This window comes from Homo sapiens, chromosome 3 (genome assembly GCF_000001405.40).
Source record: "Homo sapiens chromosome 3, GRCh38.p14 Primary Assembly".
Classification (NCBI taxonomy): domain Eukaryota; kingdom Metazoa; phylum Chordata; class Mammalia; order Primates; family Hominidae; genus Homo; species Homo sapiens.
The window spans coordinates 156,103,391-156,666,957 of NC_000003.12; the positions used below are offsets into that span (position 1 = coordinate 156,103,391).

Genomic DNA, 563,567 nt, shown 5'->3' on the forward strand with positions numbered 1-563,567 from the left:
AACAAATGTGGGAGGGCATTGAAGCAGAGAGACCAAGGCATGCATTCCACCTTAGCCATTAAATTGTCCCTGGCAAGTTATTAAAAATCTGTGATCCTCGCCATCCCCATCTGGAAAATGGCAGTAGTAAGCCCAACTTTGCAGGGTGGTTTGGAGAATGAGGGGACATTTGTAAAGCTCACAATGTGGCACATGGTGATTGCTCAATACATTTAGATAAATATTAGGTCCCTTCCCCAGCCTCCTCCAGTGCTTTATAGTTGAGTGCCCATGGGCAAGTCTCTGAGACTTACTGGTCTCAGTTTACCCATCTGTAAAATTAAGGGGCTTAGCCAGCTCTTCACACACTGTAATTTGTATCAGGCCTGAAAAGTCTCTGAGTCTCTGATTCTTTATGTTGTCGTCATTCAATGACGCTGAATTGAATTAGCTCCAGGTGAAAGGTGGAATGACCACAGGTATCTGGGTGGCGTGGGCAGAGTGACTTTTGACTGGGCCTGAGGAACTTTCAAGTTAGAGGGACTCAGGGTAGGTAACATCCTGAGTCCTTCTGGCCAGGAGAACAGCCCAGGGAGATTCAGCCCAAGCCCTACATGGAGTTCCGAATAACCAACCAGTTCCAGGACCAAGCTAGGCACTGGTGACAGATCCAGACTATTGTATTACTCAGCTTCCTTTTGGTGAGAAGCAGCAGAAACCCTACAAAAACCAGTTGGAACCCTGTAAAAATCAGCATAAAAGGGACTTTATTGTCTCATTAATCTTGGCAATCAAAGGGCTAGATCCATACACTACTGGATTGAGGACCTCAAATGATGTTGTCAGGGCATTTTATCTCTACATCTTTTTGTTCTTCTTGTCTGTCTTTTTGAATGTTGGTCTTATATTTTTCCTCCTGTTTCTGATAGATTTTCTCCGCCTGAGAGCCAAGCTGGATCTTGGCAGACCTAGGCTTGCAGACTTTGGCTTACAGTGCCATAGGGATACAATACAGTGCAATACAGTAGAATACAATACAATACGATAAGACACAATACAACAGGAATAGAGGTCTTCTCTCTCCCCTTGTCCACATGTCAGTCCTGTGGAAGGGCTCTGATTGGATTTTGTTAGCTATGTGCTCATTCCTTGCATGAGCATATGGTAGCATGTAAATGGCATGCTACAGTGCTCAAAATCCAATGCTCCAGTGTGACCGGGAGCCAGGTGGGCATTGTGATTTATAGTCTGATGATATTTGATGATATCTTGGTGAAGCTGCCATTCACCAACACAAAAAGATGTGCCAGACAAAAACCAACACGACCTGAAGAGATGCTCATGACAGGAGGAGGCTCAGCAATAGAAATAAATCCCTGTTTTGGCCCAGTTTCCTGTCCACTCAGAGACGCTGTGACTCTCCAGAGACCGCTGAGAAGCACAGCAGTGTACCCCCGGGTCTCACTTCCAGGAATTTGACTTTTTTTTCTATTAGTAGCTTCCTCTTTTCAATATCTTATTCACAAACATTACATGTCATTGTCCATCACTGATGTTTATCCAGTGTCAAATTCCTCACCTCCACTGTGCTTTCATTTCTCCTGCCTGCAAAACTCCAAGTCAGCCAAACCGTCCCATTTCTCCAGGCTTACAATTGGACTTCTGGGCACTCCAGGAGGTAGTCACAGGTCTGCACTGGCAAGTGCCACTATAAATTCATGGCCTCCAACTTCAGGCAGGCTCCATTCCCAGGCAGCTCTTTCATCCACTGTGGAGACAGTGGCCATTTTAGAACATCCTCCACTTGCTGATTATTCTGTTTCTCCTGCAGATCCATTCTCTACCTATGTCTTTTCTGTGCCCTGATTGTCCAACCTCTACAGACTATCATCTGGCTCCCTTGGCCTCTGGCTTCCTGTTGGGCTTGGCCAAGGGAAGCACCAGCAGAAGAATGAGAGGGCAAGAGGAGAGGAAAGTTGAGCTGCTTATGTTCTGGCTTCCTCCCTGCCTCACCTCCTGTTTGCCAAGAATAAAACATGTTCTATCAAGCTCTGAATGGGTAGCATATCTGTTTAAAAGATCATATCAGCCGAGCGCAGTGGCTCACGCCTGTAATCCCAGCACTTTGGGAGGCCGAGGCAGGCGGATCATGAGGTCAGGAGATCGAGACCATCCTGGCTAACACGGTGAAACCCCGTCTCTACTAAAAATACAAAAAATTAGCTGGGCGTGGTGGTGGGCACCTGTAGTCCCAGCTACTTGGGAGGCTGAGGCGGGAGAATGGCGTGAATCTGGAAGGTGGAGCTTGCAGTGAGTTGAGATCACCCCACTGCACTCCAGCCTGGGGGACAAAGCGAGACTCCGTCTCAAAAAAACAAAAAAAACTTGAAAAGTTATATTTCAGGAAGAAAATGAATTAAGAAACTGATTAGTTTGTCAAACATTGTTAATGCCAACATTCCACAGTTACTTTTTAGTTATAACTCACAAAAGAAATCAATGGGAAAATTTAAATATGGTACGTCAGCACTTAATAGAGTATGCTGTGGTCAGAATGGCATCAAGACAAAGGAAGGCATGTTCCATGTACCATTGAGGCAGGAAGCAGTGTCTTAAGAAGCTCAAGGCTAGAAGCAGGTCTTAGGGTTTGAGACAAGGAGAATTCACATATAGTCTTATTCTATTAATAGAAGAGTCTGTGCTGCATTATGGGGAAATTACTTGCCCTGGTTTGAGTTTTATTTCCATCCCTACTCCCACTCTCCCTTCCCCCAACCCACCTGGGACGATCTGTACTAATCCTGCTAACCACTATTTGTCTGGAGGAAATTTTATATAGAAAACATATGCATTTGACAAAATCAGGCACGTTTAGGGTGGTATGGCCGTAGACAAAGACATATGTATTCTTTAACAGGCATGCAGCTCAAGTTTGAAGAGTTCCTATTTTTCAAGTAATGAAAATTGTGGAATAATAGTGAAAGAGCATGGATTTTGGAATCACTCAGGGATAGATGCACTTAGAAAAGTTACTAAAACTCTGTAGGTCTCAGTTTCTTCTGTACCACTCAAAAATTATGGCTTCTTCACCCTGTTCAGCCACTCCATACACACAATACCCCAATATGTGCAAACTAAAGCCTCAAACTTCGATGTGCATACGAATCAACTGAGACACCTTATTAAAATGCAGATCCTGAATCAGTAGGTCTGGGGTGATTCTGTGTTTTGTTTTTTTTGTTTTTTGTTTTTGGTGGAGTCTCACTCTGTTACCCAGGCTGGAGTGCAGTGGCACGATCTTGGCTCCTGGCAACCTCCACCTTCCAGGTTCAAGTGATTCTCCTGCCTCAGCTTCCCAAAGAGCTGGGATTACAGGCATGCACCACCATGCCTGCTGATTTTTGTATTTTTAGTAGAGACAGGGTTTCACCATGTTGTCCGGGCTGGTCTTGCACTCCTGACCTCAAGCAATCCGACCGCCTCGGCCTTCCAAAATGCTGGGATTACAGGTGTGAGCCACCACTCCCGGCCAATTCTGCATTTCTAATAAGCTCCCAGGTGCTGCCCAGGCAGCTGGTTCTTGGAGCACACTTTTGAGAAGCAAAAACTCCTTGTATGGATAATCTGAGTGTGAAAAGAAAATGAGCCAGTGTTTTTTTTATAGCAACTGAAAGTTCCACAATGTGCCCTAGCCTTTTCCAGGACTTGTTACAGGAATGGTGGAAGTGCTGTGAGCAGCTCTGAGGAGTCTGCAGCCCCGCAGATGCTTGGGTCCCTCTGGTTGCTTTATTCTTAGTGTGGTCAGGTCTGCTGCCCCTACTGGCCCTGTCTCATGCCTTCTCCTAATTTATGTTGTAACTAATCACAGCACCTTAGCCCTCTTATTGTGCCTTAAATAGTTATAGGGGAACCTCTATGCTTCCAGTCTCCTTACCGTTAACCAGCCTGTGCAAAGTGTATCCTAAATCAGGCCACTGACATTTTGGAATAAAGAGTTCCCTGGTGATATGGCCTAAACTTCACAGGTACTGGGTCATCACTGTACAAATCAGCTTTTAGAAGCTGGAAAAAAAATTGGGTCAAATGCTTCAATGTGCATTACATTTAAATAAAACGTGTGGATGCTTTGACACATTTTAAAAACACTCTAGGTGTTAAAATGGAAATAATATAACAATGAATGACAAGATGTTTCATTTATCGCTTACTATGACTAGATGCTTTATATTCAATATCTGTAATCCTCACAGAAACATTGAATCTGTACTTTTGTGCCAGTGGGGACACAGGAATGCGGAAAGGATCAATTACTTGCCTGGTTTACACAGCTCATATGCAGCATAGCCTGGGTCCACCCGCCTCTGTCTGATGCCTGTTAAACACCTTCTGCCTCTCCAGATTAACAGTTCTCTCAGGCACCCTTTTCATTAGACAACCGCTTCCCTGAACGCATGCATTGTTTTAGTTTTGCTGTTTACTTTCTCATTCCCAATATTTGTGGTTTTTATTAATAAGGTTCCCCTTAAGGCAATGTGATCATCATGTTGGAAAATATTAGTGGGAGGTTTCTTTGAAATATTTAGTCAAGTTTAAACCCTACACAAAATGATATTCTTCTATGTCAGGAATGGGTGACAAATGAAGTAATTTCTTTTTTCTACCAGGTAGCAAGGCAGTATCAGTGTATAAACGGTGGGAATAATGCATCCAAAATGTGGGTCGTTATTTGTTTTTTCACTGTAGGGCTGAAGAAATATTTAAGTTTGTACTGAGTCACACATAGCCTCAGTGTGTTATTTTTATTGGGAGTGATTGAATTTTTGAGACTGAATTTATTTGAGTGATTGAATTATGAATGATTGATCAGTCCCTAGGATTGAAACTAAGGCAACATTACATAAACAAGAAATGGACCAAAGTAATCACAGCATCAAAACTCTGACAAGGGAGAAACGGATTTAGATATTGGACCCCCATAATAGTTTTTGTGAATTAGAAATGCCCTTTGAGTCTATTAATAAAGAGCATTTCAAGTTTTGAAAAAAGAACTTTGAGAACATTATAGCAATAAAGGGCACTAGTTGGGCCAGGCTTACTGATAGTCTGACATCCCAAATGTTTCCTGTAAGATCACAAAATGTCATCGATTCTGGTTGCCTGATCATTATCACAACTTGTCTACCTTTAAAAACAAGAAAATAATTTCTTCCCATTTTACACACTCTCTACTTTTCCTTTTTGGGATCATGCTCAGTTCTTTTTCTCTTCCAAAGGAGAGGAGGTGGTGAAGAAGCAGATGATTTCTATAAGAGGCTGCTAAAGGCTCACAGAGAATATTATTTTTTTCTTGATGTTTCTTTAAAGCAGTGATAGCAAGGACAGCATAGCCTTTAGCACATATTTTGCTGATGGCTTCAGTGTGTTTTCTTTATTTGCCAAACACTTAAATATTTTTAGAGAGAGTTGCTCCATGCTTTATAAATAGCGATGTTCTAAAACTTACCAAGATGAACTGTGTTTTCTTTCAATGATGATGTTCTAAAAGAAATGTGTGGCATATTTATGCAGCAAAAATGCTGTAAAAATACAAAGCAACTCCTTACACAGCGATAGGTTTGTAAAAGGCGATAAAGATGACCAACAGTAATTCATGTTTAGCAAATTAACAGGAAAGAAGAAATCTTTTTTTCTTTGCCTGCACCAGACGGGTAAGGAAAAAATCCAAGGCATTAGCGGAGCAAATAGCCAGTGTGCTATCTACCAATACCATTAAGTGAGAGTGAAAGGAATTGATCTCTCGAAACATAGTTAATGCACAGAGTTCTTTCATGGCTGGAAGGATTCCATACTCTTCGTGTGGGAAAATACCCTTCTCTATGCTTTTGGGTGGTGGTCCTTGAGTCAGCAGCTGGGGGACCTGGAAGGAATATATGGACAGTGAAACACAGCATCAGGGTTTGAGTCCCTGAAAGCTGCTTAAAGTAGAGCAAGTCATACAACCTATTTGGGCTTCCATTTCCTCATCTAAAAATGGAGAACGAAATGAGAATACATGTAAAAATGGTTCAGATCCCAAACTAGATGGGTATTAGTTATTGTGATCATTATTGCTGTTATTCTGACTGTATGTAGCAGCCCTGGTTTGAACTTCTTTGTGCTGAGATTTGGAGGTCTGTATCCTCATGCTCCTCCCGCTAGGCTCTGCCCATTATGGTCTATATCTACAACCTGCTTGTCTGAAGATGTGTGTGTTTTACTTACTTGGGAATAGTCTGATGTTCTACTAAGTTCAGAGGATGCAGGGGACATTGGAAACAAATGTGGATCATCTTAGAACGAAAATTGAAATAATTTTACATTTTACACATCATAGTGGCCAGGAATACAAAAACATCACTCATTCCTCAGTGTCTAGCTCATGAAACCTTAATTCGCATTGATTACAGAATAAAAATTCTGGCAATTCAAGATAAACAGTCACCTTTGAAGGTAAACTCAGTCAGTTTTGGATTCTCTCCTCACCTCCCTTCTCCATAGGGGTGATCTGTGATCTAAGCCGGGGCAGAGCACCTGGTCTGTGTGCCATCCTCAGTCCTCAGGGGCCCACATGACAGGGCTGCTAATCCATGCCCCCGGGATGAAACTTTCTCCCCTCACATCTGTGGGCCTCCAGGGCCCCATTTGTGCACTTCGTATCCCCTTGATCTCGACCCCAGCTTTCGCAGCTGCTGGCTTCCTCAGGCATTCCTGCATGACTTTTGATGGCAGGGACCGCTGCTAGAGAAACGTTTGGATGCTGTCCCACATCATGCTGGGGGGATGCGTAGGATGATTATACCTCCTGGTTTGCAGAAGACTTTGCCAGTTTTTGCCTGTTGTCTCTATGTGACTATTAATAGCCCTCTTCCTGCTCAAAAGTGTCCCAGTTTCGCAGTACATTCTACAATTGCTCAGGGTACAAGACTCAGGGAGGCTGCCCTCAGGCCTACATTGCCATAATCTTCCACTTCCCTTTCACGTAGATGCTTCCTTGGACACAGGGTAGGTCAGGCCCAGTGGCAACTCAAACCTTATCCAGTCCACTCTGATCCTTTCATCCTGCCTCAAGTTTCTTTTTTGCCTAAGGGAAAGGAGAGAAGGAAAGTAATACTTACATAATCAAATATTATTCTCCACTCCATGCCTTTACGCTCTAAGCTTTCTCCTTACTATTTTTTTTGTGGTTATTCTACTGTTTTAATAGAAACATATCTGTTCAAACTATAAGTTACTTCTAATCATTCAGTCTTTCAGGGAGCATTAGAAAAAAACATACATAGTAACGAACACTGAGTTCAGGCCCAGGTTCACATAGTTTGTTTTACTTTCAGGAAATCCAGAACCTCTAGGAAATTATTATATTATGAAGAAGTTAAATTTTATAAGCTCTTTCCCTCAACTTTGGCTAAATGCAACCATTTATATAGCTACATTTAGAAAACTAAATGCAGAAAACTAAATGATCATGAAGCAGAAATGTAAAATGGTAGATTTATTTTAATCTTTACTCAAGAATGATGTTTAGGGGTGGGGTGGCTCACGCCTGTAATCCCAGCACTTTGGGAGGCCAAGGCAGGTGGATCACCTGAGGTCAAGAGTTCGAGACCAACCTGGCCAACATGGTGAAACCCCGTCGTCTCTAATAAAAATACAAAAAATTAGCTGGGCATGGTGGAGCACATGCCTGCAATCCCAGCTACTTGGGAGGCTGAGGCAGGAGAATTGCTTGAACCTGGGAGGCGGAGGTTGCACTGAGCCACGATGGCGCCATTGCACTCCAGCCTGGGCAACAAGAGCAAAACTCTGTCTCAAAACAAAACAAAACAAAAAGAATAATTATATTTAAACAAAGCTCTTAAAATAACAACGTGGTTAAAAAACAAGATGAATCAGTGCTGAGAAGTTTCTTACTTACGGAGTCATTCTCAGGAAGCAATACTTAAAATCTTAAACTGTAAACTTTTAGCTTGCAACGTTTTGATTTTTCCTGTATTTTGCAAATTTCTCAGTGCCACTAAATATATTATCTACTATTTCTTCTTAAAGAACTAATGTTCATAAAAAGGATCATCATCGTCATCCTCATCTGATTCAAAATCAACCCCTTTCAATACTTGGCTCTGGGACATGTTTTTGCTGGATGATGTGCTGGACCACTTTTGATGTGTCTGTGAAGTGGTAGGAAAAATGTCTTCTTCCATATCTGATTCATCTACCTCAATCACCTCTGAATAATTTTTAGTGACATTTTGGGAAGGCTGCTGTCTTGTAGATTTAAAGGCTTCTGTAATAGACATATTTCTAGATGCTGGCACCATGGTCTTTGAGTTCCTGCTATGAGTAGAAGTCTCCAGACCAGGGCCTGCTCTTCCTCTTTGAGACCCTCCTCTGATGCTGAATTCTGTCCTCTTCCTCCTCTTCCACCTCTTCCTCAGCCTCTTTGTTGGTTGCTGCTGAGATGTTAACATCAGAGTCATTAGCCATCTGTTCTGCTAAATCTATACTCATAAGGTCATCAGCACTAAAGGCAGAAGCAGGTTCCTCTGATTGAGATCTGAGACCTCTGGCCCTGTTAATAGCCTCATGGACGTCATCATCTTCACTAGTATTTTTTTGTCTGTTTTCTCTGAATCGACATACTTCCTCATTGATTTTATCTTCTAGGGCATCAATATGACGTTCTTAAAGAAAATGCTGTGTTTTTTTTTTTTGTTTTTTTGTTTTTTTTTGTGTTTTTTTGAGACAGAGTCTCTCTCTGTCACCCAGGCTGGAGTGCAGTGGTGCGATCTCGGCTCACTGCAAGCTCCGCCTCTCAGGTTCACGCCATTCTCCTGCCTCAGCCTCCCGTGTAGCTGGAAGTACAGGCGCCTGCCACCATGTCCAGCTAATTTTTTTTCTATTTTTTAGTAGAGATGGCGTTTCACTGTGTTAGCCAGGATGGTCTCGATCTCCTGACCTTGTGATCCACCCGCCTCGGCCTCCCAAAGTGCTGGGATTAGAGATGTGAGCCTCCGCGCCCAGACGAAATTGCTGTGTTTTTTACAACTGGCATTTCATTAATTCCTCAATGGCATCTTTCTCCTCCTTGTCCACAAATTCTTGTACTGCTTCACCCATCCCTCTTTCTGTTAGCAGTGAGAGTGGCACATTCTTCTCTTCAGTTTGAAAATACTGTTTTACAAGATCTTCTACCCTTAAAGTTGTTCCTTCTGAAGAAGGTTTTGCGGTAAGTTTCCCAAAGTTGATCTCTTCCCCTGTTTTTTCCTTTTGTTCTCTATGCCTGAAAAAATGGATAATGTCTTTTGGATTAGCTACCCGATGTACAAATTTCTGGCTAAAGCGAAGAACGTTGAAAGGTTCAAAACCTCCACTATAGTCCACTCGCAGTGGTATAAGAGACTTCTCTGGCTGGCAAGAATTACCTAGATGTTCCCATTTAGCATTTTCAAGCATTTCTTCAATCTTCGCCAAACAGAAGCTTTGTATGGCTTGGTTTACTTTAGGATTATCTGGGTTAAAAAATGGATGATTAGCCAGAACAACATCCTCTATGAAAAACTACCGCACTGTGTGAAGAGGAATTTTCTGCATATTCATTTTTCTTCCTTTAATACACAGGAAACCAACATGTTTCTTTACAGCTTCTCCTGGGGAAAGAGAAGTAACCACTGAGCTTCCAGGTTGTGAGGTATAAAATAGTTGTTGTTCATTTTTGTTTTTTGTTTTTTTTAGATGGAGTTTCACTCCTGTTGTCCAGGCTATAGCACAATGGTGCGATCTTGGCTCACTGCAACCTTCACCTCCCAGGTTCAAGTGATTCTCCTGCTTCAGCCTCCCACGTAGCTGGGATTACAGGCATGTGGCACCATGCCCAGCTAATTTTGTATTTTTAGTAGAGACGGGGTTTTACCATGTTGGTCAGGCTGGTCTCGAACTCCTGACCTCATGTGATCCACCCACCTTGGCCTCACAAAGTTCTGGGACTACAGGCATGAGCCATTGCGCCTGACCTGTTGTTCATTTTTGGTTGGAGCTATTTTACACTCATGTGCATGGCCCCAGATAACAAGATCAATGAAGTCATCCAAAAATTGTTCTGGACTGAAGTTAGTACTTAGCCATGTTTACTTCTGTAATCACAAATAATCACAAATAAGTTAAACCAAGAGTTCTCATCTTCTTTTGATCTCAACATTGTTATTTCTTATTGACAAACATTCGAGAGAGCCTTTCATCTGGAATGGATCCTAAATCATAGAGTGCAATGTTTGTGCTTCCTTTTTGAAGCAAAACCAGACTAATGTCTATCTTCTCCACGGACATTGAAAGTCCAAAGTGATTTACAAATCCAACACAACTTAAAATGTCCAGGGCACAGCGTGCATCTGCCCCCATGGGGTCGTCATGATTACCATGAATACTAAACACTGGAATTGAAATGTTGAGATTGCCATCTTGATAGTTCACCCATGGAAACTTACTAAAACCAAAGTTGACTGATTGATCACTGAGAATTTCAAACTGGACAGGCCTATCACCCATACAACATTTTCTTAATAACTTGAGGCAGGTATGTAATGTTTTCCTTGAGGGCTTTTTTCATGAAAAAGATCACCACCTAACAAAATAAAATCCACTTCATTTTCCTGGGCAAGTTTTAAAATTTCATCAAGCGTTACACATGTATCATTTCCTCTGACTACATCTTTCTCCATAAATCCAAGATCAATATCTGTTGCAACTAAGATTTTAAACAAGTTTTAATCATCAAGTGCTTCTGCAGGACTCATTTTTATGGTCAGTCAAGCTCCTCTGGGACCAAGTTCTTCTCCAAGAACCCCTGGGTCCTGTACTCAAATGTCAGAAAATTCACTCGATTCCAAATTCTAGAAATTCCCACTCCTGGCCTCTTCAAAGCCCCACCCATCAGGACCCAAGGCTGTCTTCTTTCCAGGAAGAAAGGGTGGGATCTGTGAGAAGAAAACAGCATGGTCGGAACTTGCCTCTGAGAACCCGCAGGGCCATAAACCTGAATTCTCTCCTTACTATCTTAACAGAAGTTTCTAGAAATCAAAACAAAACCTTTCTATTTCAGGTTTCTGGTTCCACCACCGGCCTTTAAGATATCTTGTTGATGTTAAGGGGAGAAATCCAACATCATGTCGAATGTTGCTTCAGGATGCTGAAGGTGTGTGTGAGAGGTGGACTAAGGGCAAGTGAAAGGGGGCAAGGCATACATTAAAGGAAGCAAAATAATCCAAGACAGCAGTAGATGACTTGTTACCAAGCCGTGTGACTGAGGTGACCACATTAGTTCAGACAGTAAAGGGATGAGAATAGCAGTGAAGGAAATTCTTCCTCCATACTGTGGTGGCAGAGGAGGCCTTATGATAGCCTGGAATTTCAATGAGAAAACTGTAAATTGGGTAGGTAGAGTTTTTCATAGGGGGAAAGGAAAAGAAATATAAAAACAAGGAGGCATAAAACAATAGGTACTTTAAACGAACAGGAAACAAAGCAGAAGTAAACCAAAATAGTTGAAACTCATTCTTTGTGCAGAAAAACAGTTGGATATGGCCGGGCATGGTGGCTCATGCTTGTAATCACAGCACTTTGGTAGGCTGAGGCAGGCAGATCACCTAAGGTCAAGAGTTCGAGACCAGCCTGGACAATATGGTGAAACCTCGTCTCTACTAAAAATACAAAAATTAGCTGGGCGTGGTGGCATGCTTCTGTAATTCCAGCTACTCAGGAGAGTGAGGCAGGAGAATCGCTTGAACCCAGGAGGCGGAGGTTGCAGTGAGCCAAGAGCCGAGATTGTGCCACTGCACTCCAGCCTGGACAACACAGTGAGACCCTGAAATAAAAAAAGAAATAAAGAAAAGAAGGAAGGGAGGGAGGAAGGAAGGAAGGGAAAGGAAAGGAAGGAAGGAAGGAAACCAGTTAGATATAAAGTTGACAAAGTAGGTTGGAGGCCTTCAAAATCAGTTTGGTGGATTTCAATATTATTCTTGGGTACAAGGGAGCCACTGAAGGACTTTGAGCAAGGGAAAGAGACATATTTAGATTTAGATTTCCCTCACCCCATTTTTTAAAGGGAAATATATGTGTCAGGTAGGTAGATTGAATACGATTTTGGTATAATTAGAAACGGAAAGAACAGATAAGGATTTTAAAGTGAGCTTTTATAACTATGCTCAATGAGGTAAAGAAAAATATACTTGCAGTGAATGAAAGATAAGCAATCCCATCGGAATAATGGAAACTGTAGAAAATAACCAGATGACAATTCTAGAACTGATTAATATATTATCTGAAAAATTTTTAAAAGTCACTGAATACACTTACCAGAATGGAGATGACAGAGTGAGCTCGAAGACAGATCAGGTATTATCTAATCTGAAGAATAAAGAAACAAGAATGAAAAAGATGAACAGAACTCCAGGTACAGAGTTGAAAAAAGATATTTTTAGATAAAGAAGAATTTGTTGCTCTTAGATATGTAATGCTAAGGGAAGTTCTTCAGATTGTGGAAAATGATAATAGATGGAAACTTGTATCCTCAGGAAGAAATAAAGAGCGTGAAAACATGGTGAATCCGTGAACAAATACGAAATAACCCTTTGATTACTCCACACCTACCCAGAAAAATTCATCCTCCTGCATCTTCCCAGTCCTGGCAAGTGGCTCAGGCCACGATCCTTTGGGTCATTCTCAACTCCCCTTATTCTTTTGTATTACTTTTCTTGTACCAATCAACCAGGAAGTCCTATCCTTTCTACTTGCAAACTATATATACACATTGAACTCCAGTGTTCACCAACCTGTTCTAAGCCACTCTCATCTCCACCAAGATCATCGCAGTAGCCTTCAAATCACCCTCCTTCTTCCCTTGACTCCCAATGGCCTGGTCTCAGCGCCGTAGCCAGAATGATTCTTTGAATACGTAACTCTGATCATTTCACTCCTCTGTCATAGCCTTCTAAGAAGCTCTCCATCTCATAGCTGGGGGTGGATACATCATCATTTTTATATTTATATTTAAAAATGTATCATTAACCTAGTATTAGATCAGTAGGGTTACTATAGTTTACAATAATGTATTGTGTATTTCAAAATAGCTGGAAGAGAAGAATTTCAATGGTTCTAGCATAAAGGAAAGACAAATATTTAAGGTGATGGATGTCCCACGTACACTGATTTGATCTTTACAAATTAAATGAATGTATTAAATTATCACATGTACCCTGAATTGATGTACATCTATTATGCATCAATAAAATATACATATATCATTTTAAAATGACACATCACTGTGATTTTTATATATATTTGAGAAGACATTAAAAGAACTGAATGATTTTACTATAATAAGAAAGTTCCATTTTTATTATTTATGTAAACAAGATTCTCACAACATGTACCTTTAAAAATGAAAAAATAAAGGGAATAGAATTAATGCTTAATCCTACCTGTCTCAGTCTCCCAACAAATAACATACCTCCATGAACACATGACCTAATTCAGAAAATATATCGCAGCCCTATACAAGCCATTAAAAGACAGATTTCCAAAAAAATTTTATTTTTTATGTTAAGCAAAGTTTATCAAAATTTATAAAATCTGCATTTGATCAATTATGTCTGATTATAGTTGTCAAGATAACACGATCCCTAAGATATCTGATAACAATCTTATGGTCATAAAAAATAATTTAAATTTTTATTTATATTACTTTCATTGCATCAAAATTATTTGACAGGGTCATCTGTGAGACATTTTCAAGTATACAAATATTATATATTAAAATTCTGGGTGAGAAATTGACTGGAAAAAAATAGTTCAGGGAGAAAAAGGAAGAATGTTAAATTTCCAGCTGCTAAAGAAGAGCTTGTTCATGAATTTTTAAAATGGATAATGATAGATATCAAATAGCTATGGGATTTAAATTTCATTGGATACATTTAAGATAGTGATGTAACCACTTTATTTAAAAATACTAGTATGTACAATATGCTAGACATTGCATCCTTTGCAACTACAGTGGTGCATTCCTTAACAACAGGGTTACTTTCTGAGAAATGCCTCCTTAGGCAATTTCATACTTGTGGGAATATCATAGAATGCACTTACACAAACCTAGATGGTATAGCCTATTCCATACCTAGGCTATATGGTAGAGCTTATTGCTACTAAGCTACAAACCTTTATAGCATATTGCTGTACTAAATATTGTAGGCAATTATAACACAATGGTAAGTATTTGTGTATCTAAATACAGAAAAGGTAATGGTTGTACTACAACATTATGATAACTATGATGTCACTAGTTTATAAAAATTTTTCAGCACCATTATAATCTTATGGGACCACCATGATGTATGCAGTATGTCATCGACTGAAATGTCATTATGTGGCTCATGACTACTTAATTTATGATGAAAAATGTTGTTTGTATACCTAAAAGTGTTGAAGTTAATACTTAGCTTTCCAAATTTTTAAAAGGGAAGCAGAAGCAGAAAGTTTGCATTCTACTGATGCAATGGTTTCTAACCTGGAGAATAAATATTAATACTTATTGAATGTTAATAATGCTAGACATTGTTCTAAGTCTCACACATATATTGTTAAATGTTTATAATAAAGATAAAAGTAATGTTCTTATTACTATTGTGCACTATAAAAAATTCCAAAACTTAATGGTGGTAATAAAGCAAACATTATATTTAGCTCACAATTTTGTGGGTTAGGAATTTGGGAAGGGTATGAGTTGGTCATTGTAATTTGGGATGTCTTTTACAGTTGCAGTCAGATGTTGGCTGGGACCACAGTCATCTAAGGATACTGCTCAAGCTGGCTGTTGTCTGGAAACTCAGCTGGGGCTACTGATCAGAGCACCTGCATGTGGCTGTCCAGCAAGGCAATGTTAAGGTAATCAGGTTCCTTACAGAATGAACATCTCAAGAGTGGTGGGTGAAAGCTGCATGGTCTTTCTGACTTAACTGTGAATGTTACATAGCACCACTTCCACCACGTTTTACATTGAAGTAGTGTGAAGCTCATCCAGATTCAAGGGGCTGAGAAACAGGCCCCACCTCTCAATGACAGGAGTGTCAAAGAATTAGTTTTAAAACTGGCACAAGTAGATAATTATCTCTATTTTTATAGATGAAGAAAATAAAGCATATGGGAGTTAAGAAATTTGTCTAGGATCACAGCACTGGTACGTGATGGAGTTAGGATTTGAACCCAAGCAGTCTGACTCCAGAGCAGAGCTCTTAAACACAACAGCACTGCAAGCCAAGGACATTGGGAAGCCCTCTGTCTCTTTGGCTGAATGAGCATAGTGCCCTTTCCACAGTTCCATTGCAGAGCCCCCCATTGAAACATCTCCAAGAATATTAAACTGGGGTGATTATCTCCAGTCTACACTTCGGGGAGTCTAGTTGCTATGCATATAATGTTGCCAGAACTCCTCAATGACTCAAGGGATGGGAGCAAAGAGAGTAGTTGAAGAGGCTGTCGCCTGCTGGTGCTAAAAGTTCCTAAGACCCCACAGCATCAGATGGGACTGACCCTGCTAGTTGGTATCAGTTGCCTCCTTTGATACATGCTTCAGGCTGCACATTACTTGGTGGTTACAGTTCTAACCCTAGACTATCCTGGACAGTAATATCAAACAGGTTTCACCCAAATGTGCAAGAGCCCACATGGCTGTTAATTGGTTAATATTGATATTGGTTAATTAACAGCCATAGGGATCCTCAAAGACCTTTGGCAGGTCTTTGAGAGTGACAGTGGACTAAGGGCAAGTGAAAGGGGGCAAGGCGTACATTAAAGGAAGCAAGATAATCCAAGACAGCAGTAGATGACTTGTTACCAAGCCATGTGACCGAGGTGACCACATTAGTTCAGATAGTAAAGGGATGAGAATAGCAGTGAAGGAAATTCTTCCTCCATACCGTGGTGGCAGAGGAGGCCTTATGACAGCCTATTGACAGACTTTCCAAAAGAGCTAACTGCACTTTCCTATCTCTTTAAGAAGGCATGCTTCTTTCCTCCTTCCTCTCCTGCTCTTCTCAGGGACTCTAAGGACTTGCTATAACTCTACAATTTTTAACTTACGGTTTTGTCATGGAAAGAAAAATACATGCACCTTCCCAAGTTCTTTACATGCAGCAGGCACTGAGATAGTTGATCCAGAAGAGACTTAAGTTGATTGAGGGGGAGGGTGCCTGGTGCTTAACGGGTCACTAAACAACTCTGTGATAGACCCCTAGGTGGACACTGACATCATTATCTCCTAAACTAAAACAGAGTGAGATCCATGGGTGTGTGTGGGTCAACCCCATGCATCTTAACCATAGGGCCATCAGCTTGGCTTTCTTTGTTTCTCCCAAACTAGTTTTCATGTACACTGGGCACACACATACACATCCATGCACATACAGGCTCCCACCATTCCCTCCCACTCTTCTGTTTTTTCACACCAGTTTTGGCCTTCACCTTCCCAATTATCAGATGATTCTCATGGCTTCTATTTGTCAGAAGTGCTGGGAGGGGCAGTTACTGAATCGGTTATGAGGGATTACCATTCTCACATTAGGAATGAAAGAGTGCCTGACATACGTTATGTGGTTCACTGACATTCAAAGAAATATAAAATAAATTTAAAATGTTCAGGTTTGCACAAGAGAAATAATCTTTCCCTTGCATTGATACTGTTGAACTTATTTGAGGAAATTCACATTAAAACTTTTAAAACTCCAAAGGGACTCTAATCAGGAATGGCTAATGAGCCTCCAGAAATCTTTTATAACTCTAACATGATTATCGAATGTAATTTACCAAACCTATATGACCAAAAGTTCAGAGTTGTCACTATTAAATAAAGCAAAAGTCCTAACTTTGCGGAAGAAACAGCCACTGCCAAACTTCAGTATTACAAAGTTGTTGGGAGTTGTTTTTAAAATTTCCGTGTTCGAAGATACCACAGGTATTGGCCAGCTTACCTCTTCACTAGGAAAGGTTAGAGATACATTTTCATCCCAAGCCACAGACTGGGCTCAATTACAGCTTTGTGGCAGGATAAGGTTAAGAGAGGTGGAGTGGGCAGGGACGAGGGAGGGAGGCAGAAGCAGAAAAATCAATTCAGATTACTTTGATGACAGTGACTTCCAGTCTTCTCTGAAAGATCTCCACGATGCTGGCAGCCCGGACAGGGGCAGCGGGGAGTCAGATCTCAGAGGAGAACACCAAGTTAAGGAGACAGTCTGGGTTTTCTGTAGCAGGGAAAGACAAATCTCCCAAGAAAGCCTCAGAAAACGCTAAAGACAGCAGCCTTAGTCCCTCAGGGGAAAGCCAGCTCAGGGCGCGTCAACTGGCTCTGCTGCGCGAAGTGGAGATGAACTGGTACCTAAAGCTCTGCGACCTGTCCAGCGAGCACACCACCGTCTGCACCACAGGCATGCCGCACAGGTAAGCTGCCCCTGCTCTGCGCGGGCTTTGGGAGACGCCGTTCGAAGGTGCTCTGGAGAATGCTTTGATTTCTTTTCCTCTGCAGCTGGAAGTCTTAACGGCTCTAATTGCCTTAGAGATGATTGGCACTTCAGAATGTGTAACCACAAAGAGCAGGATCTTGGTGCAAATGGCAAATAATGTTCCCTGCATTGTTATTCAGAAAAGACCTCTTACAAGGAGGCAGTAGATGCTTAGGAGCTGACAGGACAAAAGAGCATTATGATTTTTCTTAAGTAAAAATCAGAGGAGTTAAGAGATGGTAGGAAAGTGCTCCCTTCCAAAATAACTACAAAAAAGAGTTTGCAATCTTTCAGCATTTCCTTTGCTCTGAGAACTTGGGGATGAGGGAAGAACATTTGTTTTGCCTGGTTGAAAAGTGGAGTTGAGTAGTGTGAACTTGTTGAATGAGGGGTCAGGCTGGCCATAGGGATGCAGAATGGGACATATTGACCACCAATATAGGGATCTGAGCCCCGTGTCTAAGACAGATAACATCAGGAGAAAAAGGTAACTTTTAAAAAAGAGATAAATGTAAGGCAAATCTCTATGGGTTTTCTTTCTGTTCTTTACTCAGCCTCAGCTTCAAATAAAGCAGAGGAAGGATAATTTCACAAATCCCAGTGTTCCAAGGCAAAACGTACTGAGTAAAAAGTGTCTGGAGTCCTGAAATTTAAGGATGCTTATTTTCTATAATTTGTGCAAAAAATCTCTTAGGAATTAAAGATAATTTTGGAAGAAAAAATACTGTGAAAATAATACCTAGAATAGCTATGTTATTAAATGGTAATAAAAATTCCTTTGAGATGAAAAATGGTTCCAATTACGTAGTCAAAGTATGGAAAACTCCTTTTGTAGAGACTGTATGGTAGCACTGAAATTCTGCAATGCAGCCTGTATCAAAGCATCCAGTGCACTCTGAGCTGCCTTTCTGTCTATATTTCTATTTCCAAAAGACACTACAGAAAAACTTATTTAGTAATTGAATTAACTTGTGCATATAGACTAAAAACTTGTACCGTACACTTTAAAACTCCTCAACTAACTTTCATTTTCTCTTTTTCAAGGCAGCAATAAATAGATATTTTAAAACCTAAACTATTATTCAAAAATCAACATTTAAAAATTAGCACAAAATAAAGCTTCTGGAAATGTTCTATGAAATACATTTGGTATTCATGGCCAGAGTGGTTTGTCTGAAGCTCTTGTATATGCTGTTGGGCCCACATTTGGGGTACATGGGAGGAAGACCAAAGGAAAAGTAGTCTCGTTTAAAGAAAGTTTGAATGAGCTTGTTAGTGTTACATATCTCATATTTCAAACTATTACATATCTCACATCTACAAATCTTAAAGCTATTATTAAAGATCCTCTAGGAAAAAGAGTTAAGTGGCAAAGGAAAGCATTGAAAATGGTTTTCTTCCGTAACATTTTCCTTGACTTGCGATATACCAGAAATTTCCTTTAAAGAGTCTAATACAAGACCACAGAATTCTTCATTATCTGACATTGGAACAACATTGAACAAGTCAGAGTGGCATATTAGTTAAGGTAACCAGGTTTAGCAAGAAACTTTTGGGGAAAAGCAAATATCTGCTCTTTTCTGCTTCACTTAAACAATAATATTTTGTTCTGTAATCAGAAAAGACTAGATTAGACATGATCCAGAATTAATGTCTCCTGTGATAATCTGTGGGGTAGTGTTATTAATCACTGATTGACAATAGCATGGTGTTTCCCTTGTTTAGTAAAAGGGTTGAAAAAGAGTGAAGATATGTCCACCTTACATGATCAAAAATTAAAAATTTCCCATCCTCCTTTATTATTGCAGCATGATTATTTCCAGGAAGAAACGAGTATGTGTAGTTGGAACTAACTCTATTTATAAATTAAATACATTTATTACAGAGTTCAATGTTTGCAATAGCTCAGGAAACTAAGGCAGTTTTTCTCATCGCCAGCAACTTTTTTACCTCTCAAATGTTGGAACTACATTCCTCTGTCGAGTCCTTGAGATTCCTGGACAGTGACAATGTCTGATGGTGCAATCTCTTCCAAATTTAATGTTAGCGATAGAATGTACGATCCCCCAAGTCACCCAAATTTTTCTTTCATTTGTAAATGTCAGCCGTTGAGAAGTCCCAGAAAATTTTCTTGGACTTCCAATTGTTCTTTCTTCCAATAACATGGCCCATGAGTGATATCTCCATTAGAAACTTGTATGTAGAAGATAAATATGATTAACTTATAAAATATTAACAAATTTATCCACCTGTGAAGCATTACTTACAAGACAGAATATGAAATGTATTGAAGAGTCCTTGAAGACATTACACATTTGCTATTGGAAATAATTCTGTGGGTCTTTGGTTAATGTTCATCAGTAAGGAATTGCTAGCGAACTCAAACTTGTTTCCTTTCTTGGAAGATGGAATTAAAATATTTTACATCAGGTTAATTCTAGTTCCTGAGGAATTTGAGGATTGCTTTATGTCCATATTCTATGGTAATTTATATTTGAAACAAAGGGTATTATTAAATGATTGGAAGAAAGCATTAGAGTTGGGGGAGATTCAGCAGTCCTGGTATATTTAAGAAGTAAAATTGCAGGCAGCAGGATAGGGAATGCACATTAGGTTTGTGGTAAGTAGTTCTGACTCCTGCTGTATTTACATATGACTATATAATGAAACAATCTAATATACTTTGCTTAATACAGATTTATTGTTCATCTAGAGTTGACTGATAACTCTGTGATACTGATTTTTTTAGAATGACAGCTCAGGGCCCTGCACCTTGAGGGAGGATGGGGCAGGGGCCAGAGTTCTGGAGTTGAAGGCAAAAGATTGGCTTTTCTTCTTACTGCCTGTAACTGTGGGCATGTTTTTTAAAAAAAGTATTGTTTTTGAATAAAATTTTTTTTCTGTTTACAAAAGTAACATCTGAACTTTGTAGAAAAGTTTGAAAACAGGAAAATATAAAGCAGAAAAGGCTACTGTTGTTAATATTTTGACATGCTTTCCCCAGCATTTTGAATTTGGGTCATGGGTAAAAGTCAGAATATGATCATATCATTCCTTTTTTCACTTAATATTACACCAATCTATTTTATTATCTTAAAAACTATTTAAAATTTTGTAAGGACTATATCTTATGACCATAATATTGCTTAGCCATTCTTCTTTTATATACTATTTATCATTATTAGATATAATATTACAATAAACATCTTTGTATCAGATTTTAAAAAACCATATTTCTGCTTATTTTCTTAGGATCTATTTCTTTTCTTTTTTTTTTTTTCTTTTTGAGATGGAGTCTCACTCTGTTGCCTAGGCTGGAGTGCAGTGGCGCAAACTCAGCTCACTGCAACCTCCGCCTCCTGGGTTCGAGCGATTCGCCTGCCTCAGACTCCCAAGTAGCTAGGATTACAGGTGGGTGCCATTACGCCCAGCTAATTTTTGTATTTTTAGTAGAGTTGGGGTTTCACCATGTTGGCCAGGCTGGTCTTGAACTCCTGACCTCAAGTGATCCGCCCGCCTTAGCCTCCCAAAGAGCTGGAATTACAGGTGTGAGCCACCGTGCCTGGCCGAGGCTCTATTTCTAGAAGTGCAATTAATGGATGAATGTATTATATATGTGTATATTTACACATATACACATATACAGAGATATGCAAATATATATTTATTTATTCTTAATGAATATTATCCAGTTGCTTTCTGGAAACATTTTTCTCATTATACCTTCTCACTGGCAATATTCAAGAATGCCTATCTTATTGCTTTCTCTGTACTACACAATGTTTATATGGAATCTTTAACATTGAGTTTTATAGTTCAACAAAATGTTGGGTTATTTAATGAACTTTTCCGGGTCTCAATTTCTTTGACTGCAAAAGGGTGCTAACACCATTATAAAGAATGGTCGTAGGCCGGGCATGGTGGCTCATGCCTGTAATACCAGCACTTTGGGAGGCCGAGGCAGGTAGATCACAAGGTCAGGAGTTCAAGACCAGCCTGGCCAACATGGTGAAACCTTGTCTCTACTAAAAATACAAAAATTAGCTGGGTGTGGTGGTGCATGCCTGAGGTCCTAGCTACTCAGGAGGCTGAGGCAGAAGAATTGCTTGAACCGAGGAGGCAGAGGTTGCAGTGAGCCGAGATTACTCCACTGCACTCCAGCCTGGGTGACAGAGCAACACTCCACTCAAAAAAAAAAAAGAACCATTGCAAAACTTAAATGAGATAATGTGCAGTGATTTGAAAGAGGAACGTGCTTTGTTTTCACACTCTGTAAAATAGGGCTTGAGATATAACCCATACTGTACACGGTGTATTTAAGGCCTATGAAGAAAATTAAGGATGGATGACTCCAAAAATCCCCAACAAAAGTATATACTTCACCTAGCATCAAGAGCTGAGCATCCCGCTGTGCTCAATTAATATTTTATAAGAGACCTTTGTGTGTCCTCACCAAAAGCTTTTTAAGGATTTATAGGATACCACCCTCCTGAGGAAAAGTGACTTGGAGATAGAATACAATGAGCTTTTACATACTATCAGTATTCACATTTCAAACGATAGTTGACTGAACCTATTAAATTGAAGTTACTAGGAACATTTAGTAGGGCAAACTGAGATGTGAGTGAAAATTTAGCTATAGCATTTTGATACTGATTTTGACCACCTTAATGAATGTTTCTTATTATCTAGGACAGTAGTTATACTGAGACTCGCTCCTAATATTTTCTCTCTCTGCTCTCAAAACTGCTTGACTTCCAAGAAAGTGTTTACTCACACTTGCTTCTAGAAGGCTGAATGTGGTTCTATGTGAGAAAAGGCAGTTAGTTTTCCAGGTGAGTTTGGTAGACTTGATTCCTGCCAACAGGCAGCAGGAGATCCAAGAGCTTAGAAGCCTTTGGTTGAGCTTATGAAAGCATCTTAATTGATGCAAGAAGTTTATGCAAGAAGATATTCTTGTTAAGAATCAAGCTGGAGGTCAGTGAGTAAACATTCAACAGCCATTGATTGAGATTCTTGTTTGTACAAGGCCCTGTGACACAAAGATGAAACTAGAAAAGATTCTAGTTGCTTGCAGCCTAGGAGTAATTGGGTATGGACTTGGAAGATGTGCAGGATTTGAGCAGGAGGAGATGGGGAGGGGAAGGCAATCCATGTGTAGGGAAGAGTGAGCAGAGGTGCAGATGAAAGGGGCAGGAAATGAAGATGGAGAGCTGCTTCTGTTCATGAGGCTACTAACAGCATCCTTCAAAGTTTCTTGCAGGCTGGATCTGGGAGTGTGGCCAGGAGAACAAGAGGAGAGGAGGCCATTTGACTACTTTGGAGACTGGGGAGTTGGGCAGAGAGCAGGCGTGGAGGAGAGGCAGTGTGTGCAGGCCACTCTCAAGAAGAGGCAGTGCAGAGGAGAGAGTATGATAGTTGAAGTCTGTAGTAGAGTCTGGGGGGAAATTTGTAGGAGAAAGCTGATCTGTGGATGTTTTTAGGCAAAGGGGAGGAGTCCAGGGGAGAGAGAATGTGTGTAATACAAATAATAGAGCAAAATCGTCCCCATATCCCCAAGGAGGGGGAGCCTCTTGGGTATCAAATGCAGGTATTAGCTTTGGCAAAGTGAAGTGTAGCTGGGCCTGGTGATGAAAAAGCTCTGGAGTCTGGTGGCCTGCAGGCTGCATCTCAGCAGTACCACTTACTAGCCTGGAGGCTCTGGGTAAGCCCCTTGCCTGCGAGAAGCAGTTGGTTTTGGTTGAGGCCACAGATCCTGGAGCTAGGCTGCTGGGTTCAAGCCCTGGCTCTACCAATTATCAGCTATGTGATTTAGTCTTCTCAGCTATAAAAAGTGGGTAATGATGGCAGTAATACCTTAGGGTTGTTACGGGAGCTCAAGTGACTTAAGTAAGTATAGCTCACAGAACAGCAGTGGGCACATATAGTAGTAAATATGATATTATACAAAGGTCTTAGCATCATTCCTGACGCATGATCTATGCCCTTGCTATTATCATGAGATTGTTATTGGAGATGCCAAAAGTAGGGATGCCTCTCTTTTCTGGAGTGTACTCACACTGATACTGTAAATGGGCATAAAAATATCTAGCTCATAAGACTGCTATAAGGATTCCATGAAATGATGTAAATCATCTGGTGTAGATTAGACACTCAATCAATTTTGGTGCTCACCTCTGCCACTTTCCTCTTTTTCCACATTCCTGGAACATAGTGGACAGCATCAGTAAGATGGTATCAGGGATGGAGTATGGAATGGTGGAAGTGAGCTACAATGGAATAACTCTAAATTATTCAACCAATATTTTTTTTCCTAGAAAAAGCTATTAATTCATTTTTTGTTGTTGAAGAGAAAGCTCTTCCTTTTCTAAAATATGATATCTATTTCTTAGAGCAGGCACATTCTCCCTAAGGCTGTAATTCTTGTCATGTTTGCATGAGCAGTCACATAGAAGTATTATTTTCAGAGATATTGGAATATGAGGACATTTTTATGTAGTTTACTGTGATTTTAGTTATATGCTAGAAAGATTGCCTCCTAGCTCATTGTTCTGTTGTTTTGCATATTAGAGAAAATGTTGGACCACTGAATGATTGGGCTAGGAGTGGGAGAGTGAACCTCAACAGGACAGGATTTAGGTAGCCAGAGAAAGTTACAGCATTCTAGTAGCAGCCTCTGGGGAGGGTTAGGGTTGCCATGGCCACTAAAGATGGTGATGATGTCCTTTGACTTGGCCATGAAGCTGCCATTGTCCTGTGTAGCTGCACCACTGGGGTGGTGAGTTGGAAGTAGACATCCCTGGACGGGCACATCCACTCCATGGGAGTAGCCAAATGCACAGGGACTTGGTTCAGTCTGCACCCCTGTGACTGCTTTTTTGGTTATCTTGACAAAACTGAGCCAGTTTCTCAGTTTTAGATTCCTCTTCATTTGGGGTGTGTGTGTGTGTGTGTGTGTGTGTGTGTGTGTGCACGTGCGTGCGCACCTGGTTTCTTCTGAATAACTGTGGACACCTGGAAGGCAGTGCCTCTATCTCAGTCTTCTGACTTGCCCAGAGGGTTCTTTCCTAACTGGACGTTGGTAAATTAGATAGAGCATCAGCTCTGGCTCCTCTTTCTGAGATCTCTCTGCCGCTACAGGGAATGGGCTCATGTAACAGTAGGAAAATTGGTTGAGGGGCCAGGAGACATGATTCAAATCCCATTTTGCAGTATGGTCATAAGTAAGGTTTTTAAAGTTCTCCAGAAATCAGTGCTCCTCTGTAAAATAATGAGACTAGACGAGATGATCCCTTGAGCTTTGTCCAGCTTTGAGCCTGTGGAGTATAATGACATAAACCTGACCAAAGGGGCACACTGTGTTGTTTATAGAGACAGTGCAACTGAAGTATCTCTGAAAGAAAAAGGGGATGAGGTGATACTTTGTTTTGAAGTTGTAGGAGAAGGAGAAAAATTCTCTTTGATTTTCAAAGTGTGTTATTTTAGTGATTGGTTGATTACTGACAGATATGTTTAATTTTTTAAAAAGTGTTCTTTAGTAGAAGGAGACAGAGTAACACAAATACCTACAATTTGTAGTATCCTTGTTTATAAAATGTCTTGTCGTGCATTATCTCATTTGCCTTCACATGACATAGAGCAGGTGTTCTCCTACTTTCCTGTGAGGGAACGTGCCTCATAAAGGCGATGTGCCTGATCATCTAGGCCCAGATCCCAGGTCTCCTGGTTCCTTGTCCAGGCTTCTTTACATGCTTTCAATGTTTCCCAAACTATGGCACTCTAATTGTGCCAAAGATAATTTTGGGGGGCATGTGGAAATTAAATCTTTCAATGGGTTGATAATTTATTTTCATGAATATTAGGAAGAAATATATAACATACACCTAAAATCTATAAATTCATGGCTATGAGAGCAGGGCGCAAGGGTAAGTTTTAAAATAAATGAGTCAATTGAGAGGAAAACATTCACTAACTGTAAGTAGTGGTGGAATTGAGATCTGACAAAAATCCTCAAGGTGATACACAAAGGACTATTTCTTTCATCTCCTTCATAATTATCAAGCATTTATAAAGCATCATGCCTTCTTCCCGGGGCTTTTATAGTCGTTCTGTTTAATTCATACAACAACCTCATAGTCTTGTTACAACCCATATCCTTCAGTGAAGGAGAGTGTGGTTCTGCCTATTCATTTTTTGTCAGTCGTTGATTTTTTTTTTCTTCTTTTCCCATTAAGGGGATGAAATATTCCCTGAGCTACCTCCCTGCTGAATATGCTTAAGTATGTTCCAGGTTATCTTTTTGAGCCTTCGTTATTCTACTCCATATCGAAGGTCAACCTTTCTAGTTCTGTCTCTATGTACCGAATACTCTGCTTCTCTGGGGTGTGGTGATATCATACCATGAGTTTAAAATTTAGCCTTAGCTATACAGCTTAGCTTATTAAAGTTTCACGTTTACTTTTCAGGTTGTTGTGCAGTTGTGGTATTAGCCAGTTAGAGATGTTGTGCCTCTTGCCTCCTCTATAAGTCACCACAGATATATAAACTGGGGACACATTAATATAAGCTCTGATATCAGGCTGACTTAGGTCTAAATTCAACCCCTTACAATCTGTGTGACCTGGAACCTCAGTCTTCTCACCAGTAAAATCAGAATAACAGGGTTACATATTCATAGAGTTGAGAAAATTAAATGAGATAATATCCATAAAAGTTTTAGCACAATGCTGAGTGCATAGGAAGGGGCCTTCAGCAAAAGCCATAATTACTATTCCCCTTTGAAGTGCCATCAGGCCATCTGTTATTTTGCCTCCCTGATCTTCCTTTAGCTAGGAGTCTCTCTATGAGCCCCTCAAGCTTGGGAAAATTCTCCAAGCCTTAGCAAATGGTCTTGACATGCTGCTTCCCTCCTCGTTTAACTTAGAAACTTGTTCTAAGATTTTCATTCATACCCTGATTTAAAATCTTTTCTGATTAACATGGACCAAACGCCTTGTCTGTCTCACACTTCCTCTCTCCATGCACAGTGGATCCATCTCTTGACTCTGGAATAAAAAGGCCTAGGTTTAAATCCTAGCTCTGTTTCTGGCTGGTTGTGTGGATTTTAGCAAAACACCTCTCCTCTCCAAGCCTTGATTTTGTCATCTATATGGTGGAAATAAAAACATCTGTGTTATCCATCTTCTAGGATTTTAAAGATTAGATCCAAAGTATATGTGAAAATGCTCTGTATGTTATAAACCACTATCTATGTGTTCGCTATTATTTTTATTACCTTCTGCACTGGACATGGGCTCTACGTCAGCTTAGAACATGGCTTAAGAGCATGGTTACCCCAATCTGTTTTTCTAGTAAAAATAGGTGTAGATGTAGCCTTCATTCCTTCATTCCTTGACCTTGAACAAGCCTTCCTGGGTGAGCTGACCAAAGTCTATGACATCTGCCTTCTTTTCCTAATATCAACAACTGTTTATTGAATATTTATTATATAGCTAGCACATTCCTTAGATATTCCATTGATTCCTTCCCAATGATCCATGTGCATGTGATGCCTATTTTTATGATCTTCACTTTGTGGAAGGAAATTGAGCCTTAAAAATGATCCTGCCCAATGTTAGCCAGTTAAGCATGTGATAAAGCCAGTACTTGAATCTGGAGACTCAGGCTGCAGACTGCAGATGCACATCTCAACTCAACAGAATGGCTCCCTGCCCTAGTTTGGGTTGATTATTGATCACTACAAAGATGTCATTTTAGTAATTTCACTTTTCACCTTCACTTTCCACCACACTATAAGGTTCTGTAACTCGGGATGTGGCAGTCATGTCTTCCCCTCCCATTTGAAGTCTTTGCTTCTTGTCCTGCACCTGTCTATCAAAAGGCTGGGAGGCTGGAATGTTGGGAAGTCACTTAGGTGGATAGCAAAGGGTTGTGTCATAGGATGAACTATGGATTTTTATGTTTCCTCAGGCTTTTCTCCCACAGAAACTGTTTCCATCGAAAGAGCTGTGTAAGTGCAGAGGCCTGAGGAGGCACCCAAGTGACATCCCTTATTAGATAAATTTAATTCAATTTCAGAATTTGAGTTTAAGTCAGGCTTTGGCCATCTCCTTCTCATCCTAGCTCTGAGAGCTAGACAGCAATAGCTGCCCAGGTCTTTCAAATTGTAGACTGTGGTTGTCACTGAATGGCATGTGCTAATGTCCTGCCAGGGATTTTTACCATTGTATTGTGTGTTTTTGCTGCATGGGAGGAGGAAACAACACGGTTTTGAGGAGCACTTACTCATATTTCTTTGGAGATGGCAGTTGAAACAACAGCTTTCCCCAACAGCCTCCCCAGGTATGTGAAATGTCGTCAGATGTCAGTTTTAGAGAAAAATCTCCATTCCATGGCAAAATAAATTAGGAGCTTTTTGTGCATTTTTGGTACACACATTGTGACCTAATTTCAAAAAGAAACTTGCCAAATATTTTTTCAGTCTCCAAAAAATTAAACTAGGCTTCCCGCCAGATATCTGGCTCTGGTTCCCAATCCAGGAACGGCTCCCAAATGCTGATTGTGAATAGGCTGTAGGTGAATGCCTTTTACAAAATAAAGTGCATTGTTTTTATTAAAGGTAACCCTAGCTGCAAAATCCTGAAACCTTAATACCTTGAAATCAGAAAGTTTATTTCAAGCTGAGTACAGTGGTGGCTGACAATGGTAGTCCTAGCTACTCAGGAAGCAGATGTGGGAGGATTACTTGAGACCAGGAGTTTGAGACCAGCCTGGACAGCACAGTGAGACCTTGTTTCAAAAAAGAGAAAGTTTGTTTCTTACTTATGCAAGTCCGACCAGGGGTGGGAAGGGTCCAGTCAGGTGGGACTTGGGCTGATGAAAATTCTGTCATCTTCATCTTTTGTTTTCTAAGCTGGGCCATAGCTGAGCATTGACATGGATCAAGAGAGGAGTATGGGAGGAGCAGGTGGAGGCCCCATTTTGTGGGCCAGACCTGTAAGTGGTATCTGCAGGCAGAGGCAACATTGACTGGAATTCAGCCACATGACCACATTCAACTGCAAAGAAGGCTGGGAATTGTAGTTATAAATGTATGCCTTAGAAGGAAGAGAAGTGGGCATGGTGAATCCCAGGTCTGTTTCTGCCACAGAGCTGTGCTTGAAACAGGGTTAGGGAGCTTCTAAGGTAGAGTTTGGCTATTTTCCATAACATGGAGAGACCAAGGTATTCCTTTACTTTCAATGTTATTCCCCTTGTTCAAACTGGACCCCTTGACCTGACCTTTCCTGAGCCACATGGTGGGTCAATCTCTTCTGGCTTCTTTGTTTGGATCTCAACTTTCCTGTTTCACTGAGAAGGCTGAGGACACTTCAGAGACCTGTAGATGGTCATCTGATATCCACCTGGCAGTGGAACACTGATAAAGTAAGCAGCCTTCCTTATGTCAGTCTATGAGCATCAGCTCTCATTTTGAACCTGTCAGAGTGTTTCTCATTGCCTTGAGACTCACTTACGGCTGGATGAGGCTCTTGGCAGCTCATGTGTTATTCCTCCCCCATTCCATTGTGAGATGGAGTTGCTGCAAGGCCATCCCTTTCCATGGTAACAGCCACAGACTCTGGTGCCACAGACATGGGCTGATGTCTCAGGAGGCAGGATCAGGCACATGGAAACAAGGGTCAGGGAGCACTTGTGGAGAGCCAGGAGAGCTCACTAATTCAGTCTGTTATTTCAGAATAGATAAGGTGTGTGTTTTTAAGGGGAGCTTCTACAACATTGTGTTCATTTAAACAGTGTAATCATTACACATGTTTTTCTATAATGTACCTCCAGGATTCATAACAACAGACAAGATAATCACTTTGCTCCCAGAAGCAGGAGACAGTGTGGTTTTGAATGTAATGTTGTTAAATAAAATTGCATATCCTCAATGATATTCTGGCATTCTTCTCTGAGTCACTATCCTCAGTCAAGGTATATATACATTTTTGTGCAGAATTAATGAGGAATTTGGAGAATAATAGGTTAAGAAAATATGGTTTGTATACAAGAGACTTTTTATTACAAATATCTCCAATTTGAAATATTTCCTTAAAAAATCAAAGCCTAAGGTACATTTCGTAGCTTAGTCTTCATATTTAATTTGATTACAGCAATGGACATTAAGTATGAAACAAGCTGTCCAAAGGGCTGTTGAATTATTTAATTACCTCTGGGATTTAGGAGGTGAGAGTCAGCATAAACAATTCCACAAGTGGGATGTGTTAGAAAGATCAGCTCTTTCTGTCTCAAGCCTAGTAATTTGAACGATGTGACTATCCAAACACCAGTTGCTGTTGAACAAAATATTAAATGCTTAAATCTGTTTGCAATATTTTACTTTCCAGATGGTCATTTATCCAAAAGCAGTACTGAATGTGTTTTAAAAGTATTTTCAGTTAAATGAATTTTCAATGAGGTTAACATTCAGAATTAGTTTTTTAAAAAGGAAAAAATATACTTACATTTAAGGACATTCTTTTATTACCATATATGTAACATTGAAATAGTTTCTAACAATCAAACTAGAAAATTAAACAGAATTTATTAAGGAAGTTTGAGCATCTACCATGTTCCAGTTCTGAGGATACAGGGATGCAGAGTCAGGGCTTCTTGCCCTGAATGATCCTGGAGTCTGTTCAGGGAAGACAACACTACAGTCAAGTTTTTTTGGTGTGATATTAGAAGTGTGAAGGAAATGCTATAAAATTCAGGTAAAAGGGTGATTAGTTATGCCGGGAGGCAGGGAGACAGGGAAGAGAAGCATCAGGAAAAAATACACTTAAGATGCACCATTTCAACTAGACTTACACAAGAATGCATGGGGGTTTGTGGGAATGCGAACCAATGAGGAAGCAGGTAAGAAATGGCTGAGGGAAAGAAACATGTAATCGGCAGCTTCAGAACAAATTCGTTGACTTTTGTTTTTTTTTTTAGGCTAACCCACCAAATTGCTATTAACTGGAAAAAAGTTATGAGGATGGGACTGATAACATTTCTAAATGCAGGAAATATTCCCAATTAAGCCTCATTCATCTGACATTGTCAGAGAATGAAAATTTTCACCCAGGTGATTTTTCTAATACCTGAAACTTTCTAATTTAAGTGTCAAGGCTTTATTTTAACTTTCTAAACCTGAAGAAACAACTTGACAACTCTCATTTATCTTAATAAATGTCAGCTATTGTGCTATGTTAAAATATCCTCAGGGGCTATTAAAGCATATGGATCTATCTGCCTTGAAAATTGGAGGCCTCATTTTGCTATTTTATTTTTAAATTTTGGCTTCTGAAATTTTTCTTCCTCTATTATTTTTTCTGTATCCTCACCTTGCTGTAAGCTTTTCTTGCTGCTGTCAGGATGCCTGCCTCTGATAGTTCTTTTAATCTAATTTGCTATCTTTACTTTAGGGAGGGATGGGAAATAAGAAATCCAGTCGTGTTCAAATTATGACCAAGAAAGAATACATGGTTTATGAATTGAGGTACTCAACCAGGAGGTTTGAAATGTAGGCTTTGGGATATCTTATTTGTTCATTTGTTCATTCTTGGTTGTGTTTTATCTGGAAAGGTTTCTAAAAAAGGTGATCTCTACAAATTCAGTTGTTACTCTATTTGAACTAACATTTGAATCTGTTTGGGAAAATGTCAAATGCTGAAATTACTTCAAGTTTATGTTTATCTTGGAATAAACCATAGAGATTTTATAAAAGCAAACCATATAGAACACAATATTTCAAAATGTTGATGGGATGCTTGTAGTCTACATTTTATAAATTTCTCAGCCAAAGAAAACATTCTAGCACAAATAGAGTAAACAAAGTGAAACTATTCATTTGTCTTCTATAGCAGAGACACACTGAGGGCTTTTCAGTGGATTGTTTTTCAACAGTTTTGCCTTGGAACTTTGGTGATTAAACATTTACAATTATTGTACAGTGAAATGGCATTTCAAGAGGCAGGATGGTATATTTGGGAATTCAAAATATATAAACAGATTTAGTTTTCTTTTTTCTTTTTTTTTTCTTCACGGTGGAGTCTCACTCTGCTGCCCAGGCTGGAGTGCAGTGGCATAATCTCACCTGACTGCAACCTCCGCTTCCTGGGTTCAAGTGATTCTCATGCCTCAGCCTCCCGAGTAGCTGGAATTACAGGCTTCTGCCACCACACCCAGCCAATTTTTGTATTTTTAGTAGAGACAGGGTTTCATCATGTTGGCCAGGCTGATCTCAAACTCCTGACCTCAAGCGATCCTCCCAGCTCGGCCTCCCAAAGTGCTGGGTTTACAGGAATGCGCCACTGCACCCAGCCTGGTTTAGCTTTTTTTTCCCCCATTTTTTTTCCCCAGAGGAAAAGCTAATAACTCAGAGAGTATTCAAATCATGCAACTATTAGGCTGCCAGGCAAAGATTTAAGTCCTTGTCCACTAAGCCCATGCTCCTGGAAACTTGCACTTTATTCCAGTCCTTACAATAATGACTGCTTAATAGTGCCAATTTACCTGGATGTCTATTACCTTATTTGTAAAACAAGATAATTAAATCAGTTTATTTTTAAGAGTTCTTCTAGCTCTAGTTAGACTCCTAGATATTTTAGATTAATTGTAAGTGCCTAGAAGATGAAGAGAGAGATTGCTTGATTGGAATGATCCCAGTGAGACTTCTTAGTGCATGATATCACAAAACTGAAAATATAAAATTTTAGGCTTGCTTTTGTAGTTGAGATTTACTTTTCATGGTGCCATTCTGCACCCCAGCCTCCAAGGCCTTGTCATGGACAAGTTCCAGACCCCATAGAAATAACGTGTCAAAGAAGATAGATAAGCCCCATGGCAGAGCATGTGGCACCAGTGTCAAAATATGTGGAGTTCTTTGCAACTTTCAAAACTGCTTTCTGAGTAGGCACTTAAGGAGTGATGGAGGTATTTCTTGCTAGATGAAGAACAAATAAGCATCATTCAGATAATCTCTCATTTCTCTTTAGCAAGGGAGAAAGTCATATTTAAAGCCATCCCCATCCATTTTGTACTCATGCAGCCCATAACATTGAAGTCCCCTGAAAATTATTGCTTGTGAGAAGTCTAAGTCTCCCACGTATAACTGTGTGTTCTGTGCACTGCACAACACTAGGGGGCACAATCCACATGGGTTAAAATTTGGATGGCAGTCCTTGGAGTTGTGCAGTGTATGTGGTAACCCTTAGACACTGACAGCATTGCAGGTATTATAATAATAATCACCATTTATTGAGCCATTTATTCTGTACTAGTTACATCAAATACAATATTTCTTATAATTTTCACAACACCCTATTAGGTAATATGATGAGCTATAGTTTCCGGGGGAAGAAACTGTGACTCAGAAAGTGCCCACTGGTGGGTTGTAGTGGCAAGATTTGAACCCAAGCCTTCCTGACTTCATAGCCTGTGCTCTTTCTACTATACTGTACTCTCTGTGGAAATTCCCCTAAGCCAGGCCAGTGCAGACTGGGATAAAGAAGAAGGTGATCTCAGCACCCTGCAAGCATTACTTCAGTGTTGACTTAACAGCATGAGACCACAATACTATCATGATCTCAAACCTTCCATGGCTCAACATTACTTAAAAAGAGAGCCTAGAGCCTAAATAATGTGACTGAGACCTCATCTCCCATCCTTTCGACGCCGCTCACCTACCTCTCCTCCAAAGTAGTCATTGCTTCTAACTGCCACGTTTTGAGGTATTTCTGGCCACATTGTGCACTTTTGCACATCTGGGCCCCATGGACCATTTCCCTTCGTTTAGCTTTAGACTAAGGCCACATTTTGGCATCTTTTGGGAACTTTTGAATAAAGAGCAAGAGAGTCATGCCCAAAGTAGGTGAGGAGAGTTTTTGCTACAGATGCCAGAGCTCCACTCAAAGATGCTTTCTAGTTGAGGACTGTGGGACCAATGCAGAATAGCAGTTAAATCTCAAGGGCCAGTCTTGCCCACAAACCCTCTATGCCAAGGTAGAGATCTATAGATGTAGTCACCAATAAATACGCTCATTTTTTTCTTTTTTTTTTAAACTTTTATTTTTGGTTTGGGGGTACATGCAAAGATTTGTTACATGGGTAAACTTGTGTCACAGGGGTTTGTTGTACAGGTTATTTCATTATCTAGGTACTAAGTCTAGTACCAAATAGTTATTTTTTCTATCCTCTCCTACTCATTTTTTTCTAAAGCAAGGTTATAGTGCGTATGTATCATACATTGGTGGGGGGGGATTGTTTTTATGCTATAACGCAGGAGTATACAGTAGATAAGCAGTAGGGATAAGGAAAAGGAATCAGGTGAGACTGAAGATGCTACCTTTGGGTCTAGGGAGAAGGAGCTAAGGCTGGCTCAACAGGGGCTCTCCATTAGTCATGTGTTGTACTCCCATGCACTGTAACATGCACCCCCTCCCCTATCCTACCAGGACTGTTGTGTTGTATTCACTGAGAAAATCTCGACTAACAGGAGATGTGAGGGATTGCCTAGAAAAACACCAATGAATGACAGAGACATTTAACATTAGATTTCTTGATGGACTGCAAACTTCCTCTTTTTTTTTTTTTTGAGACAGAGTTTTGCTCTATCACCCAGGCTGGAGTGCACTTGCGCGATCTCACCACAACCCCCGCCCCCACCAGGTTCAAGCAATACTCCTGCCTCAGCCTTCCAAGTAGCTGGGATTACAGGCACCCGCTACCACGTCTGGCTAATTTTTTTTTTTTTTTGTATTTTTAGTAGAGACGAGGTTTCACCATGTTAGCCAGACTGGTCTCGAACTCCTGACCTCAGATGATCCACCTACCTCGGCCTCCCAAAGTGCTGGGATTACAGGCGTGAGCCACTGTGCCCGGCCTGGATTGCAAACTTGTGAAAGAACTCCCTCCACTCCTCCCACCCTTTACCTTTACTGCTGATGTTGTCTCAGGGTATCTTCTCTGATCCTCTGCTCTTTTCCCAGACTGGGTTTAGCCTCAGTGATTGCCTCTATCTTTGCTCATATCACATCACTTCGTAGTCTTTACTGGTTTCTCTCCTCTCCTCCACTGAGAGCTCCTTGATGACAAAGGCAATGTTTTATGCATTGTGTTTTGTTAACACAACACACACATACTATACTTAGCTGTGGTCTTGCCACATATAGCTAGACCCCAAGGTAGCTCTGGCAAGGGTGAAGAGAAGATGGCAGTGACAGGAGGAGCAATCCCTCTAGATGGTTCCCAGTGAGATGAAGGCAGATGTCTCACAGCATCACCTGCAGAGCACTAGTGAGCAAACACGTGAACAAGAGCAGAAAGATGAAGTTCCGGTAAATAATCAGAATAGAAAAATATGCGCTGGACTGTAGTGTGGTGTCCCTTGTCCAAATTGACTTGGTTGGTCCCAATACTTCCCCACCCCGGCAGTGACAGTGCATTCCCACTCCTCTAGCCCCACCAGCTCTGGCCTCAGTTTTTATTTTAGACCTGGATGTTCTTGGATGACTGCGACATGTCCAAGATATACAGTGTTCAACAAATCACCTCGTTAGCCAAGAAAAATTTAGAACTAGGCTATAAAGGTGTTTGCTATATTCCAAGAATAACATAAATCTCACGAGCCTGGTATCTTTTATAACTAGTGAATAATTCATGGACTCCAAGTCTCGCCAGTAACAAAGGAGGAAGGATCATCACCTCTATAGCATGATTAGAGCAATTACTTTTTAAGATACACAGAACATCAGATGTAGACTAGAAGAATCTTAGAGATTACCTAAGTCTGAGCCAGTAGAGAAACTAAGGGGTCAGAAAGGTCAAGACCTGTCCAAGGTCACACTATTGTTTATGAATCCTGAACAGGTGTAGATGAAGTCTGCCCACCACCCAGAGCTGCGTGAGCTTCTATATGTGGCTTCTGTGTCCCAGGCCTCCCGTGCTCCATCAGCAGGACGGGGCAGGCAGCACCTGTCTCATCACATGGCCTTGTTGCTTTTTCCTGCACTCTGCTGACCATGTGATTGCACAGTACTTAAATATCCTAAAAAGAATATGAAAATCATCGTTCCTGAGACACAGAAGGAAAGCAAGAAAGACATTAACTGTCCTTCTCAGCTGTTCAGAGGCATTTCTTACAGTCTTACCACATTGAGCTTAAAATTGATCTTAGTTTGTATTGACAACCAAAGGGATAAATAGTTCTCTTATTAAATATAGTTTCTATCCTCCACCTTTAAACTGGGATCTTTTATGACATTGACCTGCTTTTAGAACTTTATGAAAAGAAACTTCAGTTCCAGACAAATATTGGCTTTCTCATTTCTCTCTCCTTTCCTGGGCCCAGTTCCAAATTTGGAGGACAGAATGAGAGGGACACATGGGAGAGGGCTCATGCCCCATGTTTTAGAAACTGCTTTCCTGGTTCACCTGTGATTCTTCCTTGGCCCTCCGCTGGCACCACTGCCTGAACCTCCAGGTGTTCTCAGCCCTGGAGGAACCACTTTCATGGCTCACATACTCAGATTTAACTGGTGGCTACCATAAGTGATGTCACTGGTGCAACTTTACTTGGGAATGCTAATTTCTCCCTAACTCCATTGTACTGTGTTTTTTTTTTTTTTTTTTTTTTTTTTGTTCCCCCTAGCTTTTCTGGCCTTTTCTTTATAAGCTCTTATTTCTTCTTTCATGCTCAGGGCTTTTGCTGCTAGGGTGAAAATGGAAATAGGTTTATGAGAGAAAAGGTAGCTATTGGGAGTTTAAAATTAAAGCAAGGAAATTGTTAATCTCTATGCAATGTTGATTGTGCACAAAGCATCATTCTGATCATTATAACTGGAGTTTACAAGCTTGTGTCAGATACAGTCCCTTCCCTAAAAGAGCTTATAATCTGGATGGGGAGTTAAGAGGTACACTTGCAAGAGATGTATCTCATACTCTGGAACAGCATATTATGTCTTTGTTTCCCAAAGGAGGTACAAGTACCACTCATACGGCATTAAATAACTGATTCACTTTGTAAATGTAGTGTATTCCTGTTTCAATTTCCTTTCATTTTTTTCTCATTATCTAAAAAGAAGGGAAGAGAAAATCTCAGATTTGTGCTAAATTATCTTTAAAACCTTTCTAATACTTTTAAATCTTTGTCAATAAAAGATAAAAAGAGTTAAGACTCTGATCCCAAGCCTCTGGACACTAAGTATCCAGCTGCAATGTAATAACATTCTTCATTTTTATTGCATTTTTTACAGACTACATTCTATTTTATTACAAGTGATAAGGTTTTTCTGTTTATGGTGGTAGTAAGATAATGTTTTCTGACTAAATGTCTTAGTTCAGGCTGTTACCATAGACTTAATGGCTTAAACAATGCACATTAATTTCTCACAGTTCTGGAGGCTGAAGTCTGAGATCAGGGTGCCAGCAGGGTCAGGTTCTTGGTAAGGGCCCTCTTCCCGGTTGAAGGGCCGCTGCTCTCTCCTTCCAGTGTCCTTACATGGTGAAAAGACAGCAAGCTACCTTTGGCCTCTTCTTATAAGGGCATTAATCCTATTCTGAGGGCTCCAAGATCACAACTCGCTTACCTCCCAAAGGCCCTATATCCTAATATCATCACACTGGGGGTTAAGATTCCCACATATGAATTTTGGGAGGAATGCAAACATTCAGTACATAACACTAAAAAAATTCATTTAGGTAGAAAAAGCAACTTAATTCCAAATAGTAAATAAATAATGGTATAGGATATACAAAAATACGGCAGAAATCACAAGGGGTGTGCAAATGTTTGTGAAACGGTTTAGAAGTGTGAAGTGAGGGCTTTAGGTTTGAATTGCAAGTGGAATTTCAATGAATAATTGTGTACCGGGGCTGGGAAGAATTCCTAGAGGAGGTGAGCTTTAAGGGAGCATGTGCGCGTGTGTGAAGATTCATGTCAGCAGAGATGTAAGATGTGATGGCAGGTGGGAGGTGTGAGTGTGAAGCTGTTAGACCGAATGAACAGTTTATGTCCAGGAGTCACAGTTGGAGGAGAGTCACAGCTGGAATCATGTGGTGGAAAAACCCATATGTGAGGAGTTTCTTTGCTTTTTTTTTTTTAAACTTTCTATTTTGAGATAACTGTTTATTCATATGCAGGTATAAGCAGCAATAGAGAGATTCCATATATCCTTTGCCTAGTTTCCCCAAATGATGGTATCTTGCCTTGCCACAGTTCAATAGCACAATCAGGAAACTGATGATGACACAAGCCCCTGCCCTTATTCAGATTTTTCCAATATTATATGCACTCATTTTTGAGTAATTTATATTTAGTTCCATGCAGTTTGGTTACATGTATTGATTGATGTGACCACTACCATAATCAAGACACAACAGTTCCATTATAAGAATCCCACCTCTACACTTTTATAGCCATAGCCATCTTCTTCCCTTTTGTCTTTTCTAACCCATGACAATTATGAATTTGTTATTCCTCTCTAGCTACAATTTTGCCATTTTGAGAATGTTATATATATGGAATGATACAGATTCCAAAATGCAACCTTTTGGTATTAGCTTTTTTTTTTTCCCACACTCAGCGTAAGCCTCTCGAGATTTATTCAACTGGTTGTTTTGACCAATAGTTCATTCCTTTTACTTGCTGAGTGGTATTTCGTAGTATGAATATGCCACAGTTTAATCATTCACCCATTATGGAATATTTGGGTTGTTTCTAGATTTTGGCTATTATGAATAAAGATGTTATAAACATTTGTGTACAAGTTTTCATGTGAACATAAGTTTTCATTTCTCTGGGATAAATGCCCAACAGTGTGATTGCTGTGTCATATAGTAAGTTTGGAATGTTTAGTCTTATAAGAAACTTTTCTGGAGTGGCTGAACCATTTAACATTCCTACCAGCAATTTATGAGGGATCCAGTTTCTCTGAATCTTTGACAGCATTTAGTGTTATCACCATTTGTATTTTAGCTATTGTGATAGGTGTGTAGTGATCTCTCATTGTGGATTTCATTTGTATTTCCCTAATGGCTAATGATCTTTTGATGCTCTTATGTGCCATCTGTATATCTTCTTCAGTGAAATGTTTGTTCATATCTTTTGCCCGTTTACCAATTAGATTGTTTATGTTTTTATTGTTGAGTTTGGAGAGTTCTTTGTATGTTCTAGATATAAGTCTTTTGTCAGATATGTGGTTTGCAAATATTTTCTCCCAGTCTGTAATTTGCTTTTTAAAATCCCCTTCACGTGGTATTTCATAGAGCAGAAGTTGTTAATGTTGATGAAATCTAATTTATGAGCTTTTCCTTTTATGGATTGTGCTTTTGGTGTCAAGTCTAATAAGTCTTCACTTAACTCTAGGTTCTGAGGATTTTCTCCTGTTTTTACCTACAAGTTTATAGTTTTACATTTTACATTTAAATCCATGATCAATTTTGCGTTGATTTTTGTATAAAGATGAGGTTTAGGTCAATGGTTCATTTATTTTTGTTTGTTGCTGTTCTGCTTTGCCTCGCTTATGGATATCCAGTTGCTCCAGCACCATTTGATGGAAAAGCTATTCTTCCTCCACAGATTTGCTCTTCATATTTGTCAAAAATAATTAGCCATATTTGTGTGAACCCTTTGCCTTTTACAACCACTTGTTGATATTTGTCTATCATTTGACAGCAACATCTGAAAGAGGTTAATGGACCTTTCACCCAAATGAATCATGCCTCTAGTATAAAAAATTATTTGATTACAAAATATTTAATAATTTAGAGAAGTCTCATTACATACTCATGAATCATCCCTAAGGCTTTATGGTCCTTATAAAAACAGATTGGCCCAGATCCCACCAAAATATTTCCTTTTACCTAAATAGAAAGACATGGGAAAAAGTTCCCATATTTTTTTTCCCCAGGGCCAGTACATAGTTGCTTATGTTTGACTCTGAGTACTTTAAAGGGATGAGAAAAGTGATTGGCCACCAAAAGCCTCCTTTATGCACAGGCCTGGGCAGGGACACACAACCAACAGCTCTGTCGGGAACTTAGGAGCCTGCTCGCCTACAAAAATGATAAGAGAGATCTAAAGAAAACAAGCTAAACCTTTTGAGGGACATACTGAAGCCAGATAACCCAAGGTATTCACAGCAAGATACAGTGAGTCTTAAAGTTAAGCACCGTGCAATTAGCTTTGCTTCCTTGGGTTTTTGAAACATGCATCTGTATAAACCTGCCTGTGCAGACATCCCGAGCCCCAAGCTGGGTCTGCCAAAATCCAGTGAATCGGCTCTAAAATGTAGATGGCACCTAGCAGTGACCAAGACTCAGCCTCAGGCGGCCTGCAAACCTGTGAGGCCCAGTGGAGCAGCCGAACAGAAATATGTGGAAAAGTTTCTACGTGTTCATGGAATTTCGTTGCAGGAAACCACCAGAGCAGAGACGGGCATGGCATACAGGTACTGCTGATTGCAAAGTCATCCAACCAGGGCACTGCACTGATGTCAAAGGTTGTTATTAAAGAAATAAGGACTGAAATAGCAAGACAAAACCCTGTAAGAAAAAGAAGGAAAAATGCAGTGAGCCCTCTTCTTGGGTTGCATTCTTGTTTTTTTTTTTTTTTTTTTTTTTTTTTTAGCTTTAAGCGTTCTCTTTTCTCAGAGGGTTACAGAAAAGACAGTCAAGTTCATCTGTGGAAACTCCTAACCATGTGCTCCAGAAGAAGTATCTTTGGCTCTGAGTAGGGAGGTGATTTGGCAGGTCAAAATGAAGAGTGGGGACTCCATTCTTCTTAAGGGAAAGAGAATTTATAAGTTAAGAGTAGAATTTTTTTTTTTAATGCTGCCTGGGATTCAAGACTTATTTTCTTCTAAACTTGAATCATGTGGTCTGTACTAATAGCTAATAAAGTAGTTCAAGTTCTCCTTGAAATGACAGCACTTTATTTATTTATTTATTTATTTATTTATTTATTTATTTTTTAAATCAGTGTCACCCAAGATAAATTACTGGTTGTACACTAAACTTCCAATATCATTATTTATTTTATGAAAGATTAACAAAAAGGAGAAATGTTTTCTTGGTATAGGGTTGGATGTGTAATCTTTATAAGTTGCTCTGTGATGGGAAGAATCTTTCCTATTCAGAGCAATTATTGCTCCTGCACAAGTGCTTCCTTTACGTACGCCTGGAGTTTTAAACAGCCCAGAAGCTGAGTAAAAGCTATTCAGAAGGACAAGGTACTGAAAACTGAAAAAACAATTTAGCAATTGTAAGAACAGTTGTCCTAGCTCATATCAAAACTTCTGCACAGCATAAGATTGTTTTTCATGTACAAGATGTCCCCAGTGATTTCATTTTTCCAAAATCTGAAGGTCTATTTCAGTGTAGTAGCTGCTGCTCTAATTTATCAGCTAATTATATTCATAAAGCAATTTGCAATGATATGGCTCCTCTCTGGAGAGCAAAGTATTTTACACAGACTCTATGTAATAAAAGGGTTGTGCAGAAAAGAAATGAACTCTTCTCAATTTATAAGGAGGATAGGACAGCCTACCACATCCTGCTTTAGAAGGGGAGCTCACCTTTTCATGGTAGCTCATGGAATGAGGAGGGATGGATGAGGAGGAGATGCTGCTGTTTCTTTCTGAATCTGTCACCGGAAGGAGCCTGCTTCTCTGTCCCCCCACGTTTTCTCTCTTCTCCGTGTTTCCTCGACCCTCAGTGGTGGTAGTGATGGTGATGTGAACACAGATCGGGCGAAGGGGAAGATGGACCATTTCACTTTTAAAAAAGTCTGCCTCCATGTCTTTGTCATAGGATGGGTGGTATTACCATGAATTGTTACATAAACCTTTAGAGGGTATGCCTTTCTCTCTCAAAAGTCTAGTTTAAATATCAATTACAGATCTGTGCTGTGTGCCAATGTTCAGATGAAGGTATGTTCTAGGAAAGCATTTTTCAAAGGATTATGAAGTAGAGGAACACGTTCTTCAGACAGGTGAAAGCAAAGCTGCCTCAGCTAAAGGTGGGAGCTTGGAGCCCACCTGCTTGAGGGGAGCAGTCATCCCCCAGCCTCTTCTGAGACACCTATGTGGATTCCATACTCCCCATAGGTTTTGGGCGACTCTTCATGATGCCTTGGTGGGGAAGGCTCTGTTACCTTGGAGATGCCAGATACTGCCTTGGACAAGGGTGTATGCTACCATATCACACCCTAGTAAGAAATGGGACTTAGGAGAATGTTGCCCCTAAATCAGTTTGAGGGGAGAAAAGCACAGTTTAATTGATCATTAACCCTAAGAAATAGCCAAGGCTCTAAATTATGATGAGCTTGTGCTCTGACACATCTTCCTGACACATTTCTCCATTACCCACTCCCCAATGTCCTTAGTGCTCTGTTTATTCTCCCTTTAAGACACTCGCTTACTGCCCTTATTTAAGACATTCTCCTGCAACCATTTGGAAAGGATTTTTAGGAAAGAGAACCAGGGTTCTCTTGGCTCCTCCCCAACTTAGCTTTAGACCTTGATTTCTTATAAACATAGTTGGGGTTAAGAGAGAAGCTGACTTTCATATTCTTACTTCTTTATTATGATTTTTCCCCCTCAGGAAAAAGAGGGTGGGCAGGGGACCATGGCTATGTTAAAAAAACAACCTCTGTTAAGCCTTGTTTTTTCTATTTTCTTTTTTCTTGTAAAGTTGAAAGAAAATGGGCATTGAAGTTAAACAGACCAGAGTTCAAATTCAAGCTCTGCCTGTTTTAGAACTGTGTGACATTGGGCCAGTCATGACATAGAAATGTCTAATACAGTAGGTGCTCACTGGGAATGGAGGTTTTCTTCCCACTTACTCTGTAGTGTCTGTCCATCAGTCTAAGTGGGGGAGGGATTGAAACCCTTTAGGTGAAACATATAAATGGATAAGAGAATATTCTCAAAAGGAAAAAAAAAAGAATAAGACAACCCACAGTAGTTCACAATCTGTGTAGGTTTCCATGCTCAGCTTTAGAATTCTGAGAGGTCTGGAAGAGCCGGGTAAGCTGTTTTCCATTCTGAATTTGGTCAGACGCCATTGCAGACTTTAGCCCAATACCAGCTGCTTGGGTCCCTCGATCATCTGTGAGAGAGCATTATGTTGTGTTTCCATGGAGACTTCGTTTTATTTCTAACTAAGGTTGACCAGGAGGAGAAAAAAAATAAGTAAATATGCAAACACATGCATCAATTGAAAAGAAACTGGAGGACATTGAATGTGGTGTAAAAAGTGCCAAGTTGCTGTGTAGATCCTTCTGTTGGCTTAGAAATCTCAGCAAAAATAGAAGTTTTAAAATTCATTTTATCAGTGACTATAAAATGGTTACCTAAGAGGGTCTTCAGTTTACTACTAAGAGGCTGAAAATTAATTGTCTTTATTACATAGCACTGAACTCTAAGCCAGACAGTAAACACGAGCCTGAGTCAAGGTTAAAATACACTGAGGAGTAGTTTTATGAGAAAAACACCAAAAATATCTAGACTGAGTTAAGATGTAGCAAATACCTAGCTTTGAAGCAATCTTATAATACTAACATTGGCAGGAGAAACTTAAACAGATATAAAATGAAGCTCTAATCCAGGGACAACACTTTTCCTGTAAAAGGCTAGATAGCAAATATTTCATGCTCCAGGTTCGTATCTGCCTCTGTTACATCTACTGACCTCTGCTATGTAGGGTGAATGTGGCTATTGATGATATGCAAATGAGTGGGCACAGCCATGTTCCAATGAAACTTTATTTATGGACACGGAAATTTGAATTTTATAGTTTTTGCATATCACAAATCTTATTTTTTCCTCCAAACCACTAAAAATGTAAAAATCATTCTTAGCTTGTGGGCCATACAAAAACAGGTGGCAGGCTGGGTTTGTTCAGCAGGCCATAGTTTGCTGACCCCTGGTTTAGAAAGCAAGGCCTTCAGTTGCTCAGGTTATGTATTTACTTGTTTGTATTTATTTATTTTTAAACCTTTTTGTTTCCAGAGGTATTTAAGGAACTCAAATGCATATAATTGAGAAAGATAAAAATAAATTACAAAGAAGATAGAAAAAACAGTGCCAAGAAAGACCAAAAGAGCAGGAAGGGAACAGAGAGCCTGGGGTGAGGGACCATGCTGTGTATAAGCCAATGTGTTGCAAGAGTTAGACCTGGATTTGGCTCTGTGCTTTCCAGCAGCATTAAATTGTGAAGAGGGAAACTGAGCCCTTTACAAAGTTACAGGGTCCTTGAGTTAGAGACAAGCCAGTTGCTCCATAATGGCACACCTCTTCCTGATCTGTAAATCAGAGAGAAGTTCCTTTTGAGGTTCTTCTTTGTGTAAGGAATAATATCCTTGCAATATCCTTATAGCAAACACAGCAGCAAGGTTCCTAGAGGATCTTTCCTGTGGAGCCCCTAATATTACTATCATATCAAATAATAACTCAGTAAAGACAAATAGGTGCATAATGGAAAAAAGTGACATTGTTTAAATAGAAACCATATTGGCCACTTTGGGCTATGCTTTAAGAATTTTCCAATAACAAAAACACAGATTTCTTTTTTATTCTTTTTTTTAAGAATGACAGGGCTTCTCCAGGTTCATGGAATGAAGCAATTGTTTCTAGAAAAATAAGTGTTATTTGCCAATCAAGGATAAAATTTTCTAAAGCCTTGAGCTGACGGCAGGGAGAAGGCTATAAAAGAAGAAAGGGAAAAGTAGAGAAACTCTTGGAATTCTTAACTTGAGATGGGCCTTAAGGATAATCTGCTCCAATTTCTGGTCTTACAGCTGAAGAAAATTGAGGCTCAGAGATGTTGAGTGTCTAGCATGAGGTTGCACTTCTAGCTAGCAACAAAACTAGGACTAGAACCCCTGTCTCTTAGTTCTCATTCCAGTGCTTTCTTCAAGCTTTCCATATTTATTCCCAGCTCCCCAACCTCCATCCCACCACATGCCAAGACACACACACACACACACACGCACGCACACGCACACACAAACACACACCGCACCCTGGAGATACTGCAGATCCAGCCATATTCACCGTCCTGCTCTGTCTACTTTTCCAGGCTCCCCGTTATTGTGCTCTGTGACTTGCTTAGTCCTGCTGCTTTGCATGCTTACCCTCCACCTTCTGCCAGAATCATTGAGTCTCTACTCATCATTAGTTTTCCTACCTGGAATATTCTTACACATCCCACTTGCCTAGGTAACTCCAACCCACAGGGTCTCCTTTTGCCCCTACAGCATTGACCACCAGACTTTTCTCTATATAGGATATAGATTGTTAGTTATTTGTGTGTGTGTGTATCTTATTGTCAAAATTGTGCATCATGACCTTGAGGATGAGGACTAAAACTTATATTTTATACTTCTTCAATGCCTTTGCACTTAGAAAGTGCTGGTACATACTTGTTGCTTGATTGAGGTGCATCCATTCAGAAGTTGGGAAAGAGAGAAACCAAAGAGCAAGTAGGAACTTTCCTTTTCCCTGCTAATAGTGCTCTAGCCCCATCTTTTCTCCTGTATCTTAGATACAATATGCTACTTAATCTTGTTAAGCCTCAGCTTCCATATCTGTAAAATGGGCCTAATTTAACTTACTTCACAATGGCATTATAAGAAATCCATAAAGTCACATATGTGAAAGTGCTTGGCTCACTGCCTGCTAGCATGGGAACCTAAGTGCTCCCTTGCTTCAAGCTCCTTTTTAACCAATCCTAGTAATCTATCACTTAGGCATCTTTAGCATTTCCAAAAAGAAGTGTGTGTCTATTTATAAAGGATAGAGGGACAGAAAATAAACACCTAAAATAGAATATTGCACAATTCTGAACATATCACCCTCCTTTCATCACTTGCTTTTTCATTTTCTTTCTTTTTTTTTTTTGCTGTTGCTATTAGGATCTACTCAGAAAGTGTTTGTTTTTCTTTCTTTTTATCTCACACATGGGCTCCTAATCAGCTTGGCCTCAGGAAGTGTGGGAATAAATAACTCTTCAAACGATGTAATACGAAGGTATCTTTTATCAACTGCTGCATTTCCAGTGCCTGGCATTGTGCCTAGAACAAAAATATTTGAGCCAGAATGAAATGAAAAGGACTGAAACTTCCACCAGCTTGCAGTGTCTCTCCCATTAGCTTGCCCCAGTGTCCGAAGATCTCCCTAGACTGGAGACATCAGTTCTCAGAGACTTCTGTTAAAAGGGGAGTGTGCTTGCTGAGTGGTGGCCACGCTAATCTAAGCTACTAGATGGTAGACCAAGAAGGAAACCGGACATAGTCCAAGCCTGACCTAAAATAAGAGAAAACAGGAAGGAAGCTTCCAGGCTAGATCAACAGAAAAGCTCGAGTATCCGAGCATGGTACATTACTACGGACTATCATAGAAGCAGGAGGGATGGAATTGAAAAAAAGGGGAAGGAAAACTAGAGAGAAACCTCACTTAGCTACCAGCTTTTCTCAGAGATGTCAGGGCAGAGAATTTGAAGGCATAAATGAGAGTTTTCATTGATCATTAAACAAAGACTCCAGAGATAAGTAGGAACAATTTTTCACCTGAACCCCTCTCTGTGGGTTCTGTCACAGTGCAAACATGATGTTCTAGCAGAAGGATTTAAAGACAAGCTCTTCCCTCCCTCCTCTCATCCCCTGCTTCCTTATCTACAAAATGAAGCTGAAAAACCCTACTTCAAAGGGTAACGCCATCCTCTCAAAGAGGCATATAGTGGATACCCAGGAAAGACTATCCCTCTTGCCCTTTCTCCTTTTCATAGTATTACAGGGTTGACATATGTGGAAGTTGAAAATTACATTTGTTCCTAAATTGCACTTACTTTCATCCTCCCAGGACCCTCCAAACCCCACCAAAAACACCCTTTCATCATGTGTTCTTGTGACCTGCCCTTTTCATGAGACACTTGGCACACTCAGACCTGCTTGAAAAGTATTAATAGCTAGAGCTGTGACTGTGAAAATCAATAGCCTAGAAAAATGCTACTCATGCAGGGGGTTGTATTAAAAAATGTCCACATGATTTATTTTAGATGACCTAATTTGGTAAGTCTCTGGGCCTGTGCTTATTTGCTGTGAGCTCTCTAGCTGTTTTTCTCCTTGCATCAATATTTCTGGAGGAAAGTAGATGACACCAAGATGGCTCAGGCTCAGGACGTATGTGATTACTTGAAACCTGAATAGGCTGCTGGTGAAGGGCTGTGGAGGCGTAGTGAAAGGGGCTTATTCAAAACAAACAGAACGTGTTATTTCCTATTGAATGGAATAGAAATTCTAAAATAAGTATGTTTTCAAAGTGTCAGTTTAGATAGAAAATGCTTAGAATTTAAGCAAGAGTGAGAGACGAGTGCTGCTTGGGTTTGAAATATTGTTGAGAGGGGCAGATATTCAATCTGTTTTGAAATTTCCACTTGGGGTTTTCCAGGATAAAAGTTGCTTTGTTTATGCAGCATGACGAAAATACTGGAAATTCAGGGCTTGAGAACAATACTGGGTTACAGGGATCCGTGCTTTCTTATATACAAGTTGTTGACAGCGGTTTCGTCTGAAAAAAAGTGAGCATTTTGAAATCTGATTTTCATGACCGAGGAGTAACTGTAGGCCAAAGATGTTTTCACCCAAGAGAAAAACAATTCCTGAATTTCCCTGCAGTGCCTTTGAGTGCCACTGGGATGTGCTATTTCATAAAGAAAAGGAAGCTCTTCTGTTGCCTGAAACGCTGCTAGCAGAAAACTTTATTCAGACAGTCCTAGACTCGAACTTAAATTTGAATCTATGTATTTACCTTGATTATGACAATGGGAAATTTTATATAGTGAGAAAAAAATTAAAAAGGTAAGACCAGCATATTCCTAAGGTTCTGAGAAGCCTAGATTCCATGGCAAGCCTATGTTATTATAACCTAACCCAGTTAGATATTTTATAGAGCAAATTTTCTATGTCTGGGAGTTTTCTAGCGTAGGGGGTTCTGAGCTACACCACAGACCTCTGGGCATGGCTGGTGAAGAAAGGAAAAGTAGACATCTCATCCCCTACCATCTTTCAGAGAATATTCTGTTGGTGTCAGCCCCACCTCAGGTGCAGGCACCTTGTTACACAGTTAAGATGGAGCAGACTGGAACGTGTGTGCTATCTGGACTGCACGGGAGAAGGCCATATCAAAGCCTGTCAATGCTCTCAGAACCATGGTCTTGTGGGCCTGGCTCATCACCAAGTTAGGAGATGGCCCTCCTCTGTACCCACTGTTTGTTTTCACATATCACGTGTCACCTCTCCACACTTAGAGCGAGTGCCTCCCATCCAGTGATTCCTCTTCCTCTCCTTATCTAGTTACCAACTAATTCTCCCTAAGTTTTAAAATATAGATGCTTTTTAATAGAGTGTCTGCAAAATATATCATCCAAAGAAATGAATCCCTAATGATGGGAGTACAGGTTATTTTTAGACAAACTGTCTAGTACTTAAGGCCAGAACTATTTTAAAATTTTTATCTGAAAATAATTTCAAACATAAGGAAAAGTTGCTAAAATAATATAAAGAACACATCTGGGCTATTTATTCCTTAACATATTGTTAACATTTTGCCCCATTTGCTTTAACTTTTGTTCATGCTCTCACATGCTCACTCCTTACAACCCACCTCTCCATTTATTTTTCCAAGCTTTTTAAAACTAAGTTGCACACATCATGGCTTTTTAGTCCTCAGTATCTCTTAATAGTTATGATATTTTCTTATCCCCAATACAATTAACAACTTTGGTAAAATTTACATAAATATGATATTTTAATCTACCATTGTATTCTAATTTTGTCAGCTGACACAATAATGCTCTTTGTGGCATTTTTTTACTCCAGTTGTACAGGATCAGTATTGGATGGCAATATTTTGTTGTCATATCTTTTAGGTCTCCTTCAATCTGGAACAGTTCAGGAGAAATTAATTTTAGTATAGGAAGGAGGTCAAAGGAAAGACTATGACTAATTGCAAGTCCGCCTTGGGTTGGGAGGTGGCGCTGTGGTGCCACACAATTGTTATGCCTGCAGGAAGGTCTCCTGGATATTGTTACCGTGTCCCTGACAACGACTGTGTCTCCCACAGCTACCCAGCGAGGGTTACCACGTTTTCTTCTGGAACTTTAGGCCCAAAGCTGAGGGATCTCATAGGCCTGCTGACCTTATTAGCCTACATAAATCCGGTCCCCTGTGTCCCTGTGCTCAGCACATCCCCTGAGGGTGGGTGTTAGTGGTAGGTGTGTTAAAAGGGAGTCACCAGGCGTTAAGAGGGGTAAGGCCCTCTGAGCACTGATGGACCACAGACACGGTTACCTCAGGATTGTCTAGCCCCTAAGTCAGGTGCCCATAAATGAGCTGGGTTAGGAAACCATCCCAAGAGGCTGAAGTGGCAGCCGAAGGAGAGGCCTGATACCAGCTGGATTCAGAGTGACGGGAGTATGGATTCTGGCCTTAGCTTCTGGTGAACCCACTGTGGGAGGGGTGGGAGCTTTCAGAAAGATGCAGGTTCTCAATGGGCTAGATGGAACATTTTTAGACAATGGATTTTGACCCAATTGTCTTCTGTCATTTTCTCCTTCATGATATTCCTCTTAATTTGCTAAGGCAGATGAGATAGAAGCTCTGACAATTGTAGAGTGTGGGTGTAAAATGTGCAGCTCATTAAGTATCCAAGCTCTCCGTTTAGCATTTGAAGGGTTTGTAACAGGTCAGTGATTCACCCTGCTTTTGGAATTTTACGGCACTCTATAACTCAGTGCATAGTGACAATACATGCCTCTAGAAGCTAGTTACGGTTTCAAAACAGAGCTATGATTACTTCCAGAGATGACCATTGTATAAGATGGGCACCTTTATACGTAACTTCCCAAAAGGTTAACTCTCGTTGTAACTTCTTTGTAACATTCCATGCTAGCACTTTCTTCCTCTACCTCTATTTTTCCTTTTGGCGCACTTATTTGTTTATTTCTGTATTGTCTGTCTCTCTCACTGGAATGTGAATTCCAAAAGGGCAGGGATTTTATCTGTATAGTTAATTACTGCATTCCCAGAATCTGACATCTAGTGTAGAGCTCAATAAATATTTGCTGAATAAATAAATTATTAAGCAGGAGTCTAACAAATAAACCTTCAATGTTCACTGGAGGACAAGCCGCTGGATATCAGTCACAGGGCACCACTTCACCAGGATCCATAGTCTCCCCAGCGCTCACTTCCTAACTTTCTCTCTTTACCAAAAATCCAAGTATCCTTATTTGAGATAGTGATACTTGAGGATGACATTGTTCTCGTAGGAAATAGGTCCTTAAATCTTGGATTTTAAGATGCTTTGAGGTGACCATATCATGCTCATCATGGCATAGCCCACTGTATGTTTGTTTCTTCTGAGATATCCATTTTGTTTAACCTTAATTTGCTCATTTACTTCAATCATTCATTAAGTTTGTGATGATTAATTTTGTGTCAGTTTGACTGGGCCACAGGGTGCCCAGACATTTGGTCAAACACTATTCTGTGTGTGTCTGTGAAGGTGTTTTTGCATGAAATTAACATTGGAATTGGTGGACTGAGTAAAGCAGACTGCCCTCCCCACTGTGGTTGGGCGTCATCCAGTCATTTGAAGTTGAACAAAAACGCTGACCTCTCACAAGTAGGAGGGTATTCCTTCTGCCTGATTGTTGGATCTGAGACATCGGTCTATTTCTGCTTTCAGAGTTGAACTGAAACATCAGCTCTTCTTGAGTCAAGTCTTGAGCCTTCCGGCTTTTGGGTCCAAACTTACACCATTGACCCACCTGAATCTCAGGCCTTCAGATTTGGATCAGAATTACACTATTGGCTCTCTTGCATCTCCAACTTGCCAACTGCTATTCTTGGGAGTTCTCAGCCTCCACAGTTGCATGAGCTAGTTCCTTATAATCAATCAATTAATCAGTCAATCCCTATCTATCCATTTATCTATGAATTTATCCATCTCCTGTTAGTTGTGTTTATCTGGAAAACTCTAAGTAACATAGATTTCTCATTGTACTTTCCTCCAAAAAAGTTCTCCATGTGTTGCTGCCCAGGCCTATTCATAGTGGGGCCTTGAGTTACCTTGACCAGAATGAGACACTCGTTGCTTTCACTCAGTGTGAATTCCTGTTTCCACTTAGAGGTGGTGCTTTCTGAGGGAGGTTTAGCTGATTACAGTCTGACTAAGGTCACCAGAAGTAGTGCAGATAGTAGTGCAGATGTCTAACACACTCATATTACAGAGCCATGGGCCTCTCCTTCTCCACTCCTCTCACCACCAGCTAGCTCTTCTTTCCCTTTCTACCAGTTGTCCCTCAATCCCACTGGCAAGTCCTCTTTAAGTTTACTCTTTTCCTCATTTCGCCTTTCCATCTTATTACAGGAGGGGTCATCATCTCATTGTAGCAGCCAGTTGTCATCCTCCGAACTATGGGGGACAAGTGTGGAGAGCTAGCTTACCTGTTGGGATTCCTAGCTGACTCGTCCTCCTAGATAAATGCGCCAGAGGATTTTCTGTCTATTCAGTAATTGTGGATGAGTGTGGGTTCTGGTTAGACTTCTTGTTCTTGGTATAGATCAGACTTTCCCATCAACTATTTGACCTACAACTGAAACACTCTTTCACTGGTAATTAATAGTTGCAGGCTGGTCCTTGGTGGTATCATCAGATCCATGGGTTTTCTTACTTAAGTCTGCCCTACTCTACCACTTTGGCAAGACCCTGGCCCATTTGACTCAGCAAAGGTAGTCAGTGCTGCTGGGACTGGGCAATGGCAGTGGAGGGGTCATGCGTTTCTACTTCAGAGGGTTGGTTACCTGCAGGAGCCTGGGTGAGACTCATTACAGTGGACAGAATCCAGCTATCTTCTTTCTGCCCCTTCTTCACAGGTACCTCTCCAAGGGCCTTCCATTTCTGACCTAATGTTCACCACTTCTTGGGTTCTGGATCCTGTATGGGTTAAATATTTTCCCTAATATGTCTCATGACTGTCTCATTTAAATTGTTGGATAATCCAAAACATATTCTTATACAAGATGGAAAAACAGGTTCATGCAGCCAAATTTACTAATACAAATTATATGATACATTGGTGACACTCTTTACAAAGCTATTTTGTATGACCACTAGTCAAGCCTCGCTGTTTTTGGTACACTATCTATTTTTACTGAACCATCTACCTATCCCCCCTGCCCTGCCACCACCCCTCACACAGATTCATCCAACAGCTCTCCATTGAGTGCTCACCTTGAGTTATGCACAATTCCAGGCATTGGAGATACAGCAGTGAACACTTAGGCTAAGTTCTCTGCTTTTTAAAGGATTTAATTCTAGTGGGGACGTGCCAGTTAATGAACAAAAATAAATAAATAAAATTTATAATACTTTAGAAGCATAAATTCTCTGGAGAAACACAAAGCACAGAAGGAGGATGAGTATTTGTGACAGGGAGCAGTTGCCATTTTAAATAACATAGCCAAGGAAGGCCTCACTGAGAAGACAGCATTTGAATAAGTACCTGAAGGAGGTAGAAATGACAATCATTGAAGTTTCCGGGGTAAAGAGTATTATAGACAGAAGGAACAGTATATGCAAAAGCCCAGTGTGAAAGTCTGTAGAAAGAAACAAAAACAGCCAGTGTGTCAAGGGCAGAGTGAATGAATGGTAGAATAGTAAGAAATGATGTCAAGAAGGTAAAGGGGAGAATTGAAAGTTCAGGAGGTCCTCAAGAATGCTCTCAGGTTCAGTGATTCACTAGAAGGACTCACAGAACTCAGCAAAGTCATTATGCTCATGGTCGTGGTTTATTACAGCAAAAAGATACAGATTAAAATTAGCATCAGGAAGAGGTACCTAGGGTTGGGTCCAGGAGAACCAGGAATGGAGCTTCCAATTGTCCTTTCCCACTGGAGTTGTGTGGATAGTGCTTATTTCTCTCAGGAACTGGGAAGCTTACCTGAACCTTGGTGTCCAGAGTTTTTATTTGGGTTTGGCCATGTAGACACGGCTGACTACCTGTGTGTTTGACCTTAGTCTCTGGCCCCTCTGGAGTTCAGGCTGATACAATGTGGCCCAAGACTCCCACCATAAATTAAATACTTAGCCTAGACTATCTCGTAGGGCCTTAGGCCCCCAGATAAACAAAGACATTTTTATTGGGTAGGGCATTCCAAGGGCTTAGAGGTTAACTCCCAGGAGTTGGGGGCAAGGAGCTAGATTTTTCTTTGGGCAAGATTAATTCTTTACTGCACAATAGGCACATTGTACAAAAATGTGTAGGCCATTTTAAAGGTGGTGGCTTCTAGTCTGAGTGAGATGGAAGCTTTTGTGAATACTGATCAAGGGTGTGACATGATTTGAATTATTTTTTAAAAGGATTGTCTGAATGCTATGTTGGAAAATAGGCTGAAAAGTAGAAGTAGGGTTACTGGTTAAGAAGTTACCATAATTGCCCAGGAAGGAGGTAACAGCAGCTTAAACCAGAATGGAAATGGTGAGAAGTAGTTGGATTCTGGAACTGTTATAAAAGTAGCATCAGGAGGATTTGAAAAATAAATGGATATGATATGCAATAAAGGGAATACTTAAAGATGACTTTAAGCTTCTCAGCTCAGGCAATTGGGACCAACAAGTTGCCCTTAAATTAGATGAGAAAGATTTCAGGGGAGTGGATCTGGAGGGAAGAAGAGTAGGAACTTACTTTTTAGACAGGTTGGGTCTAAATGCCTATTAGAGAACAGTGTCAAGTTGATAAAAGTTTGAAGTTCATGGGAGTGGTATGGACTGGAGATTCATGCTCAAAATATAAATATAAATATATAAATCTTGGAGTCATCAGTATATTGCGAGAACATAAAGCCATGAGATAAGCAAGTAAGTGTAGAGAGAGATTATAACAAAAGCCCCAGGACTACAGCCTAGGCTCTCCAATGTGAGGAGGTAGGAGAGATGAAGAGGAACCAGCAATGGAAACTGAGAATGAGTGTGCAGAAAGGCAGGAGAGAGACAAGATAGTGGGGTGTCAGGATCAAACAAAAGAGAGAAAGATCAAGTATGTTCAATACTACTGCTAGGTCAAGTAAGGTGAGGACTGAGAGAGACCATTGGATGTAGGAACATGGAGGCCACTATTTATAAGAGCAGAGAGAAAAACGTATCTTACTTTCTACACAGCACTATGCTTGAAAGGAGAAAGCAAAGACCCATATATGCATGTAGGAACATTTTAAAATTTAATTCTGAACTCCTACTTAACAGAACTCTGACTACCATCCATTGAGCAGCATCTCTGAATTTCCTCCTACTTATGAACATATAGAAAAAAATCATAAGAAATTGGCCCTACCTATGAGCAGAATACAGAAAGGTTTTCCACAAATGATGATACTTATAAAGCTGGATTATTAAAAATAATACTCATAAGTTATCTGTCTCATGAAACAGCATCTCTGCCCCCTGATTGAGAGTAGAAAGACATTGTGCTCTTATTCTATGGTATATTTTATATTATAGTGCTCCCTTTGTTTTGACAACTGGAAATGTCCCTTTATAGGTTATAAAATTGCATTTAAATTAATTTTGTTATATTTTATTCAGAAATTCTATTTGCTTGAGGTGTGTATGCGTATGCATGTGTAGAATGTTCCACATCAATTAAATCTTTTATATTGACCCACAGCTCAATTTTTCAGTCAAAATAACATAGATATTATGCTTAACAACCAAAATGGATACCATTAAATTATAAAAGTCACAACAAAAAGAACAGGATGAAAAACACACAAATATTAGCCGTTGCTATTTTTAGGCATTAGAAAGGTGGATTATTTTTTTTCCTTTCCTCTATTCCAAATGCATGTGTATTACTATAATAAAAGGGCCGCCTGTAATCCCAGCACTTTGGGAGGCCGAGGCAGGGGGATCACGAGGTCAGGAGATTGAGACCATCTTGGCTAACACGGTGAAACCCCGTCTCTACTAAAAATACAAAAAAAATTAGCCGGGTGCGGTGGCTGGTGCCTGTAGTCCCAGCTACTGGGAAGGCTGAGGCAGGAGAATGGCGTGAACCCGGGAGGCGGAGCTTGCAGTGAGGAGAGATAGCGCCACTGCACTCCAGCCTGGGTGACAGAGCGAAACTCTGTCTCAAAAAAAAAAATAAAAAATAAATAAATAAATAAATAAATAAATAAATAAATAAATAAATGGGCCAAAAATGTAATTAAAATAAAATTTAACATTAATTCTATTAGATTTTAAGAATTTAAGATATATGGTTTTGAAATTCTTTTTGAGATAAGGTGAGATAGCTCAGATCTAAAACCAAAACAAGTGTTGGGATTCGTTAGTCATATCTCTACTGAGGTTTACAAATAAATACTCTTACACTGAAATTAACCAGGAGAAAAATTTGGGCTCTCATGTAAACAAGACACTGAAATGCATTCTATCAAAGTGCTTCTATTTTACAGTTAACCTTGGATCATATAGACTATTTTTTATCAGATATAACTTGTTTTTTTTGCAAGTAACAGAAAACCTAACACAAACTGGCTTATATAATAAAGGAAACTTACTGGCTCATCCAACTGAAAAGTCCAGAGGTAGGGAAAAATTTCAGATTTAAGATGCAAACAATGTGTACAGGACTCTGTTTCTTTCTCTCTGCATCTGTGGGCTTTCTTTCTTGATAATGGCTTCATTCTCAGCTCCACATGGTGGGTCTGTGGCAGCTTCAAGCCTTCCTCTCGTCTGCAATGTGGCATGTGACTGACAACTGTCAGGGTTACACCCTACCTCATTCACTCCCAGAAGGAAAAAGCAAAGGCACCTTTCATTTCCCAGAAGCTCTGGCTTATGATTCTTTAGTTTTGATTGGATTCATTGTTTGTCTCTGAACTACTGACCTTATCTGGGAGATGAGAGAAGCTGAATGACTTCTGTAGCTTCTGTGCTCAACCCCTCCTAAGCTGCCTGACTGAGAATGAAGACTCAGAATACTCTTGGTGGGAGAAGAGGGGAGTAGTTTATGGCGAGGCAACCTACATATGTCCGCCCCCCCCTGTAATAATTGAGTCTGGAGGGCACAGATGGAGATGAGCTCATGTGGTGGTAAATTCATGGTAGTGAAGATTCCAGGTGGCCAGTCATCTGGAAATTGGGAATGACACTACTCTATGCTACCTAGTTGTGTGTTGTTTCTATTTCTTGAGCTTTGGGTCTTATTCTTAGCTCTCTTCTTGCTCTAAAACTCTGACTTCTTAGGGGTAGGGGAATATTTTCCTCTATTAGTCTATGTCTCAAGTGGTTTGTGCTGCTTAGTCACATGACTAAAATGAGCAGAAATCTTATCTAACTAAAAGTAAGAAGAGAAACTGGCTTTAAATGATATTTAATTTAGCATGGAAAGTAATGCATTTTTAATAAGGAACACATTAAAAACTCATAAAGTATTTTATTTATAAGGCGGTTAGCCTCCCCTTGCCCATTGTTCCAATAAATACCATTAAGTTCCATCAACTCTTCAGTAAGTACAATTACACAAGTGCCACATTTCATTTTGCATTTGATTATGGCAGTGCCCCCTCCACATATATTCTTCATACGCGAAGACTAAGTGCACAGTATTTTAGAATCTGAGGAGATATTAGGAATAATTTTGCATACCCCATCCCACTAACTAATTTTACAAGTAAGTTTTCTGAGGCTTGAAGAAGTTAAGCAACCTGCTAACAGTCACATAGATGGTTTGCTACCCTAGTTAAGAGTTTAATCAAAGGCTTTTGATCCACCAGTTTTCTCTTTGCACAATAGAATTGTTCAAATCAACAAGATTCACTGAGCACCAGCTGTGCCCTGGGCAATATCACTGAGTTTACAACAGTAAAAGACATAGTTCCTTCTCTAAAGAAATTCTAAGAGCAGTCCAGTAGAAGAAAGAGCCATGACAACCAGGTAGTTAGAGTCTGGCATAATACATATAATACTGCTTTTAAAAACACAGTCATAACATAGTAGAGCAAGTGATGAATGCTCTCTTGATAGTCAGGGATGACTTCTTAGAGGCAGAAAATCATTCACAGGGTTGGATAAGAGTTCAACAAGTGGTCTAAGACTAGAAGAGAATTTGATGTAGAGGAAACAGCATGTTTGAAGGCCCAAGAGCTAGGGAACCAAGGCGATAGTAATAAGCACAAATTTTAGAGACAGGCAGATCTGCACTAAATGCTTGTTTTAAATCTTGCTAGGTGAGTGACTATACAATTTAAGTATCCTTTCTGAACATTGACTTGTTTGCATCAGAAGTAGAAATAACAATACCTATCCCATAGGGTTTGGAGAAGATTAAATAATAGAACAACTATAAAACATGTAATGTAGTAGGAGCTCAGGAGCAGGTAGCAACTCTTCTCCATCTCCTCCTCCTCCTTCTCCTCTTTCTCCTTGCTCTCACCCCACCCCTCAACCCTTTTGGCGAAGAGAGTGTTAGAAGATGAGGTTAAGAGGCAGGGAAGAAAGAGATCAGTGGAGGTCTTAGAAGCTGACCATGAAAAACTGTTGAAGGATTCTTAGGTAAGAAGTGACAAGATCAAACTGCCATCCAAAAAAGGTATTTCTGGAAGATCTGTGCATAGGAAACTGATAGGAAGTGATTTGAATAATATAGGTGAGAGAGCTTGAAGATGAGTAACAGCAGTAGAATGGAAAGGAGAGGAAAGCATGGATCAAGAGACATTGGGGAAGTTAAATTAGCAGGATGTGTTCTGCATAGCTTTGTTCGCTGCATTCTGGCTTTCATTTTCACACGTACATTAAGAGGTTGTCTAGAAGGGAAAATGCTCATTGATCTAATTAGGCCCGGAGGTAGTCATTGTGGCATGAAGGAAGGAGGCAGAAGGGCAGAACTCTGCAGCAGCTGTAGCTGCTTTTGGCTCTTGTGTCTTTAAAATGCTTCTACAGAATCACTTAAATCATCCTCTTATTCTCATTCACATGAAAGGAAATCTCAGAGAGAGCCCTTGAACTAGAAAATCTTTTCTTTCTTCTCTGACTTTAAAGCAACTCCTTAAACCACTCCATTTCTGAGGCAATTATCTCTTCACTACAATTTATTAACTGAGAGTAACCTCAAATCCTTTACTTTTAAGCAGCACAAAACTTTCCTCCAAGGCTGTCTGTGTCTGCCCTTTAAGAGGTATTAAAGGGCCCAGTGGGGGTAGGCCTGGCCCCTGGGGGTGCTCACCAAATCCTGTGGATCAACTGCATCACCTCACTGCCTCGTCATTCACCCATTCACCATGTACTTCCTTTAAAAAACCCTGTGATCTTTACCACATGTTTATTTTTCTTGTTTCACAATGGTTTTAATGACCCCTTTTATTGATGACCTAACTGAAAGATGGAATAATTTGTTGACACACACAAACCACTCCCATCCAGCCCCCAACCCTCCAGAGGACTGATGTCAAGAAGAAGAATGTAGTTACCTGACATTTGTGATAAGATCAGCTGACAGGGAGTTTCCCCTCACTCTTCCTCACTCCATTTCATGCTGATTTTGGATCTAACTAGTAATTCAGTTTCGTCCATATTTTCTTTTTGAATATAGGTAACTGTCTATATATTTTTAAAATATTTTAATTCTACCCACATATGGGTTTCTGCATAATCTGTGAAGGCTGGTCCACATAAGCAAAGTATTGTGACTTTACACTTTACATAAAATAACTGGTTGTTGACTTGTCTACAAAATACTTAAGTATGTGAGCTCAGATGAAAATGAATGAAGAATTATTGATAAGGGATTTTAATTTTTATCCATAATAGTATGTTTACATAATAGTATTATCTACAAAATACCTATGCATGTGAACTCAGATGAAAATGAATGAAGAATTATTGACAAGGCATCTTAATTTTTATCCATAATAGCATGTTTTGCTTATGTTAAAAACAAAACCAAAACCGAAAACTACTCACATAGCATTCTTAAATACGACAGGGTTTTGAATTTTTTGGTCTTGATATTGAAAGCATTCTAAGAATTCACAAGACTTTAGAATAAACATTTAGAACACTGTGCGTGGGATGCCTGATTTTTAGGATTGGGCACATAACAGCCTTTGAAGAACTCACATCTGAAGTGCTTTCATACTTGAAATCATAGAATGGCTTTCTAAACATTGCCTATGGCCAAATTGAATAGAAAGAGTATTTAGGACATATTTATACTGGATTTTTTTTTTTAATTTTTAGCAAGGAAGACAGAGAAAATGGTAGCAATATCACTATACCTGTTTATTTTTGTGCATTATGTGAATCTGATGTTTCTTCCCATTTTAGGTATTTGACCACCTGCTACGTGGAAGATATTATGCTAGACACAAGTTAGGACTAACTAGGTCTCAAAACAGAGCCTTCCATTAATTAGTTGCCACCAGTCTCCTTACTCCTGATGGTCTTGAGAGAACAGTTGTCTTATTTTCATTGTATGTTCAGCTGTATCTTGAGGTTGGAGAGAATCACGGATGTTACTAAGACCTGGAGTCTCTTGCTTAAAAAGGATAAGGTAGTTCCTAACATCTCTCATAGACCTGTGATGTCTGTGAAATTCCTTCAGATAATTTCTGCTGATGACTGAAAGTGAGGCGATTTGCCAGCCAGCATCATGACATCTTCAGTAACTCTTACCTTTGGTTTAAAAGAAAACAAAACACCAAAGAGCTTGACCCTGGGACAGCCTGGGGAGAAATCTGCCCACCCTGCTGGCTCCAAATGCATGAAAACCACTCTTTACCTCCTTCATTTGATTAGCTGCTTCAAATTTACACCAAAGGAAGCAAAAATCCTCATTGACTTGACACTTGTTTTGGACAAAAATAAGATCAGAAAAGCAAGGGAAACCATTTCACAAAGCCAATTATATAATTCACAAAACTTTGGTGCTCTGAAGTCCGTAACTAATTGCAGAGGAATTATAATTAGGTAGCTTAGAAAATTGCTTTTAAAATTCAAGTTTAGGTGTGGTTTACTGAACAGTATTTGAAAGTAAGATTCACACTATGCTATCCTATATGGTAGCCACTAGTCACATGTAGCTAATTTAAATTAACATAACAGTAAATTAAAAATTCAGTTTCGTCAGTGGCATTACCCATATCTCAAGTGCTGAATACCCATATGAGGCTAGTGGCTACTGTGCTGGGCAGTGCAGATATAAAACAGCCTCATCATCCAATAAAAGAGATGGGGATTATAAAATACAACTCAAGGCAAAAATCTCAGATTCAACATCCTTAAGGTTGTCTTTGTTTTATGGAATTTTTTTTAGGTTTTCCAGTGAGCTATGGCACTTAAAAAAATGCCACATAGTCCCCTTACCTTGAGTCATGCCAGATAGTGGGACCTCTGGTTGTTACCCAATGTCAACCTCATGGTGAATGTGTAGGAGTTATGATCAATAAGAATGAGATTACTATCTGGCAGTGCAGTTGAGTTAGTAACTTGTAAATAAAACTCAGTTATGGAAAAGATGTCAGGGCGTACCTCACCTAAAAACATTTTGATGTATGCTTTTCTGTATATTCAGCTATTATTCAAGTTACTGAGAAGCATCTTGGTCTTGGTGATTAAATTTCTGCAATGAGCACATTCCTGGCACCAGCTGAATCTTACGATAAGAGATATATGAATTTTGTCTTTATTCTTGTTGATTCATTTCCAGCCATAACCTTTTGCTGGGTGTAAACACAGATGAAGAAGCACTTTAAGTCAACTTTTATCTTGTTAATTCATTACCCTTTGTGGCAACGGCAAACTTTGTGCAGAATTATAAATCAAGTCCAAATGTTGCACGGATGCCATGGCATGAAGTTTCATTTAGTGTGGATACAACCTTGATGATCTACAAGGTGATTCATTGCTTTTTATCCTGTCTTCCAACTGAGGAGTTGGATGCTGGTGCATACTAATGTGCAAGAGTTAATGCTAGGCATCAAGACTGCAAAGTTTTGCATACTATCCTTCTCAGTTCTAACTGTTTCTTAACCCACTGGCGACAGGGAGTGGTGCCTTTCAGAATCAATTACATAAATACAGTGAATTAATCTGGGTAATATGAAGAATGACTTGGCCTCCCTCCTCCCCTCTGCCTGTTGATGGTTTGCCTAACTTTATGGTTTAGATGTGACTAAATAAGAGAGGCAGAAAATGTAAGGTGAATGCTTGAGAGAATAAGAGAGCATTATACCTTTCAAAGTGCTTTTGCAATATATTATACCCCATTTGATCCTCACATCATTCTGTATACAAGCAGAGAAGGTTTAGATGTTACCAATGAGGCCGCTCTCTTGAGAAGAATTGATCATTTTTCCATCAGTGTCCCATTGGCTTCATTCCTCCCTACATGCCCCTGTTTTTAATTATTTGTGTACATGACCATCTCTTTCACTAGACTTGAAGCTGCCTGCAGGGAGAGACCATGTTCTTACTCATTTTGTTTTCCTGGCAAATAGTGTGATGCCTGGTGCATCAGCTATTTATTTGCCCAGAAGAAAGGCAAATGTAACACAAAAGATCCGTGAAGGAATTATGATGTTTGTTCAGGGAGAAAAACATGCTAGATTTTGTCAGTTTGGGTGTTTTCCCTGTCCAAATTGAAAAAGATGTTGTTTAGCCTGGTCCGGGCCTCGGTACCAGTGATGGAGATCTAGGGCTCAGGACTCTTTTTACAATATGTTTCTCATTAAAACTTTCTCTTCTTTTTATACCACTCTGCTTTATTTTAAGACACTCCATCTCTTTTTGTAGTTAGCCCAGCAAAAGGGAAAATAAATTTTACTTGCATTCAGAATAGAAATGGATTGCAAGTGCTTAAATAGGAAGAATTGAAAAGCTGTACTGCTGTTTACATTTTTGTTACTGGGGATGATGTCTAAAATGCTTTTGATGTTGAAAGAAGATCCTAATGAAAGCAAATAGGCCGGGCGCGGTGGCTCAACGCCTGTAATCCCAGCACTTTGGGAGGCCGAGGCGGGCGGATCACGAGGTCAGGAGATCGAGACCATCCCGGCTAAAACGGTGAAACCCCGTCGCTACTAAAAATACAAAAAATTAGCCGGGCGTAGTGGCGGGCGCCTGTAGTCCCAGCTACTTGGGAGGCTGAGGCAGGAGAATGGCGTGAACCCGGGAGGCGGAGCTTGCAGTGAGCCGAGATCCCGCCACTGCACTCCAGCCTGGGCGACAGAGCGAGACTCCGTCTCAAAAAAAAAAAAAAAAAAAAAAAAAAAAGAAAGCAAATAAGTGAGCAGAGCATTATACTGTAAACTGGACTATAAACAGAAACGGAGTGGTGAGTTTGCTGCTAACTGACGGACCCAGGCCTGTGATATTGTGTGTGGTCAGTGGATGTGCAGTTTGCAGACCTGCACCAAAGGTCTTGCTCTGTGCTCAGTCTGGCAGTTTGAGAGAAGAGGGAGGCAGAGCTTAGGTGAACAAAGCAGAGGAGACTGAAGAAGGGAGCAGTCTCCACAATCAGCATTACTGTGTTTCATGTATTGAGTCAATACCCCTAACTAATAAAAGATAGCATGAAGTTTTACTCCATTGATCAACACCTTAATTTGCTTACAGATCTTTTATATTACATTTGCCTTTCTCTTCTAAGCAAATGATGTTTTGTTATAGTTAGTGTTTTTATATGTATTTATCTTTAACATTATATCTGTATTGCGGCTTTATTCCCTTTTGTTCTTCTGAGCTCTCCTGGTTTTTCTTTTCAATGTAAATAATTAGTTCTCACTTTTCAAATGTAAATTATTAATTCTCACCATTTTGAATCTCCTTGAATTGGGGACTTGTTTACTGTGTTCTCACAAGGGCATCTCTGCCTTCTTGTTGGATCACAGAGTAGTTCCTGGAAGGTGTGTAAGGGATTCTAAGGCTGTGCTCATGTGCAAAAGAAAGCCTTTTGCGATGTTGGGAACTGGGGTGTGTGAATCACCTGATTTCTGGCTGGAGCTTGGGCCCCTCATTTTTTCCATATTCAGATGTTCAGCGAACATTTGTATATTACAAGAGAAAGAGAGAAATGGCCTTACTTAAGGGAAAGTAATATGCCACGATACACAGCAGAAGTAAGGAGAAAGACTAATGTCTCAGATGATATGCTGTGCTTTACTGTTAAGTGTAGTGTTGAAAACAATTATCAGTGTCATGCCATGGGCATGAGGCAGAGATGAGGCAGCACATCTCTCTTTTCTGAAAGTTCCAAGGTCTGTGGAGGCACACACTCAGTTTTTAATACATAAAAAGGGTCTAGAAATCTTATCTTTGAAAAGGAACAGGGGAGCAGAGGATGCATTTGAAAACAAACAGTAATATAAGGAGCTATAAAGAAACTGTGTAGTAGCACTAGAGAGATACTAACAAATTAAGAATGAATGCGCAATCCCAAAACAAATGTAAACATGTTATTTTTATCATTGTGCTAGACAAATTTAAAAAATACATATATACACACACACACACACACACACACAGATAGGCAATATATGGTGTACTTTAAAACAGTCCTTATTCATGAATATCAGCAAGATCCCAGTGCTTCTTTTATGGGTTTACATCTTTTAAAGCATTTCCAGATTTCATTTGCTAGCTGTTTGCAAACATTCTCTTTGCTTTTGTGGTAATTGCACTATTGTACAGACTGTTTCAGCTAAATGTCTAATGGAATTGGTAGAATGTATGGAGTGAATAAATTGGTCAACAATTTTATGATAAGGGATTGTATTCCATTTAAGCATCTCCCCTTCTAATAAAATTCTCCTAGATGATTGAGCTTTTCATGTAACGTTCTGCGAAGGCTTTTTAGGATTTGTAGGAACCGGTTGATGTTTATGGCGGTTTAGTGTGGCAGGACATTGGAAGTCATCCTGGACATGGGCACCTCTTGGTTGTGCTAGACTGTCCCTGAAGGGCAACAAGTCTCCATTCCTGACCAGTGCTGCTCTAGAAGTCCAGCACCCTACTCTGGCTCCAACAAGACAGAGTCCATGGGACCCCAGGGATGTGCCCAGCTATCTGCATCCCCTTTCTGCACCACCATGTCCACATACCCAGAATCCTGGTATTCCCTCACTGAATGACTTACACAGCCTCTTTAGATCTCTTCCTCTAAGAGTGGACAATGCCCCAGACCACAGGTGGCCAAGCTTGAGGGTGTGGATGTGTGGGCTGGCATGTCTATCAGACGGTGGCGTGTGAGACTTTTTGCAAGGGCTGAAGGAGTAGGGAATGGAAAAGGAGGAGATTCCATCTACAGTTATGAGGCATGAGCTGGTCCCCAAGCCACACCCACTACATGACAGTGGCAATACAGTTATTGTTACGATCAAATCACTTCTGGAAATTTCTGAAATAACCTCTGGGAAGCAACAGTGCTACTGTTTTAAGCAAGAACATTGGGTTTCTTTTTTAACCAATAAGCTTTCTCTGAAGATGACCTAAAACAAACCCCAAGGGTGTTTTGTGCTATGACAACATCAATAGAATAAAAATATCATTTTTAAAGGTGCTTACTTTGAAGAAAAACTCATTGACATGTATAAAATATGATGTTTATTGAAAACAAAACAGCCAGTTTCAACAAACTTTTTAACAACAACAACAACAACAACAAAAATAAGTGGAGATTGAGATTGAATTATAAGATTTTTGTAGTATAAGGTGATATGGTGTGGGATATTCAGCCAAGAGTCAGAAAAACTGTGCTTTAGTTCTAGCATTTCCATGGAGCAGCTGAGTTATTTGGGGCACAGCCTCTTAGGATCTCATTTTTGATATCTATTAAATGAGAGGGGTTGGACAGAATGCTCTCTATACTTTCTTATATGTTTGGAAGTCCTGGCTGGGCATGGTGGCTCATGCCTATAATCCTAGCACCTTGGGAGGCTGAGGTGGATGGATTGCTTAAGCTCAGGAGTTAGAGACCAGCCTGGGCAACATGGTGGAACTCTGTCTCCTCAAAAAATACCAAAATTAGCCATCTATGGTGGTGCACACCTGTAGTCCCAGCTACTTAGGAGACTGAGGTGGGAGGATAGCATGGACCCGGGATGCAGAGGTTACAGTGAGCTGAGATCATGCCACTGCACTCCAGCCTGGGTAAGAGAGTGAGATTCTGTCCCACCCCCAACCGCCCCCCAAAAAAGTAAGTCCTGAATGTGTAAAAACCATGTTCTCTATTAGCTATACAGCATATAAGTATCTATCAAACCGAAGATACTATCAATTGTATGGTACACCAGTAATTTGTGTACTGTTAAGAAAGAAACACACTGCCTATTATCATTTAAAGAGACAACAATAAGAATACGGTTTTAAAATTTAAAAAATTTAAAAGGCTGTAGGAAGCATTCCAGTTTAGAAATGTGAAAATATAAAAAATATATCTTAGAGTCTCTAATACATGGTGATTATTATTTTATTCATCTAAATATTTTTCACAGAGTCTTGCACAGTACCTACCATATCTATTAAAAATCTGTGTATTCATTCAACAAGTGAATATAAATTTGATGCTTATTATATGTTAAGCAATACAACATGGATACATCAAAATGTACTGAATAATGGAATTTTTGAAGTATATTTGCTTTTTGTAACATCAACGTGCACATGAAGCTAGTGATGCTGTTGAGAAATCAGCTCAAGAAAACAGCGAGATGTTTTCTTTTTAGGACAGCAGAATTACCAAAAACTTGATCTCTAATGTAGACATTTGCTCCAAAGAAATTTGTACTGAAAAATGGAAGGCAGATAAACAAAAGTTCTTAGATCAGTTTCTTAGTCATCCAGGGACTTCTGTTACTTCTTTCACATTTCTGTAAAAATCTTGTTGAAAGAATCACTTCTTGCCTCCATGACTCTGATGAAGATGTTCTTTCAGCTGTAATTTCTTTTCCAGTAGAAATAAGGCGAGGGATGATTTTCTATGAACACTGATGCTATATCATATGAAATATTTTTATATGATTTATTATTGTAATTTACTGTTAAATTGATTTTTTTACACTTAAGAAATCTTCGTATTATCCACTTGTATCTAATAGTATCCTAAGACATAAATAAGTTCCCAAAAGCAACATTTTTAAAGGAATATTTCCCTGATAAGCTCTCCCTCACAGTTAGAATCTTGAGTGCAACAAATGACGAATAAAGCTCATTTAGTCTCAATATCTTTATCTACGGGGGTTATTATGCTGAAGACCTTAGGAAAATGGCAAAATAATGAGTTGAAATGCTTGAGCTCAATCTATATAATGGAAACCATATGCAATGTTATGTGGTGATTTTAAGCCTAATTATATTCAACAGTGATGTTTGGACCCTCCTCAGGAAGGAACGGGCAAGAAATTTAGTCAGGAATGACTGAGAGAACAGTTTTTGTTCTTGTTCTCTTTGGATTTCCCTTCTTGAGCCGTTCTTGCCTTATGGGCTCTCTGGGTATTTCTATTTGGTCTTCAACATGGTTTGGCTCTTTGTCCCCACCCATATCTCATGTGGAATTGTAGTCCCCACATGTTGAAGGTGGAGCGTGATGGGAGGTGATTGGATCATAGGAGTGGTTTCTAATGGTCAGCACCGTCCCTCTAGTGCTGTCTCGTGATAGAGTCCTCATGGGATCGGACAGTTTGAAAGTATGTGGTGCTTCCCCCACTTGCGCTCTTTCTCTCCTGCTCTGCCATGATAAGATGTGCTTGCTTTCCCTTCGCCTTCGGCCATGATTGTAGGTTTCCTGCAGCCTCCCCAGCCATGCAGAACTGTGAGTCAATTAAACCTCATTTTTAAATAAATTACCCAATTTCAGGTAGTTCTTCATAGCAGTGTGAAAATGGACTAATACAGTCTTCTTTCAGTTTCTGTTCAAAGTTCATTTTCAGTACAGTGCCCTGATCAATCATATTCCCAAAGAGGCCCTTTTTCCCTCTACTGCCCAAGGCTACTCATCTTGAGACTGGCTTTTCTCTGGGCTCAGAAGGCTTCCCAGCTTCCTGTTTCTCTTGGGGCCAAGCACATTGTGTTTTCTGACCAGCTGAATCTCTTCTCCAAATTGGGATGAAGAGAGGAATTAGGATCAATTGAACAATTGGTTCCTATGGGGCCTGTGGGGCCAATCGTCATGGGTTTCCCTTCCCAAGGAATCGTTTTTTTTTTTTTTTTCCTAAGTGCAACATTTCCCTGAAAATGTGGCTTTACCTATTCTTATGGTTTTATGAAGTCATAGAGAAAGCAGCAACTGCAGTTATTGGCATTCCGGCTACTACTGTGGTTGATACCTACAATTTCTGTTGCAAAGTATGCTTGTCCAAGAATACTTAGAACTACATCCAATACAGCTTGGAGGTACAGGTCATTACTTGCAAATTGCCAAGTCCTGTTTAAGCCACAAAATGAAGTGTCATCCTGGCCGTGCTCCAGAAAGGGCAAATATGGGTTTTGGTGTGATAGATACTACCCATCAATCAGCTATTTGTTGTTTGGAAATTGCTGGTGACAATTGGATCCAAACTTTGCCACCTGTTTTGCAGTGCATGGTTCAGCCTGGTTCTACCATTCCCTACAATTCATGGGTTACATATAATAATATTCAGCCTCTCCTTGGTTTCCAACATGCTCCAGTTAGCCATAATGCTCCCAACTTCTGTCTCATGTCATTACTTGGCATGCACACCCCAAACATTGAGTCCTATTGGAACAAATGTAAAGCAAAGTGCAAGACCACAAGAGGAGTTTGTCATGATATGTTGGACTCATATTTGGCCAAATTTATGTGGTGTGATTGATTTGGAAATGTTTTCAATTCCCTTTTGCTGCACATAGCAGAACAATTTCCTGTTAACTAATATGATGTTTTGACTCTTGGTTTTAGTATGTTTTGGTATAAATATCCAAAGACAAATTTTTCAGTTGAATACATCTGAGAAACAAATTGTTCAATTGACCCAGGAATTACGTACACTGCTTTTTGGCGGTGAGTGGGCTTTTACCCAATTATGTATGTCTACCTTTGTTTGAGCTACACAAGGATAAGAATTTATAGTTGATTAAATATGTTGCCTAAGACCATTTCTGTCAACTCTGAGCACCGGCTTATAGTTAGAAACTTCACGCACACATACACACACACACACACACACACACACACACACTGAAATCAGTTCCCATTTATATCATTTTAACCTGTGTCACCCCTTGCAGGAACATCCATTGTAAGAGTAAGAATAGTCTATATTGGTTTCTCTCTTCTATAAATGTCATTGAATAATTGCTTTCCTGAAGAATCCTAATCCATATGACTACATTTTAAACACAAATTTCTCCCCAGTGGTCCTTTGGCAATGGAGAAATTAGCATGAAATATAAAGCAGAGTGCTTGAAAGAATTTCCTTGAGGGAAATTGGGATAGCAGGAGGGAAAGAGATTTATACTTTTCATTTAGTGGCAATATGTACTTTATCCAATTTTATATCATTAGGACCATTAAAAGGCAGGAATGTGAAATATGTCTTCTCTGAAGACAGTTCTTCATATTTATATAACATTTTCTGCTTTAAGAAGCCAATTGCAAGAAAGAGTCCAATGCGAATGTACTGTGCTGTTCAAAGTGTTTATTTCAAGGGCTCTTCATTTCCCCTACGCCCTCCAGAGAGTTAAAACGCTACATGGCCTCTAATCTCTAAGTACATAACCAACTCTCTTCTCTGGACAGTCAGTTTCTGAAAATTTCTTTTGAAATCAGTGACAAAAATGCCTAGCCTATTGGTGGATTCCATTTTGTAAGCTTATTTTTACAAATCACAGACTTCTCTAGTATCTTTGTAATTATTTAATCTGACCAAGTGATTTCTGGGAGTAAAATATATTTGAGGCTGTGTATATCAGCCAAGGGTGTTCTTTAATGAGAAATCTTATCACACACACCTTCTAAATGCATTTCAACTGCACACAGGACTGGGTTTTATATTTCTTGGCATTATGCCAAGAAAAATCTCTAGGAACAAGGTGAGCGTTTGATGCCCAGTGGATTCACACATAAACTTGTCAATTTTCTTCGTATCTGTATTCATCAGAAGTTGTTATTAAACCACATACTATGAGCAAACACACTCTAAGTCCCTCTGGTGGGGGATGTGTGACAGACAGAGGGACAGCAGAGTTTCATAACAGAATTTTGAAGCCTTGCCTTTCTGCATAATTCAAATGGCTTTTTTTTTTTTTTGGAGACAGAGTCTTGCTTTGTTGCCCAGGCTGGAATGCCATGGTGCAATCTGAGCTCACTGCAACCTCTGCCTCTCAGGCTCAAGCAATTCTCGTGCCTCAGCCTCCTGAGTAGCGGGGACTACAGGCATTCACCACCACACCCAGCTAATTTTTGTACTTTTTTTGGAGACAGGGTTTCGCCATGTTGGCCAGGCTGGTCTCAAACTCCTGACCTTAAGCAATCCACCCTCCTCGGCCTTCCAAAATGCTGGGATTACAGGCGCGAGCCACCACATGCGGCTATCAAACGGCATTTTAAAAAAGGGAATGAGGATGGTGACATGATTGGTTACTTATTCCCAGGTCAGTGGTTAGTGGCAAGTGGCCACTGAGAGTAGATAGGGGCCTTTCTAGATAATTGGAGGTAGTCAGCATGAAGTCACAGAGTAGACAAGACAAGGGGATAAAACCGTAGGCTAAAGGACTGAGATAGGTCCTGGAAAGTCCCAGGGGAATATTGCAGGCAGAGAATACTCTCTGAGCTGGGTTTTGCTAGCCATGGAGAGAGCCCAGGGCATCTAATGCCTTTTAAGCTAGAGCAGTTCCAATCTACCCATGTGGCCCCACACAACTTTGCTAACACCTCTGGATGTAAAGGTCCTTCTGTCATCTGGCAGTTTCTTTCAGAAGCTAGTGTGGGTATTACATTCACTTGTGGACCTTAAACATTTTGCTTCTAGGGAAAGACATGTAAGGCTCATTGAAAGCATCTGGCAAGTGTTTAGAAAAGGCTTCTCCTCTGGAGAGAAAGAAAAGCCTGGAAGAAGATCTGAATGTCGGATGCCTCAAGTCACTGCGGTCAACAGGCAGTGTTGCTGTCTAAGAGGGGCAGGGACCCTGGTCACAAGGCCCTGACACAAAATTGGGTAGAAATTGACTCAGCACTTTTCTTCTTAAGAAGCTCAGCCCTGATTTCACTCTCAGGGCAACAGAACCATTATCAAGATGGCCAGTGAGTTAACCAGGGTGTTTCCGAGATGAGGGAGTGAGGGTGTAATAAGACAATGGGAAGAAGAGGGTCTAAAAAAACACACAAAAAATCACCATCTGTAAGTGAAACTCTTCCTAGTTTTAACTACTTAGTTATAAATGTTAAACACACTGGAAATGGGTTATGAATCATCCAGGTAATAAGAGCAATTACTGTCCAGTGGTCAGTAGGAAAGAAAATAGCATAGTTCATCTGGGTTTTACTTCCAGGTCTATCCAATTGTCAGTGGGAGTCTCAGTCAAGCCCCTTAACCTCTCTGGGGACCTCAGTTTCCCCATCTTTAAATGACAGCATTTATTCTAAGTTCTTATCCAGTATTATTAACACTCTATGTAACAAAAAAATGCAACAAATTGTATGCGATGGTTAATTTTATATGTCAACTTGACAGGGCCACAGGGTGCCCAGATGTTTGTTTCAATGTTATTTCTGGGTGTGTCTGTAAGGGTGTTTCCAATGAGATCAGCATTTGTACCAGAGGACTGTGTGAAGCAGATTGCCCTTCCTGATGTGAGTGGCCATCATCCAATCAGTTGAGGACCTGAATAGAACAAAAGATGGAGGAAGGCAGAATTCACTCTCTTTGCCCAATTGATTCAATTGATTGAGCTGGGACGTTGGCCTTCTGCCCTCAGACAGTGACATATACCATTGGCTCTCCTGGTCCTCAGGCCTTCAGACTCGTACTGGAACAACACCACCAACTTTCCTGAGTCTCCAGCTTGCAGACTACCGATTATGGGACTTTTAAGCCTCTATAATCATATGAACAAATTCCTTGTAATGATCTCTTTATGTTTACCTCCTATTAGTTCTGGTTCTCTAGAGAACTCTAATACATTCTACATTTGGGGACAAAGATATTGCTCAAGGCTAGCCTTCTTATCTCCAGTTTTACTCAAAATAATTTTAGGAATTAAATACTTGGTATTTTCTCTCTTTGTTCCCTTCAAGCAATAATTAATTTTTAGTGGTTTGTTCTTGGGTAGGAATTAGAAACATTATGTAGCTGACAGAGGGCTACATGCAGAGCTTATAAGGAGGAGCTGCTTTCTGCAGCCAGTTTCTTGATGAGAATTCAGCAGGAGGAGCTCTTTAGCTGTGTGAACATCCATCAGAAGGGTAGGTAGTTAGCAGGATCTACAGTATTCAGCAAAATAAAATTCTCCCAGCAGAGAATGCCATGCTTCTTTACTCATTAAGGAATGGGTGAGCCCTTCCCTGACACCCTGACTGTTCCAGCCTGTAGTCAAAGTATCAATGGGAAATCAGGGACCCACATACCTACCAAGTCCTTTTTTAGGTCTTTTCTTTAAAGCTGGTTAGTTATCCCATACATCAGTGTGCCCGAGGTCGAGAAGAGCTGGAGGGGCTGATATTTAGCCAATGTGGTCGCTTCCACAGGCCCTCTTATTCTCATAGCAGCTCAGCCTCCCATCAGGAGGCATGGAGCCACCAACGCAGGGGTCTAAAAAGGTACCAGGAAGACTGGGCTTGGGCTGCCAATGAGGGTGCATCTGCCAGTGAGCTTTCACTTTTAGAAGATATGGCAGCTTCTAGCTAACTTTACCAGATGCTAGTTGTTGAACTCTTCCTCAAGTCTACAAGTGGAATTCTTCAGGGAAACATGGTGTTTCTCTGGCTGCCACAATATTTATTTATTTACCTACTCAACTATTTGGTGGAGAACCTCACAGGGCTTAGAGTGGTCTCAGCCAAATTGTCAGCTCATGAGGCTTCTGATCTGTTGCAGTGAGTTTGGATTTTTACCCCTCTGGACTGTCATCAACAGAAAACAGAGGTGCTTTGGGTTTGTTTGCTTTTTATTTTTTAAGGCTTTTAATACAAATGTTTTTAATACAAAATCACTTAGAGAAATACAGAAAGAAAATATCCTACAAGCCAGTTACTAAATAAAAAAAAAATCCCAACCAGCAAATTTGTCACATTGGGCAGGCATTAGAAAACAGGAAAAAAGAAAAAGAAAAAATAAAATACAACGTCCCTGAAGGCCGGGCACGGTGGCTCATGCCTGTAATCCCAGCACTTTGGGAGGCCGAGGCGGGTGGATCACAAGGTCAGGAGATCGAGACCATCCTGGCTAACACAGTGAAACCCTGTCTCTACTGAAAATACAAAAAATTAGCCGAGTGTGCTGGCAGGTGCCTGTAGTCCCAGCTACTCGGAGGCTGAGGCAGGAGAATGGCGTGAACCCGGGAGGCGGAGCTTGCAGTGAGCCGAGATGCGCCACTGCACTCCAGCCTGGGTGATAGAGCGAGACTCTGTCTCAAAAAACAAAACAAAACAGTTCCTGAAATCAGGCAGGTGGATTTTAGAGGCCACGGGGAGCTTGCCTTAGTCATCCTGGTGAAATGGGATAGCAGTGGTTTTTGGAATATGGCCACCACCTCCTCTGTTTCTTGCCAGTAATCGTCATCTGAAGGGAGGGTGCTAGCCTGGGCAATAAATATTTGACGTCACTTATGCAGTCTGAGGTCTCAAAGACAAGTAGCCTTGGAGTCTTCCATTCCATATCCCAACAGTCTCTTGTCACTCGATGCTGAGATAATGAAGGGCTAGTCAGGGTGGAAAGCAACTTCATTGATGGAGCCAGCATGGCCGGGCAGCTCATACAGTATTCTCCTGCTTGTGGTATCCCACACATACACAAACCTGTCGGCTGTGCCAGGTGCTATTTTGCTTCCATCAGGTGACCAAGAACATCTTAGAAGGTTCTTTTCAAAGTTGTGCACATTTCCTTGAACTATGTTTACACACCTCTCTTTGGGGGCAAATGGCCAGACATCCCAGACACGAACTGTATTGTCCATTGCATTGGACAAGAGATAAGAACCTTCAGAACTTAAGGTCAGGCCAGTCACTGAATCTGCATGGCCTGTCATGGTGTAGGTTAGTTTGTTCTGGCACAGGTCCCAGACCTTGATATCATTGTCTATTCCACCAGAAATAATCTGATCACTTGTGTCATTGAAGGTCACAGCTAACACCTGGTACATGTTCTGAAATGTTTAGATGGCTGCTTTCTTCCAGAGTCCCAAAGCTTAACTGTGCCATCGTCACTGCTAGTGCAAACAAGGTGGCTAGATAACAGGAATTCACAAAGGAAGTATGTCCCTTTAGCGTTTTAACCCTCTTGCCCGTTTCACTATCCCACACAGCCACAGTTTTATCTGTGGATGCTGGGAAGAGCATACTGCCATCTGTGTTGTAATGCAGTTCCATCACTGCTCCACTGTGTTCCTTCAGTATGGCAGAATTATCACAGTCACCATAGACATTCCACAACAATATCAGTCGGTCAAATCCTGCAGATGCTAAGGTGGATCGGTTGGGGGTGGAACTTGCAGCAGTATACTTCCCCTTCATGTCCAGAGAGCAGCATGATTGGGGCTTGAAGGGAGGAACACCTCGGAGGTCCTGCTTGCAGCAAAGCTCCTGGCGTCGCCTGCTGCTGCCCGGCTCCAGGGCCCGATCCCGCCACTCCCAACAGCAACTCATGCCGCTGCCGCTTGACTGGGACCAGCGGTAACTCTGGGCCTGTACGCTTCTGCTGTTCTATCATGGCGGCAACCGGATGATGCTTTGGGTTTTTGAGGCCCACCTGCCTCCATTTTTGTGCCACTTCCTCCGTGGAGCTCTCCCATCCCTCAGTGCATAGGGTCCCTGTAGTGCCTCTGTCCCTTCCCCATCCTTCAAATCTGCTTGCAGCTACTCCACAGCTTTTTGAAGGCAATATGATGATGTCAACTTTATTGTATGTGATAATGACTTCTGTTGTTTCTCCAGGGACATCTGCATTTGAATAGTACGAAATCCGTTAACTCACAAAGCAATTTCAGGCAAAAGTTTGGGAGGAAACTGGGGAGTTCTTATAGAGTGGGGCTCATACCACATCTCCCCAATCACGTTATGTGGGGTTCTAACCCTCAGTCACACATGGCCAATCCTGCTCACTATACCCAGACACTTCTTATAATTGCCTGGGAAATAACTAATGCAAATTTGAATTTATGGTATTTTTATTTCTTTATTTCTTTATTTATTTGAGAGGGAGTCTCTCTCTGTCGCCGAGGCTGGAGTGCAGCGGCGCAATCTCGGCTCACAGCAAGCTCCGCCTTCCAGGTTCACACCATTCTCCTGCCTCATACTCCGGAGTAGCTGGGACTACAAGCGCCCGCCACCCCGCCTGGCTAATTTTTTTGTATTTTTAGTAGAGACGGGGTTTCACCGTGTTAGCCAGGATGGTCTCGATCTCCTGACCTCGTGATCCGCCCGCCTTGGCCTCCCAAAGTGCTGGGATTACATGCGTGAGCCACTGCGCCCGGCCGTTTTTAATTTTTTTGAGAATTTGTCAAAAGCCGTGGATCCTCATCTCATTTAAATGTACACAGGCATGCATATCTTCTTTTGCGACAGAGTCTCGCCCTGTCGCCCAGGCTGGAGTGCAATGGCATGATCTTGGCTCACTGCCACCTCCGCCTGCCGGGTTCAAACGATTCTCCTTCAGCCTCCCGAGTAGCTGGGATTATAGGCGCCCGCCATCATGCTCAGCTAATTTTTGTATTTTTAGTAGAGACGGGGTTTCACCATGTTGGTCAGGGTGGTCTCAAACTCCTGACTTCGTGATCCACCCGCCTTGGCCTCCCAAAGCGCTGGGATTACAGGTGTGAGCCACCGCACCCCGCCCATATCCAAATTTTACATACAATTTTAGGAAGGGTCACCAGACTTCCTAGAGCTCATCTTGGGATCCCAGGGTTAAAGAAAGTTTGGTATTTGAAGTAAGGAGACCTGGATTCGAGTTTCCACTGTGATTTTAGGCAAGCTTTCCGTGTTCCTGTGAACCTGCTTTCTTGCCTGTAAAAGGAAAACCATAGACTCTATCAGTGGGTTTCAACTAGATATAAAACTTTAGGAGAATATTGACCCTCACAGTCATTTAGAAACTGGGGTTGAGAACTATCAGGCAAGGAGACCTCTACAATGACCTCTGGCTCCAGCATTCTTTGATTCTGAGGTTTTACTCCAGAAATCTCCACAAAGTTGAGAAGACACTCCTTCTACCCCTAGTGGGGAAAAGAGAAGATGTAGCACGACAGAGATGCCCAGAAGCCTGACTTCACTTTTCTTTCCACTCTGCTCCATTGTTTCATGGAAGAAAATTGAAGAAAGGGAGCAGAGCCCTTCTAGAGTTAATTCTCTTTGCATTAAGAGTCTATTGGATTGGGGAAGGATTTATCTATTCAACCTTGAAAGGATAGAGAATCTAATTTATCTTTATTTTTTGAGAACCTACTTGGCATATGGTAGGTACAGAATGAATGCGTTTTTTTACTTAATAAAATTGTTTCTCAAGATTTATTATTTTTTGGCCGGGCGCGGTGGCTCACGCCTGTAATCCTAGCACTTTGGGAGGCCGAGACGGGCGGATCACGAGGTCAGGAGATCGAGACCATCTTGGCTAACACGGTGAAACCCCGTTTCTACTAAAAATACAAAAAATTAGCCGGGCGTGTTGGCGGGAGCCTGTAGTCCCAGCTACTTGGGAGGCTGAGGCAGGAGAATGGCATGAACCTGGGAGGCGGAGCTTGCAGTGAGCCGAGATCGCGCCACTGCACTCCAACCTGGGAGACACAGCGAGACTCCGTCTCAAAAAAAAAAAAAAAAAAAAAAAAAAATTGATTATTTTTTAACTAAGTAATTGTAATGAGCATGTGCTTCTCCACTCCAGTGATTCTTTGAGAATCACCAATATAATATTATATAAGGTTTATTTTTCCTGAAGTCATTGAAATAGATATGAATTTATTGATGAATTGAAATTCAAGGAATATTTACTAAGCTTTTATTATGTGCTTGACACAGTTGAATTTTCAAAATAGTAAAGATTTAAGAAAAGGGTTTATAGTTCCATGCTAATACTATATATATATGTAAGTACTACTTCTGAAAAATATTATAGTCCATTTATACCTTTCCTTTCCATTCCATTCCAGAAGGGGGGATATAAAATTTTATAAAATTAAAAACAATTTAAAAATATTCTTTATTATTCCCTGGTTTGGAACCCCCCCCCCCACCCCCTCACCCCCTGCGTTCTTCCCCCGCGTTCTTCTGGCTAATTGCTCGTTATTTCACGTGGAAGGACCCAGCCACATACATGTGTTTTGGGGTGGGGAAGCAGCCCATTTTGGACTCCCTCAGAAGGCACCTGTCATGGAGCTGAACTAGCTTCACTAACAGCTTTATCTTCCTGTCTACCTTTGCATGAAATGACTCTGTAAAAGTTCTGGCTGCATGCAATGAGGGGTAACCCCAGGCACCAAAGGCAGCAATAGAATGGACCGAAAGTGATGAGACTACATATTGCTCTGTCAATGCTGTTGCTCAAAACTGTTTTCACTCAGGAAAAGATTGAATTGCTTCAAATACTGAACTTCTCCCTTAGAAAATGTACAATTGACTGAGTATGAGGAAAAAACCACTTTTCTTTCTTGACCATAGTTATGTTTTTAACGTAAATCATCCTAGTGTAAGTAATAATATTAATAAATATGATTTATTGTATATTATCTATGTGGTAGGCTCTGTATTAGTCACTTTAATGCTGACATTGTATCGCTTAACATATATTGAACATTTACTGTTTCAGATACCCAAGTAATTCTCTCAGCAGGCTTATTAGCTTGGTACTATTATTGCCATCATCCTCCTTCTATAATTGAAGAAATGAAGGCTTAGAAGGATTAAATAAGTTGTCAGAGGTCACTCAGCCTATAAATGGTCAAAAGCTGGGATTCCAATCCAGCTTCTCTAATCTTATTTGTAATTCAATCCTCATGCCAATCCTATAAAGTAGTTATGGACATTTCCATTTTACAGATAAGGAAGCAGACTTGGAGAGGTGAAATAATCTGATAATGGTTACATAGGAAGTAAATGGTGGAGCCAAGCATGGAACCAGATTAGTCTGACTCATAAACCAATGTTTGTTTAATTGTGCCATACTGACTAGTTGTGGATTTAAAGAATGTTACCATGTAAAAAGGGAGTTACTTAGCTATTTAAACTTTTAAAAGACTAGACATTTATTTTGGTTTGCCTAACAACTTTCTTTTCTTGGATATTCAGTATCAGGAAAATGCCTGGTACCTGGAGAATACCAAAAACAAAAAAAATTATGACATGTTTATTACTGCTTACAATGATCCATTTTCTACTTTTTTTTTACAGTAATATTTAAGTGAATTATTCTGCAATAAATTTTTTTAATACAATCCAATAACTGCTTTTTGAATACCTACCACATGCAAGGCTCTGAGTTAGATGCAATGATGATGATAGAGATGAGTAAAACATCATCTGTCCTGAAGAACGAGGCGGGATTCATGCCTCACCCAGGAGAGTAGATAGGCAAATAAGCTAAGCAGAGTGTCATGCAGGTCTCAGGGAGGGAGAACAGAAATGTCACATGAAGAAGGTGGAAACAGAGATTGGCCTTGAAGATGTACATTAGTTTGTTTGGGTTGCCACAGCAAAGTACCACAGACTAGGTGACTGAGGAACAGAAATTTATTTTCTCATAGCCCTGGACAGTGGAAGTCTGAGATCAAGGTATGGGCAGGGTAGGGTTCTCCTGAGGCCTCTCTCCTTGGCTTACAGAGAGCTGCCTTCTGGTTGTGTCCTCATATGGCCATCCTTTACTCTGTGTCTGTATTGTAACCTCCTTTTCTTCAAAGGACACCAGCTATCTTAGATTAGAGCACACCCTAATGATCTCATTTTAATTTAATTACCTCTTTAAAGGTCCTATTTCCAAATACAAGCACATTCTGACATACTGAGGATTAGGCCTTCAACATATGGGTTTTGAGAGGAACAAAATCCAGCCCATGACAGATGGGTAAACTATCAAGAGAGGGGAAGTCTAGCAGACGAAACAACACGAGACAGAGGTTAGAAGGGAGCAGCGTGAAATGCATTTGGGGGAGAAATTAAGTAACCCAACATGATGGAAAAAATAATGGCATTTATGAGAGTCCCGAGTGCCAGGGTGAGGAGTTGATGCTTACACTGGTGGGCACTGGAGTGATTTGAAATTCTCTAGCAGTGGAGTAATTTGATAAAGCTCTCCTTGGGGACTGTCAATCAAACAATGATGTGTTGGATTGGCTGGAAAGAATACAGAGAGAAGGTAAGGATGCCCTCTAGGAGGCTTATCTGGGAGTCCAGTCACGAGGAGATGAGGATGTGAATGAGCAGGCCAGTAATGGTGGTAGGTACATGAACACAGTGAATCAGAGGGACTCCATCTTTGAATGACTCCATGGAGGCTTACCTCAATGAACCTGGTGACTAGTTGGCTGTGTGTGGGGAGAAATGGAAGGAGGAGTTAAAAAAGGCTCTAAGGCTTGATGAGTCAGTGGATGGTTTCATCATTATCTGAAAGAGGAAAGGCAGTGAGGTGGGGTAGGGGGAGTAAAGACGTTGAACTCAATTTAGGACATGTCAAGCTTGATGTTCAATAGACAGGAATTTGAAAAGGTGGGTCTAGAATATGGGAGTGACATTGGAGTATATAAAAGATTATTAAGTTATATGAAAAGTTTTACCAGGAAAGAAACTGGAGAGTTATTCATGAAAATGTTAAACTAATTGTATTTGGGAGGCAGACTGCAGTTTATTTGTATTCCTTCTTTTTAGTATTATTCAAAATGTTTATCATGAGCAACTTTAATAACTTTATAATTATATTAGTGTGAGGTATCCATGTTTCTTAAGTCCCTATATAAGATGGGTTTAAAATCCCTGTTCCCTCACTCATCATAAGTCTAATACCTTCTGCAAGATATCTGAGAATTTAGGAGCCTCTCACCCAATTAGTTTGTGGATTGTCTAAAACTCACAGGCCCTGCTCCTATTTTGTATCTCATTTATGCAGATATTGAATCAGAATTTTGCTTATTTTATGAAGAAGAGATCATAAAAAGGCTCATGAAAATCCTTGGCTAATACTAGAATTTATTAAAATTCAGGAGAGATTGTGGGGCTTTACATGCATATGTGCAAATAACCTAACATTGACCTAGGGACATCCTTCTTAAAGAGTCCCTCAGCCATTTCTACCAACTCAGCCTAAGTTTATGCCACTCATCTCTACTTTTCCTCAGGTGGACACTTCTTCTTCACCCTTATTTTCCAATTTCCTTCCATTTTCTTAAGAAAATCAATTTAGCCTTCTTTATATTCTACTCCTTCTTTCCAGGGTTGGTTTTTTTTTCCCCCCCCCGGGTCTTATCTTTTCTACCCAAATGTCCCAACAAGGTATCTTCCTAAAGTAAGACAATTTTTTTTTTTTTTTTTTATTTTGCGGAGTCTCTCTCTGTTGCCCGGGGTTGGAGTGCACTGGTGCCATCTCGGCTCAAGGCAACCTCTGCCTCCCAGGTTCAAGTGATTAGCTTGCCTCAGCCTCCCGAGTAGCTGGGATTACAGGCGCCCGCCACTATGCCCAGCTAATATTTTGTATTTTTATTAGAGACCGGGTTTCACCATGTTGGCCAGGCTGGTCTTGAACTCCTGACCTCATGATTCGCCTGCCTCAGCCTCCCAAAGTGCTGGGATTACAGGAGAGAGCCACTGCGCCCAGCCGACAGTTTCATTCTTAAGAAGAATTTTAGTTCTAGCCTTTAATATATTTTTTACCATACAATAATTGATTTAAAGAGTACTTCAAAAATAACTAAATGTTGGACGTCATGGAGAGAGATGAGACCATCTGGGAAGAGTATACAGAGTGGAAAGAAATGAGGCCTTGAGGAGCGCCCACGACAAGGGGTGGAGTTGGGGCATAGAGAACCCCGGGAGGGAGACAAGGAAACATGAGGTAGGAGGATCAGAAGGGTGCAGAGCCAAATTGAGGGAGGTGAGGGCTTTGAGAAGGGGTGGGAGATAAGTCTCAAGGAACAGGGTTCCGAAGAATAAAAATGGAAACAAAGTCATTGAGGCCACGGGATTCGGTACAGTGGTGCTATTAGGACCCAGACCCAGGATCCCTGTTGGGATTGTCACATTCACTGGAGGACTTGTGACTGCCTGAAAGAATGGGGACACTCCAGAAATCCTACACTAACTGTATAAAACTGGCAGTGCATGGTTTGTGTGCTGTTCAGAGAACCCCTGAACATTGAAGTTGACTTGGCTGAACGTGTGCTCAGCTGTCCCTAGCAGCTCACCTAGTAGCCAGCCTGGCTTTTTGCCCTGCTGTTTGCCCATAGCAGCCTCAGATGCCAGTTTCTCTCACTCATCTCTCCCCAGTTGCAGGGGTTTGTAGTACAGAACCTAGGTCCTTGACTCTGCAATTTCCTGACTCTGTGAACTCAGGCAATCACTGCATCTTCTGGACTCAGTTTCCTTATTTGTTAGTGGTAATAAGCATAATTATACATGCCATCTGGGCCTCCCAGGGTCATTATGAGAGTGGCATGAGAAAAAGTATAAGTATAAATGCTCTGTAAGTGCTATTGACTCAGGTTGCGTGGGCTTGGCCACCACTTACAGAATACGTGATCTTCAACAAGTTATTTAATTTTGGTGACCCTCAGTCCCCTTATTTGTAAAATGGGGATAATAATTATACCTACCTCCTAGGACTGTTGTGAGCTCTAAATAAGTTAGTATACATAACGACCATAGAGCAAATTGTGACGCTCAGTAAATGCTGTTAGCTATTATTATACTATTACTATTATTGTACAAGTGGTGATGTATTTATCTATATACATACAATTTTTTTGTCCCTCATAGGATCCAAGACAGTCCAAAGCTTATACAATGCAGAGAGATGACTTAAATTAGAATTGGGTGAAAGATGGTTATTCCTTCTGTGTTCATGCTCCTGCCTCTATTCCGTAACCACCTTCCATTCTGTTTTCTGCCAGTTTGATTCTGCCCCTGCCAGGCCTGGCTTGGATCCTTTTGTAGCATCTCCAGGCTCCCTGTTGTACCAAAAGGAATCTTATATTCTGTCCAGCTCTGTTTTGGGCCAGAGTGTGATTAGTAAGGAAGTGGAGAGAGACAAATAGAGCTCTCAGGGCTGGGAGGCAGGCTGGGGAGAATCTCTTAAAGAAGGAGACCCTGCAAGGTGTTTGGAGGCTAAAAAGAAGTTGCCAGTGGAGACAGAGGAATGCAATATGCTGGCTAGACAGATAATTGATGGAAAGAGTGCCTGGAACAGCCAAAATGGCATGAGTTCAAGGACACAGGTATCTAAGAACAAAGTTGGCTGGATTTTAAAAACAGTCTTCATAAATCAAGTGAAACAAAGCTGTCTATCTTTGCAACCTAGGACCATCAAAATATCTTTCAGGGTAACTCCTCTTTGCCTTCCTCCACCTGAAGGTAAGTAAGGTCAGTTCTAAGCAAAACTGGGAAGTCTGCCAAAGTGTATCCCCTCCTTCCCCATACCTGTTTCTCCTGTCTCTTGTCCCATACTGGTTGGGCCATTTTCCCTCCCATCCCTGGGCTCCTGTGCTCCACAGGCTCATGTCTAACATGCCAGGCTCCAGATCCAGTCAATACTGATGGAGACCAACTAAGTGGCAGGAATTCTCATGCATATTATTTAACATTACAGTACCTCCATATCTCTGTTCTCATAGAGGAAACAAAAACTCAGAGAGGGTAGGTGTAAAGCTCAAGGCCACACAGAAAGAAAGTGGTGGGATAAAATTAAAACCCAGGATTCCTGAAGACTGGTCTAGAGGCCTTTCCACTATTTCCCACTAAGTCCCTACCTGTTGTCTTCAGTGACCTTCATTGACACTCCACCCACTTTAGCAAAGCTCTTCCCCAGCTCATGTGACCTTCAGTCTTCAGGGCTGAGCATCTTCTATGGTTCCAGGCTCTGATATCCCTTCTTCCACTCACAGCCACCTTTTCTACTAGCAGGCCCAAGCCCATGTCCCTGTTACCTCCATAGCTACCTTCCAGCCTCACCATCTCCAAATTATCAACAATTTCCTGGGCTTCACTTTCTCCCCTAGCCAGCTGGGGAGGCACAACTTTACCTCTATTCTCTTAGAGTTTTTCTGATTAGCCTGAGAATTAAGTTGATGTCAGATAGGAGAAAAACATACAAATGTATTTAATGTCACTTTTATGTGGTATGGAAGATTTCATAAGGAAATGAAGGCCCAAAGACCCAGCCTGAGTTGAATGCTTATATAGTGAATTGGAGAAAGATTAGTAAATTGTGAAAATGTGACAAGGCTAAGGGGCTTGGGCTAGGGCAGTTAATTGGGTAGAGAAGTAACTAGGAAGATAAGGGTTAGTGTAACAAGGTTTGTACAGATTTCCCTCAGCCCCAACTTCCCATCCTCGATGATAGGAGTATTTTTTTTTTCTCGTATAGGGAGGACACCTTTCAGATGGGAATTTCATCTTCTATTTTTAAAAAGAGGAAGAGTGATCTTCTTGTACCTTCTGTTTTTCAAGTACCTCTAATTCAAGATTGTCAATATGCCAGTTGGTGCCTTTTGGGGGCAATGTGTTCTGAACTTCTCTATAACTAAACACATATAGGCCATCCCTGCAACTTCTGTACTGATATCTTCCCCACTTCCTTCCTTTCCTTCCTTTGGCCTTGCAAATCCCAAGTTTGGGAAATCTAAATATTCTCTTCTCTGCATCTACATAGGAGCAGCTACTGAGCATAGTGCAGAAAAATCTCACTTTGCCAATCAATTGGCCACAAGTCTCCAATGACCAGCCTTGCTGGGGGGCTCAATTCAAACGGATGGTCCTTTTCTTGAAGGCTTCAGTTCTGTTTTACTTGCTACTTTAGTGTTTCATCTCTCTTTTCAAGTTCCCTTCTTTTGCCCAACTCCATGACTCCAATCTGAAGAACCTGCCTATTTTTTTTCTGGGGAGAAATTAGAGCCCATCTTTAAAGGATTGCCTTTAAAATTTAGCTTTTTAATCCACAAAATTGTCCGTATTAGTTGTTTCTGTCCTATTCCTTTCCACCTCTGTAGCATCAGTGGTTCCCTTCCTGTTCAAAGCTGACATCTCCCTCCTAGGCTGTGCTGTGGACCACATCTCTCCAGACATGGCAGCCTCTGTTGTCTTCTTTATTCCTTGTTCCTGCCTTCTGTCACTGCCCTCTCAGAATACAAGCCTGTGCAAGTGTTTCCTTTTTACAGACAAAATGAAACTCCTTTCCTTTTGTACTCTCTCCCAGTAGCTGCTGCCTGTCTTTCCTTCCTAGACCTGTCCTACCTGCTTCTGCCTTCTCATTTCTGTTCAACCTCTTACCTCCTTGCACCCTAGCTTTCAGTCTCCATCCCTCTAGGAACACTGCCCTCTACAAGGTGATGTGTGCTTTTACTAATAGCTAAGGGAGAGGTTTCAGGCCTTGCTCTCCTTGTTCTTTGAGCCCTCCCTCCCTTTTATACTCCTCTCCTGACTTTTAGGGCATTGTTTTTCTGACCCTCCTTAGCATCTTTTTTTTTTTTTTCTTTCTGGAGATGGAGTCTCACTCTGTTGCCCAGGCTGGAGTGCAATGGTGTGATCAGAGCTCACTGTAGCCTCTACCTCCCGGGCTCAAGTGATCCTCCCACCTCAGCCTCCCAAGTAGCTGGGACCACAGGTGTGCACCACCACACCTGGCTAATTTCTTTTTATTTTTTGTAGAGACAGGTTCTCCCTATGTTGCCCAGGCTGGTCTAGAATTCCTGGGCTCAAGCCATCCTCCTGCCTTGGCTTCCCAAAGTGTTGGGATTACATGCATGAGCCACCGTGCTGGGACATCTCAGTGTCTTTGACTCTATCTTTGAATGAGTTCTCTTTCATCACTAACCCTCCACCTTGGTATTTCTCAGAGATTCATGCTTGGCTGGCTTTCTTTTCCCTTTATACACTCCCCATGAGTTGACTCACTCACATTCTTGGTAAATGAACTACTGCTTATAACTCTTAGCTCTGAAATCTTTGTCTTTTGTCCATTTGTCTTTTCTGACTGCCACATCCATATTATCATTTTTACATATCTGTGAACTGGATAATTCTGCCTGGATGATTCACAGTCACTTCTATTCAGCATGTCTAAAACATAATTAATATTTCTTTATCTCCCCATTCCATCCTGCTTCTTGAACTCTCCATCCCTATTTTCTGGAAAACAGTATGATGAAGTACACAACCACTCAGATCGGAAACTTGGGCATCCTGCTGGACTCATCCTCAGCCCTGAACTGTGCCCTCTGTGCATCTGGCAAGTCATCAAGTCCTATTGACTCCACTTCCTAATGATCTCTTGCATCCACATTCATCCTCATGACTTCTTACCTTAACAATCGCAAAGCCTGATCTCTCTTATTTCAGTTTTGCCTCATTTTACTCCATCACCCATGGTGAAGCCAGTGATTTCAAATGCCAATCAAATCAGGTCATTTCCCTACTTAAAATCCTCAGTGTCTTCCCTGGCTTACAGCTTCAAATCTGGGTTCGCTAGCACAGTATACATTCCCCTTCATTGGTTTCCCAATTTATAGCTTAATTTCTCATCAATTTCACTCCTTTGTACTTCACAAGCTTATCATGCTGAACTATGTGGCATTTTGGGGACAGAAACATTTGTCTCCAAAATGTACAGGCAATATGGGACCCTTGGTGGGCAGAGCAATACACCATTCATTCTCTTTATAGCTTCATGTCCTTTCACACATTGTTCCCTCAGAGAGCATTCTCACGTTCCCTTGGTGAATTTCTATTAATATTTTGGGCATCTCAAGATTACCTACTTGGATAAGTCTTTTCCCAGCTTCCCTTGGTAAGTTTATATTTTATGGCTTATCTCCCTGTGGGGTTTTTTTTTTTCTGATTATAAATGTCATCACTCTAGAAAATTTTGGAAAATATGGAAAAATAAAAAATAAAAATGGCCTACAATTCATTCCCCCAGAAATTAATTTCTCAGCATTTTAGTGGACCTCCTTTTGGTATATTTACCATAAATATTTACATATATTTAGAAACCAGTATTATACTATATATTGTTCTATAGCCTGCTTTGTTAAAAAAAGCCATGGTAAATATTCTTCAAAGGCTTGACATTTAATTTAAAAAATTGATTCTTCTGATTTCAAAAGAAATGCATGCTCATGTAAATAAAAATGCAAACAGTACAGAAATTTACAATTTAGAAAAGCAAAGTCCTTCATAATCCTGTCATAGGTTTTGAACAGTTTGTTAGCATACGCTTTCAGACTTTCCTATGCTTCTACTAATTTCAATATACATTAAAAATTTATATTGTGGGACAGTATGCTTCATCTATTCTGAAACTTTCTTTTAAAATATACTTAACAACGTATGTTTGAAAATGTAAAAACGAACTTTAATGGTGTCTCAGTTGTAATCATCATTTTGCATTTTTCTCTTCTACTATACCCTGAGGCCTTGGAAGAAAGCTGTTTTCCTGCAAGTGAACTTAATTTACTGTTTTCTGAGTAATTTGGGAGGATATTAGACAGATAGTTGTGATCACTTCTCAGAGAACTCCTTGCCCACTGGAGAAGGGTGAGTCGTGGTGGGCCCTGGGGACTGACCATGCTTTGCCGCTGCTGCTGGAGTTGGCTGACAAGGTCTCTTCTTGGATCTGGAGCCTACCTTGACTCAAGACAGGTTCCTCCAACCACAAGCCCGAGGATGCCCTTCTCCTGCTCTCTAAAAGTGCTGGTGACACTTTGTCCATGTTGAATGGTCTTCTTGTCCTATGACTCCCTTTATTTGACACATTCTCAGCTTCTGTTTCTGACTAGGAGCTGTAAACTTATAATCCCTCTTTTTGGTTAAGAGGAGAATCACTGGAACCCAGCTGATGGGATCACAGGGCTAAGGAGTCCAGAGTTATTTGAATCCCTGTGTAGTCCAGCTAACCTGTTCCATGATGAGAGCTGCCTGCCTAGTCCAGGGAGCCACCCCAAAGACAAAAGCCTTCCTTAATCCCAGAGAGGGTGTGTGAGTAAGCAGCCACCCACTGGCATTGCCAGAAGAAACGATGGATGGTGGGTGAGGAGCTCCGTGTTCCCACAATGGACAAAATGCTGTTATTATGGCCAGTGTGTGCTATATCACATTGCCAAACCCAGTGTTTCATTAAAGGGGTGTTGGGGGACAGGGTGCCAGGGATGGTGCTCATGTATTGATAAATCAAAGTGCTTCTTGCCTTTTCTAATCTTTTGCATCTCCTGTTCTGTTTTCCTACCATTTAAATCTCTAGTGTACCCTAATATGACAGTGTGGTTAAATAAATGTGGCCATGAAATTCAGAGAAAGAAAAGCTTATTCTTTTCAGTAATCGTCAGTTAAAATTTCACAATGATACATGCTTTATACTTTTCAGACACAGGTTAGGAAACATCTATCTCCAAAAGGTACAGGCAATATGGGAGCCTCAGTGGGCAGAGCAAACACATGCTAAGGTCATTTTGTTGGGTCAGGGGTTGAGGGGGGCATTGTCATGGGCTTTTTAACTAAACAAATCGCCAATCAAATATCTTCCAGATTCTGATACCCATGCTGAATTGAAGGGCCTTTTTGACAGGTGTAATGTTTGGCCAAATATTAAACCAAAAGCAATTATTAAAACAATACTTTAAAAATGTTTATTTTAAGAAAATTTGTACAAGTATACAAAAGAAGTTCAACTACAATTAGTTTCTGAGTTATGTTGAGTCATTAATCAAAAGCTTCAGTCCTGAGGAATTCTGCGAAGTTCACCACTGCACTTTGCCTGCATCGCTTTTGTGGTTTTCCCAGACATCTTCCTAAAGCATTTGAAAGTAACTTTCCTTCCGCCTGCTCCCCCAGTGCCCAGGCCTCTTACCTTTGTATAGCTGCAAACGATTTGCAATTGCCAACCTGTGTTTTCCTTACCGCTAGGACCAGTAGACTGTGATTTTTTTTTCTTATTCTGTATTAAACATAAAAAACTTAGCTCTAAATATAATTGCATCCTTCATTTGTAGAAGTTGATATGTTCCTCATGACAGCTCAGAGACATAAGAAGCATCAAAAGTAGAAAAAAAAAGAATCAGTGTAGACCATTTCTAAATATAGTCAGTCACTTATAAAGTACAAGCAAGAAATAAAGTAAATAGCTGGTACCTATTGAACAATTAGGTGTCTTGTAGCTTATTGTGAGATGGAGGACAAATCACTAAACTTCCTTGAGCCTGGTTCCTCATCTGCAAAATGAGAACAGTAATACCGGCCCTGCTGGCTTCATAAGACCCTTGGGAGGGCCAAATAAGGTGATGTCTAGAAAATAGGAAAGCACTTTTAAGATTTGTTTTTTTTTGGAAACAGAGTCTCGCTCTGTCACCCAGGCTGGAGAGTGCAGTGGTGTGATGTTGGCTCACTGCAAACTCCACCTCCTAGGTTTAAGAGATTCTCCTGCCTCAGTCTCCCAAGTAGCTGGGATTACAGGTGCTACCACCGCGCCTGGCTAATTTTTATATTTTTAGTAGAGACAGGGTTTAGCCACGTTGGCCAGGCTGGTCTCAAACTCCTGACCTCAGGTGATCCACCCACCTCAGCCTCCCAAAGTGCTGGGATTACAGGCGTGAACTACTGTGTGTTTTTAAATAATAAAAATACAAGACAGAGTGGTAATATAAAGGCATGCCTCCTCCAAAATGCAGGAGCAGAGGCTCATAATTTGAGGATGTTTGTCCTTGCTAGAGATTTGAAGAGATGGATTCACATGTAGAAATAAACAAATATCAACTGGTTAGATCACAGAGGAGAAGCCTCAGAACATCAGATCAAGAACATGTAGAACATGCAGAAAAGGCCTCAAGGCAACAGTTTGCTTTGCCTGTGCAGCAGCCTTACAAGAATTCATGGTTTTCCAGTGTCAGTATCTTAGATTCTGTGACCTGTCACTAGGGAACCTACTCTGCAAGGCTGGCAAGGAAACTAACCTCCCATCCCAGGGCCAATTTGCTTTACAGAACATTAGCACTGTTCTTGCCTTTGGGCTTGAGCATCACTGGAAAATGGCTTCACACACAGGAATGCTTCCTTGTATGGACTTTTAAAATGCTCTTTCATCTTTTGTTCTTCAAACTGGCTATTCCTATCAGTAAAGCCTATATGCAACCCCCATGTTTTTTATGAATCCAATTTAAAGACACACAATACAATTCTTGTAAGTGAGAAAATGTCACAGAGGGGCTCAGTCAGAAGTTGACAAAATGTGCCCGGGTTCTTACAGCTATTGTGGTTTAAGGGCAATACTTAAACCACATAGTATTTTTTTAAAAAATACTTTCAAAAAAATGTCTTCTTTTTCCCATTGATATAATGCTAAATGAAGAGCTGCCAGCTACTGATGACATTTGCTTTTGCCGCATTTTTACCCCTCAATTTGCTTGTTCATTCCCTGCCTCATTTAATGCTATCCCCATGAACAAAGATAGCCAAAGGCACAATCCCAGGTGATGCCCAAGGCAAGCCTCACAAACAAGACTGAATTTGATGTGAAGGAAAAGGACTCTGATTCTCCAAATGTTTTCCTTTACTGTTGGCTAATACCTAAAGTTTTACAGCTAGAACATCCTTTCTTTGGAATGTCCCTCTCTGTTCCTCTTCTCTATTTCCAGGCACCACTGATCTGCTTTTGGTCTCTATAGATTAGATAATTTGAATTTTATAAAACTGAGTTTGAATTTTATAAAACTTTATATAAATGAAATCATACATGTATACTCTTTTTTTGGTCTGGCTTCTTTGATTCAGCTTAATAATTTTGAGACTCATCCATGTTGTCGCCTGTAGCATGAGTTCATTCTTTTTATTGCAGAGTTGTGTCCCATTGTATGGATCTATTGCAATTTATTTATTTACCTTTTGATGATTTTGGGTAGTTTTAAATTGCCATTAACATTCTTGTCTCTTTGAGGATTTTTAAAGAGATCTTGTTACTAGTTTTTGATTTAATTCCAAGAGGATTAGATTTGAATTTTTAAAAGTTTATTGAGACTTTTAAAATATAGCTTAGAATATAATTTATTTTGGTAAATGTTCCTTAAACACTTGAAAATAATGTGTTTTGCTGTTGTTAGGGTTTTTTATAAAGGTCAAACGATAAACTGGTGGATAGTGCTGTTCAAGTCTTTGATATCACTGCTGATTTCTATCTCTTTGTTTAATTAAATATTAAAAGAGGGGTGTTGAGTTCTCCAAATGTGATGATAAATTTGCCTTTTTTTGGCAATTCTATCAGTTTTTGTTTCATGCATTTTTGACGTTCTGTTATTAAGTACATGAATATTTAGGTTCGTTATGTCTTATAAATAAATTGGCCCTTTTATCAATATGAAATGAGCTTCTATAACCCTAGTAATATTATTTGCTTTGAAGTAGGCTTTTTCTAATATTATTATAGCTAATCTGGCTTTCTTTAGATTAGTATTATGATAGTAAATATTTTTCAATCCTTTTAGTTTTGATCTATTTGTGTCTTTATAGCTAAAGTAGCTCTCTTGTAGGTGGGAGATTGAGTCTTGGTTTTTTATCCAATTTGACAATCTCCATACTTTCTAATTGGGTTTAATTAAATGTAAATTAATTACATTTCATTGTTTTTAATGTAATTATTGATATGGTTGGATTTAAATCTACCATTCTTGTATTTGTTTTCTACTTGTCTTATCTATTCTGTGTTCCCTTTTACCTCTTTTTCTGTCTTCTTTATGGATTAATTATATTTTAATGATTTTTTCCTTTTTTAGTTTATTAGTTATAACTCTATTTTGTTATTTTAGTCATTGCTTTAGGGTGTTTAATATATAGATGGTTCTTAACTTATGAAGATTTGACTTATGATTTTTTGATGACACAAAAACAATACAAATTCAGTAGAAACCATACTTTGAGTACCCACCATACAACCATTCTGTTTTTCACTTTCAGCATACAGTATTTAATAGATTATGAGATATTCAATGATTTAATAGATTACAAGATACTTATTATACAATAGGTCTTGTGTTAGATTATTTTGCCCAACTCTAGGCAAATGTAAGGGTTCTGAGCATGTTTAAAGTGGGTGTATTAGTCTGTTTTCACACTGCTATAAAGAACTGCCCGAGGCTGGGTAATTTATAAGGAAAGAGGTTTAATGAGCTCACAGTTCTACATGGTTGGGGAGGCCTCAGGAAGCTTACAATCATGGCAAAAGGGGAAGCAGGTGCATCTTACATGGTGGCAGATGAGAGAGAGTGAAGGGAGAAGAGCCCCTTATAAAACCATCAGATCTCATGAGAACTCAGTCGTCACTATCATGAGAAAACATGGGGGAAACTGCTCCCATGATCCAAACACCTCCTACCAGGTCCCTTCCTCGACATGTGGGGCTTATGGGGATTAAAATTCTAGATGAGATTTGGGTGGGGACACAGCCAAACCATATCAGTGGCTAGTATGATGTTTGCTAGGTTAGGTGTATTAAATGCATTTTCAACCTATGATATTTTTAACTTACAGTGGATTTATTGGGACGTAACTTCATCATAAGTTGAAAAGCATTCATATATCTTTAATTTATTATAGTTAACTTTCAAGTGATAATACACCACATAAAGCAAAAGAATCTTAAAAATATACTTGTATTTCTTACCTCCCATCCTTTTGTACAATTGTTGTCATACATTTTTCTTCTCTGTATATTATAGAACCCATAATATATTGCTATTAGTTTTATGTTAAATATTAAGAAAAAATTTAATATTTACCTATAACAACCCTTATAGTTATTACTTCTCATGCTTGTCATTCTTTTATATAGAACCAGGTTTCCATTTGTTGTTTTTTTTTTGTTACTGAAACGCTTTCTTTAGCATTCTAGTGTTGCAAGTCTGATGATGATGAATTATTTCAGCTCCTTTATAGCTGAAAACTTTTTGATACTCACTTTGTTTTAAAAATAGATTTTCACTTAATATAGAATTACAGATTGAAAAGTTTTTCCTTTTGGTACTTCCACTATTTTCTGGCTTACATTGTTTCCTGTAATAAATCTATTCTCATTCTTATGCTTCTTCCTTTGAATATAATGTGTTTGTTCCCTTTGGCTTCTTTTTAACATTTTCTTTTTGGCACTTATTTCAAGGAATTTGATTATGGTTTGACTTGGTATAGCTTTCTTTAAGTTTCTTACTTTTGGAGTTTATTTATCTTCTTGGATCCAAGGGTTTACAGTTTCCATCAAACTGAAAGTTTTCAGCCATTCCATTATTTTTTCAATTTTTAAAATTCCCACGTCCCCCAGTTTTCAGGGATTTTAATTATACATATATTAAGCTACTTGAATTATCCAACACCTCGCTTATGCTCTGTGCATTCATTTTTAAATCTTTTTAAAAGTTTATTATACTTTAAGTTCTGGGATACGTGTGAAGAATGTGCAGGTTTGTTACATAGGTATACCAGTGCCATGGTGGTTTGTTGCACCCATCAACCCATCATCTAGGTTTTAAGCCCTGGATGCATTACGTATTTGTCCTAATGCTCTCCCTCTCCTTTCCCCCCACCCCCAACAGGCCCGGGTATGTGATGTTCCCCTCCCTGTGTCCATGTGTTCTTATTGTTTAACTCCCACTTGTGAGCGAGAACATGCAATGTTTGGTTTTCTGTTCCTGTGTTAGTTTGCTGAGAATGATGGTTTCCAGCTTCATCCATGTCCCTGCAAAAGATATGACCTTATCCTTTTTTATGGCTGCATAGTATTCCATGGTGTATATGTGCCACATTTTCTTTATCCAGTTTATCATTGATGGACATTTGAGTAGGTTCCAAGTGTTTGCTGTTGTGAATAGTGCTGCAATAAACATATGTGTGCATGTGTCTTTATAGTAGAATGATTTATAATCCTTTGGGTATATACCCAGCAGTGGGAATGCTGGATCAAATGGTATTTCTGGTTCTAGATCCTTGAGGAATCGCCACACTGTCTTCCACAATGGTTGAACTAACTTACACTCCCACCAACAGTGTAAAAGCCTTCCTATTTCTCCACATCCTCTCCAGCATCTGTTGTTTCCTGACTTTTTAATGATTGCCATTCTAAGTGGTGTGAGATGGTATCTCATTGTGGTTTTGATTTGCATTTCTCTAATGACCAGTCATGATGAGCTTTTGTTTCATATGTTTGTTGGCTGCATAAATGTATTCTTTTGAGAAGTGTCTGTTCATATACTTTGCCCACTTTTGGATGGGGTTGTTTGATTTTTTCTTGTAAATTTGTTTAAGTTCTTTGTAGATTCTGGATATTAGCCTTTTGTCAGATGGATAGATTGCAAAATTTTTCTTCCATTCTGTAGATTGCCTGTTCACTCTGATGATAGTTTCTTTTGCTGTGCAGAAACTCTTTAGTTTAATTAGAGGCCATTTGTCAATTTTGGCTTCTGTGGTCACTGCTTTTGGTGTTTTAGTCATAAAGTCTTTGCCCATGGTTATGTTCTGAATGGTACTGCCTGGTTTTCTTCTAGGGTTTTTATGGTTTTAGGTTTTATGCTTAAGTCTTTAATCCATCTGAAGTTAATTTTTGTATAAAGTGTAAGAAAGGAGTCCAGTTTCAGTTTTCTGCATATGGCTAGCCAGTTTTCCGAACACCATTTATTAAATAGGGAATCCTTTCCCCATTTCTTGTTTTTGTCAGGTTTGTCAAAGGTCACATGATTGTAGATGTGTGGTGTAATTTCTGAGGACTTTGTTCTGTTCCACTGGTGTATATATCTGTTTTGGTACCATTACCATGCTGTTTTGGTACCATTACCATGCTGTTTTTGTTACGGTTGCCATGTAGTATAGTTTGAAGTTAGGTAGCATGATGCCTCCAGCTTTGTTCTTTTTGCTTAGGATTGTCTTGGCTATACAGGCTCTTTTTTGGTCTCCTGTGAAATTTAAAGTAGTTTTTTCAAGTTTTGTGAAGAAAGTCCATGGTAGCTTGCTGGAAATAGCATTAAATCTATAAATTACTTTGGGCAGTTTGGCCGTTTTCATGATATTGATTCTTCCTATCCATGAGCATGGAATGTTTTTCCATTTGTTTGTGTCCTCTCTTATTTCCTTGAGTAGTGGTTTATAGTTCTCCTTGAAGAGGCCCTTCATGTCTCTTGTAAGTTGTATTCTTAGGTATTTTATTTTCTTTGTAGCAACTGTGAATGGGAGTTTACTCATGATTTGGCTCTCTGCTTGTCTATCATTGGTGTATAGGAATGCTTGTGATTTTTGCACATTGATTTTGTATCCTGAGACTTTGCTGAAGTTGCTCATCAGCTTAAGGAGTTTTTTGGCTGAGATGATGGGGTTTTCTAAATATACAATCATGTCATCTGCAAACAGAGACTTCCTCTCTTTCTATTTGAATATGCTTTATTTCTTTCCCTTGCCTGATTGCCCTGGCCAGAACTTCCAACACTATGTTGAATAGGAGTGGTGAGAGAGGGCATCCCTGACTTGTGCCAATTTTCAAACGGAATGCTTCCAGTTTTTGCCCATTCAGTATGATACTGGCTGTGTGTTTGTCGTAAATAGCTCTTATTATTTTGAGATACATTCCATCAATACCTAGTTTATTGACAGTTTTTAGCATGAATTGCTGTTGAGTTTTGTTGAAGGCCTTTTCTGCATCTATTGAGATAATCATGTGGTTTTTGTCATTGGCTCTGTTTATGTGATGGATTAAGTTTATTGATTTGTGTATGTTGAACCAGCCTTGCATCCCAGGGATGAAGCTGACTTGATCGTGATGGATAAACTTTTTGATATGCTGCTGGATTCGGTGTGCTAGTATTTTATTGAGGATTTTTGCATTGATGTTCATCAGGGATATTGGCCTGAAATTTTCTTTTTTTGTGTGTGTGTGTCTCTGCCAGGTTTTGGTATCAGGATGATGCTGGCCTCATAAAATGAGTCAGAGAGGAGTTCCTCTTTTTCTGTTGTTTGGAATGGTTTCAGAACGAATGCTACCAGCTCCTCTTTGTACCTCTGGTATAATTTGGCTGTGAATCCATCTGGTCCTGGGCTTTTTTTGGTTGGTAGGCTGTTAATTACTGCCTCAATTTCAGAACTTGTTATTGGTCTATACAGAGATTTGACTTCTTCCTGGTTTAGTCTTGGGAGGGTGTATATATCCAAGAATTTATCAATTTCTTCTAGATTTTCTAGTTTATTTGTTTGTAGTATTCTCTGATGGTAGTTGGTATTTCTGTGGGACCAGTGGTGATATCCCCTTTATCATTTTTTATTGTGTTTATTTGATTCTTCTCTCTTTTCTTCTTTATTAGTCTGGCTAGTGGTCTATTTTGTTAATCTTTTCAAAAAACCAGCTCCTATATTCATTGATTTTTGAAGGGATTTTCATGTCTCTATCTCCTTTAGTTCTGCTCTGACCTTAGTTATTTCTTGTCTTCTGCTAGCTTTTGAATTCTCTCTTGCTTTTCTAGTTCTTTTAATTGCGATGTTAGGGTGTTGATTTTAGATCTTTCTCGCTTTCTGATCTGGGCATTTAGTGCTATATATTTCCGTCTTAACACTGCTTAACTGTGTCCCAGAGATTCTGGTACATTGTGTCTTTGTTCTCATTGGTTTCAAAGAACTTATTTATTTCTGCCTTGATTTTGTTATTTACCCAGTAGTCATTCAGGAGCAGGTTGTTCGGTTTCCATGTAGTTGCATGGTTTTGAGTGATTTTCTTAATCCTGGGCTCTAATTTGATTGCACTGTGGTCTGAGATACTGTTTGTTATGATTTTTATTCTTTTGCATTTGCTGAGGAATGTTTTACTTCCAATTATGTGGTCAATTTTAGAATAAGTGCTGTGTGGTGCTGAGAAGAATGTATATTCTGTTGCTTTGGGGTGGAGAGTTCTGTAGATGTCTATTAGGTCTGCTTGGTTCAGAGCTGAGTTCAAGTCCTGAATATCCTTGTTAATTTTCTGTCCCATTGATCTGTCCAATATTGACAGTGGGGTGTTAAAGTCTCCCACTATTATTGTGTGGGAGTCTAAGTCTCTTTGTAGCTCTCTAAGAACTTGTTTTATGAATCTGGGTGTTCCTGTATTGGGTGCATGTATATTTAGGGTAGTTAGCTCTTCTTGTTGAATTGATCCCTTTACCATTATGTAATGCCCTTCTTGGTCTTTTTGGATCTTTGCTGGTTCAAAATCTGTTTTATCAGAGACTACGATTGCAAACCCTGCTTTTTTTTTTTTTTTTTTTTGCTTTCCATTTGCTTGGTAAATATTCCTGCATCCCTTTATTTTGAGCCTATGTGTGTCTTTGCACATGAGATGGGTCTCCTGAATACGGCACACCAATGGGTCTTGACTCTATCCAATTTGCCAGTCTGTGTCTTTTAATTGGGGCCTTTAGCCTATTTACATTTAAGGTTAATATTGTTATGTGTGAATTTGATCCTGTCGTTATGATGCTAGCTGGTTATTTTGCATATTAATTGATGCAGTTTCTTCATATTGTCATTGGTCTTTATATTTTGATTTTTTTTTTTTTTTTTTTTTTTTTTTTTTAGTGGCTGCTACCAGTTTTTCCTTTTCATATTTAGTGCTTCCTTCAGGAGCTCTTGTAAGGCAGGCCTGGTGGTGGCAATATCCCTCAGCATTTGCTTGTCTGTAAAGGATTTTATTTCTCCTTCACTTATGAAGCTTAGTTTGGCTGGATATGAAATTCTGGGTTGAAAGTTCTTTTCTTTAAGAATGTTAAATATTGGACCCCACTCTCTTCTGAGTTGTAGAGCTTCTGCAGAGATATCTGCTATTCATCTGATGGGCTTCCCTTTGTAGGTAACCTGATCTTTCTGTCTGGCTGCTCTTAATGTTTTCTCTTCATTTCAACCTTGGAGAATCTGACAATTATGTGTCTTGGGGTTGCTTTTCTCGAGGAGTGTCTTAGTGGTGTTCTCTGTATTTCCTGAATTTGAATGTTGGTCACCTTGCTAGGCTGGAGAAGTTCTCCTGCATAATATCCTGAAGAGTGTTTTCCAACTTGGTTCCATTCTCCTTATCACTTTCAGGTACACCAGTCAATTGTAGCTTTGGTCTTTTCACATAGTCCTATATTTCTTGGAGGCTTTGTTCATTCCTTTTCATTCTTTTTTCTCTAATCTTGTATTCACATTTTATTTCATTAAGTTGATCTTCAGTCTCTGATATCCTTTCTTCCACTTAATCGATTTGGTTATTGATACTTGTGTATGCTTCACGAAGTTCTTGTGCTGTGTTTTTCAGCTCCATCAGGTCATTTATGTTCTTTTCTAAACCAGTTATTCTAGTTAGCAATTCTTGTAACCCTGTATCAAAGTTCTTAGCTTCCTTGTATTGGGTTAGAACATGCTCCTTTAGCTCAGAGGAGTTTGTTATTACCCACCTTCTGAAGCCTGCTTCTGTCAATTCATCAAACTCATTATCCATCCAGTTTTGTGCCCTTGCTGGAGAGAAGTTGTGATCCTTTGGAGGAGAAGAGGCATTGTGGTTTTTGAAATTTTCATCACTTTTGCACTGTTTTTTTCCTCAACTTCCTGGATTTATCTACCTTTGATCTTTGATGCTGATGGCCTTTGGATGGGGTTTTTGAGTGGGCATCATTTTTGTTGATGCTGATGTTATTGCTTTCTGTTTGTTAGTTTTCCTTCTAACAGTCAAGACCCTCTGCTGCAGGTCTGCTGGAATTTGCTGGAGTTCCACTCCAGACCCTGTTTGCCTGGGTATCACCAGTGGAGGCTGCAGAACACCAAAGATTGCTGCCTGTTCCTTCCTCTGGAAGCTTCATCCCAGAGGGGAGCCTGCCTGATGCCAGCCAGAGCTCTCCTGTATGAGGTGTCTGTTGACATCTGCTAGGAGGTGTCTCCCAGTTAGGAGGCATGGGTTTCATGGACCCATTTGATGAGGCAGTCTGTGCCTTAGCAGAGCTCGAGCGCTGTGCTGGGAGATCCACTGCTCTCTTCAGAACTGGCAGGCAAGAAGCTTTGTCTGCTGAAGCTGCGCCCATAGGCACCCCTTCCTTTAGGTGCTCTGTCCCAGGGAGATAAAGTTTTATCTCTAAGCCCCTGACTGGGGCTGGTGCCTTTCTTTCAGAGATGGCCTTCCCAGTGAGAAGGAATCTAGAGAGGCAGCCTGGCTACAGCCACTTTACTGCACTGTGGTGAATTCCGCAGAAATTCCCAAGGGCTTAACACTGTGAGGGGAAAACCGCCTACTGAAGCCTCAGTAATGGCAGATGCCCCTCCCCTCACCAAGCTCGATCATCCCAGGTCAACTTCAGACTGCTGTGCTGGCAGTGAGAATTTCAAGCCAGTTGTCCTTAGCTTGCTGCACGATGTGGGAATGGGACCCGCTGAATGAGACCACTTGGCTCCCTGGCTTCAGCCCCTTTTCCAGCGGAGTGAATGGTTCTGTTTTGCTATGGTTCCAGGTGCCACTGGGGAACCAACCAAACATACAAACAAACAAACTCCTGCAGCTTCCTCAGTGTCTGCCCAAACAGCCAACCAGTTTTGTGCTTGAAACCCAGGGCCCTGGTGTTAGGCACACGAGGGAATGTCCTTGGGTGGTCTGAGGCTTGCAAAAACCATGGGAGAAGCATAGTATCTGGGCCAGATAGCACAGTCTCTCACGGCATCCCTTGTCTGGGAGAGAGAGGCTTCCTAGCTCCTTGCACTTCCCAGGTGAGGCGATGCCCCACCCTGCTTCTGCTCACCCTCCATGGGCTGCACCCACTATCTAACCAGTCCCAATGAGATGAACCAAGTACCTTAGTTGGAAATGCAGAAATCACCCGCCTTCTGCATTGGTCTTGCTGGGAGCTGCAGACCTGGGCTGTTCCTATTCGGCCATCTTGCCAGATCCCCTGTGCATTAATTTTTTATTAATAAATATAATTTTAGAACAGCTTCAGATTAATAGCAAAATTCAGCAGAAACCACAGAAAGTTCCCATATACCCTATCCTCCCCACCCCAACAATCTCTTTCACTATCCACATCCCACACACAACAGTTAATTTGTTACAATCAGTGAATCCACACCAACACATCATTATCACTCAAAGTTCATAGTTTAGGGTGAGTGGGTCCACTGTAGCATAGTCAGGGTGAGTGGGTCTGCTGTTTTCCTTGCCTAGTTCTGCTCCAGCAGCAGTGTCAGCGCAGGGGCGGGGGACTAGCAGGGGCAGGGCTGGCAGGCTCCATGTCCACCAATGCTCTGATGACAATGACATTGCGGCAGGGGAGGGGAAGTGCAGTGCACTCATGCCGGCAGCAGTGGCATGGTAGGCTGCATGCATACACTCATGCTGGTGGAGAAGGGAAGGCAAGGATCCATACACACATGAGAGGTGGCCGTTGGTGAGTGCAGGTATGTAAAGTGGCATGTGGGAGGCTGCGGTGTGGGGAGGGCTCAGGCAGGCTAGTGCATGTCCATGAGGGCTGCTTTGCTGGAGCATTCTGCTGGTCAGGTGCATTTGCCAGCACAGGAGCTATGATCTAGGCCCCCAGGAGGTATCTGGGTGCTTTATTGTAAGCAGGCACAATTGGGCTGGGGCTCCCACAGAGGCGAGCAGACCAAGGGGTTCTCAGGTCAGACAGGGCTCATCTCATTGGCAAGACTGCCCTGCAGAGTTCAGGTACAATAGTTTCTCTGGGGCTAAAGTCTCCTGTGGGAGCAAGTTGAGCCTGTGGGGATGGCTGTCCCTGGCCATGCTCTGCTACAGATGCTTCCACACCAAACCCTCTAGGCTCAACACTGGCTGGAGTTCTGCTCCTACCACTTCTCTAAGCAGCTCTCCCTGCCAACTCAAGTGTCTGTCATGGTTGAGGAGTCTCCTCCTGCTGGGATTCCAGAGGCCTGTGGTGAGAGTGGGTTGCTTCTTGCCTCTTCAACTTACCCATTCACCCCTTCCACAGAAGTCACTGGGGGCCAGGAACAAGTCTTGGGTGTAGCCCTCTGCAGTGTTCTCGGCTTCCTCCTCCTTCAGCCCAGCAACTGTGTCTTCCCTCCATCCACTCTCAACGCCTTTTCTCTAACGATCTGCTAGGAGTGCACCAGTCTTCCTAATGTCCCTGTCCCTCAGTGGGAGATGTTCTTTCTGGCTGTGTCTAGTCAGCCATCTTGGAGCAGGAATCCCTGGCATTTCTTTTCAGTTCTTTCTTAGAATTTCCGTCTCTCTGCTTACCCTACCTATCTGTTCTTGCATGTTGTCTACTTTGTCCACTCAGTGCCCTTAGTATATTAATCATAGTTTTATTTATAATGTCAACAGTTTTTTGGTCATAGATATTGTCTGTCATGTTAAGGTAATATTGTTTATTCCTACTGTGCCAGTGGTATTATTTTTTAAATTGGAAATCAATGTTGAATTCTGAAAAAAAATTCTGAATAAATAATATCTCACTTATTTAGATTACTACTAATAACAGATTTTTTAAAGTTGGAGTAAAAACCTCCTTACATTACTGAAATAAACTCTACTTGGTCACTGTGTAGTAGTCTTTTACTTGCTATAAGTTTTAATTTGCAAAAATTGTATTTGTAGTTTTTACCGCTAGGGTTATAGTGAGATAATTTTTTAAAGTTTTTAGATTATCTTTGACAAGTTTTGGTATTAGTGGTGTGATATTTTAACATACACACAAAAGATGATCTTTTCATCTTTTGTATGCACAGTTGGTAAACTATGGTATGACCCACATGACAAATTATTCCCATCATTTGCTTTTACAAATAAAATTTCACTGGGAGATATTCATGACCATCCATTAATGTATTGCCTGTGGCTGCTTTCCCACTGCAGTGGCAGGGTTGAGTAGTTGCAATAGAGATTGTATGGTACACAAGGCTGAAAATATTTATTCTCTGGTCCTATAAAAGTTTGCTGATCTCTGATTTAGCATAATTTAGATAGCATAGAAATGCTTTCTGTCTCTTGATGATCTAGAGGAGCTCACTCCTGAAACAAAAGCATGGGCTCTAGAGTAAGATAGCATTGGGTTTAAAACTCAGCTCCAGCCCACATTATTAATGATGTGATGCTGGGCAACATACTTAACCTTCCTATGGACCGTTTTCCCCAACTATAAAATGTGAATAGTAATAAAAATAATAATACTTGCTTAAAATAATACTATAAAGAATGAAATACGTTAACACATGTTCAAAATACTTGTCAGAATGCTAGGAATGCATACATTCTTAAATACAAGTTATTGTTATGTTTCTCTTGGGAGAGTTTTTTGATACTGCCGTCAAATCATGTTTGTTTTCTGCAGTACCCAAAGGCTATTTGCTGCCAAAGATATATTCTTAAATTAAGTAAATTAGTTTTTTATCTGAAAGTATTTTTTCCAATCCAGATTCTTTCTATCAAATATATGTTTTTCAAATCTTACAGAAATAATATTTTCTAAAGTTTACTCTGTCTTTTCAGCAAGTCTCTTTTATAGTTTTGTATTCTTTCTTGCTTTGATTCTTCAGATCTTCTTCTAAACTTCTGTGATTACTCATATATTCAGTGATTGTTTTTCATTTGTGCATCAGGGGGAATCATCTTTTGCTCATTGCTGGGACTGCAGATAGGTCCAGATCATACTTATTTGGGTCTTTCTCCAATATTTCAGGTCTGGGCACAGGGTGAAAAGAAGAGCTTAGAGTAGAAACCAAGATGTCAGTGGGAGTAGGAAGACAGCTATTGTTTATTTAAGCTGTAAGGCTGAAAGCTTCACTTGTCCAAAAAAGTTTATTTTCTATGACGATTACATTCATAAGTTAGCTGAGCACTTTCCAACCACTATATTTACTGAATTATTAGGAGCCATGCACTCCCAGGTGGGGCGGGACTGAGATTTGCCCTCCTACTCATCGCTGCATGGCCTTCTCTTGTCTCCAGCTCCTGTCACTTGTAGAGGTTTGGCTCAGGGTCTCATTCACTAACTTCCCAGGTGGGAAATTACTTTTTAGGTTATGACTCAGGGTTTGGTAGGCTCCTTTTAAAATCTAGTCTTACATGTATTTTATCTTATAGGCATTTTCAAAGTTACCAGCATATAGAAGAGACACTTCCCTCTGTTTAGAACTGACATAAATTCTCTATCTCTATCCATTTGAATAGAAATAAGGGGCAAGCTGGCCGGCCATGGTGGCTCACACCTGTAATCTCAGCACTTTGGGAGGCCGAGGCGGGTGGATCACTTGAGGCCAGGAATTTGAGACCAGCCTGGCTAACATGGTGAATCCCCATCTCTACTAAAAATAACAAAACATTAACTGGATGTGGTGGCACATGCCTGTAGTCCCAGCTACTCAGGAGGCTGAGGCACGAGAATCGTTGGAACCCAGGAGCCGGAGGTTGCAATGAACCGGATTGTGCCACTGCACTCCAGTCTGGGCGACAGAGTGAGACTCTGTCTCAACAACAACAATAACAACAACAACAAAAATAAATAAATAAAAATAAGGGGCAAGCTAAGTTGGGCAGCTAGGATGATGGACTCGAATCAGATGTCAATTGATTTTCTTATTTTTTTAAAAATTGTGGTATTCAAACACAAGAGAAAACATTTCTATCAAATAGCCAACATGTACAACACAAAAATTATATATCTCTTAAATACCTTGGCAATTGATAATTATATTAAGTGAGTTTTGTAAATTACTTGAAAAGATAATTGTAAGAAGACTTCTTTTCTTTGCCAACTCTGGGGTAAAGAAGGGATTCTTAGAAAGAACATTTTCACGGAGAAGGCAAAATTCCAAGTTTCCTTTCTCAAGCTTAATTTTCATAGATTGAGCTATATTGGTTCTATATCTGTGTCCATAAGTCAGTTATTCAGATAATGAAAAAAACATTTAAACATCCACCTTGGTATGAATTTTTGGTTTCCGTGTTTTAATTTAAGCCAAAATATTTTTTGGTTTGAATTTATTATTTCAATAAATAATAGTGAAATTATTTCACTATTCCACTTTGCTTTGCATGTGTGAATTAAGCCAGTGGAAGCTTCAGGTGTAATAGAATTTGATGGCGTTAATAAATATAAAAGTGAATTTGCACAAAAAATATGAGATGAACAGTAGGAACACCTGGCATGGGACAGAACATCCTTGTTAGTATGCAGGTAAATTCAGTTACTTTCATTTTCTTTTCTCCCCTATACATTGGTTGTCAGGTCCGATCGATCATCAAGTCCAGTTGTTTCTAACACCTAGCTCTCTCCCTAAACTACCCGCTCCTTCCTCTGCACTGAGACATAATCTCTTGCCCCCAAATTCAGTGGCCTCTGAAGAGGTGCTTTTAGACTCTGCCCTCCTCTAATCCCCATTGTCTGTCCTACATTGACTTCTAAAATATGGATCTGGCCTTGTCAATACCCTGACTAGATGCTTTAATGCCTTTAAGGATAAGAACTGAAATCTTTACCATTGCAAAAAGTGGTCTCAATCATCTGTGCAATCTGAGACTTTCCCCAGGCCCTTCAGTCCAGGCACATGGATAGTCCTGTTGTTCCTAGAAGACGTCATGCTCTTTTATGCCTCTGTGCACTTGTACATGCTGTTTTGTTTGCCGGGATCACCTTTGCCCCTTTACTACATTACTGTGCACTGTCCTATCATATTCTACCTTCAAGAATCAGGTAAAACATCACCAAGCCCATTTGGGGAGTTTGCACTCCCCAGTTTTTGGCCTCTGGAGCATTTGCACGTATCTTTATTTGATGATGGTTCCCTAGCATTCATTCCCTCTTTCTTTGACCAGTGGTTCTCAGATCCCTGGGGATCTGTCTCTCCTCCATTGTCAGGTTATGGGGATTGGCTTGACCTCACACTCAACCCAAATGATGGCTCTCACTGACTTAAGAATATTTCACTTTCCTGGCTCCAGTGACTGGCTCAAGGGTGATCTGAGCCAGTCCAATTAGCATGAACCCAAAACCATACTGTGGTTGTGACACACAGACATCACTTCTCTTCTGGGTTTGGTGGTATGAGGCTTAGATTCCTATGACCATCCCCCTGCAACAAGGAGAACCTTCCTGAGGCTATAAACAAGCACTTTAAGGAGGAAGAGTTGAGAGAAGGAGCCTAGAAACATCAGTGAACCCCCAAATCAGGGCAAGGCTAAAGCTAGTTCTGCCTTCTAAACTACTCTTCATGAGCCAAAAACAAATAAAAGTTAACTAACTGAAACTGACTAACCACCATTTTTTGGATAACCCAGCATAGGTAAAGTTTGTTTATTTACATTTATCTTTGCATTTCAACATATAACAGCCACCTGGGGACATCATAGTTATTCAGTAAGCGTTTATGAAAAGATGGGAAGGAAGGAGACTTGTAGTTTTTCCTAAGTATTTTCTGCTTGGCTATGTAAGTAGCAAAACTTTGCTCTGATATTTTTAGATTTCAATCCTTTTGTATTTTATTTCTTGGAAAAAATATGGAAAAAATGTTTCAGTAAAAGCAAAGGACTTACACAAGAAAAAATCAGGAATTTCTGTTTCTCATTTATTTTTACCAAGGAGCCTATCAGAGAATTTGCAGGACGTGACATTGTCTGTCCCTGGAAGGCACTAGAAATTGAGGGACTGTAAATTTGCAGCTGTTGAAATAAAGTGTTAGATTTTGGTTTTTAAATAATACTCTATTTTGTGCCAATTATCTTCTTTCTCCAGATGCACTCTCTTTGCTTCTCTACCCTGCTCTGCAACCCAGAAGGCAGACCTGCATGGCCTACATCAATAAGAGGCCTTATCATTTGGTTTGGCCAATGGGAATCCCCAGCAGGTGGCAGGGTGGGAGTAGTGGGTAGGAGTAGTGGGTAGGAGAAGAAGAAAATGTGGTTGGGGTATTTATGTCCCCATTGGGTATTTATACTCTCCTTGCAGGGGATCATCTAAGGCTGACTCTGTCTCTTGACCAGAGGTAGTTTAGTCCTTGATAATGGGCTCTAGGCAGCCTACTCTTTATGACTCTGTCTACCTTGGTTCTAGCAAATATTCCCTCCTCTCTTTTGCAACTCACCCTAGGTTACTGCAGCAACCCTTACAATTCTTCTACACCTTTGCAAATAAACTCATTTGAACTGCCTAATTTGAGTGTGCCATCTGTTTTCTGGTGGGAACCCAAGTGATACATGTATATTTCAGAAATAAAAAAATTAAACAGGAACAATACAAATCTAATCCACTTTTATGCCGCTACATGAAATATTATCTTTTAAGATTGGTGGAAGAATAGAATCCATGTTAGCTGTGCCCATAGAAAAATGACTAAAAAGACAAATCAGAGAGGAGAAATGCTTAGAGGGCTTCCTTGGTTGTATTCAAGCAGGTCTTCCCGTTGCACAACCTCAGGGGTGTCATTCACAGGATAATTCAGGCTAACTTTAGGAAATTTTGACAACCAGAACTATTTCTGTTTAATATATAGAGAATGAGAGGAAATCAAGTACCTTTATTTGGGTGAAATGAGGTTAAAACTGGTACTAACAAGAGCCACAAAGAGAAAAAGAAATCTCCAAACAACTCAGCTTCTTTTGGCCTTGGGTTTTGCTCCTTTAGTGTAAAACTTCTGAAATAATACAGACCAAGAGTGGTGATTCAAAGTAAGAAACTTTGGTTTAGAGGTTTGTTCAGGTCAGAATACATGATATATTTTTTTTTCTAGCACCAATTGGCAGAACTACCAGATTCCTAAGGCTTGTGCTATATCCTTGTCTAATTCTTTAGTCATGACTGGGACCAAAGTTTGGGAACTTCCTGCATCCTAGTTTGGGAAAGGGTGGATCATCATGATTTCCCATTCCTGAAGGTTGCCGCTGCTCCTACTTGATCTTTGCAACAGTTGTGTTCTCTGAGAAGTGTTTCTAACTTCTCTCCCAATGTCTACCCTTCTTTTTGATGCTCCTCCTTTTTCACGGCCATGCTTCCCATCTTGCGAACAGGGCTGTGCCTCTATCTCAGCTTGGCTTTCTCTGAAGTGCAGCTGTAGCAGTGTGGAGTTAAAAATAACGACATCTTGTGAGACTAGGAAGGAGGATGAGAGTGGGGAGCAGGAAGCATGTTCATTAATGGCTTTTAAATTTCCAAATGACCCCTCTGAGTCACTAACAGACTTGGCTAAGAACATCTCTGACAACTTGGAGGGGGAAAGAGGTGTTTCTGTGTTGTACTCTGAGTGTGTTATGAGGGTTTATGTTAACAAGGAGGGAAAAAAATACTTGCCCATACTGACAATGAGCTGAATTTCATGCTGTGAGAAACCAGAACAAACTGTTAATTCTGGTGTAAGTCAGCTGTCCAAGAATCCTGCATCCTGACTGCTTGCCCTGGTATCACAATGTTCACTAATTAGCCAGCATTCTTACTATGTGGGCACATGTTCTATACACAGGGCAAGCCAAAGGTTCTATAGTGAAACCTCACTCATTCATACCTATTGGAAGTGGCCATCAGGCTTAATGAGAAATCTCAGTTATGGGATAGTTATTTCAGGTGTATAGTTCTCAAGAATACATAATAATATAAATGCATAACGTAAGAAATGCAAAGACAGGTATTTTTCCAGCCCCGCTTTAATGGATAAAAATCCAGGGTTATTCATGTATTTAGTGTTAAAAGAGGCGTAAGATACTATGTTTTTTAAACTTAATTTTTTAAAGACACAGTCAAGTGGAGAAGTAAATTTGTATACAATCACATTTAGAGATGATGAGTTCCATAATCAGAGTGTGTATGGTATTAATGGTGCAGAGAAGACACAGTTTGGCTTGGTGGAAAGAGGGGCAAGAGCCAGGGAATGCTTCTGGAAGGGACGTGGGAGTTGAGCTGGAGTTGGATTAGGGTGGGTACTCTAGGCAGAGCAAATAGCATGTGCAAAGGTACTATGGCAGGGAAACAGACTGTACTTATGTTAACTGGTATTTTGTTTGCAGTTTATTCAAAATAATGGAGAATGCTCTCCTTTAGGGGAAAAGGTCATGAAAGGGCTCCTGCCTATGTACAATGCTTACCTTAATTAATAAGCCAACACTCACGTCAATGAACTTTAGTCTAAAAGCATAATGCTTTGAAGAAAAGAAAATTTCCAAATATTTCCTGAACATTAAAGACAGGTGTTATGGCTTTGATAGTTTAGACAAAATATAGACTGCATGCATTTCAGTTCATGTTGATACAGATACTTTCAGGAATCTGAAAATATCTGTACTTTCAGGTCACAGATGTGAACAGAACACAAGATGTCTGGAAAATTCCACCATAGCACAGAGGCATAAGGAAGTATGTTGTGTGGGGGCTGACAAACATGCTCAATATTGGTGTGTCTGCAAGTCTACTAAATTTATTTCAAAGAGTTTATTCTCTTATCAAGGTTAAATGCCTTCAGCATCTTGTTCAAACTGTTTATTGCATAGCAAACATTTCTCCAGAATGGCAGAAAGATAAGGGCTTGGAGCAGTGACGGAAATCAAATGAGCTAATTTCAAACCAGTGCACTTGCATTCCGCATTAGACATTAGAGACAATTTCTTGAAAAAAAGATCTTTAAACTGTTAGCTTGATATTAATTTAAAACTACTAAATCATCAATACATTGTGCCAGTTTCCCTGCTTCCCTGCAGGACATCTACAATGATCTGCACTCCTCATGGCTGCTCACTAAGCAAACTGTCAGACTGCACTGGGTTATTGAATTGGAGTGGAAGAAGCACAGGCTGAGACTGTCGGTGAGCTGAGGGTTGCTGCTCAGGAAGGCATGGGCAGCTCGCTGACCAGGAATGCCTCTGCCTCCCCTTGCTTTGTTTGAGAACTTGGCCCTGCTCTATGGAGCAGGGCCTCCATTTTACTTGGGGTACATTTCACTTTTTCTGAAGTGTTGTGTAAAGAACAGAATTTAGGCTAGATATGAATGTATACAGATCTCATTCTTAGTTTTCACACTATCCTGGGTTATAATTCTGGATTGTATCTGTAGTACAGAAAATTTGGGTGATTTCCTATGCATTCTGTTTATGCTTTCTGGAGGTCAGAGGGCTCCAGCAGATAGAGGTTATTTCCTCAGCCTGTACTAGAGAGAGCCAGTCATCATGATATTTACAAAACACTCGCATCATCCATTCATCTCTGCATGCAAAAGATAATTATTGATCACCATGATGTGCCTGACACCATGCTGAGAGCAGCCATGCTAGCTAAAATGGCACCTCACCCATCACCAAACCGGGTCCAGAGATGGTCCTAAAATTCAGGAGCAAGTGGCAGCACTGACACTAGAAGCTGTGTCTTTTGATCCCAGACCCTGGGCTTTCTCTGCTCCCCACAGGGTTCCCTGGGAGTGGGCTGGGACTGTACCTGGCAGGCACCTGCATCTGGAAGCCATGCTTCAGTGTCTCTTGGCTGGGTATTGCCCTTCTGGAAAAATCCCTTCCACTTTCAAAGTTATTTTATTATTTACTTGCTCAAAGAGGACATGGGGTAAACAAATTCGTGGGTGGGTGCCTCATAGTATGATTTTCCACAGGGTTTGGTCCAGGAAGCAGAGTTGGCCAAATGCAATGTGGAGGTTTCAAAGATTTTTTAAAAGAGAGAAAAATTCCTTTGTGAATGATAATGAAATCCAAGCTGTCAGGCTGTGTTTGGTGTCAAACAGAGATTTGAGATGGTCCTCAGTATGAGTGTGGGCAGTGAAAAAAGGGGTGCAGTGGAGTGTCCTCTCATCCATGCTGAGAGAATATTGAAGAGGAGTCAGAAATGAGAATCAAATTATCATGACTGAAAATTTTCATACCTTATTCTGGGGAACTATATATCAAAGGGGGAGAACAAAAAAAGTCACAAAATGCATTACTAATTAGAAATTGTCTTCAAGGTTTGCTTACTGCCTGATGCATTCCAGCAAATTATTACTTTTGAACTTGTTAAATAATTATCTGCAATGGTTAATATTTGTAATATGCAAACATGCATTAGTTTTAGATATATGGCCAATGCAATGGGTTGGATTTCTGGGTAATCATCAGTTGCTTCGTCTGGATATTATCAAAACAGGTAGATGCCTTTCAGCCCTAATATAATTGACTAAATTCTAAAATCAATCTCTCAGCTTAATAACCCCAGGTCCTATGCCAATGCCCACACACAGGATGATCAATTAAGCACTATTGTGGAAAAGGCATTCAAAGGGCAGTTTGTTCCTTGCTATCATATTATGCCCCATGAAGATGGAAATAGATGATTCAGTAACGGAAAACTCAGCCAATTTACTTACCCATGGCCAAGAGACTGGCTTACTTTGACACTTCTCATAATTCTGTGGTGATTACTCAAAGGAAATGAATGACTCCAGGAAACTGAGGGATATGTCTATCTATGTGACAGTCCAGGTGGTGTCTGAACTTGTGGCAGGTTGCCCAACAGAATTTCTTATCTGAGATGTGGAAAGCCCAGCAAGAGCTGTTCACAGGAAGAGGCTCTGAGGAGGAGCTAGAATTGGAGGAAGAGTTTGGGCTCTCAAGTCAAAACCGGAAGGGAAACAGGGCCAGAAGGGGTGATGCTGGCTAATGTGGCTGCACAGAGAGTTTTGTCCTCCAGATTTCAGGTATCTGATGATACTGATGAGCTCTTTACTGGGGTGCAAGGAAGCCTTGTAAGGGAACTTCATGATCCCCCACCATGTTAGTTCAGTGAATCAAGCATCTTCCTGGTTCCCAGTTTTAGTGATAGTTCATCCTGTAGATGCAGCTATAGGAGGTGGAGTGATAGAAAGAACAGAGGCTGTGTGCAGACCAGGGAAGAGGCAGTACATTCTTCACCTGGAACACTCAAGTCCAAGCAGAGAAAAATTTTCTAACCTTTCCCAGGGGTATTTTCAGTTTATTGATCTCTCTAGAAAACTTGAAAATCCTCAAAGGAATAAAGTGTTAGTGATGGTTTCAGATACTATGAAAGATGATGGGGTAGATTTCTTTTATGAATAAAAAAATGCTGTTTTTCCTTCAGTCATTCCACAATCAAGAGCTAATTATGAAATCCCTACTATGTGCAGGCTGTGGGCCAGGCTTTAGAGATAGCTACAATGGAGCAGAAACAGATTGGTTGGAGGTGCTCCTGGATGTTACTGGCTATGTGGGGGATGCGAAGGGAGACAAGCAGACAAATGATTGTAAACTCACACCCACTACCAGGTGGCAAAGGATGACACTTCTGACTCCTAGAGTTTATTGCAGAGGTCTGACCTAAGCAGCTAAGACCTCCAGAAATTGATGATTGGGTTAAAATCAGAAGGGTAGGCACAGAGGGGAGGCGAGCACTTCAGGCAGAGGAACTGCAAGGAAGCACTTCTGGGATGGGAGGAGCTTGAGGAAGGCAAAGCTCTGAAAGTGTGTCACATGGAAAGGGCAAGAGGGAAGGTGGTGAGAAGTGCTGCTGGAGCATAAATCCTGGGACCTTGTAGATAGTGCAAAATTGTGACCGTGTCAGCTAGATAGTGCAAAATTGTGACTGTGTCAACAGAGTAAGTGGGGAAGCCGTGGAAGGCTTTTAAGGCAATGAGGAGTGATGTTTCAAAATAAAGACACTCTGACCACTATTTGGAGAATAGATTTGGTGGGACGAGTGGAAGCAGGGAGATCTGGGCCAGATGGAACAGCTCGCTTAGTAACTAACACCAGTAGGATCTGGTGATGGGCTGAGTATGGGGTAAGGAGGAAGGTGCTGTCCTCCTGTGTCTGTTAGAAGTGCCAGTATTCTCTTAGTTACCCAAATAAAACAATGTGGAGTCCTATCAGTCTCTTTCACTTTTTTTTTTTTTTGTCTTTTGAGACAGAGTCTCGTTCTGTTACCCAAGCTGAAATGCAGTGGTGGGGTCATGGCTCACTGCAGCCTCAAATTTTTGGGCTCAAGCAATTCTCTCCCTCAGCCTCTGGAGTAGCTGGAACTAAAGGCATGCATCACTATGCCTGGCTAATTTTTCTTTTGTAGAGACAGGGTCTCACTATGTTGACCAGGCTGGTCTTGAACTTCTGAGCTCAAGTGATCTTTCTGCCTTAGCCTGCCAAAGTGCTCAGATTACAGGAATGAGCCACCTTGCTCAGCCTTTTTCCCTTTCTTAAGCTCCATCTCTAATAAGTTGCAAGATTCTGCCAAGGCCACGACACACCCACATTGCTAAAGTAGCTTCTGGGGAAAATGAGTGATGCTCTGCTGTCCTCCATGCAGGGTGGGGATTGTTGGGGAAACTCTTGTCAGCCTTGTCATCTGCCTTTGTTTTGGAGACTCTGGTCATATGTAATAAGCAGTATCCCTTATCTGTTTCTACCTGTGACATAAGAAATTTGTATTTGGTCTTTGCCCCCAGTTCCTGACACAGAGGTCCTAAAACCCTTGGAATTTCTGGAGTGACAGGAGTGTCTTTTGCTCTAGTGAGGCAAGTCTTTAGAGTTCCTGAGTAGCTTCAGGATGGGAAGGCTAAGCCATGATTAGAAGCTTGGGACTTTCAGGCCCATCCACTGTCTACCAGGGAGGGGAGAGGGGCTGGAGATTGGATTGATAATCAATCTTGCCTACGTGATGAAGCCTCCTTAAAAATCCCTAAATGAAGTGGAGAGCTTCTGAGTTGGTAAACATATCCATGTGCCAGAAGGTAGTGTGCCCCAACTCCACGGGGACAGATACCCCTGTGCTTGGGACCCTTCTAGACCTTGCCCTATGTACCTCTTTCTCTGGCATTTTATTTGTATCCTTTAATAAACTGGTAAAGTAAGTAAATTTCTTTTTTAGTTTTATGAAATGTTACAGCGAATTATTGAATCTGAGGAGGGGGTTGTGGGAACCCCCAATTTGTACCCAACTTGGATGGAAGTGTGAGTAGTCTGGGGAACTGCTACTTATGATTGGCATCTGAAGTTGGGGGCAGTCTTGTGGGACTGAGCCCTTAATCTGGGGGTCTATGCTAATTGCAGGCACTTAGTATCATCTGGTTGGCATCCACAGAGAACTGGAGAACTGCCTGGTGTGGAAAACCCACACGTTCGGTATTAGAATTGTTGTGTGAGTAGAGAATACTGAGTGTTTTCTTTTGCCACCCAAGACAAAAATGGAAAGACTCATAAAAAATCAGTCCCCAAACTTCCTGTTATTGCTTTCCTTTTTGGAAGATGGAGAGATTTTGTCAGCTGAGAGCAGATAGTTACCTGACTGCAGTGATCTCAAGGTAGGGCATTCAGCTAAATGATTCCAAGGCCATCTACAGGCTGGAAAGGATCAGGAAACCACCCGACCGTATTCTTGAATGGTAACAGAATGAAATGATTTAACAAGTTTTCACAGCTCAATTGAAGCCAAAACTAATTTCTCAAAACTTCTGATCTAGTCATGTCTTCCCAGTGAGTGTAATAAAGGTTGAAACATTCATTCTTGTCACGAGGGGATAATGGGATTGATGTGTTTGCACGAAACACATCAGGCTGTCGCCCGCCACAAGCAGGATCTTCACACACTGGTCTTTCAGGGTGTACAGCCTTCCTTGGAAATGTCTATTCCTTATCCACCTCTAGTATTATTCTTTCTTTAAACCTATTACCTATGAGTTAATTGTTAAACAGATAATCATAATTATTATAAGAGTAACTAAATTGTAATTGTTCTCATTTCTGAGTGCCTACTTCATGACAGGCTAAGTAAGTTTTCTACATTATTTTATTTAATTTTTATAACAATTCTGAGAAGTAGGGACTATTAGCTCATTTGTTTGAGATGAGAAAAGAGAAGCTATGGAAGTTAGGTAACTTGCAGAATGTATTCAGATATTAATGGCAGAGGTGGGAGTCAAACAAAACCTACGCTCTTGAGCAAGGCATAAGTCATGGAGAGTTACCTGTGGCCCGCAAGCATCACTCAATTCAATTGACATGTAATGACCTCCTAGTATGTGTGCAGTATAAGAGACGTGAGATGGATAAATTTAGTTTCTTCTTGTAGGCCTTAAAATCTGTTGGGGAATTAAACCTATACATCCAGTTAATAGAACAAGATAAGTTTTATTTCGTCCTAAAGTAGAGGTCAGGCAGAGGTTATGAAAGTGCTGAGGTGGTGGAGGTAAATTTTGACTTGGGGGTTGGTGGTACATGAAGGCACTAGGGAAAGCTTAGGAGAGGTAGTGTCCTTTCACTTCCATCTTGAAAGATCAGCAAGCATTTGGCAGTTGGTGGAGACAGACAGGGAATTCCACATAGATGCAGCAGCTTGACTGAAGACCCTGAGGTGAGAAAATGCACAGCGTGTTCAGGGAACATCCACCACTGCAGTGGCATCACAGGCTACCTGGGGAGGAAGAAAGGGAAGGATCAGAGAGAGGCTGAACTGAGGTAAGAATGGCCTCCACTGCTGCCTACAGGATTCATATAGAATGGGTGGCCGTGGAAGATTTTTCGAGGAGAGAGATGACATAATTCCTTTCATTATGTGGGAGAGTAAAGCACTCAGGGTTTGTTAGCTGGTGCTCAGTGTGGTATTAGATTGATTTTTATGAAATTGCTGACATAGGACCATTTTCAAAATACAAAAATCACAATTTCATATGGTTCAACATAACACAGTTCAAGATTTTGCTTTGCTTCTGGAAAAGCCTTTGGATATAGTGGGTAGCTACAAATTTGGGGTCTCCTGGCCCTCGCAGATCCTCAGAAGCACTGTTGAGGTCTGCTGACTTTTATTATTTTAACTTAGGCAATACGTTAATGAAATAGAATCTTACTTATTTCAAGCTGGAATTTGATTAACTAAGGATGGTAACCTTAGCTACTTCATGCTGATCCAAGCCCTTGATTAGTTGTAGATGAAATCATTATTTCTAGTATTTATAGGGAGGAGGTAGATGGGAAATGAAGATTTAAAAGGTCTCTGATGGTAAGAACTACTGGCTGCTGCAGATTGCTGCTGAAAGCTGGCATGAACATAGGCATGCCATGTTTCCAGGCAACCTTGGGTGGTCCTGGGCTTGCAATTACATTCCGTCATTCTTCAAATGTTTTCTGAGTGCCTAAATGTTTTGTGAACAGTTCTAGGCACTGAAGAGATGGTTGGAAATAAGCTAGATAACTTGTTTATCTGGTCCTTAGGTTTTCCGCCCAAACTAGAATGAATAACATTTGACAAAACTGTTGTTAAGAAAGACTGTCTAGTACTAACCCTGTGCATGAATGAGGCAGAGTAGACTCTGGGGGAAGATAGGGTGGGATGGGGGCAAGAGGAACATTCAGTAGTCCCTACTTAGTGCCAGACACTGGGCTTTTAACTCATTTTCTCCTTTAAATTCCCCTACTTTTGGACAATTAGGTAGTTTTATCCCTGCTTGACAGATGAGGAAATTGACTCTCAAAGAAATTGAGAAAATTGCTGCCAGTTGCCCAGCATGAGGGTGGTGGAGCAGAGTTTAAGCCCACATCTGTTTGTCCAGCACCTGAGTTCTTTCCATCAGCATCCCCAGTATGAAGTGATTTTAGGTTTTACATGACTGACCTGGAGGAACAAATGCTTATTTGTTCAGAGGCTTATTTTCTTTTCAACTAGAGTTGAACCGTACAAGTGTAATCAGGTCCATTTGTTGACAATGGCAAGGCAGGCTGTAGAGATGAAATTAGAGTGTCAAGGCCAGGTGACTGATGTTTGCCAAAGGCATGAAAACAGCATTTTACACCCAAGGTAATGATGCCGCAGATTCCTACACGTCAAACAGACTCCACTGCTATGTTTAGAGAAAGTACAATAATATTGTTCAGAGTCAGCAAAGATAATGTGCATCTGGTTCCAGTTCTGATGAATCTGTAAAAATTGCAATCCAGATGTTGTGCTATTAATTTGGGTGACATGATTATTATTACTTTGGCCTCTCTTTTCCAAATATGTTAACAACAGCAACAACAACAAAAAAGTTAATATGATTTAAAGTTTCATGTCACATTATGTTTTGAGACATGCAATCAGGAAACTAGAGTGATATACGAAAAAAAATCATTTCCCTAGTTTTAAAAATGACTTTCTTAAGACCTGAGTAAAAAGAGGCTGTCCTGATGAGCTCATTCACTCTCAGAGATTTTTGTTCTTTTGAAGTCATTGCGTTTCCACTATGGTTTAGTATGAACAAAGAAAATCAGGAACTCTTTTCTTACTTGAGTTCCAGGGATGTAGAGACTATAGAGCTTATTTTCTTCTTGTCATTTTAAAAATGTAAAGTCTTGGAGCTGCTTTGGCATTTATTATTGATATAGAAAGAGTGCTCATTATTTAACATGCCTGTGCCTCCCTCCAGGGGATGGCAAATACCTGTTATGGTGTCTCTGGAAACAAGCTGGTCATAATGTCCCATTTACAACAGGGAGTTGTGTACCTCCAGTTACCTGGAACAGGTAACGCCAGTATCAGGAATTGAAAATCTCCAGTCTAGGGATTAAGATGGCAAATAGGAGGCAGGACTAGCTTGTAGCTCCCACTCTGATGGACTGAGTGATATGTGGAGACTCACATCATAAACTTGCTCCAAGAACTACCGCAGGAACATACCAGAAAAGCAGAGGGAATCCACAGACGCTCTGAAAGAACAGAATCACTGCTGCAGGCTCCCTGAAATGTGGAAAAACTGTGAGTCAGCTTGCTTTCTTCACAGGGAGGCTCGTGGTCTGGGGCAAGTTCTCAGCCCTGGTCACCAGCTGCCAGACTCGGTGCTGTTGTGGGGACATGGTGGGAATGAGACCGGCCTTTAGGACTGTGGGCTGTGTGAGAGCGGGGTGAGGCCAGTGACTGCTGGCTTTTCCCCACTTCCCTGGTGACCCGTATGACTCAGCAGAGGCAGCCATAATCCCCCTGCGAATATAACTCCACTGGACTGGGAACCACATTGCCATCCCCCACAGCAGCCACAGCAAGCCCTGCCAAAGGAGAGGCTGAGCCCAGACATGCCTATCCCAGCCCCTAACTGGTGGTCTTTCTCTACCTGCCCTGGCAGCTGAAGACAAAGGTTATAATCTCTTGGTAGCTCTATAGCCCTGCCCACTGCCTGAGAAACCTGAATACTTAACCAGTTGTCCCTAGGGCAAATTTGCATCATCCCTATAGGACTGCAGCTGATGTACTCTTAAAAGCGTCACCTCCTGTCTGGAGGCCAACGAAAACAAAACCAGCACACTAAACAAATACACAACCAAGGACCCTTACAGAGTCCACTTCACTTCCCTGCTACCTCCACTGAAGCAGGTGCTGGTATCCATGGCTGCAAGACCTGAAGACAGATCACATCACAGGACTCTTTGCAGACACTCCGCAGTACCAGCCTGGAGTCCCATAGCTCTGCAGGGTGGCTAGACCCAGAACAGCAAAAAAAAAAAAAAAAATAATAATAAAATAAAATAAAAATAAATAAATAAATAAATATAAAAAAAATAAAATAAAAATCACTGCAGTTTGGCTCTCAGGAAGCCTCATTCCTAGGGGAAGGGGGAGAACACCACATCAAGGGAGCACTCTGTGGGACAAAAGAACCTGAACAGCAGCCCTTGATCTCAGGTCTTCCCTCTTACAGTCTACCCAAATGAGAAGGAATCAGAAAAACAGTTCTGGTAATATGACAAAACAAGGATATTTACACCCTGAAGAGATCATACCAGCTCACCAGCAATGGATCCAAACCAAGAAAAAAATCTCTTAATTGCCAGAAAAAGGATTCAGAAGGTCAATTATTAGGCTAACCAAGGAGGCATCAGACAAAGGTGAAGTCCAACTTAAAAAAAATCAAAAACATGATACAGGGTATGAAATGAAACTTCTTCAGTGAAATAGAGAACATAAATAAAATAGAATCACAACTTCTGGAAATCAAGGACACATTCAGAGAAATGCAAAATGCCCTGGAAAGTCTCAGCAATAGAATCAAACAAGCAGAAGAAAGAACTTCAGAGCTTGAAGACTAGGTTTTTGAATTAACCTAATCCGTCAAAGACAAAGAAAAAAGAATTTAAAAAATGAACAAAACCTCCGAGAAATTTGGACTATGTTAAATGTCCAAACCTAAGAATAATTGGTGTTCCCGAGGAAGAAGAGGAATCTAAAAGTTTGGAAAACATATTTGAGGGAATAATTGAGGAAAACTTTCCAGCCTTGCTAGAGATCTAGACATGCAAATACAAGAAGCTCAAAGAACATGTGGGAAATTAATCACAAAAATGTCATCACCTGGGCACATAGTCCTCAGGTTATCTAAAGTCAAAAGCGAAGGAAGGAATCTTTTTATTATTATTATTATTATTATTATTATTATTATTATTATACTTTAAGTTCTAGGGTACATGTGAACAACGTGCAGGTTTGTTATATAGGTAAACCTGTGCCATGGTGGTTTGCTGTACCCATCAACTCGTCATTTACATTAGGTATTTCTCCTAATGCTATCCCTCCCCCAGCCCCTAACCCCCTGACAGGCCCCAGTGTGTGATGTTCCCAGCCCTGTGTCCATGTGTTCTCATTGTTTGACTCCCACCTGTGAGTGAGAACATGCGGTGTTTGCTTTTCTGTGCTTGTGATAGTTTGCTTGGAATGATGGTTTCCAGCTTCATCCATGTCCCTGCAAAGGACATGAACTCATCCTTTTTTATGGCTGCATAGTATTCTATGGTGTATATGTGCCACATTTTCTTTATCCAGTCTATAATTGTTGGACATTTGGGTTGGTTCCAAGTCTTTGCTATTGTGAATAGTGCCGTAATAAATATACGTGTGCATGTGTCCATATAGTAGCATGATTTATAATCATTTGGGTATATGCACAGTAATGGGATCACTGGGTCAAATGGTATTTCTAGTTCTAGATCCTTGAGGAATCGCCACACTGTCTTCCACAATGGTTGAACTAACTTACACTCCCACCAACAGTGTAAAAGCATTCCTATTTCTCCACATCCTCTCCAGCTTCTGTTGTTTCCTGACTTTTTAATGATTGCCATTCTAACTGGCATGAGATGGCATCTCATTGTGGTTTTGATTTGCATTTCTCTGATGACCAGTGATGATGAGCATTTTTTCGTGTGTCTGTTGGCTGCATAAATGTCTTCTTTTGAGAAGTGTCTGTTCATATCCTTTGCCCACTTTTTGATGGAGTTTTGATTTTTTCTTGTAAATTTGTTTAAGTTCTTTGTAGATTCTGGATATTAGCTCTTTGTCAGATGGGTATATTGCAAAGAGTTTCTCCCATTCTGTAGGTTGCGTGTTTACTCTGATGACAGTTTCTTTTGCTGTGCAGAAGCTCTTTAGTTTAATTAGATCCCATTTGTCTATTTTGGCTTTTATTGCCATTGCTTTTGATGTTTTAGTCATGAAGTCTTTGCCCATGCCTATGTCCTGAATGGTATTGCCTAGGTTTTCTTCTAGGGTTTTTATGGTGTGAGGTCTTACATTTAAGTCTTTAATCTGTCTTGACTTAATTTTTGTATAAGGTGTAAGGAAGGGATCCAGTTTCAGCTTTCTACATATGGATAGCCAGTTTCCCCAGCACCATTTATTAAATAGGGAATCCTTTCCCCATTGCTTGTTTTTGTCAGTTTTGTCAAAGATCAGATGGTTGTAGATGTGTGGTGTTATTTCTGTGGCCTCTGTTCTGTTCCATTGGTCTATATCTCTGTTTTGGTACCAGTACCATGCTGTTTTGGTTACTGTAGCCTTGTAGTATAGTTTGAAGTCAGGTAGCATGATACCTCCAGCTTTGTTCTTTTTGCTTAGGATTGTCTTGGCTATGTGGGCTCACTTTTGGTTCCATATGAACTTTAAAGTAGTTTTTTCCAATTTTGTGAAGAAAGTCAGTGGTAGCTTGATGGGGATAGCATTGAATCTAAATTAATAAATTACCTTAGGCAGTATGGCCATTTTCACGATATTGAAGGAAAGAATCTTAAGAGCTGTGAGGCAAAAGCATCAGGTAACCTATAAAGGAAAACCTATCAGATTAACAGATTTCTCAGCAGAAACCATAGAAGGGATTGGGGTCCTATCTTTAGCCCCCTTCATCAAAATAATTATCAGTCAAGAATTTTGTGGCCGGGCATGGTGGAGACTCACGCCTGTAATCCCAGCACTTTGAGGGCTGAGGCGGGTGGATCACCTGAGGTCAGGAGTTTGAGACCAGCCTGGTCAACATGGTGAAACCCTGTCTGTACTAAAAATACAAAAATTAGCCGGACATGGTGGTGGGCGCCTGTAATCACAGCTACTTGGGAGGCTGAGGTGGGAGAATTGCTTGAATCTGGGAGGCAGAGGTTGCAGTGAGCTGAGATCATGACATTACACTCCAGCCTGGGCGAAAAGAGCAAAACTCCATCCCCCCCCGCCAAAAAAAAAGTTTTGTGTCCAGCAAAACTACGCTTCATAAATGAAGGAAAGACACAATCTTTTCCAGACAAGCAAACACTGACAGAATTTTCCATTACCAAGCCAGCACTGTAAGAACTGCTAGACGGAGCACTAAATCTTGAGACAAATCCTCAAAATATACCAGAATAGCATCTCCTTAAAGCATAAATCTCACAGGACCTATATAACAATAACACAATTAAAAAACAAAACAAAACAAGGTATTCAGGCAACAAAAAGCATGATGAATAGAATAGTACCTCACATTTCAATATCAACATTGAATGTAAATGGCCTAAAATGCTCCGCTTAAAAGATACAGAATGGCAGAATGGATAAGAATTCACCAACCAATTCTGCTACCTTCAGTAGACTCACCTAACATATGAGGACTCACGTAAACTTAAGGTAAAGGGGGGCGGGAAGAAGATATTCCCTGCAAATGGACACTAAAAGTGAGCAGAAGTAGCTATTCTTCTACCAGACAAAACAAACTTTAAAGCAACATCAGTTAAAAAAGACAAAGAACACTATATAATGATAAAAGAACTAGTCCAACAAGAAAATATCACAATTCTAAATATACATGCATCTAACACTGGAGCTCCCAAATTTATAAAACAATTACTACTATACCTAAGAAATGAGCTAGACAGCAACACCATAATAGTGGGGGACTCTAACACTCCACTGACAGCACTAGACAGGTCATCAAGACAGAAAGTCAACAGAGAAACAATGGACTTAAACTATACCCTACAGCAAATTGACTCAACAGATATATTTATAGAACATTCTACCCAACAACTGTAGAATATACATTCTATTCATCAGCACATGGAACATTCTCCAAGATAGATAATATGATAGGCCACAAAACAAGTCTCAGCAAATTTAAGAAAATCTAAATTTCATCAAGTACTCTCTCAGACTACAGTGGAATAAAATTGGAAATCAACTCCAAAAGGAACCTTCAAAACCATGCAAATATATGGAAATTAAATAACCTGATCCTGAATGATTGTTGGGTCAACAATGAAATCAAGATGGGAATTAAAAAAGTCTTTGAACTGAATGATAATAGTGACAAAACCTATCAAAACCTCTGGGATATAGCAAAAGCAGTGCTAAGAGGAAAGTTCATAGCATTAAATGCCTACATCAACAAGTCTAAAAGAGCACAATTAGACAATCTGTGTCCGGAATTGGTGGGTTCTTGGTCTCACTGACTTCAAGAATGAAGCCACGGACCCTCACAGTGAGTGTTACAGTTCTTAAAGGCAGTGTGTCCGGAGTTTGTTCCTTCTGCTGTTCAGATGTGTTCAGAGTTTCTTCCTTCTGGTGGGTTTGTGGTCTCACTGGCTTCAGCAGTGAAGCTGCAGACCTTTGCGGTGAGTGTTACAGCTCATAAAGGCAGTGTGGACCCAAAGAGAGAGCAGCAGCAAGATTTATTGCAAAGAGTGAAAGAACAAAGCTTCCACAGTGTGGAAGGGGACCCAAGCAGGTTGCCATTGCTGGCTTGGGCAGCCTGGTTTTATTCTCTTATCTGGCCCTACCCACATCCTGCTGATTGGTCCATTTTACAGAGAGCCGATTAGTCTGTTTTACAGAGAGCTGATTGGTCCATTTTGACAGGGTGCTGATTGGTGCATTTACAATCCCTGAGCTAGACACAAAAGTGCTCCAAGTCCCCACTAGATTAGCTAGACACAGAGTACTCATTGGTGTATTTACAAACCTTGAGCTAGACACAGGGTGCTGATTGGTGCATTTACAAACCTTGAGCTAGATACAGAGTGCTGATTGGTGTATTTACAATCCCTTAGCTAGACATAAAGGTTCTCCAAGTTCCCACCAGATCAGCTAGACACAGAGCGCTGATTGGTGCATCCACAGACCCTGAGCTAGACACAGGGTGCTGATTGGTGTGTTTACAAACCTTGAGCTAGATACAGGGTGCTGATTGGTGTATTCACAATCCCCTAGCTAGACATAAAGGTTCTCCAAGTCCCCACCAGACTCAGGAGCCCAGCTGGCTTCACCCAGTGTATCCCGCACTGGGGCACAGGTGAAGCTGCCTGCCAGTCCTGCGCCATGTGCCCGCACTCCTCAGCCCTTGGGTGGTTGATGGGACCGGGCTCCGTGGAGCAGGGGGCAGCGCTCATCAGGGAGGCTCAGGCCGCGCAGGAGCCCACTGCAGTTGGTTGGGGGGGATGTGAGACTCAGGCATGGCGGGCTGCATGTCCTGAGCCCTGCCCCGTGGGGAGGCAGCTAAGGCCAGGTGAGAAATCAAGCTCAGTGCCGGTGGGCCAGCACTGCTGGGGGACCCGGCACACCCTCCACAGCTGCTGGCCTGGGTGCTAAGCCTCTCACTGCCTGGGGTCAGCGGGGCCAGCCAGCCGGCCGCTCTGAGTGCGGGCCCACTGAGCCCACGCCCACCCGGAACTCGTGCTGGCCCGCAAGCACCGCACGCAGCCCCGGTTTCCACCCGTGCCTCTCCCACCACACCTCCCTGCAAGCTGAGGGAGCCGGCTCCGGCCTTGGCCAGCCCAGAAAGAGGCTCCCACAGTGCAGCGGCGGGCTGAAGGGCTCTTCAAGCACGGCCAGAGTGGGCGCCAAGGCCGAGGAGGCGCCAAGAGCAAGCGAGGGCTGCGAGGGCTGCCAGCATGCTGTCACCTCTCAAATCTAAGTTCTTACCTCACAGAGCTGGAGAAACAAGGACAATTCAAACCCAAACCCAGCAGAAGAAAAGAAATAATGATAATCAGAGCAGAACTAAATGAAATTGAAACAAACAACAATGTAAATACAAAAGATAAATGAAACAGAAAGCTGATTCTTTGAAAAGATAAATAAAATTGATAGACCATTAGAGAGATTAACCGAGAAGAGAGAAGATCCAAATGAGCTCCATTAGAAATGAAATGGGGTATATTACAACTCATACCATATAAATACAAAACATTATTCAAGGCTGCTATGAACACCTTTACATGCATAAACTAGAAAACCTAGAGGAGATGGAGAAATTCCTGGAGAAATAACCTCCTGGATTAAATGAGGAAGATATAAAATCTCTGAACATAACAATAACACACAGTGAGATTGAAATGGTAATTTAACAATTGTCAACAAAAAAAAGTTCAGGACCAGACCGATTCACAGCTGAATTGTATCAGACATTCAAAGAAGAATTGGTACCAATCCTATTGACACTATTCCAAAAGATAGAGAAAGAGGAAATCCTCCCTAAATCATTCTAGGAAGCCAGAATCACCCTAATACCAAAACCAGGGAAAGACATAACAAAAAAAGAAAACTACAGACCAATATCCCTGATGAACACAGATGCAAAATCCTCAAAGAAAATGCTAGGGAACCAAGTCCAACAACATATCAAAAAGTTAATTTACCATGATCAAGTGGTTTCAAACCAGGGATGCAGGGATGGTTTAACATACACAAGTAAATAAATGTGAAACACCACACAAACAAAATTAAAAACAAAAATCACATGACCTTCTCAATAGATGCAGAAAAAGCATTTGACAAAAATCCAACATTGCTTTATGATTAAAATCCTCAGCAAAATCGGCATAGAAGGGACAAACGTTAAGGTAATAAAAGCCATCTATGACAAACCCACAGCCAATATTATACTGAACAGGGAAAATTTTAAAGCATTCCCCCTGAGAACTGGAACAAGACAAGGATGCCCACTTTCACCACTTCTACTCAACATAGTACTGGTAGTCCTAGCCAGAGCAATCAGACAAGAGAAAGAAATAAAGGGCATCCAAATTGGTAAAGAGGAGGTCAAACTGTCACTGTTTGCTGATGGTATGATTGTATACCTAGAAAAACCTAAAGACTCATCCAAAAAGCTCCTAGAACTGGTAAATGTATTCAGCAAAGTTTCAGAATACAAAATTAATGCACACAAATCAGTAGCTCTGCTGTATACCAACAGCGACCAAGCTGAGAATCAAATCAAGAACTCAACTCCTTTCACGATAGCTGCAAAAAATAATAATAATAAAATACATAGGAATATACCTAACCAAGGACTTGAAAGACGTCTACAAGGAAAATTACAAAACACTGCTGAAAGAAAACATAGATGACATACAAATGGAAACACATCCCATGCTCATGGATTCAATATTGTGAAAATGACCATACTGCCAAAAGCAATCTATAAATTCATTGCAATTCCCATCAAAACACCACCATCATTTCTCATAGAACTAGAAAAAAATCCTAAAATTCATATGGAACCAAAAAAGAGCCCACAGAGCCAAAGCAAGACTAAGCAAAAGGAACAAAACTAGAGGCATCACATTACCTGACTTCAAACTATACTGTAAGGCCACAGTCACCAAAACAGCATTATACTGGTATAAAAATTGGCACATAGACCAGTGGAACAGAATAGAGAACCCAGAAATTAAGCCAGATACAGTCAACTGATCTTGACAAAGCAAATAAAAACATAAAGTGGAGAAAGGATACCCTACTCAACAAACGGTGCTGGGATAATTGGCTAGCTACATGTAGAAGAATGAAACTAGATATCTATCTCTCACCTCATACAAAAATCAACTCAAGATGGATCAAAGACTTAAATTTAAGATCTGAAACCATAAAAATTCTAGAAGATAACATCAAAAAACCCTTCTAGACATTGGCTTAGACAAGACGTCATGACCAAGAACCCAAAAGCAAATGCACCAAAAACAAAGAGAAATAGATGGGACTTAATTAAACTAAAAAGCTCCTGCACAGCAAAAGAAATAATCAGCAGGGTTAACAGACAAAAATCTCAGAAATCACCGCTAAAGAACTTATTCATGTAACCAAGTACCACCTGTTCCCCAAAAACCTATTGAAATCAAGAAAAAGAAAAAAGAAAAGCTCATCTGCAAAGCTTGTGAACAACTTTCCATGTTTTGGCGGGGATCCTTTTATTCCAGTTTCAGGAAACACCCCACAGCCAAGCCCAGCACTCCTCCTCTCTCTTATGTAAGCGATAAGCACCATTAATAGTCCTGTCAGTCTTGATTAATTCTGTGTACAATGATCAAGAGAGTATTTTGACTTTGGGGCAAATCAAACCATGGTGGACTATGACACAGACATAAGGGATAAACATTTACTAAAAGTAAAAAACACACAGCCTGGAGCTTGTAAGGATTCCATAGAAATAAAAGCATATGAAGAATGAATTCCAACTATAGATTTTTTACAAAGCTACATGATGATTAAGTGCTTTTGGGTTATTCTATTCTATAATATTTAATGGTTTCTAAATCTAACTACTTCTTCGTCACAATGTTGTTTTTAAAAAGTTATCCATTAGGTCTTTGTGTGAACAAATGTAGGCCATTACTCCACTGATCAGTAACTAATGCAAGGAAAAAGTTCTTTTTTATACTTTTACAACGTGAACTCCTTTTGATAGTACTGAAACGACTGGCCATTTGCAAGAATGAAACTAATTTAAAAAGCAAAGACAAAGGACATTGTTCTCAAAGGTATTTAATAGGCCCTGAAAGTTTGACTTAGAAAAAAAAGTGTTTGAAATCACAATCAATGTTGCAATAAAGTGGGACGATTCCAAGCAGCTAAAAAAGACTTTCTCTCCGATTTCAGTGAGAATTGTCTTTTCTCATGATAGTCTGAATCTAGTGTGTGTGTACTATTTTTATATGCAAATTAGTATACGATTCTCTTGTTTGATTCAACAATAGGTGATGTAGGTAAGTCGACATTATTATATTTCAAGAAAGAAGGCAAATGAGACCCAGAGAAGTTAGGAAATTTGTTCCTGGTCATGCAGTTAGTAAACAGGGATGCTTAAACCTAAACCCCAGTCACTCACCAAATGATTCTCCTCTTCATGTAACAGGCTCAAGGCCCCCACTAGCAGGCACAGTGGTAAGTTCTCACCCTAAACTCCGGAAACGCCCTTTTAGGGCACCATCCCGGTTCAGAGCTGTTTAGGCAAACTGTGCTTAAGGAGGGACCTCCTCGTACACAGCTGTTCTGCTTAGACATGGATTTTCCTCCTCCAGCCCTTTCTGCCATGTCATCAATACAAGGTCAGAAAGAGACACTGAGTCAGCAATGAATATGGGAATTATCTGCACATTTAGCAGTGGAATCCTAGAGGCACGGGAAGAGAGAGCAGGTAAGTGGTAGGATCCAGTTTTAAACTTACCTTCTTGTTGCATACATTGAAAGTAAACATCAGAAACGTCTTCCACCTTAAAATTTTGCACAATAATTTATTGTACCAAATTGGTTCAATTCCATTCCTCTGTTCATTCATTCCATTCCACACATCTTTATTGAGCACCTCCCCTTGGCAGTAACTGTGTCGGTGGGAAGTCAGATGCTGTCCTTGCCCTCAGATAGTGCACAGTCTTCAGATGAAGGGGAGAGGAGAAAAGAAGCAAGTGCTGGTTAGGAGGTGGGATGAAAGCTTAGATTTTGTGATTCACAAAAAGCCATACACTTCTTGTCTGCAGCCCTACCGTGTGCTTTGAACATAGGAGCAGCAGTTGATGGTTTTGCCTCCATTTGACTGTTACAGATCCCAGCCCCTGTGTTGTTTCCTCAAGCATTTCTGGAAGTCCCTGAAATGCATCTCATGTGTGGTCGAAAGCAAGCCTGGTCAGCCTTCACACAGCGTCTGCTGTTTCTTCCTTCTCACTAGCCTGCCTCTTCGGGGTTCTATCATGTTCCACTAGAGACCGCTGCAGGTGTGCTAGAGCTTGGAGGTGGGAAGTGGGGAGGGCACCTCTCCTTCTCATGTTGCCTTCCACTGAAAGGCTCCAAAGGTTTACAGAGTCTTAAGTGAAATAGCTTGTTCAGGTTGAGTTCCAGGCTTTTCTTACCCTTGACCTAGGTTGGAGTCAATGGGGGATAGATCAGAGAAAAACCTCAGTGACAGCCACTATGTGATTCTCAGGATTGCTCTCCTCTTCTGACCACCCTATTTCTCCTTCCACAGACAGTTTTCTGTCTATGGCCACATGGCCCTTTGTAGGCTGGTTATTTCCCACTGTCAAGATTCTGGGCAAGCCCGCCTCTGAGTTCCATGGCATACCTGAACCCCAGCGGAGACTAGGGTTTACACAGAGAGAAGGTGTTGTTCTAGTGTGGAGTTTGGGGAGAGGGCACTAGACATACCCCAGAGGCATCATTCCCCTCTTCCTTGTGTGTAAAGGGGAGCCTCTGAGGGGTCTCAGCCCTGAACACAGTCTTTTTGAGGGAGAGGTTTGAAACTCTGTTTTAAAAAGAACAAGACTATTTTTCTTTCTATGGTGTATTAGTTCATTCTCACACTACTATAAAGAAATACCTGAGACTGAGTAATTTGTAAAGAAAAGAGGTTTAATTGGCTCGTGGTTCTGCAGGCTGTACAGGAAGCATGGCTGGGGAGGCCTTGGGAAACTTATAATTATGGTGGAAGGCACAGCTTACATGGCCAGAGCAGGAGGAAGAGAGTGGGGAGAGGTGCTACACACCTCACAGATCTGTGAGAATTCACTTATAGTCAAGAGACCAGCAAAGGAGAATCTGTCCCCTTGATCCAATATCCTCCCACCAGGCCCCTCCTCCAACCTTGGGGATTATTACAATTCGACATGAGATTTGGGCAGGGACACAAATTTAAACCATATTATGTGGTTACAGATAAAAGATGGAACACAATTATGTTGGATGCATTAGTGGAAAGGACAACACTTATTCATCCTGAAGTGTAATCAATGGAGGAGTAAGATGATATAGAGTCATTTCCTAAGCTGGTAAGAAGATGGGCTCAGAAAAGCAGGAGGGACTAGAGGTCTTAAATGAGGGGTATAGAGAGGGGTACAGAGAAGAGAGACAATGGATTAACACAGAAATGTATCGAAGACCTTCCAGTTTTGACTGTGCTAATTCCTTGCTTCCTCTCCAGTTGGGTGTTGGTAAATAGCAGCTGTGCCTAGAGGTACTTGTTTGGGTAGCAAGATATTGCCAACCCTGCAATTATAATTTAAAAAGTTTTTTTTTTTAAGAGAAGACCACATTCCTATGTAGGAAGAGCCTATGTCTCAAACTGTGATAGTTGGCATAGTATGGGAAAACATTTAGTTAGACATCTAACACATACTTATTGATTGTTTCATTATGTTTCAGGCCTGGTGCTGAATGTTCTACTTGTAAAGATAAGCTCACAGGCTTATTCTTTATTATATAAGCTTGACATCCAAAGAGCATGAGGCAAAACAATACTTAGAATTGTTATCATCCAGTTTTAAGTTTCTTAATGGCTGCACCATTTTATCATATTTGTGGCCTTGTGTTCATTTATCTATTCATTTAACAATACAGTCATGTACCACATAATGACATTTCAGGCAATGACAGACCACATATATGATCATGGTCTCATAAGACTATATTTGTGCTGTACCTTTTTATGTTTAGATACACAAATACTTACCATTGTGTTACAATTGCCTATGGTATTCAGTAGAGTAACATGCTGCACAGCTTTGTAGTCTAGGAGCCATGAGATGTACCATATAGCCTAGGTGTGTAGTGGGCTATGCCATTTAGGTCTGTGTAAGTGCAATCTATGATGTTTACACAATGACATGACAAATTGCCTAATGATACATTTCTCAGAATGTATCTCTGTTGCTAAGCAACATATGGCTGCATTTATTCAGAGATAGATTGTTGTGTGTAATATACAGTGACACTGGGTATAAAACAATTAATAAAGACAAGGAGCTTGACTTGTGGAATTTACATGAGAGAGAGAGAGAGAAAACAAAGATGTCAACATCCAAATAAATATACACACACAGCTTGTGCTATGAAGTAAACACGAGGGATGATGAGATAAAGAATAGGAATGCAGGGAGTGGTTTTTCTTAATAAGAAGTCAGAACCTCTCTGATCTAAGTAGTAGACACAGGATATGTTTATTTGTGAGAATTACATATGATTGTGTATCTTCTGTGTGTATATATCAGTAAAAAGGTTTATTTACTTTTACAAAAAGTTTGCATTACAATTGTATGCACACACTTTAGAGAGTCAACACATCCTGAGGATCTGTTGGGAGAAACAGCCTTCAGCCTCCCTCTTTTCCCTCTTCTGGAGAAAACTGCCTTTTACTCTTAGATGGATCTGTTTGTAACTTCTGTGTTGATGATTTGGGGTATGATAGCTTTCTCTCCTCCTCTTGCTCTGGTGCACAGGTGTACCCTTTCCATCCTCCTCTTACAGATTTATCTTCAGTTTGATTACAGCAATATTCAAGACTTGCATCATTTTGACCACAGTTGAGCTGGGATTATTTGTAATCACATATGATTACTTTTCTTTTCCTGTAACATTAATGAGGACTAAGCTCTGATTTTTTATTTTGCCCAAACTTCTATCTAAGGGGTCTGGGGAGTCATGTCCTACAAACCATAAATTCTCATCAGATGGGTTTTATTTGACTCTGTATATCATGACTTACTTTCCAATCTGACTCTGGCATAACAAGGAAGAAAATAAAAAATGTTTTACCCCAAAATATATTTCCTTGCCATGCCTTGAAATTGCCCTACAAAATCTCTTGTGGGAAAAATCCACATTCTATAGAGAATCCCCTTTCTTCCCTCCCCTCCCCTCCCCTCCCCTCCCTCCCTCCCTCCCTCCCTTCCTCCCTTTCTCCCTTCTTCCCTTCTTCCCTCCTTCCTTCCTTCCTTCCTAGCTCCAGGAGATAATCAACTAAGAGCTAGGCACCCTTTTAGGTCTTATAAGAAACATTTTACAACCCGCTCTCTCTCTGAAGTCCGCTACCTAAGCAATTCCTCTGCACAATAAAACTTGGTCTTCACAATCCTTTGCCTTAACCAGAACATTCCTTTCCATTAATCCCAGGTCTTCAGATAAACTCAACCAATTGCCAACCAGAAAATGTTTAAATTTACCTGTAGCCTGGAAGCCGCCACTTTGAGTTGTCCTGCCTTTCTGAAACAAATCAATGTATTTCTTAAATGTATTTGATTGATGTCTCATGCCTTCCTAAAATGTATAAAACCAAGCTGTACCCCAACAACCTTGGGCACATGTTCTCAGGCTGAGGGCTGTGTCATGGGCCATGGTCATTCATATTTGGCTCAGAATAAATCTCTTCTCATATTTTACAGAGTTTGACTCTTCGTCAACATTAATAATTATATTGTTTTTGAATCTAATGTTATTTTCCCATGTATGTATCCCTTATTCAACATCAAACACTTCTTCAGCTAAATATTTAAATAGCATCTAAATAATATTACTTAGAAAGTAATAGTAAGCATTAGCCACCTGAAAAAAGGAAGTTAGATTAATAATTTGCCTCCTAACCCCTCCCTTCATACAAACTCTCATCCCCATTGGTTAAGTAGAAATGTAGATTTGTTTTACATGGGTGGTGATCATATGAAAATAAAGTTAAAATGTAGATCAAACTATACTGAATTCTGATAAATATTAATTTGCCCTTCAACAAAGAAATACCAGATACTTACTTACACTTCTGTTTTGGATTTCAAAGTCCAGGGAGCTAGACCTTTAGACAGGCTCTTATTTGCTTCTGTCCTGATGCTTTCGCACAGGCAGGCCAATTAGTTTCTTGTTTCTTGATCTATAAGAATAAACACAATTTCCCAGCTAAACTACAGGCTTGGCCAAGAGGGCAAGGATATGGCCAGAACTTTTACTACTGATCAATGCACAGAAGCCCACGCCAGATGAAGGCATAGAATTACTCTTCCTATCTTTGTGGATGTCCACAAGGCAGAAATGCAAAGGTGGTTTTTCACTCCAAAGTGAGACAATAATATTTTCCCCAAGTGTATAGGAATTTTAATCTGGGACTATGATTTTTAAAATAAAATGTATTATTAAGGTTTTATAAACTATTTGGAAAGAATGAAGGGCTGGTAGTAATACAGAAATACTAAAATGCCTTAGTCACCATTCTAAAAATAAAATTGGAATATAAAAGTATTCAATTTTCAGAAAAACACAGAAATAGTAGAGAAAGTTTTCTTTCATTTTTTTTCGCTTCCTTTCTGAATTCCTTTCCTTGAGCTAAGAGGCCGTGTGGATTATGATACCTTGGATTATTATACCTGTGGATTATTATACCTCTTCTAGAGGATGGTCCATGCCTGGCAGAAGTATGAAATCTCAAGGTCCAACTCTTAGATTCTTTCAAAAAATAATAGTTCTGCACTGAAATCTGCCAGGTACTGTTTTAGACACTTTTGGGGCACAAAGGGGAATGAATAAAACAGATAAGTGTCTTTGCTCCTGTGGAGCTTATGTGAGTAGCCGAGAGTACAGAAAATAATAATCATTGTCATTATAACAATTTAAATATGTAACATATTAGATACTGGTAAGTGCCAAGAAGAAGAAAAATAAAACCAGAATGGAGGATATGGGAGAACAGGGGGCTGCAAGTGTAAATAGGGCTGTCAAGGAAGGTCTCGCTGAGAAGATGCTGTCTAAATAAAGACCCAAAGGAGATAGGAAACAAGCCACACAGAGGTCTTTGGAAACAGGAGTGTGTCCAATGAACTGAAGGACCAGCAATGAGGTGGGTGAGGCTGGAGGGAGAGGGCAGGAAGTAAGAAACAACACGAATGGAGTGATAGAGGCCAGGTTGAGTAGAGCCTTGGAGGCCATTCTAAGGCTTTTGCTTTCTTTCATAGTGAGATGAGAAGGCCTGAGTAGAGTGTTTTAGCATACAGGGCTAAGGTTTGGATGAGGACCAGCAAGGGCAAAAGCAGAAAGGCCTGTTAGAAAGCTCCTGCTGCCATTCAGATGGAGAATGAGGTGGCCCAGGCAGGGGAAGTATAGTGGAGACAGTGAGGAGTGGTCAGGCTCTGGATCTCTCTTCAGTAAAGAGCTGGGAAGACTTGCTAATAGATTGAATCTGAGGAATGAACAAAAAAGAGGTGTCAAGGATGGCTGCAGCGTTTGGAACCTAACATGCTGGAAGAGTGGCACTGCCTTTTCTTGAGGAAAGAAGACTGTGGGAAAAGAGTTAGAGTAGGAGCAGGAACTTAGTTTGGACTTGTAAAAGTGGAAATGACCATTATACACCCAAGCAGAGACATCACATAAGCTGTTGGGTATGTGATTCTAGAGTTTACGAGAGACACCTGGGCTAGAGATGGAAATGAGGGAGGCATCAGCTCATACATGATTCTGACAATCCTGAGGCTGGGTGGATCACTGAGAGTGAGCGTGGACACAGAAGAGAAGAATTCCAAGAATTCCCCAGGGGCTGGGGTTGGGGAGAGGAGGAGGCACCAGCATTGAACAGTGAGAGGAACAGACAGTGAGGAAGGAGGAAAACCAGGAGAGGGAGTGTCCTGGAAACCAGATGAGGACCATGCTTGAAGGAGGAGAGCATGATCAACTCTGGCAAATGTGTCTGTGTGCCTATGGGAAAGACCCTGTAGAGAAAGGAAACTTGATACTGTAAGAAGGAGAAGAGAGAACTGCTGCAGCAATTTCCACAAGTACCCCAGAGACTTTAGGAGCCAGAACATAAGCAGAAGGCTTAACCCTACCTAGATGCAGGACAGTTCATCCATAGGAATAGGTGAAAGGAAGAGGAAATGGGCACCCATTTCTACGTAGGATGAGAAGAAGCTTCCTATGCCTTCTATTTCTTAGCAAAATAGGAAGTGAGGTCAACGCTGGGAGTGGGGATGGGTTGGGGGGGTGTCCTGAGTGTTTGAAGATGGAAGACAAGGTGTGAAGAATGGGAAGATGAAAGGACTAGGGAAGCAGAGTATGATTTCTGGGTACCACTAAGGGCTCCTAAAGATTAATGTCATGAATTTAAAGTGAGGCTGATCAGTATGGCTGTGTGGTTTGCTCTAGTTGCATTTAGCTACACAGGTCCATGTACAGAGCAGGCTGAGTTAGATGTATACAGAGTTAATGTTTCTCCCTGAAAATAGACTCCTGATATCTTCACTCACATCAGAGGTCAACGTATACCAGAGTTTGCTATTATAAGAAATGTGACCATAACTATCTCTGATCTCTTTCTTTTCATGTATATTAGCACTGTTAAATGTGAATTTTCTAGTTTTAAATTTCTTCATGTGAATACTCACCACAAAAGCCATGAGTAAGAGCAGCATGCTTACATTCAGATATAGCTGTGGTGAGGGAACTGGGCTCCCTCGCTAGCTAAGTGTTTCACTCTGACCCACCAGCCTTGAGTGCAAGATTCAAAGTCATGTCTCAGAAAATTTTATTTGCTGGTAGAAAGGACAACTGCTGAATTCGTACACATCAGTCTCTCTACTCTCGTTCAAGCTTGCCATTTACCTTCTTTGATCAAGCTGATCCACTTGTGTGCCACTTGGCCTACACAACAAAAGACTGAGGACCCAGCAGCCTTGCTTCATTCATATCTGGCATCACAACCATGGTTCTTCCTTCATGTCACCTATTTTGTGTCCTACGTCTTTCATTCTCAAATCTTGCCCTTCATCTTTATCTCCTGGCTATAGTCTCATGTTGCTCGACTAAGCAGCACCTGACAAGGTGCCATAAACTTGACTTTCCTTTTCAGTAATGGATTACTCTTTCCCTCCCAACTCAGTCCACATTCAGCTTCCCTGGGTGACAGTGTTACCCAGTGCAGTTCAAGCCTTGAGGTTGGTGGCCCACGTGGCTGACCCAAATGTTTGGCCTTTTTGACAAGTCTTCCTGGAGCCTGTGAAAAGAAATCATCATGGTGGATACCTACCATGGCATACATTAAAGAAATATTAGCGTAAATTCTTTTACTTCTTACTTTTGAAAGAAAGGTTCCTGTGAGGTGCAGATTACCATTAGCTTGGTGGCATAAGGCAGAGGAGATGGGGTGGGTGGCTGTTCTGGATCAGTGTTTCTGGAGGGACAATCCTTGAATTCTCTGCAAGATAACTGCTTGGGTTGCTCATCAAAAATAGAAATTCCTGGGTCCTTCCCCAAACTACAGAATCAGAGTCTCTGAAGGTGGGGGCTATGATGTTGCTTATTTGATTAGTACCCAAAAGGTACATATAGTCTAAAGTTTTAGGGCTACCAGTATAGAGCAATTGCTCCCAAACCTGGTGGTTCCTAAACCACCTACTGGAGATGGTGAAAGTGCAGATTCAAAGACTTCATCCCAGATATATTAAATCAGACTCTGGTGTGGCCTGGGATTCTGAATTTAAAAAATATAATAACAATAACAATAATCACAATAATAATTATAACGATTCTGATGATCAGCCAGGTTGGAAATGTAAAGCATCCCTTATGCCAAACTCTTTTCAGCTCATTTGAAAAAGATTCTTTGTGCTGGAAAACTCTCTCACTTCATAAGAGAGCAGCAGCTCTGGATGCTGACTGCCGTTCAGCTCCTGCAAAGTTGCACCTCTGGGATACATGGCTAAACTGAGGGCTTGCCAGCTTTGCTCTTTTAAAGCTAGGTCTCCCAAACCTAGTCGCATCACCTGGGGGAGATTTGCAAGAACATGGATTCTGAAGCTCAACCCACACTTATTGAATCATGGTCTCTAGGAGTGGTGTCCAGAATCCCTATTTTGAGAAGCATTCAGATGATAATTAAGATGAGACAAATTTGGGAGCCATAAGTCTATGACCGTGGAGGGAACTGCCAACCTAACAGCCATTTGGGGGTGCTGCAGCAGCTGAACGGTTGATGAAAACATAAGCATGCTCTCAAACTACTGATTACATCAACTTGATACTTTGCACTGCCTCTTACCTAAAAACTCAGTGAACATATTCTGCAGACTTCTTCTTTTCTTGCCTTATCTCCTAGCCTCCTTCTGTTTGTCTACCAATGCTGCCACTGCCTGCCCTCTGGCATGGCTACTTCCAGTACTCTGTCACCATGGTGTCTGGTTGCTGGCAGAGACCTGCCTGAAACTAGAATTGTTTATTTGCCAGAATTATATACCCAGTCTAAGGCTGTAGGATTCTAGCTTTTATAGTTAGGCATGCATGACTTCTTAGTTGTTTTCAACACACTAAATTTAATAAATATAACAAAAGTCTTGCAAATAGGATCTAGTAAAAGGCTGAGTTAAAAGAATGTTTTTACAGAATTGCAGTGTTATTGCTCTTGAGTGTAGGCGATGAACTGGGGTTAGAGACTGGGGCTAGGCTCTTTGTAAGGACGGATGCATGTAGACAACTGTTTGTCCTCAGTACACACAATGTTTGAACAGGAAGGTTAGAAAAGAGTAGCTTGAAAGGAGTTTATTGGTTTTAGCCCCTCATATAAATCATTTTCTTTGAATTACTTCTAAATAATGTACTTTCATAGATGATAGCATGAAATTTTCAGTCCAGTGTGTCTAGAATTATCTCAGATTTTGAATTTTAAAAGTCTAAATGAAGTTTACTAAATGGATAAAATTGCCATTTTTTTCTTTGAATGTGTATTTTATTTTTCTTAAGAAAGTAAACAGGGTTTTTCAGAATAGTTGCGTTTTAATTACATCAGTAGCTTAATGTTAATTGAAGAAATATTAGAAATTACAAGAAATGGAAAAACGAGAATTAAAGTTGCCTTTTTTTTTTGTTTTGGGAAATGACTGTTGACATTTTGGGGAATAGCCCTCTTGCTTTTGAATTCAACACCCCCACCTCGCTCAACTATACGTATTGTTTTGTAACTTGTAAACACAATGATTTGGGGGATTGGAAGTTTTTTGCATCTAGCTCTACTGTGTCTATTTTCTCTTCCACCTCAGGGCCTTTGCACATGTGCTTTCCTTTGCCTGAAATGCTTTACCTACCTCCTCCAAGTGGCTGTTTTCTTAACATTTGTGCTTCAGGTTAGAGGTCACATCCTCAAGGAGGCCTTTCCTGACCCCTCAATCTAAAGCTTCACCCCATTTTCAAATCATTCCTGATCTTCTTTTTTACCTCCGATGTGACTTTCTTAATAGTTTGGTTTATTTGTTTCCTGTCTGTCTTCTCCACCACAGTGCAGGTGCCATCAGAACCAGGGCCGTTTCTGTCCTATTCTGCCCTATTCTGTCCTTTCTGTACACTCATTTCCTAGAACAGTGCTAGCCCAGAGTAGGGGTTGGATAGACATTTGTAGAATAGATAAGGAAATGACTGACAGACTGACTACTGAGAGGATGAATGAGACCGTTGGCCTGGGAGGGTGGAAGTCAGAGCCACAGCTGAGAAGGTGAGCTGAGAGTCCATGGCTGGCCAAACAGACAAAGCAGGATGTTTAAAAATGGGTTGCCGGCCGGGCGTGGTGGCTCACGCCTGTAATCCCAGCATTTTGGGAGGCCGAGGCGGCGGATCACGAGGTCAGGAGATCGAGAGCATCCTGGCAAACACGGTGAAACCCTGTCTCTACTAAAAATACAAAAAATTAGCTGGCCATGGTGGTGGGCGCCTGTAGTCCCAGCTCCTCGGGAGGCTGAGGCAGGAGAATGGCGTGAACCCGGGAGGCGGAACTTGCAGTGAGCCGAGATCACGCCACTGCACTCTGGCCTGGGTGAAAGAGCGAGACTTGGTCTCAAAAAAAAAAAAAAAAAAAAAGGGTTCCCTTTTAACAAGCCCAGAGAGATCTTAAAGGCACTGTTTGGACCCTAACAAATGGCAAATAGCAAAACCTGAAAAATGTTTCTTTAATCTCAGATCCAAAATGAGAGTTTGATAGAATTCAAATGATTCTACAATTAGCTCAGAGCTTTTAGATTCATAGCCTCTTTGTTTTTAGTTAGTTTGCCTTTTTCAGTTTAATTGTTTAGACTGAAAGTTTGTAATTTCTTACCAGTTTTGAGTAGTTGACTCTAGAATAACATGAGTAATTTTTCTAAATAGCATTGCTTGTTGTGTCATTGATTCACCTCACTGGCACATCCTTGTCTCTGATCTAAAATTGTGAAAAATGAACAATATGTTGAGATATGAAATTATGCATGAATCTTCAAGCTGTAAACCAGCTAGCTGACAGTGAGGTTATTACTGTGAGAAATGTCTACAACAATACTTCGCTTTCATGTCACATAAGTCCTTGACTTGAGGCTGCTAGGAAATTAATTAATTAAAGAAACTTAAGTTTCCTTAAGTTTCGACACCTTTGGGGAAAAAAGAGCAGATCGTTACCTTTACTCAGAGATAAGACAATTGAGAAACAAGTATTTTAATCAGAAGTGTTGGTGTGAAAAACCATAATAAATTTGAAGAATTTTATTTAATATTCAGATCTCTCTTGAAGGTACACACTATTTTACATGTGGAATACATAATAAATTTGTCATTCTGACAAACTTTTGATAGAATTCAAATATGGAATACATGATAAGTTTGTCATAATAAAATTTGTCTTTCTGCTTCTTTCTTGGGTATTTTGTGGTCATTGGGCAGCACACTGTTTCTTTTTATTGCCTTTCCTTTCATGTTAAATGTAAAGATAGAAAAATGAACTCAAAGGTAGTAGTTTGTATTTCTCTATGCTTGTTAAGGAAATCTATTAGTAGTTCACAGGAGCTTCTTAGCAGATAGGCAGTGAGTCAGTCCTTAGCAAATTGTAGAAGAGGTCAACCTTTCCCCATTCCTCTTCCCACTAAAGCTGCTTTTCTCTTCCCTTCACCTAGGTCTCCTTCTCCAGCCACTACTCTGTGGTGGTTGCAACCTCATCCATGTTGAAAAGCCCATTCTGACCTGTGGCTTTCAGCGCTGGGGCCTCTGGGAATGTCCAACCAGTAGCACCTGCAGTCCTTGGAGAGCCGACACTCACCACACTGTCTACAGCACCCTTTTGCACTTGCTCTTAATTATATCCTACCATTTATTCCATTCGACGTATTTATCATAATTTGTATCTTGATTTCTAAAATTTGTTCATGTAATATCAGTCCTTGGGAAAGGATGTAAGTTTCATAAAAGAAAACTCCATCTTCTTCATCTTTCATGTCTCCTGTACCCCAAATCCATGAAGACTTGAGTCTCTTCCCCTCACGGAGAGTATTTGCTTAGAAAAGGGATTAAAAACACCTGTGATGGGTTGAGGTGGAAAGAGCTTCACAAGCTAGAGATACTTTTAAACTTGAAAGCTACAGGAAATACATCATGTTAGGGAGATTAAAAAAAAGAAGAATGAGAAACACATACACACTAATGAGGTCATTTACAACTTAAGTGACTAATGGAAGACGTATTTCATTGTCCAAAAATATTTCCTACAATAGACACGTTTTATGACTTCATGGTTCTCGAAAATAAATTTTCCTAGCTTTGGATTTAACATAAGCCTTGGGGTTAAGGAGTTACAGTCCAGCTGAGGAAAGACAGCTTAAAACATAATAACACATTTTGACATTTCTAAGCGATATGGCCTCCTTTGTCTTTCTCCTTTTTAAATTTTCTTGCCCTCTTCCTCTCTGATTTTTCCTTCCTTCATTCCTTTCTTTCTATTTTTTCCTTCTTTTCTTCCCTCAATTAAATTAAATCAAAATAGTACATACTAGTAGTAATGCTATTAAAATAGTAATACTATTAAAATGACGTAAAGAGTTTATATATGAAAATACACAATTCCTGGTCCCAACATGTTCGTTCTCCTGACTCCCTCTCCACAGAGACAACCACTTTTGACGCTTTAACCTGTTCCTTCTAGCATTTTATGCTTTCAAATAATATGTGAATACTGCTCTCCTTTGATTCATCAATTTAGACATAATGTATTGAGTTTCTAATATAGCAGATGAGGATTTAACTCCCTTATATTACCATCCTATCCGCTTCTCCTCACTTATTCTCCTGGTTTAATTATGCTCCAAATTTTGGTTAAGTATATACTCAACGTTAACATTACTATGCCTATCCAAGTTTTATTCACAGCTGAAAACTGTAATATCTGGGTTTCCAAGGATCAGGCCCTGAGACAAGGATTCAAGCACAAGCAGTTCATTTGGGAGGCACAGGAAACACCAGTAGGGGAGGAAGGAAGTGATAAGCGGAAGAAAAGGCAGTAATCGAGGGTGCGTTATCAAGAAGTAACCACTATGGGTAATTGGAGCTTAATTCTGTGAGGGAAACTCTGGGAACTGGTGTAAAACTCATAATTCAGTGCCATCCCACCTGAAAGGTGAGGGAGCTGGGGTATTTGTATACCAGTTTCTATCAGCCACTTACTGAAGGCTGCTCCCAAGGGTTGTTAGTTCCCCAATACTTCCAGCCTGCCATGTGCAGGCAGCGTGGCCTTCTGAAGCTTTTGTGAAAGTCTTCTGCAAAGAGATGCCAATGCTGACAGTTGAAAGTTAGCCAAGAAGACAAACTTATAATGCATCATGATTATGTTTTCCTTCTTTTTGTTTCTTTCCTGAAATTAATAACTGCCTTTTAAACTTTCCTTAGTGTTCTTGATACTTATTGCAAATCTTCCCATACCTCCTAATAGTTTCTCAACACAATGTTTTATAAAGTTAATCATATCAGGTAATTTGCCAGCTCTAATTTCTTTTTCTTAGAGCCATCCTTGGAGGCCTCCATTATGCTCTATGGACTGTATGCACTCAAGGTCTTCTACACAGATGACACCCTAGGACAGCTGTGCTGTCATCTCAGGAATATTCTTTGCCTTCTGAGTTGGATTCCTTTGTTTCCTGGTCTGAGTGTTTCTCTTTCTTGGTTGACTTCTGGTTGGACCACATCATTCTGAGTATAATCAGACTCAGTTCAGTGGTAGAGGGTCTGTCTCTTGGGTAATGCTGCTCCCCCTGGGGCTGCGTGCTTCTGTGGTGCTGCTCTTCTAGCATTTCCCTTCCCTAGCACCTGGGAGAGTTCCTTCAGGACTCTATTGTTTTGAAGCTCCTCTGTTTTTTTAAATTTATTTTTTATTATTATTTTTATTCGTGTTTTCCTTTTTCTTGGTTTGTTTCTTCATTTTAATGGAATAAACTTTCCAGTGTCTAAGAAAAGGTGACTGGGAAATAAATTTTTAAAAACCTTGTGTGTCTGAAAATGTCTTTATTTTCCCCTTGAACTGATTGGCTGGATCAAGTTATATGTTGGAAATAATTTACCACTTCAGAATTTTGAAAATCTTTCTTTTCTATCTTCCAGTGTTGCCATTAAGAAATATGAAGCAATTCGGACATCAACACCCTCCTATTTGGCCTGTTGTTGTTGTTTTTAAATCTCTGGAAGCTTATCGAATCTCTTTTTGGCTCTACTATTCTGAAACGTTATCGTGAAATCACTTAGTGTGGGCTGATTTTTGTCCATTGTGCAGTGTGCTCTGTGGGGCAGGCCCTTTCAATCTGTAAACTCTCATGTCCTCATTCCTGGGAAATGTTCCTAAATTATTTTGTTTTATTATTATTATTTGCTACATTTTCTCCATTCTCTTGCTGGTGCTTCTGTTATTCTTTATTTTAATTTTTTAATTTTTTATTTCCCTAAGTTTTGGGGGAACAGGTGATATTTGGTTACATGAGTAAGTTCTTTAGTGGTGATTTGTGAGACTTTGGGGTACCTGTCTCTCCAGCAGTACACACTGAACCCAATTCGTAGTCTTTTATCCCCCACCCGCTTCCCACATGCTTCTGTTATTCTGATAATGAACTTTCTGCCCTGCTTCTCTAGTTGTCGTATATCCTCTCTCTTGCTTTGTATCTCTCTCTTTTATACACTTTTTTTTTCTGAAAAATTTCTTCCACTTTATTCTTTAATTCTTCTATTGAGCTTTTCATTTTGGATAGCATGCTTAAATTTCTAAAACCTTCTTTTGGTTTTCTGAATGTTTATTCTTCTAAAGCATCTTGTCAGTAATATTTCAAAGATGCAATATTTTTCTCTTAACTCTAAATAAACCAGTGATTCCAGTTGTTATCATTGTGTCATATTTTCTTCTCTGTGAACAGTCTCTATTTTTTCAAGTTTTTTTTTTTTTTCTGTTTTGATACTGGCTTTTGTGTTTTGACATTTTTCATGTTCAAGACTTTCCCCAGATGTCTGATCATCCTTGATGGTGTGCTTATTTATTATTTATTTTTTATTTTATTTTATTTTATTTTTGAGATGGAGTCTTGCTCTGTCACCCAAGCTGGAGTGCAATGGCACAATCTCAGCTCACTGCAACCTCTGCCTCCTGGGTTCAAGTGATTCTCCTCCCTCAGCCTCCTGAGTAGCTGAGATTACAGGCATGTGCCACCACACCTGGCCAATTTTTGTATTTTTAGGAGAGACAGGGTTTCACCATGTTGGTCAGGCTGGTCTTGAACTCCTGACATTGTGATCCACCCGCCTCGGCCTCCCAAAGTGCTGGGATTACAGGCGTGAGCCACCGCACCTGGCCGATGGTGTGCTTATTTTTTTAAATTTTTTATTTTTCAGACAAAATCTCCCTCTGTCGCCCAGGCTGGAGTGCAGTGGCACAATCTCGGCTCACTGCAACCCCCACCTCCTGGGTTCAAGCAATTCTCCTGCCTCAGCCTCCTGAATAGCTGGGATTACAGGCCTGCGCCACCATGCCCGGCTAATTTCTTTTTGTATTTTAGTAGAGACAGGGTTTCTCCATGTTGGTCAGGCTTATCTTGAACTCCTGACCTCAGGTGATCCGCTTGCCTTGGCCTCCCAAAGTGCTGGGATTATAGGCATGAGCCACCACGCCTGGCTGGTGTGCTTATTTTCAAGGGTGAGAAACTAAAACTTTGATGGAAGCCCTAAACATAGGAGTAGAGCTTGTTGACATTGAACTTTGTTGACAGGTGAGCTATCTGAGTCTTTTGTAGGGAAACTCCTAAAGCTGGGTTGTGTTTTATCACCTTAGCACTACTACTTCTATTTAAGATTAGGAATTGTCCTTTCCAGAACTCCATTTTCTCTGTGATTAGATTTGGCTAAGAGAAAAACTTGTACAGAATTTGGAAAGCAGAGGTAAAGCAGGAGCCATTACTTTCAGAAGGTCACAGTAATCAGGGAATGTGCCATCTAGATGCAGAGATGCCTAGTAGGCTGTAGCCTCCCCTCCCAACTACTGACCCCACAGGCCAAGAGTGACTCCAAGCCACCAAATGCTTGACTGCAATTTCTACAGAGGCTGTAGCTTCCATGGACCTGCCATAACCTCCTCACCCACTATTCCACTTGGGTGGCCAAACATCCAGTCTTTCTGAACATTTCCCACATACTCCATCCACACCCATGCTTTAAGTTGTTGTAGGTGTTTCCTAGAGCTGCTGTAACAAATGACAACAAATTTAGTGGCTTAAAACAACACAAATTTATTCTCTTACAGTTCTGGAGCTCAGTAGTCTAAAACCGAAGTGTCTCCTGGGAGCTTCAGGAGAGAAATCCACTTCCTTACTTTTTCCAGATTCTAAGGTCACGTCCATTTCTTTGGTCTGGCTCCTTCTTTTATCTTCAAAGTGCATCACTCCAACCTCCAGTTCTGTCTTCACCTCTCCTTTTCTCACTTTCTTCCTCTTGTCTCTGTTTTATAAAGGCTGTTGTGATAACATTGGGTCCACCTAGCTAATCTGGGATTATCTCCCCATCTCAAGATCCTTAACATAATTACACCACCAAAGTCCCTTTTTGCCATGTAAAGCAACATATTCATAAGTTCTGGGGAGCAGGATGTGGATTTCTTTGGGGGTCACTGTTCTGACTGCCACAGTAGGTAATGACTTCCTTGGATCCTCTGAGTCTTCTCTTCCAGATTCCTACTTCCTCAGCTCTTCCCACACTTGTGCAAGCTCTAATTCCTAGAGTAAGCCGCTTACTCCCCTAATACACTTTTAGTGGCTCTGATTTTCTGACTTAACCCTGATAGATACACCCCCAATGTCAATATCTCTATGTATTTCCTCTTTCAGATTTTACCAGAGTTATTCTAGTTTCCAGCCTAGAGGATAAAGACTTGGCTGCCAAGGGTCTGAGGGCCAAGATAATGAAAATAGTAGAGGGGTCTTTGTTGGTCATATCAATTCATTGACTTTATTTTGCTATTTTCAGTTTGGTTCTACCTCATTTGCCTGCTGTAGGAGTCCCCAGGACAGATATCCTTTGCATTATCGCCTCTAGAGAGCATCGCTCCAACCTCTGGCCACGTACAGAAGAAGGAGCAGAATCTCAAGGTCAGGCAAAGGGGAGAAGCTCTAGGGATTTCACTGTTTCTAAAAGGGTCATTATCAGATTCTGCTTTTATTTACCATCACCTCTTCTTCACTCCATTTCCAGAAGCCTGTTGCTATCAGTTTCCAATGTTTCAGAGATTCTATGGTTAAATAAGGTTGCTTCTCAACTGTCCTTCCTGCCATCTTAGAATTTACCTTCTAGAGTTAGCTAGGAGAGGTATCTCCTAGCGATCTGCTTGATTGCTTCTAAAATTTTTATCGACGTTATCCATTCTTTTTCTTCCTATTTTTACAGGTTTCTATTTTTAAATTAAACATATTATTTTGAGATAATTCTAGATTCACATGCAGTTAAAAGAACGATAATCATTCAGGGAAACCACATACCCTTCCCCTAATCATAACATCTTGCATAACATGGTACAACATTAGAACCAGGAAATTGACATTGATATAATCCACTGGTTTTATTCACATTTCACCAGTTTTACATGCACTCATTTGTGTGTGTGCACGCGTATGTGTATGTGTGCTCATGTGTGTATTTACTTCTATGCAATTTTGTAATGTGAATTATATATGTATATATTTAAGGAAAAATTCCCTTTACTATATAATATTTGAAACATGGAAAATTAGATGCTATATCCCATGTGCCATCTTCTTCTGAAAGCTGAATGACTGGAAACGTAACGAAAAGTATCTTGAACTTGCAAACAAGAGCAGAGCATGGGTAAATTTTATCTTCTTTACAACCTTGCCCATGGACTGTAGGGTCAGCTAACAAGGCTCTTTGTTTAGCTCACTGTGTTCTAAACATTCTGTATCCTTCCTCCCCTTTAAAAAATCAGCCCAGAGAAAGGCATTTAGCAACAGAAAAGAGAATAAACAGACTTTTTAGGATCATGGTGTTGAGTTGTTTCTGTGCCAAGCTTCTTATCCATACAGAATTATAACTGATAGGTTATTTTAATCAATATTGGTAAAAAAAAAAAGACTAACAGCATTTAAAAAGAATCACATTCTCTTCTTGGAGAGAAAAATTATATTTTCTGATTTCTGCAGAGATGAAGAATTAATGAATCAACAGCATGCGTAAATAGAGAGGCGATGGAGATCTGTTTTGTAATATGTAGCGTTCCTGAATCCCCTATAATCATAGCTGGTAGTTGGGCACTCAGATAATTAAATTGCCCCAATAGGTCATTTGCATCAAATTTAATGCAGTCATGGAAAATTCGCAATATATGTTTGTACTCAGAATCAGGTAGTAGGAGTGAGAGCTGTATGAGACTATCAAAACCAAGCAACATCTAGTCTAAAAGTTAACATAGGCCAGGCGCGGTGGCTCACGCCTGTAATCCCAGCACTTTGGGAGGCCGAGGAGGGCAGATCATGAGGTCAGGAGTTTGAGACCAGCCTGCCAACATGGTGAAACCTCGTGTCTACTAGAAATACAAAAATTAGCCGGGTGTGGTGGCGCATGCCTGTAATCCCAGCTACCTGGGAGGCTGAAGCAGGAAAATAGCTTGAACCCGAGAGGCAGAGGTTGCAGTGAGCCAAGATCATGCTACTGCACTCCAGCCTGGGCAACAGAGCAAGACTCTATCTCAAAAAAAAAAAAAGTTAATAAAAAAAAGCAGCAAAAAAAAAAAAAAAACCCAACATTTTATGTTAGTCATTTATATATATTGTGCCATATTACAAAATGTATTTAGGTGAGAGAAAGGGATACTATTTTTTCCTATTCTCTTTTTAGTGGGCTCTTCTGGGAGGTTGTGTTTGTGAGATAACTGTGGTTTCATCTGCTGTATTTGATCAGGAACAGGCAAGGTAGGTGACAAAGGTAGTGAGTGTTTATAAACAAGGGATAACAGGAACTTTTTTTGTGTAAGTGCTCTGTAACCTTTTGCTTCAGTCTATCTGTGGTGCTGATTTAGAGCATGAGAACTATATCATTATAAATTCAGATTGGAAGGAGCTCTTTCAGTTATCTATCAATGCATAAGAAACCATTCCAAAATATGTTGGCTTAAAACAACCATTTATTCTTGCTCATGAATGTATGATTGACTGGGAAAAAAAAACTAGTGATGTTGGCCAGGTCAGACTGATCTTGGCTGCACTCAGCCATGCATCTGCAGTCAGTTGGCAGACTGTCTGCCGACTGGCTGGTATAGAAAGGCTGTCTTCCTCGTGGTTGCTTAGTCTCCAGAAAGCTAGCCTGAGCTCATTCATATGGTGGTTGCAGGGGTCTGAGATAGCAATGGAACTATGCAAAGCCTTATGAAGACTAGGATAGCAATTGGTACACAGTCACTTCTGCAGCATTCTACTGGACAAAATAAATCACAATGCTAATTCGTGTTCAAAGCTGATCACAATGGCTAAAAGAAAAATGCTAACAAAATTACCCAACCAATATGTTCACTTGGTTTTTTTTTGTACCTGGTAAGAGATTTTTCTCTTATATTCTTGTGCAACTCTTACTCATCCTTCAAGTCTCAGTTCATGCACCGCCTCCTCTGGGAATCTGGCCTGTCCTTTCTTCCAGCAGACTGAACCACAGTATTTTTTTGCGGGGGAGAGGAAGATAGTGTCTTACTTTGTCTCCCAGGCTGGAGTGCAGTGGCATGATCATGGCTCATTGCAGCCTTGACCTCCTGGGTTCAGGTGATCCTCCCACCTCAGCCTCCCAGATAGCTAGGACTACAGGCATGAACCACCATGCCCCACTAATTTTTTGTATTTTTTTAGTAGAGACAGGGTTCGCCATGTTGCCCAGGCTGGCCTTGAACTCCTGGGATCAAGTGATCTGCCCACCTCCGCCTCCCAAAGTGCTGAGATTACAGGCAGGAGCCATGGTGTCCAGTCTAGGACAGTCTTTTTTTTTGTGTCACCAGCAACTGTGTTTCTATTGTCTGTTTACAGTTCTCAATTCCTTGAGGGCAGGAATCAACTCATATAACCGTTTCTATATCTCCAGTTCCTAGCACAGTGCTTGGCTCAACAAATATCTTCTGAATAAGTGAGATGATGGCCATTTCTCCAGTTCTTTTATCTCCCCAGTTCATATTCTCTTGATGCTGTCACCTTGAGAAGACTTTGTCCCTCCTGTTAATTTCTCTTCCTTAAAGCCTTAACAAATTGCACTATTTGTTAAGTTGTAATCAATGCACCAATGAAACTATATTCCATATTTTGCAGCTAGAGTTTTGAGCTTTTGTGATGTTTACTAATTGCAATGTAGCATTGTTGCTTTAACTGTTCTGTTTTGGGGTGGCTTCCTTTTATATCCTTTTTTTGGTACAGTTGCAAGTGCCTAGGTTCCTAGCATTTACAAACACAGAAATGTTTATGGTCAAATGTTCAAAACTCCCCGGTAGTTCTGTAAGACATAGCTCTTAAAGTGCTTTTCTTTAACTGGCAATTTGATGCCATGGGAAGTTGTTACATAGTTGTGGAGGCCTGTAATGAGATTTTTTTTTTTTTTTTTTTTTTTGGTAACAGACCCCTCTGTTTCTGAGCATTTACCTCTTATTTCATGTTATTGCTTACAGATGTAAGTACTATAGAATGAATGCCATTAGTTAAGACTCTCTGGGGTTGAGAAGAGAGATAATACCTAATTCAATATAATCTCATTGCATATAAATGACAATGGAGGCCCATGGAGGCAAAGTAACATATCCGAAGTCACATGTTGACTTTACGGTTTTAGAAACAGGATTTGTACAGTTAGAATAGTTCAGAAACATGGTAGACAAGCTTGCTGCCCAGCAAGATAGTATTTTCCCCCTGGTTAAGCCAGGTGAAGCTCCACGTGATATGAGCCCTTTCTTAACAGAGATTCCTCTTTGAAAATGCACCATTTACCTTCCAGGTGGCCGAGTGTAGAGGGCAGTACCTCTTTGGCTGGACTAGGAGTCCATGTGCCTATGTTTGGTCCACTTGGGTTAGAATTATCTGGCTAAATGCAGATTACTGGGCACTAAGACCTCTTGAAGTCTTGGAGATTTCGATAGAAATCTGGTTGTGTTTTTTTTTTTAATTTTTTAATTTTTTTATTTTTTAGCAAGTACTCAGTTGATTCTGATGCACCTGGAAGTCAGAATAAGAGAATATAATATAATGTTAGGCAATGAAAAGTGCTATGGAGAAAAATAAATTAATTTGAGGGATGATACTATTTGGATGGATTAGTTAGTGGGAATGACTTTGACCAGAGACCTGGAAAGAAGTAGCTGACCATGAAAATATCTATGGGAAGGGGGAACAAGAGTAAACACAGGCTGGGCGCAGTGGCTCATGCCTGTAATCCCAGCACTTTGGGAGGCCGAGGCAGATGGATCACCTGAGGTCAGGAGTTCGAGATCAGCCTGGCCAGCCTGGCCAACCTGGCGTAACCCTGTCTCTACTAAAAATACAAAAATTAGCCAGGCATGATGGTGCGTGCCTGTAACCCTAGATACTAGGGAGGCTGAGGTAGGAGAATCACTTGAACCCAGAAGGCAGAGGTTGCAGTTGTGCCACTGCATTTCAGCCTGGGTGACAGAGCAAGACTCTGTCTAAAAAAAAAAGAAAAAAAAGAAAAAAAAAGAAAAAAAAGTAAATGCAGAGGACCTGACCAGAAATGAGCTTTGCAGTTTCAAGGAGGAGAACGGCTTTACTATAAACCACCCAGTTGCCTATCAATCTTAGAATAAAATCCAGTCTCCTTTCCATGCTCTATAAGACCTTATACAATCTGATCATTGTCAAGGACTAGTCACATGGCCACATGTGCTAGTGGGGCCAGAAAGAGTTGTTGGAAAATGTAGTCTCTAGCTCAGCAGGCTTCTGTCAACACAGGCTCCACACTATGGAAAGGGGAGCACAAACCTTTGGGGATATCTTCTTCAGTAAGACCTTAGCAAGATGAGCCAAAAACTGACCACTGGATTTGGCAAAATGAAGATCATTAATGATTTGACAAAAGCTGTTTGAATGGAGTCAGGGGAAACTGATTGGAGTGATTGGTAACTTTTAGAGACTTCCTATTATATATGAGTGAATAGCATGTTGGCTAGAAGGATGCGGGCTCTGGGAGATCTTTTTCTAAATTGGAGGTTTTATAGCATCTTTGAAAGCTATTAGGATTGATCAAGCTTGGAGGGAGAAATTGACATTGTAGGAGACAGGAAAGAACAAACATTTTGAGAAGGGAAGAGCAGAAGGAATCCAATGCACCAAGGGAGTTGTTGGCCCTAGAAAGCATCAGGGACAGTCCATCCTTTCTAACAAGGGAGGGCAAGTCCAGAGGGCTTATAAGGGGAGGAGTCATGATCCTAGTCAATTCTTCTTCAAAGCCTGTTTTACAAATTTGCCCAAGGCCAGCTGTGTTCAGGAAAAAGGGATTTCATTATTTTTCTCCTCCTCCTCCTATCCCTTCTCTTCCCATTGTGTGCCATATGGTCCTTTGCTCTCAGAACCCGTAGTTCTAGCTAATACCATGTATTCATTCAGCAAGCTTTTTGTGCACCCACTCCAAAAAATGTGATGTCCCCAAATGTATGGTGTAGCATCTGGGTTACGGCTTCTTACCATCAGTGAGAAGACATTCTCTTTTTTTACCCTTGATAGAGTAGTTATCAGAGTTCCTGGGAGAGCTGATGATTTTGACTAGCTGGCTACATTCCTGGGTCTGAGCCTAGAAGGGGTGTCCTCTCTGATGATTGGGTGGCCTCAGGAGATGATGTGGAAAGGGGATTTGCCCTGTCAGCTAGATGAGCTAAAACACCCCAGAGATAAAAGAGTGACAAAGGTCATAGTCAGATCTCTCTCAATGCCCAGGCTATCATCAGGTTAATGCTTTTATGTCATTTAACCAGAATATTCCTTTAAAGACTGGTTATCTTGCTAGACATTGGCAATTGATTTTATGAATGTGGGAGGGAGCATTCTTTTTAATATTTTTTTCTTTTATCTGCCCAGGATTTTCTTAAGTCAACTTTATTTCGTACCATTCTTTGATGCATAACTAAGAAGCTGGAAGGTACCCAGAGGGGAATTTTTATGAAAAATAGAAACTCAAATAGGATACCCAGCTCATTGAAGAGTTTGAGTTACTGATGAATAACTTAGTATGTACCAAGTAAAAACCTGATGCTAGAAGACATGGCCAGCAAAGAGAATACTTGAGTATGCTTGCAAATATACAATTAAGTAGGCTTGTGTGAGATGGAGGCTTTAAGTAATTCCTGTGGTAAAATATGTTGTGAGTTTCACACAAGGGGCTTTAAACCAAAGTCCTGAAATACAAATCACTTGAGAGTAAGTATGCTTGATTGTCTAATTGTCCTTATTACCAATATGTAAGATTATTAACAGAAATATATGAAGGATTCAGGGTAGGGTGAAAGGATAATGAGGAAAGGACGACAACACCAGGGCTAAGGTTGGTACAGACAAATATATGACAAGTGCTGAGAGTACTGAAACTATATGGAATATCTGGGTATATATTATATGGCCAGCAGACACACGGAAACATATTTACCCCTGGAGAGAGTAACTGTCAGGGCTCCCAGGACAGCTGATGGCATTTGCTCATTTGGTCACATTCCTGGGTCTGGGCTTGGGAGGAGGGGTATCCTTTTTCTTGAATGGGCGGGCTCAAGGGATGATGTAGAAAGGAGATTCCCACTCATTCATTCGGTAGCTTTATACTGACTGAAAAATTTAATTGTGTGTTCTAAAATACAAAGGTACAGCCAAAGAACAAGAGGAATCCCAGAATTTTCATAGGTATGCTCCTCGAGATGTTCTGTGCAATTGAAATTTAGGCTGCTAACTATATTTTAAACCTGTCTATAAAGATTTATAGTTTTCCTGATCTAATTAGATTGTAGGTCAAATGCTGCTGAATATCTGTCAAAGCTATGTCAGAGATCAAGTGCCTATAATTTTCAAGAAGTGACTGAGAAAGAAACTGTTACTTCCAGTCATGACTGCTGCATGTTCCTCTGTTCTCGCCCAGTCTGGTGACAGTTCTAGTTTCCTCCTGCTGATGAGTTGGGCCTTTTTCCTGGACTGTGATGACCCCCAGGAAATGGAGAGGTGTCTTACATGATGGGCATGGCAAGTGAGAAGCACCTGGCTCCCCCTGACGGAGGGCATCACTGGGCCATACAGACATTGGGATATTGCCTTGGCATCTCTGATGCAGGAAACATGTGCTCAGGCACTAAACAGCACACATGTGAATCTGTTCCCTGGCACACGCTTAATGTCATTCGTAGTAGAACCAAATCACTCAGCTGAAAGTGGTGGCTTTTCTTTTATCTCTTATTGCTATTTTTCCCCCTGTTTGCTGGCTGAGAGGAAAGTAGAGCAATACTGTGTACATTTGATAAACCAACACTTTTATTCTTTTATTGTTTTTTCTTTTGGTGTTTCTAATTCTGCCTGAATCTACAGGAGAAAGGCACAGCTAATGGATTTGTTTTTGACAGCACTCTATTTCAAGAAGCTGATATCCTTTGGTTGAAATAAAGTATTAATATGGTATGCAATATATTTTATCTTCCTTCAATATATGAAGTTTCTGAGGCTGTCTTCAAAGTTGCAAGTTCCCTAGAATTGGCACATAGATTAGAAGTGACTGATGGCTCACTTTAAATATATAGGAAGAAATACCCACAGTGATAAGGTGACTGTGGGAAGCTGAGTGCCCAAGATGCATTACTTGTAACACTCCTCATCCTAATCCCCAAAGCACTCAGGACAGGCTTTCTTCTCAGTGCAGGAGCTTACACGGGGACTTATGGCAGAAGAGAGTCAGCAGCTTTCCAACGCGCATTGTCTTAAAAACTTTCATATCCAGCCTACTGGGCTGTGTGAACAAGAAAGCTCACTCATCAGCAATTTCACCTCTGAATTCTTTCAAATGACCTTAGGCATTCTTTCCTAACATAACCTGTAGTTAAACTCCAAAGTAATGAGATTTAAAATTAGGCTTAGAGAAAAGATTGTCTTGTGAGGAGCAGCAAAGAAAAGACCAAATTAACCTATTATTGAATGGTTGAGTATTCTCATGGAGCAGTAATATTTGGCCCAATTCATAGCATAATTTTAACTAAATCCGTGGGTGTCATGGCATATACATAGAAGATACATAAAAGGTAGGTTGCTGCACCAGGCCTGTGTTTAAGAAGACTGCCTTAATTCAATTTAAAGAAATAGTTTAAGAGTAGCAGTTGTTTTGTTTTCTTTGTTTTGTTTCACCATGTCATCTCAGAAAATGGAAGTACTTCCTCTCAAGACACTGAACAGGAGTGAGATACGTGGCTGAAACAAAGGCTTTCACATCCCCTCCCCACAAGGTCCTTTGGGCTCCAGGGCTGATGAGCCATTGGCCATTTCTAGTGTTAGCTCTGCCTCAGTTCTATTCCTGGGCCTGTTAGGAGCAGCAGGGCTGAGTGCTATTAATCAGGTAAGCAAGAAGCCAGAATCAACACAGACCACAAAAGATTACCATTTTGTGAAGACAAGATTCAGTGGATTCCAACCCAGAAGATTCTGATGGTTGCCATTCATCAGCCATACACCTACTCTTTTCCTTGCTAACAGAACACTGATTTTATTCCCTTTCTTCTAAGCAGCCATGTGTTTGAGGGGAGGCTCAGCTTCTTCCCTGAACCTAAGAGTGAAACTTGCTTTGTCTAAACCACATTGTTAATGTGTGGGCTGGCAGTGTCAACATCAACCTGGAAACCTGTTAAAAATGCAGATTCTTAGGTCCCATCCCAGACTGCTGAATCAGAAATTCCAGGGAAGAGGACCAGGCGTCTGTTTTAACAAGTCTTCTGTGTGATTCTGATGCCAGCTGAAGTTTGAGAACCATCGGTCTAAACCAAACATGGAGGCCATGCCCCCAGCGATGTGATGGCTTTAAGTGGGGGTATATGATGCATTTCTGGTTGATGAGATGTGAGGGGAAGCTGAGGCTTCTTAAAAGAGACAGAAGACAGGTATGTTCCTCTTTTCCCTTGCTTCTGGAGGTTGATGTGTAAGGACACAATGCCCTCTGCAACCAGAGAGCTTATGATTTTTACAACCAGAGAACTTACGATTTTTATGAACAAGAGGTATTAGTAAAGAGGTTTGACAAAGAGTTATGTCTTTGAAATGATAAAATGTTAAAAATAAAAAGAGAGCAGAGGTTAGATGTAGTTTATGTGAATAATTTATTTGGAATATTCTGGCTAAGTGAGATCTTGTTTAGCTACCTGCCCTCTGCAGGTATGCCTCAATTGGCCCAGAACCTCACTCATGGGATGTCACCTTGAGGTCAGGCACTGGCCACAGGAATGGGGCCATCCACTCTGTGCAGATCCCTTGCCAAACACTCTGTCTCTCACAGGAGCATTTTCCCAGGATGGTGAGGAATGGTTAGGCTTATATGTCACTCAGCTCACCCATGCTAAGACAAAGAGGGCCCCCAGAGTTGGGTTTGTAGCTGCCCAATGGCCACTGCTCAGACCAAGAGCAGTGTTTGCAGAGCTCAGCTATTTCTCATCAAGGATTATTTGCAGTTCTTTCCAGGCTTATGAGAAGTCTCATTGTGAACTCTGCAGAAGGGAGTCACAATATTTGATATTTAGTTACAAAGGCTCACAGTAGAAAATGTGACCTTTCGTTCTGTTTTATTTTCTTAACTGAGCCCTAAAGCACAAGAAGTGTTGGTTGCTGAGAGTTAGGCTAGGGACTTTGACTTCCTATCCATCTAAGTTAGAGTTAACTTTGTAATGGTTGGTCCGATTTCATACAACCTCCTTTCCATCCTCCAGTCTTCTGTAACATCAAAATCTCAAAGCATTTCCTGATTTGGCCTTTGGGCTTAGGTAATATACCGTATAAAGCAGGCAGACTGATTTTGTTTCTTTTCATTTTTAATACCAATTGCCCAGATAAAAAGGAAACTTCAGTGAATTTTATTGCAACAGCAGAATGTGGAGATTAATTAGCAGGCTCCCTCTCTTTTCCCTGCCGAGTTGACTATGTGGGTGACACGTGGGCTCCCTCTCTCCACTCTCACTGATTTAGGGAGCATTCAGCCCATTAGTTGGAGGGCCTTTCAGCAACACGGCCTATCTGTCCCAGTGTGACTATTTATAGGCTACTTTGTTCCAACAAACCGCTTTCATTCTAGCTCCTTCATCTGAAATTGTTGGTAGTGAACTATTTCCATTATCCAAGAGGGTGCTATGAGCCGGATCTTATTTTCAATTTGAGGTCATTAATATCATTAGGTTGAAGTGATTTAATGTGGCACAGTAGGGATGAATGCACTACAGATGTTACTGTCATGGAAGCAAATTGGGCACAGACTCAAGGCGTAAGATAGAACTGCTGTAGACTGTGGTGTTCAAAATAATGCATGTAACATTTATTCCAAACCAGATGTGGCCCCAGTCAGAGTCCCTGCTGTTTCCTGAATTGAGTTTAGTAAGCTGGCATTAAGGTTTTTCCTGCTTTGACCCGAGCCTCTCTCCTGCTCCATCTTCCTCTTACACTCTCTTTTACCACTCCCTCGGAATGCCCCACACTGCCTGCTGTGGTCTGCATTTGCCCAGTACTTCATGTATCCATGTCTCTGTTCATGCCCTACCCTGACTTGAAATGTCCTTGTTTTATCTGTCTAACAATGGGCTCATGTGTCCTCCGACAATATTCTACTCACTTTTCAAGGTCCAGAGTAAATATCACCTCCTCCATGCAGCCTTCTCTGGTTTCCTCTCACTCAGAATGAATCTCTCCTTGGCACCCACACAAACTCGCCAAGCAGATTACCTGCACTTCTTTTAGCATGTATGTCATTTTGCCCTATATTGTGGTTAGCTGTTTTTATGTCTGTCTTTCTCATGTGACTGTGTAAGCTGCTTAAGGGGAAAATGGGTCTTATTTATTTTGAAATGTTTCTTCTGTTCCTAGCACCTGGAGCAGCGCCCAGAGTGCGGTAGGTGTTCAGTAAATATATGCTTAATAAATGGAAGACTATTATGATTTTTCTTCCACATTAGATTCTCCCTAGAAAAAGGCAGAAAAAAAGCAGCCATAGTTTGACTGCAGAGTTTGAATAATTTCAGAGAAATTGTTTGTTTCTTTAGGTTTTTTGTGGATTAATTTTAAATTAACAAATGAAAAAGTGTTATGTTTTCAGCACCTAATTGTATTCCTGATTTAATCTTAAATATAAGACAATGCTCCCAGAAATCTGGCCTTTCTCTTCTATAATATTTTTTTCACTTCTTTTCAAACACAATGTTGTTCCACATTTTGATTAAAAAGAAATATATTTGACTGAAAGAATGGCACTATCCCGTTCAGCTATCTCTTAGGAAACGCCTGAAGGATGATGTGGCCCAGCATTTATGGCTGATGCCACTTTACACAGAACACTCAGGACTGCCCTCCCTCCCCAGGGTCACTGTGCAGTGCTTTTAATGGAGGAGGTGGTTTCCTATTTCATGATATCCTCAGGCAGGACAGCTTAGCCCCACCAATGTGAGTGGATGCTCACTGTCTCCTCAGGCATCGTCTTCTGTTTTATGCTAAAAGCAGCGTTGAATCAGCCCATTCCACTGAAGACTTACCAGTGGGCCACTAGATTTTGAGATATTTTTGCCCACTTGAGAGAAAATGTAGCTTAAGTATTTTTTTTACCCCATGTGTGCTGAATATTTTTAATTTACTCCTCCAGATATACTTCCTACCATTTTTCTACTCTGCTTTGTGCCCCAGGAGGCTGTCCTGTGCTTCTTTGGTCTCTGGCTTCTAGTTGGGTTCAGCCCATTGGCAGGAGATTGGAGGAAGGTAGGGAGGGAGTTGGGTATTTATTCTCTGAGCTTCTTCCTGTGGGCTGGCTATGTCCCTCCATTGAAGGTTACAGTTTCTGTGGTGGCCCCGGCCACAGAGCTCTCTATGTGTCTGGGTTCTGGTGACCACTCCTTCCAATTGCCCCTTTAGGCTGAGAGGTGGTAACAGACCCAGCCATTACTAGGCCTCAGCTATCTCATGTTTTAGGGATACTTTTACTTCCCTTCAGGGACATTCCCATTATACCTTGTCAATAGTCTTTGTGTTAAACTTTCCTCATGACCCATGAGTGTACCATCATTTTCCTGCCAGGACTTGATTGAATCACAGTGTCATATCAGACACACCTGGAGTGTCCTAGATTTGGTTTTGTTTTTAAATCTCCTTCTCCTTGTGAAAAACTTGTGCTCCAGACTTTAGTGAGACAAGAATTGGGTAGTAAGTGAGGAAAGGAACAAAATTCATGGGGCTTTCTGCTTAGCAACTTCCTTTATCAATTCTTCTGGGAAGCATCTCAATGTTAATAAAAACCCAAACAAAATTTCTCCTTTAAAAAGAGAATTTTATAATAAAAAGGAACTGGAGAACCTGAAAATGGGAAAGAACCTTGGAAATTGTCTGGGGAGGGATCCGGGGTGCTTTGCCTGTTCTATGTCCAGAGCCCTACTCTGAGGACAGCTTCTACCCTACAATATCTTTACACAATAAAGAAGTTTGAAGCAGGTTCCTTTTGATAGATCTAAAACTTTTACTAGTCATCATGGAGCACTTTCACTATAGGGAGCACACTTTTCTTTATAATGTATCCCCATGATCACAGGGAGTTGGATTCAGGATTGATGCCTTACACAAAGACTGCCTTCCATCCATGGTGGCTGCTTATGAGAGTCATAGTTTACTGGGGGATATCACATGGATGGTGACTGGCTGGTGCAGTCTCAGAAAGGACCTGTCAATCCTTTCTCTTGGGGAATTTGAATAGGAGTTGTACAGTTATTAAGCCTGTAGACCTGGGAGCAGCGGAAGAAGGGACCAAGTAGCTGAATCACTGTGACAGAATAACAACAGAATAGGAAAGAGAAGACATTATCTATGGAGGGAGACCACCAGAAGCAGTCTGCTACAGCATACATCCTTAATGACTTTCCAACTTATTCTCAAGCAGGTCCTTTCCTTGCAATAACCCTAGGCAGCATTAGGCTTAACTAACTTCAAGTACAGAAGAAAGAGAGTCTCTCTTTTCTAATAAAATTCCCAGGATTGAGTCTTTTTGGACTGGTTAGAGTCACATGACCAACCCTGAGCTAATCACTGTGACTTGGGAAATGGAACACTCTCATTGATGGAGCTGGGTCACATATACACACCCAGAGCCTGGGAGGAGCGTCTATCTTACCTGAACAATGGAATGCTATTTTCAGAAGAAAGGAGAAGCCTGGACAGGCCAAAAGAACAGACTGGGTCATTTTAGCACATTTCAGTTTCTTACTACCTGAAAGATCCTGCCTAACATAACTACCATTCAGAAAAGCAAATCCTCTTTTTTCTATCATGTACTGTCATCTAGTCCTATGGGCACAATTTGAATACTTTCAGGGACAGCTTACTAAACCTCCAGGTGGGCTGCCTGATATGCTGTTGAACAGCCCACACCGTAGCAAGTCCCTCATTCATATGCATCCACCTGCCTGCTGCCAATTCTCCTTGGTCCTGTTCTGTCCTATGCAACAACACTCCCAAATGTCCTCCCTCCTCCACATGACAGCCTTTTGAATTTTATGACAGTTAAGAATTAAGAATGATTACAGGGAAATTAAAATCGGGCAATCATTTGCTGGAAAGAACATATTTTTCTCATTTACCTACATGCAACGTTAAATAACTCACTCCTACTCAATTAAAAGCCCCAAGCCAAAAACATTAGGACTCCAAGTGCTCTCTCTCCCCTTCCCCCACATGGAAGATTTTATAACAGACAACTATATTGCTATAAATAATGTGCCTTGCTGTTGAGTGAGCCAGCACTGGGCCTAAATAATGACTTTAGCTGTAGAATGGCAAATCCCCCTCTGCATGCAGAACATAACAGACAATCCAGTCTGATGAGCAGGGAAATGGAACGATTCGGCTTCCAATTGGTCTTTGTTTAATGTTGTCTCTCTTTCAAATGTCACTTAAAGTGTCACAAATTGACTAATTGATCTGTAAATGAACCTAGCAACATTTAGAGTTTAAACCTTTGAACACCTTTGGGATCTAGTGACTCAATGCTGTAGAAGCAAACCATTTCAACACCCTGGCAGCTAGGAGTTTTGCCTGAGGTTAATGAGAAGATTCCAGTGGTAAGAAGACAGTGGCCCAGCCATTATCTCTGGGCACCTTGTTCTCTGCCCTGACCCCCTTAAGGGGTCCTGACTCTCAAGGAGACTTCCTAATCTGATAAAGTGAGATTCCTTTCAACTCAGAAGAGTTGACTATTAATTAGGGATATAAAATGTTCTTTCTATCAAGTCAACCTGGGAAGCCTGAGATCAAAAGTCACATCACTAACCCTCAGCTCACTGGGAGCTTTCCACACCCTGCAAATGTCTGCCAGCGGGCAGCAAAAGGAGATATTTCTTTTTGTTTTGGACTGTCCTCATGTTGTCTAAAGCTCTTAGTTCTGCTAAGGGCTGGGAGAAACAAACACTCCTGAACTTGCTGTTTCAAGGTAACCCATCCATTACCGAAACAGGAGCGTTGCTAGTTTAAAGTTCCAAGTCCCTAACATAGCTGACTTTTATGCCATTGCCTAGGTTTTGTTGCTTTCCTCTGAGTTGTTCCTTGCCCATCTGGACCTGTGTGTCCTAAAGCTGTCCTGCCTTGTCTTTGGGACACTCTGCTGTGCCCAGTATCTTTAACTAAAAACCTTGCACTGCTCAGTATCAGCTCTCGCTCTGTGACCTCCATGATGCTCTGGAGGTCCTGTTTATGCCTTGACTGCTTTGTCGCCCCATCCCACAATGTGGGCAACTCGGTGAGGCTGCCTCTGCAGCCATTCTCCACTATTGCTGCTCTGCCATCTCTGCGTGCCATCCAGACCCAGTGTTATGCCCAACGGGGAACGTTTCTGGATGCCCCTGGACTCTCCCTCACCCTTGTTAGGGATGTCTAGTATCTCAGCCTTGTAATGCAGGATACTCAGACTTTTCTCAAGAACCCCCCAGCAACTAAACGCATTGTTCTTTCTGATCCTGCCTTGAAACTTCTGTCTAGGACTTCCCAGACCTCTGACCTCTTTCTACAGCAGCTTGTAATGAAGTCTGCATTCAGACCTCCAACCTTTGCTTCTGACGTGTAAAGGAAATCTGGGGCCTTTAAAAAAATAAACCTTCTCTCTTAGCAAACCATGTTCTGTTGTGTTTTTTAAAAACAGTTTTATTAAGGTATAATTTATATACCATAAAATTCACTCAAAATAAATGTACAATTCAGTGATTTTAGTAAACTTATGGAATTGTGAAACAATAAACAAAATCAGTTTTATGATATTCTCCTATCCTCAAAAAGTTCGCTCATTCCTGTTTGCAGTTAATCCCTGTTCCCACTCCCAGCCCCAGCAACCACTAATCTGTTTTCTGTCTCTATAAATGTGCTATTTCTAGACATGTCATAAAAATAGAATTATAAAATATATAGTCTTTTTTTGTCTAGCTCCTTTCACTTAGCATAATGTTTCTGAGGATGATTCATGTAGTTGCATGTATCAGCAGTTCATTCCTTTTAATCCTGAATAGAGTTCCATAAATACAACACATTTTGCTTTTCCATTTGCCATTTGATGGACTTTGGATAATTTCCTGGTTTGGTTATTATAAATGTTGTTGTGACATTCATGTATATGTCTTTATGTGGACACACATTTTCATATCTAGAAGTGCAGTTACTTGGTTGAATGATATACTTGTATTTAAGTGTTTAAGGACTTGCCAAACTACTTTTCCTAGTGGCTGTACCACTTTACATTCTCACCAGGAAGCATGAAAGTTCCAGTTTCTCCACATTTTCACTAATTCCTCGTACTAAAAAAAAATTATTATAGCCATTCTAGTAAGTGTATAGAGGTGTCTCATTGTGGTTTTCATTTGCATTTCCTTAATGACTAATGAGGTTGAAAATCTTTTCATGTACTCATTGGCCATTCACTTATTCTCTTTGGTAAAATGTCTACTAAAATCTTTCATCCAGTTTTTTTAGTTGGGTTACATATCTTCTTTCTATTGAGTTATTAGTATTCTCCATGCATTCTGAATACAGGTCCTTTATCAAGCATAGGATTTGAAACTATGGCTTGTCTTTTCATTTACTTAATGATATCTTAAGTAATTGTTTTACTTAAAGTAAAATAATTTTTATTTTTAGGAAGTTCAATTAACCTTTTTTTCTTTTATATATTTTCTTTTATTGGTGTCATAGCTTTGCCAAAGCCAAGATCATAAAGAATTCTCCTGTGTTTCCTTCTAGATGATTTAGAGTTTTAACTCTTAACTTTAGGTCTGTGATCCATTTTGAGTTTATTTTTGTGTGCAGTTTGAGGGAAGGGCCTAAGTAATTTTTTTCTCACATATGGATATCCAATTGTCCTAGCACTATTTTTTGAAACGATTATGCTTTCTCAATTGAATTGTCTTGGCATCATTGTCAAAAGTTAAGGTTATAGTCCATAAATGTAAGAAATTATTACTAAGTCTCAGTTCTCTCCTATTAATCTATATACTTATCCTTTGCCAATACCACACTCTGTTGGTGACTATAGCTTTGGAGTAAGTTTTAAAATTAGATCATGTAAGTTCTCTTTGTTCTTCTTCAAATTGTTTTGGCTATTTAAGTTCCTTGCATTTCCATACACATTTTCAAATCAGCTTGTTAATTTTTACAAAAGCAGTTGCTGGGATTTTGATAGGGATTGTATTGAATTTCTAGATCAATTTGGGGAGAATTTGCCATCTTGACAATATTGACTATGCCAGTTCAGGAATATGAACATTATTTAGATCTTTAATTGCTCAGTAACGTTTTGTAGTAATCAGTATGCAAAATTTGTACTTCTTTTTAAAAATTTATTTCTTTGTATTTGATTCATTTTGATGTTTTTATGACAAAAATCTTTCTTAATTTTGTTTTTGGCTGTTCATTGCTAGTATATAGAAATATTGATCTTATATTCTGTGATCTTGTTAAATTCATTTATTCTAGTAGTTTTTTTGATGAATACCTTGAGACTTTCTACATAACAGATTATGTCATCTATGAATAAAAACAGTTTTACTTCTCCCTTTCAAGTCTGGGCATCTTTAATTTCCTTTTATTTATTTTTTATTGCATTAGCTAAAACATCCTTTACAGTGTTGAAAAGAAGTGGCAAAGTGGCATTGTTCCCTGTCTTAGGGGAAAAACATTTAGTCTTTTTTACCATTTAGTATGATGTGAGCTGTGGATTTTTCATGGAGACACTCTTTCAGGTTAAGGAAGTTCTCCTCTAGTTTTTGCTTGGGAAAGTTTTATCATGAATAGGTGTTAGATTTTGATAAGTGTTTTTTTCTTCATCTATTGAGCTGATTATGCATTCTTTTCCTCTTATTCTATTAATCTGGCACCTTACACTAACTGTATTTTGGGTGTAAAACCAAACTACAGACCACTTAGTTATGGCCTATAATCCTTTTACAAGTCGCTGGATTTGATTTGCTCATATTTTGTTAAGGATTTTTACATTTATGTTCATGAGTGATATCAATCTGTAGTTTCTTCTTTTTTGGTATCTTTGTGTTGTTTTGGTATCAAAATAATACCTTAAAGAAGAGGTGAGAATTGTTCCTTCTTCTGTTTTCCAAAAGAGTTTGTAAAGGATTGTTACTATATTGTCTTAAAATATTTAAGAAAACTCACTGGTGAATTCTGAGCCTGGGCTTTTCTTTGTGGAAATATTTAAAATTAAGACTCAATTTCTTCACTTGTTATAGATCTATTTAGATTTTCTCTTCTTGAGTCAGTTTTGGTAATTTGTGTTGTTTTAGGTATTCATTTCATCTAAGTTGTCTATTTTTTGTTGTGAAGTTGTTCATATTTTCTTATATATTTTTTAATTCTGTAGGGTCAGAAGTTATATCCCCCTTTTAATTTCTGATTTGGGTAATTTGTTTTCAGTCAGTCTAGCTAAGTTTTGTTAACTGTGTTGGTAATTCATAAAACCAACTTTTGATTTTATGGATTTTATCTTATTTTCCCATTTCATTGATTTCTACTCTAATCTTCATTAATTCTTTTCTTTTACTTGGATTTTGTTTACTTTTCACTTTCTTTTTTAGTTTCTTAAGGTGACAGCTTAAGGTGACAGCTTAGGTTATTGATTTGATACTTTCTGATATAGGTGTTTAAAGCTCTCAGTTTTCCTCAGAATGCTGCCTTAGCTGCTTCCCATAAATTATTAAAATTTTATTTTCATTCAGTTCAAAATATTTTTAAATTTCCTCTGTTATTTCTTTGTTGAACCAATGGTTTATTTAGAATAGTCCTATTTAATTTCCAAATGTTTGAAAATTTCCTAGTTTATTCTCTGGTTTAGATTTCTAACTTAATTTCATTGTGTTTGAAGAATATATTTTTATAGCATGAACCCTTTTAATATAGTAAGACTTGTTTTCTGGCCTAGCATATGGTCCATCTTGGAGAATATTTCATATATAATTGAAAAGAATGTGTGTTCTGCAGTCATTGGGTATGGAGCTCTATTAAGTTTTCCTTCAGAATCCACCAGGGATTGTTTTAGGATCTCCTGGTGCTCATATCACTTATATAAATTAGTGTAGTATTTGCATACATCTTATGCATGTCCTCCCATATACTTTAAATCATCTTTAGATTACTTATAATACCTAATACAATGTAAATGATATGTAAATAGTTGCATTGTATTTTTATTGTTGACTTGCTATTTTTAATTGTTGATTTTTTCAAATATTTTCAATCCACAGTTGGTTGAATCTGCAGATAGGGAGGGCCAATTGCATATTGCTACTCACATAGAGTTGATTGACAGTATTGCTCAAGTCTTCAATATTCTTGCAATTTTGCAGGGGAGGATCTGGTTGTTCTATCAGTTACTGAGAGTGAGGCATTAAAATCGCCAAGAAGAAGTGTTGAATTGTCTATTTTTCCTTTCAAGTCTATTGTTTTTGTGGTATTTTGGTGCTCTGTCTATAAGTCCATATATACATTTATAATTGTCATATTTTACTAATGTACTGGCAGTTCTATTTTTATAAAATGTCCTTATCTTTGATAACATTTTTTATCTTAAAATTTGTTTTGTTTGACAGTAATATAGTTATTGCAGCTCTCTTATGTTTGCATGGTCTATCTTTTTACAATATTTTTTTCAACTTATATTTTTCGTTGAATCTAAGGTGTGTCTCTTATACACAGCATATAGTTGGATCTTGATTTTTCATGACAATCTTTGTCTTTTCATTTAGACTATGAAGGTTTAATGCATTTATTGATATGATTTAATTTACGTTTACTGTGTTGCTATTTATTTTATAAATGTCTTCTTTCTTTTTTGTCACTCTGTTCCTCTTTGATTCTTTTGTGTTAAATACATATTTTAATTAGCTTGTTCATTTTTAAAAATATTTCTGTGAGTTATTTTCTTAGTGATATTGTTCTAGTGATTATGATATGCACTTTAACTTATCACAATATACTTCAGATTAACATAACTTGATTCTGATAAAATGTAGAAACTTCGCTCCAATATACTTCCATTCATTCCTTATCCTTTGTATTATATTTTGTAATATTATATATATACACACATACATACACATGTATATAATAATGATAACAACACAGTATTAAAATTATTTATTCATGCAATGGTATGTCTTTTAATAGTAAACTAAAGCACTTTACATTCCCTGCGAATCTTGTTTTATAGGGAATAAAAAGCTCTTTGGTTTAACATTTTCAGAGTTATCTTTCCATTTCAGTGTCTGATTCACTTTAACCTCAGTGACCACTTAGCTTATTTGGTTCCCCAACTACTATCTTGAGTTGTCCAGATTCCAGGCTTTCTTTTTAATGAGAAACACTCAATTCTTTTGAATTTTAGTGTCTTTCCCAGCTCCTTGACCTTACCATGAGTCACATGCCTGTAATCTTCTATATTCAGAATTGAATCTGAGATCTGAGTTCCAGTTGAATTTTGAGCCATTCTAGTCCTGGACCACCTAATACTATGACTTCCAGATTTTAATGTCTACATCTGGGGACATGATAGTTCAAGCTTTCACAAACAAGAAAGGTATTCATTTAAAAACTTGGGGTACTCTTGCTTAGGAAAATGGTGAAAATAATAACAAACCCATAATTTTTAGGGGTTTTATCATTGCTTGCTATTTTCTCCACAACTTGCATGTTTATAGTTTCCATCCTGCTTCCATCCAGCTACTTCTTCTCCCTAAGCTTCCATCTGGCTACTTCTACTTCCCAAGTAGGCCATGTGTCATTATCTCCCCATCCCTGGGTCAATGCTGCTCCCAAAGAGGCCCTGATTCAGTGGGCCATTCCATTTTCACCATGAGTGTGGTGACTGGTGATCCTTTCATGTGGATTCTTTCATGTGGACGTGATTCTCCATACCTGAGCCAACACTGCTGTCCCTGGGAAAAGGGCCTCTGTGTGGGGTATGGGCAGGCTCACCTGCCCTTATTTGATTTATGGGAATTCTTCTATTTACCCATGCTTTCCCCAAACTGACTATAGTTAATTGGATGGTAGATCCCAAAAGATATGCCTGTATCCTAATCTCTAAAACCTGTGAGGCCGGGTGCAGTGGCTCATGCCTGTAATCCCAGCACTTTGGGAGTCCGAGGTGGGCGGATCACGAGGTCAGGAGATTGAGACCATCCTGGCCAACATGGTGAAACCCCATCTCTACTAAAATACAAAAATTAGCTGGGTGTGGTAGCTCATGCCTGTAGTCCCAGCTACTTGGGAGGCTGAGGCAGGAGAATTGCTTGAACCCAGGAGGCGGAGGTTGCAGTGAGTCGAGATTGCACCACTGCACTCCAGCCTGGTGACACAGCGAGATTCTGTCTCAAAAGACAAAAACAAAAAACAAAAAAAACTGTGAATATAAATAATATCCTAAACTTTTCCCAAAACTGACCAACCACCTCCCCTTGGAATTTAGTGAGCAGATTAAGCTTAAGCTTTATGCCTCTCTTCAAATCTTCTCCTACATTTGATTTTAGCTCATTTTTTTCCCCATTGTTCCAGCCCCTTCCTCATTCCTACCCCTCTGCCAATATTCTGAACATCTACACAGAAATACCATACTGCATTACTCCCATTTTCTCTCCTTCATTACTATAGAACTATGTAAAATCAAGTAGAGGGAAGGGCAAAGAATAAAAGCAAAAAACTGGGGACACACTAATGTTATTAGAGATAACGTAGAAATCTTAACATAATGATTCAATTTCTACATAGACTATTCCCATCCAGTTATGTCACTATCCCAGAGGTTGGTTTAAATCCCTTTTTTCATTCAATAGGAATTCAAAAAGCACCTCTCTGCACAGCTGTGTGATAGATTGAGAAATGTCCTTTGCTCCCAAGGAGCTCAGTTCACATTACCTTGATTAACTATGGACTAAAGCTTCTCTTTTCTTTACTAGAGGCCAACTATAGAGAGGGTTAAAAAGCCTCAGTTATTAGAATTCACAAAGTCACTATTGCATAAAATTCCTTTAATATTCCATGCATAATTATTGCTGTCCTTAGTGGATCAGACCACTCCCTGCCTGACTTCTCAACAGTAATCCATATCAGATCTATAGAGAATCAGTTACACAGTGATGTGACTTGGTAAATTCTTCCACATCAGTCAGCAAAGCTCAGCGGTCATATTCTGGATAGTCTGTCCCCAGATGCTTGTTTATTATAAAGTAAACTGAGTCTGCCCAGTGAAATTTATCCCACATTACTAGATGTGGTGAAATAAACAGAAAAAAGTCATTGGTCTTCCCTTCAGAATATGTAGACCTACAGGCTCCCCATTACAGAAAGCATTATTTCTTTTTTCTAGGTATGACTTTCTTTGGTTCCAAATGCAAAAGTGATATGTACTCAAGCAGAAAAAAAAAATACAATACTAACAAAATAAAGGCACTAAAAATTGCCCCTAATCCCAGTATCCACACAGATAACTACTGATAATATTTCGGTATATAGTATATCTTTTTTTCTCTGCAGAGATACTTTTTGCCTATGTCAAAACAGTGTTACACTGTACATATTATTTTGCGGGCTGCTTTTTCAGCTCATAGTGCATAGTGAACATTTTCCCATTATATTCATGTTAGAACTGGCAGTAGAAGCATCGTTCTTCCTTTAACAGATTTTACCTTATGGCTGGCTGACTCTAGTTATCTCCTCCTGGTCTTCCTGCTTTGAGTCTTTTACACTCCCTGGCCACCCTATGCCTGTTTACAAGATTGATCTGCCTAAAATACTATTTGTACCCTTGACCCCCAACCAGAATCCTTGATACAACTTTTTCCTTCATTCTGCCCCAATTGCCTAGAGGGAGGAGTTCTCACCTAGCCCTTTATTCCAGGCTGTCCTCAACAAGTCCAAGATGATTTATGTACATTGTTTTGCATCACTTATTACATAAATCCTTTGTCTAAATGAGTTTCCATCCCACATGGTTTGCTCATTATTCCCTGATAGACAACTCAACCTCCCCATTGAAGCCGCTCTATCTGCTGGTAGAGTCTTCCTCTCCTATTCTCTATCTTTGCCCAGGTTCTTTTCTGCCCTTACTGCCCAGATGTTTTCTTTGCTTTTTAATTTTTTTAAAAAAATTTTATGGGTACATAGTAGGTGTATATATTTATGAGGTATATTGGATATTTTGATACAGGCATGCAATGTGTAATAATCACATCAAGGTAATCACCTTGAGCATTTATATTTTGTGTTACAAACAATCCAAGTATACTCTTAATTATTTTAGAATGTATAATTAAATCATTATTGACCATAGTCACCTGCTTTTGCTATAAAATACTAGATCTTCTTCATTCTTTCTATTTTTTTTAATCCATTAGCCACCCCCACTTCCTCCCCACCCCCCATTACACTTCCCAACCTCTGGTAACCATCATTCTATTCTCTATCTCCATGAGTTCAATTGTTTTAATTTTTTGATCCCACAAATAAATGAGAACATGCAAAGTTTTTCTTCCTGTGCCTGGTTTATTTCACTTAACATAATGACCTCCTTGTTGCAAATGATAGAATCTCTTTATTTTTTATGGCCGAATAAAATTCCATTGTGTATGCGTGCCACATTTTCTTTATCCATCTATCTCTTGATGGACATGTAGGTTGCTTCCAATCTTGACTATTGTGAATAGTGCTACAATAAACGTGAGAGTGCAGACATCTCTTAAATGTACTGATTTCCTTTCTTTTGTGTATATCCCTAGCAGTGGAATTGCTGGATCATATAGTAGCTCTATTTTTAGTTTTTTGAGAAACCTTCAAATTATTCTCCATGGTAGTTGTACTAATTTACATTCCCACCAACAGTTATAGGGGTTTCCTTTTCTCCACACCCTCTCCAGCATTTGTTATTGCCTATCTTTTGGATAAAAGCCATTTTAACTGGGGTGAGATGATATCTCGTTGTTGTTTTGATTTGCATTTCTCTGATGATCAATGATGTAGAGCACCTTTTCATATACCAGTTTGCCATTTATATGTCCTCTTTGGAGAATCAGATATTTTGTCCATTTTCAAAATCAGATTATTATAATTTTTCCTCTAAAGTTGGTTGAGCTTCTTATATATTCTGGTTATTAATCTGTTGTCAGATAGATAGTTTGCAAATATTTTCTCCCAGTATCTCTTCACTTTGTTGGCTGTTTACTCTGCTATGCAAAAAGCTTTTTAACTTGATGTTATCCCATTTGTCCATTTTTGCTTTGGTTGTCTGTGTTTGTTGGGGTATTACTCAGGAAATCTTTGCCCAGTCCAATGTTCTGGAGAGTTTCCTCAATGTTTTCTTGTAGTAGTTTAATAGTTTCAGGTCTTAGATTTAAGTCTTTAATCCATTTTGATTTGATTTTTGTACACAGAGAAAAATAACGGCCTAATTTTATTTTTCTGCATATGGATATCCAATTTTCCCAGCACTATCTATTGAAAAGACTGTCCTTTTCCCCAATGAATGTTACTGGTGCCTTTGTCAAAAATAACTTCACTGTAGATGTATGGATTTGTTTCTGGGTTCTACATTCAGTTCCATTGGTATATATGTCTGTTTTTGTGCCAGTACAATACTGTTTTTGTTTCAGGAGCATATTGTTTAATTTCCATGTGTTTGTATAGTTTCCAAAATTCCTCTTGTTGTTGACTTCTAGCCTTATTCAATTGTGGTCAGAAAAGATACTTGATATTATTTCAGTTTTTTGAATATTTTAAGACTTGTCTTGTGGCCTAACATATGCGTATTGTCTATCCTTGAGAATGATCCATGTACTGGCAAGAAGAATGTGCATTCTGTAGCCATTTGATGAAGTGCTCTGTAAATAACTATTAGGTACACTTGACCTATAGGGCAGATTAAATCTGTTTTTTCTTTGTTGATTTTTTTGTTCTAGATGATCTGTCCAATGCTGAAAGTGGGGTGGTGAAGTCTTCAGATATTATTTTAGTGCTAATAATGTTTATTTATATATCTGGGTGCTCCAGTGTTGGTTGCATGTATATTTACAATTATTGTATCTTTTTTCTGAATTGACTCCTTTATCATTATGTAATGACCTTTGTCTCTTTCTATAGTTTTTGTCTTGAAAAGTTATTTTGTCTGATACAGGTGTAGCTACTCTTGCTCTTTTTTGGTTTCCATTTGCATGGAGTATCTTTTTCCATCCTTTATTATTTTCAGTCTATGTATGTCTTTATATATGAAGTGCATTTCTTGCAGGCAACAGATGACCGGGGCTTGCTTTTTTTTTTTTTTTTTTTTGAGACAATGTCTCACTCTGTCACCCAGACTGGAGTGCAGTGGCACAATCTCGGCTCACTGCAAGCTCTGCCTCCTGGGTTCGCGCCATTCTCCTGCCTCAGCCTCCTGATTAGCTGGGACTACAGGTGCCTGCCACTACGCCCAGCTAATTTTTTGTATTTTTTAGTAGAGACGAGGTTTCACCGTGTTAGCCAGGATGGTCTCGATCTCCTGACCTCGTGATCTGTCCGCCTCGGCCTCCCAAAGTGCTGGGATTACAGGCGTGAGCCACTGCGCCCGGCCATATCTTTTTTAATCCATCGAGGCACTCTATGTATTTTGACTGGAGAGTTTAGTCCATTTACACTAAATGTTATTATTAATAAATAAGGGCTTACTCCTGCCATTTTGCTATTTTTTTTTCTAGTGGTTTTGTGGTCTTATCTTCCTTCTTTTCTTTTTTTCTGTGTTCCTTTTAGTGAAGGTGATTTTCTCTGGTGGTATGTTTTAATTTCTTGCTTTTTATTTTTTGTGTATCTGTTGTATGTTTTTAGATTTGAGGTTACCATAAGGCTTGCACTTAATATCTTATAACTCATTATTTTAAACTGATGACAATTTAACTTCGATTGTATAAACAAACTAAAAAACAAGCAAAAAGAAAACTAATAAAACTATAATTTTGTCTCTCTGCTTTGTAACTTTTTATTGTTTCTATTTATATGCCATTGCGCTGTCTTGAAAAGTTCTCGTAGTTATTATTTTTAACCATTTCATCTTTTCATCTTTCTACTTAAGATATGAGTAGTTTATATACCACAATTACAGAGTCATAATATTCTGTGTACTTACTATTACCAGTGAGCTTTGTATCTTCACATGGTTTCTTATTGCTCATTGATATCTTTTTCATTCAGACAAAAAAAAAATTCCTTTTAGCATTTCTCGTGGGACAGGACTGATGATGAAATCTCTCAGCTTTTATTTGTCTGGGGAAGTCTTTATTTCTTCTGCATGTGTGAAGGAAATTTTCATCAGGTATACTATTTTAGGATAAAAGTTTTCTTTCCATCAACACTTTAAATGTGTCATGCCACTCTCTCTGAGCCTGTAAGGCTTCTACTGAAAAGTGTGCTGCTAGACATATTGGAGCTCCATTATATGTTATTTGTTTCTTTTCTCTTGCTGCTTTTAGAATTCTTTCTTTATTTTTGACCTTTAGGAGTTTGATTATTGAAGGTTTTGAGGTAGCCTTCTTTGGGTTAAATCTGCCTGGTGTTCTATAGCCTTCTTGTACTTGAGTATTGATATCTCTCTCTAGGATTGGGAAGTTATTTGTTATTATCCCTTTAAATACACTTTCCACCCCTATCTCTCTATCTCCTTTTTAGGGCCTATAACTCTTAAATTTGCTCTTTTGAGGCTATCTTCTAGATATTGTTGGTGTGTTTTATTCTTTTTTATTCATTTTCTTTTGTCTCCTTTGACTGTGTATTTTTAAATAGCCTGTCTTCTAGCTTATTATTTCTTTTTTCTGCTTGATCAATTCTGCTGTTAAGAGACTCTAATGCATTCTTCAGTATGTTAACTGCATTTTTCAACTCTAGAATTTATACTTGAGTATTTTAAATTATTTCAATTTCTTTGTTAAACTCATCTGATAGGATTCTGAATTCCTTCTCTGTGTTAGCTTGAGTTTCGTTGAGTTTCCTCAAAACAGCTATTTCAAATGCTCTGTATGAAACGTCAAATATCTGTCTCTCTCCAGGATTGGTCCCTGGTGCCTTGTTTAGTTCATTTGGTGACGTCATGTTTTTCTAGATGGTCTTGATGCTTGTAAATGTTCACCAGTGTCTGGGCATTGAAAAGTTAGGTATTTATCATAGTCTTTGCAGCCTGGGCTTGTCTGTACCCATCCTTCTTGGGAAGGCTTTCCAGGTATTTAAAGAGTCTTAGGTGTTGTGATCTAAGTTTGTGGTCACTGCAGCCATATCTGCATTAAGGGACCTCTCAGGCCAAGTAACACTGTAGTTCTTATAGACTTGTAGAAGTACTGCCTTGATGGTCTTGTATAAGATCTAAAAGAATACTCTGAATTAGCAGGCAGATACTCTTGTTCTCTTTCCTTACTTTCTCCCATACAGAGTCTGTCTCTCTCTGTGTGAGCTGTGTGGAGCTGGGGGAGGAGTGACACCAGCACCCCCGTGGCTACCACCACTGGGATTGTACTCGGTCTGACTTGGAGCCAGCACAGCACTGGGCCTTGCCCAAGGCCTGCTGTAATCACTAACTGGCTATTGCCTATGTTTGGTCAAGGGCCTCAGGCTGTACAATCAATTGGTGGCAAAGCCAGGCAGTTTTTTGTCCTTCCTTTCAGGGTGGTGGCAAGTTCCCCTGGGCCCCAGGTGGGTCCAGAGATACTGTCTAGGAGTCAGGGCCTGGAGTCAGATACCTTAGAAATCTAGGTGGCACTCTATTCTACTGTGACTAAGCTAGCAACAAAAACACAAGACAAAGTTTTTCCAACTCTTCCCTCCCCTTTCCCCAGGCAGACGAGTCTCGCCATGTTCACCACTACCACGGCCCTGTGTGCAATACTCCCGGGCTACCACCAGTGTTCCCTTAAGACCCAGGGGCTTTTCAGTCTGCTTGTGGTGAATGCTGCCAGGCCTGGGACTCTACCTTCATAGCAATGAGTTCTCCTCTGGCTCAGGGTAGGTTCAGAAATGCTTTCCAGGAGCCAAGGCCTGGAATTAGGGATGCCAAGAGCCCTCTTGGTGCTCCTCCCCACTGTCGCCAAGCTGGTACCTAAGCTGCAAGACAAAACCCCTTTTATTCTTCCCTCTCCTTTTCTCAAGCAGAAGGAATCTCTTCTCATAGCTGCCACTTCTGTGAATATGCTGGGTCACACCTAAAGCCAGCATGTCTCAGAGTCTTAACCAAGCCCATGGTGTATACTACCTGGTTACTGCTGCTGATTATTCAGGGTTCAAGGACTCTAGTCAGCAGGTGGTGAATCCTGCCAGGAGCAGTTCCTTTTCTTAGAGGCAACAGGTTCCATCCTAGCCCAGGGTTTGTCTAGAAATGTCATCTGGAAGCTAGGTCCCGGAAAGGGGGCCTTGCACCTCTGCCTGCTGCCCTATCTACCATGGCCGAGCTGATACCCTAGTTTTAAAACAAAGTTCTCTTTACTCTTCCCTCTCCTCTCCTCAAGTGAAAAAAAAAAAAACGGGTCTCTTTTGGAACTATGAGCTATGCTGCTTGGGAGTGGGGAAGGGGTGGAACAAGTACTCCCTTAGCTGCTCTGGCAGATGTCTAATTAGGTTACACGCCCTCCAAATCCACTGGCTCTGAGCACAGCATAGCATTCAGACTTGCCTAGGAACTGCAGGCTTTATGGCCTAGACTGCCTTTCAAGTTTATTTAGATCCCATAGCACTTTACCCCCTGGCAGTGAGGCTTGCCAAAAAGCAAGTTCCAACTGCTGGGATGGGTAATTCCCCTCTGGCTAGGCCTGGTCTAAATGCTCCTTCTGTGGGCATTGGCTGAGTCTGCCCAATGTAGCTTTCCGCTGTGACAGCACAGCACTGGGTTCCAATACACAGTTTTACAATTGCTGCACTCTCCCTCCCCTAAGCACACAGATGCTCTTTCCATGCCATGCAGCTGCTGCTGTGGGGTGGGAGAAGGGTGGCATCGGCAATTCACCGCTGTCTTTCCTACTCTCTTCACTGCCTTTTTCAGCGATATGAAGTTAAAACCAGGTACTGTCATCTCTCAGCTGATGTTTGGTTCTTAGGAAGGTGCTTTTTTTGTGTAGATAGTTGTCAGATTTGGTGTTCCTGTGGGGAGGATGATCAATGGAGGCTTCTATTCAGCTATCTTGCTCCACCTCCTCCAGATCTTTTCTGACATCACTGTAGTTTCTCTAACTGCCCCAACCCACAGTTGTCTCTCCCTCTTCCTCTAAAGTGTGTATCAGCTATTGCACTTATTCTGACGTGTAGAATATACAGCTAGTCATCCATGAATATCTGTGTACTCCCCAGGTAAGAAGTGAGTCCCATGAAAAGGGCTGAATTTTCCACCTTTTTTCCCTTACCAAGGTATAGAATTTGTCACCCAAGCAACAAAAAATGCATATGGATGTTGGCGATGACAAATATTAATAGCTGATTTAAGGATAGATGATACACAAAGAGGAAAAAACAAATGGACAAATAGAAAACAAAAGCATGGGGTAACTGATACATACCTTGAAAAATCCTCAACTACACACATGAACAACAACAATATCAATTACAACAACCACAAAACTATGCATGGGAAATAAACACCAAAACCAAGAAGACATTGAAAATCTGGATTACTTAATGACATTTTCTCCTTCTCTCTTCCATGTATCCCTGTTCCTGCCCTGCTCTGTAACCAAGTTTCACACATGGTTAAGAGAAATTACCTATGCTTTCTCAATTTTTCCATTAGGAACTTGTGACACCCTTATAATAAAATACTTATTTCATTTGACTTACAAGAGTAATTACATGGACATTGTAAAAACCAGAAAATACAGTACTTGGAGCATAAGGTAAGAACTTTTTTTTTTCTTTTAACTAGGAAATTTATTTGACAAAATCTTAATGACAGATTTGAAGGTTTTAAATAAAAAAATAACTATCTCTGTGATGTAGTCAAAAGTGTCTTTGAATATCAGTCAGGATACCTGGATGATGGCTCAAACTCTACCATTAAGTAGTTTTGTGGAAAGTTATTTAACATTTCCTGGGTTTTTGTTTTACAGATTTATCGTGGTATAATTGACAAGTAAAATTACGTACATTTAAGGTGTATAACTTGATGATTTGACATATGCATACATTGTGAAATAATCACCACAACCAAGGTAATTAACATATTTGTCATCTCACATAGTTACCATTTTTCTTTTATTTTTTTCTGGTGAGAACACTTAAGATTTAATTTCTTAGCAAATTTCAAGTATACAATGCAGTATTGTTAATTTCAGTCACCATGCTGTCTGTGGATCTCCAGAACTTAGCGATCTTGCGTAACAGAACCTTTGTACCCTTTAACTAACATGTCAACATTTTCCTTGTCCCAGGCTCCTGGCAACCATCATTCTACTCTCTGCTTCTATGAGTTTTACTATTTCAGATTTCATGTATAAGTGAGATCAGACAGTACAGGTATACTTTGAAGATATTATGAATTCAGTTCACACCACTAGAATAAAGAAAATATTCCAATAAGTTTGTTTATTTCCCAGTGCATATAAAAGTTATGTTTACATTACACTGTGTTCATATTAAATGTACAATAGCATGTCTAAAAAGTAATGTACACACCTTAATTTAAAAATACTTTATTGCTAAAAAAGTGCTAATGAATATCTGAGCATTCAGTGAGTAATCTTTTTGTTAGTGGAGGGTCTTGCTTTGATGTTGATGGCTGCTGACTGACCAGAATGGTGGTTGCTGAAGGATGGGGTGGCTGTGGCAATTTCTTAAAATAAGATGACAATGAAATTTGTCATATCAGTTGACTGTTCCTTTCATGAAAGTGTTCTCTATAGCAAGCAATGCTATTTGATAGCATTTTACTCACAATAGAACTTCTTTGAAAATTGGAGTCAATCCTCTCAAACTCTGCCACTGCTTGATCAACCAAGCTTACGGAATATTCTGAATCATTTGTTGTCATTTCAAGAATATTCACAGCATCTTTACCAGGAGTAGATTCCATCTTAAGAAACTACTTTCTTTGCTCATTCATAAGAAACAACTCCTTATCTGTTCATGTCTGACCATGAGTTGCATCAATTCTGTTACATCTTCTGCCTCCACTATTAATTCCAGTTTTCTTTGCTATTTCTACTGTATCTGTAGTTACTTCCTCCACTAGAGTCTTGAACCCCTCAAAGTCATCCATGAGGGCTGGAATCAACTTCTTTCAAAATCCTGCTAATGTTGATATTTGACATCCTCCTATAAATCACAAATGTTCTTAATGGCATCTAGAATGGTGAGTTTTTTTTTTCAAGAAGGTTTTAAGTTTATTTTGCCCACATCCATCATAAAATCACTATGTATGGCAGCTGTAGCCTTATGAAATGTATTTCCTAAATAATAAGACTTGAAAGTGAAAATTACTCCTTAATCCATGGGTTGTGGAATGGATGTTGTATTAGCAGGCATGAAAACAACATTAATCCCCTTGTACATTTCTATCAGAGCTCTTGGGTGACCAGGTGCATTGTCAATGAGTGGTAATATTTTGAAATATGTCTTTTTTTCTAAGGAGTAAGTCTAAGAAGTTGGCTTGAAAACATTCAGCAAACCATGTTGTAAACAGATGTGCTGTCATCCAGGCTTTGTTGTTCCATTTAGAGCACAGGCAGAGTAGATTTAGCATAATTCTTAAGGACCCTAGGGTTTTGGGATAGTAAATGAGTATTGGCTTCAGCTTAAAAGTCACCAGCTGCATTAGCCCCTATTAAGAGAGTCAGCCTGTCCTTTGAAGCTTTGAAGACCAACATTTACTTCTCCTCTCTAGCTATGAAAGTCCTAGATGGCATCTTCTTACAAAAGAAGGCTATTTTGTCTACATTGAAAACATGTTGTTTAGTGTTGTTAATAATTATCTTAGCTAGATCTTTTGGATAAGTTGCTGTAGCTTCTATTTAGTACTTACTGCTTCACCTTGCACTTTTATGTTATGGAGATGGCTTCTTTCCTTAAAACTCATGCATCAACCTCTGCTAGCTTTAAACTTTTCATCTGTAGCTTTCCCACCTCTCTTAGCCTTTTGAATTGAAAAGAATTATGGCCTTGCTCTGGATTGTGCTTTTTATTAAGGGAATGTTGTGGCTGGTTTGATCTTCTATCCAAACCGCTAAAACTTTTTCGCTATCAGCAATAAGGCTCTTTTGCTTTCTTATCATTTATGTGTTCACTAGATAAGCACTTTTAATTTCCTTCAGGAATTTTTCCTTTGCATTCACAACTTGGCTGTTTGGCAAAAGTGGCCTAGCTTTTGGCCTGTCTAGGCTTTTGACATGCCTTCTTCACTAAGCTTAATAATTTCTAGCTTTTGATTTGAAGTGAGAGATGTGTGCCTCTTCCTTTCACTGAGAGGCCATTGTAGGGTAATTAATTGGGTTGATTTCAATATTGTTGTATCTCAGGGAATAGAAAGGCCCAAGGAAAAAGAGGGAGATGAGGGAATAGCTGGTTGGTAGAGCACTGAGAACACACACAACATTTAACAATTAAATTTGCCATCTTATATGGGTACAGATTGTGGCACCCAAAACAATGACAGTAGTAACATCAAAGATCACTGATGATAGATCACCATAACAGATGTAATAATAGTGAAAAGTTTAAAATGTTGTGAGAATTACCAAAATATGACACAGAGACATGAAGTGAGTGTATGCTATTGGAAAAATGGCACCAGTTGACTTGCTCCATGCAGGGTTGTTCACAACTTTTCAGTTTATAAAAAATGCAGTATGTGTGAAGTGCAATAAAGCAAAACACATTAAGATGAGGTATGCCTGTATTTGTTCTTCTGTTTCTAGCTTTTTTCACTTAGCATAGTGTCCTCCAGGTTCATCTGTGTTGTTGCAAATGGTGGAATTTTCTTCTGTTTAAGGGCTAAATAATATTCTATTGTATATATACCACATTTAAAAAAACCCATTCATCCATTGAGAGGCACTCAGATTGCTTCCACATCTTGGCTATTGTGAATAGTGCTGCAACAAACACAGGACTGCAGATATCTCTTCAAGATGCTGATTTCATCTCCTTTGGGTATATACCCAGTAGTGGGATTGCTGGGTTACTTAGCAGTTCTATTATTAGCTTGCTGAAGAACCTCCATATCATTTTTCCATAGTTGGGCGTACTAATTTACATTCCCACCAACAGTGTACAAGAGTTCCCACATCCTTGCCAATACTTGTTATCTCTTGTCCTTTTGATGGATAGCAACAGGTGTGAGGTGATAGAACATTTATGTTCCCAAAATGCATTTCATTTTACCTGTGATGAAAAGCTGAGGGCGTCTCCTACATTAACTTTCTGTGATCTGACAAATTTAAGAACTTAACTGTTACAGAATTTCATAGGATCTTGGATCTGCCCTTTTTACAACATTCTTCCTTCAAAAATGAATGGAATAAAAAAGAAGTGAGAAAATACGCCTATTTATAAAAATATATTAGATGTTATGAGATAAAGAGACATGTAATAATGGCTTTTCTCACCCGAAGAAGATGAACAAATTTGAACAGAAACAAATAGATTTTGGCTTATTAACTTATTTCTTGAAAGACCTTCAGGTTAGATATTTTTCTCCATCCCATCATGCGAGGTTAGCTTTATGTGGGAAGCTCCTCCAGAGTCTGGTTCACTGTAGTTTTCAAGGGTGAAGATAAATGTTTATGTAACTCCACCTATAGAATAGTTACTTTTGAGTCCAATTAGACTAGCTTCACGAAGTCTATTTTTTCCCCCTTTCCTTTGAAATGAGATAATGGATGTGGAAGTTTTTAACACAGTGCTTGCAACATAGCGGGTGCTCAAAAAACATTTTCTTTTTTCCTTCCCTCCTTCATTTAATTTGTAGTATTTTAGATTTAAATTGCCATAAAATGAGAGTTCGTAATGTACCATTTTAGAAATCATCATAGTTCATCAATTCTCTGAAGCATATTTTTAAAATTTTGCTGAAATTGTGAAATCATTTTTAACTGCTGCTGGCCAGGCAGCTGTCATGATCTGGTTGCTAATGCCTGTAAGTGAGCATCAAAACTCGCAGAGTCGGTGTCACCAGATTGGAAAAAAGTCTCAGAGACAAAAGTTCAGCATGCTTTCAAAAAAAAATGCTACATCATCAACACAAAGGATGGCTGGGTGGAAAGACATGGACATTAATAATGCTCAGTAAAACATTCATAATTTCAAATTCTGAATGTAAACAAATTTGGGAATACTTTATTTTATTTTTTTATTTATTTTTATTTATTTTTTATTTTTATTATACTTTTAAGTTTTAGGGTACATGTGCACATTGTGCAGGTTAGTTACATATGTATACATGTGCCATGCTGGTGCGCTTCACCCACTAACTCATCATCTAGCATTAGGTATATCTCCCGATGCTATCCCTCCCCCCTCCCACCACCCCACAACAGTCCCCAGAGTGTGATATTCCCCTTCCTGTGTCCATGTGATCTCATTGTTCAGTTCCCACCTATGAGTGAGAATATGCGGTGTTTGGTTTTTTGTTCTTGCGATAGTTTACTGAGAATGATGATTTCCAATTTCATCCATGTCCCTACAAAGGACATGAACTCATCATTTTTTATGGCTGCATAGTATTCCATGGTGTATATGTGCCACATTTTCTTAATCCCGTCTATCATTGTTGGACATTTGGGTTGGTTCCAAGTCTTTGCTATTGTGAATAATGCCGCAATAAACATACGGGTGCATGTGTCTTTATAGCAGCATGGTTTATAGTCCTTTGGGTATATACCCAGTAATGGGATGGCTGGGTCAAATGGTATTTCCAGTTCTAGATCCCTGAGGAGTCGCCACACTGACTTCCACAATGGTTGAACTAGTTTACAGTCCCACCAACAGTGTAAAAGTGTTCCTATTTCTCCACATCCTCTCCAGCACCTGTTGTTTCCTGACTTTCTAATGATTGCCATTCTAACTGGTGTGAGATGGTATCTCATTGTGGTTTTGATTTGCATTTCTCTGATGGCCAGTGATGATGAGCATTTTTTCATTTGTTTTTTGGCTGCATAAATGTCTTCTTTTGAGAAGTGTCTGTTCATATCCTTTGCCCACTTTCTGATGGGGTTGTTTGTTTTTTTCTTGTAAATTTGTTTGAGTTCATTGTAGATTCTGGATATTAGCCCTTTGTCAGATGAGTAGGTTGCGAAAATTTTCTCCCATTTTGTAGGTTGCCTGTTCACTCTGATGGTAGTTTCTTTTGCTGTGCAGAAGCTCTTTAGTTTAATTAGATCCCATTAGTCAATTTTGGCTTTTGTTGCCATTGCTTTTGGTGTTTTAGACATGAAGTCCTTGCCCATGCCTATGTCCTGAATGGTAATGCCTAGGTTTTCTTCTAGGGTTTTTATGGTTTTAGGTCTAACGTTTAAGTCTTTAATCCATCTTGAATTGATTTTTGTATAAGGTGTAAGGAAGGGATCCAGTTTCAGCTTTCTACGTATGGCTAGCCAGTTTTCCCAGCACCATTTATTAAATAGGGAATCCTTTCCCCATTGCTTGTTTTTGTCAGGTTTGTCAAAGATCAGATAGTTGTAGATATGCGGCGTTATTTCTGAGGGCTCTGTTCTGTTCCATTGATCTATATCTCTGTTTTGGTACCAGTACCATGCTGTTTTGGTTACTGTAGCGTTGTAGTATAGTTTGAAGTCAGGTAGTGTGATGCCTCCAGCTTTGTTCTTTTGGCTTAGGATTGCCTTGGCAATGCGGGCTCTTTTTTGGTTCCATATGAACTTTAAAGTAGTTTTTTCCAATTCTGTGAAGAAAGTCATTGGTAGCTTGATGGGGATGGCATTGAATCTGTAAATTACCTTGGGCAGTATGGCCATTTTCACGATATTGATTCTTCCTACCCATGAGCATGGAATGTTCTTCCATTTGTTTGTATCCTCTTTAATTTCCTTGAGCAGTGGTTTGTAGTTCTCCTTGAAGAGGTCCTTCACATCCCTTGTAAGTTGGATTCCTAGGTATTTTATTCTCTTTGAAGCAATTGTGAATGGGAGTTCACTCATGATTTGGCTCTCTGTCTGTTGTTGGTGTGTAAGAATGCTTGTGATTTTTGTACATTGATTTTGTATCCTGAGACTTTGCTGAAGTTGCTTATCAGCTTAAGGAGATTTTGGGCTGAGACGATGGGGTTTTCTAGATAAACAATCATGTCATCTGCAAACAGGGACAATTTGACTTCCTCTTTTCCTAATTGAATACCCTTTATTTCCTTCTCCTGCCTAATTGCCCTGGCCAGAACTTCCAACACTATGTTGAATAGGAGTGGTGAGAGAGGACATCCCTGTCTTGTGCCAGTTTTCAAAGGGAATGCCTCCAGTTTTTGCCCATTCAGTATGATATTGGCTGTGGGTTTGTCATAGATAGCTCTTATTATTTTGAAATATGTCCCATCAATACCTAATTTATTGAGAGTTTTTAGCATGAAGGGTTGTTGAATTTTGTCAAAGGCTTTTTCTGCATCTATTGAGATAATCATGTGGTTTTTGTCTTTGGCTCTGTTTATATGCTGGATTACATTTATTGATTTGCGTACATTGAACCAGCCTTGCATCCCAGGGATAAAGCCCACTTGATCATGGTGGATAAGCTTTTTGATGTGCTGCTGGATTCGGTTTGCCAGTATTTTATTGAGGATTTTTGCATCAATGTTCATCAAGGATATTGGTCTAAAATTCTCTTTTTTTGTTGTGTCTCTGCCTGGCTTTGGTATCAGAATGATGCTGGCCTCATAAAATGAGTTAGGGAGGATTCCCTCTTTTTCTATTGATTGGAATAGTTTCAGAAGGAATGGTACCAATTCCTCCTTGTATCTCTGGTAGAATTCGGCTGTGAGTCCATCTGGTCCTGGACTCTTTTTGATTGGTAAGCTATTGATTATTGCCACAATTTCAGCTCCTGTTATTGGGCTATTCAGAGATTCAACTTCTTCCTGGTTTAGTCTTGGGAGAGTGTATGTGTCCAGGAATTTATCCATTTCTTCTAGATTTTCTAGTTTATTTGCGTAGAGGTGTTTGTAGTATTCCCTGATGGTAGTTTGTATTTCTGTGGGATCGGTGGTGATATCCCCTTTATCATTTTTTATTGCGTCTATTTGATTCTTCTCTCTTTTTTTCTTTATTAGTCTTGCTAGCGGTCTATCAATTTTGTTGATCCTTTCAAAAAACCAGCTCCTGGATTCATTAATTTTTTGAAGGGTTTTTTGTGTCTCTATTTCCTTCAGTTCTGCTCTGATTTTAGTTATTTCTTGCTTTCTGCTAGCTTTTGAATGTGTTTGCTCTTGCTTTTCTAGTTCTTTCAATTGTGATGTTAGGGTATCAATTTTGGATCTTTCCTGCTTTCTCTTGTGGGCATTTAGTGCTATAAATTTCCCTCTACACACTGCTTTGAATGCGTCCCAGAGATTCTGGTATGTTGTGTCTTTGTTCTCGTTGGTTTCAAAGAACATCTTTATTTCTGCCTTCATTTCGTTATGTACCCAGTAGTCATTCAGGAGCAGGTTGTTCAGTTTCCATGCAGTTGAGCGGTTTTGAGTGAGATTCTTAATCCTGAGTTCTAGTTTGATTGCACTATGGTCTGAGAGATAGTTTGTTATAATTTCTGTTCTTTTACATTTGCTGAGGAGAGCTTTACTTCCAAGTATGTGGTCAATTTTGGAATAGGTGTGGTGTGGTGCTGAAAAAAATGTATATTCTGTTGATTTGGGGTGGAGAGTTCTGTAGATGTCTGTTAGGTCTGCTTGGTACAGAGCTGAGTTCAATTCCTGGGTATCCTTGTTGACTTTCTGTCTCGTTGATCTGTCTAATGTTGACAGTGGGGTGTTAAAGTCTCCCATTATTAATGTGTGGGAGTCTAAGTCTCTTTGTAGGTCACTCAGGACTTGCTTTATGAATCTTGGTGCTCCTGTATTGGGTGCATATATATTTAGGATAGTTAGCTCTTCTTGTTGAATTGATCCCTTTACCATTATGTAATGGCCTTCTTTGTCTCTTTTGATCTTTGTTGGTTTAAAGTCTGTTTTATCAGAGACTAGGATTGCAACCCCTGCCTTTTTTTGTTTTCCATTTGCTTGGTAGATCTTCCTCCATCCTTTTATTTTGAGCCTATGTGTGTCTCTGCACGTGAGATGGGTTTCCTGAATACAGCACACTGAGGGTCTTGACTCTTTATCCAATTTGCCAGTCTGTGTCTTTTAATTGGAGCATTTAGTCCATTTACATTTAAAGTTAATATTGTTATGTGTGAATTTGATCCTGTCATTATGATGTTAGCTGGTTATTTTGCTCGTTAGTTGATGCAGTTTCTTCCTAGTCTTGATGGTCTTTACATTTTGGCATGATTTTGCAGCGGCTGGTACTGGTTGTTCCTTTCCATGTTTAGTGCTTCCTTCAGGAGCTCTTGTAAGGCAGGCCTGGTGGTGACAAAATCTCTCAGCATTTGCTTGTCTGTAAAGTATTTTATTTCTCCTTCACTTATGAAGCTTAGTTTGGCTGGATATGAAATTCTGGGTTGAAAATTCTTTTCTTTAAGAGTGTTGAATATTGGCCCCCACTCTCTTCTGGCTTGTAGGGTTTCTGCTGAGAGATCTGCTGTTAGTCTGATGGGCTTCCCTTTGAGGGTAACCCGACCCTTCTCTCTGGCTGCCCTTAACATTTTTTCCTTCATTTCAACTTTGGTGAATCTGACAATTATGTGTCTTGGAGTTGCTCTTCTCGAGGAGTATCTTTGTGGCGTTCTCTGTATTTCCTGAATCTGAACGTTGGCCTGCCTTGCTAGATTGGGGAAGTTCTCCTGGATAATATCCTGCAGAGTGTTTTCCAAGTTGGTTCCATTCTCCCCATCACTTTCAGGTACACCAATCAGACGTAGATTTGGTCTTTTCACATAGTCCCATATTTCTTGGAGGCTTTGCTCATTTCTTTTTATTCTTTTTTCTCTAGACTTCCCCTCTCGCTTCATTTCATTCATTTCATCTTCTATCGCTGATACCCTTTCTTCCAGTTGATCGCATTGGCTCCTGAGGCTTCTGCATTCTTCACGTAGTTCTGGAGCCTTGGTTTTCAGCTCCATCAGCTCCTTTAAGCACTTCTCTGTATTGTTTATTCTAGTTATACATTCTTCTAAATTTTTTTCAAAGTTTTCAACTTCTTTGCCTTTGGTTTGAATGTCCTCCCGTAGCTCAGAGTAATTTGATCGTCTGAAGCCTTCTTCTCTCAGCTCGTCAAAGTCATTCTCCATCCAGCTTTGTTCCGTTGCTGGTGAGGAACTGCATTCCTTTGGAGGAGGAGAGGTGCTCTGCTTTTTAGAGTTTCCAGTTTTTCTGTTCTGTTTTTTCCCCATCTTTGTGGTTTTTATCTACTTTTGGTCTTTGATGATGGTGATGTACAGATGGGTTTTTGGTGTGGGTGTCCTTTCTGTTTGTTAGTTTTCCTTCTAACAGACAGGACCCTCAGCTGCAGGTCTGTTGGAGTACCCTGCCGTGTGAGGTGTCAGTGTGCCCCTGCTGGGGGGTGCCTTCCAGTTAGGCTGCTCAGGGGTCAGGGGTCAGGGACCCACTTGAGGAGGCAGTCTGCCCGTTCTCAGATCTCCAGCTGCGTGCTCGGAGAACCACTGCTCTCTTCAAAGCTGTCAGACAGGGACATGTAAGTCTGCAGAAGTTACTGCTGTCTTTTTGTTTGTCTGTGTCCTGCCCCCAGAGGTGGAGCCTACAGAGGCAGGCAGGCCTCCTTGAGCTGTGGTGGGCTCCACCCAGTTTGAGCTTCCAGGCTGCTTTGTTTACCTAATCAAGCCTGGGCAATGGCGGGCTCCCCTCCCCCAGCCTCGCTGCTGCCTTGCAGTTTGATCTCAGACTGCTGTGCTAGCAATCAGCGAGACTCCGTGGGCATAGGACCCTCGGAGCCAGGTGTGGGATATAGTCTCGTGATGCGCCGTTTTTTAAGCCCGTCGGAAAAGTGCAGTATTCGGGTGGGAGTGACCCGATTTTCCAGGTGCGTCCGTCACCCCTTTCTTTGACTCAGAAAGGGAACTCCCTGACCCCTTGTGCTTCCCAAGTGAGGCAATGCCTCACCCTGCTTCGGCTCGCGCACGATGCGCGCACCCACTGACCTGCGCCCACAGTCTGGCACTCCCTAGTGAGATGAACCCGGTACCTCAGATGGAAATGCAGAAATCACCCGTCTTCGTCGCTCTTGCTGGGAGCTGTAGACCAGAGCTGTTCCTATTCGGCCATCTTGGCTCCTCCCCCGGGGAATACTTTAACCAATTTTTTTCTGTCGTATTTTCTTTTTATATATGTACAAGAGTGAAACTGGAGGGAGGCAGCGTGAGTTTAAAAAGATTCTTTTGATTAATTGAAAATAAACAAGGGATAAGAAAGCATTATGTCATAAGTGACCACATTTTTAATATTAGTGATATATAAAATAAATGTGTACTCGGGTTGATATTATTTTACAGTAGTTGAAATATAATAATTCCACTTATCTTTGAAAACAAATTCTCTGTGAGTTAAGGTCTTTAGATAAATCTCTTATCCAAAGACATGGCCAATATTTATGCCATCTTGTTCTAACATAAGACAATGGCAAAAATTATACTAATGACTAATAATTTAGGAAAAACTAATGACAGTTGTAAAAAATAAACTGACCATGTGTCCCTGTCTCCTCTCAGTGCTATGTCCAGGTTCCAGACAAGCTTATGAGAAGTTAACTACCATGAAGAGGCCTGAACAAAATAATCTGAATTGTGAATTTCTTTTTTTGGTGGGGGGGATGGGGGGGTCTCACTTTGTCACTAGGTTGAGTGCAGTGGCGTGACTCTTGGCTCACTGCAACCTCTGCCTCACAGGCTCAAGTGATCCTCCCACCTCAGCCTCCTGGGTGCCTGGGACCACAAGTAGGGGCCATCATGCCCAGCTAATTTTTTGTATTTTTTGATAGAGACAGGGTTTCACCATGTTGCCCAGGCTGGTCTCCAACTCCTGAGCTCAGTCAATCCACCTAAGCCTTGGCCTCCCAAAGTGTTGTGATTATAGGTATGAGCCACCGCACCCGGTCTGAATTTCCTATTTTTCACACTTGCTTCCTGTAACACTATGGCACCTTGCCTTGAGCATATAAAGTGTTATGTAAATATCAGAGGTCTGCTATATCAGAGTGTTCAAATTCAGGAAATAATCATTAGTGGCTGTAGATATAGTTTAAATGTTAATTGGAAAGCACACCTATCCTTTGATTAATTATGCTATGGTCCTGGACATGTGGCTGGTAGTGTGAGAAAATCTGTATTAAGCCTGCCTTCAGAGTTTCTCAGTGGAGGTTCTCTGGTGAGCCTGTTTTTCCAGGGAAGTAGGAGGGTAGACATCTGGAAGTTTGTTCTATTCAGCAGAGCCTTGATATTTCCAATATGGCTTCTCCATTTTACTTTGCCTGTTATTCAAAATGCTGTGCTCATGCAAATGTGGGCCCATACTAATTTTTATAGCTGGTTCAATTTCTCAGAATATAATAAATTGCTCTTCAAACCCATGTTTTAAGAATTTCTGATGAATAGCAAACTTGCATCCTAGAAATTCTTTTAATCACAAATGATAGGCACAAAAAGTGGCTTGCCATCTGTATACTCACATGTTTAAAATTCTTCTAATATTAGCATTCTTTTCTGTTTTGGATAAACCCAATTTTGCCTGGCTGCATAATTGAGTGTTTTCTGTCCCCTGTTGGCTGTGGTTTCCAATGGAATATAAACCGTAAATTCTGAGTGGACCCAGCAAAAAATGTTTGGTTCTGACTTTACTGGCAACAAATTGAATCAATCAATAACTTGCCAGGTGATAGGAAAAAAATTTTTTTAAGCAACAGGAATAAATTATCGTGAAGTATTTGAAAATGTTGGTAAAAGACATACTCAAAAGCATAGGTGATTTAGTTGTTCTAAAATCTTTAGTCTTTTTAAATGGAAATTATTTCTATCACTTATAAAAATATCGGGGTTTCTTTTAAACTATATTCATAAAGTGACATGATTTAAAGCCCCTCTCATAAGGAAGTTCTTGCAGTGGGGATCACTATGCACAGTGGGTAAGAACCAAGTCTCTGGAGGTAGGCTGCCTCAAGTTAAATTGTAGTGTGCCTGTGTCACTTTAGGCAAGTTATTTAACTTCTCTGAGTCTCATGTTTCTTCATTTGTAGAATGGGGTTGATAATGATAACACCTTTCCCAGAGAACCACGTTCTTGCACCATTTTATCTCTCTGAGGATACTGAGGCTTAGGGAGGTTAAGCATCCTGCTAAATGGCACACGGGAAGGCGGGGCAGAGTAGAGCTGGGATTCACACCCAACTCCAACTGACTGCACACCCTAAAGTCCTTTGAGTTACCATGAAGACTCTAAGATGAGCATGAGGAGACAGGGCACTGGCATAGGAGTTATGTAGCCTGTGATCTGTTCCTAACCAGTTCTGTCACCATGACCCAATATGGGAGACATTAATGCCAAAGAATTCCACATGTTACATAACAAATAGGGACCAGCTGAGACTCAGGCAAAGTGTAGGAGTAAGTCATTATTTGGCCCCGTGCAATGTTGCAACCTCCGTATCAAAAAAAAAAAAAAAAAAACTACCCCAGGGCGTCCACAAAACAAGAGGAAATCAGTTTTACGAAGTAATAAATCCTCTATATGGTGACTCTTGATAAAAGAAGTGGTGATTTTCAAGAACTTTATTATTAAATAATGACAACTATCGTTATCATTCACGCTATACATCCTATATACAATGTGCTCCAAAAAAGAGCTCCAGGCTGGGCATAGTGACTCACACCTATAATCCCCGTACTGTGGGAGGCCGAGGTGGGCAGATCAGGTCAGGAGTTTGAGACCAGCCTGGCCAACATGGTGAAACCCTATCTCTACTAAAAATACAAGGCGTGATGGTATACACCTGTAATCCCAGCAACTCAGGAGGCTGAGGCAGGAGAATTGCCTGAACCCAGGAGGCAGAGGTTGCAGTGAGCCAACAGCCTGGGTGGCAGAGTGAGACTCCATCTTAAAAAAAAAAAAAAACTCGAAATACAACTTTGTATATAGGTTGCATAGGGTGGAATAATAATGATAGTTATCATGATCTAATAACTTTTAGAGGCACCTTCTTCAGTGAGCTCCAATAGTTTCTTGCAAGCAATGATATAAGAACTAAAGTAAAAACAAACTGTGTCTATATCTGTATTAATTTGTTATGGCTGCTATAACAAAGAACCACAGACTAGGTGGCTTAAACAACAGAAAATTATTTCCTCACAATTCTGGAGGCTAGAAGTCCAAGATCAAGGTACTTGCAGCATTGGTTTTCTCTGAGGCTTTTGTCCTTGGCTTATAGACAGTCGTCTTCTCCTGTGCCTTCCCATCGTCTTCACATATCTGTGTCCTAATCTCCTCCTTCTATATGGACACCAGTCACATTGGGTTAGGGCCCACCCATATGACCTCACTTTACCTCAGTTACCTCTTTAATGTCCTATCTTAAAATACAATCACATTCTGAGGTACTGGGGGTTAGGGCTTCAACACATGAATTTGGAGGGAGCACAAGCCAGTTGAAAACAATATCTATATCTATATTTACACCCACATCTATATCTATGTTTGTGGGTCTTACTGAAACCTGAAATGATAGCAGTGAAGACTCTTCCCAATCTTATGATGTGACAATGAAAAGATACATATTCCAAGTCTAATTGACATGTGGCCTCTTAGCACAAACTTATTAGGAATGAGCGTTTTCTCAGCCAAGTGTTATCTAATTTCTGGGCTCCTGAGACCGACTGCTCCATTAACACTGGGAAGGGGAGCACGGCTGGGGGAAGCCACCAATCTGCTGGCTGGCAGTCAGAATGCCCATGTGGTATCAGATCTGAAAAGGTGCACTGTGGGCAGCCAGAAAGAGACTAGCACTGTGAGCATCCTCTGGCCTCAGGTCTTTGATTTTCTTTGAGGCATGTCCTAAAGGCTGGGACACTCATCTACACACAAGAGGTGCAGACATGAATGTGGGGCAATTATCCACTCCTTTCAAGTGAGCTGGCTGTGCTTAAACTAGAACGTGCAGGATTTTCTTTCTTTCTTTTTTTAAGGAATCAAGTTTATCCAAGAATATGGCATCTTCCCATCCACCTACCTTCCTTCCTTTCTTCCTCCCTCTTCCTTTCTTTGTTTTCTTATCTCCTTCTCTCAATTATTTATAGAGTGAGGGCCTGCTATGCACAAGGCACTCTGTGTGGTCCTATGGGGGATAAAAAGGTGACTAAGAGGCACTCTGCCTTGCATGTTTCATTCTAATAACCTACTCCCTGTTCTGCTGTTGGTTGTGCTTTCAGAAATTGCTCTGCTAGTTCTTGGCAAGGCTGAAAGCCACTTCAGCTAACAGCATCCAGACCTTCCCTACCTTCAAGATCTTCTGTCCTCCCTGTGGAACTGACAGCACTCCACCTCATCTCTGAGCCCCCCACACATCTCCTCAAGCTCAGCCAGTGTCCAAACTGAAGTTCCTGGCTCCTGACCCCTCTAGACGGATGATTATCCATTCACTCTGTCTCGCCTCCCAGACTGCTTTATTTTTTTCCTTTTCTGAGCTGTTCCTTCTGATTCCTCCCACTTCTTCCTCTTCTCATTTTGACTCCTTTCCCAATTCACATTGATCATCTCTGATGAGCCGGCTGAGTGTGAAAAAATAAAGGTTCTAATGATCTGGCTTCCTCTCTGCCCACTGTTGTTTATCCAGGGAGTAAAGACATGCTTCAAGTACTCCTCCCTCAGAGCTGAGAGTACAAGAAGGGGTCCCAGACTTATTTGTTCCTTTCCCCAACCCTCACTGATTCTAAAATTACTTCTCAATCACTGAACATTAGTCAATATGTTTATTTTTTAAAGTAAAGTGTGGGAAGGTTGTGGAGAGTGAATGATGAGATTCTATAATCTGATTTAAATCTTATCTGCAGGTTATAAAATGTTAAAATTCATGTTTGGAATAGAATGCAACACAGGCACATATTCTCCTTGAAAATTTTATTCCTGCAGTTTAATTTAGTTGGGAAGAAATGGTCAGACCAGCTATTTTTTTAATCACGTAGATAGATTGTGTGTCCTGTCCAAACCTGGCAACCCCTGGGATCACTGCCTTCTTCCTCTCCTGCTAATCAAATTCAACCCATTTTTCATGTACCAGGCAAAGTCCCACTCTTCTAGGAGGGTCGCCTGGGCACCCATGAGCTTCTTGAGGGCCCAGCCTCTGTTTCAGCCATCTTTGTGGCCCAGCAACAAGCAAAGTCAGGGACTTGGTAGAAGTGTGGGGAATGAATCAAAATGAACAACTTTCTCCAGTGTACTTTCTCTAGTGTACTTAGTGTCTGTGCCATCCATTCAGATATGTCATAATATGCCTTCCAACATTGTTAGTCAGACCCTTTAAGGCTGAATATTTTGTCCTTCCCTCCCAGATGGCCTGCTCCTTGAGGAGGGGGACAGTGCTTCCTTTTTTCTCCATATTGATCTTCATTGACTAATACAGTGATGGTATTCAGAAATATTGTTGCGTTAAATACTGGTTCTTTTTGCTTGACAGCAGTATCTGTTGGGAACTACATTTAGAAAGCTGATTTTGCAGAAGCCATAATTTTATTGTAAGTAAATCTGTGAGAGGGGTTTGGTTTCCATACATTTCAAATGGAAAGTAAATTACCAGCCAACTGATGCTTAGTTTGGTTCAGTCACATTTATTGAGCAATTGCTTTGCACCTGACATCAAACCAGAAAATATTCCTGCCTCATGTGGGTTCAGAGTCCCCAGGGATGTCCTACTGCCCACCTGACCTGGAGACAGGATATAGTGCTTGTCCTCACAGGTGGCCACAGATGATCAGTGGGCAGTGTATGTGGTTTCAGCCACATGCCTGGACCTTACTGGGTGGTACTATGGACCTGCTGCACACCTAGTGCATCCCCCTCCTGAGTGGTGCTGGATTGCTGCCCCTCCCCCATCCCAGTCCCTCCTCTGGTAGCCAGAATAAATTTTGCAGTAAGTTAGCAGAGTTGATTCCAAAAAGTCTGCACTGTGGCATCTCAGGAAACCAAACTTATCTGCTTAAGAAATAACTTGCAGAGAGAAAAGGAACTCTGACAAGGCTAATAACAGGGATTTCAAGCTGTGTTTCAGCAAGCCAGTCACAGAGTATTCACGTGTTAATTCACTGGCGTGTTCCGCGGCATAAGCACCCCCTCTCTGCCTTCCCCCAGTTCCAACTGTTGTGCTGCAGCAGATTTGGTCTGAGTCTGGGCAGAGCCCCTTTTTATGGAGCAACCCTCCCGATTTGTTACAGCAAGAGCCTGGTGCAAGTGATCTTTGCCTTCCCATCGCACACAAAGGCAAAGAGCTCCTTAAAGGGACCTGCCTGCTCCTCCGTGCAGCTGCAAACCCGTGTCGGTGCAGGCTCAGCAACCCAGGCTTTCGCTCGAGAATGAGTGGGGAGGGGTCTTGAGGAGCCCCCACGTCCTCCCGGAGCGGAGGCGGGAGGGAGCTGACAGCCGGAGTGGATGGAGACCACCAGTCCGAGGGGACCCGCTTGCGATTAGCTGCTTCTTGGGATGCTCCGCGCGCCAGTTGAGCATCCTGCCTGTGGTCCAGGGGATGCTGGCGGCGCATCTTGCGGTAAGCCTGCGCTGATTTGAGCCATCGCCCAGAAGCGAGCCCGCATTCAGACACCGCGGACCGGCTCCGCGAAGGGCTGCGTGCAGTCACCATGAATGCTCAGCTCTAGGCTTCTGTAAAAACCTCCCCCACTGCATGGATTTGGCTGTTTAATCAGCCGAGATTACAGCCCGGGAAGATTTGCAAACCTGATTCTCCCTCCAGCTGCTGTGACAACTTCGGGGCCGTCTGTTTACTTCTCTGGGTCCCCGGGGACTCTTTCCTGCATCGCAGCCCCTTGTGCCACTTTGTGGGCTTGGCTCGAAAGTCAGCCGCCAGGACTCCTCTGACGGCATCCCCAGGAAGGGGGAGCAAGGAGGGCTTAAAAGAAAAGCAGAAATCCCCGCAACTGCTCAACCTCTCGTGACTGCCTGTGTTCTGGGGTTCTGAGAGGGACCGTGCGCTGCCTGGGGAAGCAATGCAAGTCTCCATAGCCTGCACAGAGCACAATTTGAAGAGTCGGAATGGTGAGGACCGACTTCTGAGCAAGCAGAGCTCCACCGCCCCCAATGTGGTGAACGCAGCCCGGGCCAAATTCCGCACGGTCGCTATCATCGCGCGCAGCCTGGGGACGTTCACGCCTCAGCATCACATTTCTCTCAAAGAGTCCACCGCAAAGCAGACTGGCATGAAATATAGGTATGCACGTAAGATTCCCTCTGTGCGGGGTATCCAGGTTCTATACAGGTGCAGTGGAGACAGTCCATCGGTTTTGAAAAGTGATTTACTCATCAGTGGGTTGCTCACTTTAGAATTCTCAGGTGGTTCTAAAATAGCTCTTTAGGGGGATGAATAAACCCAGGGTGGTTGTGTGTGTAAAGATTTTTAAAAATGTGGCCCATTTTGTATAATTCTAAAGTCCTATGAACATTTTAGAAACTATGTACATTCCAGTCCCCAGAAAAAAACACAACTGCTGGAACTGGTATTTAGATCAGGATAGTTTTTCAGTAGCAAATGTGTTTGTTCTATTTTATGATAAAGACAGTAGTTTCTGGGATTATACTATCAGAAATAGTTTCTCATCTAGTACTGCTCTCTTATTTATCTTTTGTTTGTTTTGTTTGAGACAGAGTCTCGCTCTGTTGCCCAGGCTGGAGTGCAGTGGTGCGATCTGGGCTCTGTCGCCTGGGAAATAGCCTCCTGGGTTCAAGCGATTCTCCTGCCTTAACCTCCTGAGTAGCTGGAATTACAGGCACCTGCCACCACACCCGGCTCATTTTTTATGTTTTTAATAGAAAAGAGCTTTCACCATGTTGGCCAGGCTGGTCTCGAACTCCTGACCTCAAGTGATCCGCCGGCCTTGGCCTCCCAAAGTGCTGGGATTACAGGAGTAAACCACCGCGCCTGGCCTTATTTATCTTTTGAAAGACCAAGTTAACAAATGCTATACAAAGCTTTTTAAAGAAGCTTTGTTGCAGGAAAAACCACCTATATTGGTAAATTAGATTGAATAGCCATATTTAAGCCTAAATTACTGCTTGAAATTAAATGTAGACCTTGTGAAATATGGAGAAAATGTAAATTGTTGCAATTCTACTGGTTTCCTCATAAATTTTAAAGCTTCCTCATCCCCTATGTTGTTTTCCATAGTTGGAATCATCCTGGTAATAGTGGCTGCTCTAATAGGGCATGACTTACATTTGACAAGTAGAAAATTTCATTATTCAATTATGTGACTCCTGCCTCCTCATTACATTTGCTTTGTACCAAGTCCCTCTGACTTTATTTCTTTAAAACTACTGTGCTTCTAGTTTCTAAAAGTGTTTGTGAATGTAGAGGAGAGAAGCTACCAACACATCTTCCAAAAAACTTTGGTTACTTCAGTTTGCAGATATGATTTTGTTAATTGTCCATATCTAACTATCTCTTGTCTTTGTTAGGAACCAGGTTTTAGTTTAGGATGAAGTTAATGAAAATAATGCATAGGCAACATGTGTTTCTCATGTGAGGTTGCTGAAATAAGCATTTAAACCTGTTTTTATAAAAGTTGCCCTTGAAAAAATTTCTTTGCAGAGTTACAGGAAAGTTTCTCATTGCACAAACATCAAGCACTGTTATTTTGATATATGTTTGAGCCATTAAGAAAAAAAGTCCTTGGGTGGGAAAAAGCAAAACAACCATAACTAAAGCTCTTTACCCCAGCTGCAGTACAAATGTAAGCAGCCTGACTTAGGTCAACTCATTGAAGCATCAGCTGTGTGAGTGCCTTTGCTTTTCCTGATATCCCTGTGATGGAGAGAGTGGGGCACCACAATGACAGTTCTCTAAATGAGACTGTAGTCTTGAGTCCACTGATGTTTTCTATGGCTGCTGCTGTGGCACACACGCAGCCCCTGCCTTGTGGACACAGTGCTGCTCTGCATGCACTTCAGCTACTGAGATGGAGATGAGCAGCTGCTTTCCTGGGCAAGGTCCCCAGGAACAGGACCCTCCAGGGTTAAGGCAGATCACAGAAGGTGGTTTAAATTGTGGCCTCTAGTACTTTCGCAGCACTATGAACTTTCTTTTTGTAAATCAGAAGAAATCAAAAGTAAGACCACTAATTTCTTGAGGCAGAGTTTCATAGTTGCTTGATGATTGTGTTGGAAGAGTTTGCTCTTATGAAGGCCTTTGGAAGTCAGGAGATTTCCATTAAGGTTTTTCTGGTGGCACAGCTCAACTCATGTTGAGTGATAACTCTGCTTCCCAAAAGCTCAGAGTGTGAGCAAGGTTCGCTTGGGCACCTTTCATTACTGACAACTAAAGATAGTTCTCTAACAAAAAGTTAGCCACTGGGATCTTCGGTATATGTTGTTTCTTAAGGTAACTAAACAAGATGCCTCTTTTTCACTTGTGCTCATGTTCCAAGCCACTCTATCTGTAACAGTCAGGAGATTTGCCTGTGTGTGTGTGAATGTGACTTACTCTTCTGTTTCAGATTCTACTCTGAGTGACCTTTATGAAGGAGATTATGAGATTATGCCAAATGTACACCAAGCTTTCTTAGGGTTAAAAGGGGGAGGGAGACTAATTATATACTTTATAAAAAATGATAGAAGTAACTTTTATTAGCTAAATTATCCTTTTTTACATTGTTTTAACTAAAGTATAATGTGTATATATGGACTATTTGTTAATGATAACAAATAGCAGAATATACAAAAATAATGCCATAGAATAGGGAAGATAATTGGCTTAGGTAAGCAATCTGGAGAATGCCTGAAATAACTAAAATCGAAAGTTAGTAGTAGCTAATTGTGGTCACAATTTCATCCTTGAAAATGGTTTTCATAGGCAGAGCTTTAAAGGGGATCCCTAAATCCAACAGAAGATTTTTTAAAAAGTCTTTTTGTTCATTTTTCTGAGGAAAGGGTTTATAGCTTTCACCAGAATTTGAAAATGGTCTACAACTCAAAAACTGTCAAACAGCAATGTTGCCTAGTGAAGAGGTACTCATTTAGTCAGCATAGTCAATAAATATTTGCTGAGCACCTATTCTATATCAGGAACCTCACTCAACTGGTACACAAAGGTGCAGAAGCCAGGTGAAGTCTGGGGCTAAAGTACAAGTTGAAGAAACAGACCATAAATAACAAAACAAACAAACAAGCAAACAAACAAATAACATAATTGTCTAATAGAAGATATTCCTATGAAGTTATTTTTTTTTGGAGGGGTGATAGTCATGCTTGGGCCAACTTAGTTGATCCATTTTGAAGTTACCAACTCTGCTTCAGTTCCAGAATTAATGATTGCATCTTGGGGCATGAGTAATTGTGCGTATGTCTGCCACCCATTTTGCTATCCAGAGACTTCTTTAAGGTATATGGTGCTACCTGGCAGCTGAGGACCTACTTGTAACCCTGATAAATAGGTATAATGCCTTCTACTTATATAATGCCTTATGATTTTTAAAGCCAACTAATATAACAGCCTATGTTTACCACCCATTAATCAATAACTCACAAAACTGAGATTTTAGAAAGAATTAATGTATACTTGTGCAAAACCTCTGAATTCTGCAAAATAAAATGCTTAAAGGCACTATTATATTCACACCATCATTGTATAAGAATATTGCATAAAACTGGTTATTGTTTGAAGGCAGAAGATAAAAAAAATCTACTAGAACATTCTGGCATTCCAAAGCTACTGTCAGCCCAAGAGAACAAGATTCCACCTAATGTTTATACTGAGGACTATCCTGTATGTAAATAACACAGGATTATTCCTTTCCTTAGAGGGCTTTTTTTTCCAATACAGATTATTTGTATATATTTATGGGGTACATGTGATATTATATATTACATGCATAGAATGTGTAATGATCAAGTCAGGGTATTTAGGGTACACATTACCATCAGTATTTATCATTTCTATGTATTGGGAATATTTCAAGTCCTCTCTTCTAGCTATTTTGAAATATACAATACGTTATTGTTAATTATAGTCAGTCTACTCTGCTATCAAACATTAGAACTTATTTCTTCTATATCACTATGTGTTTGTACCCATTAACCAAACTCTTCATCATTTCACTCTCAGAGTTTCATAGTTGTGCTTTGTTAGTGCATGAAAGTTCCTTTGTTCTATTTTTATGTCTATTTTTAATCTCAGATTTCATTACACTGTGTTAGTTTGGTGTACACTCTACAACCATACATGATAGATTTACACATGATAGATGTAGGTATATACATGAATCTTTCATCCTAAGAAGAGCAAATCATTCAGGACAGAAGTTAAGGCACATTGGGTTGTTTTTGTTTGGTTGGTTTGGGTTTTGTTTTTTTAAATAACTTTTTGGAATGATCCAGCTACCAGTGTTTGACATGGTCTCAGAGCTTCTGTCATTCAGAATTGAGCACGTTTGTACTGATAAACTCCCTCCTCCTCATTCTGAAATTGTTATTTTAGTTTTAGAACATTGGCATATGATGGGCCCCATTTCATTGAAAACAATCTTTAAATTCCACTAAAAACTTCAACTCCCCCCCCCCCCACCTTTTTTTTTTTTTTTGAGATGGAGTCTCGCTCTGTAGCGCAGGCTGGAGGGCAGTGGCGCCGTCTCAGCTCACTGCAAGGTCCGCCTCCTGGGTTCATGCCATTCTCCTGCCTCAGCCTCCCGAGTAGCTGGGACTACAGGTGCCCACCACCATGCCTGGCTAATGTTTTATATTTTTAGTAGAGATGGGGTTTCACCGTGTTAGCCAGGATGATCTCAATCTCCTGACCTCGTGATCCGCCCACCTCGGCCTCCCAAAGTGCTGGAATTACAGGCGTGAGCCACCGTGCCCGGCCAACTTTTTCCCCATTTTTAAAGTTAACTACCATTAAAATTGTTTTTGAAATAATTATAAATTTACAGAAGTTTGCAAAGAAAAGAAGTACAGGGAATTTCCATATGCCCTTAATTTCTCCAGTGGTTAAGCATGCCTGCTTAACTATATAGCATGATAGCAAAACCAGGAAATTGATGATCCATATGGTTTGGTACAATCCATAGGATTTATTCCGATTTTACCAGTTATACATGTATTCATTTTTGTCTGCATGTTGTATGCCTATGTATATTTATCACATGTATAGATTTGTGTAACCACCACCACAATGAAGAATCAAAATTGTTCCATCATCACAGGGCTCCCTCATGTTACCCATTTCTGTCCACATCCACTCCCCCTTCTCCAATTTCTAATCTTGGGTAACCATTAATCTTCAAGTCATCTCTGAAATTTTATTGTTTCAAGAATATAAATGGCATAACACAGTATGTATTGAGGTTGGCTTTTTTTTTTTTTTTTTTTTTTTTTTACTCAGAGGGTTTGTACAGGGAAGTGGTGAGAAAGAATCTTGTAGTGGTGAAAAGAGATTGGAATATGGCTCCATGGAGGGTAAGATATTTAGACACGAGGGAACATCAGCAATGGAGGGACCAGTAAGGATTTTTAAGCAAGATGTCTGCTTACAAAGTTCTGTTAAGAAAGGATTAATCTGGCAGTTGTTCCAGAAAAAAAAAAATTAAGAGTTGTAGCTATGGAATAAGAAAATTTATGTTAAATTCCATGGCACTCTCTACTTTCCTATAGAGAGTCAGGACTATATGCAAAAGACTCAGACCAGATACCAGATGCCTTTCCCATGCCATTCCTTTCAGAGCCTTTTTATTAAAGCACATGTCACAGTCACCATTCTTTACCTCCCACGAATGGTGGGTAGTTTTTGAATTAAAACAATTCAACTGAAAGATCAATCTTGTCAGCCAATTATGTAAAAGGCACTTAGCGCGTGTGTGTGTGTGTGCGCGTGTGCTCGTGTGCGTGTGTGTGTGCATGCAAGTCTCCGTATGGGGAAAAGTGGGAGGAAATAGGTGGGCTGAAGAGGAGGAAAAGGAGAGCTAGCTCTGTGGCTGTGTTTCAAACAGAAATATTTGATTTTAGTCCAGAAAAAAAGAGCAGTTTGGTTATTTGAAATGCCAAGTTTCTTGGTTTATTTTTGGGTTTTGTTATTGTTTTTTGGTAAAGAATACCGTTGTCATTTCCACTGACACCCATGGGTATGGGCTTTCCTCTCTGCCTTAAAGTAAAATGGTGAGAATGGGGAGGTGGAAGAGCCTTCCTAAAAATTAACTGCTGATTCAATCTCATAGAGTTTATTCCACCTCTGCAAGGCAGCAGTCAGAAGTCTGGCATCCATGGGATGGTGAGAAAATGGTAGGAGGGGAGGGAGCCTCCTGGAAGTTATTACGCAAACATTGTTCCAGTTCTATGGTTCTGGAAGTGTGTGTGGGGGCTGTGGGGCTGTGTATGTGTGTGTGTGCATGCATGCATGTGCGCACGTGGACGTGAAGGAGTCTGAAGAGTTTCCGGAAACGGCTAGTTTTCTAGCTGCAATCTTCAGTTTGGTTGTTACACATGGAGTCCTTAATCCCACATCCACTCAATGACCCTCTTTAGAAGTACACTCATTTTAAAGAAATTCTTTTTTAAAAATTCTGCAAACATTTCAATTTATGGTAATTTGAGAAATGTTCTGAAAGGAGAAAAAAATCCCATCACATTCAAAAGGAAAATCAGATTCCTAAATTTCACTTTGATTTTTAAAATTCCTTTCATCAAATTCATAGTCTATCTTTAGTATATCAATTTATGAACAGTATGAGATTTGGATTCAGTGAATTTGATCAAAATATAGGACTCTTAATTTATTTGAGTACCCTTTAAAAACTTTTTTAGGAGAGAAAAGTCTCTTATGAGAAGAATTCAGTAGCATCAATTCATACTTTTTCTTGAAGAATTTCAAAGCCATTCAGATAAATAGCTATTAGGCATCATAAGAAGATTCGATATTGCAAGTTAATCATATTGTATGCTTAAAGACATTTTTGTAACCAGTTTTTCACTTTTTTAAGAATTAGAAATAGAGTGATTGAGTCTGGAATTCAAGGCAAAAGTCCTTTAAATTTTCATTTCAATATTGAGAATTATTAATACTATGTGATCACCAGAAATAAGAGAGTTAGCAATGGTTGTTGGTGAGGGAACTCAAGACGCCATCTAGTACAGTTACTTTGTTTTATATAGATTGGCCAGTTAGTTCCTTGGTCAGAGTTACCCATGAAGTTGGGCAGAGGGCCAAGGCCAAAGTGAGGTCCTGACTCCAAGGGCAGAGTTCCTTATGCTCCTTTCGCTTCCACATTGCAGCTTCTTGGGTAGGCCCCATTTTTCAACACAGGAAAGAAGCACAGCACATGCAACACTTCTAGAAAGGACAATTCCCTTCTCTACATAGGCAGAATTTGCAGCCCAAGCTTTTATCTCTGGAAGTAGCAAAGCCATGCTGTGTGCTGAGAGAGCCAGACCAACTTTCTCCATCTCCTGTAGAGCCATGAGGACCCCACAGTGCTGCCACAGAGGCTCTTCACTGGTACATGTTCTGAAGTTGGACATAAATTAACTTCCAGATGATAGCATGCTTAGCATCACAGTGTCTAAAGCACAGGCTTCTCAGGAAGAGATCTACAAAACCATAGGCATATATGATTGAACATTGCCACATGTAACACTGGACAGGAAATGCTCATTTGGGCATTCTGTGCTGAACATACTTAACTCTCCTGTATGCATTTAGAGATTACTTTGAAAGCTTGCTCCTGAAAGTCGAAATCAAACACATTTAAAATTCCTTACTGCAGGTTGATTTTCATTTACCCAGATTGGAAACCAAAACAGAAGCCCAGCAGTGATTTTTTTTTTCTTGGAATCGACAGCTAGGGAGGACTCTGAGAGCATTCACACAGGCCATCTGGTCTAGCCCTCATGAGAAATCTGTCCTGTTTTTCCAATTTGCACTGTGCAGCAACTACTTGTAAAGGCCTCTAAAGAAATATTGTATAATCTTTCACAGCAGTCATGAAAAAATTTGGCTCTTCTTTTTGAGAATCAGAATCATTCATTCAGCTCTAAAGTCCTCAGAGGAAGTGATAAGGTGAGGGTTTTCAGAATTGTTGTCTATTGCCTGGACTCCAACAGTCAAGTCAGGGAGAAAAATGAATATAAAAGATTAAAAAACAAGAAACCAAGGGCACAGCAACAAGACAAAGGAGGCACGTGTGGCATACAGAGGACTCCCACTTCCTTCTGATACCTGGGGAGGGAGATTCTCTCCCATTCTCATCCCAGCACCTGTTCATCAGATCTGGCCTGACTGTTCTACTACGAAACCATCCAAGGTAAAAAAAAATACTTCCCAATCACAAAATTCCTCTTTGCAATTGACTCGGCTTCTTTAAAGCTGCATCGGAAACTTCTTGTCCTGTCCTCTGTTGACGTGAAAATGAGCTAACTATAATTTTCTGCCTCATAAGGTTGCTGGTACTTGAAAACCGTTACTACAACTCAGCTTCCTAATTTCCAGAACGATACCAGCAGTTTTCTCCTAGATTTCATTTTCTGACTCCCAACTGTAACTATAACTCTCATTCAAACCCTCTATACAATGTCTATCTCTTCTTTCAGTCACTCAGTGCTGGATACAATTCCAAGTCAAAGTCTAGACTTTTCAGTATAGAATAGCAAGATTGGCTAATAACAGAAACATGGTATGTCCTTTCGTCTGCATGCCCTGGTCATGCTTCCTGTTTTAGAAGGAAAAAAAATGTTTTTCATATTTTGAATTATTCTATGAAACAATTTCTGTAAAACATTAAAAAAAAATCCTAACCTATTTATTAGAGTAATGGGGGATGACTATGCTGACACATAGCAATTCTTATGAGATATCAACTCGAAAAATTATAATGGTGACAGTTGAAGTTTCTTGGGTTAAAGAAATATGAAAAGGCCAAATTTGATGTATAGGTTTCAATGATAGTTGAGTATCCAGGTAGAAAGCTAACAACTTGTACTGTGATTAATTTGCTTTTTGATATATTCTTATAGATAATTTATTTTTAACATAGGAGGTTTAAATATAAATGCAACTGTATATGACTGCTATGATTAACAAGAAAAATTTTCTGTATGGGTAATTAACATCTTATAGGAGAATGCCCATGGAGGGGCTCAACTCCAGAAATTACAAGCACCGAGCTCCTCATGATTAGTTCATATCTACTGGAAAGCCCATCTGGTTTAACAGAGCTCTTATGTAAGAAATGCAAGATTTTTCCTGAGGAGCACATGCTAATAAGCTTCCTCTTTTCCATTAGCTTCCTCTTTAAACTAGGTTTTTATGTTTTGTTTTTTTTTTAAAATGTCTTTGGCCTGAGACCACAACAACAACCTTGTTATAAAAATCAACTGCGTAAATAACATGGCTTTAATGAATGCTACTCTCTTTCAACTCAAGAATCAGCAAAGAATTCCTCTGAGGCATTTGAGGAAAATAAACCTTTTGACTCACTACTCAATTTCCTATCTGTATATGCACAAGCACGTCTGCATGATAGTGTCCGTGCATTTACTTTAAAAAACTGAAAATGTTCAGAAGAAATCTTAGCAGCCTGATTTCAGAAGGTTTTCATCTTGATGAAGAACATATTTGTTTCATTTTAATGAAGAGAAAATAAATGAACTGCTACTCTAAAGAGACCCAAATAGAAAGGAGTTGGGAAATCCATGGTCTAACATACAACGTCTCACTCAATAATGGCTTATATTTCATTTCCAAGGAAGGAGTTTAAGGTTTCACTTTCACTCAAATACAGTTTCTCCAGAAGTGATCTTTTGGAAATCAAGAGGCTTGGATCTTAGTTCATAAAAGTTTGGGATAATTCCTTAATGAGAAAAACAAGTGGACATTTGCCAGAGAACTCCAAATTTCACCAGATATTTTTTCCTGAGGGCTTCAGCAGGACCTTCCGTGGGTTCTGTTTCAAAACAAGAGGTAATTTTTTAAAAGGGGGTACAGCAAGTATCCTTAAGAAGCAAAGCTGTAAATTTCACACTGTATTGGTTTCCTCTTGCTGCTACAACAGATTTCCACAAAATTAGTGTCTTAAACTAACACAGATGTATTATTTCATAATTCTGGAGGTCCAAAGTCTAAATTTAAAGTGTCAGCAAAGCTCCTTTTCTCTGGAGGCTTCTGGTTGGAAATCCATTTCCTTGCCTTTTTCGGCTTCTAGAGGTTACCTGCATTCCTTGACTCTTTCCTCCATCTTCAAAGCACATCATTCTAATCTCCAGTTCTGTCTTCACGTCTCTTTTTTTCTCACTTCGATTCTCCTGCCTGCCTCTTAAAGGACTGCTGTGATAACATCGAGCCCACCTAGGTAATCCAGCAAATCTCCTCACCTCAGAATCCTTAATTAATTCCACCTACACTGTCCCTTTTACCATAGAAGGTAATATGTGCGCAGTTTCCAGGAATTAGGACATAGACGTCTTTCATGGGCCAGTATACAGCCTGCCACCCATATCATGCAAAAAATGTTATATGGGAGAGGGGAGAGTTAAAGGAACCCTAAAGTATCAAGCATCATATCCCCAACACTTTTTCTAGAATCCAAGACTTGTCCAGGTGAAGCAAGGCAGCAAAAAGAATAATGGGATCATTGAAAATGCTGAGTGCTGGGGATTTTCTCTGAGTAAGGCTACAGCTTGGGTTTTGAATCAGAAATAAAACTCTCATTTACATTGTGTGGCTACAGTGTGGTAAAGTTTAAAGTTTTATCTTGGCCTTTGCAATTATTATTACAGCAGCTACTATCTGAATCTGCTCTGCTTCCCTCAGCCCCTCACTAACACCTACGAGGAGTATCTCTTTTTTCTTTTTTTGCTACCAAGACCTAAGTACAAACTAAATTAAGGGGTCAACATTAATTGAAAATCAATGGACAGCCACAAAGACCAAGCTGTAATTAAAATGCTCATGACTTAAAAATATATCTACCTCCAAATTTCATGACTGTAATCAGTGAGATATGGGAATAGAACTTCTTTCTAGCACTTGGGATCATGGGAGATGAAGCAGCGCATTCCCAGTGCATCTGGGAGGCTCTGTTCACATCACAGAATAGACCTTAACCCTTCCATAAAACTCACGCTGTCCCTGCTTTGTTCACATTGTCATAGCAGTGTTGTGGAGGAGAAAAGAAGGAGTTTATTATGACACACATTTTCAAATGTTTTAAATCTGATGTAGTTTCCCCTCTGTGAAGTTCTGTCTCACATGCCAATAGAAAAGCCTGGGTGTTCCCCAGTTCTTTCCAAAGACCTACAGCTCTCTTATCACTGCCTAGAATACTGGGCTTTGAAGGTTATACTCTTGATTTCAAATCATTTAAGTCTATATACTCTCTCTTGGCATGCAAGCAAAAGTACCAGATTGCATTATATCTGGGGAGAAATATTAGTGGTTACAAATCAAAGTGAGTTAGGAAAAGAGTTTTCTGGAAATTCAGAAATCAGGAGACTCAAGAGTTAAAACTCAACCTTTGCCTATAATTTAGTCTCTTGTGGCCAGATATTGTTTCCTGGAGGCTGTAAGAGACACAATGCTTGAGTAAGATGGAAATGAGGAAATGGCTCCTGGGGGACCTTGCTGATTGTGAACTCTGCTACCACCCTGACCTATAGTCTGGGAAGCAAAGCATGGGTTAGAATGCAATAATGGAGGAAGTCATTCTAAAATAGGGATAGGAGGATATTGCTCTAGAACCCCTCACAGGGCTAGGTAACTCCCCATGCACTTTCAGCTAGGTGGCATCATCTTTATATAGATAGGGCAGTGTATTTAGAGTCAACAGTGCACATCAAGCCCCTCTAGTACTACACTGAGGATAGTAAGGGGAAGAGCCTGACCTACTTTGCTGTCTTCCAAATTACTATCACCAGGGTCTGTATTCTGACTTAGAAAAGACATTTTGCTTGGGCCTAATGCAAATACAACAATGAAAATGTTGGTTCATGTTGACAGTAGAAAAGAAAAATAAGCAAATCGAAGTCTGCATATTTATTCTGCAGATGGATTCTGCCTGATTACAAGTCATTGATGATCATTAATGAAGCAAATGTGATGAGGTTAGTGTTTTTCAATTTCATTTCTTAGCAGCAAGGCAGTACTATCACACGACAATATCACTGAGAAAGTATTTGGCCTTACTTTAATAATGATTAATTTTAGAAATAGAACATTCGTAAAATGTTAGTTTATCATTTTGCTTGTTAGTATTCATGTTAAGGATATTAGCACAGTCTCTACTTATTTTGAGATAGAAATACTTTGGGGACAGGGTTTGACAAAAGACAAATGCTAATTATCAGAATGTCTGAATAACATTCTTTGCCAGTAAAATCATTCTTTATGCTGATTACCTCATGTCAACATCCAAACTAAGGGAATGAATAGTTTAACTACTATTATTTTATCCTTGAGAAAAACTCTGAAGGGGGAAGCAAGCGATGTTATGCCCATTTTAAGTTACCGCAACTGAGGCACAACATAAACAGAACTTAATGGTATATTATGTAGTCTAAATTATTGGACTTTTGATATCAATTCTAAGTTCAGACAGCTTCTGGCCTACTTCCTGTTATACTGACCAGCGTATGTTTATACTAATAGTGACTCAGGATTAAAAGGAATGTAATATTGGCAAATGACATTTCTGAACAAGGTTTTAATTTCCCTTGTTGGCATGTGGCAGTGGAATGTCCCCCATAATTACTCTGCTGAGAAAACCAGGGCAGAGGCAGGACTGGAGCAGTGTGGTGGTACAAAGAACATGCACTAAAGAGTTCAGGACTGATGCCAGAATCCAGAGGCTAACGGAAGGTTCAGCAGCCATTGCGGTTTTTTGTTTTTGGCAGTTCAAGCTATTAGAAATCTGCCTCAAGGGAGGAATAAAAGCATCATCAGGTGTTAATAGGTAAATTAATATCAAGCTTAAAGAAGTAAGAGATACTTTGAAGATGATTTTTATGGCAAGTATTTATCCTACATGTTTAGTCCATAATTTATATCGAGTATGTGAATGTGTGTGTGATGTGCGCTAAGGTGCACACACATACATGAGGTCATAGGGGTGAATGGCTCGGTGGAAGCATGGCATACTAGCTAAAGGGACTCGAGTATCAGTTTACTTCACTTTGTCTTTACTACCAGTATCTGTAAGATGGACTTGGTAATCTTTTTCAAGAGTTTCAGGATTGTTTTCATAATTGCAAGCGACCATATACCTGAAGTACCAATTACTATCCATTAAAATTGTCATTAATATCAGTATTAGCATAGAATGGGACAAATAGACAAGAAAAAAATTAAGTTCTGTGAACATATGATATCTTTGCAATAGGTCTTGTTATTTAGCTTTGTATGTGCATGGCTTCAAAATATTCCTGTTTTAATCATCCCCAGTCCTAGCACGGTGGCTTGGTATGTTGTAGGTGATCAATAAAGGATTGCAGGATGGATGAATGGATGCATGAGTGATCCAGTTTTCATAAGCTTCAAAGTCTTCTGTGGGATTGCATTACAATACAACCCTTTTGCTTTCCAGTGCAGGCTTAATTCTCTATGAGACTTGTCCTCTTCACATTCACGATGGGCTTCTTTCCTTTGGAAATAGGAATCCTATCTGTTCTTGACCTTGGTTACTGAATAGCCTGACCTATCCTTGGTGTCCCCCAAATTATTCTGCCATAATGACTGGAAACTAATAGTTGTACACAGTTTCTGTTATATCTACTTACACCCAGCCTTGTTCCAGAAAAGAATTTAAGGTGGCTCTCAAATTTGCATAGGTTACAAAAGAAAAGAAACCTAAAAACAACAGAGACAGGAGTCAAGGATGCTTGTGACAATTCATCCTACTATTTAGACACTAAAGAGCACACATGTCCTCAAGAAACATTTCCTGGTCATTGTCTGGGTAGTTGCAAAAGAGAAAGTGGAGCTGTGTGTGGGGTCCTTGGGAGACAATTGTGCAGGGACTGCTTGAGTCTTTGTTTTTGTTGGTCTGCTAAGAATGTGGGTCAGCATAAGGTAGCGATTCCTGAACTTATCACTTGATCCTTTACAAAGAGGGGGCAATGGAAGCAACATGGCTTGTGAAACTGTATTCCTTAAAGTAGTGAACAGATCAAGTAACAAAAAGAGAATATCTGCGTGGAAGCTATACAGTGGGGGCAAGTTATTGATATTGATACTTACAGGTTAGTATTGATCAATTAAAAAAAGTGATGTAACTATTCCAAAACTCTTAGAAAAACATGGATTTTGAGTGTTGATCTGATGTGGTGCACAGAAGGAGCTGAGTTTTCCCTGTGTGGCATGTTCAGTGACTCTGGCCTTTTCTCAAGGGGTGCAGTAGCCAGGAGACTGAATAGTCCAGGACTAGGCAGCAGGGCCACTTGAAATCCCAACTCCAAGTCCATTCACCAGGACCTGCAAAGAGCTACAACCTTTTCTTCGAGGTTGCATGAAGAAAGATGGGATCCTCCAGTTTGGTTGTACTGGGGTAAGTTTGGTGAGACCATTTGAAGATATTAACATGTGGTGTTCCTCCCTGCATCTCTTCACTTTACTACATTCAAGCAAGTAGCTTATGTAGTATTCTGCAAATACGTCCTTATTTGCAGAAAGTGTGTTTTCGGTGTCCAGATGTCTAAGTCCATTACAGAGAGTCAGGTTTGAAAGAAAAGGCATTTCCCAGATTAAGCTGAGATTCTGCTGGTTTGGTGGGAAGTCTGTGGGTCCCATGAGCCTTGCTCCCTGCAGCGTCCAAGGCACGTGATGGCCCTGTGGACATGGCCCTGTGACAGTGGAGAGACTGGATCCCCAGCTAGGGGTTTCCAACCTCTCCCAAGTTCTGCGAAGCCCCTGGTGTGGCTTGAAAGCAGCAGAACTGAGGACCATGTGGTCTGGGACAGCCATAGACAGATGACCAATGATGGGCAGAATCATCTGTAATCACGTGGTAAACATGGACAGAATTCCCTGACGCTGAAGAGTCTAAGACCCTGGGACCTTGACCCAATCTCAGCAGCATCAGCATGGAGGGAGGCGGTGAGGGAGTTAATATTGTGTAAAAATTAAATTTCCTTTTGGCTCGGTAGGAGGGAGTTCCTGGGTTGAAATTAAGTTAATTCATAGAAAAATATTAACATGTCATATGTCTTGCTACCTAAGTTTGTGACCTAAGATTCTAACTTGCTTCGTGTACATTTTGGAAGATGGAAGAGGAGAGCAGGAAGGACAATTCAGGCATCATTTCAAGATAGAAACCAGCCAGCCAAAGCATGGAGACAAAGATGAGGACATATGCTTCATACTGCAAAGAGACATGAGTCTCCAGACTTAGCCATTCAGAGACTATACTGATTTGATTTTAGAACAGAAGAGATTATTTTTATGAAAACCAGGAACTTCTTAAGTTTGGATTCTTTTCATCTTTTTTTTTTTTTATTGTTGGTCTACCTCCACAAGAAAAGAAATTATTTATTATGTTAAAAAGTTCCTCTTGCCAGTACACTTATGTCTCAAAAGAATGGTTAAATTGCTTTTCCACTTAGAGTTGGAACATGAACAAATTTTATTAAAATTGAAGTTGAGTTTGGTAGTGCAGGGCCAACTGTAAAAAGAAAATCAAGGGCTGTGAAATCATTCTGGTGCTGTCATTTCCCCTCTGAGAGAGGAGAACCCAAGGTGGCTCCATTCATCTCTGGGCCAAGGAAGGGGCAGATGTGTAAATGGGAGGCTGTCAACTGAGCACATTATTACTGAAATGTCATTACTCCAACCACGATGGAGCAGGAGTTACAGGGCAGGTCTGTCTAATTACTAAACTATTGTTATTAAAACTTTTCTCATATTAATTTTGATTTTTCAGAATACAGTAAGGCTGTACAGAATATAGTCTCTGAGCATGATGCTCAGAGATATGAATTCTTAACCGTATGATTTGGAGTCAGTTGATTCATTCAATAAACATTCCCTAAGCAGGCACTGTGCCAGGCACTGTTCCGGGTGTTGAGGATAAGGGAGTGAACGAAATAGCCTTGGCCTTTGAAAAGCTTATATTGTAGAAGAGGAGAAAAAGAAACAAGTAAATGTTTAGCATGTCAGGAGGTGATACCTGCTATGAAGATAAGCTGAGCAAAAGGTGGAAAGTTGTGGAGGGTGCTATTGAAATAGGTTGGGCAGGGGACATTATTTGATAACTTTCAGTAATAGATTGGAAGAAAGTGAGCAAGTGAGCCTTTGAGTATCTGCGAGAAGATCAATCCAGGCAGAGAAAAAAGCAAGTGCAAAGGCCTGAGTGCACATCTGAGGAACAATCAGGAGAACATTAAGGTTAGAATGGGCCAGATATTGAGGGCCCTGTGGGCCATGGTGAGGACTTTTCATTTTATTCTGGGTGAGTGAGATGGAGCAGGATTTTGAGCTGAGGAGTGATATTATCCGACTTGGGCTTCCTAAGGATTGCTCGGGTTTCTTGGTGAGGAATAGACTGTAGGGGCATAAGTGTAAGCTGAGAAGTCAATAAAAAACAGTGTGTAGTCAGTTCATGAGGACGATGGTGGCTTGAATTGTGGAGGCAGGGATGGAAACAGTGAGAAGCTGTAGATAAGCCCATGATGATAATGATGCAGTTCTCTCACATATGGAGCTTCTCTTCTGGGGCTGCCCACTGTAGTGTTTAGCCTTGAGTTTGAATCCAGCACTGCCACTTATACGTTCTTGATGCTGGCCAAGCTTTTCATCAGTGAAATGAAGATCATGACAGTGTCTGTCTTACAAGTTGTTAAGAGGATTGAATGGAAGGCTTTGCACAGCACTGACTTTAGCATTCTGGCACTTTAGTTTTATCATGTTAATGTTAGAAAGCATCAGGAGTTTTGTCATCATGTTTCTTTGTTCTGAACAGCTATTTTTAAATGGATGGTGCATTTTTCAACTGATGGAACATTAGAATTTAGGAAATATATAATATAAAACTAAAAAAATTGGCACACACACTTGTACTGATAATTTATTAGCATTAGCTTTCAGATTTTCAATAAAAGTTATTTTTTCCCTTTTAATTGGGGGTCCATTACTTATTTTTCTGCTTTTTCTTCTTCTAAAAAGAAAAAATAATCTTCCCTCCAGTTTCAAAACTGGAAATCAAACATTTCATCTGGAAATGTATTAGAAATTTATTTTTTTCTTGTCTTACCTACTTCTCTCTGGCTCCATACTGAGTTGTAAATAATATATCAGTTTTTTAAAAATAAAAAGCAAATACCTAATCATATGGGTGTTTTGTGTCTCTGACACTGGAAATATAAATTTTAAATCTGACTTGTCTGAGTTTTTGATGAACAAAACTAATATTGTGTATCATGTAGATACAGCTTTATTAGCCTGAATGAAGCTGCAGTTGTCTTTACCACAGAGGCCTCAGCCCTCTCTAGCTTTTATGTGGCAGTGGGAAGCCAACACAGATGCCAGCACTGGCTCTCAGGGTCTATAAGCCCATGCTGTTCATGTTCCATTCAAGTCAACAAATCTAGTTTTTATCTGTTGTGTGCATAGCACCATGATAGGGTTTCTGCATAAAGCAAAAGAAATATTGAATGCTACTCCTTTCAGCTTTTACCTTTACTGGGGAGACAAAATTTACCTGCTTAATGAGTCGAGAACAATGTTAGATAATGTAAAGTAGATTGCCCATTAAAATTAAAATAATATATCAAACGGAATGTTACAAACCATGGATACCAGCTCACACAATCTTTGTGATCAGCATCAAAGAAAGAGCTGGCCTATGCTTACGAAAGGAGTGGTGTAAAGGCTGGCAGTCCTTGGTCCTGCTGCCCTGTTTGTGATCAACCACATTATCAAGTGTCACAAGCCAGAGATTGCAGGGGCAGAAGAATTCTAGGAACTAAAGAGAATTAGTTCTAGAATTCTAGAATTGTAGGCCTTCACAATTCTAGGAACTAAAGAGAAAGCCAAGTGCCTAGTGCAATGTTTTCTATTGTTCAGGGAGTGAGATTAGTCCTGTGCGTTCTGTTCACACAGCTGCCAAGTACCTCCAACAGGGCTTGTTGAGTGATGAGATTTCAGCAGAATCAATCTTGGCACCATCTCCATCTTCTACTCTGCCCTCAATTTAATATAAAGAAGCAAACTGGAGAAAGAGTGAACGAGAGGACTCTTTGTGCAGTAGTGCAGTGGTCTTTCTCCCCTCACTAATCCTCCTCAAAAAAATGGGGTATTTCTCTCCCTGCCCCCAAGCCAAGAGGGAGACTCCAAGAGAATCACTTATAAAACTTGCCATGACTGTACAACATCTTTAAAATCCAAGATGGTGATGGAATGCCATCTTGATAGTTTTCAAGCCACTGGCTGCTGTAGGGTGTGGAGGAAGGGTCAGGAGAGAGATGGGTGGTATGACATGGGGCAAAGGCATAAGTATGAAGAGTTGTGAAAACAGGATCCCAATTGGTCCTGCAGGCCCTGAACACTGAGCCCAAAGAGATGAGTTTGCAAGCTACAGACTTCTGGGTGGGACAGGGTAGGTATGCACCAGAGGAGTTGATAAGAAGCTATCAGCTTACCTGCTGGGCATGGTGGCTTACGCCTGTAATCCCAGCACTTTGGGAGGCCAAGGGGGGCAGATCACGAGGTCAGGAGTTCGAGACCATCCTGGCTAACACAGTGAAACCCCGTCTCTACTAAAAAGTACAAAAAATTAGCCGGGCGGGGTGGCGGGTGCCTGTATTCCCAGCTACTCGGGAGGCTGAGGCAGGAGAATGGCGTGAACTCAGGAGGCGGAGCTTGCAGTGAGCTGAGATTGCGCCACTGCACTCCAGCCTGGGTGACAGAGCGGGACTCCTCTGACTCAAAAACAACAACAACAAAAAAGAAGCTATCAGCTTATCTCATAAAGGGTCCCACCTCCTAAGAATTGTCCACCAGCATCCACTGTTGGGCTTCAAGAAAATGAGCTAGGGCAGCAATTAGGGCCCAGATGTGGGGAGGACTGGAACTCTCCATGGGCAGAGCAGAAAGGAGACTCCTCCATTTTCTTCATTTTCTTGGATCAACACTATAAGCAGGTGCAAGTGAAAGAGGAGATGGTGTTCGAGGAGCAGAAGACCCCCCACCCTTCTTCTCCTGCTCTTAATGTGCCAGTAGCACTGGATTAGGGTAGGATCAGGGATGGAAAGAGATGGAAATATGAATTAAATATGAGGTCAACATGTTAAAAGCAGCAGGGCTGAATCTTAGAACGTGGTTTAAGAAAAGTGATTTAAACGTCATGGAATTGAGCCAACAGAGGCTCAGTGGAAGCTATCACCCTGTGGAAAAGAGAGAGAGGGTTCCAAGAAGTTGAGTTGAAAGTTGTGAGCAGGAAAATAAAACCAATTGATGTTTATACCCTAACAAGTTAAGGCAAGAGTATGTGTTGTGAGAAAATAGGAAAGGCAAAGATGAATTTTGACCAGAGAGTTATCAAGAAGGCTTCAGGGAGAAGGTAGGGGTTGGGTCCTACCACTGAAGGATAGGTCGTGGGTGAATGAAGTGGGGAGAACAGGTGAGCTGTGTGAGGTGGAGGGAGGACTAGTCTGCCTGGAGCAGAGGCATGGGGAGTGTGACAAGTTGCACCCATGCGCAGACCTGGGCCAGCGGTGGCCAAGCTTCCACAGGAGGAATTTGGCCTCCATCAGAAAGACAATGGGAGTCATTGCATATTCTTTAGCACTGAGTGAGTGGTCCAATAGGAAGGGTGCCTTAGGAAGATGGCTGGTGTGTGAGAGAGAGAAGAAGCAAAGGTGCTCCTTAGGAAGTTATTCCAAACCTCTGGTGTGGGGCTAAGGGACACATCAATACGAGTGTGACTTGTTACTCCTGAATCTTTCCTCAGCCCCATTTATTGACTGCAAATAGTGCAGTGTGCACTTAAGGCCCTTCGTTTTAAGTATTTAAAGGGTTCACTGGGTAGGCAGGCTCTGCAGCCTGTTGACGGCTATCCATTCATAAGCTGCATGTCCCTACCTGGGCAGCAATCAGCTTTGGAGCACCCCACTCATCACACATTTTGTTTATGTTACTTTTCGTTCTCCTGTTATCTATAATTTTAAACTGCCGTGTGCTCCCCCAACCTTGCCTTGAAATGCATTAGTAACTATGGGAACATGATGCTATTAGAACGAGCAGAGCTTAGTGACATGCACAATTGCAGTGTTAAATTGGTTTTGAGATGACTGGCAGTGTGGATGCTATTGCTGAGTAAAATAGGCGACAGGTATTGTGACTATATTAACATAGACCATCACCTCTGGTGGAAGACATGGATATTAAACTTAAGACAGAAATCAGGGCTACATCCTTATCTTGAAGAAGACATGTTCCCAGAGGTTTTAAATAGCGTGAAAAGTGAACTATTGAGAGTTCCAGTAAGAAGGAGACTTTTCATGTGCTAAAACCAACAAAATTTCCCCAAAATATGTAAGTATGAATGCCCATTGTGGCTATGTCAAATATTTCATAATACCAGCACTTCGGGAGGCCGAGGCGGGTGGATCACTTGAGACCAGGAGTTTGAGACCAGCCTGGCTAATATGGTGAAACCCTGTCTCTACTGAAAATACAAAAATTAGCTGGGTGTGGTGGTGCTTGCCTGTAATCCCAGCTACTTGGGAGGCTGAGGCAGGAGAATCGCTTGAACCTGGGAGGTGGAGGTTGCCAAGATAGCATTACTGCACTCCAGCCTAGGTGACAGAGTGAGACTGTCTCCAAAAAAAAAAAAAAAAAAAAAAAAAAAACTCATAATAATGAAATTAGTTCTATGTGCATTCGAGTGGTCAAATTCTGCTATAAAGAAAAAGATTACTGCAGACTCAAAAGATGCAGGTTGACTGCTCATTTGGCCCTCTCCCCAAGGTTTGTGGAAATTTCTCTCAAGGCAGGGAAGGTGTTAACAACTGCCTCTTCTGACAGAAATGGCCACTAGCCTGGCTCCAGCTGGATCAACTAGCCCTGAGGAATTTGTCCACTTTGTGAGCACTTCTCTCCCTGTCTTGTGTCTCCTCAACCCTGCACCTCACCCAGTATTGCAGACTGGATCTTTTTGCTTCACATTTCTGTTTCTTAGGAGGTATCGATGGTCTTATACTTCCACAGCATTAGTAGCAAACAGCAATAGCTCAAATTTATACATTTAAATGAAATCCAATGAAAGAATTTAAGCAAATTCTGATTAACAGTAGACAGTGTAAAAAATAGTATATTATTATCAATTCACTGACATATTTGCTGGATTCAATATTAAAATGGACTAGAAAAAAAATCCAAGTGTTCTGAAAACATTTCCTCCCACCCCTATTTTTTGGCTACTGTGGTAGGTTGAATAATGATCTCCCAAAATCCCTGGACTCTGTGCATGTTCATGGCAAAAAGGACTTTGCAGATGGGATTAAATTTAGGATCTTGAGACGGGAGATTATCCTGGATTATCTGAGTGGTTCTTAAGTGTAATCACAGGTATCTTTACAAGAGTGAAGCAGAGGGATATTTGACTACCAAAGAGCCAGACAGAAGGCGATGTGATGATGGAGCAGTGAGAGATTGAGGATGTCATGCTGCTAGCTTTGAGATGGAAGAAGGGGCTGAGAGCCAAGGAGTGCAACTATGGAAGCTGGAGAAGGCAAGGGAAATGGATTCTTTCCTAAAACCTCCGGGAGGAATCAACCCCGTCTGCATCTTGACTTTAGCAAGTCAAGACTTGACTGAGTTAGGGATTCTGCTCTCCACAACTGGAAGAAAGTAAGTTGGTGTTGTTTTAAGCCACTGTTTTTGTGATAATTTGTGATAGCAGCAATAGGAAATTAATAGAGGTACCCGTCATCATGTTAAAGCATCAAGTTAAAGCACAGAAAATGGAGGGAAAAATATTGTCAGTGTTTGAGTGACCAGAGTGTGGCGTGAAATTCCTTTTTTGAGCACTAGCTCATTTTCACAGTATTGATTTAAGCTCAAAGCCCCCCTTTTCCATGTAGCCTTCTTTCCCCATCTGGTTAGAAGTATTCTCTGTCTCTCACCTCTGTGTGTAACACTCCCATTCCACCTATTTTCTGCTAGGCATAATTACTAGGTATCTGGCATATAAACCTCTTATCTGCCAATTCATTAGTAAACTCCTGCAGGGCAGGGATCCCAACTATACTTTCCTTTGATTCATTCAACCAGTATTTATTGAGCATATGCTATATACTGGGCACAGTTCAGAGCACTTGAGGGGCAGAGTTGGAGGTGAGAGTAAAAAGGCAAAAATGTAGTACATGTATTTGGTATGTTAGGTGCGGTGTCAAAAATGTACAGGGGTTGGGGTCCAGTGTTAACATGCATTGGGTTGTTACTATGTGTCATGCATGTTACCAAGTGCTGATGTTTATTCTAATATAACGCTCCCAACTTCCCTATAAGGTTAGTGCTATTATCTCCATTTTATAGATAAGTAAACAGAGGCTCAGAAAGGAATTCTATCAAAGGCCACCCAACCTGCCTGACTCCAGGGGCCAGCCTCCCCACCATTCTGCATTACTGCCTCCATAAGCCTACCCAGCTAGGAAGCAGTATGGGCAGGATTGCCGAGGATGAGGAAGCCCCATGGCCCTGAGCCAAGATCTTTTACGTCAGAAACACTAAATGCCAAATGCCTATTTTCTGATTAAAAGCTGGTCATAAGTTAAAGACATATGACAAGTGCATAGGTGACTTTAGCTCAAGATGCAAATAATTAATTGCCCTTCAATTTCTATTACAGGCTGAGTGCAGTGGCTCATGCCTGTAATCCCAGCACTTTGGGAGGCCAAGGTGGGTGGATCACTTGAGGCCAGGAGTTCAAAACCAGCCTGGCCAACATGGTGATATCCCCATCTCTACTGAAAATACAAAAATTAGCCAGACATGGTGGCACATGCCTGTAGTCCCAGCTACTTGGGAGGCTGAGGCAGAAGAATTGCTTGAACCGAGGAGATGGAGGTTGCAGTGAGCCGAGATTGCGCAACTGCACTCCAACCTGGGTGACAGAAGGAGACTCCATCTAAAAAAAAAATTATATTGCAACATTTTCTCGGGTCTCCAAAAAATCTGGCATCACGTAAGCAAGAGGCAGGAAACTGGTACATACTTTGTCAATAGGACAATTGCATTACCAAATAATTACATGATATTTCCAACATCAGAGAATGAGTCAGAACTATGGCCAAAGGAAGGTGAGGCTTGTCTCAATGGTGCTATGCGAGTGCCTGCTTTTTTCTCTTATGGTGGCCAGCCTGCCTTGCCAATGGAAAAGGAGGCCATCATCATCTATCTGTAAGCAGGGGTTGGGAGTACTGGGGTATAGGCTATAGTACACTCAGGCACTCAGGGGCTCTGGATTTGCCTCTGCTAGATGATGTGGCATTAGCCAAACCGCTGAGGTTCTTTGGGAGCCCATCTGTCCACCACTTCCACAACCAGGAGCACCTTGCTCACTGAGGTCCCTGGAATTCCTCATGACCTGAGGCTTTACAGATACAAGCACTGGTTCTCATTCCAAGGACCTGTGTCCTGGAATATTATCAAATATCTACTTACCTCCAAGCTGATGTAAAGGAGTGGAATCCATGTTTTTACTATCCCTTACAAAAGCTTTTTTTTTTAATTTCAATCATGACTACTATGTATTTGTATCTCAACTATAGCATAAATGAACCCATTTAAGAAAAACGTTTCTCATTATCTATTCATGTGGGATAAAACCACTTTATAAAAGTATATCTTCATATCTATATTATCATATTCTCTAAAGTTATAGATATGTCTTGTTACACAGAGAACTGATAATGGTGAATACAATTTTCTTACTTTCTAGAATGGTTGAATGTGAATGTGGGGTCCTAATGTTTAGAACATATAAAATTTGAACTGTACATTGAAATATGGGAAAATAATAGTAGATAACCTGACAACATGTTTGTATCATAGAAGAATAATGGTATTCTAATCTACAGAATAAATAAAAGAGAAATTCCGTGTGTTCACATGCACACACATATACATAAATATATACAGAGAGATCTATATCTTAATACAGTTACAAATGGTACAACTCAAAAAAACTAGTTTACATTTATGTAGCAGTCACATCCTTTTAAGGTTGTTTCACATCTCTTTTCTCATTTTTATTCTTACAAGAATCCTGAGGAGTTAAGTGGAACAAGTCTTATTTCCCGCATTTTATAGATGATGAAGCCAAGGCACAGAGAAGCCAGGTGGCTTAGAAAACCAACACCCACCCCCAGCCAAGCAGTGGTAAAGTCAAGTCAGCTCTTTACTGGGCTGGAAGCCTAGACTCTTTTCTTGACACCTCTGCAGAAAATCAACATAGTAGTGACTCTGTTCTAGAAAGTATACCATATTGGTTAAGAGCCTGGGCTGAGGGAAGATCTAAGATCAAATCTTGACTCTAGCATTTACCAGCTGTGCAATCTTGGATGTGTCCCATAACAGGTCAGTCTCAGTAGTTTTCAATCTATAAAATGGGAACTGATTGTACTGTACTTTTCAGGGTTCATAAAATAGATGACACATTCAAAGTAATTGAGAAAATTTAATAAGGGATAAAAGTGTAGGCAGAGTTAAGGGCAGTCAACAAAGGACAGTAAAGCATCCTGTGGATAGCAAAGCAGCTCCCAACCCTGAAGAGGGGAGCAGCTGCCAGCAGCTGAAGAGAGGGTGGTGCCTGTGGAAGAGGGCCCCTGCCAGGAGGCAGGTGACAAAGAGAGGTGCCAGTCCTCAGCCCAAAAGAGCTCAAGTTGGGAGAAGAAATACCAGACTTTACTCTCATCTTACTCTGGGAACCTGACAGAAGCCAGAAGACATGGGAACTCCAAAGATGAAATCCATGAAGGTCAGAGCCCAGGCCACAAAGCAGGGTAAAGAGAGATGGAGAGTGGATCTGCAGAAGCAAATGGAGAATAACCTGCACACAAACCCCGTCTCAGGGTGGAGGCTGGGACGATTATATGAGATAAGATGAGAGAAATGACTAGCACAGGGCCCAGAGCATAAGTTCTCAATAAATGTTAGTTGTTAGAATGATTCTTCTTATTATTATTCCCATTAATATTTGGTGGTGTTTTTCAGTTTCAGGGAGATATTTTTAGAATCTTGGCTGAAAAGAACCGACTTTGATCTGCAACCTAGAATAATTATTCTACTCAGAGGTGGGATAGGTTTGTCAGCAGTTAGAAATACGATTCTAGACATATCCACAGGACTAATTCATAGGCTTATAAAGGAACTTTTGCATGTACATTTTCACATTGCGTCTGGTGACAGTGTAATTAAGATTATGTCAGGGTTTCCATTGTGTCTTGCTATTTTCAAGCTTTTATAACTTGGTTATAAATTTTTGCCCTGGCAAAAACTTGGCTTACTATATCTCAGCCTTTAGATGAAATTTTTTACAGAGAAAAACAATCTGTTAATTGTCTTTCACTTGAGTAATGGAATATATGTGTGTTCATTGTGGGTGTAGATGTGTGTGTATATCCATCCATTAATACGTGTGGTAATAGCTTTGATGTTTTGTCTTCCTTCTTCCCTATCTCGATGCCATTAACCCTGCCACTTAATAAAGGAAATGACTCAAAAAGATGACTCATCCACAATTCCACCTAGCGGAAGAGAAGAAACAAAGAGCAAAAGAGCAGGAAAAGGCAGAAGGGAAAAGAATGGCTATATGACAGATGATTTACAATAGCCTTGCAAATAATTTTTTAATGTATCCCAGCCCTCACACTTTTCACAAAGTCAGTTCCCATTGGAGCTGAAACACGTAACCATTACTCTGCACCCACATGTCTTCTTGGATTTACTGGGAAGGAAAACAATGACTGAGTTAGCAAATAACATTGTAGAGCAAACAGGACCTTCCAGCAATATTAGCATATTGCTTCCATTAAAGCAATATGCTAATTCCCATTCAACTGCTCAACTGAAATTTTAGGCAGGTAGTTAGATATCTAAGATACCTAAGGTAGAGGTACTCCTGGTTATTTACAAAGCTAATCTGCATCTCCAGAATAAAAAGCCAAGCCTGCTTTAAAAGCAGTGACAGAGAGGTAAAAGGAACAGGAAGAAAGCCAAGGAGACCTCAAGTGTGCTGGGTGTCTTTCTTTCTTTCTTTCTGGAAGAGTTCAGTCAAGTGAGAGACAATAGGACTAAGCAGGATAGGGGGCAAAAGCCTTTGCTTTTTAATATACATCCATAGCTCATGATTTTCTATAACATACTTGAAAATACTCAGTTTTCATTTTGGGTTGGATATAAATTTAGAATCGTGGTTGTTAGAAATAAAGGTCTCTGAGGGGTCATCACAAACTCACAGGCCCACAGGGTCCAGGCAGGCAGAGTGAGTGCCCCCGTAGGCCTCTATGAACCTAAAGGAGCAGACCACATGCCCTATCCACAGGGAGTGGACCCCCAGCTTCCCAGCAACTGTTGCTTTGTTGGAATATGGACCCTATGCTGCCAGATCTTCCAAATATTCAAGAGAAGCTGGAAATCTTCTCAAATGTCAACTCCATGAGGGCATGGAGTGTTTTGTCTGTTTGTTTGTAAGTGTGACCCTGGTGCCTATAAGAGCGTATGGCACACAGTAAGCTCTCAAAAAGGTTTTGCTGAATAAATACATGTAGAAAAGAAAGTAGACAAGCAAGCAAGCTGGATTTTTATGTGAATGCTCTTAAATTTTAATGTTGACAAATAGATTTTTGTTTTGCATGGCTTAATTAAAAGTAGGAGCCCACTTCTGGGAGGACCAAACAAAACTAATCTCAGGGCTAGTTGCGATTTGTCACGAAATGCTACTTGGCCATCTCATGTCTAATTCAAGTTCTCTGTGCTGCAGACAAGAAAACCAAGGCCCCAAGACATTAAGGACTTGTTTAAGGGTCACACAGATGATTAGTGGCAGAGCCAGTAAACCAGTTAACTAACCTTCATCTTTAAATTTTCCATTTATAGCTTTTTCTTCCTTCATACCTTGCTGTTATTTCAAAAATAAATACAAAAACAAAAGCAAAAGATTAATAAATAAAGTTATATTCCTTTATAAGATTTCAAAGTATAGCCCAAAGCTTTACAATTAAAAGATAAGTTGCAAGGGAACATGGAACAACTTAGAAAGATACAGGAGGAACCATCCCTCCTGTGATTTTTCATACAGTCAGCCTGGCAGTGAAATAAGCTCTCCTTTCCAATATTTTGTCAGTTAGAGTAGTCCAGGTTATGCTGCAGGTGCAAATAGCCCCAAGATCTCAGCAGCTTTAAGCACAAGGTTTAGTTTTTGCTCACACTACATTTCCTTCATGGGTCCACTGGAAGTTCACTCTGCATTGTCCTTACCCTGGGACCCAAGGTGGCATTGTCCATTGCTGTGGCAGTCTAATTAAGTGAGCATGGCAAATGGTACACTGGCTGTTCAAGCTTCTCCCAGAAGTGATGTTATCACTTCTATTCATTTATTTTTGGGCCTTGTAAGTCACATGGCCATGCCAAACTTAAGAAGGGCAGGGAAGTACAATCCTACCATTTGCTGGGAATGCAGGGGGCCAGAAACACTGGTGAACAGTGCTGTTGATTACCACACACAACTTCACCTGCAGAGCTCAAGAGCCCTGTGAAAAGACACTATTTTCCCTCAATGCATTCTTAGTTTTAGATGATGTCATGAAATGCACTGACTATATCTACATTTTTTCCCTAAGACTAGTGAAAGGAAAACCAAATGTTCTGCTTATCCACATCTCCTATTGGATATTCTCCGTTTTGCCCTCTCTCCTTTAAAATTGTTCCAAATAACCTGGTAATCAAGTGCTTAACCAGATGGAAGGAAACAAAAACTTAGAAATATAGCTTAATTGTAAGTACCATGTTACTATTCTGGGTTTCCAAGTAAGTATACCATCTGCTTTGATGAAGTCCAGTTTTAATGTAGATCATACAGGCCCTCTCCAACTTCGTGAGCATCCTATCCACATAATCAGCCTGCACACTGTGGGCAGGAGCAGGGCTACATCCATCCTGGAAAATGAAGTGTTTTCAGGTACATTATATTTCCTTTCTACATTCTCTGAGGACTCCCCAGGCCATCAGACAGTGCTGTGCACAGGGTGTCAGGGAGCCATGCTTAGCTACTGTGTCCTAGCTGCACTGATAAGAAAAATTTTGATTTGTCAATAATTGAGTTACCCTCAGTTATGCTGCCCTGAATCAAAGCTATTTTCTCTCCTTAATCTAAACTGCGAGCTCCTCAAGGGAAGTACATTTTCCTTAAACAAAATAAACAAAGGCTTACTTGTTTCTGTACTCTTAGAATCTACATAATCCTACACAAAAGATTTATTAAATGAATGAATGAATGGTGCAAGCAATTGATATGAGCTTAAATGCACTGAAAGAAGTTCTTCGCCCAAATATGTTTTATTTGAGGACAGCTTCCTTGGAATTGAGAAAGTGGTGAGAGCCCATACAGAATTCTTGGTATTCTCACTGTGTACAATTCATTTTCTTTTGCCATTTTCCCACAGAGAACATTTGGGAGATCTCAGAGAAAATCTAGAAAGTGGGAGGCTACCGCAGCAGGACTGTGTCCAGTGAAAGACTGGCATGGTGGGAGGCAGAGGGGAGAGTACCAGGAATGTTGCTGAAATAGCTCTTGCTCGTCCCTCTGTCCTTATTGCTCTGGGCTGGCCTACAAAGACACCTCCACAAGGCCTGTCCAGTGGGCTTTGGGAAGCATGGGGAAGTTCTCCTCTCCTCACCATCACGTGTCCACATCTGCCTCCTGCTGCAGGCATCCCCAGATTAGAGGAGGGCATGCTATTTGCTAATAATAATGGCAGAATAAGTCAGCACAAGTGCCTGGCCCAGCACAAGTGCTTGCTTGTCTACTTTTTTTTTTTTTCTACATGTATTTATTCAACCAATAGTCTTTGAGAGCTTACTGTGTGTCATACACTCTTATAGGCACCAGGGTCACACTTACAAACAAACAGACAAAACTCCAATATTATTTGCTAATATTAATAGCAGAATAGGTCGGCACAAGTGCTTGGCCCAGGAAAGAGTGGATGCTGGAGCCCAGTAAGAGAAACTTTTCCCAGACCCCTGTCTGTAGTGCACACTTTTCCTTTCTTTTCTTTTCATTCACATTTAGATAAAATGTTCTTTAGAGCAAATGTTTCTGTGCTGGGCATGGTTTTTTGGTTAAGATTCCTGAATTCCCTGTCTCAAGAATGGCTGCTGTTTGGAGAAGTATAGGGAGTGAAAATGTGGCATGCAAGCCAATCACACCCAGAGGAACCAGTGCAAAAGCAAACACAGAGCCCTTTTTATGTGCAAGATGGGTAATATTGGCCCATTATATCCTCAAGCACATCTCTGAGGCAAATACTCTATTATCTCATTCTAAAGATGCACGAACTCAGAGTTCAACTTGTCAGGACCAAAAGCTACTGAGCGATGGTATTTGAACACAAACAGCACTGCTCTAGCATTCTCAGCTGCGATACTAGGCTTCCTGCTTTATATCCTTTTTCCCTTATGCTTCCAGTTTTTCTTTACAAGAATATACATTTCAGAACAAAGATTTATGTGGGTATTTTGGGAATGCATATACCTTTTATACAATTTATAACATTGTTTTAATATCAAAATGCATTCTGAGTTCTAAACTCTCAGCTTGCAAATAAACTTTTGGGTCTCACTCTATTTGTAAGCTGGATTTTGTTTTTGGTTTTTAATTTCATTTTAAATTTTAGGTAGTTAAAACTGTGTTTTAAAGAAACCAGGCAGTCTGGTTCCAGAAAGTCAAGATCCTTTAACATACCTTAGAATTTAAAAGATAGATCTTAAGAGATGCATCTTACTTGTTTGTTACGTTCCAAAATCATTGCATACAGAGAAAACCATGTGTCAAAACTACCCTTGAAAATAGGAAGGCTCCACACTAGAAGCCAACTTAACCACCTCCAATGTGGGAACAAACTATGGTTACTTCTGCTGAACACTAGGTGAAGTAGCCAGCATTTAGGGACACAAACAAGTGCATAACTTCAGGATCCCTTCAGCCTAGTGAGATGCTCACTCGCACAGCGACAGTCACAAAGGACTGGGTCCAGCTGAGCAAACACAAAGGGCAGATTCTCCCAGCTCATACTCGTCCCAGAACAGTTCTTAGATGAAGGAAACCACCAACAGAATGGTTTTGATTATTCTCCTGTCACTTTTCTGCCCCCAGTGTGTTTTATCAAATTTGAATATGTTAAATGAACGTTTGATGTGACTGAACTCAAAATATGTACAGTCAGCCCTTTGTAGTTATGGGTTCTGCATCCAGGGATTCAACAAACTGCAGTTTGAAAATATCTGGGAAAAATAAAAGAACAGTTGGATCTGTACCAAACAAGTACAGACATTTTTCTTGTCATTATTCCCTAAACAATACAGTGTAACAACTATTTACATAGCATTTACACTGTATTAGGTATTATAAGTAATCAGAGACTATTTAAAGTATACAGGAGGTTGTATGCAAATACTACACCATCTTAACTTGAGCTTCTTATATCCATTGTAGGTCCTGGAACCAGCCTTGCACAGAGACCGAGAGATGACTATATATAGTGATGCAGGTCAATAGGAAACTTAGGGTCTGAGAATGATTTTAAGATAATCACAAAAGCATTCTAATTCTTATTCCTTTACCTGCTTCTGTAGAACATTTTAATATTTAACAGAACCACTGGTTTCCAAGGGATTCCCTTTAGAAATGCAGTATTAAGAGACGGAGGCATTACTGACTGCTCCAAGTACTTCTGGGGTTCCGATACCTCTTGCCTAATGAGCCTCTTAGCCCATGTCAGTTTTTAAGTCCACATATCTGAGGAGACTACACTATAGGAGAAGCTGCTTGGATTTTGAGTGATCAGCTCTTCTTTTATTAGAAGATGATGCTACCGATGTGCCAAGAAGAAGCTCATATTTTAAATTATTTTTCCAAGAGTGTGAATCTGCACCAATCAGCAACACCTTTCTACTAGCATCCGCTTGGTGCACTGATCAGCAGGCCCTTTGCCTTAGTTGTGGATTTACCTTCTATTATTTGACTCCTAAATTCTTCTTAATTTTTTTAAGATTGGGGGCTCACCTATGTAAGAAATTAATTCTTTTGTTACTCATATTGGTGTATAAATATAAGTGGTTTTCAGGAAGATTCTTTAGGTAAAGTGGTAGATATGAAGGACCAATGACTGGAGTGGGTTTTCAAAGTGTCCTTTGAAAAAGCATAAAACTGAAATACTTGTACTGTTTCATTGGTGTTCGGGGAGAAATGACACTTGCATTTATTAGACTTCTCCTTTATCCAGTGTATACAGATTTGTGTTTATTTACATCATCCCAGTAGAACTCTATGTCATAAAACTGTAAAAATGCTTAACTCAATCATTCATGTACTTGGTTTTATCTTCATTCTGTCTGTACATTGACCCCCATGTCCTAAGTCTTTCAACCATTAAAAATAGTATTAGAGAAGTATTTTTTAAACAAATCCCTTGATCCTATGTGAGATCTGTGTCATTCTGAAGAGAGGATGTGAGGTGTTTCTTTTATGTTGGTAAAGGTTGAGTTGCCATGGTAATGACTTATTGTGCAATATTGGGAGACGTGCTTTAGGAACATGGCATGTGGCAACCCCATATTGGGTTCCTGTTATTATAGTCGTGTCATACCTTGACTTTTCTTGGTCCCAAACAATCTTTCCATCTTTTATACTATCCGGAATTTGCATTTCTAGTGTAAAGCTTCCTTTTTACTGCTTCCTGTTGCTTTTAGAACAACCAAAAAGAGAATTATTATGGAAATGGCTTTTATTAAGTATGATAGAGAAACAAAGTTCCCATGATTTTTACAGCATTTTCAAACATGTAGAGTGCTTTGCTTTTAATTTCTTCAGTTATGCATTGTTACTACTTTTTAAAACCAAGGAACATCACATAGAACAATTATCAAAAACCAGAATAATTTATTTTGCTTTTTTTTTTCTCTCACTTCCTCAGGACTGCACATATGTTTCATGAAAATACATGAAGAATTAGGTGTGCTTTTAGGGTATGATCAGAAATGTGAGTCTGAATTAATAGAAAAATTGAAACCATAATCTAAGCCCTGCTATATCAGCATCTTTTTTAGCTGAATGGATAGACATGTATTTTCACTTAAATAATTCAAGTTCATCCTGTCCTTGGCAACAGTTTGGTTCTCACAAGCCTTTAGAGTCCAAGCTATATTTTCTATATTAGTCTATATTACAATGCGCTTTAATTAGGAGGCATAATAGGTAAGTAGAAAGTGGTTTCATTAAGACCTTGCTCTATAATTTTCACTCATCTCCAGGGAAATGTTGCCCATGTATGTTTCCCATGAATCGGTGCCATTTTAGTGATTATGTTGAACAGGTTTTTCAGAGGACACCTCATTTATTCATGCATTTACTCATTCAATAGATACTATTGAGCACCTACTTTGTGCCAAGGATGCTAATTTGATGCCACACGCTCACTTGACTGATGGAGTTCTCAAGTTCGGAACTGATACCAAGTGGGAGCCAGCAGTCACAGGCCTCTCATGTTTCCCAGGCTTTGCTAGTTTGGGGACTTTTCCTCAGACCCTCACAGTCATATTCATTTTTCAATGGCTCTTTATCACAATATCACTCATTCACTCAACTGGCATTAGTTAGGCCAGGCTTTCTACCATGCTCAGGTAATAAAAAGACCAGGGTAGTCCCTGCCCTAAGAGGCTTAGTCCAGACCCTTTGGAATCCAGTTCTTGAGAGTGTGAGTACAGGGGAGCTCCTTTTCTTATTAACCCCACTAGAATCATAGGTTTTCTTCAAACTCTTTCATCTCTTCAATTCTCCCCTCCCTTTGCTCCTCCAAGCAAGGCCTTATGAGGGTACAATTCCTGAAAATCATGGCACTGAACTTCATTTGCCCAAGGGCACCCAATATAGTATATGGGATAACAACTTTCATTTATGGAGGGTTTGTTATATGCCAGATTTAGTGTGAAATACCTTACACCTACTGGCTCATTTAATCCTCACAAAACCATGTGAGGTGGATACTACTATCATTCCTGTCTTACATATGAGAAAATCAAGGTTCAGAGTAACTGTTCTGAGATCTCTTAGGTAGATAAGTGGAAAAGCTGAGATCTAAACGCAATTTTGTCTGACTCTGGGGCTCAAGCTCTTAAACTTTGCAGTACAGTCATAATTACTCCATGGCAAGTTATGGGTCCCACTGTAGTGTTCATTCTCTTTTATAAACTGATATCCATGACACTATTTTTGTTACACTTTATTGAGAAGCACGTCTCTTACTTTTAAATCTCTTCCAAAGTAAATGTGATTCGTAGACCTAGGAAGAGGAAGTGGATACTATTATTTGATGGATTTCAGAAAGATTTAAAAATTAAGTAAACAAAATAACTTATCTTTCCTTTGGATACTTGTTCCATGTTTTTAAAAAATATTTTATATATTAATAAATGTATATTAAATATAACATTTCTATATTAAAGAATGTAAGCGTTCAGCATAACATGAAAGTCTGAGATATGTATTGCCAAATTAAAATTATCATACTGGCCAGGTGTGGTGGCTCACACCTGTAATCCCATCTCTTAGGGAGGCAGAGATGAGAGGATAGCTTGAGCCCAGGAGTTCGAGACCTGCCTGGGCAATATAGCAAGACCTTGTTCTCCACAAAATGGAAAAAAATAAAATAAAATAAAATTGTCATACCAACTCAGGAATGCACATATATTTTATTTATTTAACCTAATTAGGTTTTATAATTGCACAAAACAAACTTCTCCTCATATTTCCTCAAGTAAGTTGGGGTTTACAAAAAGGATACCCATAAGATAATGAACCATGGATGACAGGAATCTTACAGGACTCCAAAGAAAATAATCATAGAATAGCCAGTTCTCCCCTAGAGTGGATACTAGGCAGCTCTAGAAACTTCAGAAGCAGGGGTTAGTTCATCATGCCTTGGGTGCTTCTCCACCAGTCATGCCCAGCTACTCTGGGGGTCTGCTCCCCTCTCCTGCATCTCTGACTTGCTTATTCATTTCTTCTTTCCCGTATTTTTGCCTTGTTGCATTGGATGTGCTTATTTATAACCCCTAACTGTCTTTGACATGGCATCTCTATACATCTCTTAAACTGCTGCCCTACCTCCTAACAACTTCATTTTCTCAGGATATTCTAGCTAAAATTTCTATGAGAGAGGATCAGATATGCCCAGCTTATAACCATTATCTCTGTCTAGGCAGAGTTCTGACCATATGTCATAGAATATTGGCAAATATATAGATGTCTCAGGCCTGTAGGGAGGTGCCCACTCTGATCCCAGATGCTTTCAGTGCACAAGAGTAGTAATGGCAAGGAATGGGATTCTCATGATGAAAAACATTACATTCTCAGTAATCCTTCAGCAATGTGGTCTACTCTGACTCTATGAGATCTGGCATCTAGCAACTTCTCCAACCTCAATTCTTATCACTACTCTCCCTATTCAGCATACTACAACTATGATACAGTCTCACCATTCCTCACTGCAGCATGCTCCTGCCTGAGGACCTTTGCACTTGCTGTTCTCTCTACCTGGAAAGCTCTTCTCACAGCATTTGGCATGGCTCCCTTCTGTACTTCATTCAGTTCTCTGCTCAGATATTTCCTCCTCCTTGAGATCTTGTCTGGAACCACTGTTTAAAGTGGTAATCACTGTCATTGTCTATCTCCTCACCCCATTTATTCTTCTTTATAGCGTTGACCACTACTTGGTATAACTTTAATTATTTGGGGTCTTTTTTGTCTTCTCCCATTAGAACATATAATTAAGAGTAGAAACAACATTTATCATGTTGTAGCTCAGACTCCATGCCCTGAAAAGCAGATAAGAAACAATTGACAGGAATACTGGCTCGCAAACCTCTCTGTGTCTAAGTAGGATTCTCTTTGCAAAGTTTACTACACCAAATTAAACATATTTTAAAAAATCTGGTTAAGGCAAACGTAAGAGCAATAATAAAATAGCATGTCTCTATGGTTGTGATTCAGCCCACTGACATATTCAATATTTGAAAGACAGCAGAAGAATTTTGTGTTAATATCAGTCACTTTATTTCCTTCTTGATCTGAGACTTAGAATTCACCTTAATCTGCCCGAAATAGACAGAAGTGCATGTGTTGAGGCCATACAATCCAAATGCCTTGTCTTTGAGTAGATATGACTACCTTGGAACATGGCTTGAAAGGCATTTTCTCAATAATGTATTTTTTTAAGGATGATCCATAATGAGATAGATCAGGATATATTAATTTCTATATGCTAATATTAGCATCATACTTTGAGAAATATGATTTCAAGCCATATTTAGCAAGTTAGATATACCATTAATTTATTAACCCATATATAATGTGTACTGTGTGTCACGTATTGTGTTACTGATGCAGATATAGTACTATGGGCTAGATCCGGGGCTTACATAAGTAAGTAACTCATGGCCCTATCATCAAGCAAGCATTCATTGTAGCATGGGAATTGGAAATATGAACAAATAACTGAATATCTAGGCTTATGGGATCTATTAGAGAAATATCCCAGGCACAGAGTTGGCACAGAGTAGAAAGTGGTCAGCTGTATCTTGGAGTCAGGGGAAATGGAGAAGACAAAGATTAAAAACATTTCAGGAGATGATTAAGACAACAGGAGGCAAGCATTCCAGATAGGTGGCTTTCTTCATTCCTGCTTATCTCCCTTGTTTCAAGTTCTTGACTCTCTACCATAGCTTTCGTGTCTCCCTCTGGTGCTCACCCAGCATTTGTTTCCCCAGTTCTGCATAGCTCTTAACTTTGCCTGTGACTTCCATCTGGGATCTCATGTTGTCTAACTCCTGACTCCATGGAATTATGCTCCCTACACCTGCCCACCACCCCAAAATTCTAGCCCAACAGCCAACATTCCTTCCCATCCACACTTCTCCATACCTCATAACATGAAAATTTAGGCAAGAACAACATGGACAAAGAAACAAAGACACAAAAATGCTTGGCCTATCAGGGAGCTGCATGTCGTTTGCAGTGGGATAGCAGATAGGAAACAAGGACGATGGTAAATGAGGCTGGATAGTGGAAGTAGATCATGAAGGGCTTGGTATACCACTTAAAAAGAGTTTGGGCTCTATTCTACAGGCCGTGATGAGCTGTGAAATGTTTTTGAGGAGGAGCTATAGCAGAAGCTTGGAGGTTGGATTGAAAGAACGTGTCGTTTCTGGGAAAACTACAATGAGATAAACACCTCTTACGGACACTGATCTTATATTAACACCTCCAAATCCACTAGATTTCCCAAAGTGTTGTCTCATCTTTTGCACGTGTTGCTATTGTGGTTAAGTCATCTGGATATGAATTTGGTGCTCCTTTATTATTTAGCTGGGTCACCCTATCCTGTAGTTATGTCGTTATTGTATTAAATACTACTAATTATAAGACATAACTGTTGTTGAGTTGAGTTTCATCAAGTTAGTTTCAGCTCATTGTTGCAGCTTGTCTGTCCTTTCTACTTGTAGGCCGGGTACAAATTCCATAGTTGCATCTTCTGATCTCTGTAGAATTGTTAATAGAGTTGTTGAACAGAGTGCAGTATAGCGTAGAAAAGCATTGCACAGAAGCATTAAGGATTTCCTTCCAGGGAGAAATTGATCTATAATTCAATAGGCTTTGAGTAAGTTCTTAAGTCAGCTACAAAGCCACTTGGCTCCACAGTCTACCTGGTGAGTCTTTGCCTTGTTGAAATGGAGTTGTTTGATATTTGTATTATTTCTATAGTCTATCAACTTATTATAGTATATCTAGACATTTGGTATCCAAATGGGAAAAGATTCTACCTTTTGATATTATCAAAATTTTCTATAGTGAGTTCTTTTCTAAGTGGGAAGTTACAGTGCGGTTTAAAAAAAACTTCCTTTTGCTGCACTTATCTTTTTGCTGGTGACAACCTTGTATTCAGCCAGTCAACTTGAGATCTCTAATATCTTCAGGGTGAGTGGAATTGAAGACCAAAAACATGAGATGCTTGACTTTAAAGGTCAAAATATCAAGAGGCAGGGCGAAAATTTGAAATGCCTTGAGATCAGACAGAATTTGTCCCCATCTTCCCCTTCCTTCCCCCACCACCTAATGTGGACATAAGATAAAGGCACTCTGAGCTGGAAATGGGATGGAGAAGTAGGAAACAAGAGATTGAGATGCTGGGGCAGGGGTGGGGGAGCAGGGGATGATTGCCTGCCTACAATTCTTCAAGTCCAAGAAAAGGATGGAAATCTACTGAACTCTTCTACATTTAGAGATCCAAGAGTAGAGGGATCCCCGGGAGAGAACCCCCCAACAGCTGGGCCTTATGCACCAGTGGCATGAGATGGGAATAGGTTGGATAGTAGATTAGGAATGACTACAAGGGGTCTCTTGGACAGAGCATCCTAAGGGGGACACATGGAGCCATCTGTGGCCTGAGAGGAGTGAGGGAGGACAGCTAAACTCTCTCAGTGTCCCAAGTAATGTGAGAATTTGGCTAAGGAAGAGAAAGAAGCTGAAAAAGGAAGCCATTTCACTCTTGCCAAGAGAAAACATCAGAGAAGAGAGCCACAGGGACCATCCAATAGAAGATGGTAGAAAGACCAGACTAGAGACTCTTAGCAAATGTGGGTGTAGACACAACTCTCCTTTGAATATCTTCCATTAATTCCACATTTCAAGGGAGTCCAGACCAGGCTGGGTTAAGATTTAGAAGTAAATGCTTTCCTTTTTCAACACTTGCATTTACATAAGCTCAGAGTTTATAATCAACCCCACGGAAAATGGGGTAAATAGAGAAAGGAATTCTGAATGAAACAGAGTTTTAATTCCAAAATAACTTTGAAATCATGAAATTTCATTAATTTCCCGAAATAGAATTAAATTTTCTGAAAATGAGGCCTTCAGAAAAAAATTTAAAACTTGTTTTTTCACAAACTTAAGTGTGTAAAATATATCCCATCCCCCCTTTTATAATAAAGTGGGGAGAAACAATGAAAAGTGAGGAAATTGGACTTTCTATGGCTTATGATCAAATCCATGTTGGTGGCTAATTATAAATTATAACCTTTTCCTCAGCTAAATGCATATCCTTAGCCTAGGAATCAGCATTCGCCTTATCAGTGTTGTTTCCAGGGCCCATTTCTTCCCATTAAAAAAGAAAAATCAGAGCAGCATCGGCCTGTTTCCTCCCTTTAGGCACTTCTCTTTACCATGATTGCTCTCAGAGCCCTGACAGTTTCCACAATCCAGGTATCTACACTGTTGGAAGATGACCAGGAAGGCTTCCAAAAAAAATTCTTTTACAGCCACAAGGGTATTTTACTCTGTTGCCCCCAGTGCTAGGTCTTAGTTCCACTTTGAATCATTTCTTCTGACGTTTTCACCTTGAGACTATTTTCACTTAATGGAGCAAGATGAGCTCAAAAGGACAGCTCAGCAATTCTGTTCTGGTTGTCACTAATCCCATTACATCACCTATCCCAAGCAGTGACCATTCTTTCATCATTTCCCTAAGGCAATGCCTGACCCAGGTAGATGCAAAGAAAATCTCTGTTGAGTGAACGGAGCTCCAAGCATGTTTTCTGTGGTCCCTGAGCCTTTTTCTTTTGTCTTTTAGTGCTTTTGGTAAGCCTCAGCTCACTTCTGTCCTCCCAGGGCACGCTGCATGGCTTCTCAAAGCTTCCAGGCCTTTCAAGCTTTATAGCAAAGCCCTTGGCATTCCTTTTCTAGGTTACTATTTTGGTGTTCCTCTTATGGAATGTTCCCCTTATATCTATTAAAACTACTTTCTAAAAACAAAAAACAGTTGTGTGCAGGGTAGGGAGACTGAACCTCCTTCTCATCCTGAGCGTAGCCATCACCTTAGCCCAGGAAGAGGTTCTTGTGGGCAGGGGATGTGGCTCTGCCCTCAGGCTGGAGAGGGGCTCCTTGTCCATCACTGATAATCAGTCACTGGAAACCTGCTCCTAGGACCCTTGAAGTGACTGACTGGCTTGCAAACAATATTTTCTAACCAGTTATTTAAAACTATACTAAGATCCTTTTCTGAACACTTAACAGCACCAGCGATCATGTAGATGTTCTAACAGTAGGAAACACATTCCCGTTTGGGTTGGTATTCAGACACAACTAATGAAGAGTGGAGCTGAAGAATGGAAAAAATCAGGGGTGGTGGGGGTGGTTATTGTGCAGATCAGTGGTACCGAATTGCTGGACAGAGGTCCAAGCTAGTTCAGACAGAAGATTCTAACAGTGCATGGCAAAATGAGTAAAATAAAAACAAAGGAGTCGTTTTTTAAAGCTAACGTTCAATGTAAAAGAATACCCTTTCATTTCTTCTTAAGAGAATTTAAAAAATATTTTGACATATAGACACATACATAATTTTACATAAATGAGGGCATATAAATGATTTTTAAAGTAAAATTTAGAGTATTTTCTTTCACTTTTTTATGGTATTACAATGGCTTTTTTTTTAAATTATGAAACCCTGATAATAGCAGATAGTGGTGGGCATTTTGCTGCATGTTAGCTATGTCCATGTTTGGCAGAATAAAAGTTAGCAGTCTTATGTCTATTTCCCAAATTCTTTTAGATTGCCTACTTGTCCTTGAAATCCAGACACCTGGAAGCCCCTGGTGTTGATGAATTCCCCATGAACCAAGTTTAGCGGCAGGGGGTCAAATTTTCCAAACAGTCTTGTGTTCTGAAACCTACCAGGATGAGCCAGACAAACATTAAGAAAGGGGTTGTATACCTACACACAAGTCAGCAGTGGCCTGGAAATTCTCCCTGCTCTTGTCAGAAGTACCTGAACTCAGGATATCTAAGGCTGGGATGCACAGGACTTCCCTGCAGCCTTCCTTCAGTTCATCACATGTGAATATCTGCTATAACTTGATGCAATACTCTTGATTGGAATGACTTGACACATTTTATACAAAAATAAACTATGAATAGTATGTGGGGTTTTTAATTAAAATGAGTTTGGTTACCAAAAAAATTATTCATTTCTGGGCTTTATGTGTTTGAATTCTTATTTGAATGGTATGTTTTATAATATAAAACATTAATGAAAGTTTACACATGAATTAAAAGGGGTCAGGCATAAATAGTTTGATGCCCAGATTTTCTTGCTTTCATACAAGGATCCCACCCCTTCACCAAATTGTTTTTATCAAGTTTAGTCATCCAATTTCTTTTCATGAAGTGAAATCCTTTATACTCTAGTCCTTTAACCCTCTCAATTGTACCGTATTTACCCATAAACTTGTGCATTACATTTACTTGGAACTGGTCTGTTGTAGAATAGTGCTCCCTGCCTAGTGTAGTGGGTTAGTTTCAACCAGTATTTGCCAATGTTCACTGTGGTACAAGCACAGTTTTTCAGAGTGTCGTGACATCTGCTATAAGGAATGTCTCCAACTGCCAAACGGGACCAAGGCTTCCATGCTCAATAAACTTCCACCTGCCCTAGAGATGCAGTAATTTCCCTCCAGCAATCAGAGCACAGTCAGACCCAGATGTCTGAGTTTTCTTTTCGAAAATATGACCATTGTGATACAAACCCATTGGGTAAAATTTTAAAATAATAATAAAATTGTGGTTGATTGTTGTGAAAACTTCCTTACCCTTAAGTACTTAGTGCTATGTATGATCTGAGATTTCCTCTGGGGAGATCAACTTTTTTCCCCTGGATTTTATGATTGTTTATTTCCTGGTTTCCACAACCAAGTTTATTCAGAAGCTTAAATGTGAAACTGTTCTCAAAATTATGTATCTTTTCCTTGATTTCTCTATTAACACTTTGTGGAGTTGGCCTTGCCAGGTAAAGCCTCAAGGAGCTTTGAAGCTGGCCTGAGATAAAATGGGAATGGAGTGAAAATGTGTCTGGGTAGTACTCCTGCAATCCAACCCCACTTAGGCATCATTTCTCACTCCTTCGTCCTGTCTTACCCTACTCTTTTTACTTTGGAAGATGGAGTAAATGCACACACAGTGGGACAAAACTTCAAACAGTAAAAAAGAATACATAGTCACAAGTAAGTTTCCCCCTTTTGGCTGTCCTGAGTTCCTCTACGCTGGACTGTAACCAGTTTTCTATGCATTCTAACAGTCCACGCACATACCAGTATACAAACGCACATAGAAACACACACACACACACACACACATACACACACACACACACACGTGTATAGCTTTTTCTTATAAAATGGTGACATACTATACACATTGACCTTCGTCTTGCTTTTTTATTTAATAATATATCTTAAAATCTAGTCATATCAGTATGTATTGCTTCATTTGTTTTAGAAGACTATTCTTTGTGTAGCTATATTATAATTGACGTAGAGACTTCATATCAATGAATATTTAAATAGTTCCTAGTTCTTTTCTGCACACACACACAATAGTTGTACTGAATAGCACAACACATGCATTTTTGTATACAGCTATGAGTATATTTATAAGAGATGTAAAATTGCAGGGTCAAAATGAATGTCCATTTTAAATTTTCATGCACATTGACAAATTATTCTTTAATAAGATAGCTTCCAAATACACTCCTAGTGATAATGTTTGAGAATGCCTATTTGCCACACTTTAGTAACTTTTTGATATTTGCTAACATGACAGGTAAAATGTGATATGTCAATGAAGTTTTAATTTGCATCTTTTCACATATTTAAAATTCACTTTTTTTCTCTCTTTCTGTGAATGTGTTCATTTTTCAATTAGTTGTTGGTCTTTTCATGTTGATGTGTTTGCGCTCTTTATAAAAAAATTATCTTTTTAGATATCAGGCAGAAAACAAATGATATTTTCCCAGAAAAATTTAATTTGTATGTATTCAAATGTATTCGGTTTTTGGGTTCGTGTCATGCTTTAAAAACCCTAAAAGCCCTTCTAGATTAATTTTTAAATACCAAATTTTCTTCTAAAACTTTTATGGTTTTATTTTTTGCATTTAAATTCCTGATCCGTTTTGGAATTTATTTTGGCATAATGAGTGTCTTTCTCCCTTTATTTTAAAGGAAAAAGAACATTCCCCATTGTGGCAGCACAGGGTCAGGGAAATAGAAATACAGAGTTAAGTGGACAGTTACACCATCAGTAGGTAACCTTCCCTGACCAGTGGATTTATCTCCCTGGCTCTAAGCTTTTTGACAAATGAATGTGTTGATAGAATGATGCTCCCCAACATCAAGGAGTTGGATGAAGGAACCACCTTGGAAGGGCCTTCTCTTTCCTATCGGATCTTACTTGCAGAATGCTCTTGAGTCATATGGACCTGGGGCAAAACCTGGCTTTACTCTTGTCAGATGTGATGAGTTGTTTTATCTCAGCCTCAGTTTCTGTATCTGTGAAAGTTAAGGACAACAGTTCCAACACATCGTGATTGTTATGAGTTAAATGAGAAAAAGTGTATGATATTTCCTGGCACAGTGCCCAGCATCTAAAAGCTGCCCAATAAATGTGCATTTAATCCTTAATTTTCCTTTTATTTTTTTCCACTTAAGTTTTTCTCATACCAATAGAAATCAACACCGGTTGGAAATCACAGCCCCAGCTTCCTGTTTTGGCCTTCTTCTCACAACTTAGTCCTTTCACCCACTCTTCTGGTATCTGGGACCCTGGCCTCTATACCCGTCAGAACTCACTGTGGAATCATGTGGACTTTAATGTGAACCACTAAGCTTGAACCTGAAATTACACCTGAATTTCCCCAACCTCAGGCTTTCTTGTATCAATACTGCCATCATTGCACTGGTTCCCTGATCATTTCCTTGACTCCAGCCTTGCCCTTCTTTCCCAAATGCATGCTAGAGCCTGCTGCTAAATTGGTCTTCCAGAAACAAATCGGATCACAATGCTTTCCTGCTTAAAGGCTAAAACCCCAGTGGCTTTGCATGACAGACAGTGCCCTCCATGATCTCCCTCCTGCTGGCATCTGGAGCCTTTGATTTCTTGTGGATTTCCTGAACACACTATTAATTTTCCTGTCTCAGTGACTTTATCCTTGGCATTCCTTCAATCCAGGATGCATTTTGCCTTATTTTTTAGTCTAGAAAATGCTTATTCCTCAAGAGCCTACTCCAGCTTCCTCCTCCTGTGTGTTTACACACCCTCCCCTTTGCCCTCTGTCATTACCTTGCTTTTTCTTCTGCCTCTAACCAAGGAAAGTGGCTACTCCCTCTTTGAGTCACCACTTTATACATACACCAATCACGACACCAGCTGACACCTCCATTACTCCTCACATACTATGAAATTATTTACACACGTGTCTGGTCTTCCCTTGACTGTGAGTTCCTTGCCATTGAGGACTATAGCTCTATTTACTCCTATTGCATGTCCTAGCACATATTAAACACTAAAATTATTTGTTAAACATATTAATCCATCAATATCCAGACATTATCTAGATTTCCAGGTAAGGAAGTAATTGTGTTAGGATTTCCAGACTCTGGAACATATCATTTTCAACTAACACTGAGATACCTCAAGAAAAAATCTTTCATTTTTCTTTTCCTTGTCAACATTTCACCTGTCGTTTGGTATTTGATGACATGAGCTTATAATAAAACAATAAATCAATATTGTGCTTAGATAGAAAGAACACAATGCCTTCAAAAAAACAGTGCTAACTGTCAAAGTGTGATTCTATAAAATTGTTTGGGTTTTTTTTTTTTTTTTGCATTACACAGATATGAAAATAATAGCTTGAGGTCCTTTTGGCTAACATTGTGCATTTTATATTTTACTGTGAGATGTCATTTTTGTGAAGTTGATTTGTGGTTATCTACTTGGGAGTAAAAAGTCAGAAACATTGGTTACAATTCTAGGAACTATAATTATTGGTTTAACTTAATTTTTGGAATCTAGAACATATTTAAAAGTAACAGGCCAGGCGTGATGGCTCACACCTGTAATCCTAGCTCTTTGGAGGGCTGAGGTGGGCGGATCACTTGAGGTCAGAAGTTCGAAACCAGCCTGGCCAACATGGCGAAACCCCGACTCTACTAAAAATACAACAAATTTAGCCAGATGTGGTGGCAGGTGGCTGTAATCCCAGCTACTTGGGAGGCTGAGGCAGGAAAATTGCTTGAACCTGGGAGGCGGAGGTTGCAGTGAGCTGAGATCGTACCACTGCACTCCAGCCTGGACAACAGAGTGAGACTCTGTAAAACAAACAAACAAACAAACAAAAAAAGAGTAACAATACTTTTAACCATATGGCTGTTACTGAATTAGTTTCATAATGTATGGAGAATAACAACAAATACTCTTTCAAGCTAATCTACGGCCATAACTCTAAACAGCACCCTGAAGAGAATCTGGAGTTTAATTTTGACCGTCCTTGAATTGTACATGTTCAGAATGGCATGGATTAAGGACATTTGGGTGCTGATTTTTATATTGATGAAAAATTAGACTGATGTATTTGTACATATGTGTTCATGGTAAATTTCCAGTGACAAACCTGGAGATGCCTTTTGCAGATTCTAAGGGAGTGTTCTTTCTTTTGAACAAGTGCTTTATCTTGAGAAAAAAATACAAGGAGCAGGAAGGAAGAATGGACACCCACTTGGGCAGCCCAGTTAGCTGAACCAGTTGTGGAGTTTGGTGAGTTGATACATCACAGTTCAATCATGCCCAGATTCATAAGCAACTTTCACACGAGAAATCCAAAGACTACAATCCCAAAACTAGATTTTTGTGATAAATGCAGATTAGATTAGCATTATATGTTCATAGCTACTTGAAGTGCAAGGACTAGACATAAGACCTACTGAAAATGCTATTGTAGTGTGAAGAATTGGTCGGCAAGTAAAAATCAGAGTTTTATAAGTGACTGCGATTATTGTTACCTTATTATCCCAACTTTTTGCCTTTGCTACCAATTGTACTAAGTTTACATAATTCACATGGCGTTTAGATGTACAGACATTCAAATCATCTATTTCTACCTGAAAGACCAATAACTCCTCCTCTAGAAATAAAATTGCATTATATGCAAGTGAGATAAGTTGGAAATAAATCATCACCTGAGAACACTGAAGTTGGGGCGGGTTGGAGTGAGGAAGTTGCTATTTTGAGGAGTACAGGGCTGATAGCTTTAGCACTATTTGCCAAGAGAGACTGGAGCATTTCTCATAGGAATCAGAGAGCTAAATAATAATGGTTTGACTTGTTTCATGTTCTTTTTTCCCCCCACTGTCTTCTTTTTTCCTTTCTGTATCTTCCTCCTCATTCCTTATTCTCTCATCCTTCCCTTTTCATTTTCCTTCTTCTTCTTCCTCCTCCTCCTGGAGCCAGAGTTCACTTTGCCTAGAGGCACCAAGTGGGCACTGCCTTCTCCACCGATGAGTCCCCTTTGTAGAGCCAGAGTACATCCATTCAGAGTGTGAAAGTACATTCACTGTGTGTGGTTGATAGTACATTTCACTCTATTCTGGAACCTTAAAGGAAATCACAGTGAATGTAAAGATCACAGTCTCAGAGTTAGACAAATCTGGGTTCACACCTCTCTCTCCACTTAGTATTTGCCACTAGTAACCTTAGGTAAGTTGTGACTCAGCCTCGTGTGAAAGAGAACAGTGATCCATCCCTACCTGAAAAAATGATTGTGACAATTAAATACAATGATAAATTTCAGTATGTAACATAGCAATAAAGCATGTTTGATTAATACTGTTTTCTTTCTTTATGCCGTGTCACATTCAAGTATTATCTATTTCTCTGTTCCAAACACTGCAGTATGAACTAATAGCAGATCCTATTGTTAAAGAGTTTATAGTCTGGTGGGGATGGCGATGTATATACAAGTAACAATTTTGCTGATGTATACACAAGTAACAATGTTGCAAGCCACTGGGTGATATATGCTGCTGGCCTCCAGAGATGAGGGGATGGTCCAACTCTCTGTGCCTCTCCAGGTACTGCCTGCTTCAAGGAAGGATTCACAAATCTGGTTGATCAAGTTCCAAGGTCACATCAGTCAGTTTGCTGTGTGTTCAAAGGTTTTGCATATGGAGACAGAACTCTCTTTTCTTCCTTTTAGGTTGAAAACAGTGGCCCACTTTCCCTTGGGGAGTCACTCATCTTATACTTTCTTTGGCATTTGCACTTTTTTTTTTTTTTTTTTTTTTTTTTTACAGAGTTTAACTCTTGTTGCCCAGGCTGGAGTGCAATGGCACAATCTCAGCTCACCGCAACCTCCGCCTCCCGGGTTCAAGCGATTCTCCTGCCTCAGCCTCCCTAGTAGCTGGGATTATAGGCATGTGCCAGCACACCCAGCAAATTTTTGTATTGTTTAGTAGAGATGGGGTTTCTCCATGTTGGTGAGGCTGGTCTTGAACTCCCGACCTCAGGTGATCCACCCACCTTGGCCTCCCAAAGTGCTAGGATTACAGGCGTGAGCCACTGCACCTGGCCTAGCATTTGCACTTTCTTTCATTTCACTAAGCATCCCAGAGTGTGGTAAATTTCAAGTGTAAGTTTAAGGGAGAGAAAACAGACCCATTGGGTCTCTATCCCTGACCATGTCCCAGGTTCCAGTTCCCATGATTCTGCTTTCGGGAGTGCCAGCAAACTCTGGCTAGCAGAGGAGAGAGCATTCTCCTCCTTGCTCATCTCAGTGAGTCATTGTCCTGTGCCTTTATCTCCCTTGGCACCTCATGGGGCTGTGGCCAGGTGGGCAGTGTCACAGGCAGGATTGGGGTGCTCCCAGTCACCTGACCACAATACGGCCTCAACACCACCAAAATTCCAACAACACTGCTAACACATATCTTTAGAAACATACAGTCAAAGTACAGAGATATTCCCAGGAAAGGCAAATTATATCCAGCAAGGGGCATGGCAAGGGTTGAGTAGGCAGCTCAGATTGACAGGGGAAGGCAGGAACTTGGCCTGCGCTCAGGGGTCGGGGTATGAATGATCCAGTGACTCTGGTCCACACTAAATGATTGTGAAGTTTCCCCCTAGAGGAGGAATGCATGTGTAGTCCAGGTGTAGGCATGGTATCTACATTTTAGCAATAGTTACTAATGTTTTGTTCCATAGCTACTCTTTTTTGACATCCTGGAACATAAGGACTATTTTATTTACCTCTCAGAATAAAGTTTGCAGCAGTAAGGTCTATTCTTAGTGCACCTAGTTGGGACCCAAGATAATAACACCCCCCGCCACACACACACACCCAAATTTAAGTGCCTACTCTGTGTTTATTTCTGATCTTTACAACAGCCCTGGATGGTGACTATTACCTCATTTTACAGAGGAGGAGTTGAGGTTCAGAGAAGTGAAGTGGTCTGTCCAAAGGTGACAAGTTGCAGAACCATGGTTCAAACTTCAGATCTGTGGCTCCAGTGCCTTTATTATTATGGCCTCTGCTCACAACTTTGCCTACTTCAATCCATGCAAAAGGCCAGCCTGTTTTGTGATAATAATACCTGTGTCCATTGTCTGTCAATTGTTTACTCAGGCAGGCAGCAGGGCACGTGCCATTGAGTTTCCCTGTAATAGTCATGGCTGGGCTGAATGGGTACATCCTCTGGCCATTGCACATCTGTGACCTGCATGACCCATTGGAGGGGGAGGGGGCTCCCACGTCTTCCAGGGATAATGACCCCACTCCTGGCTTCATGCGTGTTTTGTCCTCCCTCTGTATGAAGTCCCAGAAAGAGGTGGTACTGGAAGACAGGATGATCCAGTTCATTCCTTGTCTTTTCTGTCACATTTCCGTGTCTGTCCTCTTGCCCATGATGGTAGATCATAATATTTGTTCAACTTCTCTCTCAAGATGATCATAAAGATCAAATATGATTATGGATATAAAAACAACTTCTGAAGTTCAAATGCTAGTATTATGGTTTGTGTCAAAGAGAAACTGGAGGAGGCATTGTGTCTCAATATTAGTAGCAGAAGCATTTCTGAGGGATCCACAGAGAATCATACATAGCTTTTTGCCTGGATATCAGCCCTACCCCTCAGTATCCTTTCCTAGAGTGCAGTGGAAAAGCCCATCTTGACTAGAATTCAGCTCAAGTCAAAGGAAAAACCCAATGGAAAATGACTTCTAGATAAGCTGAAAAAATAAAATAAAACCCCCAAAGTCCTTAGCAGTGATTCAGTTTTCCTTCTGAAAGAGAGAAAAATTATTCTACTAAATGCCAAATTCCCACTACACCTCTCTTCGAGTGGGAGGGGCATTGAGACCATCACAGTGCACCATCCTCAGCCAGAAGCACCTTTCTTGAGCATGCCAGGTGCAAGGTCCTGGCAGATGTAGCTGAGGGGCACCATGGCAGATGGACCCCTGGTTCCATCTCACCCTACACTTCCCTTTGGACTACGTGACCAAGTTTGGGGACCATCACCCATCCTTCCTAACCCATCTTGGTTAGTGCTGCTGCTGCCTTCTGCTGACCATGTCCTTCCCTTTCCAGATGGTCTGTCTTTCCTGCTGCCTTGGACAAGCTGATCTGAAATAAACAGCCAATGTAGGGACTTTGCAGGCAGAATCACCACCTCCATCTTCAGTGGGCCTGTGATCATCTCAACAGATTGGTCAAGTCAGTGTGAGGAGAGGAAATGGGCTTTATAATTTGGGTGCCTGCGCAGACTTTTATTGCTATGTCTTTATTGGCTATCTTTGTTGCCAAGGTAGAGTTATATCCTCCCAAAATATAATGGCAGGCTATTCCACTTTGTTGTTGTTTCTTCCTCAAAGTATTAGACTCCCTCAAGACCTCCCACCTCTATCACTTCCAAAATTAAGGTGAGTAATTAGAGAAATATTGGTTTTATCGAATGACTATCAAAGAAAAGAGACACTCCTCCTGTTATGCAATACGTTGGTCTAGAAAATGGAGCATATTTTTACATTTAAGTATTTTTATGGCAAATTTAATTATTTGAAATACACTTTGAAATCTCAATGACAGCAAAAAATACAGAACTTCTTTTATGATGTAAAGTCACATTTATTGATATAGATGTATAGATATAGATATTAGATTCTCTTAGAGTACCATACCTACATTCATGGATAATTCGTAGCATCAAATGCTGGTAGTAAGTCATTGACCCTCAAATGAGAGCAACATACAAAATAAAACCCAAATCTAGACGACGAGTTAAGTTCTTCTGAGGCACATAAGCCCATCAGATTACCTTCTAAGTTTTCCAAGAAAAAGCGATACCAGTAAACTCAGTTCTTACCACCTTAACCACACTATCAATGCCCTAAATTCCCCTTAATTTGCACTGCCATTGAGGCCTGACACATGTCATTCAACACTTGCTCACATGCTGTCATTCCCCCCTCTTGCTACTGTTGTTCTCAGAGCCCAATTGGCCTCCGAGCTGTGTTAGGATGAGATCATGCCTTATTGTCCCTGTGGTCTGTGTCATGGTGCTACAGAGTGCTGCATCCAGGCATCTGGGCTGTGTCCATTAACATCAAATTTTTATTCTGCTACATAGAAATATAATCCAGTGGTTCTCAAATACTTTGCCCACAATCATAGAAAAAAAATATAGAAAGAAATATATTTTGTATGGTGACCTAGTGCATACATACATATACATATTATACCATAAACTAGTTTCACAAAATAATAATTATCTTTATATATGAGATGGACCTTGAGCTCTGATATTTTCTATTCTATTCCATTTCACCCTGTGACCTTTTATTCTATTTTAATATACTGGATGTGACATTTAAAATAGATTTCATGACAAACTAATGGGTTACAACTATCAATTTAAAAAACAGTACCAGGATATGTCTGGAAAGGTTTATCCCCTGCCCACACCAGAGCCACTCCCTGGCAGCTTCTCCTACCTCCTACACCACCTCTATGTTCCCAGGTGAGCTTGTGCTACCTTCGGCTTCATTGTGGATGCCACTTGGAATGCCTGATGCCTTCAATAATATTCTGTCCCCAGCAAACAGATGAATGGCAAAGAAAGCGTGAGTGTGGGGAAGCCACACTTCCTTTCACTTCTGCATTTCTTTTTTCCTCTACGCCACCTCAACCACAGGTGGTGCTAGAGGTAGACTACACTTCAGGGTTGGGGAGACCTGAAAGGAATTTAGACGTTCAGTTAGAAAAGTTTATCAATGCAAGCTTCACTGACTATCATCTTAATCCGAGGGAGTGCACCAAAGAAAGTGAATTTCTTCACGTGGGGTCTCCTTATGGACAAATCTCAATGCCTAGCCATGGCCTCCATGACACACCATATAGTTCCCAATACAAAGTTAGTCAGCCTGGCCAGCAGATGCTGAGAGCTTTTAAAAATACCCATGCACAGAGCTGCACACCCAGAGATTCACATTGAACTGGCTGGAAATGGGGCTTGGACATTGGAATTTTTGAAAGCTCCCTATGTGTTTCTTTTTTTTTTTTTTTTTTTTTTAATTTTTTTTTTTTTTATTATACTCTAAGTTTTAGGGTACATGTGCACATTGTGCAGGTTAGTTACATATGTATACATGTGCCATGCTGGTGCGCTGCGCCCACTAACGTGTCATCTAGCATTAGGTATATCTCCCAATGAAAGCTCCCTATGTGTTTCTAATGAATTACCAGGGCTGAGGAACATTGGGATTGATTGACCTGACTGGGGATCTTCAAGAGGGAAGTCCAATGGGGGGCTTTTCAAGATGTTCTCACCCCGCTGAGGTGCACAAGAATTCTTCCTGAGCACATAGATGTGAGCTATGGAATTAGACACACAGATAGTTCTCCCCAAAACAAATAATCATTAGAGTCAATGAAGTTTACATACATGTTAAGGAAGAAAACTGTCATAGGTAACATAATATGAACAGCCCCTTTTGTTATTATAAAAAATTGTATTAGCCTCCCTACCCTCACCTCCTTATTCAATCTCTACTTCCCAGGCTGGAAATTTAGACCTTCCTGCATAAAATGGATTTTAATCGTACAGCTACAGCTCTCTAGTTGCTTCAGCTTTGGAGTATTTTCTTCTCTGTATCTTAGGTTAGTGTTTCTCTAATTTTATTATGCACAGGAATCTCCTCAGTTCTTGCTGAAATACAGTTTCTGATTCAGTAGGTCTGAGAAGGGGCTCTGGATTCTGTATTCCTAATCAGCTCCCAGGTGATGCTGTTGCTGCTGGTCTACTCTTTGAGTTTAGGCCTTAAAACAGATTGGCTTCTGGCCACAGATCCCCTACCTGACTGCTATAAGCAGGTAAAAAGCTATGTGGGAGTTTGTGATGGTTCCATGAAGTATACTCAGAGACCTGAGGTCGAGGGAGAGGGAGGGATTGCTCCTCTGGCTATAGAGAAGCTTCTTTCAGCAAATTGGCCTTCCGAGTCAGGGCCTTTTCAGCCTCCGCAGCTTGTGGGAGGGTATGGGGCTTATTGGAAAGGCCCCAGTTCTCACTGTAGCTGAGACCTTCCCTCTTTGTCTCCCCTTGGCTGGTTGACTTTGATCTTGGATCTGATAACATCAAAAGCATCATGGTTTAGGCACCAGCATCTTTAGGATTGGAGAGTTTAATAAACCCAGGGAACAATCACCAGTGACTACATAAAGAGCCTACTTCTTTATAGTAGCAACCTAATGGCTAATTTACATAAATATATAAATGAAGAAATACCAAGAAGTTAAAGAAAGCAAAGAACTTCTAAGCAGAAAAATGTGTATTGCTGTTCCTTACTAGAATGTGAAGATCCAATTTGACACATTTGGCTCCCTCTGGATTTCCTTTAGCAGTTAAGATCCTGGCTAATTTATTATGTTGTTACTTTCCTATTCAGTAATTTGCTAAAACCACGTCTTGATTACATGTCTTCTTTTCTGATACCCAGTCAGCCTCCTATCTGATGAGGCTCTCTTAGCAAACCCCTCCACTCCTTTCAGCTCTTCAATGGAGCCTGCCTTGGCCACAGATACCCCACCCCCACAATGTCTTTTTATCAGGGAGCTCAATATCCTATCATTTGAGCTCAGCTCTTTCTGGCTAACTTCCTAAAGGATCTATTAGGATTATAAAGGACAGGATCATCTCCCTCAACAAAATCAAACATGGTCCTCTAAGGTCCTCTCTAAGGAAAAGGGGAGAAATTTGCCTTGCGACAAAGAACTGCTCAACTTCTCAGCGCTGATTTTTTTATGCTCTCTTCTCTCCTCGCCTGCCGAGAGCCATTTTCCTGTTCTGAAAGCTGCTGCTGCTGACTGCCTACCCCTCACCACAGGTCTTAGATGCTGCGTACCTCCCTCTTAACATTCTTGCCATGTGTGCAACCACAGGTGAATCTACAATCTGCTCAGCGCACAGCTGAGAGAGGGTGGGAATATTTAAACAAGCCTTTACTAAAAGCCAGAGCAGTGAATCTCAAACTCATATGTCTAAGAATCCATGGAAGGATATTAACCGCTTTAATATCAGATAATAAGTTCCTAAACCCAAAGATTCCGTTTCAGTGGGCCTGGGATGGTTTTGAGTGATTCTGAGCAACATGGTCCGAGAATTACATTTTGAGAAACACTAGCGAAGAGATTTTTTTAAATGAGGAAAAAAATAAAAAGAAATAAACTGAGAGAATAGCATACAACTAAATGGGATCAGTTTGTAAGTTTGTGTTCTGAAGCTCTAAGATCCCATTACGTCCTATCTCCAGGAAAATGGAACATCAACCTCTTGGGCATCCGTGACATATGCATCGTACCCCAGAAGGTATCGCCTCTTCCTCCCAGAGTTCACATTCTAAATAGGCAAAATAAAATCAAATGACCCTAAGCATTCTCCTCCCAAATAACAATGAGCTGCTTAAAATCTTTTCTGGAATGAGAACTACTCATATAAACAGATAAGTAGCATAATTTGTTTTATTTACTTGTACCTTAATTGCATGCTGTGTTCAGCAGGCAGTGGATCAGATTCAAGAGGCTTCGTAATTTCCCTTTTCCTAGTGACAAAGGTGAAAAACTGATCTCTACACTTAATAATGTTTGTTTTGGGGTGAAGGAAATGGATTGACATTTCAGAAATAAATGTATTACTTGGAAGTTGCATTTTAATTTAGTTACTTTTTTAAATTATGGTCTTAGATTCTGTAAGTTTAGTATATAATTGAAAATAAGGAAATATTCTATTTTTGTTCAAGTATAATCTTAATACAAGGAAAAACTCAAATAGCCTGGAATTTTAGATAATGAAACTTGAATTTAAAGCAGATTGATGGATTTATGGCTGGTATCTATCTCCGAGGTTAACATTGTATTATGGCCTACAAAGCTAAAGTGTTTTAGTTTGAGGGTGTTCCATTTGAGAACCTTGGATTCAAGGCAATGAGAATGAGAAAAGTGTTTGTATGACTACATTTGGCTGGGACAAATTCTGTTGGATGCAGGGCTGATAAGTTAGCCCATGTGCTATAGCAGAGCATTAGCCATTCAGTTGTTGAATAGTGAGGACAGATAGAGGGACAGGATAGTAGCTGGGACTTTGGTGGCTGGGGACAGCTTGAGGCAGAAACTCTTTCAGAAGCAATTCAGAACTGATTCAGAAGTACAGTGTTTGAATATTTTCCATCAACTCCAATTTGCACTAGAAATGGAGGAGAAGAATGATCAATTCCAGCCTCTATATGAAAGAAGAGAAGGAAAAGATAAGAAAAAGAGAAAGCAAAGTAAATAAATGAGGATGTCTTACGCTGTGCTACTGAGCAACACCTCACTATAGAATACTGAATTGAAATAAATACAATTTTGCTCAGCTTAATTTTTGGAGCCATCTCATTGTTCTAAAGAAACAAATGGGAGGAGTACAAGCTTAAATTAGATGAATATTTAGCATTTACCTGAAATCACAGCAATATGTATTCATGGCTATCATGGTCTGATGTGTAAGTTTTCCGTGTTCATACAGTTAATTATATTTTTTGGAACTACTCCAAAAAATGTAATTAACTATATGAACACGGAAAACTCTTCCATCAGACACCTATAGGGAAATGAAGAAGAGCAAAAAATCTCTTCTTGCAGACACCTAAAGGGAAATAAAGCAAATTAACTACAGCTTAAGCCCTATTACTTTTGAACTGGTAGGAGAAAAACTCAGAGGAAATAATGTAATTTGTATGTATGAAGTACTGATGTATATGTGGTAGGAGAAAAACTCAGAGGAAAGAACATAATTTGTATGTGTGAAGTATTGATGAATATGTGGTCTATGACAAGTATGGTAAAATGAAAGTCCACAAAGAAATAAATTAGCAGAAGCATCATGTCTCCCAACAAATATGGAACCACTACACTTCACTAAAGAGAGTGGCACCTGGTGGGAAGGGGCATAGAATTTGTAACTGGCCAAGATTAAAGTGCAAATCATGACATTGTCTCTTAAATGCTTTATAATCAGGAGAAAACTTATTATGTACCAGTTTTTCTTTCCTAAAAAACAAGTATCATAAGCTTCAGGTTGCTGTGAGGATTAAATTAAATAATATGCATAAATTGTCTTATTCGTAATAAGTAATCAGTGAAAGCTAGCTACAATAATCATAAAAAATTAAGTAGTCAAATATGGAAGCATCTAGGAAAAATCCAGAAGTTGATTAATTTTATGGAAATTTTTTTTCCATTATAGCCTTTGTATTTATTTATCAGATGAGTTTTCAGCAGATGTTTGTCACACATCTTGCTCACTCAGTTCTGTTCTTGTCAGCATGCCATTGTCAAAAAACTTATGAGTAGAGTGATATTAGAGCAATAGAATGAATCCACCTCTCTTACTGAGATAGTCAAAGAGATAAAGAACCTAAATGATATTATTTTCTTTTCAGAGTGTATTTGCTTATAAGTCATTTCTGGTCTGTGGCATAAATATGTGAAGAAAAAAACCCTGAAATATAAAACATGTATTTATTAATTTATTACGCTTAAGGTTAAAAAAGGTAACACAAATTTTAATTAGTTTAAAAGACAAAAAGGAAAAGGAAAAAATGTTTAGCCTCAAGTACCAGATAAAGACTCTGATCCAGTATTTGTGTTGAGACAAAGGAAACTGTAGAGAAAAGAAAAATAGAGCAGCAAACACTGAAATAATCCCAGAAGAAATGAGATCACTGGTCACATCCAACTCAGCTGCAAATGCAGCTTCCAACCCCAATAATCAGCCCTAACAGGTGAGTTGAGGGCTTTATTGCTTGCTGTGTGAGGAAAAAGTTACCTTTCTGAGCTTGAGTCCTCTGAAGACTCTAAGAAGACACCTCTGTCTTTCTCTCATGGTTTTGCCATCAGTGAGAACCTAAATCATTGGAAGGAGCTAGAGAATCAATAAGTTTGGACTTCTTCAGTTCCATATTATAAAAAACTCATCCACCAGTTAGCACATTTTATTCAGAAATGTGCCCATTATAGTATGTTATTGCCCCTGAGAAAATACATCCAAACAGTACTTAAAGAATCTGGGGAAGCCCAGTCATCAGGTTGTTTGATAGACTCACATTTCAACTAATTGGGAGAGCTTGTTCATCATTTCTGAGCGGTATTTTTCTTCCAAACATCATTTTCAAGCTCTTCAAAGTTGTACCCTTCAAATTTTCTTAAAATCCACTCATCTTTGTGTACTTCAAACTAATTTGGTACTTCTGTGAGTTTCCTATGGAAAATTCTCTAAATTCACACAGTATGGATCTGGCAGGGCAAAATCAATGAAACCAGAAACGGGGATTAGTTACAAGGATTCTTGTCCATTCTCCATTCATTTTTAACTAGGAAATACATATGAATCATCTAACAAGGGTCAGGCATTGTTATACACACTAGGGAGATAGGGAGAACAGGACACACAGGGCCCCTTTCTGCTATATGCAAGCAAACAAAAACAGACATAATAAAATAATGTAGGCTAGGATAGGAGATATGAAGGGAAAAAAACACCAAACAAACCAAGGGGTTTAGAGGGAAAGTCACAAGAGAGTGGCTTTTAGATAGGGTGATTAGTGTGGTCTTTTGGAGGCTATGACATTTAAGCTGAGGCCTAAAAAGGAGGGGATAGTAAAGAGTGAGTGGAAGAACATCCAGACAATGAGAACAGAACATGCAAAGGCCATGAGTTGGGAAAGAACTTCGCTTGGATGCAGAAGAAGCAGACCAGCAAGGGTCTATTGCAGCATTAAGGCAGTAGACACTAGTGATCAGATCAGGGTGGTGGCAGGAAAGGTTCAGGGCAGTGGGTGGAGTTGAGATATATTAGGGGTGGGACTGACATTTCTTGTCCGTGGATTGGGCATGAGAGATTGAGAACCAGGACTCCTCCCAGGTTGCTAGCCTGAGATGCGGGGATGGTGGTGCCATTTACTGAGTAAAGGAACAGGTTTTGGAGGAAAAAACTTGTGTTCCATTTTAGACATGTAAGGTTTGAGATAACTGCATGACATCCAAGTGGAGTTATAAGACAGACAGTTCTGTACCTGTGTCTGAAGCTCAGAGAGGGGAGTGCTCTGATCTGAAGAAATAACTGGGAATTGTCAGCCTAAATTCAATATTGTTATTGAATCCATGGGAATGGATGTGATTTCCCAGGAAGCATGTATCTAGGACTGAGGCCTGGTTTGAGTGAATGTAAAGAAGCCTCTATATATGGTACTCATCTTTGATGGTTCTCTCCATTCCCAAAAGCTCAGCTGAATAATTAGTATTTAGGGAGAATCCTCTGGACCCTCTAAAATTTTTCTCTGGACTAAGCCAGGCCACTGACTGTATTTTGATGCTGTACCTGAACACAGAATGGCTTTTATTAGATCATGCTATCAGCCTATACTGAAGAACGTTATAAGAAATCACGCAAGAAACATCCTGGTGTTTCGCAGCAGGAGCTACTGTTTCCCCTACTTTACAGAGGAAACTGAGACACAGGGAAGTTAAGGAACACACGCTTAGTTATGCAGCTTCTGAATTTTCAACCACTTTATTATATCACATCAACTAACAGAAATGATAATCAGTCTAGAGGAACCACTTAATTTGTCCTTCTGAGGTTATTTAGGGGCAAGTGGAAGAAAAAAAGTAGAGAAATCTGGAGACAGTGCATTCACATCATGTTCCCACCACTGATGGACTGAAACAGAAACTGCCCTTCCTGTCTCTGGCCCAGCCCTATGTTGGAAAGCCAACCCATAAACAGTTCAGTACAACTCCCAGAGGAGGTATTAGCAAAGTTTCCTGTGTAAATACCTGTCTGCTTCACAAGTACTTTCTAATGAGAGGAAGATAATCAATAGCAATGAGGCAATAGTTGGTCACCTTCTATCTTACCACTTCTACTTTTCTATTTTTCTTTTCTTCCACCTTACCATTTCTACCAATTCTCCAGCTTCTTGTCTTCTTGCCTTTCTCCTTCTTGTTCTTTGAGACAGGGTCTCACTCTGTCACCCAGGCTGGAGTGCAGTGGCACCATCACGCCTCACTACACCTTGGCCTCCTGGGCTCAGGTAATCCTCCCACCTCAGCCTCCTGAGTAGCTGCGACCACAGGCAAGTGCCAGTAAACCCAGCAAAGTTTTTTTGTATTTTTTTGTAAAGATGGGATTTCACTATGTTGCCCAGGCTGGTTGTAAACTCCTGGGCTCCAGCAATCCACCTGCGTCAGCCTCCCGAAGTGTTAGGATTACAGGCATAAGCCACTGTGCTCAGCTGTTTTTCTTATTTAATTTTCATTTTCTACTGAGTTCTTTTCTCCCCTCTTTAATTCCTTTTTCTTATTTCCTATGAATGTTTAGCCTATTGGTGTTCTCTAATCTGGATTTTCTTCTTAACCTAGGACAGATCTTTTCAAATTTTGTTCATCTTTTTTCCAACTAGTTTCAAAATGCAGAGCTGAGTGTTCTATTTTACATATACCAACATTTGTATGCATGACTTGTTATTTTTATGCTGTTGTTACCTGTGTCCTTTATCATTGTATTCTGAAAATCCATAATGACAAGTGATCATGTCAGGATAACTTTGGTTCAGTTCTGAGCACATGAGTACAGATGTTTAAAACATGTCAGATAAATGAGATAAAAAGCTGAGTTGATCAGATTAGTTAAGAGAAAAGGCCAGGCACAGTGGTTTATGCCTGTAATCCCAGCACTTTGGGAGACAGGGATAGGAGGGTCATTGAGCCCAGGAGTTCAAGATCAGCCTGGACAATATAGTGAGACCCCATCTCTACAAAAAATAAAAAATTAGCTGGGCATGGCAGAACGTGCCTATAGTTCCATTACTTGAGAGGCTAATGTGGGAAGTTTGCACCACTGCACTGTAGCCCCAGCAACAGAGTGAGACCCTGTCTCAAAAAAAAAAAAAAAAAGAGTGATTATTTTCCTCACAGGGAAAAATTCTTCTCCAAAAAAGAAGTGCTCTGAATATATGTAGATTTTTGTTTCTAGAGTGTTTTACTTGACAAGAGAGGTCAAGAGAGGAAAAATGGAATTCTAAATTGCTTCATAACCTTTGCCTCCTGAAGATGAGCAAGAAATAAAAATAAAGCATTTCAGAAGTTAAGACATGACTCCATGAAAATGTGTTTTGATTCACCAAAATTTTCAGGAAAGCATTGCTTGTGTAATGCCAGAGATCCTATATCACAAAATTCTGGTTAATCATTAAATAATATCTTTTTAAATTAAATGATTCCTAGTACTTGCTGTGTCCCTGGCACTGGGCTAGGTGCAGGGGCAGCCTCTGCCCTCACCCAGCTGTGCAGGGAGTGTGAGAGCAGGGCTCAGCAGCTGAGACACCGTGTGTGAAAAGTTTCCTGTGAGATTTGCACAGTTGTCATGGGAGGGACGTAGTGAACGGAAGGAATCAGACAGATTAAAAGATAGTGCGGTGGGAGAACAACCTAATTTGGGCATCATCCAGTATGGAAAGGAAATGAAAACTTGAATGCAACTAGAAAGATATCATAAGAAAGACTGCTGACTTTTTCAAGTAATCTCAGAGCAAACACAATGCTTTTGTTATTCTCTTGGTTGGCCACACTGAGTGTGTCTCACGCTGAATCCATCAGGGCAGGTAAGCAAAGAAATCAAACACGGAATCTAGTGAACAAAAGAGTTGGGGCTAAACAGACAGCTCTGTGATAACAAAGGGAAGCTCCACGTCAGGGGTTCATGTGAGCTTCTTGGGAAGAGGCAATAGAGACCTAAAGACAGGCGTGCATGGATGTAGGCTCTCTCTTCCCACTGCCTGGCACGCTGGGCTCCACCCAGTCTTTCAGCATCCACTTGATGTTAATTAAGGCTCCAGTTCCTCTAATTTAGTGCTTACTATCCAGTTGTTCATTGCCCCCCAATTTCTTTTTACTTTTTAATCTTCATTTGGCATCTAACTGGCAGTGCAAACTTCTGGACTCACACAGAGATTTCTTCCAGCCTGTTTGGAGGTGGAGAGGCCTGGGATAGTGGGTTCTGGCAGAAGCTCCACTCAGTCGCTAAGTCTCCTCACTGGTCCTCCTGACAAATGAAAGGCCTTGAGATGGGTAAGAGTCTTGCCTCACCAGCTGAGCTGTGCATTCTTTACTTCTGGATTTACTTTTATTTATTCTAGTAGATGTGTGAAACAGCCTCAGGCAATTCAGGGTCTCTCTCCCTGCCTTCCTCTGGTCTCTCTCCCTGCCTCCCCTCTTTTGGGGAGAGTCACACAGAGCCAAGGTGAGTTTAGGGTGGGCCACCCTTGCTCCCGCTTGGCTTTGAGTCTTCATCCATGCAGGTCCATGCCGCCCTATCCCACCAGTGGGGCCTCCTCAGGCTGTCTCTCAGGGCATGTTCTGAAGCCCCCTGCACTGTCCTGGGACACTGCTGAGCTCTGTGAGGCTGGCTCAGGGGCTGCTACCCAGGCTTCCTGCAGCCATTTCAGCTCAAGCCCGCTGTGAGGCTTGGGGCAGGGTCTGGAGTCGGAGGTGTCAGGGAGCACACTGCGACTGTCCTGGGCCACACTTCCGCCCCTAGCTCACCCTAGAGTACCTGCCAACAACCCGTCTCCTGTGGGCTCCTCCCGGGGACCCGCATCAATGTCTAGTTCTCTTCCTTCCTCTGGCTGCCTCCCTTTCCCATTGTAAAGACTGCTGTTATCTACAGGCAGGGAGGATCCTGCTATGCCTGATCAGATTCCTCCAAAGCTATCAGGTATGCCCAGAGCTCTTTCCCATCAACTCTGAAGGTGAACTTCTGCATTCTGTGGTGTCACAGCCGCTCTAAGCAATGACAACTGCAGGAATTATAAGGGACAGAGCCTCAGTGAATATGCCATACTATATTGTCCTCACAGAGCTCACACAGTTGAAAAGGACTTTGGAGCTCATCCACTCCCAATCCTCAGCTATGTTTGGGTCTTTCTAGAGTATCCCATACTTTAATGGCAGGAACCTTACTCGGCCCTGGACAGCCCCTTCAGTTGCTGAACAGTGCCATCTTTACCAAAGTCTCCCTGTGACATCTGGACCTCAGTCAGGTCTGTCCTTGGCGTCACACTCGATGGGTCTTCTCCATGTTCCTTTGATGCTCCTGGATGCTCAGGCCCCAGCTGAGCAGCCTGGAAAGGAAAGGACCCCCAACCACAGGAAAAAGGCTTTGGGCAGAGGGTGTCAGCCTGGGCCCAGCTGAGCCATTCCTGCTGCCTGCCCTGTTTCCTGGCAGACCTCTGCCTCAGGGATTCTGCACAGTGGGAAGTTCGCTACCTGTCATCGAGCCCATCTGTAGGCTTCCCTTGTGCTGACAGTGCAGCCTCTGGCTTCTCAGCCAGGAGCAGCACAGATGCCTGGGCTCACCCCACACATCTAACATGCCAGTGGATCTGGCATTCTGTACTCACACATTTGACAAAAGTTCCTTAGATTATTGTAGCACATACCAAAGGAGAGAACTCTGCTATAAGTGATTGGGAAGCAATTTGCCAATTGTAAAATTAAATTAGTAGTAGAGGTAAAATCTGTGCATTCAGTGACAGTTCTTCATTAGCAGCCGACTGTTAATCCACAGCTTTCTATCAAATGAACTGGAGCTTGAGTCTTCAGGCTTTCACTGATACCTACCTTTTCCTTTTCTCTCTCCTTCTCTCCATCCTTTTCTCCTCCTCGTCCTTCCTTCCTTTCTTAAATGTTTACCGAGTTCCTATGTGTACAGGCAGTGGGCTAGGTACCAGATAGAAAATGATGAATCAGACCAAGACCCTGGCCTCAAAGAGCTCACATTCAGACCAGTGAACATATTAAGTTTTGGAGGTTGTATCAGTTGTCTATTGCTGTGTAACAAATCACTTCAAAATTTAGCAGTTTCAAGCCACATTTAATGTCTCACAGTTTCTGGGCACCAGGAATCCAGGTGGCTTAGCTGGGTCCTCTGGCTCAGGGACCCTCACAAGGCCATACTTAAGGTGTTGGCCTGAGCTGAAGTCATCTCAGGGCTCAGAGGTAGGAAGAGCCACTTCCAAGCTCATGTGACTGTTGCCAGGCTCCTCGCTGGCTATTGGCCAGAGGCCTCCCTCAGTTCCCTGCCACATGGGCCTCTCTAGGGAGCAGTTCACAACAGGGAGGCTGGCTTCCCGCAGGGTGAGCAAGCCAGAGAGGGCGAGCCTGAAAGCAGCCAGCACTTTTTTGTGTGACCTAATCTCAGAAGTGACATCTATTATTCTTGCGACATTCTATTTGCTAGGAGTTATTGGGTCCAGCCCATGCTCAAAGGGAAGGGGTTACAAAAATATCTTAAACAAATTGCACTGCAGAAGCTATTTGTGTGACACGTGATTAATGAATATCAGGACATGGGGGATTTGGGGGCATGTTAAAGGCCCCCCACAGTAGAGGTATTGTCATAATGTGTGTGTGTATATATATGTGTGTGTGTGTGTGTGTGTGTGTGTATATATGTGTGTATATATATAATATATGTATATATATGTGTGTGTGTATATATATATATATATATATATGTGTATATATATATATGTATATATTTTTTTTTGGACGGAGATTTCTCTTAGTACCCAGGCTGGAGTGTAATGGCGTTGGTGTGATCTCGGCTCACCGCAAACTCTGCCTCCTGGGTTCAAGCGATTCTCCTACCTCTGCCTCCCGAGCAGCTGGGATTACAGGCATGCACCACCATGCCCAGCTAATTTTGTATTTTTAGTAGGATGGGGTTTCTCCACGTTGGTCAGGCTGGTCTCGAACTCCCGATCTCAAGTGATCTGCCTGCCTCGGCCTCCCAAAGTGCTGGGATTACAGGCATGAGCCACCGTGCCCAGCCCATAATATCCTTAAAGACATTTAAGCCTCAAATCACCGGGCCCGAACACAGCAAATTAAAAACATCAATTACCCTTTCTTTAAGATGCCATAAGGAAGGTATGTGAGGAAACTTCCATAGGATTAGACTAAAGCCCCAAATAATAAAGATGGTTCCTTATTCCTGTTTTCCTACTTTGCTAAAAGGTACACTCAGATGCTGTCTCTAATGGAGAATTGGGATAAACTTCACCAGTCCTGCTTAATCAAGTGTATCTCCCCTCCAAAAAAAAAAAAAAAAAAGGAAAGAAAGAAAGAGACCAGTGCCAGTGAGACAGGTAGGGGATATTCAACTGTCCCTATTTCGTTCCAGAAAAACTAAGGCGTTACAACTTGCAATGTATCTGGTTTGACTCAATATGTTTTGTATTCAAGTTTCCAACCAGCAAAATTTGTGACCTTATTAAGAATACTAGTTCATACTCAGTACCCAAGAGAAAGATTTCCATTCCAGAATCTAGTCTACTAGCTTGGTTATTATTCATTTATAGTGTCAGATCAGAGAAAGATTGAAGGCATTCCTAATTAGTTGCCTTGGGATATAACACATTTGAAATAATATCAATTGATATTTCAGTGTCTGTTAAGCCTGATTTATAGGGACTTGTGTTTCAGTCTAAAAGATTAATCATGTGTCACACAAATGGATCCTGCAGTGTAATTTGTTTAAGATTTTTTAAAGTATATTCACATGTACCATCATTTTTACAGAAACAAATACAGATTGGAAATATCTAAGTATTTTATAAAGGACATATGATACTTCACCAAAGAATCCCATTATTTTAATTAACATAATTTTCTGACGTTGACGTGAGACCCACATGTGTAGATTCTAACTCAGTCTAACAAGCATAAGTGCTTGCAAGTCCTCTGAGAGAAAAGTCACAGGCCTGAGTCTGAGTTAAGGGAGATGTCCTCATTGCCTGGCCAGTTTCCTCATTGACATTCAACACTCCATTTGCCTGCTTGCAAAACAAAAAAGTTAGCCCTGCATGTTGACCTACCTGAAAGGTCTTTGTTAATTGAAATACTGCTGCAAATTCATAGTGGGTTTTTTTTTAAGTACAAAGACAAAATAAAGCCAAATCATACTTATAACTCAAAAGTTAGAATTGTTTTGCTAATTTTGTAAATGAGCAAATTTATCTTCTTAATCAAAATTCAGTTTGGAAATATTCCATATCATGTACAGGTTTCTAATACTCAACTGCAGCCACTTTTGAGGGACTCGATTTTGAATCTTCAGAGTATCAGATATTGTTTTTCCTCCCATCCCATTATTTTATTATTCTAAAGTGCTTGTAATTTCATACTAAAGAAAATGTGACCCGAGGGCTGGCCATGGTGGCTAAGCCCTGTAATCCTAGCACTTTGGGAGGCCAAGGCAGGTGGATCGCTTGAACCCAGGAGTTCAAGACCAGCCTGGAGAACATAGGGAGCTCCTGTTTCTACAAAAACTAAAACACAAAAATTAGCCAGGCATGGTGGTGTGCACCTGTAGTCCCAGCTACTTGGGAGGCTGAGGTGGGAGGATTTCTATAGCCTGGGAGGTCGAGGCTACAGTGAGCCATGATCATGCCACTGCACTCATGCCTGAGTGACAGAGTGGGACCCTGTAAAAAAAAAAAAAAAAAGAAAGAAAAGAAAAGAAAGAGAGAGAAAGCAAGCAAGAAAAAAAGAAAAAGAAAGAAAGAAAGAAAGAAGAGAAATGTGACCCCAAATGAGAGATTACTGGGAAGAAATGCTTGGAAACCTGTCATAATGCATAACTTATGGAGGAATGAATGTGAACATAAAAACTTTCATTCTGCAAGGCTAGTTTCCAAAAGAAACACATCAAGTAAGACCAAGGTGAGACCACAGAAAATAACTTAAATTCTGTTTTCATTTTTTTTTTCAAGAACTTATTTAAGGTTTAAAGTTTTCTTTGACCTCTACGGGGGCAGGGATCATCCACCCAAGTTGTTGATGGGACAATAGAACCCCAAAGAGGGGCGGTGACATCAGCAGTCAGGTACCAATTAAACCCACGTGCTCTGATTTTTTCCTCACTACGTTTTGTAAACCCAAGAGCCTCCTATTTTTCAAATTTAGAAATTAAGCAACTTTTGAAGCTCCCTTTCTCTGGGCTTTCTGTACAAATAATATACTAAAATGCAGCACAAGTTAAATCTACAGTTATCTTGGGGATTTGTCATCACTGGCTCCACAACGTACACTGTGGGTTTCTAAATAAACTTCCCTTACTGGCTGCACAAGTTTCTGCAGAAGTGTCTTTTAGTAGCCTAAAAAAGAAAGGCTGGAAGAGCAATGTTTCTTTTGAATTCTCTAGCAATTATGAAATCCTAAAGAAACAGGTCCAGGTTACAAGAGAGGGACTGTGGTGTCAGAAGTAAGTCCTAAGAATAATTACTCTAGTTGGCTCTGTCTTTCCAGAGTTACAGCAATAGGGAGTTCCTTGAACTTCCCACTCAACTGGCAGATGCCTCTGGCATGTTGTGATGTGGTGGGTGTTTTATTTGAAATGGTGAAGTGAAAGAAACAAACAAACTCTCTATGGCCAAAGTCACAATGAAATACAGATTTATGCATGAGCATGTACTCATACCACACATTCTCTCTCTCTCTCTCACACATACACAAACACACATGTGCGCGCACACACACACACACACACACACACACCCCTGTTCTGAAACTCGATTATCTTATCAAGACTGGATAGATGTCTGGTGCTTCTTAATAAAAGTGTTGAAAGTTTCCACAGTGAATTTGTTTGCTGGTCAAAAAATAGGCTCATACTGCAATGGGTGGAAACTTTCAAGTGGGGACAGTTAGAAAAGGAAGTCATAATTTTTGAGCTGTAAGAGAAAATTTTTTACGAGACCCTCAAGAACTCAATTTCTTGCTTTTTGTATGACAATGTAATGTTTCACATACTTAATGACTGCATGACATGTACTACAAGATTCTGTTTTTTCTTTATGTGATTCCACCTATTAAAAAAGCCACCAGAGCCTATCTAATGCTTGGAATACTGTTTCAAACTTTTAAATGATAGAGAGTGCTACAGCAACTTTCTCCGATAGAAGTATAATGAAGCTACATGTGTAAATTTAAGTTTTCTAGTAGCTGTATTTAAAAAGTCAAAAGAAACAGGTGAAATTAATTTTAATAATACATTTTATTTACCCACTGTATCCATAGTATTATCACTTCAATATGTAATCATATATCATGATTCAGATACCTTATCAATATATCATAATGTAAAAGGTATTATTTTATATTTTTATACTAAATATTATATATTTAATTATATATTTAATAAATACTATAGTTTTTATACTAAATCTTCAAAATCTGGTATTTTGTACCTAAGGAAAACTCAATTTAGATGCTAAAGTTTTATGAGAAATCCTTAATCTGTACTTAGATTTCATAAAATTTACTGTTGAAAAAGTTGATTCATGTTTCCAAGTTGTTCCAGACACAGTTAAAATAATTTTTGTGTGTAAGTTAATTAAAATTAAATAATATTAAAAATTCAGTTTCTTAATTATGCTAACGAATTATTGTTGTTTTGAGTAAACAACAGCCACCTGTGGCTAGTAGCTACCTCATTAGAAGCACAGGTTTACATCAATGAATCCTTTTCATCTTTGAGCCACCATAGATCTCACTGGAGATGGATTTATTTTAAAAGATTAAAACTTTTGGCAGAATGAGGCTTGAGAATTTTTTTGATTACTTCGTATCATCCCTCCACTTGAAACAAACCACCATCACCAACAACAAAGCTAAGGTCATGACATAATTTGGGGTGGTCATTTCTGTCCTTCCATCAGCTAACAGCAAGAAGGGAAGGAGAAGGGGAAGGGAGGAATTGTGCTCTGAGCCATGCTGAGAGGACAGCAGGGAAGCCAGAGCAGGAGCCCAGAGGAAACCTGCTCGCTCACCAGGTCTCCTCTCTGGCCATGGTCTTCTAGTCTCCTCCCTCATCTTGCCTCCCAATCACTGCAAACAGCCTTGCAGCAACTTACATCTCTGCAATTTCCTTGAGAGTCTTTTGGGAAAGGGTAGAGGTTTTCAAGAAAATTAGAAAACATTGCATATGCCTGTGGAAATTATTATATTAGTTATCCCTGGTAGGGTTTTTCTCTTTCCATTTTTTTTTTTAATTGAAGGGAGAGCCTGAACTGGCTCTGGGCTGGAGTTCCAGCTCCCTTTCTTCCCACCTGCATTGCCCCATGCCAGAAAACACAGCTCACTTTCCCTATCAGTGAAACATGGTTTTGATGAAGGTTAAGTAAGTTGGTATTTAAAACATCTAGAAGCATGTCTGATGAATGGAAAGCTCTCAAGAAACAGTAGAGTTTATTATTATTGTTTTACACTATGGATTCCTATAAAGTTTTTCAGCAGAGAACTGTATAACTACTATATATAAAATATGAATATTTTAAGCACAGCACATCCCACAGTGCACAAGGGACTGAATGTCTTTTATAATTTGGCAAAAAGCATTTATTTTTAAATAAACCAATATTGGGCTTTTTAAAATATGAATGTGCCTCACAGCACCATTCTAGTTTTATCCTGAAGAGGTGTATATATTACTTGCAGAACTTCTTTCAAAATCATACTGTTTGAGTCATTCTGTTGGTACTTATTAAAAATTAATGTGGCCCCCTGCATTGCAAAAGAAAAAACATGATTTTTTCCAGTGGTCACTCATCTGCTTTTCTCTATTAGCTTATGCTTTTTTCCTTATTTTTTAGCCCATTTCTCCTCTCCTCAGCTCACCAGCACCTTATGATATGATAGTCCTCAGTCTGTGGCTCAGAGGGGACATCAGAGGCCAAACGTCCATGAGTTTAAGAAAATGTGCAACAATCTACACCTTGTCCATCCTCCCCCATAACCCATTGCCACTGGTTTTGAAAGGAATTTCAAAAGGTGAAGGCCTATGACTAAGCAATCATTTCCTCCCAGTTTATCATCTCAGATCGGTTGACTGTTGCTGCTTTGGGACTAATAAGATCAGTGACCTTAAAAACCAGCATCCAGGAGATCAAAACTGAGCCAGGACACCAAGAGAACAATGAATGATTTGCTTATGTAATGCTGATGAAATCATCACTGTGGTGGGTATGCACCATTATGTGAATTTATGTCATCTGTAAGTGATCAGGTTAGCTAGAAGGTGGGCATCACCATGTTATGTGATATGTACGGCATGCCATTATAGATTATACTTTGGGGCAAGATCCTGAGATACTTAATGGATATTTAGTTGCAATGAGCTTTCTATAGATTTGTCAGAGTTCCAGAAAAGTGGAACCGGAAATGCTATATTAAAGGCAATGGTGGTATGGTAGAAAAAGAATCTTAGAAAATCCAAGTTTGTGTCCTATCCTCCCACATACTAGTGGACCATTTTACTCCATTGGAGCCTCTATTTCTTCACATGTGAATGAGCATCAAAATAGCTATACCATGGTGTTTGTGTGAGGATTAAACAAGATAATAAATGTGGTTTTCTAGGACTGTTCTTAAGCTTCAGTGTTCGGTTACTATTCATTTCAAATTTATGTAATTTTATTTAACCAGATGAGAAAATGTTCATAATTTATTGTTAAATAAAAACAGTATATTACCATATTCAAAAATTATGTAAATTTTGTAATCAACTAGTCACATCATTGCATCGAGCCTGAGTTTCTCCCAGCTCTGGGGCTCTAGATACGTACATCCAGCTGCCCATTTATCATCTCTACGTGGATCTCAGACTTCACATATCCAAAACCAAACTCCTAACTCCTGACTCACCATCCCAACCTAGCCTGCCTTTCTGTAGCCTTCCTCACCTCAGTTAATGACAGATAATTTTTCCTCATGCTTCCAGTCAGGAAAGTCTAAACTTAGCTGGGCACACTGGCTCATGCCTATAATCCCAGTGCTTCGGAAGGCTGAGGTGGGAGGATCGCTTGAGGCCAGGAGTTTGAGGCCACCCTGGGCAACATGGCAAGACCCCCTTCTCTACAAAATAAAAATAAAAAATTAGCTAGGCATGGTAACATTTGCCTGTAGTCCTGGCAGCTCATGAGGCTTGAGGAGGGAGCATTGCTTGAGCCCAAGAGGTCAAGGCTGTAGTAAGCTACAGTTGTTCCATTGCACTCAGCCTGGGTGACAGAGCAAGACTCTGTTTCTCTCCCTCTATTTAAAAAAAAAAAAAAGAAAAACCAAAATGTTGGAATCATTCCTAATTCTTTATTTTATCTTCTGCCTAACATCTAATCTGTCAGCAAATCCTGTTGACTCTCCCTTCAAAATGTATCCGAATTCCAGCTGCTCCTCACCTCCTCCTCTACTACCATCCAGCCCAAACTGCCATCTCTCGCCTGGGTTACTGCCACAGCCTCCTAACCGATCCTGCTGCTGTCTCCCTTGTCCCCTTGGCCCACTTGCAACACAGCAGCCAGTGATACTTTTTTAAACCTGAAGTCATTTCACATCACTGCTCTGTGTAAAACCCTCCAATGTCTTCCCAGTACACTCAGAATCAAAGCTAAAGCCTTCACAATGGCCTAACATAGCCCTACATGCTCTGACACTTCAATTCCCCAGAGCTTTACCGCCCTCATCATTCTTCTCATCTCAGCTTACTCTGCTCCTGCCACACCATCCCCCGGGATGTTCCTCTAACAGACCAAGCCCCTCCTACTCCAGCGCCTTTGCACTTGCTACTCCCTTCCTTCTCTTCCCTAGCCATCCACGTGGCTGTCTGTTCCCCAGTTTCAGGTCTCATCTCATAGGGCAGGTTTTCAGTGAAGCCATCAGCACCGGCTCCCTATTCCACATGGCCACCCCATTCCTACTCCACATACCCCTTCCCTGCTTCATTTTTTCTCATGAAGCTCATCACCACCTGACTTTATCACCCCTTGATATGTGTGTGTATATATGTGTATGTGTGTGAATAATATATACACACACATAAAGGTATTTATTGTCAGCCACTCCCCACTATCATGTATGCTCCATGAGGGCAGGGATCACTTTTTCATTGCGATAGCCCTACTGCCCAGAGCAGTGCCTGGCACAGAAAAGGCTCTCAATAAATATTTTTAGAATTTTTTATTTTATTTTATTTGAGATAGGGTCTCTCTTGGTTGCCTAGGCTGGAGTGCAGCCTAAGCAACAGAGACAGTGCACACGATTATAGCTCATTGGAGCCTTGACCTCCTGGGCTCAAGGGATCCTCCCACTTCAGCCTCCCAAGTAGCTGGGAGTACAGGCTCATGCCACCACACCCAGCCAATTTTTAAAATTTTTTGTAAAGACAGGGTCTCACTATGTTGCCCAGGCTGGTCTCTAACTCCTGGGCTCCAGTGATCCTCTCACCTCAGCCTCCCAAAGTGTTGGGATTACAGGCGTGAGCCACTGCAATGAATGAATTATTTGTCTATATTTATTCAACAAATATTATTAACCCCTCACCCTGTGCCAAACGTTGTTCTAGGAACTTAAAATACAATTGTAAAAAAACTAGACAAGAATACTGTTCTCATAGAGCTTATATCTGTATCTATAGCTCTATATCCATCTATATCTATATATCAACATCTATATGCACATCTACATATATCTATCTAAGACTGAAAAGTGTACAGTGAAAGGATTATGGCTGATTTTTCATTATTGATGCTCTTCTATACATTCTAAATTTTCTAAAAGCGTAATTTTTAAAATTTCTAGAATGACGTGATTATTATTGTAATGAGAAACAATTGTGTAAATAGGAATGAGGAGTGAAGCAACAGTTAAATGCAAGAGAAAACTTTGACATCTATACTGTGCTCATGTGAACTTGATCAACATCTGATTAAGTATCACAACTGTATATCACTGCTGTTGTTGAGGCAGTGTGGCATTGAATTGAAGAGCAGGATTGCTGCAGACAAATTGCCTGGGTTTTAATTGTTTACAGTTACATGACCTTACTTAGGCTATCTAGCTCAGTTTCCTCATCTGAAAATTGGAAATAATAATAGTATTGTTATTACTAATACTAGTTCATTGGTTGATGTGAGGATGAATTGAGTAAATACATGTAAGATGCTTAGAACAGTGTGGGACACAGAACTGATAATCAATGATAAGTACTATTATTGTTTTTATTGCTATTATAGTTATCTTTATTATTATTGAGTGAAAAGAAGGGAAAGTTGTATTCTCTAGACCATTACACTTAATTATGAATCTACTGGCTCCTGGAAAAAAATACTGTTTATAATTTTATTCTCATATACAAATTTGAATAAGTTATCTAAAGTATGGTCTTCTATTGGTAAATTCATTAGGAATTAAACAACAATTCTGAGAACAGAAGCAGTCAACCCTGATGAGCCCAGCTCAGTTCTCGGAACTTTCTGAGGCATTGTCTGTGGCAGCAGGTTTTCTGGCCATGTGGAGAAGGGAGTCAGGATGCTGCCTCCAGAGCTGCCACAGAAAGAGCAGCGGAAATGGCTTAGTGTGATTGGCACTCCAGTGTGAATGCCTGGGTGCCCAATGGGAAGTTAATTATATTAAAGCTAAAGAAACCATTACATTGCCTCAGAAAAATAATTAGTTTCACCCCAGATCACATTTGAAATTAATGACATTATTGTGTATTAGGTAAATACATATAATTCTTTGCAAAGCATATTCAAATGCCATAGTTTGACAAGTGGTTATGCCTTATTACATCTAACCTTGAAGGTTTTAGTATTTTGGTTAGTCATTTATTTATTCATTTGTTTTTGCTACTCTGACTGTATGTCCAGCCAAAATGGATTATGTTATTAATTGAAAATATTTTAATTGAGCATTTATCGTACTCATTCACAAATAATCCAATTAAATCTGATCAAGCATATTGCTTAATGCAGGAATAAGTGTAAGACATCTGCAAATTCTGCACTTTGGCAATCTTTTTTTTTTTTTTGAGACAGCGTCTTGCTCTGTTGCCCAGGCTGGGGTGCAATGGTGCAATCTCAGCTCACTGCAACCTCTGCCTCCTGGGTTCAAGAGATTCTGTTGCCTCAGCCTCCTGAGTAGCTGGGATTACAGGCGCACACCACCACACCCGGCTAATTTTTGTATTTTTCAGTGGAGATGGGGTTTCACCATGTTGGTCCATGGTGGTCTTAAACTCCTGACCTCGTAATCTGCCTGCCTTGGCATCCCAAAGTGCCGGGATTACAGGCATGAACCACCGCACCTGGCCTCAGCAATCTTATTTATTATAGTTAGGGATGTTTACAAGGCGACTACATAAAATGGTGCAGAATCTCAGATTAACCCAACCCATTTTCTCCCAAACTGATGACTAGAAAGCTCTAAGACAAACTCCATGATGCTGGATCATACCATTTCCACTGTAGCCACTAAACGTTAGTGACAAATAAGTTCAGTGCTATGATTTAGGTGTGTTGTGCTTATGTACTTGATAATTGAACAACCTTTATTTCCTCTATTCCACACAATACTTGGCACTTTCTCAAAAATCTTTCAGTCACTACTACTCAATTCTTGTCATATCAAGAGAGACTGCCAGGGTAGGGTGGCATGCCAAGGAGGGCATGGGATTATCAACCTGAAGGAAGTTCCAGAGGTAATCTGTCCCATTCCTCTGGATTCAGACTGAATTGTAGAATTAAGAGTACAGATTTGCATAGACCTTTACTCTCTCAGAGCAATTGAGATATATCTATGATAAATGAGGTTTATTTGAACACTAGGGTAAAGTGATTAGTTCTAGTTAAGATCAGTCCATTTTTCATGTCAGAAATTCTCTCTTCAGACCTCAGCTAAGCATGAAACCAAGTCCTTTGATGAATATCAAATGATGATCAGCTCATAACAACATATATTAGCAATTACTCTGAAGGAGGTGTCCCTCACACAGCAATGGAGATGCCTCTGTGTGGTTTAAAACTGCAACACAAGGCCAGGCACGGTGGCTCACACCTGTAATCCCAGCACTTTGAGAGGCCGAGGCGGGCGGATCACCTAAGGTCGGGAGTTCGAGACCACCCTAACCAACATGGAGAAACCCTGTCTCTACTAAAAATACAAAATTAGCCAGGTGTGGTGGTGCATGCCTGTAATCCAAGCTACTCGGGAGGCTGAGGCAGGAGAATTGCTTGAACCTGGGAGGTGGAGGTTCCGGTGAGCCAAGATGGCACCGTTGCACTCCAGCCTGGGCAACAAGAGTGAAACTCCATCTCCAAAAACAACAAAAAAACAAACAAACAAAAAAAACACCTGCAACACAAATAAGCACAGACACTTGAATGGGAAAAGAGACAATATTCAAAAATCAATCTCATTAAAAGTACTTGTACACTTATTTTCAGGGAAAAAGTGGCAGAGGGAGGTCCTAGGAGAGATGACATCCAGGAAAAAGGTAATAGCAAAGCTAAATATCAAACACAACCCGTTACTAGTGAAGATGTGGATTGTCATCTCCAGAAACGAAGTCTAGCATAGGTATTTGAGGGACTTAGATCCAAGCTGGGGAAAGGAAAGAGGAAATTTAGTTTTTCTAGGTGTTTTTTGTGCCAGAGACAGAACAGGGCTTAAGAGTTGGTCTTTGGACTAACTTGGCATGGTTTAAAACCTTGTTCTAACTCTTACTCACTGTGTAACCCCAGTCAATTTGCTTGACCTCTTGGTTTCTCATTTTAAAAATGGGAAAAATGGAGATGCTGGTAGTAATAGTACCTACCTCATAAGGTGGTTGAGATATTTAATGACGGAACATGTGTAAGTTGCCTGGTAAATAGATAACTGTCAATAGTGTTAATTTCTATTTTCTGTATGGCGTAGACGTGCAAGAGGCTCATCTTCCTCTTGACTAAGGAGAATGCTAATTGCCACTGAACTTCTCTTTAGCCTCATAGAATGTTAACATTAATAAGGCATTATAGTGCCTCCAAATTCTCCTAGCTTGTTGCACCCCCTTTCCAGTGTTTGCTCTTATACACCAGTATTTTTCACAGTTGTAATCATGGTGATTGCACGCTTTCATATTCATATACTTTCTTATCATTTACCTTTGCGTCTAGGCTCCTGCTGGGCTGTGTGTTGTGCTCTTTTGTCTGTAGTGATTTGGGGACAAATCAAACCCTTTTGTCTGGAAGTCCTGAGCCTCTTCATCTTGAATTTTTGCTTGCTATTGCTCATTATCTTGCAAAGCATTTGGTCCTGGCTTCAGCCTTTCCAAAATGAATTCAAATAAACAAGATTCTAAACTCCAGGAGTTTACAGCCTCATACAATCCAAATGGATGCAGATCAGACATAATCAAGGCAAACAGGTTTTTAAAAATTGCAGAAATGAAATTGTCAGACTGCAGAAGTCTAAGAGGTAAAGACTGTGGCTTGCAGGGGTGGGCTCACTGTTTAGAAAGAATGGGACCTGAAGGAAAATGTTCTTCTCCTCAGCCTTTATCTTTTCTCCTACACTTGGCCCTTACACATAAAAATTAATGAAAGAAAGTAGAAGTTTTGGCCCTCAAAAAGTTGATAAAAATTATTATAACTAATGCACAAATATCACAATATGTGCAATATGAATGCAATCTGGCATTTTCATGACTACTGAAGATGGGAAATGGCAAACTGATGGTTTGCAGTTTCTTTTTTGAAACTGTATGTTCACTCCTTCTCTCCGGTAGAGTTTAAAACAAATGATGGGATGAAAAAAGAGTGAACTTTGAATAACTGAACATATGGAAGGCTGGTGCTAGAAAATAGTGAAGCAAGAAAATCTGGAATCATGCATTATATGGCCATTTGTCATCTGTCTCCTCCACTGGAACTGTTAAGGACATTGTTTGCTTTGTTTATCACTGTGCCCCTGGCTCCTAGAAGAGGACTGGGCCATACTAAGTGCTCAATAATCATTTGTTAAGGAATGAGAAAATAGAGGACAGAATTTTGACCCCTAAGCTTGTGGGGCTTGATAAAGTCAGGCGTGATGGCCCCCACTGAAAAGGTAGCCATAGCGTGGAGCTCCCAGCTCCCAGCCACCATGATACCCTTTAAGGTCATTTGAGGGATAACCAAATCAGGAATTGAGAATTTCCTGCATCCCATCCCTTTAAGACAAGGATAATTCTCCAGCCTGCAGCAAAGACTGCTGCATCACCACCTAAGCCATGTTTAGAGCAATAATTTGTAATCATTATCCAGTTCATAGGGGAATCCAGTATCTCTGCATCTTAATTTTGTCTTAATAACATTCAAACAGGGAAACCACTTTGCTCAACAGTGACCTGTCACGCAGTTATAGGTTACATATGTCTTATTTTAAAGGACTGCTGCATTTAAATTTAAACCACGTAGCTCCCAAGAATAATATTAGCTGCTGAGAATAGGCATAAAGTTAACAGAAGGAAAAGACCTGGTCCCGGGACTATTGCAAAAAACCTGCACTAAAAGCAGAAAGTCATAATATTGTCAAAATGGCTAATCTAGTACCTGGGCAGGTTGATTAGATCCTTGAATTTGAATAGAAAATTTCAGAGAGTTTTGTAGTTCATAAAAGTCCTTTGCATGAATAATTAGTGCCGCTAACAATTCACCTCCCTGCAAGTGGCATCTCAGAGTAATCTACCTTTTTTTTTTTTTTTTTTTTCTGAGGCGGAGTCTCGCTCTGTCACCCAGGCTAGAGTGCAGTGTTGCAATCTTGGCTCACTGCAGGCTCCACCTCCTGGGTTCACGCCATTCTCCTGCCTCAGCTTCCCAAGTAGCTGAGACTACAGGCGCTGGCCACTACGCCCAGCTAATTTTTTTTTTTTGTATTTTTAGTAGAGACGGGGTTTCACTGTGTTAGCCAGGATGGTCTCGATCTCCTGACTTCATGATCTACCCGCCTCGGCCTCCCAAAGTGCTGGGATTACAGGCTTGAGCCACTGTTCCCGGCCGAGTAATCTATTTTAACACACATCCTTTATTCACAGAAAAACCTGTTTGGAGAATATGAAAAAGCAATCTCCCTCTATCCTTCCAACCAAAAATTGATAATTCAAAAATTGCAGCTGGTACTGTTTTAGTAGCTGGCAATTTTGAGGAGACTTTTCATTTTTCTTAACAAATTGCCAAATGGAAATGGCTATAGCAGCAACATTGTGCAGGACTGAGAGGGGCCCAGTGTTTAACCCCTTTTCTTTCCCCTTCTCCCTGCCTTGCATGCTGCAGGCAAATAAGCCAGAAATGCAAAGGAACTCTGTCACAAATTCATTTACAAAGCAAAGAGATCTTTTCTTTTTTTCTATTTCTGAAATCGGAAGATATTTTAAAAAATACACAAGACAAAAATTTGAGGTTGCAGAATTTCCCTACAGGATCTCCTTCCCTATCCCAAACTCCAAACAAACAATGTCCCCTTTCCTCCTCAAAGCTGCTTTCAGGGTTTTGTTTGTATATATGTTTGATTTTATGCAATTAAACCTAAATCCTGTTTGTGAAATGAAAGGCTCTAGGATGTGCAGTTATCACAGAAAAGATGGAATGGATAAGGTTGCCAAATTTAGCAAATAAAAATACAGAATGCCCAGTTAAATTTGGATTTCAGATAAACCGTGAATAATTTTCCAGTGTGTCTTCCATGCAATACATTGGGCATACTTATATTAAAAAATGTATCCGTGATTGATCTGAAATTCAAATTTAACTGGGCATTCTGTATTTTATCTGGCAAACCTGGGAGGGCTGGGAGGTGGCATTCTGAGTAGGGAGCAGTTCTCTGTGCCCCCAAAATCTCAACGAATGCATCTGTGCATAAAGCTCACCTGGTGATCCGTTCAAAGGGGATGATGAGCAACAGTTTCACTCTTTGTCACTGTTGTTTAGAGGAAGTTTCACTCTTTGTTTTCTTAATGTTTTTTAGAGACAGGGTCTCTCTCTGTTGCCCAGGCTGTAGTGTAGGTGCAATCATAGCTCACTGCAGCCTCAAACTCCTGGGCTTAAGCAATTCCCTCACCTTGGCCTCTCAAAACATCACCCTTTGTTGTTATTTTCAACTGTTATTTGCAAATAAAGCTTGCCTTGGAATAGCAGCATGGTAGAATGGCATCAATGTGCCTGGGATATAACTCCAACTCTGACATTTATTAATAAGTGTGACCTCAGACTCATTCATATTTAGTACCAGAGATGATATATACCTGTTCTGAATACTTCCCAAGTTGAAGTAAGTATTAAAAGGTAAAATAAAGTTACTAACACAGTGCCCCGTGTACAAGATGACCACTCAATGTTATTCCATCTCCTGCAACGCTTTGTCCCTTAGTAAAGGAAATGCTGAAATAATTATAGCCCCAAGCTCCTTGGTAAAGCATGGATGCATAGGTTTTGGCTATTGCTCTTTCTTTGCTTGTTTCTTTAATACGTTCATTGATATATAATTTGTATGTGGTAAAAGGCACAAATCTTCAATGTACAACTTGTTAGTTTTTCATATGCTCATGTAACCACAGGCAGGTCAAGATCTAGAACATTTCCACCCCCACCCACTGCCTCCCTAGAAGATTTTCTCATATCTGTTCCCAGTCAATATCACCTCTCCATAGGTAACCACTATTCTGATTTCTTTTACCATAAATTCATTTTCCCTGTGCTTAAAATTCACAGAAGTGGAATTTTTCAGAATGTATCATTTTAAGTCTGGCTTCTATCATATATTTGAAATTCATCCATGTTTTCATGTATACTAGTAGTTTGATCTTTTTCATTCCGGTATGATATTCCATTGTACGAATATACCACAGTTTATCCATTTTATTGTTGATGAACATTAGTGATGTTTCCAGTTTGGGGTTATTATAAATAAAGCCATCATGAACATTCTTGTATGTATCTTTCTGTAAGCATATGTATTCGTTTCTCTTAGATATATAGAAATAGCTTGACTGGGTCATAGAGTTCTCACTCTCTCCAACCCCAGGTGGATCAAAAGCACACAGTTTGCGTAGCAAAGTTGCAAATATGTTTTTTAAAGGGGAGAGAAGCAGCAAAATAAGAAAGGAAAAAAGGAAGGAACTGCTAGCCTATCTCCCTCACCAAACCTCACATACCACTGTAGGAAAGTCTCCTGAATTTAGGGGAAGAGATTCTTTGACACAGTTCAGAAAACAGAATCCAAGAGAATCTTGGGCCTTATATACTTAGCCACATATAAATGATGTACTTAAGCTTAAACAAATGTCACTTAAGAAAACTGTAGTTTCTTCTAACATAAAATGCATGTTCCAATCTTGTCATTTGTTTATCTTACACCAATCTTAATGATACTTTTGTGAATTCTTAATTTGCTCCAACTGTCACATCATGGAGATTAGTTCTGAGACATAAAAAATACTTCCCAAACAAGTCAGTTTTTAAAAGCCAAAGATACACTAAATGTCATTAACGTTGCTTCCATTTTAGAAAGAAATAGAAGACTAAATTTCATGCACAATAAAATGTTCATAAAAAGGGACAATATAATGCTTTCACTTTCCACCCTCTGGACAGTTTGTGCCTTCTGCTGCAATTTCCCAGTATAGGTCTAAAATTCTCCCTCTTGTGTTATGACAGTGAATACAGCTACATTTTGACACTAGGATAAGAGAGGAGTTGAGCTTCAACTGGATCACTGCATGCAAACATGCTCCTCTGATGTCAGCACTAAAACATACAGGTCTGGGCATTCTATTGTTGAAGCTACTCAGGGAAGGAGGTTTATGGGACAAAGTAAGGGAGAAGCAGCAGAGCCAACCAAAGCAAGAGCTCTTTCAGATAAAGTGCCAAAAAGTTAAAAATGTGGTTGTAAAGTACAATCACTTATAAAATAATGTGAAATGTATTATCCTGCCTGAAATTTTTTTAGCACTAAGTGAAATAATCCATAATACCAAAAGTCCAGTGCCAGGATTATAAAATTAAGCCTTCAGAGAACATGTTTATAATGCCCCAGGACACTAAGAGGGATGAGGGTTCTGATGTGGCATTTGTTCATTCAAAAACACATCTTAATGCAAACTGATGTATGAGACTGAATCAGGTCACTGGAAAGGGAAGGGGATATGATACAAAAGAAGTCAAAGGGTTGGCTCCTGAGCTCCACAATGGAGGAATTAAAGCCCTCCCTGGATTGTATCTCTCCCACTGTTGTGCCGAACTTCTGTTAAACTCAATAGGGAAGGCACAGGTTAAAGAGGCCAAAGAGACCCAGAACCAGCAAAGGAGACGTGGGGTTTTATTAAGGGCTCACATACAGGGGAGAGATTCCGTGGTGGCAGGCTGGGTAGGAGAACCGCCTTACACATGGAAACGATCCAGTGGCGGCAGGCGGCACAGGAAAACTGCAATGGCTTGTGAACATCATGCAGTTCATATAGCCTTCTCACTCAACAACCTCCACCTGGCATCCTTCATTTAACCCAAACTCAAGGCCTCAATTCCTTGGATGGTCCTGTGTTCCATGGTACAAACCAGGGGCTCAGATGTTTATCATAGATAAGGAATGAATCTCAGCATTGGCCACTTCCAGATTTTCCAGCATGGAACACACATTGAGAAGTATCTGCCATACAGAGTCATTCTAAGGATATGCTTAGATTATTGTTTTTAGGTGTCTTTCCCCTACACCCACCATCTGCCCTCAAGGGGTCAAGGAAATTGCTTAGAGAACAGTGTGGGCTTGGGAGGCAGTGGGCCTAGGTTCAAATCTTAAACTTGTCACCAGCTCTGTGACCTTGTGAATATTAACCTCTTGAGCTTCAGTTTTCTTATGTGAAAAAGAAGCTACCACAGGGTTATTGGGAGGGTAAAGTCAAACAGCAAAAAGTTCAACAAATGTTTGCTTCTAACATCCCCAGCCTTCCCCTGTTCTATTTTTTCTGCTGAAATACCCTGAGCAGGCCAGTGCATCATTTCTTCCTCTTGAAATTGTCTTGACTGCTGATATCGTTTTTTCACTTCCTGAGACATGATTCTATTTAGAGAAAAATAGGATACTGCAGACTAGGGTCTAAAACAGGTTTTGAAAAATTACAGAAATGCAATCTTAAAGGAGGGGGCTCAGGGTACATTTTTTTCATGTGAAAAAGAAACCAGAGGAATTGGGGCTTGAATGTACTGCAGTGATCATCAATTTTAGTAAAAACCAATTAAATCTCCCCCTCAGTTTTTCAGTATTTTGCATATAAAAATACTCGGTATAGCCAATAGATGTTGAAATGAATTACAATGGTCAGTCTAACTCTGCATGTAATATAAGCAGAGCCCAAGCTAATTTTCCTCACAAAAACTACTTTAACAACCAGAAGGCAATAAAATGAGGATTATGAATCCATAAATCTTTGCTCGTTACAGAATACTGAAAATGGTTCCAAACTAATTTTATTGTAGCAAACTGTTGATAAAACCTTGTGACTGGTTTATTTTTTTGTTCATTATAAGCAAATAGTCATCAGCCGTCGCCCGAGACCACATGTGCAGTTACAGATTAATTACTTGCAGCGTCTCTGGTTTAGAGGACCTTACTGGTCTCAGGCAAACCAGAGACTTAAAATTATTTATTAAATAATACAATGTGAAAAGGGAGATTGGATACAACATACTGTGCAACACAGAAGCAAATTAGGCAGAGAGGAATTTCCTCACGGAGAAAATAAAATTCTGAGAGTAATACATTGAATAGTAGGATATGGTGTGGTTAAGGGCGTGGCTTTGGCCTTAGCACTGTGGCCTTGGGTAAGTTACTTAATATCTCTATCCCTCAGTGAACTCAGTTGTAAAATGAGGATGATAATATTATTCACCTCATAGGGTTGTTTTCAGGATTAAGTTTAAAACAGTGGTTCTCAAATTTAAGCCTGCATCAGAATCACCTGGAAGCCTTGTTAAGACAGATTGCTGGGCCCCACCCTGGAGATTCTGATTCAATAGGTCTAGTGTGGACTGTAGAATTTGCTTTTCTAGCAAGCTCCCAGGTAATACTGATGATGCTGGTGGACAGGGTGCTACACTTTGAGAACCACTGAATTGTACAAGTGTGGAGTCTGAACAACTCTGGCACATGGCAAACACTCAGTAGGTGTGAGCTATCATTTATAAGCTTTTGCCAGGAGCTGGGTTTGCCAGGTAGAGGAAGATGCTTCAACAAGAGGACACTGTAGACAAAGAAACAGCGTGATGTTTCAGAGATAAATTGGAAATTTGGTATAGCCAGAATATACAATGCCTTGGGGTTAGGGAATGCCAAGGTGAGGCTGTGAAAGAATATTACAGGATAGTTTGTGAATGCTTGGGAATGCCACCGAAACTTTAAATGATGACTTGATGAACACTTAGGGCTACAGCCTCTCTCAGGTCCTCTCTGTTTTGAGACTTTGGCTATTGGAGGACTGGCAGAGGCATTGGCACATGCCAGACATACAGTGAACATTTACTAAATGCTTCTGGGCTAAATGCATGTAAGCAGAAAAGGTAAAATTATGTGTAAATTATAAACGGCATTATAAAATTATGTGTGTAAATTATAAAGGGCAGCAGATGACCAGTTAGCAACTTCCTAAATTGGAAAACACAGGCAGCTCTGAGCTTCTTAGGTCAAACACAAGATTTCAAGGCAGCTGAGCAGCTGAAACTGTCTTCTTTTGTTATTTCATCCCAACACAACAGGGCAAATCCACAAAGCAATCTCATCTACTGAAAAACAATTACAGCCGGGCCAGGGAAAAACACCACAAAAGGCTTGGAAATTTCCTGAGACCAGGGTATATGAAATCTAGACAGATTTAATCACTCTTATTGCAGCCAGTCCTTAAATGGGGAGCTTAATCTCATTTTCATTTTCCATAAAGGATAATTTGGAGAGACTTCACAGAAGTGAAGAGTCAAGGCCTCTCAGGTTTCAAGAGAGACCTCACTGTTTTTAAAAAAGGAAGAAATGCGAAATGAAGTTACAGAAGCTGAAGTGCATTTTAAATGTTTATTATCCTGTAAATACCCTTTTAACAGGAAATGTAAAATGTAAAATAGTTGTTAATCACAGGATAACAAAATACTTTTTTTTAAGAAAAAACAACCCACAGTTTGTAAGATAAGCTATGTTTTCAGTCTATATGGCAAAATTTATTTCCACTTTTTCTATGTCTCTCTGAGACTCTGCATGGCCTGGGTAAGAAGAATACCAAAAGGCTAAATGTAAGGCCCTCCACGGCCATCAGCCTTGTACCAAAGGCCCTTTCTGACCTGCACTGTGGTAGGCCCTAGCAAGCAAAACAAAACAATTGATCCTACCTCAGGTATTGGTCAGAACAGGGGATCATAATGGTCTGATCCATTCAGGCCAGGCAAGGGGCTGGCTCCCCAACTGTGTCTGTCCTGTGTGAAATGGGGTAGCTCATGAAAGATCTGGAGGGAAGCAGGTTAAGAGGAGCCAAATGGCCAGGGTTAGATTCTTAGCTCTGTCTTCACTGGACAAGTCGTTCAATCTCTCTATACCTCAGTTTCTTCATCTGTAAGATGAGGGTGATAATAGCACCTACCTTCTAGAGTTATTGTGAATATTAAATGGGTTAGATCTTACATGTCCTCTACTCCATAGGGAGTGACCAGGCGCCAGCTGCCTGCCAACTGGGTGGCCTCAGGAAACTCACTTAACCTCTCTAGGTCTCAGTTTTCTCAGAAAATGAAAGAATAGGATGAATTTACCTCAGAGAACTTTCCTGTTCTTAGACTCTTTGATCCTGTGACTCTGTCCTGAGTGTCTATTGTGAGAAATAAAGGAATGGAGAGGAGCGAAAAACTAACTTTGGTCTCCTCACTAATTTTGGCCATGAATTCCTGAGCTATTTCAGTGTTGAGCCATACCCTAGAGCACTTTATTTGCTTGGGAAGCTTGATTTGTTCATGGGAGTTTGCACATACAAAGTGTTTATTTGTCAAACATTATTTTTTAGAAGGTACACCAATATTGAGGCTTAATTCCTAGCAATAGGTAGTTCCAGTCCAAAGCCTTATAGAAATTGGCTTATGGAAATTGCAGCGGAAATAGCAGCCTTGGTGGTTGCATGGGTAGAAGCTTCACCTTTGCCCTTCCCACTAGCGAGAGGTGGTAGAATGCAGAGGTGAATGGCACAAACTTCAGTTTCATTGAGGCAGATGTGGTCCCATGCCCAGCTCTGCCACTTATGGCTGTTCGGCCTTAGTTAAACCTCGCTTTCCTTATGTATGAAGTGGGGCTTAGGAAAGTAGGTATTAACAATACCTACTGTAATAAGTTGTTGTAAAGGTTAGATTTTAAAAAAATACAGATTAAGTGCCTAGCACGATGTTCTGAATATAAATGATTAATAGACGTGAGTTCTCATTATAGAAAACACAAAGAAATTTAAAATGTTAAGCCAACATCATTCTTTGATATAAATATACAAGGACTATATTCACTATGTAAGTCTCCCTCACTTCTTCCTTTATTGACCACTGCACTGACATTGTTTGGTTTGGTTTTATGTTCAGAGTAGGTCAGTTAAGGTAAACGATGATAAAATAACAATGCCTTGCATTAGACTGTCGTGATTTATAAAACAATTTCACATGCATTATCTCCTATATTCATAGTCCAACTTTCTTCAAACAAGAAAATTGACCCTAGTTAATAGAGCTGGTGAGTGACAGAGCAGAACGTAGAATGCAGTTTTCTTCATCCTCTCTTCCTTGCAAAAGGCCACAGTCCTTCTTTGTAGAGTTTATGAAGCTCATCCCTATGCAGCCCCTCACTCCCAGCCACTTTTGTGGTGGAAGCTGGGCTGGTGTTATTATCTCCATTTGTTAGGTAAGGAAATTGATGCTCCGAGAAGTTTAACGACATTCCTGATGTTGCAAAGCTGGGAAGGGGCAGAGAATAGACCAGAACCTGCTCATTTTCTAGTGACACAGACAGAAACATAGGTAAGCAAATCAAAACAACGTTAATACATGTTATAATTCTTTAAAAATGAATTATAAAATGGTGTTTGGTCTCAGAGGCAAAAGAAAATAATTGTGTCTGTGTGGAGGCACATGTGCATGTGTGTGTTGTCCAGGGAAAGTCTCTCAAAGGAAGGAATACTTGAATTGATATTAGGAAGAAAAGTAGGCAGCAAAGTGGCACCTAAAGAAAATTAGGCAGTGGAAAAACCATATGCAAAAGAACAGAGGCACAACATAACTTTGCCAGTATGGGAGGAAAGTCTGTATGCCTGGAGTTAAGTGTCCTACATATTGAAGATTTCTTCTTTTTTTTGTGTGTGTGTTGGAGTGCCACTCTGTCACCCAGGCTGGAGTGCAATGGCACAATCTCGGCTCATTGCAACCATCCCCTCCTGGGTTTAAGCAATTCTCCTGCCTCAGCCTCCCAAGTAGCTGGGATTAAAGGCGCATGCCAACATGCCCGCCTAATTTTTGTATTTTTAGTAGAGATGGGGTTTCACCATGTTGGCCAGGCTGGTCTTGAACTCCTGACCTCAAGCGATCCACCCGCCTTGGCATCCCAAAGTGCTGGGATTACAGGCGTGAACCACCTCACCCAGCCTTTCATTTATTCTTTTAACAGTTATTAACTGAACATCTACTATGTATGGGGCTTTATGCCAGCTCGATGTCCCCATAACCTGGTCCATAGGGTACTCAGAGGAAGTTGGAAATTCCCAGATGGAATTCAGAAGCAAGAGAGAGGCAGTGTGAGAGCAACAGTGGAAGGCACTGGAGTAGATGAAGAAGTCATGCCCAAGAGGAAAGAATGGTGAGAGGAGGGAGAGGAGCAGAGGATGAGCCATGGAGTCCAGCATTTAAGAGACAGACAGAAGATGCAAGGTCAGCAAAGACTACAAAGCAAAGTTCAAAGACTGAAGAGGACAATTTGGAAAGAGAATGAAAAATGAGGGCAAGGCCAACACTATAACACATAGTGGAGTGAAAAAAAGCAAGGACCAAAAGTCAACCACAGGGAAAAACTATTGGGAGGTTGCTGTGGTTTTAATAAGCACAGTTCTAATGAAGTGCAGGGAAAAGAAGCTAGATAGTTGTTGTTTGAGGAATAATACAGGGAAAGAAGGGTAAAAAAGAGGTAAGCCCCTGAGATCGGATGACTTTCAATGAGCTTGGCTGGAAAGAAAAGGGAGAATCTGCGGGTAGTCAAGAGCTTATGGAAAGGCTGAAGCTGCTACCAAGGGAGGGTTGTTTAGTTGTGTTTTAAGAATGCAAGAGACTTGGGCTTATTTTTAATCTAGAGGAAGGAGTCAATGAAAAGGAAGACCCAAGGCACTAAAGTTGAGAGAGAAAGTAACAATGGAACAAGGACTTGAGGAGATGAGATCGAGGACACAGGTAGATAGAAGGAGGGATATGCTTTTCCCATTTAGGAGTGGGACTCTTATTTTGTGTCAAACAGCAAAAAAAAAGTAAAATAAAATAATTAACCATTGGTTTTCAGAATGAAGCAATTCACTTAAAATAAGGCAAGTTAACTGAGTCATTAATGGAAAATTCTAAGGATGTATCTGGTTTTAAGGGCAGCTGGATCATGGACATTAGGGTTTGATATTACTCCATTTCTCAGCTCTTCATTTCTACTTGGCTTCAAAGACATGGAGATGCTCAGGAGGCATTCTCTTCGCATCTGAAAAAAAATTCTCAAAACTAACTCTTATTGGCTACATTGGATCATGTACCCCTTCCTGACCAATGATTCCAGCTGGAGGGAAAGAAGAGCAGGTTGGCTTGAGCAGGTCACAAGCCTACCTGTGAGTTAGAGGAGGGATGAGCCCCTCCCGAGCCATGCGAACCAAGAGCCAGGGAGCTCTCAGGGAAGACCAGGGTGCTGCTCGTGGAAAACTGGGGAAGAATGCCAGGCCAGGGAGAAAACAGACCAATGGTTGTATACTGCCACTTGTGACAAGGAGATAAGGATACTTCAGAGGAGAGGGCACTGAGGAAATCCAGGCTGGTGGACTGTATTGTGTGTGAGGTGAAGGCCTGACTTGTCAATGCTTAACGAGCTCTGCAGTCACTTCACGGATCCCAGCACTTTCTCCCCCAACCTCTTTTCCTCATCGCCACCGAAGAAAGGAAATGCCTATTGTGAGTTGGAAAGAGGTCCCATGCAGGAGGTAAATACCTGCAGGTGTGATATGAGAGCGATTGCTAAGAAAACTTTATCCAAGCCCATCTGGGAAAATAGCTTTTCAAGTTCATTACGAAAAGAAAGGCCCAGTAAAGCTTCCATAAGAACAAGCTTAGCTTGTGGAAAGTGCTGAGAAAAGCTGATTTATTCTCGGTGTGCTTCCCTATTTTTATGGGTTGCCTCAACTTTTCTTCAGACAGGAACGATTGGTTCCAATAGTGTCACATGCAGAGAGACACTGTCAGTGTAAGTCTCCGGGGAGGTGCTATGGAAGGTGTGGTATGCATGGGGAGGAGCCCGCCTGACTTTCTGAAGAAGGATAATTAATGTGTATATGGACATGCAGGGAGCCTTTATCTTCAGAACACATTTCAGAAATGAAAAAGCAAACAAAGCGGGTGATGAGGAAAATGGATTTGCTGTAACTAAGGAACAGACCTGGGTAGAGAAGTAAAGACGAGAAACTCAGCTCTTCATCATTAGAATGCTCCAGAGTCCAGAGCTTAGGAGCGGAGATCACTCCTAAGTGTTTGGGTCTGCAAACTAGGACACCTAGTTTATACCTAGTCCCAGAACAAAGGGTGGAGGAGGTAGGATTGAAAGCCACTATTTGGTGGAGCTTCTCTGACCCTTACAGTCCACCCAGAAAAAAAGGCAGACACCTCCAGCCTGAAATTTGGAGGAAACCTTAGAATTTTGCCCCTTAAACTTGGGCACTGAACTATGCATGCATGGTTTGTTTTCAGAAAGCCTGTTTCTTAAGTTGGCCTATCTATCTCCCCTTAGCCCTTTTTGGCCAGTTCACACCCTTCCTTCTTCCTCAACCTTTCTCTGAGCATCTATGTTCAAGAAATCCCTCATCCCCTCCTCTGAACTCCAGTGGTGTGTCATTTATTCAACGTTAAATCAGGTCCTGCTTCCCTGTTTTCCTTTCTATGTGCACTCACTTCATCTCCCCAGTGTGGCCATAGAGTTCTGGATGGCGGGCTTCATGACTGGTTCATCTTGCGGTCTCTAGAACCCAACATAGTGCCTGGGTTGATACTCCAAACATGTTTATTGGTTGGGTTCTCTCTTACCTTAAGGTGGCTCCAAGCCCAGGAACGAGGAGGGTCAAGAGCCAAGCTGGACTCAACAGAAGCCAGGAGCAGGGACCCAAAAACAGAGGGAGGAGGGTCTACAAAAGAGAAAATGGAATGTCCCCCAGTGCCTCAAGCTGGCATGGGAACCATTCCAGGAGTCAAAGGCTGTCTCTGACAGTTTCTGCTGAAAAATCCCCAGAGCTGTGGGGGCTCTTGCCTGCAAGGATCATGCTTTCTGTGGGACTTACAGCCAACCAGTTCCCTAGGAACAGTTTGAGGGGGATTTGCTGATTCATCTGTTTTAATCCCTCTGGGAAGAACTCTGTGAGCATTGCATGGCAGCAGCACTCTGAAGGCAGGTGACGATCCCGCTGAGAAGAGTCGGGATCCTGTCTGTTTCTGAGCTTGGTTGATTTAACAAATATATACTGGGGCCCTATTATGTCTGCAAGCTCTGTTCCAGGTGCTGGGGACATAGCAATAAACAAATCCAACAAACATCTCTGCCCTTGTGGAGCTTACATTTTAACTGGGGAAGAACAGATAAATAAGATGAGGAAATCATGTACTATGTTAGGTGGTGTTAAGTGCTATACATAAAGATAGAAAAGGAAGGTGGATGAGGGTGTTGGTGTGGGAATTGTATTTTTTAAAGGGTACTCAGGGAAGGCTTTCTTGGGAAGGTGACACATGAGCTGGAGGAGGTGAGGGAGTGAGCCATGTGATAATCTGGGGAAGATTTCCAGGTACAGGGAACAGCCTGTGCAAATGTCTGCAGCAGGAGTGTGCCCAGCATGTTAAGAAAAAGCAAGGGGGCCCCTGTGGAACCACAGAGTGAACAAGGGGAGAAGAGTAGAGCAGGTCAGGGAGATAGCAGGAGCCAGACCTTGTAGGCCTTTGCATGGAGGGAAATGGGACTTCACCAGCGGGTTTTGAGCAAAGCAGTGATGGGATCTGATTTGTGTTTTAATAAGATCACTCTGGCCACTGCATAGGGGCTTAGGTTAGAGGCACAGAGACTCTTGGGAGGTGGTTTCAATGATCTAGGAAGAGGTGGTGGCAGTAGAAGTGGTAAGCAACAATTTTTTTCCAGACATACTCTAAAGGTAGAGTAGACGAGATTTACTTCACCATGCGGTGGATGTAGTGTGTGAAATGGAAGAGTCAGGACTAGTGCTAAGGTTTCAGCCTGAATAACTAGAAGGATGTGGCTGCTCTAAGTCCTCTTTCTGCAAGTTCCCTTTCCTACACCTCATAATTCTAGATATGGGGCTTCTCACCACAAGCACATGGAGGCTACTGAACAGTCACATTGCAGCAAGTTGGCTTTCTGCTCTCTGACCCCTCCCCATCCATCAGCTGAGGTCTCTAAACAAACCTGATCCTTCTCCAGCGCCTTCCCCTCTATCTTCCATTGCCAGGAAGAGAGCAGAAAACCAGGGTGACAACATGTGGCAGCTTTGTCTTCTTAGTTGGTTTGTATTATAGAAAAATATTCACCATGTTCTCCTCCAGTGTACCTTGATTTTGTGCATGTTTTGTTCTATACAATGACTGATATTTACTTTTGATAGCTATATGCATTCCTTGGTGTACTGAGCATTTATTTCGGAAGTCCTGAATGATATTTTGAAGCCTTTCAATTTAGATTTAAGAATACTTAAAACCTAAGCTCTCCAAAATAACACAACTATTTCACAAAAAACTAGCATTAGATTTCAGTCTCCAGATTGAACACATTTCTAGAGCACTTATCAGGTAGATTTCCAGGTAGAGGGATCAGCCTGTGCAAATATTTGCAGCAGGAGTGTGCCCAGCATGTTTAGTGAAGCCATTACTAAATTTGGTGAGGTTGGGAATGAGGTATAATTTCAAAGATGAATAAAATATAGCCTTAGGGAAATTAGAAACTAGGGAGAAAGGTAAAATAACCTACTTTTTCTTCCTTCCTCCCTGAAACGTATTAAACATCAAATAGGTTCAAGAATTACATAAGATGCTAAAGGCACAAATACACAAAATAGATCTGGTCCCTGATTTTGAGGGGTATAGTCTGCTGAGGGAGACATCAGCCTCCAACTAAACTCACTATAACAGGAGATGGAAAATCTTTCAGAAGAGAGCCATAAACAAAGAGCCACTATAATAGTGCATTAAATATTTCAAATTTACTAAAAGAGTAGATTTTAAATGTTTTCACCACAAAAAAATAAGGATGTGAGGCGATGCATTTGTTAATTCGCCTGATTTAATCATTCCACACTGTAAGCGTATATCAAAGCATCATATTGGGTCCCAAAAACATATAGAATTGGCATTTCTCAATTGAAAATAACACTAAAAAACAAACCAAAAAAGCGCCCAAAGAGCCATTAGACCACAGATGAAGGAGTATGGAGTATTTAAAGCTGAGTCTTGGGATTAGGGAATTTTGCAGATAGGTGGTGATATCTGAACTGGCCGGTTAAAGGATGGACATTTCTGCAAAAGGAGAAAGAACATTTTTGGCTGAGGGAACAGCATGAGATCCTCCAAAGTGTGTAGCAGTTTTAGAGAAGAGTCCCAGTAGAGGATACTGAGGGGATTCTGGTGATAATGAGGAGATTAGGAAGTGAGCCAGGGCCATGTGGTAAAGGAAGTGAAGCCTCCAGTGTAGAGAGAATAGAGCATTCACTCCTTCACCAAGGCTGGGGTCTCCTTGCCCACAAGCAGATGTTCTAACATGGGTGTCTTCCAAGTGAACACAGTCAGCAAGAGCCTTATCACAAGTTTCTTTAATAGGCTCTTCAGGGAAATTTACAGAACTTCTCACTGAACTAAATCAGTGGACATTTTGAAAGCTGGAAGGCAATTATAAGCTGGGCCAGAAACACAAAATGAGGAAAGGATCTTGTGGAAAATGGAGCTGTTTCAGCAGGCAGGAAACACAGGGAAGTGGTTCTAACACACTACTACTACCTAGTTCCTTCTCTGCTCACCTCCATATCCTGTGGCCCCTGGAAAAGATGAGACCTGGGTAAAACTGGTAATACCTATCCAGTCATTTGACACGTGAAAGGTTCCCAAGACTCAACTGCCACATTAGCCTTGCACAGATGCTTAACATTTCATTATATTTACTCTTTTAGCTGCAAAGAAAAAGATGAAATGCAAACTCTTTTGAAGGAACAGTGCAGCTAAGTTGAAAGAACACTGGATCAAGAATCAAGAAACCTAACCTCATTTTTACTTCACCTGAAGAGCTGTGTGGCCCTAGGTACAATAGGGCCACACAATTCATCTGTAAAGTTCCCCAACACACTGCCCATTCCAAAATCTTGGGGAAATTTAAAAGCTATATTCATTTCCAGGTCCCATCCAGATCTACTGAATCATAATCTCCAGAAGTGAGATCCAGAACCTGCATTTTCAGGCTGGGTGAGTGGCTCACACCTGTAATCCCAGCGCTTTGGGAGGCTGAGGCGGGTGTATCACCTGAGGTCGGGAGTTTGGGACCAGCCTGACCAACATGGAGAAACGCATCTCTACTAAAAATACAAAATTAGCTGGGCATGGTGGTGCATGCCTGTAATCCCAGCTACTCAGGAGGCTGAGGTAGGAGAATCTCTTGAACCCAGGAGGTGGAGGTTGCAGTGAGCCAAGATCACACCATTGCACTCCAGCCTGGGCAACAAGAGAGAAACTCCGTCTCAAAACAAACAAACGAAAACAAAAAACAAACAAAAAAACCAACCAACCAACCAAACAGAACCTGCATTTTCTAGTCTTTTTGTGATACTGGTTGGTGCCATTTACCGACTATTTTTTGTCCCACTAGCTTCTGGGAACCAAGTAGAGTTGCATTTTGTGGCCCCCTTGTGGTGAGGTGGGGCCATGGGAACAGTTCTGGCCACTGAGTGGGAAGTAGAAGGGGCAAGTGTCTCTTCCTGACTGGAGCATGGAATTGCCAGACTGAGACTGTCCCAGGTTGTTTTTCCCTCTGGCTTTGCAAGCAACCACTTTGGGATCTCCAAGTGACCACCATAAGCAGAGCACCCTGCCTACCTGCAATGAAAAAGAAGCCTGAGGGCTTGTTACATGTCGCTGAGGTGTGGAGCTTGTTAGCGCAGCCTAACCTAGCTTAGACTGACTGATAACCATCCTCTGGTGATTTGTACACAGTCAGCCTGATGCCAGGCTTTGACAAACTCGGGCTAGATGATCTTTCGGGTGCTTTCTACGTCTGAACTTTGTTGGTTCTGTAAACAGGTTATTAGCTATTAACTTCTGGTAAGATGCTTACTGGCCATCCGATGGGAAAAGCCCTTGTCAGGTCTTTCTGAGAGCTGCTCTTGCAAAATAGGCAGTGTGAAGAGATTAGATTGGGGATGGGGGCAGGGCAGAGCTCTCAGAGAGAGCAGCTATATAGTTGGGAGCAAGGAGTAGGTACATTCCCAAGGGTCAATTCAAGTTGGCCTGAAAGCCAACTTGGCAGCTGGAATTTCTATTTCTACTTTTAACAATTCAACATTTCCTGCCACTAGAATTTGTATATAAATGAATGGGTAATCTGCTTCAGGGGTTTTCATCCTGGGTGAAGATGGTCCCTTAAAATTTTGCTTGCCTGGAAACCCTTTTGTATGAGGCCTAAACTCCTTAGCACTGTAATTTAGGCCACTTCAATCCACTCTTAGGATAAATACCCATCCTGATTTGCCCAGAATTATCCCAGTTTTGCACTGAAAGTCTGGCATCCTAGGAATTCCTCAGTTCTGGGCAAACTGGGACAGTTGGTCACCCTACAGGCCATTTTGTTTCTTTCTAATAACATCACTGTGAAGATAAATTCTCCTCACCCCACCCTGATACTTGGCAAAGTTAGGTTTCAAGCTCTTCCCATGTGCTCTGGCTCAAGTCAGAAAAAAATAAAACCTCAACAGCTTCTGTTCTGCAGAAAGAGGTTTACAGATTTCAATATGCTAGCCAAAAAGAAAAAAATTATTCTCAGCTTGATTCTTTTGCCAGCTTGATAGGCATCGGCAGAGATGGGTGGTTTCCAACAGCGTTTTTCGCCCCTGAGCTGGTTTTGAGCCTCGCAGCTCTGCCACTTGACGGCATCCAGGTTTCCAGACGCTGGCAGGGATGCTACAGTCTGTCACCATCAGGCCTGCTTTGAGTTTTTCTGTTCTGACAGCTAGACAAGATGTCATTTGAAGGGTGTTTAGTACTTGGGTGGTTGTTTTCAGGGTGGGTGAGCCCCAGAGTAGATTTGATTCAGGAAACATTAAATGTTGGAGGCTGGTCTGTATCCTACTTGAAGAGTCAGATTAAAGGGTTGTATAAAATTAGGCACTTTTTATTCTGCAATTAAATAAGTTCACTGCCCTTTTGCTAAAAATGGATAATGGACAACTGAATGGCAGCTTGTTGGAAAATGGTGAAACCCAGAGTGGCTAAAGCTGATACAGCATTTGCTTCACCACCGTCTTTTTACAAGATATTATGAAGTGACTAAGGAGAGTATATTCAACTTTCAGAAAATACTTCTGAGTGAACTCTTTGCCTGAATGTCCTTCTACTCTGCAGCCTAGTAGCCCGATAGTAAAGAATGATTTGCTGAAAAGCCCGATTTTCCCTTTCTTCATCACTCTCTTCCCTCCTTTAGCTCTCAAAAAGTCCTGGGTCTCAGACCAAAGGTTGTTCTAGAAACAACTTGCTCTTGGAGAAATGTACCAAAGGAAAATGGAGTGCAAAAGCAAAAAAAGTCTATTTCTAGGGAGACCAAATTAGGAAGAAATGAGAACATGAGATATGAGTAGAAAGAAAGGAAGGGAAATAAGGACCTTTCTAGAGGCAGGGATGGTTCATGTGGTAGGCAGTCATTAGGTGCCAGGGAATATAGTTGAAGATGTGCTGGGATAGGCTTCTTGTTTCATATATTCACACTGGCACAGGAACCGCATCAGAACTTGTACTATTTCTTCTTTTAGATGAAGTTGGGTCCTCCTCAGAAAACTTCCATTCTGTGAAAACTCCCTTGGAATGGATTCCTCAGAGAGGTTTTGTTCTTCTGGCAGGAGAAGGAGGGCACCTGAAGGGGTAGGGGCACCTGGAAGGTGAAAAAGCATGGGAAGGAGGGTAAAGGCAATGAATATCATTTTTTCTACTTCAGTACCTTTCCAACAGCTGGCCCCATGGGAAGGAAAAGAAAACAAGAAAGAGTAAGAATAAAATTGTTTGGATTGGACTTTTCTCCTAACCAACCTCCTCATGAATTTAATCTCAGTAAGATTTGTGCAAGTAGAGTTTGCCTTAATGTCATTTATTTCTTTAAGACTTTGGCTTTTCCTGCCAATGCCAAAGTGCCAGTCAGAGTACCTTTAGGGCTTTCTAAATCTGGGGCTTTGAGGGAGACATCCGTGTTTGAGAAACATGTGCCCTAAGGAAGCTCAGAGATGAGGATGATGATAAAAGTGCTACTTTGGGAATCTTGTCTGCTCCAATAAGCCACATCACTCACAGTCTCCATGGCCCCCACTCCTTGTTTCTAAAATGCCTGGTTGTTTAGTGCCTTCTAGATCTTTAAGTCTATTAGCTTAGAAAGAAGCTTATCAGAGAAGAAACCAGTCTGTGTTCTGCTTTAGACAAAAGGAGGATCTTGTTGGATGGAAGAAAAAAAAAAAAGCATCCAAGTTAAAGATATACATATTGCCTACAATAAAAATAATTATTTTAATATGCTTTTCAAAAAAGCATATTTAAAACATTATTTCAAAATTAAATAAAATGTCAGATATGGCACAGTTACCTAATTTAGAAGAAACAAAAGCAAAATAAATTATACTAAGAGAAACTTTTGTAGAATAATATTTTAAGTAAAACCAGAAAAGGAAGTTTAATTTAGGTAATAACTTTATAAATGAACACAGCAAAATACATTCTTGACATTTTTCTGAATGTTAGACTCTTTCAGAAGTTTATTCATTCTCATAAGCAGTGATTTCCCTGTGATTAGCTCATTAAGTATATCTATAAATTAAAGTGAGCACTTTCTATTTTGTGTATTTGTTGTATTCTGCAGATTGGATTTCAATTTTTTTAATGTAGTTTTTCTGATTATAAATCATGAAAGATTTAATCACCTCTTTAGGTCAAAGAAATTGTATGGCTCTTCTTATCGCCCTCAAGCTTCTAAGCAATGGGTATTTCAAATAATTCAATCATGATTGTTACTGGTGGAAGGTATCCAAGTTACCAGCAGTGAATCCATACAGGTCTCTAGCAGTCTCAATTCTTGCCTCCTCAGAAGAAATAATTTGACAAAGGGGCATAAGGCAGAAAAAGAGACCGAGGCAAACTTTAGAGTAGGAGTGGAGTTTTATTTTAAAAGGCTTTAGAACAGAAAAGAAAAGATACTCTTGGAAGAGACCCAAGTGAGTAACTTGAAGAACAAGTGTGGTGTTTAACCGTGATCCTAGGACTTTATACGCTGGCCCCTTTTCCATGATTCTTCCTTTAGGGTGGGATGCCTTCATGCGCAGTGCCCTCCTTGCCATTGACAGGTGAGCACACACAGTGTGTTTAGGAAGTTGCACAAATGCCCATCTGAGGCTTTCTTCCCTTTTCCAGTGGTGTGCCCTTGGAAGGTCGTTCTCTGCCATTATGTCTCTTAATGCACATGACAGGGAAGTTGCATCTCTCTGGCATCTGCATTCAATTGACACTTCAGTGCAACAGGTGTGGACCATCAGGAAATGACCTCTCCCTGGTACTGGCTGCCAATTTATCACTTTTAGAGAGGCAATGTGATAATTGCCAAACCATCACCCGACATTCCTACTGGGTGGGGAAAGAGCCCTTTCCTGCCCTGCTCATGCCTGTCTAACTACCTGTAACATGATTATCAATATAAGTGTAAAATTAGGTCAAATTTACTTATTAGACACAGGGCATTGTTTAAAGTCACCTCACCTCATCTCTGAGGAAATCTACCAATTTCTTTACCAAACTGGGGCCAGATGCTCAAAGGTTCCCTTACCTGATAATGGTGACCACCAACAGTCTTGGAGCAAATGGGAGAGGTCCCAAAGGAAAGATGAATCTTTGAGAACCAAAGCCAGGGCTGCAAGGCCCAGCTTCCCTTTCATGTCAGCTCCTTATCCTTTGCTGATCCTGGAGGATCTGAACCTGATTCATTCATTCTTGCTTGCTTGCTTTCTCTTGCTTGCTTGCTTTCTCTCTCTCTTTTTTTTTTTTTTTTTTTTGCCTGTATGCTACTCTACAATCTCTGTAGACTTACAAAATTTTCCTCTTCAAATTGAAAAGTACTATGCATTCTAGAAGGTTGGCTGGGTCAGGGCAGATGTGGCCAGGGTGATTGACACAGGGATGAAGTCCCAGGATTCAAAAGGGTGTGGAGCGGGGTGACTGCTGAAGCAGCCCCGGGCCAGAAAAAACAAAGAATGACCACCTTTGTGCTGTAGGGATTGCCCGAGGCCAAGCCAGGGAGCTGAATGTTGTGATCTAACCTTAGGGAATGAGTACAGAGCTGGACAGAGAGACAAGCCCAAAGGTTAGAATTGGCCTAGGGATAGAATAGAGATCAAGAGCAAACAGAAAGTGATGCAGGGGATTTAATGGGGTTTCATGTTCTCAGATAAAAATGCACAGTCCTATCTTTTAATCCAGTGGCATTTCCCATTATTTAGTATAATTTTAAAACATTTTTGTTGGCTGCATATATTCCATTATAGCTGTAGTGTAATGTCTTTAGCCATTTCCTTATTGTTCAGTTACAGTGATTGATTTTCAAGATTGATTCTCATTTTTAATACATTCAAAAATTAAAATGGAAAGGACAATTACTAGACAGATCTGTATTCACCAGTGTAAGTAGAAAAATATAGATTTTTCATTGTTAACAATATAAACATACTTAACAAGCAGGGGCAATCTTGCAGCCATTAGGGTGAATCAGTGTTTTAGACCAAGCAACTCTGAATGCTGAAAATGGTGTGAATGAGCGGGCACTCTTGGAGATGTGTGCAGGATATGGACTTATTTTTTTAAAATCCAAACCATTATAGAAGAAAAGAGTCAGAGATTTTTCTTAGAAGAATAAAGTTAAGACTAAATTAAATGGTAAAGAAAATTCACCGCGTATTTGTTATTGTACTTTTAAAAATTCTTCTCTAAGTTCAGGTTCCATTTGTTAATTTAAAAAACATATCGCTGCTATTTATACTGGGTTTCATTTCTGTAGAAAAGACATAAATGTCTTATGGTCAAGGTGTCACTCTGTTATCTATGCTTGGAAAAAGTCTGGTCAATTTGTTCATGAAGACCAAGGGAGGCATCACGGATCACCTGGCAACTGTTAATTGAAATATGTATGATATGGTAACCAGTGCCAGAACCCTGCAGACCCAGCAAAAATCAAAGGAAGTAGAACCTTGTATCTGGAGCTAATCCTATAAAAAATTTGCTTCTGAAATAGGATTGGAGTGAGGTCTTTAAACAGGAACCAGGATTGAAATTAGGTTCAGAGTTCCTGGAAGGTTGATGAAGGCTCTGAGCTGGGACTGTGAGAGCCCCTTCAAGGAGCAAAGAGCCTCACAGAGCAAAGAGTCTCGCAGAGCAAAAAGCAGTATAGCAAGGACAGTGTTTCTTCTCCCAGTCTGGTCCTTAGACATCCTAATAATATTCTAACACCACGTTTCCCAACACTCTGTGACCTTGAGCTGATTCTCTTCAGTCTGTCTTCTTGGGAAGTTCTGGTGTGAGCCCAACCAAGACTGCATCCCTGTGATACAAGTGTGAGTTACATCATAGTCTATTTCTTGCTAAGGCCAAAGTAGAGGAAGTCGAGGTAAATTTGCAAATGCTATTTGAGCCAGTGGCCATGGAAATAATTATGCTCACATTCTTCACAACAGAAAACGCAAGAGCATGCCTCACATGCCTCACATCCTGTGGGCAGCTCCACTCACAGTTCAAACTCTCTGCAGCATCTGTTCACCAGCTGCACAGCAAATCTCTTGAGAAGCCCACAACAGTTGAGGGCTTAGTATCCAAGCTCTTTGCACACCAACCTCCAGCTTTGACAAGTCTGTCCTTTCACGTCAGGGGCATTTAATGATTAAAGAATCTCAGCTCTCCTAGTCTTAGGGAGTTGGAAGTATTGGCAGATAAGAGAGACTGGGCTGTGATGGTGCAGGTGTTTTGGTAAGTTCCCTCCCACCAGATGTTTCACTGAAGCCTCCAGTTCCACAGCCACATGTCTAGTAAGTCAATTCTGAAGGTATATGATCTGACATCACAGCAAAGTAGTGGGGTCCGGTGGCACTGCAGCCTCTCATGACAAGCGAGGTCTTTGTAAATTTTCCCTGTGTCCTCCTCACTTGGCTCAGAGAATTCCCCTGTCCTCTCCCTTGCCTGGTCAGAAACAAATGCAGCCAGCCCAGGCCAGTTGCAGCTGCAGTGAAAGGCACAGTCCAATTCTCTTTAAGTTTTTCTCTCTGAAGAGCTTCCTGGTGACAACAGCACCAGAAGCTCCTCGCCTTGCCATGACCTTGGCTCCTTTTGCCTCCTTGGCTGTCCTACTCTCACCCCAGCAAGAAGTCAATTAGAGGAACAAGCAAGTCTGAATCTCCCAACTGCTCTTCCTAAACTAGCTCCTGCCACTACTGCATTCTTATGACCATATGCCTGCCACCCCAGATCCCATGTACAGGAAGAGATCTGTTTATGGCAGTGATTCTCCAAGTGTGTCCTGGCTGCAGCATCCATATCATCTGGGAACCTGTGAGAAAGGCAAATTGTCAGACCTCCGCCCGGATCTACTGAATCAGAAATACTGGGATTGATGCCCAGCATTCTGTGTTTAACAGGCCTGCCAGGTGATTTAGATACATGCCAAGGTTTGATAATTTGCATTTCGAACAGTTTTCTCAGATAATGCTGGTGCTGTTGATCTGAGTACCATGTAGTGAGAACCACTTATGCACTTGGGGAAATGGTTATTCTATACTAGTGGTTGGCAAACTATAGCCACTTGTCCAAATACAGTCTACCACTTGTTTTTGTAAATAAAGCTTTATTGGAATATAGCCACACCCATTAATTTACATATTGTCTATGGCTTTCTTGCTATAATGGCAAAGTTAAATAGTTGTGACAGAGACCATATGTCTTGCAAAGCTGAAAATATTTATGAAAAAGGGGTGTCGATCTCTGCTTACACAGACATATCATTTTTGGACAAACTACATACCATCTTGCCAAATGGAGTTTAGGCAAAGACAACAATAATAACACAAGGGGGAACTGGGCACTTGCATATTTTTTATGTCTGGAAATGAAAGGGCTTTCTTCAAACCTATGAAAGCAGCTCTAGCTGAGATCAGAAGGCTCTGGTAGAGACTGTTACTAGCAGTGTGCCTCCCACCCACCCCAGGTCTGAGGGATAGACCAGAGGAAGAATTTGCAGGTTCACAGGAATGGAGAGGCAGGAATGCCTGGGTGTCGGTTGTGTAGAGAAGAGGCTAATTTTTGGTAGTCTAAGCATTCCTTGACTTAGAAAAAAAAACCCTACTTTTTTTTATGGCAACATACTCATGACTTTTTCAGATCAACATGTCTGTAAAATGAAAGGTTGTATATCAAAGGCATATTTGATTAGTTTAGAGTCTTAAAAAAAGGAGGGAAAGTGTTTGAACTCTTTTCCTTGGCAGCTAAGAAACTCCACTTTTCTTTGTGGTTGGTTTCCTTCCTTCCTTCCTTCCCTCCCTCCCTCTCTCCTTCCTTCCTTCCTCTCTCTTTCTTTCTTCTTGAGACGGAGTCTCGCTCTGTTGCCCAGGCTGGAGTGCAGTGGCATGATCTCGGCTCACTTCAAGCTCTGCCTCCTGGGTTCACGCCATTCTCCTGCCTCAGCCTCCCGAGTAGCTGGGACTACAGGCGCCTGCTACCATGCCCGGCTAATTTTTTTTTGTATTTTTAGTAGAGATGGAGTTTCACCGTGTTAGCCAGGATGGTCTCGATCTCCTGACCTCATGATCCACCTGCCTCGGCCTCCCAAAGTGCTGGGATTACAAGTGTGAGCCACAGCGCCCGGCCTTTGTGGATTCTTTTTACAGTGATTGAATACACTTTCCCCACTCTTCCCAGTTGCGAGTGTTCCCAGAACAAGAGCAGTCTGTAAATGTCTAAAGCTGGGGAGTGTCATTAAGTCAGAACTCCAGTTTAGACGTATGGTTCAGTTTCTGATACTTATCTGGCAGGGAGCAGGACAGGGATATGCTCCAGGGGAGGGGTATTTAAGATATACAGATAATGGGAATAGCCATTCTGGGATAGCAGTCCCTGAAGGTCAACAATGTAATGTGGCAGAGTGGCAAGAAAGTTTCTGGAATTTGAATACCCAGGTTGAAATTTCAGCCCTGTCATTTTCTACTGGAGTGGCCTTGGGCAAGTTACTTAACTTTAACCCTCTGAACCTGTTTCCTCGTCTATAAAATAAGGATAATTATATCTACATCCGAGATTAACTAAAACTTGATAAATTCCTAACATGGTATAAGGGTACTTAATCAATATTTTCATTTGCCCCACTGGCCCATTGTTAAAAATTTTCCTTTTGTTTATGGTCCTTTCATTTTGTTATTTTAGAAAATTTAGCAGAACTCAGAAAAGAGTGACTCTTTGGCAACAAATTGTGCTGCTTTAAGAGAGCTAAAATAACTTCCCTAAATTTCAGGAAAGTGCTTCATTTATTTATCTCCACTGAGGAGCTGTCTTTGAAATTGCTTCTTCCTGGGTTTAATACCTCTACAAAATGTGGGAGGGAGAATTGTGGGCCAGAGGACAAGGATTCCAAGCATAGCCTATTACCTATGGGGAAAATAAAACGAAGTAGAAAGATGATTCTAACAGAACGGGGTTCCAGACCTGCTTGAGACATTGACCAGGCAAACATTTTTACTTCACATCTCCCTGAAAGTAGAGCAATCCCAACTGTATTTACCTGTTTCAAAAAGTCATGTGACTTAGATGGCACAGAGGAGGGGCAGAGTGATGGCACATGGGAGAAAAAGAGATCATCATTATTAACTAGTATTTCAGCCTCTGTAGTTTGCAGATGCCCAAAAACTTATGGATCATTAAAAGAAGAAATGTTTTGATCTCCAGAAACAAAAATAGGTAAGAAATACATCGATTAGCTTGGAGAAGAGAACCGAAGTGTTCTTGGTATAAAGCATGATTTCTCATTCGGGCCCCACTCACAGACACCTCCTCAGAGAGGACTTCCAATCCACCATCTGAGGTCTCTCCTTCTCTCCAGCCATTCTCCTACCCCTACTCCTGCCCCTGCCACCAACCACTGTAACATCATTTGAAATTCTATGGTGTATGTTTCTGATTACTTGTTTATTGTCAGTCTCTCTACCCAGTAGGAAAAACACCTTTCCCTTATTCACTGCTGTATCCTCAGGGGTTACAGCAGTATCTGACAGGCACTCAACAAGTATTTGATGAAGGAATGAATAAATTATTCCTCCCAAAATACTTTTTAAAATCTGGCTAGAATTTGTGTCCTATTGTAAAAGGTAGATTTCAAGCCAAACTGACTCAGTAGTCTCTCATTTCAGAAAAACTCTCTCCTATTTCTGGGCTCAAGTTTATCACTCACTTACTAATTTCTGATGCTTATGCTTTCTACTCCTAGCCTTACTGTACTGGTTCAGTCAATACAACATTGAATATAATGATAATAATAGCCTTCTTTTTCTTGTTCCCAATCTCAAAGAGAAAGCTTTTAACACTTCACCATCAAGTATAATATGTGGTGTACAATTTTTGAAATATCCTTATCAGATTAGGGAAAATCCCTTCTATTCTTAGTTTACCAAGATGTTTTTTGTGATGTATGAATGTTAATATAAGCAAATAATTTTGTGGCAACTATTGGAATGATCAAAGGACATTTTTTCCCCTTATATTATCTAACTTTAAACCATCCTTACGTTCCTGATGTAAATCCAACTGGGTTATGAAATATCCTTTTCACATTTTGCTGAACTTAATTTGCTAATATTTTGCTTTGAATTTTGGCATCTATGCTCATTAGTGAGATTGGTCAGTAACTTTACTTTCTCATAGTTTCTTTGTCTAGTATTAATATCAAGGTTATGTTGACCTCATAAGATAAAGTGGAAGTTTTCCCTGTTTTTCTATTTTCTGGGAGTTTGTGTGGGATGGCTGTTATTTTTCTCTCCAGTATTTGTTAGAATTTACTACCAAAGCCATTTAGGCCTGGAATTTTCCTGTGCTTCTGTCAGAGGTTTGGGAAGCAGCAGATCACATTGGAGTTGGAGGATCACCCCCTCTAAGAGGGGCTCCAGAACAGACTTGCGCCAGGCAGGATGGTGGGAACTTGTCTCCCAAGGAGACTGCCTTAAAGGAGATGGCACTCATCCAGATGAACATGGCTGAACTTATTTGTAAGGAGGCATTACTTGATGATCTCCTTGGAGTTTTTACCCCTTACGTATGTCTATTCTTCAGAGCAAACACATCCCACTCATCTCACTTCTGCACCTTCTCTAGCCACACCCTCTCTTCAGGATGCCCTCCTTCTCCCCCAGTTGCTGCTGAAATGCCACCTGACTGCCAGGTCTCACTTCTTCTGTATACCCTTCTCTTACTAATCCAACCCCTAGCAATGATATGCACCCCTCAGCTTTTTATTCATTCCTGTGCTGCTTCTTATAATGATTATATCAAGTCAAGATTTCTGTCTGACAACCTATAGGGCAGGCTTTTTCAACGTGAGAGTCCTGCTTCCTATGCTACTATTCTTGCATGGCACATCAGTGAACACATACTCTGTGTTAATAAATGCTTATAAATTAAATAATATCAGCCAGTATATGACAGATTAAGTGGCAAGGTATTACTTCTTCCTCCATTCCCTCTTTCTAGGGAGGGTTGAAGACAGGATGTTCAAAATAAAATAGCTAAATCTAGTTAAGGAATATGTGATTAATCTATTCATCTGCACAAATTGGAACCTGTCTTAAATTGCCAAGCTGAAAATGGTTACCACAGCAGCACCAGGAAGAAGATGCTAAAGATAAAAGCCTTTTTAAAATATCTTTAATAAGTTTCCTTTGGCAGCTGAGAGAAATACCATGGGTTAGGGAGAGACCACAAATGCAGGAATTAGATGACCTGTGTTGGGGACCTGACTCTGTCCTTCCATTTCTTCTCTACAAAGTCACTTAACTATTGGAGTGTTAATTAAACACCATTAAATGAGAACAATATGTACCCTGCCCACTTTAAATGAGAATAATGAATATAATGGGTTCAAATGAGACAGTGCTATACAAATGCACAGTTGTCTTACAGAGACAGGATTTGGCTTATGCTGGAGAAGAGAAACCTGGAAATACAAACTCCATTTGTATTAGCTTCACCATCTCCCCTAGAATATCCTAGAATGGAGCTCAGCAGTACTGAGGGAACTGGCATAAGTCAAGTGTTGATTCTGCCATGTTCTAAAAATGGGCCCACAAGAGTGAAGTCTATTTTCAAAGGTAGGGACCAGAAGTGGTGGGGGAAGTTGGGCTAAGATAGAAATGAAAAGCCTTGGAGGTGTTTCAGCCTGACAGCTATCACACAATGTTGACTCTGGGCAGAGGAGAGGTGAACAAGGACCTCTTCCTCAGCTGACTTGTGCAAGGGAGGCAGCTGCCACCACAACCATTTGTCAACTCCCCATCACAATTGAACATAGTGAAGACAAGCTCTGTGGGGATAAAAGAAAAAAAAAAGAATGTTTGAGGCCAGATCACCTACAGAAGTTCAACACGTTTGTCCCATATAGATGACGTTAAGCTGTTCTGCCTTCATGTTACCCTCAGCACATGTCCCCAGGCACAGTTGCTGCATTTATCCTAGTAACTGCCGATTAATTTCCAGTCTTTGCATATTTTTGTTTACCAGCTTTATTCTTCTCTCTTCAACTCTGAGAAAGAATGTACCAGGAGTTCTTGCTCCAGTGTTCAATGCAAACTTGGAAATGGTCCAGGATATAAATGAATGTAATGATTAATGTGTCAATCATCTAGTGTTATTGAAAGCAGCTCATTGCAAACGTGGAAATATTCTTAAATAACCAGAGATGATGATTTGTGAACTTCTAAAATGCAGGCTCTTCTTAGTATTGTGCATTCTATTTCATATAACCTTCAGACATGAAGTAGAGCTTCCCTAAATTAATTTTCTTAAGTTTCTTTGGTCAAACTATTGAACTAATAGACCTGTGCTCTTTAATCCCAAGAGTGTTGTGATCGTTTTTCCAGACAAGTGCTCACCATACATAGTACAATTTTCATTGATCAAAACAAATGGCTTGTTCTTCTTCTTGTGTACTTAATCAATAAATTTTCAGCTGTGTTGTAACGTGCAGTCTCAAAATCAGACATTGTTAGGGCCGGGCGCGGTGGCTCACGCCTGTAATCCCAGCACTTTGGGAGGCCGAGGCGGGCGGATCACGAGGTCAGGAGATCGAGACCATCCCGGCTAAAACGGTGAAACCCCGTCTCTACTAAAAATACAAAAAATTAGCCGGGCGTAGTGGCGGGCGCCTGTAGTCCCAGCTACTTGGGAGGCTGAGGCAGGAGAATGGCGTGAACCAGGGAGGCGGAGCTTGCAGTGAGCCGAGATCCCGCCACTGCACTCCAGCCTGGGCGACAGAGCGAGACTCCGTCTCAAAAAAAAAAAAAAAAAAAAAAAAAAAAAAAAAAAAAAAAATCAGACATTGTTATTTGTGAAGGCCATTGGTTCCAACGTACTGTTTTCAAAAGGAAGCTAGTGCTGCAAATTTTATTGTTTTATTTATTTATTTTTTCCTCCTAAGGGAACAATGGATTCTGGATTTATAGTGAACATTTCCAAAGCAGAATGCTTCATTCTGGGTAGCTCGCTCTCTTTGGATTTAAATATGTATTCTGAAAATGGTATGTGGAGAACATCTAAAGACCAGCCATAAAGGGACAGATTTATGACTGTGAAGAGACAGATTCCTCCAGTGCACGGGAAAAGCAGCCACCTTCCTTACTATTTCATACGTTGTTACCGTGTGTAGAAAATACCTACTCAGTCCTGCCCAAGATTGGTGCTTCTAAAAGATAGTGAGACCAAACTAAATTATTACTTCAAAGAAGTGTAGAAGTCGAAACAATTTACTGGTGACTGGTAATAAGAACGTTAAACAATACAGTGACCCCAAAAGGTTCTTGTAAAACCATCTGGCTGTGTAAACCTTGTTTTAGCTGACTCTGAAAGGCTTAAGAACACTCCTGTTTGGACAGGACTTATTTGTTTTTCTTCTCTGAGGTCACCTTTGATCATCCTAATGGGTTGACTGGCCCCAGATGATTTTTTTATGCATAGCTAGCACTAACCTTGCTATTTGAAGGTAGGTAGAGCTAGCTCAGATAAATGTTTTAACATATAGACTATGCAAGTTCTAAAAAGAAAATAGAAACAACATTTTGTTTCCATTTTTAATTTAAAAACTATAAAGTTAAAATGCAAAATATTAATATCCAACAGGGCAGCCACTTTCATCCTTCTATACTTAAAACACATCTTTTCAATCAGTACGAGTCATTTCTTACCAAGTTCTGCTTATATGTGGCCTCACTTACCAAAGAGCTCAATCATGACACATCATTATAAGTCAACCAGATAAATCATTCAATAATTCAACTTATTCCTCTCTGCCTCCAGTGACTCCATCCTCTTCCACCAATTACTGGACCCAAAGAACATCGTAGAGGGCTTAAATCTTTCTGACAAATACACTGTTTAATAAAGCCTGTTGCTCCTACTGCCTCAAATTTTCTGGGTTAGCTTTATCTGCCTGGGTATATATTTGGCAGCAATATTCATTTTTCAACATTTCCAATGACAATTAATTATTCTAAAACTGGGGGTGGACCACAGTCATGGAATCACTCAAGAAGTTATACAAGCCATGCTGGGGAAACCTGAGTTTCATGAGGATTTTGTTCTAGTGGCTCTGGCATTCACATAACCAGTTACTTCAGTTCAGATGCGTTTCTTCTTAATTAGGACAGGCGATGTAATGACACAATCAAACACATATGGTAAGAATCATAAAACATTTGGGCTTGCTGCTGGCTCCTGCTCTGGTATTTACGATTGATGTGTACATGTAAAAATATTGGACTGAGGAGTAGTAATTGCCGCTGTTCCTTGAAGCAAGAGAACACACTTGGCTACCAGAAACTGCACAGGGTAATCAGAGCAAGGCCTCCTTCTATAAAGTATTTGAGAACTTCATGACATCATGAGTAAGGCAGAGTTATGTAAAATCCCCACTTCAAAACTCACTAGCTAAGAGACTTTGAATCAGCCACTGAACTTCTCTATGATTCAGTGTTCTCCTCTAAAAAATGGGGGAGACAGCAACTTACATGTGTTGCTTATTGGGAGTAAATGGGGTAATATATGTAAAGAAATTGGCCCAAGTTCTCTGTAGAAAGAGCATTACTGTGAGTACCTGGATACCTACCATGCAGATTTGAATCTCTTTATTTTGCAAATGTCTGAACCGTCTGCACATTTAGTATATACTAACTGGAAGAAAGACCTCAGGAATGGCTCATGTGGGAAATTAAGCTGTCTTTCTGAAGAAATGGAATTATTGAAGTTTTCAATGCCTTTCTCCTATGCTATGTGACAGTGCTCCCTGCCTCCTGGGAAACTATAACAGTTTGGCTCACAGTCTATGTGAAGATGCATATGTTTCCTTCCCTTTTTTTTTCATAGAGACATTAAAAATTACTTTACTTTGGTGTATTAAGAATCCTGCCCACACAAGAATTACAACCTCAGCCCCCAGGGACCCATCCTTTTACAGGGTAAATGGAGCTTCTTTGTTCCTTATATCCATTCTACTCATTCTTTTTGCCACATCTGTCATGATCATTGAGAACCATTACCACACTCATTGTGTGTGTATATCTGGGGAAAAACAACTAATAATTGATTGTTTACATAAATATATTTATTCAGCTCCCTAATTAGAATGTAAGCTCTTTGGAAATAAGAGCTTTAGTGTATGGATGGTTTGTACTATAGTAGATATTTTCCAATTGCTTTCATTGTGTGCCTTAATCAGGAAAACCAGGCACCTCCAATGAACAAATATTTATTTTAAAAATATATACATGTACCACTATGCTCATATTACAGTAACTATAAAGTTCATGTCCTTTGCAGGGACATGGGTGAGGCTGGAAACCATTATCCTCAGCAAACTCACACAGAAACAGAGAACCAAACACCACATGTTCTCACTCATAAGTGAGAGTTAAACAATGAGAACACATGGACACAAGGAGGGGAATAACACACACTGGGGCCTGTCGGGGTGGTGGGAAAAGGGGAGGGAAAGCACTAGGACAAATACCTAATGCATGCAGAGCTTAAAACCTAGATGATAGGGGGCCAGGCGCGGTGGCTCACGCCTGTAATCCCAGCACTTTGGGAGGCCGAGGCGGGTGGATCACGAGCTCAGGAGATCGAAACCATCCTGGCTAACATGGCGAAACCCGGTCTCTACTAAAAATTCAAAAAATTAGCCGGGCGAGGTGGCGGGTGCCTGTATTCCCAGCTACTCGGGAGGCTGAGGCAGGAGAATGGCATGAACCCCGGGGGGCGGAGCCTGCAGTGAGCCGAGATCACGCCACTGCACTCCAACCTGGGCGACAGCGAGACTCCGTCTCAAAAAAAAAAAAAAAAAACCTAGATGATAGGGTTGATAGGTGCAGCAAACCACCATCAATGTATACCTATGTAACAGTGTATACCTATGTAACAAACCTACATGTTCAGCACATGTATCCCAGAACTTAAAGTTATATATATATATATATTTACTAATTAAAAAAATAAAGTAGAAATTTTTAAAAGAAGGGATTAGAGATGCAAACATGAGTGCTCCAAATATTTTCTTCCCACACCATAGTGGGTTGTCTCCTGGAGCATATCCATCCTATTTTGGAGATGGTTGTCCCCTAGCACTGAGGAACAGGCCAATCTGTTTCAGGACTGAGCAGCCACACTAACCACCCAGTTGTGTTCTGCCATGATTGGCCACCCAGATGTGTTCTCTCATTGCTTTTTTTTCTCCCATCAATCTCCTACCCACCAAGCTCTCTCTCTTTAATACCTCCCTCTTCCATTCACATTGCCTTAGCAGGTGTTTGGGGCAACATTTGGGCATTTTTTACTTAGCTTACACTCATGATTATTTTATTGGATATAAAAGATACACCAGCAGCCTTCATTTTCCCCTCATCCTAATAAATACAAGAATCTCCCAGGGGTTGCTTATTCCCAAGGAGCCTGCAATCTGTCTGGTGTTTCAGTCGTGTTAGGTGTGCTGTATGGAAAGGCCACCCACAAAAATTGTGGAAAACGTTCTTTCTAGAAAAAATAAAAACAGTTTGTCATTCCAGGATGCAGATGGTAGTGTCGTAAAGAGGTGTTGGGTGGGGTATGTGTGACATCAAGTCTGGGCCATTTGTGGGTTTCCAGTGAGCCCATACAATAGCTTTCTCACCGAATATGTGCTAGGAATCCCTAAGACAGGGTGTTCTCTTTAGAGAGTTTTTAGTCTTCTTAAATATGAACTGGGGAAACTAAATTACAATGCAAGCAGCTGGCATTGACAGGACATGGCAAAGTTATTCAGAGGAAGGTCTGTGTGTCCAGCCTGAGTCTTGACAACACGGCCTATGAGATCAGAGCTGCCCGGAAGAGACAACCAAATTGCTTAGAGATGGAAACTCATACTGAACAGGGTACTGAACACACCCTTCTAATGCTGCTGGAAGCCATTCTTGATGAACTGAATCTGCTTTGAAAGGGTAGACCACAAAATAAAACTTCAGAGGTGGGCAGGTTTTATCACTAGAATTTCCATCATTAAAAGCAGAAAAATAGAAATCATTCCATTGTAAAATAGCTTGCAATCATCCACTTCAGAAGCAGTATAAAATTACCGCACCACCTTCTCCACCATAACTCTTCCTTTGGACTTTTGACTACCACCATCTAGTTCAGTTACCAGCATTCTTGGTTATTCTGCACACCCCACTGAGGTCATACCACACCCTCACACGCCTTCCATATAAGGGGGTCCTCTTTATGGTGGCCACGGTTCTAAACACCTGAGAGTTGAGATGAATCCACAATTAGTTTTCCATGTGATTTCCAAATGTGAGCCTTTCATTTGTTTTCAACACTTCCTAGGGGGGAAAGTAAGATATCTGTCAGTGATATAGAAAGCAGAAGAAAAGATTACAAAAGTTTGATGTTAATGCTTTAAAATGTCTAAATTGCCTGAGGGTATTTCCGGGAGTGGTATTCCTTAATTTGCTAAGTGCACAGGCAATGTGTTTGGAGCCTGTAAAACCCTGCAGCCTGCAAAGATAACCACCACTGTGCCTCAGGTTCCTTAGAGAGAAAAAGCCCTTGTCAATCGAAGGCAGCTGCTCTAGTTTAGACTCTGATACTTTTTTCTTTAGATGACTGAAATTGCCTCCTAATTGATCTCCCTTCTTCCAATCACAGCCTCCTCCAATCCATCCTCCACACTGCTGTCAGTATCTTTCTGAAATGCAAATCGGATGTTACTTTATCCTTGCTTAAATTTTCTGATAGTTTTCCATCACCTACAGATTACATTTCAAATTAAACAGGATAATTCAAGCCCTTATCACTCTAGTTCTAATAGATTTTTCTAGCTTTGTTTCAGGATCCCAAGCTCTACTCTGACCCACTGGTTCATCTGTACAATGGTCCCTGCAATGTATATACAATGCACTTTCTTGTTTAGATTTGGCTGTCTATTCAAATTTACTTCTGACGTTGTCCCCACTTTTTCACCTAGTGAACACCTTCTCTCCACTCAGGTCTTAGCTCAAATCCTTTCTTCCTGGGAAGCCTCTTTCAAATACCATCAAGCAGAGTTTCTCACTCACTTCTCTGCTCCCATCCTACCCCCTACTTAGCTCTGTTATGTACTCACCATGTCATAGAATGATGTTTATTTACTTGTCCTCCCTGCCTCTATACCCTTAGAACCAGACACAGTGATGCCCAAAGGCTACTCAATAAATCATCCATGACTGACTGCACAGAAGAGAACTTATTGAACTTTTAGGTTTCCTAATGAGAAAATCTCCTTCTTGGGGGGTTTATATAATTCTTGTTTGCAGGTGGCCCAATCCTCAGGAATCTTGACATGGGGGATCTCAGACCTAGTCACCACTTCTTTATAAACATCTTTAATCAAATTATGGATTTTTGGTAAATAAACAGCCTCAAACTGAAGTAGAATGTAAACAGAAACAAGTGTCCTTCATTGCTAACTCTTCTTCTCTCCACATATATTGGGCCCTTTATACATACGTGTATGTGCAAACTTGCAAGTCCCGGATGAACCAGCTGCAAGCTGGGTTTCACCAGCAATTCTGCATCTGATCCTCTATGATTGAACCAGTCCTTGACATTGAAAGTGTACATCATGAATCACTGAATTGAGTCTTAATTATAGGATTTTTTCCTTTCTATTTTTATAGAGAGGCAGTGAAATTCAAGTTAAGAATGTCTCAGCTAATAGATGCTTCTTGGTGTTGAAATGTGGCTGTTCTGGCCCCTCGATGTCCAAGTTCATTCATGTAGTCCATGGAAAAGCCAAAATGAGGGTCTGAGTCTAGATTTCCATTCTCTTTGTCTAACAATTAGAACTCAATTTCCTTCCAGTTAATGGTTCGCTGCACCAACGCTACAGCCACCCAATGAAATCTGCCTTTTCTCTTTTTTCAGAACAGCAACAAAGGCCTGCAGCCAACTTTCCAAAGAACTTTGTCCAAAATGAGCCAAATTAAATTTAAAGATCATTCTAGAATATGTTCTTCTCTACATTTGTAAAAGAATGATTGCCTGGCAAGGCAGCATTAAGAGAAAAGGTCAAATTCTCTCCAAAGATTTCCAACTTTTTTTTTTTTTTACACTAGTAGTGTTTGGAGAAGCAAATTGTGGTTTGACTTTTTTAAAAAAACAAGAAAGAGAAAAGAAAAGAAAAAGTGTTACAGGGCGGGGAACATTTCACACTGGGTCCTGTCGGGGACTGGGGAGCTGGGGGAGGGATAGCATTAAGAGAAGTACCTAATGTAAATGATGAGTTGGTGGGTGCAGCAAACCAATATGGCACATGTATACCTATGTAACAAACCTCCACATTGTGCATATGTACCCTAGAACTTAAAGTATAATTTAAAAAAAAAAAGAGAGAAAAGAAAAGAAAAAGTGTTGTGGGTGGGAACATATTAAGAAATGCAACAATCTTAGCGTTTCATAATCCTTCGAGACCTTAAATACTATCAGAATCTAGTATCTCTAAATATAGAAACAGTATATTTACAAGTTAGTCTAAAGAATGTATTTTTCTGTTCACTTAGAGAAAGAAATGGGTCTATTCCCAACCTTCACATAAGCTGTCTTTGTAAACATATACTTTTGGCCTACCAGTGTTTTCATCGAAAATGTCTTAGGGAATTTTAATGTAATTATCATCAAACTGCCCAGAGCTAAATAAATAGGTTCTCAATAACTGAATCTACATTCCTCCAACACCTGCTATTTTAATGATAAATCTAGAGGTTTCCTTTCTCCCTTTGCAGAACAGATAAGACAATGATATGTGATTATTCAAAATGTGTTTTGTTTATCTGATAAAGATTGGGATGCTGGGATTTCCTTATCTGAGTAAGATCAATAGAGACTACAGTCCATATTAGCTTACCTCTGGCAGTGGCCTATGTAAAATGCCATGAAGGAAGGCTAAATCCTTATAATATATGAGACCAGCTTGTAATTATACCACAAGGAAACTAATCACTGTTGAAGGCTCAGTAGTCAACAAAGATTATTCTCTAAATTCCTTTGTTAGTTTTTTCCTCCCCCTATTATGGTAACTATAACTATGAATATTATTTCAGGAAATGTTTTAATATTTTGGTAGAATTCTACTAAAATAGTCTAGAGTTTTATTGTCCATTTTATGATTTGAAGCTTCATTCAACAAACATTTGTTGAGGATTTACCTGCCCCTGACCCTATGCCGAGCTCTGAAGATATAAATACAGATGGGATAACATTTACCTCTACTACTTAGATATGGGGAAAAAATCTATTTCTTGCTGATGGCGGGTGAGAAACCACTTAAAATATTTCATTCAAAGCTAATTCCATCTCTTCTGATTTAAAAGGTGAAACTCTCTATCAGGAGCCTCTCTTTTCTTTTTCCCAAAATGGTGTGAGGAAGTAGGAGAAAGTGTAGGAAACTTCCAGGCTGCCAGAGTGAAGCCTGGTCACCATGCCATGTTGCCCTTCTGGTCAAGCCATGCTAATGGGGAGCTTCCATCCAGGGCTTGGAATTATTCTGGGCATCCAAGGACCTGAGGAACAAGCACTAAGTCTGAGATTCCCACAGAATTCTCTGGTTATTTCTATTCTTTCTTTACCCTCTGGAGAGTTTTAACCATAGTGGGCAGGTAAGGGGAAGGGGTGAGCCCAGACAATTACTTCTGACTTATTTTTATCTTCTTTCCTGCAGAAGAGAGTTCTATTTTCCTTCTGATATAAGGCTCAATGACACATAGCTATTAATTAGACTTGATGAGGGTGACCATATAATTTATTATCCAAAATGGGAGGCTTTTTAAAACAAAAAGGGGAGCTGGGCATGGTGGCTCACACCTGTAATTCCAGCATTTTGGGAGGCCGAGGTGGGCAGATCATGAGGTCAGGAGTTCAAGACCAGCCTGAGCAACATGGTGAAACCCGGTCTTTACTAAAAATAAAAAATATTAGCTGGGCGTAGTGGTGCACGTCTGTAATCCCAGCTACTCAGGAGGCTGAGGCAGGAGAATCGCTTGAACCCTGGAGATGGAGGTTGCAGTGAGCTGAGATCACGCCATTGCACTCCAGCCTGGGTGACAGAGAAAGACTCTGCCTAAAAAAAAAAAAACAAAGGGAGGTGGTCCCATGCATAATTGTGTACCAAACAACAGGTGTGATTAGAGCCTGACCTGGGTTAACCAAGGTGCATGGCCTCCAGTTAGATGGGACCAAAATTCACCTACCTTACTTCTAGATTTAGGATTCTTTGCTTTATATTATAATGGCTCTTCCTAAATACAATGCATAGTTGATGTAGCAAGAGATTTCCCCTGTAAAAACGTGTATATTGGAGTTTAAAGACAAGTTTAAAGTGAAATTACTTCCTAGTACCTTTTTTTGGCCTGAATTTGAGTGAAGGTCTCAAAGCACAATGACTGCATAATAATTTTCTTTTTCACAAAACATTTGTCTCCACTTCTATTAAAAATATTTCTTAGTCTGTTCTTAGTCTGTTTTTTTTTCTTTACTGCATAACTGAGTATGCAGTTATGCTTCAACCGAGTTCTTAACAGTGTGAATAACTTGATTTTACTACAAAGTCTGTCCATCAGTCCGTGGAACTGAAGGCTATTGTTCCCCTTGACAGCATACAAATGATGGATTGTCTGTGCCCACTTGTTTCAGCTTATGCAGCAGCTTCTGAACGATTAATCCCAATAGTTATTATCATGGTAGTAACTAATGTAGGTAAAGAATCTAAAGCTCTGCAAACCTTTTCACATGCTTTATCTCACAAGTACTTTTTGTCAGATAAATAGGTTAAGGCAAGCATTAAATGTATGCACATTTTATACACGAAGACACCAGGGCTTGGGGAAGTTAAGCAACTATCCCAGCATCCCAGTGCATCCTGGTACGTCCCGGTGCAAGTGACAGGTGAAGTCCAGCCCTAAAGTCAGAGGTCCTTGCTGCTGATTCCAGCCTCCCACTACTATACTTCCCTTTCTCCAGTTTTACTTAAAATCTTTTTTTGGGAGTAGGAAGGAAGGAGCAGAGGGAGAGTGGCCAGAAATTACTTCATGCAAAACAATTTGATGGCTTTGATGCTGCATGTATCTGTTTTGGGAAAATGAAAAGAAAGGAAGGTATCAGCCGTAAAAGAGATGTACTTAAGATTCAGGAGCAAAGCTCAAGAGAGCTCAGTTATAAACTTTAGACAAGCCTAGAAGGCTCAGCACCTAGTAATGAATGGCAAGTTAACATTGCTAGATGGTGATAAACTCCTCTAACTGAGACTTAACTTAAAAATATGGCAGAAGAAATATGAACCCTGCTGAGGTTAGAAGCTCCCTCTACCTGTAAAAAGCAGGCCCAGTGAGGGGCTCCTGCTGAGCCATGCAATCAGTCTTGGACAAGAGCCTTTTATCCATTTGTCCAAACCCTGAGAAGTCACGGTCCCATCTTAGGCTCAGCCTAGGCAAGATGAAGCCACCCCAAAATATGTCTTCTATGCCTTCCCACCTCCTGCTCTCCAGTCTTCCTGATTGTTACTGCAGGGGCCAGAGCCCTCAGACTGCCAGCCCAGCCCTCTGTGTCCATCTTCACAAGGGTTCGTCTTACCCATAAAGTGGTCCTGCCCTGTCTCATCCCATTGCATTTGTGTAGTTGACCTTAGCAACTAAGAGGAGGTGGTTCTATTTTCTCAGTACAGTAACTTTCTTTTTCTCATCACAAAAGCAATATGTGATCAGAAAAAAAGTTTAGAAAACATAAGTATGTAAAAACTAAAAATCAACCACTATTTTACCACCTAGATGGACAACCATTATTTATATTTTTAGTGACTATTTTTAGGCTTTTTTATCTACGCATTTTTAAAGATCATACTAAAACCAAATTTTTATCTTGCTTTTTTTCATTTAACATGGTAATGCAAGCATTTTCTTGTTTTAATAAAATACTCTTTTAAACGTAATTTCAAATAGTTACATAATAACACATCCTATTGATAAAACAATTTGAGTCTCCTATTACTGAAGAGTTTTCTTCCTTCCAACCTTATAAATAACTACTATGATCCATATTTTTGTACATAAACCTAATTTCACATTTCTGAAGTTTTCTTTTAGATTGATTATTAAAAGTAGAATTATCAGGTCTTGACTTGGAGCTCTTGATTCAATATATGGAAGAAAAGAACAGTTTTTTTGTAAGCCCATTAGTATCTTGGTGAGAGTTATGGGACAGTGTATAGCACAGAGTAGATACACCATAAATGTTGTAAAAATGAATAGGCTTAATTCTATTAGGAGTATCTGCATTTTAAAAGATGAAATTTGTTAGCAAATGCATCTTACATTGGTATAAATTCAGAGAGCAATATTTATAAAATTGAAGAAATAAAAGTTATAGTGAATACAAGACTGTAGAGGAGAATGGGGCTTCTAATGAGCATTACCTCAATCTGCATTGTGAAAACCATAGCCTATCATGGTCAAAGTAAATGCAGCTCTTATGACATTCCCCAGCTCCTTGGTCAGTCAGTCTGCATGGCCTGGCATCACACTAGGGACTGGAATCTATCCTCAAGAAGCACGCAAGCTTGTGGGAGAGACAGATTTGCAGACAACACACAAAGAACCATGAGAAGGGCAGAACTGAGAGGTCTGAGCACAGCAGTGGAAGAAGTCACCAGCTCTTCCTGGGGAAGCCCCCTTGGAAAGGGGGATTTTGGAGCTGGATCTTGAATAAGAACATGTGAGAAAAGCACTCCAAGCAGATGCAAATGCAAAGACACATTCTTCCTAATCCAGAGAATCCTAGTGATGGGATGCTAATCTCCCCTTTCTTTCCCCACCCCAGTCAGCACCTTGTCATGTTGGTCACTTAACATTTTAGTGAGAATTGGTTACTCTGACTTTCCTCAGAGCAGAATTTGATGAAGAGAAAAGAGATAGAACCTGAGAACTGGAGGTACTTGGGATCAAAGGGGCAGGAGAGAATACCATTAAAAAGGAAAGGGGTACAGACGGGAAGTAGAGAGCCTAAGACAAGACCACTGAACTATTCCATAGGGAAAGGGAGATTAGGCACATAGAGCTGTACAACAAGGTGATGCCTAGGTTCCAAATACCAAAACCCTCACCAGTATGGGAGTGTGACCTGGCCCCAAGTGAAGGTTACCTAACCTAATCCACAGAGTATCAGTGTTCTTCTAAAAGTCCTCCAGCAAAGGTTAATCCACTCTCTGTTATACAATTCTATTTTATTCACTCTTCACATAGAGTCTGTAGCAGCTTTTGGATCTTTTCTGTCTACTCTGTCGTGATTGAGAGGGGTTAAGCTGGTTGCTAGCAACCTGGCTCCTATCTCTCTCTCTCTAATCTCATCTGGTCCTGCTCTCTCCTCACATACCAAACTCCAGCAGACTCACCTGCTTTCTGCTCATCAACCTTGTCCCTACCTCAGGGTCATGTTATCTCTGCTTGAAATTCTCTTCCCCAAGGTATTTCCAAGGCTGGTTCTGTCCCTTCCTCCAGGTCCCCGCTCAAATGCATCTCCTCTGTGAAGCTGTTTCTGGCCACCTTTTCTTTGCCTTTCTCCTGCATTTAAGTTTTCATAGCACCTATCATTCATTGAAGTTATTTCTGTGTTTACTTGTTTATCATGGGTCTTCCCCACTAGGATGTAAGCCTCATGAGTCAGGAACTTGGCCTGTTTTGTTCACTGCTATAACCCTAGCACCTAGAACAGTGCTCAATAAATATGAATTGCATGAATGAATAATCAACCTTTGAGATATGGTCTTTTAAAGTTTATGTCCTTAGCTCCTTGCTCATAGCAGCTCCAGTGTGTTCATTGAATTGAATTGTGCTGAAAGTCACTATTGATTCAGCCTTTTTAGGCAACGTTACCTCAGTTCTTCCAAGCGTTCCTTTCCATTCCCCTTCTCAAACACTTAACCCCACACCCCACAAGCTGTGAACATGATCTCTTCCAGCCACATTGCTCTTCCTATCTGCAATCAGCAGAGCACACAGAGCACACAAATAACTTCATTTTCTCCTCTTTTCAAAACTGCAAAACAGGATGAAATAAGTTCTGATAAATTTTGAACCAATGTGAGTTGTTAATTTCCTTCTGCTCTATTTTCTTACCCCGTTGTTTCTGGCTGAGGGCTGATGGGGAAAGGACTGAGATGAGTGACAGTTCACCAACTCCCACTACTGCCATGGCATCAATCACAGAGAGATTGTGGAAGGTGACGGGGGAGGGGGTGCAGTGGCGGGCGGTGGTGGCGGGACACGGAAGAAGCAGGGAGGCGCTGGGAGGGGGTGTGCATGAACTAGCTCAGGCAGCAGAAACTTTTATTTTTCTCCTTCTCTAGGCCTCCAAAAATGGCCGAACTCAGCAGGGACCCTATCCCACGTCTCAGGGCCCTTCTAGGCCTACTTGTTTCTCTAGGGAATAGCTAAGAATCGGGTCACTTCAGATGCACGGATCATGTGAAGGCAGCAAGGGGCAGAGGAAGACCACACACTTCAACATCACACCATACTCCTTGCCATCTCTGCAACCTGCTGGATGTGCGGGACCCTGGCGCATTACCTAACCTCTCGCAGCCTCTGTCTCTCTTGTGGATAAAATGGGAACAAGAGTGCCTACTCAGAATGGTTGCCTGTGCTTCTGTGTATGAATGGTGTATAAAAGCACCTAGAGGGCCGGGCGCAGTGGCTCATGCCTGTAATCCCAGCACTTTGGGAGGCCAAGGTGGGTGGATCACTTGAGGTCAAGAGTTCGAGACCAGCCTGGCCAACATGGCAAAACCCCTTCTCAGCTAAAAATACAAAAATTAGCCGGGTGTGGTGGGGCACACCTGTAATCCCAGCTACTCAGGAGGCTGAGGCAGGAGAATCACTTGAACCTGGGAGACAGAGATTGCAGTGAGCCAAGATGGTGCCACTGCACTGCAGCCTGGGTGACAGAGTGAGACTCCATCTCCATAAAAAAAAAAATAAAATAAAATAAATAACCTGAGTTCAGGTATAGGCAAAATAAAGTATGTGTTTATGTTCACCCATTAAGTGAAAAAGAAAAAATATATTATGATTGGTTGTACTTTTCCATTTCAAAAGTCAGAGACATGCTTATAGATGCTAACATTCTAATTAATGGATTCAAAGTAGATACAAAGCTTTACTCAGTTGTTCAGTTTGGCATTATACTGTCCAAAAATTAGGCGTAATTGGAGTTGTGACTCCAATTGTCAACATAACCAGCCACAGTGTAGGAAGCACCTACTTTACATAATGATTTTCACTCTCATTATATGTTGATACTAAAGTTGAAAATTGACTTCTTTAGGGCTGTGCCAAAGAATTCTCAGAGCACCAGCTACTCTGCCATCAATATTGGGCTCTAGCCTATGAAATTCTGTCATCTAAATCTTGCTTAGAACCAGTCAAGTCATTCAACTCGAATAAAGTATCAGTAGTGATTTTAACCAACTGGAATTAATTACTTTAATTTTCTGGGATGGATTAATTCACAAATGCATAAAGTAAGGTTATTTCATAGGATTCTATAGTTGCCATGCAGTGATTAATTAAAAATGCCTGAAGTCAATTAAAAAACTATTTGCAGTAGTAAAAATTCACCCTGGCCCAAGGAGGGGTAGCTTTGATTTCATTTTCAAGAGAATTTCAATCAGGTTTTATCTTAAGGCCCTAATGAATATATTCATCTGGTGCCTTGCTGTATCATGAGAGGACAATCTTTTCACCTTTCCTCCCTTTCATGTGTTTATGGGAAGGAGCTTTCCTTTTATATCAAATAAAATCAGGATTGGCACCAAGGGACTTCTGCATTTAGAAGGGCAATTCTCACTGCTGGTTGCAGGTATTTCCTAGTCACTATGAGAAGGCACAATGCCTGGCGCTCTAGTTAGACACCACTTCACTGCTGGTCACTGCACAATGAGATATATACAGTACCTTCACTTCTGAGACACAACAAACTAAAAAATGAAGAATAATAAAAAGATCAAAGTAGAGGTTCGAGAATAAAGATAAACTAAAACCAGAACTCTAGCCTGACCAAGCATTAGTCATTTATAACAGGGCTCAAAGTAGTCATGGGCCAACTGTATTCAATGTTATTCTTCTGGAGAGAAAGAGCATCATTAACTTCAAAGTCATTTACTAGCTCTTGATGCATCTTAGTAGCTACTGAGTAAGCATGTGCTGGATTAGAAAAGAAAACAAACAAAAAACAGAAACAAACCAAAACCAATGTTCTGGCAATGTGAGAACGTTTGTAGATAAAATGAAATTAAATAATAAAAGGATGTTGGCTTCAAGAGATCTTCAGTTTTCTTCTGCTTTTATTTAATTTTTGGGTCTACTGTTCAAGGCTTCCTTACTGCATTTTTTATTTGTCAACCCTAGTATTCAACTCTAGTTTCAGAATTGTTAACTCATAACCCGGTGAAAAACAAATTTGCCAGGTAGAGTACCGTGTTTGTGTATAGTTTTTTGTTATTGTTGTTCTTAGCTTTACAATATCCAGTCAAAAGACTGTTTCCAAAATTATTTGTCAGGTCCTTTGCCCCCATCTCCTTCAGTGTGGTATGCCATTAATCTGTAATACAGTTAAATTCATTTCTCATAGTCTGTATTTCATCTTGGGTCCCTCCAACATTCTGGTAGATATTTTTAAATTTGCATAGAGTGAAATTCACTTTTTGTGTTTCTACAGTTGTATGGAGTTTAATAAATGCACAAAGTCATGCTATTGCCCATTCAGAACAGTTCCATGAGCCCTCAAATTCCCTCATACTGCCACTTTGTAGTCAAGCTCTCCCCACCTCCAAATCCTGGTAACTACACACCTGCTTTCTGTCCCTCTAGTTTTGTCTTTTCTAGAATGTCATGTAAGTGGAATCATACAATATTGTAGCCTTTTGAGTTTGGTGTCCTTCACTTAGCAAAATGCCTTTAATTCTTTTTATTGCCGAGTAGTATTCCTTTGTATGAATGTACCCAAATTTGTTAATCCATTCATCCGTTGGCAGATATCTGGGGGACTTTCAACCTCTGGTGTTTGTGAATAAAGCTGCTATGAATATTTATATACACTTTTTTGTGTGTGAATGTAAGTTTTTAATTCACTTTGGTAAATACTTAGGAATGAAATAGCCGAGTCACATGGTATAGATTGTTGAACTTTGTAAGAAACCTTCAAACTGTTTTTCAAAGTGGGCTGTACCATTTTGCATATCAACTAGCAATGGAATGAGATTCCATTTGCTCTGTATCTTTGCCAGTACTTAGTATGTTTGTTTGTTATCTTACACTTTCTAATAAGTATATAGTGGTATCTGATTATGGTTTTAATTTATATTTTCCTAATGGTGTTGAGCATTTTTTTTCATATGCTTATTTGCCATCAAATGTCTTCTTTGGTGAAGTATCTGTTCAGTACTTCGGCTATTTTTAAATGAGTTTTTGCAGATATTTTCTTTCAGCATGTAACATGTCTTTTCATTCTCTTAATAGTATCTTTCTCAGAACAAAAGTCTTAAATTTTTCTAAAGTCCAATTTTTAATTTTTTAATGGATCATCTTTTTTATGTCATATCTAAAAACTTTGTCAAGCCCAAAGTCACACATATTTTCTCCCATTTTTTCTAGAAGTTTTATAGTGTCATATTTTACATTTAGATCTATGATCCACTTTTCATTAATATTTGTATAAGATGTGAGGTTTGTGTCAAGGTTCAATGTTTTTACAAATGAACAATTATTTCATTTGCCCCATGACCATTTGTTGAATAAACAATCCTTTCTCCATTTAATTACCTTTGCACCTTTGTCAAAAATTAGTTAACTGTACTTGTGTGGGGCTATTTCTGACCTGTCTGTTCTGTTCCACTTACTGTCTATTCTGTTTCATTTATATGTGCTTCACTCCTTTTAACATACACAACACTGCCTTTGATTACTGTAGCTTTATATTAAATCTTGAAATCAGATAGTATGAGTCCTCCAGCTTTACTCTTTTTCACATTGTTTTGAATATCTGAGTTCTTTTATCTTACCATATACATTTTTAATCACTTTGTTGCTGTCTACAGAGCATTTTGCTAGGATATAAATTGGGATAATATTTAGTCCTTTGATCAAATTGAGGGGAATTAACATCTTAGCCATATTGAGTCATGCAGTCCATGAAAATGATATGCCTCTCTATTTAGTTAGGTCTTTTTTCATTTCATTCTTCAGTGTTTTTTAGTTTTTAGTATATGGAGACTGCTCATATTTTAATAAATTTATAAACAAATACTTCATTTTGAGGGTGCTATTATAAATAGTATTACTCTTTTAAATTTTGAATACCAATCAGTAGTTTATTCCTAGGAATACAATTGACTTTTATATCTTGATCTTATATCTCACAAAGTTGCTAAATTCACTTATTAGTTCTAGGAGATTTTTGTAGATTCTTTGGGGTTTTTTTCTACATAGACAATCATATCTTCGATGAGAGACAGTTTTATTTCCTTTTTTAAAATATGAATGCCTTCTGTCTTGCCTTATTGTACTATGACAGTGAATAAGACAACTGAATTGTAATAGTCAATCTAAACATAAAAGAAAGAAGAATAAAATAATATCTAACTGTGGGCTCCACATCAGAGAGTTAAGAAAGGCTTCTCAAACTTTTATTGGATTGTTCATTTAGTCACTGAAGTATTGAGTCGCACTTCCATGGTGCTAAGTATTACGAGGAAGACAAATATAAATCAGGCTTGGAGTCTACAATCGAGTACTTTGCAAATGAGGAAAGGTAACAGGGCATGAATAATAGTGGCTACATAAAAAGAAAGTGGTAAGGCTGATCAGAGATAAACAGAGAGAGAGAACAAGATTGAATCTAGAGGCAGAAGAGCAGGCCAGGAGCTAGCTATCTGTCACAAGAGTCTGACCTAGTAGTGGCTGTGAAGAAGTCAGGGTGGTGCTGAAGGAAGCTGGCTCTTCTGGATTTGCTGGCTCTTCAGGATTTGCTGACTGGCTGTAGAGACCAAGGGAGAGGAAGAAGACAAAATATCCAGGTTTGAGCTTCATTGTTTTGATGGGGGCTGACCCACAGACTGACATTCTGAATTTGAAATATGCACTGAAGATTCAGATGAGGTGACCAGCAGGTGGTCTAAAGTGCTGGAGTTACTAGAATTAAAAAGTAGAGTCAAGCCTGAACATAAGAGTAGACCATGGTAGGATTCTCCCTTTCACCCTAGCCCCAAACTCTAAGGTTGCAAACACTTGGGACCTGGGACTTGGCCCTTCCATTGGAACAGTGACTACAGTTAACTGGAGAGGTAGAGGGACAAGAAGGGTCTGAGTGGGGATAGAAGGCATCCTGCTAAGCAGGTTCACGAGCTCCAGCCTCTTGTAAAATTAAAAGAAGTCCTAACACCTATGCTGGTTAAAAGAAAGGCCACAATGTTTACGATGTTCCTCCACTCAAAGCAGGGTTAGAAACTCACTTATGGAGGCAAGAATCTGTCTTCTGAAATAAGGTGAAATGAGTTGCCCCTAAGTACCAGGAGCAGAGCTTGGAGTCAATCTGTGTTTGTCTAATAACAGCTTGCACTTACAGAGCATTTACCATGTGCCAAGCCCTATCTTAAATGCTGCAACCCTCACATTGAATCCTCACAACAACCCTATGAAGTAGTTTCTATTATTATCCCCATGTAACAGATGGGACACAGAGAGGTTCCATACATTTCCCAAGGCTTTGCTGATAGTAAGTGATAGAGGCACTGCCGCACTATGCTGCATTTCACCACTGCACTCAACTGCCCCGTGTCTTCTGGCAAACCACAGAGCCTCCCTGGCCAAGAAGAAAGTCATAAGTGAGTAGCAATACTGTCTTTATCCACAGCAAAGCGATAGCATTACAGCACCCACTGTGAGCATCACTGAACAGCTGTTATGCACCCAGCACTGTGCTAGGTGGTGGGAATATGCAGACACCTTAGACACAATCCCTGGCCTCATGGATCTCAGTCTGGAAGGGGAAATAATCTCGTACACAATAACCATAAGATGCACTGTGATATATCGCACTCTGACTGCAGATGTAAAAGACATGGCACATAGAGAAACAGGCATTAATTTTCTGTTCCTCTGTCAAGGAAAATGAAAGGCAGACTAATGCATTATGGCTGAAAGCATTTACTTTTGATTAAGTGTATGTTTAAATATCACCCTCCTCCTCAGTCAGGCTCATTCCTCAGTCTCTGCTACATTGCTGACTTTGCTTTCTAAAGAGAAAGTGAGATATTCACCCACAGTAAATGGAATAAGAAAGATATAAGGCATAGAAGTCCTACCTCAGATTTTTTTTGTTTTTGTTTTTTTGCCTTTGAAAACTCATCACAGTGAAAACTAATTACAGCTCTCATCACAAAGAGAATGCCAGAGAAGGCTTTCCCTTCATTTTGTGGAAAGAGCTTTAAATAACATTACATAAAATACACAGGATCCCAGTTAATTTGAAATATAGTTCAAAATATGTAAAAACCAAATCTGTGATCTAGTAATACATACACTTCTTTATTAATGTATTAACAAGTTCTAGGTGTGGGTCAATTGCCACAATTTCCAAGTGGTAATGAGTGTAAATGGTGAGCGTAAATGATTTTTTGATGTCTTCAACTTTGAAGTGATACAAAAACACCTGCAGTTTTTGATGGTGTCAAAGTCACAAACAGTAACATGAGTACTTATGGGGTTTCTTGCCTACACTGAGAATGGAAGGATATGCTAACTTTCAGTTAAAAGGTGGTGAAACATAAAGATGTATTTTTCCCATTCAAGTTTATGTATCCGCAGATTATATGCCCTTGAGACAGAGGTTCCAGATTCTTCTGATTTAAGACTTTTTGAGTTACTGATGTCCAGCTTTTCTGCTGCCTTAGATGCTTGAGACAGGAAAAGCAAAGAGTAGCTCTTATTTAAGGGCTAAGTAGACATGAGTGGGCACTTCTCAAGCCCCACCTCCACAGAACACTCAAGTTTGTATGGTTATATCCATACAACTTTATGTCACAGCTCCATTTTCCCTGGTCTGGTGATCATGGAAACAGTTCTAAACACCTCAGATTTCTATCATTTCTCCAAAGTGCCACCTTCTTCTTTGCCTCTTTTATCTGTCTTCATCCTCTGATTCCCACTTTTTCTAGTGACTCTAGCAAAATAACTTACAATTCACATATAATAGATTCAGGCTATCTGCAATGTCTAAGCACAAATTTATCTAGGCTGGAAGATCATTAGGGCAACTGAGAGGATCATTAGGCCAGGGAAGTGGGTCTTGAAAGTCACAGAGGCAGCCTTCTACCAGATTTTGTACCCATACCAGAACCAGATTCAGTGTTTAAAATAGCGCTTTTCCTAAGAAATAAGAAAGGCAGAAAGCAACTAACACTAATTGAACACTGAAATATGCTAGGACTGGTACTGCATTTATATTTTCTCACTTAACTGTCAACAAAAGTAGTGTGCGATGATTACCTCCATTTATGAATGAGGAAAGAGACTTTAAAAAGCCAAGCAACCTGCCCAAGGTCACACACATCTGGTGAACACCATTTCTACACCTTTCCTCTCCTTGGCCCACTCAGCCCGGCTTCCCATCCGTGACACAACTGGAATGGCTGCCACAGAAGTCAACAGCCATCCCCACAAAGCTGAACATGAAGGGAATTTCTCCACCCCACTCGCTGCGCTCTATCTCATGGCAGACTTCAACACTGCTGCCCACTCACTACCTGCTGAAACCATCCCCTGCTTTGGCTTCTCCACAGACACTTTCCTGATCTCCATGTACACCTTTGCCGCCCCTTCTCAATTTTCTTTGCCGATGCAGCTTCCTCTCCATCATCTGTGGTGCTGGAGCTCCTCAAGGCCCCATCGTGGGCCCTGTTCACTAACAGAATCGGTTCCCTCAGCCGCTGACCCAGCCCATGGTGCCTGTTACCCTGGACACTCAGAAAATCCCTCTCCCCACTCTGAGTTACAGGCAATTAACCTTGGATGTCTCATGGATATTCAGTCCCCACGAGATTGCCCAAAGATCCAAAACCGTTGTTCCCCCAATGTCCCCAATGAACACTCTACTTCGGTGAAAAGCACCCCTCTTCACCCAGCTGGCCAAATCAGAAACCTGAGAATGGCCTGTTATTCCTCCTTTTTCACCCTCATATTCAATCAAAATACCAAGTCCTGTAGATTTTACCTACTGGGGATATCTGGAATCTTCCCCATCCTCTCCACTCCACTAAATCCGATTTCAAGGTAGCACCATTTCTCATCAGGATTAACTAAGCAGCCATCTAGCTCCTCTTCTTACCTTCCTTCAACCCATTTTCCCTGCTAACATCTTCCATTACTCCATATTAAGGTCAAAATCTGCAACATAATCTTTAAGGCACTGTTTTATCTGGCTCCTGCCACCCTATCAGACTCATGTAGAGCCACTCAACCCTTTGTTCTCCCCTCCTCTATTGCCTAGAACGTATTTCAGTTCCTCAATTACCCATGCTTCTTCCAGTCTCTGAGCCTTTGCACATGCTGTTCACTCTGTTTGAAATGCTGATCCCTGCTCTCTTTACTAAGTTTCTTCCTACTCTTCCTTTGGATCTCAGTTTAAATATTACTTCCCTAGAGAAGCTTTTCCTAACCACGCATATTAGGTCAGCTTTCTGAGGGTCCCAATTTTGTATTTAGGGCCTACTATCCTTTTATTTAATATTATAATCAAATAATTAATCTATTTAATACCTGTCTCACCTCCTATGACATAAGCTGCACGAGAGCAGCAACTATCTGCCACTCAGCCCAGGCTCACAGCCTAGTCTGAGGCCTGGTACATAGGTGAAATTTGGTACATCTTCTTTGACCTAATTAATTAATTATAGGAAAGTCTCTTTTTTCCACACTTCTCTAGACTTTTCTAGAAAGATACGGATCATCGGGTGTTTTATTTGTCCAAAGAAAATGAATAAGAACCTAGTCAGAATTTGCAATTGACAAATGACTTAAACTTTTAAATCAAAGAATCTGGAAGAATCCTGTTCTACTTTGTTGCTATTTTTAAAAAGGTAAGAATAAAAGTTTTGTTCTGCCACCTGTCAATGTCTGTCCTCAAAATGCCTGGCTAAATCATTTGTGTGCCTGGTGAATCCCAAATGAGTCATTATTTACTTACCAACAATGATGAACAGTGCCCTCATAAGAAAATGTTATTACTATTTGTAGCCACCTTCATGGCTGTCAAAATGTATGTTACCTTGTAACTATCAAAACCAGCTGGCTGGCAAATGAACATGATTTCTGCTCATGTACATTATTAAATGTGCATTTCTTAAAAAAAACAAACAAACCCAAATCTCATATTTGATTAGTAACTTCCAGGTAAGGCAGAGTATAATTCAGAAGGATCAGAAAGATGTTCAAATAGAGTGAGACAGCAAATGATGTAATTCTCTGACCACATGAAAACCAGGTCAAACCCAGCTTGTTTCTGCCAGCCTGACACAGCTGCTGGAGCCCCTTGCATATGCTTTCCAGCTGTCCCTGTTACGTCAACCTTTAAATCGGGGATTTTGCCCCATGCATATGCTTCTTGCTTGGTCAAATGCAAGGCACATATTTTTGCAAGCTACTTTTCTCAGCTGTTTAAAATTGTGAATAAGGTCTAAGATACGTACATCGAGAAACAAGCCATTTAAAACAACAAATTTGGGTTACGAATTTTCTGCTTTTAGCCTCTTTGACTTGTAAAGAAACTGTGAGCATCAGAGTGGCCTGCAAAACTGAGCCTAAGAGATGCTTGATTTCAGTTCTCACTACTCCAGTATTGCCTTAAAAGAAAAAAAAAAAAAGCCTGGTGGCTGCTCCATAAAGTGAGGCTAGGAATTACATTCAGTGCCTCTGCCATGGAACAAATCATTGTCCTGAAATAAGGTCAGCCATGTATTCACCGAGTGGAGAGTCTGCCTTCAGAAAGAAAGGGGAATCACAACCTTTGAGCTCTCAAGAAGCTATATCCCTTCTCCACATAACTCTTTACTGACGCTGTAGGATTTCCAAAATTTGACTGACAAAGCTAAGTGTTCTGTGCCTCCACATTGATGTCATTTGTTTCTAATATTAGCAGCAGAGCAGTTCAGGTTCACCTGAGAAAGAGGAGCTTTTATTTTGAGTTGAACAGGAGCAGATACTAAAAATGAACATGGTGAGACTTGTTTTTGATATCTCTGACATAGATAAAATAGTTAAACCTGTGCAGTGAAACAATTTTGAATCAAATGGAAAAATAATTCATTCTAATTGGCAATTTGATGTGCTTACAGAATTTTTATGTAGCCTCACTTATGGGAACACTGAGGAATTAAGAAATAGAATAATATCATATAAAGTTGTTTTTCTGCACAATGTCACATAAGATTATGAGGTATTTGTGAAAATTCTACATGAGTGAGATAAAGGTTCCAGGGTATGTGTTATAGCCCAGCATGATTAGTAAACTTGGTCATTATTTGATATTAAAGCCACACAAACAAGCTGCTGAACTCATTAGATCAAATGTGTCAAGTATTTGGGCTTCTATTACACATCAGATCTTAAGTGGCTTAGAGTAACTGGACAATAGCTACATCTTCACTTAGTACTGCACAAACATGGATAGAGACAGGAGGATGCAGACGTGCCATTTGGAATAGCAGAAATCATGTTGGGATTTCATGCCCTGAATTGGAGGTAGCTAGTTCCTCCTACCTTCTCCAGCTGCAAAGTGAGTGGCACCATCCTGTGTTGGGAGTGCCTTAAGTGGTACACGTCTCACAAAGAGACTTGCATCTGAGCAAAGTTAGAGCAATGCACACAGAGACCCAGATATATCTCATGCAGAGAAAATGCCTCTCACTTTAAAAGTGACCACCTGAATTTCATAACTGTTCTATCTAGAGGATGAAGGTATTTGGAAAAATAATTAAAAGTATTAGAGTTAAGGGAAACAAAAATATCAAGGCTTAAGGTGGGGACCTATCACCACTATAGCAGTATTAGTCTGTAACTGAACTTTTCTTACATTTTAAAATCTTGTAAGGCTTTCATTCCAGAAAGGCCATCTTGGGCGTTTAAACAGCAGTGGCAAGAAAATGGGCCATTAGTACTTGCTAGTTTGCAGTTTGTTTTTGCTGACAGTTCTCATGTTTGGTCTTCAAAACCCATAACAGAGTGATCATTATCTTCAGTTGCTGCCATAAGGAAAATAGGACTGCCATCAGGAAAATGGGTGCTGAGATGTTGCTAAGTACCCAGTGATATAACTTTGCCTTATTTGAGTTTGTTAGAACAATCTCTGAACTAGCGGGGCACGGTGGCTCACGCCTGTAATCCCAGCACTTTGGGAGGCCGAGGCAGGTGGATCACGAGGTCAGGAGATCGAGACCACCCTGGCTAACACAGTGAAACCCATCTCTACTAAAAATAAAAAAAATTAGCCAGGCGTGGTGGGGGGTGCCTGTAGTCCCAGCTACTCGGGAGGCTGAGGCAGGAGAGTGGCATGAACCCGGGAGGCGGAGCTTGCAGTGAGCCGAGATTGCACCACTGCACTCCAGCCTGGGCAACAGAGCGAGACTCCGTCTCAAAAAAAAAGAAAAAAAAAAAAAAAGAAAGAAAAGAAAAATCTCTGAACTATAGAGACTTAGCCTTAGAACTGTCTTGCTCTATAGAGTTTTCTACAAGTCACTTCTCCCTACTGAAAGACATTAAAAATACATGAAAACCCTTTTCTAGATCCTTTTCTCCATGATACCTACAAAGTTATGCAAATATAAGCCTGAGGAAGCCACCACCTCATGTGATCTCCACGGTAAGATGTATCCCATGTTACTGGAATTACATGTTGGTTTTTCTGTGTCCCTCAGTGGACTCTAAGCTCCTTGAGGGTACAGGACCATGCCTTGTTCTTCTCTGTATCTCCATGACTTTTTAAAAAAATTCTCCCTACAATATAGCATTTGCTCTAGATTCCTACCCCTTAAAATCAGTAGACTTTTGGACTACCAAGAAAAGTCTTTGTACATCTATTGATTTCTGAAAAACTACTAAATGAACAATTTCTTATAAAAATTATGTTCACTGGAGCAATCCAATTATTTTCGTCCCATTTAGTGGTTCAAAATATTTTCCACATGCATCTTTATGCAACAGTTTTCTTCCAGTTGGACATGTCCAGTTCATATGGGAAAATTTAGCACCATGTCTGGTTGGAGGGTAGGAGTCAGAAAGCACCAGAAATCGCTATGCCTTGCATTTGTTTACAGTATAACACTTTAGCACACATTCTCACGATCTGGCCCTACAAACAGTGATGCTATGCAAATGGCATAGACATCAACGCTACATCTTCCAAATGAAGAAACTCAACCCCGGAAAGAAAAGGGAGCAATTTCTACAAGGTCACCCAACTAGTTGTGACAACGGGTCAAAAGCCCGGGTCTTTCAACTCTTTGCATTTTTATGCATTTTTTATTATGTTGTGCAATTGAATGTGTTGCTTAGGTGGCATTTTATAGACAACATTAATAAGCAGAGGAAAAACATGTGATGCAAAAATGGGAGTACTAATTGCTAAGTCTAAAGAAACCAAAACTGATGACAAATCAAGGGAGAACTTGGGATAGTTCAGCTGTGCCACCAATTTGGAAGTTTTATTTGTGTTGTTTCCTTTGGTGTGGGAGCAAGAAGGGAAACTGTATTTTTATGAAAGCCTTTTATCAGAGAATAAGGGTGCACTTTTCTACAATGTTACAGTTATTTCAGCTTTGCCTGCTCACTTTGGACCCTTACACTAATGCTATGAGGCACCCTGTCTCTGAGAATTTGTTTTTTTCCTCTATGCTAGTCAGAAGACAAAAATGGGTTGAGTCTGGATTTCCACAAAGACTTATAGGCAAATGCATACTAGAGCTCCTAGTTCTATCCTTGTTTAGAAAGCAAAAATATATTTCTTTTCCTTAAACTTTTGGGAATAAAGAAATATCTGATGTTCCCGTGGTAATTTTATGTAATCTTGAATTAAATATATATACACACACACACATATATATGTAATATAGTTAAATATATATCTATGTATTATATTATAATATATTAAATATAGGATATAGTTAAAATAACCTAAAAGATAGTTTTATATTTGTTATTTTAATAATTCACATCCATTAGAATTAATATTCTGTTTTAGAAGTCAGTTTGTTAGTCAGTAAGTCAAAAATATTTATTAAGGCTCTACTTACCGTGTGTCAGGCCATTCAACACAAATCAGAACTGTTCTGTGACCTAAGTCTAGACCAGGATGGTAACTGAGGAAGTAGTGAGAAGTGGTCAGTTGACAAATAATGAATGAATGGTTGGTGAATAAGTTAAAGAAGTTTACCCTCAAGAAACTCAGATTCTAGAAGGAGAGAGAAAGCCAGTAAATGGGTAAACAAGTTAATAAAGAAGACAATATGAGACTGAGAAGCTGTGTTCTGTGAGGGACATTTTCTGTGCTGCGCCTGAACAGATTTTGAGCTTCCTGATGCCTGAGTGGCCATGCAAGGGAGACCTGTCTCAAGACAATATGCCGGCATCTGTGGTTCTGCCTCTATCAGGACTCATCAAGAATCTGCCAAAATGGAGATACAATATCCACTTATGCATGTACAGTTCCACCTGAGGAAATGATGACCAAGTGTTGCTTTGTTTTTATTATAGGAATCTTGGAAAATCAGGACTCAGAGTTTCTTGCTTGGGTCTTGGTAAGTACTGAGGGTGTGACCTGGGGGTGGGCTGGAAGGTGGGAGACTGGGGAGGGCACCAGGGAGTGACTGTGGTCTAGGCCAGGACCTGGTCTCAGATGAGGAGGAGGCTTCCTGGCCAGTATTGCCCCACTTCTCCTTTGAGCCTTTCTCTTCCCATCATGACCCTCTCCCAGGGAGCCACCGTGTTCATGATTCCTTATAGGGGCCCGTCGAGCATAAGGCAACCTGATGCTAAAGCACACCTCAGAGAAAGGGACTCATGCGTCACTCCCATTTAGCAAGCATGAAGGACTGCATGGCATGCATTTTATAGGTTCAGTTCACCACTCCCTCAATTCACCTGAATTTTTTCTATCTATCCTTGTTTTCCCTTTGCCTAATTTCCTCACTTTTCTATATTATTATTATGCATTTTATATACTTTTATAATCTGCCTTAAATATTTGGGGGGGCAAGGTGAGATACACATAAACACATGTACATTAATATGCATTAATAAATAAAAAGTATTATTCCTCCCAGTCAATATTTGAAGAGGATTAAATAGAGATGGCAATTCTAACAGCATAAAGATGAATCTGAAGTCGTGGAATCTGACTGTGAGACTTGGGGAGGCTTGAGGCCTCCAGACATCCCTTAGGCCCAGGAAAAGGCAGCCTTGGCATTCCTGCCATTCAACACCAATCAGAGCTGTTCTGTGACCTAAGTCTAGACCAGGATGGTAACTGAGGAAGTAGTGAGGAGTGGTCAGATTGTGGCTATGTTTTCAAGGTAAAACCTGAAAGATTTTCTGTTGGGTTCTATGTGGAAGATGACAGAAAAAAGTCAAGGATGACTCTAAGGATTTTTTGCCTGAGCAACAGACAGGATGAAGTATGAGTAAATGAGGTAGAAAAATGAGAGAGAAATTTAGGGAGATTAGGAGATTGATTTGGGACATACTAAGTTTGAGATATCGATTAGGCCTGCAATAAAAATTGTCAAGTATGCAAATAGACTTATGACTCCAATTTAGAAAGGAGAGCTAGATATATTAACTTGAGAGTCATCAGCAAGTAGATGCTGTTTAAGCCCGGATCCTGGATGAGAGCACTAAGGGTGTGCTTATAGACAGAATAGAAAACAGAGGCACATGGTCTAAGACCTAGGAAATCCAACATTAAGAAATCGAGAAAGTGAGGAGGAGCCAAAGAAAGCTGAAAATAAAGCAACCAGCGCAGCAGGAGAAAAATCAGAAAAAAAAATGGAGTCCTGGAATCCAGGTGAGCATTTCGAGGAGGATGGAGTGACCAATCCCGTCAAGTGGTGCTCATGCATCAAGCAAGATGGGGACCAAGAATTGACCATCGGGTTCAGCAACATGGAGGTCATCAGTGACTTTTACAAGGTCTGTTTGGGTGGAATGGTAGAGTTTAAAGCATAATTGGAATGGTCCCCTGGGAGAATGGAAAGAGACAAGCTGAAGGCTACTCTTTTGGATGATGATTGCTATAAAGAAAAGCAGAGAAATGGAGTGGCACTGAGCAGACAAGTGGGATCAGAGAGGTTGCTTTTGCACGTGGAAGAAATGACCACATATTTATACACTTATGGGGAAATCCTTTTGAGAGGAAAAAATGATGCGGAAAAAGGAGAGAGAAGAATATCTGGAATGATTTCTTGAGGACGTGAGAAGCACACAAGGAGACAGTACATGAAAGAAGCAGAGTACATGGGCTTTGAGGCTAGTAGGGCGATTGATGGGGTGGTGGAGGGGGAGGTATTTTGTCAAAGTTCTCTTCTATTGCTTTTATATTCTCAGTGGGAATCAGAAGCAAAATCATCAGCTGTTAGTGAGGATGAGAAGGAAGTGTTAGAAGTTTGGAGAGAAGACATGCGGGACAGAAGAGTGAATTGACCAGGGCTAGGCCACACAGTGACAAGATAGCATTAAGGATCAGCTTAAGATCAGTATGATTAAATTTGAAGTGAGACCATGTCCATAGTTATGTGTTTTTCTTCTAGACATGTTCAGCTTTGCAAGTTCAGGTGGGTTTTTGTTTTTTTACATAAGATGATAAAAAGAGGGCAAAGATGCTGAGGGCTTGTGTTGGGCAGTTATTTTAATGGTGGAGTTGGCATTTAAACTGAGTAGAAAGGAAAATGAGGACAGAGTCAGGAAAATGAGCCAGGAGCTAAAATGAGGGAGCTGAGGGACTGTGAAAACTGGATAGGATCAATAAAGTATATATCCCAGAGGGACTAAAGAATTGTTGAAGCAAAAACATTAGAGACAGTGGTTGGAAGGATAGAAAGTGGTTGAAAAGGGAAACATTTGAAATTGGGGTTACAGAGGGGTTCAGTTATTGTTAGTGACATAGTCTATGGTGTGTCCATTGGGAGAGAATGGTGGAGATTGTATCGAAGACAAGATCAGTGAAGGAGAGAAGGTTAAGAAACTTGGAGGTGAAGGTGCAGGGAAGATCATCTTTGGGGTCACTGAACTCACTAAAAAGTACAGCAAAACTAACATTGGAGAGTGGCAGTGAGAAGTGAGCTAAAATTTTCAAAGAATGAGAGGGAGTGACCAGGGTGGGTCAGCAACTACAACATGAGGGTCCTGATGATGTGTGAGACTCAGAGCTGGCATGTGTGAAGGGGTATTTCAAAGATACTGAAAGCCATCAATGTCTGAGTTTTTCTGATTCTTCCTAATAATCTGACTTGGGAGGTGAAGGCAGTATTGTTCACCATAAGTCTAAGGTAATTTGACATTTGCTTAATTTATGGCTCTGATATTGTTACTATTTACTCATATTTGAAAGACCCTGGAGATTCATTACCAGGGACACTCTGACCTTAGTTTTTTTTTAAGTATATCTTTACAGTAAATAACTATTCGGTATTCATTATTGAAAGGAACTACCTATTAATGTAAAGTAAGAAATATATGTAGTGAAAAAGCATTGCCCAACTATTTACAAGCTTGTGTCTACGGTGGAAAATAGTTTAGTCAATAAGTACACAGAAAACTCAGCTGAAAGCCCTTAAGACAATAACAAATTCAGGTGCCCATGCAATCCCAGTCTCCAGAGGCCAGTCTCCAGTTTTTGTTGATTTTTGTTTTCTTTAAAACTGCAGACTGTGTATGAGGTGCAGGCATTTTAGTGAACTTTGAAACAGGCTTGATTCAGGAGCAGCAAGTTCTATTTGAGCTTCAAGTTTTTTCAAGAGCCTGAACACTTGTAATAAGACACTGCATGAAAAATAAGAGGAAACAAGGAAGTTCATAGGGCTGACTTGCTTCATTCAAAACAGTTAACTAAGCTTGACAACTTGAATAAGCACTCTTTCAGAACTTTTTTGAACTGCCTCTATAAGCCAGAGGAGACAAGAAATTCATAGAAAGAAATAATGCACCAGCCTTAGATAATTTGTCAGGCTCTGCAGACCCCAGCTGTCAAATCCAAATGGAGCTGGGTTTACTGCTGCAGGCTTAGGATGTCAGCTCAGTCACGACCTACGTTCAACTGAGGCCTTAGAAATTAAGTAGTAAAACTGCCAGGAAATCAGAAAGCTACAGATTCTTTTCTTGAAATACTCTAAAAGTGATAGTTAAAGCTAACAATTCTGACTTTCTTCTCTACCAGAGAAGGGGCAGCCGGAAATTCCTTGCCCTGACAATTTTCCTTTTGGTGAACTAAGAGCAAATGTGTAAATGGGAGTAGAAAGGTGAAGTAACTTGAGAGTGAACTGATGGTACATCCGAAAGAACACAGCCCTGCCAAGGAGAGAAATGGGAAAAAATATTAATATTATGTGGCCAATCCTACCTGTGGGTTGCTGTGGCTTGCCTGTTCTGTAAATATACTGCCCATTATTGTCAAGACTTGAAGTCAAAAAACTCATGGGAAAGGAATAAACTCAGAGTGACCAAACTCACCCCGATCTGATAGGAGGTGGAACTGCCTTATGAGAGAAAAATGGTAGAATTTACGTTAATTCACTCATTCATTTATTCATCTTAAGCAAACATTTATGAAGCCAGACATTGGTTACAGAAGATACGAGGACAAGAGCATGGAGCCTGCCCTCAAATTTATCATAGTGCAGTGGGAGTTAGGCTTGCAAAAAAACAAACTGATAATGTATCTGACAGATGCCGTAATGGAGAGTACAGGGCAAGTGAAGCGTGAAGAAGGTCTCCTGGGGGATTTGGGATAGCTTGATGGGGGAACAAGGGTTGCCACTTGGCTTGACACTTGAAGAGAGAAGTCAAGTGGAGAGGGAGGGCAAGAGGTTTAAGACAGGAAGCAATGCAAGCAACGGCGACTCCAGAGGGAGACTCCACCGAGGGGAGGTACTTGGGGAAATGGGTCACATGTATAGAATATTATGAGTACAAGGTATTGGGGAACAGCAAGAAATGAGCCTGGAAAGAAAGCTAGGTTTGATTATAAGAACCCTTGTTTGCCTTGCTAAGCCATTTAGCTCTTGTCTTCTATGTCTCTGGAATTCCTTCAAATCCAAAGGTCCCCAGGTCTCAACAAACACTTCAGGGACAAGGAGGAGCAAAGGCTCCATCTCTCTCCACTCTCTTCCTTCCACCTGCCACAGCTTCCATCAAAGCAGCCCACTTTTTCTGCATATTATTATTATTATTTTAAAAAAATAGACTATGTTTTAATGCAGTTTTAAGTTCACTACAAAACTGAGCAAAAAGCACAAGGAGTTCCCATACACCCCTATCCCTACACATGCATAACCTCCCTCGTTATCAGCATCCTTCACCAGAGTGGCACATTTGTTACCTCTGATGAACCTACAGTGCCACAACATTATCAACCAAAGTCCATAGTTTACATTAGGGTTCACTATTGGTGTTGTACACTCTATGGGTTTTGACAAATATATAATGACTTGTATCTACCATTATAGTATCATACAGAATAGTTTCACTGCTCTAAAAAATCCTCTGTCTTGCCTATTCATCCCTCCCTCTCCTCTAACTCCTGGAAATCACTGTCTTTTTACTGTCTGCATAGTTTTGCCTTTTCCAGAATGTCATATAGTTGAATCATATAGTATGTAGCCTATTCACATTGGCTTCTTTCACTTAGTAATATACATTTAAGTTTCTTCCATGTCTTTTCATAGTTTGATAGTTCATTTCTTTTTAGTGCTTCATACTACATTTTGGAAAAAAAATTCATCCTATGCCAAAAACAGTTATCAAAACCTTGCTCAAGCTTGTGATAAGCCATTGAAAACCTTGGGTCAGGAATAAGACATGATCAAAGGTATTAGAAGCAACATGAAGGCTATAATAGAGGGAACAGGGTTGAGGCTGGAGGCAGGGAAATTAATTAGGAGTTGATGATGAGGCAGTGGTATGAAAGATGTAGAGGAAGGAGGTGATTAGGAGAAAGAATGAGTAGGGCTGGTGATCTCTGGATACAGAATAGGAGGTCTTCCTGAGTGCAGGAAGATGCCCAGACTCCTGGATTGGGCATGGGGGTGGATGAGCTGAAATCTCAGAGACAGGAGACACAGGAGGGAGCTGTGAGGGCAGACAGCACTGTTGGGGAGTGGTGACCAAAGAGCTTGTGACCTCCCAGCTTCAGATATCTAGAGAACAAGGGGAACTCTGTGGAGATCTCTAGGCTGGAAATACAGACCCAGGAACTTCTCACAGTGATGACCCTATGATTGTCATTGAGATCACCTGGAAACACAGAAGACTGAGGTGTTTGGACAGGTTTAGGACATCTGGCTCATGGTGTCTGCCTGAGTGTATGCTCCCTGAGAGCAGGGACTGCCTATTTTTCTACACTCCTATTGCACTTTAGCAGATCACAGTATCTGGCTAGTAGCAGGTATTCAAAATATTTTTGAGTGAATGACTGGAGAGATGATCAATTGCTAAGAAATGACAAAAGGTCCACTGAATAATAGCAAGGATGCAGCTGAAGTCAGAAATCATGAATTGCTGAGGCCCAGCCCAGTTCTTTGACTTCCTCCAGTGGTATATCAATGAAGAGACAGAATTGTGGGGTAGGGAGTGGAGATAGAGAGAGGCCCAGCATCAGGGATTGTCCTAAAAGAGCGTTGGAGACCGGGGAACCTACCACATACACAGGTGATATGGGGTCTAGGCTGGGTTTAGACCCAGAGCTGTTTCATCAGGGCTCTTGCTTCTACAGTTAGAAAGGAGCATCTGCCCACACTGACTTGCTCCAAAAGTCTCACATTAGGAGCAGTAGGCCGGTCTGATTCATTCCATGGGAGGTAACACACCACAATGTCCAGCTCACCTGTGTGTGCTTGAAAGGGGCTGACTTTACCTTCCAACATTCACTCTGGAATGGGCATGCTTCCCAGCAGGCAAGATGTCTGCAAGAAAAAAGGCACATCATGGTTAATTTGATGTGTCAACTTGACTGAGCCATGGAATGTCCAGATATTTAGTCACATTTTATTTTGGGTGCACCTACGAGGGTGTTTTGGAATGAGATTAACATTTGAACTTACAGACTGAGTAAAGCCGATTGCCCTCCCTAATGTGGGTAGCACTTTCCCAATCAGTTGAAGGCCTGAATAAAACAAAAATACTTGCCCTCCTGTGAATAAGAGGGAATTCCTGCCTGACCATTTCAAACTGGGACATTGATCTTTTCTTGCCTTCAGACTCAAACTGAAACATCAGCCTTCTTGGATCTTGAAGGCTGCCAGCTTTCGGAGTAGAACTATACCATTAACTCCTTTGAGTCTCTAACTTGCCAACTGCAGATCTTGGGATTTCTTGGCCTCCATAATCACATGAGCCAATTCCTTATAATTCCTCTATACACACACACACACACACACACACACACACACACACACACACACACCCTATTGGTTCTGTTTCTCTGGAGAACCCTGAGGAGAGATTTTGTTGATTTTTTTTTCAAAACATCATGCAAGTGTATGTGGCCAACCAGAGTTAAGTATTTGTAAGTGATATAGGTAGGAAGATATGGAAAACCTAAGTAAGGAGTAATGTGGTCACTTGCTCATTTTTCAGCTGAGCACATATTAAACCTAATGTAAAATACCGTCATCCAAATGGAGCTTTCCTGGGCTGTTCGCAGGTCAAGAGGACAATTTATGCAGCCCTGTCAGATAGGGTTTGATCTGGACCTAAGCAGTGAAGGAGAGAAAGAACACCCCCATACCTTTGGGTCCCTGTTTCACACATCCTCAAGACTTTAATTCCTAGGGAATGCAAACTGATTCCAAGGAAATGTTCTGTGTCCTTTTAGGCAGCTGCTTCATGCTTCGTCCTTGAAGAAATAAAGTCATAAAGTAAAATACTTCTTAACACCTTGGAGGACTTATATGAGTCTCTCAAAAGGTGTTTCTTCTCAACTCTGGCTGCACATTGAAGTTACCTGTTTAATTTAAAATTCAGATAATCTCATCTCAACCTAGACCTTTTCAATGAGGAGCTCCACATGCATGTGTTTTTCAAATGCTGCCCTGACGGTTCTGAAGGAAGTATCAGGGTTGGAATACATTGTCTTATCTGGATGGATTAAGATAGAAAAATGTGTGAACTGATATCTAGTGTACCCAGTGCCAGCAGCCATGATTCTTATCTACATGGCAGCAGCCGCCCGCAGATCTAGGCCTGGGAGCTGGCCTGAGGCATTTCCAACTGGACTGGAAAGCCTCCAAAGAGGAGAATCTGCCCTGCTTAGGGCTGGCCTCAGGGCAGGTGGGGTGAGCTGGCTTCCCTGCCATTCGACTCCTGCCATCTGGGTGCCAGTCTTGCCTTATGCCCCTCCCTAACCAAGAGAACTTTCTAGAGCAAAAGCAGTGAATCTTAAGAATAAACTGTGTGGGCTTCTTTTTAATGCATTCATATGTGCAGAATGTAGTCCTGGCTCATCTCCGTCTGCCTTAGTGATGCTCTCACTGCACTAAATATTTTGACACTAGGAGAACACGACATTAAATATTTAACATGGATGGTATTATTTTTATGACACCCTTCATGATTCCCATTCTTGTTGTTTAGGCCGATATAAACTAGCTAGCTCACCTATTATAACAACATAAGAGCAGCAATAATAAATATTATGAAGTGCCTCCTGGGACACTTGAGAGGTAGTTTTAAAATGCAAGCTTTCCCTGAAAGAGTTTACCAATTTTTCTGCATAACACAAACAGAGTGAACTATCGTAACTCCGAAATACCCATAGAGTTTAAATGGTGTATGAATATTAAACATACAAGAGTGTTTTAGGCATGTCACTCTTTCTGGAAAGTCTAACTTGAATAAATGTCATGATGCATACATATTAAAAATGAGCAGACCTTTGTATTTTTCCAAAATTGTCTAAAAATATTTCTTCCTAGTTTCCTACTTTTATGGATAAAATCCTTCTTAAGAATTGCTGACAAAAAGAAAGAAAGAAAGAATTGCTGACAAGTGGTTGCCTTCTGAATCAGCAGGGACTGCTGGCCACATGGCTTTGCCTCTGCTCCCAGGAGTCTATTAGGAGTGATGATATAGCTTAGGTAGGAGTGTGGCAACCTAATATTTCACACGCTGTCAGAGTTGAGGCTTAGGGGAGAACTCGAGGAGAGAAAATAGAAGGGTCTGTACACAGAGGGGTTTATTCAACAATCTGGGCATGCAAACAACCCATGTGCATGCATGCACGCACACACCTCATCTCTCTCCATGCAGCCACAAAGGGATAAGTAGCCCTCATTTGCCAACCTATGATTCAAAAATGAAACAAGTGGCTTCAAAACCATTAGTAATGGGGGACAAAAGGTCCTCTCTAGGCCCAGATCTGGGCAATTTGCTGAAATTCATCATTTATAAAGACGATCTCACTAAACATCATTACAGCCATGAGATGGAGAATTAGTCCTTGCAGCCACCAGCTCCATTGTGAGAAAACAGGGTCAGGGAGAGGCGATATGTCTTGTTCAAGGCCAGTGTTAGAGACAGCAGACTCACCCATTTTCTATCCCTCCCTGCTCCACTAGCAGCCTCGTCCCTTATGGCCCATCTACTTCCAGCCTCCAAGCACACACAGCCACTGCTGTCACCCACATCTCTTCATGTCCCAAACTTCCGCTTCCTCCTTGAAATGAGAATGGCTGCACCAAATGTGTAGGGCCCCTTGCGTCTCTCACATTCAGGCAGTAGTCAGGTGATGTCATGATTAGGTTCGGCATGACTCTGGGTTGGCAGCTTGGTGAAAATGTCTTTACTTTGGACTAGAAAATGTCAGAACCTGAATGACTCCTGACATCCATCTCCAGAGTTAGGGTAGACAATGACTTATGAACGCTCCACAGACAGAATGGGGACCGGAATCCATGTCTCTTGGCCCACGATCAGGTGTGCTTTCCCCATGAGAAATTTCAAAGTAAGGATGCAATTGAGTGCAGGCATTTTGGTTTTTGTGTGGATACCATCAATGAAGCTCCTAGTGCCTGCCTTTCCCTCCTTTGCACACTGCCCTAAAGGCTTCACGAGGTCCCCATAGTTCCTGTACTCTAAGCAGCAGCCTGACTAAGGCACATCTTGTGTATATACAAGTCTATTCATGTTGTTTACCTCGGGTTTGCCTGTGCATTCTACATTTATATAAAGATTATTTTTCTAAACTCTGTGCAGCATAAAAACCCAAATGAAATTTTTGTAATTTCAATCAATAATGCAATTAAGCTTATCTAACAGTAAGGCAAAAAATAGAGAATCATTTGAATCCTGTCTGCCAGTGGAGTGGGGCTGTGCTGTGTCTGTGCCTGCCTCTGGTATGCCCAGGTGAGGAGAGCACAGGGCTGCAGGCAGTCATCTCTGAAAGTGCAGTGTACGTGGCTGAATGACCCTCCAGGGGCCAATGCACCGAGGATGACTGTGCAGACATTCATAGGAATGCCTTAAGGGCCTCAGCTGAATGAAGAAGAAATAAAGTCTCAGTTCTTTTCAGGCGTATTGAGTATGAATGAATCAGAAACCTTCCACAGTAAGCCAACAGAAAACCCAGCTCAAAGCAAGCCAAGACGTCAGCTCTAGCAAAAACACAAATTTCTAGGCCCACATGAAAGAATTTCTAGGCTCACCTGGACAGTGGACCCATATGGGTTTATCTGGGGATCAAACTGTGAATTCTGTGAGCTGCAGGTTTGTTCTATTCTCAAGCTGTCCTGAAATAGGCAAGAGGACTGCAGAAGCTTCATGCCTCACATCCCATTGGCTCTGGTTGGTTTATGTATCCATCCCTGAGCCAATCATCAAAGACTTCAGTCTCTCAAGACCCACCCTGACACTGGGGAAGGGTACTTTAAATCCATCCAAACTGCATTCTGGGAGTAGGGAAGTGATTCATTCTCAAAAGAAAATTAAAGAACTCTTAGCTAAAGAGGGGAAATAGTGGCTGAGGTAATAAGCAGATGACCACCATGAATAGTTAAGAAGAAAACATATTCCTGGATCTGGGATGCCTTCCCCTACTTATTTGGCTTATCTGAGCCCTTTCTATGTCATTGGTAGCCATAGTTGAAAACTGAAATTCTCCCAGCTTTTTCTATGGCATGAGGTATGCTCAGAGTTTTGTGAGTCAATTCAATTTGCCTAATTGACGAAATTTTCCATTGCAGGGTAAATATACAGCTTTGCCTTCTTGATATACTCTCTCGTTTCTATGTTTTTAATAATCTCAAAGGATTAGTGAGACCTAAGGCTCATTTACAAATAAAAGCTTCATCCTAACACCTGGATGATGAAAATATGCAAAGAAGGACCTCCATGAGAGAGAAGCAGAAAATACCATCAATACTCATTTCATATCTGACAACTAATTACAATTAGAGGAAAAAGAGGCTACCAACACATAATTATAGGAAATGGGTGATGAGGTAATGAGCAATGGCTAAATTGGAGCTGACGGTCTAACCATGAGGATTTCTTTAGCTGAAAAGAAGGAAGCAGGACCTGATTTGGTTCTGTGCCTGGAATTAGCTTCATTTTTCTTCATAGTCTCTTACTTTGCCTCCCTTCCCATATCTCCACCTTATGCTTGACAATAGCCTTTCCTTTGGCCCTTGCTGAGCTGTTTCTTTTGGCAGCAATGTCTGTAACTGCTCTCTGAAGAATAGAGGACACAGGACTGGTCCTGAGACATGTTGCTACAGGTGACCTTCTGTCTGACTTCGTTACCTAACCCCACCATTCTCAGGGCAAAAGAGAGGAGCACAGCAGTCCCCCTCCTTTTCAGTGCCTTCCAGGGAGGACTGGTTGGCTGTCCTGGCCCTGCTGATGGATTTGCTGCCTCGGATGTTGCCTGCGTCTCAGTTTGTGAACTCTTAGACACTGCGACTGACTCGGTCATCCCTGTAAAGCACGGCCAGGCACTTTTTCTGTCATTTTTTCATGTGTTCATGGATTTCACAAAGATGCAGTAGACGCTGTGCTGGGGAAACAGGGAGAAACGACACACAGATGCCTGCCCTCACAGAGCCTATCTAGGGAGTGGAGGAGACGTGGTTCTCAGGATGAATCAGATCCTTGGGCTATATGCCCCTAAAGGACACCCTGCATTTTTTACTTGCGTTTGATGGTGATTAATTTTTTAGCCTGACTTATTTCCTGCTGGATTATCAGTTCAGAACACATGACTAGAACAGAGAAAAAGGTTCTCAATATACACTCATTTATGGAATGACGAGTGAAAGAATTCAGGACCACACAGTCAGTACTCTGAAGGAAATATAAAGCGTCATGGAAACATGTACAAGGGCTGCCTAAGCTAGGGTTAAGGGAGGTCATGTAAGGCTTCCTGGAGGAAGAGTAGTAAAGGATAGATTGGGAAGGAGCCAGGTCAAGGAGAACACAAGGAAAAGAACAATTAAACAAGAATGTGATAGAAGTAGAGAGGCAGAGAGATAGAGGTACAAGACATAGAAATGGCCCAGGGGAGGAAGTGACCACCTCTTTTGGGGGAGTAGGGGAAAGTGCTGCTGGAAGCCACCTGATGTTGAAGGATGAATAGCAATCTGTCAGCTTGACAAGGGAAAGAAAGCCACAGGCATATCTTGTTAAGTTTTCTATTTACTCCTCACTTGGGTTTTGGCTTGATTGTTGCTTTCCTGAACATTCAAGTCTGGGCTAGAGGCTTCCTACAAGTTCCCATCACGATCCCTCTTATCAATATGTTGCCCCGTGGTTGTATTTATTTTCATATTTGCCTGTCTTACCACTGGATTGAGAGTTCTAGGAAAAAGAGACCATTACTATCATTTGCCATTTTGACACTACCATCTGGCATGGCTCTGGGGGAACATTGGGGGTTTAATAAATATTTTCTAAGTGAATTAATACATACATTTCAGGAAGAGGAGCAGCTTGGAAGCCTCAATTAGCATGGCCTGGAGAGGGAGCCATGTGGGAGAGAAAAATGATAACAGATGACTCAGAAAGATTATGAAAAGCACTGAAGCCATGTCACAAAGCTTGGTGTTTATCTGTTGTGTGATTGGGAGTCATGAAAACATTTAACTCCAGGAGTCACTTGGCCAGATACATTTTAGTCAGCTCACCATGGTCACAGTGCAGATGGCAAGGTGGTGAGGGTTGAGAATAGAGGTGGGGAGACAAGCTCAACGACTTGAGTATTCTCACTTTTACGGAAGATTAAATGTAGCAATACATCAATTGCCCACTCACTGTAAGCCAAGCTCATCATACTGTCAGCATATACAGACAGCCCATACGGAAGGTATATCAGGGCAGTAAGGTAAATGAGGCTTGACCAAATTGGCAAAAGCAGGTAGAGAAAATACAAAAGGAAATATATTTAAAAGCATAAAATAACATATCAGAAAAAGATCTCTAATATAGGTGTCATCATAGTAAACTACAAAGTTTCTGAGATTGGGTGAGGAAAAAAAAATGCTAGTTCCTAGATATTTTCTGTAAGGAAAAGGTCAAAGATAAATAGAAAATAAATAAATGGGCAAACAGACAAATCAAAGAAGAAAAGGAAATCAAATTTGAAATGTAAAATTAATATGAAATAAACAAACTAGAATTCAAGGCAAAGAAAAGACAGTAATGAGAGGTGATAACTAGTGGGGTGGAGTCCCTGAGAAAGAAGAAGGAGTTGGGATCCATAAGATAAGTGGAAAAATAAGCATTGAATAGAAAGGACACCCTTCCACAGTGGCAGGAAGAAAGGAAGAGAAGATGGTACTGTTTTAATTTATGTTCTCTTTGAAGCAGGCTCTGAAACAAGGATTTGAAGGCAGGTAGTTTGATGATTTTTTGAGATGTGAGATTGGAAAGGGAAGGTGATAAAGGACATATAATCAAGTCAGTGCTAGTGTGGGTAACTGAAGCTGGAATTCCCCTGGGACTCGAGCCAGTGTGGAATGCACACCTACCTGAGAGTGAGGGAGATGGGGTGTTTCCATACCATAGAGAGTCATCAAACATCTAGAAGCCCCAGGGAAAACGGGCAGGGCACCAATTGTGTCTGCCATGGGTCAGATAGTAGATATGGCAAGAAGTAGAGAGGGTTATAGTTTGTCTTGCTTTATTTTCTTTTTGAAGCAGGAGGCACTATTACCTGCTGAGGTTAAAGGAAGAGGACGTAGGACCTGAGGTTGAGAAAAGTGGGGCAGGTTTGAAATGCACACATTGGAGAAAACTGACTAGAAAACAGAGGACTGTTGAGGGTCTATGAGGGACTAGAGACAAAGAATTTACACTGTGTCAGTCTCTATAGTTTGTTAATTTCCCCAGCACAGCTCAGCACCTCGGTTATAGGTGATGAGCAGCCAGATAGTCAGATTTATAAGGATGTGGGTTTTTGTCAGGCAGGTGCAATGAAAGGACAGTGAATCAATGGACTTGAGAATAAAGCAAGAGAACCTTCTAAATGGTGAACCACATCATCTAGCCACCCTGACCCTCCTGGATAAGGAAGGAATTGAAGACAGACATTAGACAGAAGAGAAGGGAAAGAGTTTGAAGTCAGAGTATGTGGGGAGAATGTACAAAATCTGCAAGAGTGAGATTCTAGCTCGTGGAGATTAATGACCAGATCTTACATATATAGATATATTTGGAATTAAATAAGGCATACCTTCACCCAGGTTCTGTTGTGTGCATGTTCAGTTCTATTTTTCATGGCAGCATTGCTATCTTGTTGTATTTTTACCCCATCAACATTTTCTTCTGCTCCATCTAAAAGTCTATGTCTATCTTTTTATTTTATTTTAGTTCCAGGGTACATGTGCAGGATGTGCAAGTTTGTTACATAGGTACATGCCTGTCCTGGTGGTTTGCTGAACCTGTCAACTCATCATCTAAGTATTAAGCCCCGCATGCATTAGCTATTTTTCCTGATGCTCTCCCTACCCCTGCCCACCCCCAACAGGCCCCAGTGTGTGTTGTTACCCTCCCTGTATTCATGTATTCTCATTGTTCAACACCTACTTATGAGTGAGAACATGTGGTGTTTGGTTTTCTGTTCCTGCATTAGTTTGCCAAGGATGATGGCTTCCAGCTCCACCCATGCACCAGCAAAGGACATCTCATTCCTTTTTATGGCTGCATAGTATTCCATGGTATATATATACCAGATTTTCTTTATCCAGTCTATCGTTGATGGGCATTTGGGTTGACTCTGTGTCTTTGCTATTGTGAATAGTGCTGCAATGAACATATATGTGCATGTATGTTTATAAAAGAATAATTTATATTCCTTTGGGTGTATACCCAGTAATGGGATTGCTGGGTCAAATGGTATTTCTGGATCTAGGTCTTTGAGGAATCACCACACTGTCTTCCTCAATGGTTGAACTAATTTGCATTCCCACCAACAGTGTAAAAGTGTTCTGATTTTTCTGCAGCCTCACCAGCATCTGTTGTTTCTTGACTTTTTAATAATGGTCATTCTAACTGGCATGAAATGGTATCTCATTGTGCTTTGATTTGCTTTTCTCTAATGATCAGTGATGTTGAGCTTTTTGTCATATGTTTGTAGGCTGCATAAATGTCTTCTTTTGAGAAGTGTCTGTTCATGTCCTTTGCCCACTTTTTAATGGGGTTGTTTATTGTTTCTTCTTGTAAATTTGTTTAAATTGCTTGTAGACTCTGGATATTAGACCTTTGTCAAATGGATAGATTGCAAAAATTTTCTCCTGTTCTGTAGGTTGTCTGTTCACTCTGATGATAGTTTCTTTTGCTGTGCAGCTCTCTAGTTTATTTCCATTTGTCAATTTTTGTTTTTGTTGGAATTGCTTTTGATGTTTTTGTCAGGAAGTCTTTGCCTGTGCCATGTCGTGAATGGTATTGCCTAGATTTTCTTCTAGGGTTTTTATAGTTTTGGGTTTTACATCAATGTCTGTCTTGCATATTTTTTTTAAAATTGAAGTTTATACTTGAAAGTTTGTGATATCCACAGTGTCCTAAATGCATGCAATTTATATAAGCAGTGTAAATTTAAGAAGGATTGGTCTTTTATTCAGGGGGATTAGTGGCTGCTGTGTTGCTCTTCCAATTGACCCATTGGAACCACATGAAAACAGTGGATTTTCAGTTACCTCTGCTAAGAGAAGGGAACTGTGAAATCGAAAATCTAATTGTATTTTTGTTTGTCTTTGGAATGCACTTTCTATTTCTATTTGAATCTGGGTGTCACAGGCATAACATGTCAGTGGAAAATCAAGAGTCATCTACAGTTAATAAAATATGTAGGAACAATATAAAGATTTAGTACCCCATCTCAGGGTAGCATTCGGTTAAGCTTTTAGATTGCCATAATAAATTAATCATTCTGCATGGCACCAGTGGGAGAAATTCCACTCTGACCCCATCAAAGTGATGCGTCCCACTTGCACCTTACTCTAGCAGGACTGGTGGCCCTTGTAATCTTGTCCCAGAAAACGAGACTGCTGATATTATTTTTTTTTATTTCACATTTAAAAAAATTCTGCTAAGCTTCTTTTGCTACAGTCATTTGCTGCCACTGGGATTTTTGCAGAAGGTTAGTAGTACTAATAAAATGAAGGGCAAAGCACCAAAGAGAATCTTGAAGGAATAGTCTGTAATTCTTTATTTGGTCAGGGCGAAAGACCCTGCAAGGTATTACAATCTCCATTTTGGGGTCAAGGCCACCTTCAACCTTCCAAATTTTTCTTCATCCTCTAGGACCAGTATTTATTGTCTCTCTTCCTGTCACTCCAAGGCTTCTCACTGTACTGGGACCTCATAGAGTTCATTCCTACAACATCCCAACCCACTGCTTAGACAAGTTGTCATCTCGGCTGCCATTACAGTCACAGGGGGAGCTTTTAAAACATACCTGTGCCTGGGCCTTTCCTCAGACCAATCAAACCAGAATCTATTGCTTTGGAGCAATACATCAGCTTCCTAGGTGGTCCTCTTAATTGGGCCACAGTTGAAGATCACTGGCCTGGATAAGGAGCTCCAAATTCTGGCTTCCTGTGCAGCTGAAAGGTGGCCTGGCTCCCCACCTAAGTTACTTGCTCATCCAATGACTGAGTCCACTGGAGGCTTTGAGTACCTGGGAACATTTTTCTTCCCAGGCAGCTGCAGCAAGCACAGCCAGAGAGCAGGGCAGATGCCACTTTTGATGACCAATGCAAGAAGCAAGGGGCAGGTGAGGTATTTGTTTTTCACTTAGATTTCATCCCAAGTTAAAATTCAGAATTTTGAATAATGTTTGAATGTTTTAGTCTATTCATCATTCTTCATGTGTCACTTCAGAATAATCCATAATAAGTAATACATTTTTCTAAGCTTTGTTAAGACAGGTATGTGGTTAGAATTGATACATTCCAATGTCGACTGTGGCTTTCACTGTGAGTTCTGAAAAAGTCATTTATGTTCTTGTGGAACTTCTGCTACTTCATATATTATCTCTTTGGAGATAATAAGGAAAGTAGCATTTAGTGAGCACCTGTTGTATGCTTGTACTAGTACTATTTGTCTAGTACTATTGTCTAGTACTATTCTAGACACTGACATATACTATTGAAATCATTGACAGTGTAGGCTGACCGGGCGTGGTGGCTCACACCTGTAATCCCAGCACTTTGGGAGGACGAGGTGGGCCGATCACGATGTCAGGAATTCAAGACCAGCCTGACCAACAAGGTGAAACCCCGTCTCTACTAGAAGTGCAAAAATTAGCTGGGCGTGGTGGCGTGTGCCTATAGTTCCAGCTACTCAGGAGGCTGAGGCAGGAGAATCGCTTGAACCCGGGAGGCGGAGGTTGCAGTGAGCCGAGGTTGTGCCATTGCACTCCAGTCTGGGTGACAGAGCAAGACTCTATCTCAAAAAAAACAAAAAACAAAAAAAAAAAACCAGGATAGACTATGTCATCAGACTACCTGGACTCATCCTGGCTCAGCCACTTACCAGCAAATAAACTCAAATCACAGATTGGTCGTGGGTTTTAAACAAGATAATGTCTATAAAGGGTATAGCACTGTGCTTGGAACGATGTAAATTCTCAAAAAAAAAAGTGTTAATTTGCATCATTGTGATTTTTTTTTTTTTTTTTTTTTTTTGGTTCTCACAATACCGTGAGTAGGTATCATTATCCATTTTAGAGATAAACAAGTCTCAAAATGAACTAATTATCCATGGGCATAATCAATCTCAGGCGTGTTGGAAGGAAGATGAAAAACTTACCTTTCAGAATTGTTGGAAAATAAAATAAATAATTTCAGAATGTGTTACTTAGCCTGGGAGATAGTTAATCTGCAAAGCTGGACTCTGTTTTGATATTGGAGAGACAGTGATGAACAAGACAGACAGCCCTGTCCTTGCCAAGCGGACCTTAAAATCTCCATCTCACTTTGACACTATCACGAAGTGTGCACACAGGCCTTTTGATGGCACAGTCTTCACCACAGATGTATACTCTTTCCGAGTTAACAGAAAGTTCTACTCTCTTATCGTAAGCAGTCCTGAGGTTTGGGCCAATCACAAAATAATGAAAAATGGAGCATCACCAGACGAGATCTTTGCTCTCCAGGAGTGCCCTCTGGGAACATTTCCCTCGTTTCCCACAGCCAGGGCCCCTGGTGCCAGCAGGAAGAGAAATGGACGCCATCAGTGCTTTAAGATGGCAAATGCAAGCTTTATTCTACCATCATAACTCCCTGGATCGATGCTGACCTCCCAGCCACCCTCCAAAATGTTCTCCCATTGTGTATTCAGGTGTGGTGGCTGGTGAGTACCCAGACCACAAACTTACATAAAGGCCAGGAATGGATTCATTTAGATTAACTTATTTCCAAGCAATGAATTAATTAAGAAAAAAGCAACTGCAGGCAATACATGAATACATTGGACATTACTTCTCTGCTCATCACTTCTCCTCTGCTGGTTCTTGAATTCAATCATTCATATAACATTTCATAAGCACATCCTCTATGCCAGGTTTTGTATAGTCTCTGGGGATACAGAGTTCATCCTGAGATGTTGTTAATCTCGAAACTGTCTCAAGAAGGCTTGCCTTGTGTATTTGAGAACAATTCAAAATACTGTTGAGATAAAAATATTTATATTTTTTGATGTCTCTAGTTACCTAAATTTCTGGATAACTTTGCATACAGCTTGTTAGGAAATGTCACTTCATTCCTGTACAATTGGGACTATGGTTATAACATCATCACCTCTATGCCAAAGCATGGCTGGGAATACCAGCATTCTTACAATGGAAACTTGTCTTCAGGCCAGGCTGCCAGGAGCTGTTCTTTGCTTCTCCTGAACCATAATTAATTTATAGTCTATCATTTCAAAGGAGAATGACTCTGTAGAATTTGGACTAAGTGCAATCTCCCAAGATTGAAGATGTACCAACATTGTTTTATGATTTACTATTGCTCCATTTTCTTCTTTAACATGTTAAATTGCATATAATTACTGCAAAGGGAAGAAATAGACTTAGAAATAGACTAAGAGTCAGTGCATAAAAAGAGAATCTATGCATAGTCCTATGGGTGATGCAAAAATATCCTGTCCACTTGATACAGCTATAAATTTTCTTTAGGAAAAGGACATTACAGATTTTTTTAAGCCGAAATCATTAACAGTTGGTATCTATCAGACACAGATGAAATAAGCTAATCCTTATATGTAAATCTGTAAATCTACAGGGAAACATGAAAACTGGGTAAATTTGAGTGTAATATGGTTGGGAACTTTTTAAATCTTTGGGTTTTTGTTAAATTATCCCTTATATATTCTCTCAGTTTTAATTTTTCTGTATTTTAAAAAATTCTTAGTCAAAAAGTACATGAATCATTTTATATTCCTCTTTGAGTTTTTATTAATGATATTCAATACTCTAAATATCATGAAGTTCATATATACCTCAAGAGGAAGAATTTGAAAGGACTGTTGCAATATATTTTTCCTTCTTTTTTTACAACGTATTATCTTGTTTTCACTAAGAGAGTTTATTTGCCTTGCCATGGAATTAAAATTTATTTCCTCGCAGATTCTGACAGCTCTATAAGCACACACTGTGTTTTTTATGTACAGATAGAACAAGAGTTACTCAAAATTATTACTGTTTGGGAGAGAACAATTCACTGAACCATCAAAAAATATATCCCTGCACAAAGGTAAAGATTTGACATTAGCTTTTCACAGACAAAAGAAAGCATAAAAGAGGACACATTGACTTTCAAACTTCTTGACGGTAGCATTTTTCCAGACTTCTTTTCATAGTAACTTACTGTGGAAAACCAAAAGATAAATAAAAAAGAAATAAAAATGTATATTTGAACACATACTATATTCCAGACACTATGAAAATAATTCGCGGGGAAAAAAAAGAATTTTCAATCTTAATAATAGTTCCTATTTTAGAAGAAGATATTGAAAATATTTAAATTTGTTTTAAAAATCAGAAATTGCCATTTAGTCCTAGTGTCACATGGAAGGTGTCTAATTTTATTCTAACACTGTGTTTTTTATCTACATTAACTACTGGATACATTTACTACAGGAGTTCTTCAAAAAGCAAAATTACTAGGGCATAACAATGCAGATTGTTTTAAAGGCCCTGGAAACTTTATTGTAAGAAATAATTTTAAACATTTAAATGTCAGCAGGAGAAAATATGAGGAATTTTGACCAAGACATTTAGGACAAAATATTAAGAAAATGTAAACACTGCCTCCTTTTCATCTTTAAAATGTAGGAAGGGCTGTGACTTGTAGAAACTCTTGCTCATGAATGGATCTTCTAGTAACAAGAATATTTTTTAAATAAATTTTGCTTCTGATTATAAAAGTAATAATATTTATTTCAATAATGTGGGCCAAAAAACTAAAACACGCAGAGAAGAAAACATGTATCTAAAGACTTTTTGGCTTTATTTTATTTTAAATTTCCCTATCAGGCTCAAGATGCTAACTTAATCAGTTTGGGAGTGTCATGCCTACATCAGGAAATTTAAGGAAATTAAGCCATTAATTTAAGTTACTACATATCATGAATTCTAAGATCCAAGTATGGAGAGTAGGTCATTGTTTCTAGGGGTAGATTTAGTGCACTGAAATTTCATTCCTGTTTTGCCCACACAGCCTCTAGAGAGCAATGTCAATCCTTGCAGTCTGCTTTATAACACAAAACTGCCTCTTCTAAACTTCACATCCCCACCGTTCATCCTATTTCCAATGTCATTCCCTTGTCTTTAAACTGTACCAATCAGATTAATGGAGAAACAGAACAAAATGGTTCCAGACAGATTTGCCCTGAAACAAATCTTAAAACAAAATGGAGCTAACAGTATTCCTTGGCACTGAAATACATAAACCTTAAATCTAAGAAAGAAAGAAAATATCAAATACCTGTACATCTCTATAAGCATCATGAGGAACTTTAATCAATCCCAGATGTTTAACCCTCAAAACCTCAAGCTATGCACAGGCATTAGAAGGTCAGCCTCCAACTCCCCACAGGTTTTTCTGGGAGGCTCAGCCAGCCATCCCCATCCCAGCCTTTCCTAATGAAAGACTGGGCTACCCTCTGCCTCTGCCCTCCCAGCTGCAGACAGCCTGCCCTAGGATCCCTTCAACAGCAATCACATCTCATTGTTGCCCAGCTCTCTGCCCTGATCCAGAATTCTTAAAAGGGTTTGAGGGCTAAAAGTCAAGGATGGCTCTGTGCATGAGGTTGGAGACACTGCTCCTCAGATGACAAAAAACCTGAGATAAATCCTGATCTCAGGTGGGACTGAGAGAATTTGAGAGCAGGGAGGTGGCCGAGGAGAGTGAAGGCAAACATATGGAGTTCTTCATCTAGACAGCCAGTTTGGGGGCAGAGATAGGTGCAAAGCTTTTTTAAAAAATTTCATTTTTAGTTCCGGGATACATGTGCAAGATGTGCAGGTTTGTTACATAGGTAAACGTGAGCCATGGTGGTTTGCTGCATCTATCAACTCATCACTTAGGTATTAAGCACCACATGCATTAGCTATTTATCCTGATACTCTCCCTCTCACCGCCGCCCCCTCAACAGGCCCCAGTGTGTGTTGTTCCGCTAAACAATGGGAACACGAAGCTTATCATAAGGAAGGAAGGTTAGTGGGGAAGGCATTCAGCAGAGGGAAGAACATGGGCAGATTGTAAAGCAGGATGTTGTTACAAGCATTTAGAGCAAACCTGGGCCATACCATTTGGCTGGAATAGAGCATAGGGGCTGTGGGGAGGTAAAGGAGCATCATCACCAGGAATCAGCATGGGGCTGTGGAGTGTCCACTAAGCAGCTGTGGCAAGTCACTTCTTACCACTCACTGTCACTTTCTTATCATTTCCTCAGGTGAGGAAAATAGATGGAATCTTTCAGACCCTGTAGTTGTGATAGGGATTAGAGCTGATGTATGTAAAGCACCTAGCACCGAAGGAGCTAGGAAAGCACAATGGATCTACATGGTGGAGGCTGAGGATGTCTTTCTCATTTGGCCATAGTTTCCTATTTTATTAAGTGCTGACACAGAAACTTTAAATAGTGGAGAGGGTTCTAAGTAATATTTAGTCCTTACACACACACACACACACACACACACACACACACACACACACTATTCTTTACTTGTAAATGGAGATGCTGCTTGCACTTCACCTGCCTGAGGAGGCCCACCTTTATTTCTCCTGGCCTTTACCACTTCCTTACCTACTTTTATTGCTATTTCAAGCTCTTTTGTAAAAGGCAGGTGTGAAAGCATCCCACCCCTCAGCCCCCTTGAGGACCTGGGTGGCATTACTGGTACTTGAAAGAAAAGGTAATGAAAGTAAAAAAGAAAAGGCTAAGTTGCTATCACATTTGTCAACTCTGGCCAGATGCTCATTAGCAACAGGCTAGAAGCCAAAAATGAAAGACCAGGCTGCAGCTTGGATCCAAAAATAAGGGCCAGGCTCTGTGGAAAATACTGACAGATGCGAGCCAGAACAAGGAAGAATGCTTTGTGTGCGTCATTTGAAAAAGAACACGTCCAAGCACCCAGACATAGGTCTTCATGTAGTTTATCTTAGTGGCCACAGTAGGGTTGCTCAGAGCATTGTTTTGCCTCCAAATCACATGGGATGCTTGATAAACATACAGATGCCCCAGCTGCAGCTCATATCTGCAGAATAAGAATCTGTGTGGGGGTCCTGGGGGATTCTAATGCACCCTGAAGAGTAAGACCTATTGATCTGAGATTGGGAGAATTAATGCTTGAGCTATGATGGAGGCTGGTAAGCACTTAGGAAATTTCACTGCATTCTCCCAAAAATCCTGTGAACTAGTTATGATTATTACCATTACCATCCCATCTTGCTAGTGAGTGGTGGAGTCAGAACTCCAGCCCAGGCCTCCTGATGTCCCCTTACTTACTTAGCCTTTTATTCTAGGCCTCACCAGCAAGAGGGTATCTTCATTCCATGCCCTTCAATTGGTAGAGAGTGCCAAGGGCAAGAAGCCAATTCCTCACCTCCATTACCTGTCTTTACATCCCAGCGCCATCATGGGCCTTCCCCTCAGGCCAGATTTCTAAGAATTTGGTTCTGTTTGTTTTGTTTTGATTCTGCATGAAATAAAGAAGGTTAAGGTAACTATGTAGCTTCCCTCTCTTATTGAAATAACAGTGCCCTCTCTACACCATCCCGTGATTGCCAGGGTGCAGGAGCATGTCTGCTGGATTTAAATCCCAGCTTTTACTCCACCACTTACTAGTTATTTAAACTTTGGGCATGTCATTTAACCTCTGGAAAATAGAGATGGCAGCAATTGAGTAAAAGAAGAAGAAAGGCAAGTCAGGGTGTAAAGAAAAGGATGGGCTGGATGCTGTGGCTCACGCCTGTAATACCACCACTTTGGGAGGCTGCGGTGGGCGGATCACAGGGTCAGTAGTTCAAGACCAACATGGCCAACATGGTGAAACCTTGTCTCTAATAAAAATACAAAAATTGGCCGGGCACGGTGGCACGCGCCTGTAATCCCAGCTACTCAGGAGGCTAAAGCAGGAGAATTGCTTGAACCTGGGAGGCGGAAGTTGCAGTGAGCCCAGATTGTGCCACTGCACTCAGGCCTGGGTGACAGAGCGAGACTCTGTCTCTGAAACAAAAACCAAAACAAAGCACAAAGGAAAAGGATGAGATGCTACCGGTATGAGAAGAATATAAACTGTGGTTCTCAACCCTGACTGCAATTAGAGTTATCTGAGGATCTTTTAAAAATACTGATGCCAGGATTCCACTCCCAGAAATTCTGATTTCACTGGGGTGTGGTGAGGAATCAGGTCAGCAATACCATTTATATCCCCCCAGGATATTCAAATGCGCAGTTGTGGTTAAAAACCTCTTGTTGAAGATAGTGAGGAAAACAACCAACGTTCCACAAATGCTCTCTGGTTAGAGACACTTTCTTAGTAAGGGTGAGAATGCTTACTGATTGAACAAGCAATTATTACTCACTTACCCTGTGCCAGGCTCCAGTGCAATGGCTAAAATTTAAAATTTAAATTAAACTTAAACTTAGTCCCTGATCTCAGGATAGTTGCAGTCTAATGAGGAAGTCACAGCCAAAAATAAACTATGCGGTTACAATATAGTGTGGTCAATATGGTAATAGCAGTTAGTTCAAAATGGTAGGAGAAGAGTAAATGGAATGACTTCTTCTCCTTTCAAAGAAACCATAGAATCATGAAATAATAGAGATGAAGGAAGCTCAAGGTTCCTAATTTTGTGCATAAGGAAACAAGAAATCAAGAGATTGGAGGTTTCTCAGAGTCACAGAGTTAATGCAAGAGAACCTAAAAAATTCTAATGATGTAGCAAGACATACTTTAACTCACCAGGGGAAGTGCTAAGAAACTATGGCTTAGCAGCACTGGACTCTGAAGCTGGAGTTCTGGGTCCTGAAAAATAAGTAGAATTTGGACATAAAGGCATGGGGAAGGTTTAGATTTTCAGTGGAAGGCTCAGCCCATAGCTCAAAGGAGAACATGCTCACCAGGGTAATGACCTGGAGCTTAAGGATCTCAGGTGGTGGCCAACAGCTTAGGGCTCCCTCCTCCACATCAACTCTAGTTTTGGGCTTACACCTATTTCTTGCTGGATACGCAATTTAGAGGGATGCTCCCACCTCCAGTTCCACTCCTCTTTGGGGGTTATACTATACAACTGAGACATTGAACATGTTAATTTTACCTGGTGTATTGCTTAATTTCAATGTGACCTAGGGTTTGAACCTCTTATCTTAAATTCTTTAGTGACGTAACAGATTAACACCTCAAAATAGATGAAATGTCTCTCAATTATGACTACATTTGGTCAGTCTTGACTATATTAAGCTGCAGTTCACATGTGCTCTGTTTACCAAACTTAAAATCATTAAATCTATATTGAAATGTGTTGAATTGGCTCTCCATTCTCCCCATACTCTGACCTTGGTGTTCTCCTAGAGGTTTCACCTTCTCTCACACCCTACACATCCTTTTACACCAGTAAATACTATTGCTTCCCCTTCAAAATTTATCCAAAATTCAACCACTCCTCGCCATCCTCACTACCACCACCTTGGACCAAACCACTGTCATGTCTCACCTGGATTATGGGAACAGCCTCCTAACTGGTCCCCCATGTTTCAGCCTCGCCTCTGCAGTCTATCCTTAGCACAATAGCAGAGTGTTCCTTTTAAAAGAAAGTCAGATTGTGTCACTTCTGTATTCAAAATTATTCACTAGCCTTTCCTAGGTCCTTCCTATGATTGACATGACATGATCTGGCCCCCATGAACCTCACCTTCTCTTCTCTGGCCACACTGGCTTCCTCCTTGTCCTTGCTCATGTTGAGCAAGCCCCTACCTCACTGCTCCCTGCAACTGGAACACTCTCCCTCCAGATAAGCGCCTGGTGAGCCCCTTCACTTTCTTTAGGTCTTTTCTTGAAAGCTCCTTTCTTAGTGAATCTTATCTGGCCACCCTATCTAAAATTTCAATACTGATTCCTAGACATTTCATATACTCTATCCCTGCTTTATAAAATTGATTCTCTAACATTCATCAGTCAACATTATGTATTTTATTTTACATTTTATTTATTTGTAAAATTAACATTTATAAACACTATATATTTAACTTATTTTTGTTATTCCTTTTTCTTTACCCATATATCTGTTTCACGATGGGAGAAATAATTACCAGTTTTGTTCACTGTTGCATCCCAATAAACTAAGTACAACACCTGGCACACGGTAGACTCAATAAATACTTGTTGAATGAAAAAGTGAGGAAATGTTAACTGTGGCATAATAAATATTAATATTATAATTGCATTTACATATTCTCTTCTTGATAGCTATAATAATATATTCAAACCATAGGGAGACCAACCTGCACTATAGAATTTTATAACCTTAAGATGATTTAGACCCAAATTAAGGGACATTCTACAGAATACTTGATGAGTACTTTTAAAAGTGTCTACATCATGAAAGACAGGGAAAGACTGAGGAAGTGTCACATATTGGAGTGGATTAAGAAAACATACAATTAAATGCAATGTTGGATGCTGCTTAAGATCCTGGAAGAGAAAAAAAGACAATGAAATTCCAAAAAGATCTATTGTATTAGTACTGTACCCATGTTAATTCCCTGGTTTTGATAATTGCACTATGGTGATGTAAGATATTAAAATGATCTCATCTAAATGTCTAAATATCCTTTATACTCCAAGCAAGGCAGTCATTTAAATGGTAAACATGTTTTTTGAATGAGTACGCAAGAAGTAATTACCCTGATAATCACCAAACGATAATGAGGTAACCAAGATAGATGTGTGTGGTGGGCAGTTTTCTTCTTTTTACCTTTCATCCATCATTTTTCTGTGCTATGGTAGATTTACTCCAAGGAACCTAACACAGGTTTTCAAAGCAAATATTCCTTGGTCCATAAAGGGGTTTAATCAGAAGACACAAAATAGTTCAAAGAGTTATCTTTATACTCTCCCTTCTTTTAAAAGGTTAGAAATAACAATTGTCAGTTTAGTAAAATCATCTTGTAAATAACATCCCACTAATTTGAGATTACACAGTGAAATAATTGTATGCCATTCTAGGTCTCAGGAAAGCATGTTCTCATTAGAGGGAGAAAAATGGTTAAGAAAACTGTCACAGAGGGTTTTTGAGAATCATATTAACTAACAAGTCACCTTAGTTCTTCTGGAGTGGAGCACAGTGGAAAATAAAATCATAGAAACAGAGTTCTTCTGTCTAGAAGGCTGTTGCCCCGTTCCTCTCCAGCAGGAGGGGATGTGTCCTGTCTGTGAGAGGCAACTCCTCCTCAGGAGTAGAAAGTGGACCCCACCTACACTGGGCCACTTACCCATCTGCTTGCTGGAGGCATTTCAGCCAAGGAGAAAGACTTTCCCTTGGCCTTTTTCCACAAAGGGGCATAGCTGGGTGGGTACCCAGGGATAGGGAGAAACATTTCAATCATCTAGAGACTAGAAGAACTAAAGATTATTGATAAGCATTATTCATTTTTCTATAAGTCATAATAAAGATGTTTGTTTGGTAGGAAATATTCATTTTTCTATAAGTCATAATAAAGATGTTTGTTTGGTAGGAAATTATCCCAAAATTTTAAAGATTAATAACAGTCAACAAGGCAATGTAATTCAATTTAACCAACACTTACTGACCATGTACTAAGAACCCACTTCTATTCTAGGGCTGTGGAGATGCAAAGACGAATGAAATAAAAGTGTAGCCCTCAGACAGCTTACTCTCTAGTAAAAGATATAAACTCTATAAACAAGTAGGTAGAAAACAAATGAGTAGCAAGTGTCGAAGGGCCAGGGAGGTAGTCATCATGAACAAAATAAGCTGAATATAAGAATGACAAACTCCAAGAAATGGAAGCAAACACTTTATTCTTATTAAATTATGGAATAGGTATGTAATAATGTAAATATATATAATATTCATATGCTATTTTATATTAAATTTTAAAAACATTGAAAAAGGAAAACAATTATTGCTATATTTTTATTTCATAATTCATTACTGCTTTGACTTGGAATCAGAAACCTCACATCTTTTTTTCTGTACCAAAACATGTTTCAGGCCCTGTATTTTTCACTGTGATGTACAGAATGCAGCCTTAAACACTTATGCCAGGAGGGTGGTTGGTTTTTTTCAGATTAATTTTGGAGTCGAGCCTAAACATAGGCTCTTCCTAACATGGATGGAATTACTACTGTAAATGGTTCTTATATCTAGAATCACCTCTTCCAAAATGTGTGTACAATCCTGGCTTTCAGCATTGCTCTACTTAGACTTCAAATAGACTTCAGTACCGTTTTTGCATTACAGTTTGATAATGTCTAATCATAGCCCAACATAGGTGCTATCAAAAAATAAGAAAGGTAAGCTAAATAATGTTATTTCATTTTCATAAAGTTTGAAGTCTGAGAACATTTTTAGAATTTGGTTTTCAATGGCATAGTTTTAGAGAATAAATTTTATGGTATCTTCATTTCTGGAAACTGATCTCAATGTAGGAAAGTAGATGAAATTATTCCTTTACAAATGAATTTCCCAAAAAGTTACCTTTATCTGGACGGAGAGAAGCTCACAAATGAAACATTTGTGCAATACTTGTGACTGTACCTATAGAAAAATAGTCAAAAAATATAGATAAGTTGTAGAGTCAGCAAAAAGCTCAGGACTTTGGGCTAATCTTCACTGCTAAGCAGAGATAGGGCTATCCCCTGTGATGACATTAACAGTTAAAAAAATCTCTTCTGCACCACAGTGCAAGTAAGCCAGCAAATTCATTAAGCAAATGTTGACCTGATTTTGCTCAGAGACATAGAAGAATAGCCAATTAGTGGTATTAATTACTGAATCCATGGCTTCTCCCATTTTAGCTTTGTGCCCAAAGCAATTTCTGATGAATGAGGAAATTAATGGACTTGGGGATAGTGTACCTACAAAATAGTGCCACCTATGGGCTGTTACTTGACCGGCCTGACATTAACTCCACACATCCTGAGAGCTCCATCTATAACACTTGGTGACTTTGACCAATGCATTCTACATCCAAATGGTCTGAGACCTTTTTCATAACACAGAGTCAGCCATTTCCTGATGTTTTGCCTTTCATGGGCTCCTGTTTCTGAAGTTCCTTGACCCCTTCAAAATTCTCACCACACCACAAATAAATATAGTTAACAGTGTGCTATTCTCTATATCTGTGTTCTCATTTGCTGCAAGAGAAAATGCCACCCATAAATTAACTTGTCCTGAAAGTTCTCAATCTTATTTTTAACATACCAAGCTACAAAGTTGCTCATTAGACTAACATTTACAAATGCCTGTTGAGGCTCTGGACACATAATTTCTGCAGCATTCAAAAGAGACTCTTTTATAAACTGTGTTGTCTGTAAAAAGGTTTTGATACCCAGGCAATTTTTTCGCTTAATAAAGAACTGTATTTCACAGCAACTCACTTATTTTATTCTCATTCAAAAACAAATGCTGCCATTTCTTCAGTCCATTAAATTTTCCAACACCCATCTTTTCTGTGTAGCAGTCAAAGCTGATTTTTTTTTCAATGGTGCCTTAAGATGTAATTTTTCTTTGCAAACATTCTTTGTCTGGATACACTTCCCATCCACCCACCCCCCCCCAAAAAAAAGTTATGCTCCTATTTTTTTCTTATAATAATTGTTTTTTAGGAGATGCACAAGTTCATTTTCCTCTTCTTTTTACACTAAGAAAAATATCAGTAAACACATGGTGGTAAAAAGCTACTACTCTTTGATTTCAGTGCTGGGAATACAACAGGAAGATGTGGAGGCTTTAATTAACTGAGAGGGCACAGTCCTCTGATTTAGGGGCTGTCTACCTGGTGAGGACATCAGCTCTTTGCTGTCAAAGGCAGCTGGAAATCAAAACATTTCAAGAAAAATCTTCTAATTGTTTAAATGTTGGCAACTTATTCAAAATTTATTAAAATACCAAGTGGATCAACAGCATTCTAGTCAAGCAAAACAAGGCGCCCTGTGGGCTGCCCATCTGCAACCTCTGGATACGTAGAGTATAAAAGTAAAACAATTTATACCCTACTTTTATTTTAGTCCCTGAGAAGTAAGAGAAAAGGTACAATTATATGAATGTATTCCTATGGAATATGAACTCTAAGTGCCATAATTAATTTGGAAATGGTCTAATAAGGCAGTGTGGTGTGGTAAAAAGGATACCCTTCTTGAAGCCAGTCCGTTTGGGGAATCCTGGGTATTCCACTTATCGAGTTGGTTAATTTTCGATTCCTCATCTGGAAGTAAGCATAAAGTGATCTGGTAAGCTTCTTAGTATACTGTCTGGCATTTGGAAAGTGTTCTTCCATAAATGGTAGCTAGGACTGTTATTACAAAATGCAAAATATGCATTTTCGACCACATTTCTTTGTATGCCTCCCAAATATCACTTGTGCCCAGGCTCTACTGCTCTCACTCCTGCCGTCCCTCCCTGGTGCTCCCACATTTCATCTCACGGCCTGATGGTGTAGGCCCCTGCTCATCAGCACTCTCTGGAGTTTCCCACCTCCTTTCCTGGCCGGTGCTCTTGCCTCTCCCTAGAATGTCTGTCCCTTTCTTCTTCGTTCAGTTAACCCCTGTGAGACTCGACCTAGCTGTCACCTCTTCTAGGAAGTCTTCCTAGAATGCCACCACCCTCCAATCTAAATAGAGCACTCCCTTTTATCTGCCTTATGTTCACCTCAGTCATAGCATTTGTCAAATGGTCTTATAAACCGTGAGCTCCTGCGAGACAGGAACTGGGCCAATCATCTCACTGTCCCTTACACGTGAGTGCAATGCTTTTATGTGGCATGTAATTAGGAATCAAAAGAATTCATTCCCTCCTTTAGGAAGGGAAAGGAAGGGAATAAATCCTCCTTTTAGGAGGATCTATCCATAAAGGATGGAATGAATAAATGAGGTGCCTGGAGACCAGCATAGCAAGTGCCCACTCCACTTCAGCTTCCCTTCTACTTTACAAAGTTTCAAACGTCTTTGGCTGCTGAGTGTGCATCTCTCCCCTTGCCTTCCCAAACCTTACTCCTGCTGCTGTCTCCACTCTCACCCAAACCAGTGGAGATTTCCATTCTGGAATGGCAGGTTATGACAGAGAAGGCACATAAGTGTCACCTCCTGAGTCTTGTAAGTGGGCACTGGAAAGACCTCTAAGAGGGTTTCTTTTGAAAAGTAATAATGAATAAAAAATACAGCCACTATTTGGAGGCAAAGAAGGGGAGAACTATAACCATAACCCAAGGTCTTACCTTCACTTTCAGAACATGTGGCTTCTTAGCTCAGTGGGAGCAAGAATGGATCTTGTACACTAGCATCCATGGTCCAATAGCAGAAGGGAAAGCATCTTCTAGGACAGGGCTTCCAATAGTATGTACAGTGGCTTTCAGTAAAGAAACAGCAGCCCTTTCTCCAGAGGGATACAGACCCCTTCTGGAATACTTAGTGAGAAGAAGACAGACTAGACCAACTAGACCACAGCCCACATGTGCCCCTCATCCAGGTACCTTTGTGAACTACCCATACAACCTATTGAGGTAGTCCCAAAGTAAGAATTTCCCTTATTACGCACAATATTAGAAAAATGATGATGAATAATATGCAAATATTTATTATTTTCTAGGAACATGGGTGACATTTGGAGGTCAAATTTCAGATGAGGTAAGTTACCTTTGGCCTCTATTATGCTAATGAAAGAAAATGCAGAGAGAGCTGTATTGCAGGAGTCCTCTTCCTGGGACCCTGACACTCTACAGGGATAAGGTTTAATTCACAGGAAATGGTAAAATTGACTCAGAGATTATTGTTGATTTTATTTTTCCTGTTGTATTTTTTACATTTAGACTATTAATAGCCCTTGAAGCTGTACATTATATATGCAGGTTGAACAGTCAGAGAATGAAACAATTTGGAATTAACATTAGTCACTTTATGAAAAGATTGTATTGCTGTGATGTTGTTTTGCTTTATTTGTTTGTTTACTTTTAGCTGCAATTAGGATGACTAATTGGTCTCAGTTTACACAGAAGTTTCTCAGTTATAGTATTGGAAGCCCACATTGCAGAAACCCTCTCAGTCCTGGGAAAACTGCACAGTTGGTCACCTGGCTTGGGCGACTTAATCTAACCTCTCTGAGCCTCAGTCCATCCTATATAAAATGAGATGCTAATGCTAACTTTGATGGTGATCTGTTGAAAGAATTAACACATCATGCTTATCAGATGTTTATATAGTCCTCTGACTAGTAGGTAGCAGACACTCAATAAATGGCAGCTATGGTAATTATATTTACAATAAAATTCCTTTAGATCATCATTTGCACAGTCAAAACAGTACTTACCAAAGTGATATTTTTATCATTTCCTTTAAGGAATACCTTCATGGCATAAGTGAGGTATGCAGGCATTGAGCACCAAGAACTCCCCTGAGGGCAATGCCCTGAGTCCCTCTGATCCTTCCGTGTCTACCTGCAAGAAGAGTCAGGGATAGTGTCTCTGAGTGGGTGCACTGAGTGGGATCCAGTCCCACTCTACCATTGACCGACCTGGTTTACTAACATTTATGTGTACTAATGGTGGCCACATCAATAAAATGCTCTAACCCTCTAATCAGCAGGATGGTGGTTAAGATTAATGAGATGATGCCTGTAAAGTGCTTAGTGGGGTACCTGGCCCAGAATAAGCCCTTTACAAAGGTAGTTCTTACTATCATTCCTAACGAGACAGTTGGGAAACAGAGGCTTTTCTCCACAGCTCCCCAAATCACCAGTGTTATTTAGCAGATCTGAGAGAGAAGTCTTAACTGTATATTCTTGTCCATCCTAATGCCTGTTCCCTGTATTGGGCACATGTCACCTTATAAGGCTTGTCTCATGGGGGCTCCCCAGGGATGCAGACTTTAAGCTAGAGAGTAGCATGCAGGACAGTTATTAGGAAGTGTTCTCAGGATCAGCACAGGGCAGGGAAGAAAGCAGCACTGGGCAGACAGAGAACTTGGGTCATGATGCAGCCTCAACAATGACCTCAGCCAACTCCATGGGGATCTCCAAAGCTGAGATGGTTCTGCAGAGTTGTCTCAGTTTGGGACAACATAAAGGACTGGGCCTTTATGTCCTTTTACTGACCAGTCATTGGACCAGAGGCTGATCGGGAAGCAGGTCTGACCTCGGGCTAGGTGACTCTCTCTAGCCAAGTGCAATTTCCAGAGAGGGCTGACAGAGGAAGGCCATTTGATGGCAGCATTCCTAGCAGCTCAGGGAATAAGTCCCTCGGTTCCAAAGGAGAACCTGAGGGCACATCCCAGAGTTTACTACAGGACTCTGTCTGACTGGCACCAGGAAGGGGTGTATGGAGGAGGCACAAAGGGAAAGCCACAGAAACCAGAGCACAGGCTATGGACTTGAAGTCCCATACAAAATAGGTGGCAAGCAGGGAGGGAGGCCTACAGTTAATAATCCACTGTATCCAGCACATATATAACCTACTACTGATGGTGCTTGGAAGGGAAAAAGACAGAAATATCTTCCCTTTCTGAGCAGATTGGCCAAGTAAAGTGCATTATTTCCCCCTAGTCTTCACTCTCCTCTTCACAGTGTCTGCTCTCTGCTGCAATGAGCCAAGCTTGCCCGGGTCGTAGTGTGAAGGGCTGACCTCTGAGATGAATAATTTCAAAATTTCAAGTCTAAAAACTACGATAAAGCTGTCATGAATGGCTGCTGAAGCACTCACCTCAGATGCAGACCAGGAAAATAGCTATTGTACTTCCAGAGAGCATCTGTGGCCTTCCCTGGGTCCCTGAAGAGAGAATACCAGCAAAGAGAAGAAGGGAGACACAGCCAGATTCAGCCTCACCCATCACAGAATTATTTGAGCTCAATGCTTTCCGTGTAGCAAAAATGCGGACCAATAGCAGTGAGTTCACCTACCTCGATTTTCCTGCTTTCTCTCTGGCGTCAAATAATCTCAACACAAAGTACATGCAAATATGGAATACTAGGGCTGGCCACACCACAGTGTGCTGAGTTAATTGTTGATAATTACATGACTGTCAACACTTTCTCAGGAGGTGGGGATGTCCCCATCACTGGGAGAGTTCATTTATTGAATTACCATTTGGCAGGGATATTATCAAAAGGATACAAACACCAAACTCTGTAAGGTGCCTCTCAAAGATGATTTGGCTTCATCAAAAAATAAAGATAGATGTTACTGATATGAATAATTATTTACTTAAAATAATGATGAGAGCATATTAACATCTTATAGCACTTAATTTTCGGAGTTTTATTTACATTTTTTTATCTGTAAGGTAGTTAAGGTACCTTTAACTATAGGTAACAAAAACCCAACTCAAATCAGGTTAACCCATAAAAGAAAAATTATTATGACTTTTACACTAGAAGTGTAGATGAAGAGCAAACTTCAGGGCCGCCTCAGTCTGTGACTCCCAGTCTGCTTCCCAGCGAGTCTCTGGCCGTGTGGGTCTTTGTGTATCGACTGCTTAAGAAAGGCAGCTGCCGGAAACCTAGGCCTCAATTAGAACAGTGACTCCGGGGAAAGGGTGTTGCTCCTAGAAACTCAGTAGGAACAAAGAATAATGTTCCTAGAAGTCTCCGGCAAACTTCTCCTCATATCTCATTGGCCAGGGTGTGTCACATGACCCTTCCTGAGCAACTCACTCGTAGGCCCCCCAGGCCCCCGCTAGAGGGAGGTGAAGTCAGCTTTGCCTGAGGCCTCTGGGCTTCATGCAGGAGGAGGAGATCCCAGAACAAAATCAACCCCATTTTGCAAACCAGGAAGCTAAATTTACAGAGAGGTCAGATGATTTGCCTACGTTTATTTTTCTAGTAAGTAGGACCCTCAAGGCCAGAAATCACTCTTCAGACTTAGTTGGTGATGTTTTTCATTATTTCACATTCAGTCCTTCAAGTTCAATGATTGGGAAACATCTCTGTCATCATTTAGTTTAAATCTTCATCCAGAATTCTCCATCTTATCTTAAAAAAACTCTCTAGATAAGATTTGTGTACATATCCAATAATATACCAGTATGTCATATGACATACACAGGCTAATATAAAATAGAAGCACAATAATTTTTAAAACATAGGACAGTCATAACAGGAAAAACTTGTCTTAACTTTTAATCTCCAGTTAGGATATAATTTAAAAATTGTAGGAATATAAGATAAATGTTTTAATGGTAGTAAATTAAAAGCAGTAATAGCATACTATTATGCTAAAGAATCTGGATGGACTCCATTTTGCTAGCTTAACATTTTTCTTGGTAGGCTAATTTTTAAAGCAACAGAAAAATAGTTTATTTTGGAAATGCGGATGAAGCAACTTTAGCCTGCCATCAAAACATAATGGAAAAATCAATTAAAATTATTTGTGAGGTGTGTAATTTTTCAAATGACTAGTAAGTCAATCGGCAAAATGAAAAAATGGCCCTTCTCCACTGCTGTTTATGGCTATCCCTCTCTGGCTATTCCTTAAGCTGTGTATAGCTATTCTGTACTCTTCTGTCATACTCACCACTTGCGTTCAGCAGCACAAAGCAAGGAACAAGGAGCTTTGAGGTCTGTTTGCAGGCGGAACAGTGAGGAGCTGGGTTCCTGGTGAGTCAGAGGCACGCTGCCGCCTCTCTGTGTTGATTCAATGGCTGCTCTACAATGGCGCCTGAGATTTTGCTGAGCTGTGGGTGGCAGGAGTTTTACAACAGTCACAGCTCTGTCTCAGCCTCAAGGAAAAAGTCACAAGCTTTCAGGTCAGGAGTCATCCAGCTGCCAAAAGTTATTGGCTTGGAGAAAGGAGTTGAGGAATGGAGTCACACAGTGATACAAATGGCCCTCTTTGTCAGAAAGATTAAGATGCCATAAAGAATGTTGTCAAACCAGCTCTTCCCAGCCCAGTGAGAAACACAAATCTATCCACTTTGGGCAGGCTAAATCCCAGCCTTCAAGTAACCCCTCAGTGCCCTATGTCTGAAGGAAAGAATACTTCTGTCCTATGGATACTGGCTGAGACTTCTTTCTTTCCCTCTCCACTAAAACTAAGAAAAATAAGGAGTGGTTAGTGAGAGGTCAGTGTTCCTAAAGACCGGTAGAGGACTCAAAGTTGCTTCCAGGTTTGGAAAGCATTTGGCTTTTCTGAGTGACCTTTCTCTCCCCTTGCAGGTTGCTGAACGGCTGATGACCATCGCCTATGAAAGTGGTGTTAACCTCTTTGATACTGCCGAAGTCTATGCTGCTGGAAAGTAAGTCAGTACCTGTTTGTGTCACTCAAATGGCATCTGTAGCACCAAAAGAATCAGCCCAGACCATTTCCAGCATGTTGGTGAAAAGGTTCTGTCCTTTCTCCACGTGTTGGCAGCTCTGCTCTGTTCTGCCCTCTACCACCATTACTAGAATTGGGGATATTGACTGTCTCTGGCACTCTCTGCTCACCCAAACCTTCCTGCTTCTGGACCCTGTATGAAGAATGGGCTGAAGGGGTATATGACCAGGAAGCAATTGCCATGTCTATGTGAGGGGCAGCGGAGTCTGATGCCAGAGTAGTGGCAGAGGAGATTGAGAAGTATTAGTTGAATACGTGAGTGACCAAATGAATGAACAGATTCCAAAATGGTTGCTCAAAAGTTAGTCTTTTTATTTCATAACCATATCTCATAGTTTTTCAGCCCCTGAGGAACTGGGACATCCTCCTTGCAGGGAAACAGGAGCTCTCACTGTTGAACTGCCTGTCCCTACACTAGCATTACAGAAAGATTAGACGTCAAAGTCAGGATCCCCCAAGATGCCAAAGAATCTATCATCTTTTGTAAGAGGGGATCTCAGAGCCCATTCTGAGGACAGGAAGGGCTGCAGAGAGTCCTCGCTTCTTTTGTGAAAGGAGTCACATCCAACTGCAACCTTCCTTTGAACCCAAGGCAGATTTGGAGCCCTAAGACAGGGCTTGTTAAACCAGAACACATAGGAAATGCGCCAGGCCAGGCCTCAAGGTTCAGGCCATCCAAGTCCCAGCCTAACCAGCACATTTCAGAATAGATCTGGGGCTCCCTGGCCTCCTACTGGGAACATGGATGTCCAGCTCTCAGAACCAAGGAAACTAAATAGCTGCCCAGCTGTTTGAACAGCTCTGCAATTTTCTAACTGAACTGTGAGGTATAATCACCTGCAGGCCTAATTCACCTCCTTCCAGGTTAGAATTACAATCAAATTGCTGGACTTGCTGAATCAGGATGATCAGTGGATGGTCCCAGTGCATTTTCCTTGCATGAGTTTCCTCCTTTTCAAGAAGAGGTCTATGTTTAAGGACCATCAAGGAGGTTCAGAGCTCACATTCTTGATGCTTTCTGTTGAATCCAAGGAGAGAAAGTAAAGGTTATATGGTCTTGCTCCTTTCTGCCTTCTACCCCTTTCCATTGTTTTCTTCTTGTGGAATCCTGCTTAGTACCAAATGGCACTAAGGTAGAAAAAGGGAGAAGTAAGTAGCAAGTCTGTTAGAGTCCTGTTTGTATTACTCCTGTGAGGATAATCGCTCTGATTAATTATTGATTGTCGGTCTATAATTGAGATAGGTTTCCACTGTGAAATGCAAGGTTGCAAAAGGTAAAGGAGAGATAGGGAAAAACAAAAGCAACACCAATGTAAGACTCAATGCTTGTCTCTTTGGGGCATGCTCCACAGCTAACCCGCATCATGGCTTATTGCAAGCTATACACTCTAACAAAGACAGAACTCTCACTTAAGACCAATAATGACTAGCCATGACTCCCATCCATAGCATCCTAATGGACAAGGTGCTAATTCCACTGATCTCCCATTCACTAAGCCTCTGAGACCCCAGCTGCTTCTGACAATGTTGGTCTTACTGGGAGGGACATAGAACATTTGTCTCCTCAATCTTGGGTCCCAGCCTGGGTAGGTGGAAGAGGAGAGGATGGTGGATGCCTTCAGTATGCCTCTGCAACCCAGCCTTAGGGGCAGGAAGGACACTTCGTTATGTCTTCCTCTGTTTTGCTCCTATGACAAAGTTTGTCACTGGAACCTAAGATGTTCTGTACGCGAGTGTTCTCTATGTGGGACATCTAAACCCACACATCGGTTCTCAGTTTATACCTGGGAGCAAATATTTTTTATCTAAACAATGTGAGGTGTCATTGTTCTCCATAGTCACAATTGAATTGCTTCACAGCAATTAGAAGGAAAACTGACTCCCTTTGGACACTACCAAGCTGGACATTTATATATGGGATCATTGGTTCAAAAACACCAAACTGCAAAATGACTGCTGCTGCTTAGTATCAGGACTGCAGGCGGTCTCCTGCCAGCGTGTCAGGATTTGGCAGGTGCTTCTGGAATGCTCCGGAGCAGGATTTTGCAGGCACAAGCAGAAACAGCGGAAACTGTGCTACCAGCCGAGAGCGGCTTCTATTTTCGGGATATGTAGGCACTGAGAGTTCAAACAAGGAATGGTTCTTGTGTTCTGGATTGACTCTTGCTTTTCCAGGACACTGCATTCTAAGACATTATCTGTTTCCCCTTCCAGGGCTGAAGTGATTCTGGGGAGCATCATCAAGAAGAAAGGCTGGAGGTATTGCATTCGCCATAATTATTTGTTTTTAAAAAGGTATTATTTTGCACCAGAGAAGGAAAAATAAAATTATATGACACCTGACCAAAAGGCTGTCAAAAAAAATCAACTGTTTTTAAAGCAATGATTTATAGTGGCTTGAAAATAAATGCCGGCAAGTTCACTTCTGGAGCTTCAAAAATTACTGACTAGTCATTGATCACAATGAATTACCAAAGAGTTGAGCAGAGAAGGGGGGGATGTTCATGAAATATTTGTGCATGAAAAAGTGACAATTTCATGGCTTCTGACTGCCATTTGTGCTAATCTCTTGCAGGAAGTAACTTGACAAGAAGCTGATTATCCCCCCACACACATGCATTTATGTTTGCTGTTTATTTTATTAACTCTGGATGCAAAGGAATGATGAAACAAGAAGACTTTGGGATAAATACCCCAAAGCTTTCTTATCTGAACACATTTAGTCAGCATCTCTCCTGTGTGCCCAGGAACCCTATTATCTGGCTATTCAGAACAATGCTTCATCTGCTATCCTTGAGAAACATGAGGGGCTGTGCTTACACGTCCCTTTCCAACACCTCCTGTAGCCAAAGATAGTGGTAATAAGGGAAGCTATAACATCTATGGGCAGTGGGGAGGTAATACTTCCCCATTTCACTATAGATTTCAGCCCCAACAGCCACTACTTCCCCAGCACGAGTACAGAATTAAGCAAAGCCCAGCAAAGGTTACTGAACAAGTTTGGGGTCCTCCTCTGCCCTGGCATAATATCTGCTGATTACCAAATAAATGACAGTGTAATGATATTAGTGAAGACAACTGTGGAAAGAGCTGTGTACTCATGCTTCAACACTTAGCATGTATTTTCTAAAATTTAGTCTAGAGAAAATGGACATTCTCAAAGAGTTCAAGAGTGGTTTTATTATGCTTTTGCACACATGATTTAAACTCTCTCTAGGAAGCAAAACTAAGAAGGTGAAACAGACCCATGTATTTTTAGGGCTGCTTACTCCCCACTCTGAGATAAACTTTTGGTAGGAATAGAGGGCCCTGTGGAAACAGAAAACCAAATATTTATAGAGATATGAACAAATAAACTTTGATGACCTACTTTCTCCTTCTCCCTTCTCCCTCTCCCCCATCCCAGGGAACTGTAAGGATGTTAATAGAAAACTATATTCCACCTTATATATGGAAAAACATTCATGTTCCCACTCAGTCCTTCACCTTGCCTGAGTTACTTTCCCACTCAGAGTATTGGTTTACCCATCACTGCCTAAATAGAGACTGTATCCATTCGCTATGGTTGCTGCAACAAAGGACCAGAAACTGGGTAACTTAAAATAACAGAAATTTATTCTTGCATGTTTCTGGAGGCCAGAAATCCAAAATCAAGGTTTGACTTCAGGGTTGGCAGGGCCATGCTCCCTCTGACATTCTGGGTAAAGTTCTTCCTTGCTTCCTCTTAGCTTCCAGTGGTTGCCAGCCATCCTGGGCATTCCTTGACCTGCAGCTGCAGCACTTTAACTCTTCTCTCATGTGTCTAAGTGTCTTCTGATAAAGACACCAGTCATATTGGATTACGGGCCTCCTCTACCTATTAACTAATTATATCTGCAGTGATCCTATTTCCAAATAAGCTCACATTCTGAGGTTCTGTGGGTTAGGACTTTAACATATCTTTTTGGGGTACACACTTCTTCAATTATAACAGAAACCTTGGAGATAATTCCACTAATAGTACAGTGAGGTCTGCAACAAGGCGTAGGCTGCTGGAGTACATCTAAGGAAGGAGGGAAAGTATCGGTGCAGTAGCTCTTTTCTTTCTTAACACCCAGAGAACATTAAATTATCACTCTCCATAGCTGCAGAACCTATTTTATATACCTTTTGTAGAAAATAGATCACCATGCATTTTCCACAAACTGCCTTTCATTCTTGCAAATAAAAACTCAAGCTATTATTATACTCCATAATGTTTATATCAGTTCACAGTTGCCCCCGTGAGACTGGTGAAAAGATAAACCATATCATCATAGCTTTGAGCCTATAAAAGCTGTTTCAACTAGCACACTTGACTTCTGGTCCTGGCGCTACCACTTGCTAGCTGTGTTATCCAGGACAAGTTATTACACCTCTCTGATTCTCAATTTACCCACCTGTAAAATGGACAGCATAACAGTTCATGAAGTGTCATGCTGACAGAGTGAGATAAGGTATGCAAAAGCATTTTGAAGGCTGTGCTGTATCACTGTAAAATACATTATCATTCTCTACCCACTCAGAAGAGTTGCTCTAATAGCCTCTGTGGGAGTCAGTGACAATTTGCCAGGCTGCTGTCTACTCTTGCTCTTTGAACATATAGTTAATGTGCATATCCATATAGGCCAAATGTTTTACAGGAAGCCTAACTTTGAAAAACTAAGTCTGTGGCAGTGTTTGTATAGAATATGCAGCTTTGAATAATCAAAAGGACTGCATTCATTTTTTATAATATTCCATCCAGCTTTTTGTTGAAGGTTGAAAGTGCTAAAGGAGACCGGGCTCCCCTGTGGCAGATTGCTATTATAATAGGTATCATGAGGTTGATGTATTAACCTGGAAAGTACATCAGCCCTTTCAGGTTGTGTTATCTCCAGGTACATGTATTTATCGACCTTCCATTATAGTGATTCAAATTACTTTTGGGGGGATTCACTTCAGTGGGATGGGGCTGCTAACATTTTCAACAAATTTTTCTTGTTGCAACCAAGTTGTCAGAGTTGTCACCATCATTCCCCATTGGTTATCATTAATCATACTAGGTTTTTATACCTGAGAGCCCTGAGGCGTTGACCCTACAGATGATGGAATTATAAACGCCTTATTTCAAGCGCTCCTGAAGATTGGCCTTAACCTTTGAATCTCAAATGATGTTTTCTCTAGACCAGTGCGATCAAATTACATACCGAGGGAAACCAAATTGCACTGAGATCTGCTTCCCAATTTTATTGTATACCTGTAGTTCTCAAGACATATTTCTTATTCCATGATCATAATGCTAGGATTGCATTTCCTGCCCTTGGTTGTGGCTTTCAGAAGGTAATAAGTTTGCTGATGAGATATGCACATTTCATTCCCCTAGCAGTAAAATGGTAGAAACTTGAGTTAAGGACTTTAGGACTGTTTTCCTAAAATGACATTTCCATTTAATAAGACACTCAAAGACATTTTTTTCCTGTTTGTTCTAAATATTTACTATTATAATTCACTTCATCATTTAAATGTCTATGTAGTCAGTTCCTGCCTGTGAATGTGATGTTAGAAGGGATAATAACTTGGAGCCACAAGGATCCATGTTCCTTGGCAGAGTGGAGTCCTCCTGGGAGGAGTTCATATGCAATCAGCGTGAGGCCAGATACTGAATACGTGTTCATTGTTGTTTGTTCATTTGACTTACTAAAGCAATTCATCCCCTCAGTCTTTTCACTTTCATCCCCACACGCCATTTCTGACCCTCCATGCTGGCCCACCACTCACCTTTACTTTGCTATGTCGACATGGGCTTGCTGTCAGTTCCCAATCTGACTTGTTATCACTGCCCTCCACCTCCTCCAGGCAAAGATCATTTCCATTCAGCCTCTTCCTCTAGGATCCGACTTTGAGTCCCCCGCACTAGCTTCCCTTTGTCTTTATTTCAGTGAGATGGATTAACAAATTTACCTCTTTACCAATTTTTAAAATGTGAGGTATAATAACAAATTCTTTCTGGTGCTATTATAATAATATGACTCGGTACAATAACCTGCATTTATTTACTACTTCTCTGTGTTTGTCTTTTTGATATACAGGAGGTCCAGTCTGGTCATAACAACCAAACTCTACTGGGGTGGAAAGTAAGTTATTTTTCCTACTAAACAGAAAACAACTAGTAGTTCATGCTTTTTTGCTGTTAGGCAGTTATTTTACATATAACGTACCAAAATTAATTGGCTTAGAGAGAGGGTTTTTTGTTTTTTTTTTGTTTTTTTCTCACACTAAGGAAATAGCAATTAGCCTAAGATTTCATTTTAGCAAGGTAATCCCAAAGAAATTTAGTGCAAAGCATGTGGTCACTTGTTACTAAGTGATTAATGTAGATTTTTCAAATACCAATCTCATACTTAGAATCATTTCCAAAATAGAGTTCAAATTTGAGGAAAGAAAAATAGGCACAAAGCATCACAGAAGAAAAGTCACTCAAATCTGCCAAAACTCAGAGACTTCTACAGAATGCAAAGATAAAAATATCTTGTCTGGCTCCATGTCTAAGTCTCTGATCATTTCTGCAGAGGGCTCTGAAAGTGCTGATCAAAAGGACCATCTCACTGGAGAATAACATGGAGCTACCTGTATCACTCGCTGTCAGGCCAAATGAAAGAGAAATGCTCTCTGTTGTGGGATACAGAGAAGATTTCACAGGATGAATTGGCTTCTTATGGGCCTGCTGGCATTTGAACTGGTACTTACATTATTCAGCAGGACTTAGAAGGCTGGCCTTTTTGACAAACATGTAAGAAAACAGCAAGATATTCCATATACCAGAGCAATCATTGGTACTGTGCTTTTCCATCTTTGAGACAGAAATCGCAAAAAAATAATAATAATAATAATAATAATGCTGGAGTTTTAACAAAAAGCAAAAACAAACAAAACCTTATTTACCTTCCTATAATTGATAGGGAATTTTTTTTAATTAGAGGCAGAGGCCAATTCTTCTTTAGGAACCTTCTAATCAAAATGTCTATGTGTATATACACACTTGCAAACACATACTCTATTTTGTTGTTGGTTTTGAGCCTATTTATAATGATATGAAGACAGAAAGATGGAATTTAAATTTTTTATTCCTGTAGTAATCTGTACAAAAATAAAGCAACATCATGCCTATGAGAAATGTGGATTTTCATTGCCCGAGCTTTGATTCACAGTGCCATTGCTCAGTGCTTTCGAAATGCTACAAAACCTTTCAGGAAATGAGACAGTCTGCAAGAACCATTATATAGTAGAATATGTAGTAGAATACTACCTACGGTATTACTAATGTACTTATTAAGAATACCAAATAAGAATACATTCACAAAAGTGAATGGTAAATATTATATTTAAAAAGAAGCTGCCAAAGGTATTGATGTTGAAGAAACATGTTATGGATACTTTAAAATTCAAGTACCATATTTCATTCTAATTGGCCAGAGCTTGAGAATTGGGAAGGCAAAAGTCCTTATGATTAAGGGTCTGTCTTCTGGGGGTACGAATTTAAGGAACATTTGCTTCATCACATTTTAATTTAGTTTTAAAATTTATTTTGGAAGTCAAAAGGCACTTCCAAATTTGCTTCCTTTATCAGAAAAGCTAACAAAAAAGTTCAGCAGCCTGGCAATCTTACAATAAACTCACAAACCTATGTCAAGCCTTTTTATTTTCTCTAGATTGGTTAAGAACAAGGTGAAAAGGTCGTACAGTGTCTTGAGTTAAATATGGACAGAGTGTACGTGGCTGAGTTGCTGTTAACTGGAGCCTGGTGTTGAGCATGTTAGTGGCTTGGTGACAGTCGTGGATGATTCATCTACTGAGATCTCCAAAGAAAAGGGGTTCAGTGTGTTGCCCACCAGACTTCTCTCCTTAGCCTCCCTCCAGTGGTGTAGAATTTGATAAGAACAGGGTGCAAAATTAGCAATTCAGACCAGAGATTTAGAGAAGAAAAGAAAGCACACTCTCATTCAAAGTTATTTGCTTCTTTTTCTTGGCAGAGCTGAAACAGAAAGAGGGCTGTCAAGAAAGCATATTATTGAAGGTGGGTACTTCTGCTTCAATTTTATTTTTGGTTGTGGGCCCCTCATTCAAGAAAGGTATCAACCAAACAAATTCAGAACACACTGGAAGAGGAAAAAGTTCTATATGAAAAGTGCCACAATCAACCAAGTTTCTTCTTGGGGTTAAATATAGGGAATGCAGAGATGTAGAGGGGAGAATGGGAACTCAAAAGGAAAAGGCAAAATTGTATAGAACTCTTCTCATTTTCAGCTATTACTAATATTAATAAAACATTCTCATAAGACTTTTTAAAAGAGCTTTATTGAGATATAATGTACGTATCATGAAAGTTTACCCATTTAAAGTGTACATTTCATTTGTTCTGAGTATAATTACGGAGTTGTACACCAAACACCCTAATCTAATGTGAAAACATTTTTATCCCCCCTAAAATAAACTTTATACCCACTAGAAGACACTCCCTATCACCTCCTCACCCCCTCCCACAGTCCCAAGCAACCATAAATCTACTTTTTATCTCTATAGATTTGACAATTCTGGACATTTCATGTAAATGAGATCTCATGATATATGATATTTTGTAACTGATTTCTTTCACTTAGCATAATGTTCATTCATGTTGTAGCGCATGTCAGTATTTTATCCCTTTCTTTGCCAAGTAATAGTCCACTATATGGATAGCCACATTTTGTTTATCCATTTATCAGTTAAAGTGCGTTTGGCTTATTTTCACTTTTTGGCTACTCTGAATAATGCTGCTATGAACATTTGTGTGCAAATTTTTGTGTAGACATATGTTAAGACTACTATAGTTTTTAGTTTTTATTTTATTATTATTTAGATTTTTTCATATATATATTTTATTTCAATAGCTTTTGGGGTACGAGTAGTTTTTGGTTACATGATGAATTGTATAGTAGTGACCTCTAAGGCTTTAATGCACTCATCACTGAGTAGTATACTATACTGTTTTAGAAGGGAATATACATATGCATAAAAAATGTGTAGAAAATTACCACTAGGTAATTGATTCCTGGTGCATTACTTTTGCAAGGCACCCAAAACTTTGTATAATTTAGAAATAAACAGGAAATAAAACAGTCAACAAGAACCATTATGTAATAAAGTACTACTACTCTACTTAATCGTGAAGATTGTGAGAATTGTGAGTAATTTTTATTTCTTGCTTGTCTATATATTATCAAACTTTACACTTATACTTTTTGCAGTAAAGAAAAATGTTAAGAGTTTATACTAGTTCGTGAAGTACAGATGCTCCCAAATTTATGATGGGATTACATCTCAATAAACCCATCTTAAATTGAGAATATCTTAAGCTGAAAATGCGTTTAATACACCTAACCTACTAAACATCATAGCTTAGCCTAGCCTACCTTAAATATGCTTAAAACACTTACATTGCCCTACAGTTGGGTAAAACCATCTAACACAAAGCCTATTTTATAATAAAGGCTATTTTATAATAAATTAAATGTCACATGCATTAATAATTTATTGAATACTGTTCTGAAAGTGAAAAACAGAATGTTGTATGGAAACTCCATGTACAGTTTCTACTAAATGCATATCACTTTCACTACATCATAAAGTTGAAAAACCATAAGTCAAACCATTGTAAGTTGTGAACTATCTGTATTTCAAAAAAAATCCAAGAATTTTGTAACTTTGGATTCATGATTGATCATTGAAACAAGTGATTTTCTCCTTTTTAAAAAATATTTTCATTTAGGAAATACTAACATCACCAAAAATGTAAAATGTGCTCTAATCTCACCACTTCGAAAATCAAAATAGATAAGGAAGCCAGGTTCTCCATTTGCTCATCCAATCTCATCCCATCCTAGAGTCTGACAATCTGGTACACATCTTCTTCACCTTTTCTCTATGGTTGTACTGACTTATCTGTCTATCCATCCATCCAAACACTGGCTTATATTTTAAATATATATATAAACAGTAGAACCAGGCCACAAATATTAACCTAAGCCTTGATTTTTTTCTTAATTAAAATACACAACTTAACAGATTATTTTCAGTTTTTAGCATTTTAAAGAATTATACAAGTGACCATCCTTAGGTAAATGGGGTAGATTCCAGAGTGGCATTGCTAAGTCAAAGAATTATACAAATTTTAACACAAAATCACTTTCTAAAAGGAATATGCCATCCTGTTAGATGAGCTGGTCTTATTTATCTCCTTATTTATATATTTATTTATTAGTGAGTTTGAGCTTCTTTTAACAATTTTGTTCTTTTTCTGGAAATTCACTCTTCATGTTGTCAGGCTATTTTTCTTTTGATTTCTTTGTCTTGGTCATAATACTTTGCAGGAGCTCTTTGATACTAGTGATGTTCACTTTTTGCTTGGTCATATGTATTGCAAATATTTTCTCTCAGGCTGTCGTTTCATTGTGAACTTTTTTCTCTCCTTGAACCTAAGAGCTAATGTTTCATTTGAGTATTTTTATTCCAACTTGGAAGCTGAAGATCTTTATAGACCTATAAACAAGACTACGTTGAAATATCTTAGACTTGCAATAGAAAAAAAATAGTTTCAGTATTCAATCACTGAATTTAAAATGAAGACATTTGAAGCCAGATCTCAGAATGTATATATATGTATTCTTTCTTGATTGCCAGTGTGAACCATATGTGTGTGCATGCGTGTGTGTGTGTGTACATAGATATATGCCATAATAATTAAATCACCCCATTGTTTCCAAAGTCTTTGTATAGGTTTGGTATCTCTCACTGACTGTTTTTTTAATATAATTTTAAGCATATGGGCTTTCAAATCAGACCTTTGTTCAAGTTCCAACTCTGTGATTTATGAGCTGGTGACTTTGTGCAAGTTACTTAACCTACCTAGCCTCTGTCTCCTTAACTATAGACTATAAATATAAAGGTTACTATATGGGGATAAAAATTATATAATTCACATTGAGCACAGTGTCTGTCACATAATAAGCACTTAACGCATGTTATTTTTGTCATCATCATTGTCCTTATAAGTACAACTGCTAGTCTTCATTCCATGGATAAGGATACTCTTTACTAAGTAGTGACATTCTGAAACAGCTACAATAAGTGACAACCTTCTAGCCCTAAGAAAAGCATCCAAATTCCTCACCCAAACAGCATCCCTGCTCAGGCCTTAGTGTCCCATTTGACATTGTAAAGTCAAAGCTAAGCTGCCTCTCAAAGCTGTTACTGCCCTAGCATTCCTGCTCCAGCATTTGCCCTCATGACTTGTATTCTCTTCCATGGAGTTTGCCAGTGACAAATAACTCAAGTCAGCTTACAGAACCACGCTGAATGAACAGGGCAGCAGTATGTTTCCCGAAAAGTTCTTGTTTTTTGTTCTTTTCTTTTTAATCTAATTAATTAGAAAAGAGAGATTCGGAAAATGGTTCACACTGGCAGTTAGCAAAGAAATATAAAATCGAAGAGAAAAAGAATGGAGAAGGTCTGCTACTATGCTCCTCACTGCATCTCCATTGCTTTAATATTTACCAGAGTGTGTACATAATTTCAGGGTTCTCTCTTTCTTTCTTTCTTTCTTTTTTTTTTTTTTTTTTTTTTTTTGGAGACAGAGTCTTACTCTGCCACCCAGGCTGGAGTGCAGTGGCACGATCTCGGCTCACTGCAACCTCCGCCTCCAGGGTTCAAGCGATTCTCTTGCCTCAGCCTCCCAGGTAGCTGGGACTACAGTCATGTGCCACCGTGCCCAGCTAATTTTTTTGTATTTTTAGTAGAGGCAGGGTTTCTCCATGTTGGCCAGACTGGTCTCAAATTCCTGACCTCAAGTGATCTGCCTGCAAATAAGCATTTTTTCAAGCCTCATATGACATAATAGAAATATCTTAAATTCCCTCCACCTTTAAATAAGTCAGGAATTCTCTTAGGAACTAATCTCTGAGGATGGATAAACCAGTTCAGCTGAAATTCAAGCTGACCCAGATTCAAACTTTAACACAAAATTTCAAACTTTTGAGATGGAAGAAGAATTGAGATCATTTGTTATTATGTTGGTGGTGGTGGTGTTATTTTACAGTCCATAGTTTCTGCCAAAGATAAAGCCTTGTGATTACAAGAGAACTAGCTCAAAGTATTTTCTAGGCAGGCTGAAATTAGGGAATTGAGTGAGTTTTGCAGAAAAGCAAGGACATGAGATGAGACCCAAAATAAAGTTTAAAAAAGTTTACAAGTTATTATCCTTGGGTTTCATTGGTACTTGGTTCTGTGATGAAGGTGACCTCACTCGACATTGGAGATTTGTATACAAATTAAATTAGAGAAGTACCATTAGAGGATAAGACAGAAAGTTCAAATTGATACAGAGTTCAGGCCACTTCTGTGCTGGGTGACCTTAGCCACCTGAGTTAGTTTACAGAGTATACAATGAGCTTGATTTGTGCTTAATGTAGGTTTGAAAGAATTCATATTGAAAGGCCTTTTTAATGAGCCCAAAGTTCTTGACTTAGATCTGCTTAGGTGTAATGTTCTCCTTAGATTCACAAGGAAGAGGAAGAAATTTCACTAGCAGATTGATTACACTCATTTAGAATCACAAAGTCCCCTCAGGTTCTAAAATCCAATTTACTCATTCAGCCATTCCACAAACATTTTTTAAACCCCAATTTGAGCCAATCTTAGAATTTAGCAGAACAGATTCCTTTGGTACTGGCTGGGCATGGTGGCTTATGCCTGTAATCCCAACGATTTGGGAGGCTGAGGTGGGAGGATGGCTTGAGGCCAGGAGCTTGAGACCAGCCTGGTCATCATAGTGAGACCCTTGTCTCTACAGAAAAAGTTAATTAATTAAGTTAAAATAAAATACATTCCTTTAGTGCCTAATGTGAAGGAAAAGAAATAGTTTGGTAGGTCACCAAGTAAGAATAAGTAAATCGCTTGTATATTCCAACAGCCAAAAGCTGTGTCCGACTCTACATTTGCCTTTCAGGTAAACAATTTTGTTACACAATTCAAAACACAAACCCACTGCCATTGTTTTTGGAGTAGGAGAGGAAAATAATCTGAGAAAGCTCTGCTTGAAACTTTTTAATTAATAACAAATCTTAAACTCTATGAACTTTAAAAGAAAAAGACAATCTATGATTTTTCAATTAAAGAATACATTTCTGAACAAATGGATTTGCCACAGGATTTTTTTTCAGTGTACTACGTTCATGTAAACATACATCAGCCATCAAGGATAACCACGTTTTGTAACGGGAGGCACAGCCATATGCTGAATATGATTCCAGTACAACCCAGCCTTTATAAAAGAAGCAGGTGTCTCAAATTATGATGATAGGTCTGCTGAGAAAAAACTAGAAATTATATAAACAATGTATATTATTTAAGGCAACTTTTTTTGCAAGCTAGATAGAAAAGCAAGTGCGTGGTAGGTGTAAAAGGTGACAACACAGCATGCTTAAATAGAACCCTTGCAGAATCTCCAAACTACTGATTTCCTTGCTTCCACACAGTCAAACCTGCAACAGTGAACACCCCATCCACCTCTAACTGTGCCAATCTGCTGACTGTCTGGAATAAACATATTTCTTTAGAAACCTGTGAAATACACTTAAATTGAATTAAGGTTACCTTCTAAACAGTATGGTTCTTGTTAAACTTTGGAACCTAAAAGAAAAATGGACTTAGATTTTTTTTTTACTGTAGTCACTTGAAAACTATTTTCTTTGAGTAATTTATTTTCCTGTGGACTTTTGAGAAATTGCCAGTTTACTTCTAATTATCTCCTCAAGGTCAGGGAGCATTTCTCCTGCTTCTCCTGTTTTCCTCTTTCCACAGACGCTGGGTTAGTGCGGAGGCACAGGCTAAGGTCAAATAGCCTCCAGCAAGTACATTTGCTGCACTGGAGCACTTACCTCCTTAGGTTAAGATTGGCTGCCCAGCTGCCCTTCTGGAGCCAAGGTTAATGCATTTTTGCATGTCTACTTAAACTTAAAACAATACCTGGCCCTAAGCCAGCACTCAACAATCATTTGCTAAATGGAGATAGAACATGATGACTTGTTTTTTGAAACTAAACGTAAATGGCTCTTAAGGAGATACTCATGAAACATATCTTAATGTTGATTTCATTTATGTATTTCTACAAAATTAAAGCATCCAGAGAGGAAAAAGCAGGAATATCTGATTTGGTTTGCAGTCACATGAAAGACCAAAGCAGGAAGATCACCAAGCACCATTTTGTCCTTGGACAGATGAGGAAACTGAGGCTCAGAGAGGCTAAGGGATATCACAGGGTCATTCGGGACAGCCCAAATCAGTACCCTGAATCCCAAACCCTGTGCCTCGCCTCCTCTGAATGCCAGACTGGTCCATCCAGCTGCCAAGAGCTCCATGTAGTGACTGAGGTGCTACTTAGACTCAACTTGGCTCCCCGACCACCTCCGGTTGGCTTTCCCCCTGACTGCCCCATTTAGTAACAGTCGCTTCACTTCTCAGGCCAAAAATCTAGGAGTCATTCTTATTTACTCTAATCTCCACACCCTATGTCCAGCACACCAGCAAGTCCATGTATTACTACTTACACAACCTGTCCCAAATGTGTACACCTCTCACTAACTTTGTCTGAGCTGGATGAGCTGCGGTGGCTGTGCCTGCCTTCACTCTTGTGCCTTCAGGTCCCTCTCAGCAGGTGGAGCCATCAGTTCAAAATGGAAATCTGATCATATTATTTCCTCTGCTTAATCTCCTCCTCACTCGACCCTCCCCAACCAATGTCTTTAAATCTCACACAGAATCCAAAGTTCATACCATGGATTACAAGACTTTACGTGATTGAGATTTTTAAAGTGAGTGGATAGTGTCCTTTAGAGGGACAATTTCCTTTCACTCCACTTCAAAGTCAGAGGAGGGATCACTGGCCTCAGATACTTGAATTTCTTGCCAAATATCAAGAAAGTGCTTTTCAGAGAAAGAACTAAAGAGGTGGGAATGACCAAATACCATGAGGCTGACCTTAGGATCAAGTCCATATCATTAGTTCCAGGTACATATTACGACCTTGAACAAGGAACCTGTGCCAATAGCCGCTCTCAATATGCACTGTTAGTGCTCCTTGGGATGAAGACTGTGTCTGTGCATCTTTAAACCCCGAGAGCCTGGCACGGTCTCAGGATAAAATTGGAACTCAATACATGCTCATGGGATGGAATAATAAATGACAAAATCACACCTGTCTGTGACATGCCTGATCACACAGTGCTGTAACAGTGCCAAGTTATTTGTAGCCTCTTCTCCTAGTTACTCTCAGCCCACACTGAGCTGTTTAGAAGAGAACGGAGAGAGAGGGCCATTGTCAGAAAACAAGATACTTATTTCCTCTGCCAGGCATAGGCCAGAACTGTCATTAAATGCCCCTTTCCAAAACAGGGGGTCTAGTGAAAATTTTTGGCATTTGGTCTTCTGCTGTCTTCCCCCTGAAACTTTCCAGATGCGAACACCATGGTATAATTTCACATTCTGGTTCTGTAGACTATGTTACACAGCTCTCCCAGGAGCAGCAATTCTGAAGGTGTCAGTATTGTTAGGCCCACTGCAGACTAGAGAATTGAGTCTCAAAGAAAGGTCAGAGAACCCAAGTGGGGTCCCTAGCATGCTAGAGTGCAGATTTCCGACCTTTCAAACCTTGTGATACCCTGTTATTTGTTTACTTAGTATTCCTGTCCTTTCCTTACCTCCTCCCTGCATACAACTGTCCCCAAAAGTGGCTCATATCATGATACTTTTTCATGTTAATTTAATTTCACACTGTTTCTTGAGATAGCTGGTGATACCCTGTGCCTGAGCATCACAGAAGGTTTATAGGAGAAGGCATTAGACCTCATAACATCTGTCTGCCCTAATCTCTTCATCAAAGCTTTTAACAAGCTACCATCACAGACAATCCTTTCTCAATGGATGGAAAATATTTCCAGAACAATATTCAAGCACTCCATTTTCCTGTCAGAAAAGTAATTGTGGCTGGCTGATAAACCAGTATGAAAAATCAAATTTAAATGAACCAAATTTAAATTTATAAGAGCCTCATTTAACATGCAATTAATTTTATGCCTATAATAAAGAGACTAAAGCCTCTGGTCTCCCTGAGGAATTAAAGAGGCTGATAAGAGAATGCTAAATGCTGTGCCCCATGGAAATAGGGTAACATGATTCTCGAACACTGTCATCCTTTTGGTTGCATAATATTATATACAATACATTCTATTTCAGGGAAGCATTAATTTTACTAAAATTAATTTTTTTCTGAGTATTCATAGAAATGTGACCAAATGGTTAGGGCTGAAACATAGGCGGTTGGTTCCTGACTCCCTTTTTAAGTTCTTATTCTCTCCTTCATATTACGTCTTCAGTCTTTATAGCATTAGCGTCCAGTGTTTTTGTTTCTTCCCCCAAAACAGAGAATAATAGAAATGGTAGAGCTCAGCTATATTTTATGTTCCTTAAACTTTGTTCCAATTAGTAAAATGTTGAGCAAAGGCTTCATTTGCTAACCCCTTTATATTACTATTAAAACCAACATTTACATTAAGATGGGGTTGGGGCAGTCATTTATTTCTGATTTAAACCATTTTAATGAGTTTTATGTGTAATAAATGTACCTCTAGCTCACTATAAGCCTATTAAGTGATCCAAAATACATAAATATTAATTTGCATTGTTCAAGAAGAAAAACACTAACTGTTGGAAAGAAGCTGCTTTTTATTCTAAATTTTGCTTCTGGATATTGCCACATACAAGTCACTGTGAAGGTCATTCCTAAGTGTATATTTTCCTGTGAGAGTGATAATATTCCTGAAAAAGCTCTAAGACTTTTTTTATTGGGGGAAGTCAGCCTTTCATATATTTTTAAAACGTTCTAGAGTCAATTAACAATCATTGTATTCAACGCATTTTTGAAACTATTCCAATTCTATTTTTTTAAAGCAAATTCTTGAAAGAAACCAAACTTCAACTCTGAATAGTGCTCATATTTAGATTTTGGGGTTTGTTTCCTGCTTCTGCTCCCAGGATTGAAGGGCTCCCTCCAGAGGCTGCAGCTCGAGTATGTGGATGTGGTCTTTGCAAATCGACCGGACAGTAACACTCCCATGGAAGGTAAGTTAAGAAAGCTAATAAAATACTCTAGAAATCTTGATTCAGTTTGAGGGCTTATTCTGCTCACAGCAGGAAATGAATTGTATTCAGACTGATCAAACTGAATGTGAAAAATAAAAATGTTTCTGACTGATGCCTTTTGGCCTCAGCGTTTAACCCCAAAACCAATGCTCTGCGTGCTGCGTCTTCTTCTTTTAAAGCAGTTGAAGGCATTGGGCTCGTGGCTCCCGCTGGTTACAGTGCTCACCTTTTCCAGGTTCATTTCACTTTTGTGATTTCATCAACTAAAACAATAAAGTTAATTGGAAAGGGGCTTTATAACTCAGCCATCATCGCGTCACAGTAAATCCTTTGAGGGTCTTCCTATTTTATAATGGCTCTAAGTCTGATTAGTTTCCAGTCTGTGGTAGCAATGCTCAGTGGTGCCACCAGCAGGGATTCCACAGCAGTGACTGCTTCAAAATAAGATATCATTGCAGTTTGATTGTTGAGTCTCAAGGAGCTGCAACATTTTATCCCCCTTCTGTTATAACTGTTTGAGGACCACAGTTTAAGCTTCTCCCTGTGGAAGCTTTCAGAATGTTTCTAAAACCAGATTTTCTTCGATTTACATTTATTTACAGAACTTGCTAGGATGTTTGAGACAGAAGATAGTTTGAGAGGCTGAGGATGAATTAAAAAGAATGTTCCAGTTAACTGAAGTTTAAAATCATATGGATTATCACTTACCTGAGGTGATTGAGAATGAAGATATTTGAGAAAAAGAGCAAAAATGAATATTCTGGTTATTTGAACAGTATGATGTGGATTACCACTTTTAAAATAATTAGAATAGTTTGATTCACATGAGATTACATTGAAGGTAACTTTGTCCTTGATGATTCAAAAGGCAGGATCTTGTAATAAATCAGGCTCTGTAAAGAGTGGTTCTTGTTATAGGGTTATAGAAGGGTTATAGTAATGGAAAAGTATAAATGATTGACATATTATAAATTTTTCTGGGTTGTATTTCTGACCATAAAAAAGTTATGGAAATTATTTTCCTTGCCATTTGTCTCATTCTCAACTACAGAGAAATGTAAAATATATATAGTCTTATAACTAACTTTCTCCTACAGTTTTCTTCTTTCTTGAATCCGGGTAAAATTAGGAGTTTATTATAAAGCAGTATCAGCGTGGGAAATTTTCCATGGAAATGACATAAAACTGCATATTTTTTGTCAAAGCAAAGATTAGGTGTTTGAGAAAGCAAATCATAAGCATTTTATTAGTATAAGAAGTATTTATTGCAAGGATAATATGACGTTATTCAACTCTTTTTTTTATTTTTTATCTTATTTTTCCATAAGTTATTGGGGTACAGGTGGTAGTTGGTTACATGAGTAAGTGCTTTAGCGGTGATTTGTAAGATTTTGGTGCACTTATCACTAGAGCAGAATACACTGCACCATATTTGTAGTCTTATCCCTCACTCCTCTCCCACTCTTCCCCCCAAGTCCCCAAAGTCCACTGTAGCATGCTTATGTCTTTGTGTCCTCATAGCTTAGTTCTCACATATCGGTGAGAACACACAACGTTTGGTTTCCCATTCCTGGGTTACTTCACTTAGAATAATAGTCTCCAGTCTCATCCAGGTCACTGCAAATGCTGTTAATTCATTCCTTTTTATGGCTGAGTAGTATTCCATCATATATATATATATACACACACACACACACACACACACGCACACACACACACATATACACACACACACACATATATACACACACACATATATATATATCTCACAGTTTCTTTATCCACTCGTTGATTGATGGGCATTTGGGTTGGTTCCATGATTTTGCAATTGTGAATTGTGCTGCTGTAAACACGCGTGTTCTTTAAGGAATATTCACACTGTTTTCCATAGTGGCTGTACTAGTTTACGTTCCCACCAGCAGTGTAGAAATGTTCCAGTCAATTCTTAATGACACATTAAAACAGAGCACTAAAGTTATTTAGTCTGCAATAGTGTCAAGTAAAATGCCATTTAGTGGGGTCTATGAAAGACTGGAATTGCTTCACATTTTAAGTGCCTAGTGACTATTTTCCTCTTTTAGACAGTGTTCTTTGCAGTTATACCATGTACAGGATAGCAGAACATCTGAGATTTTTAAGAATTTTGTTCCCATCTTACCCCTACCTTTAATTTTAGGAATATATTGTAGGAGTCTCTCAAACAGAAAACATAATTTGCATTATATTTATAGAAGAAGGAGGAAATCCTCAATTAGGAGCCAAACTATGTGATACCAACAAGATAATGATGTCTCTTGTATCAATATTTATTACATGTTGAAATTTATTTTAAAAATCTTCAAAGTGTTTTAAAAAATAATTGCTGCTGCCCAGTGGAGTTCGTAACTGCAGCATTATTTAGCCTTTATGGGAATCAGAGAAAATTTACATTTTTCCTGAGTAGTTTCTTATATACAATTCCACAAAGCGGAATGGGAAGCTATTTTATCCTGAGTCATTTTCCAAGCTCAGAAGCATAATGAAGGGTGTCAAACAATGGAGATTCGCCACTTGTTGATAAGGTCAAGGCACATGGCATTTTGTAGCACAGCAGCAATCAACCACCTCATGCTGGAATGTTGCCTGCTCCCCCTCACTAGGAAGGGGAGACTCACCCCAGCAGGCCAATCAACCTCTGAGGCTTATTCTTCTGGGAGGACCCTGCAGGGACATTCCACAGGCAGCTCCTCATGCAGGACTTGTTCCAGATTGAAATAGCTTCCATGTGAGCTTTTCCTAGCTTTCAGAAAATGTTTATCCTCAAACTTAGTACACTCATTTGTTCCAAGGTGGGCCCACTGGAACAACCAGAGTTTGATATAAGTCTCTGGAAACACATCTATACATATAGTCTTTTCTACTTTACTGTACCGGGGGAAGGTACTGATCTGGGAAATAAAGAAGAAATAGGAAATAAAGAGACAGGACTGTCCGGTGGACTTGGGTACATTTGGCACCCTAAAAATGGGGGGAAAACAAGGTGCCTGTGTTAGTTCTGGATTCCATGTTGTTGAGAGTCACCTTTGCAACAATTTTGTAACTCATACAGTGTGTGTATGGGAATAAAGTTGTACATGTACAATGGGGGTATACCTTAGGAAGACTATCAGTGTTTCTAAAAACATTACAGAAGGCAAATGTTATTTATAATCAAATTACCCTTGAAAACACTACAGTAACTCTGTTAGTTAATGATATTCTATTGGCGTTAATTAATTATTCAATTTATTTTTCAAATGTGGTGAAAAAATCATCACCAGATAGTTGTCCAACCTTTTTTTTTCGGTAGTGGCAGAAAAATCCTTAATATCAAATGATACTACTTTTTTTCTTGTTTCAGCAACTCACGTTGGCTATTTTAGGTTCACTTGCATCCATTTCTGTTTAAGTGACACAACAGTGGTTGCCAAGTATATATTGTTGAGTATTTATATATTAAATCTACATTTATTAATACTATGGACCCTTAGCATTTGTAAATCATTTTTATTGATTTCAACTATTATTTGCCAACCCCATGGAGTCACAACCCACGCTGACATAATTCTGCTGAGGCACCTCTTTTAAACACAGGGGACGTAGCACTTTCAAATGAGTTCAGCCCAACCCAGTGCTTGCTCTTATTTGTCACTGATTACCAGGTAGCGCGGAGTACAAGAACTTGGGGACACTGAGAGTCTCCAGTCATAAACTATGCAAATGTCAAGGGTCATGTGTGTGCCCACAATGAGCATCGCTAAGATACATTTTAAACAACTTCCATTTAAATATTATTAAAATGCCAATTGTATTCATGTGGTTTCTACCATGAAATGATGTTAATCGGGAACATTTTAAAAATAAACCAAGACGAGCTTCATCCAGTTTCTACATATCATACAGCAACCATTTGAGCCAGAAAAAGATTAACTGCAGCATCTTTATAACATATTGGCATCATATATCTAATTAGTTTTTTCCTTCCCTTATTTCTTAGAAAATCAATAGACAAAAAGCGAGTCCTCTCAAAAGAATGGCTGTAAATTCCAAAGGTGCAATCAGTGGAGAAAGGGGTGAGAAACTTCATTCGCAATCTGCAACCCCATGGAATACAGTTAGACATTTTCAGGCTATGGGAAGATGTTCCTGACAATGGAGGGGAGCTTGTGTACTTTTTCCTCTGTCCCTCTTGTTTATTTTTTCTGGTTCACCTAGTAGTAAGTCATTTTTCTTTCACAGCATCTGCCATGCCATCTGTCTCTGCTACAATATCTGGCAACGATGGCATGTTTTCCAGTCCTAGAAAAAAATCAGCCCCACATCCCATTTCCTCCTTCTTATGGGTCTGTGTTCCTCCCAGTAGAGTCACTGACAGTTCTTTATGCTCTATGAAGCTCATATCCCTAATTCTGTCACTTCCACAAATCCCTAACCTGTATTTCAAAATCTTCTCTCGAGCTCATTAGACAAGAAAAAGTTCAGGCAATAGAGTCAGTCTGGACATGGATGGACACAGAGCATTTGTGTGTCCAAGGAGCCATATGAGGAGTTTTTTGGGTTTTTTTGTTTGTTTCTTTTGACTTTCTGTCATTCCCAAACACCAGGCTAATATCTCTACCTATACTCTTCTCACTGCTCCAGGAAGAACAGATTGAGCCTAACTGTGGTCATGAAAGGAAGGTATAAGCCTGTACCACTTGTAGACAACAGCAAGAAGAGGGGACACACTAACTTTTCGATCTGAAAATATGATTTTTAAATTAAATTAAATTTTAGTTAGTTTTTTATTTTAAAAACACTTGGATTTGAGTCCTTACTTTTCATATAGAGCTTGTTGCCAAGACTGATTATTCTTACAGAATTCCTGAGTCATTAAATATTATTTCCATGCTGATAACGGTTCCAGTTATTAATTTTTTCCTGCCAGCAGATCAGCACAGACATAAAGCAGCCCAGATGTCTCAATTTCAAATAAGAGAAGCAAGACCAAAGTTAGCTTCACTTATTCCCATAGTATCATCTTGTCAAATAACCCATTCCATAAGTATTTACTTCTTTCTAAGCCATCTTTTTTAGTGTTGTCATGTGAAAGCAGGCATCTATGGATATTCAGGGATTCAGGATATCCAATGACAACTTAGAAAATGCCAGAAAGCAAAAAACATTGCAGTATCCCAAATTTTCTACATTTTGACAGTTCCAAAATACTGGACCTAGATATTTAACTTCCAAAGTAAAAAGTTTTCAAAACCAAAATTAACCACCTAAAACCTAGAAACATCATTTAACCACAGTAGATCAGGCCTTCTGCCTCTATCTTTTATTATCTTCCCTGAAAGTTACCTTCAAGCCATTCGAAAAAACATGATATAGAAGGAAGAAATCTTCTGCAAATATTATCAGGGAGCTGTCCAATAGAAATATAATGCAAGCCACATATATATAATTTAAATTTTCTATTAGCTACATCATTAAAAAAGTAAAAAGAGAGAGGAACAACACATATCGGGGCCCGTTGTGGGGTGGGGGGCAAGGGGAGAGAGAGCATTAGGATAAATACCTAATTCATGCAGGGTATAAAGCCTAGATGACGGGTTGATGGGTGCAGCCAACCACCATGGCACATGTATACCTATGTAACAAACTTGCACGTCCTGCACATGTATTTCTGAACTTAAAGTAAAAAAAAAAAAGTAAAAAGAAACAGGTGAGGTTAGTTATTATATTTTATTTAATGTGATATATCAAAACTTACCACTTCAGCATGATCCATTAGTATCCAAAAGTTACTAATGGCATATATTACATTCTTTTTTTTCCCTACTAAGTCTTTGAAATCAGTTGTGTACACCCTAATTTGGAGCAACACATTTCAGCTGCTCAGTAGACAATTTTAATTAGGATCAGCCACATTTCAAGTGCTCAATAGCCACATGTGGCTAGTAGCTACTGTACTTGACCACGCAGGCTTATAAACCATATTCCCAGTCTGACAGAGCCGCAGACACATAGTAGGTGCTCAATAAATATTTATTGACTAGCTGGATGAATGACTGAGCAAGTGTTTGAGTGATTGAATGAATAAAGCTCCAAAGTTAAATAGCTCCAACTTCATTTTCCTCTACTTGAAAACCCATCTTGGTTTCCTAACCTCTATAAACATTCTAGTACCTGGTTCAACATATTTCAAGGAGATGTTGACAGGTTGCTGCCAAACAGCCCCAGGACACTTACATGCTGTTTCTCATCTACAATCACAGTAGCATCCAGATGCACTGCATCTCTCTTTAGAAATCTGATTGATATCTAAATGAGCAGAAATGAATAAAGGGACAATTTGGCAATACAGCTGCCCCCTGAGTATTACTGTATCAATTAAGATTATTTAATGCATTTCATTTATTACCCTGGCCAGGACGTTCCCAAGGCCTCTGGTGTACATCAGATCAATTTAACCCCCTGGTTTGAAAGCCCGGGACAGTTGAGTTTTCAAGAAATTAATTTGGAGAAAATGATTTTCATATCCAAGAAGATGAGCCAAACCCAGCCAAGCTTGTTGCAAAAAAAAAAAAAAAAAAGTGTTTCAATTTTAAAAAGCAGTTTTGTTTCCATTTTAACTGCAAATTCACCAAAAATTTTCCTGATACTTTAGGCCTATTTAGCTGATGTTTTGTCCTGTACAGACCAAAAAAATTGTGTCATAAAAAGACAAATTTATTTCATCCGTCCTAAGAAATGACAATGGGGGACAGTAGGGTTCACTTCAGGTTCTTTCCATCTCAAGTTCGTCTGTTTAGAAAATCTCATGTTTCTGTTCATAGTGGACCTCCTCATTGGAACAATATTTCTGCAGAGTGGACTAGGGCATTAGACAGACACAACTTCAAATTCTGGCTTTGCTACCTATCAGACTGTACACTTGGGAAAAGCTACTATCCTCACAGAGGCTCACTTTCCTCACCTGAAAACAGAGGAAACATAAAGCACCATCTGAATGAGTTAACAATGTGGTTACAGCACCTCACTCACAGCTGGGGCAAACAAACGTAAGCTCCATTTCTAGAATGCCCTAGGTAAGGCATGTAAAACTCTCCTTTCTCTGGATCTCTTCTCAGAGGTAATCATGGGAGAAGTCCAAGGCCCTGAAATTATAATATGATGAAAATCTAATGGAGATAGCCAAGCTGCAGGGCTGCACAGGATCTGTGATGAAGTCATGTAAGATTCAAGCCATGGAGTTGGCAGTGTAATTTTCTTATAGCCCTTTTTTTCCTCCTAAAATTTTGCTCTGAAACTCTTTATGCCCTTTAAGCTGATTTAATCATAAATTTTCCAGGGTTAATCTATTCAGCCTGAAAGGTGATCTTGTGCCTGTGACTTTATTTTCAAAGATGTCTCTAGAAAAAAAAAACAACTCAATAATAGGATTAACTCATTCATTCAGTTGATATTCACTGAATACTTACTATTTAAGCACTGTTTTGGGCACTTGGAGAAGCAGAAGTTAATAAACAAAAATCCTATCCTTAGAAAAATCACATTCTTGTTGGGGAGACAGACAAAAAGTTAGTAAGAAAGTTACATTAGATGGTGATAATAGAATGGAGAAACAAACTAATCATGGGAGGGGGCTAGGAAGTTATGGGGGTAGATTTTAGTTAGGATGACCTAATAGGAGGAAATGGTGGGCAGTGGGGAGGGGGTTTGGAAAATAGCTTGGACTCCTCCAAAATAGCAAAGGTATGGCATTAAGAGTCAGACCTCAATTCAAATCCTCTTTCTGTTACGAGCCAATTGATCTTAGGCAAGTTATTGAACTTCTCTTGTCCCTGGTTTTCTTATCTGTAGAACGTAGGTAATAATATCTGCTCTATAGGGTTATTGTGAGGATTATTTGAGATAATATACACAAAATGCTTAGGATGTTGCCTAGTAACTACTCGAAATTTAGAGCTACCATTTTTGTTATTATTACTGTTTGTATAGTACTGCTGTAATTTTTTTATGCAGGAAATTACCTTGATGCAATTGTAGTCTCCAGGTCTACTACCAGGTTATCCTAGAGGTCTCAAAGAAGAAGGCTAACACAACAAATTAAGATGCATGAGTCACATGGTTTATCAAATCAATTAAAACACATTATGAGAAGAAAGAGGGGAAGAGATAGGGACAGTTAAAATAATTACACTAGAATTCACGCAGGAGAAAGAACCCAGCTACTTAAATCTTGGGACACACAGTGCTCATGTGACCTGTTCTCTCTATCTACCACATTGACCTTCTCCGTGGTGTGATTATATAGGTCAAATCTGAGGTTTCAGCAAGGGGCTCAGCAAGGAAAAGATGCCCGGGTCAGTAGTATACTTGGAAAGACACAGGGACAAGCCCACCTGGCCATGACCTGTAGCTCATCATTTGGCCTGATGAACAGCTAAGGACTATTTGCATTCCTTGCACAGAGGATTTCTGTGGCTAGAATGGGGGTCACCAATGGGTGGCTGACTGAAGACTTAAGTTCTCATATTTTATGTATTTATATTTAGTATATTTCAAATGTTTGATGTCGTATGCATATGGATATGTTGTCAATATCACCTCTTTCCATTCCTCCCTCCTATCTGTGTTCAGCATGCACATTCTCTACTTTGTTGATGGCCACTATGACTCAGGGGTTACTAATCCACTTAGTTTTACCATGCTCATCATATAAATTCTGCCTATGTCTCACAAGCTACTTGCATCTCCACCCAGTTTCATTTATCCTCTTTCTTTGTTTCACTTTCTTTCTTGAGCAGAACTGAATAATCTTAAGTCATACAGCAAAGGCACATTACAGAGTTCACCACTCTCAGTTGTTGACATGTTGCCTCAGGTCCGGCAAATCTTCCAGGCCTGTTGAAAAATTTCCAGCATTAACAAGAGGCCCACAAAGTTCTGACTGTGGATCATTCTGATATGCATCTATAAGAACAGAGCCCCTGGTTAACAAATGATCTTTTCCAACTGGGTTCCATAGAAAGAACAAGAGCTTTAGAGAAATTACCTTTACTAGAACTACTGAGAAGTTAACAATTGCCAAGGCTGCAGAAAATATGTGAAGAGCTGGCTTTAAAGAAAACTATACTCCAGAAAAACAATTGTACTCATCTGGTGTTGTATTTTCCGCTTTCTTTGGAAATCAGTGATTCCCAACCTTATTCCATAAAGTCCTGGTTTGAAGGGAAGATTCTAAAGAAGGATATGCTTATATGCTATGCAGTTTACTTCCTCTATTTTCTCTCCTCCCTCCCCCACCTTTTTTTTCTTTCATGACATCTTTACTCAACAGCGAAGGCAGAAGAGATTCAATCTGTATCATTCAGTAAGTTAAAAAAGGAAAAACAAGGTGGGCCAAATGTTTGGGAGACTATTGTACCTTCTCACAACAAGTCTGTGGACTTCACCAAGCTCCAAAAGGATGCTTTTTTCTTCTTCTTCTTTTTCCCTTAAGTTGTTTTTAGTTAAGAAAAAAGAGAGAGAGAGAGGGAGAACAGAGAGTGCTTCTGCTCACCCCAGCTGTCAGGTGAAAAACAGAGCTGCTTAGTATTCTGGGGCTGTGGGTTTATGACTCATGTGCACTTCCTTCTGTGAGTTGTCATTTCTCTGAGAGATATTTGGAGTTGTGACAAAATTTAACTCCATATTCTGAGGGGATGTTGACTGGATCTCAGGAGAATTCATTTCTGTAAGTTCCTCGATCTGCTGCAGCAGATCTGCAGTGACATGCAGAGGACTTGGAGACTAACATGACTTAGCAGCAACACACTCTGAGGGTTTACTGGCATGCTGATTGAATGCAGTGAGCAGAGCCACCTGTGTCAGGGTAATCGAAAATTCTCAGACAGCCGGGGATAAACAAATACCCTCGAGTCTCTCTCTTACTTTCTGTACAAAAGGAAGTATTAATAATGAGAGTAAGTGGTTTTGTTAACCCCCCTCCTGAATATTTAATATGTGTCCTAAAAAAATATGAGGTCTGCAATCAGAAGGTGAGGGCGTTAGTCTTAGGTATATAAACTTGGCTGAGTTGCTCAGACCTTCAGCTTCTCAGTTTTTCATTTGTAAAATGGGAAGAATAAAAATATTCTAGCTATTTCCAAGATTGTTGTGAAGACAAAATGAGATAAGTGGAAACATGTTATAAATTGTAATTGTCCTGCACAAATATTTTGAGGTTGTTGTTGTTACATATGTTTACACTTTTAGGAATATATAAACCTTGGAAGATGTAATAATCAAAGTTTCAGCCAGACACCAAGAAACAATTGAAATGACATTTTAGAGTGAGATGCCAGTTCTCCATTTGTACTTTCAAATGAAGTGTGCAAGAGCTTGTTCCATAGCTCTTTCTTCCCCCAACTTTTTATTTTGAGAAATTAAAAACTTATAGAAATGGTGAAAGAATAAACACCCAATACTCTTCACCTACATTTACCAAATTGTGCCACATTTTGCCTTTGTTTTTCCCTCTCTTGTTCTTTGCCATTGTGACATTTCATTCATAAATATTTTCTCCAGTATCTCCTGAGAATAAGGCATTCTTCTATATGACCATAACACAATCATCATACTCAAGAATATTCAAGCCATATTCAAATTTTCTAAAATGTCCTTTATAGGATTTATTTGTTTTGCTTTTTTGGGGGGGGCATGAATCCTGCAGTACATTTAATTGTCATGACTGTTAAATTTTTTTATTTTATTCTATTTTAGATTCGGGGGTACATGTGCAGGTTTGTTACATGGGTATATTACATAATGCTGAGCTTTGGGCTTCTAGTGAACTGATCACCCAAATAGTGAACATTGTACCCAATAGGGAGTTTCTTAAGACTCACCACCCTGCCACCCTCCCCTCTTTTGGAGTCCCCATTGTCTAGTATTTCCATCTTCATGTCCTTGTGTAGCCCTTGTTTAGTTCCCCCTTACAAGTGAGAACATGACGTATTTGATTTTCTGATTCTATTTCACTTAGAATAATAGCCTCCAGCTCCGCCCATGTTGCTGCAAAGGACATGATTTCATTCTTTTTTCTGTCTGCATACTATTCCATAGTATTTTCCACACTGTTTTCCGAGGGCCCAGGAGGGTTGCTGCATCCCATTGCTGGTCCTGTTCAGGTTGATCACTCGATTCAAGTGATGTCTGCCAGGTTTCTCCCCTGTGACAGTACCTCTTTAACTTTATAACTAATAAATAACCTAGAATGTGATTATTTGAGACTATGTGAATAGCCTGTCCCCCACAACCTTGTTTTAGCACCCACCAAGGATCCCTGCCTGTGTCCGCTTTTATAAGGAGGGCTGTGAGACGGTGCTTTCCTGATTCCATCAGCTCCTCTTTCTTTAGGAGTTGGTTTTCTTCTACAAAGAGAAGCTTTCCCTTCTGCTCTTACCCTACTCTCTGTTCAGTGACTCTGGAGCTCCTCACTGGCTTCAAAAGTATAAAAGTTGAGAGAGGGGAGTAAAGGGGGTCTAGTGAGAAGGGCACGTATGAAGAAAACTGTGCTGTGAGCTCCATCCACCCCAGCATGGGAGAAGGCTGCCTCTTCATTGCCACCCTGGTTGGGATGGGGGTTTGAAGGCCATTCAGATGGTTTAAAACATTACCCCCATGACTGGGGAGCATAGTGGCCTAGGAGCTGATGCATGCCTGGAAAATCCAGGGGTAAAGAGGTGGGCTGACTATCTGTCTTGGTGGCACCACTGGGGGAGTGCTGACCTCCTGGGACTGGTAGGGAAGGTAGTTACAAATGTCTCCTGTGTGGGGTCTTCTTGAGTCCTGCCCTTCAGGGCCTCCTGGAGGATGAAGGCTGGAGGACAGGGATTTGAGGGAGAAAATAGAGAAACAGAGAAACCAAACATACCTGACACTCTTGTAGTCTTCTAGCCTAAACAGGTCCCAGCTTGGGCAGAGGAAAAGAGTTTGAGTTTGAAGTTTGATTGAGATTGTTGGAGGATGTGCTTATGACTTAAAATGACTTTAGGTCTCTGTATTACCATAGAATGAGCAGAAAAGATGTGGGACCAGTCTGAGTTTTCATCAAGGCCAAAGGATACTTGCTCTACTGAATGTTAAGGACCAGTAGGAGATTTAAAAAAATTAAGCTGAAGGATTACATTATCATTAGTTATGCTTGTTACACGTTTAAATACCTAAGTTTAAATCTGACTTAAATTACATGCACATGCCAAAAAAATTTAACTCTTAGTTTCAGAAACAAATTTGTTTACTTTATATGAAAATACCATTAAGTCCAATATAACTGGAAGTTTAGGAAAACCTTATGTGCTTAAGATTCGAGTCTCCATAAATTACAGAATAAAGCACTTGGCCCCCTGTATAAAATTCATACATTATACAAAGACATCCCTCATACTCCAGCACTACTTCACCCCACATACCCTCCTTGGGAATCTGAAAACTTTTGAGGTGTCACTTCAACTTTGGGAAGTAATTATTTGTTAATGTTCAAATAGTGGAAAATATTATATGCCACAAAAGCCTCAACCTCTGCAGTTTGGAATTTACCCATCATTTCTAAATGTATCCCCATGTTAAGTTTTATGTATTTGTTTTAAATTCAAAAGGGAAAGCGTGTGTTGTGTCTAGCTCCAGTGAAGCCAATCATACAAAATTGCTGATAATTAAATAAGATACTTTTAGACTTAAAATTTTGACAATCCAAATATAGTCAGCTCAGAATTTGCTTATTCAAGAAAACCATTTTGTTTGTTTTTAAGGGCCAGTGGATGGAACAGTTTGTACAGGGAAGCAGTAGGAAGGGAAAGAAAGCTTAGTGTTAACCAATATTCTTCTGTATTAAGGGCAAAAAGGAAAGCATTGTATCATCGCCTTTGAAACTAGAAGCAAGTTTGGTAATTAAACAAACCCAATAACCACTTTAAAATGAATGTTTTTATCTAATGAGATAGGAGATAAACCCATCTGACAAGAGAATTCACATAAAACTTAACAAAAAGCCAAAAAAGGGAGATAAAAAAAAAATAAAAAATGGGTAAGAGGAAAGAATGAAATTTTGTTTCTCTCATCCCTACTCTCTTCCTGAGCAGAGATCAAATGTTGCAAGACCCTGTCTCAAAAACCCTACGTAATGCATTTTAAATGTCACCATATAGTACTCAGATGACCCACAGAAGAACATGACATAGTATAAACACTCAGGTGCAAAACCTGGCCTTGTGCATTTATTCATATCCAACTAATATTTATTGAGTGTCTACTGTATACCACAGCATACATAGGATTTATTAGAGAACAACATAGACAAAGATCCCAGCCCCTGTTGGGCACATTCTTTCTGGCAGGAGAGATAAGAAACAATAATATAACAAAAAGTTAAATTGTATAGAATATTAGATGTTGATGGGTGCTATAAAAAAAAAAAAAAGAAAAACTAAAGCAGGGAAATTAGAATGGGAATGCTTAGGAAGTTGGAGTTGGCCATTGAGAAGGTAGGGTTTGAGCAAGGACTTGAAGAAGTCAGGTGAATAGCCATAAGAGAGATAAGGAGACTACTTCTGGCTGTAGAAACAGTGCAAAGGCCCTGAGATGGGAGCCTTCTGTCATGTTTGAGGAACGTCAAGGACATAGATGTGGCTGCAGCAGAGTAAGGAAGGGGGAAGGTAGAAGGAGACGAGTTTAGAGAAATAAGTGAGGCCAGATCTTTGGGCTCTCTGAATTTTTGACAAAAAAGTGACGTGACTTGACTTACATTTCAAAAGGATACCTCCTCCTTGGATTGAGAATACGTTATAGGGGCAGCCTTCTCAATAGCCAACTCCAGAGTCCTAAGCATTCCCTCCTTGGATTGAGAATACATTATAGGGGCAAATGTAGGAGCAGGGAGATATGTTAAAAAATGGTTATAGCAATCTAGATGAGAGAATAGGGTGCAGATGAGGGCACTAGCCGTGGACTGTAATGTGGTTCAGTTTGGATAAATAATGAAGTTAGAGGCAACGGAAGTTCCTGGTGAATTAGATATGAGCGTGACTGAAAGAAAAGAGTGAAGAATGACTCCAAGGTTTTAGGCCTGAGTCACCAAAAGGATGGAGTTGCCATCAGTTGATATGGGATTCATAGCTGATATGGAACCAGCTGTGGGGAAGCTCAGGGGTTTGAGTTTAGTCATCTTGAGTTTGAAATGTTTATTAGGTGGCCAAGTGAAGATGCTGAGTAGGGAGTTAGACACCAAAGCTGAAACTCCATCTTGGGATGAAGGCATAAATTTGGGAGCTGTCTGCATGCGAATGGTATTTCAACCCTTGAGAATTGATGAAATCACACAAGTAGTAAAAGCAGAAAAAAAAGAAGATATAGAAAGAAAGGACTGAGGACTGAGCTCTGGGACTCTCCAGTGTTAGGAGGTTGAGAGGATGGGGAGAAGCGTGTAATGTTCAAGAAAGAAATAAAGAAATCACATCAAAGAGGAAGAAGGGATCAACTATATCAAATGTTACCGATAGGTCAAGTAAGATGAAGACGGGATCAGCTATATCAAATGTTACTGATAGGTCAAGTAAGATGAAGACTGAACATTGTCTATTGGTGTTAACAATGTGGAAATCTTTAACAACATTGACAAGAGAGTTCTGGTGAAGTAAGAAGGGAGTGGGTGAGTAAAAGCCACTTAGCCTCTGACTCACAGTTTCCTAATTTGGAAAAAAGTAAGGAAACATCTGGAATTAGCAGGACAAAGTAAAAATGCTTCTACCCTTTCCTTTTAAAAAATAAAAAGCTACCCAATACACAACACAGAGACAAAGAAACAGAAATAGAAACTTCATTTCTCATGAAAGTGTCAGTGAACTGAAAACCTAGACCAATATGTATGAAAATGGAAAAGGGATGAGGATTATAAATGACTTAGCAGAACTGAGGAAAGATTTTTTTTAAGTGCCTGCAGATGAGTAACAACTTAACATGTACCACACAACCTCAGGATGGTTCATCTATTAGAGAATCCAATGTCACGGAAGATGGGGGTGAGGCAGGGACCAGGAACAAGGTAGTTCTTTAAAAGAGGATACAGAGCTACTAAAGCTCATGTCCCCAGGTCTGCAGTCAGTGTCCTGCCTTTCTCCTCCAATGAAGGAAGAGGAGTTTTATTAACTGGAGACATTGAGTTGACAGGCTCTAAGCTGAGAGATATCAGGCACAGAGCAAGGTGGAGCCAGGCTGCAAATAAAAAGACTATGAGACTTGAGACCCCAGACCCCTTCTCTCACCCATGTCCAGGTCACCAGCAGCCAGGTCACACCCTCCCCATGCAGAAGACAGAGTATCTCCTAGGAGACAATTAACTGTCCCAGGAAAAATTCTAACAGATATTGACATTGTTGTGGAAGAAAACCCTATTGAAAATTACAGCATGAATGGCACTAGTGGACAAACACCGTTCAAGCACAATTTTAGTGCTTTATTCTTAAATGTGAACTGAAACCCAAGGATCATCTGACATTCAAAGAAAGTCTCTAACAGGAAAAGAAGCTCAAATAAATAGAAAAAAGAAAACAGAGTAATGCAGAGAGATACAGAAATGTTCAAAGAAACTATAATATACTTGGTGATATAAGAGAAGGTACTACATCAATAGAACAGAAACGAGATGGAAAAGAGCAAGAACAACATAGAACTAGAAAAAGATTTTACATATTTAAAATACAATGGCTAATTTTTTAAAGTCAATTAGAATGCTGGACATTAAAGTTGAGAAAATATTCCAGAAAGTAAAAGAGAAAAAGGAATGGACAATAGGAGAGAAAAGATAAGAAAATAAGGTTCTGTCCACGAGTCCAACATCTTTTCAACTGAAGGATATCTTGAGAGAGAACAGATAAAATGGAGGAGGGGGAGTTATCGCAAAGCAATACAAGAAAATTTCCAGATCGGAAGAACACAAGTCTCCAGATGGAAAGTGCCCACTCAGTACCCAATACAGTGAATAGAGATTGACGCAAAGAAACATTATCATGAGATTTCACAACTGAAAAGAGAAAGAAAAGCATCCTAATACATTTCAGAGATTTAATTGAATACACACATGAAGGATCCAGAAAAAAGATTGCTGGATTCTCAACAGCAACATGGGGAACCAAAACACCATGAAGCAGGCCTTCAAAATTCTAAGCAAAAAGATGATGGGCAAACTACAAACCAAGGGTGAAGAAGTAATGTCATTTTGACTTTCCTGTCTCTCAAACACAATTTCTCCACAAGCTGCTGGAAAATATGTTCCACCAACACATAAAGATAAAGCCACAAAGTGGAAGCCATGGGATCCAATTCATTAAAGGGAGGAGAAGAATTTTCCAGATAATGGGAAGGAAAACGCCAAGAGGACAGCCATGCAGCAGGCACAGAAAGTGACCAGCAGAGACTGCAGCAGGACGATGGAGGGCTCTAGAAGAAATGTTGCCAGGAAAACAAAAAGGAACTGAGTTTCTTATCAGCTTGACCATGTGGAAAACTGTACTGAGAGATATTTGGAGCTCGGCTGTAGCTCCAAATCAAACTAAATTAATAAAGCAATTGTTTAATGAAAGGTAACATGAAAATATATGGGAGAAAGGAAATACAATCATTATAGATGACTTTGCTCAGCCATGGATATTAAATACTTAGTCATAAAAATGAAAACACAGTGAATTATACTTACATTTGTGAGATAAACTTAACTTGCTTATGATGTATTATTTTATCATTTTAAATATCATACTATATCTGGTAAGCTAATATTTAATTTAGGACTTTTATGCCTATATTCATAAAAAAAATTAGCCTGTAATTTATTTTCTTATATTGCCTTTATTTGGCTTTGGAGGTCTTTTTACTCCTCTTATAGGGCCACAGGACTCTATAAATAATGAATATTTAATACACGCTAGCTATCTAATATTATTCCTTGATGAAAAAATAGGAGGTGATAAAATTAGGAAACAATAAAAAGAACAGAACCAGATAGAGAACTCTAAGTGTCCTGATTAGCACTGCATAGTATCAGAGAAATTATTCGATTCTGGAATGTAATTTGGCTAAATTTAATTACACCATCCTCTTTTAAAACATCAAGACACAGACAAGAATGTAAGTCTTTTGTTTCAGGTCTCATAGCTAATTATTGGAGGAACTAGAACTAGAATCCAATTATCCAGAATTCTGACTCCTAGCCCTAGTGCTCCTATAAAAATGTATATTAATAGATACTAACTATGTCACCTCTAATTTGGTTGGTGATAGGTACATTCCATTTCAAAAAATAAAAGTGAATTGAGCGTTTCTTTCTTACCTACAATAAACGCAGGACCATATTAAGTGCTATAAAGAATAAAAAAGAAGATAAAAGCCTTAACATATTGGTTACTTCTTTTAATTGCTCATTCTGAAGTGCAAGCCCCTCCCCTTGAATCTGGACATGCTCTGTGACAGCTTTAACCAAAACAATAAGACACAAGTGATGTTATATTAGTTTGGGGGCCCAGGCCTAAGAAGCTGGCAGCTTTCATTCCACTTTTTTTTAGCACTCACTCTCCAAGCCCTGAACTGCCATATGGAGACACCATATATACAGAGAAGTACCCAGCCAATCCTCAGTTGTTCCAGCCATCCCAGCCCAGGCACCAGAGATGTTAGGGAAGAAATTCAGATACTCCTACCTCAGCTTCTGTATGACTACAACTGCAGGAGGAGTCACAAGCAACACCCAGCTGAGTCCAACAACCCCAAAGCTGTGAGAAATAAAATGTTTAAGCCACTAAAAAAATGAAAACACAAAATATGAACTTAACCCAAAGTTGAGATATGAATATATTAATAAGATAGTGGGTGTTGAAGGATATATGAGAGGAAGCTAAAGGCTTCATCTCCAGGAGAGGTCAACAGATAATGTCTCAAAAGGCTGAACCAAGAGAGCAATACGTAAATATTATTGAGAAATACAGAGCTTAATACCAGAGTGCACAGCTACGTAAGTTGGAAGTAGTTCCTTCTGCAGTGCATGGAAAGAGTTCAAGGGACTGCTGCTTTTTGTTACAAGCCTTTGAGCATTGACTCTTTAAATACTGTGCATGTATTACTTTGACAAAGCTAAAGAGTAAAACAATAACCACACAAATGGGATAAAAATACCAGTGGTTTTGAGTGGTCAGTATTAAATATGGCTGTGTCTGTCAAAGTCTAGACACAGTCCTTAGGGTTTAGAAACACACAACCAATTTTAGTTTTTCCAGCCCAGATTCCTTGATCAGATGCCAACCCGTCTCTCACCAGATCCCTCCAGAAATATGCCCACACCAGAGCCCCACCCACCTCTTCCTAAACAAGCTGTAGGGAGCCTGACTTCTTCCTCAGTAACCACCAAAGTGGGCTGTGCCAGATAATCCATTGCAGGATACTAAGAAAATATTACTATTTCTATTTTACAGCATCCTTTTTCTTTTTTTAAAAAATGAATCCTTCACTGAAATTATATTATCCTTTTTGGAGTTTCTATTTGTTGTATGTACTTTTGTCTATTTTTAAACTTTCCACTGATATAATTTCAGACATAAAAAGTAAGGAAAATAGTACCAAAGATTTCTATATGCCCCTCACCCAGATTCCCCCAAATGTTAACATCTTCTGTAACCATTTAGAATTATCAAAACCTGGAGATTAACATTAACACAATAATATTATATAATCTGAGTCTTATTCATGTTTCTCCAGCTGCCCACTAATATCCTTTTCTGGCCAAGATCACACGTTGTAGCTACTCATCATGTGTCTTTCATCTCCTGTAAGCTGGATCAGCTCTTCAGGCTTTGTCTTTATAATTTTGACATTTTACAAGACTATCGACTACTTTGTAGAATGTTCTTCAGTTGGAGTTTTTCAGGCATTTCCTAGTGATTAAATTCAGATTAAGCACTTTTGGCAGGAGGACCACAGATATAATGTTGTATCCTTCCCAATACATCATGCTAGAGGGTGCAGAATGTCTAGTTTTCCCATTACTGAAGATGTTAACTTTGATCACTTGGTTTTATGGTGGTACCTACCAGGCTTCTCCACTGTAAAGTTACCTTTAGTAATTAATAAGTCTCTTTGGGGGAGATACATTGAAACTATGCAAATATCCTGTTTCTCATCAGGATGATGCGTAATTTTAGCGTTCATCAGTGATTCTTGCCTGAAACCAGCACTGTTGTGCTTGCCAAGGTGGTTTTCTATTTCCATCACACTTTCAACGTTTGCAGGGGAAGGGGGCAGATTGGCATTCTGCTGTAAAAAAGAACTCTCTCTTCTTCCCCATTTATTTGTTTATTTATATCAATATGAACTCATAGATTCTGATTTTGTTCTATGACTTATAATTCATTACTAGCATTATTTTGTTATTTATGTCCTTTTGTTTGACTGATTGGGAAGCATAATAAAAAATTTGGAAGAGCATGGCTCTTAGGGCTGCCAGTGTTTCCCTAGACTTTTCCCTGGGAAGCCATCCTAATGCCCTTAGTTAAATTTAAACACCCTCCTTTCTCACCTATTCTGCATGGTGCCTCCTTCTCTACTCAGCACTTATCTTTTCCTGCTTTATTGTAGACAATAGCTTATGAGTGAAGGACAGCTTGGGAACTAATGACCTGTTTCTCCACTGTTCTGTATCTGTCCTGTCAAATTCCTATGTTGAAAGAGATTCACGTGTGAAAGTTTCAAGGCAATGAAGGCCAAGTAGGGAAAAGAGACTTCACATTGCTGTGTCACAGAGGAGTGCCTTGTAGTCACACACACTGAGCAGCCATCTGTATGAAGTAAGTGACCTCAGGAAGCAGAATATGGTTCCTGTGGGTTCCCAAAGAAGTTCAAGAGTTAACATTTCATTCCTTCAATGTAACCTGTTATGTTCTGTCAAAGCCTCTTGATCTATCTTGCTGGTTACAAGCAAGTTTGCCAATTTTTTTCTTTTTTTTCCAACTTTTAAGTTCAGGAATACATGTGTAGGATGTACAGGTTTGTTACATAGGTAAACATGTGCCATGGTGGTTTGCTGCACAGATCATCGCATGACCCAGGTATTAAGGCCAGCATCCCTTAGCTATTCTTCCTGATACTCTCCCTCCTCCTACCCTCAACTCCTCAACAGGCCCCAGTGTGTGTGCCCTGCAGTGTGTCCATGTGTTCTCATCATTCGGCTCCCACTTATAAATAAGAACACATGGTATTTGGTTTTCTGTTTCTGCATTAGTTTGCTAGAGATAATGGCCTCCAGCTCCATCCATGTCCCTGCAAAGAACATGATCTCATTCCTTTTTGTGGCTGTATAGTATTCCATGGTATGTGAGGTTGTGAAGAAAAAGGAATACTTTTACACTATTGGTGGAAGTGTAAATTAGTTCAGCCATTGTGGAAGACAGCATGGCAATTTCTCAAAGACACAGAAGGAGAAATACCATTCAACCCAGCAATCCCATTACTGGGTATGTATCCAAAGGAATATAAATCATTCTATTATAAAGATACATGCACATGTATGTTCACTGCAGCACTATTCACAAAAGCAAAGATGTTGAATCAACCTAAATACCCACCAGTGATAGACTTGATAAAGAAAATGTGATACATACACACAATGGAATACTAAGTTTGCTGATTTCTAACTTGCTGAAGTGTTCTCTGTGAACAACAGCAGACTAGAGCCAGACTGCCTGCTATCAAATCCCAGCTCCATCACTTACTAGCTGGGTAACCTTGAACAATTTACCCACCTTTGTTGTGCCTCAGTTTCCTCATGTGCGAAATAAGAATAACAGTAATAACCCTATTCTATCATATTGCTGTGAGGAATAAAGTAGTTAACATGTAAAGTGTTTAGAACATTGCTAGGCACCTTACAGGTACCATATGTGTTAACTGTCATTTTTAATACCCCGGAAGGTAAAAGACCCTTAATATTAATGTAAGGGAGCATCTCAAAATGTCTCATGAAGATAACACAAAAGTTCAGACCATAAAGAGTTAGGGTGAACTAGGAGTCTGGAGTCTGTGCCTGATGAATGTGTAGTCCCTGAGAAGGACAATACATTACACATTTTCTATCACTGACTCCTTCCTACTGCCCTTTGCCTCACAACCAGGCAGGTGTTTCCCCTGAAGCACAAGGAAATGTGTTTGTGTGTGTAAGAGGTGGGTTTGGGAGGCAGGGAGTGAGTTGAAGGAGCCACAGAGTAAATATGTGACATTTTTCTCCATGTCAGTTTTGTAAAGGCACAATATTTGTAAAGATTTATAAAGAAAAATATTATTATTGTTTTAAATCAATTTCTTTCTTATGGTGATACGGTTTGGCTGTGTCCCCACCCAAATCTCATCTTGAATTGTAGCTCCCATAATCCCCACGTGTCTTGGGAGAGACCTGGTGGGAGGTGATTGAATCACAGGGACAGGTGTTTCTGTGCTGTTCTCATGATGGTGAATAAGTCTCATGAGATCTGATGGTTTTATAAAAGGCAGTTTCCCTGCACATGCTCTTTTGCCTGCCACCATGTAAGACGTGCCTTCGCTCCTCCTTTGCCTTCCACCGTAAGAGTGAGGCTTCTCCAGCCATGTGGAACTGTGAGTCCATTAAACCTCCTTTTCTTTATAAATTACCCAGTCTCAAGTATTTCTTCATAGAAGTATGAAAATAGACTAATACATATGGTATAGAACGTTTGCATACATTTTTATGATAAACCCAAAACTATCTAATACTACTTGTTTTTGTAGCCACTTTAGTGGGTCATGTAGTAGAAGCAATGTCTTACCATGATAAACCTTGATGAATCATTCCTTAGCAGAAGATTCTAATGGAGAAAATAAGGGAAAACAGCCAACATTGTATGGGGAATGGGGAAGAGCCTCAGAAACAGCAAGGAAAGTCCCAAAGAAAGAGATTAAGGGCCCCAGATACAACCAGGCAATGTGTGGAATAGTGAAATAGGTACAAGGAAATAAAATGGGGCATCCTAGGGAAGACCCATGGAGACAGGACAGCCTCTTCTGTAATGGCCCTTGCAGTGACAGTTGCCCAGCCACTACTGGGTCAGCCTCACATTTTAACATATAGAGTGACAGATGCTCTATTTTAAAATATTAACATTAATATTTAAAATATTAAACTCCTCCTTGCTGGGTAATTCACTGTTGAAAAACTAAGAAAAGCAGTCTATTCTAACATACCAAGTTTTAAACTTACCTTTTGGTTAGTTAACAGATATCTGACAATATAAATAAGTGCCACAGAGCTAAAATGCATTTGAGACTGCCAGTGAGCTGAGCTGCATGAGTTAAGTGGAGGTTTTAATATCACTAACATTAAGAAAGCATCTCCTTCCAGACATGTGCCATGGCACAACCAGGAAGGAAGGCCAGCTCTACACTATTAAAGGAGCAATGAAGATTGCTTCCTGTTATAGCATGAAACTGGATTTACCAGCAGAAAATCTCATTAGGGTAAATATTTTTTTACTCTTATCAATCCTCTGCTAAGATTCTTGCTTTATTCCTTCATCTACAAGACAGAATTCCTTTTAAAATAGTTAAAAGCCTGTCCCAAGAAGCTGATACACAGACAGCTGTATAAATAAAAATCTCTAGACAGGATAATAGAATAAGAAGTTATGTGTCAAGATTCCACATCCGTCTGTCTGACCAATAAGGATGACATTTACACAATTTAAAAGATCAGAAATTTAAGACTTGAGTCAGATATCTGCAATGCAATGACAGATGCTTCCAAGTATAAAAATAACTGTTCCACTAATGAATATAGAAATATTAGATGCCATGTAGAACTGGTGGGGTTTGGTTAAATTTATTTTTTAGCAACTCAATGAACATTAGGAAAACTATTCTTAGTGAGTATGTTGCCTAATACATCACATTCTGATAGGCCCAAAGGCTTGTTTCTTCAAATGATATAGATACATAGGGTCTTCGAAAAGTTTGTGGAAAAATGTGTATTATGAAAAAACTGTGCATGGACTGCATATTTATTTTGTGCCAAAATAAACTCACACTAACTTGGTATAGCATGTCTAAACAAGATCTAGTTTGAGGCACTAAGAAGGATAAGATGTCAGTTTGAAAAGAGCCCCTGTCAAAGCAACATGATTTCTGCTAAAATTGAAGCAAGTCAAACATCAGATTTATAGTGAAGCTTGGGTGAAAGAATGGTGAAATTATTGATGCTTTATGAAAAGTTCATGGTGACAGTGCCCCCAAAGAAACCAGCAGTTTAAAAACGGATAAATCATTTTAAGAATGGACAAGACAATGTTGAAGATGATGCCCACAGCAGCAAACCATCCACATCAATTTGCAAGAAGAAAAATTCATCTTGCTTATGCCTGGATATGGTTCAGCTGCGTCCCCACCCAAATCTCATATTGAATTGTAACTCCCACAATTCCCACGTGTTGTGGGAGGAACCTGGTGGGAGGTGACTTAATATGAGGCAGGTCTTTCCTGTGCGGTTCTCATGATGGTAAATGAGTCTCATGAGAGCTAATGGTTTTAAATACAGGAGTTTCCCTGCACAACCTCTCTTTTCTTTGCCTGTTGCCATCCATGTAAGACGTGACTTGCTCCTCCATGTCTTCCTCCCCAGCCATATGGAACTGTTAAATCCAGTAAACCTCTTTCTTTTGTAAATTGCCCAGTCTCAGTTATGTCTTTATCAGCAGCATGAAGATGGACTAATACATGACCTAATTAAAGAAGACCAATGATTAACAGTGGAAAGAATATCCAACACCGTAGATATCTCAGTTGGTTCAGTTTACACAATTCTGACTGAAATATTGAAGTTGAGCAAAGTTTTCTTTCCATGGGTACCAAAACCATTGCACACAATGCTGCTGCAGACAAGAGCAGAGCTTTCACTGGAAACTTTAAACAAGTGGAATCAAGATGCTGAAGCATTTCTTTGAAGAATTGTAACAGGGGATAAGCATGGCTTTTCCAGTATGATCCTGAAGACAAAGCAAAATCAAAGCAATGGCTACCAAGAGATGCAAGTGGTCCAGTCAAAGAAAAAGCAGACTGGTCAAGAGCAAAGGTCATGGCAACAGCTTTTTGGGATGCTCAAGGCATTTTGCTTGTTGACATTTTGGTGGACCAAAGAATGATAATGTTTGCTTATTATGAGAGTGTTTTTGAGAAAGTTAGTTAAGGCTTTAGAGGAAAAACATCTGGGAACGCTTTATCAGAGAGTCCTTCTCCATCATGACAATGTTCCTGCTCAAACAAAGGCAATTTTGCAAGAGTTTTGATGGGAAATCATGAGGGATCCATCTTGCAGTCCTGATTTGGCTCCTTCTGCCTTCTTTTTTTGTTTCTTAATCTTAAAAATAATCTTCAAAGGGGACCCATTTTTCTTTAGTTAATAATGTGAAAAGACTATTGATATAGTTAAATTTCTAGGACCCTCAGTTTTTTAGGGGTGAACTAAATGGCTGGTACCACTGCTTACAAAAGTGCCTTGAACTTGATGGGGCTTAAGTTGAGAAATAAAGTTTATACTTTGTATTGTCATCTTTTAATTTCATCTTTCCATGAAATTTTTGAGGTCCCTTCATATTGTTAACCCTCTATGTGCATCAAATCACATAATCAAAAGAGTTTGCATGAAATACAAATGTGGATGAAGAAAAAGGGATAAAGATATTTTGCTTCATTCTGTTTGAGCTTGGGGGCTAGTGGGTAGGGCTGGTTTTAGAGAGAAATTTAAAACTGGCTTCATCAAATTTTCATCCTCCTGAACCTGATTTTTTCAAACATAAAGTGGGAATGTAATAATACCACCTCATACGGCTGTGGCAAAACATAAATGCAGTAATGGAAAAATTCCCAGCCCAGAGCCAAGCACAAGGTAGGCACTCAGTAGAGTCCATGCCCTCTCTGTCCCTCTGTTGCCATGTGGCCTAGGAACCCAGCTCCCTGGTGTGACCCACAAGACCCAATCTAAGCAGAGTAGAAATTGTTGCTTGTCTACCCAGCAGCCACCCTGCTTTCTCAGGTGCCCAAATTTTCATATGGGGGTGACTCTTTTCCAAGATTGCCAGTTGACCCAGAGGAAGACTGCATTACTCTCTCCTTGCCACTCCTTGGTTGCAAGGTAGGCTCTGGGTTGTAAGCTAAATGATCCTTTTGTTTTTCCCCTTTGGCCAGAGTCATTGGTTTATGTGACAGGAACAGCCTAGAGTAAATCTCAGAAGTCTTTCTTGGAATGATGAAGCAGAGGGCCCAGCTGAATTAGGTGCAAGGAAGCACATGACCTCACACGTTACTGACAGCCACACCAGTGCCACAAGGGAAACCAGCCTGGGGATAGCAGAGTGGAGGGTTAGACAAAAGATTGGTCCTCAGTGATTTGTGGGAACAATCATTCCTGAAGCACCATGTGACTGCATTTCCAGTGACATGAGCAGATAAATCTTTTACAATTTAAGACTTCCAATTGAGTTTTCAATAACTTACTCCATTTAAAAAGAAAAAAAACCTAATTAATACATCAAGAAGTTAGAGACATCTTTATTTCTCAGTAAGAAATACTGCAACCCAAAGCTCAAGAGAATTGCAAAATAAAAAAACTAACAATTCTTAAAGATATTATCTTTAGACATTTTTATATATTATAGTTAAATGAAGGGTAACAACAACTTATATCTTTCCACATGTTGCTGATTAGGTTTATTAATTGTTTCTGATATATAAAAAAGTCTCGTTTAGCTATTCTAAGTTAGAATAAATTGGATCTATCAAATAAACCTACAGAGTAGGTTAATTTCCTTATTTATTTCTGTATACGTTTTGTAGATCATTCATTCTGGTACATTCACTGGAAAAATCAGGTTATTGAAAATCAGATGTTTGTGGAAGTATCATCATCAATGGCAGTGATGAGTAACTGGTAACACCTGCTTTGAAAATTTTCTAGGTCAAAACTATCTTGACCACGTTCTATGATAGAATTTGAGGGGCTTCACTGACTACATATCAATATACTAGCATAGACTGCAGCAGTTGAGTCTCATACAGGGATAAGATAGCCTTCTAACCAGGCAAATGTCCTGAAGTAGGCCTTTCCGTCTCTACTAGAGGCCGCTGTCATTGTCATCTGCTCCTTTGATTTCTAAAATATAATTACCCTCAATACAGAACACCAGTATGACAAGGGGAAAACATTAATAATGCATGAGATTCCATAGTCAGCTTCCATTCTCCTCCTCGGGGAACTGCTATTTACCTCCATAGAAACAAAAGGAAGGGAAAATGAGAGTCCAAAAAGCCTGCACAGGCAAGAAGAAACCATTTAGAATATTTTTTAGAATATTAAGTAAGTAGGAATAAAAAGATTTTAAAAGATGTGCAAGGAGTATATGGTATATGAATAAATTTATAAAACTTTACTGAAAGACATTATAGGAGATTGAATAAATGCAGATATATCCTAAGTCCATGGACAGGAAGACTTAGTACCTTTTTTTTTTTTTTTTTTTTTTTTTTGAGAGGAGTCTCGCTCTGTTGCCCAGGCTGGAAATCGCAATGATGTGGTCTTGGCTCACTGCAACCTCTGCCTGCGAGGTTCAAGGGATTCTCGTGCCTGAGCCTCCTGAGGATCTGGGATTACAGGCATGTGCCACCATGCCTGGCTAATTACTGTATTTTTAGTAGAGACGGGGTTTCACCATGTTGCCCAGGCTGGTCTTGAACTCCCGGCCTCAGGTGATCCACCCCCCTCAGCCTCCCAAAGTGCAGGGATTACAGGCGTGAGCCACTGCGCCCGGCCTGACTTAGTACCTTAAAGATGCTGTATTAGTCCATTTTCATGCTGCTGATAAAGACATATCCGAGACTGGGAAGAAAAAGATGTTTAATGGGACTTACAGTTCCACATGGCTGGGGAGGTCTCAGAATCATGGTGGGAGGTGAATGGCACTTCTTACATGGTGGCAGGAAGAGAAAACGAGGAAGAAGCAAAAGCAGAAACCCCTGATAAACCTACCATATCTTGTGAGACTTATTAACTATCATGAGAATAGCACGGGAAAGACCAGCCCCCATGATTCAATTACCTCCCTCTGGGTCCCTCCCGCAACATGTGGGAATTCTGGGAGATACAATTCAAGTGGAGATTTGGGTGGGGACACAGCCAAACCATATCAGATGCCAATTCTGCTAAATGTGCCCTATTCCAACCAAAATCCTTCCAAGCTTTTAAAATAATTTGATAAGCTAATTATAAAATATATAAGAAAGGGTAATGGGCCAAGAAGAGCCAAATGACTCCTGAAAATGGGTAAAGTGGAAGGGAAGGACATGCCCTATCACAGTACCAGCACTCATTATGAAACCTCAGTAATTAAGGAAGGTACTGGCTATGGGATAAATTGATGTAATATAATATTAGTCCCTATAATAGAGACTCCAGAAACAGACACTAGCATTTATAAAACATTGATATTTGACAAAAGTACTCTAGAACATCAGTGGGAAAAGAAGGGACTATTCAATAAATGGACATGGAAAAAGTGGCATTCTATTTTCTATAATATGAAAAAAAAATGAAACCAGATCCCTACCTTACAACCACACACACACACACACACACACACACACACACACACACACAAATTCAAGATGAATCAGAAACTTAGGTGACAAGAACAAAACTTTACAAATTTTAGAAGGACAAATAATTCTTTTTCAAATTTTAACATTTTCATTTGTGTCAGGGAAATATCCCACATCAGGGTAAGACCCATGTTCAAACTATAAAAGTTGCTTTTTTACAGACTGAGTTAGTTCAGTAACATTGCCAAAGGAACCCCCAGGATGCTAAGAGGATCAGTGTCCTACAACCTAGTAATGATAAAACTTTTAGCTTCACAAATGAAGATATAAGTCAGGTATCTAGGAAAGTTGCACAGTCCTGTAATTTCAGTTCACTTAGGTTTGTTTGTTTGTTTAAATTTGTTCATTGCCTTGCTCCAGATAAAATTTAAACTGATGGGTTTACTTTCATTTTGAGTGTTTTTAAATGAATTAGAATTCATTGCACTATTCACAAATCCTATAGAATTTGACATATGCAATAATAGCATTGTACTCTATACTCATTGTGGATGCCACCTCACTTTTATCAGGATAGAATAACCTCTTTAATTACTACCATTTAGCATTAACCAAACACAGCAAACTGATTACTTGGAATCACCAGGTTTTAGTAGAAAACGGTGGGGCTATATTTAGATTATGTTGAAAGAAAAGGTGCAATTTTGTGAACCATATTCTACATAATTATTTCTTGGAGCATGTCAGCAGGCAGTGGTAAGTCTAGGTGAGAAGCTGGAAAAACTGGGGGTGGTGATAAAAGAATTACAGGGAAATAATGAGGATAGAGTAGAAAGCTCTCTTATTGCTTTGGGCAAGTCACTTCGCCATTCTTATCTAAATGTAAGATGAACAACTGCTGTCTTGCTAGGATTAAAGAGTACATGTCTGGTGGAGCAAGAAATAATATTAAGAGGATATAGCATCCCATAGCCTCCCCTTGTAGGGAGAGTTGTACAAGGAGTGAGCAGAGTTCCCAGGACAGCCTGTGTCTGTCTGTTTGGGAGAAATCACAGCAAGGTCAAGCTCTCAATTCAGGGAACTGTTCTTACTTGCAAGTTCTACAAATGGGAATTTTAGGTTCTAAAGTTTTATTTTCTTAGAGATGAGGTGAAAGATAAAGGTGGAGGGAAAGATCACAGGGGCAATGCCACAAAGCTCAAACAAGACCAAATAATCTCTCAACCTCCATTTATTTATTCTCTTATTATTATTTTTAGTTGACACATAAAAATTGTACATATTTATGGAGCACAGTGTGATATTTTGCTACCTGTATACAATGTGTTGTGATCAAATCAAAGTCATTAACATATCCATCACCTCAAACATTTATCATTTCTTTGTGTTGGAAACATTCAAAATACTCTATTCTAGCTATTTGAAAATATAGAACAAACAATTGTTAACTATAGTCTCCCTACAAAGCTACAGAACACTAGAACTTATTCCTCCTATCTGGCAGTAATATTGTGTTTATTAACCAAACTCTCCGTATCCTCCTTTCCCTCCCACTCATCCCAGCCTCTAGTTACCACTATTCTTTTCTCTGCTTCTATGAGATCAACTGATTTAGCTTCCACATATGAGTGAGATAAATATGAGTATTTATCTTTCTGCACCTGGCTTATTTCACATAATATAATGTCCACCAGGCTTATCCATGTTGCCACAAATGACAGTATTTAATTCTTTTTTAGGGCTGAATAATATTCCATTGAGTATCTATAACACATTTTCTTTATCAATTCATCTGTTGATGAACACTTAGGTTGATTCCATATCTTGGCTAGTGTGAATTGTGCCGAAATAAACATGAGAGTGCAGGTATCTCTTCAACATATGATTTCCTTTCCTTTGGATATATAATCAGTAGTGAAACTGATGGATCATATGGTAGTTCTAATTCTAGTTTTTTGAGAAACTTCCATACTATTCTGCATAATAGCTGTACTAATATACATTCCTACCAACAGCATATGATTTTCCTTTTCTCCACATTCTTGCCAGCATTTTTTTTTGTCTTTTTGATGGTAGCCAGTCTAATGGGTAAGATGGTATCTTATGCCTTGTTTTTGTTTTTTTAGAGACAGGGGCTTCCTGTTGGCCCGTTGTATGTCTTCTTTAGAGGAATATTTATTCAGATCATTTGCCCATTTTTAAATTGGATTACTTGTTTTGTTTTTGTTTTTTTTGTTTTTTTTTTTTTGCTGCTGAGTTGTTTGAATTCCTTGTATATTCTGAAAATTAATTCCTTGTTAGATGAATAATTCACAAATATTTTCTCCCATTCTCTAGGTTGTCTCTTTACACTGTTGATTAGCTCCTTTGCTGTGCAGAAGCTTTTAGTTTAATATAATTCCATTTGTCTGTTTTTGTTTTTGTTGCTTGTGCTTTTGAGGTCTTTCCCATAAAATCTTTGTCCAGACCAATTTCCTGAAGCATTTCCCCTGTTTTCTTCTAGTAGTGTCATAGCTTCAGGTCAGGTCTTACATTTAGGTCTTTAATCCATTTTGGGTTGATTTTTGTACATGATGAGAAATAGGAATATAGTTTCATTTTTCTGCACATGGATATCCAGTTTTCCCAGAACTATTTATTGAAGAGAATTCCCTTTCCCCCAGTGAATGTTCCTGGAACCTTTGTCAAAAATCTGTTGGCTGTAAATATGTGAATTTATTTCTAGTCTATTCCATTGATCTATGTGTCTGTTTTTATGCCAGTATCACACTATTTTAGTTACTATATCTTTGTAGTATATTTTCAGGTCAAGTAGTATGATATCTCCAGCTTTGTTCTTTTTGCTCAAGATTGCTTTGGCTATTCTGGGTCTTTTGTGGTTCCATGTAAATTTTAGGATTGTTTTCTCTATTTCTGCAAAGAATGTAATTGGAATTTTGATAGGGATTACATTGAATGTATAGATTGCCTTGGGTAGTATAGTCGTTTTAACAGTATTAACTCTTCCAATTTGTGAACATGAGATGTCTTCCTATTTTTTGTGTGTTCTCTTCAATTTCTTTCATCAGTTTCATAATTTTAATTGTAGAGATTTTTTACCTTCTTAAATTTATTTATAGGTGTATTATGCCATTTTTGCATTGCTATAAAGAAATACCTGAGGCTAGGTAATTTATAAAGAAAAGAGGTTTAATTGGCTCATGGAGCTGCAGGTTGTACCGAAAGCATGGTGCTGGCATCTGCTTCTGGTGAGGGCCTCAGGGAGCTTATAATCATGGTGGAAGGCTAAGAGGGGGAGAGGGAGTGTATTACAAGGCTAGAGGGAGTAAGAGAGAGAGAAAAGGGAGATCCCAGACTCTTTTAAACAACCAGCTCTCATGTGAACTGAGTGAGTGAGAACTCTTATCACCAAGGAGATGATGCCAAACCATTCATGAGGGATCCACTTGATGATCCAATCACTTCCCACCTGGACCCACCTCCAACATTGTGAATCACATTTCTACATGAGATTTGGAGAGGACAAACATCCAAACCATATCACTTGGTATTTAATTTTTTGTGGCTATTGTAAATGATATTGCTTTCATGATTTATTTTTCAGCTAGTTTGTTGTTATCGTATAGAAATGGTACTGATTCTCGTATGTTGATTTTGTGTCCTGCAACCTTAATGAATTTATTGATCAGTTCTAAAAGGGCTTCTCTTTTTAACTCATTTATTTTTTCAAGGTGAAGGCTGGGCTAAAGATGACCAAACATTTTTCACCATGGTCTCCTGCATAGGTGGTCTAGTGCTTCACTTTGGAACTCAGGGGTACTTAAAAACAACAGTTGCTGTTCAGAGCCTTTGGACTTGAGCTAAAAGTGAGACTAAAAGTGTCCCATTTCAATAACCTATTTCACATTTTAGAATAAGGTTCTGAAATCATATTTGGGCAATATCAAAGGCTCACTTCAAACTGTCTAGAGTCAGGGAAAACCAGTGTGTGGCAGAGAGGAGAGGTTGAGGACCATGTGCTCTTTAGGGAGGGTTCTCTCAGGGTAGCTACAGGGTGGAGGAAAATGCATTGCCTTCAGAGACATAAAGCTCCATTCTTGGGTCGGAGTTTTGAAGAAGGTTCAATTTCTCCAGATAGAAGAGGTTTTATTGACTTGGCTCAGTGCATGAATTCCTTTCTAGTCTCTTGAATCTGTTCTGTTCTGATTCAGAATCAGTTTGGCCAGTGCCCTGATCCAGAAAGCATATTCCCTATAAACTGCCCTGTGAAGACCACTCTTTCTTTAAGCTTTGACAGATCAGATGCAGACACCAGCCCTTTTTTTGCCTCTCTTTTCAAAGAGTCATCAGATTTTAGTTTTTCTTCGAAAAAAAACAAAAAGAAAGCTCATATTTCCCAAGTCATTTATACTCATCATGAACTATAGCCATCTGTGTATTAAATGCAAAGGGATGGATGGATATAACCACACAAGGCATCACATGTTCACAAACACACAATGAGGTGAATTAAGTAAATGCTCTGTTAGTTTTCTCTCCCCAAACCATCTTCTCCATCAATGCATTATGCAAAGAACCTCTCACGATGACAGATCACAGAACTTCAAAGCTAGATGGGGTCTATAGACTATCTGCTGAGACCTGGCCCAAGTGATTTTATCTTTCTGAGTCTCAGGTTCTTCCTCAACAAAATGGGATTCAAATATTCCCACCTAAACAGTTACTGTCAAGATTAAGTATATGCTTAATTAATATCAATCTGCTCATTTGCATTGAAGAAACTGAGATCTCAGCAAGGACAAGAGATGTCAAAGGTTAGTGACTGTGATGGGACCAAAAAAAAACAATGTCTCCTGCATCCTAATACATGCTCTGTAAGGCAAATGGAACCAGGCTGTCCTCAGACATTCAGCAAACCTTTAAGATATGTGACTCATGATCCATACTAAGGATGACATCATTTCATTTATGATTATAAGTTTCCAGTCCTCTGAAGAATGATAGTCCTCTATCTCCAGGCATCAAGCTGAGAGGATTCTCTGCAGCTCAGAATATGAAGGACTGATCAAGATTCAAGATGATTCCTCTAAGCTTCAAAGCAGTACAGTTATAAACCACCACCACCACAAGCTTCTGAAGTTAAATAAATAAACAACTTAAGGTAGATAAATCACAAACAGCTGACCTGAAGTAAAAATTGTGCCTAGGTCTAGGCCTATTTTTTATTAGTGTTAACAGCAACTCCTCTGATGAAACCAAATTCTTGCATTATACCAGTGTTGTAGCCTCCATCTTGATCCTTGCCTCTTAAAAAAAAAAATCTGATATCAGCTGGGTTGAACCATAGGATACTGTCAATATTAAACTATTATGGGGCTCTAAAAATAGCAATTTTATTTGGTTAAATATATAATATGTTAGTGTCTAAAGTGGTGCCTTTGCTTGTTAGATAATCATTCTTCTTTTTTACATAAAAGTATAACATATTTACTGGAAATGTGAAAAATTAAGAACAAAATTGCATGTAATTCCACTAAATAATACAATTATTTTGCATGTTTTTTCTCAGTATTTTGCAAGCATATTTAAAATATTTATAATTGTTAATAATATTCAAGCTTTTAATTATGCCTAAAAACTTCACTCCTAACCTGTTTCCTCATCTAGAATAAGAAGGAACTGCACTGGATTACCTCTAAGGCTTCTTTTGCTTTTATCTTTTTTATCTTTTGCTTTTATCTCTGTGGCCAGATTAATTTGAGTACATTTTATCTGATCAAAACATTAATTTCTAATAAGCATATTTTTATCTTTACCCCTATGGCTTATTGTTCATGCAGTACAACTATTTGCTTACAACTTTCAAAGTTCTAGGGAACATTTTGCAGGAAAAAAAGTTTAATGTGAGCTACCACTTTTGGCATGTGATCCAATTTAGAAAATTAAAATATTGATCAACCAAAATTGTTTTCACTCAGAACAAATAGTTGTATTAATTTCTTTGACATAAAATGCATATTTTTTAAAACATTGATGGCCTACATTACTGAAACAACTGTCCCCAAAATGTTAGAATCTGGGCCTATTTGAGAAGAAACCTGGGCCATTTTCAGTTTGTGTTACTGTTTCAAATTCACAAGTTATTCTACACCCATTATCCCACGTCAAGCTTTGAAAGAATTTCACAACATCCATATCATTTCTCACTTTACAGAAGGAAATTGAGTACTCAGGGAAACAAAGTGGACCTGCAGCATTTATAGGGAGCCACCTGTGTGCTAGGGATACAGGGAGTATGTACGAGAGCTGCCTGTGGCGGGTGAGCGCTGGGGAGGCATCATTAGGTTAAAGAATAATGATTATTTCAACCTGGAAAGGAGCGCAGAGGGAGGACTTAACAAAGTCTTTCAATAGTTTAGTCAGTTTTTCTAAAAGTTTGTGATTGAGAGCTAATGAAACTAATACAAAGGCCCTGGCTCACTGAAGGAGGCTAGGACCTGGACCTCAGCATTTTTGCCAAATTTCCCAGGCGATTCTGATTCATGGTGGTGGAGTGGGGCGGAGGGGAAAGAGGGAGAGGAAGAGAGAGAGAGAGTAGATATCATACTAGCTATCTGTTTGCTTATGTACTAAGGCAAATAACTAAAGATTATAGCATGAAGCACTTGGGTTAGATAAAAAAGCAAAAGAGGAAATATAGGAAGACGTTTGTATCCATTGAAATGGCTTACTTGGGAATAGTATAAAGCAGTGTGTGTCAGCATTACTTGAAAGGCTGCTTAAAACACATATGCAGACTTTGTAATTTACTAAGTCTGGGGTGAGGCCCTGGGATTTGCATTTGTAACAAGTTTCCAGGTGCTGCTGCTGCTGCTGCTGCTGCTGCTGCTGGTCCAGGAGCTACACCCTGAGACCATTGGTGTAGACAAGCACGTTGGTTCTAAATCCTGGCTGCACACTAGAATCATCATCTGGGATGAGTTTTTAAATTATTATCGATGCTGGGGCCTCACCCCCAAGAGATTCTAATATAATAGAATTTCAGTGGAGCCTGGGCCTGGATAGTTTGTAAAGCCCCCACTCCAGGTGTTTCTAATATGTAGTCGGAGTTGAGAACCACTGGGATTAAGGCTTCTGGAAAACTAGGGAAGGAGCCCAGACCAGGAGAGTCACATTCAGTACTGGGTTATCAGGTTTAATCACATTTGTCTGAGTCTCCTTTCCCAGAGGCAGGTGATGCAGTGCACTAAACTATCTTTCTAACATCCTTTCCTCACTCAGAATTGTTATTCTGCCTAGGAGGCTTTTAAAAGGCATCTCCATGTTATGCACTTAACAGTATCTAGAAGACAGTTGATTTTTCCTTTCAGCAATGCTGCCCTCTAGTGTTCTTAATTATTCAAATCATGTAAAAACCCACCTTGGCCATCAGTATGGTTGTTTCCTATTAGTAAGCTAAACGAATTTTTCTCTGAAATAGAATTAAATTTTAATTCATGGCAACATGAATCTCCAAAACTGCAGCCTCTTGGTTCTCCTGCAATTTCTCCCTGCTTTTGATGTTGCAGCCTCCTTCCAGGACAAGAACTCACAGAGTTCCCTTTTCCCAATTCCACCAAGCTTTTCTCTTCAGAGTCAAAACTAAACAATGAGGAAAAAACTACCAGCAACAAAAAGACCTGAGGCATTGGAGTGCCTCGCAGAGGCTCTCCTCACCTTTTTCTCATTTCTGCTACACATCTCATGCCTCCTTTTACACTTGGTTCACAGTTTATTGAGACTAGAATTCATCAAACAGGTGCTGCCATGTCTTCCCATGATGGTTCTACAAACCTCCCTGGGTCCCATCATCTTGACAAAAGTGTCCTTCTTACCTCTAGGGGCTCTGTCCCTCCTCCCTCTCCCTTTATCAAGTCTCTCTCCCTCTTCCTTCCCAGCCCCGAGGCCATTTCATCAATAACTCCCTCTTCCTAGGTCACTCCAAATGGCACACAGGCTTACTCTTAATGTCCCGTGACCCTGAATATCCCTTCAGCTCCTGTCCTATTTCTCTTCCAAACTTATTGAATGCATTGTGTTTAAGGCCTCTCCTTCTTCCACTCATTCTTCCATTGAGTGGCTTCCAATGGCTCCAACCTTGCTTGATCCCATCACATCACTGACACTGAAGCTGCTTTTCTCATGGTCTGCAGTGGTCTCCCTACATATGGCCAAATCCAGTGGACACTGTTTGGGGCTGTTCTGACACAAATGTCCATGGCGTTCCACCCTGTGGGCATGGCTCCCTCTTGAAGTGCCCTCTGCTCTTGGTCTGACACATCCCTGTGTGCCGGCTTCCCTCCTGCCCCTTTGGCTGCCGGCTACCCAGCATCCTGCATGGGTCCTCTCTCTAACCCCTGGGCTGGCCATCAGAAACTCTTCTCTTTTCTGTCTATAGACTTTCCTTACAAGGCTCATCCATTTTCATGAATTTAAATATAATCAATAGACTGGTAACTAATAAATGTATATACACCTCTGGCCCAGATTGCTCACTGTCGTATTTATCCAACTATTAAATATCCACTTGACATCTCCCCTTTATTTTTTATTTTTTATTTTTTTTGAGACGGAGTCTTGCTCTGTCCCCCATGCTGGAGTGCAGTGGCGTGATCTCGGCTTACTGCGAGCTCCACCTCCCAGGTTCATGCCATTCTCTTGCCTCAGCCTCCCGAGTAGCTGGGACTACAGGCACCCGCCACCACGCCCGGCTAATTTTCTGTATTTTTAGTAGAGACGGGGTTTCACCGTGTTAGCCAGGATGGTCTCGATCTCCTGACCTCGTGATCCACCCGCCTCGGCCTCCCAAAGTGCTGGGATTACAGGTGTGAGCCACCGTGCCCCGCCCGTCATCTCCCTTTTAGTATCTCACATGCATCTCCATTTTTCACATGTCCAAAGAAGAACCCTCGATTTTTCTCCCAAACCTGTTCTTCCTTCAGTCTCCCTTATCTCTGTAAACAGCCAGATATCTGGGAAACAGCTTTAATTCCTCCCTTTCCCTGACCACACTCAGTCCATCTGTAAGTATTGTGGATTCTGCCTTCAACATCTATTTTGAATCCATCCACCACTCTCTCTGTTTGCCATCATCACCCTATTACAAATCACCCTCATCTCCTGCCTAGAATACAACAATACCTTCCTCAAGCTCTTTCTACTTCCTCCAGTCCTCCCTGTTACTAATGATTCTCCACAGCACAGAGACTGTTCTGAAATGCAAACTATATTCTACCATCCCCTTACCTGATAAAATGTTAATGCCTTGATTAAACCTTGAATAACATACAAATGACATGGTTTGCCCTCTGCCAACTTCATCTCATACCCCTGTCCTCCTTCCCTCCCATTGCTGGGACTCACTAAGCTCTGTCCTTCCTCAGGGCCTAGGCGCATACTACATCATCTGCCTCGAATGCTCTTCCACTGTTCTTCACAAGGATGGTTCCTTTTTTCTTTTTTATGCCTAAACATGATTGCTCTTCAGTGAGACCTTCCTTACTGCACTAAATATGTCTTCTCTTTCATTTCCTGTCCCAGTCCCCTGTGTTATTTTCTTTATAACACTTTACATTTTATAATGACTTACTTGTTTACCCCTCCATCTCTCACTCAACTTGAAACTCCCTGAGTCCAGGAAATTTGTGTCTGTTTTACTCACAGAAGAATCCAGCAACCAGCACAGTGACTGGCAAACATTAAGCTTTTAATACTTGTGTGTTGTATAATTAAATGCATGTGCAGGAAGAGTCACAACTTCCACTCCATCTTCACTGCTTTTGTCAAGGACTCCCACGTGCCCAAGCCACCTGTCAGCATTCTGTGCCTGTCTTACTTGATGGCAGAGACAGAGTTAAGGGAGAGGCCAGGTCCAGTTTATTCTCTGTTAACCTCTTCTGTGTTTATCAGCATGTTTGATTCACCACAGTATCTCCAGCACCCAGAACAGCAGACACCTAGTAGATACTGTTGATTGGCTGAACTCCCAGCTCTGAATGACACAGGATGTGAAGGGAAAGGGAGCTGGTGCAGTGATGGAGACATCTAAAGACAGAATCTATCTGGGGCAGAGATTCATATCATTGTTTTCAACTTCTGGAACTGTTTATCATAGGCACGCATCTCCATTTGTATAATGAAAGAGAAGAAAAGCGGTTCCTTACACTTTTTTAATCATATGTTTTATAAATGGAGAATGAACTTCATAGTTTTAGTTGCTAGGCAATAATTTGATATTCTAGAGTCTTTCTCCAAGAAAAAGAAAACTATTTTGCTTATAAGCCAGCTTTTACCTCTGTTGGACACACAATGGTGAATGAAAGCATTTCCATCTTCCAAAAAAGAAATCAAGGGCAATTAAAAATAGTTTACAGAAGGACGGGAGCAGTGGCTCACGCCTGTAATCCCAGTACTTTGGGAGGCCGAGGTGGGAGGATCACGAGGTCAGGAGATCGAGACCATCCTGGCTAACACGGTGAAACCCTGTCTCTACCAAAAATACAAAAAGTTAGCCGGGTGTGGTGGCGGGCACCTGTAGTCCCAGCTACTCGGGAGGCTGAGGCAGGAGAATGGCATGAACCCGGGAGGCGGAGCCTGCAGGGAGCCGAGATCTTGCCACTGCACTCCAGCCTGGGCCAAAGGGCAAGACTCCATCTCAAAAAAAAAACAACAACAACAAAAAAGTTTACACCAGCCAAACAAGCAAAGAAGCTAAGACCCTGACTCTGGCCATTTCATTCCAAATCCTGTTCCGTATCAATCTAGACAGTGCCTGCTCATGAGAAATAATAATAATAATAAAAAAATACATCTACTGCAACTCTACTTTGAGACAAGGATTTGGTTCTTCTGAAGGGCATTTAACTGACTGGTATTACTGAGAAATAAAAAATCCCAAGGCCTGTGACCCTTTGAAACTGTCGAGTGACCTGGCATCCTGTTAAACACTGACCTGCTTTGTAGAAGAAATCCAACCCTGTCTGTGAATTTTAACTAAGTTAAACTTGAGGGTCTCCATGCTCTCTTGTTCTGCAGCACATCTGGCTGGTGCCAAGAGGATTTGCTCAGCTCCATCCTCTGGGGAAGGGATTCATTTTCCTGTTTAGGAAATGTGATGTCGAGCTCCATGAGGCTGATGAGCACGCTGGGTGGGACCACAAACAGGCCCCAGTGAAATCAATTATGTGGGTGTCTTAGGACAAAATTTGGTTCAAAGTGATCAAGGACAGGGTGTGTCATTGCAAGCTGTGAGCCACGGTGACTTCGGCTGTTTGTTCAGCATTTAATATGTTTATCTTTCTGCTAAACACATTGTTGTTGAGTCACCTCTCTTAGAGACCCATTCTGTGTGAGGTCCAGCTCTGCAAGTCCAATATACAAAGACAAGCCTTTCACCTTCAATGACCTTACATTCTACAAAGTTGAAACAAATGCCTTCTCTTACTTCTCACTTTAGTCGGGAAGGTACTCAGGCTCTTAAAAAGGTAAATCATGTATTCTTTATTAGGCCAGGAATCATCAAGCAATAAAAGTAAAGGAAGAACTTAAAATGGTCATTATATTTTCAATATCATTTAGTGTTGTTGCTGCAAATGGAAAATGGAATGTCAGTTTGCCCAAAGGTACCATCAGCCTTCAAACCATCAATATTTCCTGTCAGACTATAATGTTGTCACCAATATTAGGCTAATTTTATTAATCAAACAAACAATTGCATTAAGCTTCTAAGCTTTGGCTAGAGGAGTAAAAATCGCATAACTTTGAAAAGTAGACAAATTCATGAAATGCTGTCTGTTTGACCTTCCACAGAAATTGTCCGAGCCATGACACATGTGATAAACCAAGGCATGGCGATGTACTGGGGCACCTCGAGATGGAGTGCTATGGAGATCATGGTAATTTAACTTCTATTTTTAAATGGCTATTGAGTACCTTATTATTGCTTTTCAGATGCCATGCATAAATTGCAAGATCTTTTGCAAACTTTTCTCACAATCACTATGGCACTGGAATTCTAGAATCAATTCCATCATTACAGAGATGGATATTGGAGCCGGAGCTCATCCGTTCAGAATACAACAGAGAATACAGTGTTCTTTGGTGGCAAGAGGGTAAAGTGAATTTCACAGCTAATGAGATATATTAACAGAGTATTCTAGTTTTCTTATAAAAAACTGTATTAACTATACTGTTTATACCAAGCTAATTACAGATACTTTTATATGTTAGTCTAAGTCTTATTTCTTTAGGAACTTAAAAATAGTTAAACTACATTTTCTTTATCGTAGTGTACAATTCACACCTTGACTAATTTGCTCTGGACTTAACTCAATCCAAACCCTCCCAAAGAATTAATAAGGGTTTCCTACCTTTCATATTGCTCTTAGTGAAATCGGTGGTGACAAATTTGCTTATTATTTGGCATCCTACATGTTTCTTGGTTTGTACTGATTTCACCAAAGTAAACATTTCTCATGCATACAAATTACAGCGAAGCCTTATTTCTCATCAGTATAAATTTGGTTGTAATCTCATTCCTCCCTAGGAAGCCTATTCTGTAGCAAGACAGTTCAATATGATCCCACCGGTCTGTGAACAAGCTGAGTACCATCTTTTCCAGAGAGAGAAAGTGGAGGTCCAGCTGCCAGAGCTCTACCACAAAATAGGTAATCTTCAAAATAAAAGCTACTGAGTATTTTTAACAAGAGAAAGATCACTGATTCGGGGAAAAAATAAAAACAGTGTTATTGAAATGCTTTCCTAAATGTCCCTAATTAACATAGACATTGTAAGAACCATGCATTCCAGAGATTGTAGCAGAATCAAAATGTAGCAGAATCTGCATTTAGTCTACAGGGTATCACTGATGAAAGCCAAGCAGAGTTGTAAATTGTGACTGGTATTTCAGCTGTACTCAGCAGGTGTTCAAAAAAAAAATGCATACTGAATAAAAGGAACAACCAATGAATAAGTTCATTTTTCATTGGTGCTTGCTCGAGTAAACAATGACTACCTTTCAAAAAAAATCATGGATATATACATCTGTATCCACTACCCTGGCCCTGGCACTGAGTTAGAAATGGGAAATTCAACAACTATTAAGTCGGGTACTATACATTTGTGCAGATAGAACTAATGCCTTCAGAGACAGGGGAAATATATCTATATATAATATACCCAAGAAATTTAGACATTAGGAAAAGATGAACAAGCCACATTTTCAGGCTTATTTATCAAAAGTTTCCAGAAATAACTTTCTTCCTAAGAAACAGAAGTTCATATGAGCAGGAAAATTCTGGGAAAAGGAGAAAAAGATAAAACTTCAATAACAACCGTAATAATTGTTATTATTGCTCTCACTTATTGAGTGTTTACTATGTACCAGGTGTGTGCTCCTGCTGTGTACCAGGCACTATGTTAGGTACTAAATGGACAAGGACAACAAAACTTCGTGGATGAGCCACATTTTTCAGGCTTTCTGATATGCACTCCCAAGAACTGACAGTCCATGTTTAATTGGCTGATTAAAGAATGAAACACAATTTGTAAGCTCCTAAATTGTAATGGAAAAAAATGCATGCTGATATTAACTCATTTATCTGGCCAGCTTTTCCCTATAACCTACCAAATTCTGTTTAAACACTACTGCCCCCACCGCCACCCACCTTTTGATCCCAATTTGCACAAGCAACTTTCTAAGTTTTTTCTTCTGTAGGTGTTGGCGCAATGACATGGTCTCCACTTGCCTGTGGAATCATCTCAGGAAAATACGGAAACGGGGTGCCTGAAAGTTCCAGGGCTTCACTGAAGGTATTTTTCTCAATGTCTAGAAAAAAGCCTGGGAGTAGGAAGGAGGGAAGAAGGTTGGTAAGAACAGCTCTGCAGCAGCCTAGGGCTTCCCAGCTCAGGCTGACTGTGTTGTCCAGGCCAGTGGCCTCTGGCAGGTTCCCCTAAGCCTTCTGGAGGTCTTGGCTCCTGGCCAGGTATCAGTCAGTCCTTCATAATCTGACTGCGTTGAATATTCTCTTCTTCTGGGGACTAGGAAAAAAGTGCCCAGTGACCTGATTGGACTTGCAGGGCTCAAATTCCTACATTGTTTTTTATTCTTATATTAAAGAAAACATTCCATCATTTGAAACTGATAAAATGCAAAATCTCTTTTCTATATAAGAGGATTCTTACATTATTTCCTTTTCTTGACAAACAAAGTGTAAGCCATAAAGGCTTAATCCATATGAGGCCAAAAGTTGTAGCTGAGTATGGTTGACACTTTTTATTGTGTGTTGGGGGCAGTGGGTTAGAAGGGAAGACTTCAGGAGACAGATACATAGCAAAGCTTCTATCACTTAAAGCAGCTTAAATTCTGCTCTGAAGCAAAAAGATATTCAAGATCATTGACACAAAATTACCTCCATTCAGGACATCTTGATGACTAATTTATTGGAGAGTACTCAAAAATCTCTCCTTATTAATAACAACATGCCTGTTTTTAAAAACTTGAGAGAATGTGTAATAACATTAGAATCACAAATTACTCTCTATTGTCAAGGGAGAGAGAATACAGGCATTTAAAAAATCAGATAAACCGGAGTCCTTCTAAGAGGAAGTATAAGCCTGACACAACTTCTTGCCTCCATCAGCACTAAATTATTGGGAAAACAGCTCAAGTCAAGTCTGAACCACCAATCCTTTAATCATTGTGGCTGTGGCCACTGTGAGCTTCCCTAATCAGAACATTTTCAAGGCTCTAGGCCTTTGACTTTCCTTTCTCTGTGTAACAGTTGAGCTTTTGCTTGTTTGTTCTCTAAAATAATACAACATGAATACGTCCTAAAGCCTGATGACATGGTCCTATTTCTAGTTTTGTATTATTACAAAAAACAATTTTCCTAGAATATTAAATAAGGTCTTGCTTCTGAAAATTAAAGATTGTTCTGAAACAAGTCTAAACAAGTCAGCAAAGACAGACTAAAAGCATCTTAGGAAAGAAGGTATAAAAAGAGGAAGGCAAGAAGGGAGTGAAGAAGGAAGGAAAGGAAGAAGGGAAGCACTGAGAATTACAATTTTACTAAGTACCTACTATGTGCCAAGCACTGAGCTAAGTGTTTTCATTCATCAACTTTTATTCTCACAAACAGAATGGATACAGGTGACTTTTAGTCAGTTGAGCTAAGCATGTTGTCATATGTTCTTTCAGAGGCTTGCTGAAAAATTCAAAGCATTTCTATATATGCAGAGTGTTTGTTCTCACAATAACCTGCTGAGAGGCAGACCATTTTCAGATGCAGGAACTAAAACACGAAGACCTTAAATAACAATCCAAGACCATAAACTCGTAACAGAAAAGGCTGATATTAGAACCCAGGTCTCCTGGCTCTCAAGTTAATTGCCTCCCTCAAAGACATCTTTATTTCTCTTTAAACCCAGGTTTTTAAAGGAGGAAGAAGTAGCTATGATGTATTTGGAGTGCATGATTGTCTAACCTCCATCACTGTTTGAGAAAAGCTTGCAAACAGCTGAAAAATCTTTCACAAATTCACTAGTGAAAGGAAAAAGAAAAAAAGAAAGAGTAATGAATGTTTGAAGGTGGCTAAGCCCAAAAGCAGCTTGGGAAATATTTCTATTGGTGACTTTTATAAAGTCAACTCTGTATCTACTGGAACATCCTTAACAATAAACATTAAGAGCTCTCAACAGATGAAAGGTGGCTGATCACAAAGTATGCTTCTTTAGAGCTCTGCAGACTCTCAAGGCTCTACATTATCAATCTGAGTGTTTTCGGAGTAATATATGTGCACTTATGAAAGCCACTTGAGTATCGTTACCAGAGCAAAAAAATAAAAAGTAAAGGAGGCAAGTATCAGAGCAACCTTTGGAGTGAATGAGGATGCCATGAAAGAGAAAGAGAAAGAAAAGAAAAGAAAAGAAAGAAGGAAGGAAGGAAGGTTAATTAAATTAAAAGATAGATATCTGGGCAAGTAGATAAATAAATTGGTAACGTTCATCCCACCCTAAAAGAGAATAAGTAAATAGTTTGTGTTTCACATTGGCTATTGTTATACTGATAAGATTAAGATGTTAATATTTTGCATCTGTTGTAGTACTGAACTGCAATTGAAGGATAAATTAACTCAGCATAAAAAATACCTATCTAGGGCTCTTTTAGAAAGTAACACTCTTTTTCTGGATTTTCTGGGCCCCCTCCTCTGGCCCCACTACTCTAACAATGATTTCTAAATTTGTGTTATCAGCTCTGACTTCACTGCTGAACTGCACAGCACTCCTTCTTTGTGTCTATTAGACATCTCCAAGTAGAAGTCCCATGGGCATCAGTCATGCCTAATGGAATCTATCCTCACCCCCAGAACCTGCCATTCCTTCTTGCTTAACAGTGCCTCCACCCATCCATCTGGTTGTCTCAGTCAGAAGCCAAAGCATTACCTCAGACTGCCTCCTTTCCTTCCTTATTCCTGTTCAACAAGGCACCAAATCCTCCAGACTCTATCTTGACTCTAAGATCCATCTTGTGCACAGCCCTTGTTTGGATCTTCACCATTTCTTACAAGATTTACTGTAGTAGCCTCCCATCTGGACTCTGATTTCCTCCCCTTTTCTCAACAACCCACCATTGTGACTACTTAATCTTTTTAAAATATTAATCTGACCATATCATAACCCTGCTTAAAATCCTCTAATGATTTCCCAATCATTGCTTATAGGACAAAGCCATAACTTTGTCATAAAGCATTCAAGGAAATTCCCTTGGGATCTAAGTTGAGCCTATTTTTTTTCATTTGTGTCTCCCATATCATACTACTTCATTTTCCATGCAAATGCACTGTACTCTCCTTTGCCTCCCAGAAATGTCCTTCTTTTCATTCTCCTGTGGAATCCCTTCTTATTGCTAAAGACAAAGCTTGGTTGTCTTCCTCTCTATGAAGACTGTCATAACTTTACAAAACTGAGCTATTTGTACCTTCTCTATTATTCCACGAACACTTCTTACAGGGTCTTCTAATTCTCTGGTTGCGAGTAACAAAATCTGATCAGAGAATGGGGACTCTATTGGTTCACAAAGACAATCCTTGAGAAGTACGGAGTGGCCTCAGCAATGACTGCATCCATGGACTTGTACATTGTCATGACTTTCCATCTTCTCTATTTCTCTCTACATGTGGGTGTCATTTTCTTCTACTATAAATGAGGCCAGGAGCAGGAAAACTGGTGGTTGCAGGCTTGCATTTCTAAAGGCATGTAACCTAAGATAAAAGCAATCTTTTCTTTACCAACTTCAGTCCAGAGATGACTGGACAAGCTTAGGTCATGTGCCACCCTGTGAGACCAATGACAGTGGCCAAAAGGGTAAGGTACTGTGATCAGCTCAGGTTGTGCACCATCTTGTCATGGCATTTTCCATTAGAAGGCAGTAAAGACATAGCTTGTAAGGAAATCATTGACAGGAGTGGAACCCCAACAAAAAAACACTTCCCATGTTACTAGGTAATGATTTGTGAATACATCTAGGACACAAACTGAAACCTGCTCATCTGACTCATCACAGAGCCTGATGAGTACGTAAGAGGTACATAAGTCTTTGTTAAATTAATTTGATGAGCCATAACAAAATCAATAAAGTCTGATCAAGAGACCAGGTGTATAGCTTCTAAATAGAAATAAATAGTGCAATAAAATTTATTGGCAGCTCCTCCCTGTTGATGGCAAAATGCTTTCTAGAAAAATTATAGGCCAGGTGTGGTGGCTCATATCTGTAATCCTAGCACTTTGGGAGGTGGAGGTGGGCAGATCGCTTGAGCCCAGGAGTTTGAGACCAGCCTGGGCAAAATGACGAAACCCCATCTCTACAAAAATACAAAAAATTAGCCAGGTATCATGCTCACCTGTAGTCCCAAATACTCAGGAGGCTGAGGTGGGAGGATCACCTGAGCCTGGGAGGTCAAGGCTGCAGTGAGCTGAGGTCATGCCACTTCCCTCCAGCCTGAGCAATACAATGAGACCCTGTCTCGAAAAAATATTACAAAATTATGTACCCCTCTGTCAAAGAAAAATAAGAAGCATGCACACCTCGATGAATCAAAGTTGGGAGAGAGGGGTGGTCCAAGTACATCAAGTGTTCATATTAAGAAACTAAGCATATTGTACATTATGGTAAAATTTCAGAAGGCAAGTTTTCGGCTCTAGCATTTTACCTAGAGATCTCAACCTCATTAGTGACTTTGTTTTTGTTTTGAGTCAAAGACTTTGAAGTTTAAGTAAAATAGTCAACGATCTTGGTTGTTAAATTATTCTAGACAGTGTTCAGAACTGAAATGTGACTGATTCTGTCCATGGCTCCAGTTTCAGCCTGAGTTCAATCCAAGATTAACTAACAACTAATTAGGGATCTGGGGCAAGTCTCACAGACTATTCTTACCCCAATATCAATACCTATGAAATAGGGACATATAAAATCATCATAGCATTGGGAGAGGGCAAAGAAATAGGCTTTAGGAAAATTTAGAGTTTTGTAACATACATAAAACTAATAGCCAACTAATCTGTAGAGCAAAGCTCATTCAATTGTCCCTTTGACAAATATTTAATGAGTATACCCAGACTTTGTGCTGGGTGCTGAGGACACAGGGATGAATGGGACAGTCTCAACCCTCAAGGAGTAGCTCCGGGACTTGTAATAGGGACAGACATATGAAGGGGTGAATTATGAAATAATATGGAAGCCACAAGCCCTGTGGAGTCCCACAGGACTGCTGGCAGAGTCACACTGCATTGGGGAGGAGGTGTCATGATCAATCTGAAAAACGGGAAGAGATTTATTTTGACTCCACGGAACTCTGGTTTCTCTGCCTCCTCCCTGACCACCATATTGGTTGAGCCCCTCCTCCTTGCCAGCCATAAGTGTCAGAACTGGAGATGCTGACATGAACAACAAGCCATCCCTGGCTTCTATCTGCTAGGTTTAGAAAAACCAACATGTAATCAAATCATTGCAGTGCAGTGGGGTGATAGAATAGGGTTGGATGAGGAGATTTCACCTTTTGATTCATAGATTACTGTCCAGTCAGCAAGCAGGGTTTATTACTGCCACAACCACACCCACCTCCAACCTTCCTACAAAACACACTTGTTTGCTTCCATATTTAATTAACATTTTAATTAAGCCTCATCTCCTATCTCTGCTAACATTTTCTCATTTGTAAAGCAGTTAAAGCTGTTTATTTCCAACACACTTTTGTTTCCTTTGGTATGAGGAAAGCAGTATAAAAACTATGCATCTACTTTTTAAAAACCCTAATCTGCTTGTATTTCCATAGGTTAAAGCAACAATGAGATTTATGGTGTTGAACATGGATTGGGACTCAATAAATAATTGCTTTTTTCTTTTTAATTTTTTTTTTACTTTTGGAAGTCTGTCTCTGAAAATGGTGTGTATGTGTGTGTCACACACATACACATATACACACACACATAAATAGAACTTGTAACCCAATCCTAAGAAAGAGAATGCACTGCATACAAGATTTCAAAAACGGAAAAGTTACAAAAGATTGATTGATAAACCAACCACTCTTTACATGCATGGTATATACTGAAACTCAGAAATTCTAATACTAATAAGAAGCAATTGTTCAAAAAGCAGTTGGCTATTAGTTTTCAATCTTTGTTAGTCGGTTTGAATAACATTCAGAGATATTGGTCCTCTGAAAGATGTTATGAAACTTTAGTGAGGATTGGTGATGTTTTTCCCACTGAGGACACCAAAAGTAAGTTCAGGGACTCTCTGACATAGACAGCACTCTGGCCCAGGAAGTCTGCCCCGGCCCCAAGGCAGTGTCCATTGTTCACAATGCCCACCTCATCACCACTGGCACCAAATGTCATCTCTGGAGAGATGCTCCAGGCCACTCTTCTTTTTGAAGAAGCTGAGGCTTCTCAGAGCTAAGGCTGGGAAAACTTTAGCCATCTCCTCAAGCAGGCTACCAGGTTAGGAGCCAGCCCATAAGCCTTTGAGATTTAGGAGACAAAACTGGGGCGGCTTGCCCTTCTCCTTTTCTCATCGGCAAAATAACTCAAAAAAATCACAATAAAACATAATGTGGTTACCCTTTTCTTTGGAAATATTGTCTTAGAATAATGAAAAAATGCTCAAAAAACAAAAGCCAGCAGCCTATTGAAATCATGTGGGTGCAGTGTCCATGGCCCACTGCCTGTTGCAGAGCATTCTGCGGTCTCTGGGAAGATAAAGATCTGCGATGGCTATTATGTATTATGTCACAATTACACGCAAGAGAGAAAGTCCACATTACCACACAGTGTGATGATTTTTAATTGTTTTCCCTAAAACAGACTAACACTCTTACAAATACTCTTTTCCCCTGGGTGTTGCTGCTTAAGTGCTCGCTTTATGTAGAAGAGTCTATTGTTCCCTTTCTCATAGTAAGAGCAGAGCCTTCTGGAAACTAAGGCATTGAGAAGTTCTAAAAGATTTTTATCTTTATATTTAGGAAATTAGGTTCATTTTGTAGTCTATAGATCAGGGTCAGTTTCTTCTCATTGGCTTTAAAGAATAGTTTCCTGTTTTGAGTTTCTTTACTTTTTTAAGTTTCAATAGTTATACAATAGGTAATAACATTTGCAAAGTCTTTATCTACTTTAAAATTTTAAAAACCAACTCAGTACCTATCAGTTATGCCATGTCTGCTTCTAGGAAGAAGCTGCAGAAGCTAACAACAAAGCCCCATTATAAAAAGAATAAGAGATTAGCAGTGAATTGAAAGCACGGGGGAGAAAAATAGTTAAACAAAAATGTAAAATAGTGGTTTTCTTTGAGCAGAAAGCTTGGCACCCAGCTTTCTTAATAAAAAGGAGACATAATAGATCTTGGTAAGTTGTAAATGTACTTTTTTTTTTGCTACATTCTAAAGTTGGGCTATCCCAATAAAAAACGTTACTTCTTCTATTGGACAGGCTAGGATTTAAGTGCTTGTATGTCACGGTCAGGGTTATAACAACTTCTGTGCAGGCTGATCAATTTGAATGGTGAATATTAGTCAAAATCAATCTGTTTTGAACCAATAAACAAGGAGCAAGATCGTGAGGAACATTTCTTTGCATGAAATCATCCCTGTCAGTGTGAAACATAAGGGTCAAAAAATTCAGAAAATCATTATGAGGTTCACATATTTTATTGAATTACCATTCTTTGACATCAGATCTTTACCAGACATTAACATTTCAATGTTATGCTTTTCCCCAGTGCTACCAGTGGTTGAAAGAAAGAATTGTAAGTGAAGAAGGGAGAAAACAGCAAAACAAGCTAAAAGACCTTTCCCCAATTGCGGAGCGTCTGGGATGCACACTACCTCAGCTAGCTGTTGGTAAGAAAATTACTAAGCTATGGGGTGGTAGAGGGACTTCTGCTGAGATCATAGTTTTCTATTGCTGACCACACCCTTACCATGATAAAATGTCTATTGCAGGGACAGATGATCTCTGAAGCATAAACTCCTGCTAAATATAAAGTGAGTTATTTGAGGTTCCCCAGAATTTTCTACATGATAGCAAATTTTTCTTACTTCTTTCTCCTTGCTCTTATAACATAGTTTAAATGAGAACATGTCAGTGATAACATACACTATCACAGATGTCAGGGGTGAACTGTGTAGTGACATCCATTTCTTCTGGCTCAAATTTCTGTCTGTTGAAAACTAAACCAGGGTTGGTGAGAAGATGAGATACAGGGCTGTGACAGGCCCAAGGCTACTGCCACATGAAAAGCTGATCCTAGAGAAATAGCTTCACCCTGAAAGTTCTTGAAGGCCATAAACGTTGTTCTTCTAATGCTGTGGAGTCCATGAAAGGTCATGATTGCTGGTAACAATTGAAAACCACACGCGGCTGGGCACGGTGGCTCATGCCTGTAATCCCAGCACTTTGGGAGGCCAAGGTGGGCGGATCATGAGGTCAGGAGATCGAGACCATCCTGGCTAACACAGTGAAACCCCGTCTCTACTAAAAACACCAAAAATTAGCCGGGCGTGGTGGTGGGTGCCTGTAGTCCCAGCTACTTGGGAGGCTGAGGCAGGAGAATGGCGTGAACCCGAGTGGCGGAGCTTGCAGTAAGCCCAGATTGCGTCACTGCACTCCAGCCTGCGTGACAGAGCAAGACTCCATCTCAAAAAAAAAAAAAAAAAAAAAAAAAAAAAAGAAAACCCCAAACCACATCCACTGTTTGAGAGAAAGATAATATGAACCACATTCAATCATGGGTGTCTCAGTCAACGACGGACAACATATATGTAGGTGATCCCATAAGATTATAATGGAGCTGAAAAATTGCTATTGCCTAGTGATGTTGTGGTTATCCTAAGGTCCGAGTGCAATGAATTACTTGTGTGTTTGTGGTGATGCTGGTATAATAAACAAGCCTACTGCACTGCCAGTAATATAAAAGTCTAGCACACACAATCATGTACAGTACATAATACTTGATAATGATAATAAATGACCATGTTACTGGTTTATGTATTTACTATACTATACTTTTCATCTTTACTTTAGAGTGTTACTCCTTCTTACTAGGAAAAAAAAAAAGTTAACTGTAAAACAGCCTTATGCAGGCCCTTCAGGAGGTATTCCCCAAAGAGGAATTATTATCACAGGAGATGACAGCTCCATGTGTTTTACTGCCCCTGAAGACTTCCCAGAGGAACAAGATGTGGAGGTGGAACATAGTGATGGTCCTGACCCTGTGTAGGCCAAGGCTAATGAGTGTGTCTGTGTCTTAGTTTTTAACAAAAAAAAAAAAGTTTAAAAAGCTAAAAAAACACTTTTTAAAAATAGAAAAAAAGCTTATAACAATATAAAGAAAATACTTTTGTACAGCTGTACAATGTGTTTGTGTTTTAAGCTATGTTATTACAAATAAGTTCAAAGGTTTTTTTGTTTGTTTGTTTTTTGTTTTGAGACGCAGTCTCGCTCTGTCGCCCAGGCTGGAGTGCAGTGGCGCGATCTCGGCTCACTGCAACCTCCGTCTCCCAGGTTCAAGCGATTCTCCTGCCTCAGCCTCCTGAGTAGCTGGGATTACAGGTGTGCACCACCAAGCCTGGCTAATTTTTGTATTTTTAGTAGCGAAGGGGTTTCACCATGTTGGTCAGGCTGGTCTCTAACTCCTGACCTCGTGATCCGCCTGCCTTGGCCGCCTAAAGTGCTGGGATTACAGGCATGAGCCACTGTGCCCAACCAAAAGCTTTTTTAAATTAAAAGTTTATAAAGTAAAAATGTTACAGTTAGCTAATGTTAATTTATTATTGAAGAAAGAAAAATCTTAAAAATAAATTTAGTGTAGCCTAAGTGCACAGTGTTTACAAAGTCTATGGTAGTGTACAAGAATGTCCCAGGCCTTCACATTCACTCACCACTCACTCACTGACTCACCCAAAGCACCTCCCAGTCCTGCAAGCTCCAGTCATGGTAAGTGCCCTACACAGGTATACCATTTTATACCATATTTTTACCATACCTTTTCTATGTTTAGATACACAACACCATGTGTTACAGCCGCCTATAGTATTCAGTACAGTAACATGCTGTACAGATTTGGAACCTAGGAGCAATAGGCTATCCCATATAGCCTAGATGTGCAGTAGGCTATACCAACTAGGTTTGCATAAGTACCCTATGATGTTCACACAATGAGGAAAACGCCTAACAATGCATTTCTCAGAACGTGTCCCTGTCGCTATGGGATGCATAACTGTATCTTATTTTAAATTTTCTAGTGACCACATTAAAACATTAAAGTGAAACATGTGAAATTAATTTTAATAATGGATTTTCTTTAACCCAATATAGCCAAAATATTATCATTCCAACATGTAATAAATATTAAAAATTGAGATATTTTACTTTGTTTTCTACAAATCTTCAAAATCCAGCATATATTTTACACCTAGAGCAAGCACATTCCAATTCAGGCTAGACACACGTTGCATGCTCAATAGCCACGTGCTGCCAAAGGCTACACACTGGGCAGAAAAGCCCTGAGACTTCTGGTTCCCTTACTAGGGGATATTTGTCAGGTTCTATAGTAAGCACCTCAGGCTCACTCTCACTGTCTTGTCTCCTTCATCACCATAACAATCCGCGGAGGTCTATACTATTACTAGTCATATCTTACCGATGCTAGTGGAGGATTTTCTATTACTATCTCCACTTATAAATGAAGAAATGAGATAAAAGAATTCATGTGGTAGCTATGAGAAAGGAATAAAATGGGTGCTGATTCTAGACAAAAAAAAAAAAATCCTAAAGATTAAGAAATAGCAGGAATTGGGACATATCAGAAACACTAACCCAATGAGATAAAAAGCTCAAGATAAGGTCTATGCAAATAAAATAATTTAATAGAATATTTGTTGGTAGCTTGACTCTTCAGAGGTTGGAAGGCAGAGAAATGTTAGTTGCAATTAGCAGTCATAGAAAGATAGAAATGGGAGGTGATTTTAGAGGGGGGAAAATGCCATGTACCGTAGTATATGTATGACTGGTGCTTTAATCCTTTCTTCAAAAAATAAAATAAAATCAAACAATGTATTTAATGTTATTACTTAGCAACTCTACAGCTTTAACAAGCACAGTAAAACATATTAGCTATTTGACCACAGGCAAGTTACTTAACCTGGTAACAATTTTCTCATCTGTAAAATGGGTATAATAATACATATCTTACAAACTAGTTGAGTAAAGGGAAATTATATATATAAAGCAAAAAGTAGGTGCTCAGTGAGTGCTAATAAAGATGATAATGTTCTTGCAGAGAGTAGACATGCAAAACTTGAAATTCTGTCTGCTCTTAGCCATGGCAAGCAATCAGAGTAATATGCAGAGAAACATATTCTGCACAATCATATATGGTTTTTAGATAGTAACATGAAGTATTAAACTTAGCCCTGAAAGACAGGAAAGAACACTCTCTTTCTACAGAGGAAATCTTTACAAGATTTAGACTCTTACTAGATATTAGATATACATGAAATGCCTTCTTTACAGGATCTGAGTTTAAATTAAAACATGCTTTTTTTCCCCTTTTCCTCCTGTCCTCTCAGATGTCTTTCTCACCTGTCACTTCTTTCTTTGTAAATAAATAATTTTGTTTATAGCCACAAAACTCTCAGAATCAAAAGGGAAATTATTTCCAGGCACGTTATCTTTGATCTGCTAGGAGAGTGTGGGAGAGGGATCCTCCGGCAGAAAGCAAACTACTTGAACCCAACTGTGTGCCTGCTCCCCAAGTCACACAGGTATACTGGAGCCAGCATTCATACTTTGTTCTTAGTGAACAGGCACTCTGGACATACTTGCTAGTGACACTTGGTTAGAGGTGCTAATTATCCAGAATCAGCTGCAGTTGCTACCATGGAAGTAACCAGCTCTGCCCAGTGGGTTCTCCTGTGCCCTACAGGCCCATTAGGGGAATCAGCTGTTGGTGACCTCGAGTAGTCAGGTAGTTTATGGGCAATAATTTACCTAGAACCTGCTTTGTCCTCAGAACTACCTTTAAGGCCAAAAATAGTTCTCAGTGCAAAGCAGCAAATAATGCAGTCAAAAAAAAAAAAAAGAGAGAGAAAGATTGGATTGGTACTTTTATACAGCACTATTTTGTATTTTGCCCATGTGGAAATTCAGTGATTACCATAAAAGGCCTGGACACGGTAACAGCTTAAGAGTATCAGTTGACAATATGGCTGTCCAAATGGGGGCAGAAGATGTGCTTGGGGACATCCATCAATCATCCATGCCTATGTTTATTCAACAAACATTTAATAAGTTCCTACTTTGTGCAAGACACTGGGCTGGTGGCTGAGCATCCAACTGCAAATAAGGCATACCTCACAGCCTGGTGGGCAAGTCAAGAAAATAAACAGATAATTTTAATACAGGTCATCATATTAAGAAGGGAACAGGGGATAAGGGAATTAGAGTAGGAGCTTGGAATTCAGGGAAGTACTTTAGGAGCAGGCAATACCTTTGGGGAATCTCAAATGACAGGCAAATATTAGTGAGGCAAAAAGAAAGGGGAAGGCAAAAGGACATTCCAGGCAAAAGGAACAGCTTGAGCAATGTGCCCCAGAATGAAGGGAGAGGAAGAGGAGAAAAGCAGCAAGATGCTTGGAGATGGAGAGGATTTAAAGACAGGTGAGTGCTCCTGAAGCACAAAGTTCAAGGTAGGGAGCCATGAAGCTGCAGAGGTAGGCTAGAAAATAAGGTTTGCCAAGGTAAGAATTAAGAACCTCATCTTACAGGACAATGAGTTATGTCAGGCACTAGCTAGGGAAGTGATATGATCAGATTTGTGTTTAGAGAGACTGCTGCTGGCTGGATGAGAGCTGTATGGGGGAAATATAAGGGGACAATTCAAGCAAGAGGTAGGAAAACCAGTTATCCAGGAGAGAGATGGTGAGGGCCTGAGTGAGGGCAGCAGTGACTGAGGAGGAGAAGACAGCTGAACCGGAGAAGACAGCTGAACCAAAGCAGTCATTGTCAAACTGAGCCCTGTATCCACACAATGGAATACTCTTTAGCAACAAAAAGAAATGGTATACGGGTACATAGTGCAACACGGAAAAACCTAGAAAACATATGCTAAGTGAAAACCAGACACAAACGACCACCTATTGTATGATTCCATTTAGATGAAATGTCCAGAAAAGACAAATCTGGAGACAAAAAGTAGATCAGTGGCTGCCTGGTACTTGAGGTAGGGATCTTATTAGGGTGATGGAAATGTTATAAAACTGCATTAAAAATGGTGAAGGTTGCACCTTAAAAATGATGGTTGGTAAATTTATAAAAATTATTTAATGTACACCTAAAATGGGTAAAATTTTTGATGTATAAATTTTACCTCAATAAAGTTGGTTAAAAAAAAAAAAAGAGCATGGTCCCAGATAGCAGCATCAGCATAAGCATTACCTAGGAGTGTGTTAAAAATGCACAGACTGCACCCCAGACCTGAATCAGAAACTCAGCGGGTGAGCCATAACAATGGGTGTTTCACAGGCCCTCTGGATGATTCTGATGCATACCAAAGTTTGAAAACCACTTGATTAGAGGAATATTTAGGAGGAATAATCAACTGGACTTAGCAGTTAAAAGGGAAAAGGGGGTCAGAACAGGACAGTTCTTAAAGAGTACTCCCAGGTTTCCAGATTGGGGAGCCACATTGCTGGTGATGCCCCCAAATGTGATTGGGAATGCAAGAAGGCCAGGCATTATAGCAAGAAGTTTGCGGTGCTGGTGGGGCATCTAGCAGGAAGGCCCAGCAGACACTGCATCTATGAGTCCAGCAACACTGAGTTCCAGGCAGCTAAGGACTCAGAAGTCCACTGTAATCACCAGCAGGCTCCTGGGGACCTTAGCTTCTGGACACAGCAAGAAGGTGACTGGGATGTGAAGAAGATCAGTAAGGGAATCTGGACTGACCTTTTAGAAGTTTAAGAGGGGAAGAAGGTTGGGGCAGTATCTAAGCAGGTAAAAAGGGTCAGAGGAAGCCTATTCTAGAATGGGAGAAATTTTAGCATGTTTTGTTGACAGAAAGACACAGTAAGAAATTTTGAAATGGGGTGATGGGGGCGGTGGGATCATGTATGAATCAAGTCCAAGAAAAGGCAAAAAGGAGATATCTCCAAGGCAGAGTTTGGTCTTGGACAGAAACCGCACACATCCTCTTCTGAAACTGGAGGATATGGATGTGGATGCTTATGCAGCAGGAGAGTGGGGAATTAAGGAATATTCCAATGGAGGGACTTGATTTTCTATAGACATTAGGACAAGGTCATCTACTAAGAGTGAGGGGGCAGGGGTTGATGGGATGGTTTAAGAGTACAGGTTTAAGGTCATTTTCGGGAAAAGAAAGATGACCAAGGGCAAGAGTGAGGCTGGCCAGGCTGGCTAAAGCCAGCTGGGAGGGAAGACGTGAACGCATAGGGGCACCAGACCATGAACTGTGAGATTCTCTCTAGCACGCTCAGCTACCCTGAAGTAGAAGCCAAAAACGCAGATGCAGCACTGATGGGGATTTGCTAAGGAAGCAGAAGAAGTGAGGGGTGTGAGGGTTCATAAGAGAGTAATTTAGATCATCAACACAGGATGAATCTTGGGTTAGGAAGAAAGGGAGGTCCAGAGAGGGCTGCCAGGTAGGTGGGAACCAAGGAACCAGAAACCTAGAGTCTACAAGAGTTCCAAGCAACAGATGTGGAAAATGAGACCATGAATACAGTGGAAAGACAGGAGGTTGTGGGCCAAGGTAGAAACAGGAATCCAGCCATCTGCTGGTGAGCAGTGTTAGGTGTTTCCAGGAACAATGTGTTTCTAGGGTGGGTAGCTTGAATGCCCTGGTTGAGGTGACAGGGCCTTATGTGGAAAGCAAAAAGGCCTTAAGCCCCGAGCCAACCCAAATGCATTGAGTGTTAATTAAGAGACATATAGTAGGCTAGCAATTGGAAAACCAGCGGAGAAGCAAGAAAGACAGCAGTGCATCTGTGTTTTCTGCTTCTACTTGAGGGCAGCTGAGCGTGCTGGAGAGAATCTTACAATCCATTGTCCAGCGCCTCTATGCATTTGCATTTCCCCTCCCAGCTGGGCTTTGACAGATTCTGTCAAATCTTCTACACAACAGGGGGTGCTGCTCAGGTTTTTAATCCTAGGAAGCACTGTACATCCTCCACAAAAAGAAGTTAATAAATTTTGGCTGCAACAAACAGCTGTAGCAGGTGTTTATAAGCTAATCAACGATTGGAAGTGCTTTGATAAACTGACCCAGTGTCCTCTCCTCCCAGCGTGGTGCCTGAGAAATGAAGGTGTGAGTTCTGTGCTCCTGGGATCATCCACTCCTGAACAACTCATTGAAAACCTTGGTGCCATTCAGGCAAGTACTGCAGCCCCTTCCAACATCAGGGAATTTAATGGTGCCTTTGAGGCTATCTCCAGGCAGTGTCCCATCTCTCCCCCTCTCTGTCCTGGGTGGGGCAAGAGTAGGGGGAACAAAGGCAACAGAACACTTTCCCAGTACATGGATCCAGGGTTGTCCTCTGCCTATGAACAGGCAGTATTCCCAAAGCTCATTTCTTGGGATGGTTTGTTTCTGTGGAAGAGTGCATTGCAGTGTTATACGTGGCAACTGACTTCCCAGGCCTCGCCATAAAAGCCGGCCTGATAACTTGCTTGGAAATTTAAGTCATAGGACAATATACATACATCATTTACTTGTTTGTTCTTTCCACAAATATTGCCCACCTGCTGTGTGCTGAGCCCCTTCTTGCTGTTCCCTGAACATCTTGTATTCCCCCTCCCATGATCTTTTATGATAATGTAGTATAACTGCCTGTCTCTCCTGTTGGACTGCAAGCCCTCTGAGGTCAGACCTGTGTCTTTGCTTTTCCACGGTTTTCCAGTTCCTAGGGTACTTACTACATGTCCCTTAGTTAACACTCAAGATCTATTGAATAAATATTTGCCATGTTTTAAGAGAAATGGGCTCAAAATTCTATTTTGGACTTCCAGGATCACATCTCCCTAGAAGCAAATTTAGGAGGCCCATCCCCATTCCCTATCCCATGAGATGGCCACTGGTCCAGGGCACTAGATGGGGCCTGCAGCCATATTCTGGGGAGCCTGTAGTGGCAGTGGGTGGGTTGAAAGGATGTTCCTGGGAGCTCTAACTAGAGGGGTGGAGTTTAGTATCTATTGTGACCACCTCCTTTCCCCAAAGGCCACAACTAGTCCTGAGCCTATCCTACTCTCAACCCTGCTAAAAGCCCTAGGAACGATCCTGCCCACAATTCCTGCCATAGCCACTACCTGGTAAGGTTATCTATTTTTCTCTTGCTCATGGAGGAAAAGAACTGTCTCACAGCTTCTTCCCTATCTACCTGTCCCTGCAACAAGCACACAGCCCTGTTACCATTCCCAAAAGGAAACAGGTGGAGGTAGCAACAAACATGATTTAAAATCTTTTTTAAAAATAGCCCAGAATACACTGTGGAATAAATGGTATAGATCCCTGCCCATTCCCCCAACCTTTCTTAGGACTGTGCAGCCGTGTAATCACCTCTGCCTCTCTGCTTCTAACAACTCCCATATCCAGCCCCATAACTCCTACTGGATTCTGTGAGGTTCCCTGTAGCTACGTGAGGAATTCTCCCTCTTATGTTCATTTATGCTCTGGGAAAAGATAAGGGTACACAGTGATGAGGGGACAGAACAGTTTGTACAAAAAAGAACTGAAATTCAATCCAATGATTTCAGTTTCACTAATATTTATGGAGCACTTATTCTATGCCTGGCATCGTGCTAGGCAGTGGGAGGACTGAGATGAGTAAGAACAGGACCTGGCCTTCAAAGAGCTCATGTGCTGGCTGAGAAACAGTGAATTAAAATATCTATCCCTTAATTCATTCAACAGATCTTTGAGAGCCTATTGTATACCAGGTACTGGAGATAACACAGGAAAGAAGAAAAACACTGTCTAACCTTCAAGGGATGTTTTACGTGCCAGTAGGAGAGACAGATAAATAGCAAAATGATTTCAGGTTATGAAAAGGGCTATTAAGTAAATAAATGTTTATTTTACTGAGACTGAGAAATGGGTGAGCCTACATTAAATGTTTTTGCAAAAAGCCCCTCTGGAATATGTTTATTCCGAGGGCTTCATGTGCCTTCATTTTTTACATTCTTTGACAACCATTCACAAGTCTTCACACAGCATGTGAAGAGTCCAGGAAAGTGCATTCCAGGGACAGGGAAGAGCAGTGGAAAGGCCCTGAGATGGGAAAGACCTTGACTTTTCCCAGGAACTGCCAGCTAAGGCCAATGTGGTCAACACGTAGTTGAGCACAGGGACAGCAGATGCACTGACGTGGAGAGACAGGCAGGGCCAGGTCTCGCAGGACACCATGGGGTTAGAGTTCATGCTACATGTAACAAGTCCTTGTGGAGGGTTTTAAGAGGAGGGACATGCTCCTATTTGAATGTCTGAAGGTCACTCTGGCTGCCATGCATAAAGTAGAATGAAGGGCAAGGGCAGTCATCCAGGCAGGAGGCGATGGTGGCTTGAATGAGGGTAGTGGCCATGGAGGGGGAGAGAAATGGATGGATTCTGCAGGTTTGGGAAAGAGAGACACCATGGCTTGGCAGAAGAGGGAGGAATTGAGGATTTTTATCATGCTAATACAGGGAGATCACTGCCATTCCTGGGGGCAGTCATAGTGCCTAGGGATGGCATATGAGGCAAGTCTAGGGCTGAGTTTTAAAAGCTGTGGAAATAGGCAAGGCAGCTGACAGGGAAGGGGACACATTTCAGAGGAAAACTCTTGAGTAATTTTTCTTCCCAAAACATTTCCTCCCTAGCAAGGCTTTGGCTGGCAGCAGGATGAGGCTTTGCCTATCCTAAAGGGGACATTATCCATGCAGCAAGACTGCTACCATTGCGGGCTTACCAATCCTCCCCTGTTCTACTTCACCTCCCCCATACCCAGCACTAAAGTCCACCCAAGACGAGTTGTGATTGGGCCCCACAACATGGTGAAAAGCAGACTGGGTGACTAGGGGTGCCCAGCAGTGGTGGCACTGGCTGCAAAAGGATGGAAAATACGGAGCACCAGCAGTTGTAAGAAAATATTTCTAGTAGGCTGGGAAGGCAGCTGCTTCAAGGGATGCCACGTGCCTAAGATGTGCAGGAACGAAGGGGCGTATATAAATCAGAGCCTGACAGATGGGAGAGACAGGAGGAGAAACCACAGCTGCAGGCAGCCCACCTTCACCTGCACAGGTTCCATCCTCCCCACTCCCACCTAAAAGGTGGGAGAACCGCCTCTCCCCCTCCTCCCCACATGCCTTAAAACCCTTCTGAGGCTTCCCATCACCCATCAGAGAAGGCCAGGCTCCACAGCAGTCGGGCCTCATCACTCCCCACCACACCTTCCTGGAATCTGAATCTTGAGCCGCTCTCAACCACTCAGAGCTTCGGCGATAACAGTGGCCCTCTGCCTACAAACTGACCACTATCCCAGCCTAGCAAAATCCTACTCCATCCCCAAGTTCCAGATCAATAGGAACCCAATCCTGGGAGGACTTTACTAATGCCCAGCCAGCCCCAGCAACATTAGCCAGACCTCCCCCAACCCACCACCTATCCCAGGCAGTGTAACATCAAGTTTGCAAAACTAGTAGCCTGTGGGGTGTTTGTAAAATCTGTAGTAGTTTACAATGTTTCAAAGTGGGGCTTCTCTTGAAAATTCTGGTCTTGTGATACTATGTCTTGTTTTATTCGAGTACTTTTATGGTTTCATTTTTTTAATGTTTAAATCTCTTTCCTATAGAGATTTGCTTTGGTGTAATGAATGAAGGATTCTTCTCCTCACGTGGCTAACCCGCTGTATTTTAGACAAAAAAAAAAATCCAACAAATCCAGTTTCTAGGTTTTTGGTCTCATTGTTACAATCTCATTTTAAATAACACATTAGCTGTTTGGACACTGAAATTCCAGAGCTAGTGGGAAACCAAATTCTTCCTTCAGCTTCAGACAGTAAAACATTAACCAGAATGAAGTTTCCCAGGCTGGCAGCTCTATTTTGCCAAACCCTAAGGCTTCTGAGGATAGCACTTGACTGGAGACAAGGTCACCTTGGCCAGCAGGATTGCAACAAAGGAAGAATGAGGTTGAAACCTCAGAATTGGTCGTCAGAATTGTATTTCACCACAGTCTCCACACAGGGTCAGACTTTTCCAGTGAGAAAGTCTGCCTTTGTCCCTTGTCTTATGGTGTAATGTGTACCCTTGGCCCACTTCTCACAGTAAATGCTAGCCTTGGATGAGCTCATCCTTTCCCGGGGCTTCAGTCAGCATGTCGGTGCAAATGACTCACAAACCCTCAACTCCAGTCCTCCGGCAGCTACTAAGCTCCACAGCTGCACTTGCAGCTGCTCAGTCACTCCTAGGTGGATATTCCACAGGCACTTTACACTCAACACATCCTATTCTCTCCCAACTTCTTATTCCCCAAACTACTTCTCCTTTGGTTTCTAATCTCAATAATCAATACCAATATACTTCTAGTTACTCAGTCTTGAAACCACCATCTTCCCCCAAAATGTCTCTCAGGTCCACTTTTCTGCTCCACTGCCCTAGTTAAGGCCCTATTGCCTGGCTTGGATTGTAATACATATCTAATATCTGTGTCCCCTTTCCACCTCCTCCAGCTCATCCTTCAAACTACCTCCAGGTGTCTGATAGGGTTACTCCTAGATCAGAAGTCCTGACAGGTTCCCCACTGCCTAAAGTGGGGACTCCATAAAATGGCATTCAAGGCTTTCCACACTCTTATCCCATTCTTACCATCCGTATCCTGTTCTTAGCATCCCCACACCTACACCAATCACTGTATACTATCACTCCAGTTCACTTTTCCATGCTATTCCATCTACCTGGGATGCCTGTTAAACCCCAGCCATCCTTCACCAGGGATAAGACCACCAGTCAGAATAAATCTCTCCTTAGTCTCTAGACCTGTGCTGTGTACTACTATGGTTCTAGCCACATGTGGCTATTGTATGCGGGAAAGATGGTGAGTCCAAACAGAGATGTGCTTTAAGTGTAACATGTTCACAAGATGTGACTTAGTACCAAAAACAACTGTCAAGTATCTTTTCTATATTGATTACATGTTGAAATAATGTTTTGGATATAATGAAGTAAAAACATGTATTAATTTCACTGTTCTTTTTAAGGTATCTAATAGAAAATTTTAAATTACAAATGTGGCTTGCATTATATTTCTGTTGGATAGAGCTGCTCTGTATTTCTATGAGCCTTCACTTATGCCTTTATGCCTTCATTTATGCAGTCAATCAACAAGGCCCCTGACCTCAAGGAGCTTACAATGTGATGGTGTTGGGGGCGGGGGGCTTAGATTTCAGCTGTGGTTTATGAAGATATATGATTCTAGATTACTTTGCTAAATATAGAGCACAAAAAACCGAATGATCAACACTGCTAACAATATCCTTTGTACTTCTCCTCCTGCTCTCAGGTTCTCCCAAAGATGACATCACATGTGGTAAATGAGATTGATAACATACTGCGCAACAAGCCCTACAGCAAGAAGGACTATAGATCATAAGGCAATGCATGAACCACAGAAGCTGCATGGTTAAAATAGCGGCCTGTGCCCAGTACAGAAAGGTGTTACTAACCAGTCTTTTGAATCACTTAGCAGCTTGCTGCTCAACCTCTAGTGTCCCTCCCTGGATTCTTTGAGGTGTCTGCTGTCGCTACCACTGTGCACATCTGAAAACTCACAACCAAGAAAATCCATTCTATTTTCTTATCTTGGACTGGAGTCACCTATTCTTGCATTGCTGTATACACCTCATGCTTATGCAATGGGAAGAATATGGGGGCCAGGGGGTGTGGTACTACCTTCAGGCATTTGGTAACTCAAAGAAGGCTGTACAGATATATTTTTTCAAAAGAACAAAATCCACAGATGCAATGTGAGTTGCGTAAGAAACAGAGTAGATAGACTAAATTCAGTGAAGGAAAGGAATTGAGAGATTTTTCTTAGTAAATAGATTATTGTTAAGTAAATAGTTATTAAAAATATATCTCACTGCAAAAAAAAAAAAGCAGTATCTTCACTCAAAAGTCTTGCTTGGAAGAATAAGCAGAAATAATTTTATATATTTTTTTTCTATTTTCACATTCATACTAACAAGTTTTGTTCCATTTGTTATTCAATAAAACAAAAATTTCTAGGTATTTGCTTTATTACCTTTCAAATATTTACTGTTGCTTGGCCCCAAGAATGGCCTTGTACAACTTATCCAGAATGTCTATTAGGATTCTAATGTTATGTCCACTTACAAGTAGAGACAGTAAAAGGATGAATACCCAATCTTTAGTGACAATGCAGCTGATTTATGAAAGAGAGGGCTACACTGCTATGGAAACTTAGCTTCAAAGAAAATGCAATGTATCTGCAATTAGGTGTTCATTTTTTACTACATTTTATTAAAACCTGCTTTATACTTTCAACTGCTTGTAGGCACAACTTCTGCAAGTTTAAATATTTGAGCTTTACAAATAAACATACACATGCTCAGTTTTTTAAGTAAACCTGTAAAATACCCAGGAAGGCAAATGTTCATTGTTTAATTAGCACTGGGATTTTATAATATAATGTTTGGTATTTTTGAGGCATTGTTAACATGAAAGTCAACCACTGGCTTTGTGAAAAATGCTATGTCACTATTCAGAATATGCTGGGTAAATTGACTTGCCTAGTGAAAAGCAAAATGTTAAAGAAAGAACTTCTGGTTCTATAATCATATTATATGCACTAAACTATATGCATGAAAGTTCTTTGCATGGATTAATGGGGCTTACCCTTGTTGCACTCGAAATCTGAGGTGTATCTAGCCCTGCCACTATTGGCTACTTACCCTCATTAATATCCCACTTGAGAAAAATTGTGAGACTATACTGTGTCAATATCTGTAAAAAGAGAGAAAACATGTTTTGTTTTTTTTTGAAGGGGGTGGTGTGGGAGTGGCCCTTTAACTCTATTTGGCTATCTGAGGATGTACAAAATTCTCATTTAATTTTCTGGTCAGCAAGTTCCCCACACAGAAATCACTCTGAGGTTTACAGAAGAACTGTAATATTATTTTAAAATGCGATTTTTCTGTCATTAGTTCTAGATATGTACTTCATGGTTAAATTCTAAATCTGAAAATGCTAGTGGGAGATATCAAGAAATTTTCTTTTTGATTACTAGTACCTGTATTCTAACAGAGAGTTTGAATTTTTTGCCCGTGTTATCAGAATGATGGAAATTGATCATTTTCAGTTGTTCATTGTGTATTCAATCCAGCGAACTGCTGTATGTATAGAGGAGCTGAGGTGCTGTCTAATGGGAAATGTGATTTGATTGATTTATTTGCTTAGAGTAATAAAAGCATTTTGTGCATTCAATCTTACAATAGATTTTATCTGATCTTTCACTGTAAGGCTTATGTGTATTTTCCATATATGTAAAACATACACATGTAAAATATATGTGGCCATAAATTAGGCAATAATCATCTAAATAAAAATTATATTGGCAGCTAAGCTGCACTGAATACTCAACAGAAATAGTAGTGATCAAAAGTCTGAGATTTAAATTGCAATCCAAACATATTCTATCATCAATCAATCAATGGAGATTAACTACTGAAGATACCATTTCTCACTGGGTTTTAGAACACTCCGCACTAAGGTTAAGGCTTCACAAATTCACTTTTAAAAACTTACTTGCAAATCAAAACCAAATATAAATATTATGGCTTAGCTGTGGGAACAGCCAGTTTTTTATATGCGAATCTGTCATGGTAAATATACTAATGTATTTCACAGTTAGTTAGTTAGTTAGTTATGTCCTTAAGAAAAAATTCCACGCACTCTTATTATTTTCTTTTCTCTTCCAAAAAGAATTCCCTGGCAGAGAATCTATCATTCCAAAAGGTAACCTGGGTACCAGCCATCCCTATATGGAAATCTCAGGCAAACTAGAAACCCTGTGTCTGGCTTCCCACTTTAAAAGAACTGTCACTTCATCTTCATGACAAGAGTGCCAAAGTCATGAGGCAGATGTCAGAGCCTGAAGGAAACTTAGCCATCTGCAAAGCCATCCCTCTTTGACAAACGAGCAAAGCAGGCCTGGACAGATGATGAAAAAACTTGCCCAAACTCACACACTGCTAGTTGATGGCAGAACCAGGCCTAGAACCCAAGTATTTTGTGTTCTAGTTCAGTGCTCCATTAGGTAGATTTTTTTTTCTTTTTAAGCTTTAAAGAAGAAGTTTTATGCAGAAATTGTTTGTGAGAATGTTGAAGTTAAAAAACATAGTTATTAATCCAAACTCAGAAATCAAACAGGGATAAGTCAGCGAAAAGATGATATATTGAAAATTCATGAAGGCCAACGAGAAGTTAGCCTCTATCGCCCTGAAAATTTAAACCAACCCCCCAAAAGACCCTCCTAATCTATTAATTCCTCTGCTTGGGAGTCCCAAGGAAGTGAAAGAGAATCCCTTAGAGCTCTGATACATCTATAAATTGGTTTTCTCCATAAATGTACACATACATGTATCCTTCCATCCTGTCTCCAGAAGCAGCAGTGACTGGCATGCACACTGAAAACAAAGAAATAGGGCAGGCAGGAAGGCACAGCAGGTACATACTGGCAGAGGCCTGATGTCTGCCCTTTACTGTAACTGCTCAATGCCTTTCATTGCCTCACATACATTTGATTGGTAACTACAAAGATGTGCATTTACATGTGTGAGATATTAAAATGATGGTTACATGTATACATATGTACCAAACCTGCATGGTCAGCACATGTATCCCAGAACTTAAAGTAAAATAAAAAATAAAACAATTTGAAAAAAAAGATGGTTAATGTAAAATAATATAATAAAGATTACGTACTTCATCATAGGATTCTTATAAAGAAGTGTAGGGAAAATACAAATTTTAAGAAGCAAAGTTTAATCATACTTATTAAGCAAGACTTTTCACAAGAATTGAGTATAAATTCAATCTCCATATTTCAGTTAACTTCAAACCTTGTTTCAAATTATCCTTTCCAAGTTTCAATAATATGGCAAATAGGACAACCAGTAAACTTTTATTGCTTAAGAATATCAATCTAGGCCGGGCGCGGTGGCTCACGCCTGTAATTCCAGCACTTTGGGAGGCCGAGGCAGGTGGATCACGAGGTCAGGAGATCGAGACCATCCTGGCTAACAGGGTGAAACCCCGTCTCTACTAAAAATACAAAAAAATTAGCCGGGTGTGGTGGCGGGCGCCTGTAGTCCCAGCTACTCGGCAGGCTGAGGCAGGAGAATGGCGTGAACCTGGGAGGCGGAGCTCGCAGTGAGCCAAGATAGAGCCACTGTACTCCAGCCTGGGTGACAGAGCGAGACGCTGTCTCAAAAAAAAAAAAAAAAAAAAAAGAATATCAATCCAAGATTTTTATTAAGTTAAAATGAAGGAACTAAAAATAGGTAAATGAAAATGTTATAACACTTTAGTGCTATTTATGAGTATGAACAAAGGAATTTAATCACTTTGAATCCCAATTACAGATGAATCTTTTATTTCATGGGTGCTGGGTATGTGGTCTTTTTAAGACAAAAATTCTACAGCATGGTTTTACTAAGTCAGATTGAGTAGGTCGCATCTCTGTGTGCCACACAGAACTTTTAGACAAGAGTAGAGGGGAAAAGGTTCTGCAATTCCTCACAGTAAAGTACTCACACAGTAAATCCTTAACGAAAACTACTGAACTGTGAGTATATGCTTTATAATCTTATGCACAGAAATGTATCTATTAGTACAGAAAGTTGGAAAACATCAAGATTAAAAACAGTGCTGTAGGAAAAATTCACAACAGTAAACAAATTTTGCTCACTCATTTTCCTACAAATCTTCAGTTTATTAATTCAAGAGAAACTATATTAGGAATATTCGGCTGATACCCCTATTTCACCACCTCATCTAAGCTACACTGTATTATACCAAGAATGGTGGCAATTTTTTCCCCATCTATACAGGCACTGCCATCTAGTGGCAAGTTTTCACCAGCAATTTTAAAAGATAGTGGCCCAACTCTGGTAACAAATAGTGGACACTGATGGTTTGTCAAATAAGCAAATGCATTTATTTGATACACAAATTCCATGCCACCAGTCAAACTATGGTCTGGCTTTTTTTTTTAACCAACAGTAAAGAAAACTTTTTGGGTTTTTTTGTTTCTTTTTTGAGATGGAGTCTCACCCTTGCCACCCAGGCAGTAGTAGCACGATCTCGACTCACCGCAACCTCTGCCTCCTGGGTTCAGGCAGTTCTCCTGCTTCAGCCTCCCAAGTAGCTGAGATTACAGGCGCCCACCATCACGCCTGGCTAATTTTGGTATTTTTAGTAGAGACGGGGTTTCACCATGTTGGCCAGGAGTTCAAGAAAAGTTTTTTAAAAATAATAAACCTCTAAAGTGTTACCCTAACTGTACCTTACAGTGATATGTGACTTCTCTAGTCACTCCACATTATCCAGTGATGGCACCTAGATAATAATGCACCAAAGAAAAGTAAAGAATTGCAGACTTCTAGAAGCAATGATGAAATATAATTCTCAGTTGCAGAAAATGATGATCTGGGTCATTATGCAAATGCATTCCTGCCTGTTTTTCTTCCAAGTTCTTGCATGGAGCCCAACACATCCGATAGCATGGAAGTGGAAGTTAAACTCCCGATGAATAATTTTTATAAAATTATAAAGAAAACAACTAATAACATGTATGAAATTCACATTAAATTTAGAAGTGGATAGTAAAGATTAGGACTATATTTCCTTTGGGGTGCTGCTTGTAGGAAATTACTGAATGACAACTGCTATCACCTGTGATTTCATATCCTTTTAGCTGATATTGCTAAAGAGCTTCCCAAACTTTTTCAAGTCATGGCATACACAAGAAATGATATCTGTACATACACGGGTAAAAAAATGCAAGAGATTGCTCTCAGCTGGATCCCCAAGGGCTAAAGAGATAAATATCTTGCTCACAATCAATGGGAACCTGTGAACTAAAGAGTCAAATGTATGAAAGTCCTCATGGAAAAATGCTGACAAGCACTAAAATCACTGTAAATTCCTTGGAGAGTTCTCAGAATTGCAGAAGTTCAGAAAAATTACTTTGGTCTTTTACATGTCAATATTCAGGAAAGAGGTTCTTTCTCTTACTTAACATTCCTCCAGGGTGTGAGACCCTGGTCAAGGAAAACAGTGATTCCTGTGTCTTAGTAAGTCAAACCAACATGGCAGGGTCAAGTTGACCTCCCTGGCCACTCAGGGCCAAAGCCATACAGTGGAACAGTGTGTTCTTTAACCTCGTAGGACAACTCTCATATGCCTGGGCACTATTTTTAGGTTACTACCTTGGCTGCCCTTCTTTAAGAAAAAAAAAAGAAAAAAAAAGAACTTTTCCACAAGTTTCTCTTCCTCTAGTTGGAAAATTAGAGAAATCATGTTTTTAATTTTGTGTTATTTCAGATCACAAATTCAAACACTTGTAAACATTAAGCTTCTGTTCAATCCCCTGGGAAGAGGATTCATTCTGATATTTACGGTTCAAAAGAAGTTGTAATATTGTGCTTGGAACACAGAGAACCAGTTATTAACTTCCTACTACTATTATATAATAAATAATAACAGCTCGGCCCAGGTTACTGTGACCTCTGACAGATCAAGGAAACAAGTTATTTTCTCCTCTTGTGATTACAGCACATTGCAAGACATTTTTTTCCTTTTAATAAACGTCCTAGTACTCTGAGTTTCCCTTTCAATTCATTTAATTTCAACAATCTGTCAAAAAACAGCCAATAAACAAATACTGAATTACATTCTGCTGGGTTTTTTAAAGGCTCTAGACTATAAAAACATCTTGTGTCTCCCACCCTGACCACCCTGCTACTTTTCCATATACCACAGGCCACCCATAGACACAAAGCCAGGGGGTGAAGCTGACATGGTCTATTTGGAGCCAGTAGACAGGAGGGCGATGAGTCCTGATGAAGCACTTATGGACAATATGTAGTTCCTGTAAGAAATTTAATGTTATGGAAAAATGAGTAACTCCAAATTGGTTTTTTGAGAAAATAAAGAGCCCATCTCTTTGGAATGTACTGCTTCCTTCCTGACACTTGGTGTAATCATAATGATGTGCAGCCCCATTGTCTGCAAACACAATTTGCAAGACAGAAGACCAAAAAAAAATGGAAAACATTCACAGGAAATGTGTTCCAATTTAAAAAAAACACTTTAGACAGAAACCTAGAACACATGATCACAAAGAATAATCTGAATTCCATTTAACCTTCACGAAGAGCTGATCAAAGAACATGGAGAGAAAAGAGATTTGTTTTCCTTTTCTTCCCCTAAGAGCAATGGAAAAATAAGTCTTCCCTGCAAATCAGTGTTTTGCTGCAGTTGGCTTGCAACAGCAAGGAGGTTCTAAAAGTTCGAAGCTACTCCTAGCCTCAGAACTCTACAATTTTCAGCAAATCACTCCAGCATTCCCAGAAGGTACACGTTGGAGGGTATCTGATATTTTATTACATCATAATCACCAATTGTTAAAATCTTGGCTGCACATTCCTGGATAACATCTTTAATAAATTAATAAGAGAAGACTGATTCTTGCCCAAAAGCTCAACTTAACAGCAGCTTGAAACACTATTAAGATACACTGGAATGAACCTATTTAACTGCATTGGCCATCCACCCAACCCCCAGAGCCCAAAAATAACAGGTACAGGGGCTTATTATTTCAGAAGCTATCAAAAATGACAGGTTTGCTTTGGCTCTTTGGAGCTTTTTTTTAAGGAGGCAAGGACACAGATTCCCATAGACTACTTTGTAATACTTTATCATACAGTCATAATTCATAAACTTAAAAGAATCTTAAACCAATAGCTGTTATTTTAAATGTCCAGAAAGTTATCTAAAGTCAGCACTATTTAATGGACTGACTCCCAGAGCAGTTTTTCTTTCCACTAAAATATCCAGACAAGTCAAAACCAAAATGAACTACTGTTTCTTGACTTCTAAAAAAGATAATCAACCTTGAAAAGGATACACTGTGGGGTTGAAGTTCTTCAATATGAAGAAGGAAGCAACAATGACCACGACCAGGAACAGAGTGTTGTTATAGAAGATGGAAAATGTTGTAGCTTCATAATCAGCAACTTCATTCTTCTTCCACAAGATTCTACAGACACAGAAACAAGTCAAACAAGCTTATAAATATGATTTAAAAAAACTTTTAAGTACCATATGGCTCTAGTTCATCATAAAACAAGTTTTTCCTTGAGTGTTCTAGGGTAAGAATGTGTTTGTAATATTAGATTTAGTCAGAATTGTCCCCTTTCTTCCACTGAAAAAAAATATGTCACTCTATGATAGTGAAGAAAACATCATGCTGGTTATGTTACCATTTTTCCCAGGCAACCAGGGTTATGGAAGAAAGGACTCATTAATGGCAACCCGCACGGTTTCATCAGCAGCTAAGTCAAATATCTTTCTCTTGGCCCTTACCTAAAACTCAAACTCCATGATTAGCAGCCTGTGGAGTTTCCTTGGCTATACCTTGGGCTTGAGGCTTTCTACAGCCTACGGATTTCAGACTTCAATATCACACCTTCAGAAGACAATCCCAATGACAAAAATTACCTGTGGTCTCACAGAAGTAGGCTATTGTTAGCCATCTTTATTAATTCAAACAAAAAAAGAGCGCTTAATCATTAGGAGGACTTTTTAATGCCTGTAAAATCCTTCTACTTTTTATTCTATTTTACTTGTTCTGATAGTTTATCTTATTAATTTACTGGTATTTCATCCATCTTTTCTTTTACCCCTTCACACATGCAAAAGGAAGTTATAGGATGCCTGTGAATAAGGGAGCCTTCATTCTTGTTGGTTAATTAACTTTGTAAAGCAGTTTTTAAAAGGGTAGGTTGTGACCCATTAGTGGGATGTGAACTCAATCAAGTGGATCGAATGCCCATAGAAATTAATTGAGTTGAGACCAGCATTTTAAAAAAATGAAATAGGAAAGAATAGAAAAACATCAGCAGCACATCGCACAGAGTAGGATAATTATCGTTTTATGAAACATGTGCATGTGTCCACGTGTGAGTTTATCTGGTCAAAAGGTAAAATACATATTTTTTACTGTAGGTCATTATCAAAAAGGTTGAAGGCCACTTTGTAGACACTTTGTCTCCCAAAAAGATAAACCTACTCTGGAGTCAGATGACACATCCCCTCAACCCTAAGGACAGCACTTTAAGTAAGTCATTGGTAACTGACACATTATATTCATTAAGTATACTAATCCAAAGAAAACAAGTTTTGCCGGAAAGGAGCTAAATGAAGGCTAATTAACATCTTATGCTCATCTTAAGAAATCTGTAGTCTCTAACAGATGCCATATTTCCTCAATTCTACAGACACCATCGACTTAATAACTCTTCCATTTACTGTAAGTTTGGAGGAAGGGAAGGACATTAAGTGCAGCCATCAACTATAAAACACCTTCTAATTTCATAGAAGTTTAAATGTAAATTTTTAAAACACAAGAGTTGGAGTTCCAGGAAACATGTCATTCTAACACTGATCAATGATACCAGCCTAGTAAGATGCATAGTCTCAACATGGTTTAACACTAGAATGAACACTCAGGACAACTGCCTCCATTTTTAAGACTCCGGCATGAGACCCAGTGAAGTCAGGTTGCTTACGTAGGTTATTAGGCTGACTTTACTCTAGATGATAAAATTATCTCACTTGCATCACAGTGCTTCTCCTTAACTTCTTTTCTGTCAAGCCCTAAATAAGAAGTGATATGGTTTGGCTCTGTGTCCCCACCCAAATCTCATCTTGAATTGTAATCCCCACATGTTGAGGGAGGGACCTGGTGGGAGGTGACTGGATCATGGGTGTGGTTTCCCCCATGCCACTCTCGTGACAGTGAGGGAGTTGTCACAAAATCTGATGGTTTAAAAATGGCACTTTCCCCTGTGCTCACTCACTCTCCTGCCACCTTGTGTAGAAGGCACTTGCTTCTTTACCTTCCACCATGATTGTAAGTTTTTTGAGGCATCCCCAGTCATGCAGAACTGTGAGTCAATTAAACTTTTCTTTATAAATTACCCAGTCTCTGGTAGTATCTTTATAGCACTGTGAAAATCGACTAATACAAGAACCATTTTCAAAAAGCTTTTAATGAAAGAAGTGGCCCAATCCTTTAGATTTCCCTAGATCCCAATATGACCACGTGTTAGTTACATCAGTGTATAAAGTCAGGACTGCCTGACAGCCTTTAGAACTTTTACTGAGTCCACCCATATCCTGTTTTTGTTTCTGTTTTAAATTTAGGACCCCCAAATGCCCTCATTGCCAACGGTTCTGCCTAGTAGAAGACATTTTCTTCCTAGTAGGGAACGTGGTTTGGGAGAGCACTTCTCAATATCTTAAGGATGTTTTCAGGAAGAGCTTCCTACAAGAGAAATGTTGAGACCAAGCAACTGTTAAATGATAGATCACCTGTAAATCAAGAAGAAACCACACTCCCACTCTGGAATGAATGTTAATGAATCTCACATTCTCCTCTGCTTATTTCCATCCTTGGATAAATGAACATTTTAAAGTACTTTTAAGCGGCATGGAGTATATATTCCAAATGAATGTAGACAGAGCTTTGAGAGATACACATCTAAGCAAAGAAATGCTGATAAGCCTTCTTCTTACATCAAATCTCCTGGAATTCTTTCAGAGAGAAACAAGCTAGATCTTAATGAGAGGCTCTGGTCCCAGTTATCAAGGTCAATCAATACAGTACAAACTGTATCCCGTATGGCTTTTATGGTGGAAATAAAAACAGCCAAATTTCTACCAATGAAAAGAAGAGAAATTTTATAATGTTCTGACACTCTGCACTTATATATATCCATGAAACCTCCACCTCACCCCACTTTGAAATACCTAATCCAGCAAATGGCAAAGGTTTCATTCCCAATTTCAACTGAGTCACTAGTAGTGACTACCTGAACACTAAACTGAGAAAGATTCCGAGACATAACCCAGGATCAAGAACAAGTGCCAGACCAAATCTGCCCAAGACTGCAGTGGGCAGAGGAAACCCATTTACTATCCCTGACATAATTAATCACTGAAAACCTTTAAAAGCTGTAACAAACATTTTGAAATTTAGGTAACTATGCATACCCTAGTTTAAGAAACACCACTGTAATGAAAAATACAACAAAAAGTTTTTTCTAAAACAGTTACCTAGATTTTCTAACCTTGATCCCTATGCAAAAAACAAGCAATTGGAAAGCTATGCAGCCCGACCTCATTAAAGCTGCTCCATGCAGAAAGGCCTCCATTGTCATAATACTGTGCCTTCAGTTTTATAAAGGAGCCATAGAAGATAATCATTTTAATAATGTTTTGGTACCTTTCCAAAACCACTATAGAAGACATTGTTCATTAAGTTACTCAGTGTCCCTTAAATAAGGATCCACTTGATAAAGTATTTCCAAGATCCAGTGCCAGGAAAGTTTCTTTTCAGAAGGACTTGCATGCTGCTTCTCGTCAGACAATGAAAGCTATGTGACCTCAGATGCTTCCCCTGACACCTGGAAACCCACAACTAAGTTCAGTGCTCAGTTGCTGTAACTAACTCTAAGGTACTTGCTCATCCACCTTTTCCTCCTTTTAAATGGTTTCTGGTCCTTTAAAAGTGTGTTACTTGTTTTATATGCATTTTAAGAAAACCGTATTAAATACAGAAAATATATTATATGCACTTTAACAATGGAAGTTCACACAAAGTTCTGGAGCAAAGTGGGGTAAAAAATATGTTCCAACAAAGCATCTTCTTGATACTGAAACAAAAGATCCATGAAAACCAGCAGATCCACAACTATTAAACTATGTGGCAATTCTTCAGCACAAGTTTACTCAGGGACTTCTGCTACTCAGATGTTAAGATTGTCCAATAAGCCTTCTAAGAGCAGCCGGCAGAAAAAATTGGGACTAGGGGTTAACAAACGTGGCACAGAATTGGGCAACAGGAGAAAAACCCAGTTATTTTCTTTTTCCCAACCAATACAGATAACTAATTATGGGATATCCCTCGGGAAGCTCAGGAACAGAAATACCACCACATAGACATGCTAACACATAAACCCTTCAGACCCAGAGGGGTTAGGCGATATGTTCAAGGTTGTGCACCTATTAACAGACAAAGCCTGCTCTGTACAAAGCTCTGTTGCCTCCTCAATTCCAGCAGACAGTTACAAGTACAAGCTCTCAAGTTAAACTGCCTGTGTTCTTATCATGGATCTACCATGTACTAATTCAGGACCCTGGGCAAGTTACTCAAGCTTTCTGTACCTTTGTTGCCTCAGGTATAAAAAGGAGATAAAAATAGTACCTACTTCACAGGACTCTTTAGAGGAATAAATCAACTATTGTACAGCACAGATAAAAGTATCTGGTTGTAATAAAAACTCTAAAAGTCAGCTATTACTATTTCCATTACTACTACTACTACAATTCCAAAATTTACCTCAGACAATTCCAAAATCCAAATTCTTTAAGCAAAAATCAAAAAATTCTCTTCAAAGTACCCCCTTTTATGATGGCCATACTTTAAACAGGAGTCAAACCTTTCATCTTTCTCCTTCCGAGACATCTTTCTATTATCAGCTTCAGAAAGTTTTCGAGTCACTTCTTTGGAAACAGCATCCTCCCTCTTCTGTGCTACTCTGGAAGAAAAAGAAAAAAAGAAAAAGTTTCCATATGCTACAGAGGTGAACATCACACTCTCTCAGAAACACACCGTACTCATATTTCGTACTGGCAACAGAATGATATTTCACATTTCAAGAAAAGAAGCTGAGCAGAAAGTTCCAAGTTTATTACACTGCACTAGCCAAAAGAGAAGTTCGAGAAATGTCCAAGATGTGGTTTATTAGTGACGTGTTTTGATTTCCCCTTAAAAAGAAGAATTTTCCACAGTTTAGGAATTAATGTGGTTAATAAAGTCAAATGCTATTAACACAATTTAGTTAAGAATCATTTTAACTACATTTTGTTTTAACCTATCATCTAACTGTTCAACTAATAAATTTCATAAGGCATTAGTAAATGATGTATTATTTCAATTCCAAGTACATAACAGGAGCGAAAACTAGGCTTAAACGAAGTGGAAATAACAGCTGTAATATCTTAAAGTAATTATTTTAACTTTACTCCAAAGGACAATTTAAGCTGGGTGTGATGGACAGAAAGCCCCAGGTCATTCAAGGCAGGAGTTTTCAATCTTGATCTTCAACTACAAGGGTGTCTGGGATACAAGTTAAGCACAAATTGCAACTGATTTTACCTATTTTTTTACCTGTCTCCATCTTTAGCTCTCTCACTCAAGAACTGAGTTAGAATTGACATTGTTATTAATAAAAAGAAAACGTTTAGTCAGTTTCAAATAATGTATTTTTTAAAAGGTTTACAAAGTTACTTTTTAAACCTTGTTACCCCACACAAATTGGTAACTGGAAAGAGGAAAAAATAGTTCTAAAAAAAAACAAAACAAAACACACACAATTAAGAGGAAATCAATTCTGAAACCTAAAGTAAAAGGCTGCTAAGGGGGCAGAGAGCTGTCTTTTTAAGAGACACTTTAGGACACTAAAATGAACTTTTTACTCCGAAGATCCAACTTCATTTGATTCATTTCATTATATAAAAACTATCTTTTTTCATATGCTTCTTGCACTTCGGATACACTCAGCTCCAAAGGCAGAGATTCTTCTCTCTGAACCTCTTTAGCAGACCAGGCACTAAATATGTTTCTTCATGAGAACAGATTGTGAGAACAGGAAAAATAAGAAAAATTAAAAATAAATAAATGTGTTTCTTGAACTTAACATCAGACAACTTTTTTTTCCACAAAAGACCAACTGAAAAGAAATGGACACAGTTTACTGCAGAAACCTTTCTTAGCTTAATATAAAAAATATATACACACACCCCAACTATCAAGTTGTTAGCACACAGGAATAAACTACTGCATTTTCAAAAGAGTTGGTTGTCACTATGTGTCTTTAGGACGAACAGTCAACCGATTGTCCACATGATAAATCCTCATGAAGACATTACACCAGATAACTAAGCAATTTCTCTTCTAGGTCTAGAATTTTATCCTCACCTACCAGGGGCATAACAACCACACTGCAGGTTTACTGCAACTCAAGAGGAGGAAGCCCTCCCCTCTGTCTTAGAGCTCTCAGAAAATAAACCTCACTCAGTGCTGAACACTCTAAAACAAAATAGAGGTCACGCTAGTGACCTAGCACTTAGTCAACTAAGATAACCCATAAAATCAATTGTATTTTTCTTCCTTTACTCTTTCACATCAGTATGTCAGAACACTTCCAAAATTAAAAATAAAAAAAGACACTACCTGATTTCTTAAAATAAAAACATCTTTGCAAACATGGTTTAAATTATGCCACGTTAAAAAACAAAAACAACTTCTAAGGGCTCTCTTAGCCCCAACCTCTTCAACCCTGCACATAAACATTTATTATGTGCCAGACTCTATGCTTAACATGTATGATCATAATGAATCCTCACCACCCTCTGAAATTCCACTAGCATCCCCAGTTTATAGCTGAGGAATCTGAAGTCTACATAGGTAAAATTATGCCCACGGCCACACATTTAAGAGTGGCAGAGCTGGCACTGGAACCCAGACTGTCAACGCTGAAGCCATCTTCCTTCTACTGCCAACAGCTACCCACACTCAGCATCTTGCTGGATCTTTGAACCTTAACCATCTTGCAAATCTGTAGGCATTTCAAAGTCAGTAGCATATTTAATATAAAGCCAAAACTATGACTTAAAAAAAAAACCTCCATTCTGAGTCTATTAAGTCAGTAAGTCATTGAAATTTTACTGAACTAAATGTACCATTAACTGTTTTAAGGAGTATAAAATATGGCGGGTGTCTTCAAGAAGCCTAAAGTAGAAAGGAAAAGGTAAAAAGAACATGACTTTGATTCTAAAGAGATGAATGAAAAATGTTATGAAGAATAAGTAAAGAATGACGAGTCTCAAAGGGACTGAGTTCCAAGAGTATTACAAAGGATGGGTCATACCAGATGCCCACTTGTGAGGGCTTCCCGATACACAGATGGCCATGCCTCACAGGAAACAGTCCCATACAGTGGAGGCCCACATGAGCTGAATCCTGGAATAGCAGCTGGTTGAGGGGCTGCCAAGCAGAAAGATAACAAAGATAACCCAATTTATCTGCTGGTCCATCAGAACAGCAGCCACGAAAACCTGAGCTCGTTTGTGTCCAGAACAGTAGGGAGGAAACTGCTAAGGCCACTTCAGTCACTGAGGCCATTTTGGGACATTTCTTAAAATAAACCCCTGTTAACTGAGATCATCTCAACATGTTTCTATTCCTCATTCCCCGAAAGAGTCTAACACAGGGACAATAAAGCAAAGAAATGATCAAAATCAGGAAGGATTTCTCTGGAAAAGATTCCTAGGTCTAGAAATAAAACACAGGTAAGAATGGAAAGGAAGTAAGTTAATCCTAAATAGGGTAGGGCACAAGACATATTCAAAGGATGATGTGAGGGCTGAGTCAGAAGGGTTAAAGCCTAATTCTGAAAGATGAGGCCAGACTCATAGGAAGGAAGCAGATGACTTGCATTCCAGGGGTCTAGAAGAATTTGGCTTTAATACATTTAAAAAAAACAGGCCATGGCTGGACACGGCAGCTCACGCCTATAATCCTAGAACTTTGGGAGACCGAGGCAGACGGATCACTTGAGCCCAGAAGTTCAAGACCAGCCTGGGCAACATGGCAAAACTCCATCTCTACAAAATATACAAAAATTAGCCAGGCGTGGTAGTAGTGCGTGCCTGTAGTCCCAGCTATTTGGGAGGCTGATGTGGGAGGATCACTTGAGCCCAGGAGGCAGAGGTTGCAGTAAGCCAAGATTGGGCCACTGCGCTCTAACTTGGGCAACAGAGTGAGAGTCTGTCTCAAAAAAAAAAAAAAAAGCCATGATGAGTTGTTATGAGAATGACATGATAAAAATGATGTCACATAAGGAGAAATACATACTCTTCATTGGATAAAACAAGGAAAATACCTGCACCTCATATGGATGCTATAAGGATTACATAGGGCAATGTGCTTCATACAGTGCATGGCAGGGCGGGCCCTAAACTTGTTTTAAAAGACCAGATGGAGGTTGTTACAGCAATACAAGTAAAAACAGCATCCAAACTAGAGTGAGAACTATGGATGAAAAGATAATGCACATACAAAGTATGTTCGTACTAAGTCTCAGTGAAATTCCAATTGCCTTTTAAGAAATTACTTTCAAAGCAATACAGCACCTAGATGACCCCATCAAGGAAGGAGGGAAATAATCCTGCTATCCCTACCCAAGTATCACAGTGTACATGAAAGCAACATCAAAGGGCGTCAATTAAACAATTTATACCACTTCCAATGAGACAATGAGGACCATGACGCTGAGAAATAATAAATGTTACCATCTTTCCTAAGTCTACGTGATCCTGCATTTTAACCTCTATGAAACTAGAATATTTAATTGCTTATAATTAAGGTATAAGTTTATTGTGGTGAGGCTTGAGTTTTCTTCTCTAAAAGCTGTATTTTACAGTATGTGTGATCTTAGACTATGTTAATCCTTTACATTTTATACACTTGTATGAAAACAAACGTAATTAGCATTGAAAATGACAGAGAGTTAAAAAAAAAAAAAAGCAATAAAATAAAAAGACCAGCCTGGTCAACATGGCCTGTCTCTACAAAAAAATTAGCTGGGCATGGTAGCCTGCACCTGTAGGCCCAGCTACTTGGGAGGCTGAGGTGGGAGGATCCCTTGAGCCTGGGAAGGTTGAGGCTGCAGTGAACCATAATCATGCCACTGCACTGCAGACTGGGCAAGAACTAGACCTTGTCTCAAAAAATAATAATGACAAAAAGATCATTTCTTTAACTTCCAAAAATAGTACGTGAAGAGCCCAGAACAATTCTCTCCATAAGGAATTACATTTAGCTTCTGAAATGTTAACTTACTTGGTGGGTTTGTTTCTCTGATGAACCTCATATTAAGGCCTGTGTTTAAGTGTTCTAATTCCACCCTCAAAATCTGCTTCTGTAGCCGTGTCAGAATGATCATTGTCTCTACTTCAGTTAGTTAATAATTCTTCCTAGCATCAATGTTCCTTTCCCCCAAAATGTTTATTAATATATATATCTCAAATTAATGCTTATTAAAACCAACACACACAAATGATCTTTAAGAAGACATATAAAAATATAACATGTAGTACGTACTTTCACTTGAAAAACATACTTACTTGTGCTTGAGAACAAATTTCACATTCTTGTATGCAAAGGCTACCAAATATGTGCTTACTAGGGTCATCACACTATACAAAACAGCAGACTGAATAAGATCCATATGCCATATTCGCCAGTATAACCCTGAATTAAAATAAAAGGGGGAAGGGTACAAAAAGAAGCAAAACATTACAACCCCGCAACAAAAGCCTGCGAAATTAATTATAGCTAAGCCTGGTAAAATACCAGGTTATTAGTTATGCAATCCAATAGTATCTGAGGATCTTCAGAAGCGAGATAACCAGTAACAGTATAGTCTCAAGCTTTCCAGTTCAGAACATTTGAAAAACATCACCTTCCTATTACTAGTCCAGATGAGATTTCAACTTCTAAAATGAGAACAAACTCTGGCTCAACGTAATCACAAGTCAGACTTCAAATTTCATTCATCAGGGTACTAGCATGCGAAACACAGGCCATTCCAAAATGCCACGTGCAGCCCCAAACCATAGTTTCCTTGCTGACGTGGCTGTTATCAGAACTCCAAGCAGTGCTATGTCCAATTAGTGAGCCATCATATGGCTTCACATCACGTTAATGGCACGCTGGGTTGTATAAGGACAAAAGAGAAAAATACATTTAGTTTTAAATGCCCAACAACAGTGCAGCAAAAGACAGGAGTTCTGGAAACTTGAGCTCTACTAAAAACGACCTTGTCCAAGTCTGCAGTTTCCCAACCAAGTGAGAATTCTAGAATTGGTCCAGTAGGATTATTAAAAAGTATAAATAAGGTAGATCCCTAACCCCTGGCACTTCAACCTCTCTCTTTTTGCAAAAACCAGGAAAATTATGCAATGGTGTGAAGTAGCTCACGTAAAGATGCACTTATAATTCAGTGGGTCACTTCATGGGTTTCTCACCTAACTAATTTATGCAAAATAAGTAATAAGTTTAAAATTTCGTAACGGCAAGCAACAGTTGTATAGAAAAGGGCAGAGGCAGTATGCTTGAGTTTGTCTGTTTAAATAGAGATTCGGGGCCGCCACCCCAGAACTAGTTAACCACCTTCTCCTGGGGTGGAGCTCGGGAACGTGCGTACTTTTAACAAGTGACCTCCCCGAGTGCTGCACAGGACAATCCCAAGCGACAACACTGTGCCCAAAGAAGAGGCTCCGTGCCTCCCCGAGCTCAGGGGAGCTGGAGAGATTGCCGACCCCCGGCCGGCACCCACGCCTTCCCTGCTCGCCGGGTCCTGCCACGTCCCCGCCCAGCCCGACTAGCCGGCGGCCTGCCTAACCCGCCTCGCTCCCAGCACTCACAGATGGGGATGGCAGACACGATGAACGCGTTTCCGAAGAAGAGCGCGGAGGACTTGGCCGAGAGATTGCGGCTGAAATCCTGCAGGAGCAGGTCCTCCTCAGACTGCTGTTTGGAGCTGCCTTTAGGAGCCATGGCGGAGCTGCAGGCGAGAACAGGGAACGTAGAGCCGGCCGCCAAGGCGGGCAAAGGCCCTTGACTCCGCCCCTGCGGCCGCCGTATCCGCTAACGACCCGTCAGCGCGGCGCGCGGAGGCGGGACCCGGTTTGGCGAAGAGCAAGCGTCCCCAGGATTGGCCAGCTTGGCGCCACTAGATAGGCTTCCGGGCGTGATTGGGCGAGCGGGCCAGACTTCCGGATTCCTGACAAGCCACGTGACCCACCCACCTGGAGGAGAGAGAAGGGATTTGTAGTTTAGTCGGTGCTTTAAAAAAAATTAACAAAACTTTATTGATATTCCACTTCAGAGCTGCTGACAGACTCACGAGTTCTCAGTTCTTCAGAATTCCAAAATTAAAAGCTCTTCTGGCCCCACGCCATTAGTGCCCTCTGTGCGTACCCAGGACTGAGTACGTTGAAGAAGAAAGAAGAGAAAGGTATAGCTAACTCATGTAAAATCCCTTCTCCTTTACACATCCTTTATTTCATTAAATACCTTGAAGAATCTTATGACGTGCGCATCATTACCGCCATTGCAGCTGAAGAGCCTGAGGGTCGTAGACCTGCGGTGTGGGTCTCCAAGGCGTGGGCTCTTTTCACTAAACAATAGGCCACCTCTGTAGGAAGAAGAAAATGGGACTCTTGCTTTTAAGAAACTCATGATCTCATTGATGAAGGCAATATTTAATATATGTCTGATACAAGTTACTACTATTTTATTTTATTTCAACTAGACCTATAGAGTTTTGTGGCTTCCAAAGCCATGCTAAATAAAACATAATACTAAGAACAGGTTGGCTAGGCAAGACTCCCTCTCTGAAGCTCAGAAGGATTAAGTATGTCTATTAAAACAGCTAGATTCCATTTTTAACTCAACACATTATCATTTTTTCTTCAAAAAAAAATTCAACCACATCACTCCCAGCAAATGCTACTTTTGATTACTGAGAACACTCTAGTGCATTAGGCACAATTTCCTCAACCTCCAGCCTCCTTATTAACCGTTTGGTAGATATCTTTCTTCCTCACAGTATCCAAATTGTAATCTACCTCCACAGCTTCCTATTACTAGTCCTAATTGGGCTTTTGTCTTCAATCTTTTCCAGTCTATTCTCTATACAGGTACCAGAGTGAGTTTTCCTGAAATATAAATCCTTCCATTATCTACCGCAAGTGTTCCTTAATGCCAGAAGTTTTCATTAATTCACCACAAAATGAAAAAGAAAAAAAGACCATCTAGTGAATTTTTCAGAAAATCAAAAGTATTCATTTAAAAATATCTGGGTTTATGTCTTTTTTGATGTTAAAAATGCTCTTTATTTTATTACATGGTAGTGATAGAAGAAGAAATTATTATTTTCTCTTACACATACTCCTCCCCCAGTTTTTCCTATCTCACTAAGTTGCATTCTTTTAAACTCATTTGTTGTTCTGGTTAAAATAGTGGGTTTCAACACTAATTATTTTTTTCCTTCTCCATCTATGACCAATTCATAAATAAAACTTTTTGGATCTGTCTCTATAACTAGATTTTCTTCTGCCTATTTATAAACAAACTAAGGATATAAAAAGAAGATAAAAGATAAAAATCAGAGGCTGGGTGCGGTGGCTTATGCCTGTAATCCCAGCACTTTGGGAGACCAAGGTGGGTGGATCACAAGGTCAAGAGACCGAGACCATCCTGGCCAACATGGTGAAACCTCGCTTTTACTAAAAATACAAAAATTAGCCAGGCATGGTGGCGCACGCCTGTAGTCCCCAGCTACTCAGGAGGCTGAGGCAGGAGAATCACTTAAACCCGGGAGGCAGAGGTTGCAGTGAGTCAAGATCGCGCCACTACACTCCAACTCCAGCCTGGCAACAGAGCAAGACTCCATCAAAAAAAAAAAAAAAAAAAAATCAGAAAACTAAAAGATCCAAAGAGACAACAATCATCTTTCTTTTAAAAGAAGAAAAGAAGAAATGATAAGGATGAGATTTAAAAAAATTATGCCTGAGAAAAATATTTTAACAATTAAAATAGGAAAGATAAAAGTTTGAAATGTTTAGTGGATATAAATGTTACAATTGATATAATCAAAAAAAGCTAGCAGAAAAAAATTAATACATTTTGTAAAGCTAAAGGTAACTATAAACAGAAGATAATCTAAAATATGAATTTCAAATTATTTTGTGGGGGTAAATTAGAGAAATATGATAGGGAATGATACTTATGATAGAATATTTTTGGTAATGGCAACAATTACAATTATGAAGGTGGCACACTTGGAGTACTGAAGCAGTGTTTTCTTGCACCAGAGCTACCTAGTTCCCTTTAAAAAGCAAGCAGCAAGACCTAAGGATCACTTGTATGTGGCATATATAGCCGTGGCACACATAGCCGTGGCACACTGGACAACCAGGGTACACAATGTGCTAAAAAACAGAAGGAGAGGTGGGTAGTAAATTCTACCCAAGCAAAGATCTACAATATATTTTGCCCATTTCAACATAGCTTAACTCTGAAGGAACCAAATGGACTTGATTCCATAGCAGTCTGAGTCTATTCTATGAATTTCAGGCTTTCTTGTATATTTTCTATTATATCACTTGATTCTTTTCAGATTGGAGGAAAAACCCCAAGCAATAATATTTTTTGCTGTCAGGTATATGGATAAGAGATTACTGATGACTTTGTGAAAGAAAATCTGGTATGCTAAAAATTAACATATTTTTCTGTGTCAGACACTGCAAGTTGCCTAGCCAATATAGAAAGCCACTGCTAGCTTTTCACTGGGACCTTTAAAGAATAACAAATGGATCATCCAGGGCTACTGTGGGGAGGAAAAAAGAAAAGCTCCTCTGTTTTAAAGCCTACTTGAAATGCAAATCTCATGATGGGAATAATTTTAAAAGAGGTGGAACACTTATATTAGTCCCTAAGTATAATGTTTTAAAGTATCACCTGAAAAATTATTTACTCAGCCAAACTACATATTTCACCCACTGATATTTGACTAATTCATTAGTTCATGTACTCATTCAGCAAATATTTATTGAGAAGCTACTACATGAAAAGTACTGTGCAAAACCTGTGAAAGTATCCAAATAATAATCATGATTATTTTGATTATAATAACTAACATGAATTGAGTCCTTGTTGTATGTCTACCTCTGTGCTTTGTCCTTCACACGTATTGTCTGATTCATCCCTACAGCAACCCTAGGAGGTATATGTTTCTGTTATCCCCTTTGTCAGATGAAGAAATTGAGACTCAGATTAGTGAAATAACTCATTTAGATTCCACAACCAGTAAATGGTGGAGTCAAGTTATGAACCCAAGCAATATGATTCCAGGATGTATGCTCTTAACTACAAATGAATTCTGGTCTCCTCCATGCAGTGGAATCTCTGATTCTGCATGACTGCTCACAAAAGCCCTACACTGAGCAAGCAGCCAAAAGTAGTTTCTTATCTACCAATTATCAGGCACAGTCCTGTCACACTGCAGCTCTCCCTAGTGTATTTTTGGACAGAGAGGATAATAGGCAAACCTTGGTGAGCAGGCCTTGGCTCTCCATACCTGATTCTCTGTCTCAGGGAGTTTGAAAATGAAACCCCAGAAAAAAACAAAACAAAACAAAACAAAACAAAACAGTTAATAGATGTATACAGAACAAGGGAAGCAAACTGAGAAGAGGTGGAAAGCACAAATCATAACTCCCCAGCAGCTGTAAATTAGAAAAGGGATAATTAGAGAGATGCTCCAAGTGCCTTAGGGCTTCCCTATTTCTCTCTGTAGACCTGATAGAAACCCCCATTACCTACAATAAAGCTAAAATACTTGTTCAAAAAATAAAAGTTAAACAGATCTGGAGTCTTGTAAATAAATAATATAAACAACTTCTGCATATAAATGAACATCTAGATGAATAACTGTACTCAATTTGTTAATTTATGTATCACTCCACCCAAAAGGTTTAAGGCAAAGGTAACAAGATCAAAATGTCTATAAGATTCAAGTAAATAACTTCAGGGAGTGAATTGTGCCAGGCATAGGACATGAGGTAGTGGTAGGCTCAATACAACTGGAAAGCTCACCTTTCCAAAAGCACTCAAACTGAAATAGATTAAACAGAAAGAAAACTAGAATCAACAGCAAATATTCTGTAGGCCAAACTCAACAGATTTGGGGTTTAATCTGCCCCATAAATTCCCAGGTTTAAGGAGACAGACTCAAATGCAAATAATATAAAAAAAGTGAAGTGTAATTTAAAAAAATAAAATCTTACCATTTCAGAAGAAACTGTGTTTTTTGGAGAGAATGCTGGAAGTTGGCCCTTATAGTTGGTTAGGCCTCCTCCCCCAACCACCCATTCCCCTACACACATATGCTACTGTTGACAGGAGACATTTGCCAGCTGCGATTTTTTTTTAATAAAGATAAGGTTTCAAGAATTCTAAATGTGTACTTTACTATGGAATTGATTTTTAAACTGAATGAGGCATTAAAACACTTGGGGAACAAGCATTTGTCTTTGAGCTTGAAGCTTATACTTTTCAAGATAGATATTGTTTTCCTTTTTAGGAAACACTGATGTGACCAATGTAAATTGGGGATTGCTTCTGAAGCAGTCAGAAAAACCTGTTCCCTTTGTGCCTAAGGATATTCATAAAGTCACTTACTTCTTTAAGAAAATGATACACATCTACAGAAAATATATTATTTTAATAACCACTGATAGAGGCCATAATACTTTAAATCTCAAAACTCCCCCCAGAATCTTCTAAATGTGAGACTTATCACACATGCATCATTCATGCAGCACTTCAGGGCACAATAAAAATTAAGATTTACACTGGAAATCAATTTTCTTTCGTTACACATTTAACCCAGGCACTATGGCAACGGAATGTGAGACAAAGTAGGTCACGAATTTCAACTGGAATGGCTTAGGTGATACAGAAGCCAGGTGTAATTTGTTGCTCATCTTTTAGGACTCTTTCTTTTAAAATTCTTCTGTTTCACAGCCCCTAGTCAATGTTGTCTAACAACTTACTAGATGAAATCATGAGACCAAATGCTAGGGTGAGATTTATTCAATCTCATTGTTTATTTCACTTGGTTTACTAATTGACTAGTAAGATCCATTTCCATACTCACAAATAAATAAAGAAAGCAATTCCAGGAAAAAGGAACAATGCATGTGATATGGTTTGGCTGTGTCCCCACCCAAATCTCAACTTGAATTGTATCTCCCAGAATTCTCACGTGTTGTGAGAGGGACCCAAGGGAGGTAATTAAATCATGGGGGCCAGTCTTTCCCATGCTATTGTCATGATAGTGAATAAGTATCACAAGATCTGATGAGTTTATCAGGGGTTTCCGCTTTTGCTTCCTTCTGATTTTTCTCTTGCTGCCACTGTGTAAGAAGTGTCTTTTGCCAGGCACGGTGGTTCAAGCCTGTAATCCCAGTACTTTGGGAGGCCGAGGCAGGTGGATCATCTGAGGTCATGAATTTGAGACCAGCCTGGCCAACATGGTGAAACCCCATCTCTACTAAAAATACAAAAAATTAGTTGGGCATGGTGGTGGATGCCTGTAATCCCAGCTACTCGGGAGGCTGAGGCAGAAGAATCTCTTGAACTCAGGAGGTGGAGGTTGCAGTGAGCTGAGACCACGCCATTGCACTCCAGCCTGGGCAACAAGAGCGAAACTCCGTCTCAAAAAAAAAAAAGTGTCTTTCACTTCCCGCCATGATTCTGAGGCCTCCCTAGCCATGTGGAACTGTAAGTCAAATTAAACCTTTTTGTTCCCAGTTTCAGGTATATCTTTATCAGCAGTGTGAAAATGAACTAATACAGTAAATTGGCAATCAGTACCAGTTGCTGAAAAGATACCCGGAAATGTGGAAGCAACTTTGGAACTGGGTAACAGGCAGAGGTTGGAACCGTTTGGAGGGCTCAGAAAAAGACAGGAAAATGTGGGAAAGTTTGGAACCTCCTAGAGTCTTGTTGAATGAATGGCTTTGACCAAAATGCTGATACAAACAATAAGGTCCAGGCTGAAGTGGTCTCAGATAGAGATGAGGAACTTGTTGGGAACTGAAGCAAAGGCCACTCATTATGTTTCAGCAAAGAGATTGGTGACATTTTGCCCCTGCCCTAGAGATTTGTGGAACTTTGAACTTGAGAGAGATGATTTAGGGTATTTGGCAGAAGAAATTTCTAAGCATCAAAGCATTCAAAATGTGACTTGAGTGCTGTTAAAAGCATTCTGTTTTAAAAGGGAAACAGAGCATAAAATTTCAGAAAATTTGCAGCTTGACTGTGCAGTAGAAAAGTAAAACCCATTTTTTTGAGGAGAAATTCAAGCCGGCTGCAGAAATTTGCATAAGTAGCAAGGAGTCTAATGTTAATCCCTAAGACCCTGGGGAAAATGTCTCCAGGCCATGTCAGAGACCTTCAGGGCAGCCCCTCCCATCATAGGCTCTGAGGCCAAGGAGGAAAAAGAGGTTTCATGGGACAGGCCCAGGATCCCCATGCTGTGGGCAGCCTAGGAACTTGGTGCCCTGTGTCCCAGCTGCTCCAGCCACAGCTGAAAGGGACTAATGTACACCTCGGGCTGTGGCTTCAAAGGGTGGAGCCCCAGGCCTTGGCAGCTTTCATGTGGTGTTGAGACTGTGCATGGGTGCACAGAAGTCAAGAATTGAGGTCTGGGAACCTCCACCTAGATTTCAGAAGATGTATATAAATGTCTGGATGCCCAGGCAAAAATTTGCACAGAGGCGGGGCCCTCATGGAGAACCTCTTCTAGTGCAGTGCAGAAGGGAAATGTGGGGTCAGAGCCCCCACACAGAGTCCTACTGGGGCACTGCCTGGTGGAGCTATGAAGAGAGAGCCATCATCCTCCAGACCCCAGAATGATAGATCCACCAAAAGCTTGCACCATGCGCCTGGAAAAGCTGCAGACACTCAATGCTAGCCCATGAAAGTAACCGGGAGGGAGTCTGTACCCTGCAAAACCACATAGGCAGAGCTGTCCAAGACCATGGGCACCCACCTCTTGCATCAGCGTGACCTGGATGTGAGACCTGGAGTCAAAGGAGATCATTTTTGCGCTTTAAAATTTGACTGCCCTGCTTGATTTTGGACTTGCGTGGGCCCTGTAACTCCTTTGTTTTGCCCAATTTCTCCTATTTGGAATGGCTATATTTACTCAATACCTGTACGCTCCTTGTATCTAGGAAGTAACTAGCTTGCTTTTGATTTTACATGCTTATAGGCAGAAGGGACTTACCTTGTCTCAGATGAGACTTTGGACTGATAATGCTGAAATGAGTTAAGACTTTGGGGGACTGTTGGACGCGCATGATTGGTTTTGAAATATGAGGACATGAGATTTGGAGAGGCCAGGGATGGGATGATATCGTTTGGCTGTGTCCAAATGTAAACTTGAATCATATCTCCCAGGATTCCCACGTGTTGTGGGAGGGACCCAGGGGGAGGTAATTGAATCATGGGCACGGGTCTTTCCCAGGCTAGTCTCATGATAGTGATAAGTCTCACAAAATCTGATGGGTTTATCAGACGTTTCTGCGTTTGCTTCCTCCTGGTTTTTCTCTTGCCACTGCCATGTAAGAAGTGCCTTTCATCTCCTGCCCTGATTCTGAAGCCTCCCCAGCCATGTGGAATTGTAAGTCCAATTAAACCTCTTTTTGTTCCCAGTTTCGGGTATGTCTTTATCAGCAGCGTGAAAACGAACTAATATAGCATGCAAGTTCACAGTCATAAAAGGGCCCAGTATTACAATTTTCAAATCATTCTATGAAGTATTTAGGGGAATGATCAAAACCAGACACAATAAGGGAATAAAAAAAGAGGAGTATGTGCTTCTGTCACCATGGGATCAATGGAATCATCAACATCTCATAGAAACCTAGCCGGACACCTATGCCAGCTGTCTAGTCTGTGTTTTTATTTAAGAAATAAAATGAAATTCCATTCTAATCCCTTTACAGCATTTCCTAATTCCACCTTCCTCTGCCTCTGTCTCAAGAACCCAAATTTTTTATTCCAACTCCAACCACCTCCCTCTAGGACCTTTCTGTACTAAAATCCTTTTCTCCATGCATACAGCTTATAGATCTTTAGAATCAGAAAGACCTGTCTGTTTAATCTGTCACAACAATAGCTGTGTGCTCAGGCAAATTGCTTACCTTCTCTGAGCTTCGCTTCTCTCACAAGGTTCAAAAGGTTGCTGTAAGCATTACATGAAACAAATAATGTGAAGCCCTAGCACCGTGACTGGTACAGGGTAAATTGTCTTCTTTTTTTCTCCTGATGTGTTGCCTCCTGCTGAACTGTTAAGCCTACACAACTTTCTCATTTTCTCCACAAACACATTTCCTACACATGCACAGATGCATGCACACACTTCCCCTCAGCTCTATTGCATACCTAAAGTTTCCACCTGCTTTTGGCTAACAAAGAAAAAAAGAGTTTGTTCAGACTCACTTCCCAATCATTCCTTATCATATTGCAACCTGAATTCCACTCCTGCCCTCTCTTCTGAATCTGCTCCAGAAATGATCTACTAAATCACCAAATCCAACCTTCTTTCCTTCATTTTTAACCACTTTACCTGCCTTCAGCATTTAGCACCATTGAATATTTCATCCTCTCAAAAGTTTCTGTTCTCTCATCTCCAATGAAACTGGAGGAACCCCTGGTTCTTTTCCTACCTCTCTGACAGCTCCTTCTCTGGCCCCTGCTTTGACTCCACTGCGCCTCTCTGATTCTTGGGGTGGGTCTGCCCACTTATACAAATATGAAATGGTCAGGGGTAAAACTCTGGTGGCTCCAGTCAATAAGTAGTACCACACTGGAAATAATTTTGGCAAAATGGGGATAACTTATTCAGATAGCCTTAAACACTATGTTGCTTCCTAACTAACCAAAACTGAGATAATCTTTAAACTGCTTCACACCCTAGCCACACAGAACAAAGTTAAAGGAAGCAGGAAAATGTATACAGAGCTTTACAACAAGCACATTAGGCAATATGTTTCCTTGTCTTCTTTTACTACAATAAATGTGTACAGTAGCTCATAGAAGCAGAAATATCTAAAACCACACACTGCTGAATATCATATATTTAAAGTCTGAGCTCCAATCAATTGCATATAAGTTCAGCTTTTTCTATAATTACTTTTAAAATCCGTGATCCAAAGAAGGCTTCATTTTATTGTACATCACCTAGGAATGTTACAAAGAGGAGCACCAAGAAATGATGCAGAATCAGATAATTAACAAAGAAAAGGAACTGAGACTTTTGCCTTAGCCACCCTTTGCAAGGGTTTCACCAACTCTCAACTAAGAAGGTATTGGAGTTATTAATAATACAAAAATCATAGTGCATATTATCACAGTTTGTCATATACATAGTGATTAACAGCATAAGCACTTGAGTAAGAATGCCTTAATTCAAATTCCCTTTCTATGACTTACTGATTGCATGAAGTTGGGAAAGTTATTTTATTTTTCTAAGACCAAATTTTGCTAATATATAAATTAGGAGAATAATTATACCTATTTCACAGGGATTTTGTAAAGATGTGTGCATATTCTTATGTACACAAAGTACTTATTACAGTTCAAGACACATGGTTTGCATTCAAATCATCATATAAATATTTTTTCTTTTGCTACATTCCCAGATTTAGCTTCTCCCTTTCTGAGAAATTATTTAATTTGTCATGATTAATTATTTTAATTTGTATTATTAATTATCTATAGATGTGTGTGTCTGTGTGTGTGTGTGTGTGTGTGTGTGTGTGTGTGTAGATAAACTGGGAGATAAAGCAAGGGAAACTTGTTTCAAGAAGACAGTCATTCCTGGTAAAATTTTAAAAGGTCTCAGTCTCTGCACAGCACAAAAGGTAATCCCTTCCCTAAAGGGGATCCCTGAGATCCCTGAAGACAGAGGGTATTTCAGCTCCTGACCCAAGGAGCAGATGAAAGGTGTCCAAATCCTATATCAAAAGGGTAGCAGGGAGGAACAATTACCTTCTCAAACTCATTCCCCACCAGTGTAACATTTTACTGTTTTATTATTGTGATAATTAACTTTATGTGTCACCTTGACTGGGCTAAGGGATAGCCACATAACTAGTAAAACATTATTTCTGGAAGGGTCTGTGAGATCAGCATTTGAATCAGTGGACTGAGTAAAGAAGATTGTCCTTGCCAATGCAGGTGGGCAGCATCCATTCTACTGAAGACCTGAATAGAACAAAAAGGCAAAGAAAGGGCGAATTTCCTCTCTCTTCTGGAACTGGAACATCCATCTTCTCTTGACCTCAGATATTGACGCACCTGTTTCTCAAGCCTTCAGACTCATACCAGGACTTACACCACTGACTTCCCTGGTTCTCAGATCTTTAGGCTTGGACTGGAACTACACCAGCAGTTTTCCTGGGCCTCCAGCTTGCAGAGAGTAGATCGTGGGACTTCTCAGCCTCCATAATTGCATAAGTTAATTCTATAATTAATTAACTAGTTAATTTGTGCATGAGTGTGTATCCTATTAGTTGTTTATTTAGAGAACTCTAATACAATTATTATTATTAAGGAAGAATTCTGATTCTGAAAATTGTAAAACACAAACACATGTAAAGGAAAAAGACCAGGCATAGTGGCTCACACCTGTAATCCCAGCACTTTGGGAAGTCAAGGCAGGTGAATTGCTTGAGCCCAGGAGTTCAAGACCAACCTGGGCAACATGACAAAATCCCATCTCTATGAAAAATACAACAACAACAAAAATTAGCCAGGCATGGTGGCATGCACCTGTAGTCCCAGCTACATGGGAAGCTGAGGTGGGAGGATTGATTGAGACTGGGTGGTTGAGGCTGCAGTGAGCCTCAACCAGGGCACCACTGCATGCCAGCCTGTACAACAGAGCAAGGCCTTGTCTCAAAAAGAAAATAAAAATAAATAAAAAAGAAAACAAAAATTAGCTATGACCTCACAACCCAGAGATAACCTTTATTAATATTTTGAAGCAATTTCTCTAGTCATTTCCTATACATTTATTTCCACATCTGTAATCAGTGCTATATATAGTTTTGACTACCTTTCCAATTATTCCATTATGAGTATTTTTCAATGTCACCAAAAATGTCTTCAAAGTATTCTTTACAATGACTACAAAATTTCCCTTTAGATGAATATACCACAAGTCACGTATTTATTTTAATAACTCATTATTTTCTAATCACAAAATAATTGTGTCCATTTGTAAAATTAGAAAACGTAATACATAAATCACCCATAATCTTATTGCTCAGATATAGCCACTATTAATATTTTTATATATTTCCTTTTAGTATTTTTCTATGATTAGCTATTATGTACTTAAAATAATTGAGGTCATACATTACAAGTATTTTCCAATGTCATTAAAATGCTTTCAAAATATAATTTTTAGTGCCTGTAAAAAATTATACATGTCTGATATCACTTCCTTACTGGTAAGAATGAAACACATTTTTAGCCAACAAGGACAGAAAATGTCCAGAAATAGAAGGAAAAGGCCTGTATAAGGCCATGCCTCCTAAGTCAAGAGGTTCTTTAGAAAAAGAATCAGACTTGCTTGGCATACAAAAGCCGGTGGTTCCTTCTAAAACTCAGGTCACCAAATCCAAGGGAGGGTACCTGTTTGAGTCACAGCTCTTTCACTTACAAGTAACAGAAGCCCTTCCTAAGCAAGCTTAAGAAAAAAATCAACAACAGAAAAAAATTAATAGAGATAAGAAAGATAGAAAAGGAGGCAAGAGAAGAAATTTATTAGCCGAGGTAAATAATAAGTTCCATCACTGCTGAATCCAGAGGCTCAAATGACATCTTTATGACTTTCTTATTCATTATCTCTCATCTCTGTCTATGTTGGCTTCATTCTCTCTCAATATGGACAATGTGAGTGATATGGTTTGGTTATGTTCTCACCCAAATCTCAACTTGAATTGTATCTCCCAGAATTCCCACCTGTTGTGGGAGGGAGCCCGGAATAGGTAATTGAATCATGGGCTCCAGTCTTTCCCATGCTTTTCTAATGATAGTGAACAAGTCTCACAAGATCTGATAGATTTATTAAGGGTTTCCACTTTAGCTTCTTCCTCATTTTCTCTTGCCGCCACCATGTAAGAAGTGCCTTTCACCTCCCACCATGATTCTGAGGCCTCCCTAGCCATGAGGAACTGTAAGTCCAATTAACATTTTTTTTCTTCCCAGTCTCGGGTATGTCTTTATCAGCAATGTGATAATGGACTAATACAGTAAATTGGTATCAGTAGAGTGGGGCGTTGCTGAAAAGATACCCAAAAATGTGGAATCAACTTTGGAACTGGGTAACAGGCGGAGGTTGGAACAGATTAGAGGGCTCAGAAGAAGACAGGAAAATGTGGGAAAGTTTGGAACTCCATAGAGACTTGTTGAATGGCTTTGACCAAAATGCTGATAATGATATGATCAATAAGGTCCAGGCTAAAGTGGTCTCAGATGGAGATGAGAAACTTGTTGGGAACTGGCACAAAGGCGACTCTTGTTATATTTTAGCAAAGAGATTGGGGGCATTTTGCCCCCGTCCTAGAGACTTGTAGAACTTTGAACTTGAGAGAGATGATTTAGGGTATCTGGCAGAAGAAATTACTAAGAGCAAAGCATTCAAAATCTGACTTGGGTACCATTAAAGGCATTCAGTTTTAAAAGGGAAAGAGAGCATAAAATGTCAGAAAATTTGCAGCCTGACTATGTGATAAAAACGGAAAATCCGTTTTCTGGGGAGAAATTCAAGCCGGCTGCAGAAATGTACATAAATAGCAAGGAGCCTAATGTTTTTCCCCAACACTATGGGGAAAATGTCTCCAGGCCATGTCAGAGATCTTCAGGGCAGCCCCTCTCATTACAGGTCCTGAGGCCCAGGAGGAAAAAGTGGGTTTGTGAGCCTGGCCCAGAGTCCCGTGCTGTGTGCAGCCTAGGGACTTGGTGCCCTGTGTCCCAGCCACTCCAGCCGGGGCTGAAAGGGGTCAGCATATAGCTTGGGCTGTGGCTTCAGAGGGTGGAAGCCCCAAGGCTTGGCAGCTTCCACATGGTGTTGAGCCTGTGCGTGGGTGCACAGAAGTCAAGAATTGAGGTCTGGGAACCTCTGCTTAGATTTCAGAAGATGTTTGGAAACGCCCGATGCCCAGGCAAAAGTTTGCTGCAGGGGCAGGGCCCTCATGCAGAACTTCTGCTAGGGCAGTGCAGAAGGGAAATGTGGGGCACAGCCCCCACACAGAGGCCCTAGCGGGGAGCTGCCTAATGGAGCTGTGAGAAGAGAGCCACCATCCTCCAGACCCCAGAATGATAGATCCACCAACAGCTTGCACCATGCACCTGGAAAAGCTGCAGACACTCAATGTCAGCCCATGAAAGCAGCCGGGAGGGAGGCTATAGCCTGCAAAACCACAGAGGCGGAGCTACCCAAATCCATGGGCACCCACCTCTTGCATCAGCGTGACCTGGAGGTGAGACCTGGGTCAAAGGAGATCATTTTGGAGCTTTAAAATTTGACTGCTCCGCTGGATTTTGGACTTGCATGGGCCCTGTAAACTCCTTTGTTTTGCCCAATTTCTCCCATTTGGAATGGCTGTATTTACCCAATACCTGTACTCTCATTGTATCTAGGAAGTAACTAGCTTGCTTTTGATTTTACAGGCTCATAGGCCGAAGGGACTTGCCTTGTCTCAGATGAGACTTTGGACTGTAGACTTTTGGGTTAATACTAAAATGACTTAAGACTTTCGGGGACTATCAGGAAGGCATGATTGGTTTTGAAATGTGAGGACATGAGATTTGGAGAGGCCAGGGATGGAAAGATATGGTTTGGCTGTGTCCCCACCCAAGTCTCATCTTGAATTGTATCTCCCAGAATTCCCATGTGTTGTGGGAGGGACCCGGGGGAGGTAATTGAATCATGGGGGCTGGTCTTTCTCGTGTTATTCTTGTGATGGTTAATAAGTCTCATGAGATCTGATGGGTTTATCAGGGCTTTCCACTTTTGCTTCTTCCTCATTTTCTCTTACCACTGCCATGTGAGAAGTGCCTTTTGCCTCTCGCCCCGATTCTGAGGCCTTCCCAGCCGTGTCGAACTGTTAAGTCCAATCAAACCTCTTTTTTTTCCTAGTCTCGGGTATGTCTTTATCAGCAGCGTGAAAACAGAACTAATACAGTGGGTATTTTCCTGAAAGACAGCTTATCTTATGACTCTCCAGGTTATAACATCTTTATAGTTATTGATCCCTGAAAAAGAGTATTTTTTTTTTCTAATGGCTCCTAAAGAAAATTGCCTGTGAGGATTCTGGTTGCTTAAGGTGAACCAATCAGTGTTCTCAGGGGCAAAGAATGCCAGATTGACAAAGCTGGTTCCTGGGGACCACACCTGGTGGGGTGTAGGAGAGTCAGTGCTACTAAACTGCAGAGTAGGAGAAGGGGAGTTCTCCAAATAAGGAATAAATGCTGGCAGAGTCACATCAAAGCAGGTAAGAGATCGATGATTACACCATCATAGGCAGCAGGATCATGAGGGGGGAAAGGGAAGCAGGCAAGGAGTGATTCCAACATTCACACACATTCGGGAGCCAGGGGCAGGAATAAGGACCTCAGTGGGGTTGGACCCTGCAAATACACCTGAATTTATTTAACCATGCCCCTACTGTTAACCATATAGATTGCTTTCCAGCTTCCTTCTACATCAGTTACTGTTATGGTTTCGCTCTGTGTCCCCACCAAAATCTCATCTCGAATTATAATCCCCTTGTCTTGAGAGAGGGAAGTGATTGGAGCATGGGGGCAGTCTCCCCATGCTGTTCTCATGATAGTGAGTGAATTCTCATGAGATCTGATGGTTTAAAAGTGGCAGTTTTTTCCTGTACGCTCACTTCTCCCTCCTGCCACTTTATGAAGTAGGTGCCTGCTTCCCCTTCTGTCTTGATTATAAGTTTCCTGAGGCCTCCCCAGCCATGTGGAACTATGAGTCAATTAAACCTCTTTCCTTTATAAATTACCCAGTCTCGGGTAGTATCTTTATAGCAGTGTGAAAACAGACTAAGACTGTTACTCTGCTAAGAATTACTTTCTTTTTCATTTATTTTGAAGTCATATTTCTTTCTTTATGATTGTAAAATAAACATATGTTCACAATAAAATGCAGATATGTTCATAATAAAATGCAGAAAGATAAATATCTATATTTTTGCCATCCAGGAGCAACCAAATGTCTGCATGTGTATAAACACACATATACATGTGTATATATACATATACAAAATTAATATCATACTTCAAAATTTTTTGTGTATGATTTTATTTAAAACTAAACCAGAAAGATTTTCTGTCATTGAATAGTCTTTCATATCAGAATTCTAATAGCTACATATTTCATCATATAACTTTTATCAAAAATGTTTAACCATTTCTTGATTTGGGGACATTTAAGCTATATCCATTTCTCCACTATTATATCTATATTAGGTATAAATACATGTCTGCATCTCTAATTATTTCTTTTGCATAGATTTCTGGGAGTGGTGAAACTGGGCTGAAGTATGTGAACAACCTTATGAGTACAAACACGGACTAGCCTGGAGCCAGCCATAGCAAGGTGTAAGGTAAGGGGAAATGACTACATTCTACAAAGGCTCAGACAACGGGCATGGGGATGGTGAGAAGCCAAGAAGAACTAAGTTGAACATGAAGGCTATAGCACTTGCCTCATGAGGCAAAAAAATGAGATTTCTTTAGGTTGCTATTCAACTAGATTAAATCTTGTTAATAGATGAATTTTAGGGTTTCTTGTTTTAGTTTAGACAGCTGTCCCTAGTGGATTGACCCATAGCAAAACAAGCCCTCCTTCACCCCTCACCCTCGTTTCACTTCTAATTCAAGTTGAGTCTCATCTGCCCCCAGCTACTCAAGCTGTCCTCAAGGAGAATTACCCCCACCCAGGAATGCATATAGAACAAAGTGAAGAATTTTATTTACCAGGAATATTTCATGGTCTTTTTTCACACCACAGTCAGAGAAAGGGAGCACTTCTCAGAGCACTCCACAAACTGTTTCGTGGGAAGTAAGGAGAAACAGGGGTGGGGGCAAATAAAGAGCTCTCCAGTGTCCTAGGGCAACCTGGCAGAACTGGCAAGTAGGGGCAGGAGCCCAGTTAGCTACAGCTGGGAAAGTAGCACTGGGGTGAAGCAGGAGGTGATGAGGGACCACTGTGTGGACCAAAGGAAGTAGGAGAGATTTTTAGGGGCTGTCATGAATGAGCTTTGAAGAAAAAAACCATGGCTGAAGAGGATTTATGGGATGCTTTCTGGAAGGTGCTATATCTGGTCTGGTTCTTTATGAACACCAAGGGTAAAGATACGCATTAATCTTCAAGGCTTCCAGAGGCAACTTCATGCTTCTTTTGAATATGACTCTGTACAGAGACTGGCCCACATGAAACCTGGAATAACCTTTTAAAAGTGAGCAAAATATGAACCCACCATATTCTCCTTGGAAAGAGGAACCTACTCTGTTTTGCACAGGATATGTAAAATTTATTCACTACACTTTCTTCCTCTGTAATACTCCACTTAAACTCTTAATAAATTTCTATTTTGTGGTTGGATTGACTTGTCATGTAATTGTGGAATAGGTATTCTTTTGGTCTTTGCTCTATAAGTTTCTTTCCTCACCTTACCACATCTGTTAACTAGTAATAGCCCATTATTATGGCAAAAACCTTGCTTTACTTGTCCTTGTATACTCTACAGATTTGATCCAGAACTTTATACATAGTGTTGCAATATTTGTACTTGCTTGGTTATAGTGAAGGCAGAAAACAATAACAGTGACTGGAAGGAGAAATTTTTCAATTATTAAAGAAAAGAAATCTGCTTTGTCTTCTTTTATTCATCAAATCCATAAACATGTATTGAGGATTTAATACAGATGAAACTCTTATTTCTTCAGTCTATTGTACAATCTGTTATCCTATTCACCTCAAGAATAAGACTTTTCATTTGTTGATCATTTTAAAATTGGTTCTAAGCAAAGGACTTCCTGGAACGAAGAAGAAAGCAGAGTTTTGGAAGAAGAAAGTAGTTTTTCTTCCAAAGTCATGGCCTCTATTGTCCTGGGGAGTTCTAAAGGGCAAAGCACCCTTTTTGTATTGAGATGTTTATGGTTCCTTAATCAAGAAGTGCTGTGGCTGGATAATTAAGGTAGGTACTTGACTTAGTTTATCCTACCTGAGGATGAGAGAAAAGAACTGCAGAGGTCCAAAGGTTTGAGAAGGGAGGAGGCCTTAGGATACTAGCCTCAAAATGAAACAAGGTGTCTCAGAGGCAAGAGATGTCAGAATACCCTCCTCAAAGAAACCGTGGTCCTGAAGAAAACTGAGCAGGGACTTCAAGAATTAAATATATGTGTGTGCTCTACTACACTAGAGTAAGAAGACAAATGGAGTATGTATTAGTCCACTTCCATACTGCTATGAAGAAATACCTGAGACTGGGTAATTTATAAAGAAAAAGAGGTTAAATGGACTCCCAGTTCCACATGGCTGGGGAGGCCTCACAATCATGATGGAAGGTGAAGGAGAAGCAAAGCCATGTCTTACATGGTGGCAGGGAGGAGAGCATGTGCAGGGGAACTGCCCTTCATAAAACCATCAGATCTCATAAGACTTACTATCAGGAGAACAGCATGGGAAAACCCACCCCCATGATTCGGTTACCTTCCACTGGTCCCTCCCACAACACGTGGGGATTATGGGAGCTAGAGTTCAAGATGAGATTTGGGTGGGGACACAGCCAAACCATATCAGAGTAGAAGGAAGATAACAGAGTGGTGCTGTGCTCTTCAAATAATTATTGGTGTCTCCTTTCACCACGTTGACTTCCCACCAAAAACCTGGCACACAAACCAGACATCATCCTGTTTTCTGCTAGTCTCACAGGCCATATGAAAGCAGGCACTTTGTCACTAATAAGGGAATTAGGATTACTGGGGGAGAGACAGGGGGATATTGTAGAGTGATCAATCCTTCATGTTTGCCTGGGACCCTCTAGGCTTTAACATAGAAAGTCTAGTGTCCCAGGAAACTCTCAGTTCCTTTGAAAACCATACAGTTAACTCCTCTCACCTACCTGGAGTGGTCTTACAGAAAATTCAATTATGCATGGATTCATATACATACTTTTTTTTTACAACTTCAAAATGTCTAGATTGCATCTGCACAAATATCAGTTATTCAGTTATAAAACCAGAAAGGCAGTGAGTATTGGACAAGACCAAATATGGAAAGTGTGGGAAATCAGCTTGTGAATGAATTTGGAAACATCTCATTGCAAACACAGAAGGGGGCTATCTTGCCATGTTTTGAGGCAGCAAATATAGAAATATAGAGCATTTACTTTTTACTCCTTTAAAATATGTTGAATGCAGTTGATATTCTCTTTATTATGGATATAAGTTTTAGTATCAATAAAGGTTTTTGTTTGTTCGTTTTAGATATAATAAATGTAACTATTTACAAGGGATTTCCTTGGTTAGTTTGCAACCAGCCACCAGCCAGTGCTTCTCATAGTCTTCACTTTTTCAGGTGTGAATTATACTAACATGACATGAAGAATGCAAACCCTGTACTTAAAGAAGTGTTGTTTTTTCTTAATGTTCTGCTGAGAACCATCAGCTTCACATACTGCTGACACTACATGTTCAGGGCCTCTAACCTAAACCAGGCACTCGACATTGCCAAGTCCTCTCCACACTCTCCTCCAAATGCTAACCTTACCACTGCCTCCCCATCTTTTCTATAATAATTCACAGAGAACACAGGATGCACTAAAATGTCACCTCCTTGCCCTCCTACCAGAAGACCCTCAACTCTAGCACCACCCACACCTGTTTCACCCTTGCTCTGGTCATAGTAAAATAATGCTTTTCCTGTCCAAGGCTTATCCCCTACCTGTGCTGACTATACTGGCCCCCATCTCGGGAGCCCCAAACCATAAACTATCATCATCTCTGCATCCATATACTTTCAGCTGCTTTTTCTCTATGGCTCCCATCTTCAGCATTTGGACATAAGCAACTCACTTCCACCTGAAAACAAATTATTTTTCTATCCCAGTTGTTTTCAGCTCTGTCTGCTCATTAGAATCACCTGGGTGTTTAATACATTTATGGTACCCAGACTTTACCTCATAACAATCAAGTCAGAATTGCCAGGGGTTGGGGCCAAGCATGGAAATTTTTTCAAGCTCCTCACATGATTCTAATGTGCAGCCAGAGTTAAGAAACACTGATCTAACCTAATCTATCCCTCCACCTACCCTCATTTGTCCTCATTCATCATTAAACTTGACTTGCTGCCTCCTTTTTCTGACCGCTCATTCATGCCTCTACCACTATAATTTGGCTCAGTGCACTCCACTCCCCAATGCCTCCCAATGCCTCAAGGTCACTGAAGAACTTATCATTGCTAAATTCCTCTTTTCAGTCATTACCTTATTTGACTGGGCAGCATTGACCTTGCTAACCATTCCTTCCTTCTTGAAGCATTCTGCTTTTCTCTGCTAGCTTTCCTCTTATCCTCCTTGCCTTCTTTTATTCTTAGGGTCTTAGAATTCATCCTTATCCTTCTCTCTCTACACATTCTTGTTGGGCAATCTCATTCACTCTCTGGGCTTTCACTGCCATCCATATGTTAATGACTCCCAAAAAGCCTAAACAGCTTTCCTGGACATCCCTCTATCCAACTGCCTTCAAATAGCTTTATTTGGATATCTCAGTAGCACCTTCCATGCTATGACTGAAACACATTATTTCTTCATTGTTTCCTATTTCAATTTGTATCCAGTTGCCCAAATAATGTTGGCATTACCCTTGACTTGCTCTCTCAAACCCCCATCCAGTCAGCCATGTATCTTCATTTAGAAATGCTGACTAAATCTAGAAACCCTTAGACCTAAATGTGCTCTACAAATCTAAGCATTTTAATTCTATAAACTAGTCAGAAATAAATAACCCTAATAAAAACTCTTGGTGTATCTGTTGCAAGATTTATTATGTATTTATAAATACTATGGGCATATTAAATATTTGAAAATGTGTTATGATTTATTGTATACTGCTTACAAATTCTACTTGCTTTCCCTTTCTAAAAAGAATCATGCAGCTGTTCATTGAAAGAGACACATATTTTAGTTTTCTTGCACTGTTTCAGCTAAGAAGATGTGGTCCATATGTGATGGGAACCCTGGAGAAAAGATCAATTTTGGGGATGATACTATACTCCTGGTTAAAATTCTGTGACCATCAGATGTTTGTTCTCAAAGGGAACAATGCAAAAAAAAAGTTATAAAAGCTGTTTTTCTTACCCTTTTACTAAACCACAGTTACTAAAATATAAAATAAGTTCCAGTTACCAGTTCTAAGAGAGGCTGCTTTTCCATAGGACTCCTATGTGGCTTTTAGGAATTCTTGGGGTTAATAATTTGTCTTAACATCAAACCCTGCTTCATTTCTTTTTGTCCATCTGCACATTTTGCATGCGTAGAAGCTGTTAGTGCGCATATGTATCCCATCCTTTGCACATGGAATGAATATGCTTTCAAAAAGCAGGCTTATAAGAGTTCTAAAGGAGGCAGTGAGTACTTGGAGGGGGTCCAGCCTCATGCTGCAGATGGTGCCACTGCAGTGGGGAGGGAGGTGTAGTTCACAGCTCCAGATCAGCTGGTCTTTGCTCCATGGACCCTTTCTGCTCTTGAATGGATGGAAACAATTCTGTGCATTTACTACGTATAAGATGTTTTCACATGGCACTAAGTAGTAAATTCATGAAGGAAAACACAAGGCTATTTTTAATGAATGCAGAATAATGTCTGCTCCCCTTTATTTGAAACTTGGAGGAAAAAATTTAGTGTAAAGGCTAAAACCAGTGTCAGTGTTTGATAATAATGAAGAAGAAGAATAGTGATCATCAAACTTTCTAACTTGCTGTGAAAGGGGAAACAAGTAACAATGGGCCAGTTATGATCTTGGGAGTGTCTCAATTTTTTTCACGTAGCTCCACAGAAAGCCAGTTGTCTGTGAATGTAATGGTTTATATGGGTTTAAGTCATGCTACTGCCTGAGAAGGCTGCTAGATGGGAAGGAAGAGGGAGGGAGGATTTGATGTAAGAAAGAACATTTCAAATATTAGGATGGGATAGTTAGGGAGCATTTGGAATGTCTAATCTTGAATTCAGTCTTTTTTTACGCCTAAGTTTGTAGCTGTAAGTTAAAGTTGTAATAAATGTTGGGATTGAGAGCAAAGTAACCTTTGCTGGCTCCTTACTGGTTTTGACACTGAGCTCCAGCCACAAAGCAACTGTATTTGGGAATAGTGGCTGACAGCTCAGGTCAGGCCTGGAAACCAGAGGAAAGGGACAGAATTACTTTGGAAGATTCTTTTTACTTTTATCTTGCACTCCTCAGTGCCTAGCACATCTCTTCATACATAGTTGGCACTCAAAAATGTTTGTTGAGCTGATGATTTGCTACCAACTGGACAAACACAATAAAGGGAGGGGACAGAAGACATGGAGATACTTAATTGAGCTTGTGCAGATGAGCAAGAATTGCCCAAAATAGTTAAGAGTGACCCCAAGGGAGGGAAAGAGGAAGGAGAAGTGGCTGATGTGCCCTGTCTCAGATCTTTTGATGGGATGACAACACAAATGCTTTGATTCTCAGATAAGGCAAAGCAATGAGAATCAAATGTGATCTAAACCATTTACAAGGAAAGGCACAGTTTGCTTTGGAAGGATAATTTGGGGATGTCATATTTACACATACATTCATACTGGGAATGGACATCCTACTCAGTAGGGGTCACCCTTGATCCCTCACTAAGGTTTAGCCAGCTAGGAAGCAATGGAGTGGCTGCACCCTCCGAGTTACTTCTTCAACATAGGGTATTTCTCAATGGATTTTTTGAAGTACTACATTAATTTGGCAGTTGTTAAAACTGTGATGAAGTGGCTTTAGAGGAAGTACATTGAAAGCAAGACATAGTCTGTGCATCTTAAGACTGAAGCATCAGCTGTCAGACAGTCAGAGTGGCGGAAAGGGTCACCAAAGGTTAACACATTGTTTTATATGCTTATTCTTTGATAATCATTTTTAAGAATTATCTGTTATTCAGAAATGAAGGCTGATGAAATCTTTTATATTAAATTTATTTATAAGCCATCGAGTACCAACTCTGAGGGGCTGTTGAAGGGTGATTTGTATACAGAGGTTCGCAGCAACTAATAGAATAAATGAGGTTCTCCTGGGGAGGGTACAGAGAGAAAAGCATAGGGCTTGGGACAGACCAGGTGAGCTTATACCTTTTAGGGAAGCACAGAGTGATAAGCCTCAAAGAAGAGAGAAGGAACAGCCAGACAGAATCACAGGAGAACCAGCAGAAGCCGCTGGGGGATACAGAAATCATGGGAATTTCCAAAAAGAGGGAGTGAATTTTAATAAATTATAATAATGACATTTATAGATTTATTCCATTATAGTATTTTATTTTGCTAATTAACTTCTTAGTTCTGCACTTACCTAGATATTTTTGGGCTTAATGATCCACAAACATATGAAACCTACCCAGATGCTTCATGAGCATATACATTTTAAATAAGTCTACCATGACATGACTCCTGAATCAAATATTGAATCACATGGTCTGACAGTGAGGCAAAATATTTGACATTGGGTGGTGCTGGAAACTGTGAGTAAAGGCCAGCCATGGGTGTTTCCTCCCAGCCTTTGCTTTGACACTGAGGAATCATAATCATGATATCTTCATGGGGAAGCCTCTCCATCTCTCAGTAATTTTTACTTCCTATATAAAGACTACTTCCCAGGCCTTTATTCCTTTTTTAAAAAATAAAGATCTTTAGGATGATTTCTACTCTAAAATAGTACTCATTAGTACTTATTAGAGAAAATCCTCATTACAGAAAATATAAGAAATTGGAGAAAATTACTCATTATACCAAGATCCAGCCTCTGTTAATATTTTTAAGTGCTTTTCTTTACTGTTTTTTCTGTATAGACTTAAATTTTTCCTTTTTGCAGTTCTGCTTCTTATAAATATTCTATAGGTCAATTTTTTTCCTACTTGACATTGTATAATACAGCTTCCCACTTTATTATAATGTCCTCATAAAGATTGTTTTTAATGTTTGCATTACATAATTTAATGAGGTCCCTATGGTTAAACATTTGTATTAATTTCTGATCTTTACTATCGTAAGGAACTCTGCCTTTCGTGTATTTATTCTTAAAGCTTTTACAATTTGTCACAATATTTAATAGATTAAGAAATATGAACGTTTTTGAGGCTATTGATTTAATTTGCTAAATTACTTTCTAAGTCGATTCCCTGTGGTCTGCGATGAGCACAGGCTTTGGAGTCACATCAGGTTGAATCACAGCTCCCTGGGCTGGAGAGAGACACTTAGAGGCCTTCAGCAACTATAAGTGTGTGGGGCTACCCACACACTCATTTAGGAAACTCAAATAAATACAACACCTAGCTGAAAATCGGTTGTGAGGATGGCTCATAATGAATGTTTCCCTGTGGTATCTACTTTAATGTTTTTATTTTTTAACATGAAATTGCAAATTCTATTTAAAATTTTTTTCTCAAAAATATTTTTTGAGGGGGGCCTCTACTTGACCAGCGCTATTGGCACATGTTTGGTTCATTTATGGAATCGTCTTTCCACAAAGGGTCCTTTGTACCAGTGAGACCTCAGCAAGTCAGTGGATCTCTTTAATCCTTATCCTTAAACTGCAGATAATAATAATACTCATTTCACTGGAATAAGGGTTAAATCCATTTGCTTGCTTTGCATACTGCTTGCCATGTAGTAAGCACTGGATAAATGATAGCTGCTGTTATTATTTTTAAAGAGCTACGGGAGTTTACATTCTCAAATGCCAGCAAAGTACGGCAGTACTCACCATCAAAAAAATCTTTTGTCATGTAGTAGTTTTTAAAAAACAGATTCTCAATCTTGCTTAATTTACCTTTCTTTGCTTACTAATGAGGCTGAAACTTTTCCATATGTTAATTAATTGGTTATATTCCCATTTAGAATTGCCGAAACTTCTTTTCCAAGTGTTAGTTAATTGTTTATATTCCCATTTAGAATTGTGTGTTCTATGGGTTCAAACCTCAGTTCTTCAATTTACTTGCACTATTTAGGCCTTTGGCAGTGAGCAATGGAACACCCAGTTTCCACAGGACTAAATATTAAGGAAATGTACTATCTCCCAAAAGAGGAAGTCCCTAAATAGAGCTGCATGGGGGAAGGGATGAGTATGATTAGGGCTCAGACCTTTTTCCCTGAGATGGTGTGGCTCTGCCCCACCCACTTGATCATGAGATCATGCACTTGCAAACATTCAGTTAAAAAAAAAAAACGTGCTATAAGTTGGACATTTCTAGTTGATCCAGGTAGAAACGGAGGGTCAGAGATGTGTAGAGGCATGCCTAGTCACTTATCTAATGAGGCACCTTATGTTTTTGCCTATGAGACAGCTATTTCTTCCCAGCCCCACCTCAGCCAGGTTCATAATCAAACTCTGATTTCCTTCAGATAGCCACTCCTCCATCCTCCATCACCCTGTGTTCAGGTGAAGACTTCCATGTATCACACTTACACACAACAGCATCCAGAAACAAAAAAAGGCACTGTCTGTTTATAAGGGCAAAAAATTATTTTCCAAAGCCCCTGAGATGATTTCTCCCTCTCTTGTGAGCCAGAATTTGCCACATATCCACTCCTAATCACTGGAATCACACCTTCCATTCCACATTGAGACGATTCAGAACCCACTTCCTGGTCTGGGGAGGAGGCCAGACTCCCTTGAACACAGGGAAAAAGTACCTGCAGGGAATCAGGGTTCAATTATGAACCTGGCTGCGGTGGGGCTAGGAAGAAACAGTTATTTCGTAGGAAAAAACAAAAGATGCTCCATTAGGTGAATTACTATGCACACCCCTATATAACTCTGACCCTGAGTTTCTACCTGGGTTGACTGGACACATCCACCTTGAAGTGTTTTTTTAACTGAATGTTTGCAAAGTATCCAGCACAGACCTGGCCTGGGGTAGATGTTTAGAAATTATGTTTTTGCTGATTTCAATTCATATGCATGAGCATTTTACATAATAAGCTGTTTTTCATATTGATGCAAAAGTTATTCTAAGTTTATTGAGAATGTTTTAATTAAAAGACTAAAACACTTATAGAAATTTATAATGTTTGTGTGGTCAAGTGCACTATTTTTTTCTTTTTTACATTTCTTCCAACACTTTCAAGTTCAGAAACTACCCCCGATCCCTTTTTACTTCCTCTCACTTACAACTACTACAAAGGCATATATTTTTTCATCTTGGTATTTTAAATTTGATTTGTTATGTTCTTTTTACTCCATATTGGATTTGGTACGATGTTAACTATAAAATGAGGATCTATTCTGATTTATTTCCTAAACATGTATTCAATTGTTTCAGTATCATTTACTAAATAATGATTTAACTCGTAGATTTTGATGCCTACTTTATGACAGATTATATTCTCACAACATCTCTCCTCATGAAAACCAGAGGAGTAGGGAAAAAGCACCCCACCCACACCCTTCTACACACACTGCAACCAAATCTATCAATTTAATAATTGACAGTTGTATAAAATTTAGTCTTTTCACCTGGTCAACTATTCTTCATTTTCTCAAATCTTCCTTTAGCGCATTCAGTAGATTTTCTGTAGTTTTGAACCAAGCTTGGGTATTACCTGGACTGTGAACAACCTAACCGGGAGAAACATCCAACATCCTGCAGAAACCCCATGACCAGCCACTGCGTGCCACTTCGCCACTTTGACAGTAGCACCAGAATTTAAGAACTCCTTCAAACTACAGAAAATCAACTGAATGAACGAAAAGAAGTCCTCACAATGCTGAGTCAGATTATTATAGTTATAGTAATTCTTTCCAACACTTGTAATTTGTAGCTCTTAGAACAGCATGCTGGAGTTTCCATGTGGCTGCCCCATGATTTTGTCCATGACAACTTCCTTATTTTTTTTTTAGCAATAAATATAGTACAAATTTGCACACCTTTTTTCATGTTCAGTTACCCTATCATTAGTACACTATGCAGCAGAGACTGTATTTTTACAGCTATTTCTGTTCCCACCATTCTTCAACTCCAGCCGAACAGGATTATTTGTTAATCCTTAAACATGCTGTGTACTTTCTCCCCTCCATTCCTTTTTCTATGCCATTCGCTGAAGCTCACAAACACTATGCCACATCCTCTCTCCTCATCTTCTGTCCAAATCCAAACCAACAATGTTTGACATACAGGAAATAACCTAATAGTTAGATAAAGATATTTAAATTCAATAGAATATTATACAATAACCAAAAATGAACAAGAGGGAAAAGAGGAGGAGAAATGTTTACTAAAATATGCATAAACAAATTCTATGAGTAACTTGATTATAAATAGGTATGTTGGTCAGGCTTTGATCAGCATGACATAAGGGCTACAGGAACTAGGGTAGCCATGTCAGGGCCTAGATTCTGAGACTTGTCCTTGCTAAAACTAACTCTCTGTCTCTCATATCTCCTCTTCCATTTCTCATTGTTACTTTTTTCTACTTTACATAAGTCTCTTCCATCACAGACAGACTTTCTCCTTAGAGATTAAGGGAGGATTATGGCAGATAATGGCTACCAGAATTCACAAATCTGTGAGCCAGTCCTAAATTTTAAAAATCCCCCAGGGAGACTCTGACAGGTCAGAATTGACACACAGCCCCACCTTAGACCAATCACCATACTCATAGGAATGGCTACCAGGAGTGGTCAGACCTAGAACAAGAGCCCTTTCCTGTCATCAGAGATGAGGGTACCATGATTGACAGGCTCATCAGAATCACCTGTTGGAGTGGAGAAGCAGTAGTTTCCCAAAGGAAATGTGTGTGTATTGGAGTGGAAAGAGGGGAGCAGAAGATTAGAGCAGAAGCAGCCAAGGTGCTGAGCAGACAAGAAAAACAACAGTTGCATTCTACAAATTGGCATGCATGGCCATCTGTGAATTACCCCTGCCACTGCTACAGCCTCCTTTTTCATCACTCTGTACCTCTCATCCTGTGTTAGGGATATTCTGAACTAATTAGAGTTCTGTAACTTCTGGGCTCCACCTTTGCACATGTTGTTCCTTCTTTCTCTAAGCCTTCCTAGTCTTTCTGCCTCTACCTCGCTAATTCCAACTCATACTTCAGCTCATATTGCAGCTATCACCTGCTCTAAGAAGCCTATGAGGATTCTATACTTGCCCCCACTCAGAGTTTTAGAATCCCACACGTGCTTATAGTGCTTGAAGCTTACCTCTAGCACAGCTCATACCATGTCATATTGTGATACACTCCAGCTAGTTTAAGCAGAACAGGACTATTACAAGATCCAAGTTAGCTTACAGAATTTCTGGGAAGCTGGGGAGCCAAGCTTGGGTATTACTCGGACTGTGAGCAGTCAGGAGAAACATCCACAATGATGCAGAAACCCCATGGCCAGCCACTGCCTGCCACTTAGCCACTTCAATACTCCACCAGAATTTGAGAACTCCTGCAATCACTGTCCCTAGAGAACTGAGCACCTCTACTGCCCTTCCGGCCACCAGAAGAACCTGTGGCCACCAGCTCATAGTAGTTGCTTTCATCTTCCAAATCTCTGCTTGGCAGAAGCTCGGTCATGTGAAGAATCTAGATGCAAGGGAAACTGAGAAATGTAGTCTTTTTCATGACAAACAGAAGGTTGAGTCATTTTGAATGAGCCAATTTCCCAGTCTTCCACCAAACCTCCACAACAACAAATTTGTTGTTAAGGGCAAACCAATTTATGGTTGTCCTACTGTCTTGGTAAGTAGTTTCATTGTCTGTATAAGATCTTGTTTCCTAGAAATACTTTTAATTTAATATCCATTTTTATCTAGTACTAGTATTGCTAGGCCAGCTTTTTGTTGTTGTTGTTGTTGTCACTAATTTTCTGGTATGTCTTTTTTCATGCCTTTATTTGTAATTTTTCTGTGTTATTTTGTTTGAGGTACATAACTTATAAACAGATATATACCTGCATTTTTGAAAAGCCTATCTAAAAGTCTTATCCTTTAGTAGGTGAGTTTAAATCTGACAATTTATCTCTGACATTTTATATTCCCCATTTATGAAGTTATTTTTTCCTCCTTTTTTGCCTTCTTTTGGATTATCCTAATTCCTTTTCTTTTTCTTCAACAGGTTTGGAAATTACACATTCTAGTTCTAATCATTTAGTGGTTTTAACAGACTTAGGTTTATATATTTTAATAAAGTCAATAGTTAATCCATATATCTAGCTTCTTCCTGCACAAGACAGAGCAATGTGACTTCCCTCCTGACTCATCATTTTCCCCAAATGCTCATGTAATTATTATCTAGATTTTGGTTTAAAATGTTTTTCTCTGTGTTTGAAAAGAATCACACAGAAGACACCCTTCTGTGTGACCATGCCATCATCTTGATCTGGATATTACAATAGCCTCTTTATCTCTTCCTTTCTCTGAATTCTTCCTGGCTTTATAGCCTTTCACCCCCATTCTTGAGTCCCCATTCTGCATATCATTTCTTCCACAACTTACAAAGACCCCTAGTTCCCTCACTCCTTGCCTTGCCACTGCACCACCCTGCAAACCTTCAGTTTGGGAGAGGTGCCCATATGTATCAAGAACAAGAAAGCACTGAAGATTCTCAAGCCTTCTAACCTACTCCTGCCTTCTCTGTTTTAGCACGTGATCCTGCTTCCTACTTTGGAGGAAATAGAAACCATCAAGTAAGAACTCAACATTTTCCACTTCCTCCACCATAAATTTATCTATATCCCCACCCATATTTCCCCCTCAGTCTCACATGAAGGAATGACCTTCCTCCACTCCTAGGCTAGCTTTAGGACACAGTCCGAAATTACTACTCCTGTCTGCTGTATTTTCAATTCTTCTTTATTGTACCCCAGACAATACTAGCTAAATCGATACCTTGCTTGTAGTGAACATTTGATAAACATTTATTACATTAAATAAATATAAATAAATGAATAAGTTTGTCAGGTAAGATATTTACAAAATGGTCATAATAGCTACATTTTCATCTGAGATATTGTTAAGAATATGGAGATATTGTAAACACTCAGCAGTGTTACTTTTTGCAAATATTTGAAGATCATATCAATTTATGGAACAAATATCTGAGTCTTACAAGTGTCTTATTCTGCGTGCTGGGAAAAGAGAGTGAATAAGACAGACAAAGACTCCACTCTCATGAGGCTGACATTCTAGAGCAAGAAAGCAGGAAATAAATAAGTAATCAAATAAGATCATTTCAAATGATGGAAGGGGTTATGAAGAAATTAAAAGAGGGTAATGGTTAGGGAGTGGCATGTGTAAGAGAAAATTAGAAGGCCAGGCCTGTGCAGCAAAAGCATAAAGAACAAGGAGGAATAAAGTGTGAGATGAGAAAAGGAAGGCAGTCGCCAGACCATGATATGATTTATAGAGTCAATTGTAAGTGCATTGGGATGCCACTGACTTTTTATAACTGAAGAAAAACATTCATAATTATAGTGTGCACAAAAATTGTACAACTTGACCACACAATCACATACACACACACACACACACAGCTCATGAAACAACTATCCAGCCCAGTTCAAGATATAGAACAGTTCCAAACCTCAGAAGATTCCCTCATGCCACTTCTCAATCTAACCACCCCGTCCCCAGTCCCTAGCAAAGGTAAAGTCCAGTAACCAATAATTGGCCTTCTGTCAAGGCAGATTAGTCTTGCCTATTCTTGAACATAAATAAATAGAATCATACAGTACAGACTTTTGTACGTGTTCACTTGCTTAATCCGGGAGATTCATCCATGTTATGGGATGTGCCAGTAGTTCATTCTTTTCTATTACTTGTTCTATTTTGTTGTATGAATATACAATCATTTATCTATTGTACTGTTAGTAGACATTTAGGTTGTTGCCAATGTTTGTTTATTATAAATAAAGCTAGTTAAATAGTGTTGAAACTTTTGATGGACATAGGCACTCATTTATTCTGGTATATACCCAGGCGTAGAATTGCATATATTTAGCTTTATTAGATATAGCCAAACAATTTTCCAAATGTATCATATATTCCTTTTTACTAGCAGTGCATGAAAGTTCTAGCTTCTTTACATCCTCAACAGTATTTGGTATTGTCAGTCTTTTTAATTCTTAAAATTTTAGCTGTTTTGGTGCGTGCATAGTACAGGTTGAGCATCCCTAATCCAAACATTTAAAATCCAAAATGCTCCAAAATCCAAAACTTTTTGAGCACTGACACAACACCACAAGTGGAAAACACTGCAGAAAAATCACCTATAGATGACATGGTAAAAATCTATGATGGGCTTATTGAAGGACTAGAGTAGTGTGCATTCCTAACAGAGTAAGAATTCATGGCAATGTATAAAATCAGACTTCTAACACAAAAACCATAGTTAATGAGGCAGATGACTCTGGGGGAAATATTTTTAAAAGCCATCCAGCAGAAAGCCTCCTCATCCATAGAGGACCCACTTGCTGGTCCCTCAAGTGCTTCTGATGTTTCTTTTCACCTTTTAAAAAAGTGTATGTAGTAACCTTTTAAACAGAACACAGCATCATCGGTAGAGACTGAAAGCCTGCCATTGTTTGTTGTTGCTGTTGTTTAACAGCTAATACAGGTATTCTGTTGATGCTGCTGTTCTGCTTAGTTTCTGTAAACCACATTATTTTTTCACTGTATTAATATTATGTCATATTTTTTACAGTTAAGTGATTATGTGTAAATAAGTGTTAGAAAATGATTACTTATTGTTAGCATATAAATTCAGAGTCAGGAATGTTGGTGATGCCATGCAACCACAGACTGTCCACATGGGTGGCCAAGATAGTGACACCTTTGCTTTTTGATGTACACCTTGGCTTTCAATGTACACAAATTTTGTTTCATACATAAAATTGTTTAAAATATTATAAAAATTTATCATCAGGCTATGTGTATAAGTTATATGCAAAAAATTGTTAAAAATACATAAACGAATATTGTGTTTAGGCTTGGCCTCATCACAAAATACCTTATTATGTATATAAAAAGATTCCAAAATAAAAAAAAGTCTAAAATTCAAAATACTTCTGGTCCCAAGCATTTTGGATAAGGGCTACTCAATCTGTAATATCTCATTGTAGCTTTAAATTTACTTTCCTTGATGATAATAATGTTGAACACCTTTTAAATATTCTAATCATATATTTGAATTTAGACCACTGATAGTTTAGGCAGAAGTTTGATCTTATTCATATTTCTAGAGATACCTCTTGTTGCTCCATGGAGAATTGGCTGTAGGGAAATACAGTGGAAGTAGAGGTAACATTTAAAAAACTATTGCAGTAGTCCTTTCAGTAGATGTAAGTGGCTTGGATAAATAGTGGCAAAGGGGTTAGAGAGAAGTGAAAAGATGCAAGATATATTTTGGAGGAAGCCTAGCAAATGTACCTACCCACTGGCCATGGGGGAGAAAAGGAGGAATCAAAGGTGGCCTAAACAGCAGAATGAATGCTGGTACGTTTCCCATGATGTGGAAACCCCAGAGCGGGTCCATTGAATGTTAGGAGGAAAATTATAGGAGATGAAAGAAGAGACTGAATCATACCGCAGCAAACTATGCCAACCCCAAAGTAAAATTTAAAAAATTCCAGTCACAAACTGTGCTCAAAGAGACATTCTGGGCAGAGAACTGCAATGGACTTTGACTTGCTTCCTGTCTTGCAAATGAACTCTGTAGCACTGTGCAGTATGAGTTTGCCAGCAAAACTTATATGACTTATTTTATCACTAATGTCGGGTTTTTTGTTCTTTCCTTCCAAGAATAAATATGTCTCTACATAATGAAATGAAAAATCAAGAAATTTAAAATTAGATTAGTTTGGAAATTACTGGCATTTTTCTTCTTGTGTAAGGTCACTCTGCCCTTGCAGGCCAGTGCTGGGGAAGTGACACATTTCTTTCTCCATCCCACACTTCTGCTTATTTTCATGCCATAAAAAGCAGATCTTCAACATTTCAAACGCTTAGTGCATGTGCAAATATTTTTCTCCTCATTTAAGACTTTAAGTTATGTTATGTAAAAAGCAGCATGCCAGACCACTAGTTTACTAGGCCATTTTCATACAAAAAACAAAATTCTGTCTTTGCAGAAATAGTAAGCTGACTCTTCAAGTTGGCTGGTATTAGCCTGCCTGCTGCTTTTAGGTAGTGATTTTCAGTTCTCAAATCAGAGATAACTCTGCATAAAGAAGGACCTCATAGTTGTTAACAGCTTACTATAGATAGTCCCTGTGCTAAACATCAATCCTGTGAGGTATGCACTATTATTATCTCCATTGAACATATGAGAAAACTGAGTTCAGTAGCCTGTCCAGGATCACTTGGCTGATAAATAGCAGGGATGAGATCAGAACCCAGGTTTATCTGAATCTAAAACTGAAGCTTTTGATGGTTCCCAAGCGAGGACAGTGTAGGCTGGAAATTAAGTGAGTGTGTGCCAAAGCCAGCCCCCATGGATTTGCATCACAGCCCTACCATCTACTGGCCATGTGGCCCTAGGCAGTCTTTTCTGGGGACCATCATGGTACCTATATCATTGGATATTGTAAGAATTAATAAGTTAACATATATAAAACACTTAGAGCTGTGCCTAGGTTATGCTATGAAAGTGTTAGCTATCACTTAAAAAATAGCTTTATTGAGATATAATTCACATACCATTCAATTCAAACATTTATGGTCTACAATTCAATGGGTTTTAGTATATTGAAAGAATTGTACAATCAGGCCGGGCACGGTGGCTCACGCCTGTAATCCCAGCACTTTGGGAGGCCGAGGCGGGCGGATCACAAGGTCAAGAGATCGAGACCATCCTGGCCAACATGGTGAAACCCCATCTCTACTAAAAACACACACAAAAAATTAGCTGGGCGTGGTGGCACATGCCTGTAATCTCAGCTACTCAGGAGGCTGAGGCAGGAGAATTGCTTGAACCCGGGAGGCAGAGGTTGCAGTGAGCCGAGATCATGCCACTGCACTCCAGCCTGGTGACAGAGCGAGACTCCGTCTCAAAAAAGAAAAAAAAAAAAAAGGAAGAAAAAAAGAAAGAATTGTACAATCTTCACCACAATCAACTTTAGAACATTTTATCACCCCAAACAGAAACCCAGCACCCATTAATAATCACTCCCTCTCCCATCCCACCTCCAGCCATAGGCAACCACTAATCTACTTTGTGTCTCTATAGATTTATAAATCTATAAGAATCTATAGAATATAGATTGCTTATTCTGGATATTTCATATAAATGAAATCACGTATGGGTCCTTTTGTTTCTGGCTTCTTTCACTAACATAGCATTTCAAAGTTAATTCATACTGTAGCACATATCAATACTTCATTTCTTTTTATTGCCCACTAATATTGCATTGTGTAGGTATACCTCATTTTATTTATCAATTCATGGACATTTGATTGTTTCCACTTTTGGCTATTGTGAATAACGATGCTATGAACACTTGTATACAAATTTTTATGTGGACCTATGTTTTTATTTTTCTTGGGTATATATCTGTGAGTGGAACTATAGCTATTGCTTGTCACTGCTTCTGGCTTTGTATATGTGAATATGCAGAGGTAATTCTCTCATATAAACACAAGCCTTGGAGTTTTTACTCTAAATGACCTAATGTGGTAAGTATCCTTCCTGTTTCTTATCACAAATGAAGAAACTGAGACTGGGAGATGTGCCTTACTGGTTCTTGGTCTGCAGCTTTGCCCAGGCTATATCCCCTTTTGAGCATACCCCCCTGACTCTTCCCCTTGTCAATCCTTTAGGTTTGAGCTAAGGCCTTACTTCTTGCTGGAAGCCTTGCTTAGACCCCCTGGCTGGGGCAGGTACCCTGCTCTGTGCCTCCACGATGTCCTAAGGGTTGCTTTACCATCAGCTTTGTCACATTTTCCTGTACTACCACAACCAACCAGATGGTAAGATGCTAGGGAAGGGGCACTGTCTTCCTCAACTCTGTCTTCCATGCTAAGTACAAGGGCTGACATGCAGTGGTTGTTCAGTGGATGTTGATAGAAGTTAAGAAGGGAGGAAGGAATCTGGCCCAGATACATGCTTAAAAGTGATATCTCTGGTCTATCAGACTGATAAAATATTTTCTGTCACATCATATGGCCCTAGTTTGAATTGATAAAAAAGAAAAGCCAAGGAATGATTATTCAGATTGGAAAAAGAGTCTTTCCTTTTTTTTTTTTTAAATTTATTTACTTATTTATTATTATATTTTAAGTTCTAGGGTACATGTGCACAACGTGCAGGTTTGTTACATATGTACACATGTGCTGTGTTGGCTTGCTGCACCCATTAACTTGTCATTTACATTAGGTTTTTCTCCTAATACTATCCCTCCCCAACCCCCCAACCCACAACAGACCCCAGTGTGTGTGATGTTCCCTGCCCTTTGTCCAAGTGTTCTCATTGTTCGATTCCCAACTATAAGTGAGAACATGCGGTGTTTGGTCTTCTGTCCTTGCGATAGTTTGCTCAGAATGATGGTTTCCAGCTTCATCCATGTCCCTACAAAAGACATGAACTCATCCTTTTTTATGGCTGCATAGTATTCCATGGTGTATTTGTGCCACATTGCCTTAATCCAGTCTATCATTGTTGGACATTTGGGTTGGTTCCATGTCTTTGCCATTGTGAATAGTGCTGCAATAAACATATGTGTGCACGTGTCTTTACAGTAGCATGATTTGTAATTCTTTGGGTATATACCCAGTAATGGGATCGCTGGGTCAAATGATATTTCTAGTTCTAGATCCCTGAGGAATTGCAACACTGTCTTCCACAATAGTTGAACTAGTTTACAGTCCCACCAACAGTGTAAAAGTGTTCCTATTTCTTCACATCCTCTCCAGCACCTGTTGTTTCCTGACTTTAATGATTGCCATTCTAACTGGCGTGAGATGGTATCTCATTGTGGTTTTGATTTGCATTTCTCTGATGACCAGTGATTATGAGCATTTTTTCATGTGTCTGTTGGCTGCACAGATGTCTTCTTTTGAAAAGTGTCTGTTCATATACTTTGCCCACTTTTTGATGGGGTTGTTTGATTTTTTCTTGTAAATTTGTTTGAGTTCTTTGTAGATTCTGGATATTAGCCCTTTGTCAGATGGGCAGATTGCAAAAATTTCTCTCATTCTGATGGCAGTTTCTTTTGCTGTGCAGAAACTCTTTTGTTTAATTAGATCCCATTTGTCAATTTTGGCTTTTGTTGCCATTGCTTTTGGTGTTTTAGGCAGGAATCCTTGCGCATGCCTATGTCCTGAATGGTATTGCCTAGGTTTTCTTCTAGGGTTTTTATGGTTTTAGGTTTAACATTTAAGTCTTTAATCCATCTTGAATTAATTTTTGTATAAGGTGTAAGGAAGGGATCCAGTTTCAGCTTTCTACATATGGCTAGCCAGTTTTCCCAGCATCATTTATTAAATAGGGAATCCTTTCCCCATTTCTGGTTTTTGTCAGGTTTGTCAAAGATCAGATGGTTGTAGATGTGTGGTGTTATTTCTGAGGCCTCTGTTCTGTTCCATTGGTCTATATCTCTGTTTTAGTACCAGTACCATGCTGTTTTGGTTACTGTAGCCTTGTAGTATAGTTTGAAGTCAGGTAGCGTGATGCCTCCAGCTTTGTTCCTTTTGCTTAGGATTGTCTTGGCAATGCAGGCTCTTTTTTGGTTCCATATGAACTTTAAAGTAGTTTTTTCCAATTCTGTGAAGAAAGTCATTGGTAGCTTGATGGGGATGGCATTGAATCTATAAATTACCTTGGGCAGTATGGCTATTTTCACCATATTGATTCTTCCTATCCATGAGCATGGAATGTTCTTCCATTTGTTTGTATCCTCTTTTATTTCGTTGAGCAGTGGTTTGTAGTTCTCCTTGAAGAAGTCCTTCACATCCCTTGTAAGTTGGATTCCTAGGTATTTTATTCTCCTTGTAGCAATTGTGAATGGGAGTTCACTCATGATTTGGCTCTCTGTTTGTCTGTTATTGGTGTATAGGAATGCTTGTGATTTTTGCACATTGATTTTGTACCCTGAGACTTTGCTGAAGTTGCTTATCAGCTTAAGGAGATTTTGGGCTGAGACAATGGGGTTTTCTAAATATACAATCATGTCATCTGCAAACAGGGACAATTTGACTTCCTCATTTCCTAATTGAATACCCTTTATTTCTTTCTCTTGTCTGATTGCCCTGGCCAGAACTTCCAACACTATGTTGAATAGGAGTGGTGAGAGAGGGCATCCCTGTCTTGTGCCAGTTTTCAAAGGGAATGCTTCCAGTTTTTGCCCATTCAGTATGATACTGGCTGTGTGTTTGTCATAAATAGCTCTTATTATTTTGAGATATGATCCATCAATACCTAGTTTATTGAGTTTTTAGCATGAAGCACTGTTGAATTTTGTCGAAGGCCTTTTCTGCATCTATTGAGATAATCATGAGATTTTTGTCTTTGGTTCTGTTTGTGTGATGGATTATGTTTATTGATTTGCATATGTTGAACCAGCCTTGCATCCCAGGGATGAAGCCAACTTGATCTTGGTGGATAAACTTTTTGATGTGCTGCTGGATTCTGTTTGCCAGTATTTTATTGAGAGTCTTTGCTTTATTAAACCACTTAGAACAATCTTCTTGTAAATAGTGAGCCCCTGGGAAAGTGTTGCTTGAAAGACAGGGTGTGTGTCACAGTGATACCCAGGATGCTTTTAGGGGTATACGGAGGACATTTTTAACTTCACAGTCTATTATTTATTTCATATGAATATAGAATATAGCTATATTATATGAATATAGCTAGGATATAAGACCCACAATATCATTTTTAGGAGCAGGCTAACGTCTTTTTTTTTTTTTTAAATTAAGACTATCCTCTTTTTTTTTAATGGAGCCTTGCTTTGTCACCAGGCTGGAGTGCAGTGGCTCCATCTTGGCTCACTGCGACCTCTGCCTCCCGGGTTCAAGAGATTCTCCCTGCCTCAGCCTCCCAAGTAGCTGGGATTACAGGCGCCCGCACCATGCCTAGCTAATTTTGTATTTTTAGTAGAGACAGAGTTTCACCATGTTGCCCAGGCTGGTGTCAAACTCCTGACCTCAGGTGATCCACCCTCCTTGACCTCCCAAACTGCTGAGACTATTCAAAATATCTATTAAGTAAATAATGGTCCAGATGAAACACAGATATAGGAAATCTTGTATAGGTGGTAAAAATAATTCAAGTTTTAGAACACCATTTAACATTTAAAATGTGAAAAGTTCTAAGTACAAAGTGTACTTTATAAAGCAGTGTATGTCCAGGTTGACTGAGCACACAAATCACCTCAAATATTGCTACAAAGGAGATTTTGAGTCAGCAGACCTGGAAAGGGCTCTGAGGCACTGTATTTCTAATAAGTACTCAGGGAATACTGATACTGCTGATCCAGGACCATACTTGGTTATAAAGCACAAATGAAAGTATAAAGTAATAACAATAATGCTACCTGCTACCTTTTGAGTTCTTCTATGCACTAGGTACTCTCTCTCTCTATATATATATATATAAAATATATATTATATTATATATATTATATATTTAATATATAATATATTTAATATATAATATATATATTGTGTGTGTGTGTGTGTGTGTGTGTGTGTGTGTGTGTTTTATAGATGTCAAACTTAGCAGTATTCACAAAAATCCTGCAAGGTAGTTATTAATATCTCCAGTTTACAAATGAAAATTAAAAAATCAGAATAATACTACCTACTACCTTTTAAGTCCTTCCACGCACTAGGTACTCTTCTAGGTGTCTTGTAGATGTCAAACTTAGCAATGTTCACAAAACTCCTGCAAAGTAGTTATTAATATCTCCAATTTACAAATGAAAATTTAAAAATCAGAAATGGCTTGACTTTTAGACACAACTTTCTTTCCTCCACAAAGCAGGATACACAAGCAGCAAGGAAATGATAATATCCTTGTCCCTATTATTGTCAATCAAGCTAGAGGGGCCTGAACTACTGCCTTGATTTTGGCCAGTGCAAGTTCTCAGCATTTGTTCCATTCACATGTCCTGTCTGTGACCTCAGTGTAAGACAGAAAGTAATCTGGTCTAAGGATCAAAGCCTGAAGTTTTCCCATTTCCCCACTTTCAAAACAAAATAGCTCTGGGAAAGGGATACATTTCTATCCCATGGTTATAATAAAGGAAAAAAAAACCTACTAAAGTCCAACTTGGATTAAAAAACATTCTTAAAACAAGTAAAAATAAACATATACACACATACACATAAACATATACATGTTAATGCGCAGAACAGTTTCAGCTGCCTGCAGGGAGTTTTGTTGTTGTCTCCAGTTAATACTACTAATTCATTTTCACATGGGTACTCTGTGAGTTAAACACTTTACATTTATATGTTTTTTTTTTTTGTAAAGATTCCAACATGCCTAATTAAGAATAAACCCAAGGGAAAAAAAATAAAACCAATGATTTCCTTTCAGAGGCTTCCAGGGCCCTTTGTGGTGTGGTAGGGGGAAGGGAAGGGAGTCTCTATTGCTAGTCACAGGCTACTAAGGTGCCTACCATAAAAGCCTTCATGAGGGAATGTTATGCCCTACCTGGATAAATAGCAGATTTCAAAAACCTAAGGGCTTGGGCTCAATCTGGCCTGTTTTGTGTTTTTGTGTTTTTGTTTTTTTGTTTTAATTGGGAAATGTCCTTATAAATCTGGGCATCTGGGTTTTCTGGAAAAATTGGAAGACCTGGAAACAGCGGGCCCAGATTCCTGCAATAGCTTCAGTTACTTGCTGCAAGGAGCAGCTGTTCCTCTTCACTTTCCCAGCAGGCTTCACTCATTTCCATTACCTGCCTGGCCGTGGAGGCTACTGAGTTTGGAATACCTAGTTTATAAGTAGAGTTTATGAACAGCCAACCTTTGCTCTCCTCATCATTATCCTAAGAAAAATCTGTCCAAGCAACTATGTGTTGGGACAATGAAAAGCAGTGTCCTTTTAACAAAGTGAAAGCAGCTGGTTCATGCAAGAATTATTCATTAACTTCGTGGAAGCCAATGTGTCCAGATTTTAAATAATCTGTGTTGTTCAGATATGCAAGTGATAAATCCCCTGTGTTCCCCTCCGTGTCGTGCAGCTGGTCGTCAGCTGGTATACTCTTGGACTATTTCCTGTGAGGATCATATTAAGTGATGGGAGTCTAGAGGTGGCTCAGCGATTATCCTATCTAGTTTGCTGGTAAGTGGGAGTTGAACTCCCCAGGTCCAAAAAGGTCAACAGAATGAATGGATGGTATATAGATATATGGTGGGGAGAGATGATACCCAGAAAACTGAGATACTTTTTTAAAAAGCAGATACTTTCTCATGCTTGATTTAGAGGTGGAGAACATTACAGTCCTCTAATCTGTTATTCATTCAATAAATATTTATTAAGCACCAACCGTATGCTATGCACTGTGCTAAACAGGGAACACAACAATGAATGAGACTGAATCCCCTGCCCTGGAGAAGTTCAGTCTGGAGGTGGTTATCCAAATATATGCACCTTGATAGCTACGCGAAAACTGACTGATGCCACCTTATAGGTGGAGCAAAGACCTGTCCATTGTGTCATATTCCTAATCCCAGAGAGATTCCACAATATTCCCATCAGTTTCATTCCTGCTTCTACAAACAGACATATATATTTCGCTTTGAAAAAGCAGTAGCACAGGTGGGTAGGGCAGACCAAACTGGGGCTGTGCTGAACTGCAAACGAACTGTCACTACTCAGGTACGGCCAACTCTTAGTAGGCAGGAACGCTGCAAGGTTGCCAGAATGTTGGGGTTTGTGAGGAAAGCCAGAAATTGGATTTTTTAATATGACATCTTCTTTTTTGATAGTGTTTTAAAACATTTTAAAACTCAGTGTAGATTAACAAAAATGGGCTTTCACGCAGGTTTAATTAGGGAGTCCCAAGACTATGACCTCTGATTTCAGGAGTCCCCGTGCCTAACCTTTTCATTGTATTTAACATCGCATCTTACCAAGAACAGGAAGCCTGGAATTTGTTTTTTCCAGGAAGTCCCGTTGGGTCTCTCATGTTTTTGAAAATCCAACACGTTGAAATACTCAGACTTCCTGTATATCTCTTTCATTTCTCTCTCTCCTCCCTCCTTCCACTGCCTCTCTTTCTCCCTCTCTCTCCCTTTCTCTCACTCTGTTACCTAAAAATAATTATCTTAATTAAAAGAGTGGTAATTTGAACACATTTATCAACAAGTTATTCTTTAAGGGTAACCTTTGAAATATATAAATAATTAAAGACATCATTTGATTCTTCTGACATGAATCTTTAACTTTTCATATTCATGTCACTCTGGCTTGGAATCAAAATCCTTCGCCAGACACTTGTCCTTTACTTTTGAACTGGTCTTGAGCTAAAATGCCCCTGAGTGACTTATCATTCAATGCTTACAAAGACTTCATTCTGTATTATTCACAGGTGTTCCATTCACCTTGCCCAGACAGTATAAGGTAATTACATGAATGGTTTTGTTTGTATCTCCCGGTTCTCAGAGCTGCTTCCTTTTTATCTGACTGTAGCTAAAGAGAAATAAGATAGAATTGAGAGGGTAAAGCCTCCCTGGCTTTTCTTTTTATTCAGAGAAAATATTTTCATTCTTTAACTATTCACTGCAATTTCTCACCTCATTAGGACCTAATTTATGGACAATAAGTAGAATTAATTTTACTTAGTAGCCCTGGATTTCTGACTTTCCTTAGCAACATCCCAGAAAGTCTTCAGCTTTAATAATGCTTCGCCTTCCTTGCTTTTCTAGAATCATATTCTAAAAAGACAAAGCAAAACAGATAAACCAGTGTCCCTAATACAATATATTCATTTAAAACATTCTAACATCTTGGGATGCTCTGATACTTGGTCTTATTTTTCTAATCTCCTTATATTTACCATCAAAAGTATATGTGTTGAGCATGGTACTAGTATAAAAAGCACATAGACCAATGGAACAGAATAGAGAACTCAGAAATAAGCCCAAATACTTACAGCCAACTGATCTTCGACAAAGCAAACAAAAACATAAACTGGGGAGAGGACACCCTTTTCAACAAATGGTGCTGGGATAATTGGCTAGCCACATGTAGGAGAATGAAACTGGATCCTCATCTCTCACCTCATACAAAAATCAACTCAATGGATTAAGGACTTAAATATAAGACCTAAAACTATAAAAATTCTAGAAGATAACATTGGAAAAACCCTTCCAGACATTGGCTTAGCAAGGATTTCATGACCAAGAACCCAAAAGCAAATGTAATAAAAACAAAGATACATAGTTGGGACTTAATTAAACTAAATAGCTTTTGCACAGCAAAAGGAACACTCAACAGAGTAAACAGACAACCCACAGAGTGGGAAAAAATCTTCACAATCTATACATCTGACAAAGGACTAATATCCAGAATCTACTAAGAACTCAAACAAATCAGTAAGAAAAAGGAAAAATCCCATCAGAAAGTGGGCTAAGGACATGAATAGACAATTCTCAAAAGAAGATATACAAATGGCCAACAAACATATGAAAAAATGCTCAACATCACTAATGAGCGGGGAAATGCAAGTCAAAACCACAATGTGATTTCACCCCACTCCTGCAAGAATGGCCATAATCAAAAAATTTAAAAAAACAGTAGATGTTGGCATGGGTGTGGTGATCAGGGAACACTTCTACACTGATGGTGGGAATGTAAACTAGTACAGCCAATATGGAAAGCAATGTAGAGATTCCTTAAAGAACTAAAAGTAGAACTACCATTTGACCCAGCAGTCCCACTACTGGGTATCTACCCAGAGGAAAAGAAGTCATTATACAAAAAAGAGACTTGCACACACATGTTTATAGCAGCACAATTCACAATTGCAAAATCATGGAAACAACCCAATGCCCATCAATCAACGAGTGGATAAAGAAACTGTGGCATATATATATACGATGGAATACTACTCAGGCATAAAAAGGAATGAATAAACAGCATTTGCAGTGACCTGGATGAGACTGGACACTATTATTCTAAGTGAAATAACTCAGGAATGGAAAACCAAACATCATATGTTCTTATTGATATGTGGGAGCTAAGCTATGAGGATGCAAAGGCATAAGAATGATATGGACTTTGGGGACTTAGGGGGAAGAGTGTGGGGGGGTGAAGGATAAAAGACTACAAATAGGGTGCAGTGTATATTGCTCGAGTGATGGGTGCACCAAAATCTCACAAATAACCACTAAATAACTTGTTTATGTAACCTAATACCACCTGTACCCCAATAACTTATGAAATAATATTTTTTTTAAAAAAAGGAAAAAAAGTATATGTGTTGAGTATTGCCAACACTGACTCTCCTCTGGAAATACCTTGTCCATCAGGAATTTAAAAGTGATGGTTTTACCATTATGACTTCAAGCTGAGGCCTTAGTAGTTAGTAATGCCTAAATGTGATCTAATTTTCTGATAATGAGGAAAGTGACAATTTACAGAGCCCAAGACAATAATGGCAGCTGGCATTTTTTAAGTTGCTTACTACATGCCAGCATTTTTCAAATCACTCTGCCTCTCAGCTCATTTAACTACTGTTATCATCCCATTCTTATAGGTGGCACAGCTGAGGCATGAGGAGGCACTGTAACTTGCCCAAGGTCACAGAGGTGATGGCAGAGCATGTATTTGAATCCAGGCCTCTGGCCCCAGTCTGTAGCCTTAACTAGTTGACTGCCCTACCTCCTGGAATTGGGATAAAGCAAAGCAGAGATATAGTTAAAGCTGATGTGTTTTTCCCTTACAAGTTTGCCTTGAGAACATTTAGTTCTTTCTTTTGTCCCAAATTCTTCATTTGTAAATTCCAACAGTCTATTTACCAGAATGTTGTGGCAGCTCATTATTTAAATGTGTTCATAGTTCCTTGCAAGAAAGGCTACATAAATATTACAGAACTGTTTTAAAAATATATGAAATGTGTTCGCCTGAATATATGACGGTTGTATTTCTCACTATAAATAAATAAATGAGTGCTGATTTTCTAAGTCCTAAGGACGTGGTTGCACCAGGTCCCTCTTCATGAGCTCACAGTCCAGGCTGCTGAGGCTATGGGGCTGAAGGTCAGACTCTGTCCCAGGTGACTGTCCCCTGAGGCCTCAGGAAAGTGCCTCCCGGGCAGTGGCTAGGCCTCCTCATGCCTTTGCATTCAAACCTTATACAATGCTGAGTGCCATGGGAAAAATATGAAGAAGCAGCGAGAAAATGGATAAATTGTGGTTCACTCACACAGCGACATACTAACTCAGCAAGCAAGAAAGAATGAATTAAATAAATGTACAACATGGATGAATTTCACAAGCACTGATGTTGAAAGAAGCAGGCATAAAATAATACATATTATATAAATTTATTTATATAAAGTTTAAGAACAGGGAAAACCTGGAGTGGTAAGTGGAGCATGTACAGACTAAGAAGGATATCAGAGAAATTTGTGGAGTAGAGAAAATGTTTTGTGTATTGACCTGAGTGTGGTTACATACAGATTCATACATATGTAAATATCAAAAGGTTGTACCCTGTTGATTAGCATACATTATGTATATTATGTATACATAACCTCAATAAAAAATAAAATGAAATAAAAATTACATAGAAGACTGTCAAGCTGAAATCACCTTCGGATTTGAGGCCAGCACTGAAGGCAAGGACCAGCTCACAATAGGCTTTGAATGCCAAGCTAAGCGGTTCGGACTTCATTTAGGAAGCCCAGGGGTCTAGTGAAGAAATGACAGGATTGATTTCTAGTGTTGAAAGCTCATTCAGCATCGTTCTGTATAGAGGGAGCCCTGCAGCTGGGGCAAGGCAGAAAGCAAGGAGACGAGATCACCCTAAAATTCCTCTTCTGGGAAAAACCTAATTATAATCCTATCAATTTGGTGAGTGCACACTTTCTTTAAATAGAAAATGTTCCCCCCATGAAGTCGGGGCAGGAGAAGGAGGTAGCTACATGTATTCACCTTGCTACACTTGGCACGCTGACAATTTAGAACTGTTTTTCACCACGCAGGCTCATAGACCCTTCATGCTCCCCAAGGCAGGCCTTTCTGGCTTCTTGCCTTTCTCAGCTTCTCACACTTCCCAACCCCCAACCCCTGTCATTGTCACAGTTTTCTTCCTTTCCTCACAACAATTGCATGGAGGAGGACAAGGTGGTTACTGCTGGCCACGCTGACCTAAATAAAATGCAGGGGTCACAAGGTCATTTCCATGGGGATTGTGTACAATTTGCATACTCTCAGTCAGACATGCTGTCAAAATCCAAGCAATTTTCCATATTAAATATTGGTCACTTAAAAATTAACATTATGAAAAATGGAACTGGGCATAGATAATTTTTAATGTATCTATATCATAGCTGCAGGTCTTTTTACTTTTTTATATTTGTTTGGAGCTGTTTCCATTTATTTAATAAATATTTTTAATATAAAACTGCTTAAAGAATATTTATTTATGCATTTTAAAGACATACACATAGGAGAATGCTATATCAGTAACCTGGGCTCTTTTCTGTAAGCTACTTCAGGTACACTCTCGTATTTTTCATCAACACTAAAGTATCCACTTACAAACCATTAAATGAAGTAGGATATTTAGACTTAAAATCAACACATTTCAGCATATGTAGGTCTCTAATTAAAAAAATGGCCAGGTACAGTGGCTCATGCCTGTAATCCCAGTGCTTTGGGAGGCTGAGGTGAGAGGATTGCTTGAGCTCAGGAGTGTGAGACCAGTGTGGGCAACACAGCAAGACCTCATCTCTACTAAATATTAAAAAAAAAAAATCAAGCACGGTGGTGCTCACCTGTGGTTCCAGCTACTCAGGAGGCTGAGGTAGGAGGATCGCTTGAGCCTGGAAGATTGAGGCTGCAGTGAACTACAATTGAGCCACTGCATTCCAGCTTGGGTGACAGAGTGAGACCCTGTTTCAAAAAAAAAAAAAAAAAGTGTGTGTGTGTGTGTGCGCGCGCGCGCGCATGCACTGGGAAAGACAGGATAATGAGAGAACAATGTTGAACTTGATCACATCCCTAAGAAGGAAGAAGGAAAAAATTGATGGTAGGTGGTCAGCTTTGTGCACTAGCCACTAATTGATACTGTACTGTTAATCTAGGATGACTCGGTCACTGCCTAGATTGATGGAAATGGGAGGAAGGTTGAAAGGCAACTTAGATATATGAGATGGTTTTTTAAAAATGAAATTAATGCAAAAATTCAATGATGAACAAACTATAAAAATTTAAATAACAGGATCTAACCCTGCATTTGCATGACCTTGTCTCATTTGCCTCACCCTAATCCTGGCCCTGGTTCCAACAAAACTTTATTTACAAAAATAGGCAAGTGACCTGTGAGCCATGGTTTGCCAATTTGGTTTTTTAAAGCATTGCATTAAAATAAAGTCATGAATTGCTTAATGATCGGGATACATTCTGAGAAATTCATCACTAGGTGATTCTGTCATTGTGCAAACATCATAGAATGTAGTTACACAAGCCTAAATGGTATCGCCAACTACACACACAGGCTATATGGTATAACCTATTCCTCCTAGGCTACAAACCTATACATTACGTTACTGTACTGAGTACTATAGGCAGTTGTAGCACACATGTTGTTTATCTACACGTATCATTTAGGCTACACTAAGTTTATTATAAAAGTTTTCTCTCTTCAATAATACATTGACCTTGGCTAGCTGTAACTTTTCTACTTTATAAACTTTTAATTTTAAAAAACTTTCAGATGTATTTATAACAACACAGCTTAAAACACAACACATTGTACAGCTGTACAAAAATATTTTCTTTATATCTTTATCTCACAAGCTTTTTTTTTCTATCTTTAAAAGCTTTAAAAAAAGTTTTTAAACATTTTTTTTTGTTGTTGTTAAAAACTAAGACACAGATGTACTTAGACTTGGCCTACACAGAGTCAGGAACATCAATATCACTACCTTCCACCTCCACATCCTACCCCACTGGAAGGTTTTCAGGGGCGATAATACACATTGAGCTGTCGTCTCCTATGATAACAATGCCTCCTTCTGGAATACCTCCTGGAGGACCTGCCTGAGGCCATTTTACAGCTAACTGTTTTTTAATAAGTAGAAAGAGTACAAAGAGTACACTCTAAAATAAGGATAAAAAGTGTAGTGTAGTAAACCAGTAACATGGTCATTTATTATCATGATCAAGTATTATGTACTGAACATGATTTTGTTGCTATACTTTTATATGACTGGTAGTGCAGTGAGTTTGTTTACACTAGCATCACCACAAATACATGAGTAATTTGTTGCACTAGGACATTACGACAGCTACAATGTCCCTAGGTGATAAGAATTTTCAGCTCCACTATAATCTTATGGGGCCACCAACTGATAAAATATATTTAAGGTATCTTTATATTTTACATGTGGTTCATCATTGACCAGGATGTTGTTATGTGGACTTATATTTTTTACCTTGATTACTGAGTATTTTTTGCATTACCTTAAACTGTGTGTCTAAGGTGAGTACTTTATTCACCTCACCCTGATCCTGGCTTTGAGTGGAACTGGTAAATTGTGACTTCCTTTCAGGTTAAAAGACAAAGAAGTTTGAATGTAAAACAAAGTTATGCAAAATTTATCATGTAAAACAAAATGAAGTTACACGTGCATTATGTTTATGTAATTCCTCTTACATATAACTGCCTTAGACTCCAGATAGTACAATTTTTATGAGTGTGAGAGAAGACGGACCCCATGGTACCTTCTAGTCCCAGGTGGAGTAGACCTAGGCACAAGAATCCACCAGATCAAAAGCTCTTTCAGCCAATCAGGAGCAAAGGAGCAGTGCCAATAGATCCAGAGCTGACACTAGGGTTTCAACAATTCCCACAGTACTTTATTGTGTAGTATCCTCTAAGCTCATATTTTTGTGGTATGTCTAAGGTTTGTGTCTCCTGAAGCTTCATGTCAGAGCTACTTGATAGTCGTAAGCACACATTATGGTTCAAAAGCAACTCAGGGTTTCAAAGAAAACCACAGTCTACAGATGAGGTCAGAATTTCTTCAGGGTGTAAGTGGTGATTTGTCTCAGTCTCATGATTTTCATGTACTCATTTCCCAAATAACTCCAGTCTCAAAGAGCGCATCTGAAATGTTACACCTCTTGCAAGAAAGTACAGTACAGTGATTCCCTGTTCCAGGACATTATATGCTTTAGTGAGTCATTAACAGAATATTTCATTTTCCTACTAAGGTGTCAACTAAACTCATAATCCCTTCTAGGGTCAGCATGATTTCCTTCTAATTGATTTAGTACATACTTAAAGATTTCCTGATGTCCAGTTCTGGGAACATCACCATCCATGGGGTCATCATGAAAGTGGTCACAGTTGTCTTTAAAATCTGCAAACAGTTCTCAGAACAGTTAATGTGATGTTTATGCACATCTACCCCTAGAAAACCAAACTATTAATTTGCTTGTGCGGGAACACTTTGGGCTCATCTGTACAGTCATTTATTTTGGGGCAAGTTCATTCCTTGCCATGAGAATTTTAACTATTTATGTTATAGCTTTTGGACTTAGTTGTTGTCAGTTGGGATAATTGTATCCAGTAAACCTTTTTTTCTTCTCCCCATTTTTTTTTTAAAGTTTTCTTTTGTTATTATTGTTGTTGACTTTGAACATATGGTGAGGTTTTTTTTCTCTTTATATTTTACCAGCTAACTTATTTGATATATTACAAATAAGTAACACAAAGTACATAGTAATTTACTAAAGAAGAAAAAGTTAAGTCACATTGAGTTTCCTGGAGACAAAGAACACCCCTTTCTTTTCTCTCAGGCCATTTGGGATATAAAATTAGAACAAACCTAAGAACATGTTGGTATGTATCTTTGTGCTTTGGTTGCCAAGTACAAGAGGTGAAACATGTCTCCAATAAATAACTTTGGGGGTACACACTCGTGCTGGACAACCCGAAAATAAGCACCCTGTGCTGGAAAGAACAGAGTGCTCCCTTCAGTAATTTAAAAGCATCTTTTCCTGATTGTGGCTGCCCATACATGCTGGTAGTTCAGTTGGCAGGATCATTAAGTACTAAATGCTCCACAGGAGAGAACAAGCCCAAAGTGCTCCAGGAGTGCAAAAATGGGAATGCTCAGTGCAGACCTGAGAAGAGAGAGTCCAGAGGTGAGCCCAGAAGAGCCAACCACATTCTGGCAGGATGGGGAGCAGTCTGGCTAGCAGGGCCTCCCAGAAGTTAAGGGACACCAGGGCCACTTCCTTTTTTTTTAAGGGTCCTAGTATATTAAAAAATAAAAGCTGAAGAGGGTGTTAAGATTGTGGTATATTTTGGGTGTTTACAACAATTACAATTACAAATTGAATATATTTATATCCCACTGATATCTTTCCAGGGTTGTTCCACCTCATTGGAGATTACAACCAAAGTCCACATTTGAGGCTACCAGTGAATGGTAGGCCCCAGCTAAACACCTTCCTGGCCGCCACTGCCACACAGTTCACCACCAGTTTGGACCAAACAGTCCAACTGGCAAGGTACATGCTGTCCTTAGAGTTTCTTTCTTACCCTGTAACCTGGAAGGCCCATGTGCCAAGCAGGCCCTTAATAAGTACATGTTGAATAAATGAATAGACCAGTCTTGAAACATCAGCAAGACCATTCTCATCTTGTTCCGTTCCTAAAATGCTTCCCCTTCCCAGGTTGACTCCCCTCAACCACGTATCCTACTCACCCTTGAAGTTCTAGCCAAGCACCATGTTTTCTGTGAAGTCTGTCTGCTGCTGTTATTATACCTACTTTACTCTATATGCTCAAAAGTCCTCCTGTATTTACAGTTAGAACCATGTATAATAGTTTGGCACCCCCACTCCCACCCCAGCCTAGAAAACTCAAGTTCTTTACAGCCAAGGACTATGTCTTACTCTTCTTTTGGATCTATAGTGTAAGGCCTAAAGTTTTTTGTGCTGCCTTGACATCTTTGAGCTTCCTGGAGCCCCCAAAGACTAACTGTGAGTTCTGCTTTTGCCAGATAGGCCCTCCCCAGTGGAAAAGGCTCCTCATCTGGCTAGTTTCCCTATTAGCTAAATGAGCTGCACGCTACCTGGTCTTCAACCTAAGGGGTTCTACTTCCCTGCCAGCCTGTGAAATTATTCAAATAAGCCACTCATCCTCCAGTGGGAACCAGGGGTCACCCCAGCCTGTGTTGCTACAGAACTTGCCTCCCATAGGCCATGCTTGTCCACTCTACTCCTGAGTGCAACCCCAAGTGACGCTGCATGGTGTCCTGTGTCCTCCCCTAGGCTGTGAGCTTATGTGAGTCATAAACTGCCATCAATCTCATCTGTCCAGTGTTGGGTGCTGGATGTTCCACTATCTCATACTATTTAGGGTGGGGAATTCCTCTTTCAATAATGGAGTGAATAGAAGGTGATCAGAACAGTATCCCACACAGAGGTGTCACTCAATAAATTTGTGCTGATTGCATCATCTTCATTTGATGAAGTTCCTAGCCAAGTAGAAGACTGGAAATTAATTAAATATTTGCTGTAGATGACTATAGATTTTTCTACAAATAATCCATTTGAAACATATAGCAACAGCTTCTATTTGCATAATTATGCTTCAAGCAATCTTTTTCTTTACTGTTCACCATACTGTTAACCAATAAAAGCAAAACTGCCTAAGAGCAAATCTGTACTTAATTTCTGTACTACCGATCTGACATTTACATTGCAATTCTTAATAACTAATCGAGGTAAATTGTAACTGTGTCCAATCATGGAAATAAGATTCCAGTATCAGTCAACATTGGGTATAATCAAGAGACTAAAAACAACTGAAAGTGCATTAGAACTCAGACTTTCCCCCCACAATGACCTACTTAATGTATTTCATTGTCTCCCTTTATCTCACTTCTTTGTAAGCAAAATGGCAACACTTGGAGGCACTGAGAGACTTGTCCTAGAATCTGCAATTAGTTTTCTTATTAGTGTTTCAGGGAGAGTTTCATTCGCATTACTGTTATTTTATCACTTGGTTTCCAAGGTCCAAAAGGAAAAAAAAAAAAAAAAGGCCACGTATTTTCCCTTCTGGGGGCTCCTGCTTTTTATCTTAAAGCAGTGGGGGTGGGGGAACATGTACACCAGCAAGCAGTTCTCCTGTCCAGCTTCCAAGTCACACTCATTAGTAACGGGCCTCAGCCCCTCCCAGCACCCGGCCACTTCTCTCCTCTGCTGAGGGCTGGAGAGGGTGGGGACTGGGGCTCTGAGAGGGACCAGGGGATCAGGAAAGCTCAGATCCACGCCTTACCGCTCCTTGACCACACTGGAATGTGATGACTAGCTTTTTTCAGCCTGGGCTCTGCATGACAAAAGTTAGTGGAAAACGGTCATCAAACATTTCCAGCAAGCTTCAGACTTCTCCAAAGGACAGGGCCCTTCTCCAAAGACCGCCTGGCGCCTGGATTAGGCCGCTCCTAGCCTAGCCTCCCTGCTGCTCCTTTTCCCAGAGTGGTCGGTACACAGGACGTGCCGAACGTGCGATTATTAGAAGGCTATTACCAGAAGCAAGGGGATGTGCTCAGGGTGAGGCGCAGGCAAGGAAAAGACATTTCCAAACAACCCAAACAGCTTGCGACTGGGGACAAACCATTTCACCAGGGCGGTGGGGAGCCAGCCGGCCGGCCGGCCGGCCGACCCGGGGTGCGTGTGCCCAGAAGCTGTGCGGGCTCAGTGTGTAGACGCTCTGGCTGCGCAGCGCGCGTGCTCAAGTTCCAAAGCGCTGCACTCCACGGCGGCTGGAAAAGGTGGAAGAAGGACAAAATAAAACGAAATTTCCCCACACATCGCTAAAGGGAGGGGGCAGGCAGGGGGCCAAGCTCTGAAGAAAAGCTCTAAGAGATCTGTGGTGAACGGAGGAGAGACCCAGGGCAGAGGCTGGTGCTGTATTTGTGTCCAAAATTTGCCCGCTTTCCTGCTGTTTGCTGCTGGCTTGGTTGGCCAGAAAAAGTCCCCACAGTTTACCCCTAGATACGGAGGCCTTTCTCAGTACTCCACACACACACATTATCCGGATTTATTTAAATAAGAAAAAAAGTAGAGGGAAAAATATTTTTCATAAATATCTAGTACTAATAGTTTCATGTATAAACTGCCAGTAACTGCATATATACATACATGTATATGTTTTTAAACCAGAACATACCAGAGTTGTGTAATCTATTTTAAAAATAATTTTATTGTGGTAGAAAACTCAGAACTTAAAATTTACCATCTTAACCATTTTTCAGTGTATAGTTCAGGAGTGCTAAGCATATTTACATTGTTGTGCAACAGATCTCTAGGACTTCTCCATCTTGTAAAAGTGAAACCCCGTTCAACGCTAATTCGCTCTCCCCTCTGCCTTAGTAACTGCCTTTCAACTTTCTGTTTAATTTTGACTATTTTAGACTCTATATCTGAGTGGAATCATGCAGTATTTGTACTTTTGTGAATGTTTAGCATAATGTCCTCAAGTTTCATCCGTGTTGTAGCATGTGACAGAATTTCCTTCTCTCTTAAGGCAGCGTAATATTCCATTAGATGTATATACTTTTATACATTTTCTTCATCCATTCATCTGTTGGTAGACATTTGGGTTGCTTTCACCACTTGGCTATTTTGAATAATGCTGTGATAAACCTAGGTGTGCAAATATCTCCTCAAAATCCTGCTTTGAATTCTTTTGGATATATACCCAGAAGTGAGTATATATGCTGGATCATATGGCAATTCTATTTTTAATTTTTTGAGGAACTTCCATACCGTTTTTATAGTGGTTGAACCATTTTACATTCCCACCAACAGTGTGCAAGGATTCCAATTTCTCTGTATTCTTGCCAACATTTGTTATTTTCTGTTTTTCGGATATTGGCCATCCAAATAGGTATGAGGTGGTATGTAATTATGGTTTTGATTTATCTTTCTCTTATGATTAGTGATGTTGTGCATTCTCTTCATATGTTTGTTAGCCACTCGTACATCGTCTTTGGAGAATTATCTATTCAAGTCTTTTGCTTATTTTAAAAATCAGTTTATTTGTGGTTTTGTTATTGAGTTATAGTAGTTCCTTATATATTCTGGATATTAACTTCTTATTAGGTATATAATTTGCAAATATCTTCTCCCATTCCACAGGTTGCCTTTTCACTCTGTTGATTGTTTCCTTTGATGTGCAGAAGTTTTCAGGTTTGATATAGTCCCACTTGTCTACTTTTGCTTTTGTTGCCTGTGCTTGAGGTGTCATAGCCATGAAATCATTGCCAAATTCAGTGTTCTGAAGCATTTCCCTTATGTTTTCTTCTAGGAGTTTCATAGTTATAGGTGTTAAATTTTGTTCTTTAATCTATTTTGAGTTAATTTTTGTATATGGTAGAACGTAAGAATCTAACTTTATTCCTTTGCATGTGGATATACAGTTTTCCCAGCACCACTTTTTGAAGAGACTGTCTTTCCCCAGTTGTATCACACTTATCTTTTCATGTTAAGAAATATATTCAACTTCATAATTTTTAAGGCTGCATAGTATTTCATACAAGCAGATACATCATGATTTACCCAACCAGTCTTCTATTATTGAATAGCATAGATATGTTCAATTGTTTCTGGATCATAAAATAAAATTTCCTTCTCTATGTATTTGGCTTCTAGAGTTGTCACTTTAGCCAGGCTTTTTGAAGTTTCCATATTCTTTCCAGCACTGCTGCTCACGAACTGCCACCTCCACGCCCTTACAAATGCTACTTTTTTACTGCTAAGAATTTTATCATACTCCATACAAACATTATGCAGAAATTCAGTATTCTTTTCATTGTGGTAAGAAAGTGCAGCTGGGAGTCAGGAAATGTGGGTCCTAAACTGAGCTCTAGCGTTGTGGTAAGAAAAGCACAGTGTAACAGGTATGGGCTGAATTGTGTCACAACAAAGTTCATAAATTGAATCCCTAACTCCCAGTGCCTCACAATGTGACAGTATTTGGAGATAAAGCCTTTAAAAAGTGATTGAGTTAAAATGAAGCCATTGGGGTGGGGCCAAATTCAATCTTACTGGTGTCCTTATAAGAAGAGGAAATTTTGACACACAGAAAAAGTCCGGGGACTTGTGCACACAGAGGAGAGACCATGTGAAAACATAGCCAGAAGTTTGCTATCTGCAAGCTAAGGCAAGAGGACTCAAAAGAAACCAAACCTGCTGCACCTTGATCTTGGACTTCGAGTCTCCGGAACTGTCAGAAAATACAGTTTTGCTGTCTAAGCCACCCAGTTTGTGGTGCTTTGTAAAAGCAGCCCTGGCAAATGAATACAGCAATGCTTGAGTAAATTACTTGAATCTGTGGGCTTCAGATTCTTTCAAACAAACTACAGGATGAGATTATGAGATCTGGACTATTCTTAAAGATGTGATTTATTTTAATGGGGTTGCACTAAAGAGAACACTAGCACACATAACCGAAAGTATAGAGAAAGGACAGACTTCAGGGTTGATTCTGTGGATTAATCTTTCAAAGGCCCGGGTGTTTGTTTGTTTGTTTGTTTGCCTCTTTGCTCTGCACACCACAGTGTGGACTTTTTCCTAAGTCTAGGTATCTTTACGACGTGGAGATAGATGACTGCCAGCAGCAATAAGGGCAAAATCCTTTCTTATTTACATCTAAAAGAGGCCAGCACACTTCTACTCATATTTCATGAGTCTGAATGGCTTAAACATGTCCATTTCCAACTCACTCACTCATTTAGAATTAAAGGTACTGTGAAAGGCTTGGAGCAATAATCTGGCTGGAAAGGACATAGAGAGGCAATAGTCACGTCCACTAACGCTAGGAACAAATCATTTAATTTCTGGTTAGCTGTGATTTCTATGTAATCATCATGCATACTCATGAAAGTGAGATCATAATCTACAAATATATTTCAAATATAACATTTTAAGAATACGAACCTTAACAGTTAATATATTGAGTATATTTTGTAGAGATATTTAACTAAATATTTAATGATTTTTGATATCATTGTTTCCTTTGTGCAGTTAGAAACCAATATATTATTTTCAGGTCTTAAGTATTCAGGCCCTGAAAAGCTCTTAGACTTTAGGCATTGTGTGCAATGAATGAAAAAGCCCTAGAGGCAAGACTGAAATGTGATGGTAATTAAGAAAATCCAAAATGTGATAAACTATTTTGTTCTTTGCTAGAAGAAAAACTATGTTAATGGGAGAAACAAAGTCCCTCTGGAAGCTGAGAAAGGGGAAACAAAACTTGTAACAATTTTCAATGTGTATCCAGCACCATCCACTGAAATAAATTTTGACTAAAAAAATCCAAGAAGTTGTGGGCAGGCACTACTAGAAACCCCTTTTCCGTACTGATATATCCTTGCAGCTATGTGTCCAGCAAAACAAAAACAAAAGCCAACAAAAAAGCAACAAATAACAATAGCAACAATACAACAGGAAAAACAGAAAGAACTGTATTTTTCACTTTTGCAAACCCGGGTATCATTTGACATAATACTAGCCAATGAAATACAAGTGAAAGTCTGCTGAAGATTTCTGGAAATCTTTGCTTTACTATAGATGTCTCCTTTCCTCCTTTTTACTTTCTTTTTCTTCCTCTACCTAAAATGCAGACATATGGCTGGATGTGGAGTAGCCATTCTTTGACTAGAAAGTGACCAGGAAGAGAAAAGCCCCACCCCAAGGATGGTGAAACAGGAAAGGCAGAAAGAGTCTGGAGGTTGATGATGTCGGGAAACTGCCACTCCAGTCCAGGAGTGCCCACCTCTAGAAACATGAGAAAGAGAAATACCTATTTGGTTGAGGTACCTAATGTGGTTTCTGTTGCATGCTGATCTGATTAACGTAACCACATGGAAAAAGTTAAAAAAAAAAGGTAAAATTAATTTAAATAATACATTTTATTTATCCTATATATACATGTCATTTTTACATGTAGTCAATATAAAAATTATTAAGAATGTATTTTACAATTTTTCACTGGAAGTTTTCAAAATATGGTATGTCTTATAGCACCTCTCAATTAGGACCAGCCACATTTCAAGTGTTCAATAGCCCATGAATTTGTCTAGTGAGTACCATATTAGACAGTGCAATTTTATAGCCTTAAGTATCATATTTAAAAGTTTTGAAATTTAACTACAGAATATAAACAGAATCATAATTTAACTTCTAAGAAAAATGAATATATTCAAAACATTAATGGCATTGTGTTTATTTCAAATTGTTATGGCTTATAGTTTTTGAAGATGAAAACCAAAAATGTAGTTAATTTTCAAGATGTTAACCCAAAGTCAGGGATATCTGCTGAGTCCTCTTAACCTTAGGTTGCTTCTTTCATAATAACATTTTGGGGTTATTGTAAAGAAGAAATAGAAGCCAACAAGAAATAAAACTAAATCAGTTACCACAAATAACTATAATCAGCATGTTAAGAAACTGTCTTCTTGATTTTTTTTTTTTTTTTTTTTTAGACAGAGTCTCGCTCTGTTCCCCAGGCTGGAGTACAGTGGCATGATCTCGGCTCACTGCAACCTCCGCCTCTCAGGTTCAAGCAATTCTCCTGCCTCAGCCTCCCGAGTAGTTGGGATTACAGGCATGCACTGCCACGCTAGGCTAATTTTGTATTTTTAGTAGAGACGGGGTTTCTCCATGTTGGTCAGGGTGGTCTCAAACTCCCAACCTCAGGCGATCTGTCTGCCTTGGCCTCCCAAAGTGCTAGGATTACAGGCGTGAGCCACCGCACCTGGCCCTTGAATTTTTTATGTATCAATACTTTTTTCCCACCCGAGATGGAGTCTCGCTGTGTCACCCAGGCTGGAGTGCAGTGGCAGGATCTCCGCTCAATGCAACTTTTGCCACCTGGGTTCAAGCAATTCTTCCTGCCTCAGCCTCCCACATAGCTGGGATTACAGGGGCCCACCACCATGCCCGGCTAATTTTTGTATTTTTAGTAGAGATGGGGTTTCACCATGTTGGCCAGGCTGGTCTTGAACTCCTCATTTCAGGTGATCCACCTGCCTCGGCCTCCCAAAGTGTTGGGATTACAGGCATGAGCCACCATGCCCGGCCTATCAATACTTTTAAGACAGTTGAGGTTACACATTTTATACTAATTTTTATTTTTAGCATTATTTCATAAGCATTTTTTATATTAAAATTTTTTCAAAAACATTCTCAATGATTACCTTATACTATGTCTTCATATGAATAAACTATAATTTGTCTATTACTTTAATGCAGATACTTAGGTTGTTCCAAACTTTGTATTACTGTAAATAATTTGTTCCACTATCTTCATACATAAAACTATTCTCACAACTTGCTTTATCTTCTTAGGATAGATTCCCAGAGGTGAAATTACTGAGACAAAATGCGTGAACACTTCTTAATCTTCTGATATAGACTTGCCAGACTGCTTCCCAGGAAGATTTGAACCAATTTACCCTCACAACAAAATTGTGTGAGCCTTTATATCCTTACATACTGTTACAAGCATTCTGTATTAATCCTTCCTTCCTTCCTTCCTTCCTTCCTTCCTTCCTTCCTTCCTTCCTTCCTTCCTTCTTTCCTGCCTCTCTCTCTCTTTCTTTCTTTCTTTTTTTTGAGACAGGATCTTGCTTTGTCACCCAGGCCGGAGTACAGTGGCATGGATCAAAGCTCATTGCAAACTCCACCTCCCTGGGCTCAAGTGATCCTCTCACCTCAGCCTCTTAAGTATCTGGGACTACAGGTGCTGTGCCACTATGACCAGAAAATGTTTTTATTTTTTGTAGGGCAGTGGTCTCACTGTGTTGCCCAGGTTGGTCTGAAACTCCTGGGCTCAAGCAATCCTCTTGCCTTCCAAATGCTGGGATTACAGGTGTGAGCCACTGTGCCTGGCCCTGTATTAACCTTTTAGAAAAGGTAATGGGGGAAGAGAAGAGAAGGGCTAATTTATGAGGAAACTATGTCTCAGTGTGCTTTAATTTTGATTAGTTGATTACTAGTTAGAATAAACATTGTTTGCTTTTGTTACGTAACAACTGCTGTTTGTCTTATAATTTTTTATGCAGTTTATGTATTAACAATATGAATACTTCATCATGCTTGTTTTAAACACTTTTCCAGTTTGCTTACCTTTACATTTTATTTTTTAAAGTCAAGTTTATTGTGGTATACTTTACACACAGGGAAATTCATCCTTTTTAGTATAAAGTTCTACGCATTTTCAAAAAATGTATAAAGTTTGGCAATTAGCATCACAATCAAAATATCGAATACTCCATTACTTCCAAAAATTTTCCCCATGACCTTTTATAGTCAACCCTCCTCCCACCTCCAGCCCCTGGCAACAACCCATCTCTTTTCTGTCCCTATAGTTTTGCCTTTTCCAGGATGTCATATAAATTGAATCATATATAGAATATAGCTTTTTGAGTCTGGCTTCTTTCAATTAGCATAAAGCATTTGAAAAAAATCCATGTTATTTGTATATGTCAGCACTTTGTTCTTTTTTATTGCTGAGTAATATTCTATTGTATGGAATCCCACATTTTGTTTATGCATATACCAATTGAAGGACATTTGGGTTATTTCTAGTTTTTGTCAATAATGAATAAAGCCACTATAAACATTCACATACAAGTACTGGAACACAAACTTATTTCTCTTGGTAAAAATCTAGTGGGATTACTAGATTGCATGGCAAGTGTATATTTAACTTCACATAAAACTGTCAAACTATTAAAAAAAAAAAAGAAACTGGTCAAACTATTTTCCAAAATGGCGCTACCATTTTGTATTCCCACCGGGATTGTATGAAAGGTTCAGTTGTTCTATGTCTTTGCTGTCTCTTGGTATTGCTGGTGTCATTTTTCATTTTGGGTTTTTTAATTGTCATTTATTTGGATTTTTTAGCTATTCTAATAGATATATGGTGGTATTTCATTATAACTTTAATTTGCATTTCCCTGAGAATGCAAAAACAAGCAAATAATATCTAATGAAATAAATATCCTAGAGAAATTAACAGTGTTTGTGAATTTAAATTTGTTGATCTTTTAATATATTTTTCCACTTGTTTTAGATTAGAAAGTTCTTTCTCAATGAGAAAGCAGGAGAAAATTTGGCTATAATTTTAGGGTTTTCAAAAATTATTTGCTCTGAATTATCCACATTTTAATCTATCTGGGTACACATTTATTTAATTAGCTACTTGTATGATGATGGTATCTATATTCATGTTTTTCCCAAAAAAAGGCTGATCAGGTTTTTCTATAACTTTTATTGACCAATCTATTCATCTAATTTACTTGTGAAGTCTCACTTATTAAAAAATAGGAGCTGTTTCTAGGCAATCAAGTCAGTTACAGGTATCTATCTGTCCCTGCATTCAACAATTACGTATTAAGCACTTACTATGTGCCAGGCACAATTCCAGTTTCTGGGACTATAACAGCTAAAGAAGTAAAGCACCTGATTACCTGGAGCTTATATTCTAGTCAGGACAGACAGATAATAATTAAAGAAATTAGTAATTGTGTAATAGTTTGTGTGGTGATAAATGCTAAGAAGGAAAGTAAAGAAACTAAGAAGGTAAGAGGCACTGACAAGCAAGCACCCTTTTGGGCAGGTTGGTCAGACTGACCTCTCTGAGAGAGATTTGAGTAGAAACCTGAATGTATTAAAGTAGTAAGACATGGAGCTATCTGGAGAAGAAGCATTCTGAGCAAAGCCACCCCAAAATGTAAAGACTTCATAATAGGAAGGAGGCTGGCATGCAGGGGAAACAGCAAGGAGGCCATTGTGCATGAAGCTAAGCCATGGAGGTGGTGAATAGAGATGAGGTGAGAAGTGAACTCTGAGGGCTCAGATCACATACAGCTTTGCAGACAATGTTTATACTAAATCAGACATAAAACTACTAGAGTACTGAGCATAAGGTGATGTGATCTGACTTACATTTTTAGATCACCCTGGCTACTGTGTGGATAATTGTTTAATACATTTAATTTAAATAAGAATGAGTCTATTGAAAGAAAAATAATAAGTCAATGATAGTGCAAACAGTACTTGGATACAGTAAAGCTGATGAAGGTAGTATGTTAATGCCCAAAGTGTGGGAAACAGTGGTTTAACTGGTTACTGCTACTATCCAGGCAACTGCAAATTCCTGCCAGATTCTCTTATGACCAGTCATTTTCCTTAACCTTCTTGAAAATTCTAAGAGTTCTCCTACTGATTCCTCAATAGGGATTTCTCACCTTTCTGGTATTCAAGTCTGGTTCCAGGGCTTCACACTTTACAAAATTATTGCACATTTATTATTTCAGCAGAGCTTAAGGGAACTCACCTCAGAAAGGTCTGAAATCTTGAAGTGAATCAAAGCTCTCCCAGCCTCCATCAGTGATCCAGCTGTGTGCTCTCAGGGCACCAGAGAGAGAAGGCTGCATAATCACAGATAAACTGCCTTGAAGGCACATTCAGGCACAACTTCCTCAATTAACAGCACCTGTAGTTTGGGACTGGCATTATCAACAAGCAGTTCAGAGAGTTGTGGTGTGATTCCACATGTGCCGAGGAGTACCATGCTTGGACTGACTACATAAAGATTTAAGTGAAAGAAAATATAAAGTGAAAGAAAAATAAAGTTCCATCTTGTTGAAGTTACAGTTTTTCAGGTCTCTATTACTCACATCTAGACTTAATCCTGACACATATCTTATTTGTTTCACCCTCCTCAATATCAGAACCCTTTATTATGAGCTAGAAGATCTAGCATGCCACATATAATTAGGTACATAGACAGAGTCCTTATAAAATCCATAGTTTTCATTGTTGCCACATTAGGGTAATAGGTCCATGGGCATTTAAATTTTTCTTTTATGACATGTGTCAGATAAATTAGGACTAAATAATAAGGTCAAATTGATTATTTAAAGAATATCCAAAATGTCTCCTTTTAAAATGAAAATAAAATAACATGAATAAGTGATGCCTGCCCCATGCCAGGATCTGTGTGAGATGTGGGCCCCTCTGTGGTGCATGAAGCAAGCCCTGGGCCCTCAGCCAAGGTAACTGGAGTCTTGGGACTAGCTGATTGTACCTCACCTATGAGCCCTTCTAGCCTCAGCCTCCTCCCCATCACATCACACTGTCAGGCTGTCTTTCCTCATCTATTGTTCCTAAAGAACCATGGCAGAACTACAACAAGAGGTTGGAGATTTTTCTTTCATTTAGCACTTAAAATATTTGAAATTGTATGGGATGACTCAGTTCCAGGAAACTTCAAGTATCCTGTGACACTTGTTCAGTGAAGTGTTGAAAAAAGGCCTGCTCTAGGGTCTTATGGAAAGATGTGAGTAAGCCAACTTGTAGGAGGTAAGAACAAAATGTAACTTCAAGAGTGTCTCTTTCATTCCCTTGTGGTTTGCAACATCGTCTTCTCTGCCCTACTCCTACAATGTTCTCTTGAGCCAAGCCTCTGTGTGTTGGCATCAGAAAAGCTCTGCATCCCTGCCACTGGCTTCCCCATAGCAACTGGCTAGCACCCTCCTCCAAATTCTATTTATGAAAGTGTGTGTGTCTGTGTGTACTTTAATTATAAACTCCTTTGAAGGGAATACTTATCAAATAATTTTAAAAGCCTTGATATTAAACACTATTTTCTTTAGTTCTTTTATCTATTCTTTAAGGTTGGCACTGCGAGGCCCATTTTATATATGGGAAAACTAAAACTCAGTGGTTAAGAAACTTTCCCAGGGTCCCAAAGCAAGGATGTATTGAAGCTAGGCATTAATCCCAAATTCATATGATTTTCTCTATTACCTCCCTCAGCCATGCCAGAAAGAAACTGGGGTATAAATGTCACTTGCTGCCAGCAAAATGGAAAGATCACAGGCTTTGGAATCCAACATACCTGGGTTATTTCCTAGCTACGTGACCTTGGATAATAGACTTAAACTCAGTTATCTCATCTATAAAATGGGAATAGTGCCTACTTGATTCGATTGTCAAGAGAACGTAAAAAAGAATTTGACACAGGCTAGATGCTGCAGTAGCAATGACGGCTGTTTAAAATTAAATTTTAATCTTCAAGATAATGGCTGAGAATCTAGCACATGCCAGGCCTAGGCGTTCCACTTGATTTTATTTTTTTTATTTATTTATTTTTAGAGACAGGGTCTTACTCTGTCACCTAGGCTGGAGTGTAGTGATGTGATCATAGCTCATTGCAGCCTCAACCTCCTAGGTTCAAGCAGTCTTCCCACTTCAGCTTCCCAAGTAGTTGGGACCACAGACGTATGCCACCATGCTGGGCTAATTTTTCAATTTTTTGTAGAGACTGGGTCTCTCTAGACAGCCCAGGTTGTCTTGAACTTCTGTACTCAAGTGATCCTCCCACCTTAGCCTCCAAAACTGCTGGGGTTACAGACGTGAGCCACTGCACCCAGCTTTGATTATTATACTTTTAAAATACCATTAAGGAAATATAAATTCATTCCTTCTACAAATATTTATTGAACACCTACTCTAGCCCAGGACTATTTGAGGGACTAGGAATCCTGGAACTTATATTCTAGCAAGGTACTGGTAGGGGAAACAGTAAAGATAACAAATAAGTTAATTATATAGTATGATCAAAGATGCTAAGTGCCATGGGGGGAAAAGAAAGAAAAGGCATGAAGGAACAAGTTGCAGAATTATACAGAGAGGTCATAGCAGACCTCACTGACAAGGAAACATTAGAACAAAGCTTTGAAGGAGGGAATGAGTCAGCCAAGCAGACATTTGAAAGAAGAAAGTAGGTACATTTACTATGGAAGCTAGTGAAATTTTACATTTCAAGGTCTCTAACTTGCAGGGGCCCCTTCAAGTCCTGGAATCTAATTTTGTATTTGTGGTTCCTTAATGAGGATCCACAAAATTGCATATGTTTCAAGATTTTTCCCCACAGGAACATATTTTTTGGCAGAAGAACCAGTTAGAGCAAAGGCTCTGTGGTAAATGTGCCTGATCTGCTCAAGAAATAGCAAGGAAACCCCATGGCAGGAACAGAATGAACAAGAGAGATGAGAGGATCATGGAAGGGCTTGGAGGCCACTTTACGAATTTTGATTTTTATGAGGGGTCATAAGAGCTTGAGGCAGAGTTGCGATATGATCTGACTTACATTTCAAAACATTGCATATTGGGATCAGACTTAAGAGAAGCCAGGGCAGAGCACAGGAATTGTTGGGGGCCATGGCAGTAATCCAGGAGGGAGAGATGATGGTGGCTTGGACCAGTATGGAGGCAATGACAGTGGTGAGAAGTAGCTGGATTCTGGATATTTTGAAGGTCAAGTCAACAGGACTTGACTGATGGATCAGATGTGGGTTGTGAAGACAGATGAGTATTAAAAGTGATGAGACAGCATGAGGTCACCAACAAAGTGAGCCTAAAGGAGAAAAGAGGACCAAGTTCTAAGGCAGGAGGCATGCAAACCTTTCAAGAAAAGAGTTTGGAGACATTATCCTTATATGTGATTGAAGTCACTATTTCAGGTAAAGGTATATTGAGATTTAATTCATTCAGTATTATAACTTTACTATACAGATTGTTTAATTAAATTAAGCTAAACTGTAGTGTGTATGAGGCTCAATATTCCCTCTCCCACTCTGTGAAATTTAACTGAGAAAATGTATTACATTAGGTCAAGGAATTCGAGTCTACAGACAAGGGTTCTAGTACCAGTTATACTGATGATAGGACTGCACGCCAGTCATTCAAACCGTCTGTTCTCAATTGCCTCATCAGTGAGATGTGAATTGGAACAAATGTTCCTTCTTTTACTGCATTGATGTTCTTCATCTTGAGATGAGTCTGTACCCGATCATTTTGTTTTGTTTTGTTTTGTTCTTGCTATGGTGTAAGGAAGATAATTTTGAGCAAAGGCAACTTGAGTGCTTTATTTCTCTCCTTCACACCCATGTTGGTCTGTAAGGGAAGGTCACACACTGAACCGAATGCTTCAAGCAAAACTGAGTCAAAATATAATCCCCTGTCTCTTTGCAGGATTCCTCCGACAATATACAGTGAAGCTCCTGAAGTTCAATGCAATAAGAAGTGCTTCATTGGCGTGGCAAAGTGGGAACCTCCTGCAGGTATTTCATCAGATTTTTGCCATTAAAGAGAGTACAAGGCTGAAACCAGAGGCAGCAGCTCTTAACTGTGTTGGATCATGAACCCCCTTGAGAGTCTGATGCAACTACTCCTCTATCAGGTCAACAGGGAAAATCATCATGACCACCAAATCTTAGAAATGGAACGAACCCTCATTCTTTTTTTTCTTTTTTTTTTGAAACAGAGTCTCGCTCTGTAGCCCAGGCTGGAGTGCAGTGGCTCAATCTTGGCTCACTGCAAGCTCCGCCTCATTCTCTTGCCTCAGCCTCCCGAGTAGCTGGGACTACAGGCGCCTGTCACCAAGCCTGGCTAATTTTTTGTATTTTTAGTAGAGACGAGGTTTCATCGTGTTAGCCAGGATGGTCTTGATCTCCTGACCTCGTGATCCGCCCACCTCGGCCTCCCAAAGTTCTGGGATTACAGGCGTGAGCCACCGTGCCTGGCCAGAACCCTCATTCTTTAATAAATAAGGAGGCTGAAAATAGAGGTTAAGAGACTTGCCCTAGCGCTTGCTGTTAGTAAGTAATGACTGCAAGCCTAAAATCTAGGTCTTGACTCTCAATGTTCTTTCTTTTATATGACATTGCTTGGTAAATTTCATATTTCCCGTATTTTTGCTACAAAACTAGTTTCCTTTTTTGGTCAGTGGGTGAGGGGCTATGTTTTGTTCTTAACAGCATTATTGAGATGTAACTCACATACCATAAAATTAGACCATTTAAAATGTAGCATTCAATGGTTTTTAGTGTTTTCAAGTTGTGCAAACATTGCCACTATCTAATTTTAGAAACTTTTTTCTCCTACACAAGGAAATGCCATACGTATTAGCAGTCATTTCCATTCTTTCTACCCCCGGCCCTAATCTACTTTCTGTCTCTGTGGCATTTTTTATTCTGGGGATTTCATATAAATTGAATCATATAATATGTGGTCTTTTGTGATTGGCTTATTTCACTTAGCATAATGTTTTCAAGGTTCATCCACATTGTAGCATGCATCAAACCTCCTTTTCATTGCCAAATAATATTCCATTACATAGAGTGTTTTGATAACCTTTTGGTAAACAAATGACAGACCTTTGGGTTTTGTCCACTTTTTGACTATTATGAATAATGAAGCTATAAACACTTGTATACAAGTTCTTGTGTGAACATGTTTTCATTTCTTTTTGTATATGTCTAGGAGAATTGTTGGGTCATGTAATAACTTATGTTTAACATTTTGAGGAATTGGCAAACTGTTTTCCGAAGGGGCCACATCATTTTACATTCCTACCAGCAATGTATACAGGTTCCAATTTCTCCCCATCCTTGCCAACAGCTGTTATTTTTAAATTATTTATCATCATCATTATTTTTATTATTATAGCTGTCCTAGTAAGTGTGAAGGGGTGATACATGTGGTTAGTGGCTACCATATTAGACAAAGCAGAGTCGGGGCTAAAATGAAATTAAAAATCCACATCATACATTCTACACTAATTTTTTTCAAGCCAACACTTACTGAACTTTTACTATGTGGCAGTTACTATACTAAGCATTATCTTGGATTATCTCATTTCATTCTCACAATATATGATGGAATAAGTACTGTTACTGGCTATAAGGGAAATGGCTGCACTTTAGTCAGGAGTAGGCTGAGGTGGCCTTCAGTCGCACCATGACTCAGCAGGTTTGGAGCACCAGCACACAACCCTGCAAGTTATGTCATGTGAGGCACATTAGGTGATCACCCATGTGAGCTTGTGCTTGGCTCAGAGCCATATTGTCTGTAAAAGGTATAATTACTCTGCTGATGCTGTACCTATGGCTTGCTTGTGCCCAGAGAGAGAGTAAAGCCACGTCAAAACTATCTATGATTCCTTGAGTGTTTTTCCAGCTACCCACCACTCACCCACTGACTCCCCTCAGACATCAGTTAGAACCTAACAATTGGCATCATGAACAGGATCCTGAGGTGAGTGAGCCTTCGGTCCCCACCGATTCTGGGTCAGCCATCTGGCCACAACATGGGTTATGGTACCCGGTGGCAGCTGTGCTGCTCAGATAGGCTCTGGTGGAAACCTGAATGGTAGTAGATGGGTCCTCTGTGAGCATGAAAAAAGCACTGAAGTAGCTGGAAGTGCAGAGCACCGAGAAGGAGCGAGCTTTTGCCGGCAGAGTTGGATGGGCATTTTTGACTGTGCTATGAGAAGTACACACACAGTTCCTAAGTGATGCAGCACAGCATTTGCAAGTGAGCAGGTGTCTGGCACAGGGCAAGGTGATCACACCCTGATTGAGTGGCTATGGGCAGCCATACAGACTGTGTGGAACAACACCAGTGAAATACCGAAAACAGTGAGTAATGGGAGTTGTATGCTGAGTTGGTGCAAGTCATCTGGGAGATGGGTATGTGGCAGGCTATGTTTGACCTGAATACCCAGAGGCCAGATGATGAACGTTTCACCTCCCACATGAGGGATCTTGTGTTGGGTTCTGTGCTCCGGAGTGCCTCTGCCTCCCTAGCTGCTGTCCTCACCCTGTACATAGGGCACCACATACATGAAGTGACCATTGCTGTGACAGCTCTTGGGGAAGCAGAAGGCTGTCAGCAGGACTGAGGGGTCTATGCCATAAAGAAGGGGAAGATGCTCTGCCCACAGGGGCCCCCCCATGGGAGAAAAGAGGGCCCCAACAAGTAACATGCTCACGGATGTGGATAGATTTGATTTTGACCGGGGTTGACCGAGAGAAAATCAATAAGCAGCCCAATGAAGTACTCTTAACTTTGTGGAGATAATTGTCTCTGGAGCAGCAATTCCAGAAAATGCCCAACGGGGAGAAGGACATTGCTGCGTGACCCAGTCCCACCCGGGCACTTCAGCTCAAAGACTACTTGCTGCAGCCAGGTGGAAATGTAGAGCCTTTTCTGTTTGATTAGGAAACTGGCTGAGGTGCCCATCTTGGGGGGACACCAGACAACCAGCGACCACGTGTGGAATTAGTGATCCACTGGTCTTCCACTAGTGTACAATGGGTGCTGGTGCTGGTGGATACTGGCACAGATTGTGTCCTTGCTTATGGGAACCCAAATAAATTTCAGGGCTAACCTGCTTACATTGATGGATATGGAGGCTGGTCAGTGGAAGTGAAACCTGTATCTCTGCACCTTGGCATCTGCTGTTTGGCTCCCCATTTATATTCTGTGTATTTCTCTCCCATACCAGAATACATTCTGGGGATGGACATTTTACATGGCCTGGCATTACAAACCACACCCAGGGAATTCAGACTCTGAGTGTGTGTGGTGAAGCCGATGCTGCGTGGACATACATGTCACCAGCCTCAGGTCCTGCCACAACCCTGACAGGTTACTTCCACCCATCAATACTGTTTGCCAGGTGGGCATACAGAGATAACTGAGACAATTAAAAACCTGGAGGAGGTGCAGATAGTGTGTGGCACCCACAGCCCCTACAATTCTCCAGTGTGGCCAGTTAGAAAGCCTAATGGAACTTGTTGGATGATGGTGGACTATTGGGAACTGAATAAAGTAACACCCCCTTTGCATGCAGCTGTACTGTCAATCATGGATTTGATGGACTGTTTGATGACAGAACTGGGACAGTATCACTATGAAGTGGACTTGGCCAATGCATTTTTCTCCATTGACATTGCTCCAGAGACCCAGGAACAGTTTGCCTTCATGTGGGATAGGCAACAATGGACTTTCACAGTGTTGCTGCAGGGCTATGTGCATAGCCCCACCATATGTCCTGGTCTAGTTGCAACAGATTTAGCTGCCTGGCAATGTCCAGAAGGGGTCCACCTATTCCATTATATTGATGATATCATGTTAACCTCTGATTCTCTTGCAGATTTAGAAGTGGTGGCACCCCTCTTGCAGCAACATGTAGCAGCATACGGTTGGGCCATCAATGAATCCAAGGTCCAAGGGCCTGGATTAGCTGCCAAATTCTTGGGAGTTATCTGGTCAGGTAAGACAAAGGCCATCCCAGAGGCTATGATTGATAAGATTCAGGCATATCCCTGGCCCACCACAGTGAAGAAGCTGCAGATTTTTGTGGGGCTCCTGGGATATCAGCGGGCATTTGTGTCCTTTTTAGCTCAAATGATAAAATTGTTGCATTGGTTAACAAAGAAGGGAGCTCCCTGGGATTGGGATGATGCGGCTGAGACCGCCTTCCTGGCAGCCAAGCTGGCTATTCAGCAGGCACAAGCCCTATGGGTAGTTGACTTGGGGCACCCATTTGAGCTGGATGTGCATGTGACCACAGATGGTTTCGGCTGGGGGGCCTGTGGCAGTGCATAGAGTGCTTGCAAGTGCCAGTAGGCTTTTGGTCCCAACTATGGAAGGGAGATGAGCTCCAGTATTCCCTGATAGAGAAACGCTAGCAGCTATATATGCTGCCCTTCAAGCTGTGAGAGTGTGACAGGATGGGCTGCAGTCGTCGTGTGGATAACTTACCCAATAGTGAGATGGGTGCATTCATGGGTAACGACCCCCCAGACTGGGACGGTGCAGACATCCACTTTGGCAAAGTGGGGTGCCTACGTGGAGCAGCAGGGTACACTGAGTACAAACCCCTTAGCAGCAGAGTTGCAAGAGGTCTTGGGACCTGTAGTCCTAATGCAAGATAAGGCCATGGGGCCTGAGGCAGCCCTAGACCCTGAGCCTTCACCATTTAAGGAAGGGCATCCCTCAATTCCTGATGGGGCATGGTAAACAGATGGGTCTAACTGAGGTGCTACTGCAGCCTGGACTGCCGTTGCAGTCCAACCTTGTACTGACACCATATGGTTGAAACCGGGTGTGAACAAAATAGCCAATGGGCTGAACTTAGAGCAGCATGGATGGTGATCACAAAGGAGGTGACACCTATGGTAATCTGTACCAATAGCTGGGTGGTCTCTCGAGGCTTAACCTTGTGGTAACTACCTGGCAAATACAGAAGTGGCTAGTTGGCCACTCACCCATTTGGGGCCAAGCCACGTGGCAAGACCTCTGGGAAATGGATCATCAGAAAGAGGTAATTATTTATCACGTGTCAGGCCATATGCCTTTGGCCACCCCTGGCAAGGATGAAGCAGATGCCTTGGCCAAGGTCTGATGGTTAGATTCAGCACCTCCACAAGATGTGGCTTTGTGGCTACACTGGAAACTGGGACGTGTGGGGGGTAAACTGATGCAACATGTCAATAAGTGTTGGGGTCTGTATCTGCCCGTACAAGATATTTGTGAGGCTTGTCAGAAATGTCGGGCATGTACTCAGGCATACCTTAAACAGAGGCAGCTGCCCAGTGTTACATAAGTGACGATAGGGCGAGTGCCCTTGACCAGGTGGCAAGTAGACTACAAGGGTATATGCATACACTACAGCTGTGGACACGGCTGCAAGCCTGTTGTTCACCTACCCTTGCAGGATGGCCAACCAACAGAACACCATCTGGCCTCTGCAACACTTAGGTGCCCTGTATCGTCACCCTCTGGCCATTGAGATTGATAGGGGAGCACATTTCACTGGAAAACAGGTATAAGAATGGGCACAAGAAATGGACATAAAGTGGGGATTCCATGTGTCATACAACCTGCAAGCTGCAGATATGATTGAGCGATGTAACAGGCTCTTGAAGAATGGGTTACGCTTGCCTGTCACACCCTCGTCTTTGCGGGGCTGGAGTTCCAGGCTGGACCTGATGCACCAAACCTTGAATGAATAGCCACAGAAAGGTGGCCTGGCCCCAGTGGAGGCTTTGTTACACCAGGCCACCACCCTCATTCAGTTACAGATACATACCAAGGATGACCTCCCCTGACCAGGTATGGGGATGAACGGTAACCTGCCGTGATGAATGTTGCTTGCCCCAACACCCCTGAAGGCGAGGGAACAGAAAACCTGGCTGTGGCCATGGACCCTCCAAGCCCCCACTGTGGTGGTTGCCATTGTAGCTCCCTTGGGGGAGGGCCTACAGTATGACTTGCTTGTCATTCCTTGGGTGTTCAATGCATAGTCCCCACGGTTGACTGTTCATAGGGGAATGGCCAGGGAAGGAACCCTCCTCAGGGGACATATGTACTGTCTGTGTGGCATGTTATGAGCTCCCCCGTGACTTTTGCATGGAGACGGGACTCAAAGGAACCATGGGGAGCTGAGAAAGTATGGTACCATCTCCCAGGGCAAAAGCTCATGGTGACCACGTTGTTATCCAGGGATGAAAGTTTAGCTTGTATTTTGCCTGAGGGACGTGATTTACCTCTGTTAGTACCTGTGCCTGCTCTATCATTTTGGCTGTAGGTTAACATGCTCCAACTGCATTGTGGACTGGGCCCACACCTACGCTGAAGTGACCAATGTTTCCAACTCTTTGATCTGTACCACCCTTCCAGCAGCAGCTGCGGACTGCTTGCCTTGGCACATACACCCCGTGTCTTCAGTGAACTGGACATGGTTGGAGACTTGGGGCCCCATGGCTGATGCCTCGAATGCAATGCAGCAAGCTTTGGACAAAGGCTGCCACAAGGCCCATGGTGCACCCACCCCCTGGCTGGCCCATAGTGTTTATAATGGGTGGGGCTGCCTAATGGGGGAACATGTAGTACCCCCAGCCCAGGTGCCATGATGCATAGAGCAACATTGGGGTAACACCACTGTGGGATGCCTACCCATCACAGTCTGTGTAAACATAACACATGTCACCATATCGAAGGTATGGTGGAACAAGTGGCCCCACCAAGGTTGGTCCCCGATAGATGTTGTGCCCCCGGGGAGTTTATGGATCTGTGGGGACACAGGGTGGCCTTACCTACCAGCACACTGGACTGGACATTGTACCTGGGGGTGGCCTTATGTACCTGCCACCCCCATGCCACCTGCCATGTGTTTTCCCCACATTGCCCAGATACCCGCATAAATGGGAGGCACTACACTCTCAGTTTTTGTGAGTGCAACAAGCCCCCTGATGGTTGGCAATGACTATCCCTGGAGCAGGTGTCATAACTGTAGAAGCACAAGTTACTGCTCTTGCAGAGCACAGCACTCGGGCTCTGAATTACATCTGAGTGGCCCTCCTGTTAACAGATGAGGTTGATCAGATCAGAAAGGTTTTGTGGCAAAATCGAATGGCCTTAGACATAGTAATAGCTTCCCAAGGAGGCACCTGTGCCTTTTAAGGAACACAATGTTGTACCTTTATCCCTGACAATCAGCAGAACATAACAGTAGCTCTGCAACAGGTCTCATGGGAGAGTAAGGTGGTCCAGAGCCTTACTGATGACCCCCTGCAGAAATAGTGGGCATCCCTAGGCTCTGGCCTACTCTGGGCCCTAATAGTCATAAGTAGCATAGCTGGGATCCTAGTAGTGAGCTGTTGCTCTCTGTATTGTTGTTATTGTTATTGTTATGGATGCAGGGCTCTGCCCTACAGGCACATGTCCCTGCCCAGAGGGCACTCTCAGCCTAGGGGGTAGAGTGTAAGGGAAATGGCTAAGCTTTAGTCAGGAGTAGGCTGAAGTGCCCTTCCAGCGCAGCATGACTCATCTGGTTTGGAGTGCAGGTGCACAACCCCACACATTATGTAACCACACCATGTGAGGTGCATTAGGTATCACCCACGTGATCTTGTGCTTAGCTCGAAGCTACTGTTGTCTGTAAAATGTATAATTACCCTGCTAACGCTGTACATATAGCTTGCTCATGCCCAGAGAGAGAGAGTAAAGCCACGTCAAAACTGTCTACGATTCCTTGAGTGTTTTTGCAGCTACCCACCACTTGCCCACTGACTCCCCTTGGACCTCAGTTAGAACCTGACATTTTATAAATGAGGAAAACAGTTTAGAAGTTTAGTTACTTATGGCTGGTAAGTGGCAATGCCAGGATTTAAACTTAGTTCTGTTTGTCTCCTGAACCAAAGTCTTTAACCACTACACTGTACTGCTGAATATTTTATTTAGTAGATTCACTTTTGCAAATGATTCTAATCACTCATTACTTTTTGAATTCTAAGTTTTACCCTCATCATGTGTGCTCTCTACCTCCTAAGGATATCTAGTACAGTTGTTTTCAAACTTGGTTAGGTATCAGAATCACCTACTTGAATATGCTTCATTCACTTTGTAGATATTTCTGATATATACCAAATTTTGAGAACCATTGAGTCTGTTAGAATAAGGTTCAGCTATAATGAACAGAAATAGTGCTATAAACTAGTTTCTTTTTCTCCCCCATTAAGAAGCCCAGAATAGTCATTCTAGAGCTGGTATCGAGCTTGGTGTGGGGAACAAGACTCCTTTTACTTTCTTTGTTTTGTGTGGCTTCCATTCTTCTAAAGTCATCTCAGTGACCAATTGCCTGTTGGAGCTTCATCTACATCTGCATTCTAGCTAGCAAGAAGGTGGAAGGGTGGAAGAATACATACCTTCTCTTTAATGATTGTCAGGAATATGCACCACTTCCACTTAATCCCATGGGTCAGAATTGAAACATACAGCCATGCCCTCCTGCAAGGAAGGCTGGGAAAAGTGGTCTTTATTCTGTGTGGCTACGTAGGCAGCTAAAAATTAGACATTCTCTTATGATGGAGGAATTAGGAGGAATAAACCTTCAAGAATAATTAATCTCTGTCACACTCAGCAGGGAGGAAAATTTACCTAATCCTTATATCTACATTTGACCATGAGACCTAAGAGAAATTCTTTCTATAAGAGGTTTTTAGATCTCATAATGAAGGTGGCTAAGGCAGTGGCTCTCAAACTCTGCTGCACATTAGAATCAACTGGGATCTTACAAACTAATGATGCCTGACTTCCACACCCAATCATTCTGACTTAGTTGGTATGAAATAGAACCTAGACATTAGGGTATTTAAAAGCCCCCCATAATGATTCTGATTTGCAGGAAAAGTTTGGACTAAAGGGGGGGAAACACTCCTAAATCTTTTCCTTAACTCTATCACAGGATCTTCAACCTAAGATACAAGTAGTGTGGATAAGATCCACTGAGTGTTGTTTTGCTCCATTGATGGGCTCCTATTTTTTCCTGTGCCATTGACATCTCAGCAGTTGAACTAGTGAATGTTACTGGTAATAAAGTTACATGTGACCAGGGAAGATTCATTATCGGTATCGCAAAAGACAAAGACAACTCAGACGATATGTCCTACTCACAAAAGCCAGTGACATTTTCATGTACAAAGAACACATTTTAGTTGTAGCTATATTTATACACATGTTATTTGTATGTGGCATGAAAATAGCTATTTTGGTTTTCTGTGTGTGCACGCATGTAGCAGGACCCAGACACAGTAGTGAATCATCCTTAAGTACAGCATTTACATTTTAAACACAGGAACCTATTCAAATCAAATGTGGAAGGCCCTCTCTATTTGGCAGTATATTTGTCATCCGGAAGCTCAAAATAGCCTTTTAGAGATCTAAGCAGTTTGAGCTAGTGGCATCTCAACCTATTACTAGCTGTCAGATATTTTATCCATTCAAGCAGATAGGTGGGCAAAGGTTATGTTTTCTTTGAATTGCTAATGCAGAGGTCTGCCTTTTAAGTTGAGATGTGAAATGAGAAGAGGAGTAAAAGAGGAAATTCTCAAAGACGAAAGCTAGATAGGTCATTTCATTCACCTCTTCACCTTCAGAAAGAATGACATTAAAACATTCTAAACAGGTGAGAATCTATACTATTTTTATAGCTCTTCAATGACAGGATTGCACAACCACATTCCTACCATACCACATTTCATTGCAACAATTTGCAGCTAGGAAATTTCTTTTTACATCTAACCCAAGGATTCTGACCAGGTTGATCCCATTTCCTCCTCGCTGTTCTTCAGAGGGACAACACCATTCTTTTATAAAATTATCTTGGTACTTACATAATTACATTAATCTTCAGGTTTCTCTTTTACAATCCAAATACTAATAACATCCCTTCACACCTTCCTTTTAAATAGTTTTCAAATATAATCAGCTTTGCAGCAATCTTCTTTTAACCTAGGGGTTCCCAGACTTGTTTGCACATTAGAATCATCTGAGGAGCTTCAAAAACTACTGATGCCTGTGTCCCACCCCCAGAGATTCTGATTTAAGTGTCTGGAGTATGTACTAAAGTGGAGATTTTTTAAAAAGATTCTCAAGTGCTTCAAAAGTGCATCAAGTTCAGAAACCACTATCTGAACCTGCTGCAGCCTATTACCCACTTCTCCTTCTGTTTGCTAATAGAACCTTGATAATAGTCCCAGATAAGAAATCATGACTGGCCTAAAACTGTGGTTTCCAGTTCTGCTACCATTAGAATCACCTGGAGAGCTTTGACTATACGGAAGCCTGGACTCCACCAACAAATTAAATCAGAACATCTGGGGGTGGGACCAGGAAACGGTATCTTTAAAAATGCTCTCCAAATGTTTTTAATGCACCACCAGGGTTGAGAGCCATTGGTGGAGGTCAGTGACTCTCAAAGTGTTTTTTAAAGTCCGGAAGCATCCGCATCAACTGAGATATTTAAATAATACAAATTCTTAGGTCCAAACCCAGGCCTACTGAATCAGCATCTCTGGGGGGTGGAGCCCAGCAATCAGTGTTTTAACAAGCCCTCCAGGGGATTTCAATGCTTGCTAGAGTTTGAGTAGCACTAGTCTAAGTCCATTATGATAAGCCTGTTCCCTGATTTCCCAGCCTTCCTTCAACAACAGGTGGCTGTGTGACCCAGTTCAAGCCAATGCCACCCAGCAGAGTTCTACTGAGAAAACGTGGTTTCTGGGAAAATTTTTGCTTTCTTGGTACAAGGGAACACACATCATGCACTTCTGCTTCTTCTTTCCTTACAGTCTTGGGGGTAGGTAGTCCCTGAAGCCTCAGCTGCCATTTTGGGATCATGAGCAAAACACACTTGTGGAAAGTCCAAGAAAATCACAGCGATGCTGCCCAATACTAGCAGTAACCTACCCTCAGACTTCTAGTTATAAGAAAAACCCTACTTGTTTAAGCCATTGTTAGTAGAAATTTATGTTGCTTGCAGCTGAACAAAATCTTTATACAGAGTCAAATTTCCAAGTACCTTTTACATGGAGAAAACTCAGAGCTGAACCCAATACTTTTACATGGAGCTAGTAACACTAAATTTCAGGGAAGGTCATCTTCTAATTGTGATATTCTAAACACTTCATCAGTAGATCTTAAACCTGGCTGCCTATCAGGATTACCTGAGGAAGCTTATCTTAAATGATTCATGGACCTCACCCCAGATATACTGAATTTGAATCTCTCAAATTGGGACTGGGAGACTCTGTAACTTAACAAGGCGATTAGTATGCCCTCAGCTGACCCCAGTCCACAGCATGGCTGAGACTAGGGTGAGGCAAGTAAAAAGCCCAGGGTGCAAAATTTAAGGAGGCACTCACTCTCAGGGTTGTGCAAGCATAGGGTCAACAGTTGCATGTCCAGAGAGTAGATGCCTTCTTTAATTTTGTGTCCTAGGCACCTCATTTGGCCTCTTCCTAGCCTCTACCCTGATTCAGATAAGGTAGATGTAACAGGTGGTGCCAGTCATTTGTCATGACATGGTGGTAACCCCAGCCAAATATTCCTTTACAAAAATTCACTGATTGTTCCAACTGAATTATTTTTTTAGTGGTGGTTCCTGCATCATAAAGACATAGCCTATACTCTATAAATAATGATAATATATAGTTTATTTTCAATTTGGGTTATGCATCTAGGTGTCAAATGACAACAATTTCCTTCTGAGCTGAAAAATAACTACAGCACTGATTGTCTCAGTCCCTGTTCACCCACATAAAAACAGGAATGTGATCCTGAGAGAGAAGAATTTAATTGGGTGAGTCAATAGGTGTCAGGTATCAGCATGTTGGTGGCAGAATCCAGGGCTGCAGTCCTCATGTAGCTACTAAATAATCAAGTATTGGTTACTTGAATTAAAAGTGGAAACTAGTAGGTGTTGGTAAAAATGTGTTGAGCTTGGCTACTCCTGTTTTCCAAAAGCATTTTAGGACACATATATGCTGCAGTATCCCAGAAATAGAAGTGTGGGTAACTTAACCCAAAGTTGTGGTTCCTGTGTCCAGCCTGTGTTGGATGGTGTGTCAGCACAATGAATGCTGAAGAATCTCTGTGGACTGTCATTCTAGAGCCTCCTAAGAATGCCTCACTAGGGTTGGCAGAGAGGTAGGGGTGCTGGCCAGGCAGACGAAGGGAAGTCCACACACGGCTTTGGTTGAAGCAGTGCCAAAGGCCAGGATAAAAGCTGTAGACCTGTTTAACTCCAGATTTTAGGGCTCTCGCTTTTGATTTTATAGATGTAGTACTGATGGGAACAGCTGGTGGTATGTAGCGGGAGGACAGCCTGAACAAAGTGAAATATACGAGGTTCCTCTCATCATCCCTCCCTACTTCTGCAGAGGTGGCATTAGAGCACCTTTCATCTTAATGTGACTGGTGAATACCCCAGCATCAGGCAGATATTTCACATGTGCTTGCCAAAAATAATAACCACTCTTTTCTGCCCGATGGATGCTAGACACTCTGATTCCTCAATCTGTGATTGTCCCTCAGGTCTATGGCAGCAGGAATAGATGTCCTGCATCTTACCATGGAGAGGGAATTAGTTACAGTTCTACTGGTGAATCAGGAATTGAGTAACTCTCCTGGAGGCAGCTTCTCTACCTCCTTTCCTGACAGTCATTAAAGCAGGCAAGGCGGCACTCAGCAGCAACTGACAAGCTGGAACTGAATTAAATCAACACCTGAATGGTCAGAGGGTTTAGAAGGAGCCAAAAATGTGTTTTCCAGCCAGGATGATTGAGAACCCACACCTGGTGCCAGAGTACAACACACAGGTGCCTGCCAGGGCACCCAGGCAGATATGCTATGCTCCTGGTATAGGGTGGGTGGAGGGGGCTCTGCCTGCAATGTCACACTCCTTTAAACACAGGTCGGGTGTTGCTACAAGATGCATCTTGAGGTATGAAGAGAAGAAATGACACAATGCCTGGGGCTTGTTTTAACATACTTCAATTTAAGAACTTCAGCAAAGAAAAATAATAAAGGGGGCCAGATAAAGCAAATGTAGCAAAATTGTGATCATTATTGAATCTGGATGTTGGATAAATAAGGATTTTCTATTAGGGTAAACAGGATTATTCTTGCCCCAATAAGACAAAAAGGAATAGAATAATTTTATGGCAAATAGGATTATTCTAATTGTTCTTACTTTGTGTACCTGAACACTTTCATAATTAAAAGTCTGTTTAAAAATTCCAATCAATCATTATAAAGCTTGTAAACCTCACATTAAGTTGATGTATGCCTTTGAATACTACTCATTTCTTTCAGGTGACAGCAAGCAATAGGGAGCCAGAACCGCATGGAATTTGGTTTGAAATGTCCTCCTCACCCAGCCCCATCCACCACCACCTACTTGGGCTCAGAACCCTTATTTTTTAGTGAAAAGATGGCAGGACTGAGGCTTATGAAATCTGAACATGAGTTCTTGTTCGTTCATTAACAGTGAGACCTGCAACAACTCACTTGCCTGCTTGGAAGCCTCCTTTCTTCCTCTGTAAAATGGGGATGATCCTTTAATACCAGCTTTGCAGGTTACTGGAGAATCACATGAAATAATGTACACTGTGAAGTGTGAAGGCAGTGTTGGTTGTTATTAACACCAGCAGCCTGACCTTGAACCAGGCAACCAAATGCTCTGTCTCAGAGCCCTCATCTATGAGATGAGTGAGGGGATTACATCATGGTACACAGGCTCTGTGAGAACCACGTAGGAGGCATGTTAAAATTCAGATTCCGGGCCTGCCGTGGTTTAGATATTTGACCCTCCAAACATCTTGTTGAAATTCAACCCCTAATATTAGAGGTAGGGCCTAACGGGAGGTGTCTGGGTCATGGGGGCCGATCCTTCATGAATGGCTTGGTGCCAGTTGTTGAGGTAATGAGTGAATTCTTGCTCTATCAGTTACCATGACACTTGATTGCTTCCTCTCTGGCTATGTGACCTCTGTATACACCAGGTCCTCTTCCCCTTCTACCAAGAGCTTGTCCCATGGTGAGCTGAAGCCCTCACCAGAAGCAGATGCTGGTACCATGCTTCTTGTACAGCCTGCAGAACCGTGAGCCAAATAAACTTCTCTTCTTTATAAATTGCCCAGCCTCAAGTATTCATTTACAGCAACACAAATGGACTAAAACAGGGGCCCACCACAATCTACTAATCAGGATTTCCAGATGTGGGGCATAGAGAAGTCACACGGCTGATTCTGCTTTGCAGCCTAGTTGGGGGCAGCTGAATTCAGTAACTGTTGAGGTCCTTTCACGCTCTAACAGCCGAAATGGCTGTTTGGGAATTTCGAGTCGATTGAGCCAAGTTATTTTGATGGTTAGGTGCAGATCACAGATTTGGGGTAATTTCATGGTGATAAACAGTGAAAGAGAATCAGAATAAACAAAGGAGAGGAAGCTGGGCACTGGCATGGTGGACTGAGGCCTTCATAGCTAGGAGTAGACACACACATTAATAGAGTGGAGGGGGCCAGCTGTTCCGCCCATGCAGCTGTCATATAAAAATGACTGGTGACAGGGGCTTCCCAAGCCACCTGAAAGAGCTTATAGGAGGAGAGTGAATTGTCTCAAGTCACCTATAACTCATACAGTCTGTGGGACTCTTAGGGTGGCTTGTCCAGGCAGCAGGCCACATGTGGGAGGGTGGCCTTGAAGTCCTGGCTTCAGGCCTGCAGCTCCTTCACTGCCAGGCCCACATGATTGGCTGCCTACCACGCCTGCACTCATCCTACTGGCTGCTCCTCTGCTTATCCTCACAGTACATTCCAACATTTGTGAACGCTTGCTCACAAGTCTCTCTTCCCACATTCTAACTTCTTTCAGAATTCTTGTTTGTCTCGTCTGAAAAGCAATCCAGTTCAGTATTTGTTGACTGCCTGTTATATTCAATGCCTTGTGCTAAGGACCTCAGTTGATACAAAGAGGAGAAAGGAGTTGTGCCCTTGAAGCATCAGTCAAATGTGGGGAGAGAGGAGAGAATCAGACAAAGCACACAGATAACCCAAACCCCAAAAAACTAGCAAGTACCCTGAGAATAGTGAATAGCATACGTTGTGAAAGGATTTCAAGGAGGACGATCACATTCAAAACACTTCATGGCAAAAGTGGTATTAGAAATGGGTTTTGAATGGTAAGTAGATTTTTACCAGGCAGGGAAGGATTGGGGCACAGCAGGAGCAAAGACACAGAGGTAGCAAAAGAGGATATGTGTTTGGAGAAAAGCAAGCAGTGACATCTTGACGAGGTCTTGGAAAAAAGAGGAGGCCAAAGGATCCAAAGGTAGGCTGGGGCCAAACAGAAGCAGCACTTACTTCAACTTGGTAAATAAGAAAGGTTCCTAAAGGTTTTTGAGAAGAGGCCTGACACGATCCAAGCAGTACTTCGAGAACTTTGACTTAGTGCCAGTGTGCAGACTAGAGAGCCAGATGGACTAAGTGACCTAGAGGGGATGGGACAAGAGAGTAATGGGCCACAGGGGTTCCCCAACACCTCAGCTGCCAGAGTCCAAGAAACCATGGAGTCAGGGCTAAGAAGGAGGGTGTCATGAGGTGTTATTCTTAAAACTCTTAGGATAAGATAAGAAGCCCTCCACTCTAGACCTATACCTGAGATCGGGAGAGGTCAGCGTTTTCCTGCTGTAAACCAAAGGCATACAATCACCATTCCTGAGAGAGCTTTTTTTGAACATTGGCCAATTTACCTTCCACTAATATTAACAGCCATTCCATGGGGATCTGCAAAACAAAAACAAACAAAAGTGATTGAAATGAAGGCTAGGGCACCTTGCTTTCTTTGCATCTCAGAACTTCTAAACAGTCCCTGAGTGTAGATTTTACTCTTTCATGGAAGTTTCTCTCCTCCCCCTCTTTATAGGATCTGCAAGATCGCACTTTCTGATGGCTTCATCCCCTAGCATCATCTGGCTACTTCTCCTGCTCCAAACCACCACTCCTCCTGCTCCAAACTGCCATCTCTCATCTAAACTACTTCCAGAGCCTTTTAGCTGCCTGCTTGTACTCATGCCCTCTCCCTGTTCCCCCTCCAAGTCACAGACAGTCAGAAACAAACATCCAGTTCTGTTAAAGCATAAATAACACCATATCACTGCCTGGTGTCAGCCCTCCAATACGCCTCTCATACTTAGGTTAACATCTGAAGTCCTTAGTGTGACCCACGTGGTCTTCAATGATCTGGCCCCTGTGTCCCCCTTTACCCTTACTCTCCAGCCACTCTGGCCTTTCTGCTGTTTTCACACCCACTGAGCATGTGCCAGACTCAAGCCTTGCCCTTGCTTTCCCTTCTGCCTGGAATGCTCTCCCCCAGATATTTGCATGGCCAGCAACCTCACTTCCTTTAGAGTTCTTTTTAAATGTCACCTCCTCAGAGAGGCCTTTCTGAATCCTCCAGTCCCTCTCTACCCACTTGCCCTGCTTCATTTTTCTTCATAGAGTTAACCACAATAGACACTTGTATAATGTCTGTGTGCTCCGGTAGAATGTAAGATCCCTGAGGCTAGATCTCCATTCTGCCCACCTCAGTTTGTTCGGGGCCTGGATAAGGGCTAAGTTCTCAATAAACAGTTGTCAAATGAATAAATTGTAGCTCTTCTCTCTAGCAAACACCTTCCTCTGGCTCTGCCTTTGTTTCTCAGTCCTCATTCTCTTTAGTCTTTGCAGAGTTTGATCTAACTTAGCACCATGTCTTTCCCCTTGATCAGCATGGAGCTGAATTCATCTATTATGGCTCTGATACTTTCATGGGCTCCCTAAATATAAATACGCCTGAGGATTCAGTCCTTACTCTTCAGCTCTTTTCCCTACTTCCCTCCCTCTGCCTTTCCTCCATCTTCATCTCTTCCCTCTATGCAGATGATATCCTAATATTTACTTTCAGCCTAGACTCCTCTAGAAACTCTCCTTCCAAATGCCTCCTGGGCATTCTAAAGGGACCTTATGTCTCATATACTTAAAAACTTCATTCTCTTCTTCACTTTTCTATGTCTGTTAATGGCACCACTATTTTCTTGACCCCTGAGTTAGAAGCCTTAGTGTTGTTTTTTCCTTCCTTCTTCAGATCCCCTTTCAATTAGTCACAAAGTTCCTATTGAATCTTTCTTTCAAATGGCTCTTACATCACTCCCACTGTTTCCATTGCCACAGCCATGTTCCTGGTCCAGCCTTTACTACATGGCCAGAACCAGCTTGACCTCTTTGTTGGTAACTTTCCTGCTTATAGGACCCTATTCGAGGCCCCCTTCTCCTATATCTCTACTTCAAGGAACTCCTCCAGGCTCTGAGCCAACTAACCTAACCTCACTGATGACCATGCATTTCCAGTCCGAGTTTGGTTCCCTGTTCACCCCTGCACTGCCCAAACCTGCCAACCCTGATCTTAATGTGTAGAAGCCATACGGACCAAGCCCACCAATTCCACAGCCTGTGCCCAGCTCCTAGCTCCCATTTCCCCAGGTGTTTTACTCTGTTTGTGCAGCTAACAAAATACCTGAGACCAGGTAATTTATAAAGAATAGAAATTTATTCTATTTATGCTATTCCAAGGAGGCTTGGAAGTCCAAGATTAAGGCACTAGTAGGTTAGGTGTCTGGTGAGGGCCAGGTCTCTGCTTCCAAGATGGTGCCTTGAACTCTGCTTCTTCCTGAGGGAATGAACACTCTGTCCTCGCATAGTGGAAGACATAAGTGCAAAAGGGCCTACAGTGCTTCCTCCAACCTCTTTTATAAGGTTGCTAATCTATTCACAAGGGTTGTGTCCTCATGACTTAATCACTTCCTAAAGGCCCCACCTCTTAATACTATCATATTGGTGATTAAGTTTTATAAGAATTTGGGGGAGATACATCCAGACCATAGCACCAGGCAATGAGGTTTGAACCCCTTGCCTTTACTTTCCTATCCTCATTCCCAGCCTCAGATAAAAATCAGAATATTTTTTCAGAATCATTTTGAAAGAGCTGTTTTAAGCCTTGGCTTCTCTCCCCAAAAATTATTAATGGGGCCGGGTGTGGTGGCTCATGCCTGTAATCCCAGAACTTTGGGAGGCTGAGGCAGGTAGATCTCTTGAGGTCAGGAGTTTGAGACCAGCCTGGCCAACATGTTGAAACCCCGTCTCTACTAAAAATACAAAAATTAGCCAGGCATGATGGTGGGCGCCTGTAATCCCAGCTACTCGGGAGGTTGAGGCAGGAAGATCATTTGAACCCAGGAGGCAGAGGTTGCAGTGAGCTGAGATCACACTACTGTACTCCAGCCTGGGCAACAAAGTGAGACTCTGTCTCAAAAAAAAAAAAAAAAAAAGTATTAATGACTCTCTATTTCCTATAGAATGAAGACCAAATTCCTTAGCTTGGAACTCGAGTTTGACTACAATCTACTTTTTAAGCCATAGAATTCATAGAACAGGCGTAAGACTCAAATGCCAAGTCCTACCCCAGGTAGACTTCAGAGGGGCTGGGAAGATAATAGAAGTGAAAAATATGGGTCCTATATAAACAGTAAGGAGTAGTATGGACTGTGGCAAATGGGAGAACATGTGGCCTATTTAAAAGCGAGAGCTGGGTGTTGCTATGAAGAAATTTGGGCTGAAGGTTGCCAGATGTTCTATTTATTCAACAGAGGTTATAAATCTGAATTTTTAGGCAAAATTTCCTGAGTTTTTAAATGTTGGCTCAAAACAAAAAGTAAAGTGCAGTGCAAATAAATCATATCTGCAGGCTGGATTCAGCCTCAAAGACGCCTGTCTGGAATTCTGCCCTCTATAGCAACCAAATTGGTTTATTCACTGTCTATCAAACACTCCTTACAAGTTTTTTTTTCACTGTTCCTGATCAACCTGGCAGGCATTCTCTGTTGGTCTTCACTTGGAAGTCCTGGCTCCTTCTAGTCCCTTTACTTCCTCCATGAAGCTTCCTCGGGCAACTCTCACCCTGAGTAATCTTTTACCTCTGCTGTCATAGTACTCATAGCCCCCGGCCAACACAGAGAGTGAAATAACTAAACCAAGTGTCAGAGGAACTGGGTCACACTGCTCCCTGCTAACCAGTTAGGTGAACTTGGCAGGACCAGCATCTTTCAGAGAATCAATTTTCTCATCTACAAGTTGGAGCCAATAATTTTTGTCCTACCCCAGGTAGACTTCAGATGAAATAACACAATTATAAACTGTAGAACATAATATAAATTAATAATCATAAACCTAAGTAGTGCCTTTTATATGGCCTGAGAAGCATGTTCCACTTCCCTGATCCATTCAAATTTCTACTCTCCTAGATAACTATTTCATACCCTTCTTTCTCTCTTCGAAACTTCATCCCTAGGCTAGGCTGATAACCTTGTTTCCTATTTCCCTGAGAAAATGAAAACAATCAGAAGAGAATTTCTACAAGTTCCCACCAACACATCTACCACCCACCAGCATATGCATCCAAACTCTGCTCTCTTTCATTACTGTGGATGAATCTAGCAAAGATCTAAGTGTGCACTCGATCGTATTGCTTCTCACCTACTGAAGGGCACTTCTTCAACAATTCTCCTTTGTTCGGCATCATCAGTTTTTTTCCTTTCTACTAGATCTTTCTCATCAGCTTAGATCTTTCTCATTGGCCTATAAAACTTAGAGTAAACAAAAAAAACCTCTGTCTTGATTCTACTGCTTCCTTACTGTATCTCCTTGATTTTATACCGAAACTCAAGAGTTGTCTGTGATTGCTGCCTCCAATTCCTCTCTTCCCATTTCCTCTTCCCCACTCCCCCTGTCTTTTTCCTTCTGTGTAAAGCCTACCCTAATCAGGCTTTTGCTCCCATCCCTCCACCCATATTGCTTTTGTCAAAATCTCCAGGCCCCTTTACACTGCTAAATCCAGTGGCAGCTCTTAGTCTTCATCTTATTTGGCTCTTGAACAGCATTAACAGAGTTGATCATTAGGCTTCCAGAATACCACACTTACCCACTTTGTCTCCTACCATGCTTCTGACTGCCTCTGTTGTCTTTGCTGATGCTTTCTCATCTCTACAACAACTAAATGTTGAAGTGTCCCAGGTCTCAGTCCTTCAACATCTTATCATTTCTTTTGCATTAACTCTCTTGGTGATCTCATCTAATCTCGTGGCTTTTAATGCCATCTCAATACTGCCAATGCTGATGATTCCCAAATTTATAGAAGTCTAACCTTTCACTACACCCCTAACCTAGAAATCATACTGCCTATTCATTTGATGCTAATAATGATCTCAAACTTAGCACGGCCAAACCTGAGCTCTAGCTTCCCTTCATACCCCAAATCTCTCCTCCCAAAGTATTTTCTTCTCTGGCAGAGCCCATTCCTTCATCTATTAAATATTTATTGAGAACCTATTCTGTGCTAGAGCCTGGTACAGATGCTTACAGGCTTACTGACGGTCCGGGGGTAGAAACAGCAAAATTCATGTAGGGTTGGCATCACTCATGACGCCTCAGTTTTTCATGCTCTCAGCTTTACTTTCAAAACATATCCAGAGTTTGGCCACTTATCATCACTTCTACTGCTGTGATTCTGGTCCAAGCTGCCTTATCTCTCACCTGGCTTACAGCATTACACTCCTAATTGCTCTCCCTATTTTTTTACTCTTGCTCTTCTATGGTCCATTCTCATGCCAGCAGCCAGAGTGATCTTCAAAATGTAAGTCAGAGCATTGTCACTTTGCTGCTCAAAATCCCCTGATGGCTACTTATCTCACCCCACACAAAGTCAAAGTCACTGCAATGGCCAACAAAGTCTTTCCCACATCTTGTAATTTCTGATTGCCCCTCTGATCTCATTCCCTACAGCCCTCTCTCTTACTTACTGTGCTCCAATCATTCTGTCCTGTTTTTTGTTTGTTGCTTTGATTCTTTCTCTTTCTTTTCTTTTCTTTCTTTCTTTGTTTCTTTCTTTCTCTTTCTTTCTTTTTTCTGTCTTTCTTTTTTTCTTCTCTTTCTTTCCTTTCTTTCTTTGGAAAGGTGAAAGAATAAATGAAAGAACTGGATAAATGAAAGAATGTCTACATGCCACTAAAAATAAAAACACTGTGAAGGGCTTTCCCTCCCTCCCTCCCTCCCTTCCTTCTTTTCTTCCTTCCTTCTTTCCTTTTTTCCCTCCTTCCTTTTTTTCTTTTTCTTTCTTCTTCCTGGAACCTTTTTGGCATGACCCTGTCTCAGACCTTTGGACTTGCTATTCCTTCTTCCCACAAGGCTCTTCCCCCAGATATCACCATGGCTCACTCCCTCAACTCCATCACATCTTTACTTAAGTGGTACCTTCTTAGCAAGGCTTTCCCAGGTCCCCCTATTAAAACACTAATTTCCCTTTCTCCCTCATGCACAGTTCCTTACATTCCATATTTTCTTTTTATCTGTTGTTAGATGGTATCAAATCTATTGCATTTGTCAACATCTAACATGCTATATATTCAGTTAACTTGGTTTTATCTGTCTCCCACCCTAGAATGTAAGCTGTACGTGAGCAGGAATTTGTCTGTTCATTTGTTTGTTTGTTTTCATTGATCCGTAGCACTGAAACAGCACCTAGCATATAGTAGGCATTCAATAAATGTTTTGGGGAATGAATAAATGAATTTGGCAAATTGATCTTGTCATCTCTTTGTATTTTTTGTTGTATTTCATATACATTTTATTAGCCTTTCCTGTGAATATTTTAACACCTTTTACCAAATTATAAAATCATGAATTTACATATTTTTGTTCCATAACCCAAATAGTACTTCCTACTGCACACAGAAGGTTCCTTTAAAATGAGAACAGTTTCAATAGTTCTATTCTTCCCTAGACTTCAACTCATGCACTATTTCTTTCTTTTTTTGTTTGTTTGTTTGTTTGTTTGAGATGGAGTCTCACTCTGTTGCCCAGGCTGGAGTAGAGTGGCATGATCTCGGGTCACTGCAACCTCCGCCTCCTGAGTTTAAGCGATTCTCCTGCCTCAGCCTCCCCAGTAGCTGGGACTACAGGCAACTGCCATCACACCCAGCTAATTTTTGTATTTTTGTACAGGTGAGGGTTTCACCATGTTAGCCAGGCTGGTCTCCAACTCCTGACCTCAGGTGATCCGCCCACCTTGGCCTCCCAAAGTGCTGGGATTACAGATGTGAGCCACCATACCTGGCCCCTCATGCACTATTTCTAAGGTCCAGTGGCTTGTCTTCTATTTTGCACTCAGCCATGGGTAGCCCCAGGTCTACTCAGTACTGGGAACAGGCAAGGGGATTTCCCATTTGGGTGGAATGGGCAGATCTGTTCACCAAGACAAAGTTGCAGTCAGAGACAATCCAGGCAAACAAAAAATTGTAGAAATGCAGCCTTGTTAATTTACATTTGCAAATTATGGCTTACAAATTCTCACACTCCTGCTTGTCTTCATGATGGCCTTGTGGAAAATAAAAAAACTAAACTTCCTAGATTGAATTATTGCCATGATGGATGTTAAAGGCCTCCCTCAGAAGGATTTTAGCCATTCTGGCTAATGACCATCCTCCACTTGCTTGATCCAGGGACAGCAGTGCCCACCTCACCCACCTGCCTTGAGGATATCTCTCTGAGGCATTAGAGAACAGGGAAGTGCATGGAATTAGCTCAGTACTGATTCTATTACATTACATTTCTATTATATTTAGACTCTTACTCATGGGTCCTGACAACCAATTGCTTTGTAATATATATTCTGTCTTCAGTATTACATTATAAGCTTCCTGGGGTTTTAATTAATTTATTTTTAACTTATCTCTTGTTGTAGTCATCCTTTTCTACTCCCCTCAACCCCTACCTCCTGGGGTTTTGTGTAATATCTTGCACATCGTAGATACTCTCTGTTGGATAAATGAAAGAATGTCTAGATGGTACTAAAAATAAAACAACTGTGAAGGGCTTTCTCAACCTGGGTAGGCCAGTATTCCCTCTGAACTATCTTTAGGATTAACTTGCTTGATTTTGCTTAGGCAGAACTCACCTTCTACTTCCAAAGTGTGATGGAACCAGGAGCAGTTGCTCATATCTGTAATCCAAGCACTTTGAGAGGCCAAGGTGAGAGGCTCACCTGAGGTCAGGAGTTCAAGAAGAGCCTGGCCAACATGGCAAAACCCCATCTCTACTAAACATATAAAAAAATTAGCCCAGCATGGTGGAGTGTGCCTGTAGTCATCCCAGCTACTCGGGAGGCTGAGGCAGGAGAATCACTTGAACCCAAGAGGCGGAGGTTGCAGTGAGCTGAGATGGTGCCACTGCACTCCAGCCTGGGAGACAAAGCGAGACTACATCTTAAAAAATAAATAAATAAATACATAAATAAATAACAAAGTGTGATGGGATGCTGGTCCGTGGGGGGTTGTAAGAATTTTGTGGCAAGGTAAGTGCAGAAACAGAAAGTAAGCATTTAATAACTTATATAGCAACATGACATTGTCCTTAAACCCAAGCACATGATAATGTTTATAATAATTCATTTTTATTATATTTTACAGCAGCAATTGGTCATGATAAATTAAAAACAATTAAAAAAAAAACCCTAGTTGTTCCCTATGGGTAGCAAGAAACACTGTTTTAATGAGTTTGCTTTCAGTACTTTATCAAGGTGCTCTATAATATGTGAACGCTGGGTTTCCCAAATTTTTGAACATGCTTTTGCCACGTTGCACAACATCATAACTATTTCTTTCTTTAAATAGAACTTTTATGTCTGACTTCAGTTTATTTTTTAAAATACATGATCACAACATAAAGGGAAGACCAATATCAATGGCCATGAACAGAAGTTAATTACAAAAATAAATGCAACAAAAACAAAGCAAACAAATTAAATTCTAGCCAGAAACCTGCCAAAAAGCTCTGAACATATGGCCTGTTAAAACAGTAATAATAGTAACAAGCAAGTGTTGGAAAGGTGTTCAAATCCATCAGCTCCAAACTGAAACAACCTCCTTGTTGTAATCAGAAGGAAAGAGAATTAGAGGGTCTCACTGTGTAATTCAAGGGCACTTCCTGCCCTGTCATTGTACATCCCAGAGCACTAGCCGCAGTGACCCAGTTTATGAAAGCACTGACAGTGTTTCAAAGCCTGGCATAGGATGCGTGAGACATGTTTGTTTTAGTAAATAGGTGGCATTCCCAGAGGCTACAAGACATTATTCTTTAAAGAGTCTGTGTTTCAGATGTTTGTTTATCAGGGTTTTTTTTTGTTTTTTGCAACATAGAGCACACTTTCTCCAGAAACAATGATATAAATAGGACCACAGAAGCAAGAATGCAGATGGATTACTTCACATTTGCAATGAAAAAGAGTAGCAAAGAAGGCTGTTGCAAATGTGTGGTGAGGCATTTCAAACTCACAGGCTTCCTCTGCCCTAGTGGCTGCTGGTTCTAAGCTTCTGGCAGGCAGTCCTTTCGGGAGAATGGACAGAGGGCCAGGGACAGTCTTTGGCAGACCACAGGGCTTCTGAAGTCCCTAGGAGGGAAAGTGTCAGCCCTCCAACCACTCCCTGGACTTAGCAGTTGTCACAGGAATGGCTCTTATTTGAAGCTGGGAGGCTTAGTGGTTATGGCCAGAGCAAGGAAGGTGAGCGCATACCGTGAGGAGCATCCCTCCTGCCAACCTAGAGCTTCAGGGAGTCATGGTACAATCCTACTGTCCTTCCTGACGAGAGCTAGCACAGCGAGGCTGAGTGTGGGGAGGGAGCACATCTGGAAATATCTCCAATTTATTCAGGGCAGGGGTCCCTCTCACCTCCCTGCACCTTCTTCTCAGTACTGCCTCTGCCTGGAAGCCGGCTGGAGGCATCTCCTTTACCTAGTATTTCACTCTTTCTCCAGAAGCTCAGCAAGTAGAGCTGACAGTACCCCAGGGGACTCCTACAATTTCCTCAGTCTCCAGGGAGATGCCTCCTGAATGAAACGATCTAAGAAAAGAAACATACACAAATACACACTCCTTCCTGTTCTCTCTCAAGCACCAGAATATTTTCTGCACTGGGCTCCCACACTCAACAGCCTCATTATTCTCTCTGAGATTTTCCTCTCCTTCCTCATTCCCCTGCCTCTGCTACCACTCCCACCTTCCACGCAAACACATGCGTGCCTGCACTTACACACACACTCATGCGGTTTCCGCACAGCTATCTCTGAGGGTAGGGGCAGCCACTAAACAGAGAGGAGGAACTAGATCATCTATCTTGAAAATTTGCCTCAAGCTCAGTAGGTGAACACTAAGAAAGCTGTTCTCGGAGGTACTGGAGGGCACATAACTCTTTTCCCATTCCCCTGTTGAGTGTGGGAGCCCAGAGCAGAAAATAGTTTCCTCCCCTCAACCCATCCCCCTCCATCAGTGAGCCTATAACTCATTTCAAGCCTGCTGTTGAAACCTAACTTTCCTCAGCCAGAACAGCCACAAGAAGTTATGGTTTATTTTCCCCCTCCTCCCTTGCTCTGCTCTGCCATCCCCCCAGTATAGAAGACTATGTCTGGCTTTTCTATTTTTGCTGTTGATGAGATAGATACAGTGCTAAGGGTAAGACAGTGTGTTCAAAATAGTGAGGATACATAGGATGAATTTGTTTTAAACAATATTTTAGTTATATTTCCAAATAATATGCTGAATATTTTTTTCTTCAACCTCCAGACCGCCTTTCAGGTGAAGCATCTCTAAAAATAATGCAATGGGTCCAATTGTTGATCTGAAAAAAGTACAATAAAAACACTACAAGAGCATCCAGAAGTCTGGAAACACAGGTGAAATTGTGCACTTCTTGTTTCAGATTTACAGCTAAATCCACTGCCTTAAATGTAGAGATTCATCACCTGAAACATGGTTGAAAACAAAAATATATTGAGTATTTTTTAAATGTGAATACCATAATTTTAAAATGCCATTTTCTCCTATGCTTTGTCCTGTAATTTAAAAAATTTAACAAGTGGACACTATGATTGGTGTACATTCCTGCCTACAATCTTCCAAGTTAATTGGATTAATGTAAGAGCTACTTATCTACACATAAACCATCCTATGAAAAAGGCTGACCATTTCAAATTAGGAGTGAGCTTCTAATATTTATCAGAAAATACCAAAACTGAGCTTGATTTGGAGCTTTGCATTATAGTGAAATCCTGAAGCCTCCAATAAGAGTAGGAAAGGGTCACAGTATCCTATTTCTCTTTTACTCTGAAAATAAAATTCTAATTACATAAATATTCTGTCTGTATTACACAATAAATCTAAATAACTGAAAGAAAACTTTTGCCTACAATCTTGTCACCTCAGCAAATCCAACTTTTTGTTTGGCCCTGATCTTTTCTAGCCATTGTGGATAATCACAGTGGGTGCCTTCTGCCATTTTCAATTAATACAATTTCAGAAGCATGTTCCATGTTGCTGTGTAGTCCTTGTAATCTACATTTTAATAGCTACATCATCTTTTACATTATTTTCCTGTTGTCCAACATACATTTCATAATCTTTTCTATAAGAAATAATGCAGCGAATCTTTGTCTATTTGGCTTTTTTTCCCTTACGAATTACTTGTTCAGAATCTATTCTAAGAGGTAGGATCAAAGGTCAAAACCCTGGATATGAGGAGGTTTTTATTTCTTCTAGTGACTAAGGAACTCTGAAGGTTCCACCCACAGCCTCCCACCTTTTACATTTGAGATAGACATTTCTCCATCAGAAATGTATCCAGCCACTGCAGCAGCCCCACTGGAATGCTGGGACAAGCTCATGGTTCATTTTCGGGAAAGTAGAGGCTTAAACAGTATGATTTAACCCATACAAGCTTGTTATATGTTACACATAGTTCCTACAAGAAGTATCAACAACACTTTAAGATTATAATAATTTCACTGAAAAAACAACTCATAATCAAGTGGTGACATTGAAAGAGTTGTGTGCCCCTTTAATAAACACAAAATAGTCCTCATTTTTGTTTTAATTTGCATTTCTTTTACCACTAGTGAGGATGAAATCCTTTCCATGTATTTGTTTACTGGTTAGTTCCTCTTGGAAGAGGCATCTCTTTCCTCAGCTCATTTTGTATGAGCATTTTATAGAACACAGATTTTAAGCTTTTTCGTTAACGCTAGTGATATTTTCCAGTTTCTTTTCCCACTTTAATGTAATTTTAAAGTTATATTAATGAGCTATATTCACCTTCCGTTCTCACAGAATTGCTTCAGAAAACTTTGGATACTGGTTTTTATTCAAAGGGCAGATACAAATCACTAATATGCATGTTTCCAAAGGCAACAATAGAAAAGTATCAAGTGTTTGCATTTTTATAACATGCCAGGTATAAAGAATAGAAATGTTTTTTGTCAATGCTAAATTTATAAGTTTAACTCACTTTTTTGCACAGTATAAAAAGAACAATCAATTAAAATAGACTAGGACTCTGGGGAACCTCGAGGTAGGTCATGGGGTTAGAGACTTTGGAATGTGGAGAGACAGGAGCTGGGCTTTCTTGGGATGGCATAAGATAAAGGCATGTGATGCAGGATGGATATATGCAGGTGGACTGGCAAGCAATAAGATAAAAGAACATTTTCCTTTCTCTCATCTTTCCCATTTACTTTTCCTTACCCCTTTCTTATCACTGCATCTGATTTCCTTAAGAAGTAGTTTGCAATTATTTTTAATATCTTGCTTCCTTTCCTTTCTTTCTGCTCATTCCTTCCCAGCTCCTTTCTTTTCCTTTTCTCATTTGATGGCAGTATAATACAATTACAGTAGGGTCAGACAATCTGGGACCACGCCTTACCATTTCATATTGTTTGACTTTTGCCAGGTTACTCTCTGAGCCTTAGTTTATTCATCTCTAAAATAAAACAATAATAGTACCTATTTCTAGAAGGCTGTTATGAAGACAAAAGGAGAAAATATTTGAGTGCTTAGTACAGTATAGTAGACTACTTTATTGTTCACAAATATTTGGTGTTTCTCCCTGGGGGAGCATTAGACTTCCCAACCCCACTGATGTCAGCCTAGGCCATGAGATTTGATTTAACCAATGAAATATGAGTGAATGTGACACATGACATTTTGAGGAAGAAGACTGAAGAGCCAATACACCATTTGTCATGTTTCTCTTTTCCCTCTACCATAATGACCTGCAATGTTCCAGACAGCTATTGCTCCATTCCTCAAAGTCACATAGTAAAGAAAATATAGACTAAAATCAGAGCCAGCATACAATAAAGATCTAAAATAGCAAAAAAGAAACCTTTGTTATTACAAGTTATAAGTCACTGAGCTTTGGGGATTGCTTGTTATCACAGCAAACCTAGGCAATACTGACTAATGAACACAATATATGGCATATTGAAAGTGCTTAACATTCATTGCTAATATTATTCATGATTATTCTCTTTTCTCCTTTTATCCTCCTACCATAAATCCTAACTCTGCCTCATGGGGTGAAGTAAAAATTGAGGAAAGAAGTAGATCAGAAGCTTTGAAGAGTTTTTTTCCAGGTGATGGTAGGACCAGCCACTGGGAAGGAGTCATATTCAGCAGACATAGGAAAGAAAAAAGAGTTCCTGAAGATTCCATTATTTATCTGTAACTAATATATGAAAGTTTGACTGGGTTTTTCTGAACATTCACATAATGCAAATACATAACATGGAATGCATTTCTGCTTTACATCTATTATCCCTGGAGAAAGAAGATGAATGAATGCATACTAAGTTATGAAATGGGTCATAATTAATGTGAGATATATGTAAATGTATTATTTATGAATGAATAAATAAGCACTACTTGCTGAAATCCTAAAAGCTGGCAAGAATCACTAGAATCCTTAGGAATATTAGCTCTGGCTTAATTCAAACAGAATAATCAACCCTTGATGTCAGGGGTACTAGTTAAACTATTTTTCAGAGTTCCTGAAACTCTTGAAATCTAAATATTTCCAGTATTTTTCAATGGATTTTCTCCTTTTAAAATTCACCTTAGTTTATGTAAGCTATAATTTGTGAATATTGTAGTACTTTGGCCTCTTTTCAAACGTTACTGACTTCTGTTTCTAATCATGATGGAGTAACTGGGTCTAGACATACCTTCCCGCTCTAAGCAAAATGTATGAACAATTGTTTGTAGTCATTGAACAACAACAGGTAATTCAGTGCTCTGAACCCTGAGAAAAATGAGATGAGCTCTGCAATAGTACTAGCTTTCTGCCTAGGATACTTTTCATATGGTGGTGTGGCATGGCCAAGCAGAGTGTGGCAGTCTTGCCAAGTTGAAAGATTAGAAATTCAGAAGGTGGGAACAGCTGGGATTGGAATAGCAGAGTTGCAGGAGGGGGAATTCTACTAACAAAAGAGAGAGAGAGAGCTTCAGAAAATTGCGTAGGGGTAGGGTTGCCCTTGAGATCGTTGCTGAATAAGTCATCATGAAGACATAGGGGGAAATTCCAAAGAAGCTTCATAACGAAATGACTGGGGAGTTGTAAACCAAACAATTCACAGTGTTCTCAAAGGCCTGGAAGTCATTTGACTTCTTTCCAGCTAGAGAAGTGTGTCCTTAATGACACCTAATAACACAGCTTCCAAATACATGAAGTGAAAACTAATAGAACTGTGAGGAAAAATAGACAAATCCACAATTATAGTCAGAGGTTTCAATACTTCCCTCTTGATAATCAATAGAACAAGTAGACAAGAAATCAGTAAGGACAGAAGACTTGAACAACACTACCAACCAACTTGATGTAATTGACATTTGTAGTCTACTCTACCCAACAACAGCAGAATACACATTCTTTTCAAATACACATAGAATAATCATTGAGATAGACCATATTCTAGGCCATTAAACAAGTGTCAATAAATTGAAATCATTCAGAGTATAATATCTGACCACAGGGGAATTTAATTAGGAATCAAAAATAGATACCTGAAAAATTCCTAATTATTGGAAATTACACTACACAATTCTAAATAATTTATGCAGCAGAGAAAAAAATACAAGGGAAATTAGGAAACATCTTGAAAATAATAAAAATGAAAATATGACATATCAAAATTTATGGGATGCAGCAAAAGCAGTGCTTAGAGGGAGATTTATAGCTCTAAATGCTTATATTAGAAAAGAAGAAAGGTCTAAAATCAATAAAGCTTTCAACTTACATGATAAAAAGAGGAAATAAAACAAAGTAAGCAGAAAGAATAAAATAATAAGGATAAGAGCAGAAATGAATAAAATAGAACACAAAAGACAAAATCAATGAAATCAAAAGCTGGTTCTTTGAAAAGATCAATAAAACTGCTAAGTCTCTAGCTAGACTGATCAAAAAGAAAAACATACCAACATTAGAAGTTAAAGAGGGAACATTACTACAGATTCTATAAATATTAAAAGCATAAGAATGGAATATGAACACCTCTGACAATAAATTTGACAACTTAAAAGAAATGAACAAATTCCTTGAAAGATGTAAATAACAAACCTTGATTCAAGAAGAAATAGAAAACCTTATTAGCCTCATATTTATTAAAGAAATTGAAGTTCTAATCTGGGTTTTACTGCAGGCCCAGGTGGCTTTAGTGGTGAATTTCATCAAACACTTAAGGAAAAAATAGTATCAATTCTTTACAAAATTGAGGGGGCAAATTTCCCAACCCATTTTGTGATGCCACCACTACTATGATATCAAAACCTGATAAAGACATTACAACAAGAAAAGGAAAACACTGACTAATATCTCTCATGAACATAGATGCAAAGATCCTCAATAGATATGAGCAAATCATATCTGGTAGTATTTAAAAGGATGCTGTATCATAATCCAGTGAAATCTCAGGAAAATGAGGTTGATTTGAAATTCAAATGTGATCAATGGAATTCACCATATTAACAGAAAAAAGGAAAACACTATATGGCCATCTCAATAGATACAGAAAAAGCATTTCATAAATGCTTCATTTATGACAGTCTCTCAGCATATCAAGAACAGAAGGGAACTTCCTTAACATAGTAAAGGACATTTACGAAAGTCTGCAACTAACCACATACTTAATCATAAAAGACTAGATGAGAAAACATGGGAGAAAATTTTTGTGAACTTGGGATAGGCAAAAGTTTCTTAGAATAAAAACAAGGACAAATCATTAAGGAATGATAAATTGGACTTCATAAAATGAAACCCTCTGCTCTTAGAAAGACAAAATTAAGGAAGTGAACAGACAAGCCACAAACTGGGAGAACATATTTGCAAAATATATATTTGACAAAAGACTGATATCCAGAATATATTTTTAAAAACCCTCAATAGTAAGTAGTCAACTCAATAATAAGAAAAAATAATCTAATGAAACAAGGCGCAAATGATTTGAAAATAAGATATATGAATGTTGTGTAAATACAAGAAAAGATACTCGCTATTTATCTTCAAGGAAATACAAATTAAAACCACAGTGTGTCACCACTGCATATCCATTAGACATTAGAAAGGCCAAAATTAAGAAGACTGAAATACTCGCTGTTGACAAGGACATGGATGGTCAGAACTCTCATAAGTTGCTAGTGGGACCATAAAACACTACAACTGCTTTGGAAAATAATTTGGCAGTTTCTTTCTTTCTTTTTTTTTTTTTTTGAGGCGGAGTCTCGCTCTGTCACCCAGGCTGGAGTGCAGTGACGCGATCTCTGCTCTCTGCAAGCTCCGCCTCCTGGGTTCACGCCATTCTCCTGCCTCAGCCTCCCGAGTAGCTGGGACTACAGGGGCTTGCCACCATGCCCGGCTAATTTTTTTTGTAATGTTTTTTAGTAGAAACGGGGTTTCACCGTGTTAGCCAAGATGGTCTCCATCTCTTGACCTCGTGATGCGCCCGCCTCGGCCTCCTAAAGTGCTGGGATTATGGGCGTGAGCCACCGCGCCCGGCCGCAGTTTCTACAAAGTTAAACACATACTTACTATATAACCCACAAATCTCATTTGTAGGTATTTATCCTAAATAAATTAAACCCTACATTTGCTTATATTAGTACATGAATGCTTACAGCAGCTTTATTCATAGTAGTCAAAGATGCAAACAACCCAAGAGTCCATCAACAGATGAACTGATAAACAAATAACAGTAGTATATTACTCAACTGTTAAAAGAAACTACTAACACCTGCAACAACATCAGTGATCTCAAAAAAAGTTTACTGAGCAAAAGAAGCTAGACGGAAAGCAAAAGAAGCTAGATGGAAAGAGTACTGTTTGAATCTATTTATATGAAATTATAGGAAGGAAAATCTATCTAATCTATAATTAAGCAGTTTAGTGGTTGCCTAAAACTAAGGGTTATGGGTCAGGGAGCACGGACTGCAAAAGGGCTCAAGGGAACATTTTAAGGTGATGAAAATGTGCTATTTCTTGATTATGCTATGCATGGTTGTAGTCACTTGTTAAAATTCATTGAATCATAACTTAAATTGGATGCATTTTATTGTATGTCAGTTATACCTCAGTTAAAAAAATTTTTTAAAGTTGCACACAGTGGTTAAGGGTACATACTCTGAGTGTGTCAGCCTGGGTTGGAAACCCAGCTCCAACTGTTATTAGCTGTGTGACCTTGAGCAAGTGACTTAACCTCCCTTTGCCTCAGTTTCATCACTTGCAGCATCAGGATAATAATAATTGTACCTGCCTCATAGGGTTGTTGTAAAGATTAAATGAATTAATATAACTAAAGTGCTTAGATAGTATTAATATTATTACTGGTGTTTTAGTTGGTCGACTGGCCTCCAGAGGCACCAATTTCTGAAAATGGGCCACTCTCTCCATTGTTTATTCTTTTCATCTCACATTGTTCTCATTGCTTATCTCTAGTTTCTAACAGAGGGTTACACCGGTGGTAGATACTTGATAACTATTTGTTTAATGGATGAACTATTTCTTAATGAATAAACATTTATTCAACATATTGCATGAAAAGTGCACCTGATGATAGAGTTTCTGTTTGGGGTGATGGAAAAGTTTTGGAAATAGTGGCGATGATTGCATAACATTGTGAATGTTGCTAATGCTACTGAATTGTATACTTAAAGTGATTAAAATGGCACATTTTGTTATAGATATTTTACCATAATGAAATAAAAAGTTTATATATACCTAATGGAAAAAAAACCCTACAGCTTTTTGTTCCAGCTGTGCAGAGGCTTTATAACCTCAGAAGAGTCAATATACTTGTTTCATCTTGTCTATGGCTAAAACATGCAGGAAAATGACATTCATTTGTAAAGTTCTTTAAAGTCTTAAGGTGGTAGATGTTTGTGAGCATCTCGACAGGAAAAAGAAGTGAAATTTGGATCTATTGTGAGACACTTTAAGTACCAAAAATGCTTGATCTATCAAGCGTTTGTCTAGTAAGATAAAATTGCCACCAACTCCACTACAGCTTGCTTCCCACACAAAAGCTATAAAAATATAGAAGATTCTGCACCTGTTAGCAAAATTATGAATTGAAATATCTTGAGTTCCGGTGTTAAGTTGCTCAATAACTATATGATTAACAACCTTTATCTTCAGAACTTATGTAACATGATTTACCTGAATATCTTTTTTTTTTTTACTTTCTTTTTTTTATTATTATTATTATACTTTTAAGTTTTAGGGTACATGTGCACATTGTGCAGGTTAGTTACATATGTATACATGTGCCATGCTGGTGCGCTGCACCCACTAACTCGTCATCTAGCATTAGGTATATCTCCCAATGCTATCCCTCCCCCCTCCCCCCACCCCACAACAGTCCCCAGAGTGTGATCTCCTGTGTCCATGTTCCCCTTCCTGTGTCCATGTGATCTCATTGTTCAATTCCCACCTATGAGTGAGAATATGCGGTGTTTGGTTTTTTGTTCTTGCAATAGTTTACTGAGAATGATGATTTCCAATTTCATCCATGTCCCTACAAAGGACATGAACTCATCATTTTTTATGGCTGCATAGTACTCCATGGTGTATATGTGCCACATTTTCTTAATCCAGCCTATCTGAATATCTTAAATACCTCTATAGAAACACTGATTTTGCTAATAATGGTCAGTTTTTAGGAAATGTTCTCAAAGAGGCAGCTTGAAAAATATCATTAGTTTGATTATTTCAGACCCGTCTAAAGCACATGGATGAATGTTCATCTTATGTATATAAAATATTTACATATTCTTCCTTTCCTTGACAAAAATTACTTCTTGAGAACCCATGCTGCCTGAAATGATTAAAATTACATGTACATGTTCAAAGGAAGAACAAAGAGCTTAAGTAGCTAAATTAGTTTGGACTAGTGTGTAGTGTTACTTCCTACCATTAAGGCAGGATAAAAAGAAATACAATAGTTTCACTAAAAACGAAGGTTTTGTTCATTTTTTTCTCTTCATTTCTCTGTTTACTGCTGCATGACAAGTAGAGAAAAGACGAAGCATGTTAGAATCCATGGCAGAGTCTGCTATGTATCTTGGCTCTGGTAGACTATCAAAACCTCAATTAACTCATTTTCAAAATACCGCTATGATAGAAGTTTCTCTCCCTCAAGGAACCCGATTCACTTATAGTTACTAATCTGCAAAAAGGCACAGGGAGACTTTCATGAAGAAAAAAGATACATATGGTAAACAAACCTATGTATTATTTTCTTTACAAAATACACAAGCTAAAGCTTTGAATGAAACACCAGGTGGGGGTTGGCAAGATATTTTAAATATTTCCAAAAGCTCAGTAAAAATGTTATTGACATTAAAACAAAAGTTCCTGATCTTGCTTTTGGCTTGCATTGCTATGTTGACTAAATGCCCTAATTAGGGGTTATATATGTCTAATTGGGGATTACATATGATTTAAAGTGAAAAATAATTATCACATGGTAAATGTAGTTTGTTTAGTAGGCAGATGGTTTCAAAAATATGAGGTCCTTGTGGGAAAAGCATAATGAACAAATCCTTACTGATGAAAATGTTGGAAACCATGAGCCTGTACTAATCATTTGGCAATTAATTGTCTTCTGTACTTCGGCTGCCAGTATTTATTATTTATATCTTAACTTCTGCTGAAAGCATTTACATAGTCTCACACTACATACTGTTCTGTCAATATTTTGATTATTTTTTAATCAGCCCTATGAAATCATAGATCTTTAAGGAAAAGGAGATATAGATATCTATAAGAACATTCTGTTTTTCTAACAGGCAGTTTCTGGCACTTAGTGAGTGGTTTCCCTTTGTCCTCCTCGCTGACCAACGGGTTGTTGGTAGAACTTTTCCAGTCAGATCCGTTCATTGCACTCATTCAACAAATACTTACTGAGAGCCTACTATGTATCAATTGTTGTACCAAATGTTAAGTGTAGTTAGGCAAAGGAGATATATATATATATATGGAGTAGGCAGAGAGTGTTCAAGGAAAAGGGAACAATTTATGCAAAGCCTTGAAGCAGGAAAAAGCTGGGCTAGCCTCAGGAACTGAAAGGACAGCAGGTTTAAGCTCTGTGGGCAAAGAAGAGAACGGAATGAGATGAGCTTGGAGAGACTAGCAAAAGCCAAATCATGCATGGCCTTGTGGGCCACAGTAAGTTCTTAAAAGTTTACTCTCCAGCTGTTCTCAGTGAAGATATTGGGGCAGAGTTGGACTGAAGATGTCAGGAAGTATATCAGAGAAATCAGTTTGGAGGCCATTTCCAGAGTCCAGGTGTTGGCTTATATCAAAGTGGTGAAAGGATAGTAGGAACCAGAGAACTTACAGATGAATTAGATGTGGGAGATGAGGGAAAGGGAAAGATTTCTGATCTGTATGAAATGGAGTGCCGTTTACTGAGCTGGAAAGACTTGGGATTGACAGAGCTGGGAGGCTTTCAAGGGAATCTAGAGTTTGATGGAGAGTATGTTATGTTTGAGATGCCTGAGAGACATCGAGAGAGAGAGAGAAATAGAAAGAGAAAGTTTGAGTTACTAATTACATTTTCAGGTCTGGAGCCTATTAGAAATATAGTTTATCAGCATATATTGATAGTATTTAAAGAAATGTCAGAAGAACTCTATATTTTAGAAGTTGAAGAGAAGAAGACTATATAGAAATAGCCAAAGTAGATGGGAAACTAGATGGGTAATGTACCAGAGGTCAAGAGAGGAGAAAGGTCAGCTGAGAAGTATGCAGCTTGAATGCTGTTGAACAATGAGCATGAGGACAAGCAAAGAGACTATTCAGTTGCATGCTACTAGGGTCACTGGAAGCTTTAACCAGGCAGCTTCAGAAATATCTAGGATGCTGAAGACGGATCAGAGAACATGGGAGAAGTATAGCATTTTGAGACAGCACAAGCAGACAACTGTCTTTGGGAGTTCAGGAGAGTACATAGAAAGAAAATTCAAGAGGAGGAGAGAGATTTGGGGGAGGGAGTTGGAGGTGAGATGTGAACTAAGTTTTTAGGTATGATGAGCTTCATTCAGGTAGCTGCAGAGCATCCAAGTGAAAATATCTTACAGAAGGCTGGATTATGACTTGAGAGAGAGCTTGGAAAGCATGCATGTGTAGCCAAAGCTGGGATAAGAATCTTTAGCCCGGCCGGGCGTGGTGGCTCACGCCTGTAATCCCAGGACTTTGGAAGGCCGAGGTGGGTGGATCACAAGGTCAGAAGATAGAGACCTTCCTGGCCAACATGGAGAAACCCCATCTCTACTAAAAATACAAAAATTAGGTGGACGTGGTGGTGCGCACCTGTACTCCCAGCTACTCAGGAGGCTGAGGCAGGAGAATCACTTGAACCCAGGAGGCAGAGGCTACAGTGAGCCAAGATCGTGCTACTGCATTGCAGTCTGAGTGACAGAGTGAGACTCTGTCTCAAGAAAAAAGAAAAAAAAAATAGAATGTTTAGCCCAGATCCGCTTTTGACATTACCCTGTCTGCTCCTATAGTCCACGCTCAAGGTCCTGACATAAAAAGGGAGATTCAACACAAAACCCCTCTTCCAGGCATAAGTCCTGGACTGCTCTGCTCAGCTAGCAACCATTGGCTCTATCTTCTCTCTAGAATCTGTAAGCCACTCAGTCCCTTACCTTGCCCTTTGACTTTTTTTTTCTGCAAGCTAAATTTCTACAAGTAGCATTTCTGGACCACAGTATGTTTTGATCTGATGGGTCACAGGCAGCCGTGCACCCTCTTAGGGACCACTGGACGTTGAAATGGGATGTGGTATGTTTCTATGTTCTTGCTCTGAATGGCACCTCACTTCTGCTTGGTTTCTGTAGGCTTTGCTAAATAAATTAGAAATTTAATATTTCCTGGGATCAGTTAGTGTGGTCTGTTGGGCCATCTGTGGCCCAAGACTTTCCTTCAATATTAGGGAGAGGAGAGAAGTTATGAAAGTCAAAGGAGGTGGGCGGACTTTTGAAAGTGGAACCCATTATGTATGACTGCTGAGTTTTCTCAACACTTTTGTGAAAATTGGTTTAATAAAGATTCCTCATGAGAAGTGCTTTCTCATGAAAGTAGCATACAAGTATATTTATAGGCTTATTTTCCTTTTTTCAAAATAACTTTAGCATACACCTACTCAAATAAGCTACCAGTCTCATATGAACTGACTCATTTGTCAATAATAAATGCAGACGCCAGTGTGGGGGCTGACTACTCCATCAAGAACACGTAAAGTATATTGTGTTTTTAGCTTAAGCATGTTGGGAAGCAGTAGACTTTTCTTTTTCTTGTTGTTCTAATGGCATCTGCTGACTCAAACATGGTTTCTCTGTCCTGAGACAGACTAATTCATTGCAAAGGGGACAAAAACACAACATGGGCAGAATGTAGGAGAGATGATTTATGGCACACCAAGAAAGGAATATCTCAACTTTATTGTATTAGTTTCCCAGGGCTGCTGTAACGAAGTATCACAACCTGGGTGACTTAAAACAACACAAATGTACTGTCTCAGTGTTGTGGAAGACAGAAGTCAACAATAAGGTGTCAGCAGGGCCGTGATTCTTCTTAAACCTATGGAGGAATCCTTCTTTCTCCCTTCATAGCTTCTGGTGGTTTTGGCCTTCCTCGGTTTACAACTGCATAACTTTAATCTCTGCCTTCATTATCACATGGCATTCTCACTGTCTGTCTCTGTGTCTGCATGTGGCCATCTTCTTATAAGGATGCCAATTATATTGTGTTAGGGACCCATCTTAACTGATTACATATATTTCCAAATTATCATGACTCTATTTCCAAATAAGATCATATTCTGAGGTACTAAAGGTTAGGACTTCAATAGATCTTTTTCAGGGGAGATACAGTTCAATCCACAACACTCATATTCACAAAAAGAAAAAAAATGAAAAAGAATAGTTATGGATAATGGGTTGAGAGGCTAGTTGACCCTATTACTGTTCTCAAACTACTACTTCTTTACCCTCATGTAACAAAAAGAAAAAAATTGCTTCCTGGGTATTCCTCCTATTTGGCTAAATTGCCCTCTCTTCCTTTCTTCAGGTAGATATGGTTATGTACCTATTTATCACTTACTACTCACCACTAAATATTGGGTAGAGGTTCTCAAATTTTGTTGTGTATTTCATACTACCTGAGAACTTGTTGAAAACATACAGAAGCCCAGGCCGTATCCTACTTCAATAAGCCTGGGCCCCTCTATCTTCTAATGGCTCTCTAGGTGGATTCTAATGCGCTCTAAAGTTTAAGAACCACTGGCCTTGGGCTTGCAGTCTTTCAACCCCAACCTTTGCCAGCATCATGGAAGAATTCATTATCTACAAAGATGACTCAGCCATCACCAAGTCTTCTCATACCTTGCCTTCTTCACCCTCAATGACCTTCTAGTCCACTCCATCAGAGCCAGCTACTTCCACAGCCACACTCTGGACCTTGTTATCATTATTTTACTAAACTGATGTGATCAGTATTATAGTGAATGAACTGAATTTTATACAGCAGAATGATAATACAAGTTTTTTTTTTTTCTCTAAATCACTCTATTAGTCCGTTCTTGCACTGCTATAAAGAAATACCAGGGACTGGGTAATTTATGAAGCAAAGAGGTTTGATTGGCTTATGGTTCTGCAGGCTGTACAGGCAGCATAGCAGCTTCTGCTTCTGGAGAGGCCTCAGGAAGCTTTCAATCATGGAGGAAGGCAAAGGGAGAGCAGACATCTCACATGGTAGGAACAGGAGCAAGAGTGGGGAGGTGCTATGCACTTTCAAACAACCAGATCTGGCAAGAACTCACTCACTATCTTAAGGATAGCATCAAGAGCAGTGGTGCTAAACCATTCATGAGAAACCACCACCATGATCCAATCACCTCCACCAGGCCCCACCACCAACATTGGGGATTGCAATTGAACATGAAATTGGGGCGGGGACACAGATCTAAACCACATCAATCACCCTTTTCCAACTCCTCTATAGGCTAGTTGCTTTTTTGTTTGTTTTCCTTGTCCCTAGTGCAGACTTACTTTCCTGGCTTCTTTCAGGTCATAAAAATTCTCCTGGTAACTCAGCCACAAGAATGGTCTCAGTTCAGTAATTAAAATGTTCAATAAAATTTGAATGACACTCATAAAATTTGAGCCTCCCCACCCCCATCTTGTTGCTGCAGCAGACTGGAAAACCTAGGGGGTGGGGAGAAGGGATGGAAATACAGACGGCTGCTTCTTCCGTCTCCTTGCTCTCTGTCCACCCACACCCACCTTCTTAAACCCCCAATTAACTACCTCTGTGCTTTCAGGGTTGGATCAGGAAAAGGGAGGAGAGGTCATCAAGGTCCCACTTGGTAGGCACAGACACAGTCACCTATGGCAGCCTCTCGGTATGGCAGAATCCTGTTGCTCACTCTTTACTTCACTGGGTATTTTTGTGAATTTCAGGGAGATACTCCCCTTGGAACATCCAACTATGCTCCCATTGTGAAGGCAATGTCTCTCCTCAGGCTGGCCCTCTACAATTCTCTCCTCAGCCCCTGGCTATCTGGTGGCCACTCCCTTCCCTGTGGTCACATACCCCCTCCAGCCAGTTTTGGAATATGAGGTTGCCCCAGGCAAGCTTCTCCACAGGCCCACATCTGGCTCAGGAGAAACAGTCACCCACCCTTGCCTCACTGCTTGTGGATGTGCAGTTTGCTCCCAGTGCCCCTGCCCACTTCTCCCCTTTCCTCCCCACCTTCTCTAACCTGGATGATTTGCACAGAGCTACTCGTACCAGTCCTTAATGCTCTTCAAACTCCAGAGGCACATTTAAACCTCGTCAGGTGGTTTCGATAAAGTATCCTTTTTATTTGAGCTAAGGAGACAGGAATGCCACTATCTTTGCCTGGGAGAGAAGGAAAGAAACACCCAAGGCACTCCAACAATTCTCCAAAGAAAACAGGTCCCCCCTATTTTCCCCCTCATCACTAGCCCTCTTCTACTACTAATTCCCTCCCAGGTTAGATTTCATGGTACATACTTTCAGTAACCTCCTTGCCAATACCATAAATTCTCTTGTCTATCTTTTCCTCACATCCATCTGGAAAAACCTCAATCCTGGATGAACTCAACAGCCCACACTCTCCATGCCTGCACCAAGGCAGCTGAGCCACTGGCAGCTGAAGTAAGAAACACAAAAGGGCAGGCTGAAAGAACTATAATTTTAAGGTCAGTCACTCTGGGCCCTCCACACTGCCAACAATGCTGTTATAGTTATTTGGCCAGCTGGCTCTCTTAGTCTCTGCAAGAGCCATCTCAAGTCTTCCACACTCTCTTCAACCTCTAATCCCCTATTGTGCTGTTCATGCTCAGAAAATGCCTCACCTTTTATTTCTTGGAGACTACAAAATTAAATAACTTCTTCCCCCTAGCAAAGTTACTATCCAACCTATACCTTCACCCATCCTATTCTCTTTCCCTCCTGTTAAAATAGAGAGGGTCTTAGTGCAAGACCAACTCCTCTGTTTCTTATTTGGATCCCATCCCCTCCCACCTTCTTAAGAAGCATACGCCACTATCTCTTCTCCTAGCTTCAACCTCTGTCTTCTGGATTCTTATTAGTATCTAAAGACAGTAAAGTCTCCCCATCTTAACACATCTGTACACTTAGAATTACTTCATATATGAAAGTTATTTAACCATCCATATTACCCTATGAAGTAGATATTCTTTTAGCCCTAATTTTTAAGAGAAACAAGTTCAGAGATATTCCATAACTTGTCTAAGATCACATGGCTGGTAATTAAAATGAGATTCAAACCCAGGCGGTTTGATTCCATAGCCTTTTCTAGTCTCTGGATTCCCTGTTTGTTTTTATTATCTATTCTTTTTTTTTTTTTTTTTTGAGACGGAGTCTCGCTCTGTCGCCCAGGCTGGAGTGCAGTGGCGCGATCTTGGCTCACTGCAAGCTCCGCCTCCCGGGTTCACGCCATTCTCCTGCCTCAGCCTCCTGAGTAGCTGGGACTACAGGCGCCCGCCACCACGCCCGGCTAATTTTTTTTTTTTTTTTTTTTTTTTTGCATTTTTAGTAGAGATGGGGTTTCACCATGTTAGCCAGGATGGTCTCAATTTCGTGACCTCGTGATCCACCCGCCTCGGCCTCCCAAAGTGCTGGGATTACAGGTGTGAGCCAGGGCGCCTGGCTTATCTATTCTTTCTTTAGATTTTCTATTGCGTTGTCTTATCTCCTTATGATCTGCTTCCTTCCCACCCTCCCACCCCTAACTTTTATTAAGATAAACTTGAAAGTGGCAGAAAAGCTGCAAGAATAATACAATGGGCTACCTATATAACCTTTTTCTAGATTCACACACATAACTATGCATATATGCATATACACATACATACACAAAGGCAGTTACCCAATGACATGATTCAAATTTCGGTGACTATGCCTACTAAATGTAATTACACAAAGTACAAACTTCACTGCAAGAACTTCAGTCTGCCAACCATTATGTAATTAACAAATGTGCATCATCATCAATGACAGTGACCAATCATTCACTGCTTTGAAAATCTGTCAGCAATTGATCACTGCACATCTGTTTTTCAGTTCATGCACAGACAGCAAGGCGTGAAATTGTGTTACTTCCTTGTCTCCCAGTGATAAACTCACAAAATATTTTACAAAAATAGATATTAAAGGCCGGGCACGGTGGCTCATGCCTGTACTCCCAGCACTTTGGGAGGCCGAGGCAGGTGGATCACGAGGTCAGGAGTTCAAGACCAGCCTGGCCAACATGGTGAAACCCTGTCTCTACTAAAATTACAAAAATAAAATTAGCTGGGCATGGTGGCTCCTGCCTGTAATCCCAGCTACTCAGGAAGCTGAGGCAGGAGAATTGCTTGAACCGGGACCTGGGAAGCAGAGGTAGCAGTGAGCAAGATTGCACCACTGCACTCCAGCCTGGGCTACAGAGCAAGACTCTGTCTCAAAAAAACAAAACAAAACAAAACAAAACAGATATTAGAAAGAGGAAATTGGCCAAGAAAAATGAAAGTGAAGGAAAAACATGAAAAGTAGTAACACTGGATGTGAAATTCAGATCAAACATAGAGTTACAGAAACGATAGTTGGCTATGGCAATATTGACACTGTGATCATTAGAAAGACTCTAGGTATGCAGTCAGGGGAACTTAGTAAAGGTGGAATTATTGACATTAATGAAGAAAGTGGCTGTGACAAAAAAGGATGAAGATGTCCCAGAGGAAGTGACATTGCCAAAAAACTTCACAAAAAAGTAGGTAGATTGATACAATTAGAAAATCTCTTTAGAAACATTTCACAACACTGAAAATGCAAAGGATAAAATAATGTAAGCTAATCTAAACTTAGAAAGGAATATGATGATTTGTGAAAGTGGAGAAAAGATGCTTCATCCATAAGATAAGTTATATAATCAGAAGAAGCAACACTGTTCAAATTATTCTTGGTAAGCTTTTTATTGTTGATGTTGTTTGTTTGATTGTTTGTTTGTTTTTGAGATGGGGTCTTGCTCTGTCACGCAGGCCGGAATGCAGTGGCATGATCATGGCTCACTGCAACCTCTGCCTCCTGGGTGCAAGCCATACTCCCACCTCAGTTTCCTGAGTAGCTGGGACTACAGGCACACACCACCATGCCTGGCTAATTTTTGTATTATTTTTGGAGACACAGTATTTCATCAGGTTGCCCAGGTTGGTCTCAAACTCCTGAGCTCAAGCAAACTGCCCATCTTGGCCTCCCAAAGTGCTGGGATTACAGGTGTGAGCCAGCATGCCTGGCCTTTGGTAAGTTTTAACAAAGAAATAAAACACTTTAATCCTCAATATTTCTAATGTTTTAAATTACAGTGCACTAAATACAAATTAGTTTTGTGTTTTTTTTTTTTTTTTTTTTACAATTTTCTGCATTTATGACTGACCGTAAGAGTGTTCTTAATGTTTTGGTAAACATTTTTAAAGGTGACAGAACAACTGTGATTTTCCCCATTGATTAAGATCACTTTGTAGTTTCAGCTTGCATGGTCATTTTTATAATCTTGTACTACCATATCTTTTTACAGTCCTGCAAAGTGAAGACTGCATGCATATGTATAGATATAGATATTACAGAGCCATTTGAAAGTCCTCTACATATAAAAGGATGTTTCATTTCCTACACATTTCAACATGTATCTCTTTTAAGAACAATGATATTCTCCTACATGATCACAATATCTCTCTTATCACACTCAAGAAATTTAACATTGATACCACAATATATCTAATATTCAGTACATCTGCAAATTTATTCAATTGCCTAAATAACATCCTTTATAGCATTTTAAAATATCCTGTATCTATATTAGGTTTAGGCATAGCTTTTACTTTCCTTTCATCTAGAATAGTTCCATTGCCTTTTTTTCCCCTCTCATGACATTGATAGTTTTTAAAGAGTTCTGTAGAATGTCTTACTATTTGGATTTGTCTAATGCTTAGGTTTAGATTAAATATTTTGGCAACAACACTACATAGATGATGGTTTGTCCTCCCTTATTCATTAATATCAGAAGGCTCGTAATGTTCATTAGTACCATCAGTATTCATTTTTAAGTTTGATCATTTGGTTAATGTGATATGTGTTGGATTTCTCTATTGTCAGATTATCTCTTTGTGTTATTAATGAGTAATGTATAAGGAGATACTTGGAAACTATGACTATTTTCCAACCTCTCACCTATTGGCATTAGTATACATTGATAATCCTTTCATTGTCAATGAAGAGCCATCCCTGGCTCTTCAGTTTACCTCGTATACCATTATTATTACTTTTGTGATTCAAAATGGTGATTTTCCAATTCTATCAATCTGTCCACATTTATTAGCTAGCATTCTTCTATAAAGAAAAGCTTTCCCTCTTTTTTTGTATCCCCTCCCTCTCCCTTTTTTTTTTGTTTTGTTTTTGAGAAAGAGTCAGGAGTGCAGTGGCTGCGATCTCAGCTCACTGCAACCTCTGCCCCCAGGGTTCAAGCGATTCTCCTGTCTCAGCCTCCCAAGTGGCTGGAATTACAGGTGCACACCACTATGCCTACCTGATTTTTGTGTTTTAATAGAGACAGGGTTTCACCATATTGGCCAGGCTGGTCTCAACTCCCAGCCTCAAGTGATCCACCCACCTTGGCTTCCCAAAGTGCTGGGATTACAGGCATGAGCCACCATGCCAGGCCCCCCAACTTTTTTTGAGTATTTTTATAGACTCATGGATTTTCTTTTTATTCACTATTTTTTAATGAATTACCATCATTATTCTTTTTATCATTCAAATTGCCCTATTTTGGCCTGTAGGAGGACCTTCAATTTGCTTTCTTTGTCCTTTGACTTGTCCCACCAGTTTGTGAATGCTTTCTTGGTTATTTTTTATGAATGCTAGATATTGCATTTGGATCATTGTAAAAATAGTTTTAGACCAAGAAGAATGTTATCTTTCTTCAAGGAATTTTTATAGGTGCTTCTGGTAAGAGATTAAGGCCAGTAGCAATCCTACATCACCTTAATTCAATCCAGTTGGAAGGCCTCAGAGAATATGAAGTGGGTGGTTCAACCCTCCAGGAGGGTTGGCCTATTTCTATGTTACCCTTACTCTCATGTAGTCCTTTGGGTCCCAACCCAAAACCTGACATCACTTCCCTTTACCTTCCTTGAACTTCAGTTTTATCTCCCTATCCTTGTTAGTCTGTTAAAATTTCTATTAAGCTTCTCAGACTCCTCTTCGGAAAAGTGGTTCTAAATGCTCTACTCACCTCTCCGAGTTTCTTTCTCCCAGATATTATCCCAGATGTTGTCATGTTAACTCTCAGAGTAATTTTCAAAATATTTTGTCCAACTTTTGTGGTTTTACTTGGTAAGAGTGTTAGCCGAATTGCCTAATTCATTACTGGAAGTGAAAGTTCCCCTCATTACAGCTTTACTTTTAAAAATTAAAATATAATCATGTCATTTTCCTAATTAAAGCACTTCAATGACATCCATTTTTCTTCAGAATTCTTACTTAGGAGGCCTGAAGGTCTACATTCCCAAGTAATCTCCAGCCACTCTCCTTCTCACTTTCTATTTTGCAGACACAGTGGCTCTCTTTGGCATGCCACAACTTCACAATTCTGGCTTTGCACTTAACATTCTGTCCCCTGACCACCATTAGCTGCTCCCACCCATATCCTTTTGACCTAGTTCATGCTTACTCCATCATCAGAGCCAACCAAATGTTTCTTCACCAGGAAAGACTTCTTCCAAAGCACTTATTAAAGTTTACGGTTGTAAGTTGATTTGAGTGGTTATTTGAGTTAATACGTCTTCTTCCATATGCAACACGAAGGCAGAGATCATGTCCGTTTTTTTCACTACTTGCGTGCCCAGCAACTACTTGTAGCAGACATTCAACAAAATAGAAGAATAAATAAAAATCATGTCAACCAACAAGTTCTTTTCTGGGTCACTTATCTGTGTAACCATACTATTTATTTTCACCAACTCCCTGTACCTAGGGTTCTGTCAATGCAGCTAACATTTCCTGCCTTTCAACTTGAGGTCTGATAAAAAGTTTTGGTTTCCATTTCTCTAATGCTGACATTTATTTCATTTCAATAGAGAGTTATTTTTAACCAAAGTAACATTGTTTTTTGGTGACTTTGCAAAACTTTCAAACCAAGAGGTTATCTTTGTTTCAATGTAAACACACTGATAATTGAAAAAAAGCCATTCAGAGCCTTGATGTCTAATTTAGCTAACTCTTCAGAAAGTGAAAAATAAAAACCAAAGAGTCTCAGGCAGGTGATGAAGTAAAAATAATGCATACACTAAATAATGCTGCAAGTGTTTTATTTGGCTTAGTATAGATTTCCCTGGTACCATAAATTTCCATCTGTTTTGCATTTGAAAATAAATGACAGCTGCTTCTTTAAAGTCTGTAGGCAAGAAGAATAATAGGAATGCTAATTGATACTATAAGTTTTTGTTTTAAGGCCAAATTTAGGCTTACATTACTAGAAGCTTGCATGAGCCTGTATCGATTTTTTATTTTCATATGCTTGGCCTGACTATTTTTTCTTTCTTTAGTCACATAACATACAAATATCAACTGTTTGATTTCTTTAGCCTCAAAGTCATTTCTTAGTCAGCTTCCCAGAATGGGGTCATGAGGTCACAATTGGGTAATGGGAACTTTAAATTCGCTCATGTTTATAGGGATTACAGCTTCCTTCTGCTAGAGAAATGTGATATGAGTGGACACACTACTGGGCAACACTTCACTCCCAGACTTTGTGAAAATAAATCTCCCTCCTCTGCAAATGCAGAATATGGCCCACTGCTCCTCTTTTAAAAAACACACTTTTAAGACCTCCTAATTAACCTACATGTAAAATGGATGAATGAACATGTTTGCTATGTAAGTTTGACAGTGGGGACTTTCTTAGGTATGGTAGCAAGTGGCTCCAGCGTCTCCCCTAAACTTTAGATTTAATTATGCAATATCCTACTAACTTTCTCACTTAAATATCTAATATGTGTCAATCTTAACAAGTCCAAAACTACATTATCGTTTCTCCCTGTTCCCCAAAACATGTTCTTCCTACAATCTTCACCATCTAAGTGAAGGACAGATCCATTCTTCTAGTTGCTCAAGCCAAAAACTGAGGACTTATTTCTGGCTCTTCAGTTTCCCTCATACACCAAATCCACTCAGCTTTACCCTCAGCATGTGTCCAGAATCTAACCACCTCTCTCCATTATCATGATCCAGGCCACCATCATCTCTTGCTTGGTCTATTAACTAATCTTCCTGTGTTCACTCTTTCCATCCTCTCCACACAACACCAGAGTGATCCTTTTAAAAAGTAAATTATATAGATTTCTGTCTCAGGGTAAAATCCAAAGTCCTTACTATGGGCCAAGCCTAAAAGATTTTATGAAATCTGGCCTCTGGTCATCCCTTTGACCTCATCAACAGTACTCTTGTTCATTCCACTCCCATCAGACTGGCTTCTGTGATTTCCCTCTAACATGCCAAGCTTGTCCCTACACATGCTATTCCATCTACCTGGAATGCTCTTTCCCTAATAGCTGTGTGACTTATGCCTTCGTTTTCCTCAGGCTACTGCTTAAATGTTTTCTTTTTGGGGAGGCCTTCTAGTAACAGCACATCATATTTTTTAAAAACACTTCATTTCCTTTTCCACAGCACTCTCTAACACCTTATGTAGAGTGACCACACATCTTGGTTTTTCCATGACAGTCCTGATTTCAGCTGTACTATATTGACATAATTGTGAATAATTATTCTCAAAGTGTCCTTTTTTGATAAAGTATGTGGTTGTCCTACCCTTACCATGTCTTATTTTATTTTTACAGCTTTCATCGCCACCTGATACCACCTGTCTTCCTCTTATTAGAATGTTAAGAGTTGACCATTTATTTTATTCTCTACTGTATTCCTAGCACTTAGAAGTACCTAGAACACAAATGCTCAAGAGTATGTGTTGAATGAATAAGTGAAGTCATTGATTACCTGATGTATGTCCAGTGCTCTACTGGGAACCAAAGAGGAGAAGACAAATACAACACAGTCCCTATTCAATGCATAAGGCCCATGAAATTTAAATATAT

The 563,567-nt window shown here is 40.1% G+C and overlaps 2 protein-coding genes, 3 long non-coding RNA genes and 2 pseudogenes across 19 annotated transcripts, besides 16 other annotated features; 1 reads left to right on the forward strand and 6 right to left on the reverse strand.

Annotated features, from left to right (window-relative positions):
• Positions 7,850-11,055, reverse strand: MRE11P1 (MRE11 homolog, double strand break repair nuclease pseudogene 1; annotated as a pseudogene).
• KCNAB1 (potassium voltage-gated channel subfamily A regulatory beta subunit 1) lies at positions 14,821-435,748 on the forward strand. 11 transcript variants are annotated; one of them, XM_017007171.3, is made up of 14 exons: positions 14,821-14,949; positions 318,226-318,269; positions 349,509-349,546; positions 354,063-354,142; positions 356,437-356,481; positions 360,312-360,356; positions 362,253-362,296; positions 371,344-371,430; positions 410,974-411,059; positions 411,710-411,830; positions 412,880-412,974; positions 420,437-420,557; positions 428,019-428,107; positions 433,268-435,748. In XM_017007171.3, exons 1-14 carry the CDS (start codon positions 14,921-14,923, stop codon positions 433,355-433,357), a joined length of 1,014 nt encoding a protein of 337 aa, XP_016862660.1. In that variant the 5' UTR covers positions 14,821-14,920; the 3' UTR covers positions 433,358-435,748. The 11 variants fall into 11 exon arrangements, with proteins under 11 accessions (XP_016862660.1, NP_001295146.1, NP_751892.1 ...); NM_172160.3 differs by lacking the exon at positions 14,821-14,949 and adding an exon at positions 17,188-17,496 and having other exon boundaries at positions 433,268-435,215; NM_003471.3 differs by lacking the exon at positions 14,821-14,949 and adding an exon at positions 39,572-40,030.
• Positions 71,791-73,533, reverse strand: SNRNP40P1 (SNRNP40 pseudogene 1; annotated as a pseudogene).
• Positions 74,043-74,245: a silencer, noted in NCBI's record as "fragment chr3:155895222-155895424 (GRCh37/hg19 assembly coordinates)". NCBI's record gives its function as "represses an EF-1alpha promoter that drives an FKBP-Casp9 reporter gene in an ReSE screen in K562 erythroleukemia cells {active_cell/tissue: K562}" and the evidence as "EXISTENCE:reporter gene assay evidence [ECO:0000049][PMID:32094911]".
• Positions 112,170-124,493, reverse strand: KCNAB1-AS2 (KCNAB1 antisense RNA 2). The gene is made up of 4 exons (NR_046617.1): positions 124,299-124,493; positions 114,587-114,646; positions 113,546-113,649; positions 112,170-112,348 (listed from the first exon to the last, which is right to left on the reverse strand). It is a non-coding gene; the product is annotated as a KCNAB1 antisense RNA 2 (long non-coding RNA).
• Positions 180,732-181,315: an enhancer, noted in NCBI's record as "H3K27ac-H3K4me1 hESC enhancer chr3:156001911-156002494 (GRCh37/hg19 assembly coordinates)". NCBI's record gives its function as "activates a minimal SCP1, AML or CMV promoter by ChIP-STARR-seq in primed H9 embryonic stem cells {active_cell/tissue: H9 hESC(primed)}" and the evidence as "EXISTENCE:reporter gene assay evidence [ECO:0000049][PMID:30033119]".
• Positions 187,509-188,265: an enhancer, noted in NCBI's record as "H3K4me1 hESC enhancer chr3:156008688-156009444 (GRCh37/hg19 assembly coordinates)". NCBI's record gives its function as "activates a minimal SCP1, AML or CMV promoter by ChIP-STARR-seq in primed H9 embryonic stem cells {active_cell/tissue: H9 hESC(primed)}" and the evidence as "EXISTENCE:reporter gene assay evidence [ECO:0000049][PMID:30033119]".
• Positions 208,024-208,525: an enhancer, noted in NCBI's record as "NANOG hESC enhancer chr3:156029203-156029704 (GRCh37/hg19 assembly coordinates)". NCBI's record gives its function as "activates a minimal SCP1, AML or CMV promoter by ChIP-STARR-seq in naive H9 embryonic stem cells {active_cell/tissue: H9 hESC(naive)}" and the evidence as "EXISTENCE:reporter gene assay evidence [ECO:0000049][PMID:30033119]".
• Positions 213,370-214,569: an enhancer, noted in NCBI's record as "P300/CBP strongly-dependent group 1 enhancer chr3:156034549-156035748 (GRCh37/hg19 assembly coordinates)". NCBI's record gives its function as "activates an origin of replication core promoter dependent on BRD2, BRD4, P300/CBP, MED14 and CDK7 cofactors, with strong dependence on P300/CBP, by STARR-seq in HCT116 cells {active_cell/tissue: HCT116}" and the evidence as "EXISTENCE:reporter gene assay evidence [ECO:0000049][PMID:35650434]".
• Positions 337,767-343,546, reverse strand: KCNAB1-AS1 (KCNAB1 antisense RNA 1). The gene is made up of 3 exons (NR_046618.2): positions 343,395-343,546; positions 342,644-342,706; positions 337,767-338,038 (listed from the first exon to the last, which is right to left on the reverse strand). It is a non-coding gene; the product is annotated as a KCNAB1 antisense RNA 1 (long non-coding RNA).
• LOC124906298 (uncharacterized) lies at positions 345,705-353,561 on the reverse strand. 2 transcript variants are annotated; one of them, XR_007096139.1, is made up of 6 exons: positions 353,422-353,561; positions 351,613-351,678; positions 350,226-350,352; positions 348,056-348,129; positions 347,303-347,374; positions 345,705-346,460 (listed from the first exon to the last, which is right to left on the reverse strand). It is a non-coding gene; the product is annotated as an uncharacterized LOC124906298 (long non-coding RNA). The 2 variants fall into 2 exon arrangements; XR_007096140.1 differs by lacking the exon at positions 351,613-351,678.
• Positions 353,116-354,315: an enhancer, noted in NCBI's record as "CDK7 strongly-dependent group 2 enhancer chr3:156174295-156175494 (GRCh37/hg19 assembly coordinates)". NCBI's record gives its function as "activates an origin of replication core promoter dependent on BRD2, BRD4, P300/CBP, MED14 and CDK7 cofactors, with strong dependence on CDK7, by STARR-seq in HCT116 cells {active_cell/tissue: HCT116}" and the evidence as "EXISTENCE:reporter gene assay evidence [ECO:0000049][PMID:35650434]".
• Positions 353,416-354,027: an enhancer, noted in NCBI's record as "OCT4-NANOG hESC enhancer chr3:156174595-156175206 (GRCh37/hg19 assembly coordinates)". NCBI's record gives its function as "activates a minimal SCP1, AML or CMV promoter by ChIP-STARR-seq in naive H9 embryonic stem cells {active_cell/tissue: H9 hESC(naive)}" and the evidence as "EXISTENCE:reporter gene assay evidence [ECO:0000049][PMID:30033119]".
• Positions 359,573-360,184: an enhancer, noted in NCBI's record as "OCT4-NANOG hESC enhancer chr3:156180752-156181363 (GRCh37/hg19 assembly coordinates)". NCBI's record gives its function as "activates a minimal SCP1, AML or CMV promoter by ChIP-STARR-seq in naive H9 embryonic stem cells {active_cell/tissue: H9 hESC(naive)}" and the evidence as "EXISTENCE:reporter gene assay evidence [ECO:0000049][PMID:30033119]".
• Positions 379,672-380,871: an enhancer, noted in NCBI's record as "CDK7 strongly-dependent group 2 enhancer chr3:156200851-156202050 (GRCh37/hg19 assembly coordinates)". NCBI's record gives its function as "activates an origin of replication core promoter dependent on BRD2, BRD4, P300/CBP, MED14 and CDK7 cofactors, with strong dependence on CDK7, by STARR-seq in HCT116 cells {active_cell/tissue: HCT116}" and the evidence as "EXISTENCE:reporter gene assay evidence [ECO:0000049][PMID:35650434]".
• Positions 380,105-380,364: an enhancer, noted in NCBI's record as "active region_20726". NCBI's record gives its function as "activates an Ori minimal core promoter by ATAC-STARR-seq in GM12878 lymphoblastoid cells {active_cell/tissue: GM12878}" and the evidence as "EXISTENCE:reporter gene assay evidence [ECO:0000049][PMID:35858748]".
• Positions 380,395-380,484: an enhancer, noted in NCBI's record as "active region_20727". NCBI's record gives its function as "activates an Ori minimal core promoter by ATAC-STARR-seq in GM12878 lymphoblastoid cells {active_cell/tissue: GM12878}" and the evidence as "EXISTENCE:reporter gene assay evidence [ECO:0000049][PMID:35858748]".
• Positions 430,348-430,847: an enhancer, noted in NCBI's record as "H3K4me1 hESC enhancer chr3:156251527-156252026 (GRCh37/hg19 assembly coordinates)". NCBI's record gives its function as "activates a minimal SCP1, AML or CMV promoter by ChIP-STARR-seq in primed H9 embryonic stem cells {active_cell/tissue: H9 hESC(primed)}" and the evidence as "EXISTENCE:reporter gene assay evidence [ECO:0000049][PMID:30033119]".
• Positions 436,163-451,727, reverse strand: SSR3 (signal sequence receptor subunit 3). 4 transcript variants are annotated; one of them, NM_007107.5, is made up of 5 exons: positions 451,567-451,727; positions 450,265-450,391; positions 445,515-445,613; positions 440,918-441,049; positions 436,163-439,879 (listed from the first exon to the last, which is right to left on the reverse strand). In NM_007107.5, the coding sequence occupies exons 1-5, from the start codon at positions 451,697-451,699 to the stop codon at positions 439,813-439,815; spliced, it is 558 nt and encodes a 185-aa protein (NP_009038.1). In that variant the 5' UTR covers positions 451,700-451,727; the 3' UTR covers positions 436,163-439,812. The 4 variants fall into 4 exon arrangements, with proteins under 4 accessions (NP_009038.1, NP_001295126.1, NP_001295133.1 ...); NM_001308197.2 differs by having other exon boundaries at positions 445,476-445,613; NM_001308204.2 differs by lacking the exon at positions 451,567-451,727 and adding an exon at positions 451,347-451,455.
• Positions 451,586-451,665: an enhancer, noted in NCBI's record as "active region_20728". NCBI's record gives its function as "activates an Ori minimal core promoter by ATAC-STARR-seq in GM12878 lymphoblastoid cells {active_cell/tissue: GM12878}" and the evidence as "EXISTENCE:reporter gene assay evidence [ECO:0000049][PMID:35858748]".
• Positions 517,014-517,073: an enhancer, noted in NCBI's record as "active region_20729". NCBI's record gives its function as "activates an Ori minimal core promoter by ATAC-STARR-seq in GM12878 lymphoblastoid cells {active_cell/tissue: GM12878}" and the evidence as "EXISTENCE:reporter gene assay evidence [ECO:0000049][PMID:35858748]".
• Positions 544,812-544,861: a silencer, noted in NCBI's record as "silent region_14835". NCBI's record gives its function as "represses an Ori minimal core promoter by ATAC-STARR-seq in GM12878 lymphoblastoid cells {active_cell/tissue: GM12878}" and the evidence as "EXISTENCE:reporter gene assay evidence [ECO:0000049][PMID:35858748]".
• Positions 558,086-558,135: an enhancer, noted in NCBI's record as "active region_20730". NCBI's record gives its function as "activates an Ori minimal core promoter by ATAC-STARR-seq in GM12878 lymphoblastoid cells {active_cell/tissue: GM12878}" and the evidence as "EXISTENCE:reporter gene assay evidence [ECO:0000049][PMID:35858748]".

Excerpts from the sequence above, each read along its gene's own strand:
- KCNAB1 (NM_172160.3), top strand. The coding sequence starts at position 17,222 with ATGCTGGCAGCCCGGACAGGGGCAGCGGGGAGTCAGATCTCAGAGGAG. Across the intron at positions 349,547-354,062 it reads GAGGTCAAATTTCAGATGAG|GTTGCTGAACGGCTGATGAC; the intron begins GTAAGTTACCTT and ends CTCCCCTTGCAG. Across the intron at positions 411,831-412,879 it reads AGAGCTCTACCACAAAATAG|GTGTTGGCGCAATGACATGG; the intron begins GTAATCTTCAAA and ends TTTCTTCTGTAG.
- SSR3 (NM_001308197.2), bottom strand. The coding sequence starts at position 451,699 with ATGGCTCCTAAAGGCAGCTCCAAACAGCAGTCTGAGGAGGACCTGCTC. Across the intron at positions 441,050-445,475 it reads TATGGCCATCATAAAAGGGG|AATCTTGTGGAAGAAGAATG; the intron begins GTACTTTGAAGA and ends CTGTGTCTGTAG. Across the intron at positions 439,880-440,917 it reads AAGAACTTCAACCCCACAGT|GAACTACATATTGTCCATAA; the intron begins GTATCCTTTTCA and ends AATTTCTTACAG.